The sequence below is a fragment of the Lynx rufus genome, unplaced genomic scaffold (genome assembly GCF_022079265.1).
Source record: "Lynx rufus isolate CCGP_SWC_20201006 ecotype Redwood Valley unplaced genomic scaffold, mLynRuf1.p SCAF_12, whole genome shotgun sequence".
NCBI classification, from domain to species: Eukaryota; Metazoa; Chordata; class Mammalia; order Carnivora; family Felidae; genus Lynx; species Lynx rufus.
The window spans coordinates 12227221-12803936 of record NW_025814826.1 but is presented as its reverse complement, the minus strand read 5'-3'; the positions used below and the strand labels follow the sequence as shown (position 1 = coordinate 12803936).

The 576716-nt window shown below is 40.1% G+C and overlaps 1 protein-coding gene across 1 annotated transcript; it reads left to right on the top strand.

Annotated features, from left to right (window-relative positions):
- The first annotated feature begins 263661 nt into the window (after window positions 1–263661).
- Window positions 263662–569931, top strand: TOX (thymocyte selection associated high mobility group box). The gene is made up of 9 exons (XM_047073968.1): window positions 263662–263857; window positions 421503–421568; window positions 440738–440980; window positions 520199–520480; window positions 534673–534903; window positions 546515–546595; window positions 560264–560641; window positions 567488–567639; window positions 567971–569931. The coding sequence occupies exons 1-9, from the start codon at window positions 263756–263758 to the stop codon at window positions 568005–568007; spliced, it is 1572 nt and encodes a 523-aa protein (XP_046929924.1). The 5' UTR covers window positions 263662–263755; the 3' UTR covers window positions 568008–569931.
- The last annotated feature ends 6785 nt before the right edge of the window (window positions 569932–576716 follow it).

The window sequence follows — 576716 nt, the reverse complement described above, 5'->3', positions numbered from 1 at the left end:
GAAATATATTCATAAATTTCCAATCTAAAGAATTCTGGTGTAATAGTTCACAGTTGGTTACTACTTAATTTTCTCCAGAGTCTGAGATTTCTAAGAGTCAAAATTCTGCTAAATGTAATTAAGACTAATGAAAATGATAAGGGAAGCAGCTCTGTATGTAGGAAGTAGGAGTAAGGAGTAAAGTAAGGAGTAGAGGCAGAGAATGAGAGTACACTTTTGTTGAGAAAAAAGAAAGCAATTTTGTTCTGAAATGAGACTGGTTATTTAGAAAGAGAAGGCTCAGGACAAAATTTGAATGTAAAAAGAAAGTTGTACAAGGTATGTGAAACGGAATCTTTGAAGAAGAGTTTTATGCATGGTCAAGACTGAGATTGGAATAATTCCCTCTGTGAAAGAGACAAAGTTTTCTTGGGTTGTTAGTCTGAAACGTTGCTGGCTCTCTCATGTTTACTCTTGCAGATTTAAGAAAACTTTTTCTGAAGGTATCCATGACTTACAAAAATATGATAAAATATTCCTTTGTGAACAAATCGAAACATTTTCTTTTCTCCCTGCCTGAACCCTCCAGAATTCAGAAACTCTCTGTGAGTATTCTTTCTTTCATGGCAATGACAGTTATTTGCATAAATTCAACGAGAATCTGTTCTCCCTGTAACAGGGTACCACTAGAAACACTGGTTATACTACCAAGGCTTTGGATGGAAAGTCATATTTGATAGAGACATGCATAGACTCAGATATGACCAGACAGGTTTAAGTAATTATACTTGACTTTATGGAGTCAATAGAGCGTCTTGGAAATGTTGGGCTGATATCTTGCTTACAGAGTTCCCAGAAGCCTTAGCAGGTGAATAAAGAATGTCACTTCCTGGCAGGGGCAGGAACCTCAGGATATTTGGGGGACCCAGAGAAGAGGAATTCGCCCAAATCTACAGGAATTGCAGACAAACCTGATGGCAGGTATTTGGCTTGGCTTCTGGCCTTGGGAGGCTGCTAAAGGCTCAATCTGAAATTCCTTGTAATAGTTCCAGCAAAGGCGATTAAAAGAAAACTTACATGGTCAATCACTTTTCTTGCTGAGCTTATGTAAATAATTAGGCCAAGTTTGCTAAAACTAGACTTGTTCTACAAACGAATTCGTCTTGATTTGGCTTTCTTTCATGGAAATGAGGGTGATTTTAGAGAAAGATTATGTTTCAATAATACGTCTTTGTGGACGTTAGATTCTAGTTCTGATTGTCTTAGTGTTTATTGTCTGCCTATAAAACTGAGCTGGGTCCTAAATTCTTCTGGTTTCTTCAAGTATCTGGCTATGACTCCAAAGTAAGGTTTCCAATCTCCCATTCTCTTCACTTGAAATCGTTAAGAACTAAAACTGCCCTTTTTCCTGAACACCTGCAAACCAAAACTAGACAACTTGAGGTCAACTTGAGAGAAATTGCTGCAAAACTCATCCAGACGATCTTAGTGCCTGTTGTTCTAGAGGATCGCCAGGGACATTTGAACTACAAACCAGAAAGACCCATCGGATTGCCACTGCCTGCTCCCAGGTCAACTGAGGGTGCTTTGAGCCAGACGCCTAGAAATCTTCTCACTGACGACACTCAGCACTCAGACACTAGGGTTATGGTTTGCTCCAGACATTAACCAATGTTATTCTTTTGTTTCTGTAGAAATACTTCTCATTAATATCCACGAGGCTTTGCTAACCAAATCAGGGTCTATGTGATGGCTAATACCACCTGCTGCACCTGTATTTACTCTCCCTGGGAAGTGAGAAATCCATACAGATAAAATCAGGTGCAAGCCACTTGGCTACAAGAGGCCCTTGCCTACATTCTTGGGGAAATCGGGGGAATCTGTGCAATGGGCAACACGTCCTGCTGTGTAGGGATCAATTCTGAAGAGGTTGGAGAAAGCTTCCAGACAGGGTAAATCTCCAGATAATGGTTTGCAACAACCCTGAAAGAGACCCCCAAAGAAATGACTTTCAAGAGCCACTAGACCAAGCCACAGCTTCCTTGTACTCCCTACTGTCCATCCAGGTGTCCTAAAACTTAGACAGCTAGGACTTCTGATGTCTTCAGGCAGGGTCAAACATCGCACACCATCATGAAGTAGTTACAGAAGACGGACCACTGTCATTTTGCCTTAAAAAATTGTAAGGGCCCAGAGTCCTTGAGGAGGTAATATTAGAGACAGTCAGGTTCTAACAGAATGCCTGAATGCCAGCAAAGAGGAAGTCATGGCCGGCTCTGGGAAAATCGGAGGCCTGTCCTGTTAGCACCCCAAAACAAAACCACATGAAGTGGGATCAAACCAGATAGGCCCAAGATGGCTGACACAGTAGGCCTGAATCCCCCGACCAAATAAGGAAGAAAGGCACAAAAGCCTGCTTCTAAGAAATCCTTGCCTCATGGAATGAATATTCCATACCTTGGTGAATAACTGTCACTAAAAGAGAGAAGCCCAAACCCCAGCACACAGCTCACTCTCTCTTTCTCTCTCTCTCTCTCTCTAGCTCCTTCATTGTCACATCTTGACAATGTACTTTTGCTTTAATAAACTTTCCTGTTTGTGTTGCTCATCGCTGTTGTGTCTGTCCTTGAATTCTTTCCCATAACAAGACCAAGAGCCTTTGGCAACATCTTTGGGATCGACCGGGTCGGGTCAAGGCCTCAGGGCCCTGGGATCTTCCCTGTTTACCTGGCAAGAATGCATCTTTCCCATGCACACAGGAGGTATACACGTTATTAAACTTTTATTAGTTTTCCCCCCCTTCATCTGTGTAATATGAATTGAATTATTAGATCAGCCAAAGAATCGAAAAGGGAAGAAGGAAAACTTTTCTGCCTCTACCCAAACCAGAAGATGGTAAAATAGTGAACACTTATATAGCATTTTATTCTATGCAGAGGACTGATTTATGTCCTTTGGGCATAACACTTTCAACTTGCAATCGTTAATATCTCACCTTTGGGGATGGGAAAACTGAACCTCAAGAGTATTCAAGTAACTTGTCCAAATTCAGGAAGCTAAAAATATCCCACAGTCAGTGTTTGAGCCCAGGCAGCCCGGCCCCTGAGTCCACACTCTTAACCGACAAAGATGCAATGCTTTAGGTAAACACAACAGCTTCAGGCTCACACATGATGATTATAATTTGAGAGATCAATAGAGCGTCCTGATTTGTGTAATCTGAGAGATACAAACATTGCTGTGGGAATCCAGGGGAAAAAGTGCTTATTTCTTACCGGGAAGTTAGGAAAAGCTGCACGGACGAAGTGGCTTTGGATCGAGATGCGGAAAGCGAGCCAGAATTTCCACAGAAAGAGACCAGCAGGGTTGGGAGCGTCGCGTGTAGGGGAAAAAAAATGGAAAAGATCGTTTTTTGACCCGCTGAACAAACCAGGCTACCTAAGCATTTCTAAGCAGAAAATTCGTGGCAAACAGGGACAAAGGGACAGATTTCAGACGACAGGGTCAAACTTGCGTGTCTAAATTTTGTTTGGTAGCCAGCAGAGAGTTCTAGAAGACTTCACGCCAAAGGAGCCTTATTAGTAAAGTGATAATTTATACGTATGAATACGGCAGAGATAGGAGGAGAGCAGAGGGGAGCAAGCGCTGGCAAAACATTGTATAAACAGGAAAAGCACTTTTTTTTTTCCCAAAAAAACTTGATTTAAAATGTCTTATTCCTTACAGTTTTGGGGAAAGTTAACAACCTAATATCCTCAGACAGATACAGGAAGGGACATCCCAAACGAGACGACACGACACAAGAGAAATGGGTTCCAGATTAGATTTCTAACGTGGGATGAAAGAGTAAAAAGGTAAACCCTGCAGCCTTTTCCCAAATCTTTCGGCAGCCACAAAATTTAGTAGTAAACTTACCATCTTCTGAAACATGCAAAAATTATGTTTTATTAAACCATACAGGCTTCTGCTTTGGGGCTCCTTCTGTCCTGTAAATATTCTTCAGTTGGCAAATATGGTAAATAGAGCAGAGTTGGAACGCCCAGGTAACCGTATCAAATAAGTCGGCGTTGTTTCCAGAATAGATAAGTGATCACATATATGACTTTGTAGATTGCTCTCTAAAATAAAGATGGTAATGAGATTAGATCCACTGCTTCCACTGAATCAATGTAATCCCTTGAAATGGTGTTTTCTTGTTGCTATAATCTTTTTGAAACGTGATAACTTTAACTGCCAGGATAAAATACATTTTTGTTTTACTTATGACTTAAACCCCCCGGTATTTCAAAGCTGTCGCTGTGGGGATGGTAATTGTTTTTCAAGAACATACCAAAGGACCACAAAATCATTAAAACTGGATAAATTTGCGAAATGTCTTTATTCTGTACTGTTTCTATTGTTTGCACTCGGTTCAGCTTGGAAAATGTACAAGGTGGGTTCATTTCATCTCCACATTTAGTCAATTTCATTTTCTACTACATGAGCAAATTTTTATTTCACAAAGAAGCACGATAATAAGTTTCCCCCTAACTCACCCTTATTTCTCTTCATCTTTCCCTCTCTCTCTTTTCAATCAAACCCTCCCACCCAAAAGAAATTTCTCCAATTGAAGTTTCTAAGAAAGTTCTATTACCCAAAAAAAAAAAAAAAAAAAAAAAAAAAATTCCTCTCCTGGAAATTGCTACAAAAGAAGTTCACCCTATTACTCACTCTCTTCTTGGCACTTCATTAACATCAGTATTAAATCAGTCCCCAACTGGAATCCTGTATTGTGCATGAATTATTCTGCATGAGTAGCCTTTTGTGATTCAAAAGTCTTTATTTTTTTTTCAATTTCATTAAAGCTATATAGTTCTATTGTTATTTAATAAGGCAGTTTTGCATTTATTTCCAAGCCTGGATAAGGCACCTAAAGACATTTCATAGATGCCCTAAATGATTAGACTAAAGATATTATTTTTATGGGATAGTACTTTTAAAACTCAGATAACAATTTAGCCACCAGTTCCCCATGCCAAACATCTCCACTTTTTTCGGCATGCATATTTCTTTTATAATTGATGACACAGGTGTGTTCACTTTCATGAAATGCATTACGGTATGCAAAATAAATTGAATAAAACCAAATGTCATTAGAAGTACCCACGTACATTAGCAATTAAAATGTTGACTTCATTATTTAGGTTTATTAATCACTATATATGCTGCTTAATCAGAAAAAAAAAATACGCAGTTCTGAGGATGTAAGTTTTGTCATCTTAGGTACATTTGGGCAAATGCTAAATATGTTCAATATTTGATTAACTATATAAATGGTTGGAAAGCCACTGGACGCTTTGCAGTTATCTGCACTATTTCCTTCTGAGTTGGTATCTGGAAGATACATAAGCCAGTTGCATCAAGCTAGAGCAATTAACTGGTAATTTGGAGCATTTAACTCGAAGATTGGCTTGTGAGGAGGCCTCTTAGCCATAATGCTCACAGGAAATCGATTCTGTATGTAATCTGGCTCGCCAAAATGGTTCATGAAACAGTTTCACAGCAAGACTGTATCAGAAGCCAATGAGCCCTTGTGAAAATGTTTGTTGGGGAAAATTTTTGGTCTAATCCAAGCCAACTTTAACACAATTGCCAAATTAGCTAGATGCCTTTATTCTTGCATCACGAAGCATCGTCTTAACATGAAGAAACAAAGTCCAAAAGCAGATTGAGCGATATTTAAAAGCTTTATGTATTAGCAAGTCAGAACCAAACATCTCTTTAGTGACTCATAACTTCAAATATACTTCCCAAATCCCTGTGCTTGCTTTCATTTTGCTGTATCATGCTGAACTCTGTTACAGTCTCTCTGCATTCTGTCCATATCCTTGTAGCTTCCCAATATCAAAGCAGCACAACTAAATTGTTTCAGTTGGCTTACTTCAATTTCTATCAGAGCCTAAGAGGATGACCACGGAGGAACATTCATGGGAAGAATATGTATTTTTGTAGAAGCTATAGATCCTATTAAGGAAATGAGACCAACAGAAGACCCAAATTTGGAACAGTTAGTTGGACAATGCCATAGAAAAGACACAGTGACGGTTATTGAACCAATCAGGGAAACCCATTCGTGGCGGGGAAAACCCCCGAAGTGAAAAAAATGTGGCGGGGCTAGAACTCCAGCAGCTGAAAGGCAGGAACAGTCTAAGTGGAGCAAATGAACATAAAATTGAAGAGCCTGAAAACAGACAACCCTCATCTTCCAAAGAAAACCTTCCTTTGGCCCCCCTCTGAGAAATTCCAGAATTCCAGATAATTAAGGGCAAATGACCCCACTATTAGAAAGGTTACAGCTGATGGGAGCTGAAAGAAAAAGAGAATCTAATATTAGAATAGTAGCAGACCAATTGAGAAATAAAATACTTCCATGGAAGCGAAAGTTGTTGAGGTGTCTATAATGCAGAAGCATTCAGCTTCCTTGATTCTGCTGAACAATTAAACCATATAAGTATTCCACATATGGTGTAATTTAGGCAGCCATTAGGGACTGGAGCTAAACTATATTACTATAATCACCTTCAGAATTGAAATACTTAGTGTGTGTTTAAGTGTTGTATCTTTCCTATTTATAATGTAGAAATAATCATATAAAATCCATCATCATACTTTCTATAGAGATGTAGGGGACATTGTCTACTGCAAACCAGTATTCCTTGAAGTCAAACATAAGACATTTCTCACATGACTCAGTATCAGGGAAAGCTATGTGTCACTAAAAGAACATACATGCTTTCTCTACTCTGATAATGAAAATTATATAATTGATCATACCTCACCTTCACCTAAAAAATACAAGCCTCTTATTTTTTGCAGGTGCAAAAGGCAAAATTCAAATACCACACTTTCTGCCTGGAATTTAGAAAGGAATGGGATTCAATTTGAACCCACTCTCTACTTATAACAGGCAGGCTATTTAACATCTCACACACTTTCAATCTCCTTGTTTATAAAATGGAAAAATAATAAATATTACAAACAAATACCACCAGAATCTGAAAGGCACAACTAAATAATGTATTTATAATAATAAGAATACTATCAGTGAATGTTTGTTAAATCCCTGGAACATAACAGTTACTGAGTTAAGCTCTTCGCATACCTTATCTTATTTCATATTTATGATGACCCTATAAGATAAACACTATAATCATTCTTATTTGACATCTGAGATTATTGAGGTTTGAAAAGGCTAAGTACCTGCCCTAGGTTAAAGAATTAAAATCACTCTATTTACCTTGGGATGATACCAATGTTTCTGCTTTTAATCACGTAACTGCAATAAACCACCTCTACTTTCACTATGCATAAGATGAGGGAAATATTAAGAATATACTTAGGACATAGAATTGATAAGATCTGGTGATTGGCTATGGAGACATGAAATAAAGATTTACTTTAGGGTTTCTCATTTAGGCAACTAAAGGAATGATGCCATTATTTATCCAAATAAAGAATTCTAGAGCAAGAATACATTTCAGGGAAGGAATGTTGAATTAGAAGAGCCCGAGGGACATCAAGATATAGGTGTCTAATAGGCAGGAGGATATGAGTTTAAAACACAAGGTAGAGGCCTGGACCAAAGTATGTATTCATAAATTATGAAGATGTAGCTAGAAGTTGAATTCATAAGCATCAGTGAAATTACCTGGGGTAATGTACAGAGGAAAAAATAAGAGAAACTGAATTTTTACAGGAACATCAGAGTTTGAAATACTTACAGATGAATCTAAAAAAAAAAAATACCTGAAGGATTGTAGGTGGATATCATAAAACCTCAATGACAGAACATTTAAAAGTTCTGAATACGTGATGAGATATACCATGTTCATTAATACCAAACAGCTCAAGGCAGCAGTCGCTGATAGGTTTGCCTGCCACTTTGCCACAGATTCAGCCAGTAAGACAATGAGCTCAAATGGATTGAAACAGTGTAGGATAAGGGTGGGTGCTCTGTTGCCTGGAAACCAATTCTAGGCTATAGTTGAGCAATATTATAGATTACAGCTGTCCCCAAAGAGATGGAGAAGGCAGAAAAACCACGCCTCACCAGAACCAGGGAGACAGATAAGAAACTGCTTTACAGCTGTCACCTTCAAGGTAGTAAGGCAAGTGAGAAGTAGCCCATGACAAATCCTCACAAGACTGTTGGTCTTGCTGTTTGCATGAAAGGAAGGATCACAAGGGGTTCTACCAAGACTTAATTCATCCTTATGTACATGGCTGATGTGGATATATGTGAGGTTACCTGGGCGCCCTGACAGATGGTTCTACAATCAGAAGACTTACATTACTAAGATAACAGTACTCCCCAAATCATCCATAGATCCAAAACAATCTCAATCAAACTCATAGAAATCTTTTTTGAAGAAACTATCATGTAACACTAAAGATACATAGATAAGCAAAACAATTAAATTAGCTAATGCAATTCTAAAAAATGAAAAAGAAAAACAAAATTAGAGGGTTCACACTACTTGATTAAAGTTGCATTAATTTACAAAGTGTGGTGTTGGGGTAAAGACAGACGCAAAGATTCACTGACCAAAATAGGAAGTTCAAGTTACTTATGTACATATATTGATTTTCAAATAAGTTACCAAGGCAATTCAGTGGAGAGAAAAGAGTCTTTCAACAAATTCAACAAATAACAAACAATTTCTCATTCATATGGGAAAAAAAGGGGGAAAAAACTCTCAACTCTTACCTCAAAAGTCAACTGGAATTGGATCATAGAACACTCGTTAAGCTTTCATAAAAAAGCATGAGAAAACCTTTTTGACTTTGGATTAGGCAAAGATTTCTCAAATAGAACACACAAAAGCACAAGCCATAAAAGACAAAATTGATAAACTGAAATTAAAATTTATAACTTCTGCTCTTCAAAAGACACTGTTAAGTAAATGAAAAGACTAGCCACCGACTCAGAAAATATTGTCAAGAACACATATTTGACAAAACGCTTGTATTCTGAATATGGAAATCACTCACACCCCTCCATAGTAAGAGAACTAAAAGCCCAAGAAAAAAGTCCATGACATATTTGAATAGACGCTTCACCAAAGAATAGATACGTACGGCAAATAGCATATAAAAAATGTTCACCATCATTAAACCTTTGGGAAAATGTGAATTCAAATCGCTATGAAATACTATTAAATGAAGGTTAGAATGGCTAAAACTTTTAAAACTTGGTAATACTGAGTTCTGATGAAAATGTGGAGCGGTGAGAACCCCAAAACATTGTCGATGGGAATGTAAAATGGAAAGCAGCTTAACCATCTCTTGTAAAGGTAGACAGGGTGCCTGGGCGGCTTAATCGGTTGAGCGTCCGACTTCGGCTTGAGCCCCATGTCGTGCCACATGTCGGGCTCTGTGCTGACAGCTCGGAGCCTGGAACCTGTTTCAGATTCTGTGTCTCCCTCTCTCTCCCTGCCCCTCCCCGCTCACACTCTCTCTTTTTCTCTCAAAAATAAATAAAATTTAAAAAATTGTTCCTAAATAAAGGTAAACATATGTCTGTTCTACAAACTCCTTCTCAGTATTTACCCCGTGCCCCAAAAGGGAAAAACATATACTCTCACAAATTACTGTATGCAAATATGTATAGCAGATTTGTTTATAATCATCAAAATTGGTTATAATCCAAACAGCCACCATCTGGTGAGTGAATAAACTAATTGTGGTACATGCATACAGTGGACTTTCCTTTTTCAGCAATAAATAAGAATAAAGTACTGATAGATGCAAAGGCATGAATGATTCTCAAAAGCATTTTCCCAAGTGAAAAAACTTAGACCCAAAAAGGCTGGGGGCAAGGGTGGTGGGAGGCGATTGATCGCCAAGGCGCACGATGGGACCTTTTGGGCTGACAGAAAAATTCTATAACTGGATTTTTGGTAAAGTTTATAGTACTGTATACACTTGTCAAAACCATCCCACTGAACACCTAAAGAGAATGAATTTAGATATGGGAGTTATATCTCGATAAAGCTTACGTTAAAAATAAGGGATGGTCATGAGACAGAAGGAAAGCAAACAAAACATGGGGCTGTGAAAGTCTAGCAAAGGAAATGTTTCAAAAAAGAGGGCTTCAGGGCACCTGGGTGGCTCAGCTGGTTAAGCGTCCGACTTCAGCTCGGGTCATGATCTCACTGGTTGGTGAGTTCGAGCCCCGCGTCGGGCTCTGTGCTGACAGCTCAGAGCCTGGAGCCTGCTTCGGATTCTCTGTCTCCCTCTCTCTGACCCTCCCCTACTCATGCTGTCTCTGTCTCTCTCAAAATAAATGCATAAACTTAAAAAAATAAAAATAAATATGCAAGATACACGAGTGTATACTAATGCCAAATTGAGAAAAAAAATGATACTGCAAAAAAAAAAAAAAAAGAGAGAGAGAGAAAGGAATAGTTACACAGCAAACCCTGATACACGTAGGAAGCATGTGCGATTCCCCGCAGAAGACAGGGACTTGTCTTCAGGAACTCTCTACCTGTGGGGTGCAAAATGGATTCACACTTGAACTTGACTCTGTGAAATTACATAATTGCACCCTGCTTATTTATGAACATATATGTGGGGACGAAACAGAACAGATACCATCTGAAGAAACCAGAAGGAATAGGTGTTTTTCAGGCAACTGAATCGAGCAGCTTGTGACGCTTGGGCAAGGCATGAAGCACCACACGTTTTGTCGAGAGAAGTAGAAAATACAACGTGTCTGGGTGCATACTTCTTTTCCCAAGGTCGGGAGCACGCAGGTTAATCTATGAGGACACACTTTTTCCTCGCGTTAAATTCATGCAGGAACTTACCACACGATGAGCGGCCCCCTGAATAACTTTCTTTAAAAGTGAACTTTTTTTCAAAGCTATGAAATTCTCTCCTCAGCCACGTAGGAGGCAGACAGAGAACATGAATGCATAACCCAGTAAAAAGAGTTTCTGTGAAGAACCGAGAGAAAGGCAGGGTTAGCATGTGGCCAGCAGGGAAATTATAAGAAATACTCTGAGAATGCGGGGCAGGTAAGTGTTGAGAGGATGTCGCAAACGCCACTAGAGTATGGAATTCTTCCCCACATTCTCGACCAGAAAAACCGACCCCATAGCATACTTTTCTTCTCCACCTTTTTCTGTCCACCGTACCCACCGGAGGGAGTAAGTCTTGGTTACCCCACTGACATATATGGCCCTAGAAGAATTGTTTCGAATCACAGGAGGAAAAAAGAGATAAAAGCCTACCTTCTATATTAGGCTGAGTTGATTCAACTTTGTCAAATGGCTCCCGCAGAATATACGTGTCAATCAACAATTCAAGTACTCAGAGTGGATTGGTTAATTGATCGTCCCCAAATGGGAGGCAAGGTAGCTCTGACTGCACACATGGCATAAGGAAAACCAGATGTAACCACCGGAACAAAGAGATAATAATAATTTTTCTTTTCTTTTATCCCTTTGTGACAATTCAAAAAGATACATCCTACACCTGACTTGCTCGTTGGGCTCATGTGTTTTTCAAGTTGAGAAATGGCTCCTTTTACAATGCGGGGCCTGTAATTATTCTGAACATACTTGATGGTCCCAATTTACTTTCTTTACATCTCTCTGATTTTCTGACTTTCAGTGTTATGGTCTGAAGTGAGGGTTCCTCTCCCAGAGATGATTGTTAGCAATTATGAGTTTTAGGCGTCTGTGGTGCCTACCCTTGGGTACACACACAATTACATTTCACCTCCTCTTATCACTGTAGTTCACTTTTTTCCTCCTCTATGACCCTACATCCTTCTTCAATACAGCATCTTTTGTGTCTTTTGTACTCCTAACATTTTTATGATTCAACACAATGCTGGTTTATTCTGTCCTGTCTTTTTGCTCCAAGCTCTGTGTGCCTGAATTTTTGTAATAGATGGTAAATGTGAAGTTCTTTTCATTAAAAGTAATCTTTTTTTTTTTCAAAGCAGTCTTTGAAAGCTGCTGATTTGTTATGAATGTTCAAGGAAGAATTAAACTTCTAAAGGGACAGCATGCTGCTTCGGCAGAGCCCCACACGTTTGGGCAGGGTAAGGTATACAAAACATGAGGGCAAATGTCTCAGTTGTTACAGAAATAATAAAACAGTAGTGGGTGTGACAACCGACATAGGTTGAAAATGGTCTGCAATCTGGCAAACCATATGAAAACAAAGCCGATCTGAAATGATTCGATGTTACCCAATTCAACATCAGTCATGTCACTTCTTCATGAGATGGGCTTTGAGGAGCACAGCCAAATCAGCAAGGACCGGAATATTTCTTCGACACGTAATCTTGCTGTCCCAAAAAAGAACCACCACCCTGGGATCCCCATGCCAAGTAGGAACAGAAATATGGAAAGCGCCAATTCGGGAAACTACACGTGACTCAACCTAAGACCCAGAGATGCTGTCTATGGGTATTCTTCTTTTGAGGGATACAGGTATTTCCACATAAAGATGGCCTTTGAAACAACAAACTTTCTGTTACCCCTTGGTTATAATTTCATCACTGCTGAAAGATGACGGTAAATTCTCTTGAAGAGAGAGTACATCTACCAAACTCTAACCGCTCCCAACTGTCACATTCTTCTTGCATTGGTTTCACCATATTTCACTCCCTGCACCCGTAATGTACTCAACCAAATCAATTGCCATCTCTGACAAACCCCACCAAACCTCCGTTTTTATCACTTACAAGAAATATGCAAAACTTCTTTTGCAGATGCCCTGGAATATTTCACTTATGGAAGTCCAAATTGCAGCCAGAACCTACTTATTAGTTCCGTGCTACTCTACCCTGCTGTCTCTTCAGTTCTTGCAACATGTCTGGTTGAAGAAACCCTTACTGGATGACAGGGTTCCACAGACGGAGCCCTGCCCTTAGATTATTGTTGGAAGTGTTGGCTTCCAGTTCTCATTTGACAGCCTACAGAATTAGTTGGGGGCCTATCAACTTAATCTCTCTGGGTCTCACTTTTCCCCCCAAGAAAAATTAAGAGGATGTGCTAAATTATTTCTAAGTTTCCTTCCAACCCCGGCATTTAATTATTTCATTCCGACAGTGTTGAATGTTCTCTAGAGTTTTCCATTCATCAGAATTTTCAGGATGAATGGCTTGTTGACGAAAGCTTGTTGAGAATTTTGGCCTTCCGGGCGCTCGGCATAACATTAGTCTACTTTTCTCATACTTCTCATAAATCCCTGGAAAAGACTTAACTATTAAAGAGGCCCTGATGACAGTTGGTTAGCTCAATGAAAGATAAAAGGCGATGCTGTGGTTCAGAGGGCCCCTTCACTTCGATAGAAAAAATTGGCAAATTCGAATTCCTAGCAGCGAGCCAAGGTTAGAAGTTTTTGAAGTGCTCTGGAGACCACAGTCTCTAACCCCCACAAAAGACACACGGATTCGGTGGCAAGGATCATCAGGCTGGAATGATGATACGATCCAAGCATCGATTAACCACAAGCATGAGCTTTAACACTTGGGGAAATGTCATCGATGCTAAGGGAAAAAAGAAAGTGAATCATCTATGTGCCTAGGCAAAGTTTCAAGAAAGAGTCTGAAAGCGCGGAACAGATGGTGACATGACAAGCCAAAGATAGCTGACATTTTCCCCACATCTCCGAGCCGGCAGCTTTTGTCATGTGGCGAGTGACGAGACAAACTATTAAGTATTTATGGAGGACCTTTTACGTACTCGGCACATTCCTGGACCCTGGACAACGTACAAATAAATCAGGAAGAGACATATCAATATATCCTCTTGCCCGACAGGAGCTTCCAATCTTACGGGGGTGGGGGAGCCAACGAAATAGGAAGGCCTTTTATTTTCTGTCGAGAACAGAGAAAGAATGGGATCGTAGGGGAAGGACGACATAGGAGAATTACTCGATGGCCCACTTTGCCTCTATGCTCTGTTTCAAGGAGAGACATGGTTGACCTGGATGAGAATGCTCAGGAATGGAATGAAACCAAGATGGTTATAAAGAAGAGGCTGCAAGAAATTAACTCTTTGTTAATACAACCAAAAACTCAGAGGGGGATTACAGAAATCACTGACGATTATTTTAAAACGCACGAGGAATAGAAGAAGAAGGGGGAATAAATGTGGGCAACTACCCCTCACGTTTGAAACCCAAGGGGTGAAATGTTGCATCCAGTTATGTGTCATCAGAATAAAAGACACCTTGAAAATGAGAACAAACCTGTTAATGAGAGTATTTGTGATCACCTAGGATAGAGAGGGGCACTTAATAAAGGCCAGCACACTGGCACGCTCTTTATTTAAGAGACATTAAGACCTCAGTGAGAGTGAAACACGGAGAACTTTAAGCCAGAAATATACCTCAGTAAAAAAAAAAACATTCTGTAAAGGCTGCTACTTATCTGCTGTTTCCCAGTCCTGAGTCACAGAACCTTGGTTGCCATCTCGTAACTAGATAGTGCCGCGAATAAAAAATATGTGTTTTAAAAACCTGCTTCTAATGAGAACTATATGTATTTCGCCCCACATCGTCCCACAAAACAAAGGGTCGACAGAGCTTAGGACCTTAGGTCCACAGAGCCGGTTCACCTGCTATCTCCAATTCCTTCTGAGGGAGCCAGGGGCTGCAGTTGATGTTCTGTTGGGACACATGTGAGTGTCTCACCACAATTTTCCCAAGCTGATCTCCCCGGGATGTCACTGCTGAGTTTTAGAACCATGACCACTTGATTTTAAGACTTTACAAATGTATTCCCCATCCCTCAGAACTGCGCCTTTATCAGTGGATTTCTGTCAAGGCTTTGCTTATCTACAATATGCTCTGCAAAATGCTGGCTGCCGTCCTTACCAGATAATGGGAATCCCTGTCAGGGTGCCGTGACTTGTCTCTCTATCAAGTCGGAGTGTAGGACACCTGTCCAGGCCATCCTCTGTGTGATCTTTGCCTCTATCTGCTGCCGCAGAATGCTGTGGTAATCGAGGAGGTAGTTCTAAAACCTTTTTTGGCAGAAGGCATTGCTTTATGTTGGGAGTTAGAGCTGAAAACTGGTTACCACTTTACAACTCCAATACTGCTCACTCTTTTAAACATTGCCTAGAGAATGTGGCTTATCACGCTTGCAAAAAAAAAAAAAAAAAAAAAAGATAAGGGGTAACCATGATGAAGGATGACAGGATCAAGGTTCACAATCATCTCTAGGTTTGAAACTAGGGGTCAATTGAAGAGATGGATTTTTAAAGTAATAAATGAAAATATTTTACATTCTGATTTGATTTAATTGATTGTACAAGCAACATGGGGATTATCTAGCTTAGCAAAAGGTTCAGTGAGAAAGACGTAGGGGTTTTAATTGATCCCAGGCTCAACATGAGAGAACAAATGACCAGAAAATACTGAATGGGAACAGAGGTCCCACTAATATAAGTACTGCGCCCTTTGAGGAATGTTAGCAGTCCCAAGTCACTTCACACTTTTCAGTCCTCATATACTCCGTTGTATTTCACATGACATGCTATGTTTTAAGGACGACATTGTCGATCTTCACTTCTTGCTTATTACCTCCTTTGTTCCTGGTATCGGTCCAATTATACTTGCTGGTAGGTTAGCAGTAGAGCATAACGTGTATCAGTTAACAATTCTTGCAACTTCTCCCAATTTCTGAAGGCTTACATCAACCAGCGCCCCTTCCTGAAGTGATCACACAGCCCTTTCCTTATGCTGAGAATCTCTTTTAGGGGGTTTTCATTCCGCCATGCCTGTGTTTTAGTGTTACGAGAAGAAACTATGTTTTTGCCAACATCATTGCTGACTTCAGAGGCTTATGGGTTTGTTGTCCCCATGCAATGAAATTCTTCCACCCTCATGGATCAAGTATGACATATTCTCGTCGTTCTTGATTGTGTTGGCCCAGGGCCAGTATTTTCTCTTATCCGTCACAGTTGCAAATAAAACTTGAAATTGACACCTTTGGGATTTATTTGTGATATTTATGATATGAAAGGTTCCATGAGACTGACCAGTCAAGCTATACAAAAAGTCACCAATATCACCAAATGAGGCTCACCCACATTTCTAACTGAGGGCAATCAGGATTATGAAGACTAACAATCAACATCCAAAAACATCAGAAGGAACTATGGATGCGTAGCCTGAATAAGAGTCAGTGATACAGATAGCTACATTAATATTGTGAATGTATTATCAGGAAGAAGGGGAGTGGGCCCAGAGGAAGACCTGGGACAAATGAAGGAAAGCTATCTGCATTTACGGTTTGAAACAGCAAATCTAACAAGATCTATCAAAAAATGGGACAGCCTTCTGAGGTCAGAGTTCCCCAACATAGGAAGTGTTCTAACTTCACAACTCAATGGGTTTAGCCAAGAGGAATTTTTATAACAACACAAAGTTGTTTTGTAAAAGACTTGCTTATCTTTTATCTGTTTTAACAGCTGCTGAACACAATGAAAACATTTTCCAATTTGTCCTGAATTGTTCCAAAATCACAGGAAAATCTGTAAAATAGTTTTGCGATCTTAATTTGAGACACGGAATTAGGATAGAAATCCTAAATGTTTTAAAGGTGCCATACTTAGAAAAGGTTAACATAGAGAAATAAATCCAATAACAAGTTTAGATATATTACCTCTTTCTACTATAGAAACTAGCTTTACAAGACTAAAATAAATGTTTAACCCAGTTTGTCAACCCAGTTAACCACCCAACTGGGAAATTGTATAAAGTGGCAAAGAAAACAGCTGAATTGATTGAAAACTTTTAATTAAAGCATTTTTACTGACTTTAATACTTAGCATCATTCATTGATTGATTGCTTTGTATTGTTTGGTGTTATTAATGTTTCACTTCCTTTTGCATATTTAAAAGCATAGACATTTTAAAAATTATGAGGTCATTGTATTAAATTTAAGTATAGAATATTTAACTTTGGAATATGTAAAATATAATGTCATAGCTTAAATTGAGTAGGGCATGTTTAAGGATTATTTTCGCAAATTCATTCACAAATGAACGATGAAGATATATGCATTATACAAAGTGTGTTACAAAGAAACTATTTATAGCCTTTAGGATCTTATAATCATGAAGCAAAACTAAAAACTTCCCAGGAATTGTTGATAAGGGATTGCTGATATCCCTTAGGTTATAAGCGATTGTTAATACTCTTTTTAAAATAATTAAATAAATATTGCCAAGGATTGAAATGGATTAATAAAAGGTGATAGTCAAGTAGAATTGGCCATGATCTATCCTAAATCAAGTAAGGGGCAATTCTGTGATAACATCTTATTTCCTGGAAAGGATTTTGACTTTTCTCTAATATGCCCAATTCAATGTCAATGGATAAAGACGTTCAATAATAAGCTCTATTCTATGTTCTTTATTAAAACACATTACTGAAGTATGAGATATAAACCACATATTAAAGCATACATGGAGAAAAGGGCACAACTAATTTGTATGCAGTTCAATTAATTATAAAACGAACCCACCCATGTAACTACCACTAAGATCAAGAAATAGAACATCACTCATACTCCTGAAGCTCCTTTGCAAACTCCGTTTCTTCACTACAGGGAACGTGTCCTTCTTTCACACCACATGTTGGTTTTACCTGTGTCCAAACATTTTATAAAGGGAATCTTACAGTTTGAATCCTTTTATGTCTGGTTTCTTTCATTCAGCACGATGTAAGATTCATCATGTTGTTTTAGGTAACAGAAGTGTTCCTTTTCATTGCTGTGTAATATCCCCTTGTGTGAACAAATCACAATTTGTTTTTCCATTCTTCTGTTGTTGGGCATCTGAGATGTTTGCTCTTTAGGACTATTATGAATATTCTTATAAATGTTTTTTGTGCACAGATGTAAGGATTTATGATGGACATATTAATCATAAAACTGCTAGATTATAGAGTATGTGTATCTTCAAACTTAGTAGCTACTGTCTAAGTTTCCCAAAGGGATTATTGAATTTTTGTTGTGCCTGCAGGTGTGTTTTAATTTGCATTGCCCTGATGACTACTAAGGCTAAGCCCTTGTTTTGTATCCTAATTGACTCTTTGGAAGTATTCATTTCATAAGTGTCTCCAGAAGTTTCTGGTCGATTTAAAAATTGTATTGTTTTTTTTTTTCCCCTTTTTTTATTTGTTTTCTTTTTTAGTTGTAGAAACTTTGTGTGTGTGTTGGGAACAAATCTCTTGATGGTTTATGTGTTGCAAATATCTTTGAGCGTTTTCTGGTTTGTCTTTTCATTCTCTTAACCAAATCTTTGATAAATATAATGTCGTGTCTTTATAGTATATGCATATTGTTGTCAATGTTTTCCTTGATAGCCAGTTGATTTTTGTCTCCTATTTAATACATACCTAATTACTCTATGGTTTTGAAATACTTTCCTATATTACTTCCTGGAAATTTTATTGGTATATTTCAATAGTTAGGACAGCAATCCATTTGAAATTGTTTTCTTTTCTTTTTTTCTTCTTTTTGCGGTGGGGGTGGGGAGGGTTTATGATGTGATTTCAGGCCAAGTTTTGTTATTCTATAGGCATACCCAGTTGACTTGATATCATCTAGTCAAAGACTGTCCATTTCTTATTCCTCTCCTGTGCCCCCATCATCGTAAATCAAATGACCTCATATGGGTGTATATATATATTCAGACTCTTTACTCTGTTCCATCGTTCTCTTTGTCTTTCATTGTGCCAACACCACATTGCCTTAAGTAAGGTAACTTCAGAATGGCTTGAAATCTAGGGGTGCCTCGGTGGCCCAGTCGGTTAAGTGTCCAACTTCGCCTCAGGTCATGAGCTTGCAGTCTGTGGGTTCAAGCCCTGTGTGGGGCTCTGTGCTGACACCTCAGAGCCTGGAACCTGCTTTGGATTCTCTCTCTCTCTCTCTCTCTCTCTCTCTGCCCTTCCCCCTGCACTCTGTCTCTCTCAAAAAAAAAAAAAAAAGAAATACAACATTAAAAAGAATGTCTTGAAATCTCGTAGAGTATTTCTATTTAGTTCTCCTTCTTTGAGATTCTCTCAGCCCCTGTTGGCTTTTAAGTTTCCATATGAATTCCAGAAAATGCATGCTAATTTCAATTAAAAAAATCTTCCGTCACTTTTATCGGTGTAGCATGGAAACGATAAATCAATCTCGAGTCTTTGGCAGAATTCCCTGGTGAAGCCATTTGGCCTCATAATTTTTTTATCTCCTTTCTTCAACTCTACTGAGATTTCATTTGCTGTCCCTCTAACGTCTTTAGATAAACACTCAAACATTTGATTTTCAACCAATCTCTCTGATTTATTAAGACTATGTATTTTCCTCTGAGCATGGCTTTAACTGCATCCTTGAAGTTTTGATATGCCACACTACCTGTGATTGTAATCTTTCAAAATTGTTGGAACTTACTTTACTGCCTACATTTTTTTAAATGTTCCACGTGTACTTGAGAAGGATATATGTTCTGTAGTTTACATGCAATTCTCCACATGGATCCTTTACATCAATACTGGTAGTTCTGTTTAAATCATCTGAATTTTTGTCCTTACTGACTTTTTGGCAGCCAATCCTAGCTACTGAAAGATGTGCTATAATCTTCCACTATTGTTTTGGATTTATTTATTTTTTATTTTAGCTTTGCCAGTTTTCACTTTGTATACTTGCTTAAGGTGCACACTTAAGATTATTAAATTTTCTCAGTGAAATGAGCCTTTTCATTATTATACAAAGACCCTTTTTATATGTATTTTAGTATCTTTGGGATGCTATTTACATAGAACACCTTTATTTGTCCTTTTACTTTTAATATTTCTGAAATCCTACATCCAAGATGAGGTTTTTATCAGGAGCAAACGATATGGAGCTTTTATTTGCTTTTGTAGTCTAAAATTTGTTTTCTAATTGAAGTGTTTAGTTGACTTACATTTAATAAAATTACTGATATTCGAGGATTTAAATTTACCGTTTTACTATTGACTTTCACTCTTTGTCCCTATATTTCTTTACTTCTTCTTCCCCGTTTTTATTGCATTACTTTCAATCAAATAGGCAATTTTATTATTTTTTTTTAAATGTTTATTTATTGTTGACAGAACACAAGTGGGAGAGAGGCAGAGAGAGGGTGACAGACGATCTGGAGTGGGCTTTGTGCTGACAGCCTGACAGCAACGAGACCAATGTGGGGCTCGAACTCACAAACCACGAGGTCACGACCTGAGCCGAAATCCGACACTCCATGGACTGAGTCACCCAGGTGCCCCAGCAATTTTATTATTTTATTTGCTCACTACAACTTGTCGGTTGTACATTGATTTACTATTCTTCTAATGGTTACTACAGAAATCACAACATGCGTTTTCTGCTTGTGAATGTCTAATATATAGATTCGTACTTTTATGATTTCCTGGACAATTAAAAGATATTAGAATACTTTCACAATATTTACCTCACTTCTACCGTATGTATTATCGATGTTATATATTTTCATACTCAATAAATTGTTGTTATTCTTTTATATATCGATATTCATTCACATTTGTCTTTATTTTTACCTTTTTTGCTCCTCTGCGTATTTGTTCCTGCATCTCTGAAATGCCATAGGGAATTGTCCCTTCTCCCCAAAGAATATTATTCATTATTTTTTTTAGTTTGTGTTTGCTGCTGGCAAATTCTCTTCATTTTTATGCGTTTGAAAATAAATACTTATGTCCTGGTTTTTTTAATTTAAATTCAAGTTAGTTAACATATAGTGTCGTATTGGTTTCAGGAGTAGAATTTAGTGATTCATCACTTACATATAACACCCAGTGCTCATCCCAACTAGTGATTATGTCCTGATTTTTGAAGGGTGTTTTCATTGAATGTACATGTCCAGATTGTTGCTTGAAGGTTATCATTGCTGTTCCATTGTTTTTCAAGTTCCTTTTTAATGTTTATAGGTGTGCTGTCATAGCTAATGTGTCTATTACATATTAGACCTACAATATTACACTATAGGTTGCTTATAGAAACATATATGGGTAATACTTTTGCCAATCATAATATTGCCCTGCTGGTGTGCTCAACCTTATGGCTTAGTGGCCTGAGTAACATCAATTTCATTCTGGATAACTTCGAATTGTCATTTGATGCCCCGAGTCACGTGTTCAGTTTCTATTTGGTTCATGTAACAAGTTAAAAACCGTTTCTCATGAAGAAACCAGGCTCCTGGAAAATAGACCAAAACTTTCTTCTAAAACCCTTCAGTTCTGTGCTATGTTTATCTAATGAGAAATTGTCAGAAGCTCTAACCAGAATTCTTACTTGCTTCAATACTTGGTTTGGATCGTCTCTATGACCCGGGCCTGCTTTAGAGATTTCTTTAGCAAAATACTTGCTAAGTGGATCAGAGACACACAACAGGATGTGTTGTCTCCAAAATCCAAAGAGGACTCCCGACTGTCCTCTTTTAGAAGCATATAATGTAAGCTTCAGCAGCATATTTTGCACTCTGGAGTTCATATTCCTACACAGTACAGACCATTAGAATTCGTATTTTTATGGCCTTCACCTTCCACCATCTAACTAACTACCTCTCTAAGTTCCTGGCTGACGGACCATCTTTTTTTACTTTCCCCAATTTGTCATGGACTGATACTTTTATAATCTATAAAATCCTAAACCTGTATGTTGTGTGAATGCCAGATTACTACAAGGGGTTCTGAATGCATATTCTAACGTAATGTATTTATCCTGTCATGAACTGAGAACACAAAGTTTATGCACTTGCATCTGAAATGCCTACAATGTGTCACATTCTTATTCTAGACACTATGGAGCAAAAGAACAAACAGACAAGGTCCCTGCTCTCAGAGAGTTTATGTTCTAATGGAGAAGAAGAATAATAAAGATTAGAGATTAATAATTTAACGTCTGGTGATGATGAGTATTAGAAAGAAATGGTAAGACACTATCAGAACATAAAGAATGATGAGTGGGTGCTATTTTAAATGGACTGATCAAGAAGACTTCTCTTTTTTATATTTTATTTATTTTTTTTTTTTTTTGAGAGAGAGAGTAAGTGGGTAGCGGAGGGACAGAGGAAAAGGGGACAGAGGATCTGAAGCAGGTTCTGTGATGACAAGCTGACCGCAGTGAACCTGACACGGGGCTCAAATTCACGAACTGTGAGATCATGACCTAAGCCAAAGTCAGACACTAACTGACTGAGCCACCCAAGCACCTCAAGAAGGCTTCTCTTAATCAAATGGTACTGAAGATGAGACTAAATGAAGTGAGAGGGCAAGCCAAACAACGACTGCAGAAATGAGTATTCCACGCGGTGTAATAGCCTGGTAAAGGCCCTCACTGGGGAGCACCCCCAGCATGTTCCAGAAGTGGGAAGAAAGACCACGTGGCTAGAGTAAAGGGAACAAGGAAACAGTGATAGGAATTGATGGTTGGCCACTTAGGGCCGGAAGCTTTGTTAAGACCTTGGGCTTTTTTGGGTCTTTCAAGTGTAATATGAAAACAGTGGACAATTAATTATTTATGTTTTCAAAAGATAGCAGGCTCCAGTGTGCTGAACAGCTAACTTTGAGGGCCTAACCCTTGTATATAACTTCTAAAAGCCTCATATAAAGCAAATTAATTTCAACACGTTAGTGTCGGGGAGCAGGGACTTCAAATTGGTGGACACATAATGTTGATTTTTTGGAAAAAGCTTTCTCTATAGCTTTACATACAGGGAGCAAAGAAACTTACATTTCTTAAATGGTTCCAGTCATTTCTTCCCTTCAGGATTCAAATTAACCGGTTGCCATATGGAGCCATATTCCAGGGACAGGACAACTTCCTAAGGCAGTTGAGGATAAAGACATCTATCTCATGAACTCCTTGGGGTGTGAGGAGCAGGGCTCATGGGGATCCCTTCTCACTCCTGCTGCTGTACTAGAAGCAGGCTGTCTGCTTTAAGCCTCCTGTGGCTACTCCATTTGTTTAAAACTCTTTTTCATTGATTTTTATTGCTTAGAGTTTTGGGGTTTGTTTTCTTTTTAATCATGACATCCAAACTCTATTGAAAAATGTAAAGGGAGCAAGGAATAGATAGATAGATAGATAGACAGATAGATAGATAATCTATAATATCTATACATTATGTATGCATGGAATTCTAATATTTGAGTAGATTGCATTTGCAGTATTTGCTTTCAGATGCTGTCAGATTAATTTTACTTAACTCATGCTTATTCCCCCAGGGTGCTTCATAACCATTCAGGAAAACAATACTTCTCTCTAACGATCATATCGAGCTTTACTAGGGGATCTTTTACGAACACCAAATGAATTTTCTGAGGAATAATTGAACGGGAAAATTATTTCATAAAAATCAAAAGAATACATTTGGTTGCATTTAGATTTTCTCCTCTTAATGAAAAGGAGTGGGGGAAAGCTGTTTATCTGAAGTTAAAGTCATCTAACAACTTTAAAACATTAGATAACCTTGGGGCACCTGGGTGGTTCTGTTGGTTAAGCATCAGACTTCATCTCAGGTCACGATCTCCCAGTTTGTGAGTTTGAACCCTACATTGGGCTCCACATCTGTGGATCCTGCTTGGGATTCTCTCTCTCTCTCTCTCTCTCTCTCTCTCTCTCTCTCTCAGTAAATAAATAAACTTTACAAGAAAATTAGATAACCTCCTTTTTTTTTTTTAAGAGACTGGATTACAACTTTGAGCATGTTCAGGAAGAGTACAGAGAAACCTGGTGGCAGAATTATAAGATTTTTGTCTTCTAGAGGCATCAAAATCCCACTGGCTTTCACACCCAACTTATCCACATCACCTTCTGGAAGAGTATAAGCCCACCACCTGTCAAAGGACAGCAGGTCTTACAATTCTGAATCCCCGTCCCCAGCTGTTGGGAGCTGGGATGTCCCCCTCTCCTGTATGAGAAAGTGGGAGGGACGAGGGAGGCATTGAGAACCTCAGGTGTGAGAATAACGACATGGAACAGAGAGACGAAATGTTTGTCTTCGTTAGGTGCCCAAAATTGAAGGGATTTTAGAACCAGGGCCTGGGTAGCACCACTTAGGCAAAATACATAGAAAAGATAAGAAAAATCTTCAGAGGAAAGGAAATCTGAAGCAGATGTGCAGATGAGAGCCAAAAGCCCCAGGGAGACAAAGCCTGACTTGGCCACTTGTGAGGTCCAACTCCACTTTCTACCTCCCTCCGTTTTCTTCAATATGTTCATTCTTTCATTTAAGCTGATTTGAGCCAGTTTCTGTTTCTTGAAAACAATAAGGCTTAATCAAGGCACATAGGTGGCAGGCTAAGCGAATATGGGCTAATGTACATCAGTTAATTTTTCTGGACTTTCTAAGACAGAGAATGTAATATTTTCCCTATCTATCTTACGGGGCTGTCACGGAATCAGGTCCTAGACTCCTTGTGCCGGTGCTCGGTAAAAACTAAATACTGGTGAAACCTAAGTCATTGATAACTTTATCATCTTTGTAATTCCAAAGAGGCTGGCCAGATGTAGGCAGCACTGCGATGAGATAGCCCCCGATTTCATTAGCACGACCGTGGTTTACTGGCCGCCCACAATGAGTCAAGCTCGGTGTTACTGCTTTATCTTTATCATCTCATTTCACAGCAAAGGTATGAAAATAACTCAATGTTGATATTATAAAATCACTTGTAAATCAATTGACAGGTATTACAGGTAGATGCACTAAATGAGAGTGGCCGTTGGAGAAGTTTCAGGAAGAAGCTGCTTAACATTATTTCAAATACTGTCTGCATTCTAAGAAAGGAAGAACAGCTCTAAATATGTTTCACCAAGGGGCGCCTGGGTGGCTCAGTCAGTTAAGCGTCCGACTTCGGCTCAGGTCATGATCTCACGGTCTGTGAGTTCGAGCCCCACGTCAGGCTCTGTGCTGACAGCTCAGAGCCTGGAGCTTGCTTTGGATTCTGTGTCTCCCTCTCTCTCGACCCCTCCCCAGCTCATTCTCTGTCTGTCTCTCTTTCAAAAATAAATAAAAACATTAAACAAATAACTGGAGGATTCTTGTTTGGTTATAAATAACTGTGGAAGTGGTAGAAACTCATGGATACCAAAGGACATTTTTCCTTCTTTTTTTTAAATTGAAGTATAGTTGATATACACTATTATTTTAGTTTGGAGTGATCCAACAATCATATATGTGACAAAATGCTCACCAATGTAAGTGTAGTTACCATACGGAGCTATTACAATATTATTGACTATATTCCCTATACTGTACTTTTCATTCCTGTAACTTACTTATTTTATAACTGGAAGTTTGAGGAGATTAAGAGGGATCTGCTTTCTTAATAAAATGCATCAATTACTGGAGCAGGATGAGATTCATTAAATAATCAAATCAAATTCTTATTTTCTAATTTAATAAGTAAAAAAGAGTAAGTGCATATAATTCATTTGTAGTGGTTGTTTCTAACATAACACAATAAAGAAATAGAACGCGACTGACAAAAATCTTTCCACATTGGAAGGGAATGCTTTTCTCTCTAGTAGTAATCAGCACCAACTGTATTAAAGCTAATCTGCCGTCAATAACATAGAATTTTTGGTTCATTATCTCAAGAGATGCCAGAAAATAAAAGATTGTAGAAAAGTGGGAGGACCCTTTAATTATTTGCGAGTTCAATTTCCAAGAGTGTTTAATCTACCACAATCGCCTGATGTGAACTGGAAGGAAAGGAAACTTTAAGAATCAGAACTTGACTCTAATTTATCCCACCATTGTAGAAAAAAAAAATACATGTGCTAACTTGTAGCAATAGACCTTACTGTACTCTATTTGGAGATGCAGAATCATTTAATTTCTCGTTTTCGTAAACAAATGGCCAAACAAGCATCTCTTAGGTTTGTTGAACAAAAGAAAAGAAAATGTTGAGATTCGAGTGTCATTCTAAAAAGTACTATTGCTTATGGGGTCTGCCAAAGCATACGTATTTAAGCAACAAATGAGCAAAGTGGAAAAAAAGGGAGAGGCAAACCAAGAAACAGGCTCTTAGAGAACAAACTGAGGGTTACCAGAGGGAAGGGGGGTGAGCAGATGGGTTAAACAGGTGATGGGGATAGAGGAGTACATTTGTGATGAGCACCGGGGTTGTATGGACGTGTTGAATCGCTACATTATACACCTGACACCAACATTACACTGTATGTTAACTGGAATTTAAATAAAAACTTTAAAAAAATTAAATTTTTTAAGTATATGTAACTTCAATTTCTTAAAAATTTTCAAATAATTTCTTAAATAGTTTTTCTTACATCTTAAAGTGTATGTAACTTCAATTTCTTTAAAAATTTTAATTTCTTAAATTCTTCTTTTTTTTAAATTTTTTTTTAAATTTATTTATTTTGAGAGAGACAGCAGGAGTGGGGCAGGGGCAGAGAGAGAGAGGGAGTGAGAGAATCCCAAGCAAGCTCCGTGCCGCCAGCACAGAGCCAGACATGGGGCTCAAACTGACGAGACTGTGAGATCATGACCTGGGCCAACACCAAGAGTCAGACACGCAACTGCCTGAGCCACCCCGGTGCCCCGTTAGATAATTTTTTGTTTCTACATCTTTGACTCTAAGCCCCATCAGAGGCAGTATCCAAACTTCTAAGCAATTTTACGACACTGATTTTTCCCCCACTGATTTTGCTGAATCTAAATCTGCACCTTTGGTCCTGCCACCGGAGAAAAGGCAGCCAGTTCATGTACGTGGTCGGCTTCTTCAGGGCCTCCTATTGGATCAGAATTGGCAACTAAAAGACTAGACGGAACAGAATCAGGGCCGCTTGAAGGAGGAGAGATCATAGTGTCGAGTGAACATCTGTTTATCTTGATGAATTCCCCATGTGAAACTCAGAAATTGTTCATACGTCCTGATTGCATGATGGCGGTGGTGGCGTTTTTTTTTTTTTAATTTTTTTTTTTTTTCAACGTTTATTTATTTTTGGGACAGAGAGAGACAGAGCATGAACGGGGGAGGGGCAGAGAGAGAGGGAGACACAGAATCGGAAACAGGCTCCAGGCTCCGAGCCGTCAGCCCAGAGCCCGACGCGGGGCTCGAACTCACGGACCGCGAGATCGTGACCTGGCTGAAGTCGGACGCTTAACCGACTGCGCCACCCAGGCGCCCCAGTGGTGGCGTTTTATTAATTGACTTGGAATTCATTAATTTCCATGCAGTTCTCCAAATTTCCACTTCTCTGCCGTTTAAGAACGTTCCTTGTTGATCATATAGCATGAATAATCATGTCTTTTCCATTTTTAAATGATCGTTCTACCAGTTTGGATAAGGAAAGGCAAATTTCAGAACTCCGTATGCAAATACTTAAGCAGATGCACAGCTTTGAGGTGGCAGTCCAAGTCATCGGGGCAAAGGCCTGTGCCAGCAGCCCAGCGAATACAGCGATGGTTTTGTGCCCTCCCTGATTGATAATACATTTGTTAGAGATGATGGTATGAATGTCATATTTTCGTATGGCACATAAATAAAATAAAAATGTTGTAGGATTGCATAAACTGGTGGTCCGCCAGTGGGGTATGAAGGTCATTCCTTCATGAATACAGAAATCTCCCACATCTGAATATCAACTTGCAAATGCATTATGTAACATAATACTGTATGTTTATACTTTATACATTTTAATGCAATATTAAACAGGCTTATTTTGTGTTCATAATATAAATTGCAGTAGAGGTCATGACAGTAAAACGAATGCCATCGTTTCCCTGGAACGGGGTGGGTTTGTTTTGTTTGTTTGTTTTTTTTTTTTTTTTTTAAGCTCTTCACTTCTTCTAAAAGCTAGGAATAGTCAAAATGACACAATTATAAAAATTCCTACCATCATATCTTACCTTCCTGATTCTTCCCCTTCCACTCTCCCCCCTTTAGTATCGAGAAATACAATTCCCTACATATCTGGACGTCCCTTTCACCTGCCTCCTCACCCGTAAGGTCACAAGGTCAAAGGCAAATTGGCTACAAAAGATTCTGCTAACGTGACAAGACGTCCTATGGAAGAAACTCATCTGGATGTCTACGTCTCCCCTACTTTTTCATATTAAAGAGTCTGCCGCACAGTAGGCATAAAATTAATGGGCAGTTTACATAACATTTGCAATAAGTTGCCAGATAAAAAAGCTTTCTCAATTGTGGGATTCTGAGATTGAAGGAACAAAACTATAAACTTTATTCTTCACTTGTACCGCTGCCAGCATGTTGTCTAAAACATCTGCTCGGGTAATATGTCATATGCAATAGCCTGTGCAGGTTAGGCCAGTACATAATAGAAGTAAATGTATTTTTAAATGCCAGGTTTTAAAAGAAGACAGGGCTGCTTGGTATCTCATTATAAGGGAAATGACTTTTTATGTCATCCCATCAGTGGTCATGCAGCTTTGGGGAGAGTTTCAAAGGTCAACATCCATAACTCTTTATTCTTTACTCATTCACTCTTTTCTCCTGGGAGAAATGCGGGAAGACTATTTTCTAAGTGGACTTGCATTTCATCTAACAAATGAAAAAATTGTTGCTCGGAGTTTCTGTGTGTGCCCACAATCCCTTCAATTTGATGTGTACTGTTACCAGAGGAACAAAACATCCCAGGGGAAAAAACAAGTTTGAGCTCTTGCTCTGTCCTTATATCCGAAATGCCTCATCACAGAAAATACACTTAAAATAATCGAAGAGATACCTAGAGACAGTCCCTCCAGGTAAATGAGAAAGGTGTATACTTTCTTTAGAACTGCAAGGTACTGACTTCATGAAAACATATTTCACATTCTTTTAGTCTGTGCATCATCGTCCAATAAATTCCACTAAAAGCAGTCGATAGTATTAACGATGCAAAGGAGTATAGGCAACAGAAAATAAAGCTTCCAGCCTGTCTCCAGGTTGTTCATTCATTCCTTCATTCAACAGTGACAGCGTTTACTGAAACTTTCCTGAGCTCTATAGATAGAAGAATGACCAAGGTCATCCAAAGCCTTGCCTTCATCCAGAAGATAGACATAAATAAGCAAAAGTATTTAAAGTATAGCAGCTTTGGGTGGAAAAAATAAAACATATGAAAAGTATATGAGGATCGTTAGTTGGTTCTAATGAGTATTCTCAAGTCGTGTTTTTGTTGGTAAAATCAGAGAAAGAGAGCTAAAAGGAAAAGGTAGCATAGTTGGTCAGTTGTGTGGGGACGTGGGACAACTCCTGGGGAAGACTGAGCATTACTGTAACACATTCACGGGTTGGAGCTGTGATGCACACGTACAGTTGATAAGAATCCTTCCAGACCCTTAAAAATATTCTTTTCACACCTCACCGCTAACTCCCCACCCCCTATTTAACTTCCCTGTCTACACTAATTGCCCATCCCACCACAAAATAACTGTTAAGAAACCCTGGTACTATCTGCCAACCAGACTATCTAATTTCCACTCTTGTGCACTTCTGTCTTCCATTAAGATACATATGCTCACTGCTGTCTTCCCTCAAGTACCTTGCTGAATCATTGGCTATATAATCCAATAATACGGATCAAGATAAAGTGTAAATGGCAGAGAGTGGTTTTTAATATGTTAGTCGTATCAAAGGTTTCTGATAGCTCAGGATAAACAAAGGGGGAAAACGTCGACATTCCAGAAATTATGGCAGAGACAATGGGAGAGCTGTCTTTGGAAAATGAGGCTTTTAAGGTTTGCTCATAGCAAAGCGACCAGAGCTGTGTCCTTCTTTGCAAGTGATGCTGACTTTATACCATTGCCTGCTGATCAAATTATTTGGAGGACAACCAGACGTTGTGTACCTACTGATATGATGCAACGTGAAAGCGGCAACTTCACCTGTGACTATTCCTTACAAAGATGTTTAACCTGAATTCAATCAGCTAACTCAGATGATGGGAAATACCAACGAAAAAGGAGTAAGTTTAAAAAAAAAAAAAAACAATGAGAAAACTATCAGACAAATCAAAAGGCAAAACATTCTAAGAAACAATTGTCTCTGTCCCTTCAAAGTCAATGATGATTTATGCATGAAGGAAACTTAAGAAGCAATAGATGATTCCAGCAAATTATCCTTGAATGATTATGATTTTTTAAATGACTACCAAAGAGACTTTAATAACAATAGCCTGAAATTTGAATATGGGTTAAGCGTTGCATGATTATTTTCAAACACTGTTAATACTGTTAGCTGTGATAATGGCATTGGTCTTATGTAGGATAAGGTCAGTGTTGTTTGGGAGGTTGTACGCTGAAGCATTTAAGGAGAAGCATTATGATGACGTGGTCCAGCCAGTGTAGAAAAGGTTAACATTTATATAGGTATCTTTTACTTTTCTGTATGTTTAGAGACTTTTGACATTGAAAATGGCTTAAACTTTATTATTTATTTTTCATAAATGAACAGAATTCTTTCTATAGAGCAACAATTTTTAATCTCACGGAATTTTAGTACAATAAGCTTCATTTGTTCAGAACTCTGAACAGAGTCAATCTAGAAATCTGCTCCCTCCAGATAACCAAGTTAACCCTATATGTGTTACAGATGTAAAACGTTCATTTGAAATGACCATGAAAGTTTCTGTGCTCATAAGTAGAATTTATAGAATATAATGGAATTATTTCTCACCGAATTTAAGTCATTCTTGTAAGTGACTGATATTGTGACATTTATGATGAACAATTATGATTGAGCTAAGTTAATGCTGATGTAGATTCTAGAATTTGTTTTCCTGAAAATCTCTCTGGCGTCAACTTGATCTGAGTTATTATTTCCCTTCATTCCTTCAGTAGTATTTGTTGAGCACGTCCTTTTTGTCAGTTATAGGTCTGGGTTCCAGAAGTAAATATTCAAGGGGCTAGATGAAGATATGGGAGCAGGAAGAGGGGAGGGAAATATAAGTGAATTTGGGAGCAGACAGGCTGAGCCTGAATCTCTGAGGGTTGGTGTAGGATCTCCAGGGTGATTATGAAGTATTTGATGTAGACACCAGTGTTGGGGAATCAAGAGCAACAGACCATTAGAAGACCAAAATGTAAGAGAAATACAACCTTCCTGGCAAGGGATTCACAGAAGGAGTAATTCGTCAGCTAAATCTTGAAAGATGGAAAGGAATTTGTAATAGACAAGAGTGTGGAGTGTCAGACATTGTGAATACGCGTTACTACAAAGATAGCGATGTCTTCAACAGAAAGTGAAAAGAGAAAGTTTGTCAACATCAGTTTTAATGAAAAAGATGAGTTTAGTGATGGGTAAATTGATATGATCATATGATAAACTCTTACTACTCTATCATCAAGATAGCAGTTATTGAAGTCAGATAACATTTCTGTCTTCTCTTTTACTAGTCTTGCAAAAAATGGGGAAGGAAGTCTAACATGGGATCCAAGGTTGCCTGGCCTAACTCCCTGTTCCACCACTTACCACACATGGATAACTTTGGGCAAATTAAATTCGATGTGCTTGAATTTCTTAAAAACTAACTCATAGTGTTGTTAAGAGGTTGGTATGATGGGTGCCTGGGTAGCTCAGTCGGTTGAGCGTCCGACTTTGGCTCAGTTCATGATCTCACAGTTTGTGAGTTCGAGCCCCGTGTCAGGCTCTTTGCTGACAGCTTGGAGCCTGGAGACTGCTTCGCATTCTGTGTCTCCCTGTCTCTCTGCTCCTCCCCTGCTCATGTGCTGTCTCTCTCTCAAAAATAAACAAAGATTAAAAAAATTAAAAAAAAGAGGTTGATATGAGTTAACACACATGAAAAACTTACAACAATGTCTGGGACCAAGGTCTGGGGCAGCGTGAGTACTCAATATAATCATTAAATTGTTAAGTGTTCAAAGATAAGATTTCTTCCATTGTTATTGCATTTTTTGATCAAATATATCCTCTTATGGATGGTTTTTGGATAGTCTTAATAACTGCTCTAGAAATACCATTGGCAATAGTATAGAGAATAGTATAATAGAAATACTATTTCTACTTTGTTGAAGACAAATTGAACAGACGGGCCAGTGGAGCACATGACGAATAAAGAAAAGCAAAGTGAGAGTCTTTTTCAACATTTAACTGCTGCTTCCTTCGAGATGTCTATGAGTAATTCACTCAATTCTGAAGCTTTCAGATTAGGAAGGCAAAATGTGCTTGGTTGCTATCCCCAGCATGTAGCTCCAATGCCTTGAGAGATGCCAAAAACATCTGGAAAGGCCACTCCCAGACATGAACAGGTGACCAATTGCCAAGGTATCTATCCATGCTCCTCCTCACCTTTCCGACCAAATTGCTACTCATAATTTTTTTCTCTATAATATTTTAAACTTATTGTATATATTTTTAAAGACTGAAGAAAATTTCGGGGGGGTGGTAAAGTTAACATTGGGGAAAAGGGTTTTGTGGATTCTTCTTTGCATCTCTTTCAAAACTAAGCCTTCTCTGAAGAAAAGCATGTGAAGTGAGGATCACAGAACTCATGTCACTATGAGGACAGCCAGGTAATGTCAGAGACCATAAGACACCCCGTCTGTTCCAGAGGGCTTATTAGCGATTACTACAACCTATTTTCCTTTCCCAGGTTCTTTCTTTTCCCCTTCAATGCTCCATGCAGGGTCTTTATGAAAGTGCTCTTAGGAAAAACAGGGAAAACAGAATGCTCCTTGGAAACCTGTGGGATCTCTCCATCTCTCTCTTATTTTTGCTTTCTTCTGTCTCCTCCCTCACCCACTCTAGCCTATTTGAAAAAGGTGCATCTAACTCAAAATCCAGAAGCAAAAATAAACATGTTATAAATAATCTTTCCTCTTTCTCTAAAAAGAATCTCAGGGTCTTACCCCACAAATGGGACATTATCAGCTCTATGATGTTAATCAACTATAAGAAATAGTGTAATATAATTGGCAGTGCCCTTCTAAACGTTAATACGAGTGGTGTGAAATAATGATTTAATATTGTAAAGCACTTCATTTCGTCAACAAAAGTACCGAGGCAGCCAGCAATGCTAGCAAATGTGCAAGCTCCATTTAAATCTCACCAACCTGACATGTTTTCATTATTATAATGTCAACTTCTCAGGAGCAGAATGGATGAAATGAAAGTTACCTCCGATTCAAAAGTGTTTGAGGGTGGCCATCTTTCTTTTCACTCTGCTTATGTGAAAGGCATTAATGACCCCCAATACCCTCTGCAGCTTTTGCTTTTGTTCTGATTTGTGTCACCAGCAGACGCAAAGAACAGCTGATTCTTTTCCTTGCATTGTCTCTTTCACCTTGGGAAGAACTTCCATTAGCATTCTGATCCAAAGCCTAGGAATACACGCATTCACCTTCAAAATGCGCTAAATGCCTCAAAATATGTGTTCTAACCTAATTTTCTTTTGCATGATTTTTTTTTCTTTTTAATGTTCTGAGGACCTCAAACACCAAAAATACATGCAGTGTTGTGTTTTATACTAATATTCTTTTCCATGTTTACAATACAGACCCTCAATCCAGAAAATTGGGAAAAAGTAATTTTTATCATAAGATGCACTTCTGTGTGACAGTGATGCCCTTTTCAGAGTAGTTGGTGTAACATTATGTTAGATTTCCTGGCACATGATTTATATAAAATAGCCTACTGTGTCCTGAGGTTGCATGTCAACTATATGTCCTAATATGGGGATTATACATACAGTCACTAAGTTCAAACAAAATTCTGCGCCATCATAATTATTTGCATGCCCCAATGGGGTATGTTATTTCCATGTCTTCTGGTGCTGTACATTCATTATTGCCTGAGGAGGGAAAATTAAAGTTGCTGCTAAGGAGGGGGTGCTGAGGAAATACATATACAGGATATGGTAGTTTTATTTTTGGTAGGGGATTCTTTTTTAGCACATCAGCAAAATTATTTATATACATGTATGTGTGCGTGTGTGATATATCATTGTACTATAATATGTAATTCTGTGTGTATGTATATGAAATCATAGTGCCCAAACCGGCCCGGTCTTAGGAATAGAACAGGCGAAGCAACAAGCCAAGGTTGATCCTAATGAGGGTAAAAACCAACAGGGGGAAGAGTTACACCAAACCCAAAAGGGTCAGGTGAATGACAGCATAAGCAGAGTCCGTGCCAACGTACTGGTACGACGGATGTGGCAAAAGAAAACGTGAATGGAAAATTTTAGATTGAAGGGGGGTACAGTCACAAACCGGTGAAGCTTGTCCAAATGATAGAACATCATACAGGAATTGGGTTCGTCTGTGTCTGGTTTATTTCACTTAGCATAACGTCCTCCATGATGTCCAGGGGACATACCACATTTTCTTTGTCCAGTCATCTGCTGCTTACAAATCCTACACGGTACCACTTAAAACGTAAATATAAAATAGTCCAACTCACAGAAGCAGAGAGTGGAATGGTGGCTTTTAGGGCCTGGAGGGAGGAGGAAATGGGGAGATGTCAGTAAGAGCACAAAATTTCAGTTACATAAGATGAATTCATCCTACAGAGGAACATGATGCTTATAGTCAACTGTATTGTATCCTTAAAATTTTGCTGAGAAGGTAGCTCTTATTTAAATGCCTTTATTACAAAAAATAAAATAATAATAATAATTAAAAAGAATGGAGAAAACTTTGGGAGGTCATGGAATACTTTGTGGAATACTTTGTGGAGAGCTTCATGGGTATACACTTATCTCCAAACTCATCAATTGGTATATATTAATTATGTACAGCTTTTTACATGTCAAAAAGTTATAAATATAAATAAGGAAACAAATGAATAAATAAAGTAGGATTCAAATTATTGAGGAATTAGGCTGGAAGATTGGGACTCAAAGCAAGACAGTTGGATTTCAATGCTGCCTTCTGATCCTAGTTGTAAGACAACTTCAGAACCAGGTATCTGGACAGCCCGGCCGACTGAGCACATACAAGTTCTCTGAACACACTGACAATTGTCATAAGGGCAACAGACAGTTTCCAGAAGGCATCCACTGTGGGGTACCATTTACCTGTAGATGGTCAGATCCTGCTCTTCTCCATAAATCTCCAGGAGGAGTCTGGAGGGGTGAACTATAATCCCCTGTGGCCAGGCAGCCAACCTGGGCACTGGGTGCTCTCAGAGGAGAAAAAGCACAGTGGACCCAAAGAAACACCACTAAAACTGTACAATGTCAGAATTATGGTGGATATTTAGAAGAAGCATAGCCAGATAAACTTTTTCCTCTCCAGTGACATCTGACAAAGTGCATGGATTCACTTAGATTCCAGGAGCAGAAGCCAGAAGAACACACCGCCAACTGTAAATGACGTAGCATTACTGGGGTTCAAGGCTTTTACTGCCAAGGGCTCTGAGTGTGTGCTTTTCGTGTCGCATGGAAATGTTAGGTGAAGGAACGGGTGAGGGAGACACTTGATAAACCTCATCCTCAAGGTAATAAAAGGAAAGGCCAGTGAGTTCTTGGTTATCATCTCAACAACGGAGTCAGAAACTGGAGACAATACTGTAAGAACCATGCGTGACGTTTTAGTAACTACGACTTCCACAGCTTCGTATTTTTTTAAGTTTATTTATTTATTTTAAGAGAGAGAGGGAGAGAAAAGAAAGAGAGCATGAGCAGGAGAGCTGCAGAGGGAGGAGAGAGAATCCCAAGCACGCAGGACTCAATCCCAAGAACTGTGAGATCGTGACTTGAACTGACATCAAGAGTCAGACGCTTTACCGACTGAGCCACCCAGGTGCTCCCACAACTTTGTTATTTTTATTTTTCTTGGTCTGTTTCCCTCAGGGATGAACAGTTAAATATCCATACAAATGACTGTTCCAAGGGCAAGCAGGAAATTGTGTCCTTTTCCATAGTTGATAATCTGGGACGCGAAACTGCCAAGGAAAAAGGTGGGTAATGGCAGGTTTAAGTAAACAAATAAACAAAACAAATAACAATTATTAACGTTTTGGAGCACCTGCTACATGCCAGGCCCTATTCCAAGAGTTAGCTATAAGTACAGCAATAGATATAGCTATAGGTGGGTGTAGGTATAAGGATAGGCATAGGTATAGGTAACAGCTACAGGTATAGAAATAAGTAGATATCCAAGTGGACATGATCATGGACGTGGGGACAGGGATGGGGATGGAGATGGAAAGATACAGATACAGATATAGAAACTCAAAGAGAAAGGACAAACAGGCCTAGCAACTGCAGCTTGCCCCAAAGAAGAGCCCTGGAAGAAGAGCAGAGGAGAGTGGCCCTGGAATGAAAAGCAGCCTGAGGCTTAACGATGCAGGTGACTTTACTATCATTTACTCATAGAACCCATGCTTCACTGACGTTCAGGGCAAGAGCCTGGATTTGTGAGTAACTCAGATCACTGTCTACAACCTAGATCCGAAATCCGCATTCCTTCTAGAGACGCAAGAACATTTGGCCTTTTGGATCCCGCCCGGGGGAGCTGAGTAACCCCGAAATGTGCCTGTCTTGTCGCTCTGTGAGGGAGCTGTAGAGAAAGGAACTCCCAGAGACGGACCAAGGAAGTGCATCTGTGTCTTTCATCAGCTGCATCAGAATCACCTTCAGCCTTTCGATTTTTCTTTCTTCTGGACCTCGAGCGCCCAGAAATGACTAATGGCAGAGTCACCCTTGGTCCAAAGAAGGCCATTTTATTTTGCTGCATCGCGTTGCATTTTTCCTTTACCTAATTTTCCACTTTCCATTTGCCTACAAGCTCATCTCTCTTCCACCATAGGCATCCAACTGTAGTACGTTGAACGCATGTCTTTCCAAGCCACATCCCATACATCTATTTAGGTATACGTGTCTCACACATAGCATCCGCAACATTAATAATGGATAACATAGGTATTCATATTATTGAAAATGTTTTTTTTTTAATTTTTGTTTTCATTTCAATAGCCTTGTGCCATAAATCCTATCCTTTTCCAAGTTCGTTTCACTTAACATTGTATCTTTGAGAACTTCCAGGCTGCAACATATAAAATTCGTTCCCCCGTCTGAATTCGGAAGAGCGTTCTATCTCATGCATATGCCACATTTTACCTTTCTATTCATTACTGGCAGACGCTGGGGCTACCACTAGCTTCTTGTTGCTACAGTAATTGGAAATAAAATAATAGCAATTTATCAAGGTGATACAACTTTCTTCCGGTAAACCACGGTGAGGAGGGCTGAAAACAGTGAGGGTATTAAAGAAATCAACTTTTATGAATCGTAGGGGCATTCTTGAAAGTGATCACGAGGCTGCCATAATCTCCTCTGGAAAATTATCTCAGTTGTCATTGGTTGCAATTTACAAAAGGAGTCCGTCAAAAATTTGTTCTGCCAAAAACTGAATTGAAAAAGTTAACTACACGTCTGTACGGTGGGATTTCCTTGGGTGTTTAAATAAGCCTGTGTCTCCCTCCAAACATATTAAGTAAGGATTTTATAAAGAGCTGCCTAAAACAGAATACCTATAAACTTGTAGAATTAGCGTTCCTTGGAACACATTTCAGGAAATACTGTTGTATTGTTATCATTATTTTACTCTGTTTTCAGAGACGTAATGATAATATTAGAATTCGAGCTTTTTCTTTCGCCAAAACAGAGTCTTGACAAGAAAAGATGTCCCTTTTCAGAGGAAACCATTTTTGTTTGGAGATTTACATTATTCAGAGGGTTTTTTTTTTTTGCCCCCAATATTACACACTTTATGGTGCTGTGGTTCCTATTTTTCCAGTAGACTACATCACAAATCTTTGTATGAAAGACTCTGTGGCTGACTGGTTATTAGACAGTTGCTTACGCCTCAGTACTCTTTTGTGCCTGGTCGAATCCACCAACATAGACCAGAGCCTCCTCTACTGCAAATGGTAAACCAAGGAAGTCGACTTGGAGTTTGGTTGTGGGAAGAACAAGAACCCCTACATGCCTGTCAGCTTGCCCAGGGTGTCCCTGTTCCCTGGAACAGCTCTGAAGATGTTGGCCACACAAGTTCTGTTAATCGGCACCTGCAGAGCTAGTGCTGGTCTTTTACTGAGTTCAGGGTCAGCAGCCTGGACTCAGTCCGTTCAGTCTGAAAATACAAGCCATTGTTAAAAGGCAGTGCATTGTTAATAAACAGGAGAACGATTGTCTGGGAAACTTCAGAAACTAGGTTTTCAGGTTTTTGGGCGCCTCTAAACAAAACTTTGGAAATCGAACTTGAAGAAGGAAATTGGGAGCCATTATTTACCATAGGACATTCAAACATGAAATTTGCAATTTAATGAGCAAAGGACGGTTGCATGCATTCTGTGAAGTCAGGAGATGATTCCAAATAAAGGGCTAGACATTAATTTTTTTCATCTTTATCATTTATTTTGTAAACTGCTAAAGCTATGCTTTATTTATTGCAACTCATCCATATATAATTCTCTGTAGTTTAGAAAACTGCATCTAACATTTCCATCCCAACTTTATAAATTGCATTGATTTATTTCCGTCTCTTAAGCCTAAAACCATTTATTACAACAACAAAACATCCTCCTATTCTGGTGATCCAGGAACAAAGTCGACCCACTTACTGTGTAGTGAGCATTGACAGATGGCCAAACGGGGTGATAGCTTTGATTTTAATGTGTCTTAAGAGAGTAAATGAAGCAAAGGCAATCTTCATCTCATGTGAAAAGTTGGATTTTTGTGTGCCTCGTCGGCAACACTGAGGTGCAATTCTCACAGCACTTCATTGATTTTCCACTCAACCATGACCATTCAGATGGCAAAAAGCAGGGTCAAAGAATTTTTAAAGTTCTTTACCCTTGTTTGTCTGGAAAAGTGCAAACAGCATTGACTATACTTATTTCAGAGGTAGTCACTGGTTTGCTGGGACACGGTATGGGTTTCACAGGCGATGAATTTTTAATTTTACGCAAAATGACGTGGTTTCGTAGAGAGAATCATTAACGTCGTAAAGACGGTGAGGAAAACAAAAATTCTTCACACCTCCCCACCTGTGATTTTAGCATATAGCATGGATGAGGAAGCACTTTGCTCTGCTTGCTTTCAGATCTGAGGGGGGACAGACTTCAACAGCAGGCAACGAAGTATGCCTTTAGAGCAATAAAGTCTCACCGCCGTCGGATGGCGTGGTATTCCAGACCGGGTCTCAACTTAACGTTAAACTCAAAGTACCATTTAAATAGAAAGGCGAACTACCTTCTTCATCTACTCTGAGAGTATGAAAGACTGGGAAAGCACCTGGAGAGGGAGGAAGAGTGAAACTCCACGGCGACTTCTAAAGTATTTTGTTTTTAATGTTTATTTATTGTTGAGAGAGAGAGAGAGAGAGACAGAGAGAGACCATGAGTGGGGGAAGGGCAGAGAGAGAGGGAGACACAGAATCTGAAGCAGGCTCCAGGCTCTGAGCTGTCAGCACAGAGCCTGATGTGGGGCTTGGACTCACGAACCAACTGCAAGATCGTGACCGGAGCCGAAGTCGGACGCTCAGCCGACTGAGCCACCCAGGTGCCCCACAACTTCTAGATAACATGTAAACAGGTGGAAGCCTGACATTGCTAGCCCAGCATATTTCATAATTGGGTAGAATTGTACTTCTGTAGTATAGATATTACACACAATCAATACAAGCCGTGAGACCACTGGTTTGTCTTCCTACAGTTCGGTCCTTGAACGTCCACAGATAAAGTTCTTAGGGTCTCGTAATGTAGTTGGTGTATCTGTGTTCACATTTTACCTGTCAGTATGACAAGCTAAAACAAGAACAGGTTTTGGGGGCACCTGGGGAGCTGAGTCGGATGAGCGTCTGACTCTTGATTTCAACTCAGGTCACGATCTCACAGTCTGTGGGATCGAGCCCCCTGTCGGTCTCGGTGCTGACAGCACAGAGCCTACGTGAGATTCTCTCTCCCCCCCTCTCTGCCCTTCCCCCACTCGCGCTCTCTCTGACTCTCTCAAAATAAATAAATAAACTTAAAAAAAAAAAAACAGGCTTTGGTGTTCAGTCAGAAAGACCTGAATGCAAGTCGCATGTCTGCGTTCACCTGCTTTGTAAAGTCAGGAAGCTAACTTAGCCCTTTCAGTCTGTCCCCACATCTGTGATGGGAACAGTAATACTACCCATTATACAGGCTTCTTACATTAATTAGATTAGATCATCCTTGAGAAGTGGGTAGTAGTATCTGGCATTCAATAAGTTTTAGTTCTCTTAACCCATATGGCTAATATGATACAAGAAGCTGGAAAGTAGAAACTCAAAGTCTGTCGGGTAGGAATAGGAAAAGTGCATTCTTCTATTCAACGGACAATCCACACCCATGCAACACAGTGTTCCCATTGCCATATTGCATCAGTGATCCCAGTGGCAAAATGACCATCAAGTTCTCTAGCAGGACATACTGTTAGGGGATAAAGACAATTTTCAAGGGACCCAATACTCTCCAGTGTCACATTTGACTGACAGGGTAATGATGCGGGGACTTCCTCCGAGCCCATGCTTCACCTGCTAGCCTCAGCGTTTCTGAGCATTTCTGAGTTCATTCAGGTGTGCTGCCGTGTGGTGGGAAGCGGAAAATGAAAGCTCCAGCATGCCATCACATGGAAGGTCGCGTACGCTCATTTGAAAGTGAGCACTGAGCACCCGTGAATGGAAATGCGAATGTTGACAAGATAATTGCAAATGTTTAGAAAATGAAAAAAAAAAAAAATTCAGTCAGCCCAGAGGAAAGAAAGCAGTCTTCCATTCCCATACTCCTTCTGGTAATCCCTAAAAAACTTACTTCTTCTTCCCATGGCCTTACCAAACACGTGGCTTTGACTTCTCCCAATAAGCAGTATTCTTTACTCCAGAAGAAAGAAGGGCTCCTGGGTCGATAGTCAACATCCAAGTACGGACTCTGTCTCACTTCCTCCAGCTGCAAGGCTAAACTATAGTAAATAAGTAAAGACAGATAGGACCCTCTCTGTCAAGATGAGCACATAATACGTTGTCGACTACTTTCCACACACAGAATGAAAGGGGAAGCCAATCTGATAGGATCCTGAGACAATAGGCATAAGCTGGCACTGTCCAGGCAAACCAGGTCGTACGGCCGCCTTGCCTCTTGCCTATCCTAAAGACTAAGGGTGGAACATGAAATGCTGACATCACATACGTGGGCTTCACCAAATGTATATAAATAAAAACATTTGACAGGAATAGAAATCTTTAGACAAATCAGAATGTAGGAAGGAGGATATCATGATAAAAACCATTATTCCATAATTAGTCTAAAAGTTTCTCTTTTAGCATTTTGGTCATGAGACCGAAAGGTCCCTCAACTCGAACATCCATGAAAATATCAAACACCATAAGCCTACGACTGAACCCATGGTTGAACTCCCCAAACCAATTTTTCCTCGTGTTGTGCCCTATATTTAGGAATGGTAGGCACCCGAGACAGAAATCCAGTGAGCAGCCAAGAGAGTTTCTCCTTCTCCCACATCACATGGTTAATCACTCACCTTACATGATTATCACTCACCTTTCCCTCCTGTAGAAATTTTTATTCCTTTTCTTCTGTTCTAGGCTTACTTTAGGCCATCAGCTTGCCTGCTTAAATACTTCCTCTTTAATTAGCTTCCTATGGTCGCTGAAACAAGTTACCACATACTTGGTGGCTTAGAACAGCACATACTTATTCTCTTAGAGTGCTGGAGGCCAGCAGTCTCTACCACATTTCAATGGGCCAAAATCAAGGTCCTGGTTCCTTCCAGCTTCTGGAGGCTGTGACGTTCCTTGGTTTGTGACTGTGTGACTCCAGCTTCTGCCTCTGTGGCCACATACTCTAATTTCTGCCTCTGAGGTCACATGGCCTTCTTCTCCTCTGTGGGTCTCAGCCTCTCTCTGCCTTTTTTCTTATAAGGACATTTGTGATTGCATTTAGGGCCCACTTGGATAATCCTGGAAAATAGTCCCATCTCAAGAGCCTTAACTTAATCACACCTGCTAAGTTGTTGCCATATAAGGTGTAATGGGTTGAACTGTGCCCTCCTAAAATGCACATGTTGAAGTGTTAACCCCCAGTACTTTATTTGACCTTATTTGGAGGGAGTCTTTATAGAGGTAATTAAGTAATGGGGTCATTCGGGTGGGCCCTAAACCAATATGCCAGGGGTCCTTACAAAAGGGGGAAATTTGGACATAGAGGCACTCAAAGGGAAGTTGATGGGAACAGATACAGAGACAAGGCTAGCATCTACAAGCCAAGGAAAGATGCCTGGAACAGAGTCTCCCCTCACAGCCCTCAAAAGGAACCATTATGACACCTTGATCTTGGACCTGTAGCCCCCCAAACTGTGAGACAATACATTTCTATTGTTTAAGCTACCCCATGTGTTGAAGCTACCCCTTGCAGACTTAGCAAGCTAATGCATGAGTTAATGTTCATGGGCCCCAGAGATTAGGACCGGTATCTTTGGGAGTCAATACCAGCATACTACACTTACACCGCCTCAACATGTCAGATACCTCCTTGCCGCCAGGCTCACTCACCCCTGGTAACCCACTTTTCACAAGAATCCCGGTGACCCTTCCGAGATGCATACAAATATGTGTTTCCCTTTGCTTAAAACATTTACCCTGGATAGAATTTCACACCTTTCCTGACCTGCTCCTCGTATCATTCATTGATGGGCCCCCTGGACTACCTGTTCTTCCCAGTTTCTGTCTTCCTATTCTCTGTTTCCTCTGCCTTAGAAAAGCCTCTTCTTTAAAGGTCATCTCATGACCTTCTCAAGGAGGCTTTCCTTGACCCATCTACCTTACCTCCCAGCAGGGCTGGCTTCATGGTCATGCAATCTGTGCTCAAAGTGCCTCTCACTTGGTTTAATGCTCTGCTAATGCTATCTCTGATTTTTGAACAAGGGTTCTGCATTTAAACTTTTCACTGGGCTTGGCAAATCATGTACGCATCCCTGCCTCCTATCCTGATGTTTCTTCCACCTCAGTAGGTTAATGGGAGGATCTCCCTCTGAAAGTTCCTTCATACACCGTCATTCAAGAAAGTGGACAAGACGACGCAGGTTCAGCATAAGATCTTCCCACAAAATTGTCGCAGTTAGGGAAACTTCTGCATCCTGAATCCCATAATCAGAGAGGATCCTTATGAGTGATCTGTGAGATAGAACACTGGTGCCTAAAGTGAAGGATGTGATCAGTTAACTACTGGTCCTACAGAAGTTTCAAAGATACAACGTCATCTATCTGAACACTGTTGATCCCTTGCCTGCCAAGATGAGAGATAACAGGAAGTAATTTTGGAAAGGGAAGAATCCTAACAGAGAGATCAGTTCTACATCAAGAATTAAGGCTTCGCTGATGAATCCCTAAAGTTATATATTTTTTCTTGTGATGAGATCTTTTAAGAACTGCTTTCTTTGCAACTTACAAATATACAGCAGCGTATTATTAATGACGGTCACCATGCTGTACGTTACATCCCCAGGACTTTCTTATTTTATAACTGGAAATTTGTTATACCTTTCGAACACCTTCATTTCTCACTTTGGCAACCAGCAATTTGTTCTCTGTATCTCGTTGTTTTTTATATTCCACATATAAGTGAGATCATATGGTATTTGTCTTTCTCTGACTTATTCCACTAAGCATAATGCTTCAAGGCGCATCTATGTTGTCACAAATGGTGAGATTTCTTTCTTTTTTGTGGCTGAATAATATTCCATTTTATATATATCACATCTTCTTTACCCATTCATCTACTGATGGACACTTACATCGCTCCCATATCTTGGCTATTTTATATGCTGCAGTGAACACGGGGGTGCATATAACTTTTTGAGTTAGTGTTTTTGTAGCCATTAGATGAATACTCAGAAGTATTATTGCTGGATCATGTGGTAGTTCTATTTTCAACTTTTTAGGAACCTCCATAATGTTTCCCACAGAAGATTTACCAATGATGCACATGAGTTCCTTTTTTCTCCACGTCCTTACTAACACTTGTTATTTCTTGTGTTTTGGTAATAGTCGTTCTAACAGGTATGAGGTGATAACTCATTGTAGTTTTGATTTGCATTTTCTTGACAATTAGTGATGTCAAGCACTTTTTCATGTGTTTTTGTCCACCTGTATGTCTTCTTTGGAAATGTTTATTCAGATCCTCTGCCCATTTTTTTAATTAAATTTTTTTTGCTGTTGAGTTGCATGAGTTCTTTATATATTTTGGATTTGAACCCCTTATCAGATATATGATTTGTAAATATTTTCTCCCATTTCATAGGTTGTCTTTTCACTTGTAAATGGTTTTGTTGTGCGGAAGGTTTTTTTAATGTTTTATGTTTTTATTTATTTTAGACAGAGAGAAAGCACGAGTTAGGGAGGGGTAGAGAGAGAGGGAGACAAGAACTGAAGTAGGCTCCGTGCTGACAGCAGAGAGCCTGATGCCGGGGTTTGAACTCATGAGCCGTGAGATTGAATGCTTAGCCAACTGAGCCACCCAGGTGCCCCTGTTGTGCAGAAGTTTTTGAGTTTGATGTAGACCCACTTATTTACTTTGCTTTTGTATTTTTTATTTTGCCTATATTTTTGGTGTCAAATCCAAAAAATAATCACCAAGACTGATGTCAAAGAGCTTACTCACTATGTTTTCCTCAAGGAGTTTTATGGTTTCAGGTCTTTCATTCAAGTCTTTAATCCATTTTGAGTTCATTTTTGTGTATGATGTAAGACAGTGGTCTTTTGTTTGTAGCTGTCCTGTTTCCTCACACCATTTACCGAAGAGATCATCCTTTTTCTATTGTATATCCTTAGCTCCTTTGTCATAAATTAATTGATCGTACATGCACAGGTTTATTCCTGATCTCTCTATTTCATCCCGTTGGTCTATATATCTGTTTTTATGTCAATAGCATGTGGTTTTGATTACTAAATCTTTGGAATATTGTTTGAAATCAGAAAGTGTGATGTCTCCAACTTTGTTCTTTCTCAACATTGCTTTGGCTACTTGGCATCTTTGGTGTTTCCATGCAAATTTTAGAATGGTTTGTTCTATTTCTGCTAAAAGTACCGTTGGAATTTTGATCGGGATTCCATTGAAGCTGTACATTGCCTTGGGTAACGTGAACACTTTAACAATATTAACTCTTTCAATCCATGAGCACAGAGTGTCCTTGCATTTATTTGTGTCGTCTTCAATGTCTTTCATCAGTGTGGTGTAGTTTTCAGTGTACAGGTGTTTCACCTTCTTGGTTAAATTCATCCCTAAATATTTTCTTCTTTTCGATGCAATTGTAAAGGGGATTGTTTTCTTAATTTCCGTTTGATAGTTCATAGTTAGTGTACGTAACTACAACAGATTTGTTTACATTGATTTTGTGACCTGCCTCTTTACTGAATTCATTTATTAGTTGTTAACAGGTTTTTTTTTGGTGAAGTGTTTAGGGCTTTCTATATATAGTATCATATCATCTGCAAATAGTGAAAGTTTTACTTCTTCTTTTCCAATTTGGATGACTTCGGTTTACTTAAGATAAATATTAATTCATTCTGGTATCTGTCTTTTCTCACACATGGTGTGGAAACCACTGCTCTGTTTTATACAACATAAAGGGCTTAAGGGTTTACTTTTTGCGTTGGAAAGAACACTGAACTGTGTTTGAAACAAAACTCATTCCTACAGGTGGGAATTTCATGGTCTATCTCTATGTGAACATGAGAGAGGCCATCTGCTCGGGTAAGGTGGTGGGTAGGCAACTTAATTTTCATAGTTTTTTTTTTAAATTTTAACTCAAACCTTTGCTTAGGTGTTTTCAAAGAATGCAAAATCTGCCCTTAATGAACAGCCTATACACTACATCCTTGTCAAACACCAAATCTTTCAACTACCCAACTTCCTACCAAAAGTCAGACTGGCTTTCACAGATAATTGCACAAAGCCCAAAAACTCATTTTTCCGTATTTTGCAAATTTGACTTCTTATTTTACGTGAGATACAATTCACATGATTTAAAATTAGACATCATAGAGGCTCCTGGGTGGCTTAGTCGGTTAAGCGTCTGACTTCGGCTCAGGTCGTGATCTCACCGCTGGTGAGTTTGAGCCCCGTGTCAGGCTCTGTGCTGACAGTTCTGGAACTTGGATTCTGTGTCTCCCGTCTCTCTGCCCCTCCCCCAGTCAAGCTCTGTTGTGATCTCTCTCTCTCTCTCTCTCAAATATAAACAAACATTTAAAAAATAAATAAATAAATAAAATTAACCATTTTGAAGTGCACAATACAGTGACATCTAGTGTCTCATAATATTGTGCAGTTATCACATCTTTCTAGTTCCAAAATATTTCCATTACTCCCTCTACTCAGTAAGTAGCCATTCCCCTTATTCCCCAATCCTTTGCAACCACCAATTGACAACCGCTAATCTGCTTTCCGCCTCTATGGCCTTACCTATTTTTGGATAGTTCACAGAAATGGAATTACACAGTATGTGATCTTTTGTTCCTGGATCCTTTCCCTTGGCATAATGTACTTAAGGTCCATCCGTGTTGTGACATGAGTCAGAACTTCCTTCCTTTTTACGACTGGATAATATTCCATTTCAGGGATATACCACATTTCATTTCTCTGTTCATCTGTTGGTAAACATTTGGGTTGTGTCTCCCTTTTGCCTGTTGTAAATAGGGCATGAGCATTCATATACTAGTTTTTCTATGAATACCTGTTTTCAATGATTTGGGGCTTATCCACATGAGTGGAGTGTGTGTGTGTGTGTGTGTACTCTTGTGAGACTCAAAATTCAATTTACTTTAGAAGACACAAAATAAATAAATCATGAGACCCTTTCCCTTACCTCCTGGTATCCAGAGAACCACTACAGATGAAAAACAATGTTTTAACCTTATGCAACATTTGTCTTCCTGTCACTTTATCTCCTTTTTGTTTCTTACCCACCATCACTGTCTAATCCACACATTCAACACCTTACACTTTCACCTCCCCAGGTCACTCACAGTCCTCACTCTTTATCTTCTACGCCCAACCCCCCTGTACTCTTGGCCATATTGATACCTACCCTCTGCACAAAATACAGCCTTATTTCTTGGACCGCAGGCCTGGGTAAATAATTAATGTGTCCAGTAATGGATTTGAAATACCTGCTTATATTGTCAATGCTGATGTGTCTTATCCCACGTAGAAAACACATACATGTGACAAGTGTTTTCAAAGTCCAGTTGGGAACAGAAGAAAATTGGGGAATATCAGACATCATGGCAGAGGACGTGAAGAAGACCTTTTACAAGAAGAGTAGCTGGGTCTTTCCCAACACGCTTCAGAGAACACCAGTGTGTAGCCTCCTGCTCCTTCTTTCTGAGAAGTGAGACCTCATTGGAAGATCTGCATGCAACGAAGCAAAGAATCTCTTAAACTTCTTGAGCACCTCTGTGAGATCCAAGGGTGGCCCCGCAATCCATTTGGGAACTATAGATTTTAGAAACTGAATTTCAGAACAATACAATTGAAACTACATGCAACTTACAATTATACTTCTCAGACCCATTGTTCGTGCAAAGCTCCGGTGGAAAGGGCTTCAGAACGGCAGCATATCTTAATTAGCACGATCATTGCTAAGAAATTAATACACATTGTGTTTTTATTGTCCACGGGAATAATTAAAGTGGAGAAGGCTACAGCTGACTGCTCATGAAGATAAATATGACTATATGCACCTTTGCAGTTATATCAAAAAGTGAAACTAGAGTTTCTAATCTATAATTCCCCTTCTTCCTTCCACCATCTCTATCGGTGCAGAACATGCTAGCCCACATCCTTCCTTTGTGCAGAGGAGATCACTCCTTCCGTCCCCTTTCTGGTGTGTAGAAATCTCCATGGGCTATTCTGAGTCTCGCATTACTATCTGAGCTTACTGGAGCTAGAGTAGGGAAACTCTTCCTGCTGGTGACTCTCACCCCGTGCAAGAGGGGAAATCACACAGGAATGCCAATAGCACACCACAGCTAGTGTGTCCCCAGCAGCCCCACCCAACCATTGCAGCTGACTGCAATGAATTCTACAGCAGACTCGTGGCTATACCTTAGCTCAGCAGCAAGGCCAGATTTAAGTTCCGCTGGTTTCAAGAATCCTGCCCCTACTAACCTGGCCCAGAATAACCTCTCCTCTAAACTCTCAATGCACCGATTACACTATATCTCAGACCTCGGCACATATGCCTTTGTATTGTTTGTGTTTCATTTCCCCTTACCAGTTTGAGAGTATCGTATCTTCTAGCTTTCATTTACCCCCACTTTGGCCAACGTATCTGGCAGAGTGATATTAAATACAAGCTCAATAATGACTGCGTGATTAATGATTAAACATGGGTGTACATGTGTGAGATAGGAGATATTTGAAACATAAGGGTGTATTAGCATACGTGTTCGTATACGAATGCCGGCAATCTTCCGCAATCTGAACTAGCATCTAATTCTGAATTTAAATTGTTAATTAATCACAAATTGCAGAATGCTGTGTCAAGAGTTTACATTTTATTTTTTGGACCTCCATGTACTCCAAATACACAACACAGAAAAGCCACTGTAATGGAACCGAAAAGCCATGCCTTTGTATAATTTGTGAATAACCAACCATATATTTTTGTATCAAAGCTGTGATGCCTTCCTGTTCCAGTGCAATTTAAAATTGCCTTTCAGGGAAAGGGGTCTAGCCCTTTAAGACTGAGAATTAGGTACGGGTATGACACTTGAATTCTGGGTATGGTCAAGTTCAAGCCTCCATTCCAAACGATTAGGTGCTGACTGGGAGTGAATCCTAGGAAAGACATTTTCTTCTCCGAGTAGAAAAAGGACATCATTCCCCGCAGATATGCACACAGCATAGTCTTCAGAGCCAGGGAATCATCCTATTTTAGCACTGGAGAAGATTTAGAAAGAATCTTTTCTGATATCATTGTACCGATAGCTGAACTTTAGCTAGCCCTGCCCCCCACCTTCTGCCCCTCACCAGCCCAGCAAGAGCACGGCAAACAGTGTGCCAGATGGGGGTCCTGGGCTCAGGGATAGGGAGATTCCCGATGTCCCACTGCTTCCTGTATGCTTTTGCTCCACTTTCTCCCTTTCATCCCCTCCAGAAGGGCACCTCAAGATTCCAGTCGATTTGTTTCCATGCCTGGTTCCAGTTTCTGGGACATACTTGAGGCAGCAGTTAATTTGAAGACATGCGCAGTAGCCCATCTGACCCTCAGTTGTGATTTGACCTTGAAACGCAGTCCCAAGGCTGCCCCTTCTCTAGTTCTCGACTTGCACTGTCCTATATGGTGGCCACCGGCCCCATAGGGCTATTGAGTCCTTGAAATGCGGCCAGTCTAAATTGACAAGTGTTTTAAGGATCAAATCACACAGAGACTTGGTGTGACAAACTTCAAAATATCTTGATAATTTTTATATCGATTCCATCTTTAATATTTTGACTGCATGGGGTAATCAAAAATTTTAAAATTGGCTTTACCTGTTTTGTTTTTACTTTTTAAACGTGGCCACCGCAACATTTTAAATGGCTCTTTTGTGACCTACATTATCTTTCTCTTGGGCAGCATTGTTCTAGGGCCTAACCAATGAATCTCAAATTCTGTTCCGTGTATCACCTACAGCAGAATCAGGGCTACTCGTTACTAATTTAGACAACCAGGCCCCCTACCAGACTGACTGAAACTCATCTTGTGGAATGAGGCCCTGAAATCTGCATTTTAACCGGCACCTGCTGTAATTCTCCTGCTCGACAAAGTCTGGGGTCAACTGCCTAAGAATCAGCCTCAGATACTATTTCATTTCCTCTCTGCTGGTCACAAGGGAAGCAGAATGATGAGTCCAGAAATAGAACATTAAAAAGACAAAACAGCCTTTATCTCTTTAAGCCTACCCATCTAGGGACTGGATACATGAGATGGCCTACAAAGGGGTTTGACGCTGAGACGTATTGAAGTCCCAAAGCAACGGGACTGAATTAGTTTGCCCTGAAACCCTTCCAACTCTAAGCATGGAAGCAATGTATATGTGCAGGTGGCAAGCAGGAGGGACTGGTAGCTGTGTGCGCAGGCTTTGAAGTCAGATGGATTTGGATTCAGGTCTCTACCCCTCCACTCAAGGGCTGTTTATCCTGGGAATGACACCTTCACTTCTGAGGGTCCGTCTTTTCGTTAATAAAGCGGAGAAAAATAATGATGGAAACAGAATGCCAGCCACATGCAGGGTAAACACTCACAAAACTTAACAAGTGTTATTATTACCCATGTAGGCTGCAAGATGAATTTCTTCATTTAGTCTTAAAAATAAAAAATACGACTAAATATGATTAGAACAAGCCACGTCATCTACCTACGGCTATTCACGACGAAGACACAGAGAATACCCAGATATTTAAGTTTTTTAGATTGTGCTCTAAATCGTGCGTCATTTGTTTTAAAGTTCGCAATTAGAAACTGAGAATTTTCTGTGCTTCCTCGTTTCCATAAAATTTCTTAATGGAAAGGCATAGCTAAGTGACTCTTGTATAGAATCCCATTTTATTTACCAATGGTTATGTGAGGCCTCACAATTCAAGCCATGGAGAAGTTTCCAATCTCACTCTTCACCTGGACTCAATTACCAAAATTTTAGGCACGTCTCTGGGAAAAAAATAGCATCTAAAAATGTAATCTTGCTAATTAAGAGCAGCAACAAACATTGTATATTTAAAGGAACACAAATCTACTTGTACATTTTTTTAAAAATGCAATAGCATCCAAAATTCAAATTGAATCTCAATTTCCCTTGATCTCAATTGAACTATAAGACTCACAAATGATACAGTTTTCCTCTTTGGTCTGGGTCAGTCAGCATTGTGATGGAGGTATCAGATTGATCAAAGTGTCAACAGTCATAAGACTGTAAACAATAGACATAAGGCTAGCAGAAAACCAGAAGCTTACTAATGGAAATAAAAGAATGAGGTGCAGAAAAAACTAGAAATCAACTGGGCCATGGGAGGGTAGCCAGACTAGAGGTAATAATATGGGGGCTAGACGGGGAAAGGTGGAACCAGGTTGATGGTTTTGAGTCTGAAATGTTGAATTTCGTAGACCTGTTCCAAATACTATAAATTTTTAGTCAATTGATCAAAAAATTGTTTGATTAATTGCGCATGCCCTATATCCCTCCCTCTCCTACTTTTAAGTTCCATTTTCTGGTAATCAGGTTGCTTGAAGCAAAGCTCCTTCTGATTCATTCATTCACTTATTCATTGAATAAATGTTTATTTTACTTGTCTCTACTATTTTTCAGGCACCCTAGTTAATTCTGGGGACATGATAATTAATAAAACACAGCCCAGGGGGCACCTGGGTGGCTTAGCTGGTTAAGAGACCAACTATTGATTTCAGCTCTGGTCACGATCCCAGGATCATGTGATCGAGCCGGGTGTTGGGCTCTGTGCTAACAGTGAGGAGCCTACTTGGGATTCTCTCTCTCCCTCTCTCTCTTCCCCTCCCTTCCCCTCTCTCAAAATAAATAAATAAAGATTAAAAAAATAAATAAATGAAACATGGCCCTGATAGGAGATAGTCATTTAAATTCATAGAGTAGTGTACAAGTCCTTGCAGAAGCACAGTAGAGGAGGTCTCTAACTCTGTGAAGGAAGGCCAGGCAAGTAAAGTTGATATTTGAACTGAGTCCAAAGGAATTCACAAGAAAGAGCAAATGAGACAAGTTATTCTAGACACACGATGCAGCAAAGTCAACCATGTGGAGATGAGAAAGATCAGGGTATGTTCAGAGAATGATACCTAGTTCCGTATGGCATCCAGGATGTGCAAGGGTGAAGGGGGAGAGGGAAATTAGGGGAGGTAGACACAAGAAAGAGTCTTTCATAAGAGGCCTTGCATGCCATGCTAAGGGGAGGGGCTTTACCCTACAGCACTGAGAGAGTGTAAGCCAGAGAGAAATAAAACGGAATTTGCATTTTAAAAAAATGTTTAATGTTTATTTATTTTTGAGAGAGAGACAGAGCACAAGTGGGGGAGGGGCAGAGAGAGAAGGAGACACAGAATCCGAAGCGGGCTCCAGGTTCTGAGCCATCAGCACAGAGCCCAACACTGGGCTCTCGAAGCCCTGAACCACCGGATCCTGACCTGAGTCAAGGTCCAATGCCTAACCAACTGAGCCAACCAGGCACCCCCAAGAATTTGCATCAAAAAAAAGTCACATTGTTTGCAAGGTGCTAATGAATTAGAAAATAAAGCTAGAGAAAGACAGGTTGGTTACAGGTTGTCAGAATAGTTCAGGGAAGAGTGGATAGTGCCCTAAACTATACTGGCAGGAGGGTAAGGAGGAGGAGAAGCTTTTGAAAGATATTAACATGTAATCTGACACGAAGCAGGTCACCATCATCTACCCCCCCCCCACTAAAAATCCTGGCAATGGAAGGATTATTAAATGAATTCACCGCCCCTGTATGCAGAATACTCTGTAACAGTCAAAACAGTGAGCTTTAAAGAGAAACAGCTAATAAGAGGAAGTCAAACAGCAGGTCTAGTTACATTTTATAAAATGCATTACATAACTGTCATCAGGGCCTGGAGGAGCCCTCACTATCAACCCCTGTGCCTTGTCTTTGCAGGTGATGGGATGACAGCAGAATGGGAGGCGGGAAAGAGGAAAGACTCATCAGGAACTTGCATGGTGATTTAAATGTTTAAAATGTAGCATTGTCATGTGTTGTGTATTTTAAGAGACAATAAAAAAGAAAACGGTTGTAAATTCAAATCATTCCCAAGAACAGTGATGACTTTTTGAATTTCAGGGAAAACCAACTAAGTTATTTCGAAAGGAGATACACACATTTATTAAACGTTGAGGGTGTTAATTTCTTGAAGTTAGAGAAATAGATAAATTCTTAATATATCAATTCTAGAAAGCTAGAAGTCCCAGGAATTAGGTTTCAAAGGATTTTAAAAGATTGATTTCTTTTAAATCCTATTTTAAGCCCACTTTTCATGTACATTCTTTGTTAACAAACTGGGGATTAGACCACTTTGCTTGTGAGATTATTTTGCCGTGAATCGTTGCCATGATAAATTAGCAGCAGCACATGAAATTCTGTATGGATGAAGGGCTCGTATTCACTCTTTCCCAAATGCAGCAAAAAGCCCCGTGTTTCCCATTTAATGGAATGCTGCTCCTTCTGAAATCCTTTGGAGCAAAGAGTCTTTAGCCTATATGTTCTCCTCACTCAAAGAGGACTCGGGTGGACAGTAATGTGTAGATGCTACGTGTGCTTTCCTCCTAACACCTCGGGTACATCTCAGGGGTTCACACACGAACTGGATTATCACCGTAGGACCCCACGTCTGCGTGCAGGTGGAAACCTCTCAGAGAAGACAATATACTTCCATTCTTGTTCTTTCCCATCTCATGTCGGCTGGCCATAGGCAGCCTGGTAGATATGGGTTACCATTTTCAGAATTCGTTATCGTTGAGTCCAAAACCAGAGGCAGACTATTGCTGTTATGAATGATAGAATAGCCCAGACCAGGAGTCGTTTCCAAAAAGATGCAGTGAGTAGTTAGAAAAGGCAGGTGAGAAAAGTTCAAGAGTCTAGGGTAACCCACGGTAACGGCCATGGCAATGGCCAACCCATTGGCTTGGCCAACTGGGTGGATGACGGCACTTGCCGATTGCTCCGGGTTGACCAGGGAAGGAACGTGTGTGGGGAGAAGTCTGAGTTTCAGGTGCTTGTCACACATCACAGAAGCTTCCAAGTCACATGTAGGAGGTTGAGAAAAATCTGGGAAGAATGTATACATTGATAGATTATTAGATAATGGTTGGAGAAAAGTATGTGGATTAAAACCTATCATAATTTAGCTCTCAAAATGGAAAAAGGAAGAAAAACATGGACCAATTTGTTTTCTTCTCCAATCCCCCGAACTGGAGCATTCGTTCCAGCTAGTTGCTGTTGACTGACAGCCAAAAACAAAGTTCTTTTTTTTTTTTTTTTTTTGTGTCTTCTAACTTTCTAACTTGGAGATTTTGAAAGAATTGTTCAAAACAGTCTAGTATGTGTTACAACCTCTGGGTGATATGTTCTAGGGAGAAAATATTTTCTCAAAACTGCATGGCAAGGCACGCTTATTGGAAAAATGTCTATGAACATCTAACAGGCAACTTTCAGTTTTAGATTATCCATTCCCGCGGAAACACATAACAGTGGCACACTACCGGGGGCATAAAGACGTTGACAAGTATCCTTAAGTGCTTATAACTTTGATTAAATTGCTATTACAAGTACTGTCCTGCTACCTTCTTAAAAATATAGAGCACAAGCCATCTGACCACATAAAGATAAGGTACAATTCAAGCGACAGGAGGCCCACAATCCCAATGTAAACAGTTAATCAGAAATCACTGACCTTCTCCCCCTAGAAATTTAAATGTCTTCATGCAAAAGCAACCACAGAAGTGACTCTTCTAATGCAGTCGCTGTTCTGCAGAGGACGTACTCTTTTTTAAAAAATGTTTAATGTTTATTTATTTTCGAAGGAGAGAAAAACACAGTGTGAGTAGGGGAGGGGCAGAGACAGAAAGAGAGAGAGAGAGAGACAGAGGCACAATCTGAAGCAGGCTCCAGGCTTTGAGCTGTCAGCACAGAGCCTGACGCAAGGCTTGAACTCACGAGCCGTGAGATCATGACCTGAGCCGAAGTCAGATGCTGAATACACTGAGCCACCCAGGCACCCCACAAAGAACATATTCTTTTTAAAGTTTTCTTTTTTTAATGTTTATTTATTATTGAGAGACAGAGAGAGACAGAGCATGAGCCTGGGAGGGACAGAGAGAGGAGGAGACAGAATCTGAAACAGGCTCCGGGCTCTGAGCTGGTAGCACAGAGCCCGACGTGGGGCTCAAACCACCGAGGACATATCCTTAAAAAATTTTTTGCAAACAAATAAAAGTTTAAAATCTTTATAATCTTCTAAAAAGCAAGAGATTTGAGGATGAGAAACATGAAAGCTGTTAGGTATTTCTCTGTGAAGTCTTGTAGGATAACTTCGGTGGAAAATGCTGTCGGGTTTTGGAATTATTCTAAAAACAAACAGAAGGAAAGGCTAAGATTATGCTTTTACAGACTTTCCCACCAGCAGGGATCAAGGTTCATTTCTGATCCAGTCTTCAGAGAAAGATTACATTGTGGTGAAGTGCAAATAGAAATAGATTCTAGGGCACCTGGTGGACTTAGTCGGCTAAGCCTCCAACTCTTGGTTTTGGCTCAGGTCATGATCTCGCAGTTTGTGAGTTTGAGCCCCACATCAGTTTCTGTGCTGACGGTACTGAGCCTGCTTGGGATTCTTTCTCTCCCTTTTTCTCTGTCCTTCCTGCGTTTTCTCTCTCTCTCTGTCTCAAAATAAATAAATAAACTTAAAAATTTTTTTAAAGAAAGAAATAGGTTCTGAAGGTTTCCTTTCTCTCTTGCCTGACCAGCCTTGGGCATAGGAGGCAAGATACAGGAGGTGAATCAGTGCTAGCTTTTGGAAAAAATCTGAGGTTGGATTGCTCTAACTGAAGTCCAAAAAGAAGCTAATTTCACGGAGCTTAAAATCACACTAAAAATATCCTTTGAGACTTTTCTTTCTTGGCAGCTTGGAATTACTACAAAATATTTGGTATGGTACAACACATTTTCGCAAATAACAGTAAACACAGACATATTTTATTAACTAATAACAGACTCTAATATGTTGAAGCAGCCAACTACTGTCTTCCGTTTTCTTCACTTCAAAAGGAAGAAACAAAGAGTTTTCCAATGAGGATTTGTGCTTTTTCCTGAACAAAAGTTGAAGACGATTTTTGCACCCCTTGAAAACAAGGTTCTTGGCAAGTCCCAGTTAGAAAGACAAAACGTAAACAAGGCTAGTTCGAAGAGAGTAACGTAATAAGAGGTCGTGTGCGTGCGTGCATGTGTGTTTGTGTGTGTGTCCGTGCACACGCACAGGCAAACATATCTGCACATTCTTGCTCTTGCTCTGGGGATGCGGTGAGAGAGATAAAGTCAAAGGAAGGGAAAAGATGTAGGGGACAACTTGGAATGGCATGTGACCATTGTCTCTGATGCTCCCTTTTGGAGAAGACAGCACGGGTCCTTGGATCTGGAGAGAGAACGCTGTACTTGCATTTATCGGGTACCTTACGTCCTCAAAGCCACACCAGTGAATGGTGGCGAGATCTCTGGACTTGTCATGAAAAGGCCTGTCTTCTGGTCCCACGTTCTCTGAGTTTCAGCAGCCCCACCTGGAAATCAAAGACGTGACCACTATTCATAGGATTGATTTCAGCTATGTAAATATTCGGGGAAGTGCCATGAAGAGTCATTATCGTGTTCTTGTGAACAGAAATTATAACTGAGTCTCGGAGGTCAGGATCACACTCACAAAGGCCTTGTACAATACTGGGCCACACCGAGGTGCACCTGCCAGGGCCTTAAAATGAGTGCAAAGAATGTAGGGTTTTACATGTGTCTATATTTAACTCTTCATGCTTGAGAAAAGAGAGAGAAAAAAAGAAGGAACACAGTGTGTGTCATTTCTGAGAAATCATAATGGCTCAGCCATGAATGCCTGTGGTCGGCAGATGTCCCGATATCCGTCACAAAAATGCCCAGTCACTGACCTTAGGGCACCTCACAGTCTGGTGCGGGTCCTGCTCGGAATACACCAGGCGACAAAGTTTCAGTTAACCCCACACAGTCCCCGAGTAAAATGTTAAAGTGAAGCCACAAGAGACATAAACCTCTGAGTGTAGAAGGCACCTGATGAGTCTGGGGCTGTATAGGAACCAGAGTGAGCCAGAGGACTTCCTGAAACTTGGGGAAGGTACGGTCACAGCTTGCATTACGTATTCTACTTTAAGACGTGTCTTTTCTCCTGGGTTTTGTGCTCAAGAATTTCTACATAAACAACGACGTCACCAACGTGAGGACTGTTCTACCATTTAGGATGCTTACAGTAACAGGAAATCCTCCCCAAATGGATTTTAGGATTAAAAAAAAAAAAAAAAAAGACAGGGAATGCTTCAGGGCAACACGGCCCAAGGCTCAAAGATAGTTACCAGGTTTCAAGTCCCTTCCGTCTATCTTTCATTTGTGATGGCTTCATCTTTAGCAAGGCACAAGTTCACGCACAACCTTCGTACTTTATTTCCTCACATTCCAATTCAATGAAAAAGAGCAAGAGTATTGTTCCCAGAAGTAGCCAAAAGCTCCTGACTTCTCCTTGAGTCTAACTGTGTCATTTGCTCAACCCTGAACTAATCGCTAATTGCCTTTAGGCAACTTGAGGCTGGGGCTCCCGGACACAGGGTCCTCAGAGAAGTTAGGAGAAGTTGCCAGTGAATCTAGTGTAGACAAACACAAGGTTTACGTCAGTCTACTCATGAACTTTAGGGCTCACATCCTCTGACACCAATGAGGCACAGTTACATTTTACATTACGTTATTAGAATTTCTTTTATAGGTAACATATGGTTCCGAGAAGAAGTCATTATAAAAAAGCCTTGCAAAATAGATGTAAACATTTCATTTATTTGCCCAGAAACATACATCTCAAGCTCGTTTTTTTGTTTGTCTTAACATCTGAGCCTCAAAAATCTTCCCATTAAATCAGCGTTACAAGTCAACAAAATTATTAAACCTTCATCTGTTTATTGAAACAAATTTCAAAATTTAATCTCCCATTTCATACTAAGTCTCTGGTGGTCAACTTGCTGTAAACATTGATTAAATGCACAGTCTGGAAAGACGAAATAAATTGGCTAGGGTACACACAATTGAGAGTCAGAATGTAGGACACATTTCCAAGGCAAGTAATTACTTATAATGCTGATTTCTTTAAATATTTACATAATTGGTAATTGATTGTAATATTCTGGAGGCAGACAATCGTTGCTTTTTAAGATTACTACATTTTAGGTCTCTATCTAAGGTAATTGTTTTTTAACTGAATTAATATAATATGACCCAATTTAGAGAATAAATTAGAAAATGGAAAGAGGGGTGTTTGAGATTCTAGAAAATTCTAGCCTAAACCCCCTTTTCACCCTCCAAAATCTTCAGTTACCCTTGTACATAATGAAGACACAAATCTCTATTCTTACTTAACTTCAACTTTGTTCCATTTCCAACTGAATTCCAGACTCTTCCACCTAGATATCTTATTTGAACCTCAAACTCAAAATACAGATACAAAACTTAATTCATCACATTTCATGCAAAGTATGATGCTGTGATCTCTAGTTTCTAGTGTTGGTACTTCATCTTTCCAGACAACTGGGTTCTTATTTACCTTTGATTCTTCTTTCCCTTCCTGGCCATCAAATGGTTGTCAAGTCTAAAGAAAATATTTCTGACATATCTTCCGAATATTTTCTCTAACAACCCTTAGAGAGATGAAATGTGGAACGCAACGTGTTGTTTTTATTATATGAAATCTACAAATATTTGGCCACAGCAAAAAAAGTTGGGGAAGATGCACTTACCTCACTGTGTTGGATATTTTGGTCTAAAATATAGTTTTGTAGAAATAAAACTCTAAACTTAGTAATATGCTTGATGATCTGAATCTTCTAAATAGGCTGGAAAATGAAAGGAATCCAGATCGTTCGTGCCCTTATCAAAACTATTTGTATAACTTTATTTCACAGTCACACTTGTACCTCTGAGCACATCATACAATAGTAATAATATCTGTTGAGTTGATGTTTATATGGGGATCCAATTAACGAGGTCATATCAAATATTATTCTGATTGCCAAAGAGGACAAAAATTTGTTACTGCCTTTCCTGGAATTCACGTTAAAATTAATGAAAAATTATTAAAAAAAAAACACCTTTGAGGTTTGATGATTTGAAAAAATTATACAAAAAATCAAGAATTCTTCTCTTTAAATATTAATAATTTTGCTAAGTTTCTGAGAGCAAGTTTCTTCAACTGCTAATAATGTAATGGAACCATAATTCCCTTGTAATTGAACTTGATTTGATTCTAAGTTACAATGGCATGAAAGCAAAATTAATGTGTTTTTTTTTTTTGATCTGAAGAAATGACTGATGTATATGAAATAGGTGGCAGAAGGGCGCCTGGGTGGCTCGGTAGGTTGAGCATCCGATTTCGGCTCAGGTCATGATCTCGGGGTTAGTGAGTTCGAGCCCCGCGTCGGGCTCTGTGCTGACAGCTCAGAGCCTGGAGCCTGCTTCGGATTCTGTGTCTCCCTCTCTTTCTCTGTTACTTCCCCTGCTCATACTGTAAACGTTTAAAAGAAATTTAAAAAACAAGGAAAAGGTGGGAGACAAGAAGGAGGCTTGGCCAGACTCCACTCCAGGTTGGGTCTTGTTGACTCTCCATTTGCCCCAGTTAATTAGAGCTTTTTGAGCCTCTAACATCCAGCAGGAATTGGGCTGCGTATAGCAAAACCCAGCTAAGCGAGGAGGCTATAGCTACCTTTGCACAGCTCAACCAGGCCCCCTCACTTTTTTTCACTTTCTGTCATCCCATAATGATACAAGAGGTCTTTTTCTATCCTTTCTATCCTAAGGCAGGAGAGGAAGTGGGGCCATGGCCATGAAATTGAAAATTGGAGGAGGAATCACAGGGCTTGGACGTCTTAGAGGTGATGCTATTTGACTGTAGAATGTAACTAGATATCAAGGATCATTTTTTGGTTCTGTTTCCTATAAGTGATTTATTTTATATTTATGTATATATATTCCTTACCCACATTTAGTTATAAATCAAAGTGATATCTCATAAGGCTCTGAACATATATTTGGGAATATTTGCAAAGTGAGTTTCATATTACCCTTTGTGAGATTTGCCAATAGCACGGTGGGAGAAACATGGCCGACCTCGATCAGGTAAACCGTCTACTTTCCTATTGCTGCTTCAAAGAGGTGAGTGACAGTTAACCTCAATTCACTACCATCGCACGTTGTACAATACTCGACGGTGAGCCCTTGAGGGGTTAGGTCTTCATCTGTCCCCCAGTCCCAGCCCCCTCCCCACAACCACTTGGTCCACAGGAGGCACTCGGGACTGAATGAGTGACATAAACAGAATGCCGTCTAGATGATCACGAGTGTTACCACTTGCACACAAATGCATTCATAGACTCATTCTATACGTAGTGTTTTTAACATTATGTTCAAAACTAGCTATTTAATTTGAGTAACTGCCGAAAAAGAATGCAAGATTAAGTAACCTGCATTAAAAAATGGAAACCCATGTTAATATTTGGTGTGGTTATAAACCCAAACAACTTTCCATAACATAAACGTATTCCTGGTGAAAGAAAATTCAAAATGCTTCTTTTATTAGATAATCAGTGAACCATCCTTACTGTAAAATTAATGATGAGATATATAAATAGATACACTTATATGTATTTTATATATATTAGTGCATATTTACAACTTTATATAGTAACTAACCTTTATATTTATTATTAATGATATATGTTGCATTTATTAAACTATATATTAAAATATATTTTTATATTTTAATTACATATACTATGTATGCTCGAAATACACTATTTTATTCTAAGGACCTTAATCATACAGAGAGTAAATATTATGTTTAATAAAAACATAACACTTAAAAATATATCATTTCTATTAAGGATATTTAAACATGGACAGCACCAAATTAATAGCACCAGACTAATAAGCACTAAGAGTTTCTACTCCAACTACACTTTATGGTTCTTTTATTTCCACGGTGACTCTCACGGGCAACTTTTCCCATCCATCCACGTACAGGTCACTTATCCAAAAGCCTCAAAATCTCAAAACACAGTAATCTTGATTTTGCATTGCTTTCCTCAAGCGGAACACCCACCTGAACACGGAAGGGGAGAGTTTGTCCTGCTTAGCGACCTGATTTTTCATCCTGCACAGCATACAACACACAAGTGAGGGAAATGATGTTTTGCTCTGTTCGCGGAATTTGCAGGTGCAGGATGCATGGGGAGTAACTGTTATCTGTCCTCAACGAGGATCGATACATTTATTCTTTTGCCAGACAGCTATGGAGGAAAAGCAGTTCAAACGGCACTGCAAGCAGGAGAGTAAGAATAACTGATAATGCAATTTTTGTTGGTGCGGACATCGAATTTTTGGTCACGAAATCAAGTGCCCTCATTTGGTCACCATTTGCATGTGTCATTCAAAGCATGTTTTTTTTTAAAGTTTATTTATTCACTTTGAGAAAGAGAGACAGAGAGAGCATATGAGCGGGGAAGGGGAAGCGAGAGAGAAAGAGAGAGAGAGAGAGGGAATCCCAAGCAGGCAGCACAGAGCCACTTGTGAGGCTCAATCCCACGAATTGTGAGAACATGACCTGAGCTGAAATCCAGAATCAGAGGCTTAACCGAGGGAACCACCCAGGCCCCTTAAAGCATAGTTTTAAAGATTACATCTATTTTCGTGAATTCGTCGTGTCCTAAAATACGATCACTAGCGATAAATTGAATTTAGTTTTATCTTTTCATGGTTTCAATACTTTTTGATTACCGAGGACACAGTTTTGAAGTTTGATGTTCTTAATCCTCACATTGCGACAAAGGGACGAACAGCTAAAAAGAATGGAAGGGTTTCTGCAACGTCTGCAGATTCTGCAACGTCCACCCGTTGGGAGTAAGACCCTCCTAAAACATAGCAAAACAGGAAGGGAGAAAAGAACAAAGTACCTCCGAGTAAAATCTAGTCGTCAGTGTCTACACGAATCCAAAGATATCAGTAAAATGGATGTGGTCAAGCCAAACAGCCCGCTGTGAATATCTACAAAGTTCAAGGGTGTGAGTTATTTCGGTTTCATGCTTTGGCACCTTCCTCAGAGAACAGAATGATCAAACACCCTATTTGTTGTCATAAGAACAAAACAACACTAGATGATGACTCTTTGCTGTTAGTCTGTTTGTAATCATTCTATGTAACTGGAACCCCACTCTCTTTTAGAACGCAGGGAAAAATTGGGTATCACCCAAGAAGACTTACCTCCTGAAAAAGTCATCCCCGTAATAGCAAAGATCTTTGCTTCTAAAAGTGTGACAAAACCCATCTCCAAACCACTGTTGACGGTTTGCCTGGGGACGAAGAGCAGGATCTGGCACAGGGATGGGTGGCCCAGGCTCTAGGCAAACGACTCGTGCCCTCATATTTCACTTTAGAATTGGATTCCTTACACGAGACTCATGCAGTTCTTCTCTTTGCCAATAAAAATACACTTTTCCCTTCATTTGCGGTAGTTATGTGAATACTAGGCAGGTTCTAGGTAATTTCTGAACACAAAAATCCATTTACTGACTTGAACACAGTGTGAATTTACATGATGTCAAATAACACAGTCGACTGAACTGTTACCTGTTCCACCTGTTCCAAGGCACTTAGAAGCAGTCCAAATGTCTCTATTAAGAATACGCTCATATCAGAATACATCATATTAGAAAGTCTGAAGCAGGTGTTCCTGGCTTGATTAATAATTCAACAGACTTGAACACCCATAATACTTCGTCTGGGAGACACAAGCCAGACTACAGCGGCGGGCCCATACCTTCATGGCGATTACTTTTCGGTACTGGATGCCAACTGGTAGTGGTTTGAAGCAGGAAGCCTCCGTGGCCTAACTTTTATGTAAGGACATGATTCGGGCAGCAATATAAAAAATGGACTGCCTGTTAGAGCAGACCTCTGGGGAATCTTCCCATGGTCCTGGTGAAAAATAAAGAGAAACAAAGTATTATTCCTAAAAGCACGTGAATAACAATGTGTCCGTGTCATTCCTTCATTGGGCATGAGTATGCCCCAGTAATTGTGTCTCAGATGTGGTACTTACTGTTTTTAGACCATGAGGCTACAGCAGCTGAATGGATGGGGAAAACGTCAGCTGAGGCTACCATGCCAGTGGTAAACAACAACTGCAAACACAGTCCGGGGGAAAAAATTAAACGAAAAGACAAATAAGTATGTATTTAGAAATTATTAAGTGTTGCAGGGGACACATGTGTGTCCTAAAAGAATATAATGGGGGTGGGGGGTGTCTCTACTCCAGGCGGGAGGAAAGGAGAGACTTCTCTGCGAAGGTGCCATTTTTCTAGGCACAGAGGCGAAAGAAAGAATGAGACACACTCTAAGGACCCCACGGAGGAGGGCGTCAACAAGTCCTTGACAATGTTGGAAATGCTGCAGAGATGAAGAGTAGATGATACTAAGAAGACACTACCCCATCAGAAAGCGAAAAGTTATTTTCCATACTACCCAGAAATCATGCTCATTAGGTTTAACTCAAAACAGTTGAAAATAGGGGTGCCTGGGTCACTCAGTGGGTTACATGCCCGAGTCTTGGCTGCACCTCCGGTCATGATCTCACGGTTTCATGGGTTTGAGCCCCACGTGGGGCTCTGTGCTGGCAGTGCGGAGGCTGCTTGGAATTCTCTCTCTCTCCCTCTCTCTCTGCCTCTCAACCACTCATGTCGTCTTTGTCTCTCTCAAAATAAATGAATAAACTTAAAAAAAAAAGAGTTAAATACACGTCCGCACAAAAACCTGCACGTGGATGTTTATAGCAATTTTATTCATAATTGTTAAAACTTGGATGCCACCAAGATGTCCTTCAGTGGGTGAATGGAAAAACAAACTGGTACAACCAGGCTGTGGAATATTATTCACTGCTGAAAAGAAATGAGCTAGCAAGCCATGAAAAGCCACGGAAGAACCTTAAATGTGTATTATTAAGTGAAAGGAGCCAGTATGAAAAGGCTACATACGATATGATTCCAACTATTCGACGTTCTGGAAAAGGCAAAACTATGGAGCCAGTAAAAGGACCAGTGATTTCCAGGAGTCGGGGGAGGGCAGGGAAATGAATAAATGGAACACGGACTATTTCAGGGCAGTGAAAATGCTCTGCGTGACACTGTGATGGTGGGTACATGTCATTATACCCTTGTCCAAACCATAGCAGGTGCGACATCAAAAGTGAGCCCTAATATAAAGTATGGACTGTGGGTGATAATGACGTGACCTGTAGGTTCACCGATCGTAACAATATATACCGCTGCAGGGATATTGATGATGGGAGAGGCTGTAAATGTGGGGGTCAGAAAAAATAACGGAAATCGCTATACGTTTCCTCTCAATTTTGCTGGAAACTTAAAATCGCTCTAAATATATAGTCTTTTTCAAAAAGTTCATTTGGAGCACAGAAGAGAAAAAAGACACAGGGAGGAAATTAACGTTTACTGAAGACCTATTTTGCTCCATGAACTAGTAAGAGAAGCTTCAGGCCAGTGAGGTTAACGGAGGTGAAGGGCAGGTGAGAACAGTAACTAAGGCTCGTCTTCAAGAACTTGAATGATTTCACGAAAGAAAAGGGAGAGGTACCAGAGGCTGAGTCAGGACAACACTGTGGTAGGAGACCAGAGCATCCTGGGAGGGCAAGGAAAAGGGCAAATAGAGAAAACAAAGAAACGAGAGCCGGGGGGAGCCTGGGTGGCTCAGTGGGTTAAGCGTCATCTGACTCTTGATTTTGGCTCAGGTCATGATCTCAAGGTGGTGAAACTCAGCCCCATTTTGGGCTCTGAGCTGTCAGTGCAGAGGCTGCTTGGAATTCTCTCTCCCTCTCTCTGCCCCTCCTCTACTCGCTCTGTCTCTCTCTCTCTCTCAAAACAAACCAAACCAAAACAAAACAAAACCCTGCATTGCTTTAGGTCCCAGGAGGGCACAGAGGTGACAAGAGTCTTACCCATCTAGACCTCCGAGAGCATCTCTGAGCCAGGGATACGTCAGCAGAATGCCTAGGGAGCCGCTGATAACTGAATGCCCTGGGTATATGTGCTACAGCGCGCAAGAAAGTAGCCAGGGTGCCCCCAGTTGCCAGAGATCCTGCGTACATTTCCACACGGAAGCACTCGCGGGAAAGTCCCATTGGTTTAGCAAAGGGCCAGCCTGACGCACGCATCCCGCGTCTCTCTGACTAGACGTGCACGCTTTCTCCAGTACGTTCTGTCTTAGAAAGCATTTCGTATTCTTACGTGCTGAATGCACAGTCACAATTGACACATTCACTTATTGAAATTGGAGGTCACAATATATTTCCTGCTCAGCACCCTCTTCATACCGTATGAAAATTAAATAGATTTCTTGGAAACAGAGAAGCACTTAAAATGTAGGGAGTTGTCGCCGAAATACTTCCAACGGTCCTGTGAGTGTGCAGTTAATTGAGGATGTCAGGCAAGAGTGCATTAAGGGAGGAGGGAACTAACATAAGGACATTTGTTGCTCCCTACCATGCTTTCGCCACAGCAGCCAAAACCCCTCTCCCGAGAGAAGGGGAGAGAAAAACTTCCCCACCTTTTCGCTCGTCTCCCACCTAAATCCATACTTCACGGTCACTAGAACAAAGAATAAACCTGCTAAGGTCATTTCTTCCCAGCCATGTGTGCTAAACGCAGTTCTGTGCTCTTCCAAAAAAGAGCCCAGACTGGTGTCCCTAAAAGATGACAAAGGTCATGGGAGAAAAATGCTTAGCAAGATGCATGGCCAGGACCCACCCCCCAGCAAGCCCCAGAAAAATTCTCAAGTGCTGCAAATTGTGGATGAATTAACATGGGCAAGAGGGTGTTTCTCTCTTGCTTACTCTATGGTTTACAAAGCCTCTCCGACTTCTGGGGAATCAGGCTCATGCTTAGGAGCAGGATTTGAAATGAGCAAAAGCCTTTTGTTTTGTAGAGCTGTAAAATTACACCCAGTGGCACCTGCTATTGTAGTTAACTGTGTTCTTCACTCATCATTCAATTAATACCTAATCCTCTAAGTGCAACGTTGTGGGGCAGTAGAGGAAGTAATTCAACAAACACAATGGAAAATAACTTGCGAAACAGCAGGTCAAGTACTCAACATAAAACGCATATCAAATATAAGATTTCGCAAAGGGTAAATTAATTTGCATGCTCTGAAAATTCCGTCTCGCAACGAGGCATTAATTTTTTACCTCGGGAGAAAGGTTTCTCAGCCGATGAAATTTTAAAATACTGCTCATTGTATCTCTCTATTTTCTCTGTTCTTTTCTCCCCTTTTCACTCTCCGCTCCTCAACAAAAACAAGAAAAATAATCAGTATAGGCTTCTGGCAACACAGCGAGAGAAATGTGAGATTGGCCCTTAAGGGAATTTTTATTCTCAAGTGGATGTAAATGTATTCATCAATTCAAAGAAATGCATAGTGTGTTATATACACAATACATTAATAAATAGCCATGCATTAAAAAATAATGAGGTTTTCCACAAAACAACATCCTGTGGTGTGTAAGGTCATAAAAAAGATACTAAAAGAGGGAGAAAAGATTATGTGTAAAATCTGATTAAAATACAGAAACACCATCATATATGTAAGATGTAATAAATATTTTATTAGTTAACTATAAACAAAAGAACAAATGCAGTAAAATGTAATTAAAAATGTAAAAGTGAAGGATGTGATTTATTTCACTACGATAATATTAATATTACAAACGGCATGTAAATGGATATCAAGACTATATTGTAGAAAGAGTGGAAAGCAGCCATTCATTTCTTATAATGAGATTTCATCCTTTTTTTTTTTTGATTTACATGTGTTTAAATATTTCAAATAGTGAATGAATAATGTTGCTCTTAAACCTTACACAGCTTAGCACATTCTCAGATTTCCATCAGTCCTTGGAAGAGATTTGCTTGTTGGCAGGGAGTTTCCAGGCAGAACCACTAATTGTGAAAATAGAAGAAAATTGACTGGCAGAAACCAAGAGTATTTTTAGGGCTGTTGGCTGAATGAGTTTGGCTTTGAGTTGTAACCCCTACTAGCGAAGGTGCTAGAACCAAAAATAGAGTGTTACACAAGGTTCCCCAATTAAAAAAGGTGAAAAGACCAAAATGTAACATTCATCAACTACTATTGGCTTGAAAACTATGAGGGGTCTAACCTGCTAAGATTATGTGAAAGGGACCTTGCTGGCATTGCTTCTGAAAGAGAGCAGAAAGTCAGAGGTTTTTCTTCAACACCATCGAAACCTCGGCACATGAAAAACTCTGAGAAAGGAGATGCACCTTGTATTAGAAATCATCCCTCCTTGTTGAGACTCAGTGAAAGGGAAAATGCATCTTAAAGAACTCTCTTCCACGTTTATGGACAACATGCACAAAATCACCCTGCAGTTGGGCTACAACTCATCTCATACCTCTCTTGAGGTGTCTCTCAGTAATCATCTCATACCTCTCTTGAGGTGTCTACCTCGCAAAAGGAAATACGATTTCTTTTATTATCAGAGAGGGAGGAAACAGATTCCGAAAGAGCATGAATTGGCCACTTTATTCAACTGGTATGTAGGAGAAACGAGGTTTGAGTTGCAACCTCTTTCTTTAAGCTTCCGTATTTATTTTTGAGAGAGAGAGAGAGAGAGAGAGAGAGGCAAAGAAAGAGGGAGAGAGAATCCCCAGCAGGCTCTGTGCTGCTAGTGTGGAGCCCAAGACAGGGCTGGAACTGGCAGACTGAGATCATGACCTGGGCTAAGATCAAGAGTCAGACACTCAACCGACTTAGCCACCCAGGCACCTCTGAATTCCAACTTTCTGAACCCATGTGCACTAAGCTTTCCGCTCTGCCCTAAATGCCCTCAAATTTCATGACGTCTCCAGTGGCTTCTGAAGTGTTTTCCTTTTATCTTTACGGTACCTCTGTTTCTGACCTGCCTACTGCCTTATCTTCACCTAGTTCCCATGTTTCCCAGTCGCATTATGAACTGGGCCTTCATATTTCCAGCTCTCAAAGCCCTACGAGTACGTGTTTGTCACCGTACTCATGTCTGGCCTTCCCGCACCCTGTCCATTGGCATAGCCTAGAAATGAGCTGCCTTGATTTTGCGTCTCTTATCCCCACCTGCAAACAGCATCCAAAGCAGCACTGAATCGTGGGAGTTTCCATTTCTTCTAATGCAGATATCTCCATTCATTTCTCCTGGTGTAAAAATGATCTTGCAATCTCCCTTCTCGAGGAAGCTTTCCTGAATAGATCAAAGAGCAATTTTTGCTTCTCTGGTCTATTGGAGTGTGAGTCAGGAATATTTTAGCCACACAGGTAGGAGGAATCCGGCTACAATGGCTTCCACCAACATGGATTTGTATTCCTACACAGCAAGATGTTCAAAAGTCAATGGTTATTGGTTTTGCTTCTTCAGTCTAAAGACGTAAAGAGCAATGCCACTACCTTTATCTGTCCTTCATGGTCATAAGGTTGCTGCAGGGGTGCCTGGGTGGCTCAGTTGGTTAAGCTCCAGACATTGGCTCAATCACGTTCTCATGGTTGGTGGGTTCGAGCCCCGCATCTGGCTCTGTGCTGACAGTGCAGAGTCTGCTTGGGATTCTCTCTCTCTCTCCCTCTCTCGGCCCCTCCTCCATTCACAATTTCTCTCGCTCTCAAAATAAATAAGTAAACCTAAAAAAAAAAAAAAAAAAAGAGGGCTGCTGCAGCCCAGCCATCATCTCTACACTTAAGGCAAAGAGTTGGAAGAGAGAACAATTTCAGGGGTTATACGAGAAAAACAAAAGCTTTTCCCAGAACTGCACATCAGACTTCCCCTTCCCTTTCATTCACTAGAACGATGTGATGTACTCTACATACTAACTGGAAGTTGGCTAGAAAGAAGTTGGAAATGGTGACTTGGTTAGCCACCCAAGAGTGTCTGCCATATTCATTGAACCAAAATAATTGTGTTTCCTCACTAAGCAAACATTGTACCAGATGTTTATCCTCTCACTCGGGCAATAAACAAAGCCTAATTGAGAGCTTTTTCTGTGCATAGCATTATGTTCATATCATGGAAGATACAGAGATAAACCAAGCACAGATCTTAGCTTCAGAGGACATGGCCTAATAGAAAATATAACATGAATACTATGACATATACAGTATGACAAATATAACATAAACAAGGTAAACTCTCCACTACCTTAAAATCTAAACAAGTAAGCGTGAAGGATGAGAATAAATGAGGGGTGTTTGAAACACTAGCGAACAGATAAGGCAGAATGTTACAAATAGGTGCAGTTCTCTGACAGCATAAAATGTGGATAAGGGAAAAGTTATAATAGGACAGAATCAGCTCCATAGACTGTTTTGTGTAAGAAATAATGGGGAAGTCATGTTTTAATCATAAGGAAAGAACATGAATTAAGCTACAACAGTGGTTTCCAAAATATTTTCGGTCAGGTAGCCTTATCAATAAAAAAGATTTGAGAAAAAAATATTTAAGCATTGGCCCTTAGTATGCCTATGGATACATTATTTATAAGTTATATACATAGAACTAAGTATGGAGATGAAGAAGTTATTTATAAATTACATACATATACCATTGTACTGATATAATATCTACCTAATAAAACACACACAAAATTGAAAGTTTAGAAGGATGACGTTCAAAGTATCTCTCCAGAGGATTCTTACCAATTACGGAGTATAAAATAGTAAGTTTAAGGCGGAGAAACCTGGCAGACACCATCTTAAAAATATGATTAAAACCAGACCACTAGTAATTGGTAGAGACGCATCAGTAATTGGTAGAGACGCATCAGTATCAGATGCCTTCTGATAAGACGCATCGAGAAAGGAACAGTATCCCTTATGTGGCATTCCTGCTAAAAATGCATCCCCTGATTTTAGTTATGAGGAAACATCACACAAACTCAAATTAAAGAACATTTTGCAAAATACCTGGCCGGTACAATTCTTGAAAGAGTCTGAGTATTTCCCAGATTGGAGATGAATAAGGAGAAATGAATGTGGATCCTGGATTGGGTCCTGGACCAGAGAAAGAACATTAATGGGACAGTCTGAAACATTTGAATAAGGGTTTTAGAGGCATTAATAGTATTGTGTCTGTATTAGTATCAGTGATACTAATACAATATTAGTATTAGATCAATATTAACCTGGTTGGGTTCCTTATTTAATATGTTAACTGTTCCTTACTTAACATGTAATATGTTAATATGTTAACTGGTCCTTATTTAATATGTTAAACTTTGGGGAAGCTAGGGAAAGGGTATATAAGATTTCTTAATGCCATTTTTCAATTTCCCAAATAAAAATTACAAAAAAGGATATGACCTTTAAGACGTAGATATAGAAGTTCTTGGCAATGTAAAAAAAGGAAAAAGGACGAAGAAGAAGGAGGAGGAGGAGGAGGAGGAGGAGGAAGAGGAGAAGGAGAAGGAGAAGAAGGAGGAGGAGGAGAAGAAGGAGGAGGAGAAGGAGGAAAAGAAAAAGAAAAGGAAGAAGAAGGAGGAAGAGCAGAGGGGAGGAGGGAGGAGGAGGAGGAGAATAAGGAGGAAAAAGAGAAGAAGGAGGAGTGGGGGAGAGGAGGAAAAGGAGAAGGAGAAGAAGAAAAAGTTGTTCTTGGCAATGTATTATTGCCTGAAACCCATAGACTGACGTTTTTAAATCCTGGTTCCTTAGTATTTGTAGAATTCCTATCTGGAGACCTGATGAAGTTTCAGAAGAAAGCCGGCCAGGATTTGAAGGAGGCAAAGGCGATTGTTTTAGAAACTCTCTTAAATTAATGTTACTTTTCAGAACAGCAGTTTTGTACGTGTTTCTAAAAATGATACTTAACTTCTTGCCTAAGAAGTTACACTTCTAGGTACTCAACTGAAATCCATAATCAGAAATGGGGATGAAGGCAGGCAAAGACATTATTGAGGCATTCTCTGTGAGACTGAATAATTGGAACCAATTTAGATATCCCAGAGTAGTTAAATTTATAGTAAATCCATATGGTGGGATGCTTTGTAGCCACTAGAGTCACACGTTCTAGTATTTGCTAGTACAGCAGAATGTTAATAATCTTCAGTGGAACAAACAATACAAAGTTTGACATGCAGTTTTATTCCAATTATGAGTACAGGTGGTATATGTACCCAATATTGTCGTTGGAGTGGAAAAAATAAGATGAGCAGTTCAGAAGTTTTAAAAATACAGAAACAGGTAATCATCTGTGCTTGGGGTTCTGAGGAAATATTCTGGGCAGGTGTTATCGAGTCTAAGGGTGATTAGGAGTCTAATTTCCTACCCTAGGCTAGGTGAGGGTGGGGCCAATATTAATGTAATCTCTTTGAATCTTCTTAAAATTAAGCCTTCTTTTAAAGAAGGTAAGAAATACAAGATACGAGCTAGTACAAGAGTAGGAGAAGACAAACACAAATATTTTGTGGGGGTTGGTAACGTTGGTATCACTCTCACAATTTTTATTTTTGTTATCCTTCGCCAGTTCTCCATAGTGATTAACAACAAAAACCTAAAAACACAAATGGTCGGTGTGCCTATCTTCAGTATCAGGAAGGAAAGAGTGAGCTGGGGAGACTGTCTCCTTTCCCACAACCCGGCTGGGGGAGTTCACCGAAAATTCAAGCGGGTCAGGCAGCTTCAAAGAGGAGACAAAGGACAGCAGGGCCCCTGGGTCATACCACAAGGAGGAGATTTGGAGCATAGGAAGCCCTAACCGTGAGCAAGAATCCTGGGACTGAGCAACAACTTAAGGATAATAAGAAACGGGAGACAGCAAGAGAGAAAAACAATTCTGCACCGGTAAATGCTCTTCTCCCACCCCACCCCAACTAAACTTCAGCCCTTTCATGTTATCACCGTGAATAGACATGTATTGTATGCCTGCTGTTAGTTCCACCATAAATACAAACGCATTTATTGAGCACCAACTACAGGTGAAAGCCTTAAGGGTATAATTCTCAAATGAATCAAAGTGGGCATTAATACGGGTCTTCCCATAAATTTGTTCACCTGTACCTGTACTCTGCTCCTAGGTCCCCGCATCCTTCATGGAGACACCTGTCATCTTTGGCCACTCCCTGTCTGCTTCCCTGTCGAGTATGACACTTCAGGTACCTCTTTACCCTTGGTCTTCACACCTTGATCCATTTCATGGTGCCTATTGGCTCTCGCTCAACCCGAGACAGACTTCGCAGATCTGACCGCGTAATCCTGTCACTCTCTAGGGATGGAAGGAGAAAGAGAGGAAAGGGGAAATGAAGACAATAGTTACTATATCCCTTTCCACAGTAAACGCTTAAATCCTGGGGAAGGAAGAAGTGAGAGTTATTCGGTGGCCCCACTGTATTTCTGAAGTGATGGTAATTTCATCCTTCTGCCACTTTCCTCTTGTGCCCTGCATCCTTTATCACTTATCCTTCTATGTGTATAGCATCAGCCTCTCCTAACTTCTACACTCTTGGTTCCGCGAACTACTGGATATTTCCACCTGTAAGTCTCAAGAGCACCCCCAAATTGTGCAATTCCCCAACCTGCTCCCTTTCTTTATCTTCACCAGAGCCGGAGCCAGAAGGTTGTCCCAGACTCTTTTCCCTCAGCTGATCAACCCAGATGGCTATCAATTGTCAACAGTCCCATCAGTTCCCAACAGTCCCATCAGTTCTACCCAGATTACCTCACTCATATTGACTCCCTCCTCTGCCACCTGATTACTACTGCTCGGGCCTTCACTATCTCTCGCTCATACTCTTGCAGTCAGATTTGTGCTGATCTCCCTGCTTCTGGTACTCCGTATCTACTCTATCTCTTGTGACCTAATCCTTTCTCTCTCTCTCTCTCTCTCTCACACACACACACACACACACATACACACACACACCCTCTCAAATCTATTCTTGCTGATACAGCAGCTGGGATTATATTCCTAAACTTCAGATAGGACCATTTCACACCCCTGCTTGAATCCCTGCCATGGTTTCTTACCTGCTTAACCAAAGTCCCGACAAGTGAGCCCGGACTCCAGCCTAGTTCCTGCCTGTCTCTCCAGCCTCTTTGTACTGCTCTCAGCACTCAATAACCTACGAGCCATAGATTCAGAACAGGGTGTACCTTCCCTTTCCTTAGAAAAGCCAAGCTAACTTACCCCCCACCACCACCCATCCAATCCAATCCACCTGGCAAACTTTCACTCATCCCCCATGATTTAAAGCAAATGTTCCACAAGAAGCAATACGTGTTGGTGAAGATGTGGGGGGGGAAAAAGAACGCTTGTGGCCTGTTGGTGGGAATGCAAACTGGTGCAGCCACTGTGAAAAACAGTATGGAGGTCCCCCCCCCCGATAAGGAAAATAGAACTACCCTATGATCCAGTCACTCCATTCTGGGTATTTACCCCAAGAATACAAAAACACTAATTCATAAAGATATAGGCACCCTATGTTTACTGCAACACTGCTTACCAAAGAAGTTCCAGTATCCATTGATGGATGAATGGATAAAGAAGATGTGTATATATACATAATGGAATATGATTCCGCCATCAGAAAGAATGCAGTCTTGCTTTTGCAATAACACGGATAGAGCTAGAGAGTGAAATACGTCAGTCAGAGAAAGACAAGTACCATGTGATTTCACTCATGTGGAATTTAAGAAACAAAAATAAACAAAGAAAAAGTGAGACAAACCAAATAATAAAGAAACATAAACAAACATATTAAAAAAAAAGACAGGAGGGAAGCAAGAAGTGGCAAAGGAAGAGGAAATCTAAAGAGGTACACACACTCCAGACAAAGGAGGACAGGAGGTTCTGCACAAAGAGAGAGAGAGAAGAAAGAGAGAGAGGGAGGAAAGGTGGGACGGAAAAAGAAAGGAAAAGAAAAGAAAGGGAAGGAAAGGAGAAGAGAGGAGAGGAAAAGGGAGAGGGAAAAGGAGAGGAAAAACTATTCAGGAACTATTCAACAGGCAGCAGAACTGTAAGAACCTGACAAAACACCCTAAATCTTTGTCCCTACACCTGTTCTTCCGACCAGTTTTTTATTCTTAGCTTCCGTTTTTTTTAGTTTATTTATTTATTTTGAGGGACGGGCAGAGAGAACGGGAAGGAGAGAATCCCAGGTAGGCTCTGTGCTCTCTCGAAGCTGGGGCTCGAACCCACAAACCACAAGATCGTGACCTGAGCCAAAACCAAGTCTGACGCTTAACTGACTGAGCCACTCAACTTCCCCTCGTATTCTTACCTTCTATCTGTTTCTCTTGGAACGATTAGCAGACAGCCTTGACAACAAAGAGTCTATCGGGGGAGCTAGCAAGGAAGGAGAGATCGAAGCTTTCTGACCCGTCCCCCTGGAAGGAGCACACCAGGTGCAGTGCATGGTAGCCGACCTGGAGAGAGGAGAGTGACAGAATCCCTGAACACTGCAGAGGGCGAGAAGAGACCCCGACTAGAAAGATCCTTTATTTCCCACAACTACTCTGTGCAACATACTAGTGCCTGCGGTAGATACACAAGACAGACACTTCTCAGTCTGTTATCGGAAGATGTTGATGAATACTAAAGAATTTGGAGAAAGGAACAGTTAATTGTGTCTGAAGAATCTTATAAAACTTCTTAGAAGAAGGGTCCTTGGAGCTGGAGAATAAGGGAGGGATTTCGACAGGTGCTTATGGAAAAGGGACCCTTCCAGAGTTGCTCGGAGACCGGGAACCTAGACAACGTCCCCTGCTGTGTACATCTCCAGCAATACCGACACCAGGGTCTGCTCATTGGTCATTTTAATATCTCTATTCTTAGACCATGCATTTAAATACATCTTTCTCAGTAGAAGAATGCAGAATCAGTGTCCTCACGGTTACCATTTTGCAGCGAAGTTCCTAGAATGGTTATTTGCTTACTAACTGTGGATGCTAGGGACAATGAGATAAAAATGATCCTTTTGACGACACTATCAACTTAATTTCCCTTGAAGAAGAAAAAGTTTGGGTTGCTTCTCGCTTTGTTGTTCGCGTGTTTTGAGGAATGCCTGAATAAGAGTAAAAAGGTATACTTGCAATGACCCACGTGAGATCAACACCTGTCGTTCTCAACAAAAGCTCTCTTTTCTGTTGTCATGAACTCTTCTAGAAGAGCTGAGGGTGGAAAATTTAACAGTTGACAATTCAGGGTTGGCCTTCAGGGTTTAGATGCCGCAGGCATTCCAGAATCTCCTAGGAGAGCAGGTAAGGAGGTAGCTTAGCATCTTGCCATTAAACCGAACTTTTAAATGAGTCATATATATATATATATATATATATATATATATACATATATATATATACACACACACGTGTGTGTGTGTGTGTGTGTGTGTGTGTATACTGGGTTTATTTTACTGTAAAACGTCAGAATGATCAAAATAGCAACAAATTTAGATGACAAAAACTTGAGTAGAAGACAGAGTTAGTTATCAAAGGTAGACAAAAACAAAGATCATAACTAATTTGTAAAATGAACTGAGAGTAAACCAAGTAAATTAAGAAATGCAATTTAAATGTTCCCATAATTCAATATAAGTCACAAAATGTGTGTGCCTTTCAAATTAAGTCCATACTCACTAAGAAATAGCTCCGTTTTAATCCTTTGTGAAAGCAAACAATTCATTTCACAGAAAATTCTCAACCTTCTGCAGGGAGAAAAAAACTAAGATTTCTAAACTATAATTCAGTGGCCTATTTAAAGGTTCTGGCAGGTGAGTGACACTTCGTAGAAATTTTGAGAGGCTATGCCTGCAGCAATGAAGAAGAGAACTCACAATTCAGAGCATCAGTTATTGGCCAAGTGTTTCACTTTTTAATCTTACCTTACTGAATCCTCATCAGTACCTTTAAAACAGAGACACATTCATTACATCAGTATATATTGTAGCATTATTTTATTATTATTTTTCTGTGATTGTTGTTACTACTAATACAGTGGGGCACATTTGACTTTCCGGTTTTTGGTCAATACATAAGAAAGAAATTAAGCCAAAATTACCCTCATAAAGTCACCTAAACACACTATATATATACAAAGTTATATGTGTGTGTGTGTGTATATGTGTGCGTGAGTGTGTGTATATGGGGAATTTTGGTATATATAGATATATAGATATAGATATAGATAAATATATATATAATTATATATATATATATTATATAATTATATATATAATTTTGAGAGAGAGAGGGAGAACATGAGTGAGGGAGTGGCAGAGGGAGAGGGAGAGAGAATAATAAGGAGGCTCCATACCTAGCATGGAGCCCGACACAAGGCTAGATCTCAAGACTGTGAGAGCATGACCTGAGCGGAAACGAAGAGTCAGACGTTTAACCAACTGAGCCGCCCAGGACCCCCACTTAAACACTTTAATGTGTAAGGATAAACACTTAGGAACTCCAACCATTTATTAACTTCTTATCTCTCTGCTTTTGGTCTCTGCACTCCTTTCCCTGCTGCAGATCACTCCCTTCCCCTCCCCGCTTCCCTTTCCCTCTTCTTTTCCCCCCACTCCCTCTCCCTCCCTCTCCTCCTTCTCTCTTTTAGGTAAGTTAACTGTGCACAATGAAGCAAGTGCTTTATCATTCACCGTGCCTCTAGTACCCGCCAGAAACTGTGCTAAGTTCTTTGGATACATATTATTTCTAATGCATAAAGAAATTTGAAAAATATAGAACTTCATCACTATTTTACATAAGAGGAAATAAAGCTCAGTCACAGAGTTTAAGAAATGTGTCCAAGATCATGAAAGTGGTAAGTCCTGACCCAATTTTTCTGAAGACAAAACAATATTATATCTTATATAATACGCTGTGATACCTCCTAGTCAAATGTGTTGGTTGGTGTGGTGACAGATATTGAGACAAATTCCCTTCATACACTTCAGAACCTTAGCTTCTGGGGCCAAAAGTTGGACCGTGAAAAGTCTCCAATCTTCAAATAAACAAAACCTGCAATTTGGGTAGATGGCCACTAGGTGGCAGGTGTTCAATGGTGACTTTGTGATCCAAAAGGCAATGACTACTGTATGCGCGCCTGAGAGTCTCCATCACTTACTAACAGTGTATCTTACAAGTCTGATAAGCACTCCTCGCCCTGACTGCCCTGCCTGAAAATGAAATAACATTAGTGAAGATTTCATAAATTGGGTCTGAGGATTAAATGAAATAATGGGACCGAACAGGCATTCACTGCACATTAACCTCTTGGAATGCTTGATCTCCTCTCTTAATCCGATAGCTTCTCTGGTATTCTAGACTGTTCTTTTACAACGAGGAGTACACTTCGGCCCTTTCTGTTCCTCTGATACACCACCTCTTGTTTGCCAGCCCGTAAAATCCGCCCCTCCCAGCAGGGTCTCACATTTTGCTGCCCCCATGCCAATTTTGGAGCTTCGGGGGGATATCTAACTAGTACAAAGGCGTGTAGTTAGTAAGAGATGAGCTTAGATGCAAATGAGGCGACTGACTGCACAGCCTGGGCTCTTAACCACATATCAGTGGTTATTAACCTTGACTTTATATCATACTAACTTGGGGAACATTTCTTGAAAGCTCTGGGGCCTTTCCATGCCCACGGAATTAGAATCTAAGCATGTTCAGTTCCACAGGCAATTGGCTTATATCCACGGACTTGCGATCAACCGCGTGACACTTTTCTGACCCCCCCCCCCCACTCATAGCAACGAACTTGGGGCCCGATTCCATACCTTTCTCACTAGTCCTGAAATGTTCTCTCTCCTCAAAATGAATTCTAAATGTTCAGGGAGTTTGTACTCAACCTCTCAAAGCACCTCTTGCCGCTTATCTGACAAAACCCGCCTCACTCCCTCTCTCGCTGTTGTAACAGGAATGACTGCCAGGGAGTAAGGCAAAGAAACGGTTTCTCTTCTGTGGTTTCCTGTTTCTGGTCCCACTGCATCTTTTTTTTTCTGCTACTCTGTCCTTTTGCCACTTGAAAGAAGTAAGAAGAGAAAAAAAAAAAAAAAAAAAAACAACATACGTGATAGAGTCGCATAATCCCATGGAGACCCTAAAGTGGCCAGGGGCTGAGTATTTGGAAGAGGACGCAATTCTATATTTTCATGTTAAAGAAATGTCAAGATGCCTTTTACCATTTAAATCGGTAGCTGGATGTAGCTTACTTAATTTAATGATAACAATGATTAGAATTAGCCAGTTGGCTCAACCAGTTCGCTTTACCAACACTCAGTAGACTGTTCTTTTTCTGCCTTAGTTAGCAAATTATTAAACAATGTTTCTGTTCTCAGCAAATCTAAAGATCGAGGGCGTAGCCCTGCCTCAATGCACACTGTCACATGCTCTTTGCTCAATGCTCTTATTGTCTCTGTACCTTTAAATTTCTCCTCTGAAATATTGAATGATCATACTAGATGACTTCTGCAGTCATATTCAATTCTAAAATGCTATGATTTTATCTCCCTATAAGACTATTAACAGTGTCCTTAATATAATTATTTTTCCCTTCAAATGTTTGCACTAGTACAGAAGGGAGAGGAGCTGATTTGTCAGGAGCTTTTGATGGAAAACACTTGGGTTTTTAGACGATTATGAGCTCAGTTAGCAAATGCTGAAAAGAACGGGGTATTCTAGGCTACATCATAAGAAGTAGGGATTTCAGATTAAAGGAGGTGAAAGACCCCCTCATACTCTTTGTTATTCGGATGCCATTTGGATACACATGTTTAGTTCTGACCAGTGTAACCTTAGGAGAGACATTGGCAAGAGACAGCCCATCCCAAGAGAGCAACCTGGATATCAGGAGCAGCTGAAGAAGCCCAGAATGTGTGATTTCAAAACCCAGCATGCCACATACATGAATAGTCTCCATGTAAAATTCAATTCATTCAATGATGTTCCAGAAAGCAGAACCAAACGTAAGCGTTGAAAATTACAGAGAGACAGTTGTAACTCGCATAGTGAAAATGTCATTCTCCCGGTAACAGTTACTCAAAAAGAAAGTAGATTTCCTTGAAAATAATTCCCTATCACTAACCACAGACAAGCAGGGGCTGTATGGTCAACTATCATGGATTTTGCTACCTAGGTTTCTCCATTTGGTCCAAGCTCAAGTAGAGGATGTCTGTGGTCCCTGGCAAATCCAGACTCCCTAAAACTGCAAGTACGTTACTTCCCAGCCACTGTGCAGCCAAAAGAATATTTGGGTCAATTCTTTTGAGGCATTGAAGAGAGCAGATGACAAGTAGAAAAATAACTTATCTTTCTTTTTTTGTTCTAAAGAGTTTATAATGAATATCCACCCAGTCTGAATAGGTAAAGCAGGCCCATTAATTTCTATCCAGTTCTAAATTTCTCAAAACCGTGTCCATGAACAGAAGATCGTGGTGCATTTCTTCCATCAATCACTTGCTTCTTTTCCATGCTGGCATCTAACGTGGTCTTGACTCTGATCGTTTTTAAATTTTCATCAGGATTATATCTATAGAAAGCCATTTTAGGTTTTTATAATGAAATTAGGATCCTTTAAAAAGCAAGAATTACTGTGCTGCGAAGCTACCCCATAAACCAGATTCTCGGATATTATATTTCAAGGGCAATCCATGAGACTATGGAAAAATAAAGGTCAATTTGAATATTTACATTAAATGAGGCAGGAGGTTAGAACAAATGGGCATCTGCTGGAGAGATAGATGATCTCTCATTATTCACACTGGCATCCAATTCATTCAGTGTGATTTGGCCTCCAGTTAGCCAAAGAATTCCAGATCATATCAAAATCTCTTTCATGTAGCTTAAAAACATTTGCCTGCTCTCAAGATGTTACAGGCACTCCTGCTTTTACATCAAACCAAGGGCCACCCCGGTTACATCCCCCTAGGCAGCTAATGTACTCAACGTTGTTTGTGAATCACGGCTTCCAGAAGACAAAGACAGAAACTGACATGCTTTCAGAACATAAATTAAGAACGTAAACGCTCTTTTCAACAGTTAATAAGGCTAAGAGAGAAAAATGCTTTTCCCTTGTAGAGTAGAAAGAATCAGAATGCTAAACGAAAGCACACATTAGGCTTTCCTGGGTTTGAACACCGCTGGGTTAGTAGTAGAACACCTCTGGGTTGACTAGAGGAGAGGCAGCCTGTTAGGAGAGGAGAGGAGAGGAAGAGTCCCCAAGGCAGGGTTAATCCTGATGAGTGCTTCAGGTCACTGAGGCAGGAAGTTCAGTGCAGGCAGAAACACAAAACAAGGAGGAGACGATTACATTTATTTTTTGAAAAAGCTATTGACACTGGATCCCAGAGAAAGGTGTGCAAAGGAAAGTCATTTGCATGCGTTCCAATAATTGTAACACGGTCTCTTTTTCATGGCGGTGTTCTCCCAACATTGTGAGTGTGCTAAGTCCCCAACCTCACCACTTCTGGTATCTTCCACCACGAGGAAATGTCCTCTCTGCAGAGCCTGTTTGCAGCACAGGAGCTGGAGAACAGCTTATACTGAGCACCTAATGATTCTTAGGTCCTGGGAGTTGACCCTTTCGGGACACTTGCATTAGAACCGGGTCATGACCTTAGTCTTCAGGGTCTCCCGTAAAATGTTGCAGTCATCCCAAGGGAAGTGCTTAGGCATTTGTGGGAAAGGGTCTTCCAAAAGTCTTAAAATCAAAACCATAGGCAGGGGTGCCTGGATGGCTCAGTCGGGTGAACATCCGACTCTTGGTTTTGGCTCAGGTCACGATCTCACAGTTTCGTGAGTTCGAGCCCCGTGATGGGCTCTGCACTGATAGTTGTGGAGCCTGCTTGGGATTCTCCTTCTCTCCCTCCCTCTCTCTGCCTCTCCCTCCCTCACACTGCCTCTGTCTCTCTCAAAATAAATACATAAACTTTAAAAACAGCTAATAAAAACATCAAAACCACACGCAAACTATGGCATGAATGTGTCCTTTCAAAAGAATGGCAGCCTTTGCTATTTCCCCGGTGAAGTTTTGTTACGCTCACTCAAAAACAGGCATCATTAAGAGGTCTCGTTGACTTCTAGCATCCTGGGAGCTCTTACTGAAACGTCATAATGGAACATCCCCACCACGTTTGAGTGTGTGAACTTCCAGTGCCTTCAGAGCTCACTGCTCCCAAGTGCCTCTTTAACATAACCGTGAATTCATCCATTTATATTGATGGAGCGCCTACTAGATATCAGACCCTGCGTTGGGAGTGAGTAGTCAGGGTCCCTTCCCTCAAGAAACTGACAATCTAAACTGCAAGGAGCTTTTTTTTAAAGTCATACGGTGATGGCAAACTTAAATGTATAACACACATAAGAGTTTGAACTGAACCTTACTGTTTATGTGTTTCCAAGTCTGTGTATTCCAGAATTTCCGGGGTTTGCGGTTTTCGCTATATAATATCATGCAATGTAAATACTAATATAGCATGTGGACCATCAGTTTAGAACTAATGTTTATGCTGGAGGCCAAGATTCAGCCTTGATCTCTGAGGATCTTCCCACAAATGGAAAAGAAACCCCAAATTCTCTGGGACAAGTACACTTAGTGGTCTCAAGTTGTGGATGATAAATCTGCCTCTCTCTGTTCAAAAGAATCATAGGATCATTAAAAAAAAAAATCTTAATCCATCAAATTCTTCTCTTCTGAAGTCTTAAAGTCACGGTCCGTTATCGAGTATCCCTTCCCAATACGAATAAGGTTAATAAAAAATCATGAATATGCCACTTGCAACATTGCAACACCATGGATGCACCTTGCGGACCTTATACCAAACGAAATAACTCAAACAAAGAAAGACAAATACCGTATGATGTCACTTATCTGAGGAATCTAGAAAAGCAAACTCATGGATACAGGACAGATTGGTGGTAACCGGGCAGAGGGCTGGGGGTGGGAGCGGGAGGAGAGTGAAATGGGTGAAGGTGGTCCAAGGCCACAGGTAAAATAAGAAAGTTCTGAGGATGTAATATGCAGCACGGTGAGTGTAGCTAATAAGACCGTATTGTTTATTTGAAAGCTGTTAAGAGAGGGGCGCCTGGGTGGCGCAGTCGGTTAAGCGTCCGACTTCAGCCAGGTCACGATCTCGCGGTCCACGAGTTCGAGCCCCGCGTCGGGCTCTGGGCTGATGGCTCAGAGCCTGGAGCCTGTGTCCGATTCTGTGTCTCCCTCTCTCTCTGCCCCTCCCCCGTTCATGCTCTGTCTCTCTCTGTCCCAAAAATAAAATAAACGTTGAAAAAAAAAATTTTGAAAGCTGTTAAGAGAGTGGATCTTAAAAGTTCTCATAACGAGGAAAGAAATTTGTAACTATGAATGGTGACAGATGGCAACTGGCCTTGATTGTGTTGATCATTGTGGAATATCCACATATATCAAACCCTTAGTTGTACACCTGCAACTATATAATGTTACATGCCAGTGATACACAAATACATGCATAAATATCACAAATACAAGTATAAATACATACGAGTCTTTCTTTTCTTTCTTTCTTTCTTTCTTTCTTTCTTTCTTTCTCTCTCTCTCTTTCTTTCTTTCATTTCAGCTCCTCCTCCCCCTTCTTTTTCTACTTCCTCTTCCTCGTAACTTCAGGCAAACTTTACAGTGTTTTAGCAAAAGGTCACTGAGCAGGGGTAGAATCGTAGATTCTCAGGGCCACATCTCTGGCTGCAAACAGTAGGGACACACTAAAAGTTTAAACATATGAAGTATCAAGTTAGACAGCTAGCCAAAAGGTTTGCATTTGATTACAAGGCTGTGTTTCTCAGTAACTACATAGCAGGCTTAAGATATTATTTGCTTTCCTCATCATATTTTTATTTGAGTACTAATATCTTAACGGTCATACATGTTAAAATAAGTCGTTCAAATCAACTTTGAACTTGGGAGGGGCCACCCCGCTCAGTACTACTTCTAACAATTACTTTTTTTTTTTTTTTAACTCCATTCAGTCCAATTCAACAGTATTCCAGAGCCCTGCAAGTCTCTGCTTAGGGTTCTACTCTGGAAACAACCTAGCAAGAAATATTAGGTAATTTGTCATTGGTAGTCACAGAGAAAAAAAATAATATGTAGTGGTTTTTTAATGACCTACTTACCAGTTTACATGTACTTAGAAATAAGTTTTATTATTTACATAATAAAGAAAGGTTCACAGTTTGCTATTTCAAAAGCAATGGAAACATTGAAATAGGATTCCTGTTTAACTCTATGTGGTTAATCTGCAGACCAATTTTATCAGACCTTTACTTCAAACCACCCACATTCTGTAATTGAGACGTGTCTATGCCTTGGGTGGTCACTTAAATGTTGATTCTTCTTACATTATGCCCCACGATTCCTTTTGATTTTTTCCCCCCGTTTCGGAATTCTCAAGTTCAGCTCCCAAGCGGCACTGCATGAAGTTACTTGACTATGATTATAAAAAGAAAGGGTAAAGTGTGCACTATTTTCATCCCCATCACAATCATTGTCCCATGAATAGATTCTTGATCTGACATTTTCTATTCTTATTGCAATCTTTGTCACAAGAATAAGTTTTTTTCTTTAAAAAAAAAATGTTTCATCCATGCTGTGAAAGCCAGCAGCCAACTCTACTGCTTTGACCTTTTTAATGTTCTCCCATTTGATTAGGAAGCCATTTCTCTTCTTTTCTTTACCGCCATTGGTAACTTAGGAGAAAGGGGGAGAATAGCTAGTCAATCAAAAGAAGACCATATAAAAGGTTAAAGCAGAATAGTTTACTGCCTTTCACAGATAACACTAGCCATTGAGATCCTCATGTCTTGTTCTGGTGACAAAAAAAGTGGCAAAGAAACAGAAAATGGCACAACATGAATCCCTTCTCATAACAACAGTCGTAACAAGAATGAGAGCCAGTGCAAACAACCTGTTCTTCTTCTAATCTTCAACTTGGAAACTTGTTGCTCTGTATGACTGTAGTTCTCTGTAGTCAACTCAGACAATGTCTTTTTAAGTGATGAATTAATTTAAATGCGCTCAACGTTGGGAAAATACCAACCACAGATGAATCATAATCATTTTATTTCCATTCATCTACCTGTAATTGCACACATTTCTCTCAATAGAAATTATTTCTATGTAATGTGCTAAATTCACCAAACAATAAAATGCTACGGATTTTTTTTCCCTCAAAAGTAGGTAAAAATAAAACATTTGACAATAAATGACATCACTGAGGTTGAATTATTCTGGAAAGAATTATTGAGAAGTCTGTCTGACTTCCTGGCATCCTTTATAGATTGTCAAAGGTAGGAGGGAGTAGGAATTTTTTTGATTAACTTAATTGGTGTGGACAACCAAGGCTGGTCATCAATCCATGGTCAGTTCAAGCCCTGGGGTGGGCTTTCAGGCCTAGATGGTCTACACTGACTTTCTGACCAATTAGATTTATTGCAACTCTTGGCTTAACTTTTTAAATATATTTGATTGTAAATTTAGCTAGCATATACGATATACAGTGTGCTCTTGGCTAGGGAGTAAATTCCCATGATTCGTCGCTTACATACAACGTCCAGTGCTCATCCCGAAAAGCACCCTCCTCAATGCCCATCACCCATTTTCCCTTCTCTCCCACCACCACCCCCCCCATCAATTCTCAGTTTGTTCTCTATATTTAACAGTCTCTTGTGGTTTGCTTCCCTCTCTGTTTGAAACTATTTTTTCTCCTTCCCTTCCCCCATGGTCTTCTGTTAAGTTTCTCAAATTCCACATATGAGTGAAAACATAGGATATCTGTCTTTCTCTGACTGACTTATTTCACTCAGCATAATGCCCTCCAGTTCCATCCATGTTGTTGCAAATGGCAGAATTTCATTCTTTCTCATTTGCCAAGTAGTAGTCCATTGTATATATAAACCACATCTTCTTTATCCATTTGTCAGTTGATGGACATTTAGACTCTTTCCATAGTTTGGCTATTGTTGAAAGTGCTGCTATAAACATTGGGGTACGTGTGCCTCTATGAATAAGCACTCCTATAGCATTTGAATAAATTCCTAGCACTGCTATTGCTGGGTTGTAGGGTAACTCTGTTTTTATTTTATTTTATTTTTTTGAGGAAACTCCACACCGTTTCCCAGAGCAGCTGCACCAGTTTGCATTCCCTCCGCAACAGTGCAAGAGGGCTGTTTCTCCACATTATCGCCAATATCTGTTGTTTCCTGAGTTTTTAATTTTAGCCACTTTGACTGGTGTGCGGTGGTATCTCAATGTGATTTTGATTTGTATTTCGCTGATGATGAGTGATGTTGAGCATCTTTTCATGTTTCTGTGGGCCACCTAGATGCCCTCTTTGGAAAAGTGTCTATTCATGCCCATTTCTTCACCAGATTGTTTGTTTGGGGAGAGTTGAGTTTGGTAAATTCTTTGTTGATTTTGGATCCTAGCCCTTTATCCGGTATGTCGTTTGCAAGTATCTTCTCCCATTCCATAATTTGTCTTTTAGTTTTGTTGACTGTTTCCCTTGCAGTGCAGAAGATAAGGTCCCAATAGTACATTTTTGCTTTTATTTCGCTTGCCTTCAGAGACGTGTTAAGTAAGAAGTTGCTGCAGCTGAGGTCAAAGAGGTTATTGCCTGTTTTCTCCTCTAGGGTTTTGATGGTTTCCTGTCTCACATTTAAGTCTTTCATCCATTTTGAGCTTATTTTTGCGTATGGCATAAAAAGGTGGTCCGGTTTCATTCTTCGGCATGGTGCTATCCAGTTCTCCCAACACCATTTGCTAAAGAGAATGTCTTTTTTCCATTGGATCCTTTTCCTGCTTTGTCAAAGATTAGTTGGCCATACATTTGTGGGTCCAATTCTGGGCTCTCTATTCTATTCCATTGGTCTATGTGTCTGTTTTGTGCCAATACCATACTGTCTTGATGATTACAGCTTTGTAGTAGAGGCTAAAGTCCAGGATTGTGTTGCCTCCTGCTTTGGTTTTCTTTTTCAACATTACTTTGGCTATTCGGGGTCTTTTGTGGTCCCATACAAATTTAAGGATTGTTTGTTCTAGCTCTGGGAAGAATGCCGGTGCAATTTTGATCGGGATTACATTGAATGTGCAGATTGCTTTGGGTAATATTGACATTTTAACAGTATTTGTTCTCCTGATCCATGGGCATGGAATGTTTTTCCATTTCTTTGTGTCTTGTTCAATTTCTTTCATAAGTTTTCTATAGTTTTCAGCGTACAGATCTTTTCCATCTTTGGTTAGGTTTATTCCTAGGTATTTTATGGTTCTCCGGTGCAATTGTAAATGGGAGTGATTTCTTGATTTCTCTTTCTGTTGCTTCCTTATTGGTGTATAGAAATGCAGTTGATTTCTGTACATTGATTTTGTATCCTGCGACTTTGCTGAATTCATGTATCAGTTCTAGCAGCTTGTTGGTGCAGTCTTTCAGGTTTTCCATGTAGAATATCATGTCATCAGTGAAAATGAAAGTTTGACTTCTTCTTTGCCAATTTGGATGCCTTTTATTTAATTTTGTTTGGTTGCTGAGGCTAGGACTTCCAACACTATATTAAACAACAATGGTGAGAGTGCATCCCTCTCTGATGGACTTCCAACACTATATTAAACAACAATGGTGAGAGTGCATCTCATCTCTGATGAGAGTGCATCAGTCATGTTCCTGATCTCAGGGGGAAAGCTCTCAGTTTTTTCCCCATTGAGGATGATATTAACTGTGGGCTCTTCATATATGGTTTTTATGATGTTAAGGTATGTTCTTTCTATCCCAACTTTCTTGAGGGTTTTTACCAAGTAAGGATGCTGTATTTTGTCCAATGCTTTTTCTGCATTGATTGACAGGATCATATGGTTCTTATCCTTTCTTCCATTAATGTGATGTATCACATTGATTGATTTGTGAATAGTGAACCAGCCCTGCAGCTCTGGGACGAATCCCATTTGATCATGGTGAATAATTCCTTTAATATACTTTTGAATTAGTATTTTGTTGAGAAATTTTGCCTCCAGATTCATCAGAGATATCAGCCTGTAATTCTCCTTGTTAGTGGGGTCTCCGGTTTGGGAATGAAGGTAATGCTGGCTTCATAGAATGAGTCTGGAAGTTTCCCTTCCGTTTTGATTTTTTGGAACAGCTTGAGAAGGATAGGTATTAACTCTGCTTTGAATGTCTGCTAGAATTCCCCTGGGAAGCCATCTGGCCCAGGACTCGTATTTGTTGGGAGATTTTTGATAACCAATTCAGTTTCTTTGCTGGTTATGGGTCTATTCAAACTTTCTATTTCTTTCTTTTTGAGTTTTTGTACTGTGTGGGTGTCTAGGAATTTGTCCATTTTCTCCAGGTTGTCCAGTTTGTTGACATATAATTTTTCATAGTATTCTCTAATGATTGTTCTTATTTCTGTGGTGTTGGTTGTGACCTCTCCTCTTTCATTCGTGATTTTATCTGTTTGGGTCCTCTCTCTTTTCTTTTTGAGAAGTCTGGCTAAGGGTTTGTCAATTTTGTTTACTTTTTCAAAACACCAGTTCTTACATTCATTGATCTCTTCTACTGTTTTTTGGATTCTATATTGTTTATTTCTGGTCTAATCTTTATTAGTTTTCTTCTGCTGCTGGCTTTGGGGTTAGTTTTCTCTTCTGCTTCTAGTTCCTTTTGGTGTGTAGTTAGGTTTTGTGTTTGGGATTTTTCTTGTTTCTTGAGATAAGCCTGGACTGCAATGTATTTTCCTCTTAGCACTGCCTTTGCTGCATCCCAAAGTGTTTGGACTGTCATATTTTCATTTTCATTTGCTTCCATATATTTTTTTTAATTTCTTCTTTAATTGCCTGGTTGACCCATTTATTCTTTAGTAGGATGTTCTTTAACCTCCATGCATTTTCTGGCTTTCCAAATTTTTTCTTGCGGTTGACTTCAAGTTTCATAGTGTTGTGATCTGAAAATATGCATGGTATGATCTCTATTCTTTTGTATTTATTGAAAGCTGTTTTGTGACCCAGTATGTGATCTATCTTGGAGAATGTTCCATGGGCACTCGAGAAGAATGTATATTCTGCTGTTTTGGGATGAAAAGTTCTGGATATATCTGTCAAGTGCATCTGGTCCAGTGTATCATTCAAGGCCATTGTTCCTTTATTGATTTTCTGCTTAGATGATCTGTCCATTGCTCTAAGTGGAGTATTAAAGCCCCCTGCAATTACTGTATGTTTATCAATAAGATTGCTTATGTTATATGTGATTAATTGATTTATATATTTGGGTAAATCCGAGTTAGGGGCATAAGCATCTATAATTGTTAGCTCTTCTTGATGGATAGACCCTATGATTATGATATAATGCCCTTCTTCATCTCTTGTTACAACCTTTAGTTTAAAATCTAGTTTGTCTGATATAAGTATGGCTACTCCAGTTTTCTTTTGACTTCCAGTAGCATGGTAGATGGTTCTCCATCCCCTCACTTTCAATCTGAAAGTATCCTCATTTCTAAAATGAGTCTCTTGTACACAGCGTATAGATGGATCTTGTTTTTTTTTTTTAATCCATTCTTTATACCTTATGTTTTCGATTGGGGCATTTAGTCCATTTACATTCAGAGTTATTTTTGAAAGATATGGACTTAGTGTCATTGTGTTATCTGTAGGTTTTATGCTCGTGGTGATGTCTCTGGTCCTTTGTAGTCTTTGCAACGTTCTTCTCACAGAGTCCTCCTTAGGTTCCTTGCAGGGCTGGGTTAGTCGTCACAAACTCCTTCAGTTTTTGTTTGTCTGGGAAAGTCTTTATCTCTCCTTCTATTCTGGATGACAGCCTTGCTGGATAAAGGATTCTTGGCTGAATATTTTTCCTAGTCAGCAGGGGGGTTGGGGGGGGGGGAGAATGAAGGAGATATATAAGAGGTGTAAAAAGAATAGATTAAAAATGTCTGCTTAAACAAATTGACAACCAAGATAGAGAAGGGAAGAAATGAGAGGAAGAAAAGAAAGAAAAAAAATACATACATATATATATATATATATATATATATATGAAATGACCAAGAATGAAATCAGAAAATGCAAAAATGCTGAACCAATATCTGATGGTGCCTTGGAACTGGTGGCTGTTCTGGTCTGGAGGAGGGGCCATCTGGGTAGGTCAGTGTCAGTCTTGCTCTGTTTGATCCACTGTTACCAGGCATGGAAGGGCTTGGTTTGTGTAGGCTTGGTTTGGCGTACTGTGGGCCTGCTGTCCATTCTGTGTTGGTTATGGGGAGAAAAATGGTGACACCCCAGTCTCCCCTCCCTGGACTGGGCTCTGTTCAGGCCATCCTCACAGTGCCGGGGTACTGCCACACCCCAGTTCTGGAGTAGTGCCACTCTGCCCAGCCAACAAAGGTGGGCAGGCATCTGGTGGGTGCCCGAGGGTCTTTTGTCCTTGGAGCGACTATAAACCTTCTTCCCACAGCACTGGATGGAGAGGGCTGCTCTCTCCAACTGCACCTCTGAACTTGCTACTGAGCCTGGGGCTGGCTCTCCCCTCCCCGCCCCAGGCACATGCACTGCGTGGCCAGCCCAAGTCCAGAGAAACCCTTGAAATCCTAGATCTTCACTCTTGAAGCTACTTGCAAGTTAGAAATTGGCTCTTTCTCCATTTTTTCTCTTCCCGCATCGGGTCCATGGTTTGAGGACGTTTTTCTCTTGTCCAAATACAATCCTACACTTCCACAGCCTCTCTTTCTCTTTCTTCTGTCTCTCCACAGAAGGAGATCCCCCCCCCGTGTCTATGCCACCCGTTTTATCTCTACCAATTCGTAATCACGTACCTCTTGCCCAACAAGTTGTCCCCATGGGCCTCTGGAGATGTTTCTGTCACTCTGTAGTCTGAATTCCTGGAATTTCAGGTCTTCTGGCCTCAATACTGCTGTGTTGGAGAGACAAAGGAAGTTTGGGTCCCACTACTTCCCTGCCATGTTGACTCCCTCGCTAGCTTAATTTTGAACATATACACATCTAAAATCACGTAAATTGTCTAAAAACATTGTGAGACAAATAATGCTTATAACTTATAGACAAATCACCTTAAGAGATATTAGTAGACATTCTTAAGGTGAAACACTCAGACCTTGAACACGTTTAGGTCAAAAGCTATCATTTTATCTATAATTTTTTAAAATCAGAGTTAAACTGAAGTTCTGACCAGATTCATTGAATTTATTTCATATTTAGTATCGAATAGATAGTTGCTTTCGTTTCATACATTTTATATTCATGACTCAGAAAGGATAACTGGTAATGAGAGAAACCCTGACAGATGTTCTAATAAAGCATGGCTTTATTAGTAGGACCTTGAGATGGATTCCACACCCTGAACATTTAATAGAAGCAGTTGTTGGCAGAATGTAGCACACAGAACTCCTAGAACAAGTTGGAAACATTTGCTTTGATAAGTTCAGGGGATGGCCCAAATTGGACCCTTCCATATTCTTTTGGATAGAATGCCAAATTTGTATTTCCCAATGGTGGACACTCAAAGAGAGAGTTGTTAAATTGAACACATGTTAACAAAATAGTGGCTAGAAGTAAATAAATATCCCTTTTCAAAAATCCTTACTTTAAGGGCAACACAAGAGTTTAACCCTGATAGCAACATTTGACTCATGCAGTTGCTTCAAAATTACCCTGAGATAGGAACTTCAGGGTAGAGTTAAGAATATTCTCTGGAAGAGTAACATAAAGAAGGTCAAAACTATAGCCATAACCGGACAGATAAGAAAAATCTTCTGTACTAGAGAGAACTCCAGTCAAATTTTTATAGTTGTACAATCACCTGGCGTGTAGAGTTCTTTCCAAAGGCTATAATAAAATTAGTCACTTATTGTGGTTGACTGGTGTCAGAGTCAATATCCTTTAGACATTATAAAATCTGCGTCCTGAGATTTGCTTTAGTCCATCATTTTTCTTGTTCCTCCAGGAACATATATTCTCTTTTGAAGTATTCTACTCTTCCCTATGTTATATTTTTAAAATCCTACGTGAATATTTTAGTATCTGTATCACTTCTTATAGACTTTCTACATTAAATGAAAAAGTAAATTGGCTCTTGGTACTTTGTTTCTCTGAATTTCGATTTATATTTTAAAAAAGAAGAAACAGGAATATAAAACTCCATTTATAAAAAAAACAGAAATGAATAGTTTCTACAAACACAAACTCATTTTGGAGGTTTCCTTTAAGTTAAAAAGAATCAAATCAAAGCAGAAAGAAAGCAAGGATAAAAATTACATGAGCATAACAAGAGCAAGAGTAGGAGCATTCCAGAACGAGAGTCCCCACTCTGTGTGGGATAAGCCTCATAAGATTAGTAGCATGATTAAGGGCCAGGGTCCCACTCAACAGAGAGCACGCGGGCTGGATGGTGTGGCAAAGGTGTCCCGAGTCTATGCCAGTGGGGACTGCATGTCATCTCAGGCATGGAGACACAGCCCCTAAGTCAAGTTCATGCACAGGACCTGTGTGGCATGGCCCCGTCTCCTCTCCGACACACCTTTTGCCATCACCCCCTCTCGTCTGTATCCACACCAGGTGTATGCTTTCATTTGTGCATCAGTTTCACTTGTATGTGGCTGACTCCCTTCCTCCCCTTCCTCTTTCTCTTTGCCTAGCTAACTTCTTTGGAGTTTTCAGGACTCAGCTTAAGTATTATTTTATTGGTGAAACCTTTCAAGACTCTCCACAGGGTCCGGTTACGCACCCTTCCTGGGACCTCCATATCATTTCCTGCATCTCTAATGCTCACCCCTTCGTAATTGCTCATCTGCTACTCTTATACTCCTGCTGAGTTTGAATCTCCACCAGGACAGGGACTCATCTCTGTTTCTCAGGCATCTGTCTCCGTGCTTGCTACAGAGAAGGCATCCAGTAAATATTTATGGAAGAACAGATGAACTCACGAGAGCAAGAACTTCTAATCTATGCAGCCTAGGGTCGGGTCACCAAAGATTCAAAGCTGTATGACAGAAACTCCTAGCTCTGACGTTAAGCAGGTGGCTACCTACACAGATCTGACCACATAGAACACCCAGAAGACGTTGGTTGGAGGGCGCCTGGGTGGCGCAGTCGGTTAAGCGTTCCGACTTCAGCCAGGTCACGATCTCGCGGTCCGTGAGTTCGAGCCCCGCGTCGGGCTCTGGGCTGATGGCTCAGAGCCTGGAGCCTGTTTCCGATTCTGTGTCTCCCTCTCTCTCTGCCCCTCCCCCGTTCATGCTCTGTCTCTCTCTGTCCCAAAAATAAATAAAGGTTGAAAAAAAAAAAAAAGATGTTGGTTGGAGAAACAAAGAAATTAGGGTCAGCACAAATTCCCTAACTATCTCAGAATCTATCTCTAACCTTCAGAGTCTCTTCCAGTACAATAATTTGATTACTATTCTTGTTACAGTGAGTTCAGAAATTGTTAACAAATCCTTTTGTCATTTCCAAAGAGGTATTATTTTATTTTTTTTTTAATTTTTTTTTCAACGTTTATTTATTTTTGGGACAGAGAGAGACAGAGCATGAACGGGGGAGGAGCAGAGAGAGAGGGAGACACAGAATCAGAAACAGGCTCCAGGCTCTGAGCCATCAGCCTAGAGCCTGATGCGGGGCTCGAACTCACGGACCGCGAGATCGTGACCTGGTTGAAGTCGGACACTTAACCGACTGCGCCACCCAGGCGCCCCTAAAGAGGTATTATTTTAAACACTTCCCAAATATTATGACAAAATGTCTTATATCAAGAAAGACCCTACCCAATGATCACAATTAAGAGTCCTAAAGGTGGAAAAATCATGAAACATTCCCCCTAAAGGAAGTCATAGGAGTATACCTGCTGTGACAGTTACTCAGCATTCAAAACCACCCTCAGGAGTTTCTAAGTGGTAATGGGACAGTTTTGATTTCCAATTAGGTGGTGGTTACACAAATCTGTGCACGTGATAAAATTATATGGAACTATTCATCCAAAATACGAACTATTTTTCACTATTTTGGTAACTATGTTTGCATTCTTTCTGCATAACCATTTTGCATTTAGCACTCGGTCTCAATGAGGTCATTTTGGAGCTATTTTCACCGATTTTTGCACTATTTTTGTAACTTCTTGTTGCAAAATAACAAGTTTTAAAAATGCACCCTTGTGTTAGAAACAATAGTCCTATTGTGTACAGATTGGATAACGGGAGATGTAAGCCAATTTCCCCAAGGTCCCTCTAGCTAGGGCAGAGCAGACCTGAGCAGACCTGGGACTGGGGTCTGGGTCTGACTGCTGTCCCCCAGCCATGCTTTTCCCATTTCAGGACTCAGTCTCCTTCAATCAAGTATGGAGTCCTCCAAGTAAACCATCAAATGCTATTTTAATGCTTCAAAAACACTGCTTAATCTTTTTCATATTTTCTTCTGAACATACCTCTTTACCAACTCCAATACCACACACACATACACATACACACACGTGTGCATGCACACACACACAGACACCCTACTCCCACCTCTACTTTCCCCGCCCTCCCCCCCTGCAACCAGTAGTCATGAGTGGCTTGAAAGAGAGATCTAGAACCGGAATCAAAGTTGGCAATGAGAGGAAATCTACAGTTGTGATTTTGGTTGAACAACCGCACTCTCAGAGACCTTCGTGGTGGGATTTACATACTTGGAACTGGAATCGGCATTTCAGTGGTAGGGGAAAAACGGAGACTAGAGAAGGACTTTTTTTTTTTTTTTTTTTTTTTTTTTTAGCAGTGTGCGTGTGATTCAGAAATGTGTTCTTCCATATGTTCTTTAGATTAGGCCAATTTTTTCACTTTTAAGTTTAAAAATAATTCTATATTTTTTTCCCCACCTCAAAATCTTAAGTAATTATTCTTTATGAAGTTATGTAATTTTTAAATTTTCTGTGACAAAGTCAGTAAGTTTGTTCTGTGTGTAACACATTTATTTAGACAAAGCCTTTGCTGGGCCTCGTATTGCCCGGGAGACCAGGCCTGACTGCATTCAGTGGTGGCCATTAACAGCCTCAAGTCATTGTCCCATCCGAGTGAGGTTTGACACCACTCCGCAGTGACAGGGGGTCTGCTTAGTTGTTTTTCTTTCGATGTTCCCACTTATAGTTAGAGAAAAATGTTCAGATGACATTATAAGCTATTGAAAATGCTTGTATACTTTATACAATCTTCTTCTTTCTCTCTCTTTTTTTTTTTTTCCTTCTCCTTCAAGGTCTCCGTTGTTGTCCTTTGTTACTTAATGTGAGTTGTCTGGAGCTTATGAAGCCCTTGCATTCTAGAGATGAGAAACAGGAAAAATAAAAGGGATCAGTCAATCAGGCCCGACACAGTCAGAGTCAGTACTAATAACAGAGAGAGTCAGGTGTTAAATGTCAAACTAGTATTGATCAATCTGACAATAAAACCATTGCATTATGCTCACTCACTGCTTATGTTCACTCCAGGATATCACAATCCGATTAGATAGGGAGCATCCTAAAAGAGTATCCCCTGATATCTGTTATGACTGAATTATGACCTCCCCGAATTCATATATTGAAGCCTTACCCCCCAATTTCACTGTACCTGGAAACAGGGCTTTAGGCAGGTAATTAAGGTTCTGTGAGGTCGTATGGGTGGAGCCCTAATCCAATAGGACCGATGTCCCACAAGAAGAGAGACACCAGGGCTGTTTGCACACTGAGGGAAGGCCATGTGAGGACACAGAGAAAAAGCAGTCAGCTGCCAGCCAAATGAGGGAGGCCTCAGGAGAAAACAACCCTGCTGATGCCTTCGGCTTGGACTCCAGCCTCCAGAACCATCAGAAGAGAAATTTCTGCTGCGTAAGGCCCCAAGCTCCTGCTGTTCTGTGACTGCAGCCCCAGCAAACTAATGCAGTGTCCCCGATTCCTCAGGAAACTAGCACGATGCATTTGGCTTGACTAATTTCAGTGTGGATTTGTCATGCATTCAAAAATACACCTCTCCTTTCAATCAATAATGTTACAAGCTATCTACGTAACTGAGAAGGAGGATAGATGAAAATGCTGTATAAGATCTCACTCCTGCCTTCATGGAGCTTCGAAGTCTAGCAGAAAGCACAAAAGTTAGAATACAGGCAACAATCCTTAAAACCTCTTGAAATGGTCACACCAGTCACACAGGCAGCTAAATTGTAGGACATGAATTATAAACGGTGTAGAAGTTCAGAAAAAGAGGAGCCCAGTGCATGGTACAACACAAGCGTGGGCAATGTGCTCTGGAAAGGGCCAGAGAGGACGTATTTGAGGCCCTGTGAGCCACACGCTCTCTGTTCAGTGTAGGCATTCTACCCGTTGTAGGCAGCCGGAGACCAGACATAAACGAATGAGGGTGACATATCCCCATGCAATTTTATTCATTGGCACTGAAATTCCATTTCATGTAACTTTCGCACGCCACGGAATGTTACTCTTCTTTTGATGTTTGTAGTCATTTAAAAATCAAAGCCATTCTTTGCCTGGGGGCCGTACACAGACAGGTGGAGGACCAGATGTGGCACCACAAGCCGTGGCTTGCCACCCCTGGTGTAACACACTCGATCTCAAAGTTGTCTTAGCCACAGATCTCTTCGTTCGAATGAAACTTTGCAACGGCGCTCAATGGAGACAATGATTGAATCAGCATGAGGAGGAAGAAGGAAGCACCCAGTTTGTCTCTTACGCAATTCCAAGACATGCCTAGAGTGACAAGGGTACAGTGGTTTACGGGGCAGAAAACCAGATTTTCATTCCAGTTCTCTTACTTAGAACCTACGAAAACATGGCCTACTATTTAAATACAACGTACTTCCATTTCCTCAACTTCAAAAGGAGGGGCTTTGCCCATACATACAGTCTTGCGGAAAACATCTGTTTTTTTGTAATTATCATCAACGGTTAATTCACAAGGTAGATCACATCTGAGTTCTGACTTAAAGGACGACAGGAAGAGGTCACCAAAGCGGAGTGCCTTTCCTTGTCCTCATTCATCTTGCCCAGAGAGGCCTCCACTCTGGGGATGAGTCAGGGGAGGGACAGGCCTCACAGTGGCAGTCCTCGGCTACATGCTTTCTGGAGCCAAGCCAGAGTGGACACGGTTTGCCAAGATACCGGAACAAGAAAATACCACTCCAGGAGAAAACAAGTACACTGCAGCCTGAAGAAGACATTGAATTTGGGGAACTGAGAAAATGAAACAAGCAATATACACACTATATATATTAAACTACAATGATAAACAGAGCTGGGTGTATCAGGTAGGTCTGGGTTACAGAGAGCCAAGAAAACGAGACTCATGAGTTTGTCGTTGATGTCACAGGCAGACCGAAGGATTTTTCGTTGCAGTGTGGCATGACCCATTAGCCAAGTAGCAACAGAAGAGACAATAGAACGGAAGTTTAAGAGTTCAGACTCTGATCTCGACTACCTGGCTTGAGTCTCAGGCTTCTATTTGCTAGATTGGCATTTAGACAAGTCATGGCATTTAGACAAGTCAAGGAAACAGCGCCTCTGTTTCCTTATCTGAATAATATAAATAGCAATAATACGTTCTCATTTGGTCTTGCGAGAATTAAATGAGCTACTACATATAAAATACGTGGGTGAGTTCCTGACATATAATATGTGCTCAATAAATGTTATGCTATTATTACTATATGGAAAAAAATAACAAGACTCACACACACACACACACACACACACACACATATACACCCAGACACCAACAGCTGCACACAGGAAGATGGTGGGGGGGCAGTTTTTATAGTAAGTTAGCACCTAGTATTTACATCTGGCTGATTGTAAGATAAGAAAGAATGGAGGTAAAAGAAATTTCAAACAAATGCCCAATAGACTACATGGTAGATAAAACAAAATGACCCAGGGGGACCTGGGGGGCTCAGTCAGTTAAGCCTCCAGAGCTTGGTTTCGTTCGGCTCAGGTCATGATCTCACTGTTCATAGGACTGAGCCCCACGTCAGGCCCCGGACTGACGACACAGACCCTGCTTGGCATTCTTTCTCTCCCTCTCTCTCTGCCCCTCCCCTACTCTCTCCCTTTCTCTCAAAATAAATAAATAAACATTAAAAATTTTTAAAAAACAAGATGACCCAATAAAAGATGATTCAAAGTTTTGTGTCTAAGAGACTAGGAAAAATGGCATGGTGTCGATAAAAAGAAAAGATGTAAAAGAGAATTATTTGGAAAGGAAGAGCATTATGGCTCCACATATCATGTTTGAAATGTTGAGAAATTGTTTAAGTGTTGGTTCAGAGACATGAGGTTGGAGTTTGGGCCAAAGTTTGGGGCATTGAATAATATAATTCAGCTGCAAGATTATATTTAATCATTAAGTCAAGGAATGCAGCTCGAGATGAATGGAAGCCAAAAACTTTAGAAAATGGTAAGAGGGAGTTGAGGGAAGCAAGAAAGAGAAGCCATCAGAGGAAACTGAAACAGGTGCATCCAGAGAGGTGGTGGACAAACAGGAAAACATTGCAGCCAGAAGCCAAGCAAGAAGTTTGAGGAAGGAGAATTTGATCCTTGCAACAAAGTTAGAGAATGAGGACAGGAAAGATAACACTAGATTTTAGCAGGAAATGACTGGATATCTTTTTTTTTTTTAACATTTATTTATTATTATTGAGAGACAGAGAGAGACAGAGCATGGGCAGGGGAGGAGCAGAGAGAGGAGACACAGAATCTGACGCAGGCTCCAGGCTCCAAGCTGTCAGCACAGAGCCCGACGCGGGGCTCGAACTCACAAACCGCGAGATCATGACCTGAGCCGAAGTCGGACATTTAACCGACTGAGCCACCCAGGCGCCCCTGATATCTTTAAATAAATAGATTAAATTTGTTAGGATGCAAGTAATATTGAAGAATGTTAAGGAAGAATAATGTAAGAAGGAAGAGGAGTAAGTGAAGATAGGATAATTCGATCCACTTTCTACAAATAAGAAACCATCACAAGTCACTACTGTCAACATTTTCTATCTATTTCATGGTCATAGTCAGTAGGAAATGTGTTGAAAGCTTCACAGAATCTGATGCTATATTTCCGGGGTGTCTTCTTACAGGGAAAAGGCAAACCCCAACTCGTTCTTTCCCCCATTCTTCCGCCCCAAGACAGATATATTGCCTAGAAATCCAACAGTCGTCTGGTATCTTCCGAGGCAGGTGGAGTAGCGAAAGTGTAACCAAACCTAAATCCATCTGCCCAGTGGGCAGCAAAGCCAATCACTGAGACACTGAGTGGTGCATCAAGGAAGAGGTTTATTGGAGAGGCAGCCAAATGAGGAGGCAAGAGGTAAGCTTCAAATCTGCCTTCCTGAAAGGGGACAGTCAGAGATATTTAAAGGCAAACGGAAAAAGGGTCTGGGTATAGGGCAGAGGCGCTAGGCGCCTTTCAAATCAAATAAAGAACTTAGCAGGGAAGGGTTGAAGCCATTCTGTTGTCTGCACGATCTTCTGTATATGCCGTCCTGCTCTACGTCAGCCGAAAAATGGTGTCCTTAGCATGCTCCTCGAGTGGAGTTTTAGGCCCTTCAAAAGTTCACCCAGGGAAGATTCGGGCATTCTCAAAGAAAAGGTCAGTGGTCCTGACCGGTTCTGGCCTGCTTCTTGGTAAAGCCTTGAATCTCGGCAAGAAACTAAATCAACATGTTGTTATCATGGCGTCCGGCAAGAACAGCACAGACACCTGGTCGCAGGCTACATTCTGAGAAGAAGACGATTTGGGTAAGAAGTTGCTGTTGCACTTACTAGTCCTATTAACCCTTCGTTATCGGTTTCAAAAGGACAGTCTGACTCCTTGATGCCTTCAGAAGGGCTGCATAAATGCCCTGGGCACCTGCGTTTTGACTTCTTTAATATGTAAGTTTCTATCGTGTTGAAGCAACATTATTTGTTCTTTTTCTATTCTGTCCCAAACATAATCCTAACATGTAATCAATGATGATCAGAATGCTCTAGGGACAAGATGGAGAAAATGGACAAAACAAATATATTGACGAGGCAATCTGAGCCTCATCGAGGACCTACTCTGCTTATAAAAGTTAGAAACAATATGCACTCTTAAAAACCAGAAGGGATAGAGGGAATCTGGACAGGGGGTGAGATCACACATTTAAAAAGGATAATTAGGGGCGCCTGGGTGGCTCAGTCGGTTGAGTGACAGACTTTGGCTCAGGTCATGATCTCGCGGTTTGTGAGTTCGAGCCCCGCGTCGGGCTCTGTGCTGACAGCTCGGAGCCTGGAGCCTGCTTTGGATTCCGTGTCTCCCTCTCTCTGCCCTTCCCCTGCTCATGCCCTGTCTCTCTCACTGTCTCTCAAAAATAAAATGAAAACATTAAAAAAATTTTTTAAATACAAAATAAAAAGGGTAATTGAAAGAATATAATGAAGCTGTACATGCAAAGTACAAGAAAGTACACAGGATGGAAACAGCTTTAGTGATCTAGCACTTACCAGAAGCTCTGGCCTTCAGAAGAGAATTTAGTGGCTGTGGCCTTTTGGCCCTATGATCTCCTGATGGTGCCACCCATTGGCAGAAACAACCAAGAGCCAAGGGCAGATAACCCACTGATGCCAGCTCATAATGTTCAGTCTAGCAGGACACAGTGCAGGGAGAAGACGTAGAACTGGAGGAGGAAGTGGAAACTATCAGAGATTATTCAAATTGTGAAAAATGGTGCGAAGATAGTCCTGGTAGAGAAAACTCTGTGAGATACACAATAAGCAAGTACATTATTTGGATCAGGGTCCATGGGGAATGAGATAAAAACAGGACCCAGGATATTTAGCAGAGTCAAGAAGAAAACATTTTCATCCCTCACGATCTAAGATATAGAGTCTCACAATCAACCAATCAACGATACTACATGTTTTTAGATCATTCCACTTCTACTTCCTGGATCCGTAGTGACAAGCTCAAACACTCAAAGTTCAGAAAATATTCTTTTCACAATAATGCCAGACAGTATCTCTAAATAATTCACCGTAACTCTATTTTCCAAAGCCATCAGGTGTCCATAATATGCGAGCTTAGTGGTAGCTCTTTATTCGACACCAAATTTATTTGACAGTTGTAAACACGTGTTCAACTAAAACAGACTACAAAATAGGTGCAAAAAGAGAAAAAAAAAACTAGTTGACTCAGATAAATCAACGAAATAAAATATCTTTTTGGCAACAGTTAGATCCCCACAACTTTATTCTTTCTCTTTCATTTAATGATATTGACATTATGGAGATTACTGTTTTTAAATTGAGTATCTCTGAATTTAAACCAGCCTTCTTTGCTTTTTCTGTTTTGTATCCAAAGGAAATTAGATATAGATATGGATACAGGGATATACTGAGATATATTTATTTGCTTAAGGAGTACTTTCTCATCACCAATGGGAAAAAGAGGCTAAAATTATCAGATTCCACATTCTTCTATTTGTCTAGATACATATGGCATACCACTTCATCACTTTCCAAATAAATTTATTGACCACCCACCGTGCCTGGCATTATTCCATATTGAATCATTATTCTACTTGGCAGAATAGGGGATAATAAATTAATAAATGTACTTTTTTAAAAAAAAATAATGTTTATTTATCTTTGAAGGAGAGAGAGACAGAGTGTTGTGATGGAAAGGGTCAGAGAGAGAGGGAGACACAGAATGCGAAGCAGGCTCCAGGCTCTGAGCTGTCAGCACAGAGCTCATCACGGGGCTCAAACTCACGAGCCATGAGATCATGATCCGAGCTGAAGTTGGACACTCAACCAACCAAGCCACCCAGGTGCCCCAATGAATGTACTTTTAAAGATTATCCAAGAATAGACTGGATAACCCTGAAGTTGGGGGCAGATTACACTAATGAAAGCCAAATGTGCTAATCACATGTCTCAGTAGCAAATTAAACCACCACCACCACAAGAAAATTGCACCACATGTCATGCTTTACTTCCAACATCTCTAAACCCTAGACATATGTTGCTTGAAGGAGAGCTGCCCCTAGAATATGTGGTATCGGCTCAAAATTTTGTGTCGGGACCCTGTCTATATAGGCAATTTTGATTTTAAAAATTCATTGCAAAATTCATGGACCTATGCGAGGTATGGTGATCTAAGATGAAGAATTTCAAATCTCCCTTTGCGAGAAAAAAATAGCAATGCCCAGGTTTTCAGGAACCAACCTGAAGAGAGACCGTATCGACCGCCTTGCCTTTGCAGTCCCCTCGTACCATTTATTTCTTGTGCTGCATCACCCATTGTGCCAGGGAATGCTGGCCTCCAGTGACGCTCTCAAAGGTGATTACTGTACTTCTTTGATAGTAACCATGAATGCAAGTCTTATCCAAAGCATCCACGATCATGTGGATGCTGGCTCATTCTCTGTGCTATTAAATCTACCTTTCTGGGTTTTATAGCATCGACTTAGAAAAACACATCTCCCAACCACGTCTTCTTTTGAAGGCTCTGGATCACACTCACTGCATCCTAGGATGGGGACCTCTTTCAGTGTTTGCCAGCACAGGGACATGTAGGGGCAATGTGGGCAGAGTGAGAAAAGCAGTCGCTCCCTCCTGCACGGCTTAAGATAGACCTGGGCGCACACACTGGGAGCGCACAACTCGCTACCCTCATTGCAGGGAAGAGAGGACAGTGAATCAAAGAGCTAACTGGAGTTGGGTCATGAAGGTCCTAGGAGGAGGTGAGCGGCCACCCCTTCTTCTTTCAGGGGCTGCAGCAGACCCGCCACCGGCCATGCGCTGCTCAAGAAGAAGGAAGACCCTGAACCCCTCCTGTGTTCCATTTACATGAGCGTCACTTAAAATCTGCTTATCCTGACCCATTCTGATGCCTCAATATCTTAGGATCCAGGAGCTGAGTGCGGTGCCGGGCCACCCACCTAGAACCAGAGCCAAGCCAAGGCATCAAGGATGTCCCAATAGGAGGAAAGTGACGAGTGGAAGACCTGTAGAAAGGGGAGAAGCATAGCAAGTGTGTGCGTGGTGGAGTTGTGTCTTTTCCAGGCTCAGAGCACCTTCGTGAGATGGTGCTATGGGATACGGCTGTCAAAGACATGAGAGTCGAGGTGGGGCAAGGTCACGGGAGTTGAAGTAAGACCTTCCAATTCCCAGCCTGGGGGAGACCCCGTTTGCCAGGGTCTAACTGCAGGCTGGTCCGAAATAGGCAAAGAATAAGTATAGAAGTGAACTCCCAAGAAACTCTTCCAGAAATAGGAGGAAAGACACTTCAAGTCCCTGAGTTCCCCTAAAGTTCTATTCACCCAGGCATCCTGAGAAAATGAGATACATTGGCTTGGGTGACCTGGCAAAATCAAATCTTCAAAAGGAGGCTTCAACCATAACCACGTGGGAAGCGTTATTCAATCTTGACATTTGGAAATTCCTTCTTAGCTTTTCCAACGACCACGTCTAGTGATACTTCTCTTGACTAATCTCGGGCTTGGAAGAAACATAAACGCGGTAACCCAAACAATGCTCTGCATTTGTGAAAACACAAAGAGAGAAAGCGTCCAAGGTGTAAGAGCCTATGTGTTACTTCAGCTGTGGAGCCATCACTGATGAGTGACCCCTCCCCACCCCTGCCACCTCTCCGAATCGTCCCGCTACCAGGATATTGTAATAACATCAAGCTAGACCGTCAGATTTCATCGAATAGGAATCCTTAGTTGAAGCTTTCGGCTAAGCTTAAGTACCTAACCCTTAGTAAACCGAAGTTAGATCTGAGAGTTGTATCTCAACTATAAGGCATGATACACCAAAAAAAAAAACCCATAAACCTGAGGCTATTATCTGTATAAATACAAGAACTATGGGATCAGCAAGTGGAAATGGACTGTTCGCTCGGTTCAGATTCACCACACGGTCTCTCGGTTCTCCAACGAGTTGTGAAAATGCAGGATGGAGTTAGTTATGGGCGGGGACGGAGGAAATAGCTTTACCAACCTAGCCTCTGCAGGTTGCAGAAATTGCACCTCTCTTGCACAGAGTTATCACACGGAAAACTAACTGTTGCCCCCAAACAGGCGATGAGCAGGCAGACGGACGGCGTGTCCCTCTCAGACATGAACCCCTTGTGACCCGGCGGAAAGGCCACTCACGGCAGACTAAATGGAGTCTACACGCCCCGGGACCACAGACAGTTCTGCACTTGAATCAAGACCTCTTTACATCCTCTGCTTCTCATAGAAGGTCTTAGGGGAAAATAGTGGAATACAAGCCCAGAATATTTCATCAGCTGTTTTGTGCCAGACCGAATTTCTTCAGTTTATATTTAGAATACTTAGGTTGGCAAGAAGCACTGAAAAACAACACTGAAGTAGTTCTTGTATAAATTACAGTACATCAGTGTCACACAAATCACCAAAACTCGGAAATTCTAAGAATTTTATTTTAAGTCACACTTTTAAAAATCAGAAAATGGAAACACCGAGAAAGACAGAAGAATTTTTACGGATGACTTCTCCCCCCTTTAAATTGACAAGAGACATAAAAAAAAAAAAAAGACATGTTTCCGTTTTCCCCACTAATTAGGAAAAAAATTAGAATGTGTCCATCTGTTTTTGCTATCTGGATTGGTGGCATCTCTTTCAGGATTTCTTTCTAGACTGTGGGGAAAAGCAGCCCTTTGTTTTCTAAGTAAGAAGGTAGCCTTTTTAAACATATTTTTTCATCCCACCCCACGGAAGGGAATGACAGAGACTCTCTTATTTATTGGCAAATATTCTTGTATTTCATTTATGCTTTCAACTGCTTCATTGGCAATCTGTGACAAACTGGAAAAATTGCCAACTCTCCCCAGAACAGCTTATGAAATCTGTCAGCAATCTGTGTAATTTACAAGAACCTTAATTATGAATCAATGTTACGTTATGAATAGAGGTGTTCATCGTTAATGCCTTCAACGCTCAATAAGCAATACATGCTGTCACTGAAAACATTGTTCCTATCCCCCAACATTCACTTCTGGTTGACCACTGCCGTGGATAGGTGCGCACACAATTTTTACCTGGCCTGATGGCCAAGTAATAGGGAAATGATGCATGATCTTGGGAATTTTTACATTGCAAATAAGCAAGGATACCCTTACTGGAAAAAAAGAAAATCTCCTGAGACTGTTGGTGACTGACACTATATTTTATCTGCCCACTGAAACAACACACTTATCAAATGAAAGAGAAGAAGAAAAATTACAAGAGATTTGATCTCCTTTATAGCTTCTAATAGTAAAATACACTGTATGATTAATGAAGCTGTCAGTTGTAATGGGAAGAATATGTAACAAGTAACTGTGCATTACTCGTTTGTGATTTTATCTTTTATAAATTCAGCCATGTGTAGTGTGATAAGATTAACTCTTTAGAATTTTAAGGTAATGCTATAAAGTAAGTTAAAAATGGAGTCTGTTCTATTTTCGCCTGTCTGCCAATTGTTAATGTGACTTTTAAGAACACGTTTCCTGCAATCAATAATTACTCAATTAGCAGCTTATTAAGTTTATATGTCAATAAATTTCATTACCAGGTGTTTGAGGAGGGAAAAAAAAAAAACAACCCTGCTCTGGCACTCTTAGTGTATGCAATATTTCTATAAGAAAATTTATTTGTAAATGTGTTCTTTGCTGGATTTATTAGCCCATATAGTATTCATAGAATTCAAGCCTCAACATGTAACAACCATTACTCAGAAATATATGTAAGGCTTAAAGTTAGGAAGCATAGGTAGTGAGGACGTCATTTTAGTAGCAGATGTGAGAAAAAAAGAAAGGGGGGGATGGAGAAAGAAAAGGAGAGAAGGAAGGAGGGGAGGAAGAAATCCACAGACAGTGGAGAAAGAGGAAGCAAAGAAGAGAAGGAAGGCATAAGAGGAAGGAGAGAAGAGGGAGAAGACAGGCAGAGGAGGAGAGGAGGGGGAGGGAAGGTAATTAGGACAAGCTCTATAAGCAGCAGATGCTCGGAGAAAAGGAGTGGAGGAAAAGAGCTAGGTAGGGGCAGTGTTATCACTGAAAGACCTTCCTTTATCCATTCATCTATCAGTGGACACTTAAGCTGCTTCCCTATCTTGGCTACTGTAAATAATCCTGCACTGAACACAGGGGTGCATATATCTCTTCGAATTGGTGTTTTTATTTTTGTTTGGGGTTGGTTTGTTTTTCAAATAAATTATCCAGAAGTAGAATTGCTGGGTCAGATACTAGTTGATTTTTGACTTTTTGAGGAGTCTCTATACCGTTTTCCACAGTGGCTGAGCAAATTTACAATCCCCCCAAGAGTGCACAACCGTTCTCTTTTCTCCACATCCTCACCGACATTTGTTGTTTCTTGTTTTTTTGAGACCAGCCCCTGTCGCAGGTATTATCTCATTGTGGTTTTGATTTGCACTTCTGTGGTGATGAGTGATACTAAGCATCTTTTTATGTGCCTGTCAGCCCTCTGTATGTCTTCTTTTGAAATAGGTCTATTTGGGGCGCCTGGGGGGCTCAGTTGGTTGAGCATCTGACTCTCCATTTCAGCTCAGGTCCTGATCCCAGGGTGGCAAAATTGAGTCCTGGGTCAGACTCCATGCTCACCTTGCTTAGGATTCTCTCTCTTCCTCCCTTTACCCCTCTCCCCCCAACCCTCTCTAACAAAAAGGAAGGAAGGAAGGAAGGAAGGAAGAAAAGAAAGAAGAAAAAAATGTCTATTCAAGTCCTCTGCCCATTTTTTAATTGAGTTGTTTGGTTTTTTTATATTAAGTTATGTGAGTTCTTTACTCTAGATATTACCCCCTTGTCCGATGTATGATTTGCAAATAACTTCTTCCATTCGGTAGGTTACCTTTTCGTTTTGTTAATGGCTTCCTTCGCTGTGCAAAAGCTTTTTAGTTTGACATAAACCCACTTGTTTAGTTTAGTTTTTGTTGCGCTTGCCTGAGGAGACTGATCCAGAAAAATATTGGTAAGACCGATGTCAAAGACCTTACTGCCTATGTTTTCTTCTAGGAGTTTTGTGGTTTCAGGTCTTACATTCAAGTCTTTAATCTACTTTGAGTTTATTTTGGTATATGGTATAAGAGAGTGGTCCAGATTCATTCTTTTATGTGTCATTGTCCAGCTTTCTCAACAGCATTTATTGAAGAGACTACCTTTTCCTCATTTCATATTCTTGACTCCTTTGTCATAGATTGATCATATATGCATGGGTTTATTCCTGGGACCTTTATTCTGTCCTATTGATCTATGTGTCTGTTTTCATGCCAGTACCATATTGTTTTTATTACTATAGCTTTATATTATAATTTGTGACTATGTGGATGGATGACTTTCTTGGATAGATGAAAGAATACAGAAGATATGGCATATGTACAATGGGATATTACTCAGCCATAAAAAATGAAATCTTGCCATTAGTGACAACATGGATGGGTCTAGAGAGTATTATGCTAATTGAAATAAGTCAGAGAAAGACAAATACCATACCATTTCACTTATATGTGGAATCTAAGAAACAAACAAAACAAAACAGACACAGATTCCTAAGTATAGGAAACTCTTGGTTACCAGAGGAGGAATGGGCTGGGAAGATGGGCAAAATAGGTGAAGGGGATTAAGAGGTATAAAGTTCCAGTTATAAATAGGTCATGGAGATATAATATACAGCCTAGGAAGTATAGTCAACAGCCCTGTAGTAAATTTTATGGTGACAGGTAGTAACTACACTTATCATGGGAATCCTTTTGTCATGTATAAAAATGTTGAATCACTATGATATATACCTGAAAATAATAAGATATTGTATGTCTATCATATTTCAATTTTAAAAAGTTTTTATACTAAGTTCACTGATGAGCATAACTTCAGGACACCTTCAGAAAGAGTGATTAAAGTAAAAACTTTACTGTAGCATAAAACATTTTGCTACATGGGAAAGGAAAACAAAGAGCTTCCATGTCTACTCTTTCCTCTAAACTTCTTGATAATGAAGCCAAATGGTCTCAATTACATTCTTTCCAGAAAATACGAAATCTATGTGAGGATCACAACACTGAAATCCTAAGTTCATGATGTTAGTAACCATGCCTCTAGTTTGGCAGTTGCCAAAAAACAAAGAAGTCCACATGGCTTATCTATTATTCGTCTACTTGGGCGCTTCCTTGGCCCCCCAAAATTGGCCTTAATTCCCACTGTTTCATTACTTTAATAGACTACAAAGGTTGGTTGCAGAGAAAGAAAAGTCAAATCTAAAATGCGCATATGTTAAAATGAGGGAAGGAGGAGCAGAAAGAGGAGGGGAAATCAGAAGAGAAGAGGAGGGAGGGAAGGAGGAGAAGAAGTAGAAGAATTTATTGAACTTGCCATGTTCCAAGTTTTGCATTAATACCTTTACCTATATGGTCTTATTTAATATTTCCATAACATGTACGTGTCATTTGACTCCCATTTTACTCATGAGAAATGAGGCTTAAAACAGACATGTCACTTGCTCAAGGTCAAAGGAGTAATAAGTAACACTGATAATGCCTAGATTGCTACGCACTATACTAGCCTACAGCTACAGTCAGCAAAATGAGATTCAAGGGAGATATAGCTTCAAGGGGGTGAGAAAGCAAGGTAGTTGCTCTGCATAAGGTAGTTGGAAAGTCCATTCACAGAAACAGCAAAAGGTCACTGGCTATAGGGAGGATGTAGTGAAAGGCTTGGGTGACTCCAAGGTGCTGTGGACAGACCTCACTTACTTTACCTTCCCCAGACCACATGGTCATCCCCTCTACACAAAGTCAAGTTTATGTTCTGCCTTGTCACAAAGGGGAATCTGATGCATATTGCTTTCAGAGTGCAACATACTAAAAAGGAGCTTGGGTGTGATGACCTGAGTTGTATCTTGATGGGGCTTCCATATACAGTTGTACAGATTCTACCCTGCACAAATCTAGGCCGGACCATTCTCCCAAACCATACATGGCAGTACCTAATCCTGACACTGTTCCGTGGGGGTTCTGCCACCTTGGGAAATTTACAAAACTTCTCTGAACCTCAGTTTCTCAGGTACAAAAAGGGGATGGAAAGTTTTGCATCATTGGATTCTTATGAAGATTAATGGATATTACCTCTGGTACAGAGTCGGTTGTTCAATAAATGTTATCAATATGACTCTGTTGAGAGAATCTAGTGTCTTAGATTCAATTAGCTGTTATTTTTTAAGTTCTTAAAAATAGAGAAGTATAATTTTTTTCATGTTTATTTATTTTTTAGAGAGAGAGAGAGAGAGAGACAGAGTGCGAGCAGGGGAGGGGGAGAGAGAGAGGGAGACACAAAATCTGAAGCAGGCTTCAGGCTCTGAGATGTCAGCACAGAATCCCACACAGGGTTCGAACCCATGGACCACGAGATCATGACCTGAGCTGAAGCCAGATGCCCAACTGGCTGAACCACCCAGTTGTCTCAAAATAGAGAAGTATAAATTAAGTTTAAAAATATGACATTCCTATATGCATTGAATGCATTCAAAATATAATTTGATATATATGCAATTGACTAATCAAAAAGTGTTCCCACAATACTGGGAGAATTAGTTCAATGATATTTTTAGCCAAGTGTTGGGGGAAGGGGTCTGTTTATGGAGTCAAGGAGCATTTCTGGGATAAGATGGGATTTAACCATTGGAGGATTGCCAACTTAAGGCCGTACGGGGAGGGGAAGGTTGAGTGACAGCACGAACAAACAAGCTGTAAAGGCCAGAATCAGACAACAGAACAATGATTCATTCAGCAAATACTGAATGGAAGTTAAGGAGAACCCAACAGGAAAAAACACCCACTTTGGGAAGCCTCCTTGTAACCCTGGATGAGACATTTTATGCAAATGCAAACATGTATGGATCGTCGTTTTTGATTCTGTTCAGAATCCGAAGAAAGCATTGGCTCACCAGCACAATATTTCACTTAGCAGAAAATAATAACTTGATTGCGTATGTTTGTAAGTTATGTGTTACTATTTTTATCACTTATCTTGTAAATCTACCTACCATGGTATCTAAAAACTGAAGAATTTTGCCTAAAGAAGAAAGTTCCTTAAGTGTAACCCATAGATGATGATGATGATGATGATGATGATGAATAAAACTCTGTAAAATATTAACTCATAGTGTAGCCTTTAATTTCAATTAATTACTACACTACCTGTGATTTTAGTGCCAGAATTTTCTGCATTTAAGTAATCCATAGATTAAGATTTATCAGAAGGTATTATGTGTGACATATAATGTGACATTAAAAGTGCCAAACTCAAACATGTTACTGATGACCTTACCATCTCCTACAAGTTTATATGGAGGCCACAGAAAACGCTGCCAGGAACAGTTGGTCAGCAAATTAGAATCCCTCTTCCAAACATATATGAACAAGTAAGAACTTTGTATCTGTAGATAATTGGTCTATCGGAGATTTATTATAGCACCCTCTATGGTAGCTGGGAGCACAGATGATTTTTGGGACTGGATGCTTCGAGACCATAACTTATACTCAGTAGAAATCTTGACTCACAAAATAATTGTGTTTGGAATCTTTGTTACAGCCTAACGAGTAACATATGGGATATATGTGGTATCTTTTTACCCTCCAATTATCCAAGCAAAAATGAAACCATAGATACATAAAAACCGTCCTTGTATTAAAACCCCATGTTTTCACGTGGAGGTTGAACCTCCCTTTAGGACAATGATAGAATCAAGCTCCTTTTGATTGTATGTCTTCTTTGCTCACTTCCTCTTTCCCTAGCCCCGTAGCCAAAGATTCTCTTTATGGTCATTACTTACCTCAGTTTTGGTACATGAATGAAAATAAAAGTATGCTTTTTAATATCCATTATGTGAATAATGATAGCACATGCTTTCCCTTATGATCAACTATATCATTGACAAGAAAAAAATCGGATGAAAGTATCAGTAAATATTTAATATCTCATGTTTTCTAGGTAACTATACTTTTTTCCCAATGATTTGCTCCTTTAACTTTTTGACTTAGGCTAATAGCCCTTCAATATCTACCATTGGCTTATTTTCCCTTATGAAGATCTTATGTCTTTCTCTTCTTAAAAACTCTAGTTAGGGGCGCCTGGGTGGCTCAGTTGGTTGAGCGACCGACTTCGGCTCAGGTCATGATCTTGCAGTTCGTGAGTTCGAGCCCCACATTGGGCTCTGTGCTGACAGCTCAGAGCCTGGAGCTTGCTTCAGATTCTGTGTCTCCCTCTCTCTCTGCCCCTTCCCTGCTCATACTCTGTCTCCCTCTGTCTCCCAAAAATGAACAAACATTAAAAAATTAAAAAAAAAAACCTCTAGTTAAAGAAATAATAGTATGCTTTTGCAATAAGTTAAGTCAATTTCTAAGTTTGCTAAGAGATGGGAGTGTTTGCACATCCGTGGAAACATTCAGTTTCTCAATAGTTTTGACTCATCATTTTCTATTAACTAGAAACTTGATTTTATGTCTATTCATAATTAGCATCTGTTTTGAACATTATTCACACTTGGGCCAAGGCACAATTATAAAAAATTTTATAGAATTTTGATTCCACGTACTCCTAAATCCATTTTGCCCCTGCATGAGAGGCATCTTTTCCATCGTGGAAATAACACAAACTATAGGTTGGGTGTTTCTCTGAATGTATTGAGGTTTCTGAAAAAAAAAGAGAAAGAAACGAAAGCCATGAAAATGATGTTGTTCCTCCCACAGAAATCTTCCAGCTTTTTATACCTGGCCACAGTTAATGAACTCCTCACACTTAGGTTGGATGGATGTGCCCAGGTAGAGTAAACGAAGATGCTTGTTTTAGTAACAACCAATCCTGAGTTCCCAAACAGCGTTTCCAACCAGGAGTAACAACATGGAAGGTCTGTCCTTGTATGTATGTATGTCTACTCATTATGTAGTCCGTAAGAGAGAAGACACTCAATGTGGACTTATCCTCCTTCTAGGCCACTATTATCATGAAGCTTCATCAGACTACTTTCACGCAAAATTACTTTTCAATTGGAACCCCAAATCTAATAATTGTGGAATATTTTTTCTTTCTCTGTATTTTCTAAATTGCGTACAATAATGACATATCTCTTTGAAATGTGTTTTGCAAGTCTCCTTTTGTATTTTAAAGAAGTCAGCAAGGGCACTATACCTGCTCAGAGGGATACTTAGGAGGAAAATTGGTCTCTCTGACATCTTTCACCCAATGTACGCTACGAACTCATCCTTCTCCAGGGCATGCAAATAGCTTGATTCAAAGGATTATAGTTTTGAATATAAATTTTCAGACCATTAAGCTTATGGTCAACTTAAAAACTGCTATCATTTGATTAGTACTTTTTACAAGCCCCCTACACTCAAAGCGTATCCATAGAATTTCTTAAAAAGAAAGGCTGCAGGACCATCTTTCTGCCAGGGTTATCTTCATCATGACAGGACGTGAAATTCACCTTGGCATCTGGCACTGTTCAGAGCATGCCAGACATAGACATAGCCTGGTAACTAAAAGCAATCTGATAAAAATAGGAGTGTGGAGGAAAAATAAGGGCCAAGGAGATAGGGAACTACAACAAGTAGTATCTATTTCAAGGAAATCCTTCTGTTGCCAAGAGAGATAAAGCAGACATTCGGTCAAACTCAGACCTCTTTAAGGCAGACATTTCAAACTAAACTTCTCTCCGCTTCTTCGGTGTTGCAGATTCACACCGCCCACCAGCCAGTCGGATCTGACCGCTATCCTAGTATCTCCCTCTCTCCCTTGCTCACAGCAGTGAGAATTAAATTTGCAGTAGGATATTTATTGACCTAAAACGATGTTCATAATGTATCACTAGACTCCAAAACTTTACGTGCATTGTAACCTATATCTGTAAAAAATTATAATAGCAAAGACACCCTTACAATGGAGAAAAGATGTGGAAAAACGTCTATACATACGCAAGTATGTATACGCACATACATAAAAATACATGTGTTTTATATTTACTTTTGTATATACGTATCTCTATTATTTGTGTATTTCTCCTAGGTGGTTAAAACTGTGATGGGGTTATGCTGATTTATATTGTCCTCTTTTTGTTTGGCTATAGCCAACCCAATAACCATATGCTACTTGTAAAATAAGTAGGGGTAGGGGCGCTATTGTTAATCGACTCCATTGTCTAGGGACAACGTTCCAAGCTTTGCAGCTCTCACTCATATTCTTCAGGATCTGTCCTTGACCACCTCACATTCATTTTCTCCTTGTTGTGTACCTTGTAATCTAATCAGCCTTTTCCCCAAAGTGCCACATTCTTTCTGCTTCGATGCCCTTGTGTATCCTTCATTTTGCTTGGAGAGCTCTCTCTCTCCTTGTCCACCTGGCAAACTCATTTTCTCCATTCAGGATCCAGAATTTGCCAGACCAATCTCTCCTTATGTTCCTATACTGACTTACGTAAATCTCCACTGCCACGCTTAACCTTCTATCACATCATGAGTTGCCAGAATTAGGGACTGTGTTTTAGAAACCTTTGATTCATATGTGCCTGGTGCTGGGCACTTAGTAAGTGTTGAATAAATGGATGAGTGAGTGAATGAATAAAGTAGTAAATTTCATAGGGTCATGTTGAAGGTTAGACGTAACAAACCTTACGAAGTGTGTGGCACAGAAGCTGAAACATAGCAAGTGTTCATGAGAGGAGTAGCTGCCACGGTCATCATGATTGTATGATGCCTGCTTTGTTTTGAGGATCTCTGTATTGCTCAACAACCTTGTTCAAGGGCAACATATCCGTATGTTCCATAAAATGAAGAATTCTGCCATAGTCCCTGCAGGTTGGGTCTCCTATTTTATGGGCACAAGATAATCATAGCAAAACAGATGGATAACCAAGAAGATCTAAACAACTGACGATTTAAACAAAATCTTAGGGGCACCTGGATGGCTCAGGTGGTTGTATCTGACTTTGGTTCAGGTGATCTCACAGTTCGTGGGTTCCAGCCCCACATCGGGCTCTACGCTGACAGCTGAGAGCCTGGAGCTGCTGCAGATTCTGTGTCTCCCGCTCTCTCTGCCCCTCCCTCAGTGGAGCTCTCTGTCTCTCTCAAAAATAAAACATTAAAAAAAACACATTAAAATTTATTTTAAAGACCGAGGGTATAGGCTTTCCTAATTAAACCATCAAAAGGCAGAACAAGAGCAATTGTCCTTAAAAAAAAAAAAAAAAAGGAAAAAAAAAAGCCTTCTATTTACCCCTCCTATACCCTTCCTTTGGGAGTCATACTACCTTTCGGATCACTTTTCCCATTCTGTTTTCACTTGAAAGACACCTTCAATGTTCAATTTGCATGGTGTGTGTGTGTGTGTGTGTGTGTGTGTGTGTGTGTTATGAGCACGAGAGTATGATCCACCTGGGTGGCACCTGGGTGGCTCAGTCAGTTAAGCCTCTGACTTCGTCTTGGGCCATGATCTCATGGTTTGTGGGTTCGAGGCCCACAACAGGCTCTGTGCCGACAGCTCAGAGCCTGGAGCCTGCTTCACATTCTGTGTCTCCCTCTCTCTGTCCCTTCCCCACTCTTACCCTGCCTCTCTCTCTCTCTCTCTCTCTCTCTCTCTCAAAAATAAATAACCATTAAAACAAATTTAAAAAAATAGTCCTAACAAATACCAACAATGCCTATCTGCGAGATTGAAAAATATTACAGGAAAGTAAAGAGTAAACATATTAGAAGTAAATCTGTATAACAAGCTCTCAGCTGGGTGAATGGAAAGTTGGCTAATGTGAAACCTCAGAAGTTTCTCTCTTTGACTAAGGAAGTCACAGGTGGGATGGCACTCTTCAGTTCAGAGCTGGAGGTGTGGCACCGTTCACATCAGTTTGAAACAAAGGCTAGCTAATTCATGAATATTTTTACAAAATATTTTTCCAAGATCCTGTCTGTTGCAAGTCCTAAATTTCTTCTTGCTTTAATATTTGCCTTTGGACCTCCTATTTGCCACTGACTTTGGTATCAGTTTTTCTGGGCTCTGTCCTGATATTCAATTCTTTCTGGCCTCTTACTTTAACATTTTTAGGGATAGGGATATTTTTCACATTTTTTCAGGTTTAGGAATATTTTTAAGGAATATTTTCCACCTGAAAAAAAGACAGCCCATATAATTTCCCACATATAATTTCTCCACTTTTATTCACTTAATTTTTAGGCTATTCAGTCCCCTCTCTTTTCTGGCACACTGAGTATTTTGTGGTATCTACTACAAAGGATTCTTTTCCCTGGCATATAATTCCACAACACAGAGTCTGAAAGGCAAACATATATAGATATCTTATATTATTTTTAACAAAGTTGTTTTTATAAAACACGACTTCAATTAATCTGGAAAGATTGTTACTACATTCTTCACATGCTGGATCTCAGACATTGTTAGCATTTGTGGGTGTTGATGATTGTTTTCTGTAATTACTTGTGTTGTTTTGTGAAAGTGCCCCATAACATCACTCTAATTAAGATTCTAACAACATGTCCCCTTGGTTGTTGAAATGCTTGTTAAACAATGTCAAGTGGTTGTTCTCCAGGCTAAATCTAACATGAATAAAAATACCCAAGTCACATATGTGTTTAGAGTGAGATTCTAGTTCCATAAATGACTCTCCAGCTCCCATTTTAGGGCAGGAAAATAAAAGTCATGTACATACATAAAGGTGTCATCACTGAGACTGATACATAAGTAGATGCATAAATAGGCATAACGTGAGACACGTTAGACAGATCTCTCTCCTTAGAAACACCGGTACCTAGAACTTCACTATTAAAAATCACATCATTTCTATTTCAGAATGCTTTGGAGTCTTTTATGATCCATAGTAAATCCTAAAATTATTGGAAAGGACGGTTGGTCCCCGATGACCTCATCAACTACACCATATGGAAATTAACTGACAGATGCCAGACCAACAGCCTTCAGAAATGGATGCTCATAGGTACCTGGTTGAGGGCAGTACTAGGAAGAAGGGAAGAATACTGAAAAATGAGCTAAGAGGACACCAAAGCCGGTAGAGTCTGCTACTGAAAATGATTCAATCTGAACAGGATTTTAATCAACTTGTGGTTCTGTAGGTCTTGGAAATTTGCATTCAGAATGTTTGACCTAATCATTAAACACATAACGGGATTTGACTCTCAGAATTTTTATATATGCCAAAATATAACAACATTGCAAATCTATTTTTGTGCAAATATATTCAAATGTATCCATACCAAACGAAACAACTTTGGCTGGTTTTGGTTTGGTTTGGTTTGGTTTGGTTAGCTTCGCCACACAATTTTCTTAAATGTCTTACATATAATGTCCTCACTTCTATTAACTTAATTTTTTTGTACCATTCATTCCCCTATTTTTTCTGGACCAGCGGGTATTCACTAAAGGAAAGAGAACTGAAGAGAGCACTTACAGATTCCTGAGAATAAAGCTGCAGAAAATAAGTTGGAGACATGCTGGATTAAAAACTAATTAGGTATGTTGAACTGAATGATTAAGTACATGGATGCTGGCTGGTGGGGGCCAGCTTCCTCACTGTTGAAATGGGAGTATTCACATAAGCAAAGGAAGAAGGGCTATAATGGTGCATATAGCAATGGATTAAAGTTTAAGACATCAGGATGAATTCGTGTTTTGCTTAATATAAAGATGGTTACACGCACATATGGGTATGTTTATAGGCATGTGTATATATACAGGTTAGTATACACACATATTTCCTTTCTTTCAACTGCGAGTGCCCAGAAGGAAGGAGCACACCTGCAACCCAGATATTAGTTTCCAAAACCTTTTTCAAATAAAATCACTCCTTGGATTGATGGCTGATTCTAGGACTCGGCGGGAAATATACAAGAAGAGTCTGAAATATCTCACCAGTGGCAGGAAGTAAGAAAGTGCTAAAACACACAGTGGTACAGGTGTGTCAAAGGGACACAGGAGTCAACAGGAAGAGTTGCCTACAGTAATATCTAGAACAGTCTGAGTAACAAAATAAATCAGGTACTATTGGATTATAATGAAACCACATGATACATATCTGTCCATCCACATTAATACACATAGATAAATAAATAATAGGATAGAAAAGACAGAAGATTTCTAAATAATTTGTGTAAATACTCTGCCCTCAAAAAGGCAGAGCGTAATTCTTCACTTTTTAAGTACAGACTGCACATAGAGATTTCCTTCAAAAAAATACATTCTCATAGGGGGACAAGAATAGTGATAAAGTAATTGCATAGCAGAGAAACCAGACAAACACTACGTGCACCAGGTAATCAAGGTCAACATTAACAGGGATCAGTCATTCTGATCAAGATTCCCTTGATATGTTGTGGTAAAAACTGTACTTTCCCTCTATAATCTTCCTACCAAAACCACATCATGCCTGTCTCATCATAGGAAAAATATCAAATAAATCCCAGTTAAGGAATATTCTACAGAATATCTGACAAAGGTTTCAAAACTATTAGAGTCATCAAAAACAAGAAAAATCTGAGAAACTGTCACAGCCAAGAGGGCCTAAGAAGACATGATGACCAAATGTAATATGGTATCTGGATGCATCCTAGAGAGAAAAAGGATTAGGTAAAAACTAAGAAAATGTGAATGAAGTATGGACTTCATAAGTATCAATATGGTGAGCTAATTAACAAATATACCATGCTAATATAAGCTGTTAATAATAGGGGAAACCGAGGCACTTGGGTGCCTCAGGTGGTTGAACATTCAACTCTCGATTTCTGCTTAGGTCAGGATCCCAGAGTCAAGGGATTGAGCCCCGCATTGGGCTGTGCACTGCATTTGGAGCCTGCTTAAGATTCTCTCTCTCTTTCTCTCTCTCTTTCCCTCTGCCCCCTCGCCAACTTGCATGCTCTCTCTCTATATATATTAAATAAATAGATAGATAGATAGATAGATAGATAGATAAATGGGGAAATTGGGTACAGGGTATATGGGAACTCTCTGTATTAATTTCACAGTTTTTACGTAAATATAAAACTGATTGCAAAAAGTTTATTAAAATTTTAATACAGCTACTTTAGGGTTACCACAAGACACTAATTTAATCACAAATACATGAGCGTTAAAGTCACAATGTCATCCTATAATACTTGTATCATAGATGGTACAGGATAGGTTATAACTAATGTTCAGATATTCACTGGTATAGAAGCACAACATATTAAACCTCTCATCTAGGACTCTCAGATCACCATAAAAAACATTCTATCATCTCCTGCGAACCACAGTCTAGTTTCTAAAATTTAGTTCAAGACCACTCGGCCCCTAGACACATACCAATGAAGGGAAAGGCAGTGACTTTAGAGTCTTCCGTTCCACCTCTGTTGAGAGCAGCTGGCTTTTATCTCCCAAATCAAGATACCCAAACTTATGGGATGCAGCAAAAGCAGTAGTAAGAGGGGAGTTCATAGCAATAAACGCCCACATTAAAAAAGAAGAAAGCGATTTTTTGTATCTCTGTGTGGTGATAGGTGTTAACTAAATTTATTCTGGTAACCATTTCACAATATGTACATATATCCAAACATGATGTTGTACACCTAAAACTATTACAGTGTAATGTGTCAATTATTTCAGTAAAAATAAATAAATAAATAATTTTTTTAAAAGAGAAGAAAGACCTCACACAACCTAAGTTTACACTTCAAGGAGCTGGATAAAAAGGAACAAACTAAGCTCTAATTAGCAGATGGAAATAAATAACAAAGATCATAGACAAAATAGAAAATATAAAAACAATAGGAAAAAAAATCAATAAAACTAAGGGTTGGTTTTTTGAAGAGATAAACAATATTGATAAGCCCTTAGCAAGACTAAGAAAAAAAGAGAGAATATTGGCGAGTTCCATCAAACGTTTAAAGAGTTAACACCAATCCTTCTCAAACTCTTTCAAGCAATTAAAGAAGAGATTACACTTCCAAACTCATTTAATGAGGTCAGCATTACCCTCATACTAAAGTCAGAAAGACATCACAAGGAAAGAACAACACAGGCTGATATATCCCTGATGAATGTAGATGCAAAAGTTTTCAACAAAACAGTAGCAAATCAAATCCAACAGCACATTAAAAGGATCATATACCGCGATGAAGTGGAATTTATCCCTGGAATAAAAAGATGGTTCAACACATGCAAATCAATTAGTGTAATGCACCACATTAAGGGATCAAAATTACATCATCATTTCAATAGACGTAGAAAAAGCATTTGACAAATTTCAACTCCTTTTCATTTGTTGTTTCTCTCAACAAAGGAGAAACAGAAGGAGATTGCCTCATAATTTCCACATATGAAAAGCCTATAGCTAATATCACAGTCTATGGTGAAAAACTGCAAACCTTTCCTCTAAGATCAAAAAAGACAAGGATGTTCATTCCTGCCACTTCTATTCAAAGTGGTACTGAAAGTTCTAGTCAGAGCAATTAGGTAGGAAAAAGGAAAAAAAAAGTATCCAAATTGGAAAAAAAAAAAGTAAAATTGTCCCTGTTTGCAGATGTCATGATCCTCTATACAGAAAGGCCTAAAGACTCCATTAAAAACAAAAACAAAAACAAAAAAAACCCAACCAACCAAACAAGCAATAAAACACTTAGGATTTAATAAGCAAATTTAATGCACTTGCAGGATACGAAACCAACCTGTGAAAATCAGTTGGATTTCTATATACTAACAATAAACTATCTGAAAAGGAAATTAGGAAAATAATTCCGTTTACAATAGCACCAAAAAAAACTCTTAAGAATAAACTTAATTAAGAGGGTGAAATTCTTGTATACTGAAAACTATAAAACACTGATGAAAGAAATTAAAGAAGACACAGAGATTTTAATTATACCCCAATAAAGCTGGGAGGAAAAGACACAAAAAATGAAAAGAAATCCTATGTTCATGGATCGGAAGACTTACTATTGTCAAAATGTCCATACTACCCAAAGCAATCTGTAGATTCAATGCAAACCCTATCAAAATCCCAATGGATTGTGATTACGACTGATCTATAGATGTGTTATATATATATGGAGACCTACAACGATAACCTGTTCTACAGATCAGCAATTGTTACTTTTAATAACCAAGACTCAGCTTCTGTGCTACAGCATCTAAGTATGTGACCTTCTCAGATACAGAGAAAAAACATCTAGCCTTTGCAATCAGCAGACCTGGATAAAAATCTTCAAATATCAGACTTGCAATTTAACCATATTAGTTACTTCAGTCTCCAAACCACATTTCACCTTCTGTAAAAAGTATATGATAATATGCAAGCTTATGTGTTTTCTTTTTTTTTTTTTATGGGAATCAGACTACACACACACACACACACACACACACACACACACACTGATAGATAAAAACGTAGCTAGGACTTGGTAAATGCTCAAAAAATAAGTTTTGATGCTATAACTATTCATGACTTCTGTTAATTACCCACTGTCATACTTTAATTCTTCCTAGGTTCTATCCAAAAGACAGGCCTTGTGGTTGTTCAGAAGGCCAGGTTTTGGGTAAGTATTATATACTTCCTCCATGCCTCCTACCAGATAGCAGATCTTAAAATCTGCTGGGCAATTCAATGAACCAGTTGACTTGATCAAAGGCCTTTACAATTACCCACCAGTATGAGAACACCTCCATTCTGAGGCACAAAACCACTAGCCAACATTGAACATGCCCATTCCTTGTAGGAAGATTATACTAACAATAAAACGGTAACTTCCTGGGAGAGATCCCAGTTCTTAATATCAGCAGGCATCAAAATTGGCAAAGATGAAGTCAAGCTTTCACTTTTTGCAGGTAACATGATATTATACCTGGAGAACCTGATAGACTCCACCAAAAGTCTGCTAGAACTGATACAGGAATTCAGCAAAGGCTAACAAACGGTGGGCATCATGATGTAGGGTATTGGAATAAAACAAATTTTAGTGCATCTGTGCCTATAATACCTCTCATTGTTCTAGCGGCCACAATTCCAGAAAGGTAAAATGGAACTGGAAAATGTGCAAAAAAAAAAAAAATAGAAATGTAAGTGATCAAGTAAAAACAGAGCATTGAGGCCAGAATTCATTAGTTACTGAAGTCAGAATAATTTTATATTTTAAGGATTCATCTCTGAGATAGTCCCAGAGAATAGATTCCAGGGACCATTGCTATCATGAGATGCCATTAGAGGTTCAAATAGTAGAGCATAAATGCATTTATTAATGACAGGTATGTGATGCTTTATGTATCAGGTTATCTTCAGATACAGAAAAAAAGCTTTATGGATTTCTTTATTGCTATACTTCCTAATTCCAATTTAACTGTATGGTCATATTGAAGCCACTTAATTACTGTTTCCACTTAACACATCTGTCTCTATTCCCTAGCCTGCAGTGGTATATTAACAGACTCTTATAAACAGAATTTGTACTGACTTCCACTAATGTTAAATATTACTTTTCACCGTAACTAAACACTAGAAAATATTAAAAGGAACACTGCATAAAAAATGCAGGCATTTCTTTCTTTGTAGACATAAGCATATATGATGAGTCGTAAAAAAAACCCAGCTTTATCTCCAGTTACCTTTGCTGCGTCACCTTTACGGTATGTATGGAGTACAAAGCTGTGTCCTCTGGGGAAAGATTTTTTTCAGTATTATTTCTCTCCTCTACACCCTAAAGTAGGCAAAAAAATGCCTGCTTTTAGATTACATGATGACATCAGCCTCACAAATATGGGTATGATATCATTTAGGATTTTTTTCTTTTGAAGGGCTTGGGAAACCATTTTGAAGACCCCATTCTTCAAGGTCATTTCTCTAAGTAGATTTCTCAAAGCTGAACAGTTGAAGGATTTAGCTTTGCTGATGCCTATTCCATGGTGAGAAGGTGAGGGGTGGAGCGTACGGCCTTCCTAAAGAAGCTAAATGCTGAGAAATAGCCTTTTCCTCCCGGCACCTCATTTCCTTAGAATGTATTAGTCCGTCGCCATGGCAGGGTCTCAGTAGGACGTGCAATCCTACCAGAAGTCGCAGACTCTAACGAGTAGAGTGTATGGATAAAGTCCAGTGGGTGGGAGGAAAGTACTTTTCCGTCTTAATGTGTATTCATCCTTCAACAGCTCTGCCAGAAACCTTGCCAGGTCGTAGAAACACACCATAATTTTTATCAGATTAATTCCCCCCACACGAACTATCGTGAGACAATATTGAAATTCTGCTTTGTAATGCTTAATTTTTCATTGTCAGATCTCCCCCCGTGTTGCGATGAAGGCCCGCTCTGGCTACCAAATTCACTAACTGTCTTTAGAACCAGGGCCACACGTGTTCCTGATTCCTTTCTACAAGGCCCTCCCGCGGGAGAATCAAGACAAGAGGGGGTTGGATGGGAGTCTAGAGATTGCTTGGCCCAATTCCCTCATTGTACTGGGTTATACTGGTTAAGCGTATTGACTTTGCAGTGAGACTCATCCTGGTTTGAACCCTATCTCTATGCGACCATGAGCCCGTCAGGTGCCGGATACAGGAAACAGGTAACCACAGAAGTTACTTCTCAGAGTCACTGGGAGAATAAAAAGCAGTGTCAGAAAAGTTACAGAGCACAGCAAATGGTCATAGCGATCGACGTTCTCTGGCAACACTCTCATTATATTCTTGTACCATCACTATTTTTATATCGCAATCAGATTAGTACCATCATCTCATTATTCTAATTGGGTCGCAGAATGAAGCAGAGTTCATGAGAAGAGATTCTGGAGCCGTACTGCCTGGATTATAGCCTCGGCTCTGGCACTAACTGTCAAGTTACTTAGCCTTTCTGTGCCTCCGTTTCCTCACCATTCATGCAGAGGTAAAATTAGGACCAAGGTGGAGGTCTACGAGGATTAATTGGATTACAATTAAAAAAAAAAAGAAGAAGCAACTAAACAAAAACTTGGAAGAGTGCCTAGCGTATGACAAGCACTATTTAGTGTTTGTATCCTTAGTGAATAACTATGATTGGTTATCGATGATCAAACTGAGGCTTATTGGGTGAAGTGACTTGTAAAAGCCTCGCATCAGCACTCAAACTTCACTTACTCTCCAGGCTTCTCAACAGATATGGGACCACTGAAATAAACTAAGCATCTCTGCATATTTACACAGCACCTTTCTTCCTGTTAGTGCTTTCCTATCAAGTTTCTGTTCGTATTCAGAATGTTCAAAAAGATGAAGCTCAAAATCGGGAAAACTTCGAGACAAAACATCAAGGCACTCACAGACCTGGGACTTGTTTAAGACGACCCAAAAAGACAATGGCTCTCTTTCTCTGCTTCTCCTTCCATCAGTCGCCAAGTCAGCTTTCTCATGGAGCCCAGATGGCTCCCTGTGGCCTGCAGAATCAAGTCAGAAATCCTTGGTATGACACTCAAGGCCTTTCATTGTTTGGCAGCAGCCTAACTTTCCAGCATCTGCTACAACATCTCCGGACAGCTCCCGTGTGTTCACATTTCCCCAAGCCTCTCACTGCATTTTCCAACACCCTGCCTTTTCTCCGGGAGCCTCCCCACCCCCTTCCTCCACGGGCAGCCCAGAATCCCAGATTCCCTAAACGGTGGTGGAAACGTTGGCTGGTGGAGAGCTTTTCCTCAAGCTCTCATTCAAATTCAAGCTTGTCTTCTTTAGCATTTCCATATGCTTTGCTTACACAAAAACAGTAACACTTATTTCACTAGCCTCCCCCTGCAGATAATTTGCATTCTGCTTTTCTCCAAGGTCCTAGCAGAAGCATCTGCCCTGTGATTACAAGCTCTCCAAAACTCCTGGAATAACGGTGACATGACATTACATCCAGGGGACATGCCATAATTTGTTCCATCATTTTGTTGATGTTGAACACTTAGTTTTCTATTTTCCCCCCCCACTGTTATAAGCAAGGCAGCAATAACAGGAAAATGAATTGTCTAGTTGTGACTTTGGCAAATCTCTTGGAGACTTTTTCAAAATTAATTTGTGGGAGCTCTTTGTTGTATGTGAAGTGAGTCATTAGCCCTGTTTGTGTCTTACCTTTCCAGGTGGTCATTTGTTTGATGGATTTCTTCTGCCAAAACATAATGCTTCCTATGAAATAACCTCTCTCTCACGGCATCAGTCTATGCCCTTCTCTCTCACACACGCGCAGAAAATTGTTGTTTTGGTTTTTCTCATTTTGTTTACTTCATGCCGGTATTGCAAAATGGAGCAAAATAATGGTGATATGCTTAGAAATGCCGTAATGAATTATACCAAAAAAAAAAAAAAAACCACACACACACACACACACACACACACACACACACACAAAGATAATGTTAATCATTTGAGGTAGCAAAACATTTTAATTTCTTTCCCACTTTTTTTTCAGTTTATTTTATTTTTAGCTGTAGGGAAAAGACCATATGTCTTCCAATGTTTTTTTTTTTCTCATTGGTTTCTTAAAAGAAATTTTTCTTGAAAAATAGGTCAAGGGAATGGGGGGGGGACGGTTGTCTTTGCGCTTGAGAAAACTGTCCCAATCTACGTTTTCAAAAACTTAAATTCCAAGTTATCTTTCTTAATATTTGCTCAGCAATATTTTACTGCTCCCACTTCATTGTAGCTTACAAAGTGTAGAATACCAAATGGAAAATATCTGTTTGTGAGTCACTAATTTATTTAGAGTCTCATTGCTTTTAATGAAACTTTTGAATCTAGGCCACACAATAGTTTTGTGGAGAAATCGCTTTGTATTTCTGGAGAAAAAATGCTTTGTTAAAACCTATTCAAATGTGTTTTCAGAAGCTAACTACTAGAAAAATAAAAATAGGTTTTTTTCTAAAAATGGAATCTGTGTGCCAGAGGCCAAGCTACAAAGCATCCAGAAAATTTTAGGCTGTTAGTGAACATTCCAGCGACATTCAGATTAATCAAGTTACCAGAAAGAGGAAGATAACAATGAAACAATAGTGGGGGGCGGGGGGGGGGGGAGAAGAAATAGAAACTAGCCTCTAAGAAACATTTACTAAGAAAAAGAAGTATCAAAAAGGTCAAGGAGAGAGAGAGACAACAGAAAGTCAAGAAACTTAAAGCCAAAAGGACCTTCCCCTTCATGGTTGTACACAAAACGTGCTCAGGTTCCTTTTGTTCCAGAAGAATCAAGTAAATTACGAATAAAAAATCTTTAATGACGACAAAAAACTCTGAGTGGAGTTCATAATGTAGACATGCAAACGGGAAGATATAAATCTCCATCTAAACCAAGAAAACCGTCTGGCAAACCAAGTTTATTCAATCCTGTGGGAAAACACATCTAAAGAAACCAGTATTTACAAGATTTAACCATTAGTGGAATGGGTATTTTACGGCACCCAAGTTCCTTCGTTTCTTTATAACAAACTTCGGTTGGGGCTTTATCTTTTTAAAAGTACAGTAAATGGATAATTTTACCCAAGATAAAGCTGCTATTTTAACTAAATACTGTCTTATGGACAATAAACCACAACGAAAAAGGCATGCTATAGTTTGGACTCCACTCATGGTGCGCGCCTAAATAAGTCTGCATGTTACAGCTTCATACTCAACGTGGCCACACCATCCACATCCATTAGTTTGCCACATTGCCAGCTTAGGAGGAAACACATACCAAATTGTTGACTAGGCCCATCTGAACCAATGAAGAAATGACAAATATTAAAAATTCCAGGGGCGCCTGGGTGGCTCAGTCGGTTAAGCGTCGGACTTCGGCTCCGGTCACGATCTCATGGTCCGTGAGTTCGAGCCCCGCGTCGGGCTCTGTGCTGACAGCTCGGAGCCTGGAGCCTGCTTCGGATTCTGTGTCTCCCTCTCTCTTGGCTCCCCCCCTGCTCATGCTCTGTCTCTCTCTCCTTCAAAAATAAATAAAAACATTAAAAAAAAAATTTTTTTAATTCCATAAATTACTTGCTCTAATTAACGGGCCTTATTTTCACTACATCTCCATATGAAAAAAAAAAAAGTCAGCTTCTTAAAGAACACGTGTGTGTATACATCTGCGGAAAGATCCAGCCTCTTTAGAGGAGGATCAAACCAGCTCCGGGTTTCCGACCAGGAAATTTAAGAAACCAAGGACGTAACATCCTATGGTAATTTGGTAACCGTGCGAGTAAGGTCTCTAGTGTCCACATTCTCTTAGACATATGTCACATGGCGCTGACTTGGCATTGCGGATACTATCATGCTAATTTATTTACTTATTTGATATGAAATGGGCTGATTTGACTGGACCCCGTCTCTTCATACATGCAGAATTCCCACTGAAGTGAAGAACCCTTCTGTTTACCATTGAAGTTTATCATCATCCTGTTTATCATAATGAAGTCAATGGGAGCTCTGTGCACACAAGGAATGAGGCAGCCAGCAAAATCGAGCCCTAAATACTAGAAATCTGGAGAGAGGCCAACGATGAACTGGCATGAACACGGAATTGCCATCTTGCCTTTCCAGCTGGTCTCTTGAAATGGAACGGGAGAATAGCAGAGGGCGTACTGCAGAAAGGGTACCTCTGCATGGCACTCGGGCTCTGGGCACACAGACCGCTGGAGCTGGGTAGCCGTCAATCTGCTGCTGGATCCGTGGGGCCATTTTCATCAACCCTTTATGAAATTAATTAATCCAAGGGAAAATTAACGTGGAGCAGAGCTATCGTTGAAATAATAAAAAACAAAACAAAACAAAACAACAAAACACGCATCTCGTAAAGGAATGGTAAGTTCAATAATGCAAAAGGAAACGGTGGCTGGAGAGATGATCTTAGCCACATTACATCACAATGTCCCCTCCATCCCACCCACACCACCACAAACCCTCATTTTCTGAAGGGCAAGATTGTCTCAAGGTCTTATCGGCACTAACTGTATTACCAAAGCACAGAGAATACAATCAGATCTCTCCCCTTCATAATGTAGATGTTGTCTTTTTAAAGCAAGCTTGATTATATTCTGAATAGGTCAGTCTGTGTCTCTGACATTTCTCCTCAGTTTCCTGTGACCTTTTAATAAGAATGACTTGGTTTTGCACTGCAGAAAATGGAACTGTCCCTTTTCAATCAGTGAATATGAGAAGCGCAGTTTGAACATATCACATTTTCTGTACGGCATTATTACTCATACGACAACAAAGTAAATGAAACCCTATCTTTCTTTAAAAACATGTGTCCTGTTTGGCTTTAATTTTACCTTCTGCTGCTGCACGTTCACATACATTTGTAAATATTTAAACAAATGTGCAGTCACATTTGCTCAGGGAAAGTAACAAATTAATAAAGTCTCCGTTGAACAAATCTGACTTTTATAATGTATGCTTAAACAGATGTCATCTTTGAATAGCATTGCAAAGAATTATTAATATGGACCTTCCATGGTTATAGAGAGACAATTATCAACAGTAAGCCAATTTCTAAAATTTCAGAAACGTTCCCCTTTATTAGGTTCTCGCAACAAAGGATTCAGCCAGACAGATCATCAGTACCTGCATACACGGGGGAGTGGTCCCCACCCCACGAGGGAAAATCTATGACAGCAGCACCATGGGGCAGCTCCCAGGTTTCCCATAGGAATGCTGATCAGACAGCACAATTCGCGGCAGGTGTCCATTATGTGCAACCCTAGGAACATAGGGTCAGATCTTCCGCTGAATACGCATGTGTTGGAAGGGAATGGATGCAAGGTTGTTCCCACAGCTGGACTGGTTTCCTGGCATAGAAATTGCATGGGGCCACTTAGAAGAAGACACACACAGGGTCAGTGCTAGGGTGATCAGGTAGGGGCCACCAGCCATAACAAGTTACTTACAAAGCTGGACTGGGAAGCCCGGGCAGAAACAGAGCCTCAGCACTCAAAGTGGCAAGACTCACGTGAGGCACTGGGTTCTCCTCTCAGGGATTCTCCCAGATGACCCCTGTCCTCAGGGAGGCTGGAGGAGAAGCAGGCAATCAGCGTGCAAAGATGCCAATAAGAACGTAATTGCTAATTGGGGTCCATGGTCTAAAGAACATAAGGAGAACAGGCCAGTGGAGAAAACTTTCCATTTCTCTGGAAAAGGCAAGACAGAAAATTTGGGGTTTTGCAAACCACTTGCTAAAAAAAAATGTTTATTTGTTTTAAAAGAAAGTGCACGCTGGCACACTTAAGCTTGCGTGGGCAAGAGGCAGAGAGAAAGGGAGAGCATCCCAAGCAGGCTCCACACTGTCAACCCACAGCCTGACACGGGCTCCATGTCACAAACCGTGACCTGAGTCGAAATCGAGAGTCTGACACTTAACCAACTCAGTCACCCAGGCACCCCAGACCATTTTTGATCTCTGCTGCATATTTTTATAGCCCTTGAAGAGAATATTTTCTACTTAGTTCAAGGGTCTTACATTAGCAGGACAAAGCCTAAAACCTGCTTGTTGACTACACTTTGCACCCCTGATGGCAAGAGAGGAAGGTAGGAGCTTGAGACCAATTAAGCATAAAGGCTCAAGGTGGAAAATAAGGTCAGCATGGAAATGACCCCTGGAGAGAGAGGCTGGGGCCGTGCACTGGGCTCAGCATTTGTGGTGAGAATTAACCTGTATGCTATCAGCAGTATGAGGCCACCAAAGAGTTTTGAGCAAGGGAGATGATATGATCCAATTTATGTTTTGAAAAGGCCAATCTGTGTGCCGAGTAGAAAATTTGCATTCGTTTTGGAGCCTGGACGGAAGGAATCAGACGGGAGGGAGTGAACAGGAAGGATGGCACAGTGGGGGTAGAACGGATGACATGGGGAGAGCTCCTGCTTCTTTGTCCCTTCACCTGGCCCTCTAGGGACCAGAGTAGCTGCTTGCACAGAGGTGAAAGCCATCTTCCATCTGGCTGCTTCCAAGGCTCTGCTGGTGGGGCTACTACTTCTGGACATCATTTTTCATCCTTTTACCTTCCAGAAGCCCCGTTTTTAATTAAAAAACATTCACTTGGGGCATCCAGGTGGCTCAGGCAGTGAAGCATCTGACTTCGGCTCAGGTCACGGTCTCACCATTCGTGGGTTCGAGCCCCGCGTCGGGCTCTGTGCTGACAGCTCCGAGCCTGGAGCCTCCTTCGGATTCTGTGTCTCCCCCTCTCTGCCCCTCCCCCACTCGTACTGCCTCTCTCTCAAAAATAAATAAATATTTTTAAAAAAGGGTTTTAAACATTCATTTAGTCAACGTGGCTGTTCAATCAGCAATATTTTTTTGAAATATGAACGTGTCTATCAGGAGTGAACCTGCATGGATATAGATAGCACCAAAGGGAGTTAAAGGGAAAGATTTAGGAGATAATTGGCATCTTCCTTTTCCCCATCCTTTCTTCTCTTTTCCTTTAAAGGAGAGCAAACTTGATTAGACGCGTCTGGACACAGAGGAAGCAGAAATCAATTGTTTACTGTCTCCAGGACGTGACTCACCATTTCCACCATCGTGTTCCCTGCCTTGCCTGCAGGACTGCTTAGCACATTTCTGCCAAAGTCTCCTGTCTTATAAAACTGAGCTCAGGTCTCACCTTTTCCATGAAGCCTTTCCAGAAGACAAGAAGCACTAGCTTGCTGTAATTAATGACTGCAAATCTGCACACCTGGTGTTTCCAACCTTGGTCAGGGACTCGGCCACCCTTTTCGGCTCATTTCCCTCCCTATGTCCCAATCTACACACAATTTATCCCCCACCTTAGCTTTGTAACAATAGAAAAATATCTGAGCATGTCTTCAGAAATACATGGCAACTTCTGATGGCATTTAAAAAGATGAACTTCTCCACCTTTTGGGATGAGCACTGGGTGTTGTATGGAAACCAATTTGTCAATAAATTTCATATATATATATAAAAAAAATTAAAAAAAAAAGATGAACTTCTGGCCCAATGATCCACGGATGCGTATTTGCTTAATTTCAACGTTACTTACGCATTCCTTAAATGTGAAACTTTTTCATTAGACACACGTCCTGTTTTGTTTGTTATTTATATTTGTGTCATCAGTAGGAGATGGATGATACTTTTTTATATAAAGTTAGACTTAAGATAGAAAGTGACTCAATTTGGGCAACGAAGAGATGAAATGCCTAGTGGATAGTCATCAGAATTCTGCAGCTGCCCAAAATACGCTTAAAAATCAGCTGTGCTTACAGTCTCTAATTCTGGCGGCGAAATGTTTTTGGCCCAGATAACATAGTATTTGCTACACAAAAGCAAATCAAAACACATCTCCTGTGTAAACGCCACGAAGGAAGCAAATTATATGGAGGTGTTTGTTCACATGCCTAACTACAGTCGCTTTAGTTGAAAAGAATCTCATTATCTCAGGTCTACCATATGGACATGTACTTATAAGGAGAAGGAAGACAAACTCAAAGTATGGCCCCAGCTAGCAAAATTGTGAGGGCCAATCTAAGCTCTTTAACTGAAGTATTACATATTAGCTTTAATACTTACGACAGGCATCCACTCCAAACACAGCTCTCAAGTCAAGAGAAGATCGGGCCACTTAGATTTTTATGCTCACAATTTATTGGAAATTAAATCATCTCAAAAAGCAGAGTTACCGAGGTGTAGTATAATTTAAATGTTGCATCTAACAAGTCAACATTTTAACATAAAAATGTAATGAAATACAAATGTGCTTTTCACAGGATAGTCAAAAAATGTATTAAAAATATATTCTAACTTACAAAGAGTGTGGTCTAGTAAGGGGACAGAAACGTAAAACCCTACGATTAGCATTTTCTTTCATTTCTGGCAGAATTTCTCTGCAGTAGTGTGTTTTAATATCACTTGGAAATAGCATCAAATATCTAAATTTAAGACCTTGGTGGATTAGAGGGCCAGGCTAATGTCCTCTCATTTCTACCTATCAACGATAGGCTAGGTTTTCACAAAACTCTTCTGCATATTCATAATGGCCTAAAGAAAAGACAGAACTATGTACATCAAATTTCACGGTTGGAATTAATATTAAATATTACTTAATTCAATATTATTTAATGACAGATGGGAAAACTAAGGCTCAAAAAAGCGTAAGTGGCTTGTACATAGACACAGAGCTTATAAAAGCCTGATAAAACCAAAACCTATGTCCTTGGAGCCTATTTCCAAAATATTATCATTATATGTAATTTTAAAACACAAACGGAGAACCCAGATCTATTTCAGCACCAGGACAAAAATGAGAAAAAAATCAATTTGATAGTAAATTACTAAGAAAATGTAATAAATTATTAATACTGAATATAGAATTAGCTCCACATCCAATTTTAATCACAAAGGAGAGCTATTTATGTGATATTCTAATCAAAGAAACTCGGTAAACAAATATAACAAAGTGAGATAAAAAGATACACCAACACTTTCTAGTAAAGGTATACGAGTTATACAAAAAAATAACAATACTTTGGGAAAGGACATGCTCAAACATTGAAACAATGGAAAATAAATTTTACTTCTCGTTTTATCGCTTTTGTTCTCTTTGGTTTTTGTGATCATGTGCTTTTTTGAATTTTATTTTTCATAAGATAGCCAAGCTGTATATCTTTATATAAGAAAGTGAATACTTTAAAAATGAATAATATGCTTTCTCTGCAAATAACTATCGGAAATTCACCTCTGAATTCACCATATGCTAGGTAGGGCAAGAAGAAAATCTCAATCAATATCAAGAACAGAACTCACATGTCCATATGCTTTGATCCTACTGAAATAAATCGAATCAAAGGTTCTAATTAATAACATACAATAACTTGTGTTCCCAACGAAGATGTGGTAACGGAAACTAGATATGTAGTCCCAATTGAACCAACCAAACAACGCGACAAGACACACAAAACACTTTCAAAATGTAGAACATCAGGCAAAAAAGGACAGTGATCCCTGACAGATGGGCAATAAACAACATGAGCCATATGATTGTCCATAGCTTACTTCCTTGCAAGAGTTTCCAGACAATGACATAGAAGTATAACCCAGGTGAAGTCCAGTGGACTTCCCGAGTTGAGATAGAGTTGAAGTCCAAAAAGATCAGGCTAGAGTTATCAGGATAAAGTACAGAAGACGAAAGATATTGCAGACAGAAAAATCCAGAAATTCCTATTAACTAACGATCAGTGGTCTGCCTTGATCACTGACCAGTGCATGTATGTGATAAAACTACCTGAGGCTCGAGAAACAACCATAAGAAAATATTAGAGAAAACAGTACCCAAAAGCGTAGAGAGTAATGTCTGTTCTCACCAACCAGACTACAAAACTCATAATTCCTAGGGCATTGGGTGAAGTACACATGAACTTGCCTCAGCAAAGGAAAATAATTGGTTCTAGTCTAAGCACTACACTAGACCAGCTTAATCTTCAAGGCCTGAAAGGATCAAACTATATCCAAGTAACATTGACCAATAAGCACAAGACTATTTAGAAGAGATTCAAAATTTTCAGTACTCAAAAGAGTGAAATTCACAATGTCTGACATTCAATGAAAAGTTGCCAGGCACGCAGACAAGCAGGCAAATATGACGTATAATGAGGAGAAAAATGAACTAATCAAAAGCAACAAAAGAGTTGCATAAGAAAACAGTGAGATACAAAGATTAAAAAAAATAATAATAATTTAATGAGCTGTGGGACAAGTGGCATAATATACATGCAATGAGAGTTCTTTTTAAAAAATGTTTTAATATTTATTTATTTTTGAGAGAGAGAGAGAGAGACAGAGACAGAGTACGAGTTGGGGAGGGGCAAAGAGAGAGGGAGACACAGAATCCGAAGCAGGCTCCAGGCTCTGAGACGTCAGCACAGAGCCCGACGCGGGGCTCAAACTCACAGACTGTGAGATCATGACCTAAGCCGAAACTAAGAGTCGGAGGCTTAACCAACTGAGCCATCCAGGGGTCCCTAAATAAGTCAGCTTTGAAAACAATTGGCTGCTTAAACAAAAATAATAGCAATGTAGTATAAAGTTTAAACATGTGGGAAAGTATAAAGCCTGACAGTCATAGCACAAAGGCCTGGAGGGCAGAGATGGAAATACCATTGTAACACTCTTGCACTATACGTGATGTGTTAAATAATATTTCAAAATAGAACATGTTATACTAAAGATGTATACTATAAACTCTAACGCAGCTATTAAAATAATGAGTACTTGGGTGGCTCAGTCCATTAAGTGTCTGATTCTCGATTTCAGCTCAGGTCCTGATCTCACGGTATGTGAGTTTGAACTCTGCATCTGGCTCTGCGCTGACAGTGCAGAGCCTGCTTGGGATTCTCTCTCTCTCTCTATCTCTCCCTCTCTCCCTGCTCCTCCCCAGCTCACGCTCTCTCTATCTCTCTCAAAATAAATAAATAAAATAAACTTTAAAGTAATGAGACAATGAGATATGGCTAAAAGGCTGACCAAAGAATGAAATAGAAACCATAAAAATATTCAGTCTATAAGACAGCAAAAATAAGAGAAAAGTGAGCAAAGAATAAATGGGACAATGGACAATATGTAGCAGGATATTAGACTTAAGCCTAATCATATCAGCAGTTACATAAATTAAAGTGATATAAACAAGCTAATTCAAGGGCAGTATCAGATTGGATAGAAAAAGGAAGACTCATTATATGCCACATAAAAGAAGCACACTCTAAATATAGCGATACAAATAGGTTGAAAATTATAGAAATAAAAGCATGGGAAAGGAAATCATGGCAGCACTTAAAGCTGGAGTGGCTATATTAATATCAGACAAAGTAGATTATAGAGGAAAGAGTGTTATCAGGGATAAAGGTCATATCATAATAATAAAGGAGTCTAGGGGCGCCTGGGTGGTTCAGTCCGTTAAGCATCTGACTTCTGCTCAGGTCATGATCTTGCGGTCTGTGGGTTCGGTCCCCGTGTTGGGCTCTGTGCTGACAGCTAAGAGCCTGGAGCCTGCTTCAGATTCTGTGTCTCCCTCTCTCTCTGCCCCTCCCTCACTCATGCTCTGTCTCTCTCTCTGTCTCTCTCTCAAAAATAAATAAACATTAAAAATTATTTTAAAAAGGGGAGTCTATTCATCAAGACTGTGTAACAACTCTACACATTTATGTACCTAATAATAACTTCTAAGTATACAAAGCAATAAATTGATAAGACAGCAAGGAAGAATACAAATATCCACAATTATGTTGGAGATCTCTATACTCCTCATTCCATATCTGATAGAACAAGGAGACAGAATCTGTAAGCCTGTCGACGACTTAACATTATCAGTAATTTGATCTCATTGATATTTCTAGAGTTCTTCACTCAACACCAGCAGAACATCTACTTATTTCAAGTGTATATGTAATATTTGTAAGATAAATGGTATTTTGGACAATAAATATGTTCTAATATATTTAAAATAGTGAAGTCAAACAAGGTATGTTCTCTAACTATAATGGGATTAAATTAGAAACCATTAACAAAAAGATGTCTGAAAAAATCTGCAAATACTTAGAAACTAACTAACACTTCTAGATAATACTTGTTTCAAAAAAAACAAATCAAAAGGGAAAAAAGAAAGTATTTTGAACTGAGTGAAAATGAAAGGACAATATTTCAAAATCCGTGGAATATTGCTAAAACACATTTTTTGAGATGATTAATGAAAGGGACACTTTATCCAGTCGAATCAGATGGTAGAAAAGGAGAAAAAAAAATTGCTACTAGCAGCAATGACAGAAGTAGCATCAGTATAGATTTTATAGATAAAAGCGTAATAAAAGACTCTTATGAATAACTTTATGCTAACTAATTTAACAACTTAGATGAAATGGACAAATTCCTTTAAAGATACAAACCACCAATCCTCACTCAAGAAGATATAGAGAACCTGAATAGATTTCTATTGAACAAACTCAGTTTGTATTTAAAAATCATCCCACAGGGGTACCTGGGTGGCTCAGTCACTTAAGCAACCAAATCTTGATTTCAGCTCAGGTCTTGATCTCACAGACAAGATCAAGCACTGAATCGGGCTCCCCCGTGAGCACAGAGCCTGTTTGGGATTCTCTCTCTGCCCTTCCCTCTCAACAAACAAACAAACAAACAAACACTTAAAAAAATCCCACAAGGAAAACCTTTAGATCAAAATGCTTCCACTGGTGAATTCTACCCAATCTTTAAGAAGAAATAATACTAACTTTACATAAATTTTTTCAGAAAATTAAAGAGGAGAGAATAATTCTTAGTTCATTCTAAGAATAATTGTAACACTCTTAAACTATATGTGATGTGCTAAATAATATTTGAAAATAGAACGTTTCATTAAAGATATTTATTATCAACTCTAACACAGCTATTAAAATAGCGAGACAATAAAAGGCACCTTGGTGGCTCAGTCAGTTAAGCTTCTAATTCTTGATTTCAATATTACCTAAAACCAGCCAAAAAATGTTTCAAGGATAGAAGAAAAGACTGTAGGCCAATATCCCTTATAAAATGAATGTAAATATTCTAAACAAAATGTTAGCAATATGGTTCTGAAAATACATAAAAATATAATATATAATCACCAAGTGTGATTAGTCCTAGTATGTAAGAATTTATCAGTATTTCATATTTTTGATGTGACATTAAAAAGTATTGTTTTTTTACATTTTAATTGCCCAATGTTTATTGATTGGGAATACATTGGATCTAAGAATTTCTCACCAATGTTTTATAGTGTTTAATGTATAGATCTTGCACATCTTGCTAAAAATACATTTTTTTTGTATTCTGATTTTGTATCTTGGAAACTTGCTAATCTCTTATTAGGTTTTGGTAACATTTTTTGTATATTCTATCAGATACAATTTTCTACATAGAGTATCATCAATGAGTAGAGACAGTTTTACTTATCCCTTTCCAATCTGGATGCATTTTATTTCTTTGTTTTGCCTCCCTGCATTGGCCAGAATCTCTCCTAAAATGTTGAACAATCTTGTTCCTGATCTCAGGGAGAAATCACTCAGTCTTCTGCCATTAAGCACTCTCTTGGGGTTTTCATAAACGCCATTCATTAGGTTGAGATTGCCTTTCTATCCCTACATGTTGAGACCTTTTATAAAGAATGGATGCTGGGTTTTCTCAAATGCTTTTTCAGCATCAACTGATAGGCTCATGTAAATAGGTACTCAAAAAACTGCCCATTAATATCATATCAAAAATATGAAATACTTAATGGTGTATCTGACAAAGTTGTGCAAGACTCCTATAGTAAAAATTACACAACATCGGTAGGAAATTGAAGAGGGCCTAAGTAAATGGAGATATACTGTTGTCATGTGTCAGAAAAGCCGGTGTTTTACAGGTATCATTGATCTCTTGTTTCGATGCAATCCCAATCAAAACCCCAGCAGGCTTTTTTTTTTTTTTAATTGTAGGCACTGACAAGCTGATTTTAAAATTCCTAAGGCAATCGAAAGAACTTAAATAAGCCAGAAGAAAATATCTTCTAACTTACATAAAATGGAAAGGATGTCACGAATAAAAAATTCCTCTGAGCAGAAATATAAAAGAAGCGAGAGAGCAAATGAGCTTGGAAGCTGCCTGGGGAAAGGGAGTTCTAGGCAAAGGGCACCACAGGAACAAGTGTCCTGATGAGGAGTGCATCATATATACAAGGAACAAAAGACAGGCCAGTGTGATTGGAGTGTAATGAGCAGAGGAAGAATGAATGGAGATGAGACCAGAGACTTAACCACATGCCAGCTCACGTAAAGCTGAAGACACAGAGTGGGGAACACATTGAAAAGTTATGAACACGGAGTGCTATGAGAAGTTAGGCTGTTGCTGGATTCATTAGAGACTAAAGGAGGCCAGGCAGAAGCTCAAAGACCATTGAGCAAGCTATTGCAATATCTCAGTGATAGTATGGCAGCATGGACCAGGCTGGTAAAGGGGGCAGTCATGAGAAATGGTTGAATGTAGAAGTATATTACGAAACTAAGGCCAACGTGATTTGCCAATTGATTGTATTGAAGTACGAGAGAAGAAAGAGAGGTATCAGTGCTGACTCCAAGATTTTTCGTCTGGACAGTGTGGAAGAATGAACGGTCATTTGCCGAAAACAAGAAACTACGGAAAGAGTATGGTGGAGGGGTAATGAAAAGTTTGGTGTCGTTCAAGTTAATATGCCTATCTAGGTGGCCAACTGGAAACATGATTAGTGTTCAGAGAAGCAGTCCTGCCTATAGATATGAATCTGATATTTAGAGCCGTGAGGCTAGATGAGGTCACACAAGGGAGTGACGGCGAGCCCTGACCCGCCCGGGGATTTAGAGGTGGGAAAGATAAAGAAACAAATACAGACTAAAGAGACTGTGAAGAAGCAGCTAGCAGGATGGGAGGAGACCAGAGTGGGGTCCTAGGGTCCAAATGAAAACAGTTTCAACATGAAAATAATTAACAAATATGTCAAAACCTGCCTGAGGATTGGCCACTGGATTTAAAACCAAGGAGATCATTTGTGACCTGAAAGCCAATAGTTTAGGGTGTACTTGTAAACACGATTGAACTGGGCTCAGGAGAGAAGGGGGAAAGAGGATTCAGGGATATAAAAGACAACTCTTTTGAGGACATTTTCTGTAAAGGGAAACAGAAATAGGTCAGTAGCTGGAAAGTGGATATGAGATAAAGGAAGAATTGAAAATAAATCAAAGCTTGCCTTTGGGTGATACAATTAAAGGAGGATTTTTTTTCTCCTTGTTTTTGTCTATATTTTCTAAATTCCTCCAATGAGTGTATGTCTGCTTTTATAACCAGAAAATAAAGCAATAGGAAAAGAAAAATATGTAAGGAGTTTCTCCTCCCTCTCCCTGCTACATATAGATAGTCTCTGTTAGCAAGACAGAGGATTTTGGAACACAACTTTTTTAAAAAAATATTCTAGGGCACAGCAGCAAAAGACAAGCTATGGAGCCTCTACAGCATGTATCAAAATTCAGGTGCTTCGGCTTAGCTGCACCATGCTCGAGGCTGTCACCAGAAGTGTGGGTGCCCCCCAAGAAACACTTTCAAAGTCTGGGAAGACTTTCTTGTTAGTATCCGTATCTTACGGTGATTCAAATTGCTTACAATTATTTTGGAATAGAAAATAGCTTTAATGCTAATTAATTTGCTACTTTTTTTTCTGTGTTAAGAAGTTGGGAAATAAAACAATCTCATTTATAATTGCATCAAAAAGAATAAAGTACCTGGGAATATCTTTAACCAAGGAAGTGAAAGACATGTGCACTGAAAAGTACAAGAGATTAATGAAAGAAATTTAAGAAGACACAAATAAATGGAAAGATATTCCATGCTCATGGATCAGAAGAATCAATATTCTTTTTTTTTTTATTTTTTTTTAACGTTTATTTATTTTTGAGACAGAGAGAGACAGGGCATGAACGAGGGAGGGGCAGAGAGAGAGGGAGACCCAGAATCGGAAGCAGGCTCCAGGCCCTGAGCCATCAGCTCAGAGCCCGACGCGGGGCTCGAACTCGTGGACCGCGAGATCGTGACCTGAGCTGAAGTCGGACGCTTAACCGACTGAGCCACCCAGGCGCCCCAAGAATCAATATTCTTAAAAATGTCCATGCTACTCAAGGTAATCTACGTATTCAGTGCAATCCCTATCAAAATTCCAATAGCATATATCAAATAAATAGAATAATACTGAAATTTGTATGAACCACAAAAGACCCCAGATAGCCAAAGCAATCTTGAGAAAGAACAAAGCGGTAAGTATCATGCCCCCTGATTTCATATTACAATACAAAACTACAGTAATTCAAACAGTACGGCATTGGCATAAAAATTGGCACATAGATCACCAAAACAGAATAAACAGCCCAGAAATAAACCCACACATATATGGTCAATTAATTTGTAGTAAAAGACCCAAGCATATACAATGTGGAAAGGAGAGTATCTTCAATAAATGGGGTTGGGGAAAATTGGACAGTCACGTGCAAAAAAATAAAATTCAATCATTATTTTATACCATAAACTAAAATTAACTCAGAATGGATTAAAGACTTGAATGTGAAGACCTGAAACCGTAAAACTCCTAGAGGGAAATAGGCAGGAAGCTCCCTGACAGAAGTCTTGGCGACGATATTTTGAATCGGACACCAAGAAAAAAGAGCAACAAAAGTAAAAATAAATAAATGGGGCTAAAAAACTAAAAAGCTTCTCCCCAGCAAAAGGATCCATCAATAAAATGAAAAGGCAATCTATAAAATGGGAGAAAATATTTTCAAATCATGTATCTAATATCCCAAATAAATTTTGAAAACCCATACAACTCAATAGCAAAAAACAGGGAATCTGATTAAAAACAGGCAGAGGATCTGAACAGACCTATTTCCAAAGAAGATACAGATGGCATACAGGTGCATGAAAAAAGGTTCGCCATCACTAATCATCGAGGAAATGCAAAACAAAACTACAATGAGATATCACTTCATGCCTGTCAGAATGGCAGTTATCAAAAAGACAAGAAATAACAAGGGTTGGCGTGGGTGTGGGAAAAAGAGAACCCTTGTGCACTGTTGTGGTGAGTCGGTGTAGCCACTATAAAAATCAGAAAGGACCTCCCTCCAAAAATTAAAAATGGAAGAACTATCTGATCTAGCAATCCCATTTTAAGGTATTTATCTGAAAAAAATGAAAGGAAAACAACAACCCTCTTCTCAAACAGGTATCTGCACTCCCATGTTCATTGCAGCATTATTTATAATGTCCAAGTCATGAAAGCAACTTAAGAGTCCATCAGTTGAGGAAAGGATACAAAAATTATATACAATGGAATGCTATTCAGCCATGAAAAAATAAAACTAATAAGTACAAAACAATTAACTAATTATTATGGGTGCGTATTGTAGGGAATAATTACTTTCATTTTGAAGGATCTAGAAGAACCCCGCAAAAGAGGTGACTTTAAAGTGGGGTCTTGAGGGGCCCCTGGGTGGCTCAGTGGGTTGGGCATCCGACTTCAGCTCAGGTCATGATCTCGCGGTTGGTGAGTTCAAGCCCCACGTCGGGCTCTGTGCTGACAGCTCAGAGTCTGGAGACTGCTTCGGATTCTGTGTCTCCCTCTCGCTCTGCCCCTCCCCTGCTCATGCTCTGTCTCTCTCTGTCTCAAAAATAAATAATAAAAAAAAAGTTAAAAAATTTATAAATAAATAAATAAATAAATAAATAAATAAATAAATAAAGTGGGGTCTTGAATGATAGATAACTAGTATTTCACTGCCACAAAAAAAAAGGGCGGACATTCTTGGCAAAGGAAATTGCATGAGTAAAGGCAGAGAAAAAGTGCAGGTGATTTGGGGGAGGGGTGGCACTCCTGTTTGGTCTGAGCGCAGAAAGAATAGGCAAGAAGGTGAGATGGGTAGAATGGATAGCTAGAGATGAGACTAAAAAGAAATATTGCAATTGGGCTGTGATGGGCCAAGATGGCCATATCGGCAACCTGGATTGTATTTCAGGAGCACAAAGGCAACCCTAGAGCTTTGAAGTGGGGTATATTAATAGAGATCTCAGATCCATATTAGGGAAAAGAACTCTAATGCCAATTAAGAAAGCTGGTTTAAAAAATGGAGGAGTCGGGGGCACCTGGGTGGCTCAGTGGGTTAAACGTCCAATTCTTGATTTTGGCTCAGGTTATGGTTTCACGGTTTGTGAGTTTGAGCACAGACCCTGACTGGGATTTTCTGTGTGTGTGTGTGTGTGTGTGTGTGTGTGTGTGTGTGTGTGTCCCCCACTCATGCTCGCTCTCACTCTCTCCCTCTCTCTCTCAATATAAATAAAAGCTTAAAAAGAAATAAAGGTGGAGGAATCTGAGACGAAGGAACTGAATCAGAACTGTTAAAGACCACGCTGGTCTCCCGATCTACACTTGGAAATCTTCCTTTCTCAAGTCTCCCTTGGCCCAGTCAGTGAAGCGCCCAACTTCAGCTCAGGTCACGTTCTCACGGCCCATGAGTTCAAGCCTCCCGTAGGGCTCTGTGCTGACAGCTCGGACCCCGCAGCCGCTCCGGATTGTGAGGCTCCCTCTCTCTCTGACCCTCCCCTGTTCGCACTCTGTCTCTGTCTGTCTCTCTCTCAAAAATAAACATTAAAAAAATAGTAACAAATAAAAATAAAAAATAAAGTCTCCCTCGCTGTGTAAAAGATCCCGCGGTGGAAAAATAATGACACTTGCGAATATTTCATTACGATTGGTGCCAAAGCTGGTGGGGGAGTGAGGGTGTACCCTGCCCGTATTTTAGGGCTTCTCTGTTCTTTCTGCTGAGGTGTTGCCGGGGGACCACTTTGGAAGTGCCAATACGTGACTGTTTCAAGTCCTTCAACTTGTTTGTTCCAGTGGGAAGACAGCTGAGGTCTGGCATGTCCTGGCTCCGCTCCATGCCATCAAGAGGGCTCAGGTCGGCTCTGTTTGCAAGGTTACCACCAGAGCCTCATGCCCGGCAAAGACTTCCTTTTGTTTTGTCCTTACCTCGGGCCCGCGTCCGCCTTCCAAGGCCCTGCTGGCCTCTACCCCGCCAGTTCCCCTTCCAGTTCACAGTTGTTCCTTTTAACAAGTAGCCTGCTGTACACGGGCTGGCCTCAGTATGACCACGTAAATTTCACTGCACTCCTAAAGAATCCCAGATCAGATTTGTAGCTCCTCTAATCCACTGTCGTATGGGTTGCCTCCGTGGCGGTATTAATTCCTTCTTGTCAACCATCGTTAGTTTCCATCTAGGGAAACATTGTTTCTAAAAGGCTGTTTTAGCCACAGGGTTTAGCGTGTGTGTTAAAGGAATCCCATCAGCCAAGCCCACACCTGTGGCTATAGATACTGGTGCAGGGGGAGACGTGTAACAAGTCAGTTGAATAAAAACATGATTTCAGTGAGAATTCTGAGGAATGCCCAGATTTTTTGCATCCATGGGGAATTCACTCTCCCTGAAAGGGGATTTATTATGATTTTTCAGTAGTTTAGGTTCTAAATTCTGATAAGTGTATCAGTATTCATCGAGGAGGGTATGTGTGTGTTGTCTTTATATCTCTGCTGATTGGGTGCATTAAGGCACAATATATTTGTGGAGGTAACCTAGGTAGTTTGCAATAGTGACAGAAGTTATTGTCACATTTTCCATTATGACAAATCATCCTTCCAAATGAGGATGCGTATCGGTATACGCATGCATGCATGTGAGATAAGTAAGCATGAATTTTACGTCTCTGTTTCCGAACGTGATCATCGGAGGCAGAAAGGGACACATGTTGGTCTCCGTACACATCCCCTAAACCCAAGGCACTTTTGTTCCGCTTGAGGTGGCAAGGTCTAGCTTTTGGACACACTCCAAGGTAAACACAAATGTGGGCAGAGTGAGAATACCAAGGTATAGAGTGAGGTACACAATGGCAGGTCTACAGACTGCCTTCCCCATGAGCAGACAACCCAACTGTACTATGAGCAGACAACCCAATTTTCAGGCAGGGTTACACCTTCCTCCAAAAGGAAACTTTTGGTAATTAGTTACAGTATTCATAGGAAACATCACCAACATAGAATAAGAAAGGAAAAGAAACAAAATCAATACATGCTGCTATGAATTTATACTTCTTATAATAGTTCCATGAAAAAGTCTCATTCTGAAGTGAATTGTTGAGTTACTCCTAATTTTGTTTTTCTTGTTTTTCTTGAAAATTTTTTTTGCTCCCATCCAGCCCTGACTATCGAAAGCTGTAAACCTTCCTATTGTTTGACCCATAATAGGGACACTAACTAAGATGATCTACATTTCTTCTTTTTCCATTTGACCTCGGAAACCCGTCTGTTTTGGTTCAGCCAAAAGGGTTGTGCTTCCAAAAATTGATTGCCACGTTTATTATTGTTATTAGTATCTCAGAATCTGTGAATTTACATTCCCTGTTTTACTTTAGCCAAACTAGCCTATTTCTGAAAATGCTGCTCCTTCCAGAATCGTGCTGAGTCACATTCACCACTTCTTCAAGTCCCAGCTTCCGTGGGAGATGTCGCTGCCTACAACACCATGTGTGAAACGCCAAAAGGATGATGTAACCAATTCACATAAACTGTTATTCATGAAAACATTCCCCCCTAGACTTGCACTTTGCCTAAAATTCCTGTCATGAATGTCATTTCAGAAGGTCTGTCATTTGCTTCACATAGTCTCCACAGGTTTATCTGTTTAATTAACTCATTATTAACTAGCAGAGCCTAAGACACACAGGACTCAGATACAGGACGGATGAAGTTTGGTGCAGATATAAAAAGGAAAGCCAAATGAGCACACCGGCTGCCTGAGTGAAGCTCGTAGCCCATCGACAAAATCCCGCCCCATCGAGGGGCAGTGGGACTAATGTGCTGAAAAATAAAACGCACTAGAGTCTGACTTCATGACACTGATGAACATAGTCGGGAGATCACCAAGGGAAGGTTCAGAGAGCCACGAAGGCACCTGTTTTTCTTCTAAGAAGTTTCATGGAAAACTGATCAAACTCTCCCAGAACCTTGGTGCTCCTTGATCTGTTAGAGACTACAGTAAAAATTTTCCATCTAAGTCAATTGCCTAATAATGATATTGGTCTTCCTAATAAGTACAAACAAGTCCTTAGCATTAAAATACAATTTTCATTAATGCAATACCTGTATTGGTACACTAATATGTACTAATGCATCATGGAGGACAACAGGATCTCGATCATACCTCCCCCGTGGAGGAAAGATGCCATTGCCTGGGAAGAATCAAGTGCTCCGTGTCCTAAATGGTTTTGAGCTTACACGGTAATTTACAGGAAGCTAATGTTGTGTACTCAGGTTGGGGTTGAGAGCTAATTCTGTAACACTGAAGTGTTTTTTTAAGATATCAGTGAGGTTGACTCATTTTAAGATAAACCACAAGTCAAAGCGGCCAGTAGTGCAAATGTTTCTTAAAAGGAAATGTATTCCCAGCATTACATTAAAGCTTTTGCTGATGAGACCAACTTAGGAAATTTTTAAAAGGCAGGTACTACTTTCCATTCCTTCAGCTCACTTTTCTTAGTTTTAAATCCTAAGTACCGAAAGAAAAGAACCCATGGGCCAGAGGTCACGGAGTCAGGAGCTGGAGATAGTTTTGCAGACTGTTCTCAACCTTCTCACTCTTCCCTTTTCATCATTTTCTTTGTTATGGCTAATCAAAAACTGCAGCTGCCTGAGATCACACAGGGGCCACCTGCCCCCGCACCGAGAATCCTGATTTCTAGTCATGTCCCTTCTTTATCTGAAGTCGTCCTAATCATAAACAGAGGGGGGAAAGGAGCAAGTAGAAAGAGAAAAAAGAAAGAACTACAGTAAACACAGGCAACACAAACAGCATAGACCCACCCAAAATAAGCAAAAACAAAGAAAGATAAATATATAGATGCCTTTCTTATTTTTCAATCATGTAACTAAAAGCAGGAGGGGGGGGGGGGAGATGGGATGTGCTATTGGAAACATTTCCAAGTTATGTGTCAAAACCTTCAAGTAAATACATCTGAAATTTACTACCTGCTGATGATTCTAGCCCGGAAAATACAAGATGGTTTGTATCTTGCTTTCCTTCTTGTAACGAATACCAACCAGTTCCTTGTTACCCAAAGGTCTCCTAACCATCTTTTAAGACTCACTATTTACCTTCTGGAACAGCCCTCCCTTACACTTGACTCCTGAACCCTCTGGCACTTTGTTTTGGGAACATGCATTTGGCACTTACAGACTGTTTTGGTAGTTATTTTCTGTGTGTGTTTGTCTCTCCAACTATACTGGCATCTGTTTAAGGACAGAGTATCTAACTTCTGCATCATCCATAATCTGCACCACAGTTCTTTGCACACTCATTAGCATCATTATAGTAATGAAATAAAGCTAAGTGTTTTCATGAATAATATCAGCTCAACCTTGACACAATCCTGCAAACAAATTCTGGAGAAGTTAAGCAACTCACCCGAGGTTAAATATCAGTAAACAGCAATTATCTAGTCATTTATTCAACTATTACCCACAAAGCAGTGATTCTTAATCTTTCTCACGTCACAGCACACATAGGAAGTGGTATGTTTGGATGGCAAACTGGGGAGATTGGATTGCTGGTTCCTGGGAGTGCCTGGCCCAAGCTGATGGAAATACCCTTCTCGGTGCGCCTATGACTCATTCAGGGCACACTGCATAGCACGGCAACTGTACGGCAAGGTCTGTTGTAATGACCTTGGTGCTGTAAGACAGTGACTTACATGTGAAGGTGGATGCTGGACTCAGTGAGCCTTGATCTTCCTCATCGAAGAGTAAGGATTGAGAAATAGTGAGTAAAATAAATACACAAATATTTATATCCCAAGGCTAGGAAGGCAGCAATGGCCAGATGAGAAAAACAGAGAAGGCTTCGTGCAGAAGGTGGGATGACATTTATAGAGCTTCTCAGAAACACTGAATACCTACTTACACTTGCCCCTGTTAGACACTGGGAGTGATGTTCCAGCTCCCAACTTACAGACTAATGGGGAAATCACAGCTATCAGCACATTACAGTCAAACCTTGGAGTGTGAATAAGTCGTTCTGTGAGTGTTCCTCAAGACCAGCAAACATTTCCAATAAATTTTAACTTGATAAATGAGTGATGTCTTGCAATACGAGTAGCATGTGATGCCGAATGTCACTTGATCACAAACTGAGCCAATGGTTCTTGAAATTCACTTTGATATACAAGTGCTTTGGATTATGAGCATGTTTCCGGAATGAATTATGCTCGCAAACCAAGGTTCTACTGTATTATGAGAGAGGGTCGGTTGCCATGATGGAGGAATGCACAAGGTCTAATGGAAGCACTACTGAGTTGAACACTAAAGGAGCAGAATCTTAATAAACAGAAATCTGGGGTATAGGAAAGTAGGTTGGTCTGCATGAAAGCACAGAAATAAATGAAATGATGAAATATCATAGTTAGGTAAAGCCTGGAGAAATACAAAGAGAAATGCTGGTGGGAAACAAGAAGTAAGTGTGGTCTGGAGCAGAGAGGGAAGCTGGGTCCTAAGCACATTTGTGGGCAGCTGGTGTTTTGCTGTTTACTAGAAACTATCAGAGATGACGGAAGGAAGGTGATACAAAACCTTAAGTAAAGCAGGGAATAGGGTTCCCAGCTTAGCCAATAAAACCAGAGGATGCCCAGTGAAATTAAATTTCACATAAACAATAAATGTTTTTTTTTATCTCCTGCAAGATCTGGGACATTCTTGGGCTAAAAAGTTATGTGTCATTTATCTGAAATTCAAATTTCCCCGGGTGCCCTGTCTTTTATTGGAGGTTCTAGTGGAAGTGATGAGATTCAGAGGCCAATAGAAGGTGAGCCTTGACTCTGGTGGTGTTTCTCAGGGTGTCTGGTTGTCCCGCAGTAGAATCCCTTGGGATGCTCATACATTTTGAACTGCACTGCCCTCCTGCTTAATCGTTATCATCATCATGCTTAAAGGAAACATAGGAAGTCTGCCTTTTTAAGTTCTTCAGATGGCTCTGTGATTTGCGAAGTTTAAGAGCCACAATAACGAACTCCTTCTCAAATGTGGGACCTAAAGAAGCAGGTGGGAGTAAGGCTGGGAAGATGGTAAAGTAGCAGTAGCCACACTGAAGGACCCCTGCATCCTGAGTCGTTTAGAAGGTATCCATCCAGGGGCGCCTGGGTGGCGCAGTCGGTTAAGCGTCCGACTTCAGCCAGGTCACGATCTCGCGGTCCGTGAGTTCGAGCCCCGCGTCGGGCTCTGGGCTGATGGCTCAGAGCCTGGAGCCTGTTTCCGATTCTGTGTCTCCCTCTCTCTCTTCCCCTCCCCCGTTCATGCTCTGTCTCTCTCTGTCCCAAAAATAAAAAAAAATAAAACGTTGAAAAAAAAAATTAAAAAAAAAAAAAAGAAGCTTTCCATCCAGAACTGAGGAATTGGGAGTCATGTTTATAACTTCAAAAGAGCACAAAAGATTTGCAGCATTCACTGCAGACACTGAGGATAGGTGTCCCTGAGAAATTATTAGCATAATTTTGGGGGGCACCTAGGTGGTTCAGTCGATTAGACATCTGAATCTTGATTTCGTCTCAGGTCATGATCTCATAATTTGTGGGGTTGAGCCCCGTGTTGGGCTCCATACTGGCAGAGCAGAGGTCACTTGGGATCTGCTCTCTCTCTCTCTCTCTCTCTCTCTCTCTCAAAATAAATAAATAAATAAGCATTTTTTTAAACATACTATTTTTTAATTCTTAGTAGTAGCGAGAACCCCAGCGAGGCTAAATAGTATGGGCGTGTAACAGAGTCACTCGACAGCATAACTCTATCAGCTCTTGACAGTTCAGGGCTACTAAAAGGAGCAACAGAAATTAGCATCTAGGGGTTAATTGAAATTACATTAATTAATCTAATAGAAGTCAAGACTGGCAGGAAGTCAAAGAGATAAAGCACGCATCAAGGGCAGGCTGGAGAGGAAAGCCATCATAACCATGGAAGTGACAATGGACACGGAAGATGCAGAGGAACTGAATCAGGATTAGATAACAGAATGGATATGAGGAATGGTTTCTCTAAGAGAGTGGGAGTTGAAGCAAGTCAAAGAGATGGAAAAAAAAATCAATGGCGTGGCCAGTATTGACTAAAACCAGGGGCATATAGAAGTTCTGGAAACAAAATGTGAAATCAAAGTTTTAAAAGAGTCATCAAGGGGCGCCTGGGTAGCTCGGTTGGTTAAGCATCCAACTTCAGCTCAAGTCACGATTTCACGGTTTGTGGGCTCAAGCCCTGCGTCAGGCTCTGTGCTGACAGCTCAGAGTCTAGAGCCTGCTTTGGATTCTGCCCCCTGTCTCTCTGCTTCTCTCCCGCTCATGCTCTGTCTCTCTGTCTCTCTCTTTCCCTCTCTCTCTCTCAAAAATAAACATTAAAAATTTTTTTTAAAAAAGGGTCATCGAGATAGGAGGACCTGGGTGGCTCAGTCAGTTAAGCATCCATCCGACTCTTGATATCGGCTTAGGTCATGATCTCACAGTTGCGAGATCGAGCCCCATGTCAGGCTTTGCACTGAGCATGGAGCTTGCTTGGGATTCCCTTCCTCCTCCTCCTCCTCCTCCTCCTCCTCCTCCTCCTTGTCCTTCTTCTTCTTCTTCTTCTTCTTCTTCTTCTCCTTCTCCTTCTCCTTCTTCTTCCTCTTTTCTCCCCCTCTGTCTCCCCAAAATAAATACATAAACTTTAAAAAATAAAAAGTAAAATAAAAGGATCGTCAAGATAGATGATGAAGTGGCCCTAGATAGTTGTTGGAAGTGGGATAGAAGAAACTGAGATTTTGATATATTTTTTAAAGTGCTTATTTATGTATGGGAAGTAAATCATAGATTCTATTGAATAAATGATTTGATTCTCACCTTTTATATGAAAATATTCTCCAAATGTCTCTGAGGGTTATGACAGTTAGCTCAGTCTGCATAGCAACAACCAAAATTTACCCTTCTATTTACAGCTTTCCCATTCTGTTCTGATGCAAATATGTTTGTTTTCTATTGAAGAAAAGCAGCATTTTCTCTCCAATGATAAAGAGTCTTAGTTTATGGCAATCTGTGAAATGCATTAGGTGAAATGAGATTTTTTTTTCTTTTTCTCGCCTTTTATGAAAAAATTCAATAGCTTCACATTATATGTGAACATTTTCTCACAACTTTCCTATTTAGAAGCTATTATAAAATAGTCAAATGGGAAGTAAATGTTCTCTTTATTTCACAAACCACTTACAGGAAGGCAGAAATGTACAGATAACAGATTTGAGAAAGTATAAGAAGAAATTCAGGGGATGCCAAGAACAGAAGAAGCATTGGTAATGCATAGTCTCATCAAGGTTTATACTCCAGTATATAATTCCACTTAAAATGTGGTTTCTATGTTCACCAGTCCTTAGAAGATTATTATCGACAGGTATCACCTTGTATCCATTGTCATTAGCACAGGAAAATATTGGCAGCATTAGACTTCCTGATGGAAAGATTGATTAAAGAATGCAAGTTTTGTGGACAGAAAGCTTTGGGATATCACTGGAGAGATAGGTCATGATGAAACTCAGCCTGAAATGGAGTGGACCAGTGATAGGAGAAACAGGGGTTTTGTGGAAGGCATGTACGTATTTTACTGCTTCTGATTCTCGGCTGCTCCGTTCCAAGGCCACCTGGCCTGATGACATTTTATCAAAGGTAAGTTCATTTGTTGCCTAACTGTGTGCAGTTCAAACTATTCATCAATATCCATCCCTTTATTTGCATAAGTATATATAATTGTACTTCTAAATGCCCAACAACATGGAATTGTTGCACTACCCTTGTGCAACACAATACGATGGGCAAATTAAAAAATAACATTCCTGAAGAATATTTGGTAACATGAAAATATTCACATTATATTAAGTAAAAAGAAATTTAGAAACCAGAACAATTGGTTTGATTCCAATTGGTAAGTAAAATATGCATGCATGCCTACAAAAGACAAAGTGGAGAGCAAAAAAACAATTTGTAAAAATATTAGCGGTTCTCATGGGGCACCTCGGTGAGTCCAACTTTGGCTCAAGTCATGATCTCATGATTCATGAGTTCGAGCCCTGCCTCGGGCTCTGTGCTGACAGCTCAGAGCCTGGAGCCTGCCTCGGATTCTGTGTCTCCCTCTCTCTCTACCCCTCCCCCACTCACGCTCTGTCTCTGTCTCTCTTTCTCTCAAACATACATGAATATTAAAAAAAAATTTTTTTAAAAACCATTAGTGGTTCTCTCAGCTTGTGCAATTAGAGATGGGTTTTATCATACTTTTCTTATTATTCATTGTTTTCCAAATGTTCTTGAGTAAATGTTTATTAATAATCCTCAATAATCAACCCGATATGGTAAAATATTTAATCTGAGTTTTAAAAAACACTTGTTAAGCCCCAGTCTGAAGCTCAAATAAGGATTTAGAAGCCGACAGACAGGAGCGTAGCTGTCGAAGCCCCAGCACAGATGAGATTGATTGCCGAGGGAGCACACATTTCTAAAAAATCCACTATTAAATTAAGGCATCCAATTATCCCGGGTAAATCCCCATTAAAAATTGAATAAGGACGGCAAAGAAATGAATAATACAGTAAATGTACAACAATTAGATATATATCAAGCTCTGTACACCCCTAATAGAAATTACATCTCCCTGAAAGACACTAATTTAGTAACAAGGGCATCGGGCTTTTGTGTCCCACACACCTAATTCTGAGTTCTAGCTCGACCACATACTACAGATATGATGGGCAAGTCATTTAGCTTGAAATCCATTTTCCTACTGGACAAAAGTGTAGATGATAATTCTTGCCTCACTGGGAGGTGATGGGGATTAAATGAGATAAATATTGAAATCACTTTTGAATGGTAGGTTCTTAAAAATCATTAACTGTCTCGTCCCCCCCCCCATTCCAGTTGTCAAGGGTACATAAACATCGACACTGTACTATGCCAAGGTGGACAAATAGATTTAAAACACGTAAATGATATGGATTATTGTTTCAATATGCGACACTATGAAAGCAAATACTTAACAGGTCATAAAGTACAAAGCTCATAGAGACACATTTACTGCAATTGCCATTATTCAAAGAAAAAAGATCGCTTTTACAGATTATTTAGAAATTAAGACCGGCGAAAATACTAGCAATCTGATCATGTGAGATATAGGCAGATATATTTTTTTTAAATATCTTTCTACGTAGTATGAGTCCCGTAATTTTTGTAAGAAAGAAAGTCTTCCTATCTATGTTCCCTGTGGGTTTTTATACATCAGTATGTGTGTATGTGGTTGGCCAGGGTGAGAGTCTTTAAAATTTAGAATTTGGGTTAACCACTAAGGATCGTAAAATTTTCCAGCAATCTATAGGGGGTGAGCACCATTGTTTCTAGACATATAGAAGTGTATATGAGGATAAAGTGACTGAGACAATAGAAAAATAACAGTTAAATAACAAACTTAAAAGCTGATTTTGCTGGTAACCCAGTAACATGAAATTTAAAATTCCTGGCAAATCTAAGAATGAAAAAAGACAAACGCAAATTAAATAAGAATGGAGAAGGAAATAAGATTTTAAAAGTATTATACTAGTCATACTTAATTTTCATTGCTCAAGCAAATGGCTAAAATTGTATAAAATATTGTATAATTGTATAAAAAACAGCTGACACAAGTTAAAATATTTATTCAGGGCCATAAATATAGGACACATTTTGAAACACTTATTAAAAACTACTCCCTAAAACACACCAAGTATTGCTAAATTTCCTAATCATTTTAATTTTTTTAGTTTTTATTTTATTTTTTTATTTTCAAGAGAGAGACAGAGTGTGAGTGGGGGAGGGCAAAGAGAGAGGGAGAACAGAATCTGAAGCTGGCTCTAGGCTCTGAGCTGTCAGCACAGAGCCCAACACAGGGCTCGAACCCACAAACTGTGAGATCATGACCTGAGCCAAAGTCAGATGCTTAACCAACTGAGCCACCCAGGCACCCCTACTAATTATTTTAAATATTACAGAATAAATTACTTTCATGTTAGATCCTTTATTTCAGAACACAGAAAAATAATGGGAAGCCACTTAATTTGTCCAATGAGGAAAATATGATACAAATCTTAAGCTAATGGGGCGCCTGGGTAGCTCAATGGGTTAAGCATCTGACTCTTGATTTTAGCTGTTAACTGTTAGTGCAGAGACTGCTTAGGATTCTCTCTCCCATTCGCCCTGCCCCAGCCCCGTGTGCCTTCGTGTGCCCTCAACCTCTCTTTCTCAAAACAAATAAATAAACCTAAAAAAACAACAACAACAACAACAACAAAAAACCCTTAAGCTTGATAAAGATGTCAGACTGAGCTTATCTATGTAATATTTATTACATTTGATAAAGAAAACCTGAGAAATACAGGCACAAATATTTAAAGGTAAAAAAGTCAGAGGCAATTGGCGCAAATATATTTGAACAATTGTTTGGAAATGAGTGTTTCTAGAAGTGAGAATTGGTAACTGGTGCACCGGGGGAATTTTTGCAAATTATTTTGGGTTTATTTTTCTCCTTTTAAACGTTGGAGGTTTTAATTTTGTTTCTCATTTTTTCGATTCAAACGTATTTCATCCTGGTCAACAATTAATTTTCAAAAACCATTTTGCTTCATGCTATTTATAATAATTGAGAGTTAGAAACAATACAAATGTCCAATAATAGAATGAAGAAGTCAATGACAGTACGATGGAATAAAAGATCTATGAGTGGATTGCATCTAATCATTTAAAACAATGCTGGAGAAATGTACCCTTTGCTATGGAAAGATATTCATGAAAACAGATCACATTGTACTTATGGTAGTCATTCCATCTGTGTGGGGAAAAAAATAATGTTATTGTATGTATGTTGGAAGAAAAGCGATCTGGGAAAATATGCAAGAAAATATTGGGGCACCTGGGTGGGTCCATCGGTTGAGCGTCCCACTTCGGCTCAGGTCATGATCTCACGGTTTGTGGGTTTGAGCCCCAGGTCCGGCTCTGTGCTGACAGCTCAGAGCCTGGAGCCTGCTTTGGATTCTGTGTCTCCCTCTAGCTCTGCCCCACCCCCAATCACACTCTGTCTACCTCTTCTTCAAAATTAAATAAACATTTTAAAACTTTAAAGAAAAAGAAAAAGGAAATATGCAAGAAAATATTAATAGTGATCAGCTCTTCTTAGTAGGATGTATGATGGGTATTCTTTTTGTCCTCTTTTTTATTATCTCTTGTTTCTGCAATGAGGAAAAAAGATTAAAATCTATGAAAAGAAAACATTTAAAACACTATATTATTCCAAGCTTTAAGAGTTTTAAAGCATTTTTATTCAGTTAATATTTAATGAATTATGTCTCTTCCCCTATAGAAGTGCTTCCATTAATTTGCCAACAATTTCTTTCTAAAATCATTCTCAACTCAGAACATACTAAATATTTTATTACTTCAGGCCAAACCAGAGTCCTTAAAAAAATAAATACTTTTGTTATTATTCACTGATTCTTGAATCTCAAGTCCGCGTGTTTTGCTTGTTTCTGTCATCAGTCTAATTTGCTCACCTGTTATTGGTCAAGATGTTTATTTTTAAACAAATTAGAACCTGTTATTAAGATAAAGCAACAGGGGCGCCTGGGTGGCGCAGTCGGTTAAGCGTCCGACTTCAGCCAGGTCACGATCTTGCGGTCCGTGAGTTCGAGCCCCGCGTCGGGCTCTGGGCTGATGGCTCAGAGCCTGGAGCCTGTTTCCGATTCTGTGTCTCCCTCTCTCTGCCCCTCCCCCGTTCATGCTCTGTCTCTCTCTGTCCCAAAAATAAATAAACGTTGAAAAAAAAAAAAAAGATAAAGCAACAAAGATATGGCATTGAAACCTTAGTTTTTGTATGTTAAAGAAACAACTTTCTTTTCTAGATTTTTCAAAATAATTTGGTAGCATTTTAAACGATTATTTAGTTCATTTTCATTCATTTTTATTTACTTTTCTAATTGCATTTCATTTGAGTAAAGTGTAAAATAATTTAAATAGTGTATATGTAATTATGTATAGTTATAATGATGTCAAATATTGTGTGTGTGTATGTGTATTAGTGTATATATACACACATGAATGGCTTTATCTAGCCAAGGATTTTTTTATCTGTGTAAAATTTTTTGCATAAAGTTTGCTTTCCATACAAGTAATATATAAATAAAGCTATGTAAAGTTCTGTTAAAAATTATAAATAAACAAAAAAAACTGACTGAAATTGATTCCAAAGTTGACCATGACACTAGGGATAAATCCTGCTTAAAATAAGATGATGGAGAATATACATTTTAGAGCCAATTTTATTATTTGTATTATTTTTTAATTTTTTTAAATGTTTATTTATTTTTGAGACAGACAGAGACAAAGCGTGAGCAGGGGAGGGGCAGAGAAAGAGGGAGACACAGAATTTGAAGCAGGCTCCAGGCTCTGAGCTATCAGCACAGAGCTCAACACGGGGCTCGAACCCATGGACCATGAGATCATGACCTGAGCCCAAGTCGGATGCCTAGCCAACTGAGCCACCCAGGTGCCCCAAGGGCCAAGTTTATTTTTATAAGAATTTCATTATAATCAATCATTTCTTACCAAATTACTTTCAACCAAGCTCTAGGCCACACCAGAAAGATGCTGAAATACTAAGAGAGATATTAGAATAATTATCATAGTCATAAGATACACCAAAGAATTAACATTCCGACATGTTGATGATAACTTCAATATACACTCCAAATTTTACAAATCTTAATGAGAATAGATTTTTTTCTTACTAAAGAAAATCTATTTCAAACCAAAAATTCAGCATTAAAAACCATGAAGGCATATTCACTTCATTCACAATCAACAACGAAAAGGTGCCCACTCTTTACAATGCCATACCTCGGGGAAAAATGAGAATTTGTAATTTTGGAAGAGAAACAGTATTAGATTCATTAGCAGATGATATTACTGTATATCAATAGGAGTTATAAGATGTTGTTTAAAAAACAAAATACTAAGAATAAAATGTGGACTCCTGTTTAGTCCCTGTGCATTGGGTTATAATAGAAGTTATAACAGAGCTGTGTTCCAGACAAGTATACCAAAGTCAATATATTCTTCAATTTCTACATCCTTGGCTAACATACATATTGGTACACAAAAGATTCAACTGATGGCAATAGAAAATATTTTTTAAATATTTTAGGAATAAGTTTTAGAAGTACAAGTGCCATTCATTATAAAGCAATTCACAATACATTTACAATATATAATTTCTGCTGAATGGGGAAATAATTGTATTTGATGAGTGTTCTTAAAGCAAATTATAAAGTTAATTAAGCTTTACACAAAATTCCATAAGGATTCTTATTAAAACAAAGGAGGACATTTCTGAAGTTCATAGGAAATAATATTTAACAAATTCTTTTTTGTTTTAATTTTTTTTTAATGTTTGTTTATTTTTGAGAGAGACAGAGCGTGAGCAGGGAAGGGGGAGACAGAGGGGAAGACACAGAATCCAAAGCAGGCTCCAGGCTCTGAGCTGTCAGCACAGAACCTGACATGGAGTTTGAACGCACAAACTGTGAGACCATGACCTGAGCCGAAGTTGGATGCTTAACTGGCTGAGCCACCCAGGCGTCCCAATATTCAAGAGATTCTTAAAGAAAAAAGTATAAGAGGAAATTGGCCCATATCTGAAATACACTTCAAGACTACAGTAGGTAAAAATATGATTTTTAAAAAATAAGAATGCACAAAAATTTTTATTTGTAGCTAGTTTTGTCTGTCATTAACTCTGTGATTGTACCAATTTTTATTCTGAAGAGTATAGTTTTAAATGGTATCTCTAGTTGTGGTTATCTTCTCTACATTTATTAATAACATTTATCAATTAGTGCCTATTCTACTTATAAAAACTTTACTAAAATGGCAACGGTTTATTGTTTGAAAATTATGAGAAAATTCTGAAGACTCCATCATACTGCTTGGGAATGTTTCCTAATGAACAAGAGTAATTCTGAATGTTTTTCAAATATCCAAGACTAATATCTTTCTAAACTGTGAAGCAATAGATGGTATCACGAAGAAAAAAACATCCTCAAAAATTTAGATATATCGAAGGCATTTGTTTGTAAAACATTTTTAAAAAGTCATTGGAAACAAAGGACAAATGGATGGCTGGTCCAAAACGTAATTTTTAGATATTATTCATCACTGGTCCTCCCATTTATACTTTCATTTTTGGTTGTTTACGCAAAAGAAAGCAAGAGGGGGAGAGAAGGAGGGAGGGGGGAGGAGAGGCAAATGAAAAGCCAACAAAGAGACACCCTGATGCCACAATCCCAGTTAAAGAAAGGGAACTAAATTAAAGTACATTATGAAAGCCAAAAAAACCCGAAGATGTGTAACTTGCTAAATATAGCGTGAAGGCGGGAAATAGGATAGGGTAGGAGAAAGCAAAGGCAGGAATGGAGATATCACTATATCTAGAAAACTTGGCACTCAAGTTCCCTGTGAACTCAATACAAATCTTAACCCCCCTTGAAACTGAAGACGTTGAAATAATCAGGTTGGACCTACAATCACTTTGCACTTTGCCACTAGACTCATTAATTAAGCTTAATTTACATACATTCTCTAAATAGTCAAAGTCTTACTTCAGTTATCAATTCAGTTATTGGTTCAAAAATATACAAAGTCATGGAAATGCAGAGTTAGGCAGGAATAGATAGATCATCTGGTCAAACTTCTAAACATTAGATTAGAATGGTAAAGCTCTATCATAATTAAGACAAAAGATCCTATTTCAATTATATCAAGGTCTCGTGCCTTTTTGTGCACAAGGATATTTGTGAGGGATATTTTGAAACTCCTTTTCAAAAGGATCTGTGGGGTGCCTGGGTGGCTCAGTCAGTTAAGCCTCCAACTCTTGATTTCTGCTCAAGTCATGATCTCACTCAGTACAGAGCCTGCTTAAGATTTCTTTCTCTCGCTCTCTCTTTGCCTCTCCCCTGCTTGCTTGTGCATCTCTAAAACATAAATAAGTAAATAAATAAATATTTAAAAATCTGTGAAAATTGCCTAGAAGTGATATCTATTTTAATGAGCTTCAGATTATTCTTAATACTCTTCCAACAAAGGGCCAAGTAGCCCCGAGGTATGTTGGAAAAGTAAAAAGCATCCAACCCCCCAAACCTCGGTCATCTTTCCCTTTTCCCTCTCTAGTCAATTTAGCTTATCCCAAACCACCTAATATTTCACCAAAATTATAACCGCATGCTGCTTTCTTGATCTATGGCGAAAAACCACTTTTTGGACTCTGACTTCTTCTATGGTTTTTCTATTTTCTATTTCATTGATTCCAGCTCTTATTTCCTTCCTTCTACCTGCTCTGATGTGGTTTTTTTTAGACTATTTAGGTGGAAGCCTATATAACTTACTTGTAGATTTTCTTCTTTCCTAATACCAGCATGTAAAGCTGTAAGATTCACACTAAACATTGCTTTAGCAGCATTCTACAAATTGGTTTCATTTTTACTTAGTCAAAATATTTTCTGAACTCCCCTGTAATTTCTTCTCCGACCCATGGGTTATTTAGTACCATGTTGTTCAATTTGCAAATAGATGGGGATTTGGTAGATATAGGTGTCAGTGATTTCTATTTTAATTCCATTGTGGTCACAAAACATCTTTGTTATTTCAGTATTTTTTAATATATTTAGATTCGTTTCACCGCCTAGAATATGGTCTGTCTGTGAAGGTTTCACGTACACCTTCTCTGTGCTTGTTGGGAGTGTTTTGTAAATATCAACTAGGTCATGTTCCTTAATAGTGTTGCTCCAATCTCCTACATCCTTACTGATACTCTATCTGTTCTATCAATTACTGAGAAATGGGGATAAAAATATCAACTGTAACCGCAGATGCAACAATGTCTCCATAACGACTGTGAGTTTTTACTCAGGCATTTTGGAGCTCTGTTATTAGGTACGTATGCATTTAACATTGTGTTTGATTGATGGATTGACTCCTTTTTTGCTTTGAAATGTACTTCTAGTTCTAGTAATAATCTTTGTTCTGACATATTTTTATCTGATATTACAGCTTCTCCAGATTTCTTATAAAAAGTTTGTCACAATACAGCTTATTTCACCTTTTACCTTTAACCTACTGTTTGTTGATATTCTTCATATAGAGTTGAGTCTTGATTTTCTATCCAGCCGGACGATCGCTTTCTTTTGATTAGAATTTAATTTAATTAATTATCAACATATATGGGTTTAAATCTACCCTCTTGCTATTTGCCTCCTGTTTATAACATTTGTTCTTTGTTCTCTTTGGCTTATCTCTTCTTTGGATTATCCGTTTGTATTCTATGCTATCTCCATTACGAGCTTCTTATCTACATCTAATTTTATTTATTTCTCCACTGGCTCTAGGATTTACAACCTATATATTCAACATATTTTAGTCTACCTTCAAAAATATTATATTTTACATAAAATATAAGAATTCTAATACAGTGTACTTCCATTTCCTCCCCTGTTTTCTTTGTTTCTTTGGTCAGACATTTTACTTCTATGTATTTTACAAATCTCATAACGCATTGCTATTATTTTTGGTTTAAGTGATCATTACATTTTTTTAAAACTAAAAACAGAAAAAAGTTACTTTATATTCACCCACATAATTATAATTTCTGATGCTTTTGATGCTTTTGTGCAGATGTTCTAACTCATCTGATAACGTTAGCCTAATGATCTTCATTTAACATTTCTTGTAGTTCAGGTCTGATGGTGATGAATTTGCTCACTTCTGTTTATCTACTAAAAAGTCTTTAACTTGGGGCACCTGGGTGGCTCAATCGGTTAAGCCACTGACTTCGGTTCAGGTCATGATCTCATGGTTCTTGAGTTCCATCCCCGCGTCGGGTTCTGTGCTGACAGTTCAGAGTCTGGAGCTTGCTTCAGATTCTGTGTCTCCCTCTTTCTCTGTCCCTCCCCTGCTCATGCTCTCTCTCTCTCTCTCTCTCTCTCTCTCTCTCTCAAAAATAAAGATTACAAAAATTAAAAATTAAAATAAAAAATAAAAAGTCTTTATCTCACCTCCATATTTGGAAGCAAATGTTGACTGCCTATAAAATTCTAGATTGGCCAGTTGGTGTTTGTTTGTACAATACTTTAAAGGTGTTGTGTGAATGTCCTTTGGCTTGCATAGTCTCTGACAATAAGTCTGTTGTCATGCATTATGTATAATGTTTTTTCTTTGTGGCTACCTTGAAGTATTTGTCTTTGTCGCTTGCCGCAATAATGAGTTATAATCTGCTTGGTATGAAAATTTGGAAGTCATTTACTATTATTTGTTCACAATTTTTTTTTATTCCTTTCATCTTTTTAGCACTCAAATAGTACTTATATTAGAGCAGTTAATGTTGTCCCATAGTTCACTGAAGATCTAGTAATTTTATTATGTTTTATTTTTCTCCTGTGCTTTTTCACTCTATCAGTATGTCTTCAAGTTCATTTGTTTCTTTTGGAACGTTTACTCTGCTGTCAATTGCATCCAGTATACTTTTAATTTCAGAGAGTATATATTTTTTTCTCTCTAGTTCTATATGTTTCTTTTAAAATTCTTTCATTTCTCGCGTCAATGTCCATGTTTTCCTTTAAATACCTGCTCACGTAGAGAATATACTAGGTCTCTTAAAATCCCTTTCTGCCAGTTCTATCAGCAGTGGTGTCTTGGGGCCTATTTCTCTGATATTTCTCTCAGTCATAGACTGCACTTCCTATTTCTTGTCATGTCTGATCATTTCTGATTGGATGCTGAGTACTCTTATCACATAGTTGAGTTCTGGATTTTTTTGTCCTTCTTTGAAAGGGTATTAGGCTTTGTTCTGGCAGGCTTTGTTATGTGCAATAAGCTCGCTTCTCATGAAGCTACTCATGAAGCACAGTTTAAGCTTTGTTAGGCTGAGACTAGGATAGCCTTTCTCCTAATTCTTGTTTAGCCCTACTTCTAAAGTGAGAGCATTTTGGAATCTCTACTGAATTCCCCAGATGATCAGAAAGAATCCTTCACTGTAGCTGATCAAAGCTTGACCATCTCTCTATGCTCTGTAAGCTTTGAGAATTATTGTTGACAGCTCTGGTATTTCTTCACCTAGCTTCATGGACTTTTATTCCACATGCACACCTCTTAGAATAATGCAAGGACTCCAGGGGACTTTCACATGGTTTTTCAAATGTTATTTTTCTTTACAGTATCCATCCCTTCAGAACTCTGCCCTAAAGTCTCCGGCCTCTTTGGCTTCTCTAAACACATGTCTCTCTCTTCTGCTTGAGATTCTTCTGCCTACACCATGAGCAAAAATGTGCCTTCAAGAAAAGCTAGAGCAATCCTGAAATCTGTTTCACTGTTCTTTCCTCTCAAGGATCACAGTTCTGTGCTGTCTCTTGTCTAATGTACAAAAAATGTTACATACGTTTTATCTGGTTTTGCAGTTACTCACCATAGCAAGCAAAATCTGATCCGTGTGGCTTTATTCTTAGAATCTGAAAATATTATGGTGAGAAACCTTTGGAGAAGTATGTAAAAATAATTGGCCCATCAAATAAGGTGAAATTCTAAATTGTAATTAGGCAATTGACTTAGTATTCCTGATATATCAATATATAAATTTGTCAATATCCATTATAAAATCCATGGGAATATATTTAATAATCAATATTTGAAGTACATTTATGTTCACTTTATAGAAATTGGACTGTAATTTTGCATTTTATATCATTTTCTTTTCTTATTTTTCTTTTTATTTATTTTTAATTTTTTTACTGTTTATTTATTTTGAGAGAATGAGAGAGAGAGAGAGAGAGAGAGAGAGAGACAGTGAAAGTGGGGGAGGGACAGAGAAGGAGACACAGATTCCCAAGCAGGCTCCAGGCTCTGAGCTGTCAGCACTGAGCCTGACACCAGACTTGAACCCACGACTGTGAGGTCATGACCTGAACTCAAGTGGGATGTTTAACCAACTGAGCCACCCAGGCATGCCTATATCATTTTCATTTATGAGAATTTTAGTAATTACATTGTTATTAAGGGGATTTCACATTTAATTTTCTTTGTACACTGGTATTTTGTGACTTAAACTGAAATGTTTGTTGGCTAATATCTAATGTTGGTAACCTATTTCCATTTATTTTTTTTTTAATTTTTTTAACATTTATTTATTTTTGAGACAGAGAGAGACAGACCATGAACGGGGGAGGGGCAGAGAGAGAGGGAGACACAGAATCGGAAGCAGGCTCCAGGCTCTGAGCTATCAGCCCAGAGCCGGACGCGGGGCTCGAACTCACGGACCAGGAGATCGTGACCTGAGCCGAAGTCGGACGCTCAACCGACTGAGCCACCCAGGCGCCCCCCATTTCCATTTAAATACATACATGATATGTATCCATATCCATACTTAGTGTATGCTTTTTTTTTAAATTTTTTTTTTTAATGTTTATTTTGAGAAAGAGAGACAGAGCACGAGCAGGGGAGGGGCAGAGAGAGAGAGGGAGACACAGAATCTGAAGCAGGCCGCAGGCTCTGAGCTGTCAGCACAGAGCCTTACACGGGGCTCGAACTCAGGAACCGTGAGATCATGACCTGGGCCAAAGTCAGACACTTAACCGACTGAGCCACCCAGGCACCCCTATACTTAGTGGATTCTTAATAAAAGTTTTCCCCAGATATTTTTCTTACTCTTTGTTACATGTTAATTTGTGCATGCTAATTGTGCATTTTCTAAAACATTAATGATATAGTATTATTTTGAAAGATTATTATGTAAATATTATAGTAACATTTTATGTTAATAAATTTGCTCTTGGTTCATATGGTAGTATTACATGTTTATTGTAACGTGATTTCCACAGAATTTGTCACACATGCACACAAAATTTGAGTATCACTGATGAATTTGGTATTAATTCTCTCAGGAATAAAGCATCTGATTTAATAGCATTCTAATGAGAAAAATGTATCTTTTCATAATAACTTAGTTTATGATAGGTTTATAGAAATATATAATGCTGAAAAAATAGGAAATGCTATTATATTTCAATGACTTACCTTTCTTTTTTTAACAGGTGAACATTTATTAAATTTAGAAAGAAAACAATTTGACATTTTTAAAGTTCTTCATAATGTAAATTTGACTCTCTGTTGAAATATTTCAATCATGAGAATTAAGTCAAAGCCTTGGGGTAATGAAATATCACGGCTGATAAAAAAAACCTGTATGTTTTCTCTTGGTAAAAGCAAAAGGTGGAGATAAAATATGAATAACAGACAGGAAAGAGAAGTAGTCACACTGTCTTATCCTTTCTACCTAAGACGTTAAGCTTCCAAAAGTAAGGGCATCCATCTGGGTAACCTTGGTTGACGTTATAAAAGGGAAAAAATGAGGGAAGTTTTCTGTTTTCAGAATGGCATGGTAGGGAAAACTAGGAGGTTCTGTAAGAGAATATAGAAAAGCTTAACAGGAAGGGTACAAAATTATGAGTAAGTATTTGGGGCATGCCATCCATTTGGTACATTGTTTTTTGCTCATTTTTCAGGAGTATAAATTTCTCACTCTGCAATATAGGTACACTTGTTGTACCCTGTTCTGTTTTATGCCCAGAGTTGGACATGCCCTAGGACTTCAAATACTTTACGCTTGAATTTTGATCTTCTAGAGACTCTCCCTTCCTCTCATTTATCGCCTGTGCGGCAAAATGATCGAGAGAACTTGAACAGGCCTTATGACTCAGACCGTTGAGAGAAAAAGCTTAGCAAAAAGGCTGGAACTTTGTGCTCTAGCAGAAATATGTTTGTTTCTTTTCACTTTCCGTCGGCTGCATATGGGAGAAGTAATGGCAACAAAGAGATTGCCTATCTGACAACAGTGAATCGGGACTCACCCAATCGTTGTTCAGAGCAGGAGTTGTACCTTCATAATCTAGCCTTTTGAATGACCCTTAAGAGCAAGGACAGAGCTGACTACATTTTCTGAGAAGATTAAAAATGAAATCTATTATCGGTAAGAGCAGTCAATACCACATAGATTCCCCGTTTCATCAAATGGTTAATAGTTGAGACTTATTACAGACAGCATTAAAACCACCTGCTTCTCCACCTTCTACCATTTGACTACTACGAATAATAGCTTTGAATTTGGAAGTGGGAATTTTTAAAAGCTTCCTCTTGTTCAGAATAAACAGTTCCTATATAGTAAAACTTTAAACTTAACTTGAAAAACTATTTCCTTCTCAAATACTGCTTGAATAAATTCAATCTACCCTGAAAAGATTTTTTTCCACTGTGTTTCCTCTATATTCCTTGGGACCTGTTATTATCAACTGACACTTTTTAATACAATGCCTCCAATGTTTTTAAATCTCTTTCCTATAAGCCTACTGAATATACATTCATTTTGTTCATATAAAAATTATTTAGCGAGTCCCTCTTGCATACCAGGCACTCATCAAGGTGCTGGAGACAGAGCATCAATCAATAATGAACAAGATGTTCCTTCTTATAGAGTTTGTAGGAGCAAATGAGTAAGCAAATAAACAAAATAGGTAATTTATATTATAATAAGCAATATGAACATAACAAAAGATGGTAGTTTTATAGAGAGATACAAGGAAGCCACTGTAGACTGAATAGGCAGATAACTAAGACCTTCTAATAAAGATCTGAATGAGATTCAGAAATTAGACATGAGAAGATTTCAGGAGAAAATGTGAGTATAGATGCCCCAAATTGGGAATGGCCAATTTGGCCAAATCCAGGAACAGAATCCCAGCAGGGAGAGTGACAGGGACTAACGAGCTCATGTAAGAATGAAAGGCAGTAATAGAGTTCAGATTTCCTTCCCTAAATTCACTGGAAGCCAGGGGACTGATGGAACCTGATGTACATTTTTAAGATAACCCTGGCTTCTTAATCGACCTCAGATGGTGGAAACCAGGGAAAATGCAAGGAAGTTACTGGATTGAGCTGGTAGGTCTTTGGGAAGCTCTGGATTGAAGTAGTAACCGTAGAGATAGAGAAAGAGGGCCAGATATAGGACACGTGTTAGATGGAGTTCTGGATAATGCATTAGGTTGGAGGTGTGTGAGTGAAAAAGCAGAATAGAAGATGACTCCCCAGGTTTTGGCTGGAGCAGCTCTGTGGACGAGTGCACCGTCTAATTAAGTACAGGAGACGTGGGATGGAAAGGTTTGGGTAGGGAATGTTGAGTCAGTAGTTAGATATATCTACATGGAAATTAAAGACATCCATATATGTTGAATTCTAAAGATGGAAACCATCTTTGTATTAATTATATTAGAAGGAGAAGTACATGGTAAAAGCTAAAAGAAAATCTGATAGTGTCTTCAAAATTTTGTCTTTGAAATCAAATACCTATTTCCCTAGGTTAGAAGGGGGAAAAAATGTCTAGTCACAAGACAATGGCCTCGTCTTTTTATGTTTGGATTCCAAGTATCTCACACAGCTCTTGGGAGATAAATTTTCACAACTTATTCCTTGAATAAATGATCTGATTTAGCATTACACTACCTAGAGATATCCCCACAATCCTCCTTCCTTATCCCAGACGGCCTGCTGTTTTCAGCTCTCCTAAACAGGAAGCAGGGTACTTTCCTGGATCTTGAAGAGAAAGCCATGTGAGCAATCTCACATTGTGTCACCACCCACCCAGCCTGCCCAATGTAAGCTTATGAACCCTGACTCCTTCCACCTTCAGAGAACATTCAGAGGTGGGCAATGTTGCCCACCTGACTTTAGGAATTGGACACCCTGACTTGTACATTCATATTCTATTCCAGGAGGCTACTCAGGCCATCACATAACCACCAATAGACCAACAGGCACCCATTAGAGAAGCCTGGAAGAAAGCTCTTTGGGCCACTTATAAGAAATGTTTTTCACGGGGTACCTCAGTGGCTCAGTCAGTTAAGCGTTTTCACAAATATCTTGCATCCATAAATGTGACCTAAGATTACCTAATATTAATCGTTACCCAAACATCATCCACAGTTCAGAAACTATGAAAAATATCTTTTAAAATTGTGTCTTCCTAATCTCTGCAGAAAGTATCAAATGTATCACGTACTTCTAGTGCTAGGTTTTTTGAAAAGAATTAGTACTTTTAAGTGCAAAGTCTCTTGGTAAAAATCATATGTGAAAAATAAAACAAATGCTAGACCACCATTCACCGATATTATCTCTGCCTTCTGGGAGTGGTTGCGATAGATGAATAAGGACCTTGGAGTGTTAGAATGGACAGCAATGGAGAAAAGAATGTACATATAGCTCTGTTGTGTTAGTTACACATATTTCTGACGTTCTTGGGGATTTGAAGAGGAAGAACAACAAAGCTGCTTATTAGACCTAAAAAAAAATCCATAGTCCTTTAGTCATGAACTTTTTCTATTTCTGATACAGACAAAAAGATGATTAGCAGTAGATATTTTGACAGTTGAGGCAAAAAATAAAATGATCTGAACTGATTTCACCCTGTAAGCATTGGTTCTGAGGCCAGACACTTAACTTTTTCTTTTCTTTTTTCTTTTTAAAAAATGAGCATCAGACTAGCCTGGTTTTATTACTGAAATTACAAGTGTTGTTATAAGGTTAATAAGTGATTGCAGAAATTACTTATTTGTTTGTTTTTGCAATTGTACTCAAAGCACAACCAATAATTTATATGTTTTTAAAAACAGCAAAAGGGTGCCTGGGTGGCTCAGTTGGTTAAGCATCTGGCTCTTGATTTCGGCTTAGTCCATGATCTCATGGTCGTGAGATTGAGCCCTGAGTTGGGCTCTGGGCTGACAGAATGGGAAGATAAAGAGATATAAAGGGACTGAAAACTTAATTAACAAATTTAATTGAAATACATAATTAATTCACCAACGACAAAAATACATATTTTTTTAATCTGCATATGGAATATTTTACAAATTAACCATATGCCGCATCATAGAAGAAGCCTTAAGAACGTTAAAGGACTGATTTCATTCAGAGTATGTAAACTGCCAATAGAGCAATTAAACTAGAAATTAATGAGAGGATATAACTAGAAAGCCACCAACTGTTTGCAATTAAGCAGTTTATTTCTAAACACACAAGTCAAAAAAGAATCACAAGAAAATTAGAAAATATTTTTAACTGAATGATAATGAAAATATTGCTTGTCAACACTTGTGAACTCAGCTAGAATTCTTGGACTGAAATTTATAGAATATATTTAGAAAGAAAAAAGCTGAAAAAACAATTTAAGAATCCATGTTAATAAAAGAAAAGAAAAAAGGCAAAATAAAATAGAAAAAAGAAAATAATAAAAATAATAGGAAAAACCAATGTAATAGTAAAACTAAAACACAATATTAAAAAACGAACAAAGCCAAAAGTGGGTCTCTAAAAAGATTAATAAAGTTAATGAATATTATTGTATCTTCCTTTAAACTCACATATTATCAAGAATCAGGACAACCTGGGTTAACAACTTAACCAAGTAATTGATAAAAATCTAGTATGGTTTGGTATAACACAATTCAAATGATATTTATGTGTGTCATTGTAGAAAATATTTTAGTAGCTAGATTTACACTCAAAATATGTTTGTGGGGGGAAATGCATGCTGTTGTACATTTATGTAAAACAGTATAAGTTTCTCTTTATCCTACTTCTTGTTGCTAAGCAGCTAAACAGTGGTAGGAAAATTATCAATTCTACTGATTAGGTCCATTATTAAACTCATACCACTTAAATTCAACTGGACCCACATTATTGCTCAGAAATCCTGTCATTCACATTGAGTGACTCCCATAAGAGTTAGTTCTAAACTATCCCAAGAATAGCAAGTCCCCCGTCCTACATCGATTCATACTCACTCATAAAATGATCTTCAAGAAAGGCCCGGCAAAAGAGTAAAGTACTAGCAGGCCAAAATAGAAGAACAGAAACACAAACAGAGGGGGGGCAGCGACCAAAATACTGAAGCCCACTTTTGTTCTGAAGACCTTGCTGATCCTTGAAAATTTAGGCTTCAGTTTGGCAACCTCATCATGTAAGACCGATAAAACATAAAGCTCAATGGCCAACCAAAATGGCCACTTTTGGGTGGCCTCTTTCCAGTATTAAAATCACACTGTATGTAGCCGTTCAGGTTGGCTTCTTTCATTAAGCAATACGCGTTTAGGACTCTTTCATTAAGCAATATGCATTTAGGTGTCTTTTGGGGGGTCAGTAGCCCAAGTTTTAAAATTATTCAATAACGTTTCATTGTTTGGATGCACCAAGAACGTGTTTTATCCGTTCACCCATTTGAAGACAACTTGGTTACTTTCAGTTTCTGGACATTCTGAATAATATTGTTACAAACATTCACATGCAGATTTTTTTGTGTGGACCTAAGTTTCAAATCAGTTGTGTAAAGACCTAAAAGCGCAATTGCTGAATCATATGGTCAGACTGTGTTTAGCTTGGTTAACAACTATTCAGCTGTCTTCCAAAGTGGCTATCCTCTTTTGCATTCCCAAAAGCAATGAATGAGAGTTCTGGTGCATTGCATTCTCATTAGCAATTGATACTTTCGGGGTTTTCTTCTCTTTTAATTTTAGTCATTTTAATAAGTGTATAATGACAGCTCATTGTTACTTTAATTTGCAATTTCCTAATGACAATGATGTCGAGCATCTTTTCACATACTTAGCTACAATCTATATATCTTCTTTGGTAAAATGTCTGTTCAGATTTTTTTATCCATTTTTAATTGGGCTGTTTTTTCTTAGTGGGTTTGAAGTTCTTTGTATATGATTGCTACAACAGACTTGTCAGTCCTTTATCAGGTATTTGTTTGGCAAATATTTCATTCTGTGACTTATCTTTGGATTCTTTTAATCATGTCTTTGAGCAGAATTTTTAATTTTAATAAAAACCAACTTAGCAGTCTAATTTATATGGATCGATCACTAAATAAAGGATTACCTCGATTTTCTCCTACTTCCATTTTACCTCCAATTGTCTCAGCACCATTTGTTTTTGTTTTCTTTTTTTTTAACGTTTATTTATTTTTGAGACAGAGAGAGACAGAGCATGAACAGGGGAGGGGCAGAGAGAGAGGGAGACACAGAATTGGAAGCAGGCTCCAGGCTTGTTTTTTTTTAATGTCTTTTTTTTATTTTACATTCTTTTTTATTTTAATTTTTTAAAATTTACATCCAAATTAGTTAGCATATAGTACAACAATGATTTCAGGAGTAGATTCCTTAATGCCCCTCACCCATTTAGCCCATCCCCCCTCCCACAACCCCTCCCATAACTTTCAGTTTGTTCTCCATATTTATGAGTCTCTTATGTTTTGTCCCCCTCCCCGTTTTTATATTATTTTTGTTTCCCTTCCCTTATGTTCATCTGTTTTGTATCTTCAAGTCTTCATATGAGTGAAGTCATATGATATTTGTCTTTCTCTAACTGACTAATTTCACTTAGCATAATACCCTCCAGTTCCATCCACATAGTTGCAAATGGCAAGATTTCATTCTTTTTGATTGCTGAGTAATACTCCATTGTACATATATACCACATCTTCTTTATCCATTCATCCATCATCGACGAACATTTGGGCTCTTTCCATACTTTGGCTATTGTTGATAGTGCTGCTCTAAACATGGGGGTGCACGTGTCTCTTCGAAACAGCACACCTGTACCCCTTGGATAAATACTCAGTAGTGCAATTGCTGGGTCACAGGGTAGTTCTATTTTTAGTTTTTTGAGGAACCTCCATACTGTTTTCCAGAGGGGCTGCACCAGTTTGCATTCCTACCAGCAATGCAAAAGAGACCCTCTTTCTCTGCATCCTCACCAACATCTGTTGTTGCCTGAGTTGTTAATGTTAGCCATTCTGACAGGTGTGAGGTGGTATCTCATTGTGGTTTTGATTTGTATTTCCCTGATGATGAATTATGTTGAGCATTTTTTCACGTGTTGGTTGGCCATCTGGATGTCTTCTTTGGAGAAGTGTCTATTCATGTCTTTTGCCCATTTCTTCACTGGATTGTTTTTTGGGTGTTGAGTTTGATAAGTTCTTTATAGATTTTGGATACTAACCCTTTATCTGATATGTCGTTTGCAAATATCTTCTCCCATTCTGTCGGTTGCCTTTTAGTTTTGTGATTGTTTCCTTTGCTGTGCAGAAGCTTTTTATTTTGATGAAGTCCCCATAGTTCATTTTTGCTTTTGTTTCCCTTGCCTCTGGAGACATGTTGAGTAAGAAGTTGCTGCAGCAGAGGTCAAAGAGGGTTTTGCCTGCTTTCTCCTTAAGGATTTTGATGGCTTCCTGTCTTACATTGAGGTCTTTCATCCATTTTGAGTTAATTTTTGTGTATGGCTTAAGAAAGTGGTCCAGGTTCATTCTTCTGCATGTCGCTGTCCAGGTTTCCCAGCACCACTTGCTGAAGAGACTGTATTCCATTGGATATTCTTTCCTGCTTTGTCAAAGATTAGTTGGCCATATGTTTGTGGGTCCATTTCCGGGTTCTCTATTCCGTTCCATTGATCTGAGTGTCTGTTCTTGTGCCAGTACCATACTGTCTTGATGATTACAGCTTTGCAGTATAGCTTGAAGTCCAGGATTGTGATGCCTCCTGCTTTGGTTTTCTTCTTCAAGATTGCTTTGGCTATTCAGGGTCTTTTGTGGTTCCATAAAAATTTTAGGATTATTTGTTCTAGCTCTGTGAAGAATGCTGGTGTTATTTTGATAAGGATTGCATTGAATATGTAGATTGCTTTGGGTACTATTGACATTTTAACAATATTTGTTCTTCCTATCCAGGAGCATGGAATCTTTTTCCATTTTTTTTTGTGTCTTCTTCAATTTCTTTCTATAGTGTTCTCTTTCTATAAGCTTTCTATAGTGTTCAGTGTATAGATTTTTCACCTTTTTGGTTAGATTTATTCCTAGGTATTTTATGGTTTTTGGTGTAATTGTAAATGGGATCAATTCCTTGATTTCTCTTTCTGTCGCTTCATTGTTGGTGTATAGGAATGCAACCGATTTCTGTGCGTTGATTTTATATCCTGCAACTTTGCTGAGTTCGTGAACTGAGTTCTACCAGTTTTTTGGTGGAATCTTTAGGGTTTTCCATGTAGAGTATCATATCATCTGTGAAGAGTGAAAGTTTGACCTCCTCCTAGATGATTTGGATGCCTTTTATTTCTTTGTGTTGTCTGATTGCAGAGGCTAAGACTTCCAATACTATGTTGAATAACAGTGGTGAGAGAGGACTCACCAGTGGTGAGAGATTGTTCCTGACCTTAGGGGGAAAGGTCTCTGTTTTTCCCCATTGAGGATGATATTAGCATTGGGTCATTCATATATGGCTTTTATGATCTCCAGGTATGCTCCTTCTAGCCCTACTCTCTTGAGGGTTTTTATCAAGAAAGGATGCTGTATTTTGTCAAATGCTTTCTCTGCATCTATTGAGAGGATCATATGGTTCTTGTCCTTTCTTTTATTGATGTGATGAATCACGTTAATTGTTTTGCAGATATTGAACCAGCCCTGCATCCCAGGTATAAATCCCACTTGGTTGTGGTGAATAATTTTTTTTAATGTATTGTTGGATCCAGTTGGCTAATATCTCGTTGAGGATTTTTGCATCCATGTTCATCGGGGAAATTGGTCTATTGTTCTCCTTTTTAGTGGGGTCTCTGTCTGGTTTTGGAATCAAGGTAATGCTGGCTTCATAGAAAGAGTTTGGAAGTTTTCCTTCTGTTTCTAATTTTTGGAACAGCTTCAAGAGAATAGGTGTTAAGTCTTCCTTAAATGTTTGGTAGAATGCCCCTGGAAAGCCATCTGGCCCTGGACTCTTGTTTTTTGGCAGATTTTTGATTACTAATTCGATTTCCTTACTGGTTATGGGTTTGTTCAAATTTTCTATTTCTTCCTGTTTCGGTTTTGGTAGTGTATATGTTTCTAGGAATTTGTCCATTTCTTCCAGATTGCCCACTTTATTGGCATTTACTTGCTCATAATATTCTCTTATTATTGTTTTTATTTCTGTTGTGTTGGTTGTGATCTCTCCTCTTTCATTCTTGATTTTATTTATTTGGTTCCTTTCCTTTTTCTTTTTGATCAAGCTGGCTAGTTAGTGGTTTATCATCTTTGTTAATTCTTTCAAAGAACCAGCTTCTGGTTACATTGATCTGTTCTACTGTTTTTTTGGTTTCAATAGCATTTATTTCTGCTCTAATCTTTATTATTTCCTGTCTTCTGCTGGTTTTGGGTTTTATTTCCTGTTCTTTTTCCAGCTCTTTAAGGCGTAAGGTTAGGTTGTGTATCTGAGATCCTCCTTCCTTCTCTAGGAAGGCCTGGATTGCTATATACTTTCCTCTTATGACCCCCTTTGTGGCATCCCAGAGGTTTTGGGTTGTGGTGTTATCATTTTCATGGGCTTCCATATACTTTTTAATTTCCTCTTTAACTGCTTGGTTAGTCCATTCATTCTTTAGTAGGATGTTCTTTAGTCTCCAAGTATTTGTTACCTTTCCAAATTTTTTCTTGTGGTTGATTTCGAGTTTCACAGCGTTGTGGTCTAAAAATATGCACGGTATGATCTCGATCTTTTTGTATTTGCTGAGGGCTGATTTCTGTCCCAGTCTATGGTCTATTCTGGAGAACGTTCCATGTGCACTGGAGCAGAATGTGTATTCTGCTGCTTTCAGATGAAATGTTCTGAATATATCTGTTAAGTCCATCTGGTCCAGTGTGTCATTCAAAGCCATTGTTTCCTTGTTGATTTTTTGGTTAGATGATCTGTCCATTGCTTTCAGTAGGATCTTGAAGTCTCCTACTATTATGGTATTACTATCTGTGAGTTTCTTTATATTTGTGATTAATAGATTTATATATTTGGGTGCCTCCACATTCAGCGCATCAATGTTTACAATTGTTAGATCTCCGTGGTGGATAGACCCCTTGATTATGATATAATGCCCTTCTGCATCTCTTGATACAGTTTTTATTTTCTGATATAAGTGTGGCTACTCCAGCTTTCTTTTGTTGACCGTTAGCATGATAGATCATTCGCCATCCCCTTACTTTCAATCTGAAGGTGTCTTTAGGTCTAAAGTGGGTCTCTTGTAAACAGCATATAGATGGATCTTGTTTTCTTATCCATTCTGTTACCCTATGTCTTTTGATTGGAGCATCGAGTCCATTGACATTTAGAGTGAGTACTGAAAGATATGAATTTGTTGCCATTATGACACTTGTAGAGTTGGAGTTTCTGGTGGTGTTCTCTGGTCCTTTTTAATCTTTGTTGCTTTTGGTATGCATGTATGTATGTATGTATGTATTTACATTTTCATCTTTTCTCCCCTCAGAGAGTCCCCCTTAAAATTTCTTGCAGGGCTGGTTTAGTGGTCACAAACTCCTTTAATTTTTGTTTGTCTGGGAAACTTTATCTCTCCTCTATTTTGAATGACAGCATTGCTGGGTAAAGAATTCTTGGCTGAATATTTTTCTGATTCAGCACACTGAATATGTCCCTCCACTCCTTTCTGGCCTGCCAAGTTTCTGTGGATAAGTCTGCTGCAAACCTGATCTATCTTCTCTTGTAGGTTAGGGACTTTTTTTTCCCTTGCTGCTTTCATGATTCTCTCCTTGCCTGAGTATTTTGTGAATTTGACTATAATATGCCTCATTGATGGTTGGTTTTTGTTGAATCTAATGGGAGTCCTCTGTGCTTCCTGGATTTTGATGTCTGTGTCTTTCCCCAGGTTAGGAAAGTTTTCTGCTAAGATTTGCTCACATAACCCTTCTACCCCTATTTCTCTCTCTTCCTCTTCTGGGACCCCTATAATTCTGATCTTGTTCCTTTTTAACGAGTCACTGATTTCTCTAATTCTTAAAATGTGCTTTTTTGTCCTTAATTGCCCTCTTTTTTTTCTGCTTCATTATCCTCCATAAGTTTGTCCTCTGTATCGCTGATTCTCTGTTCTGCCTCATCTATCCTTGCTGCCGCAGAATCCATCCATGATTGCAGCTCAGTTATAGCATTTTTTGTTTTATCCTGACTAGTTTTTACTTCTTTTATCTCCGCAGAAAGGGATTCTAATTTATTTTTGACTCCAGCTAGTATTCTTATTACCGTGATTCTAAATTCTGGTTCAGACATCTTACTCGTATCTGTGTTGGTTAAATCCCTGGCTGTCGTTTCTTCGTGCTCTTTCTTTTGGAGTGAATTCCTTTGTTTCATCATTTTGAATGGAGAAAAGGAATTAATGAGGTAGAAAAATTAAAATTAAAAAAATTAAAATTAAAAAAATATTAAAATTGAAAACACACACACATAAAAAATCGAATAAACGATGCTAGATCCTAGGTGTGTTTTGGTTTCAGTGTGGAAAGAGGTTTGAGAGATTAGAGAAAAAACGGGGGAAAAGAGAAAAAAAATGGAAATCATTTGAGAATTTGAAAATATGAATAAACTGAAGTAGACTAAAATGAAATGATGGAAGTAAAATAGAATTTGAAAAAAATTTACACAAAAGTAAAGAATACAGTGGAAAAAATTAAAGAAAAATATTTTAATAAAAATTAAAAATTAAAGTGAATTTTTTCTCTTTCTGTATTCAAGAAAAAGAAAAGAAACAAAAGAGAGAAAAAAGAAACAGGAAAAAAAAAGAAAGAAAAAAAAGGAAATCATTTGAAAATTTGAAAAGGTGAATACACGGAAGTAGACTAAAATAAAGTGATGGAAGTAAAATCGAATTTGAAAAAATTTACACGAAAGTAAAAAATATAGTAATAAAATTTAATGAAAAATATTAATAAAAATTAAAAATAAAAATTAATTTTTTCTCCTTCTGTATTTAAGAAAAAGAAAAGTGAAAAAGAGAAAAAAAAAGAAAGAAAATTGAATAGATGGACCTGCTAACAGACTGAAATACGACTGAAATTATTTCATTTTGCCCTAGAAGTCAGACTATGAAGCGCTTCATAGTCCATAAACTAAGCCGGCGGTGAGACTTGTGTTCTTGAAGAGCGAGGTGGGCCTAGTTGGGCGGGGCTCGGTGTAACGGCTCAGTTCTCCACTAGATGGCGCTGCTAGCCTCCCGGGGTGGATTGTTGCAGCGCTCGTAAGTATGCGCATGCGCGGGAGTGTGAAAATGGCGTCCTCCAGCTACCCTGTCTGTCCTCCCCATCAGCAATCGCACACCGGTCCTCTGTCTTCAGCTTTCGTCCACTCGCCCCTTTTCCACTGTCCGTGACCAGACCCCAGGCAGTACCTCTCTCCTGAGTTTTGTCTCAGATGCAGCTGTTTTCCCCGCCCCTTACTTGTGACGGACCGCGGCCTTGACCCGTTCGGCGCCTCTGCGGGAGGGTCTCACGGAGCAACGGCCGAATGAGCAACAGCCGAATGTCGGCTGCAGCCAGGAACGACCGCTGGACCCTGCTGCTGCCGGAGCCCCGAGACTGCGGCCAGGTGCCAGCCCGCCCCAGAAAAAGGTCGCGAGATGGTGTAGCAGCAGCGTCTCAGGGATTATGGAAAATCACAACACACGCCTGGCAGCGGGCTTCCCCCTCGACGACCTTGTTCCAGCACCAGCGAGTGTGGCCGTTTTCCGGGGTCTGCCGGGACCAGGTGGCTTCAACCGTCTCTACCAAATGTCCTTCCAGCAGTGGAACCGCTTCTCCCCGTCTGGCCCGAGCACCTCCTGGACCCCACTCTGCTCCTGGGGATTCGCCCTTCCCACCAGAGCACCGCCAGGTAGGGAGCTGCGGAGTTGCGGTCTCTGTGCCCCCCTTGTTTACAGTCTTAATGGCACTTAAACCCTCTCCTTTCTCCTTCCTCCCTTTTTAGTTCAGTCCCTGCGGCTGTTTCCAATTTTCCACTTTCTCTCCAGCTGCTTTTGGGGAGGGGTGCTTTTCCCGTATTCTCCCCCCGTTTCAGTCCTCTGCCCCCACCTCCCTGCCCGCCGTGGCTTCTTGCTCCCCAAGTTCACCTCTCAGTGCCGCATACCTGCTGAATTCTGTGGTTCAGGTTGTGGAGATTCTTCTGTTAGTCCTCAGATCAGTTTTCTAGGTGCGCAGGATGGTTTAGTGTTGGTCCGGCTGAATTTCATGGACGCGAGACGCACAAAAAACGTTCATGCTGTTCTGCCATCTTGGCTCCTCCCTTTTTTTGTTTTCTTCAAACTATCCTTTCTCCATTAAAGTTTTTTGCTCTCTTGACAAGATCAATTGACTATGTTTCTGTGGGTCTATATTTCTGGGCTCTTTATTCGGTAGCAGTCACCTATTGTTATCTATTGTCAATAACTGCAAAATAACTTCTTGGGATTTTAATTGAGATTGCATTGAATCTAAGGTCAATTTGGAAAGAACAGACATTTTAACAGTATTAAGTCTTTCTGTCATAAACATGGAACATTTTTCACTTAACATACATTTTTAAAATATTTTTTTAATGTTTATTCACTTTTTGAGAGAGCACGAGCGAAGAGGGGCAGAGAGGGACACACAGAAACCAAAGCTGGCTCCAGGCTCTGAGCTGTCAGCACAGAGCCTGACACAGGGCTCGAACTCACAAGCCGGTGAGATCATGACCTGAGCTGAAGTTGGATGCTTACCCAACTGAGCCACCCAGGCGCCCCACACTTAACATACTTTTAATTATAGTTCCACAAACAGAAGACAGGAAGATACAGAGAGGGGGAGTGAGGAGAAAAGGGAGAGGAGAGGGGAGGGGAGGGGAGAAGAGGGGAGGGGAGGGGAGAAGAGGGGAGGGGAGGGGAGAAGAGGGGAGGGGAGGGTCCTTTTACCAATAGAACTTCGCCTGGTTTAACTTTCCCTTACTGTTCTCATTTTCCTATTTACTCTCATCCTTTGGGGGAATTCTAACAGCACCTTTCATTCTTTTTCCTTTTTCTGATAATCTTCAAAAATAATCCACAGTGTTCACTTGCATTTCCTCACATCTGGCCACCCATTAAGCCTCTGCCATCTGATTTCTGCCTCTACCAATCAACAGAGGGCACAATTTTTCTGGAAGCCATGTTCAATAACTTTGTTCGGTATCCTAGACCCTTGAGTTTTGTGCTGGGTTAGCTTGGCTTTATTGTATTTAAAAAACAAACATGGGGTGCTTGAGTTTAGTTGGTTTAGTTGGTTAAGCATCTGACTTCAGCTCAGGTCATGATCTCATGGTTCCTTGGTTTGAGCCTCGTATGGGGCTCTGTGCTGACAGCTCAGAGCCTGGAGCCTGCTTCAGAATCTGTGACTCCGTTTCTTTGCGCCCCCCTCCGGCCCCCTACTCATACTCTGTCTCTGTTATTCAAACATTAAGTAAATGGTTAAAAAAATGTTTTTAAACAAATAAACAAAAAACCAGGAAATGCAAACACAGGCTGATACTATCAGGAGAAAGGATAAGAGAACTGATAGCAAAGGTTTGGGGGCAGAGGAAAAAAGAACAAAAATGTCTGTACTAAATGTAAGTCTTAAAGTGAGACCAAAATATGAAAGGGAAAGGGCTAACAAAACACAGGTAGTACTAGAGAAGACTTCAGAAAAGCATGGAGGGCAAGGAGAAGAGGGGGATTTGATATCGAGGAATCTGTGTCAAGGGCAGAGTGTTGGACCCTTCCTTTCCCATGTTTTGCCTCATATAATTCTCACAATAACCTGTGGTATAGATAGCATCATTCCCATTTTAGTAAAATAAAACTGAGGCTCAGAATGGTTGAACATCTTTCCCAAAAAAGGCAAACCATAAGAGACTCTTTAAATACAGAGAACAAACTAAGGGTTGCTGGTAGGGTATTGGGTGGGGGATGGGCTAGATGGGGGATGGGCATTAAGGAGAGCACTTGTTAGGATGAGCACGGGGTGTATATGTATATGTAAGTGATGAATCACTAAATTCTACTCCTGAAATTATTATTACACTCTATGTTAACCGACTTGGGTTTAAATAAAACTTAAAAATGTTTTAAAAATGTGGGGCGCCTGGGCAGCTCAGTTGGTTAAGCATCTGAGTTCAGGTCATGGCATGATCTCGCCGTCCATGAGTTGGAGCCCCGCATCAGGCTCTGTGCTGACAGCTCAGAGCCTGGAGCCTGCTTTGGATTCTGTGTCTCCCTCCCTCTTTGCCCCTCCCCCTTCTGGCACACACGCGCTCGCGCTCTCTCTCTCTCTCTCTGCCTCTCTCAAAAATGAACATTTAAAAAATTAAATTTTTATTAATTAAAAAAATTTAAAATAGATAAATAAATAAATAATCTTTCCCAAGATAAAATATGGGAAAGAATGATAATCACCAAGCCCATGGTCTTAGTGTCAAGGATTGTCTAGAGGTACTGAAGGGCAGATCAGAAGAAAATCCAGAGATAGCAGAGGGAGCTACATATGGATCTTTTTTTTTTTTTCATATTTCCTTCATCTAGGACATGCAGCACAATATCTTTCACACAGTAAGCATCCAATGATCTACGAATAACATTTGCCTACGGTCACATGCATCAAAAATATGTAATTCATTATTTATTCAATCAGTTATTACTTAGTAAACATGTATTAAATGCTATTTGGCAGATTTCTAACCTTTACAAGGATTTCATTTCATATGACATGTAACTGTTAGGAAAGCTTTACATTCTGTGAAAGGAGAAAATTGTATTGTTGATCAGACATGGATTTGGGGTAAATATAGAGAGTGCAGAGGTATATTTTGCCACCTACTAGAAGTACTTCTGGCCGTGTGATGAAACAGGTTAAAATACTGTTCATTTTTCTATTTTATTTAATGACTTTAGGCCATCAGGATTTGTATAACTTTAAATTCCTTTTCTGGGTAACTTGAAACAGCAGAGTCTGTGAGGCAGGGAATTTGAATCTACAATAAAGGCAACAGAATTTGATGATCCAGGTGGACAGAGTACTGCTTGTTCTCAATTTTAGAAGAAGCTTGTCACCTAGGAGCTATTCACTCCCAAGGAAGAGAAACCATCTCTTTGCACTCGTGGAACTCTCCAAAAGCTCACCAGTGATAAAGTCCTTCTCAGGATCCTACTCATGCACAGCAAACACTGTGGTCGCAGTAGGAGAAATGAGAAGTGAGAGCAAAAGGAGGTTATTCATGAGAAAAACATCAGAAAAACTCCAATAGAAAGGCATCCCACAAAACCTGACCAGTGCTCCTCCAAACTGTCAAGGTCATCAAAAATGAGGAAAATGAGGGGTACCAGGGTGGCTCAATCAGTTGAGCAGCTGACTGTATTTCAGCTCAGGTCCTGATGTCACAGTCCTGGGGTGGAGCCTCCCATCAGGCTCGGCACCAAGCATGGGGCACGTTTGGGATTCTCTCTCTACCTATCTCTCTGCCCTTCCCCTGCTCACGCATGCTCTTGCTCTCTCTCTCTCAAAAAATAAATTTTAAAAAATGACTAAAATGGGAAACTTTCACAGCCAGGAAGAGCCTAAAGAAATATAATGACCAAAGGGAGTGTAGGATCCTGGATCCTGAAACAGACTAAGGCAATCCAAATAAATGATAGACTTTAGTTAATAATAATGTATCGATGGTTCCTTAATGGTAACAAATGTATCATATTAATACAGAAATATTAATAAAGAAGGAAGCTGGGTGAAGGTATGTGGAAACTCTTTGCTATCTCTTAAATTTTTCTGTAAATCTAAACTAGCTCAAAAGTTAAAATCTTTTTCTTTTAAGGAAGATTATTTGTATGTATTTACATTAGGTGAGATTAAGACCAGGGAGACCCTGCTATAAATCTAGACTATGGCTAAGATTAATTTATTTAAGGAATATTTAAAATCAGATAAGAAACAAACACCAGAGATATCAGAGAAGAGTGATTTGGTTTACCAGTAGTCTTAAGATGAACATTTGTGCATTACTTTTACAAATCATGATCCATTGAAAACTAAAATCTAGATTTGAAGAGCAAGAGAGTTATTTACTATTTAGGATTGTATTTGCACCACAATTCTATTCCATTTACAGGAAAATCAGAAGTATTAAAAACAGAGCCCTTTTCCACCCAGCCAATTGCTTTCTAAATTACATGAGTTATTATGTAAAATGGACTTAATCTTTTATCATCCATTTGAGATATTACCATTCATTTGAGACCGCAGGAGTTATTACATATCTAAAGTGACATTTTTATCTTCAATAAATTCTAATTCAGTTCATATATTAACTGGAGAAACACAATTTTAGTGTGCTTAATCAAAATGCTTTATGGATTCCTCATTCCATACCAGTAAGAGCAGGATGCTTTAACAAAAATAATAATTAAAGTATTCATTTGAATAACCAGAAGGAGGGTTTTCTCTTCAGTTCCTATAAGGGAACCTGTCAAGTAGACCAGGCTTGTTTGGCAATTCATACTCCCCAAAGGCATCATCATAATTCGATGATTCAATTATTTTCTTAATTTCCCATTTACTTAGGATTTCTCCATAGGTATCATTTCCCAATATGACTTCAAATAACTAATAAATAGCTTAGAGTCTTATAACTCACAAACACACCTTCATTGTCGTTCCTATAAAGACATGTTTTAGTAAGCCAACATTAATTTTAACATAACTAACAAATGTGTGGTAATCAGAATTACTGTTTTATTTTATACCACAAATTGTTGAAAAGGGTACATGTTTCCTTAGTTATAAATGGTATTTTCACAAGGGCATATTCTGAACTTCTTGTGAAATCGAATACCATATTTGATTTATTTATATAAGCCTTTATATAGAGTGTTGGTGCCTAAGATTTATTTCTCTCTCAAGGTATATTTTTGGTTTAAAAACAGAGTTTTGTGGGTTTTTAGATTTACATGCCCTTTTTATAATAATGTTCCTTCATTCAAGGTTTATAACCCTCCCAATATCACTGACTGTGATTTTAATGAACTTACGCTATTGTGTATATTTTAAATCTAATTTCTATCTCGTTTTTCAATATCTTCACTTCCATGACCATGCAAACACAAAGAGGTTGCTTTTCTCTAGACTAACATGTCCTTTTGGTCAAATTTTTAAAGATTTCTTTCAAGTCAAGCCTTTATAGCTGTAGGCTTATATTACTCTTAAGACTACAGAGGAACACATATCAACAATAGTCTATATGTATCTCCTCAAAAGTTTTACCATTTCTACATCCTTTTCTTGGAAATAGTTTCTACTCCATGAATGAAAACCACACGACTCCTCTTTTAACTCCAGCAGACATGATGACCGTCTCCTCTTCCTCAACAATCCAAATCCTTTAAGCAAACTGAGCCATCTCTTAACCAGAGAAAAATGATTACAAAATATTGGACTTGTAAAACAAAACAAAACAAAACAAAACAAAACAAAAAAAAACAGTCCTTATTTTTTTCTCTCCTTTTTTTGTTTTGTTTTGTTTTGTTTTTCCCCTATAAACCAAATAAGGCTAATTTTCATGTTAGTACACAAAGCACCGGTTTTTGTTTTTGATTTTATCACATCAATGGCATACATCCATTTTCAACTTTGAATCTCTTTTTGACTATTAATATCATTTAGGGATACAAATTAAACTTGAAAAAGAACAAGCCTTAAATAATTTAGTCGTAGCTTAAGGCAATTCTTTTTAAAGTTTTCACAGAGGATTTCAGGTTATACAGCTGAAATATTTACCGTTAAAACACGCCTTGAATGTCCCTGTCCAGAGCCATAAGCTTGATTTTGACAAATACTAGTTCTTAAGTAAAGTAATTTCAGAGTTCATGTCTAGCCACTTTCCTTCAATTTTTTAATACTCTCAGCATGTCTGAGCGCAATAATCTTTTAAACTTTAAATACAGGTTTTAGCTACTCTCCATTGCATTAATCACTCATTTGAAGTATTTTAACAAGTAAGGAAATAAATCAGCATGAAGTGGGATAAGCTAAAATTGCCACAGATTTAATAGAAACCTGGACACAATTTGGGGAAAATCTGCACAGACCTAAATTTGTTGATTATAGGATAAGTTGGAACATAGGGAAAGCACATTGGTAAGAGAAAGGAAAGAATATAAAAGCAACATTTTTTTTTATTTCTTTTTCTAATATTTCTTAAAACAAATTGGTCTAAAATGTGATATTTTAATGTGGAAAAGGCTATACCCCATCTACTTCATACAGAAAAGTTATTTATAAATGGTATATAGTGTATTTACCTGCCTCTAGTTAGAATATAAGCCACCTATTCATTATGAGTTTGACCAGTCACTGGGATTAGTCTTCCGCCATTGACACTTCACTGTTCCATGACCTTGAGAAGTGACCAAAAAGAAACAAATGCTTGTGGGTGCCTGGATGGCTCAGTTGGTTAAGTGTCTCCAGCTGTTGACGTCAGCTCAGGTCATGATCTCACAGTTTGTAGGTTCAAGCCCCACGTCGGGCTCTGCTCTGGTACAGTGTGGAGCCTGCTTGGGATTCTGTCTCCCTCTCTCTCTGCGCCTCCCTCCCCTGCTCATGTGCTCCGTCTCTTTCTCTCAAATAAATAAAAGAAATATAAAAAAAATTTTATGTTTATTTCTGAGACAGAGACAGAGCATGAGTGGGGGAGGGGCAGAGAGAGAGGGAGACACAGAATCCCAAGGAGGTTCCAGGCTCTGAGCTGTCAGCACAGAGCCCGACGCGGGGCTGAAACTCACAGACCACAAGAATCATGACCTCAGCCGAAGTTAGTCGCTCAACCAACTGAGCCAACCAGGCACCCCAATAAAAGAAATTTTTTAACAAAATAAGCAAATGTTTGTGAAACCAATTTCAATCTCAAAAGTACAGTTTTCAGGATGAGCATTATTCCCTTCCTCACATGAATTCCACACTATCATAAATTTTATTCTCATTATATAAACTAAAGAGGTTGGAGTTGAAACTCATATTTTTATATTAATGAAAAATCATAGTAGAATGTTAACCGAATTATCTCTAAACCTGCATCTGATTTAAAGTGATGGTTTATAAGCTAAATAAATTTTTCTGGGTCAATTACTTCTGTGTGCAGTAAAAATAAAACTCCAGCCAATGATAAAAGTTGAAATTAAAGAATGAGAAAAGGCAAGAAACTCTCTGTATGATTAGTTGCCTACTTGGGGATTTCTGAAAGAACAAATTTATGGAGTTAATGTAATGAGCCAGTCTGAGATCTCTTCCAAGAACATCAGCTTGTCTAATTAGGTTTTTGGACAATTTGCCAACCATAAATAAGTTACAGGAAAAGTTTCTAGTTTCTATGAGTAATATATTTTCCTATCACTCCTTTTCACAAAATTTGGCTTTTTTTCAAATCCCTCATTTGTTCTTGAATATTTGTAACTGATGGTTACTCTTTTTATCGATGATAGCCTCATCCTGCTATTTTCAAATAAATTGCCTGTTGACCGATAACCTTCTGAGGAACTACCTTCTTTAAAATAGTTTTGGGTTTAGCGTATATTTTCCTCTCTGGCTTTCTAGCAGCCAGTAAAATGTAATAACGTGGGTCATTCTCATGACTCAAATTTTCATAAATGCTTAGAACCTGTGCTGGCTTAAATGGCTAACAGTTAATCAAAAATGTGGCAAAATTGATGAGTATTATGTAATGTACCTTATTTAACTCAGCTTATCACATTCTTACAGTTTAATTATGCTCTGTATAGTTGCAATATGCTTCCCAAGTGGCCTAGAAGCAGTAAACATATGGTGAACTACAAACCCAAATTTGTCACTTCATGTTGACATTAAGGATATCAAATATAAGTTATGATGGGAATGTGCTGTTGTGTGTATTAACACTGGCTGTAGCACTGGCAGTAGAGATTTGGTTTTTATGGCCGTCTTTGCTGTAGAGGGTCATTTTAGTGTGCATACATTTGAAATTCAGAAAGCCTTTCAATTTATCTTAGTCGTAATTGATAGGCGGCATTCAGCTAAATACTACTCAGAAGATCTCTTCGCCCTTTATTCTCAGATTATAAACAAAACATCTGTGAGGTCATTTTTTCCCCTTTTGACCAAGGGGACAATGGTGATTAAATATAATTTAGCATCAGTTCTGACCAACCTCTCTATGTCCATTAAATGACCAATGGTCTTTTTTTCCTCCTTTATTTTTTCCCAATTTTATTGAGATATAATTGACATATAATATTGTATCAGTTTAAGGTGAGCAGCGTCATGGTTTGATGTATGTATATAATGCAAAACAATTTTCAAAATAAGTTTAGTTAACATCCATCACTTCACAGTTGCAATTTATCTGGGAAGAGAACATTTAAGATCTACTCTTTCTTAGCAACTTCTAAATATACATTATTGTTAACTGAGAGTCACTGTGCTGTACTTTACAACCCCCGAAGTTATTAGTCTAACCACTGGACGTTTGTCCTTTTAACCATCTTCACCCATTTCTCCCTCCCCTCCCCCCTCTCCCCTCTGGCAAACACCAATCTGTTCTCTGCTTCTATGAGTTCAGTTTTTTTGTTTTTTGTTTTTTTACTTTTTTAAATGTTTATTTATTTATTTATTATGTATTTATTTTGAGGAGAAAGTATGGGAAGGGACAGAGAGAGAGGGAGAGAGAGAATTCCAAGCAGGCTCTGTGCTGATAGAACCATCAGATCATGACCTGAGCCGAAATCAAGAATCGGACACTTAAACCAACTGAGGCACCCAGGTGCCCTTGAGTTCAGTTTTTTTCAGATTCCACATATAAGTAATATCATACAATATCTGTATTTTTCTGTCTGACTTATTTCACTTAGCATCATGCCCTCAAGGTCATCCATACTGTGACAAGCAGTAAGAGTCCCTTCTTTTTCCTGGCTGAATAATATTTCATTGTGTGTGTGTGTATCTATCTATCTATCTATCTATATCTATCTGTATATAGATATTCCACATTTTATCTTTCGATCCATCAATGGACACTTAGGTCGTTTCCATGTCTTGACTGCCATAAACAATGCTACAATGAACATAAAAGTACACATACATCTTCAGTAATTTCCTTTTCTTCCAGTATACAGTCAAAAGCGGAATTTCTGGATGACATGGCAGTTCTATTTTTAATTTTTCAAGGAACCTCTATACTGTTTTACATTCCCACTAACAGTGCACAAGTGTTCCCTTTTCTCCACATCTCTTTGTGAAGTAATTTTAAGTTCATGAGGTAGTAAAAATGTGGTGGCCTAAACCTTTTTTAAGGAGCAGTTAAGGGGTGCCTGGGTGGCTCAGTCCTTTAAGCATCTGACTTTGGCTCAGGTCATGATTATGGTTCGTAGGGTCAAGTCCCATGGTGGGTTCCATGCTGACAGCTCAGAGCCTGGAGCCTTCTTTGGAGTCTGTGTGTGTGTCTCTCTCTCTGCCCCTACCCTGCTCACATTCTGCGTGTCTCTCTCTCTCAAAAATAAAAATAAACAAACATTAAAAAAAAAGGAGCACTTACACCGTATCATAGGCCTTGTCTCCCTGCCACACCACACAGCAGACATGGGCAAAGGAAAGGAGAGAGTAGGCTTCTCAGACTACTCTTGGTACTAACGAAGAAGGCAAGAAAAGCTGGCCCAAAGCAGCCTCCAGGATGTCTAGCTTAGCTCCAGCTGATTCTAGAGAAAACATGACAGTTATAATTAATCTTGCAATTGATTGTATTTAGAAGTAAACTTAATGTGCAAGCCATGAAGATTTGTTGGGTGAGTAGCAATCTAAAGACAGATTTTACAACAGAGTTAGAGCTTGGCCATTTGGTTGTCATATGAGAAAGAGACACTTACCATATAGAAGTACAGACAATAGCAATGTCTTGTTTTGTGTTGCTGGATTTTCAGGAATGTGGAATACAGTGCTAATAGGCAAAAAGTACTTCTCTTCTTTCATCTATTTATCTGCTTTCTTTGAATTAGGCTTCTTATGATAGAACAGGTGGACAATGTAATTATTTATGGGAAGAAAACTAACAAAAGAGGTTGATCTGCCGGAACCTAAAACCATTTTCTGAGCATTCCCCCCCGAAGGCCCTTCAGCTGCACGGCTCCACTGTCCCCTCAGTGTTATTCAATGATACAGACCAAAGCTGTTCATCAGTTTCTGGAGCCACCCATCTCAGTCTCCCCCTCACTCTCTCACTATGGTAATAGTTCCCCTGAAATCCTATCACTTTGCTGGAGGATTGATGTAAGTCTCCAGCAATTAACATAATTACAAGCCTGATTATCTTCTAATTGCATTATGAGTATTTGGTTATTCACTACACAAATTAGAGAAAATTAAAGAGGAGCAAGATCCCGTGGTGTGGGCGTCAAGCTTTCTAAAACAGTTATGAGCATTTAAATGCAAAGCAATAACCCAAAGGTGCAGGCCATTTTACATTTCTCTTGGCTAACAATTGATACAGTTCATTCTGGAGAAAGGTACTTTCTTTTTCTTGTTTTTCTTTTTTGGCTTTCTTTCTTTTCTTTTTTCTTTCTCTTTTTTGATTAATGGCACACAAAACTCTCTCAATGGCTTATCAATCCTCTCCAAAATACCAAAATCATAAAATAAACTGCAACACTTCCATGTGGGTCTGTGTTGACTCCTGTAATAAGATCTGCGATCAGAATAAATAAATAAATGACCGTTAAAAGTATTCTAAGTTGGACATGGAAGCCGTGACTAAAAACATTAATACTTTGTTATAAATCATCATCGTCATCATCACCACCACCACCACCATCATCCCGGGAACATTCTTGGTAATAAAGACATCAAGGCATTAAATTCTGAGCTGTGTGGTCTTTATAGATTGTGCCGCAGTATCAGACTCTGAAAACTGAATTTGTCATTCAATAGAGGGCAGAAGGATCTAAAAGCGGGTAAACGAGGGTACAAGTGGAGTCCCTCTTACTCTTGCTATCCCTCTGTGTCAGCCTCCCTCACCGTAACCCTTGCTGCCCCGCCTCTCTGCTTGACCCTCCAGAGAGTAACACGCCTTTCAGTATTATGACCATACCTGGTAACACATATCAAAACAAATCAACCGAAGAAAACACTTATTCAAGCAATCAAACGCGGAGGCCACTTGACGGGGGTGGCTCTAACGCCTCGGCGGACTGCTTAAGCAAACCGAAACCTAAGCCACGGTCAGTTCCTCTAAATGCTTCGCAGCTGAGAAAGGAAACCTAAGAACAACCAATCACAAACAGCCAAAGAGGCTTTCCCAAATAAGGCAGCTTAAGCTCTAGCCAATCAAATCATTCCCTTGCTCTGCCTCTGCCTTTCCCCAATGCCTATTGGCTGAGGGCATCCAACCACTTTCCGTTTGGTGCTGCCTTCGGATTCTAGTCGATGTTCATTCAAATCAATGCCTCGAGAGTGCTGCTATGAACATTGGGGTACAAGTGCCCCTATGCATCAGTACTCCTGTATCCCTTGGGTAAATTCCTAGCAGTGCTATTGCTGGGTCATAGGGTAGGTCTATTTTTAATTTTCTGAGGAACCTCCACACTGCTTTCCAGAGCGGCTGCACCAATTTGCATTCCCACCAGCAGTGCAAGAGGGTTCCCGTTTCTCCACATCCTCTCCAGCATCTATAGTCTCTGCTCTTAAGTGGGCATAAAGTTTCAGTTATACAAAATGATTAAGTTCTAGAGATCTGCTATGCAACATTGTGCCTATAGTTAATAATACTTTATTGTACACTTACACATTTGTTAACGGGATAGATCTCATGGTAAGTGCTCTTATAATAAAAAGAAAGAAAGAAGTTTGTTTTCAAAAAAAAAAACAAACAAATAAATGCCTCGAAAGTTTTAACGTACCTCGCTCAGTTTATCTTTTAACAACACAAGACATATACTTTTCCTTGGTGTCTCATTGCATATTTGGGACATTTTCAAAGACAAGCTTATTAAGTGCTAAGAAAGAACAAAGTAAAAATAATCAGAGGGAAAAAACAACATAAATACAGCCAAGTTTCCAAAATACAGGGGCCCAAGTCTGTGGGAACTCCCCAAGCACTATTCCGGGTCTCTTTGACAAGTGGCTCCTTGCCAACACCTACAAAGGTATGTGTCACATTATTTCCTATACCACGAACTCATTATTTTAAATATCTGTCTTTTTCAAGTCAGGAATCACACTCAGGTTTCCCAACCCCTCTTGGGCTCTAACACTGAGCAAGATGAACTATTACCATGGCCGTTTGGCAGAACTGGATGAGTGGCAACAGTGGTCTCCGTCAGCACATCCAGGAAAACCCTGTTTGCTAGCCTCGCTGCTTCTGATAGGATATGACGTGGTCCTATCTGGTCAGGGATGGGAACACCAAAAAAATTGTCTCTAAGTAGCTTTTACTCAAGAATCTCCAACTTTTTCTAACACCCCACCTGGGAAGGGTGGCGGTAAGACTGTGCAAGAAAGGATTCAAGTTAATAATAGCGTCCTTGCCAACAGCTGGAATCTTCTTGCCAATTTACAATTCATCTTGTTGCCTGGATGTGAGAAACCATACATCAGTAATTCTACATGTGCTTTGGCTAAAACTGTAGCCCAGATAAAACATTTTCCTGGTTAAATAAGGCATCCCTCATGTGGCACGTAGTAGCAGACCTGTACTCTGAACTCCCCGCGGCACTTTGACCACCGGTCCACTTGACTCTCATCCATTTACTCAATCAAGATCTAATTGGTGAGTATCCAGTGTATGTTTCACCAAACCAGATGCAGGCTTGCCCTCCTGTAGCATCCTGTGAAGTAAGAGACACTGGCAGAGCTGTAAAGGTGAGGGCAGCAGAAGTACCAGGTGCTGTAGGAAGGGACAATGTTGGACAGATCTTAATTTTAGGGAGAAACGGCAGGACAGGCAAAGTGGGGTGAGGAGTGGGGAAAGGTCAGTATAGGAAATGGACGTGTGCCCGGATTGGAAAGAAAGAGCATCGTGTGCAGGGAACACAGAACAAGTGGTTATTTAAGAAACAAAATAACTTGCTATGGTGACTGGAACATTACGTGTGAAGGAAGGAGTGTTTTCACCACTGAAACAACATTTGATTAATCAAAGTTGCCATTGCTCATTCAATGCCTGTCCCAGACTATAATTTCTGTAAGTGTATTTATTCTCAGTATTTATCCTGCTTATCATTCAATCCTCTGCATGTAATATCATCTGGCACATACTAGGTGTTTAGTAAACACTGGTATAATGTGACTGTTATGATGCGACGTGAGGTTGGGGACTGACAAGGAAGCGGGACCTGACATGAATTACAAGCCATGTAAAGAGGTTTGAACATTATCCTGAACACAAGGAAAGGTTAGTTAAAGGATTTCAGCATGAAGGGAACATAATCCAATTTAAATTTTGGATATGTAGTGTATTTGTTTATTTAACAAACAGTGATTGAGTTTTAGGCAATGTGATTGTGTTTGGAAACACAATGGTGAGCAAAACCAAATATAGCGTCAGCTTTCATACGGCTTCAAGTCCATTCATTGAGAGTATGCATGAGATAAACATTGTGAAGAGAAAGACAGTGTCCACTTAGATCACATTGCAGAAACACCTCAACTAGATTGCTAGGTCAGGGGAATTTTTCCTGAGGAAATGACACTTGAGGTGCAGTGTGTAATACAAAAATGAATCCTGGGAAGTGTGTGTGGGAGGAGGTGACTAAATGGAGAAGAACATTCCAGACCAAGGGGATGTGGCTGAAAGAAAGATGGAACCTGTGAAGAATAGACAGGAGGCTGGCAGGAGGGACCTCAGGTGGCAAGGGAGAGCAGGTGAGAATGGAGAAAAAGAGGAATTTAAGGCCAGGTCATTCGTAGCCTTGAAGCCAAGTTAAAGACTCTATTCTTTAGCCTCAAAGCAATGGTGAAATGTATTCAGAATTTTTGAAAATATCGCGTGCCGCGGTGTGGAAAACAAGATTTAGGCAGAAGAGCGGGAATGGCTCTAGAGAAGCTACTTAGAGACCATCAGAGTTTTCAGAAAAGTTGGGGTTATATTCTGGATCAAGATAGCGGCAATGGTGATGGAAAAATGTTAATGGATAAATAGATTTTTAACAAGTGGCATCTGTAAGACTTGGTAGTGGGTTAAACATGGAGAAGATACTGAGGGAATAAGAAACGACAGATGACTCCAGAGTTTCTGGCTTTGAGCTTGAAAAAGAGAAGTTTGTGATTCACAATCTTATATGTTGATCTTGGGAAGCTTTGAGATATTGAGACATTCAAGAAGAAATATTTAGAAAGTGGTTGAACAGATTGATCTGGATCATATTCTAGGGAATACGTCTGATTGGACTGCAGATCCTGAACTAAAAAGAGGGCAGGACCAGGGTTCCCTTGGGAGAGAGAGAACTGCATGAGAATGGCATTAAGGAATTCTGTGGAGGAAGATACACCTGCAGAGGGAAAAAAGGAGAATGTTCAGAAGAAAGGGCAGATGGATTGAAGTAGAGGGGATTTGGAGGATGGGTTAAGGGAAGGTCAAGGTAGACCGCAGTTCAACAAGCCAACTGAGATACAACGGTGACTTGAACAGAGATAATGTTTACAGGAATAGAGGAATATGGAATGACTGCCAGAGATTCTAAGTATGTGGTTTGTGTAACTAGGTAAATTAACAGAGATAGGAAACAGGTACAGGAGTTGGTTTGGTGGCGGGGGGCGGGGGGGAGGCAAAAATCTGAGTTCACTTTAGAATTTAACAACAACAGCAACAACAAACGTCGCTCAAAAACTCATCAAGAATAGTTTCAGTGAGGGGCGCCTGGGTGGCGCAGTCGGTTAAGCGTCCGACTTCAGCCAGGTCACGATCTCGCGGTCCGTGAGTTCGAGCCCCGCGTCGGGCTCTGGGCTGATGGCTCAGAGCCTGGAGCCTGCTTCCGATTCTGTGTCTCCCTCTCTCTCTGCCCCTCCCCCGTTCATGCTCTGTCTCTCTCTGTCCCAAAATAAATAAACGTTGAAAAAAAAAAAAAAAAAAGAATAGTTTCAGTGAGATGGTAGGAATATTAGCCTGAATGAAGAGGGTTAACATTTAAACTTAGGTTACAGTTATTTGAATACATTCCCTAACTGTTCCTGCTAGATTTTAGGTCATATAAAGAAGGAAACAAGGCAAGGTGGTAGAATGGACAGAAGAAGAAAGATAACATGAGCTAGTAATTCACAGCCAAGGGGAAATAATTAACGATCATTAAAATAAAATCTAATAGGGGCGCCTGGGTGGCTCAGTCGGTTAAGCGTCTGACTTTGGCTCAGGTCATGATCTCACGGTTTGTGAGTTCAAGCCCCGCGTCGGGCTCTGTGCTGACAGCTCAGAGCCTGGAGCCTGTTTCGGATTCTGTGTCTCCCTTTCTCTCTGACCCTCCCCCATTCATGCTCTGTCTCTCTCTGTCTCAAAAATAGACATTAAAAAAATTTTTTTAAATCTAATAGCAAAGAGAAGCACGTTAAAACAATGACATAACTATTTCTGGCAGAAAATTAAAACAAAAGCAAGGCTATTGAAGCTTTTTCACTTATAACCTATGTTACAGTTTATATTTCCAACTTTACTCTTAATGCAATCATACAGAATAAAGGTTTTCACAACATAATATAAATTGTAAAATATGGATCAGATGTTTCCTAAATGTCCAGAAATAGCAAAGTGCACACCTTTTACAATATGATACAACGTGTCATATTATAGAAGGTGTGGCATCATCTAAAATAAAAATCATAAAATTATTCACAATCATAATCTAGTTATCGAAGGTGAAACAGCATTAAAACAAAACAGTGACATATTCTGTGTTTATAGAAATGATCGTGTACATAAGTGAGTCTTTATCTTACTTCTGGCATTCTCAGTGGGCTAACTTTCCTGGCTCCTCCTAAGACACAAGAAGACCCAGGTCAAAAACAGCCTCCTACGGTTTCTCCCATTCCCGTCGCCAACATTTGCTGTTCCAAGCTTCCTGCCAGACGGCCATGCTGACAGAACAGGAGAGACAGCGTGCATTTGCCACCCTGTGCTTCACAATTAACCGCGCGTCCCATCAAAACCAGTGGAAGAAGGAACCACTGTTCAGAAACTGTCTCATCACCTCGCCTCCAAACCCATTTTTCATGAGCCCATCTTTGGACCGCAGCACCAACTCCTCTCAACCGCCTCCCCTGACTTTCTCCAAGGCAAAACTAACTAATCACAAGTTGGTATTTTCTTCTTTTTTTGCTTCTTTTGCAATGTAAGGTAGAGGCTTGTAAGTTAGAGGCTTGTAGGGAGTGTTATCTCCAAGGCCATCACGTGAGGCACCTGAAGTTCAACATTTCAAGAGGCTTTAACTCTCCCTGGTCACTTTAACAACTGTTTCTAGCTACATACATATATATGTGTGTATATATGTATACACACAGACATATATAAATACATATACACACACAAATATACAGTGTGTATATGTATGTGTATATATACATATATATATACACACACAGACATATATAAATATATACACACACATATATACAACATATATACTGTCTCTCAGTTCTGCCAGGTCCATTCCTGTGTTCTGTTACTTAACAAGGTCTTACTGGCCACTAAACATTTTCTTGAACTTAGTATTACATTTTACTTCTTCTAGTACTTAACTTTGGTAACTTTTTATACTTCTATAAATAAATAATATCTCAGAATACCACCTTTGACCCAATAGTGATATCTTCTGCTATGAGTAGTCTAAAAGGTAAAGTCTAAAGGTTGAAAATTAAAGTTATTTTATTAGGATGGGTCAAAGGAGATTATTTTCATTTTAAGATTCTATTTTGTTTTATTTTTATGTTTAGGCAAAACTATACTTCTTAAAATTAATAGACATTTTAGAAATTAATATAGGTACTTTAATAAAACGTGCATGGATGGGAGTTTAAAACCTTCCCCAGTGACTTCCTAGGGTTGAAAGGAATGAATGAAACCATATATATGTAAATGCTCCAAAGATGGCAAGCCACCTCACAAACGAAGCAGATTATCATTTTAAAATCTCTACAATTGTTAGAACACCTGGTATGTTAACTTTGCAAAACTAGATTCTAAATTATTGCTTATGGAACAAACTAATATGTAGCTGGATTTATGTAGTCAAAAGGGCTTATAGTTTCATACAACGCTTTATGCATTTATTATAAAATGAAACTTATAATTTCTGGGAAAATAAAAGTAACAAATTTTTCCATTGTAGCTGAAATGATTAAGCCACGATACCAGAGGGGGAAAGCAAAAGAGACCTCATTTATTAATTTTCCAGGGGAAGTGGTTTTATTTTATAATGCTTTGTGGAAGATTTACCATTGAGCCTAACTTTTTCTTTAATAGATTTTATTTTTTAGAGCAGTTTTAAGTTCACAATGAAGTTGAGCCGAAGATACAAAGATTTCCCACATATGTCTAGCCAACCACGCACACTGCCTCACCGGCTAGGGACATCCTGTGCCAGAGTGGCACTTTTGTGACAATTGAGGAACCTGCACGGACACATCATTAGCACCCAAAGTTTACGTTAGGGTTCACTCTTCGTGCTGTACGTGCTATAGGTTTCAACAAATGTGTAATGGCATGTATCCATCATCCTATTATCAAGTAGAGTAGCTTCACCCCCTACAACTTCTCCAGGCTCTGCCTTATTCATCCTTCCCTCCTCCAAATGCGGGCGGCCACTGCCATTTAGCCAAACTTTTATAATAGTAACACAACTTCTACAAGGTGTGTTAAAGTGCCGATTTATGCTGCTGTATCCGTGACAGACTTCTTTGCAGCTCTCTCTCTCCTGCCACCATCATTTCCTACCCCCTTTTTTTTTTACATTATCTGTTGTAAAACACTGTTTCCTGAAATAAACACCTATAAGCATTAGCGCAGCAAGGTTCATTAAAATTTTAAAGCATAAATAACAGTGATGCAATTTCCATTGGTAAAGTATGAATTGTACTCCACTGTGAAGTAAGCTGTAGGGATACAGTACTGAGCAAAATAGGTTCAAGTCTATGTTCTCGTGTTACTTAACTTTCCGTCAACAATATCTGATACCCCAGTGCCCTGGATGTTGAGTGGGCTGGCACCTGTTTCCAGCTCCTGATCCTGCTTCTTGTACCTAGCTATTGAGCAAACAACAAGATAGGGTGATAAATACAAGATTCTTAGTCCACAAACTCTACCCACAGTCATCTACGCGAGGCTTCTTGGAGTATGAACATTTTCATTGTTACTGATGGGGGGGTGGGTAGCCTGGGTGGCTCAGTTGGTTAAGTCTCAGATGTGGCTCAAGTCATGATCTCACGGTCCCTGGGTTCGAGCCCCACATTGGGCTCTGTACTGACAGCTAGGAGCCTGGAGCCTGCTTTGGATTCTGTGTCTCCCTCTCTCTCTGACCCTCCCCTGCTCATGTTCTATCTCTCTTTCTCTCAAAACTAAACCTTAAAAAACTGGAAAAAAAAGAAAAGAAAAGAAAAATGCCATGGGGCTCCAGGGTGGCTTAGTTGGTTGAGCTACCAACTCTTTATTTTGGCTCAGGTCATGATCCCAGGGTCATGGGATCAAGCCCCGGGTGGGGCTATGTGCTGAGCATGGAGACTGCTTGGGACTCTGTCTCTCCCTATGCTCCTCTTCCTCTCTCTCTGTCTCTCTCCCTCTCTCAATCTCTCTTTCTCAAAAAAAAAAAAAAAAAAAAAAGAAAGAAAAAAAGGAAGAAAACAATGTTGCAGTTAGAACTGGTGTTTCAAAGAAGTTAGGGCTAATGTGATTTTGTTTGCCGTATATTATTCATCTGTAGGTTCCAAGTAGAAATTTCTCAGGTAGGTGACTGTAAAAACAGAGATTTTTCTCTTTATTGCAGGCTCTATGGCAGTTGTAATACAAAGAATAGCTCTCACATATGGGGTATAGGCTAAATGCTTCATATGTACCTATATAGTATCTTATCACATCCTTATAAAGTAAGTATTATTGCCCATATTTTACCCCCTCCCAAATACTATGCTGAATCAAAGCATATTTACTTAGCATCAGCATTGGCAAAAATGTGATAAATTATGATCAAAAAGTTATGAGATGCTATTATTTTCAAATCTAACAACAATCAAGGTATCAACAATAGTTACCACACACATAAATTAGAAGTAAATTTACTAGTTTTTCCCTCTCACTTCTTCATTCCATGATTTTATCAAAGAACTATCAATGCCCCAGTCTGTACCAAGCCCAATGCTAATTTTGGGAAATGTCATGGTTAATAAGAACATAATCCCAGCCTTCCAAGAGTGCTGTTTAGTGCTCAAAGGCAACAAGTAAGTAGGCAATTAAAATAATGTTTACTAATCACTAAGGTATGAGTATTTACAGGGTAGCCAGAGAACCGAGATGCATACTAAATAGATATTTTCTGTACACTCCCCTCCAGCCTCCACACAAATTATTAAATTCCCCTATGTCCCTCTGAATATGTGGTTGGAAGCTGTTATGAAAATCTCTGATAGCTATTTCTAATTTTTTTACTATTGCTGGCCAGATCTAAAGTAAACAGAGGTTATCAAAGCTATTGATTACCTTCAACTCAACATGAGAGAAATGTCTAGGAGAACGTGGGGAAAATAAGAATTAGGCTGGAGAATAAAGTAGAACACAAGACTTCTTTTAATTAATGTGCATAGGCCCTTTGTGGCCACATTGATCATTTCCAAGAAAACTCCTGCCAAATACCCAAGGCTGAAAAAATAGTTTGTAAGTCATTATATCAACTACAAACCGGTGTTCCATGCAAAAAGTGGTTAGTTCTGCTGGCAACAAAAACAGTCACAAAGATGTTTTCCTTTGGAGGCAACCATAATACGTCTGGCACCTTTGGCCATTTTGCTTCTGCACCAACCATTACTCTAGTAACATCAGTGCAAATGTTAACAAAGTATAAGAGGCAAATGGCATAAGCTTCTTAGGAATCTATAGGTTTCACTTTGAAAAATGCTACATCAGAGCATTTCACCCCATTTTCCTCCCACTCATTTCTATCCTCTCACATTCTTCACTTTTTGATAACTTTTTTATTCTTTAGTTCTTGGACCCAGAAAACACAGTAAATATTTTTCCTATGTGCTTCTATAACACATTGTACGATGTAAAAGATATTTAAAAAGTATGAGATGTTGGTATTTTCAATCTAACAATGAAATATATCAGCAGTAGAAACCACAGAAATAAATAAGAAGTAAATTTACTAGTTCCTCTCTCACTTAGATCTGCATTACATTTTTATTTTTTAGCAAAGAAACATTCAAAACTATGTGCCAAACCCAATTCTAATTTTAGAGATGTCTTGGTTTGACCTCTTCAAACAAACAAATAGAACTTACTCTATGAAAGACTTGTAAAGAGGATAAAAAGACAAGAGTAAGACTGGGAGAAAATAATTGCAAACCACTTATCTAACAAATGATGAGAATTTAGAATATATAAAGAACCAAAATTCAACACTTTCTTTCAAGGAATATAAATCAAAATCAGCCAAAGGTATGAACAGACATTTCAGTGAAGAGAAAATACAAATAAGCACACACACACAAAAATTCACTTTATTAGCCTTAGGAAAATTAAAACCACAATGGGCTATCACTACGCATTTCTCTGAATGGCCATAATAAAATGTAGTGACAATATAAAATCTAACTGAGCAAGCAAAGAAACTGAATCATTCAAACACTGATGGTGAGAATGTAAAATGGTACAAATCATCCTGGAAAAAGTTTTGACAGTTTCTTATAAATCTAAACGTGCAATTGCCCTATAACCTAGCAAATTCATTCTTGGTAATTTATGCCAGAAAAAAATGAAAAGTTATGTTCACACAAAAACCTATATGCAAATGTTCATAGAAGATTCATTTATAAAAGCCCCAAACTGGAAATAATCCAAATGTCTATAAATGGGTGGATGGTTAAGCAAACTTTACTGCATCCATATCATGAAATATTACTCAGCAAGGAAAAGGAATGAGCTATTGGTATATACAAGAACTTGGATGAATATCCAGAGAACTTTGCTGAGTTAAAAAGCCCATCCCGGGGCGCCTGGGTGGCGCAGTCGGTTAAGCGTCCGACTTCAGCCAGGTCACGATCTCGCGGTCCGTGAGTTCAAGCCCCGCGTCGGGCTCTGGGCGGACGGCTCGGAGCCTGGAGCCTGTTTCCGATTCTGTGTCTCCCTCTCTCTCTGCCGCTCCCCCGTTCATGCTCTGTCTCTCTCTGTCCCAAAAATAAATAAATGTTGAAAAAAAAAATTAAAAAAAAAAAAAAGCCCATCCCAAGAAGTTACACAGCTGTATGAGTCAGTGATACAATATTTTTGAAATAACAAACACACATGGATGGAAATCACCTTAATGGCTTCCAAGAGTTAGGAAGAGAGGAAAGAATGGGCGTGGTTATAGAAGGACAGTAGAGGAATTCTTGTGGCAAAGTGAACTCTTCTGTTTCTTTTCTATAGTGGTGGATCCATGAACATATATATATATATATATATATATATATATATATATGGTAAATCTGCATTGAATCAAACACACACACACACACACGAAACAAGTGAAATATTAATAAGTTAGGTGGATTTTAATGATGTCAATCCTTTGATTGTATCGTATTCTAGTTTTATAAGATGTAGCCATTAGGGAAAACTGGATAAAAGGTACATGATTTGTCTCTCTGTATTATTTCTTTTTTTCCACCCAAGATTTTATTTAAATTAAAGTTAGTTAACATATGGTGTAGTATTGGTTTCAGGAGAAGAATTTAGTGATTCATCACTTACGTACAACACCCGTTACTCATCCCAACATGTGCCTTCTTTAATGCCCATTCACCCACTGAGCCCATCCCCCCACCTATTTCCCCTCCAGCAACCCTCAGTTTGTTCTCTACAATTAAGAGTCTCCTGGGACACCTGGGTGGCTCAATTGGTTAAGTGTCCAACTTCGGCTCAGGTCATGATCTCATGGTTCGTGAGTTTGAGCCCCCTGTCGGGCTCTCTGCTGATAACTCAGAGCCTGGAGCCTGCTTCAGATTCTGCGTCTCCCTCTCTCTCTGCCTGTCCCCTGCTCATGCTCTGTCTCTGTCTCTCAAAAATAAAATAAACATTGGAAAAAAGAAAAAAAAATTAAAAAATAATAAAAAATAAAAAGAGTCTCTTAGGGTTTGCCTCCCTCCCTCTCTTTGCCTCTCTCTCTAAGATAAAATAAGATTTTATCTTATTTTATTTTTCCTCCCTTTCAACTGTGATGTTCATCTTTTTGGTTTTTTTTTTTAATTCTACATATGAATGAAATCATATGGTATTTGTCTTTCTCTGACTGACTTATTTTGCTTAGCATGATACACTCTTCTTCCCTCCACGTCATTGCAAATGACAAGCTTTCATTCTTTTTGATGGCTAAGTAATATTCCATTGTACATATATCCCACATCTTCTTTATCCATTCATCTGTCGATGAACATTTAGACTCTTTCCATAATTCATGTGCCCCTTTGAATCAGCACATTGGTATCCCTTAGACAAATACCTAGTAGTGCAATTGCTGGGTCGTAGGGTAGTTCTGTTTTTAACTTTTTGAGGAACCTCCATACTGTTTTCCAGAGTGACTGCACTAGTTTGCATTCCCACCAACAGTGTAAGATGGTTCCCCTTTCTGCACATCCTTGCTAACACCTGTTGTTTCCTGAGTTGTTAATTTTAACCATTCTGACAAGTGTGAGGTGGTATCACGTTGTCATTTTGATTTATATTTCCCTGATGATGAGTGATGTTGAGCATTTTCTCATGTATCTGTTAGCCATTTGTATGTCTTCCTTACAGAAATGTCTGTTCATGTCTTCTGCCCATTTCTTAACTGGATTATTTATTTTTTGGGTGTTGATTTCAATAAGTTCTTTATAGATTTTGGATACTAGCCCTTTATCTGATGTGTCATTTGAAAATATTTTCTATCACTCTGTTGGTTGCCTTTTATTTTTTAAAAAATTTTTAAATGTTTATTTTTGGGAGGGAGGGAGAGAAAGAGAGAGAGAGGGAGAGAGAGCAAGTGGGGGAGGGGCAGAGAGCGAGAGAGACACAGAATCTGAAGCAGGCTCCAGGTTCTAAGCTGTCAGCACAGAGCCCGATGCAGGGCTGGAACCCACAAACTCCAAGACCATGACCTGAGCCAAAGTCAGATGCCCAAACGACTGAGCCTCCCAGGCACTCCTGTAGGTTGCCTTTTAATTTTGTTGATTGTTTCCTTCGCTGTGCAGAAGCTTTTATCTTGATGGGGTACCAATAGTTCACATGTGCTTTCGTTGCTTTCCCTTGCCTCCAGAGACATATCTAGTAAGAAGCTGCTCCAGCCAAGGTCAAAAACATTGCTGCCTATGTTCTCCTCTAGGATGTTGATGGTTTCATGTCTCACCTTTGGTCTTTGTCCATTTTGAATTTATTTTTGTGTATGGTGTAAGGAAGTGGTCCAGTTTCTTTCTTCTTCATGTCGCTGTCCAGTTTTCCCAAATTTGTTGAAAACACTGTCCTTTTTATTTTTGTTTTTAATATTATTTATTTTGAGAGAGAGAGAGAGCAAGAGTATGTGTGTGCAAGTGGAGAGAGAAGCAGAGAGAGAGGAGAGAGAGAATCCCAAGCAGGCTCTGTGCTATTAGTTAGTGTGGAGCCTGATGTGGAGCTCAGTCTCACAATTGTGAGATCATGACCTGAGCCAAAATCAAGAATCAGACACTTAACCGACTGAGCTACTCAGGTGTCCCGAGAGTTTCTTTTTTCCAATGGGATATTCTTTCCTGCTTTGTTGAAGATTAATTGACCATATAGTTGTAGGTCCATTTCTGGGTTCTCTATTCTGTTCCATTGATCTATGTGTCTGTTCTTGTGCCACTAACATACTGTCTCGATAATGACAGCTTCGTAATACAGCTTGAAGTTTGGAATTGTGATGCCTACCACTTTGCTTTTCTTTTTCAGGATTGCTTTGGCCATTTGGGGTCTTTTGTGGTTCCATACAAATTTTAGGATTGTTAGTTTTCGCTCTGTGGAAAATGCTGGTGGTATTTTGATAGGGATTGCTTTAAATATGTAGACTGCTTTGAAGTTGTATGACATTCTACGAATATTTGTTCTTCCAACCCAGGAGCCTGGAATGTTTTTCCCTTTCTTTGTGACTTCTTCAATTTCTTTTATAAGTTTTCTATAGTTTTCAGAGTACAGGTATTTTACCTCTTTGACTAGGTTTATTCCTAGATATCTTAAAATGGGACAAATTTCTGATTTCTCTTTCTGCTGCTTCATTATTGGTGTATACCAATGCAACAAACTTCTGTACGTTGATTTTATATCCCGTGACTTTGCTGAATTCATGTATCAGTTCTAGCATTATTCTGGTGGAGTCTTTATGGTTTCCACATAGAGTATCATTTTGTCTGTGAAGAGTGAAAATTTACTTCTTCCTTGCTGATTTAGATGGCTTTTATTTGTTTTTATTGTCTAATTGCTGAAACTAGCACTTCCAGTACAATGTTGAATAACAGTGTTAAAAGTATACATCCCTGTAGTGTTACTGATCTTAGGGGAGAAGCTCTCAGTTTCACTCCGTTGAGGATGATATTAGTTGTGGATCTTTCATATATGGTCTTATGATGTTGAGTTATATTCCTTCTATCCCTACTTTTTTGAGGGTTTTTATCAAGAAAGGATGCTATAGTTTGTCAAATGCTTTCTCTGCTTCCATTGAGAGGGTCATATGGTTTTTATCCTCTCTTTTATTAATGTGGCGTATCATGTTGATTGATTTGCAGATATTGAACCAGCCCTGTAGCCCAGGAATAAATCCCACTTGATCAGGGTGAATAATTCTTTTAATGTACTGTTGAATTCGATTTGCTAGTATCTTGTTGAGAATTTGTACATCCATGTTCATCAGGGATATTGGTCTTTAATTCTCCTTTAAGTGGGGTTTTTGTCTGGTTTTGGAATCAAGGTAATGCTGGCCTCGGAGAATGACTTTGGAAGTTTTTCTTCCATTTCTATTTATTGGAACAGTTTCATAATAATAGGTATTGATTCTTCTTTAAATATTTGGTAGAATTCCCCTGGGAAGCCATCTATCCTAGGACTATTTTTGGGGGGGAGATATCTGATTATTTATTCCATTTCTTTGCGAGTTACGGGTCTGTTGAAAATTTCTATTTCTTCCTGTTACTCATAATATTCTCTTATAATTGTTTATAGTTCTGTAGTGCTGGTTGTGATCCCTCATCTTTCATTCATGATTTTACTTATTTGGATCCTTTCTCTTTTCCTGTTGGTAAGTCTGGCTAGGAGGTTATCAATTTTGTTAATTCTTTCAAAGAACCAGCTCCTAGGTTTGTTAGTCTGTTCTACTATTTTTTTAATTTCTATATCATTTATTTTTGCTCTAATCTTTGTTATTTCCCTTCTTCTTCTGGTTTTGGGCTTTATTTACTGTTCTTTTTCCAGTTCCTTTAGGTATATGGTTAGGTTGAGTATTTGAGACTTTTTTTGCCTCTTGAAGAAGACTTGTACTGTTATATACTTCCCTCTTAAGACCATCTTTGCTGCATCCCAAAGGTTTTGAACTGTTGTGTTTTCATTTTCATTTGCTTCCATGTATTTTTTTAAATTTCTTCTTTAATTTCTTGGTTAACTCATTCATTCTTTAGAAGGATGTTCTTTAACCTCCATGTATTTGTGCTTTTTCCAAATTTTTTCTTGTGGTTGACTTCAAGTTTCATAGTGTTGTGGTCTGAAAATATGCATGGTATGATCTCAATCTTTTTGTACTGGTTGAAGCCACATTTGTGACCCAGTATGTGATCTATTCTGGAGAATGTTCCATGTGCACTTGAAAAGAACATGTATTCTGCTGCTTTAGGATGAAATGCTCTGAGAGTATCTGTTAAGTCCATCTGGTCCACTGTGTCATTTAAAGACATTGTTTCCTTGTTGATCTGCTTAGATGATCTGTCCTTTGCTGTAAGTGGGATGTTAAAGCCCCTACTATTATCATATTATTAATGAGTTTCTTTAAGTGTGCTATTATTGATTTATGTATTTGGTGGCTTTCAAGTTGGGGTCAAAAATATTTATAATTGTTAGATTTTCTTGTTCGATAGCCCACAATCATATCATTTATTAGGATATAGTGTCCTTCATCTCTTATTACAGTCTTTGTTTTAAAACCTAGTTTGTCTGATATAAGTATGGCTACTCCAGCTTTCTTTGGATATCCATTACCATAATAAATGGTTCTCTACCCCCTCACTTTCTTTTTTTAAATTTTTTTTTTTCAACATTTATTTATTTTTCTTGGGACAGAGAGAGAAAGAGCATGAACGGGGGAGCGGCAGAGAGAGAGGGAGACACAGAATTGGAAACAGGCTCCAGGCTCTGAGCCATCAGCCCAGAGCCCGACGCGGGGCTCGAACTCACGGACCGCGAGATCGTGACCTGGATGAAGTCGGACGCTTAACCGACTGCGCCACCCAGGCGCCCCTGTACCCCCTCACTTTCAATTTGAAGGTGCCTTTGGGTCTCAAATGATTCTTTTGTAAGGAGCATATTGATGGGTCATTTTAAAATCCATTCTAATACTGTATATCTTTTGATTGGAGCATTTAGTCAATGTACAGTCAGAGTAATTATTGATAGATATGAATTTAGTGACATGGTATTACTTGTAGTGTCATTGTATTACCTGTACTACCTGTTCCGGTAGATCGTCTCCGTTCCTTTCTAGTCTTTTTTCTTTTGGGTCTCTCTTTCCTGCTCAAAGTTCCCCTTTAAAAATTCTTGCATAGCTGGTTTAGTATTCACAAACTTTAGCTTTTGCTTGTCTTGGAAACTCTTTATCTCTCTTTCTATCTCGCCTTCTATTTAGCTTTGCTGAATTAAGTATTGTTGGCTGCATATTTTTCCCACTTAGCATGTTAATGATACCATGTGACTCCCTGCTGGCCTGTCAAGTTTCTGCTTCTAACCTTATGTGTCTACCTTTGTAGGTTAAGGACCCCTTGTCCCTACCTGCTTTCAGAATTGTCTGTCTTTGTTTTTTGCAAGTTTCACTATGATATGTCTTGGTGTTGACCTGTCTTTGTTGATTTTGAGGGAGTTCTCTGTCCTCTTAGACTTGAATGCCTGTTTCATTCTCCAGATTAAAGAAGTCCTCAGCTATAATTTGTTCAGGTAAATCTACCACCCTTTTCCTGCTCTACTTCTTATGGGACTCATATGATATGGATATTATTGAGTTTAATTGAATTGCTGACTTCCCTAAGTGTATATTCATGATCTAATAGTTTTCTTTCCCTCTTCTTTTCAGTTTCATTGTTTTCCATAATTTCATCTTCTATATCACCTCTTCATTCCTCTGCTTCTTCCATTCTTGTGATTTACATCTCAGTTATAGCATTTTTTATTTCAGCCTGACTGGTTTTTAGGCCTTTTATCTCTGTAGCAAGGGTTTCTCTAATGTCTTCTGTGTTTTTCTCAAGTCCAGATACTATTCTTATGAATGTTGTTCCAAATTCTTGTTCAGACATATTGCTTATGTCTGTTTTGAGCAAATCCTGGCTGTGGTTTCTTCTTGATCTTTCTTTTGAGGAGAATTCCTCCTTCTTCTCATTTGGTCTAGATTTCTGTCTTTCGTGTGTTATGCAAGCTTGTCATGTTTCTTGCTCCGGAGCATAATGCTCTATTAAGAAGGGGTCACACACTTTCCAGGGTCTGACATTTCAGGAAGTGTTTCTGGTGTATGCCATTTGCACTCTATTGTGATTTGGCTCCTCTTTCCCCCAGGTCAGTTCTCTGCAGAGTTCCTCCTTGTTTGCAGTGGGGAGTGTTTGGACATTTAACTAGGTTGCGTTAATTCGTTTGTTAAAATAAGTCTGACTAAAACAAGCAAACAAACAAGCCTGATCCAAAAAAAGAAAAGGAAAGGAACAGCAACAACAACAACAACAACAACAACAACAACAAAAACAAACAATAAAAGATAAGCCTGATTCTAAAGATAAAGAAAGAAGAAAAAAAGAAGACTCATCCAAAAAAGGAGAAAAGGAAATGAAAAAAAAACAAACAAATGAACAAAAAGCTATATGCCTGATTCCAAAGGGGGAAAAAAAGAGCAAGAAAAAAAATAGAAGAAGAAAGCCTGTCCTATTTCCACCAGAACTGAAGCTGACTCTTTGGAGCACTCTATGATCAGTAGACTCGGTGTATGTGGGGGACCTGTGCTGGTCCCCTGGGGAAGAGGCCCACCGCACTGGCTCACAGTCAGACCTGCCCTAGTAAAGATGCCCCTGAAGTATGCAGGGTTGGGGTTTTGTAGAAGCAGCCCCAGCCTCCACTGTGGGCACTGTGTTCCTCACTGAAGTGTGACTGTGTTTCAGATATGATGGGGGGGGGGCGGGGGGAGGAGACGGCGGGGGGGGGGGGGGAATGGTGTCACCACACTCTCTTGTCCCTGAGAAGAGGACCTTGTATTCACTGCTATTCAGGTAACTTTCACAGACAAGCAAACAGTCTCCCTTCCTGTGTCCTAGGCCTCCATCAGATACGTGCCTTCAACCCTTCTGTGCCCAGGCCATTGACAGACCTGGTGCCACAGCTCTCCTGTGTTTTATCTCTAGCATGTGGCTAGGATTCAAAACTCCAAATCTTAAAGACCCAGCAAGGCACAGACCTGCTCCCCTCCTCCAGAAGAGAGCCTTGCAGCCCTCTGCCTGAAGCCATTCTGTCCCAGAAAAGCAGTCACACAGCTGTGCAGGTGCCTGGAGTTTACGGTGAAGCACAGTGGAAAGCTGTGACCATGTTATCTGCTTTCTGGCTCCACCTCTGTCCCCTGCTGTGGAATGGCCACTCAAAGGTACAAGTCAGGTCTTTTGTCCTTGGAGAGGCAATATACCCTCTTCCAAATGCACCCCAGGAGGGGGAACATTCTCTCCCCCAGTGCGACCCAAGGCATTCCCACACTACACTGTCTGCTTCTTGACCTGGGCTCTATATATGTCAATATTTTCTCCCATTCTGTAGGTTCTCTCTACACCTTTTGTTGCTGTTGCTTTTAGTGTCACATGCAAAAAAATCAGTGCCAAGCCCAAGGTCAAGATTTTTCCCTATGTTTTCTTCTAGGAATTTTAAGGTTTTAGATCCTACATTTAAGTCTTTCATTCATTTCAAGTTACGTTTTGTGAGTGGTGTGAGACAGGAGTCCAATTTCCTTCTTATATATATGATTTTCTAGTTTTTCCAATACTATTTATTGAGGAGACTATTTTTCCCCATTTGAATATCATTGGCTCTCCTGTCAAATATTAGTTGACTGTATTTGCAAGAATTTATTTCTTGGCTCTTTATCCTGTTCTGTTGTCTGTGTGCCTTTTTTTTTTATGCTAGTACCCTACTGTTTTGATTACTACAGTTTTGTGTTATAGTTTGAAAACAGGAAGTATGATGTCTCTAAGTTTGTTCTTCTAAGAAGAGTTAAAATGGATAAGTACTAATATAAGTGCAGTACAAACGCTAGGAAACAATATTTTTTTTTTGCCCTAGTCCATACATTTTATTGTAATTGATGTTATAAAATCATGGTTTTAAATGGTTAATTTAGCTACTAGTTTCTGCCTTATTTTACAGGGAGTCATTAGGCTTCTTATACTCTGAAGCTAAGTTTCTGCCAGTCTGCCTGGTCTTACCTCCTAATTTGTTTTCATGTTTTGATCTAGAATCTTCCATAGGTACCATCTATCAAAAAGGCTAGGTCTAATGTTTAAGAAAAGTTTTCAATTATTGTTAAAATTATATCAAAGACAATAAAATATAAAACTTTAAAAATTGCTTTGGCTATTCAGGGTCTTTTGTGGTTGTATACAAATTTTAGGATTTTTTTTTTATCTTTGAAAAATGCCATTGGAATTTTAATAGCTATTGCATTGAATATATAGATGACTTTGGGGAGTTTTTAACAACGTTAATTCTCTTTACATTCGAGGTATCTTTCCATTTGTTTGTCTTCTTTCATTTATTTATATTTAATTTTTTTTGAGGAAATGCCATGATGCTTTCCACAGCCCCTGCTTTATTTTATATTCCCACAAGCAATATACAAGTATTCTGATTTCTCCCTATCCTTCCTGACTTTTATTTTTATTTATTGTTTGTTTGTTTGTGTAGTAGGCTTCTAGCCAGTGTGAAGTAATATCTGATTATGGTTTTGGTTTGCAGTTTCCTAATCATGAGTGATGAACATCTTTTCATGTACTTCTTAGCCACCTGTGCATCATCTTTGGCGAGATGTTTATTCAGTTCTTTACCCATTTTTAAATTAGGTTATTTATTTTGCTGTTGTTGTTAACCTGTAGGAATTCATTATCTATCTGATAAGGGGTAAATATCCAAAATACATAAAGAACTCCTATAACTCAATAGTAAAGCAATCCAATTTTTTAAAAAATGGGCTTTAAAGAAGGCATGCAGACGGCCAACAGACACATGAAAAGATGCTTGGTATCACTAGTCATCAGGCAAATGCAAATCCAAACCACACTCAGATGTCACCTCACACTTGTTAGAAAGGTTTATCATCAAAAAGACAAGAGATAACAAGTGTCGGTGAAGATGTGAAGAAAATGAAACTACTGGTGGGAATGTAAAATGGTACAATTGCTGTGGAAAACAGTATGGAGATTCCTCAAAAGATGAAAAAGAGAACTTCCATATGACCCAGCAATCCCACCTTTGGGTATACAACCAAAGGGAAAAAAACAGGGTCTCTAAAATGTATCTGCACACTTATGTTCATTGCAGCATTATTCACAATAACCAAGACATGGAAACAACCTAAGTGTCCATCAAGAGATGAGTGGATAAAAAAGATGTGGCATATATACACACTGGAAGATTATTATTCAGTCTTGAAAATAAAGGAAATTCTTTCATTTACCACAAACTGGATAAACCTTGAGGGTATTATGCTACGTGAAGTAAGTCAGACAGAGAAGACAAATACTATATTATCTCTTATACGTGAAATCTAAAAAACACACTCATAAAAACAGAAAGTAGAGTGACAGTTACCGGGGGCTGAGGGTGTGGGGGAAATGAGATGTTGGTCAGAGGGTCCAAACTTTCAGGTATAAGATGAATAAATCCTGGGGCTCTAATGCACTGCATGGTGACTGTAGTCAGCAATACAATATTACACACTTGAAAGTTGCTAAAAGAATAGCTCTTAAATGCCCTGATGACTGACCAAATAAATAAATAAATAAATAAAATAAGGATGTGATGTGATAGAAGTGTTAGCTAAAGTTATGGTGGTAATAAGGTCACAATATATGAGTGTATCAAATCAACATATGTGTACTTTTAACTCACACAGTGTTATATGTCAATTTTCTTGATCAAGAACAACACTGAAAACAGAAAAGAAATATTTGATCAAAAGCGACCATTAGAGACATAAATGTCTAATTGTGAGCAGAAGTGTACAAGGGAAAAAAATGTAATTTAAAAGCGTGCTGCAGAATGAATTTACGATAAAAAGATGAATTAAATTCAGTTCCTTGATGATAATACCAGAAAGGAAAACAACATGAAGACAGTCCTGCATTATAATAGGGATTGTAAGAAACAACAAATCATCTCCAAGAAAAAAGACATCAGAAAAATTGTAAATGGCTTTATACATCCCTTAGATGCTGAATCTGCAAACTAATAACTATCATGGTAAGAAACATGGTTTTTGTGGGCATCACACTCCTTATCTTCAAAGTAAAAGCTTGGATTAGATTAGGGATATTAAGTACAATACCCTCACGCTGGCCTGCCTCTTTAGCACCCATGGCAAGCACTGATAACAGATCAAGGGATTTCCTTGCTGAGACCAGACTGAGCCCCATGACCCTTCTCTACACAGACAGGCAGTCATTACCCATCAACCCCTTTATTGCTCAAAACGGAACTAATTTGCTCCTCTCAGTTTTGATATTAAGTAGCATGCCTTCCAGTGTTAAGGTTCTATATTTATATAACTAATTGGAGTATTCTGTGGCTATAATTTGGAAATGTTTAATTTGGAAATTTCTTAACTTTTTTTCAAAAAATACATAAATGATAGTACAGTCAAAGGAAATAATTGTTAGTTTCAAGTTACAATACAAAGATAAATTCTCAATTAAGTCTTGTGATCAGCATTATCAATTTAAATTGATAAACATCCTACTTGTGCTATTTGCGAACTAGTCTTATATTATTTGTAACACAGATTGTAGAATGATTTATTTCCACGTTATTTGCTTATGTCCAGGTAAAACTTTTCAAATAGGAGAATGTTACCAATATCTACAAGTAATTGGGATAAATACATGTATTAGATAAGATGTATTATACAAAGCTAATTTATTACTTTAAAGATGTAATCATAAACCATGACAAACCACAAGCCCCTTGAGTAAACTCAAGTGAACTGCTCAATCATTCAAGTAACTAAGAACATACCACGATGTTTATGACCAGATGGTTTCATTGAGTCATTTTCCTGTTTTCCATAAGCCTGAATTACTACATTCCTGAAAGTCTTCTCTGTTTCTAAATCAGGATATTGCCCATTGCTTCATGCTTGATCTTGAACATGTACTGCAAACAATGGTACTAGGCCTTCCTTGACCTTTCAATACAGAGAAAGAGCCAACTGCAAAACATAATCTTGTTGCAAAATTCCTTAGTAAGTCTTTTTTTTTTTTTTTTTTTTTTGTAATCAAAGATGGAATTATATGATTCATGTTAGGGCTAAAACAATTTTAATTTTTTCCCTTTTTCAAGGCATCATCAGAATCAGAAGTTTATAAATTATCTGCATATATCTTACTATGCTCAATGCCATACATGGACGTGAGAAAATCTCTCCTCTTTAGCATTTACTATAAAATATACAGTCTTAATGCAGCTGAACTAACATTTCACAGATATCTACAGCATTTGCCTTTTATCTTTTGTCTTTTGACCCCTTCACCTCTTTCTCCCACCCCATATCTCCACCTCTGGCAACCACCAATATCCTCTCTGTATCCATGAGCTTGGTGGTTTGCTATTGTCGATGACATTCAGATTCCACATATAAGAGATCATGCAGTATTTGTCTTTTTCTGCCTGACTTATTTCATTTAGCATAATGCCCTTGATGGTCCATCCAAATTGCCACAAATGACAAAACTTCACTTTTTTATGGCTGAATAATCGTCAATTGTATATACATACCAACATTTCTTTATCCATTCATTCGTTGCTGGACACTTACATTGCTTCCATATCTTGGCTATTGTGAATAATGTTGCAATGAACAGAAGGGTGCATGCATCTCTTTGGATGGTGGTGATGGTTGTACAACAATGTAAATATATTTAATTCCACTAAATGGTAAATATGTATTTAAGACCACTAAATTGGACACAATTTAAAAAATAAATAAAACATGCTACCTTGCACAGATATACATAATGTCAATGTGCTATGTATGGCTTTAAAATAGCTTATTTTTAGATTCTTAAAACTTCGTCATAAAGCCTTATAATTTGATCCTAATGCATTTTTTAAGACAGAATATTTAACTAGGAGCTAAAGGAATAACTGTAATGTATGAATTAAAACATAGCCAGAGATATCATATATTCTGTAATTCTAGCCTTGAAAGCTGACTTCTCCTGAGATGTGATTCTCCCACACTAAAGGTGAAAAGCAAATAAAGTATTGCTCTGTTGCTTTATCACCTTATTAAGAAAGGTTGACTCTGTGCTTAGCTAGCAGGAAAAATAATTTATTTCACTGTCACTTTATTTATTCACCTACAGCAAGGTAAATATAAGGTGTTACTTGTTATTTATTTAGCTTTTTTAAGATACATACCCCATTACTGGAAACACATCCTATTAGGAAAGCAATTCTCTTCTCTTGTTTAGGTAGTAAGTATATCAGAATTATTTATAATAAAAGTTTTCCATATATAAAATGTTAACACTTCTAAGAAAATGTATGAAAACTTTAAAGACAATTAATTTGTGATATCACATTGTTGCAGTCATGTGATTACACTAAAATCAGAGGCAATAGTCTTCTCCATACCTACAACATTTGATTATGTATCTCAATTTCAGTGGTTTTAAAAGAGGCCTTAATTGTGTTGAGACAATAGAGTTTTACATGGATAAACCCAAATTCAACTTTGTAAACTCTTTGAAAGACTGTTCAACTTAATAGTTAAGGTACAGTTACAACTGAAATAGAATGACATTAGGGCATTTTAAAAAACCGTGTATTTTTACAACTGATATACTCTTTGTTAGCTGAGGAAACCAGGAAGCTATGAGATACATTACCTTAACAACACCATGGATGAGTCTTCTAAATCCCAGTCAAGTTGTTTGTGTCATGGGAAGGGAAAGCTTGAAGAGAGAACATGATAAGTGTGCCTCAATAGGAGGGAAATCAATTAGTCTTACTTATTATAGAATCAGACCAAAGTGAAAGGGCCTTCATAAATTGACTATCAGACCTCTTTTGAACCTCCTTCCAAGAAATCATGATTGTCTGATTGTCCCTAAGATAAATTGAAAATGGTACAATGAAAGACCCTTCCAGGGTGAGGCACCACCCACTAGCTTCTTTCTCATTTTCTTTCAGTCTGTTCATAAAGTTTCATTGTGGTCAGTTACAGAGAATAGAGAACAAAAATTGCAGACCATGTATTTTTTTTCATGAAGGGACTGAATGTTTCTGTATATAAAAACAACATTCTTCTATTGGTCACACTGAACTGCACTGGCTATGACTTTGGAAAGTGGAGGGACCCTTTTCTTTCTGTGATTCTCTGGAAGTAAATGTTCAGAGGTCTTGTGAGTCCTTACTTGATGATTGTTTTTAAAATATTTAAATTTATCTAAAAAATTGGTAAGACCACAAAGCATTCTGGAGTGGAGAGGGAGGGAAAAGTAAACAAAGTAAAGAGGCCAAGTCTAGGGTAAATAACTGAGTCATTCACCTGGCTCCCCAAAAGTAGATCCAGGAACACAAATCACAATGGCTAAAGGAGGATGGTTTTTATCAAGCACATATTTATTTATAAAAAGTCTAATCTATAAGGGATGAAGGTCAGCTTTTTATAATACTACCAGTCTGAAGGATGAGGATATAATTGTGATGGGAGACCCTTCCAAAGGAGAACTTGTGGGACAAAGGGGGGCTTCAGACCTCGAGGAGAAGAAGTAATCAAAAACAAAGCAAGTGATCAGGGCCATACCAACATAGGTTGGGATTCAGTATCAAGGACCAGTCCTAGAGATAAACAGAAATTTACATATATTTTAATAACTGGAGTGGAAGCCATGTCCAAGAGATGGAACACACAGAAGATTTATTGAAGGTAAAGCTAAAGTTCAAGGGGTACACAGTATTTTTAGTGCAGCACAGGATATAAACACAATCAATTCTATATAACTGGTAGGAAAAGAATTCTTAACAAATCACCCAAGCCAAATTATGTATGACTAAGCCAAAGAATAGGAACTAAAACTACCCTTGAAAAAAGGCATACAACTTCTCTTGACTAGAAAATGGATTATTTTCCCATTAGGCTGGTTAGGTCTGATCTTTATCTAACCTATATGTAGATGTAGCATTAATAGCTAATTAAAATATTCTTTTAAGATGGGAAGTACAGCAACTGAAAAAAATCATATGATTGTATGGTTAGTTGTATAAAAAGCATTTGAGTAAATTCAACACTCATGCATTATAAATATACTTAGCAGTCTAGAAGGAGAAGTAACTCTAATCTGGCAAAAATTATCCAAAAACAAAAACACAAACAGAAACAAACAAAAACCAACCCTACAGCAAACAATATATTCAGGGGCATAATTTTCAAAACTTTCTTTAAGTTTGGAAAGGAGACGATGGCCACCACTATGACCACCTCTATTCAACAATTCATCAGGTATCTTAGTCAATGTAATGAGTAAGAAAAACAAATAAAAGGTGTAATGAACTGGTCCTCATTTAAGACAACATGGCTGTGTATGTATAAAATCTACATGAATCTACAGACATGCTATTAAAATTAATTAAGTAAATTTAGCCAAGTTTCTGAATACAAAGTCAGTAGAAAAAGTCAATATAAAATCTTTGCAATCTTGGTATAATCAAAGACAATTTTTAAAAGACACAAAAAGGAAAAAAAGGCCAACAAGCATATGAAAATGTGTTCAATGTCACAAAGCCTCAGAAAAATGTAAATCAAAACTATATTAAGTAGAATGGCTGCTGAAAAAAAGGGACAAAAAAACCCAGAAAATAACAAGTGTTAGAATATGGAAGAATTAGAATCCTTGTTCTCTGTTGGTGAGATGGTAAAATGGCACAACTCCTATGAAAAATGATATGAAGTTTCCTCAAAGAGTTAAAAATAGAACTGTCAAAGGATCCAGCAATCCCATTTCTGGATATGTATCCAAAAGAATTGAAAGCAGGTTCTCAAAGAGATATTCACACACTATTGTTCAGAGCAGCACTATTCACAATAGCCAAGAGATGGAAACAACCAAATGCAGACAGATGAGTGGATAAACAAATGTATTATATACACACAATGGAGTATCATTTAGCTTTTTAAAAAAAGGAAATCCTGTCACATGTTACAACATAGATGATATTGAGGGCATTACATTAAGTGAAATAAACCTGTTACAAAAAAGCAAACACTGTATGATCCCATTTATGTGAGGTATGTAAAACAGTCAAAATTATAGAAAGAGAAGGTAGAGTGGTAGTTCCCAGAGGCTGGGGAGGAGCAGGGAAAGAATACTTGTTGTTTATTGAGTATAGAATTTCAGACTCACAAGATAAGAAAGTTCTGGAATTCTGTTTCACAATATGAATATACTATACAATAATGTAAATACACACTGAAGTGTATACTTAAAAATGTTTAAGATGGTAATGACAAGATATGAAAAGTGAAATTAGATGATATTAAAATTAAGATTTTTTTTTAAATCAGGATTTACCATTAAAAGCCTGAAAAGGCAATTGGCAAAATGAGAGAATATATTCACAATACATGTATTAGCAAAGTAATATTGTTCCAGAATGCATTTTTTTAAATCTTAGAAATCAACACAAAAAGATACCTAAGTTAGTAGAAAAATGGGTGAAAGTTTGAATAGAAATGAAAAAAAGAAGATATTTAAATGGCAAATAAACATGAATGATCTACAATAATGTCTGGGTGAGAGATGGAGAATACCAAGTGTTGATGAGGATACGGGTGAACTGGGAACTCTCCTACACTCTGACTGGAAGAGTAAATTGGTACAACTTCCTTGGAAGACTATTTTTCAGTCTCTACTAATTCTGAATAACTTAGGACACAGCAGTTCATTTCCAAGGCATATGCCCAAAATAAACGTGTGCATTTGTTTCCCTCGAGACAACTGCTAGAAAATTCAGAGCAGACGTACTAGACGATTACTTGCAATAGTATTCAAAATTAATCAAATGGCTAGAAGAGTAGCATGGTATATACGTTGTGGTCCATTTCCACCACCTGGAAGACTATTCAACAGTAAGAATCAATGGTATTCAATAATCAGAATCAATGAATGCAACTGCTCCCCAAAAGAAGTTCCATTTATACAACCGATTCCATTTATACAACTAATCTCTGCTTGAGAGATCAGTTGGTGAGAAGATGTGTGTTTCTGATCTGAATGCTTGTGGCAAGGATATCTTCAGTTTGTGAAAATTCGTCTTGATGAACACTTATCTATGCACTTTCCCATATGTAGATGATAAATTAATAAAAGAATAAATAATTCATAAGCATTTATCTTATGAAATAAGAATTTCATAAGAATTTTTCTCTGTTCTTCCCCTTTCCTGTCCTTCATCCAACTGGTGCTAAAGTCCCAAGAATACTGCCTTCTAAACATTTTCAAAATTTTCTCATTATTTTCTGTTTCCAATGTCACTTTCAGCTTTCTCTGCCTGCCCCGCTCACTGCTCTTTATTGGTTCATTCAGTGATACGTATGGAAACAGACACAGGTCCTGGCATGTCTTTGAACTGAGGCTACATGACGAACAAGAATGTCACAGTGGCCTCTGACCACACTGATGCGGGAATCTCTCATACACCATCTGTCACAGTGATGGTCTCACAAGTCTGGGCTCACCCACGCCAGACCAATCAGAATCCTCCCTGGCATTTTGCTGGGGGAGGGCATGAGTTGTTGCAAACTTCTTAGTAAGTATTTTGGAAATATTTGTTAAATTGTACACATTCTCTTTGATGCCTTAACCTTCTCTTAGCAATCTATCCGGCAGGAAAATATCACAAGTATATGTGCATATGCTTAGTGCAGCATTTTTAAAATCATGGCAAAAGTTTATATATAAGTATATAAAACCTTGGGATGCCTGGGTGGCTCAGTCAGTTGACCATCTGGCTCTTGACTTCAGCTCAGGTCATGATCTCGTGGTTCATTGGTTCCAGACCTGCGTTGGGCTCTGTGTTGATGGTGCAGAGCCTGCTTGAAATGCTGTCTCTCCCTCTCTCTCTCTGGCTCTCCCCCGCCCTCACGCTCTCAAAATAAATGAATAAATGTTAACAAGAAATAGGTATATAAAATCTGGAAATCCTAAAAGTCTATTAATGTAATAACTCTTCTTACCATTTACATTATTTTTCCCTGCTTATGGCTTTTTTGCATTCTTTTCCTGCTTTTGATCACTACTCTTTCCTAGAATTCCCATTGCCACCCCCAACACCTCCCCCATGCTTGATTGGCTTGTACTCATCCCTAAGGTTCAGCTGACACATTTCTACATCTAGAAACTTCCTAGTCCCTCAAGTACTATGGAATATGCTACTTCTTTTGTTTCAATTATATTCCATGATGCTTACTTTATATCTTCCAATAAATACTGTAAAGAATGAATTATGATCTGCCTGATTCAGTTTCAAAGTGACACACGTAGCCAAAAATAATTTCAAGATCAATCAGCACTTTTGTTTTCTCAGCCACTTTGAGAAGACTCTTAGTCCCCCAGCAATAGATATTAAAAGCTCCTTGCTCCCTATCCCTAATGTATTGCCCGCATAAACCAAAGCTATTTTCCCTCAAAATTCTTCCTCCCAAGATAATCCTTCTAACCTTTGCCCCATAAGCATTTTATTGTCCTCCTTTCCCGCTCCTTTCCTCTCAGTGTTTCATGTCACAAACCTGAGAGCTCATTTGTCAAGCAAATTCCTCCTTAGATGGTAGAAGGAGACTGGAGGGGAGCAAACCAGCATCCTCTTTAGTATGCACAGGTAGAGAAATCTGGCACTATTCTTATATTAATAACTGTTAGTCCAGCTGTTAGCCCATCACACATCTGTTCCAACAAGTATGACTTCACTGTATAATTGGTATGTATTTGGTTCCCACTAGAATGGAATCTTCTTGAGGTCAAGGAGCCTATCTATCATTCTTTAGAACACTTGTGTGCTTACATAAATACTATTGAATGACTAATAGAGCAAACTCTTCATACCATGAATCTAAGCTCATACATTTAAATGACTCTGTAAGTGCCATGGTATTTTCAATGAGATTTTTGAGACTGGATTACATATACTTTAATCAAACCATACTATTGTATACAAAGTGTATCTGTGGAAAAAATTTCAGCCAGGCTTTTTTGTTTGTTTGTTTATGGAAAGTGTAATATCTTGGACTATACTTATTTTCTTGAGCAGTCATGAGTGTTATAAAATTCACTCTTTGTAAAGAGAGCATAAATTGTGACTCAACAAACCAGATAGCTTGTATATAAGAAAGGAAATTGCTTTGATCTTAGTACCCAGCACAATGTAGTTTGATCCTAACTCTAGGTTCCAAATTAGGAATTCTACACAAGAAAGATTCTATATGTCAATGAGTTCAGAAGAAGACTTGGAAAATTTCCCTAGGGCTTGACAAAGATGCTGGATAAAGGATGCTCTACTGAGCAATCTTGAAGCTTTATGGTACACAGCAGGTCTCTATTTTAGAGAAATCTCAGGGTAGGGACAGAACTGAAAAATGTAAATGTCAAATCATATATGTATGGCTGAAGTGATTTCTAATGAAATCCTAGTTGTGAAGCAGGAATTTCTGTAAGTACCAAACCCTTATGATCTGTTCTCTTTGTTCCCATCAATCCTAGATAGCCTTTAACCACTGTCTTCCTACTTGAATTGGTTTTTTTGTTCTTTCGGATTTTTGTTTGATTTGATTTGCTTTCTTATAAACATTTAAAGATCACATTCTCATCTGCTTTAGCTGCTTTCCTAGAATGGTGCTTCATTAGCTTTTTTAGTTTACTGTATTATATACTCATGGACTTTAATTCAAAATGGTTGTTTGGTTTGATGGTGTGTGTAGGATGACTAATTATGGGTTTCGTTCTCAATCATAAAAGTTCGTAGAAAACAAAATCACTCACTAGTCTTTTATCACACTATTCTGCCTCTTATTCTACCATTGCCATTTTAAACTCATATAGAGTATGGTATTAAAAAAAGCCAACATTAGGTCAGTTTCTGGGTTCACATAAGTCGGTCAAGACTAAAACCCAGGTCTTATAAACACCAAATGTCTTATAAAATCACAGAACGCTATTGCTGGAAGGAATCTTGAGAACACCTCATCTACTTATTTTGCAGATGATAAAATGAGGTCTCATGAGGTTAATTTCCTTGACCAGTGTTACCTGGCTGTTTGGAGACAGAACCATAGAACCAACCCTAGAACTTCAGCCCCTGACTCTAATAAGAGTACAGATTCTCTCCACCAACTCCAGCCCAAATGTTTTCCATCATTGTCATTTTTATTATGCTGAACCAGTGTAGCAAATTCAGATAGAAATAGTTGGGTTTATATTATGATGGGAAATGATAATTGCTTTGTAAAACAGTTTTTAAATTTACTCATTCAGGATTTTAATGATCTGAAAAGATGTCTCTCCTTCAAAGGCCAACAAGGGAAATTTTTCAGCAAACAACTTAAAAGACATCAATTTCTAGTAGCTTATCTTTCTGCCCTAAGATTTAATCCTAACATTTATATAGAAACATTAATTATTAGGTTGACATTTAAGCTTTACTTATTTTTCCCCCTACCTGAGCAGGTGATTTCTCTAGTTAACAGTGACAATGAACTACTTGAGTCTGACTACATTAACACAGAAAGTGTTTCTGAAAAACAAACAAACAAACAAAACACCAGGAGTTTAATGAACCTAATCACCAACAGACAAGATACACCAATGACCAAAACATAGCTAACAACAAAACCAGTGTGCTAAGCAGAGAAATCCAGAAATTTAGTCCCTTATTTGAGCCCAGCTTAGAGTCATGATGGGTTCTAGAGTGAGAAGCAGGATTGATACTACAGGAAAATGTTAAAACATTTCTATTAACTAAGTATAGGCAATTAAAAAAAATTTCTCATGCATCTGCCAGGGTTAGATACACATATAAGAAGTTGGCCAAACAAGGCACCTGGATGGTTCAGTCAGTTAAGTGTCCAACTCTTGATTTCGGCTCAGGTCATATTTCACGGTTCGTGGGTTCAAGCCCCATGTCAGGCTCTGTGCTGACAGTGCAGAGCCTGCTTGGGATTCTCTCTCTCCCTCTGTCTCTGCCCTTTCTCCACTCATGCTCTCTCTCTCTCTCTCTCTCTCTCTCTCTCTCTCTCTCAAAAATAAATAAATAAATAAAATAACGTTGGTCAAGCAATTGAATCATAAAATGAAAATATGAAAATACTTCCTTTATTCAGAATAAACAAGGAAAATAATGATAACTGCCATTTATTTTTTTAAATGTTTATTTATTTTGAGAGAGAGAGAAGGAGAGAGAATCCCAAGCAGTTTCCATGCCTAGCTCAGAGCCCAACGTGGGCTGTAGGATCATGACTGTAGGATCATGACTGTAGGATCATGACCCAAACTCAAATCAAGAGTTGGACACTTAACAGATTGAGCCACCCAGGTACCCTGATAACTGCCATTTCTTAACTACCATCAATATCAAGGCACAATGCTTAGGATTGTACAAATATATTATCTCATTTTATCATCACAAAAGGAATGATTATCTTTATTTAAAAATAAAGGCTTAGGACAGTTAACTAATTTACTCAGAGTCAGAAAGCCAGTTGAGATTCAGACCATAATGGAGGCCTCTTTACTTACTGGGGTCTGCACTTAAGAAAAGTCAAAATCATATTAACCAACTCTAAAATGTTTTTAAAGCATGGTGGAAATACAGTTTAAACTAATAGCTAGAAAGAATGTGCAGAACTGTTTGTGGATTCCCATTGATCTGTGCTTTCCGTGTTATAAAAATCAGGGGTTGGTAGACCATGACTTAACTATCTATGATAAAGCAGTCTTTTTCTCCAGTTATTGCTGACTTGGTTTTCTTGTACCTTTTCTTAATACTGAGTGTTTTCAAATTTATTTTGTATGTTATTCTTCAAACGGAACATGTGAAGAAAGTTGGCAAAAACAACATCACTTTACAGGTTAGGATACTTAGGTGCAGAAAGTTTAAGTGATCAGTTTCACATCCCACAACATAAAATTGGAAACTATCACAGTCAACTTGCTTGTTATTGAATTGATAGTTCTTAATTTTTATCTCAACCTTAGGGTTCCCACTGAGTAGAAGAAAATCTTGTGGCATAAATAACCCTCTAAAATGCCAAGGAGGGGCGCCTGGGTGGCGCAGTCGGTTAAGCGTCCGACTTCAGCCAGGTCACGATCTCGCGGTCCATGAGTTCGAGCCCCGCGTCGGGCTCTGGGCTGATGGCTCAGAGCCTGGAGCCTGTTTCGATTCTGTGTCTCCCTCTCTCTCTGCCCCTCCCTCGTTCATGCTCTGTCTCTCTCTGTCCCAAAAATAAATAAACGTTGAAAAAAAAATTTTTTTTAAATGCCAAGGAGAACTAGAGAGACGAAGAGCTAGAAAGGAAGATCCGAGAGAAATTGATGTCTTAAAGAAAACCCACCCATGGGTTCTGAGATCAAAAGGAATGGATTAAAACCTGGCTAAAACAAAGTATATTTCTCAGGAAGAATGCTTAACAAAGACAACAGCCATAAAATGGTATTGGAGGAAATCCAATACAGCAATCATGGTAGGGGCGCAGCCTGTTGACAAACCAAGCACTGAAACAGCGTTCCTGCTCTGATTCCTACACCTTTGAGTGTGACTTTGGGCAGGACATTTGATTTCTCTTTCTCAGTGTCTCCATATGCGAAGTGCGGATTCTGATAAATGAATCACAAAGTCGTAGAAGTGTATCTCTTCTTTTAGATGGTATAGGTTTAGAACAGCCTACAGAGGAAAAGATTATAGAATCAAATTTTGGGTCACCTGGGTGGCTCAGTTGGTTAAGCATCGACTTCGGCTCAGGTCAGGAGCTCAGGGTTCATGGATTCAAGCCCCGTGTCGGTCTCTGTGCTGACAGCTCAGAGCCCGAAATCTGCTTCAGATTCTGTGTCTCCCTCTCTCTCTGCCCCTTTCCTGCTCATGCTCTGTCTCTCTCAAAAATAAATTTTTAAAAAAGAATCAAATTTGTGGCTTCCTGAATGAAAATCATAGCACAATCTGAATTATGGAAATTCAAAGGAATATATACTACCCCACAAGTGACTTTGTAAAACATGGATTTGGCAAGATCTGCAATCATAGGGAAAACATACACACACACAGTAGAAAATGATTTGACATTCCAACTCAATAGAGGAAAGAAATGCAAAAGTTAAACAGAAAAGGCAAGTTAATAGTACAACTGAAACACTGCATTTATTATGTAAGATATTATCTGTGTCCCTTGCAATGCTCTAATCATATATATAATACACATACCATCTATATTATATATATATATCTTATATTCATTTTATATTTTTATATACTTATATGTTTTTTATATACTTTATGTACTCACACACTAAAATCTCTTTGGCATCATTTCTAAGAATGTAATCTTTTGAGGAATGCCTCCATTTCCAAGGACTGTGTTTTTGGCAATTCACTGCGTTTTCACATTCTCTAAATAGGATGCATATTGAGGCTAAGTAGCCCAGTACATCAAATAAATCTTTATTACTTTGCCCCTCATAGTGTCCACATCATGTTCCCAACAATAAAGATGTTGTGAATGAATCCAGCAGCCATTTAAAAGGTGCACATCACCAACAGATTTAAGTGATTTACTGAATCTTGTTTTACTAAACAGCAACATTTCAGTCAAAGTGAAAAGACCAGCTTTATTCTTTTCATTTTCAGAATTCATTAACTTTAATGACATTTAGAAATGCAGAACGACCACAGGATTGGGCCATTAATTCTTCTGAAACATGAATTTTCAAAATTAACATTTGAGGAAGAAACAATCAATATCACACAGAAACCCTTATTTTGAGCTCTTTGGTCATTGAAGCAGCATCTGACTTACTTTTACAGCATTCTGAAGAGATGCAGGAAAGTTGTCTCTAGAAGGATTCATGGCTAATTAAAAATTTCAAATTGTATAATCTGAAAATTAGTGTTTGCAACAAAATCAGCCACTCAACCTTAAACATGGCATTCTGTGTGCACGGCTATAATGAGCCGCTTTCGTGCGGTGTGCGGTCCTTGACATTTGTCATAATCCTCAGACCAAATATAGCAATCTGCTATTTGGAAAAGACACCCTATGAGTTTCTCTTTCTCTTCTTAAAGCCATATTTTCAAAGGGTCATCAGTTATCCGTAGATTTCACTCATCATGCTAATGGCTTCTATAAATACTCTGACAGATCATTCTTCTCTAAATTGTCTAGCAAAGAAAGGTTAAGAAATGTATCCTCAGACTATGAAGAAGGCCATGAGCTGGCTTTGCACCTCTGATGAACAAGGTGAGAAAGCCAGTGAAGACCCTACTCCCTAGAATGTTCTGCAGACAGCAATGCACACGCAATTCCAGGCACAAAGTGAGGCCACGATGATTCTTCCGAATGTTGTTAAAACGTTCACATCATAATGTTTAAAATGTAGACTACATTTTAACTTAAGATTGCCAAGAACTTTCTTAAGAACTCTATTTGAACACAAGGTATCTGTTTTATCACCCCCTTGAATAAAGCCAACTCCTAAAATAAGATAATCAATTTGCACTTTTGTTACCAGAAAAATTTCAACACCTATGCCCTTTTTTATTCACCATAAAACCAGGAGCCGCAGTGACCACATATTATCTGGATTTATCAAATAGAAGTAGCACTACATCTAAATACTCCTTGAGGGCAATCTTCTCCACCATAAGTAATACAAAAGTGAAAAATGCAAACTAACATTTGATCATGATTAGAGTGAACATATAATTTATCATCCTAACTTCTGAGATTGAAAAGGAGTGCTATTAGTAATCACTATAATCACTAATACAGTTATAAGTACTAACTTATATCATGATGATGATTATTCCAAGACAACGGGCACAAAACCAGAGCTTCCCTCCTGATGGCCAACGTGGCACTGGGCTGAACCTGTGATGCGATTTGTCTTTTTGAATTATTTCACATTCACAACATAGATGGATAGCAGGTATCATCCTTGTTTGACAGATGAGAAAACTATGTCTCAGAAAAATTAAGTAATTTAGGAAATTGACGGATTGGGATTTGAACACAGCTGCCCATCTGGCTCAAAGCCTAGGCTTTTTCGGCCATGTTGTAGAGGCAATAAATTACACCAATAATGGTACTCGTTCTCTTAAAAATTGATAAAAGACCAGGTTCACTCTTGTATTCTCTCTCTCTCTCTCTCTCTCTCTGTATGTAAATATAAGTATAGCTGCAGATAACAAACACAGTGGTTAGAGGCCAAACAGTTGGAAAACAATTTTGTATCCAGGAAAGAAAATAAATTTGGAATTTCACAATCCTTCTAAAAAACAGGTGGCAGTATTGACTTCAATAGAACTGTTGCATCTCCTGTGGAAGCATTTCTTCTTTTGAAACTAAGACCTCCAGATAAGCAAGGATGGAAAACAAAACTTTTACTGGTGGGCACCGTGAGGTTATAGTGAGGGAAGCCATATCCATTTCCACCCCTTGGTGGAATGTGTGTTTCATGGATGTGTGAATCCCAGCTATGCGTGACACAGTGCCATATGTTGGATATTGATTTAGATCATAAACCACCTTCTAGAGGACATTGCCCCACCCCATAAGGCACTGCCACATACTTAAAGATATAACTGAGTCTCCAAAAGGCTACACCACTATTTCATCAAGCAAGCTGCTTTAGGATGGTGGGGAACATGGTAAGACCAGTGATGTCCATGAGCAGAGGTCCATCACCACACTTCTTTTGGTATGAACAAGTTCTTTGATGGGAATCAATAACGTGTTGAATACTATGGGAGTAAATAAGACATTCTGTAAGTTCACAAATGGTGGTTCTTGTAGAGGTGGTGTAGGCAGAGAAAGCAAATCCATATCCAGGATAAGAATCGATTCCAGCAAGAACAAAATGCTGCCCCTTCCATGATGAAGTGGTCCAATGTAATCATCCCGCCACCAAGTAGCTGGCTGACCATTCTCGGAAATGGTGCCATATTGGACACTCTGTGTTGATTTCTGTTGCTGGCAGATTGGACACTCAGCGGTGGCTATACCCAGGTTAGCCTTGGTGAGTAGACATCCACATTACTGTGCCCATGTATACTCTCCATCCCCACTACCATGGCCACTTTATTCATGAGAGCATCAAGCAGACAGGAGTAGCTGGGGAAAGGTGACTGATATCAACAAAATGAAAATCCACTTTTTCTTAGGTCACTGATGGTGAGCATTTATGCGGGACACAGCTGTCTTCACATTCTGCTACCATTTGGAGAGATCTATCCATATACCTTGCTCAGACATCCTTGTCACCCATTTTCTGATTGCATTCCTTCCAAATCCCCAGGTTTGAGTTACAGCGAGGAGACCAGGCCCTTCTACACCCCCGCTGTTCAGCCATTGGAAGGAGATATGTTCTTTGGCCAGGCAATTGTCTCGATCCAAGGCAATCACAAAGGGGAGCCACAGGAGACAGCCATCTTCCAGTGGCTCTCTCAGATAACAAGAGAATAAATTCTTCACTGAGGAAGGGGTCAGGGCAACTCATCCCAGGCCATCACAACATCCACCACATTACTCCTTAAACTTTGTTTTTCACTTGCTGAGCAATTTGACATCAAAATTTGAATTCGAATAAAAGGTTAACAAAAACTTGAACTGTTAAGTTACTACTGACATAACCAAGGCCGACACCAGCAATCTGAATTACAGTACTGTCTTAAACTTCAAGTATTAGTTAACTATGGAGTTCTTAGTCTTCTCTCATTTTCCATTTCAGAGAGTCCATTTTCCAGGCAGATCATCCTTGGGGTGCTGGCCACAGCCTCTGATTCCTCTGCCTGCCTGTGGTGCATTTCTGCAAAATGCAAAGACCTACCTTTTCCACCTGTAACCCAGGCTTCCTCCAGGTAGTGATGATGGGTTCATTAGGAAAACCGTCGCTCAGTTTCTTAAATAATCTACAAATCCCCAACGCTCTTGATATTTTAAACACATCAGACATAATAAATTGTCCTGCAGCTGCTCTGCAGCGTGTACTAAATCTGTATGGTAGAATGATTTGTAATGCTAGTCTCTTCTTGAAATGATATATACACATCTGAAAGATGCCTTGATTAACTAGATTAAGTCTTAGTATGCAACTGAAGGCTTCTGAGATTCTCTGCCAACTGAGTTGTGCTCTCTCAAGCCCTACGTCCAAGAGCAAAGTGCTTTCTGCTCGCAACTCATCATTGGAAAGGAGGTAGGACTGTTCCCACCCTGCCTGAGACTATTCTTTGAGGTCCACTCCGCACAAAGGACCCGCACATTCCTTTAATGAGTGAACCCAATACAGCTTACTTAGATGCTTTATTAGAAACGATTTTCAAAATAAATCAGGCTTCAGTATTTGTTATTTTACAAAACAAATTTCAAGGGATTGGTCGTTCAAAACAGAATCAGTTACTTACTTTAAAGTCATTACTTTTTATAAAAATTCACCTTCCAAAATCAGCCGAAACGTGTCACTGTGACCATATTCCCCTGTACTCAAATTTAATTATTGACTCTCTACAAATCATTAAACAGCGAATGTCTTGGGCATTTATAGAGTTGCACCTGCAATTTATTTGGTTTACTGCAACAATGGGTGACAAAGAAAACCGGGGTCACTGTCTTAGTTCCCGGCATTTTCTCAGGCAGAGAGGTACATTTTCCACAGGGCCGCCGGGTCTCTACAAACAGTATTCTTTCTGCCAGGCACTCTGTAATGTGCAATGAACGGTGTCATTTATTTTCATTTCCTCATACTTAATTGCATGCTTCTTGCTTCCAACATTAAGCCAGAAGGCAGGTGGCAGAAGCAATGAACTAAGCTGAGACTAGCTGTCGTCATTATAGGCTATGCTCCCTCCCTTAAAAGCAAGCCGACTGTTTACAACCCAGCAGAAGCCACTGGGCTGGAAAAATGCTCCCTCCATGGCAAGTTCTGACTCTGCAGAAGCTACTGTCAAGACGAGCGCTCAGTGACGGAAAGTCACCAACTGACTCTATCTCTCAGCAACACCTACCCGAAAGTGCTGAAGATATTAAACCGCTAGCAGGTATCAAAACTAAGTATTCTGACAAACCATATATGAGAGAACTAATTGGTCAGCGTATAGCTGTTATTCCAATGGTATGCCTCACTCTCAAACTCTCTCTCGCCGTAAATTTAGAGCAAACCTGCTTACAATTGATCATCCTAAAAAAACAGGGTGAGTTAGTTGAACAAATTAAATATCAAATGCATATAATTATTTATGGGCCATTTAACAACATTCAAAGATAAATGATTATTTCCAACTGCTAGGAGATATTTCACGATGGTACAATTTTGTAGCCCCAAAACGAAATTTTTGAATATTGAGCCAAAAAAAAATTAATAAAATTTCATCTTCTTTGACCAATAAACATAGCTAATAACTGATTGAGATTTATTGACATCTTTCTCCAAATAACAAATGGTCTTTTTTCTTATTACCGCCTTTGAGCAATATTTCATGACACATAAATTATGCTTTTTCAATGATGTCACATATGTGTTGCTAATCAGATGTCCTTTAGAATCTGCAACCGAACATACTGTATTTGAATGGCAAAGAGTAACAAATGTCACCAGAATCTTATTTCCTGGGGCTATTTGCTCTTTTGTTGGTGGGGGGGAGAACAACCATATTGTACGAAATGCACATTTTGCTTACTGTTGATCATTTTAATACAAATGTAGGAAGAAATGGGCCGGAGAATACAGCAGGAGCCCTCACTCTTTTTCACTTTCTATACAAGTTCATAAGCCTCTCCGGGTCTTTATTTTGTCCCAAATCTGGATCCTGGCTGCATATCAGGAGTTAAACACATTAATTGTGGGATGTTTTGTTTTGTTTCTTCCCCCCTCAACCCTCTGTCCATCCTTTCCTCAGCTTCTACTCTTTCTCTGCTTACCATTGCCCTTCAGGTTTTGGCTGTTCTGACACCCCCAGGCCTTCCACAGTATCTTTTCATCTAGCTTTTAGATGTCTTCCATTCAGACATTTGCGAACTTTTCTATTCACATGTCTGATATTCTAAAAATATCGATCACATTCATCTTGTGCATAGCGTCATTTCCTGACACCTAATGTGGTCCTTGTTTACCATGTTCCATGACCAGATAACTTTGGGAACTTCTGCCCACCAAATTTGGAAATTCAAATCCACAGTCCTAGTCCCATAGCAAAGAAACCCGTTTAACGTGGTGTCTTCCAAATGTTTTTGAGCTGGGGCCCCACGTTTTCATGAAATGCCTGTCACCCATGCTTGGAACACAGCTTGAGAAACATTAGTTTAGACTCTACAAGTTCAAGCAACTTTCAGATAGTAATTTAAAAACAACCAATAGTTACATTTATGCAACCACAGTGCTAATGAAGCAAATCAAGAATATATTCCAAGAATGATTTAGATATTAATATGAAAAATGTATTTTAATAACCATTCAACATAGTAACAAAGACTTGATTTGTTCATATTCTGAATTGCAAAATCCAATTAGGCCGGAGTGTTGGCTTCTGTTTATGTCTCAGCATCAAAGACCTCCTGTTATTGGTAAAGTTCTTCTGATGCAGATTGGAAAAATAATGCTGGCTATTTATTGTTAGTGTGTAGATCTCGGTGTTTTTGTAAATCTTTCCATGATTTGTTAAATAACTGATTTTTTTTATTTTTTATTTTTTAAGTTTTTTAAAAATGGTTTTATTTTATTTTTGAGGCAGAGAGAGACAGAGCATGAGCAGGGGAGGGGCAGAGAAAGATGGAGACACAGAATCCGAAGCAAGCTCCAGCCTCTGAGCTATAAGCACAGAACCTGCTGTGGGGCTCAAACTCACGGACCGTGAGACCGTGACCTGAGCTGAAGCAGAGGCTTAATCGACTGAGCCACCCAGGGACCCCTAATTGATTTTTTTTAAATAAGCAAGATCAAAGTCACTAGTTTGTAACAATTAGAAATGATCATTACTGGCATCTTTAGTGATGATTTTGACTTTCTCAGATGGAGGGTTTATTTATTCATTCACTTTTTAAATATATATTGAGCATGTGCCATATGCCAGGCATTGTCCTGGGGTCTTGAATTCATCAGTGAACAAAACAAACGAAGATTTCTTCCCTTGTATAACATATGCTAGTCAAGGTGGGAGTGAGTGGAGGTTCTCAATAAATAATAAACATAATAAATAAGTAAATTTTGAGTGTACTAGAAGATTAAAAGTGTGAAGCCAAAAAAAAAAAAATTGAGCAAGGTGAGGGATTGAGAGAGATGACAGGGGAAAGAGTAGCTGCAATTTTGGCCAGCATAGGCATCTTTAGAAAGCTGACATTCGAATTAAAATTTGAAGTTAAAGGAGTTTGATAACTAAGAGAAGAGTGTTCATGTCAGAGGAAATTGACATGCTCGTGTTAGAAGAATATTGAAGGCAAAATGGATAGAACAGAGTGAACACCAGGGAGAAAAGTAGGAAATGAGGCCAAATAGGTTAAAGAAGGACTTAAAAGCATAAACTCCTATAGGCCATTGTAAAGACATTGGCCTCAACTCTAATAAAATGGGCAGCTATAGGCAGAACTTCAGGAGATAAGTAACATGATTAATTCCATTTTATAGGAATTAATTTATCCATTGCTGAGAATAGACTCAGGAGGCACAGAAAGAAACAGGGAGTCCGCTAGGAAGCATAGTAACAGTGGAGGTGGTAAGAAGTATTTGGACTCTGGATATTTTGAAGATAGAGCCAAGGAGATTTCCTGAAGACTTGGTTATGGAATGTGAAAGAAAAGAGATGTGTCAAGAATAATTCCAAGGTCTTTTTCCTGAACAGCTAAAAGTATAGATTTGTCTTCAAATGATATGAGAAAGGTTCTCAGTAGAGAGAATGAAGGGAAGTATTCGAAGCTCAAGTGTGGACATAATGAGTTAGAGATGTCTTATCTATTATTCACCCAAGTGGAGATGTCCATAAAGAGTAAAATATGTAAATCTGGAATTCAAGAAGAAGTCCTAGCTGGAGACATCAATTTGGGCATTATCGTCATTTAGATGGTTTTAAAAACATGATACTAGACAAAATACCAAAATGTGAATATAAATGGAGGAGGAAAAAAGATAACTAAGGAACTGTAGTATTAAGCCATTGTGGAGAAGGGGGGACAACCAACAGGGAGACTGAAAAGGTATAGCCAGTGACCAAAGAGGAAAACCTGAAGAGAGTGATGTCCTCAAAGCCAAGTAAAAGTGTTCCAGTGAGGTCCATGCAGTCAATTGACAATTGAATCTGGCAACACAGAAGTCTTTGGTGATCTTGGCAAGAGTTGCTCAGGGGGGTGGTGGAGTAAAATTAACCAGGGGAAGCTTAACTAAAAATGAGAACACAAAAATTGAAGGAAATCAAATGTAAGTATCTCTGAGAAGTTCTCTTTCAAAAAAGAGCCAAGAAATGGGATATAAATTATACACATGTGGTGTCAAGAGATTTTTTTATGCAACATGAAAAAAAGAACAGCATATTGGTATAGGGATGGAAAGATCCATCAGAGTGCAAAAGTATTGATGATGCAGAAGAGAAGGTAAAGAATTGCTAGAAATATGTCCTTGAGTTGGCAAAAGGAAATGGAGTCTTTTGCACAAGACTTTCCTAAAAGATTCACACTGTCATGTGACATTGATTTCCAGGCATCTTTTGGCATCTTCACAAAAGTGTGGGTAAAATTAATGAACACAAATATATTTCTATGACAGTTTCTCTGTTATTTATAAGGCAAGAGTTCCTCAGGGAATGTATCCCTCCTACTTGGATTTTGGTAATCCCATACAGAATTAAGAATTAATAAGTATTTATGGCTTTATTCATGTAGAGTTTATTAAAAGTATGAAAGAATTGCTAGATGAAAGAATTCATTCATCCTTTTTCATAATTAAAAAAAAATTAATGTTTATCTATTTTTGAGAGACAGAGCACGAGCAGGGGAGGGGCAGAAAGAGGGAGACACAAAATCCGAAGCAAGCTCCAGGCCCTGAGCTGTCAGCACAGAGCTTAATGCAGGGCTCCAACTGACGAACCACGAGATCATGACCTGAGCTGAAGTCGGATGCTTAACTGACTGAGCCACCCAGGCACCCCTTTTTTTTCAAAACCGTAGGTTGTATGCCCAGAGATAGTAATCATGGGAGAATTTAGGTAAATAATAAAACATGTATTAGTCACAGTCTGCTAACAGCTAAGAATTGCAACTATAGTATATTTTGGTATGGTTCCATGAAGGATGGAGAACAGGTGGTCCAATTTGCTCCAGTTTCTCTTATGTTACATCTTTGTCATCTTCACCACGGTTTAAAGGTTGGCCTCTAATTGGTCAACTGGAAGGTGGCAAAGTTGGAGGAAAGGGGGAGAATACAGTATGTGGAGAAAGTATAATTGCTTTCATCTCCCAAAATCTAGAAGTGACATCACTTCTGCTCAATCTCCATTGGTTAGAACTATTCATGTGGCCCTACCTAAATGCTAGGAGGCTAGGAAATGCAATTTAAATGGGTGCTCAGGGGTGAATGGGTGGCTCAACTGGTTAAGCACCTGAGGCTTGGTTTCGACTCAGGTTACAATCATGTGGTTCGTGACTTCCAGCCCTGCATCGAGCTCTGCGCTGATGGTGTGGAGCCTGCTTGGGATTCTTTCTCTATCTCTCTCAAAATAAATAAACTTAAAAACTAAATAAATGTGTGCTCAAAAAGAAGTAACAGATTTGGTTAGCCAGTCTATCAGGAAACATACAATTTTATACCTTCATATGAATTATTAAACCTGAATTTCTTCATTTGGCTCATATACTACAATGCAGATTATGGGATAGTATACCAATGTTTGATAGTCTATTGTAACCATTGCCCAAAGATGCTGACACCATAGCATAACATGCCATTGTTGATTAAATTAAAAAAATTTTTGATCCTAAAAGTCAACCAAGAAAGAAGTTTCACTGAAAACATTTTAAATTGTGATAGTCATGTACTGGTTAGCAAGGAAATTAAACAAAATAAATAAAAGTTAGATCTCTTTTGAAGATTTTGAGATCTTTAGAAGATAGATGTCTTTCAGGGATATTTCAGGGAAATAGATTAGGATGTGAAAAAGATTCAGGCCAAAGAGAAGTGTGGAAAATGCAAATAGTTTCTGGAAGTAGGATGTGTATGGGGGAGTATAGAATCTGAGCGATATGCTCAGGCTGTTTTTACAAGTCTTTGTCTACTATTCTAGGAATGAATGTTTTATCTTCCATTGGGACATCACTTCAAAGTAAAGCATAAGGCCAGTGTAGCACAAAATATCTACTTCGAGAACAGTGCTAATCTGCAAATAACACGAAATAAGATCATGTCTTTATACGCAGAACATCCCTACATCATCCTATTCTGTCAAATACACATTCAAAGAATACGTACCAGCATTATAAGGTTTCTGCGCTCCAAATAAGGAAATCACAGTATGGCGAAATGTCAGATGATGAATTCTCTGACTAGCGCCCTCTTTGGGAATCAATACACTGACTGGCAGAATGAGATCCTAGCAACTGGAATGGGGATTCCTGGGAAAAAGCCTCAATAGTTGGTAAACCCTAACTCTCACTCTAGAGCAAATATCACTGCTTTTCCCTTCCCACTCTCCTGACAAAGCTGTGATTGATGGTACTTCCCTTTGTAAAAGGAATTTACCTGGAATGGAACTGTGAGATGAAAGACTCCCTGATAACTCATCACAACCCCCATTCATGACCATTAAAAGTCCATTAAGCAGAAGGTCAATCAGATTGATCAACCCCTAAAGAATGCTGCTAAGATAGAGACCTTCATGGAAATGACCTATGGGTAGGTAGCCCCAAAGACTAGATGAACCACATTAGATTATTTTTAAAGTACTTACTAAGTAGAATTTTCAGTCTGAATAAGATACCACGGAACCTTTTTTCCCCCGCTCCTGCCTGCTAAACACAAGTAAAACTCCTTGAAATGGCGCAAGAGACAAACAAAGGCAAAGTCTAAAAGGCAATAAGAAAAAGGTAAACTACATAATCACAAAGATTTACTTCATGTTTTCTTCTAAAAGTTTTCTAGTTTTAGCTCTCATATTAGGTCTTTGACCTGTTTTGCATTAAATTTTGGGTAGAGTGTGAAGTAGAATGTCCAAATTCATTTTTTTGGCATATGAATATCCAGTTGTGCCAGCACTAAAAAATAAGTACCAAAAGAAAAAGTGGATAAATTGGATTTCATCAAAATCCAAAACATTGCACTTCAAAGGACACTATCAAGAAACTGAAAAGATAAGCCAGTGGATAGAAAAAATACTTGCAAAATATATATCTGATAAGGACTTGTATCTAGAATATATAAAGAACTCTTATATCTCAATGATAAAGAGACAAATTACCAAATATAAAAACAAGGACGGGGTTGAAGACATTTCTCAAAGATACATAAAAAAAGGGCCAATAAACACATGAAAAGATGCTCAGAGTCATTAGACATTAGGGAAATGCAAATCAAAATCAAAATCAAACTGAGATATTACTTCATACTCAGTAGGATGGCTAGAATCAAAAAGTCAGAGACAACAGCCTCTGTTAGTAAGGAAGTAGAGAAGTAAGAACACTCATATACTGCTGGTGTGGTGCAAAATGTTATAGTCATTTTGGAAAACATTGAAAGTTTCTTAAAAAGTGGAATACAATATTATCCTTTTGAGATAGCAATTCTACTCCTAGGTATATACTCAACAGAAATTAAACATCTGCTCACATAAAAACTTATGCATAAACATTCATAGCTGCACTATTCATAATGGCTAAGTAGTAGAAACAACTCAAGTGTCCATCCACTAGTGAATGGGTAAACAAAATATACTATACTCAAACCATGTAATGTTATTAAGCTATATTTATTAAACATAAACTAGACTAAAGTACTGATAATATGCTTTAACATGGCTGAACCTTGAAAACATTAAGCAAAGTGAAAGAAATTCATCACAAAAGACCTTGTACTCTATTATTCCACTCATATGAAATATGCAGAAGGCAAATCTATATGGAGAGAAAGTAAATTAGTGGTTAGTTATGACTGGAGTAGAGGATGGAGGAAATAAAAGGATTGAGGGGTAATGGTTAAAGGGTATAAGGTTTCTTTTTGAAGCAATGAGAAGGTTCTAGAATTCGTTGTGATGACATTTGCACAACGCTATGAATATAATGAAACACTATTGAGTTGTACACTTTGAGTGAATTTTATGGCATGTGAATTCTATCTTAATAAAACTAATACCAAAAAAGCAGGAGTGGCAATATTAATAGCTGATAAAGTCGACTTCAGAACGAAGAGAATTACTTGACACAGAGGAACATTACACATTGATAGAAAAATCAATCCACCAGGAAAACATAATGATCCTGAATGTGTTCATCCCAAATAACAGAGCCTCAAGATACATGAAGCAAAAACATAGATGAAAGGAGAAATAGACAAATCCATGATTATACTTGGGACTTCCCATGCTACTTTCAGCTACTGATAGAACTCTTAGATAGAAAATCAGCACGGATATAGATTATCTGAACAATGCAATCAGCCAACAGCATCTAAATGAAATATACAGAACACTTCACCAAAACAGCTGAATACGTATCTTTTTTCAAGAGCCCATGGGACATCAACCGTGATAGAACATACGGACCATTAAATGAACCTCAAATTTAAATAAATTGAAATAATACAGAGAATGTTCTCTATCATAGTAGAATAAACATAGAAATGAATAACTAGAAAGACAGGAAAATTTCTAAACACAGGAAAATTAAAGACACACTGCCAAATATTTCACGGTTAAAGAAGAAGTCTCAAAAGAAATTTAAAATACATAGAATGGAATGAAAATGAATGGGTGTCTGGGCGGCTCAATAGGTTAAGCGTCTAACTCTTGATCTTGGCTCAGGTCATGACCTCATGGTTCCTGAGTTCAAGCACCGCGTCGGGCTCTGTGCGGACAGCATGGAGCCTGCCTGGGATTCTCTCTCTCCTCTCTGCCCCTCCTCCCCACCCCTCTCTCACTCTCTCAAAATAAATATATAACCATTAACAAAAAGGAAAGGAAAACAAAATTATCAAAACATATGGGATGCAATTTGAGCCATGACAAGAGGTAAATTTATAGCAGTAAATGTTTACATTAAAAAGGGGGAAAGGTCTCCTTAATAACCTAAGTTCCTACTGACAAACTAGAAAAATGGAGAGCAAAATAAATCCAATGAAAGTAAGAGGAAAGAATACACACAAGAGCAGAAACCAATGACATTGAAAATAAGAATATAATAGAGAAAATCATTGAAACAAAAAGCTGGTTCTTCAAAAAAATTGATAAAACTCCAACTTGCTAGACAGCAAGACTGACAAGACTAAATACAGAGAAGACACAATTCCCCAGTATTGGGCATTAAATAGGGCATATCACTACGGGTCTTGCTGTCTTTAAAAGGTGAATAAGGAGATGCTATGTTCCTATGCTTATGGAGTATGTGTGTCACAAGGCAAACGACAAAACAGGTTTAAGAAACAAGAAATGCATCAGGTAGCAATATGGCCATGATAAAAAATATCTCAGGGTGATGGGAGAGAGTGACCAGGTAGTGATTTGAGACAGGCCAGAAGAAGCCTCTGCAGCGCTGATGTTTAAGCAAAGACCGAAATGGAGGAAAACAGGCCATCCTGAAAAGCTCTGGGTGGAAGAAGAAGCTTCCAGACAGAGGTGACAACGAGTGCAAAGTTCCTGAGGCATGCAAGAATTTGCTCTGTGTTAGGATTAGAAGAAGGTAACTGACTGGCATTGTTGAGCAAGAGAGACACCAGCAGGGTCTAAGAAGGGTCACCAGAGGACAGAACAGGTGACACCTTCTGGACCAGGGGCAGGAATTTGAGTTTGTATCTGTTGTGAAGGGGACATTTTGCAGGAGTTTTAAGCAGGAAAGTGACTTCCTCCAAACTATGTTTTAAAACTCAGTATGGGTGGGGCTCCTGGGTGGTTCAGTCAGTTTCAGCGTCCCACTTCGGCTCAGGTCATGATCTCACAGTCCATAAGTTTGAGCCCCGTGTCGGGCTCTGTGCTGACATCTCAGAGCCTGGAGCCTGCTTGGGATTCTGTGTCTCCTTCTCTCTCTGCCCCTCCCCTGCTCATGCTCTGTCTGTCTCTGTTTCTCAAAAATAAATAAACGTTAAAAAAATTTTAAAACTCACTATGGTTGCTTTTGGAGAATGGATGAGACAAGAGTGGAGGGAGGACCCTTTAAAAGGTTGTTGCGGGGCGCCTGGGTGGCGCAGTCGGTTAAGCGTCCGACTTCAGCCAGGTCACGATCTCGCGGTCCGTGAGTTCGAGCCCCGTGTCAGGCTCTGGGCTGATGGCTCAGAGCCTGGAGCCTGTTTCCAATTCTGTGTCTCCCTCTCTCTCTGCCCCTCCCCTGTTCATGCTCTGTCTCTCTCTGTCCCAAAAATAAATAAACGTTGAAAAAAAAAATTAAAAAAAAAATAAAAAAATAAAAGGTTGTTGCCACAGAGGTGGTGATAGCTTGGGGGGAGGCTTTAGCTATGGAAGTAGAGAGAATTGGACGTACTCAAATACATTTTGACAGGTGATAACTTTTTACCCCAACATTAAAATTTAGAATAAGGAATTACACTACTACCTTTTTTTTTCTCAATGCAGACTTGCTAACAGTAAGTCTTTCCTGTTTTCCTATCTACAATTATTATGTATTTTCTTGACTTCATCAGGATTCATACTGCTACTGTGTCCAAAGAGAAATAATGTAATAGGTACCATATTTATTATTACAAAAGAAAAAGTCTTAAAATGTTGAACATTTCTATACCAATTTCAGCACTCGATTTAAGCTGAAAATTCTTCTTTTTACTGTGTATAAATGTTTCCAAACACCTACTTTGTCACAATAGGATTCTATAGTTTCCATCTGAATTGTCATATAGCACTTTATATAATAAGACTGGCATCATTACCGTTATCAACCAAGATTTATTTCAGGTTCATTTGTATGACATGACCATCTGCATGAATAAAAAGAATAAATAGGAATTACTTGTAAAAGATCAAAAATATATGGTTTTCTGAGTGGACTCATAGTTAATATTAGTTATGCCAGACAAATACTATGAACCTTTTAAAGACCATCATTAACAGATTTTTTTTTTTTTGTTTTTGACAGCATGTGATTTTGTAAGCGATGTGGCTAAAGGAAGAAGTGCTAAAAACCTATAAGCATACTCTTGTTGAACAATAATGTAAGTGTTTCTTAATGGTTTGGGCATGCAACTCTTAGGTCAAGAATGGAGATGATCCTTTTATTTAAGTTTTTTTATTTATTTAGTTTGAAATAGAACATGGGGAAGGGTGGAGAGAGAGAGAGAGAGAGAGAGAGAGAGAGAGAGAGAGAGAGACTCCCAAGCAGGCTCCACACTGTGAGTGTGGAGCCCCATGTGGGGCTCAAACTCACGAACCGTGAGATCATGACCTGAGCCGAAATCAAGAGTCCAACCCTTAACTGACTGAGCCACCCAGGCACCCAAGGGTGGAGATGATCTTTACTTCCTTCTGTGTCACATGCAGGCAGGAGAGGCCAGGGAAGACAACAGAGGGCTGAGTATTTATAGCTACATCATCATCTCCAACCTACTGAAAGTAATAGATACTGTATTGGATAAAGTAACTGGTCTTTCCCAAAGCATGACACATACTTTTTCATGCTCATAAATTCTGTCAGTTTCTGCCTTTTCATCCATGAAGACAGAGAATGACTTCTCTGGGCTGCATATCAGAGCCAAAAGCTTAATAAACTACCAAGCGACATTCTTATTATGTTTTAAGTGCTTTCCTTACATTGCCTAATTCAATCATGCTTAACAGGGGAAACATTACTTGCTCAGATGGAAGTTTTAATTAATAGTCATACCAAAACTAAACTTAGATTTTGATGCATTTTAACAAAGAAAAGTCTTGAAATTGATAAACTCTGGTTTTCAGATTTTCACTATCACTAAGGAAAAATTCTCTTGAAAATTATCTCAGCAATGTGGCTTTGTGTTAACTGACACTGATAAGTTATGCCTGGATAGAAAAAAACATTGTCTATGTTGTACACACACATTGGCAATCGGGAACTATGTAGCTGAATTAAAGAAAACTCTCCATTTCAAAAATGATATTAACTCTTATGTTCCCCGTTCACATTAGTAATAAGAAAAATCCAAGATCCTTGCTACTCTCATTCTTTTATTCATTAGTTGGATGCATATTTATTTGTCAAAATATTAATACGTCAGGCACTGTCCTGGGTACCGGGAATATAAGCTATGAATGAAGCAAAGCCTTCCCCCCGGCCCCCGCCTAAAGTATATATTCTAGAGAGTCCACCACTATAGACAGGAGAAATTATACTCTGTATTAGGCAGTAAAGCTCACAAGGGACTTTGGTTCCCACCTGACCCTTATTAGGCTCTTCTGAGCATCTTCTTGCAACTTCCCTTCTGGTGGATGTGCAGTCAGAACATGAATGCTATTGGCCTGTCACTTCTCTGGGAGAATGTGGTGACAGTCTGCTGCTACCCCCTTGTCTCAACTGTCCTTGGACTTGCCTTCCAGGGCCATTGCAGACACCAGCTTCCCTCCCAGCCGCAGCTGACACTGCAAAGTTCTAAAAGTTCCAGCCCCCACCTGCCTCACCAACCTCATCCCCAAATGTTCTGCCTCCACAGCCGGTTCCAGCGGCCTTCCCCAGCTCTCTCCCCAGTCACGGCCTCTGCTTTTTTTGTCCCCTTCTCTCGGATCCCCACACACAGCTGGCTCCTTTTTGTTACCCAAACCTCAGCTCAAATATCACCTCTTCACAGAGGGTTTCATTGATCGCGTTATTAAAATGTGTGAAATGGGTGAAGGGGAGTGGAACATACAGGCTTCCAGTTATGTCGTGAATAAGTCACAGGGATAAAAAGTAAAGCATAGGGAATATAGTCAGTGGTATTGTAATAGCCTTGTATGGTGACAGATGGCAGCTACACTTGTGGTGAGCAGAGCATAACATATAGAGATGTCCAGTCACTATGTTGTGCACTTGAACCTAATCTAACATTGTGTTATCAGTTATACTTCAATTAGAAAATAAGTTTATTTAAAAAATAAAGAAGAAGAAGAAATTCCAAAAACTAATGATAGATCACATCACATTATCAAGTTCTCTTTTCTTTCTTTTTTTTTTATTTTTTTTTAAAGTTTATTTTTGAGACAGAGACAGAGCATGAACAGAGGAGGGTCAGAAAGAGGGAGACACAGAATCTGAAACAGGCTCCAGGCTCTGAGCGGTCAGCACAGAGCCCGACGCAGGGCTCGAACTCACAGACCGTGAGATCATGACCCGAGCTGAAGTCGGACGCTTAACCGACTGAGCCACCCAGGCGCCCCTCTTTTATTTATTTCTTATCTGGAATTAGTGTATGTTCTTGTTACTTGATTACCGCCTGTCTTCCAGACTAGATGCAAGCTCCATAACAGGAAGGACCTTGTCTGTCTTGTTCACGGTCCATCCCCAGCACCTGGCATGGTGTCTAAGACATAGTAGACACCCAGGAATAGTTATTAAAATGAGTGAAATGAATGTTACTGCTACTGTACCTTTCCTTTTCTCAGGCTGGCCCCTTGGATTGCTCTTCCTCATTCATAAGCGTGATTCTTATATCATTCCAGAAAAACAAAGTTGGAAAGAATCACACACATTAAAGAGAAGCAACTTTCACTGCTTGGATCAGGTCATTATAAGATGAAGATCTTCCTCACCTCTCCTTCCAAACTTGGCCTACGTTGCCAAATATTCGTCCTTCAAAATTTAATTCCAGTGTGATACTACATGAAAGTCTTCATTTTCTTCTGCAGAATTATGCATTTCCTGTTTGATATCCCATAGCGTATTGTCTCTATCAGCAGAGCAAAGCCTATGTGATAGTGACAATGAAGTGAGAAAATAGTCATTTCTAATTTACTGCCAGAAGGAGTCATTAAACTATATAGCGGGATACCTGTCTGTCAGGTTTGTCACTAGAAGTAAGTAACTGTTTCCATCAAAGAGAATAAGAAGTTCCATTACTTTTAATGCAAAGTACAAATCACTTAGCCCAAAGAGGAAATGCTTTTAGAATGTCTAAGTTAAAAAGACAGAGTCAGGGTGCCTGAATGGCTCAGTCAGTTAAGCGTCCAACTCTTGATTTTAACCCAGGTCATGATCTTACAGCTTGTGAGATCTAGCCCCACATTGGGCTCTGCACTGACAGCGTGGCTGGAGCCTCCTTGGGATTCTCTCTTTCCCTCTGTCTTTGCTGCTCCCCCATTTGCGTGCTCTCTCTCTTTCACAAGAATTAATAAATATTTTAAAAATTACTTAAAAAAACAGAGTCATGGCATCATTTCTAGAGTTTAAAAATGAGACAGGCTGGATGTGTCACCAAAGACATGAAAACAAAAAAGAAAGATACATTGGGCCTCATCAAAATTCAAAACTTTGTTAGTCAAAGGACATTACCAAGAAAGCCAAAGTCAGAATGGGAGAGGAAATTTATGAATCATATCTGGTAAGGGTCTAGTGTCCAGAATACATAAAGAACTCTTGCAACTCAACAACAAAAAAGGCAAACAACCTAATTTTAAAATGGGCAAATGACTTGAACAGACCTTTCTCCAAAGAAGATCTACAAATGGCCAACAAGCACACAAAAAGATGTTCAATATCATTAGTCGCTAGGAAAATGAAAATCAAAACCACAATGAGGTATCATTTCATACCCACTAGGGTGTCTTATAAATTTTTCTAATGGAAAATAAATGTTGGCAACAATGTGGAGAAACTGGACCCTTTATGCCATGCTGGTAGGAATGTAAAATAGTGCAGTCACCATGGAAAACAGTTTGGCAGTTTCTCAAAAGTTAAACTTGGAATTAACTTATTACTCCACAATTCTTCTAGATATATACATAGCATACATATCTGATGTGCTGACATGCCCATCATTGTTTCTGTGCTGGGGCACTGTGGTTAAGGTCCCTGCCTCCTGTTTGCCTGACAGTTTTAGGTCTGTTAGCTTTCTCCTGACATTGCTCCATGCCTAAAGACCAAGGAATTGATCTGCTGTATTGGCACAGTAATAGGACAAAGGACACCCTATGGACCTGTCTGTGGTCCATCTCCATGAACACCTCACTTAGTTGGTCCCGCCCTGGAATCTTGCCAAGTTTATAAGATTCTAATCAAGGAGATATGCTCCCCTACTTCTCTTATTTTCCTTTTTTCCTACCTCTTTTTTATTTCCTATCCCAGGAAAATCTTTTTATAGTTCCTGAACAAACCTTCCCATTCCTAATCTTACTTTTACCTCAAAAGTACCTCTTTATTCCGATTTTTTTTTTGCTCCTAACATAATTGTCTTTAATTAGTTTAAATAATTGAAACAAAATAAATGCCAGAGAATTTTGGTCTTTATTTCAGTCCTGGCAAGATATCTATATGATTCAACACACCCAATCAGCTAGAATTGGGGGCCAGAAAAGGTAACATGAAAATAAAAGGAAAAAATAATAGTTCAGTAGTAACCTGCTACATAGGGCTCAATTTTATCATCAATATTGTAGAAAAATACTTCTACTAGCAACATATGTTTGCGAATTTAAGTAAACAATACATGTATGAAATGTATAGCATAATGATTGGTGCATACTGAGCTTATTAAGTAATGGTCTTAACTTTAGAAGAAGAAATGCCAGTAGTAATAGAAGTATGTTATAGCAATAAAGGTAGCAGTGGGTGTGTAAATTCTCAGTTAGCTAGACATTTAAGAACAGAATTCTGTATACCTGTGACAGTGAATTAAGTCAAAAACATTTGAATTCTCTGTTGATAATTCATTACAAGAGGAAAACTAGATTTTTTTTTCTACAGGAATGAGAAAGTGAAAAAAAATGAGCATATTTAAATTACAATGAGGTAAGGGAAAGAAAATACAGTTCTATGAATTTAGGAGGAGAACATGTCTACTCATTTATTAAAGAAGTCAGAAGAATAATCTAGAAAAAGTGTGACTGCTCAGTATGATACAGAAGCAACAGCCTCTTGGAAATAGAAGCAAAAATCTACCTCAGACCAACTGAATGAAAATACAACCAAATGAAATGAAAGGGGTAAGAAAAGGAAGGACTACAAGAAAACTAAAATTGTGAGAACTGAATAAAACTCTCCAATTGGACACTAGACAGTAGAATCCGCACTGCAGAAAATCACTATGGTAGAAGACACACTGTTGAATCTTTTTAAGAATCCAGGGAAGAAAAAGATCAAGATGAAGTAATTATGTAAGGAAAATAAAAATGAGGGCATAAAATACATATAATTGTATTACAAAAATTCAAATAAGAAAATAGCAAACTGTGACGGTAGACATAGAACCTATAATCAGAGATATAATTGAAGAAAAGTCTCCAGACAAAAATAGGCACACTACGGTGCAAATCTTCAAGCAAGTTTTATCTCAAGTGCTCATCACTTGGCCTCATCCAGGTTACTTATTTTTAATTCCAAAGATTAAAAAAAAAAAAGAAGATTGCCTAGTAGTCATGGGGAAATAAAGTAAAAATGTGTGAAGACAATGATCCTTATATTTCTCAGGGCAACACTAAATGCCAGGTCATAAAATGGTTGTAGAATTTTCAGAAAACAGATTGAAAAGTAAGAATTATAAATAGCCAATTAACTTTCTAAAAATTTTATTCAATCTATTTAAGCTAAAAGAAAAAACCCAGCTCACCCATTTTTCCCACACCCTACCCTACACGTCTGCTAACCACCAATTTTTTCTCTTTATCTATGAACTTGATTTGTTGTTGTTGTTTATATTTCACATATAAGAGGGATCATACAGTATTTGTCTTTCTCTGTCTGACTTATAGTGCTTAGCACAATGCCCACCATGTTATTGCAAATGGCAACATTTCATTCTTATTTATGACTGAATAACATTCCCTATATTATATATATATGTATATATGTGTGTATGTATATAGATATACGTATAGATGTATGTATATAGATGTATGTGTATATGTATGTGTGTATATGTGTGTACATACATATATATGTATATATCTGTGTGTGTGTGTGTGTGTGTGTGTGTGTGTATACATATAACATTTATTTAACTCTTCATCCACCGATGGACATTTAGGTTGTTTCCATGTCTTGGTTGTTGTAAATAAGGCTGCTATGAACAGGAGGGTGAATATATGTCTTTTTGAGTTACTGTTTTCATTTTCTTTAGATAAATACTCAAAAGTATTTTGGAATCATATAATAGTTCTATTTTTCATCTTTTGAGGACCCACCATACTGATTTCCATGATGACTGCACCAATTTACATTCCCACTAGTGTACAAGGGTTCCCTTTTCTCCACATCCATGCCAACAGTTATTTGTTGTCTTTTTTCTTTTTTTTAAGTAAGCTCCATCCCCAGCATGGAGCCCAGGGCAGGGCTTGAAGTCTAGACCCCGATAGCAAGACCTGAGCTGAGATCAAGAGTCAGACACTTAACTGACTGAGCCACCCAGGCACTCCTCTGGTCTTTTTGGTAACAGCCATTCTAACAGGAGTGAGGTGATATCTTACGTGGTTTTGATTTGCTTTTCACTGATAATTGGTGATATTATGAATCTTTTCATGTCTCTATTGGCCATCAGTATGTCTTCTTTGGAAAATGGTCTACTCAAAACTTCTGCAAAATTTTTAATTGGATTGGTTTTTTTTTGTTTTGCTATTGAATTATATGAGTTATTTATATATTTTGGATATTAGCCCTTTGTCAGATATATGATTTACAATTATTTTCTCCCATTCAGTATGTTGCCTTCTCATTTTGCTGATGGTTAGTGCAGAAGCTTTTTAGTTTGATGTAATCTTACTTCTTATCTTTATTTCTGTTGGTTTTGCTTTGGGTTTTGAATTTAAAAAATCATTGCCAAGACCTTTGTCAAGGAGCTCATCTTCTGTATTTTCTTCTAGGAGTTTTATGGTTTCAGGTCTTACATTTAACTGTTTAATCCATCTTGAGTTAATTTTTGTGTATGGTGTCAGATAGTGAGCCAGTTTCATTAATTTGCATGTGGCTATCCAGTTTTCCCAACACCATTTATTGAAAACACTGTCCTTTCTCCATTGTATATTCTTGGCTCCTTTGTCATAAATTAGGTGACCATATACATGTGTATTTATTTCTGGGCTCTCCATTCTGTTCTATTGATCTATGGGTCTGCTTTCATACCAATACTATACTGTCTTGATTACCATAGCTTTGTAATATAGTTTGATATCAAGGCAGTGGTGCCTCCAGCTTTGGTCTTCTTTCTCAAGGTTGCTTTGACTATTGAAGTCTTCTGTGGTTCATACAAATTTCAGGATTATTCCATTTCTTTGAAAAAGATCATTGGAACTTTAGGGATTGCATTGAATCTGTATATTGCCTTTAGTAGTATGGACACTTTAACAATAGTAATTATTAATTAATATTAATTTTTAAATATCTTTCCATTAATTTGTGTCTTTACCAATTTCTTTAATTAATGTCTTATAGTTTTCAGTGTACAGGTATTTCACCTCCTTGGTTGAATTTATTCCCAGGATTTTATTTTTTCATGCATTTATAAATGGAACTGTTTTTATAATTTCCCTTTCTGATAATTTGTTATTAGTATATACAAACACAACAGAGTTTTGGGTATTGATTTGTTTTGGATTCTGTGTCTCCCTCTCTCTCTCTCTGTCCCTCCCCCACTTGCTCTCTGTCTCTCTCTGTCTCTCAAAAACAAAAGTAAACATTAATAAAAAAAGATCTCATTGTCTTTGGTGTTTTGTCATGTCATTATGATGTACTTACGTGAGCCTCTCTTCAAGAGGTAGTATCGTATAGTGGCTAAGAGCATGAATTCAGGATCCAAATTGCCCTATAATTTCCCAATTATGAAAATTTAGGCATATTATTTAAGTTTTCTGTGCCTCAATTGCCTAACACGATGTGAGGATAAATACTTGATATATATAAATTGCTTAAAATTCTGTCTGGCTTGTGTTGACCACTTTTTCTTTGTTTGTTTCTTTTTTTTAATCCTTTTTTTCTTGCTTGTGACTCATTGAACTTCCTGATTCTATGATCCACTGTCTTTCATTGTTTATACGTTTAAATATTTCTGCATTTTCATTCTTTCTGTTATATCCTGAAACACTGACTAGACTTCATTGGGGTGTTTTGTTCTATCATACAAGTCTTTTAATCTCTTATTTTTTCAGACAGTTCTTCCCATTTGCTAATTCTTTCTACAACTATTTCTAATTTGCTGTGTGATCAGTTCTTTCAGTTTCTAATTTCATTTCTAGAACCTCTATTATTTTATTTATCAAATCTCATGGATTTTGGTGGTTTCTCTCTCTCTTTTTTTTTTTTTGCCATACTTTTATACTTTTTTTAAGACATGTCAAACATATTGCTTTATTTTTATCAGATAATTCTAACATCTGGTGACTAAATGTCTGATGCTATAGTTTTCACTCAGACAGCTTGGTTTCTCCTACATGTCTAGGGATACTTCCTGGAATGTCAGCTGTGGGAATTCCCTGCAATTTGTTAACTGCATTTCTCCAGAGAGGATTTGCATTACTTCCTCTGCATTTGGTTAAGGCCTGAGATTATGATTCAGTACTATGTGCTGCATTGACATCTGATAACTGGAGGGCCTTAAACGGTCTAAGCATAAGTCTCCTTCCCTCCTCTACTCCTCTAAAATTCCCTACTTATCAAGCAACCCTACTTATCATGGAGACCATGCACAATGCCTGCTTATTCCCAAGTAGCAGGCTTTAGTTTCCTGCCAGGCTACATAATTACGCAAACAAGCCAATCACATCCTTCCACGGGAGATGGAAGTCACCATAGCCTCTTAATACTACAGAGATTGACTCTCATAGCCCTTGTTTTCACTCTGTTTGCGAGTGCAACCATGTGTGACCCCGCATGACACAGGGTCCTCCTCCCCCAGGCTGTGAGTATATATGATTAACAAACTTCTGCCATCTTCTCTGTCCAGTGTTGCATGTCCAGTTTTCAGCCATCCTCATACCCTTAGGACAGGAAACCCTTCCTCACCAATAGGATGAAGAGAAGGCAAATAAAACACAGACCTCTGAGGTCCCTGCCAACGTATGACACTTCAACCAAGTTTCTGTCTTGAGAGTTTAGACACCATCTGGTAATGTTAATCCAGGCCTCAACTTCAAGTAAGTGTAAAGCATAGTTTATACCTTCTAAGAAAGTATTTTTTCTCACTCTTTTTCTTCTTTACCCAGAGTCAAAGACAAGATGCACATGCACCCACCATCTCTCTAAGGAGTGTGTTTGTTTTTTAATGTTTATTTATTTTTGAGAGGGAGAGAGCGAGAGACAGCGACAGAGAGACAGAGATCGAGTTGGGGAGGGGCAGAGAAAGAAGGAGACACAGAATCCGAAGCAGGATCCAGGCTCTGAGCTGCCAGCACAGAGCCGTCCACGGGGCTTGAGCTCACAGACTACAGGATCCTGACCTGAGCCGAAGTCTGCCGCTTAGCGGACTGAGCCACCTAGGAGCCCCTCTAAGGAGTGGAGGAGTGGAGAGCCCCTTAGCAATTCCCCTCTGTAGGTGAATTTCTCCAATTTGACATTTAGCCATGTTCAGTCTTGTAGTTTATTCCTACCCCCGACACACAGGACTTACCACATCCATTCAAAGCTACCCCCAAGTGAAACACTAATGCTTGTGCTTAATTACTCCATATTTTGTCCCTTTCCTGCCCTTTCTGCAAAAATTAATTTTTTCTGTAGTTTTATTATTTTTATTTTTTTATTTTAATTCCAGTGTGGCAAAATTTACTTCTTGCTCTATCATGCATTATATATATTTTTGCTTATATATTACACATATGTGGGTTTTTTGGTTATACCAGAAGTTTTCTAAACATTACTCTTTCTTTCTCTCCCTCCGTCCCTCTTCCTTCCCATGCCTACCTCTCTCTCTTTCTCAATCTCTCTTTCTCAATTTCTCTCTCTGTCTCGCTCTCTGTCACACACACACACACACACACACACACACACACACATACAAAACTTGTACCTGTCTACATGCCATTATGTGTTCCTCAAGCACGTGATTATATTGGCTCCACAGCATTTAATCAGAGACATGTAGATAATTTAGCTACTTTCTATTTTCAGAAATTAAGATTTCACAAGTCTTAATATTTTTACAGTTTTAAATAGTGCCACAACTAATATCGTTGTATACAAAAAAACTTTGAATCTTTGATTATTTTCTTAGAATAGATTCTTGGATGTTATTATCCTGACAAAGGGTATGAACTCTTTCAGGGCTCTTGATGGATTTTGCCAAATTGCTTTCTAGAAAGGTTGTAGCAATTTACAATTCACTGCAGTATGTGATAGGTGAAGAGTGCTGTCTCTTCGGTGATTTAATGTGCATTTCCTGATTACTCGCGAGGTTAGACATTAACTGAATGCACTATATGTTTAACGAATTCCCTTGTAAGAGTTTCAGGTGATTTTAATTATCCTGTTTGAAGCTTCCTTCTTCACTCAAAATATTTGTGAATCTTTCTCTAAGCATAACGCTGTGTTAAAACTAAGGATTAGCTCAACGGCCCAGCATACTTCAATACCCATGGCATAACTGGAGTACAAGGGGACAATTATGTCATGATGCAAGGAAATGTAGCGGCAAATGAAGGCTTCTGCTCGGCAAACCCACTGCTGTACGAAAGCAAAGATCCTTATTTCGCTGTTTTGAATAATCAAAAGGAGGCTTAATACAATTTCATGCTTTCTATTGAAAAGGAAAATACCATATTGAAATCTGCCTTTAAATGATTTTTAATTTGGCTATTTTACAGTTAATATTGTTCCTCCACCCCAGGGGTGTTTGGGAACCATTCAGCATGTCTATTTTCCATACCAATATCTTGCTAAAATCCACTGCTGGTTTCCATTATCTCTGGGAAGGGATCTGCTAATTGTCACCTGAAGGAATTCTGAGATATTATTTAACACACTATTACAGTTTAATACAATGACGGTAAAACCATCAGCTTTCCTCTTAGTTTTATATATCACCTTCTTATGAAATTAACTCTTCCCTTCTAAAAATATTCTTTCCACGTCAAACATTCCTTGGACCAGTCATTTGTCTTTTTGTTGTAGTATCATCCATGACAATTTCTCATCTTGGTGAGGACCACTTATGTGAAACTGTGGCCATCTCAATGAAATTTTATGATATCCCCACCAGGATGCTCCTTGAAGCCTCAGGTAAAAGGCCTTTCATCTCTTCATTCCCTTTGTATCCAGAGACAGAGGGTCAGTTGACCACGGATGCTGCAGGCAAGAACAAAAACATGTGCACACATCTCATTGGCACCAGAGAAGAAAAGGGAAATATATATATTTCCAGTTGAAATAATACAACTAGGTAAAACCCAACGCACGAAAAAGTAGACTGCGTACCAAGCAGCTCTTTTATTGGGAGAATAATTTTTGTTTTGTTAGGAAAATTTTTACACTACTTCCTGGCTGCACTGGCTTCACGAAGGGTCTGTTTGCATTGTAGGTTGCCAGAACTAAGAAGCGTTTTGCCTGATCTCAGTTGCTTCAGGCCTAATCCTGGTAGATGTGATGAGCTACTGCATACACCACTTATGGCAATTTAAAGAAAACCGTATCTTTATTGAAAAAGAAAGAGAGAGGGGCGCCTGGGTGGCGCAGTCGGTTAAGTGTCCGACTTCAGCCAGGTCACGATCTCGTGGTCCGGGAGTTCGAGCCCCGCGTCGGGCTCTGGACTGATGGCTCAGAGCCTGGAGCCTGTTTCCGATTCTGTGTGTCTCCCTCTCTCTCTGCCCCTCCCCCGTTCATGCTCTGTCTCTCTCTGTCCCAAAAATAAATAAACGTTGAAAAAAAAAAATTAAAAAAAAAGAAAAAAAGAAAAAGAAAGAGAGAAAAGAGAGAAGAAAGAGAGGGAGGGAAAGAAAGAGAGAGGGAAGAATCTCCAGGGTAGCCAGGCAATGCTCTCTTCTCAGCGGGGTTTGCTTGTCCATCCCTAGTCAGCTTTGCTGATCTTGGCTGATCTCTTCCAGGATGCTGGCTTCAGCTTGTTCTCATGGTAGGAGCAGAGGGAAGGGAGAAAAAAGAAGAATAGTTGTGTGCAAGGCCTCTTGAGTCCAAAGCTTGAAACCAGCATGTTGTAGTCACCACCATTTTCTAGAGTTCAGAGTAAATTCCAATATTAATCCAAGAAATAGGGAAATGGACTCTATGTCCTGATGGGAAAACCTGCAAAGTTGTGTTTCAAAGACTATGGATAAGAGACAGGTGAAGAATTGGGGCTATTTTGGAAATCTATCAAAATGGTAACAATTAGCTACTATAAAGTTGCATACATTATTCCTCCCAATTTTTCCTTAAGTTTGTCATATCCTACTGTATCATTTTATTTATTTTTTAAGTTTATTTATTTATTTTGAGGGAGAGAGAGAGAGAGTATGGGAGGGGCAGAGAGAGAGAGACAGAGAGAATCCCAAGCAGGTTGTTCACTGTCAGTGCAAAGCCCAACATGGGGCTCGAACTCACAAACCATGAGATCATGACCTGAGCCAAAACCAAAGGTCCCACTTAGCTGACTGAGCCACCCAGGTGCCATATACACACACACACACACACACACACACACACACACACACACACTTAAGAGAGACAGACAGAAAGAGAGCATGCACAGGTGGGGTAAGGGCAGAGGGAGAGAATTTATTTATTTATGTTTATTTTTGAGAGAGGAAGATTGTGAGTGGGTGAGGTACAGAGAGAGAAGGGGTCAGAAGATCCAAAGTGGGCTCTGTACGGACAGCAGTGAGCCCATGTGGGGCTCGAACTCACAGACTGTGAGATCATGACCTGAGCCAAAATCAAGAGTCGAATGCTTAACGGACCGAGCCACACAGGTGCCCCAATGCAATTTTAATAATAACAAATCATGCTACATTTACCTCCATGTTTGTTATGTGAATAACTTTATTGACAGGCATCTTTCCAGGTCAGTATATATAGCTAAATCATTCCTTTAATGTCTACATAAGGTTTAATAAATCCATGTATCATTATTTAAGCATTTCCCTACAGATGAAAATATACTTGACTTTTTTTCCCATTGCAAACATATCTTACAAGCATATTTTTGTATTCTCATGCTTTCAGTTATAAAAGTTTGTTTCCTAGAAGGGTGATTTCTAGTTTAAAGGGTATGTATATTTTTCACTTTATTACAGTAAATTTACTTTGAAGAAAAGGCTAATTTGGGTAATATATTTGTCAAAGTAATTAGTGCCAATTATTGGAACAGATAACCCGAAACACAGTCACTTAACACAAAGAAAAGTAGATATGGGTCAGGCAGCCATCTTGAATAGCTCTCTACATGGTTACTAAGGAACCTCACCTCCCTTCACCAAGTGTCTCCACCGCCTTAAAGAGTGGCCTCAGAATTGCTTTACTAGTTCCTGTGCATTCAACAAGACTCCCAGAAGAAAAAGAGTTAGAATAAGGAGATAGTGGGAGATATTTTAAGACCAACGCTTGGAGCATCTTATTTCTCTTCTGCTGATATTCCTTTTGCCAAAACTCAGTCACATAGCTTCAATCTAAGTACAAGGGAAGCTGGGAAATGTAGTTTTCTTATGTGCTCAGGACTAGGAACACTACTGATGAACATCTGCTCAGCTGGTGTCTCTGATGATACATTTTCTGTATGTGATACTTCTATTATTTTATTGTTATTATTTGAAAATCCTGAAATGCTCAAAAAGGAACAAATCTTGCTTAATGCCAGACCTTTTAAAATTGGAAAAATAGCAAATACTCCTTATCCATCCCGTCCCAACCCTACAGGTAAACACTGTTAACAATTTAGAGTTTGTCCTAGTTTGTTTCTGAAACATGTTTCTATTTACCAAGTATCTATCTGCTTATCTATCTATATCTGTTACATATGTACATGTTAGGGGCTAAATTGTGTCCCCCAAAAGTTGTATTTTGAAATCTGAAGCAGTCTCAAAACGCAACTGTTTTTGGAGATAGAGTCCTTAAAGGGACTCTCTCCTAAAGGGATATAGAGTCCATTAAAGTAAAATGAGGTCATTAGGGTGGGCCTTAATGTGAATATGACTGGTGCCCTTGTAAGAAGGGGAAATTAGGATGAAGATATGCACAGAGGGAAGGCCATGTGAGGACATAGGGACGAGGAGGCATTTATGAGCTAAGGAGAGAAGACTCAGAAGAAGCCAATCCTGCTACCACCTTGATTTCAGGTTCTTAGTCCCCAGAATTGTGAGAAAACAAACTTCTGCTGTTGAAGCCCCCCCCCCCCCATCTGTGGTACTTTGTTATGGCAGTCCTAGGAGACAAATACACTCTACATAATTACACATTAATTATAGGCTTTCAAACTCCTTCACATTCCCCATTGTACATAAACCTCCCCCACCCCACTTTTTTTTTTGGTTGCAAATAAATCATCTTAAGTATTTGCCTGTATACATTTTTTAAAAAGCAGTGACTTTCATTTACATTTTCTGTTTCTAGTGAGAATTAGAATTTTTATCACATGTTACTATTTACTTATTTGCATTTTTCCTCTGTAAATTTACGATTTGTGCCATTTATCTATTTTTAAAATCATTTTGTTCCCTTTATTTTTAACGCAAAGAACTCTGTATGTTATTTATAACAACACTTTGTCGTATATGTTGCAAAGATATTTCTCCCGATCTGCCGTTTATATTTTGACTTGGTTTGTGAGAATAGTTTGATTTATAGATGCTTTACATTTTCCTGTTTCTTCATGAGTTTCCATTTGTGAGACACTATGCTGGTTGATGCAGGATATAGCATAAGCAAGTCCGAATCTCTGTCCTCAGGAAGATTATAGTCTCAGGGTTGGCTGAGACAGGTACATAATTATGTGGAATCCCTAGCACCATATGGAAGACATCATGAGAGAACAAATACTCAAGCTGGGGCAAGAAGGTGAAGAAAGGCTTTACAAAGAGAGCATTCATGAAACATCTTGACACACGATGTGAGCCAAAAAACATGTCTAAGTAGTACACGAGACATGTTTATTAAAGCCTCCCGCCCACAGAGTCTGAAATAGCAGCCGCAAGAGTATTCCTTTGTTTGGCTGATGATGTTTAAGAGTAGCCTGGTGGGGGTGAGATGTGGAAATGGTAGGCAAGAAAAAGAGGGAAAGTGACTCGATCTCCCCTTTAGGCTCCTGTGAAAAGCCCAGAGCGGAGTAAACTCAGCAACGTGGCAGGGGCCGGCCTCCGGCCTCTGGGTTCCACCTCCTCTCAAATGCCCCAACCCAGAGCTGCAGGGGCGGGTGATGAAGTGTGGGTCCTCACCAATTCTGAAGGGATCCCTGGCTGAAGTGCTCCCAGCTAGGAGCACTCAGGGTCTTAAGTGCCCACGGGCCCGTGTGCTCTGAAGGCCCCGGGAGTCGTGTGGGCCACGCCCAAGAGAAAGCAGCTCTGCGTAGTGTTGCACGGAGGGAGGGTCCGTGTGCAGAGGCACCCTGCCTGAGCGGGCATCCTGGCTAGCCCTTTCCTACTCGGGGACTTCCCTACTTGGTGACTTTCCCTCTCTGTGCCCCAAGTTCTTCTCTGATGATTGGGACTGATAATAGGGCCTACCTCATGAGGTAAGAAATTAAGTGGGATAATACATACGAGGAGTTGAAGCCAGTGCCGACTCTTAAGGACTCAAGGCACATCAGAATTACTATTTTACAGTCTTTGTGAATCCCCCCACCAGAAAGGATATATTGTATTCTTATTAGGATCCTCGTTGTATAGATGGGGAAACTGAGCATCAAAAGATAGGATCTACTCCCCAAAGCCTGGCAGATAGCAGAACATGTATGTAGACCCAGGATGGTGCGTCCCAGAACAAGGCTTCTACATCCCCCCACTGTGGTCTCCCCCACCAGAAAGCACACACTAGCCAAGAGTAGACAAGCGGTTTTTTTTCTCCTCCCTTGGCAGAAACTGTTGCTTTCATTGGGGTAGTTTCAAGGTAAGGAGAGCAAACCAAAGAGTGTCATCTGAAAAAGGGGGGGGGGAGAAATTTTCCTGAATATATTCTTCTAGGCTTATTTAATTATCCAGATAAATGAAACCTTAGACCTACTTTGATTCGGTGCCCATAGACCAAATATAAGGGCAAACTTGCTTGCTGAAGTTGCCTTGCTGTGATCTTTCTCGGCCTGGAGCTGGAGGTCAACGTTCCCCCACATGACCACGAAGTAGCACTTCCGCCCATTGGAACTGGACCCCTCAGAAGGCAGCCAACAAAGGCAGTGGCCAGCGTGGTCGGGAGCCTTCCTTTCTGTACAATTCTTTTCCTGTCTGATCACTTGGCCAGGGGGATTATTTCATCTGATTTGTAGAGTCCGTAGCCTGCCAGAACCTCACATTCTCAACATATTTTAGAAAATGCTGTCGAAAGGAAATTTTACACGGCCTGTAAAGGAGACTACCTCCCGAAGTTATGCTTCATAGAGAGCTGCCGCACTGAAAGGGCCCACACTGAAAGGGCGATCTCCGTCAAGAAGACGGTGGAGAACCGCACGTTGCCTTGAAACTCAAACGGTAAAAGCCAACTCCACTGCAAATAAGGAAGAATTCCAGGCAGCTCAGGAGACTTTTGACACAGCAGTGAAAGGACCTTGCAGAAGGAGACTTTCTGCCATTTCTGTTCCCCAGAAAAGGCCCAGCCATGAAAGAAAAAGAATTCAAACGTATCCCCAAATGCAGAAGGACATTCAGTGCCGCTCCATCGCCTCAGCCAGTTCTTTCTCCTACTCTAAAAATGAATACAACAGCGCTTTCAATTAGAACAAGCACTTGCTTTATGCGGGGACAGATTAAGTTAGTGTTATTTTTTTTAGACTCCCTTTTTGAATTTTCAAGTCCCAACACTGAGATGAAAAAGATGTTTTTCAGTTCCCCCACTTCTTCCAACTTCTCGAAGCCCAAAGATCCAGAATAAACCACCGAGCTCTAAGCCAGGCCCATTACAAATCCCACATCCTTGGCTTTAAACACACCTTTGCCACCTTGGAGCCATCGATCAGTGCACAGAAGCCCAGGTCTTGAAATCAGGGATGCTCCGTCCAATGGTATGACGTAAATGTGATTCTATCTATATGTCTCTTCATCTGTGTCTGTACATCCTGAAAAAAAACTCAGCAGATGATGAGGTCATCGTCCATGTATTAAAGGAATGCTCTTTAATAGGCATATGTCCCCACTCTTTGAAACTGATGTCACGGAATGAATAAAATCCTTTTTTTTCTTTCTTTTTCTTTTTTTTTTTTTGTATTTTCACACAGTTAAGGCAAACATGTGGTCTTATCAGGGTAAGTTTTTGGTTTCAGTGGTTACAGCTCAACTATGTAGCTGGAACGACAACCTTGCCATGCATATTCTGTTTATTGGAGAGGCAACAAAATCCCAGGATTTAAAGTGCAATAAACTGCCACGTTCAAAGCCTGGCTCTCCTGCTTCCTATGATTATGAACTTGTTCTAATTATTTTGTCAACACACAGTGAGGAGAAAGCTGGGTGAATTTATTTGAACTCGATTCCATTAAACAAATAATTGCTGAGTACTTGTTACGTTTCAGAAGTTGTGCTTGGCCCTGCAGAGCCTCAGAGATGAACAGGACACGGTAGCTGTGCCCCAACAGCTTGAGAAGAGAGAGGATAACTATATATATATAGACATATACAGTATATATATATACATATACAGTATATATATATATATATATATATATATATATATATATATATATATGTGACTGTAGCACAAGGTGATATGTGAGAAATCCCATGAAAGAATCGCCAATAATTGTTCTGGGAAGGAGAGTGGGGAAAGCCCAGATTGGGTAGGAGGGACTAGGAAGAGTAACAGGAAGAGGGCAGTGATGGTGGCAGGAGGAAGCGGAAGGTAGGGCAGGCGTTGCCTAGGAACGTAGAGTAGAAGCTAGAAAAAAGGACCTGCTGAGAGAATATGAAGTGATCTGCTCTGGTAGATACATAAACACTGAGAGAAATAAGACGAGAAATCAAAGCGGAATCTGGAATGCTGGGTGTGGGAGTCCTTACTTAACTCCAAAAGCAATAAACATGGGCAACATTCACTGATATGTCCCAAGTGCCTCTGGAAGCTTCTAGAAAGAGACGAAATACTGGCTTAAACTCTAGATGCAAAGATACTAAATCGGTAGGCAGCAACATTATGAGTTTTCTTATGTGAAAATAGCAGATTAAACTTTGAATAGAAGTTTATAAATTAATTTACAATTTTTTAAGAATGTGTTGGAACTTTATCACATTTTACCAAGCAGCAGCCTCTCTGAAAGACCTTTTTTGCAGGAATTGAAATAATTAAATTGAAGATTCAGTGTACCTTTTCAATCATTTTATTAAAAAACTCATTCTGGTTTTCTCTGAGGGAGAGATAAACCACTGCTTAAGGAAGTGGCTAAATCTTTTTTTAAACTACTGTATTCACCATAAAATATATGACACTATTCCCAAATAACACCTAATAGAAGCTGGTCACCTCAAAATCAGAAAAAAAAACCCCTGCCGTTTCCAAACCACTTTTTGTATTCGTCTGTAAACCAGATGTTGGAAGTACAAAGGTGATTGAGATGTAATCTAGAACGGAAGAAGAAGAGCGTAAAAAAAAAATCGCTACAGCTCACTAATGAAGGAATCCACGGTGTGCCTGGGGTGGGGAAGGAGGGCTTAGCACAGTTTTACTGAAGTAATATTTGCTTTGGGTCCTGAAGGTAATAGGAGCCATCATGTGAATGTGTGGTCGTGAGCATGTTCTTTCTCGACTGAAGGAATAGTGGATGCGAATGCGTGAAATGAAGGCAACCACAGGTAGCTAATTGCAGGAGAACAAATGGCTCAGTGTGTCTGGGTATCAGAAAAGCCGGTGGAGGTGTTTACGCAGGGCAATGGCGCGCTCGATGGGTCCTCTAGGTTGACAGTCACGGCGGGGGTGTAGATGCTGAATTGTAGGTAAGGAGAACCAGTGAGAGATGCCAGCGATAGTTCAGATGAGAAATGACAAAGGATGAGACCTGTAGTTAACCATGGCATTGAGAATAACTACTAAGTGAGCTATGCAGCCCACGAGAAAACTATTTATATATGGATTGCATTTATCAAGATTTATGTGTGCGTTATAAGTTTGAGTGACTGAAGAAATACAGGTAGATGTAGCTGGTAGATGGTTGGAAATAGACACCTGGGAGTCAGAGAACAGGAAAGAACGTTGATTTGACAGAGATTCGAAAATAAGTTGTAGTTGGAGCTATGGAAGGGGATGGCCAACCAGCAGAGGGTATAGAAAAGCTTTTGCAGACTTGGAGGCCAGCACTGTGTCTGGCATATACAAAGGACTCACTTTATTTGTTGAACGGATGACCGATTGAATGAGAACACAGATGAATGTCTACCATTCCCTCCCGGAACAATCCTTCCTTGGAATCGAGGACTCCCCGTTCCCTTGATTTCTCTTATTTCCCTGTTTCTTGTCATGTTGCTTTTTCTACCTGTTTTTTTTTTTCTCTTCATGTGGATGCTCCCCAGTTATCCACAAAGACAAACATAAGGCAGGATCTCTTCACTTAAAGGCTTCACCATCTAACAAGGAACCAATTTTTAAAGCCCCAAGAAAGTCAAGAAATGTGAGAAATTAAGAGTGCCCGGGGAAATGGACAGGTATATATTCAATGGAGGCCTTAGAACAGTTTCAATAGAAAATATTTCAGGAATGGAAATCCAGATTGCTGTGGGTTGAAGAATAAATTGGAAGGTGAAGAGGGACAGACAAGGAATCATTTTAAGAAGCTTAGTAACAATAGGGTGGACGGAGATAGAGCTGTATCTGGAAGGGGGGCATTTCAAATGTTGTTTTTCTGAGGGAAAAGGGGTCTGGGCATGAAAGAGTTGAGTGTCCTTTAGATCAAGAACCCAACAAAACATAACAAATATTGTCTTTGACCTCAAGGAGCTAATTGTTTATTGTAGAAAGCAGATATGTGAATTGTCTGGGAAGGTAGAGTATGATAGATTTCATGACCCGCCTGTGCCAGCTGGAGGGTCTGAAATGCTGTCCTGAAGAGAATAATGATTCGATGCCTGATCTGAGTCTAAAAGAGAAATGGGAGCTTTTCGTGTAGATACCAAGGGAAGGGGATGCTGGGTAGAGGCAACAGTGGGAACAAAGGCACAGGAATATTAAAACCATAAATGTTACAAGTCATTTGTCATTTTCTCCCAGCCTGTGGAATGTATTTTCATTTCATTGGCAATGACTTCTGAAAAGCAAGGTTTTAATTTTCCTAAAATTCAATTTATCAAAGTGCACTTTGTATCCTAAGGAAGCTTTGTTTAATCCAAGTCATGATTTTATCCTCTATTTTCTTGTATTATTTTTATAGTTTGAGCTCTTTAATTTGGGTCTATGCTCTGTTTAGAGTTAACTTTTGTATAGGGTGTGATGTAAGGGTTTATTTTTACACTAGGGTATCTAATTATTCCAGCAGAATTTGTTGAAAAAAAATATCATGTTTTCATTGCATTACCTTGTCACTTTTGTTTAAAATCAATTAACTATGTGTTTATGGGTCCATTTCCAGACTTTTGTTTTCTTCAATTTATTTATACGTCTCTCATTATGCCAATATCATGTGGACTTCGCTATTGTAGTTTTTCTGTAAGTCTTAAAATCAAGTGGTGTAATTTTTCCAACTTTACTCTTTTTAAAAATTGTTTTGGTCCTTTGCACTTCCATAAAAATGTTAAAATAAGTTTCTTATTTTCAACAAAAAAAAGGCTAAACTTTACTTGTAGGAATGAAATAGGGTACAGTCACTTCTGAAATCAAACTGGCAGCTTCTTATACATTGAAAAATGCATTTGCTACACAACCTAACTTTCACATCCCTGGATACTCACCCACAGAAAATGAAAACATATGTCCATACAGGTATTTGTACTTGGATTTTCACAGCAGCCCTATTCCTTGTAGTTAAAACTGGATAAAGAAAACTGTCACATTCACAATGGAATATTACTCAGCAATAAAAAGGAGCAACATACTAATAGACATAACAATGTGGATGAATTTCAAACACATTACGATAAAGGAAAAAAATCAGACAGAAAAGACCACATAGTAAAAGATTCCACTTATATAACGTTCCAGAAAAAAACGAAACTACAGCAACAAAATCAGGTCAAGAGTTTCTTGGGGTCTGGGTTTGGGGGAAAGAATTGACTACAAAGGGACCCAAGGGGACTTTCTGAGCTGATGGAGATGTTCTGTATATGATTGTGGTGCTGCTTCACAAATTTCTGGAAACTCATCAAATATACATTAAAAATCAGTGGATTTTGGGGCGCCTGGATGGCTCAGTCAGTCAAGCATCCGACTTCGGCTCAGGTCATGATCTCACGATCTGGGAGTTAGAGCCCTGCATCGGGCTCCGTGCTGACGGCTCAGAGCCTGCAGCCTCCTTCGGATTCTGTGTCTCCCTCTCTCTGACCCTCCCCCGTTCATGCTCTGTCTCAAAAATAAATAAACGTTAAAAAATAAAATAAAATCAGTGGATTTTTTATTATACATAAGTTGTTCCTTGACGGATTGCTTCAAAAGAAATCTGGTGAATTTAAGTTATTAAGACTGTAACACTGTATAATCCACTATCCGAGACTCTACAGGCCAAATGTGTTTTTGGTGGTGGTGTTTTTCAAATGTGTTTTGAAGTTCACAATTTGTGAAAAATTTGTGGAAGCTTATATAGTATATTACATAACCGTCCTTGATGCAGGGGTTGTTGTAGCATCTCATAATCAAACATGGTACTATTTCTGCAACAAAACATAATCCCAGAGTGGGATCAATACATTCTATAAAGAGCCTCTTGTCAGTTTAGAGGAGACGTTACCTCTAGATTTTGCTGCTAGAGGTATAATGAAACAACTTAGAGTTTTCAGAGCTTTTGGAGCTTCAGAATTGAGATTGAGGGGCTGTGGTCTTGTCCAAGCAGTTTGGTATTTGCTATTATTTTGATTCAGAGGTTAGGCTAGAGGGGGGAGAGATTCTGAGGCTGAGAAAACATGAGGCTGGAGAGACAGAGCACAGAGGATCACAATAGTATTTTCCTGGATATCGTGATATACTTACAGCTACTAAAATGGCACATTAATAACTCAGAAAAAGGAGGACCTGATCTGTCCTCCAGTAACAAACTCCTGTGGTTATTTATGAAAACCTTACTATAATGGAAATAGTATGTGGAAATCCCATTGTCCATAAAATATTATAACACAAATATTATGATATCATATAATTATAATATGATATTGATCAAATATCAAAGTCAAGTCACATAGTTAAGCCCTTCAAGACTCCTCAACCTTTTCAAGAGAAAGTTCCAGCCCTCAGACAAAGAGTTTTGGTGATCTAAACTCGCTCTCTAAGTTGCCTTGCTCTCCCTCCCTCTGTCCCCTACCCCCCATCTCGGCACCTCAAAAACGACTGCAAATACCCAATTGCTTGTGCTGGTTGTTCCCAAATTTTTCTTTGTCTTTTTTTTTTTTTTTAAATATTTTTTTAACGTTTTTTTTATTTATTTATTTATTTTTGAGAGAGACAGAGACAGAATGCGAGTGGGTTAGGGGCAGAGAGAGAGGGAGACACAGAAACCGAAATAGGCTCCAGGCTCTGAGCTGTCAGCACAGAGCCCGACGCGGGGCTCGAACTTGCAAGCCGCGAGATCTTGACCTGACCGAAGTTGGCCGCTCAACCGACTGAGCCACCCAGGTGCCCCTCAATTTTTCTTTGTCTTTAAAGCCTCTTTGACTTTGTTAACACTTTTCCCTCTGATTAAATACTATTCCCTCCCTTCGTTCTCTGGGAAATTTCTATTCTAGAGGTTATACATGCTTATGGAGACCACACAGAAAACAAATGAGTAAAGCAGCCAAGGAAATGCAGGTGTAGAAGAGTAACAACACACAACATATATGGTTATGTAAGACACCTAGCATAGAGAGGGCCCTTATAATGGTGTCCTTAATTAAGAATGATACTAGACCGTAATAATACAGATGAGGCAACACAGAATGCAATACTACTGGAACTCTTTCCCAACCTGTCACAATGAAGTTGGAAGTGTTTACACGTTATGACTGATATCTTGAGTTTTTGCCAGTAGCTTCCTAAATTAACTCTTTCTGAGACCAAGGGAAAATCTGCCAAGTTGTCTTCTTGGAAAGAGCACTGTTTAAGGAATTGATGATAGTTGAGGCCATCAGTCCTATTCAGAGAGATGCCATTTCTTCCCTCTAGGAGCTTATAATCAGCATCAAAGACAGGAATACAGACAGGCATAGTGGAGCACCATTAGGAACAAAATGGAAACATTAAAGCAGTCCATGGATAGTCAGGTAATTGCATTACGTAAAGGTCAAGCATAAGTGGATTTGTAGTGGAAGGAAGCAGCGAGTACCTAATCAGGGCAGAGATCAGGAACTGCATGCGGAAACTGGGCAGGGCAAGGGTGAAAAATCACTTACCTAATCAACCCTGGAAGATTTCATGGGACGAGTGGGGGAAACAGTGGCAACCATCGGCCAGAGCGGGAGCTGAAGAGTCTCTTGCCGTCTTCAAAATGTGTGATTTTTGAATTAGTGAATTGAAGGCTACACATTAAAATACACTATTATCAAGCAGGAAGGATTCCTTTTCTTTCATCTTCGGCTCTGACATCATCCTATAAGGCCGTCTTTATCGTGTGAGAGTGTCCTTTTACAAAAGTAACATTCTAAAAATGTATTAAATATTTTAACTCCACGTTAATTCTGAGTTTTAATATTTAATATTTAATTTAAATATTGTAATTCCTAGCTTTATAACGTGTCCTAGGTCGTGCCGGCAAAATCAGATGTTTGCTGCTTTTCCTTTGTGACCAAAGTCCTTGAAAATATTCAGGAACACTATCTAATGTGAAAGGAAGCAGTTTTTGACTTTCAAGAACTACGAGAGATGTCTTGGTTCCCCTTGTGGATGAGCGTCACTTTATGCTATCCAAAACGGATGAGCACAGAAACCCTTTAGATCATTAGAGCTACGTTTGAGCCCTCTGCCCACTGGATCACACGGAAGGAAGGTGTATTTCAAGAAGAGGGGTGTCAGTAGTGGGTGCTTGGGTGACTTGAAATCTTTGATCGGGTGCAGAGATTTTAAAATCTCTCCTTTGGCAATACATTCAAGATCACTGGGGAAAATGCTTTTTCATGTGTGACTAAATCCTTCACGCTCTAGGATTACATCCAATTTCTTATGCCGTATCTTCAGCATAGGTGTTCTCTCGTTGTTTGAGAAAGAACTCTTGAGGTACACGATTTGAAGATATTGCATTGCCTCTCTAGTCAGGTCCTTTAATCTTTCTCAAAAGGTCTCATTTTTCCAATCCTTTAATCATCCCTGTGGTAAAAAACTAAGTGCGCATCCCTTTTTTGTCTCCCTCTGGACAGAGGTGCCGACCGGTCTAAGTCCTGCGGGTTGTATTTACACATTTTACGCCCAAGTGGTACCTTCCCTGTGTAAACTGAGTGTTGCTGTTGACTCGTTGTGTCTTTCTGAAAACCAACGATCCCAAAACACGGCTATGAACACAGTTCAAAATCAGACACACAGTGTGCAAGGAAACCAGAATCATCTTCCCTTTGTATTCCTCTGGCTCCCTTTTGGGCCCCACTTTCACGGGAATGTGGGAGCCCTGATTATCCATTTTCACCAAAATAGCATTTACTGAGGCAGGCATATTAACTCAGGTAAAGCAAAATGACTGTTCCTTTCATCTCAGCAACTCCACACCTACTCACCTTCCAATTGACTTTTTATAGAATATTAGTTTGCATTAAAAAAAAATCCATTTAATTGCATCGGAGAAACACTTCGCTGCCGCGCTCCAGGCCCATAGCATGTCACAGCTGCTCCTATTTAAGGCATAATTGTAGCCTCACTCTTCTACGAGGAACTAATTCTGATTTTGAAAGGATTTGTCCTCACAGTTTATCCTGATGAGAGAGGACCGGATTATTGCCGTGTGAAATAGCTGAATAGTCCTATTACAGCTATTATGCCACAAATGTTGTATATTGTCGAAGATCAAAGTACTGTACCGCACTCAATGGCAAGATGCACAAGCCTGGCCCACTTCCCATATTATGTAAAAAACACTGCATTTTATGAGTCATTTAGTACCATGTGAGGTATCTGTGGACCCTCTGTCATCTCCCTCCAACTTTCCTCATCATTCAGAAATCCTTTATTTTCTGGTTGAAAGACTTACAATCTAGTCATTTCTCACTAGTCTCCCCAGGAAATAAACTTCAGTACTCTGTGTTCTCCCGTTGCATTATGTTATGCATTGCGTATCATTCTGCTTTACATTCAAATTACTTGAGACAACTCTTAAAGAACTGTGGACAATGGTACATTCCAACCGGTAAATTGAGAAAATGTAAACGTTTCCTATCAAAGCCATTAATGAGGTTCGCAGAGCCTTTAAGATGCGTGGGATTCAGCGTTGGTTAGGCTGTAAGGGCACAAACATGCCTATTTCACCCCATAATCTTGTTAGGAAGGTAAACCGGTAAACACATCATAACAAGATGCCTTATGAGAGAGGTGGCCCGTACACAGGAGGTGTTCCAACGAATGGTATTTAAAAAGAGTGAGGTTTTCTTCTATGAGCGAGATTGAGGGGTCAGCCGTAACTGGAAATCTCACCCTTACGTTAGAGGAGGCCAGTGAAGGGCTGAATATTAATTTTGTTATAAAACGTGGCATGCTTTGATTTTAGTTTCAACATTTGGCATTTCAAAATAAATTCCTCTAGAAGATGTTTCATCCATATCACTAAGAGAGGGCTATTACCCTTAAAGAAGACTAACTCCAGAACTAACAAAAGATACCCCTCAAGAAATGCGGTTTTGTTGTTGTTGAATGAGAGTCTTATTTTTATAAGACTCTCATAAATCATGGACAGGATTAACTGTCTAGGGGATATTTACCCTAATGCATAACATTCTGTGTGTAGTTTGGGGACATTACTACAAGATTTAGGATTTACGTCCACAGTACAAAGAATCAGTTAACGTAAAATGTGGTCAATGGAAACAAGTGCAAATTTGAAAACACAACAATTATGAAACTGTAATTAAAATGAAGACGGGTAGTGTTGAGGGATCAAAATGAGATGCTAAGTGTGGTTTGTAATTAGTGGTTAGGGTTTCCAGTGGAACTTGTAAAACTAAGTAAGAAAGTGAAATTCAATGTAAAGAAATTAGGACTAGGTCCAGGACATGGTAGGCATTTCAGAAAGTGTAGCTATCGGTATTATTACATCAATACTAGTAAGGAGCTATTGTATTTATAGACACACATTTTTTGGTAATGGGAGTTCCTAGTTCAGATGATCAAATTGCAGTCTGGGTCTCTACAACAATTCATTTCTGTTTAGTTAGAATAATTGAGTCAATTGCCACACTGCAGATGACGGGGACCTGGAGGGGTGATCCTTTATGTTCCCTGGTGAGAGCCAACACAAAATAACAATCCAGCTAGGAAATTTACTCACTAAGATCTTGTGCTTTTCACATTCCCTTTGTGCCCATGTTTTCTTGCCTCCTAGACCAGTGGTTCTCTATCTTTCCTGAAAGTTAAAGCCCCTGGACAGGGGCTCCTGGGTGGCTCAGTGGGTTAAGTGTCCACTTCCGCTCAGATCCTGATTTTATGGTTCCCGAGATAGAGCCTGGATGTTAGATCAAGCCCTGCATCAGGCTCTCTGCTGTCAGTTTCCGAGTTCCAAGCCCTCGGATCCTCTGTCCCCATCTCTCTCTGCCCCTTCCCTGCTCTTGCTCTCTCTCAAAAATAAACATTTTAAAAACTCCTATGCCCTGTGGAACGCCTGGGTGGCTTAGTTGCTTAAGCATCTGACTTCAGCTCAAGTCATGATCTCCCGGTTCCAGGGTTGGAGCCCCACCTGGGGCTCTGTGCTGACAGTTCAGAGCCTGCAGCCTGCTTTGGATTCTGTGTCTCCCTCCATCTCTCTCTCTCTCTGCCCCTCCCCTGCTCATGCTCTGTCTCTCTCTCTCTCAAAAATAAATAAAACATTAAAAAAAATTTTTTTTAAATAAAAAACTCCTATGCCCTAAATAGATTGAACCAGAACCTATGGGGGAGGAGCCCAGGCATGAGTATTTTTCAAAGCTTCTAGGGTGATTCCACTGACAGGGCTAAGTTGGAAATACTACTCTAGAAGACCTAAACACATCTAAAGTAGAATCTCTTTTAAGTAATTTGTTTTTCTATGTCAACTTATACACAATACATAGCATAGTGCTTTGCTCTGCTTACAGGCTTGTTGAATAATGTACAAACAAATGGATGGACAAAATAAATTAGTAAACGTTGCCATGATACAGAGTTTAATGTCCTAGAAATTGAAAAATAATATAACGCCTCTCCACTATTGTATCTCCCAAATCAATAAGATTTACTCACGGGTTTAGCTATGTAACTTCCCCTAATTTTTTCTTGGGAGAACTGCTCCCATTCGATATCTGATAGGCCTTGGGTAGAGCATTAAAAGGAGAGTTTTGTTTTTTTGTTTTTAAGATCACACTGAGATGATCTTCACAGTCTTCTCTCCATGTATGAACGATTGGAGTTAAGAGACTTTTTTCTTTTTTGTAACCAACAGCTCCCATTTCCACCTGAGTTGGGAAAACGCAAGCAGTTCTGTCACACCAGCCGAGCTACCATTTAACTCAATTCTGTCGGCACCTACCTGGACACAGCATCAGATCCCACAGGCTCAGGGCTCAACTGCCTACACTGTCCCGACCACTTGAGATGCCCACTGCAAGCCTATGCTTCTGACGGATCAGCCATCAATCAGAGTTTCCCCATGACCCCCCTCCTCGGGTGTGATTAATTTATTAGAGTGGCTCATACGACTCCAGAAAACAGCTTACTTACTGTTTACCGATTTATCATGAAAGGATATCATGGAGGATGCAGTCGAACATCCAGATGGAAGGGAAGGAGATGTGAGAAAAGGTATGGGGATTCCATGTTGTGTCCTGGCACACCACTCTCCCTCATTTCCATGTGGTCATCAACCCAGAAGCTCTATGAATCCTGAACTTTCGGGATTTTTATGGAGACTTCATCATGTAGGCACGATTGATTACGGCCCCCATTTTCGTTCCCATCCTCCGTGAAGTTGACCTTCATGGTCTACTCTCCATGTCTGAGTAGTTGGAGTTAAGAGCTTTTGTAATCAAGAGTTCACTTTCCCGCCCCTCACACCACACCATGCACGGACATATCACTTTGACTCCACTGACTGCACATGGAAGAAACTGGGCCCAAACTGGATAGAGGGACACAGTTCCCATGCATTTGGGTTTTCCCTCACAAGGCAGAGGAAAGTAGTAGGTCTACAGAAATCACTGTCTTCCCTAGGTGTCAGGATGTTGACAATGATATTGTTCCTGCCCTGAACCATTTCATCTTCCTGATGCTCACAGAGCCATCAAACAGGCATCAATTATGGATTCTAAGGAAGTTTGTAGAATTTTGAAATAATGTAGTAGGTTGGTAATAAATGCTGAACTGATGACAGAAATTTAAGTTTGGAAATATTTAATGTCAACCCAAAAGCTTTTTTTTAACTTGTGGAAATACATACATATAAGCATATTTTAGCATCTACAATTGAATTTGAACATTGACATTACAAAACACAAAACCTCATCGAAATTTTATCATAAAGACCTTTATTAAGAGGAGAAACATTTTCTGTTTCTTACTTTCATTTTGTACCTTGAAGGACCTGTAAATGTGGAGGTTCTTCTGAATCCAGAGGAGAGGAATTCTTTTTTTCTTACTGCTCTCTCCCCTATGCAATTTCCACCATGTCAATCTTGAGATATGGAAAAGGCTGGGTTTTTGCTACTTCTAAAAATGATGGCGAGAAGAAAGAAAACAATGGTTTAAGGGGGGGGGGGTGGAAAGATGCAAAAACTACAAAGCAATGTTTAGCAAAAGGTTCCTGAAAAGCCACGCATAGATGCCCAACGATGTTATCGTTTCTTGTACTTTCTTCATAGATTTTCTTCCAGCTCTCTCTGATTGTACCTGACAGGTGCTCTCAATTGCAGAGGAAGCGCCATAGCTGTGAGAAAGTTGCACGGAGCAGTTGGCAATCAACATGCACTGTGAAGTTGTGTGGAGTGGGAAAATGTTCTTAGCATCCTCCTTGGCGCCAGAAACAAGTGGAACGAAGTACTTCCAGGCTCCCTTTGTGGGGTCTTGGGCCCTAGTGTGCAGGGGTGCTTCCTCCCGGGAAGGTAAATATAACCATCTCCTGCCTGGACTTCCCACCAAGGACAGAGCCTCAGGGATGAATCTGTTGGCCTACAGCCAAGACTTACCTATTTCCCCACCCCCGTCATCTGGAAAAACGAAGTTGCAAGTTCCTGTGTTTTAGAGGTAAGGAGGGAAACCATGATTGGTGATTTCCTCGCCGCACTTACCTACCCGAGGAAGGGGGAGGCTGATTCCAGGCGTTCTGTGCCTCTCCAAGAGCATCACTGGGCTTCCAATTTTAAGAGACAAGAATCTCACCCGGGGCAACTACCAAGCCCACGTGTTTTCCCTCTAGCCTGATCGTGTGTGCTGATGACCGTTTCCCTATTTACACTTTGACTTACCCCTGTGGTCTTCTTAAAGTTTCTCAGGTAGCCCTAGCCTTGCAAACCTTCCAGTGGGGCACAGATCTTTGGGAGGTGAGGGCTGCAGGCAGAAAGGAGCAACAGAAAGGAGGAGACTCCTAAGCCCATTCACACCCTGCAGTCCTTTCCTGTCCCTAGCCCAGTAGCCCATTACAGCGCACGGATGATTCGCGCTCCCTGCGGGTTCCTGGTCCCCAGGACCGGCGCTGCGTGTTATAGTCACCACCACCAGGGGCTGGGAGAAGGGTGGGGGCGCAGAGACAGGAGTGGGGAAGGCCACGCAAGGGGAGGTGGCGGATGCAGAGAAAGAGGTGGGGACCGCCGCGGAGCGGGCGGTGGGAGCGGGGTGGGGCCAGGGCGGGCCCGGGGGCGGGGCTGCGGGGCGGGGTGCGCCACAGCGCCCCCTTGCTGCGCGCTCCCCGCCGTGCCCCGGGGCGGCCGGTGGCTAGGGCTCCGCAGCCCCTTTGTGTGCGACGCGCTGGCCGAGAGGAGCGCGGCTCGGGCACGGCGGAGGCTCGGCGGGGTCCCGCCGCCCCGGCCCGGTCCCGGCCGCGCTCTCCTCCTCCTTCTCCGCTCCTCCCTCCTCCGGCCCCCGGCCCCCGGCCCCCAGCCCCACGCCGCAGCCATTGGGCCGCGAGCAGCCCCGCGTCCTGCCGCGCACCCTACCCCGCCCGGTCCGGGGCGTTCACCCCCCTCCCCCCCACTCCCGCCCTGTCCCCCTCTTCATTCCTCCCCCCCATCCCAGGCCTCCAAGGTGGAGAAAATAAACTAAAAGCAGAGCAACTCAGAGACTCCAATAAAACGCCCAGGACCTAGAGCCCGAGCGCGAGCGCGTGTGCCGGGCGGCGAGGGGCGCGGGAGGCGGGGATGGGGGGGGCGGGCGGGGGGACAATGAGCGCATGAAGTTACCTGCCCGGCGGCGGCGGCGGCGGCGGCGGCGGCGGCGGTGGCGGCGGGGCCGGGAGGCGGCGGCGGAGCAGGCTGCGCGCTCGGCGCCGACGGGTGCGCGCCGCGGCTTGGGGGAGAGTTGAGCGCTTTTCCCCCCTCTTTTTTTTTTCTTTTTTTTTTTTCTCCTCTTCTTCTTAAACAAACCACAAACGGATGTGAGGGAAGGAAGGTGTTTCTTTTACTCCTGAGTCCAGACACCTCTCTCTGTTCCGTCTAAGCTTGTTTTGCTGAACACTTTTTTTAAAAAAAGGAAAAGAAAAGGAGTTGCTTGATGTGAGAGTGAAATGGACGTAAGATTTTATCCACCTCCAGCCCAGCCCGCCGCTGCGCCCGACGCTCCCTGTCTGGGACCTTCTCCCTGCCTGGACCCCTACTATTGCAACAAGGTGAACGCTCTGCTTTTGTTTCCACCGTGTTCTTGCTGCTGGATCCCGGGAGGGGGGCGGCGGCGGCGGCGGCGGCGGGCCGGCTCGGCTGCCGGGGCCGGTCGGCGGAGGCCGGTCCCGGGCGCGCTCGGCTCGCAGCCCGCTACAGCCCTGCGTGCGCTTGGGTAGTAAATACTGTGCAGCACAGCTCCGGGGGTTTGCCAAACACCGCGATTGTGCGGAAAGTGACACGATTTGCTCGGATTCTTTCCTTCCTGCTGTTCGCGACTGAGGCTCCCTGCCTAGGTTTGCCGGGGGGCGTTTAAAAAAAAAATTAAGAGAAAACCACGGAATACTTTGGGGGTGTGTCTGGGGTCCGGGAACGGAGGCAGAGAGTAAGAGAACTCAGTTTATTTTCTAGTTTCCCCTTCTCCCTCCCGCCCTCTCTTGGGCTGCGGGGACTCGTGGCACCGCTTCCCTGCCCGGGATTAGTTGCCAGGGGAGCAGCCGGGAGTCGGGGTGCAGGGACCAGGGAGACGCCTCCGCCCCCCACGGGGAAAATTGCTCCACAAGTCTTTTGTTTTCCTAAACCCTTTCGGGCGGCCGAGCCCGGTGTTCGGACGCCGGTCTGCGGGCCGGGGTGCAGGGTGCAGCGGGATAACAGGGTTTGGGGGACAGCTCCCGCTTTGAGGGGGGGGGTGGCGGTGCGCGCGGTAATTGCAAGTTTGTTAGAAGCCGGGCTAGCGCGTTGAGTTCGCGTCCCAAGCTCCCGCACTCCTCACGGGGCTGGAGCAGGGTCCCGGTCTGGGCTGTACGCGCCAGCCCGGTGACCCCAGGTGCCAAGGCCGCGGGGGACCCGGGCGCGGCTAACCGGGCGGGTGGCCCGGGGCGAGGCGGGGGTTGGGGGGGGGCGCCGGCAGAGCTACGGCGGAGCCCCGTTTGTCCCATAGAATGGTCGGGGGATAGGAAGGGAGGGGGTTATCCTCGAGGCTTCTCCAACTCTCGGCCCCGAGAGGGAGGACGCGCAGGGACCGGTTTCCCGAGAGCGGCCGCAGGGCCACAGCTGTCCTCGCCTCGGGCTCACTGGACGTGTGTTAAGCGGTCCCGCCGGGTGAACGTCGGCGGGGAGGAGTGAGCTCTCGGAGACACGGCGCGAGTGGTTTAGACGCCCAGCTCCCGCTCAACCTGCCTGATACTCTGTCTCCTGCAAGCAATTCCATGCTGGCCCCTCGGTGAATTCCACTGTGTAAATCCTTGGGACTTCTAGTATTTGCCTGGTAGCGAGGCATCATCAAACAGCTTTCTTACGTGATACAGAGGTATTTAGCGCGCTGCATCCTTAGCCCCCGGGGCTCTCCACCACGCAACCGCCTCGCAGCTCCGCGTCTTGGTCAGTCGAGACACACACACACACACACACACACACACACACACACACACACAACTGTGACTTAAGTGAGCCGCAGATACCACTCCGTGCTGAAGCTCCTTGATGTTGTGTAAGGCTCAGTAAAAGGGATGGAAATGTATGCCGATGATGGATAGGGAAGTTTGGAACGAAGGAAATCTAGTCTTGGGCAAGGCAGAAAGGCATTTTATCACACAGAGAGAGCTCTTTAGCTAGGAACAGGTTGGAAAGCTCCGGTAACTTTGACAAGACAAGTTTGTGTGAAGTTTCATTATTTGTCAGTAGCCTAGTTCTCCCATTCTAGAATCTGTTTTGCCTTTTTATAAGCAAGTATTTTGTGTTTGTGAAGTTCTATGTGGCTCATAAACTATCACTAATACTAATAAAAATAATAAAGTAGCAGACCTATCCTGGATCGTAAACACATATTCCACAGTTGTAACCAGAACCAAAAGGTCAGAACCATTTTGGCGATGAAACTGGACAAATCTTATTAAATTTATAGTGATTTTAGGCTCCAAAAAGAAGGCAACGACTTGGATACACATTTCACTCGTCATTCTTGTGATAGTAGGGTCAGATTTAATTTAAAAGTTAAATGCTTTGGAAAATCAAGAATTACTTCAATATATTAAATCATTTTCCAATTAAGTGCTTTAAATAATTTTCGTGGGTTGTGCTGTGAATTGAATAAATTGATTTGCAAAGTCTTCAGAATTTCTTTACTAGCTCATTGAAGTTCCTTTTAAGTCCCCCCGTGTATGAGGAGCAAACTGTTCTTTTTAAATGCAAATTAGCCACCCTTTCTATAGGCCTGTTGCAAGTCTTCTATTTAACTTATCCAGGGAATAATGGATTTTTAAAGATGCAAAGTCATGATATACTTCTAATAGTAGGAAGAGACTTCATGGAAATGCTTCTCCAAGAATGCCTTCCCCTGCCTTTCTCTGTACAGCAGTCTATCAAATATATTTGTCACTGATCCCCGATTATATCAAATATACCGAGTAGGTTTGCTAGGCCCCAGAAAACCCAGACACTAATTTTTTTCTACTCCATCATGATTAACACTGATACACAATTTCTGTCCACCCCCGCTATTTTCGTTGCTTAGAATGTAGTCAACTAGCATTCATTTTCTGCGATGACTCAAGTGAATTTGCAGGGATATGGAAGATGGACAGAAGTTTGGAAGATGTGAAATCAGAAATCTGTATCGACATTTAGTAAAAATAAGTTGGATCAGCCTTCCCTCTGAGAGCCAAGACTGCAAAGTAAACCTTGTGTCTTTCAGAGGTGTAATGAATATGCAGTTTATTACAAGAAGCAGTCACTTTGTGAGGTTATTTGTTTTTAATAGGGTGATAAGATCATAAATTAATAATTATCTTTATTTTAAATCTGCCGACACTTTTGCAGTTAAAGTCGGTGTGCTAATAAATCCCAGCGGAACCAATATCTGTATGCGGTTCAGAACCATGCAGTTGTGGCTATAGTTTTCCCACTGACGTTTTTTCAATGTTAGAAGAGACCCTAATCCACAAAATGAATATCCTCTTCCTGAAGCTTCTCTAAACTAAAAGGGGGTTGTGTTACCCTGCTGACACTCTCCGGCACTGCATTGCCAAAACACTACTTACATTTTTCAGTCCATAAACTCCGTGGGAGGAATTTTTTTGGAAACAGTTTAATCTACCATTGCTCTATTGTAAGAGCACATTACGTTATGCACACATCACTATGCAAACTGGCCTCCATTTTCACATAGCCCATTGCGGGAGAAAAGTGAGAACAATGCGGGCGATGTTGGTTATGGCAACGGTGTGAGGCATCTCTTCTACAAACAGCCAGAATGGATGGCATGTTGCTGTATATAGGTCAGCCTTTGAAACAGCAGCGTAGCTCCTAGACTGGACAGGAACATGCAGGCTGAAAGTGACAGGGTTCACCTCCTGGAACTTAAAGCATGGTTACATTTCAGACATTGAGAGATGGCACCATAGTTGCGTTTCATCTAATTAAGACTATTTTAAGTAACATTGTATCCCTTAATTGAAATTAGATTAAAGGAGCTCACGATTGGAGTGCAGCAGTAAAATATAGTCCTATTTTTTGTCCTAGTTGAAGACGTCAGAGCATGCATTTGAATCTAAACCTACGGAGTAATAACAGGCCCTTTCAGTTTCTTAGTGCAGTGTCATTTGTAAAGATTGTTTTCACTGATTGTATGCTAAATTGGGACAAAGAAGTGGCACTTTTTCATTTTTACAATGATGTGGTGTGTTCGGTTACTGCTCAGTATCTGCCCACATAAGGAGCGGTAATACAATGATGTTATGACATGGCTAATCACAGAGATGCTGACCTCTGCCAGCAGTGGGAGAGGAAATAATGATCTTCGCTCTTCTCAGTGGTTGCTTTTGTGGAATAGGGTCCTGAATCTTTCTTTGGTTGGTTTAGACACAGGGAAGTCCAAGATACAAACCCATGCTTAATGCTGGTTATATACAGAGTGAAGAATAATGGCCGTTGGGGATTGTTGGGCTTTTGTCATTGAAATGAGGAAGGACAGTGTATAATCTTTTCCTATAAACATAGGAAGAAGGACCTATGTGTGATGAACTCAGCGTTGAAATGTCAGCACTAACATTAAACACTTGAGAACTTTTGAGAAAAACCGGATTCATTATTGTCTCTGCAGAATCTCCTTTGAGCTTATTTTCCTATTTAGTTCGAGCGTTATGGGTTGTACTTTAACGTGACAAAGCGCATCACATCTAAAATACCTGATAGGCAAACAATGAAGGCGGAGTCATTATTCCTACTTTAATTAATAAATGTAAGAAAAAAGAGGAGGATGGGAGAAGGAGAAGGAGGAGGAGGAAGAAGGGGAGGGTTATAAGCAATTTAGAGCATCATGCTTGATTAGTTCTCTGTCTACCTCCATAACTTCCAGGACTTTAGGAAATTCATAGCTGATACTTAGGACGTCATTAGTGTGATTAAAACTCCCCTGGGGATTTTATTGGCTGGATCTTTCTTAAGTTTTGAGGTCTTTAAATATGTTTCAAATAAATTTTGTATGGGTAAGAAAGAGCATAAAACAAACCGTCATATGGTTTTGGCCACTAAATCAGATCTACAGAAACCTCAAATGTAGCTGTCTCGACTTTGTGGGATATTTCGCTGTAACAAATTCCAATTTTAAATGTCCACCCAGAAATTATAGTTACGAGTTTTGGAGAGATCAAATGCTATTTTTTAAAGTTTATTTATTCATTTTGAGGCATGGGGGAGATGGCAGTGAGGGGGGGCGGGGCGAATCCCAAGCAGGCTCCAGGCTCAGTGTGGAGCTCAGCACAGTGCTTGATCCCACGACTGTGAGATCATGACCTGAGCCAAAATCAAGAGTCAGACACTTAGCCGACTGAGGTACCCAGGCACCCCTCAAATGCTATTTTTTAACATAGCTTACATGGCTTAGTATTCTCACAGTTTGTCATGTATTTTTAAAGTTACTGAATGATGATATTAACAATCATTTTAATATTTTCCTTAGGAAGACTAAGCTGATATTTAAATATTATCTAATAGGCTGCTTATCGTAGATCTTTTTGAAATGATGTGATTGCAAGGGATGTGAGAACAGGAAAGAAGTGAGGTACTTGAACCTGGAAGAAGTAGGGGAAAGTTCCCAGTTCCACAGTGGCTTCCTTGGACCCCAAACTGGGTCTCACATACTGGTTCTGATGTGTGGAACTATTTTTGTGATCATACTTTTTTGTGGTGGGCTCAGTTCAAGAGAGGGATAACTTAGAGAATTGGAGGGAAATCTTACTGAGCTATGAAGGATGACTTACTCTAGGATTTTCCAACATTTTGCTAGGATACGAGAAAGTGGAAAACACCCTGGGGATAGTTCTCAACGAGTGGCGATCCTTCCTGTACTGTTTAGAAGAAGGCTGCCCTCAGGGCAGGTCAGTCTGTGTGACTTGTGCCTCTTCCCTCCTTCCCCCTCACCTCTTCCCAAACATCTCCAATCCTGGAACAGCCTGTCACGCTTGCTTTACTCTGCCCTAATCTTAAATTGAACCTGGGAGATCTGCACTTTCTAAGGTGAACTCTTCTCCCTCCTCAGGAACATGGCTCCCCATGGCGGTCATCTTGTTGAGCAAAAGCCCCCTTTTCTGTTTGCCATGCCTGTTACCATTATCATGTTAACTTATCCATTCTTCCTCCAGTACCTGACCATGTTTTCTGGTTAAGGAAATGGGAATCTGCCAGTCTTCAGGCTCCTGTCCACTTTTTAAAATCCCAAATTAGGCTAGTCTCCTTTTCTCCATTTCCCCATCTGAGTGAATATGACATAGGGTCATACAATAATAGACCAAGGAAACTTAGATAGGATGCTGTGAGGGAAAATAACTATGGTGGTTATTTCTAAGCTCTCAGAGTTTTCTCCTTTCCCCTTCCCCCCACCCCCACATTTTAAGCACAGTGTATTTAGAGCATGGAAACAGCTCCTGGACACATACCTTTCAGTGGGAAATCTTACTTAGATTGTGAAATATGAAATATGAAAGTGGTACTGTGGTCTCCTGATTTTTAGTTGGCATGCAGTAAGTTAGGTGAGTTATACTTACAGAAAGTAAATGGGTTGACAGACTTATGTGTTCCCATCAGAATACGCATAGAGAATTAAAATGGGAATAGTTGGACAAGCAGAACTTACTTAATCAAATTTAGATAACTTCTCCTACATTTTAGCTATCAGAATGTGAATCTCAAGGTTTCTGGGAAGTCATAACACAGAATATTTACTTTGCATCTCAATAAAAATAACATGTAATGATTATGACTTGATTCAGTGCTGTTTTAACAATTCCATTTAAAAAATATTATCAATTGTTTAAGTTAAAACTAACATTGGATACAACCACATCCCAGAATCTAAAATGCATACCTTGAGGAGAACACAAGATTGTAGTAAACCGTAGTTAATAAATACTGTGGCCCCAACTATACAGTCCTTGCCTGTCAGAAGCTTCCATGTGAAGAATCCAAATGCTTGAGTGTCACTTGGTTTGTTTAAAGTGAACTTAAGCAAAAGTTAAACATGGGAATATTTACTCCTTCCAACGTGAAAGATAACTTTCTTGCCTGTTCTTTACTTCCACTTTGGTGTCATTGATACAGGGTTTTTCAATTGATCGCTTTCTTTGAAGGCTCACTTCCCAGAGTCAGATAGCCTGTGGTCTCCATTCGTTGACGGGACCAGCAGTCGATACTGAGTTGTGTTAAATGGACTGTCCGTTAGGAAGCTGGAGTGCCAAGACGATACAGCTCACATCTGCCCTAATGAATTTGAGAATTTTTTGTTTTAAACCACACATGCCAAGTTTCATCCCGAAGAGCAATTTCTCATTAAAAACTGTTGAGTTACAAACTGCTTAGAAATGTGGTTTATAATGGAAGTGCCAGCAGACTGTTAATTATAGCACTTCTTCTGTAATACTTTGAGACACGGAATTCACATTAACCTGAATGAGCTTTCCTAGTTATAACATATTTCTCCCTATAGCATTCATTTTGAAAATGGGAACATTATATTGCTCTGTGCTTGGATGTTCATGGTGCAGCGGAAAAGACCAGAAGGAGGAAAATGCCAGAAGGAAACCCCCCTGCTCTTTCATGACAGGAAGTACCGATATTTTTCCAGACCTCTAGAGTTTGATCTATGGAAAGTTTGCCCTACTTGATGAACAATTTTAAAGCGAACTTTTAAAAGCTATCTTCAGATTTCCATTTTCCTCAAGAAAAATCATCGTTTATACATATTTATAATACCAAAGGTCATGAAACCAGTTTTCCTGTTAATGCTTTTCTGTTTGTCCATTTTTCACTTTGGGGTTTTAAATGCTTCTGCGTTAGCCAAGTATTTATTGGTTTTCATTCCTGAGTTATGTGCTTTTATGAAATTCTTGAAAGGAGCTCCTAATTAAAGTAAGGCCATGGTTGGTTGATAAGAAGCTTTGCTGGTGGCCAAGAAAATATAAAGTATTTTGAGTTACTACGTAGACCTACAAATGATATGTATCTGATCCACACCAATGACAATGTGAGCCTTCTACATAAAATACCTTTCCATTGAAGGCTTTGAGAACCTATTTGGAGGTTACCTAGCCAGAAAAATCGGTGTGTGTGTGTGTGTGTGTGTGTGTGTGTGTGTGTGGTTGGGTGAGTGTGTGTTTTTATGTGTTTCTAATGTTCTGGATATATTTCTGGCCGTAAATGCATAGGAATTTATCCTAACTGGCAGAATCTGTCAGTGTGTGCAACAATAACAACAAGGGAAATCATACTAGCTACTAGGAATGCCTCATTACCACTCCATTTTAAGAAACTTCGCCATATTTCACGAGAGAAGATATTTTCCAGTGCCAGGGCTTTAATTAGGCATATTACAACCTGATAGGATTGAGGAACTAGATCTTTCTGAGGAAAACCATAGGCCTCTATGAGGAAAAGCCTCCTTTTTGTTCAAGATTTGAGATAAAAACTGAGGGCGCTTAAACCTGTGTTGACTTACTCCCCAGGCAAAATAAATACAAGCATGAAAAGGACATGATCCCTCCCCCTCTGTTTTCTGTTCTCTTTAGAAGCCTGACTTCCTTGTGTCTGGTAAAAGTTCTGACACCACCAAAACCTTTAATCCACCTGTGTCCCAATCTGCCATGTAACCACTAGAGAAAATAATTTATATTTGTATCAAGGAAGCCTTATGAGAATTAAGGAGTCAACAGAGGCAGATTATTTTGAAATCCTGTAGTGAAAGACGTTCAAAACTTCAAACAAAGGTAGACCTTAGAAAAATACTGTGTTCTCGGCCCACTTCTTGTATTTCTGCTACTCTAGTGAAATCAGTGTGTTTTCCGAAGTTGTAGAGAAGTGATTCCTTCAGCAGGGGAGTGAAAAAGGTAACCTTTGTTGAGGTTCACAGGTGAATTGGGGAAAGTGGAACTTGTGTGGATGAGTCTGTACTCCCCCTCTTTTATATATTGATACGTCCCCCCCCCACCCCCAGGGGCCTTCTGCTCCCTCTCCACGATGGGAGTCTATGCTGCACCTAGTGGGAGAAGCTTCAGGTGGGAGCTGTTGCAGGGTAAGAAGGTAAGGCAAAACTTGAATACCACAGCTGCAGAGGGGAATGCCCGCTTTCAGTTCCTGACTTCAGGAAAGCAAGGTGCCCCCCCCTTCTTCTGATATATGGGTCAGAGATGCAAAATGCAATGTACAAGATAAATTAACGCACAGACCAACTGGGTCTAAAGATAGTCCAATTACACTGAAAACGTATCAGTGCATCACCTGATTTTCTCAAGTCTTTCAACTCAATTAAATGGTTAATTAAAAAAAAAAAAAGATGGGTAAAGTGTAAAGTGTGGTATGCATTGGCGTCTTCGTGCATGTAAAAAAACCCAGCTCTTCTTTTCTACGCCAATATGCCTCAGCCCCAAATGCCAGCAACAATTGTATAAAGAGAAATGTTACTAATAAAGAGTCAGGATAACCTTTCAACAAAAAGTATATTTTATCATTTGGCAGATACAGTCATGAACATTAATCATAGAAACCTGCAGATAGTAGAAGCTTAATATCAAAGCTAATGATTTATTTTATGTTAATGACTTTCTGCCAGGGCATAAAAGACTGTTCATAATGGACTCTCCACGCTATGTTCAGTTACTAAGGCTAATGGGATAATCTTTTCTCTCCCAAAATTAAGCTTTTTGAAATAAATTATGCTGTTACTTTTCAAGGTAACTCTCAAAAATTTACTGCAAAACTAATCTTTTAAGAACTGCTTAAAGAAATAAAGAGGAAGAAAAATCCCAAAGCAGCTTTTCTAGTTCATGAGCAGTTTTACTTAATTAGAGACAGAAAGTTTGCATGTATGCTAATATCCCTGAACTTGTAATGCCAAATAGTTTTAAAGGCAGCCTTCAGTGACTGCCACTACCTGCCTTTTGAGATTCAGCCCCTGTGGGTGCCTCCCACAACAGAACACGTTTTCCTTACTGGCCAATAATGAGCTGAATGGTAGTGAGACCTAGAGTTGGTCGCTAGGAAGTTTTAAAAATCATGTTTACAATTAGTTATAACCAACATTATATTTCAATAAGAGATAATTTGCCTACTAAAGTTCACATAATGTGCTAATCATGTCTAGTGGTTAATAAAGGCCTCCTACCTCACTCCCCTGATGGCTATAAAAGGCTATTATATTCATGGCAGCATTTCAGGTACAGCTGCTGTGTGTTAATAATGCATCATTGTCCCACTAATCAACACACCAAAGGTCAGCACCCCTAAGCACCTCAACCACCTAATCTCTTTCCAAAATATTTATTAACACCTTAAAAGCGTATCTGTTCATTTTCCTTAGCCTCGAGCCAGTTAATTCCACTCCAAGCTACTTGTGTGATCAAGGTTTTGTAACCTAAGCGAGGTCACAGAGGAGAGGAATACATACATATTCACGCTAATTTTCTCCCATAAACATGTGCCCCATTTTCAGTCATTGACTGAATTAGGGTAGGGCTGTTGTAGTCATGAGCCCCTTTATAACTAAGTAGGTGTGCTCCAAAGTGAGAATGTTTTCAGATTTTATATGTTCTGTAAGGAGACATTTGGAAGAAAAACAACTTCTCAATAACCAGAATCATTTAAAGTAAACGGAGCAAAGTGGGAAATGGGAAAGGCTATTTATAATCTAAACAAACAGGAATCGGTGCTGGGTTATGAGCCCGATAGAGTAGTGAAATATTATTTGCTTAATTGTTCTTTTGGCATAAGAAAGCAATAATAGTAAAAGCTTCTTAAACCATATTTTCTGCACACAAAGAACACATTCACGTGGGATTTCCATTTTGCTAGAAAATCGTGCAAATCAATAAGCTAGCACTTATCTGCATTAAAATTAGGTAGACAACAATTTATAGGCACAGTGATAGTGTAGTTCTCTTGATACCCTTGGTTAGTGTTTAAGATAATCCTTGCTTTTGTGTCCTCAGAGAGGAGCCAAAATGTTAAGTGAACAAATAGATCTCATTTTCCCATCTTGTATTATTGTCTCTGTTTTCTCTTACTCGTTTTGATAACCTTGTGTGTGTGTGCGCGTGCGTGCGTGTGTGTGTGTGTGTGTGTGTCTCCTTCCTTTATGATTTGAGAGCCTTAAATGTTTTAAGAGAAGAAAAAGAAATGAAACTCAACTATGTTTCCATCATCAGGAGAAATGCAAAAAGCGAACTAGGGGGAGGAGCTCCCATTTGTGCAGCACATAATGTACAATGGTACATTTGTCATGCTTTAAATATATAATGCCTACAATAAAATATGTACAGGCGCAGTTGTGATCTATGAAGTCCCTGTCCAGTGCCATTGTTTGTAGTCTCTACGGTTGTCATACATTGTTCTTTGCACATCATACCCTTACAGCAGAATTTGACACAATTTCTAGCTTTCAGCCTGCACCATTTTCATTGTACAATATACATGAGTTTGACAGGGTGTGTTGAGGAAAACTCTGGCAAGCAATTGATATTTTGAAGTGGCAAGCGTTTCAGCAGCTGCCTGCTTGTGAAAAAGGAATGATAAGATATACTGTATTGTTAGTTTCAGGGAAAGCATTAAGGTTTAAGCTCTGTAAAAATGTACACATGATTCGTCAGTGGCGAAGCAAGTCTTTTATGTTTTTTAGAGCTTAGCTCGCTGGCTGATGTGAACTAGAATGACATTGGTCAGTAAATGAATAGGAGTACTTTGAATTTGAACTACTGCTAATTTTGCACCAACAAAGGAGCTGACAAAAGAAAGATTTTATGTGAAATGCAAAGCACACCCAATGTTTTGGGGGCGGGGAAAGGGAAGGAGAGAGGGAGAGAGAGAGAGCGAGAAACCCAGACCAGAGAGTATTCTTTCACACGTACTTGCCAGGAAACCAAATAGTTAAAACACATCCATTTTTCACGGCTCATCAGCTACAACCTAAGCTGTATTATCTAATGTTCTTTAAAAACCTGTTGTATACACATAGGCTTTCAGAATTTGTTCATATGGAATTTAGAGTGTTGTTCTAAATATCACACTGTGCCCTGGAGGCCTGTTGGCAGAATATCAGAGTTGCCCTCTGCTGGAGTAACCCACTCTCTCTCTGGTAGTGGGAAATTGTAGATTAATCAGCTATGGCACTTTCAGTGTGTAACGTTCATTAGCAAGGCAATTTGTCATGACTGCTAATGGTCAGAATGCATCTGCTCTCTCAGTTACAGAGCACGATAAGGAAGAAGACAAATATTTCAATATCTGATAGTATTAACTTGTTTCAAATTTGTAATCCAAGGTTAGTTGCTCAAAGCAGACACGGCAGCAGATGAACTGGTATCCTCTATTCAATTTTACTGGGCCCTGTTTTTGTGGATTTATGACTTTAAAGCACACTAATGTGCTATTATGAAGGGCACAGTCTTTGATTAGATGTTCCACAGAAAGTAAGTTATGAGCAGAGCACCTTCTGGGTTCATCTGGAAAGAATTTATGTGCATAATGTTTTCTGTAGAGCTCCATAAATTGAAAGGTTTGATGCATGTGATATTTCCTGACATGCTAAATATTCTTCTTATGATTAAAAAAAGTCGCTTTCCCATTAGTTTGTAAACCGGTCAGTCACTTTTCAAGTGAGATTAGCGTCCCGATCTATTTGAAAAGTTGTAAAATTCCAGGGAAAAACTTCAGAATGAATTAGAAACGTCACGTTTCCCCCCAGTCAACTGCTTTATAAGATCATTGTTCATTGTTCTACATGGGAAAAGTTAAAAAAGATTCTGCCAAGTTGAAAAGGCTGGAATTGTGTGTGTGTGTGTGTGTGTGTGTGTGTGTGTGTGTGTGTATCTCTTGTTTTCTAGATATTACATCACATAGCTGGCCATACAAAATCTTTTTGACACATTTTCATTTTTAATGAAAGGCCCTAAAATTCAGAGCATAATGATTTCTTAGAAACTGAACCCAATCTTGGTAAGAAATTCGTTCTTGCTAGTAACAAAAGCTGTTACTGTTTAAGTTCCTGTTGAGCGGTTAGTCGGTACGCTTCGCTGAATGTTGTCAAAAAGGCTTTCCTCATGATTGACAACCCGGCAGGAATGTGAATGGAGATTTTAATTGCGTATCATGTGTGCATATCAGAGTGAGTGAATTCATGACTCTGCTTAGCTCCATATCTCTGCAGGTCAGCCGTGCCAAAAAATGCTCTTTTATGTGCAGTATTTCCAAAAAGAGAAAGGTGTATGTGTACTGAAGTCATTCGTTATTCATTTCTGAAGTGAAACCCTTGTGTTCCCTTAGCCTCGGAGTTTGAAAGTGGAACAAAAATCCATTTTGAGATTTCTTTCTTCTCCTCTTTGCACTTACACTTAGATGATGTAAATTCTTTTGAGTTGCAAGTTAGGAAAAGTCTGCCGGAACATATTTTTCTTATGGCACTTGTTACATGAAGTGTGTTTATCTTTCTTTTTTTCCTTTTTTTTCCCTAAAGAGGGCTTTGAAAAGAAAGAAAAAAATGGAAGCCAGCGGAAAAAGTTACTGAGGTCAATTGCCTTTCTATAACTTGCGATCTTTAGAAAAGGTCTGGGGGTGGCTGGGTGGGGAAGAAAGGATGTATTTCTGAGAGGTGCAAGAGTCACGAAAGTGTATCTGAATTTTGGTTAAAAACAGCCAGAATGCAGTGCTTATGGTAAAGTGACATTAATAAATGTATGAATGTTCATTTCTTAGAAAAATAACTCCTCTGCTGAAAACAGAAAGGTCAAAGATTCATTTCTGCTGTCACTTCTTGGCTCAGTGGCAGTGGTGGTGATGCACCATTTATCTCGTTGAGATGTCTCACCCCAACACGCGTGAGGTGTTCAAAGTGGGGGAGAACTTACTCTGTGAAGAAACTCTGGCTATAGTAACCCCCGACCACTCAAGAGCTTACTAATGTGAAAACAAAACAAAACAAAAACGTGCAACGAATGTGCTTGTATAATTTTTCATTGGCGTGATGTGAAAATTGGGCACTTGGGTTGTAAAGTTACCACATAGCTACTTTTCTGTGTCATTTTGAGGAGGTGAGAAAAAGATTAGTGCCAGGGTCGTTTTAAATAGACCGTAGGAATAAGTAGGGTCATGTTAAAAAGATGGTGACTTTATGGCCTTAGGATATCCCGTGGGACTTAACTTTGTCCTGGGTTCTAATATGTTATCTCAACACATTTTAGAACCTAGCAGATTGCAGGCTGGTGATTGAGCCCTTCTTACGGCTTGCGGTGCAGGGTGATTGCTATAATGAAGGCGCTCCTGTACCTTTAAAATGCTGAAGAAGAAAACTCTTTTACTTTAAAAATCTAGCTCTGTGTATGGGTGACATTTTTCTAATGTTCTGGAAGACAATTTTGTGCTTTATACTGAGAGCTCAGGCAAGGAGAAATCTATTTACAAAATGAAAAAAAGGGCTCAGCTGAATGCATTTCACTTTTAAAGATGATATTCTGGTAATGAACTTTATCAAGCAGAGAACATTTCAGTAAAAGTATTAAAGCGGTTCCTATTTCGGTTGCCTCACTTAAGGCGGCGTCACTGTTTCCATTATAACTTCTTATTTTCAGGTAGCTCTAATGCAGTCCCCGTACAAATATTTGCGCAGGGATGAGATGAGAATATTTTAGTCTAGGAAGCAGACTTTGTATTTGGAATGCGCTTCTAAGGAAGCGCAGCGCTTTGTTAATAAGGTGCGTTGAATTCCTTTCTGGAGATTGAAAAGCATTTACTGGACAAAACCTGTGTACAGAGCTTTCTGCTGAGTGACAGGCACCGAGACAAGCAAGCCGGGGCCCCTGCGTCCCTGCGGCCGGTCAAGGGAGGAATACAGTCTCCAGAACACAGCTGCGGTGTCATTGCTGTGTTGTGAAGCCTGTGCTCAGAGTCCTGGGGGTTACGGCAAGCAACACGATGGATTGAAGTTGGGGGAATCCAAGCTGCTTCCTGGAGGAGATGGCGTTTCCCTTGGTCTTAAAAATTGGGCCTCGGGGAAAAGGAAGGTTACTCCTATTATTGAATTAACTTTTATATTGCTACCTCTTTTCAAAAGGGCTTGGGGGCGCCTGGGCGGCTCAGTCGGTTAAGCGTCCGACTTCAGCTCAGGTCATGATCTCACGGGTTCCTGAGTTCAGACACCGCATCGGGCTCTGTGCTGACAGCTCGGAGCCTGCTTGGGATTCTCTCCTCTCTCTCTCTCTCTCTCTCTCTCTCTCTCTCTCTGCCCCCACCCTGCCTGCATGGTCTCTCTCAAATAAGTAAACTTACAAAAAAAAAAAAAAGACTTAAGGCAACTTCAAATAAGGACCAACACGGACAGTAAGGCTACTAATAGTCATGCAGAACATTATAGCCGGGAAATGGAGACACAGGCATACTTCTTAGCTTAGGTATTATCACTATAATTAAACATTAAATTTGGCCCTTGCTCTCTCACCGGGCAAAGAGGGAAACACACTGAGTGACAGAATTCTGATTACCTGAGAGACCTAGGAACACAGATTCTTCATGAGTGGAAAGTTTTCCTCTAATGAGAGGCTGCAAGTGTGATAAAAAGAGGAAATACACAGAGGTGACATGGATCTGTTTTGGCGCCCGGGTTGAGAGTGAGGTTATCCGGAGCGAGAAATAGGGCGCCAATGGAGGGTGAGGGGCTCACTGGGATAAGAACACAGAGCGAACCGGGAACAACTTGGGAAAGAGAAGGAAAACATCAGGCCTGTGTTTTACCAAGGGAAGTGTCATCGTTAGAAGAGAACGGGTTGGGGGAAGTTGTAGTGGACTTCAAATCGTTATTGTGAGCGGGCTAATTTAATTTTTTAATGTTTATTTTCGAGAGAGAGAGAGAGAGTACGAGCAGGGGAGGGGCAGAGAGAGAGGGAGTCACAGAATCCAAAGCAGGCGCCAGGCTCTGAGCCGTCGGCCCGGAGCCCGACGCGGGGCTCGAACTCATGAACCATGGGATCGTGACCTGAGCCGAAGTCGGAGGCTTAACCGACTGAGCCACCCAGGCCCCCCAACTAATGTTTAGCCCTAATAAGAATATACTAGGAAGGGGAGCCTGGCTGGCTCAGTCGGTTGAGTGGCACTTTGGCTCAGGTCACGAATCAAGCCCCACCTCAGGCTCTCTGCTGTCAGCTGGGAACCTGCTTTGGATCCTCTGTCCCCTTCTCTCTCTCTCTCTCTGCCCCTCCCCCCAACTCATGTGCATGCGTACTCTCTCGCTCTAAAAAATAAATAAACATTAAAAAAAAAAAAAAGAATGTACCAGAGAAGATTGATTACCTGGGGAAATTATCTGATAAAGTGAATGATAATTATCTGATAAAGTGAATGAAATTATCCGATAAAGTGAATGATAAAGTGAATGATCAGTATTGATCTGTTTTTGATGACTTTTGAAATTATCGATGAATGATAAACTTTTAGAAACTTTACCCTTCATCTGAAAGGTTGAATTCCATTAACAGCTGACGTCCTAAAGAGCATGAGAGTGTTGTAGTCTACCTGAAAATTCAGCTTGTAATTAATCAGCCGAATCATTAGCAGTGGATATTAATGCTGTGTATATCGTCTGAGCAAGTATACCTGCCGAGCTTCCTAAATTGTTAGCAGTTGCTGTCCTGAAATGTCTTGTTTGGTGGGAAATATGCATACAGTTAACTGTGAATTTGGGAAATATATTAAAGTGTCCAAACATTCAGAAACGTCTGTCGGCAGTTCGGAAGGTATCTCACGATCTTCAAGTATCCACAGAACAAAAGTCCTTACAGTGTTCTGCGGAAATGCCCTGATGAATTTACAGCCCGAGGGGCTAGAGGACAAATCCAGAAGTGCCTCTGCAGCCTACGTGGGTCTTAGAAGGCTGAGGTTCCATCTTTCAGAAATACGTGAATTTTATATGATTTCCATAACACATCCACGTCTGTTTTAACATAAATATGATACTTTAAATCCCTTACTGTCCAGTCACCTCTGTGTTCCAGGAAGATACTCCATGTTATTCTCATGTTACTCTGCTCATAGGGGTATGAGTTTGAGAAGCGTGAAATAATGTGATGGTCTTTTGTCCTTCGTGTTAAGAAATAGTCTGGAGGCCTCGCAGATGTTTATCTTGTTTGGTCATCTCTCCCACAGAGCCTGGAACATTTTGTCCACACTTATTCTTTTCTTGACTTCCGCTAATTCTCTATTCTTGATTAAAAAAAAAAAAAAAGCCTAACAGCGTACTTGATTGTAGTCTAAAATGGAAGGCTGTTCAACAAGGTCCCAATAATGGCTGGTGCAGAGGACATAGTGACATTGCTAGTAAAGGGAGAGAACAGGGAGGAGGAAGGAAAGCAGATACCCAATGTGTGGATGGAAGAGAGAAATCTTGTGGTCACTGGCAAAACCTGATGATGCTTAGCGATGGGAGAAGGTAGTCGAGAGTGGGATTGTATTGTTAGGGATTAGTGTATAGCCTAACCCGAAAAGAATTTGGAAAATCCAAGAGAAGAAAAGTTGGGCAAAGGAATTGAATGGGTATGAATATAGTGATGTTTGTGGGTGGGAGTTGGAGGCAGGTGTATAGAGGTCAGAGCGAGACCCATAACTAACAAATGACCGAGGCTTGGATCCCTCTCTTCCTTTCTGTGTCCTTCAGTCTCTCCCTCCTTCCTTCCTTGCCTCCCTTCCTTCTCCCACAGGCAGATGTCATTGTAATTTGTAAGATGACTGCCATTATTTTCAAGATTCTTTTCAGGTTATTTCTTGGATGACATTTGACTAGTGCTCCCCTCCTACCTCCTCACCTGCCTGCAATGAGCTTCTGTTTCTGGGCTCCCTTCCCCGTCATTGTTAACATACACTTTGGTGGACTGAAGGGTCTTGAGAAAGACAGTAGTTCTAATTATGCAGGGCGGAATGGATAGATTTTAGGTATGTGGATGCAAAATTTCTTAGACAAATGCCAATCTACCTGATGTTCCCAGCACCTGACAAATCAGGGTTGGCTGGTTTGTTTTCTTCCTTTATTTCGTGTAAGCCTTAACCTGTTTCTGAAATGAGTTCTCTGTAAACAATCAGGCATGTGTAAATAATGGTATTCCCTTTAATGACAAAAATGCGCGTTTTCTTCTAGAAATTCCATTTAGGCACATGAAGCCTTTTAGATTCTTCCTTTACCCAAATCAAGGAGCTTTTCCCATGCTGAACATCTTTTGAAGTTTCATCGGAAATGGGCTGACCAGGGGAATGAACACTGTGTATGTCTGTAGCTTATATACATTTGTTTACAAGGTCCCATAAAAGTGGAACAAAAAATTTAATGAAAAAGACAAGCAGATGCCTTACCTTTGGTTCCATAGCCCATTTATGGATGGATTTTGGAGCCCATGCCCAGGGTTGTCATAGGCCCAGCTTCCAGCAGCATGACATTCACGAATATTGGTTAATTTATTCATTAAGTATTTCCTGAGTGGTTACTGTGCATCAGAAACTGTGCTAAGTGGTAGAGATAGAAAAAGGAAAAGATGCGTGCACTTACAGAGACAATAATCTTAGATGTAACATAAATAATTCTACTTATGGAAGATGGGTGAACTGAGAATCAAACAGACGAATTTAATATTTGACCTTAATACTATTAATATTAGGCTCTGACCATCCCTGTGTTCATTCGTGCATTCACCTCCTCTGCTCCTTCTTTCTAACTTTCTTCCTGTCTTCCTTTGTGTCTCCTTCATCCCTTCTTCCCTTCCTACCTTCCTCCCTTTCTCTCCATCTCTCTCTCTTTCTTTTTTCTTTCTTTCTTGGTCTAGCAGAACCAGCATTCTTTTCCCTTCTCTTGCTATGAGAGCAACTGATAGCCTGTGGGATACCGTCACTTGGTAACTTAAGTCAACAATGATTGTTTATGAAGTAGCCAAAGGAATGAATTTTTCAAAATAGAAATTCCAATCATGCAAATATTTAAATCTTGGGAAATTTGAACTCTAGGTATCATTCAGAAATAAAGAATGGGGTTTAGGCTCAATACTTTTAAAAAATGCTTCCAGGGGCTGAAATCAGTTGCTTAATACCATTCAATACCAAGCTGATATCTGAAGTTATTCATAAGTTCAGGCTATTTTTAAAATGTTAAAATCACCAATGTTTACTCTGTTCAGGTTTATCACGGTGCATTTCTAAAGGTAAACACCACTGCGCGCTTTAAACTTCTTTTTCTGACAAATACTGCGTATTCCGGGAGATGGTCTTTGCAGATATTGCTTACAAAATAATTCCATGAATCTCATATTTTCTTACCATCCCATTCCTCAGCCTAATATGGTATAGAACCAGACTGCAATTACGCTCTCACAATTCCTTTATTATATGGGCTGAAATATAGTCCTGAAGCTCTTATTACCTTTTCCATACACCATTTGCACAGACCTGCTGATGGCTGTCAGCGCCTCCCCAGGACAATCAGCCATTCTTAGTGGGTTGTGTTTAAATTCCGAGCACCACAAACAGAAAGCACCTCTCTCTCCTCACTGATGAATTTTTAATGTTTAAGCATTTATAATAATTCAGAGGACTTTCTTATAACAGCTTGCAGAATTAGGCGTGTGTGTTTTAGGATGTTGGATATTTATTTGTGATCTTTGTCGAAAGGGAAAGAACTGAAAACAACACAATATTAATAGTGTGTGTGTCTGTGGCAACCTGAGCGTTATGTCACCCGGTGTTAGAGCTCCTTTCCCCTGAAAGAGGTTGTTTAAGATTTTCTACTTCAAATAATTCACTCAAAGGCTCTTTTCTCCATAATTGCATTTTATGAGGGAAAAAAGACTCCACTCCACTCCAGGTCTTTAAGTGAAAACTGGGACGCCATATATTCAAATATGGAATATATTTACATTTAATAACAAAATCAAGAACCTTTCTTTTACATTACAAAGAGGAATGTTCTTCTTTTTAAAAAGCCAGTTCTTAGGGTCTTTGAGAGTCTTCTAAATAGAGATATGGTTGACGTTGACAGCCAAAAGGTGAAGTCTGTTATCCTTTTCAATGAATTTTTCTTTACCACTTTATTTTATTCCCAAACTGTACTTACATCGGAACAACTACATATGAGGCCATCTATTATAAAGTTATGACATTTAAAATATATATTATAGGAAATAGTTAAAATGCAATCGCCTTACGTGTTTCCTGCTGTCAAAGACCAACACAGGGTGATTGCTTTTCCCTTTGAAAAATTAGACAGGTTTGAACCAAATGCTAATACCTTATGGGTTCCTGTGCTCCTGTAAGCCTATGTCAAATGTTCAGAAATATTCAGATAATTGATCTCATACCTCGATTTTATTCAGCGCTTAAATTTATCAGTATACTTTTTTGAAACAACATAATTGTCATTTGATGTCTGTCTCCCAGGTAGCCTCTTATATATTTCTGATGATTGGTAACGATCATGAAATCAATTCACCGATCGGTCCTGTTTGTAGCTTAGTAGAAAGAGGATGGAGGTGGAACCCCAGGACCTAGAGTGCTAATTATAGAACCAGCCACGCGGTGCGGGATGAGTTCCTTCTCATTTCTAAGAACAGAGGCTCAGCCACCTCTAGGAATCTTTCCTGCCCAAAGAGTCAGGGGCATCCATTGACTTGTTAAATAGTAAATTCCATAATGCCAAGACGTCTTGAGAATAAAAGTAATGAAAGGGTCATCTCTGTGACATACGAAATTTAAAAACCTAAGGGTGTTGTCATTTATTACATACCACCAGGACCCATCATAACTCCATCAGTTTCATGACTAAGAAGCACATCAAAGTAGGTTTCCAAGAAGCAAAACTTAGAGCAGACGTTGAACGAGGCTCTAACCGGGTCCACCTTACCACCTTCACAGAAAACGTCACTTTTTTTTTTTTTAATTGAGGCATACCTGAGCTATTTTGAGCAAGTGGCACCTCGAGTTTATGAAAGTGGCGAGTGATAAAACGTTCCTCCGATGTTTCATCGTCCTGGTAGGACAATTAATGTACCGTAAGTTAGGAAAGCAGTTTGAGAATTAGAAGCCAAGGAGGGTGCTGTAGGTGGATGGGGCCTGTGGGGTCCCCACGGGGTTGGGCAGAACACAGGGATTTAGCTCAGGCTGAAGCAGCGGGTCAAACATCCATATCCAAGGTGTCCTAATGAACTGAAACAGTTTCCTGCCCCCAATCAGAGGTTTATTATCATCATTATTAGAGTTCATACACTGCTGTAACAAATCTTAGCAGTGATGTTTCAGGCGACTTGAAAGGCCATATTTTAAATGCGGAGTGTTCAGGCTTTCAAAATGGGCCTGCCTACTATCCATCTGCTCTTTCTCTCACAACATAATATCCATAGGGTTCCGGGGAGCTGACTCGAAGAAGTTTTTGGTTTAGATAAAACAACACCAACACCAACACAAAAAACAGTTTATATTTGAAAAATAAAAAAAATTAGAATAGCATGAAAGAGAAAATCTATTCTTCGTGCTCGATTTTCACTCAGTCATCCGTAACCGTCTTGGTTCACATGTGTAAGTGAATATTCTAGAATTTCTGACACTGTACCTGAAGGAACTAAGAGGTCAATGCCTTCAGGACAAAGCTTCGGAAAGTTGAAAAACAGAATGTCCCACAGCTGTCCTACTATCCCCTAGCTCCTCCTGTGTTGATGAACCTGGCTATGGGCGGCCTCTCAGGTACCCCAGAGGTCACGGTTGAGGATGGCCCATTCGCTGCCCGTTTTTGTTTTTGTTTTTTTTTAAGCTTTCGCTGCAGGAAGATTCACTCTTTTGTACTGCCGCTTCCCATGATGCGCGCCCGTCAACGTTCTCTCTGACCGTGTGGAGCCATGGTAATTTATCTCGGCAAAGGCAAAGATAAATTTTACACTTGGATCAAGATGTAGAGGCCCTCCATGAAAGAACTGAAAAACAGCAATGCACGTTGACAAATAACTGCTTTGACAACCACTAGTTGGAGTAAGACGAAAGATAACCTTTGTGTTTATAAGACACGTGGAAGCAAATCGTGAAAATCAGATGTTCATAAAATGTAATGTTGCCATATTCGTTTTAAAAAAATTTTTTTTTAATGCTTATTTATTTTTGAGAGAGAGAGACAGAGTGTGAGTGGGGAAGGGGCAGAGCGAGAAGGAGACACAGAATCCAAAGTAGGCTCCTGGCTCAGAGCTGTCGGCACAGATCCTGATGCAGCCTTGAACCCAAGAACTGTGAGATCATGACGTGAGCTGCAGCTGGATGCCTAACGGACTGGGCCACCCAGGGGCCCCTCGTGTTTGCATATTCTAAAACTTTAATTAGTTTATTTTCAATGCCTCAGGAAAGCGCTGGAGCCTTTGTATACCAGTCCATCCAACTATTCTGTCAAGGCCACAGCAGAAGCTCAGGGCTAATTATCGAGTGATTTGAGTTCTATAGATGGATTTTGCCAGACGGAGTCCTAGCCATGGAGCTTCGTAAAGCCTCAGAGAAGTCTTTGGGCAAGTTTTACCTCTCTGCGCCTCTGTTTCCTCATCCGCAAAAGGGAAGCAATAAAGCTATTTCTTAGGTAGGGTTTGTGGTGCGGATTAAACGGTTGGAACGGTGTAAGGCACCCCCTGGAACAGAAGGCTGTGTAAGGTTCAACAAAGGAACTGTGTGAGGCTGCCTGGAACAGAAGAGTTCCGTAAGCACCAGCTGCTGAAAATTCACCCGGGCTTGCATGAACACAGCCAGAGGGCCTCATGTTGTGCGTAAAGTCCAAAAGTTCTGAAACTCATCACAGAGCCTTCCTTGGAGTCCTCCACACAGGGGCTGAAGCTGGTGGCACTGTCGTAAGATCACACCAGTGCGGTCACAAAACTGTTGAGAGAACCATGTTGGTCCAGTCTCTTCCCAGAAGTCATGTAACTTTAGGGACACCTGAGCAGCAGGCCTCCTGAGCCTCAGGTGATTCGCCCACATATGGCTCCGGGCATGTACGCTCATGGACTTGTCCTAGAACAAACTGTAATGCATCAGCCACAGTTGGCCACAGTAAGATGTGCGTCTCACCTGGGACTGACTTCCAGCCTTGCTCCCTTAACACGCTTGGTTAGGTTGATTTAACACGTTCACAAACTGACACATTAAGTCCCGAGAGATGTCAGACACAGACGTTTGAACCCAAGATGTCTCTAGACATCACTGTGCGCAGGACACACCATTTGGGCACAGGATTGAGAGAACGGGAGGCTATTCAGGAAAGAGATAATGCCAAGGACACCAGCAACACACTTGACCTGGTTCTTAGCTGTGCTAACCTTACGCTCGCCCTGGCTGTGATCACAGATCCACAAGAGTCGACACAAGCTTGCCTTCTGTGAAACCCTGGGCCTCCAGCAATATTTTTATTTTCTCTGAAATTACCAGAAGTGATAGGGGCATCTGGCTCACTCAGTCGGTAGAGCGTGCAACTCTTGATCTTGGGGTCGTGAGTTCAAGCCCCAGGTTGGGAGTAGAGATTACTTGAAAAGAAACGAAAACTTCTGGAAGTTCTAGTATGACCATTGCCTATGAAACAGGAGCCAAATTATCTTTGCTGTGGATCTGGGTAGAGTTTTAATCTTCAAAATCTAGATTCATATTTGTGTGTGTGTGTGCACCACAGAGTTTGAAGACCTCTGAGGTACTGCCTAGCAATCTGGATGTCACTGAACAAAATTTCGGTATGAGACGCTCTATGAGAGGTGAGATGCATCCTCTGTGAAGACTTTCAGCTTTAGTTTGAAGTTAGTAAGAAGAATTGACAAAGTGCAAAGAAGTTAAGACGGTTTAGTATTTGCTCCCTGCGTATTAGGGAGCAAATGAAAGTCCTTCCAGCTGCTAATTTAGGGGTGCTAATGGGTGTTAGAAAATGAAACCAATTAAAGTCATTTTTAAAACCATGTTAGCCCATTTTACCAGGTGATAATAAGAGTGTGAAAGAGACATTACCATTCATTTATACTTTTATAGTAATTTGATAATGAGCAATTATCCTTTAATTGGTATTGCCCCTTATCGGTTTCGAGGCGCTTATGCAGACATCTGAAGCGTATTAACAACGCTTTCCAGTGGGGGGAGTGGGATGTTTGGATCTCCCTTTTACAGTAAAGGAAACTGAGGTTCAGAGCATTTAAGTGAATTATTTGAGATCGTGTGGCTAGTAAATGACAGATGAGGACGTGCTAAAGGAACGACCTAAGTACATCTCCGCATATCTACTCCACAATCTGTCAGTTCTGCTGAATTCTTGAAGCAAGGAGATCCCCAGCATGTGTGCGGCAATATTCAAATCATTGGCTCAGTGAGAAGGATAGCTACCCAGGGATGCCTAATTTCTTTTACCTTATAGAAGTCTTGTTTTTAAAGAATGTGCCGGGGGCGCCTGGGTGGCGCAGTCGGTTAAGCGTCCGACTTCAGCCAGGTCACGATCTCGCGGTCCGTGAGTTCGAGCCCCGCGTTGGGCTCTGGGCTGATGGCTCGGAGCCTGGAGCCTGTGTCCGATTCTGTGTCTCCCTCTCTTTCTGCCCCTCCCCCGTTCATGCTCTGTCTCTCTCTGTCCCAAAAATAAATAAACGTTGAAAAAAAAATTAAAAAAAAAAAGAACGTGCCGGAATCAGCTTCTCTTTTGTTGTTTTTAATATGACTTTTCTTGCAGGGTTCTCTTGTGAGAACGTAATAAATGCACATAAAGTTAACACTGACAATGCAAGAAAGCCCCTTGAAGTGAATATTAGAAATCTTAGGGGTGCCTGGGTGGCTCAGTCAGTTAATCATCCGACTTCTGCTCAGGTCATGGTCTCACGGTTTGTGAGTTCAAGCCCTGCGTCGGGCTCTGTGCTGACAGCTCAGAGCCTGGATCCTGCTTCGGATTCTATGTCTCCCTCTCTCTCTGCCCCATCCCTGCTTGTGTTCTGTCTCTCTCTGTCTCTCAAAAAAGAATAAATGTTAAAAAAAAATTTAAAAAAAAAGAAATCTTAAGTGTAATTTTCTTTAATGTGTTGGAATGTGAGCAGAGCATGTCTCTGAAATTTCTACGGAGAGCCAAAAAAGAGAGACAGAGAGACTTTTAGAGCGAGTATTTTCTTGGATCTAAGGTATGAAAATGTGCCCTAAAATGAGTGACTTCAGTTACTTCATTCAACTAACATGAACAAAACCAGGGACAATACAAAATGATCAGATATAATTCCTCCCCTCGGGTGCTGAGAACATTTTGGGCTATCTCACACATTTGTGTCCTGATGATATAAGGAAGTTAGTGATGGTGTTGTGAAAGAAAATGCAAATATTAGTAAATTTGGAAGGACAGTAGCAAATATTAGGAAGAGAATTATGATTTCATCTTCCTTATACCATTATACGGGGATACAGCATAGCAGTGGACTTTTTTGTGCTAATACCAAATAGGACGCCATTAGTAAGACAGAAAGGCTCTTTGAATGTCCTTTCTTTCGAAACCGGAATGAAAGATGGCTAAAATATGTGTTTCCTTCATAGAGTTGTCCCTGAAAATGTATCCCTCCTTGGGGACTTGGATAACTTTGAGGAATACTGCTCATTCTTCAGACATGTCAAGTCTCTTAAAAGTGATATTTACTTCCAAATTCTGCACTGCGTCAGAAATCCTTCTACACTGTGACTCATGCCAAGTATTGATACGTCTTAAAAAAAAATTTTAATTATAGTATCTTTCAAACCTAATTATTACTTTCACTTATCATAATAATTAAAAATCCCATTATGATAAATCTTTCGAACTCAATAATTGTATAATAATTGTAACAGTTATTATTGTATTTGTTATATTTTAAGTTGTACAAATGTAAACACAATTAAAACCAAAATATGCCCACTTTCCCTCCAATTCCCCTTCGAGAAATAACTTTTACTGCTACTGTTAGTGTGTATCTTTTGTTTTTACTATCTTTTTAATGTTTATTTATTTTTGAGAGAGAGAGAGACAGAGTGCGAGCAGGGGAGGGGCAGAGAGAGAGGGAGACACAGAATCCAAAGCAGGCTGCAGGCTCTGAGGTGTCAGCACAGCGCCCAATGTGGGGCTCCAACTCATGGACCGTGAGATCATGACCTGAGTCGAAGTTGGACACTCAACCGGCTGAGCCACCCAGGTGCCCTTTTACTATTTTTATTTAAGCATAAATATTTATATTATTAGAGACATACTTAATATATGTTGAGTATTATCTATTTGTGAGGCATAGAATTTTTAACCGCATTGGAATCATGCTCTGTTATATTTTATTTGTTTATCACAATTTTCAGTGAATAATAATTTATCGTCACCCTCTTGATACTTGATACGTAAGTGACTATTTGTCTTGTTTAATGTGACAGGCTGATAAGTAAATGCAATGACTTGAGGGTCTCTGCAGAAAACTTTGTTGCTGGCACTTCCCAGCCAACCAATAAAGGTTGATCAAGTATATCCAGTTCATGTTTGAAACCACACAGGGGTAAGGGGCACCTACCTCTGCAGAGTTGAAAATCCACTTATAACTGTTGACTCCGCCAAAACTTAACTACTTACAGGGATGCCTGGGTGGCACAGCTGGTTAAGCATCTGACGCTTGATTTTGGCTCAGGTCGTGATCTCACAGTTTGTGGGTTTGAGCCGCTGATCGGGCTCTGCACTGTTGGCACAGAGCCTGCTTAGGATTCTCTCTCATTTCCTGTCTCTCTGCCCCTCCCCCCCTTCTCAAAATAAGTAAATAAACTGAAACAAAATTAAAAAAAAAAAAACTGCTTACAGCCTGTTGTTGACCAAAACTAATAACACAGTCCACTAACACATACTTGGTGTGCTATATGTATTATACACTGTACTCTCACAATAAAGTCAGAGGAAAGGAAATGTTATTCTGAAAATCATAAGGAAGAGAAAACACATTCCCTAGTACAGTGCTGTATGTTTCGCCAACAATCCTCTTTAAGCGGACCCGCGCAGTTCAAACCGGTGTTGCTCGAGGGTCAACTGTAATTGATTCCTTCTGAGTTACTTTAGACATGTTGAATTATTAGAGAAAAAAAAAAATTAAGACTTGTGGCTAAGACACTCAAGTTACCCAGTAAGTCTGCTCTTTAATTAAGACCATATATACAGAAGCGAGAATGTGTTTTCAAGCAAACAGGTCCCAGCTGCGAGTGAAACTCAGCAGAAAAGTTTCGACCTCACAGCAGAAAGAGAAGACTTAGTGTACATTCTCTAGACAAGTATTCCCCTATTGTGAAGGTGTGCAGAGATAGCTGTAAACATCTAATTATTTTACCAGGCTTAAAGGAAACGTTTATGGAAGTAACAACACTCATAAGAGTTGGTTCAAAAGCATTCCAAGCAACTGAAATATTTCAAATAGAAGTAATCTACTCAGCACTTAGGCTACGTCTAGATATAACAAAGTGCGTAATAGTCATTCAGTGATTGTTAACCTAGCACTTACTATCTTTGCTTGTTTCTATTGGGAATTGAAATAAAAATAAGAAATAGACTGTTCAAGGACTCTACAGTTGTATAAATGCTTTCGCCTGCGTTATTTCTTAGCAACTGTGATGGAGAATGGACACTGGGAGAGATGAAGCCCAAGCAGGATAAATACCTCCCAGCCAGTTAAGTGATAAAACCAGAAATCAGAAAAAGGCTGTCACCTCAGAGCCTACACAGGAAGGACAGGAAGGTTTTAGCTGCAGAAATCCTACCTTTCCTGTGCCCGTGAGGAAAGTACTAAGAGATCTTCTGACTTTTCTTGCTCTGCCGAGAGACAGCCTCAGATTCTATTTCTAGATGCAGTGCTCACTCGTTGGTTTTGGTATCCAACCCATCAGCTGTTTGCCAATCCTCTCCAGTGTTCTTTCCACTACACCTTGTTGCTTTCCAAGAACACACAGCTTCCGCCAAAGCAACAAACATTGCTAAAGCACTTACCCTGTTCTAGGTAAATAGGGTACCATTGCTGTCCCCAAAAGCTCACAGTCTTAAAGGGCTGTGAGACACATAAACAGGTAATCACAATATATTGTGGAAGGGCTAAAGTAGAATAATGCTCAGAGAAGACAAAGGGAGGCCCTAATCCAACTGGACTTCACAAAAGTTCCTTTTGGAGGAAATGATGGGAATTGAAGGATCAATGAGAATTAGCCGGGTGACATTGGAAGAGACCAGCATGAGTCAAAGTGTGGGCCTGAATCATCATGAGCCTTTGGAAGCTCCCTAGGGAATGGTTTTGCTAGAACAAGGGAGAAGAAGTAGGCTTAGACTCTGGCCTCATGGTTTATGTTAAAGAACTTGGCATTTATTTGCTGATATTGACAAGAAGCCATTTAAACGTGTTATTGAGGGTGACCTATCAGATGTAGGTTTCGGAGCGAGCCATGCAGTGCATGGATTTGTCAGGACAGAGTGGAAAGCAGGAGTACCAATTAGGAATCTCTCAAATTGTGAGTTTCCCAACTGTCTTTATAACAGCAACAGCGTTCTTGAGAAAAAAAATCCAACCCTGAAATTGAATAAATATAGGATGTAGAAAAAGAAGAAATCCTAGGGCTTCTTGGAACAAATTTTGAAGACCATCGATCTAGATGGAGATGAAGGGAGAAGGAAGTAGCAGCACTGATCTATCGTGGCTGAGATCAATGGAAAGATTTGTAATTTATACAGGAGGGAAAATCAGATGTGGATGATTGCTTGGATGCCAGTCACGGAGAGAGGAAATCATTTCTAACATGGTAACAACATTTACTGACAGCATTTACCAGGCATGTGCAAAGCCCTGTACTGAGTTCTCTACCTGATTTATGTCATTCTTACAACAAGCCTGTAAGAGAGGTACAATTATCAACCCCATTTTACAGATGAGGAATTGGGCCTAGGGAGTGACGTCCAAAACTGAGTTACGACTGAAACCCAGATCAGTGTGTGACCCAAGAGCAGCTTATTTTCCAGGAAGAGTGATACACCAAGAATGGAACCATAGGGCACCCAAGTTTTAAGTGGTGAACAGAGGGAGAGATTTTCAAAAAGAAAAGAAGGAGCCGTCTGGAACTCTAGGGAGCATGCCATCGGTAGTGAATACTATAATAAGATAAAGACTGAAAAACAGCCGTAGAATGGACCTCATTGACAACTTGATGAAAGTAGTTTTCATGGAGTGCTGAGGCTCGTTGGAGCCAGACAGTGAATTGAAGCAGCAGGGATTTGAAGCTGGAGACCAAGGGTAGGAACGGCTCTTCAATACATTTACCTAAGAAGAGAAAGAAAGAGCTAGAGCAGTATCTGGGGGAGACAGAGCCAGAGTGGCTGTTTTTGGATACAAGTGACTTGGGGATATTTACACGGAAGAGGATGGTGCTGTTGGAGGAGGAGTGAGTGGGGAGATCTGGTGGAGTCACAGCTCTTGGAGACAAAGCTCAGGACCCACTGAGGCTGGAGTCTTCAGTGGAAGAAAGGACATCTGTGCTTTTTAACAGGAGGGAAGCAGGTAAGGACAAATGCAGAAGGTGGCTGATTTGTATTACGGATCTCAGACTCGAAGCAGCTCCCACAAATCTTTTAGCTCAGTGAACTAAAAGATGGACTCAGGGGCGCCTGGGTGACTCAGTCGGTGAAGCATCCGACTTCGGCTCAGGTCATGATCCCACGGTCCGTGAGTTCGAGGCCCGCGTCGGGCTCGGTGCTGACGGCTCGGAGCCTGGAGTCTGCTTCTGATTCTGTGTCTCCCTCTCTCTCTGCCCCTCCCCTGCTCACGCTCTGTCTCTCTCTGTCTCAAAAATAAATAACATTAAAAAAAATTTAAAAATAAAAGGTGGACTCCAATGATCTGAGCGAGGAGATGGGGTTCTTTACTGGCCTTGACGAGATGAGTGAAGGTTCATAACAGAGCCTGGGAGGTGAGGGAGGAGTCAAGAAAGATAAGAACAAGGATTTGTGAGCAACCCTGAGGACCCAGCTGAGAGCAGCGATTTTGGGATACCTGAATTTCTTCTCCAGGGAGCTCATGACCTTGGGAAAGTTATATTTAACTCTCCCCAGCATCCCCAAGCCCTCCTTTTTTGGAGAGGCCTCTGTTTATATCAGGTGCCATTGGCATTCTCTGCTTTGCCTTTTCCTTATTTAAAAAAATTTTTTTTCTAATGTTTATTAATTTTTGAGAGAGACAGAGACAGAATGTGAGTGGGTTGGGGCAGAGACAGAGGGAGGCACAGCTCCAGGCTCCGAGCTGTCAGCACAGAACCCGACGCGGGGCTCGAACTCACCAGCTGGTAGATCATGACCTGAGCGGAAGTCAGACGCTCAACTGACTGAGCCACCCAGGCGCCCCTTTGCCTTTTCCTTCTAAATCTCATGAGAAATACACAAAGGATACACCAGGGCCATCTCTTGACATTCCATGATGGCTGGTCATACCTGCATTGGAAGCAAGTGGTGGTTACTACCAAAGAGCTGTTAGTTCCAGGCAAAGCTTAAAATGCTGTTGGGAAAAGATGATTCTGTATTTGGTCATAGTGCACTGAAAGCATCTGACCACATCGATGGCCAGCAAATTTAGTCCAATGGGGACTTCACTTTGATGGGCCATCACTGGAGAATGCTGGTCATAAAACCTTACATTCCCGGAGCGGATGGTGGTGTTAGCCCACACAATTTATGGCTAATGGTATGAATTAAGTCAAGCTGGTCTTGCTTCCATGAGGTCTTACCTGCCACCAAGGAGTGAAGGGGATTCCATGGGAGTCACTGAAACTGAAAGTCACTTTCAACAGACGGCTCCTAAATAAAATAGGAGCTTCTTGAGGGACTGGCAGGAGCGCTAGATGAATGTGCCTGCAGATCATCGAAGAGCCCAGAGAGGTCGCTGGGATGGTCCCACAACCACCTGACACGAACCTGAAGTGGGAAAACACACAGCAAGACGTGACTGAAAGCTAATGGCTGTCTCGTGCAATCCTGATTGGGCGTGTGCAGTTCTGAGCACACACGTGCTGTGCCCTGAGTGTGCACGCTACGTTCTGAGCACACCTGCCACGTCTACGTCAGCATTAGGCTCTCTGAAAAGGCCTTTTGCAAAGCGAGTTCAAAGAGGCTAAGCCTGATTTCCAACGTGTCGTGAAATGCTATCATAGTTCTCTTTAGGTCTACACTTCATTTATCCTAAATGAACTTGGCTGCTGACACATTTCGTCGTCCGTTGATGTGAAAGTATTACGTTTCACTAACTTAATAAGACTAACAGCAGTGTTATTTTTGGTTGCTAGAAGGCTACCAGTGCGATCCATAACTTGTGGCTAACAAGTACCTGCTAAAACCTGTAATCATGTCGCTGTGCAAGGGGACCCAGATGTCATCGGTTTGTTTTGCTTTGCAAGTGGTGATGCACTGTCTGTGAATGCTCCAGCTTTTCTTACACCACAGCTACCTCATTTGCCAAATATGGGAATGATCCTTTGTTCACGTTAATTGAAAATGACATCCTTATTCATCATATGCAATTTTTTTAGTCATTAAAATTCTGTCCAAAGCCTACCCAACTGAGGAGAACGGCTGAGTAATACCCTGGGCTTGTTAATCTATTGTCATCAGCCTTCTGTTTTATCCTCCTGACATGAACAGAAACAGGAACTCTGATGTCCAAACTCTGCCTTTGATTCTGCACCCAAAATGGAATGCTGGAGCAGTTAGACTCACGATCTGGAAACGTAGTTTTGGCCTAACTTATCCAGAAAATGTCCAGAGTCCCTCATTTCACTGGAAGGTTCAAAGACTTAGGCCTGATTGGATTCCCAGTGGAAATAAAAATTCTTTGGACACATTTTCCTTTACGTTGTTACCTACGCCCGCATAAGTACACAATGGAACAACCATCTAGTGCGATCGATCGATGAAGACAGTGAGCTGAAATGAAATTCGAAAGGAAAAAAAAAAAAACACCTCTAACAATAACTCTGGATCTAAATTATACTGCTAATCATCACCCGAATTAAGAGATAGCCACAGGCTGTATCTGTTTAACGTCTTATTCTTTCTTGGTGACCTTCTGAAAAGTAGTAAAAAACACATTAAAATAATTTATATTCGATGTCAAAAACGTGTTTTATTTTTTTTATAATAAAGGTTTCCATCCCTTTGATTAAATTTATGTTTATATTTGACTCGTTCTTGAGGTACATAAATTCTCATGACAGCAAAAGTCCACATACTCACAGTACCCAGGGCCGGGTTGAGTTGGATTTGGACACATGACATAAATAAAAGTGGTTTTATGTTTCACCTTCATCTGGTAGGTGAGCACTCCACCTTTTCTTGTGAAACATAATCGGTTGTGACATGGCAAAATTAGATCCTGGCTATTTATTATCTTCTGAAATCAAACCCCATAACTGGGAAAGCATGTGGTAGGTCTGCTGGGGCAGCTTGTATTCAGAGAGGAAAGGGGGGGCTTTCCAGTTTTATAAGCTCAAGGTGATTTTCTCCAACATCTCGAGCATTTTAATTAATTACCCTGAAAGATTGAGTAAATTATTATTTGAATACTTTATGGCATTACGTGTTAACGTTTCAAGGACAAAGTGCTGTACTTTGCTTTTCAACAATGCCTCATCTGTCAGAATATATCTTTGAAATTTATGTAGTTTGCTGCAGAGTAAGGGGGGGGGGCAGACCTGGAGTCCTGTGAATTATTAGGAGACACCAGAGTCGAATGTGATCTATCCCACAACAAAAGGAATATTTATCGATACCTGATTTCAAGTCCGAAATTAACAAAACGAATAGTGAAATCGATTAGCTGCATTTTCTCAGAACATGTTAAAATATAATTGGCTTTCTTCGATGAAGTTCTTCTGATATTTTTTGGAATCCTTGGCAGAGCCGTAAGGCTAAGCAAATGCCTTCAAATCAGACCAAAACAAATTTTGCAAAAATGGTTTTGGGCATGTCAGTCTCATGCTGGGCGCCATGCTTCACAAAGTATGCCGTGAGAGCCGTGTTCTGCTGTTTATGCTTATGGATAGAAGGTGTTTCTGTTCAGATATCACAATCTGGAAGATATATATGAAAAGCGTTCTTGAGCCTGCAGAAAGCCTTTGATGCTGAACTTGACAAAGTCTGTTTAAATGTAGAGACTGCATCACATGTCATAGGCTGCTCAGTTGATCTTTGTAACCAATAACAACCTTCCCTTTGCAGATATAATCTTTCTTTCTCCATAAGGGCACTCAACCTTTTACTAACTTCATCCTACCATCAGTAGATTAGATTAAATCCCCATTTACTGCATCATATTAATATTTTCAATGGCACACTAATCCAAGAAATAAATGTGTCAGTTTCTATGGCCACATGGTAATGGGCATAGCCATCACAGAGTGCCTTAAGGCCACATAAAAGACTTAATGTACAGATTGAATAGAGAAGCACATTATTTATTACGAAGCTATCAAGCCGAGAAATTTAGCAATCTCGTTTTTTAGATTTGCTCATTTGACCTGGGCCAATTTGCCCCACTGGTAATACTGAATATTCAGTATCACAATGTTTTTGCAGTTTTAAGGATAAAGTGGTCACACTAATTTGATTCAGAGCAGTTTATTGAATTGAATGATTTTTATGTCCCTGAAATGTTTATTGATACTTCTTTTTTAGTTCACGTGACTTAAAATGTAAGAGGGACCAGGGTGTAGGCCTCCTTATAGTGCTGCTGAGGGGAGTCTGTTTAGCAAAAACAGTAACAGAGAGAGATGGAAACAAACCTATTTGGCCTGATTCTGTCATCTGGGTGGGAACACGTGGGGAGAGAGAACAGGGATGGAGATGGCGAGTGAAAGAATGTGCTCCCCATAACTCCTCTATTCCACAAGGTTTGAGTCTCTATGAGCTTTGGAGGGAAGGTTTGATTCAACCAGAAAATTTGTAAAGGGAAATTCAGAGAATGGAAGGTTTGCAAAGAAAGCCTCTCCTCTCTCATTCTCTTCCTCTCAAACCTCACACCCCCTCTTTTCCTTTTCTACAATAAGAGCAACGCTGGGATCATTTGGTAAAATGGAAGAGACCCTCTCCCAACACAGAGCCCGCTGGCTCCCTTCCACATATTGACATTCGAGCCAAAAACGAAATTGAAAATGACAACTTCACATTGGTTATTTGGCATCATATAGTTTTAAAAAGTCAAACATGTTTAATGGATTCTACTTTTCTTAAAAGTGAATGTTGACAAACTAATTCAGAACTTGAAGGCAGCCTTTGGTTGCTGCTGGGAGCTAAAAAGTATAGAATTGGAATAGACCTAATTATTGTTGATCGATTCATTCATTCATTGAACTGTGCACATAAAAATCGAGGGGATTGCTTTCCTTGAAGTTTGACGGTAGAATATGTTTCAGATCAAAGGCTGTGTTGATCAATGCTATGGTGTAGTATCGGGACGATTCTGAACATTTTCAGGCATATAGAATTGGAGGGCCCACTGCTGACTGTCCACTTTATATATTTCTTTGCTTGGTCTGTTCCTTGATTATTTGACATGATTTATCATTCGAAAAGACGGAATCTGGAGTTACTACTCCAGAATATTCATCTGCATATCCAATGACGTTTGCATTTATATTACATTTGGAAAATTCTGTTTTAGTTTGGGATTCGGGTAGAGAATGTTTACATTTTGTGGATATTTTACTGTGTTTCCAAAAACCTGTTGGAAGAATTATTTTTTCTGATGTTCCTTTACACTTTCTAAGAGAGCTATTATTAACAGGGTACCCCTACTGACAGTATTTTACCACTGACAACAGCTGACATTTCTAGAAGCTCACATGTCAATAAAATAGTAGAAGGAGTCAGTGGGGAGACAGGAGAGACTTAGCAGAGCATATTAGTGGCTTTAACCAAGCCCTCCCAATCTGTTGAAGTTTCCAACTTTATGTTCTGGAAAAGCCCATTTCCAGTAAGTCAGAATAACCCTCCTGACAATATTTCATCAGCCATCAATGCTAAAGAGAAGTAGCTGATAACTAATACAGGCAGCTTGAAGTGGAGAACAGACAGAAAGCTGTTACCAACAGACTAGTTGGAAATAAATGTCTGTGCGAATCGGTGTATTTTAATTTTATTAGAGAATGTTACCTGTCCCTCCATGGAAAAGTGGCCGCAACAGACTTTTTGTGGCTATTTTCTGGCACAGTATTAACACAATCATCCCCTAATTTTTCTAAGAAGTAATTAAAGAGCTCTTTGTTCTTAAAGAAACACGTATTTCTTTTTCTTTGTCTCTGTTAACATTTGGTTTGTGTTTTGACAATAAAAACATGAAGTCTTAAGACTTCTTTCAGAATTCAAGCACAAAATCTGTAAAAGTCTCAATTTAAAATAAATATATACTTTTATAAACCTAGGGAATAGAATAAGTATTTTAGTAAGGACACGCTGCGGGCTAGGCTTGCTGAAAGTTCTTTAAGCCTGTGAGTAAAGGAGATGTTTCCTACCATAAAGTTCTTTATGGCCTGAGCTTTAAAAGGATTAAATGTATTGTATACCTAAAACACTGAGTACATATAGTCCCGCTGTCATAAAATCCTTCACAGAGCAACAAGTGAAGTACTTGTTGTATTAACAGTACTTTTCAATTGAAGTTAAAAATATGAGGGTTTTTTTCCCCCTGTTCCTCCACTGACGCTTGTTGGTGAATTTAGAAAGGGTCAATGCAAATATTCTTACAGCAGAAAACGTGAAAGGAAATTTCTATAGCGTTTTGCCGGCTTGGTTCCTAAAAGAGTGAGTTATCGTTTCTCTCTCCCAGGGTCATTAATAATGACAGATGTACATGGTGCAGAGTTCACCTACATTATTGTCAGTAGCACGGCTGGCAAGAGAATATTTATTACAAGAAGAGGAGGGACAGAGAGACATGATGTTGAAACAGAAGACAAGACCAGAGTTCAATTGTTTTTTCCATTGAAATAAAATATAATCATTCCCTAAGCGTTCTTAATAGCATTTATTTCTAAGCATTCTTATTGCGAATATATTTCATCTCCATAAATGTTCCTTGTAGTGTTGACTTAAAAACAGAAAATAATCAGGCACTCATTTTAATTTTATTTTTCCAGTAAGCCTGTCTAATAATCGAATATATTAGGATGACTCTTAAAATATCTTTTGAATTATTGATAGGAGGACTGTTTGATTGTCAAGGCCTCCTTCCCCCTACCATATTTTAAGAGGACTTAAACTAGGGACAGCTAGCATTGAAATACTGACTTGAAATTTTACTTAAATGAATATGATAATAATAAATACAGGTTCCAAGATGAAGAATTGACAGAGTACGTTTGCGCTCCCCTCTCTCTCCCTTTCCGTTCCCTCTTACCTCCGTCCTACCCCCCCCCTTCTAATTTTAGCCTATTAAGACAACTATACTCGGAATTCCTTTCCTGAGTTAGTCTGTTGATTGTCCATTGAGGTACAAAGGAACGCCTGTGCTTGGATCAGGTTTTCTCTGCCTCCCCCCGCTCCCCCACCCCCATCTACAGCAGAACCAGTCCAGAAATAGCCTCTTCAGTGGAAATCTCTGACTGTGAATTCTTTTTTAAAAAGAGGGGGTGGGGTAGGGAGAAATGAAATTGAATACAGTGACTTTTTTTTTCCTCCCTAATTTCAGAATAAAGAAAGGGAAGGGAGGGGAACGTAGCTTAATCACACAAATTCCCAAGAATAGAGATGTACAAATAAAGACATATGAAAAGAAATCTCACAAGCCATTTTATCACTTAGCTGACAAAAGTCACACAACCTCTCGGCATTATTTTTGAGAAGGATTGTGGTTGTAACATAGGTGCAGCCTTGGGTATGGCAGGTGGTAAGTGTCTCATAAATTTTAGCTTCCTTTACCTTTAAGGGCAAAATGGATTACCTTGTTCATTTTCCTGTCCCCTTAGCAATGGCATTGTGCCCATAATCAGAAGGCTTTCAGTAAATATGTGTTTAATGTATGTATAAAAGGTAGAGGTATACAGGATATTTGGCATTAATAAAATTCATATCCATAAATATATTCTAAGATAGTTATAGCTGTGCAACCATACTGTTTATAAGCAACCCCCCATTGTTGGTCAGAAGTCGTCTTTACAGTGCTGGTTGACATGAGGAAACCTCCCATCTCATGGCCTCAAGGCCTCATGGGTAGGGTTTGGCCAAACTGACCCACTGAAAAGAACTGCTTTCAATTCCCCAGTTCTCTGTGGAAGATGTTCCTTTTTTTCTTTTTCATGTTTGTTTGTTTATTTTGAGAGAGACAGAGTGGGGGAGGGGTGCAGAGGGAGAGGGAGAGAGAGACTCGCAAGCAGGCTCGTCACGGTCAGTGCAGAGCCCAACGTGGGATTTCAACTCACAAACTGTGAAATCATGGCCTGAGCTGAAACCGAGGATCCTTAGGGATGCTTAACCGACCGAGCCACCCAAGTGCCCGAGAAGATGTTCTTTTAAAGCAGACTTCTAAGTCATCATTCATTCTCTTCTAATTTGAAAGAAAAAAACAATTTACGCCTTTTCCAAATTAAAACCAAGCAACACAAATACAACGTTTCATGGAATAAAAGGGAACTAATATCCTAAAATCACTAGTTATGTGCTATCAAATGGTATTGACAAGAGTAGAGTAAAATCAGGACTCAGGTAAAAACTGAAATATTGTTCTGTGTCAAGAAACTATCCTCAGATAGGCAGAATGAATTAAATCCCTGCTTGTTAGTTGGTTGGGAACATTCAGATCAGAGAACCAAATTAAAACAGATCTTTTTGATGATAAGGCTCAAGGTAAAACAATTTCACTGCTTTTCCCCTTTATAAATATTTAAGCATCCAATTTAAATTAAGGAAAACTGGCAAGCCCTATATACACAGTTTTCCAGAAAGGTGTAGTATTGCAATAGCCATGGAGAGCCTGTCAGACAGTATTCACTGTTTTTTTAAATAATTCTTACTGTCAGTTGTCCACAGCTTTTTAAAACAGGCTGGAGGTACCTGTTATTCCTCTGCCTCCGTTTTATCCACTTCTTCACTGCTGCTTCGAACATGATACCAAGGGAAGCTATGCTTCATCCTGCCTGACAAGTTACAGTTATTAGAGTGTTCCCAAGTTACATGGTCAATACCTTCAGAGGTGTTTTATGCTACTTTACTTAGTCGTCGTGGCAAGACATTTTTTCCAGGTGCAACTTTTTCAGGGAAACTGAACGATGCTCCAAACATGCAATCAACATGTGAAATGCATGCCATCCCACACCCATTGAGTGTGTCTTCTGTTGTGCAATAACAGAAATCTTTAAAAAAAAAAAAACAAAAATCCTCAAGGAAATGAGTGTGCAGCGCTTAGGGAGTTGCAGGAATCTTGCGTAGAAGCCAGACCTCCACGTTTTCTCTCTCAATTCATTTGTGCCGCGATCCTGAAATTACGGGAATACCCCCTTTCTATACAAGAATTAGATTCCTCCCATTTTAAAACCTCCCGCGTGCACTGTCCGATACAGCATGGAAAGATCTAGTTTCCACCGACCTGCAGGTGAGCTCTGACCGTTGGGTAGGCACTGCTGTCCCAGGCTCTGTGAGGGACACTTGTGATTGGCAGAGGTTCCCAAAGGACTGCAGACATGGTGGCCGCTCAGGCCACTCGCTTGCCATCTCTGCTCTGTCGCAAGACTCGTAACCTGGCCCACGAAACTCTACGGTCCCTGAGCTGCGGATGTAGCACAGGTAGAATTAGGCTTTATGCTTCTTGGTGACAGTACTAATGCTTTTCATAATGTACTTGCTTGTGTAGATAATACTTTTTGCTCCGTGTCCTTTTGTCTTTATTTTTTTCCTCCTAAGTGGGTTCATTTTCTCCCTGCAATGGCGCACGCATTCCCAAGGGCCACCGAGGCTGGGCTGGAAGCAGTGAGTTGCTACTTATTACATTTAACATTCGTCTTACCATGAGTTAAGGGGCCAAAATGATTGTTCCACATATAGGGCTGCCGGGCTTTCAATTGCCTCTATTCTTCATAGTCCAATAAATAAATTTTCCTTTTTTTAATAGCACATTTTCTACATCATAGCCCTTAGCAAACAAGCAAGAATCGATAAGTATTGAACTTCATTCAGCATCAACTGTGTAAATAAAATGTCAATTGTTCGGGCTCTTAGTCTGGAAGAGTCTTAGTCTTTCATCAAGGCTATCTGGAACCTTCTGACTCCCACCAGGAGGGAATCGGCACAGGAGCAATTATCCGTGCCAGGATGATAGCAAGTCTGTGCTTGTATAGATCCCCTATGCTTCAGAAAGCTCGATGAGAGGGACATTCGGAGACCCAAGGGCCAGAGCAGTGAGATACACATTCTTGGCCAAGCACCACGCCTCTCCTGGTCCTGTCTCATTTAGAAGTGTATAGCCTCACTCGTGTGGAGACTTTATGGTGCACAACCGAAGCAGACACTTTAAACTTACATGCATTCTCAAGAACAGGTAAAACCCTTCTGCCCAAGCTCACAAGGGAAAAAGGGAGCCAGAGTCGCAGCACAGACACGGGCATCTGCGAGCACGTTAGGAAATAGAACACTTCCTCTCATCGTTTGTGAGGATTAACTTATGAGATGATATATGTGAAACTGCTTTATATAAAGTGCAATACAAATGATATTCTTTCTGGTATTGCTGCTGATAGAGTCATAGTTGTTGTTTGTGTTATTAGACTATGTCTTCCCTGAGTTTGAGTATTTGGGGAGACCCTTTATGATGCAACCAGAGAACTTTATAAAGCAGAATCTAATAAAATGTGGGGCTGGCGTTTGGGGTGCTAAAAAGATCTGACCTATGATTCCTAATGGAAAGAGTATCTTTTTGACAAGAGAAATGGTGTCACTTAAAATCTACATGAGAGACAGTTTTTTTTAATTTTATTTTAGAGTGAGAGAGGGGGAGAGTGTGTATGAATTGGGGACAGAGGCAGAGAGAGAGAGAGAGAGAGAGAGAGAGAGAGAGAGAGTCTCAAGCAGGCTTCATGCTTGGTATGGAGCCTGACATGGGGCTTGATTCCACAACCCCGGGATCATGACCTGAGCTGAAATTAAGAGTCGGCCGCTCAACGAACTGGGTCACCCAGGCACTGCGAGATAGTTTCGTTATAATTTATAATTATAGCGAAAAAACTACCGGCATGAAAAATAGCCATCATATTAATCACATTGTATATTTCTATCCCCCCAGGAAATAGAGATTTTCAAGTAGGAGGAGGTCAAGAGCATGTATGTTTAGTTTAACACGATGTCGAACCTATCTATTTGACATTATTCAGATTTTTTTTTTAATTAAGTAGTCAGGGGCGCCTGGGTGGCTCAGTTAGTTGAGCGTCCAACTTTGGCTCAGGTCAGGATCTCGTGGTTCGTGGCTTCCAGCCTCGCGTCGAGCTCTGTGCTGACAGCTCAGAGCCTGGAGCCTGCTTGGATTCCGTGTCTCCCTCCCCCTCTGCCCCTCCCCACTTGCGCTTTCTCTCTCTCTCAAAATGAATAAGTAAACTTAAAATTAAAAAAAAAAATTAAGTAGTTATGTTTGGTTTGTCTCCAATTTCACCAGTGTAAAAATTCATATTCAGCGCTATAGGCAAAGCCAGAGTTAAGCATCATTTAGAGACCCTCCCACAATACCTTCTTTGTCTCTGTCTCTGATATTTCTCTATACAAGTCTTCCTCGACTTACGACGGGTTTGCTTTCCAACGTGTAATATACTTTACCCTGCCAGACAGCGTAGCTCAGCCTGGCCTACCTTAAACGTGCTTGGAACACTTACATTAGCCTACAGTTGGGCAAAATCATCTAACCCAGAGCCTATTTTGTAATAAGATGTCGACTCTCCCACATAATATATTGAATACTGTACTGCAAGTGACGAGCAGAATGGTTGCCAATGTATCAGTGGTTAACCCTGGCGATCACGGGGTTGACTGAGGGCTGCGGCCGCTACCGCTGTTCAGCATCGTGATAGAGTAGTGTACCCATAGCACTAGCCTGGGAGAAGATCAAATTCAAAATTCAAAGTATGGTTTCTGCCGTGTGCATGATGCTTCCAGACCATCGTCAAGTCAAACAATCATAAACCATCTTAAGTTGGGGACCGTCTGCAGTAAGAGGCTCCTTGTATCACTGGATAGTTCGTTGTAGCTCGCTTTGCTGAACGGCTGTGGTTTTCACTTCTTGAATAGCCTTCCCTAACCAACCCCTTGCAATATGACGTCTACGTCAACCCTCTTACTGGTATGCTTTCCCAGAGACAAACATTGAATTCTTTCAGCCAAGTCATTTGTACCGTTGCTGGCTTCTCGTGGATGTGTATTGCCCAGTGGACGTCCCTCTGCTTGAAAGATTCTTCTTACTTGGTTTACAGCACTTTACTCTCTCTGGGCCCTTCTGAGCCCTTTAGCCTTCTCTCTCTCCTTGCATGGACACTTCATGACCCCTTAATGATGGGCAAGCCATTCGACCAGAAAAAAAATTATCCTGACATTTGTCAAAATAGTCAGGAAGACTTAATTCAAGACTCTTGAAAGAGGTGGTGTCACGACTGTTGCAATAGGGAAGAGAAAACAGGACCAATTCTAACCACAGTGAGAATAAGTGGGAATTTATAGGAGCTAGTTTGAGGCATGTAGGGGTTGGTGGAGGGAAAATTACTAAGGGTAATGACAAAGATTAGGGGAAATTCTTGCCAAACTGATTCTTGCTGCGGGCAGGCCAGGGTGATCATATAGTAAGCTCAGGATGATAAAAGGTGCAGAATTGGAGCAGATATTGATGGGGTGGGGGAGAGAGTCTCCTAAACTGGCTTCACAGGACTCTGACTAAAACTGTATGCTGCATGGACAGACTCTGAAGGCCACGGTGGAGGCACAGTGAGACACGGGCTCTGAGGAACCTGACTAACGTTTGGTCAAGGAGAGAGCTTTGTCGCTTTTCAACTGTTGCCTTTCTCTTTGCCTTTCGTTCTCTAGTGGGCATGTCGATTGGCATGGTTTTAGCTATGACTCTGTGATGCTGCCTAAAAGACTATCCTAGCTAGACTTCGAGCCCTGTGAGTCTTCAGTTTCATATTTGCAGATATTTTCAGGCCAGCATATCCAACCGCAAACCTATCAGCTCTCTCCCTCTCACCACTTTTTGCCATGATTGTCTGTGTTCTTCTGGTCCTTCGAGCTAAAAACCTGGAAATCTTCTTTGACTGCATCCTCTTCTTCCTCAATAAGTTTTATCAATAAATTTTGTTCATTTGTCTTCTTGGGTTCTGATTGAATCTCTGCTTTCACCGGTTCTGTCTCACAGCTGTGTCACGGTGAGAACCTTTATTTGCTGTCTCTGCCTTCAGTTCAGCTTACGTGGAACAGACCGCCCGGTGGTCTGACCTTCCTCAGTCACAATGTAATTCTCTGATCCCTCGAGTGGCTGCTTACCTTCTCTTGCATGAAACCTTAAACCTTGTATGGCCTCCTCACGATGCTCGCCCGATGTTTCCAATGCCCTGGAATCTCATGTTCTCGCTGAGCGTTGGACGTTCCCACCTTGAATGCTTGTGCTTGACCCAAATTATTAAAGCACAGAGTTAAGGGCTACATCCTACTTCTCAATTTTTCCCAATATCCGTTCACCTTGATTTTGTTTTCAAATTTCAATTTCTGTCTATAACATTCGGAAGCAGACTGCTATATTTTCGTACTTAATATTACACTATTTTTGTACTATATTTTATCATCATGTCATCATCTGTTGTGAATAATGTCTCAGCAATTAGGTTGAACGTTAGGAGCCACACATTTTTCATGTAGATCCATCTGTTTATCTTATGGGACACATCTTAGATAAATGTGAATTCAATACTTACTGCTTCATCGATGATCAGTGATCTTACCAGGTAAATGTTTTACTCTTTACCTGCTGTTTTTCCTCTGTTCTACAATTACTCAACGTTTTGTTAAGAAATGCAAATGTAAGAAGATTATTTACTGGGTAGTTATCAAATATTTCTCGGGCACACTTATCCTATGAGCACTTGGACAGCGGTAATAGCAGAATACAGTTCTTTGCCTCTCTTCAGTTGAAGTTTGAGAGATATTTGTTCGGAGAACCTAAATACAGCATGTTTGCAAACAGATTTATTATTGGAAAAATTAGGAACTGAGAGGTGAAGTGATTTGTCCAAGAACTGAAGTGAAGAATTAAAATTATTATGCACAATCTTTTTTTAAATTTTTTTAACATTTATTTATTTTTGAGGAAGAGAGAGAGAGACAGAGTGTGAGTGGGGGAGGGAAAGAGAGAGAGGGAGATACAAAATCCGAAGCAGGCTCCAGCCTCTGAGCTGTCTGCACAGAGCCCAAAGTGGGGCTCAAACTCGTGAACTGTGAGATCGCGACCTAAGCCAACATCGGCGCTCAACTGACTGAGCCACCCAGGTGACCCTGCACAATCTTTTTTTTTTTTTTTTTATGCCAATGCAATCTTAAAAAAAAAGAAAGCAAAATATATAAATAACAAGGACAGTGGGAAAATAGGAAAATGTTGAATGAACTTTTTTTTTAAGTTTAATTATTTATTTTGAGAGAGAGAGAGAGGATCCCAAGCAGTCTCCTCACTGTCAGTGTGGACCCCAATATGGGTCTCAAACTCATGAACCGTTAAATCATGACGTGAGCTGAAATCAAGAGTCTGACGCTTAACCGACTGAGCCACCCGGCAACCCGAATGTTGTATGAACTTTGAAATTTAATGCTTTATCTTTGCATAGTAATATCTGCAATCCACACCAGATCCATGTTATTTAGGCGAGGGTCTACGAAGGGATTGCCTGGTCACAACTTAGAGGTATATTTTGGGGTCCTTTGAAGGGCAGAGGGGTGAATGGAGCATACTATGTTACGTCCTTTCTAGATGGAAACACGTAATGTTGTTTAAGTCAGGTCTTCCAAATCTGTCCAAGTGGAGACTCTCAATTTCGATTAAGTAGATTTATGGAGGCCATGAACATTGTTCTGTAGCTCAGGGATTTGTGTTTAATTTTCTGGGATACCGTCCAATGATAATGTCTTGAGGATTTGAATTTCTGTGATAGGAAAACTAAGATTAAAAAATATTCTACCATCCATGCTGACCTCAAAATAAATTGGACTCTGAATAGTACGGCCAAGATCCCTACAACCCCACCAACCCCAATAACTCTTTGGTTTCAAACAACGTGCTTGGTGTGGTTTTGCTTCCTACGGTGTTGGGTATTTGTTGTTGCTGTTGTTGCTTTTCCTCATTTTTTGAGGTTTTCCTGATGGTTTCTAGGGCACAGCAAAGTGATATTTAACAAAATATCCATCACAATGGTTATGGAATCTGACAAAGTCCATACAATGCAGAATGTCTCGAACATATTCTGAGATGATAAGCCAGAAGCATAGATAGAAGTTTGCATGTTTCCAGGTGGTGATTTGTTGTATGGACTTTTTGTTGGTATTTGAAGCCTTAATTTAGAGATTCAACTCATTTTATCATTGCGTAGGTATAGGAGATCCATAAAAAAGTGTGCATGTGTTGTGCTTAACTTTCTAATTAACCTTAAACTTGTTAACCATTCTGAGGAGAGCCAAAATATGGAAGAACCATTTAGTTGTAAAATTATTTGTAAGTAGCTGCCTTGCCATATATTTGGATTAATAAATTAGATTAGTTACTTGTAGCCAGTATGATAAATACAAGTCTTTTGAGTCCCACAGCAATTTTAAATAATGCCAAGCAAACTGAATAACATTTCCCACATTTTAATGAAAATATGAAACGAAAATGAAATTAGCACCACTCCTATATGTTGTAAATAATAGATTTTGCTCTGTTTAGTTATATTATTAAACCTGGGGCACTTATAATAGCTGTAACTAATAATGGAAGAATTAGAAATACTATACCCAGTAAGTGACATGCATGCTTAGTCATGGTTCCCAGTGGAAAACATTCCAACTGGAAAAGATAGTCTCATGGTTTACAAAGATCTCTGTAGTTTCAAATTTTCAGCGATCTGCAGCTATGTGTCTGTTTTCAGAACAAGATATCAAACAACCAATTCTTTCATTCACTGCTATATAACTTGCCAAAAGTAGCATGATTTATTTAAACAAAAAAACCCAGTAATTTTACTTAAAAAGTTTTTTAATGTTCATTTATTTTTGAGAGAGACAGACACAGTGTGAGCGGGTGAGGGCAGAGAGAGAGAGGGAGACACAATCTAAAGCAGGCTCCAGGCTCTGAGCTGTCAGCACAGAGCCCTGCGCGGCACTCGAACTCATGAGCCGTGAGATCATGACCTGAGCTGATGTCAGACGCTTAACCAACCGAGCCACCCAGGCACCCCCAAAAACAGTAATTTTAAAAAATGCCCTCTATATAAAGCTGTCTTCTCAGCTCTTGTTCTTGAGTAACAATCCTTCCTGTATCATTGGGATATGATGATGCTATTGGTCCCTGTAGTCCAGCAGAGGCAAAATGCCAGTGACAAGAAAAGAAAATGGAATTCATACTGTTCCTACCCATAAGGCAATATACGTAGGGATATTATTGCAAAAAAGGTCTCTTTTTTTCTTTTTTTAATGTCTATATCAGAATACCTTGATGATCAAGGAAGGGTACAGTTGAAACTGGTACTCTTACACTGATTAGAAATGCATGTCTTGTTTCCTTTTTCTTCTTATTTTTTTAATGTTTTATTTATTTTTGAGAGAGCACATGAGCGGGGGAGGGACAGAGAAAGAGAGAGACAGAGGATCCAAGGCGGGCTCTGTGCTGACAGCAGTGAGCCCCATGTGGGGGATGTGGGGCTCGAACTCAAGAACTGAACCATGAACTCATGACCTGAGCCGAAGTCAACCGACTGAGCCACCCGGGCGCCCCACTGTTTCCTTTTTGATTAGCAAGTTGATCTATTTGCTTGTGTAGTCACAAATTAAAAAAAAAAAAAAAAGGGACTACAATGTTTGAACTGCAATGAATTTCAGCTCCTTCGGCATTTACTTGAACACCTATTATGTGTAACCAGCTGTTCCTTAGGGAGGTTGAGAGAAAGAGAGAGAATACAGGCCAATTAGAGGAAGGGCAGGCCTTTAAAGAACTTGAAAGGTGATCTCCTTGATAATCATTTTAACTTTATATTTATCCCTTTATATTCATTTTTTGGTCAAGTGATAAAATTATCAGAATATTCTACAATACTCTGTCCAAGGGGAAACCATGAAAACTTAAAAAACAAAAAAAAAATCCAACAGAAAATTTAGAAGAGTGTGGAATTTCTTTTAAATTACTGGTTTATCTAGGTTTAACTTCTTTGACCACAGCTCTAAGTAGCTGGATCACAGTGCTACAGAGCCAATAATTTGAGCTACTCAAGGGTGGGTATAGATTAACATCCAACTAAATATCTATGCCGTAAATGCTCATAAGCACCTGTGGTCAAAACCTAGATTCACCTGGATGAAGTAGGCAGGTAATTATTGTCGAGATTTCCTTTCAGTTTTGCCTTTCTAGACCCAACCAGAATTTAACACTTCAGGGCAATGTAACCAAAACAAAACCCCAAACAAACAAACAAACAAGGTATGTGGAAGCTTGACTGTCTCATAATCCCAAAATTAATGCATTTTAATCTTTCTGCAATTCTTTTCCCAGAAATTCTTTGTATCTTGTACTTTTAAATGCACTACTAATTGAAATTAATACATAGAGAGCTATGGCAAGCTGTCCGTAGAATTCCATCATTGAGCCGTTAATTAAGAAAAGAGCGTTTTCGTTTGTGGAGATTAATATCAGTCTCTGAGTGGAGAGCATTCCCATTCCATATGAAGCTTAGCTTTGTAAACTCGTCCAGTCCCTAAGACCTAAGCAGGTGGCTGGTACTTTGTAGTGTGTGAAAAGAATGGCCAGTGTGCCATCACAAGTGTGAATTGAGTGTTGACATTCTGAGACTTTGCTTTTGTTCCAAAGCCACCCCACCCCTCCAATCCCCATACTTCCTCGTTCCCTCCCGCCTTTTTGGTGGGATCTCGTTGAATCAGACACTAAACTTGCCTTACCCTTGATCCCTCCCCATGCCTATGGACTTTTCATGATTATTGTAAAAGCATCAACTCAAGTGAGAAAATATTTCCACCAAATTGTTATTTATAAAGTGGCTAGTGATCCCTGTCTTCTGTAGATGCAATCCTACCTGAAAAATCAGAAACACCATTTTCTCCCTTTGAAAGGTATTTCTAGCTTTATCTGTGGTTAATATTCTCCATCTTACAGGGATTTTTTAGAAATGCTTTTGTTGGGGCGCCTGGGTGGCGCAGTCGGTTAAGCGTCCGACTTCAGCCAGGTCACGATCTCGCGGTCCGTGAGTTCGAGCCCCGCGTCGGGCTCTGGGCTGATGGCTCGGAGCCTGGAGCCTGTTTCCCATTCTGTGTCTCCCTCTCTCTCTGGCCCTCCCCCGTTCATGCTCTGTCTCTCTCTCTGTCCCAAAAATAAATAAACGTTGAAAAAAAAAAATTTTTAAAAAAAAATAAAAAAAAAAGAAATGCTTTTGTTTAGGATGCAGTCGTGTGATAGCATTGGTCAGTCACCTCTCCCGTCCCCGCCAAAGATAATTGCACACTTTTACCTCTTTTTCAGACTTGATATCTCACTGACCTCCTCATTCTCACAAGATGACCTTGAAACACTCTTCAGGAGAAAATGGAGGTTACCAAGTGCGCAAATATTTCCTCGTAGCCATCACGTCTAAACCTGTCTGCACACACATTTCATTCTTTCTTGATGTGCTTTGTCCATCCGTCTCTCTCTCACATCTGTCTTGAGTCTCTCTGGGTTCCAGATATGCTCATGCCTCTCCCATCTTGAAATACAAATACTTAAACCCAAGTTGCCTGTGGCTTTTGATCCTGTCTTCTTCCATTTACAACCAAGCTTTCTGAAAGGTCAGTCCGCTGATGTTTCAGACTGTCTTCACCTGTTCTGACTCTTCATTGCCCTACACAGTAAACCCTTGGATTGCTGGTAACTTGTCCTGCAGATATTCCACAAGATGAGCAAACATCTCTAATAGATTTTAACTTGATAAACGAGCAAGGTCTTGAAATACGAGTAGTACATGGCAGCAAATGTCAGATGATCACAACGAAGTCAATGCTTCTTGAAATTCGCACTTGATATACAAGCGCTTTGGATTAAAAGCGTGTTTCCAGAAGGCATTATGCTCACAAAGCAAGGTTTTACCACACTTTCTCAGGCCCTTATCATTTTTTTTTTTTTATTAATTTTTTTTTCAACGTTTATTTATTTTTGGGACAGAGAGAGACAGAGCATGAACGGGGGAGGGGCAGAGAGAGAGGGAGACACAGAATCGGAAACAGGCTCCAGGCTCCGAGCCATCAGCCCAGAGCCTGTCGCGGGGCTCGAACTCACGCACCGCGAGATCGTGACCTGGCTGAAGTCGGACGCTTAACCGACTGCGCCACCCAGGCGCCCCGTGGCCCTTATCATTTTTAAAGGTCAACCACGATCTCCATGTTGCCAAATCCACTGACCACTGTCCTTTGTGAAATGTTTCCTCACAGTATCCAAGTCAAGGTAAAATGTATCCTATTTTTTCTTGTACCTTCTTGCCTTTTCTCCCTATGTTCGTCTTCTTCTGTGGACCTCTTAGATCGATGAGCCAGTGCTTTTTAATTCACTGAAAATGGTGTTCTGTTTTGGACATGTCTGGTTGGAGTGTGCTGAGCTTGTGAACATAACTGCTAGCATTCCCCAGGTCTCATCTTTGAACCCCTTTCCAAAAGCGTGGTTTTCCAGGGTGATCAGTCCCAGACAAATGGCTTCAACCACTACCCATAAACCGAGGTCTCTAAAATCATATCTTGAATGGATTTTTCTTCTTATTTCTAAGCCTCTGTATTCAATTGCCATTTCGGCATCTGTACTTAAATATCTTGCATTTCAAAATCAGGAGGTTCAAATGCAACACGCTTCCTCCCAATCCTGCTTCTTTCTTTGCTATAATCTGTAAGGTAGAGAGTTGTACCAATTGTCTGGTCACCGAAGCCAATAACCTGGAGATTCTAGATTATTTCCTCTTCTCATCCTCTACGTCCAATGGCCTGCTCTGTTCTTGAACTCAGTCTCCTTCCTGTTCCCCACCATCTTTTGCCACTTCCTCTCCCTGCGGTTAGCCTTCATCACTTCTCACTGGATCAGTTGGATACCCGTTCTTCTTGCTGTCAACTGCTTGGTGTGGCACACGGACCCTCCTAGTTGGCCTCCCAGGTGTCTGCTCTCAGCATTCCCTCACATGCATGGTGCCCTTCATTCTGCACGTGCCTTGTTGTTTTAAGCCGCCATGAATGCACAGAGCCTACCCTCCCCGGCTCAAATGCCTCTTTCCTGCTTCCATATCGCTCCTTCCAGGAAACCCTCTGAGCCATCAGCAGCTTCACCTGAGGAGAGTAGGTAACATTATAACTGTTGGTGAAATGGTTATGAACACAGGCTCCGCAATCGGTTTGGCTGGGAGTGTGGCTAGACTCCAACACTCACCTCATGATGGTACAGCAAGTTACCTCACCTATTTGTGCCTCGGTGTCCTAATCTCCAAAATGGAGGTCCCCGGGGTGCCTGGGTGGCTCAGTTGGTTAAGTGTCTGACTCTTGATTTCTGCTCAGGTCATGATCTCCTGGTTTGGGAGTTTGAGCCCTGCATTGGGTTCTGCACTGACAGTGAGGAGCCTGCTTGGGATTCTCTCTCTCTCTCCCTTTCTCTGCCCCTCCCCTGCTCGCGCGCGCACACACACACACACACTCTCTCTCTCTCTCTCTCTCAAAATAAATAAACTTTTAAAAAGTTGCTTTTCTTTCTATTCTTTCTCTTTTTTCTTCTTCTTCGTCCCCTTTATTTCCTTTTCCCTTCTTTCCCTCCCTTTTTCTCCTCTTTTTCTCTTCATCATCCTCCTTTTCTTCCTTTTTCCCTTTGCCTCTTTCCTCTCTGTGTTTTAGTCTTCGTTCTCTGCCTCCCTCTCCTCCTTTATTAGAATTTTCCCCACGAGACCTGTGTGGAGGCTCTGTGGGTATTGGGACTAAATTATAAATTCAATTCCACACTCCATAACCCGTCACAGAGAATGTTATTTTATGTTCTTATTGGATATTGGGAAAAATATTGTTTTCTGCCTTCAAAAAATTATTATTTCCATGATTCAGAGTTAGTGAATATGTTTCATTGAATTAATGACAAAATACAGATGCCTTCAGGAAACCTGTGTGAATGCTAAATATGAAAGAATAAGTTCTTATATAAATGTATGCTACGCATAATTATGTCAAACACCTATATCACTTTTTATGGGCCAGGCATGGTTAAAAGAACGTTGTGTTTATAAACTCATATTATTATTTTCCCCATTCATAAGGTCAAATATCACAAGGTTTTTTTCCAGTTCACAAAGTTAGATTACTTATTTTATCCATAACAATTGTACACAGTAATTATTATTATAATTATACCTTTCAAGCTGAAAGTGAAATGACACATATGATTTTATATCTTGGAAAGCCAAGGAAAGAAATGTCATTCTCCATGAAAGAAAAGTGTAGGAAAAATCTTTATTGTGTCAGATATGTAAATTATTTTAAATAGGTAAAATAAAGTCTTCATTTATTAAACTTGTGCCCACAATTCTAATCTGGGATGTAGTTTTGTTTGTTTGTTTGGTTGGTTGGTTGGTTTTGTGTTGTTTAAGATTTTATTTGTAAGTCATCTCTACACCCAACATGGTGCTTGAACTCAGAACCTCCAGATCAAGAGTCCTATGTTCCACCGACTAAATGAGCCTGGCATCCCAGAGGTGGAGGGTTTGGTTTTTTTTTAATGTTTACTTAGAGAGAGAGAGAGAGAGAAAGAGAGAGAGTGCAAGCTGGGGAGGGGCAGAGGGAGAGGGAGACACAGAATCTGAAACAGGCTCTAGGCTCTGAGCTGTCGGCACAGAGCCCGATGCAGGGCTTGAACTCACAAACTGTGAGATCATGACCTAAGGTGAAGTCGGATGCTTAACTGACTGAGCCACCCAGGTGCCCCAAGATTGGAGTTTGTAACAGGAATTAATCTTTTCTGTTTTTTGTAACAGAAGGACCCTGATTCTTGGAGTGAATTTCTATCTCCTCCACTTACAAAGAGTAGCTTTGGGCCAGCCAACCTTGTGGAAAGCGTAAGCTTCAGTTTCCCTCAGTGCATTTGGAAAGAGGGAACTTGTTTAGAAATAACGTGTTATGTTTGTTCTTATTATAGTTTTAAATTGGAACATTTGCTAAGCTATATGTTTGAAATAGCTTTTTTTTTTTTTCTTTACCACAAATGAAGAATCCTTGGAACTTTGATTTTCGGTACTTAAATAGGTTTAAAAAATGATAGCATACCAACTCTCCTTCTTTTGGGTTTGCGGTGACATTAAGAGGTACTAAGAGGGTCTGTAGCAAAGGTACTTATGCAAATTGATTTAACTAAGTGTTTCTTGTGACCATCTCCTCCTCCACCCCAATATCTATTAATATTTCCAGGCACATTAGCGATCTGTGGGGTGCAGTTTGTGTGTTTGCCAATGTGGGCTCAATCCTAGGAAATGTAATACATTGTTTTTGCTAACATTAAGTGTTTCTGCATTTTAGTCATAATGAGCTTTTGGTCATGATGAATTTGACCTCCAAACATGGAAGTTGAGAATAATTGGTAGTGAACAGGAAAATCAATTTGCAAACTAGACTCTTTGGGAGAATTTTTTGGTTTTTTCCTTTAACAGTAGTAGTTAGGGCCTATGAGTTTAGATGGCCTTCATACTATGATTCAATTCAACATTTTGCAGAGCAGGAAAAGTAATAAATGTCACCTAAAGAATTTGGGGGGAAGTTTTGCAGTTCAAAGAACTTGTGGGATCTATTGATTTCAGTTGTGGAGACAAATAATATGAGGGGAGAAGGCAGGCAACCCATAATTAGTAAAGAACAGGAGCTCTTTTTTGTTAGTCACTGTGACAAATATTTAGTATTATGAGCTTTAACTTGTATTTGTTATTAGATTTTTGTACTGCAGTCAGTTAAGATTGTAAGCATTTGACTACATTATTAATCTGTTCTCAAAAGAGAATCTGTTGGGGTGTCTGGGTGGCTCAGTTGGTTGAGCATCTGACTCTTGATGGGATCAAGTCATGATCCCAGGGTCATGGGATCAAGCCCTGCATCGGGTTCCACGCATGGAGCCTGCTTAAAATTCGCTCTCTCCCTCTCCCTTTGCCCCTGTCCTCTGAGTACCTTCTCTCTCTCTCTCTCTCTCTCTCTCTCTCTAAAAAAAGGACAACTGTTGTGTGGCTGTTTCACACATTTGTACTTTGATTTGACCTAATAATTGAAAAGGATGCTAATGAAAGTTCATTCACGTTCCTTTGACACGAATGTAACCAACTTCCTACTTGTCTAGGCTTTCACCATGACATATTTGCTCATAAATTATCCAGCAACACAAGTATGAAACTACTTTAAGTCCTTTCCTGACTGGTAGAGATTTTATTGGGCACTGTAATACCATGTAATGCCTTTTACTCTTCCCAAGACCAGCATTCAGCAACCTCCAAGAAGGAGGAGTTTGGTTCTGTGTTCCCCATGGTTTTGGTGCGCTTTCCCTCTTTTTTTTTTTAAATGTTTCTCCTTTTTTCCTGTGTGGCTTTTGTAACTGATGTTGATCATTTGACCAGTTTGGCTATCTGTCGTCTATTTGGAAGAACACAACCATCAAAATTGTACGTTTGCTTGTTTCAGGGAGAATTTTGCTCTTCTCAAGCTGGCATTGGTAAATCATGGAAACGTATTATTCACTCATTGGTTTTGCCAGTATGTAGGACTTAACCCGATGATATGACAATTTTCGTTCTCTGCGGAACATGAACTTCGGCTCTCTTGTGAACTCTTAGAAGGAGGGAGCCGGGAGCGAAAGAGACAGAACCTTACCTTGGAGTGGAATTTTGTTTCTATTTTAGTCCACAGAGAGGGTGTGCCATTTTCTTTTTCCTTCTGTCGTCTCTGAAGGTATAAATGCTTGGCTCTGTGACAAAGCTGTTCTGTGGAAAGCCTCTGAGTTCCAGACTTAGCCTTTGTAACTAGCTAAATGGTTAAGAATGAGTCCTTTAACTTTTCTGGACTCTGTTTCCTTATGGAAAAGCAAGAGGTCAGATTATACTGTCTTTAGTCTGATCTGAACTAGTGTTCTGGGATTCCAACATGCAAGTCCTAAAAATATAATGAGACATGAAACTTGCACTAAGTCACTTCCTCTAAAAAATCATTAATAACAAAACTTGCTAGCTACTTCGTATTAACTTTGCAGGACAACAGAGGGTAATAATGGCTGCTGAATCACTGAAAACCACCGAACTAATGCACAGTTGCAATCCAAATTAGTCACATTTATTCTCACCATCGCTTCACTCCTTTGCCCATTTGAAGTTACTGTGATTATTTTTTGCTAGCTCTTTGGGAGAACTGGGTTATTTTTTTTTAATTATGAAAATGTTATTTCAGTAAATGTAATTTAATTAAAATGAGTATTTCTGCCAACTGTTTTAAATAAATACAGTATTCTTTTGCTGGTATGAAAGGAGTTACTATTTGCTGTCTCATTTCCTCACTAATATGCTGGTGTGTTTCGCTTGAACCTGAGCTTGTGGAAGTTTATTCTTAACCAAAGCAGTTCCTTTTTCATGTAAGTAGGCTAAATGTGAATTGGGCAGCCTTGGGGTGCTTTTTTGTTCACTTTTAAAAAGCCCCCTCAAGGAGGCCCCTTTTAGAAATGTAGAATCATATGTTTGGAAGATTGATCCAAATTAACATTAGAATGGTCCTTTTATTTTTAAAAATTATACAGACTATCTCAAATATGCTAAATTGACATAGATTGAAATAAAACTGAATAGGGGAAGTAAGATTTCTTGTTTCATTCTACCTTTGAGGTGAAAGCGCTGAAATCAGAGAGAAAATGTCGTGTATGTTAGGGTACAATTTCTGCCCCTAAAATACAGAAGGAAATGTATTTGTCCAAAAGGTCCAAATTAATGTCATTCATTTTCCTCTGACTTTATGTGCCCTAGAATGGTGCACGCAGATCAAGAGTTTATATGTTTTGACTTTTGAGAAGCTTGTTTGTTTATTTTTAAAGAAATATTACATTAATAAATTCCTAGAATTACGTTTTTAAATCATCTCGTTGGTAGAAATGCCGGCACTCGGTGAAGTATATTCACGTGTCCTTCTATTTTGTCAATTGTATAGCAGGTTTTTCCCCCCAGACAATGCAAACATTTTAATTTGTTGGAAAGGGCTGAACCATTAAATATCAGTAAAATTGCTTAAACTGATTTTTTAAAAATATGCTGGAAAAGCAGAGGATTACAAATTATGCTTTGGCTATAATTCAGGGCTATACAATAACCCAGGTCCCTAAAGGTCTGAAAAGAATGACAGAGAAGCCATGATTTTCAGACGTGTGCATTATATATGCTAATAGCTTTGCAGTGAGAAAGGTTTATATCCTCGTAATAGAGGAAACATTCATTTTTAGCATTTCAGACCATGGGGAACATAGTAATTACAACAGGCACTAATATCTGTCTCCTTTCTACCCTTGCTTTCACTCCTCCCCTTCCAAGCACTTGAATAATCCCAGTGGAATTAGTCAAAGGATTTTAAACCTATGTCATTTCTAAAGTCTTTTATTCTCTCTGTAGTACATTTAGTAACACATTGGCCCTCAAGGAATGTATAGCATAGCTCAGGTATATATATCATCACAGCAAAAGAAATTAAGCATGTTTTTCTTTACTTCAACATGTCCATAGACCTTTCTATTTATGTGATTTACAATGATGATTTTCAGAAGCACGGATCTGGAGTACTCTTTTATGGTCGAGATTAAGTCCAAAAGCTGTGCTGCCAGTAAAAATCAGTATCCTTCGTCAAGTAATCCCACATTAGCTAGAACAGTCTGGCTAATGTTCCGTCTTTTGGAACAAAATAAATTTGCAAATGTTTTGCCAGACGAAAAATGTAAACGACAAGCAGTTGTTAGCACTTAACCTGTAGTGTTTCAGCTTTGCTTCCTCATCAGATGCACTGTTGAAAGTCGCAGTGTCTGATGAAGATCCAATTCAAATTCCTAACTCTTAATTTTTAAGTAGTCCTATTGAGGAATGTATAGGGTTTTAGTAGTTAGCACGCTGTAATTTGTACTGAGTACAAATGTGCATGTTAAGGCCTAAAAACACACCTTTTCTGGAGGTATGTTTTACAAGCCGATTTTTACTCAAAACAGGGAAAGATAAAAATATAGAAGAAACTCGTAAACCTTTTTTTTCCCATTTACTATGAAGGAGTCAGGTGATTTTATTTCCTTGTGAAAGATATTAAATAAATCATTTAGAGAACTTAACCTGTATTATCAGGAATAAAGCTAATATCACAACAGACATAAAGCTTGAGGATAGATGTGATTTCCTTTTGTTCTATAATTTTAACTCTCTGTCTGTCTGTCTGTCTGTGTCTCACACTAGGAAATAGCCATCATAGACTGTGTCTAATAAATAACCATCACAGACTATGTTGTTGAGGAAAGAAGAAGGCAATACAGATCAACCTGAGGAGTAACGAGAATTCGAGGAATTGTGCGATTGTTTCAGCCTTGGTCACTGGGCAGCGGGTCGAAAGCAACAATATACCTGCTCTCGGGTTCCTTTTTTTATCTGGAAAAGATGACCCACTGCAATATCCCTTTAAGCTGTCTACTTAGAACAGGTAGTAATCACCATCTAAAAGGGCCATTCTGGTAAAGTACGCTGATATAAAAGCTTGAAGTAGAAACTGTCTCCTCCCTTTACTCCTTACTCCCTCCAAACCCAGTGGCTATTTCATTACCCAGTTGAATTTTCCATATTTATAAAATGATTCTGTGTTCTTGAGTAGTCACTCCCAACTCCCCCTCGTGCTGATATTTGCTCTAAGACCTAATTCTTTAGACACGTTCTCCCCCATCTACCTGGTGGGATTGTATTCGCTCTTTCAGTCTCCTTTAAAAATTTACCACCAGCAAATCTTCCCCAACCCCTGGGGAGTTAGGACCTCCTTCCTTTCCACTGCTACTATCCTGCCCCCCCCGCCCCCCCCCCCCACACTAAGGCACTTATCACCCTGCTTTGTGGCTATTTGTCAATTTGTAAGGCTTATCTACTTGCCTTGAATTCTTAAAGCTGGACAAACTTGTCCTTTTCATCCTTGGTTCCTCAGTTCTGGCAAGGTGCTTGGTGAGTGGTAAGTACTCAACAAACATTTACAGAAGCCAAAAGAAAGGATGTGTGCTGGTGTCAGTTGAGACAGAGAGAGAGAGAGAGAGAGAGAGAGAGAGAGAGAGAGAGAGAAGGCAAATGAACAACTCCAGGAAGCATTGCTATGACAGTAATGGGTATTATTTTGGTATTTTTTATTTTTTTTAATGTTTATCGTATTTTTGAGAGATAGAGACAGAGCATGAGCAGGGGTGGAGCAGAGAGAGAGAGAGAGAGAGAGAGAGAGAGAGAGAGAGAGAGATTCCAAAACAGGCTCCAGGCTCTGAGCTGTCAGCACAGAGCCCCATGCCGGGGCTCGAACCCACAAACCGCGAGATCATGACCTGAGCCGAGGTCGGACACTTAACCGACTGAGCCACCCAGGCGCCCCTATTTCTGTATATTTGTAGCTCCTACTAGTTTTCTACTTTACTTTTAGGTTTGGGTCTTAACAAAAAATCCCTTTGGTTGTGTTAAAAAAAAAAAAGGGGGTCATGTGAATGCTTCAGTGTTTTGTTGTTGTTGTTTGTTTGTTTGTTTCTGGGGTTAGAGACACAGTGGAGATCCCAAAATGCTGTACTGGGGGCTTCTTCTAGTTGTGTTTGGTTTGGGAAAACAAGATTTTGAGTTTGTCAAATCTCAGGGAAAATAAATTTATAAAATTGTTTACATATAAAAAAAAATAAGCTTTGAGTCTGAACAGGAGAAGCGAGGAGAGGGTTGTGGAGAAGTGATGCTAATTTGCTCTGCCATTATCCTTCTGGACCCCCTGGCTTGGGCAGAAGACTAGTGTCTGGTTTTCTCCAGCTCTGCTTTCCTCCTGCACGGTGATGTCCAAGGACGTAATCCCAGACCTGCTGGGCGTCCTGCTCACTAGATCGCTTTATGTAAGAAAGTGTTAAATGGTGCAGTGACCAGAAGTGAAGGAACGGGTTTTATTCAAGGACTTGCTGTCCTCTTACCAGGTCATTTGGCCGCTATGAAATTGGTTAAGAATGTTGAAGGCCAAGTGGAAGTTTTGCTGGTAATGAGGGACTATGGGGTAGGGGAAGAGAGGGGGTTTTTTGCCAGATAAACATTTAAAAAAATATATTTAAAAATTGTGGTAGAGGAAATTACAGAAGACAGAAACCATCAAAGAGAGGAAATGCCAGGTAATTACTAAACCTTCACTCCACGTTATCTTTTAGAGCTATGAGGCGGTATCTCTATTCTCGTGGCGTTGCTTTGCATCAAACTTTTTAAATCATCTGATAATAATATTGTTTGCCTTTTCTCAGTTGGTACCAGTTCCTTTGATGGCGTTTGTTGTGGACCATAATTTATAGGCTGAAGCATTGCCATTCATGCTACCTGGGTCCAGTCATTTAGAACGTATTTTGATCACATACACACACTCAAATGCAGACTTGGTTTGCAATTTTGAAAGAAAATCTGTTTTCATCTTCTATTTTGCATTGTCTTACAGTCTGTCATTTTTATTGTACAATCTCTTAGTAATCTCCTGTAATCCTTTCTGACTCATTTCTCACTAAATCTCAAATGATGGAGCTTTACCGGTAGATTTTGAGTAGAGAGTGATAAAAGAGAAGGACATACAGCGTGAAAAACTCCACTGAGTTTCCGCCCCGCCCCCCCAGCCCCCCTGTGGTAGAGCTGTTCTCCAGCCAGCTTTGGTTGGCGAGGAATGGTTCGATCTCTCATCATAAACGTAAAATGTGAAGGGGACGAGGCAACAAGGTATAGTTTGCCTTCATGAAGGATCAGTCAGCATTGTGCCTCAGAAATAAATGTCCTTAATCCAGCCATCGAGAGCTTTGTGACAGTAGCAAGTCAACTATCTTGGTAGTCCTGGCTTCCTCCTTGATAGCACGGACAACAGTATTAGCTACTTAGGATGTTGCTGAGAGAGTTGAAAAGCGTAGTGTGCGAAAGTTCGCTTCAAAAGAGTTACCGGCCCTCAGCAGATATTTGCTATTATTATTATTGTCTTATGATTGTCATCTAAAATAGTAAAACCCAGAACAGTAGTGAGGCTGGGAGTCAGACGGATAAGGACAAAGGGAAGTGTAGGATTAGAAAATCTGTTGGGGGGTGGGGGGGGGATTTGACTAATCCATAGGCAGAGACCTGGAGATACAGGAAGATACAAAATTTTGCGCAGATAAAATTAAACACTATTATAAATTATGATAAAAGGAGTAGTGTTACCACTTGAAACAAAGCTGAGTGATAAGGTAATAGCATCCCAATAAAGTGGGAAATCGTGACACCATTTTAGAATTTTATCAAAGAATGAATGCTTATTTTTATTTATTTCTAATTATGGAAAAAAAGAACCATGGTCGATCAAGGGGAAAAGATAAACATACATTAAGCCAAAACCTATTTACTACCAAAATCTTTTTGTTTTTTTTTTTACTACCTAACATAAAGGGTGGAAACAAGAATTCAATCACTTCCCAACACTGTAATGTGAACTATTTTTTAGATGTTCCCTACTCATTTCTGGCTACAATAATGAGAGTTCTTTTGAAACAATGCCACAAAGCAGCACTAAATATGTGCTCTCCCACACACTGCATATAAGGGAAATCAAGAAGGGAACAATTTCACTAACTGTTTGCCAAGGTCAACTTTTCTGTTTTCCAAAGAGTAATGTGTTTTCCTTGACAAATAATGTAATCCTTTCTGCACTGAAATATGGGCCTCCTGATACAGAATTCTTTCTCGAATAATAATATAAATCCATGCTTTCTAATTTGACAGTAGGCTACTGTATGGACATTTTAGAAACAGTATGCGTGTTAATGTGTTTGAAGAAAATACGTTTGTTGCTGGCTCTTTTTTATTTCTCCTTTTCCACTCTGTACTAACTAGGTAATATTCCTTCATAAAATAAGATTTAAAACAACAAAAGACTTTCTTGTACTTTCCAATTAAATCGTTCTCACCCCGTGCCTGAAACCAGATCTGGGCTGGGCTTAGCTGATCTTCAGTTGACCCTCAAAGACTGTTCCACCTCCTCAGACTTTTAGAAAGGAAACCTGTATGTGAACATACTGGGTTTTATTTTTAATTTTGGTGGCATAGGGGAAGGAGAGTAAGAAGGCATTAGGCTTCTGTGGGTCTTTTTGTCGTACTCTGGAAAACAATTACTTCTAGCAAACGGTCTCTTACTTCCCTGGTTACCTGTACTTACCTACTTAAAAGACTTCTACCAGGGCTCCGAGTGGCTCAGTAGGTTAAGCACTGGACTTCGGCTCAGGTCATGATCTCACACTTCATGAGTTCGAGCCCCACTTTGGATGAGCCCCCTTCTCTTTCTCTCCCTTTCCCTCTCTCTCTGCCCCTTGCTCACTTATAAACTCTCTCTCTCTCAAAAAAATTAAAATTAAAAATAAATAAATAAATAAATAAATAAATAAATAAATAAATAAAAATGAGATACAAGACTTCTGCCTCTTCTGCTCTACAAACCAACAGGCAAACTGCCAGTGCCCCAGCGTGGAGATACATTCAAACCTTCTTGGGCCCGATTCCTCCTGCTCCTCTTAAGAGTGTTTCGCCTTCTTGCCTCGTATGTTCTAGAAAGGCCCAGCCTTCTCCTTACCTTGTTCAGAAGTTGTCTGTCAGGGTGTGCTTGTTGAACTGGCCTGAAACCCTGAGCTGGGTGTCTCTCTTGATACCCTGAGCTCTCTGTTAAATTTCTCTACCTTTAAACTCTGACCTTTTGAACTGACATTTAAAAAATGGCCTGGGTTTTCTGTTTGTTTGTCTGTTCATTGCAAACCAGCAAAGGGCTCTGGGTAGAGGAGGCTCTTGCTAGATGATGGTGTGGGGGAAAGAGTTACAGGTGGGCAGTGGCACTGGGGAGCTTGTTGGCCTCTCTTCGGAGACTGGGGAATGGACTTTCTGGCTCAGAAAACTTGAGATTTAAGGATTAACAGCAGTGCGCTCACATTCAGGAACCCCTATAGCTGGGGCATCACTAGCTGGGGCTATCACATGTGTTTGAGAGGGAGGCTGGCTTTCTTCCTAAACTCAGTATCCCCAGAAAGACAAAAGGGAGAAAGGAAATTGTCAAGGTGCCTCCTTCCAGGAGCTGGGCGTATGGGTCCGGCCCTTCTAGCTGCATGGCCAGGTCTGACCTCAACCTCCTTCTGCAACTCATGCTCCCCTCCCCCAGGCCTCACTTACTCACCCTGGACCACTTGGGGTGACCCACACACAGCATTTTCATTCCCACCTCTATGTCATTTTCAGAACATACTCCCAAAAACTCTCCTTAGTTCTACCCCTGTAACGCCAAGCTCTTTACCAAACTCCGCTCTCCCAGGTAGCCACCATCATGGGTCTTTCGGAGGTGGGCCCTTTCACCTTCCACACGCAAGTCTGCCCCACTCTCCGTGGCTCCAGAGAATTCTGTCCCTTCTTGGCAGATTTATGTAGATAAACTTCGGCTAAAATGAGAGGCTACGTATGCTTACATGTTTAAGTTGTTTTTTCTTCAAGCCTCCAAATAATATGTAAACCAGTGTCTGAAGAAAAGACTTTTAAACCAGGACAGAGATATTCATCTCACATCTACAGAGTATGATTTGCCCTACCCCTAGAGCAGGGACTGACCTGTCTGTGGTCCACTTCCAGGGCACCCTCTGGGTGTTTCCAAATAATATTAAAAGGAATTTTTCTGCTGTTCAACCTTCAGGAATCAGGAGTGCTTGGAATAGTACAACATTAACTTTTTGTTTTTGTTTTAATTTTTTTAAATGTTCATTTATTTTTAAGAGAGAGAGAGAGAAAGAGAGAGAGAGAGAGAGAGAGAGAGAGAGAGAGAGCTAGCAGGGGAGGAGCAGAGAGAGAGGGAGACACAGAATCTCAAGGAGGCTCCAGGCTCTGAGCTGTCAACACAGAGCCCGACGTGGGGCTTGAACTCACGAACCGCGAGATCATACCTGAGCTAAAGTCAAATGCTCAACCGACTAAGCCACCCAGGCGCTCCCAACATGAACTTTTTATACTCACCAGTGTTCCTGTTAGTGCTTAAATAAATAATTTGCTGTAATAATCACTGTTACTAAAAGAGAATCTTTGTAGGTCTTGACAGTAAATAATAGGAGGTACTCAAAACTTCTTAAAGTTTTCATCATTTTAGCTTTTTGAAGATCTTTATAATGTAGCTGATTATTAAAGGAATACATGTTACTTGTAGAAAATATGGAAAATACAGCTCTAAAAATTCCACCACTCAGCACGCATTTTCTTCTAGCATTTATACATGTGATATATAAATAGGTGTCATTCAAATACAAACTGTTTTGTTTATGTAGCTTGTGTGGTAAAAGGCACACACACACACACACACACACACACACACACACACACAGAAGGAGATAGAAAGGAGAGAATGTAGTACTTATTTATATTCAGGAAGAGTACAGTTACAAGCATAGGCTCATTAGTAAGCGGATGTCGCTTGAGTCCAGCTACATAATAACGCTAGAGCTCAGATGTTTGTTGTGACAATTAAGTGAGATACTATGAAATAATATTTATTGAATGTATCTGATGTCCCAGACATTGTTCCAAGCATTTTTGCATAATAACTCTTTTTAATTTTCACAGCAAACCAATGAAGTGTGTACTGTGACATTCGGCCCTTGATTGTGTATAAATCATACTTGCGAGGGCTTAGTGGAGTGTCAGAGGTATAGTAAATGCTAGTGCTTTGTACATGAATTTTTTTTCTTTTACAAAACGTATTAGCTAGCAATAGGCAGTTTTGCAACATACTTTTCATTTTCGGTGTAAACACTTTCCCTGTATGATATTTGTATTTAACTATAAATTTAGTACTTCGTATCTTCGAATCTAAATCAAAGGACATCATTCATACTCTCTCTTTGAGGGATGACATTCAAATTCTTACATTAGGAAAGAATAGAACTAGTTTTCGTAAATTAGTTGCTGTTCAAAATCATCTTGTAATTTTCTCAGACATAGGTCCTGACCTTATCAACTCTTCCCAGGTGGTTGGTTAAAATGGAAAGAGATTTAACTTGTTGCAAAGACTGATTGTTTCTGCCTTTTCCTGATTGCTCCTCACGCGAGACTAGAACATGCGCAGTTGGTTTCTTTATCAGAAACTCCCTGAACCCTTGGGATGTAGCTTTGCAGTTGATCTAACATGTAGCGGCCGTTGCTGCATTAACGTACCTTTCGTGCCTGTAATGAATGACACGTGACAGCGAACATTTTTTTCTTGGGTTTCCATAAGATAAAATTTCATTCTTTAATCAGAAAAGAATGCCAGCCTTCACACATTGTTGTGTTCGCATCAGAGGTTGGCGTTGAGGGTAATTATAACCGCATCCCTAAGGACATTGTAAACAGCACCTAACAATTTTAGCCTCAAGCATTGTCCTAAGGGACAGTCTTATCAATTTCATTGTAATGATATCAGTACACTTCTTGGGGCTCCTGGTTTGGAAAAACTTCCAGTCAAAACTTTAAAAACTATTAATTTTTACTGATTTTGATGGGATGCTTAGTGAAATATTTTGGTCTCTTTGGCAAAAGCAATATTGAAGAACGGGGTTCTTTTATCATGGTGTCTGTCCCCTGGCAGTTACTTGAAGTAAAATTATTTTAGGACTTCTAAAGGGTAACTTAAACTTTTAAAATTCATGGCCAGTGTCTTTCCAGAATGTGTCCAGAAGATGCTGGACGTGTCTTTCCTGACATGTCTTTCCCTGTAGTCTGGTTGGGAAGTCTGTAGTTGCAGGATGGGACAGACAGACAAAACTTGGAGACTGGACAGTCCTCGTAAAGTAAGCAGGTGCGAGGAATGTCGACCCGGTTGACGGTTTGGGAAATTCAGACTTGTAGAGAGAGTTTTTTTTTTTTGTTACACTTGGGAAGACCTGCTTCACTGTGATGTTAAAGTACTTTCTACTTTTTTTTTTTCAACTTTAAAATATTGGACCCCTCCAGTGAGTTTTTGACTAAGGTGTGAGGAAGGGATCTGACATTTTCCCCTCATGGCACCTTTGCCACGAAGTCCATTTCCCATAGGTGGTGGTTTCCGCTTCTGGCCTTTGTCTTCGGGTCAGTTCGCTTTGGCTCAAATGTACGCTCACCTGCGGTGGCCACACTTGAATCTTCATTTCCTAGCCCTGGCTTGGCACCCTGGCTGCAGCCTTTTCTGTTACCTGGAAGTCCGCCGTAGGTGCATGCAAACAGGCGAAACACAGGGGGGCAGGACCTATTTGGGCCCTTGTCCTTTATTCAGAAGCGCAGGCATGAGAAAATGGCCCAGTTGAGGGAAGAAGGCAGAGAAAGCCCTCCTTGGGGCTGCCTCTAGCACAGTAATAAGTTCATCTGGGCCCCGAGTGCCACTGTTGATCCAAGGGTAAAGCTCCTATTGGTTTACAACAGTACTTGTCCCCTGCGGCAGCCTGTTTGCAGCTGATTTGAGCACAGCTCCCCCTTTGAGTTCACAGCAAGCCTCGTGTTGCAACAGCTCTGGTAGCTTACAAAGTAAGGCAGCAAACTGGTCATCACATCAGCTCAGTGGGCATGTCTGCCTGGAGTGTCCCAGGAAGACTGTGAGCTCTTGCAGTGAAGTCAAATAGATTTGTGTCTCTGTTTGTTGTTTTTTTGTTTTCCTCTCTCTCTCACTGCCTACGGGTTTGCAGCGGTTGCTAGTATATGGTGAGGAACATCTGTAATTTATGAGGCAGTGTCCATTTAGAGGAATGTATTTGGTTTGTGGTGAGGAAACTTCCTTTTTCAAAGTTATAACGGGCTAGTCTTTAATATAATTCTCAGAACTATGTTGGGGTTTTTTTTTTTTTGTTTATTGTTGTTGTTCCTGGAAAAGTTGCTAAACATATTTCTGAAACAATATATTTGTCTCTGTCAGAGGTTTAGTACCAAACCCCAAACTTTTTTCCCTTTTAATTCCTGACTTCCGACCATTTTAAATTATATGACACATAGCACAGAAGCCATTTCCAGTGAACTCACCACTGTAAGGATAGATCGGCAGCTTAAAGGTGAATAGTTTCTGTTTTCTGACGTTTGGGAACATTGGACAAGTCTTTAAAATTGTCATGCAGTTAAAAATGTTTTCCTGTTGGGGCGCCTGGGTGGCTCATTTGGTTAAGTGGCTGACTTTTGATTTCAGCTCAGATCATGATCTCAGGGTTGTGAGATCGAGCCCCGTGTCGGGCTCTGCCCTGGGCGTGAGCCTGTTTGGGATTCTCTCTCTCCTCCTCTTTCTGCCTCTCTCCAACTTGTGCTCTTTCTCTCTCTCTTTCAAAAAAAAAAAAGTTTTCTTGTTTTCTGTTTGCCAGAGGAAAGAGAGAGGACACAAAGATCAAAACGATTCGTATATACCAATGACTTCTATATATTAATGCCTATTCATGAGCTGTTTGTAATAGAGTTAATTATAGCTTAAATTATTTATGGGTGTTATGAGATAAGCATTTGATTAATAATTAAAATAAATTGCCATTACGCTTATGTAGCTCTAAAGCGCTGGAGAGTTTTCTTGGATCATTTTGGTCATTCGTTTTCACACATGGAACCATGAAAGCTGAACAGGAGATTAACTTTCAAGTTAGTTCAAGTGGTTGAACGAACTACTCCTTCACCATTCTCAGCTGTTATTTCTGATATGATCAAAATTAGTCCTAGACTCCAGATACAAAGTTGGAAAATGTTTAATGAAAGTACCCATGGTTTTTTGGAATACACACACACACACACACACGTATATATACACACTTCTTCAGAACTGAGAAAAAAAATTTCACTTTACATAAAATAGGCAGGAGTATTGCATCCTTTTGAATGACTGTCATCCTAAGAAAAGTGACATTAAGGGGCACCTGGGTGGCTCAGTCGGTTAAGCCTCCGACTTTGGCTCAGGTCATGATCTCGCAGTTGACGAGTTCAAGCCCCGCCTCGGGCTCTACGCTGACAACTCAGAGCCTGGAGCCCACTTGGGATTCCATGTCTCCCTCTCTCTCTGCCCTTCCTCTGCTCGCGCTCTGTCTCTCAAAAATAAACATTAAAAAAAAAAATAAAAGTGACATTAAAACATCATTAGAGAAACCTCTTTAATTTTCTTTGGAAATAGATTCAGGATCTGAATACCCCAGACCAATGGTTAGGCCCAAATCCGTGAACAGTCTACATGTGTTCTCAATAGCCTTTCCACCTTGATCCAAATTCCCTGGATTCCATAAGGGGAGCAGTGACTCTTGAGCCATAACTCTTCCCCTAAAGCCATTTGAAATATATGACACTTAAAGAAAAATGGTATAAAAATGTCAGTACGGACCAGAACATGTTATAAAGACTACGTTTCTGGATATAAGACAACTGAATTATTAGTCTTATAAAAGGCATGAAACAACAGTCAAGATTATGTTTTATGTTTTCTTCCAGTTGAGGCAGAGACCAATATATTTCCCAGACAAACCTGCTGAGATACCAGAGGCGGTACGGCAAGAGAGGGATTGATGCAGAATGTGGGCAAACACAAGCCATGTGTTCTGTTGACCTTTTCCCTTGGGATTTGAAGTCCTTTATGTTTTATGGAGGATAACCTTTTTTTTTTTCATTATAACATTATTTATTTATTTATTTATTTTTGAGACAGAGAGAGAGAAGGCACACAAGTGGGTGAGGGGCAGAGAGAGAGATTCTCAAGCAGTCTCTATGCTGTGCTTGATGTGGGGCTCGCACCCAGGAACCATGAGATCATGACCTGAGCCAAGATCAAGAGGCAGACGCTGAACCCACTGAGCCACCCAGGCGCCCTCCAGGGTAACATTTTAAAAGATAGCAATAGCAAGAAAGAAGGGATTTCTGTGATTTGGAAGGTCAGAACAGTGAGCATTCTGGTGGTTTTATTTGAATATTGAATGGCTCGGTCAAGGCGAGCCTATGTTTGTGCATTAAGCCAAACCCTTGAGCAGACTTGTTTTCATGAAACCCAGCAATGGTTGGGTTGGTAGTATAGATGATTATCTCTTCATCCAAGAAATGTCAAAGGCATCCTCTGAAAGTAAGTCGGTGTTAGTTTTATTGTCTTTTGAATTTCAAAGGCTGTTTAGACCTGTGTGAGCCTTGAGCTATGTCTAACTATGTTCCTCATTGCTTATGCTCAGATTTTGATCCTGTGTAATTGATATGAAAGCAGTATCCATTTAAAACATTTTATTTTAGAGCTTCTACGTGTCTGGCGTTTTTCTAAGAACTCGGCAATATTTGGATTAATACTAATCCATTAGTAATATGGATTTACCAATATTCTGAGGAATGTAAAGGCATCCCTATGGAATGCATACTAATATTATCAGAAGGAACTGAGGAACAGAGATGTTAAGTAACTTGCACAGTGTCACTCAGTTGGTGAGTGGCAGAACTGGGTTTCACATTTAGGACTGTGTTACCTCTAGTAGAAGTGTAACAGTGCGCGTGGATATGCGAGCCCAATAAAACCATTGCTGGTGGAACTCCTTACAGCCTTCTGGTAAATGGGAAACTGGGATCTTTGTTTTAAGAACCGTCCACGAAAATCCATGCTTGAGTTCATTCTGAAAATTAAATTTCTGAATTACTGCTACTATACTATGTCAGTGGAGGCTATCACTTTAAAATTCAGGAGAGAAGGTAAAGGCTTATTTATTCTTTAAAATAAATAAGGAGGAATAATGTGATGTGTCTCTACATGACATGCGACATTTGATTTTATTAAAAGCATCTATTCCATAGTCTAGAATCTCACTGTATGCTTTGCAAATGCACTAAATATTCATCAGAAAATGACTCCAGTAAATTGCGAGTCAATATGTGAGGGTGCGCTGTTGGCATGGGTATAAGTTTAACCGTAAGAAGACATTTGTACATATAAATAATATTATAATGATACTTTCATGTATTTCCACTACATATTTAAAATACAGCATTCTCAAGGGGCACCTGGGTGGCTCAGTCAGTTAAGCGTCCAACTTTGGCTCAGGTCATGATCTCATCTGTGGGTTCGAGCCCCGCGTCGGGCTCTGTGCTGACAGCTCAGAGCCTGGAGCCTGCTTCGGATTCTGTCTCTCCCTTTCCCTCTGCCCCTCCTCGGTCTCTGTGCTCTGTCTCTCTCTGTCTCTCAAATAATGAATAAACGTTAAAAGAAATTTAAAATACAGCATGCTCTCATCTGTATCAAAGTTTGTAATATAAAAGTGTTATGAGATGATTCATGTTACATTCAGATTCATACTCCAAATAGTTTTTTTGTAGGTTTAATATTATGTCCGATTAATATCCCTTGGTTTTATTTTTTCTTCACATATAAATTTTTATCAAGGTCAATATTCTAAAGGAAAGACAAAACAGCAAAACAAGTTTTGGCAAACATACCGGCTCGTAATAAAATGGATTTGGAATTGTTCAGAGCTGCTCATGATATTAACTCACTAAATAGAGCCAACCGACTTCTGTAATTAATTTTGCAAAGAGACAACCCTGAAGTCAGTGTACATAACGTTGGGGTTTAAATATCAGTTCAACTTCTTCCATCACCTGTATCATTTTATGACTTCAGCGAACAACCCAAACATTCAATGTCATCCATCAAATGGATATTTTTTTAAAGTATCCACTGGAGGCCCATATTAATTGCATAAGTTTTTCTAAAGTTTATTAATTTATTTTGGGAGAGAGAGAGCGAGCTGGAGGGGCAGAGAAGAGAGGGTGAGGGAGAGAATCCCAAGCAGGCTCTGCACTGACCATGCAGAGCCCAATGTGGGGCTCGAACTCCTGAGCCATGAGATCATGACCGGAGCCGAAACCAAGAGTCTGACGCTTAACCCACTGAGCCACCCAGGCTCCCCCAGAAGTTTTTAAAATTCTAAATAGATAGTCTTTATTTGTTTGATAGGGCTGAGGTGGAATAGAGACACTTATAATTGGTACAATTAGTGGTAACTAAAAAGCAAATTGTGTTTGTTTCAAAGATACGTGTTCCATTTGTATCCTCAGTATGCTGCAATCTCTATCACTCTTTGAGACACCTGACATAATGCCCCATGTTTTTTTGAATTGTTTTAGAGTTACTCATCATACTCACCGTTTTCTTAAACCTGTCTACTCTTTTCTTTCATATCAACTCAAGGAAACACCATTCTCCTCAAACAGTGGGAAATCTGTTTCTTTGCAAAAGGAATAAAACCTGTCTCATTCTCTTTAGTGTAATTTCCCCTACATGAAGAGTTACTTTGTAGATTGTAAATGCCATGTTGATGTTGAACGTTAAGGGAGTACAATGTCGTCAACAACCCTTTGTTCGTCCGAGTCACCTAAAATCATCCTGACTTTGCTGACAGTTTTATGCCATAAACCAATAACCAATATATGTGTATATATTTATATGTAATATTTATATTTATGTTATATATTTTTATATATTACATATATAAGATGAATACGTATATACATACACATATATGTATATACGTATTCATCTTAATCTTTGTATAACCAGTTTCTAGTATGGTGCCTCTCGTATAACAGACTTCCATAAATATTTGATGATGAGTGATTGAACTTTAAAGCAAAGAATGATTTAGTACCTTTATCAGGAATAATGTGAAGATTTCCATATTGGTGAAATATTGCAAAATACAACACGAAGGATTCTATTGGGATTTTTCGGTTTTGTTCTTACGGCTATTTCACAGCAAAAGCAAAAACGATTTGAACTGTCAAAATACAAGTATCAAAAATAAAAAAAATCCTCACCATGCTCCAGATGTAGGCGATGCAAACATAAAATCTAGAAGGTCAACAGGAGGTTCTTGCTAGATACACAGAGGTTTAGGACGTACTCAGGATTTTATTTTTTTAGACTTTTTTAACGTTTTATTTTGAGAGACACAGAGAGCACCCGAGCAGAGGAGGAGCAGAGAGAGAGGACAAGGAGAATCCCAAGCCGATTCCCAGTGGTCAGTGTGCAGAGCCCAGCGCAGGGCTCGAAGCCATGAAACTGTGAGATCATGACCTGAGCTGACATCAAGAGTTGGATGCTCAATCCACTGAGCCACCCAGGTGTCCCCACACTCAGGGGACAGCACTATTCAGCACTATTTTGCTGAAAAGTTTCAGGATGAAGTGGGAGCACAGGCTTTTCCTCTTTATATCCGTGCTTTAAAATCTACAGGAGAGTTAAATTAAACTAGTATTAACATCATGGTAAAGAGAAATCTCAGCTACAGATGATGTAATTCTAATTTTACCTCTTTCATTAATCTGATGACTCCTTAAGTACTGGATCAAGGAAGTAAAGTACCGAGTATTGAGTGGATGGCATACGTAAGATGTTTCACTCTCTGATGTATGATTTCTAATATTTGGGTAATCTTCCGTCATTCGTGAGACACTTTTACAAACACTGTGGTCATGCCTGGAAGGGAGACTAACACCCAGCCTGACCTTCTAAGTCCAAGTCCAAAGCCTCCGTCAACTCTGAACTGTTATTACATCTGCTTCTCTCATGCATTAACTCTGAACTGTAGATCCACTTTCAAATTGAATATAAGTTATGATAAACTGTCACAAAACACAAAATTCCAAGCTCTCCTGTACTTAGCATAGGGCTTGATGGAGTGCAGTGGTGGGAAATGCACCAGGGGATGGGATTCTGCAAAGCAACCTCACTTGAAAAGAATCTGGGGGTCAATACCAGGCTTATGAAACTGTTCGTGTCAAGCATCCCCTGGATGTGTTTTATTGCTTTTATTAGCGTGACTATATAATACAAGAACATATACTTCTTGGCTTTTAATTTTCAAAGCCTGCTTAGTATAGAAAGCCCCTCCACTCCTCTCTGCTCTCTTCTTTGACTACATTCCACGAGAGAGGCGAACTTTCTAAATACTCATATTTCAAACAGATTCACTTTCTTTTGGGAAACTATAAAGCACTCTGTGATCCAGAGAAGTGGTTTAACTCAGGAGTTCATAAAGGTATCAGTAGCCAGCAGAAATGTTCTTCTACCTGAGTGTTTGAAAACCATTGTTTGAAATCCTATTGAAATCTTTTTACAAGGGATTTAAAATAATTTATAGATTAGTTTCACCACACTGCTGTTTTCAGTCGGCTGAATAATTGCTTAGCTATTGGTCTGCTTTGGTTATCTTACTCAGTGAAGGATTTTTCCCCCTAAATCTAGCTTCTAATACTTAATACTTTGCTATATTGTAGATATGATCATGAGCATACTGGATTTAATCTCTATTAAAAAGTTGAAAAAGATATTGAAGTTTCAAGGCTTTTTAGCCTAATAGGCTGATAAAAATGTATGTTTTCTCTAGTATTTTTTTTTAGAAGAACAAGAGATAAAACTTGGGAGTCTTTGTTACCCATTGAAGAGGAGAGCTCATTGATCAGCTACTTAATTGCCTTTGATTCTCTAAGTGACCACATAATTGCCAAGTGAAGCCTGAGTAACATTTGTTAGCAGTTGAGTGATTAATTAACTGTTCTGTGGTTCCTAAGTTGAAAGAGCAAACGGACTCATAATATGGATTTAAATACAGTTAAGACAGTTAAAGCTTGTACGTTCTCACATCACCAGTTGTCGTTTTTTTTTTTCATTTTAGTACCTGATCAAGTAATACTTAATAGATACATTAATTTGCTTATAACATCATTGAAAGTGAGTGGGATAGATTCCAAATTAGCTGAAAAGAGCTTATGACTAATTTTATGTCCTTGAACATATTAAAACATTTTTTTTGAGAGAGAGAGAGAGAAAGAGACAGAGAGAGAGTGGGAGGGGCAGGGAGAGACCCAGGTACAGAGAATCTGAAGCTGGCTCCATGCTGATAGCAGGGAGCTGATGTGGAGCTCAGACCCATAAACTCCAAGATCACATCCTGAGCTGTCGTAGGGCACTTAACTGACCGAGCCACCCAGGTGTCCCCAAATATTTTTTAAATGTTTTTATGTTTTTGAAATAACTATATTCCATATATTAATGTCTCTATTAAGCTTATGCATACTTATGTAAATATAAATAGTAGCATGTCACAGGCTATAAATATAAATTATTTTTAATAGAAGATGTTACTTAAATGTTTAAATGTCTCTGGGGGAAAGTCTGCAATAGGTTCCTCTTTTTTTTTTTTTTTGGTTCAATTCATTTATGACAGCATAAAAAATGAGGACAGTTCCAAGAAAGCTCCTTTCTTTGCCTTCTGTTTGAGCAAAGATACAGTAACTTGACGCCAGAAGACCAGAAATTCTAGTCTCCTATTTGTAAATTCTATTTCTGGCGGGTGAATTCCCCCACTTCCTGGTGTCTTAGTACTTTCATCAGTAAAACGGGAATGTGTGTGTACCATGCTCAAATGATGATCTTGCCTGGAACTGAGTGCTGTGTAGGCCCAGGAAGGTACCTGCAGATACAGATAGGAGGTGATAGCTAAAGACAGGCCATCAGATTGGTTAGTTCAGCTGCTTCTGGGTTGTTGCTACTGATAATGGCCAAGAACGGAGTTAGCGAGTCACCATTAGAACTGTAATCTGCCAGCTTCTAAAGCTCCTTTCACTGGGCTGAAGGAGAGGACTGTCGAATGCGGGCTGGTTTTGAGAACTCTTCATTAATTGTGGTGAGTATCTGATCGCAGCCTCTGGGACCATGTCCACCCGACCTTTGTAGACAGGAGGGAATAGAATCCGTTTACCCTTAGGAAAACAGTGATTATGTTCTGTAAAGATTTACTTCAGATTTTACCCTGAAGTTACATTACTACAATAACAATTAATGGCAGTTCAGACTTACGCACTATTGAATCCATTTGTCTTCTGAGTATCATTCCACATTGGGCTGGGTTTGTAAAATCCATTAGACACCGTACTGCAGAAACTCTATGAGACATAACACTCTGTTTATTCCTAACACAAAGATGGGAATTCTGAATATGGCTTTGTCGTTACATTACTATACTTTTCTGGTCATTGAATTCACACGTGGTGTTTTAAAATTAGTTTGCGTGGTACTTTTTAGCCCCCTTCTTTCTCTAAAACTCTGAACCGTCCCGAGGGGTTTTGCTTGCGACACAATTCTCAGTTCCATCCTAGGTTAGTCGTGGAGTCATCCAATGTCGACCGACCTGTTGTTAACAGACTGCCCTGGATGGAGTGCATGGCTGTTTTGTTGCTGGCAGTGAGGAGAGATAGGCAGAAGCCGGGACCTCTTTCCTTCCTGTTTTCCTCCTTGTTTACATTTCCCCAGCCTGGCCTCTGTCACGGGGCAGGGAATTCTTATCAGGGAGGAGCCGCAAAATACGTCCTATGCCATGTACAGTTTTAAAAACACGGCACTGAGGTGTGAACGATGACCCAGTTTGACTCAGGCTCACGGTATTCTTTTCCAGCAGGAAGATGGCACCTGTTCTTTCAGAGCCTCAATCGCTCCCTGTTTGTAAATTACGAAGTGTTGCCAACCCTGAGTTTCATTAACACCTGGGTGACTGTTTAGTTCTCTGAAATCGTGGCTGGCCCAGTAAGACCCTCAGGACTGGAAGTGTGGAGGCAGCGTGGGCAGAATCTGGTTGTCTGGAAGTAAATCATGAACTGCAGGGTTTTTACAACTCCTCATCTAGTGTTTAATTGATAAAAGGCTGCCACAAGGCCATTACCAATTCTTTGTTGAACAGTTAAAACTTTTTCCATTGTGTGCACGTTAAATGTAAAGTGGCCTGGGGCATGGGAGGCTCTCCGTAAGCGTGGGATTTGTGGGATTTGTGTCATTATCGTCGGTGCTGCTATCGTTAAGTGGATGATTGCATGAAACCGTGCACCATGGAGGATAAAAATCATCAGAGAGTAGCAAGTTTTTGTAACTGTTAGGCCTTCTCAAAACTCAATATTCACAGACCGTGTACAGAAGCCTGTAAGCCCAGGTAGTGACAATCGCTGTGGGGTACGAACGTGGACATCGGCTGGCATTTTCAAGCCAGGGCAAGATGCACCAGCTTCAGCCAGAATACATCGAGTGGCTCTGTTGGTAGTACAGCGATAGCCCTGTTTTACTTCTACCTGTTTGGTAAAATCGCTCTGGAGTCGAGGGCAAAAGAAGCCCTTTAAGTATTTTGGCCTCACTCCACGATAGCCACAGGTACTCTGCCAGCACGTATTTTTTTGAGTCCTATAAAAGTCAGCTTCTACTCAATCATGACTTAATCCTTTCCTAAGTTAGAAGAGCTCAGTAGTGTGTGTGTGTGTGTGTGTGTGTGTGTGTGTGTGTGTGTGTGTTTTCCCAGGCAGGAGAGAAGTAGAACAGAGCACCATCTCGCAGAGTTTTGCTTATCTGATTTGTATATTTTTTGAGCACTCATTGTGTCTTGCCTCACATGGGAAAACCGATCAGGACTCATTTTAATTTGAGTGGCTGTTGGAAAGACCAAAAGCTCTCTGTAGTTCGTAGTGACCTTGCTGTGTACTACAGACTTAACTACGATGCATCTAGACTGTGTCGTTATTCAAATAGCAACCATGAGTAGGAAATAGAATCCTGGCTATTAAACATCAAACACGATTCCTTTGCATCTGAGCAGCAGAATTATTTTTGCACCAGTTATAAGCCTTGCCTATGAATTATTTAAAAAATAAAATCTTGAGCTCTGAGGCATTTTTGAGAAATCTTTTATTACCACCATCACATAAACGTAGAAAAGAACAGATGTGTACTATCAAAGGTGAAACTCTCTTTCATATTTTAAGAGAAACACAGTGCATTTGCTTCTAAATATAGCTCATTTAAATAACAGAAAAAAAAATGATAGGTCTGCAGGTGATTAAGGAAGTAAAAATTAAGAAGGAGAATCTTGTGAAAGTAACCAAGAAAAATGTAAATCATTGAGAAGAGAATGAAACTGCCTATGAAAAATATTAGCCTGATTTTCACACACAAAAAAGACTCGGAAATATTAAAAATCCTGTGATTTTTATCATTCGAAGAAAATCCGGTACAAAGGGGAATGTGTACCATTTTTGCTTAGAGGAATATTACATGTGTAGGGTTAAAGGGCCCGATGACCCAAGTTTCTAAGCCATTCTACAACTATTATTTAAATTTAAAATGAATTTTTGAAAGCAACCCTATGTGTGGCTAGCCAGTTATTCATATAGACTATTAATGTGTTAGTTTTACATTTTATGCTTTTTTTACGCTTGATAAGGAGCCAGTGTATATAATATGTATTTTTTACCCTGCAGAGGACATTTAAGTGAGTGACACCATTCCTTCTTAAAATCCACACTCCAGCCTTCATCCAGGAGGAAGGAGGAGGCATGTTGTGTTTTGAAAGAGTCCCCATGTAGAATTTTAATACACTCCATTATAATACAATAAAAAATAGAAATCTGGATATTTTTCATCACCTGTATTAGGTGAAAGGATATGTACCTGGAGAAAGAAGCTAATTTATTTTCAATCATAAAAGACTCCTTTATTTTTTTTTTTTTTTTAATTTTTTTTTTTTCAACGTTTATTTATTTTTGGGACAGAGAGAGACAGAGCATGAACGGGGGAGGGGCATAAAAGACTCCTTTAAAGAAAACTATCTGGAGTGCCCTGAACATGGCATGTTATAAATATCCTGTTATCTCCCCCAGGGTTTTAGATGCGCCATTGCAGCCCGTGGAAATGTGGACGGGGCCGGGAGCGGAGTCTGTAGTCAGCAAGGGCCAGGTGGGAAATCGTGCTTTTGAAGGAATACACTTGTAGTGGCAAGTTCACCTCTGCCAAATGTGTGATTGGCTTAAGCTACTTATATTTTCACATCTGTTAATTATTCACAGTTTTGGCCGAGCTGTTGCTTCACACAGTGCTGGTGGCTGTTGTCCACCTTTTTTTTTTTTTTGATGAGTTCCATGAAAGGGAAATTGGAGTGATTTCTTTTCCTTCTGAAGCTTTCAATGATCCCCCTTTAGTTTTTCTGAATTTCAAATGATTTTACAGTTTTGTTACAGAATGGGTGCTAACCTCCCGGGGTAATTCTGTGGTTTTAAAATGTTACACCAAAACTGGCCCAGGGAAATCGCTACGTATGGAGGAATCGATGGGTTCCAAAAGAGAAAAGGGAACAGAAAAAAGGAAGGGTAGATTTTGCGGTTGCAGGACTTAGGGTTTAGGGGACCCCATGGGGTTCAGCGCTGCTGAAAGGGAGGAAGTATCCATTCATAAGTCTTGGTCCCTTTCTACTGTATTTGGTATCATAATTTAAATGAATTCAGGGCTGAATGCCAACATCAATCAGTTCCACATGTTTGATCAAATTTCCATTCTTGCCTACACAGCCCTTTCAAAAAGCATGCTTTAGTAGAGGGATGATAGAACCACTTCAGGGATATACATCAATCTACCATCAATCTCCACTGGTTAGTGGAGGGAACCCGTAAACTTGACTCCATGCTCTATGATGAATAAAATTGCAAGAATACATACATCCCCTTTAACACTATGCAATTAATCCAAAAGTACTCTCACTGTTTGAAACATGTTGGGAATGCCTCTTCTATAATTTTGTAGGAAATATATGGAAAAAATATATATATGGAAATTAGCTTCAGTTTACATTATTTTACTGGGTTATTCTATTTATCCAACGGACTATTCACTATTCATTTTATTCACTAACTTTAGCTCTGATTTGTTTTTTGTTTCCTCTACAGTACATTATGAAATTCCAAATACACAGCCAACTTGAAAGATTTTAAAACAATGCTACATTCTACCCTAATGGTTTGCTATACTTCCTCTGAGGCATAGCTGATTGACGTTTTGGTAGTTTTTCCAAATTTAATTCACCCTAAACTAAAGTTTCCCCACCAACACACCCACAGACACACACACACACACACACACACACACACACACACACACACAGATGAAAGTAGATAATTCCAAAGCAGGAGTTTTGAGACAAAGATGGACCCAGGAGAATATCATCAAACTAAGTTCAGTACTTTAAAAAGGGGTCATTAATATCTAAGGTTAAGTCCTGGTGTATTTGCTTAAAATTTAGTCATAGTACTTTATAGAGGCACACGTCATTTATGGCTTCAGCCATATGATAACTTCACTGTAAGATTAGATCTGGACGTCTATAAGCACATGAAAGTACATTTAAAGCTACATAATAAAAACTAGGTGTATGGACTTGACAATCAATAAAGATGAATTTATTTGTAACTGTTATGTGATTCTTTTGATCCCCCATACTTTCTATAATAATGAAACATGCAGAGAGTTCCTGAAGGGAAGCATGTTGTTCCTAATTGTTCTCTCCATGTTATATATTATGGGTTAATGGTCAAAGGTGGTATCTGACATAAATAGAGAATATTTACCTAAAAAATGCTCAAGTCTGGCTTTAAAATTCTCTGATTCAACAAGCTCTGAAATGTCTTTATGACTCTACTATCAAATATTCATATCTGAAGTATGTTAAGGTAGGTGTGAATGATGAGAAAATGATGTTTGGTTAACCAACTTCTGATCCCTGGCAGGTAATATTTTGGGCTCTTGGCATGTAAAAAAACACCCATGAATATCAAATTCCTATAAGCTTGGATTTGTTGGGCTCCTAACCCTTTGCCATTCACGATCAGAATCCTTTAATACTTGGACAGGATTTGGATATTATTGGAAGTCCCTTTGACATGTGTCCCCATCGGAAGGAAGCACGCTATGCAGAAGTGAAAAACCAGGGAGAAGTTTTCTTTCGGTAGCATTTGATCTGACAATGTGTTAAAGAATTCTATGGGCACATTAATGCAAGAAGCATTTACATAAATAGCTCTGAAGGGTTATAAATAAACAGATTAAGAGAAACTTTTAGAATTGTAAACATGGAAGAGACCTCCGAGAGACTATTCAGTTGAATCCCTCATTTTACATGTAAGGTGATGATAGATTCTCAGTAAGGTCGACAGTTAGGGTTGATTTCTTCGACTTGCCTAAATTCACTCATATAATGAAAAGCAGAACCAAGACGAGAACCTTCCACTCTTGTTTTCTGATAACATGTCACATATTCCTTAAATAGGATTTTACACTGTTTCATAGCTAAAGATACTGGGCCACCAAAATTAAGTAACTTGTTCAAGTTTGCTTAGTGAGTAAGTAGCTGAGCTGGTATTTGATTCAGGCTGGCTGGTTCTAGCATCCACACTTCTTTTTTAAATATTTATTTATTTTTGAGAGAGAGAGAGAGAGAGAGAGAGAGAGAAAGAGTGTGAATGGGGTAGGGGCAGAGAGAGAGGAAGAGAGAGAACACCAACTAGGCTCCACACTGTCAGAACAGAGACTGACAAAGGGCTCAAACTCACCAACAGTGAAAGCATGACCTGATCCAAAATCAAAAGTCATCCCCATAACCGACTGAGCCACCCAGGTGCCCCAGGGCTCCATGCTTCTAATCACAAAGTAGAATTGCATCTAGTGCAAGGTGCACTAGTGAGTGCACTAGTGAGTGCTAGGTGAGTATGTGAATGAATGAATGAATGAATCACTCAATCAATGAATCAATCTGGTATGGAGGCAGAAGGGAATTGTCACACACCAGAGTTTGGGAAAGACATAAGAGGTTGATATTACATAATGGGTATACATTTTCACGGGGGGAAAGGGCAAAGGGCCTCATAGGTGCAAAACACACACTCCTAGAAGTGTCTGGTGAGTTCGGGAACACTGATGTCTCTCAAACAGGGATGTGGGTTGGGAAATGGAAAGAAGGTTTGGAAGCATCACAGTTTGGTTCAGATGGTGAAGGCTGAGTATGCCATATGATAAACTTTGAAATCAACCAGAATCAAATAGAGAAAGGGAGAAAAAATAAAGTACACTTCATACCTACTGGGTGCCAATGTTTTAATGCTTTACATGCTTTATATGCGCGCTCACCCACACACACTCTGTGTCCGTCTTGCGAGGCACTCCCTGCCGATGGCCAGAGGTCTCATTGGCAGCAAGTGGCTACAGCTCAGGATTGGGACATGTGTCATCTGATGCTATAGTTTGTTTTGACCCCACCTTGGTTGCAAGGGGCCAGTGGAAGTCTTGAAGCAAGGGTGTGGCCTGATCACATTCCTTGGTTTTTGGTAATAGGAGAAGAGCTTGGCGGGGGTGGGGGGGGCAGTGGGGGGGCGGATAGGGATCAGGGGGACCTGCAATGGCTATCCCAGACCCAGAGGCACCCAAAGCTTTTCCTGAGGCAGTGGCCGTGGGGCTCCAGAGACCGTTCTTACTTGAGACTTTTACCAAACTACCTTTATACTTTATAGTCAGGGAAGTCTTTGTCCGTCCTGTGCTAATGTGGCCCTTGTGACCTCCTAGCAGTGGATAACTGGGTCTAGAACACTTCAGTAGTTGGCGAGACATGATGTTGATCCCTACATGAACAGAGTTTGGCCATGTCGACAGTTGTACACTCGAATGGTTTGTTTGTTTAACTAATGATTAGTGCCTTTCGCACAGAATATTAGCACTCCAATTAGTGTTTGTTGAGCTTGATGAAATGCCCATCACTGGCATTGAGTGCAGTATGTAATAAGCCTGACCTCAAACTTCAGTTGCTGCCGGTGGTTCACAATAGCAGAGGACCTCCGAAGTCTTTGAAATAGAAGGAAACTGATGTTTCTCAGAAGCCAGTTGTGACTAAATTATTTTTCCCATGTCAATTTCAGTTACGTTAAAGAACATTAGATTATTGTAATTTTGAGTTTTCTGTTGTTCATTTCTTCTCAATGGGTATGAATCTGTGTGAGTAAATCAGAATAAAGTGTTAATTAGTAAATAATGTGTTGTTTCTTCCTTGAGAATATTTTTTGTATTTGAATTGCCTTTAAATCAGTTTTGTATCAAAATGTGTTTAAATTAGTTCTCCTCTGACCAAGACCAGAAGGTCAGTATGTGAAGGCTTTATGAGTTATTGCTGAATATTTTTCTGAAGGGGGAAAAAAAACCACTTTTCAGCAATTTACAGAAATGTTTTAGATTCTTTAATTTTTAGCCTAAAGGGAAAATTAGTGGGATGCCAGAATGAGGTAGTTAGGGTAATGATAAGAGAGAAATGAGGAAAAATGGACAATGGAAGGACATTATCCTGTTAGAAGGATAATGAGAGGGAACAAGCAATAAAGAAAGGAGGGGGGCATTAATGAAAATGAGCAAGGAAATACCCTGTGTACAGGGAAATAATGAGGATATAAACAAAAATCCTAAAACATTTTCTCATTCAGCTGTACGTTTTTCTTCGCCATGTGGGGAAGTATAGTGCACGACTGAATAGTTAGCAACCCAAAGCAAATGTGGTAAGAAAGAAGGAAAGAAAAAAAAAGTGTAACAATAGTTCTTTCGACGATATAAGCAGTCTTTTAGATTCATTAGAAGACAATTTGGAAAATATTTGATAATTGTTGCTTTCAGTCATAACAGGGACGTGAACAATACACTTTCTATTCCTATCAAATCCGTTTGATTTAAGGTTGGTTGAGTTTGACAGTCTTTGCTTAATCAAGCTTGCTCACACTTTTTTAGATATGTCCCACTAATGAATGATTGATGTGAATTGATATAATGGAGGATTACCATTGCACAGGCCTTGAGTGATCTCAGTGTATTTGGGGGAATATTGTTTTAATTCTAAAGCAGGGAAGGGAGGTCAGAGGTCACGTAGCCCAACTGTCATTTCATAAATGAAGAAAATAAAATCCTAGAGAAGCTCACTGCCTTCGCCTAAGGCCCGAAGCTGGTTAGGGACAGCCAAAGAATTATTCACATACCCTCAGTGCAGTGAGATTTCATCACACCACACTGCTCCAGATCTCAGGGCCGTAGTAGAGAAATACGTGACGATTCACACAAAAAACCTCTGCTTTTGGCTGCCATTTTACCGGTCAACTTGCCATTGGCTTCAAAATGGAGCACACCCAAGAGAAAACAAGTAAACATTTTTAAAAAGAGCAAATCCAATATGCCCATGAAGGGAGAGGTGTGCAGTGTGGAAGAATTAGCACGAGTGTAATTAGGGTCCCTGCTAATTAGTGAGTTTGGCCAGCGAGCAAATAGCTTCACTTTTCGGGGAGTGGGCTCTACACGTTCTGAGAGGCAGAGGCTGAATCTGAGGAAGTCAGAGGTTACTTCCGCCTTTAAAATTCTAATGTAACATTATGGGTGCCAATGATAATCTTAACTTTTAAGGACACTACTGGTGATGCCTTATCAGAATGAGGAAAAAATAAGTGGTGTTATCTCTGAAATAGCTACTGTTGTTGTTGAGACATGATACTATTGGCTGAAAATCCCAGATAGAATTGGAAAAAAATGTTGACAGCTCAGCCCTACTAGAGGGAGGAGATAGCACATGCAAAGAACACACTTTTGACGGTAAAACAAAACAAAACAAAAACAAACTCAGACCCTGACCTTGTTGTCATTCTTTACCTATCAGATACCTTCTCGGTCTTTATCTGGTTCACAGGAAGGTTGAAAAACTCCCAGGACCCCAACACACTGCCATAGATTTGTGAAGGGGACTTAAAATGGTTGCCTTTCTTTCGAGCAAATGATGCCAGAATGAGACTTAACATTTGAAAGGCTTTTGTTAAAATAAATTGCCTGAATTCACCACTATATCTAAGGTGTACACTTAAAGAAGGTACACATCAAAAATGCCAGGCAGTTTATATCGGACACTTAATTCAGGATTTAATTGGTGTCATGTTGGTGTAACCGAATTCTTCTACAGAGGAGTCTTACATTGCAAAAGTTGTAGGCCCCTAAGTGCTCTCTCAAACTGACCTGGAGCCCTCATATTGTTTTAAGTTTATTTATTTACTTTGAGAGAGAGAGACTGATGGCTTGGGTGTGGGAGGGGCAGAGAGAGAGAGAGGAGGAGAGAGAGAATCCCAAGCAGGCTCTGCACTGTCAGTGCAGAGCCCAAGGTGGGGCTTGACCTCATGGACCATGAGATCATGACCCCAGCCAAAATAGAGAGTAGGATTGCTTATCTGACTGAGCCACCCGGCACGCCAAGAGCCCTCATATTTTACGATCGTCCTCTGTAATGTCACTGTGTCAGGGTCCTTTTTCGACATTAAGGCAGAAGAGATGAATATACAAATTTGATGTGTCTTTAGAATCTTAAGAAAGGAAAAGTAGCATATCAGGATAATAAGAAAGAAAATAATTTAATGGGAACTTTAAAAAAAATTTTTTTTAGTGTTTTATTTATTTCTGAGACAGAGAGAGACAGAGCATGAGCAGGGGAGGGGCAGAGAGAGAGTAAGACACAGAATCTGAAGCAGGCTCCAGGCTCTGAGCTGTCAGCACAGAGCCCGACGCGGGTCTCGAACTCGAACCGTGAGCCGAAGTGGGATGCTCAACCGACTGAGCCACCCAGGCGCCCCATAATGGGAACTTTTTAACGGAGCATGAAGCAGTGTTTAGAAGCAAAGAAGAGCGAGGGGCCACTTTATTTTCATTGTTTTAAGCACAGAATTACAAGTACGATAACACACGCTGGACCAATTTGTAGGAAGGAAGTACAAGCCAGTGGACAGACAGTCTGAGTCTACGTGGAACTTTGCTGAGACCTTTAAAAAGGACAGAAGCTGGAAAAAGAGTTTTGCTGAAACAAAATTGAAAATTAAGTGAGAAATGCTACACATTCGTGAAAACTAGAAACAGGAGTACACAAACATTCAATAATGTATGAAAGCACGTGTACGGATATAATCAAATAGAGCCAAGGTGCAAAAGCAAATAGGATGAAAATGTTGGAACTTCTGGTAGTAATGCCTTAACTGTTAGCACAAAGGTTATCTATGTTCACAGAACCACACTGGAGCATGGTTCTGATTGGTGGGAAATGACTCAGAAAGTCTGCTTAGCCTATCACGGGCACCTCTTGATAAAGACCCTTGGCCATGTAAGTGATTGCCAGATATTATTTTGGTAGGGTCATTGTTTTTGAGGCCTCTTCATAAAGAGGAAAAACACCTGAAAATTCAGGAAAGACACACAAAGGGTCTCTGTTTTTTTAAAGGATAGAAAGATGGTCCAGGCAAAAGATTAAGCGGTCATTTTAACTTGGACCTTATCAAGACAAATAACGTGAAACGTCTTCAAGGTCGCACACACAAATACACGTACACACACAGCAAATTTATGAAGAATCATTCACACCAATTTTTTTTTTTTAATTTTTTTTTTTCAACGTTTATTTATTTTTGGGACAGAGAGAGACAGAGCATGAACGGGGGAGGGGCAGAGAGAGAGGGAGACACAGAATCGGAAACAGGCTCCAGGCTCCGAGCCATCAGCCCAGAGCCTGTCGCGGGGCTCGAACTCACGGACCGCGAGATCGTGACCTGGCTGAAGTCGGACGCTTAACCGACTGCGCCACCCAGGCGCCCCCCAATTTTAATACCAGGAATGAATAAAGCAATTTCATCCTATAAGTAGGGTACATATTATACATACTGATAGCCAGCATAGAAAAGAAGGGTGAATTACCTAGTACATCTGAATGTAACTTCATTTCATTGATCACGTGACAGTAGTTTCATTCATAATTTAGGAAAGAACCTCACTACTACACATCAATGAGCTGGTGGGTGGACGGTCTGGGCATGAAGTGTTAGATTTCAAAGTTCATACTCTGCAGGGGCCCCAGCGTGCTCCTGAAATTATTAAAAATTCGAGTGACAGTTTTCCATAGGGTGCAAGATGAGGCCAAGTAGAGCTAGCAAAGTATCCCAGTGCCGGCTAAGAGCCTGTGCGTAGAGAGAGACCTAACTCTGGGCTTCTCTCTCTTCTCCTCGAGATGCAGTCTCATTCCACGTTTGGCACGTGACGCAGTTTCCAAGAGAGATCAGCTATTTCTGGACTTGATCCCTTTAGACATCGCATCCCCTTCCCACACCACATCCCTTTCATCTGATGGCCTTATCCACACTTAAAAATTCTACTCAAAGAACACCTCCTTCTGGAAACTTTCCTAATACCCTTCTCCCACCACCCAAGTCTGACTTGCGTTCCTTTCCCTGAGTTTCTAGAATACTCTGGGCAGGACTTCCATGGGCACAATATCATGTGATGGCTTGGGGCAAAGACCAGTGCCAGTGCCTGGGCTAGAAGACCAGTCGGACGTCTTGCTAGCTGTATGACCAAGGAGAGCTGTTGGACTGAGTGTCCAGCTCTCTGGGCCGTGTCATCTTCTGTAAAATGTGGATAAAGGTAATTAGCTCCTGGGGTTGTTAACGACGCCACGGTGAGCTCACGTTTGTTGTTTTTTTAAAAATATTTACTTATTTATTTTGAGAGTGAGAGACTGGGGGAGAGGCAGAGAGAGAGGGAGACAGAGAATCCCAAGCAGGCTCCATGCTGTCAGCGCAGAGCCTGATGTAGGGCTGGAACTCACGAACCGTGGGATCATGACCTGAGCCAAAATCAAGAGTCAGATGCTTAACTGACTGAGCCACCCAGGCGCCCCGAGAGTTCACATTTGTAAAGCAATGAGAACCATAGTGCCTGCTGGTGCACAAGAAAGCCTGTTAAGTGTGGGCTTTCATCATAATCCTTACTCGCATCAGTATTTTTTCATCGTGTTGATTATGATGATGCCTTGTCACTCACATTGTATTGCATCGTATATGGCTGATTTCAGACAAGAGGTCTCCTTTTATGCCATTTTAGGCTTTGTATCCTCAGGATTGAGCACTTTTAGCACACGATATTTTTCATTCAGTGTTTTGTAGAGTAAGTGAATAAATGACGGAAGACAGTGACCATATATCGGCTCTGAGAGATTATGGGTCAGCCATGGGATGAATGGTTTTGGTAAGTTTTTCTTAAGCAAATGTGATGAAGAAATGGAAGAGAGGCATAATCTGGGAATTACTGTTTTCCTGGAGTCATCGTAACTTTACGCAGTTATTGGTTCTAATTTTCAACTATGCACACATTTATGTTGCTTAACGATAAGTTCCCTTGTTTTATTAAATTAAGTATACGGGCTCATGTTTTTGCGGAAACAACCAACCTGTTGGTACTAGAGAGGACAGAACAAGACGCAGGTTTAGGGGGCAACAAGTCGAGAATGTGTACTCAGTGTTCAGACATGTGAACCAGAGGACACACAAAAAAATGTCCTTGGTGGTCGTCTTGTCTAGGGGGGCCAGGGTAAGAGGAACGTGGTTTTCACTGTGTATCTTGTACTATTATTTGACAGATTTAACATACTCATCTGTTAAAATCCAGGTAGGCAAGTAATTATTCAGTCCTAGAGTCGGCTACTAAAGAATACTGTAGGGTCCATGAAAATGACATTGACGACAAGCTTGTGTGATGGAAGGGTACGTTTAGTAGCCGTATGCCACCATTTCCCTCTGTCTGCTGAAATGCTTCCCCATTGTCCCTCCTCCTCCCAGGGCCCGCTCACCTTCCTCCCTACTCTTTTGTGTCTTACTAATGGTGAGACTCTGAGCTGGTTCTTAACCTCTGGGTGTCTAAATGTGCCCATCTTTAAGATGGAGATAATAATTGTTCCTGCCTCCAACAGTTGAGCAGAGAAAGTGAGTTCACATTTGGAAGCCTTTTTGGGCAGTGTTTGCCACACAACCAGTGTGTGTGGATTTGCTGTTCTCTTACCAGGTTTTCTTGCTCTGACTTGCCATTTTCTTCTCCTGCTCTAAAAATCCAAATGCAGAATGCAGTGATGGTGAATTGGTGGCGTGGAGGTGGCCCACTGGTTAGAAATCCATCTTTAGATTTGCTCAGGTTGAGGGTGCAAGGGTCTCAGCTGGGCTTTGCCACATTCCACACTCAACAGTGGGTCCATCTTCTTAGGTGATCGTGTCACCCTAACAGAACCAATCTATTATATTTTCTTTTTTTTTTTTAATTTTAACGCTTATTTATTTATTTTGAGAGAGAGAGAGAGAGCATGAGCAGGGGAGGGACAGAGAGAAAGGGAAAAAGAGAGAATCCCAAGCAGGCTCTAGACTATTGGCACAGGTCCCCACATGGGGGCTCGAACCCACGAACCCCAAGATCATGACCCAAGCTGAAATCAAGAGTCAGATGCTTCACCAACAGAGCCACCCAGGCACTTATAAGGGGATAGGAGGCTGCGTAAAGCATCGGTTTCATGTTTAGTACATCTTAAGCATTATTTGTTGCTCGTGGTGGGGGGTTGAGTGTTGGGACTGGGAAAAGGCACGTCGGTGAGGTTGTGCACACCTGTTGAGCTGTGTGTGGACGCACAACCGCATGGCCTCGCCCCCACATCAGAGTCTGCGTCTTGGCAGCGCTTTGTGTAGTAATTATAGTAGAGATTACTTTAAAATAGGACTGGCATAGATTTCAATCTTATCTGGTAACAGTTAACTTATTAATGATCGTTTTGGCCTGTTGGCAGCCGTTCTGTCTTTAAACTGCAAGACAGATACAATCTCTCAAGCTGCGAGGGATAAGTAATTGGATGGGAAACCATGAAGAACTCCCCGGCATTACGGGAAGTGTTTTCAAGAATTTGGCCTCTCTCCGTCAGCCTGGAACCGCAGTGCCTTTGTAGATGGTGCACGTGCAAATCAAAATCTTGGGTTCTCGAGATTTTTATGTGGGTGCACTTCCTTTCAGTGTGCTTCCCTAAGGACTCCGGGGACTTCCAGTCTGAAAAGGCGGAGCCACTAAGAAATTACTAGGGAAATAATTTGAGTTGGCCTCATCAATTGCCATCATAGGAGGCATTCCACTCTGTACATGCTTTGAGTGCAGTCTTCACGTTCATCCCAGCGCTGGCTCTGCCTGCAATAGTTTGCTTCCAGGGACAACGGTGGAGCAGTTGGACATGTGATTATGACGTGCCCCAATTCTGTATAATACCATCTTTCTCTACAGTGAATTCTCCTTCTAACTCATAGCTCAGCCAACTTGTTTGTGCGTGTCTGGCATAAATTCCAGTAGCTCCCCCCCACCCCCTTTCTTACAGTAGTGGGGGCGGGGCATAGTTTATTTGTTAAGTTGTGGTAAAATACACATAACACAAAATACACCATTTGGACCGTTTTTAAGCAGACGGTACCATGGCATTGAGGACATTTGCATTGCTGTGCAAGCATTACCACCGTCCATCTCCGGAACATTTACATCATCTCAAACTGAAGCGCTCTCCCCATTACATGGTGACTACCCATTCTCCCCTCTACCAGCCCCTTGGGACCACTGGGGAGAGTTTGTTTTTAGCAAGTGTTTTTCACTGAGGGCCTACTGTGTGATGGGACACCGGGCTGGTGACAGAAAGATGAGTCAGACATGATCTCTGCACTCAAGGGCCTCGCAGGAGGAGAGTCCAATTTGGGGGCCGCGTTTCTAATGCTCTACAGACTCACAATGGGACATGCCCAGCAGACGGAGAGCGAGGGCCTCGCCGTCCTTTGTGACCAGGAGAGGCTTTTGGGAACAGACATCCACAGTGAATCTTAACTTCTCTTAGCCCTGTTTTCTTAGATAACATTGGAATACTATTTACCTCGTAGGGTTTGGGGGGAATTTGAAATGAAGTTATGTCATTTAAGCACCTAGCAGAGTGTCTGACACTAAGCAATCATAAATGTTAGCTTTTGGTATTATTGAGGAAGGTGTAGAAATTAGCTAAAGGGAGAGACGTAAAGACAGTGATGTTTACAGAGCTGATGGCATGTGCAAAGGTTCAAAGGCATCACACGGCAAATCCTGGAAAGAATATTCGTACCGTTACTGACAGTAGTAAGCGAGTTACATATGATTTTGATGACGTGATTTTACTGTGTTAAAGCTCCACTTAGAAAATTAAAACGTCCGTAAGAGAACTCGAGACTTTCCCTTAAACTGTGCCTTCCTTACTATCTCGGACGGAGACACTCCATTGCTTAAGCAACATCCTCGGAGTCATGTCTGATCCCATACTTACTCTCCTTCACCCATATTTATGTCCCTTTCTCGCCACTTCTGATAACCCCCATCTGGCAATACCATGAGATCAGTCCACCTGGATTGCTGTAGAAGCTTCCCAACTGGTCCCTTAGTTTTCCAGGGGCTCCTCTGCCATCCCTTGTCCACATAGAAGATGAGAGAGAAAACATTAACCAGAGCGTGTCACTGTTTTGCATACAACCTTCCAGTTTCCTCCCATTACACTCGGGGGAAAATCCAATTTCATATCCTGGAACGCAAGCCATGCATTTTCCTGCCCTCGTTCAGCTCTCCAACCTCGTTTTGTATTTTTCTCTAGTTTATTTATTTTTAATGTTGCTCGCCCTAGCCAAGCTTATTCCAACCTCACGGTCGTCACCCATGTGCTCTCTCAAGCTGGCACAGTCTTCCTTGAAGCTGGTTTGCTGTCACTCAGTTCTTAACCTAAATGTCACCTCCTTAACCTAAGCGTCCCCACCCTTGAGTCTCTATCCTAGCTTTGCATTCTTCATGGATTTGTATGGAAGTTACTCCATTTGTTGGTTTATCTTTTGAAATGTCTCTCTCTCTCCCCACTAGAACTGAAACTCCTTGAGAACAGGGGCATCCTTATCGTTTTGTTCACTGATTTATACCCAATGGCTAAACAGTGCATGGGACACTGGATGTGCTCAGGAAGTATTTGCCAAATAAGCACAAGAATCTTCGTCAAATCAATAAACAGTTGACTTGTTCCCAGTGCACGTATAGCATGGCACTACAATGGGTACCAGGATGAGAAATTTCTAGATCTTGTCCTAGAAGTTTTTAAACTCGACAGAGTAACAAAAAAATAAGCTGTGTCCATGGGTGGTTAAGTTAAACTAATGTAATATCAGAACTTTAGCTATGGGCTTTATTTTCCATAATGCCTCAAGCTAATGACCTTTCTCCTATTTAGTTAATCTCTCCCCCCACCCCCCCCCGCCCCTCTCTTTTTACACAGCCATGGCCTCTCTTCCTCTTCCTCACATGTCTAATTGGTATGTATTTCGCACCCTTGGTTGGTCCGTAAGGCATACAGGAATTGCACCCACTACTTTACAGCCTGATAATTTCTTCTTTGCATATGGTTAACACATCGTAGGTACTCACTTGATACTTTTACTGATTGATTGATACTTCATACGAATGTGATATTTCCCATCAAATGTTCGGTTTTGTCTACACACGTGAAATTCTGACCCATATTGCTTCTGACATAATGACCCAGCATGTGGGGTTGCTTTATAAAGAAAATGAGGGGAGATTCTGATTCCTATTTAAAACCCACTCGGGTCATGACTACTTTTTCAAAAGTTAACAGAGGAAATCCTTGTGGCCATAGTGTAAACATTGTAAATAAGCAATCTGTTATCAATCATGTTTTATTACCAGTGGAACATGTTGAGTGCTTTGATAATGACCTTGGGAGCCAACAGCCTCCATAACCTAGATGTAACCAAGGAACTCTAGAACAGCTCAAAGCCTAAAACATTGACCTTCAACCTGCCTGGAAGCAGACGGAACGCTGTGCGCACCTGGCCGTGTGTAAACGTTACCCTGTTTACTCTGTGACGTTAGAAGTAGCAGACCAACAGCGTCTGCTTATGTTTTTCCATTTCGTAGAGCCTCGGTGGCTTTTGTTAAGAAAAGTTCTTCAAATATTAAACAAAAGGCGGTGAAATATTAGATTCATTAGGAACGTAAAACTTACTACCATTGCTCCAACGGCAACTGCGCAGCGTGCTTAGAAAAAGTAACATTGACAAACATGACTTATTTCTGTGGTTGTCAACATTTAATTAAACGGGGCCCCTACATCTTCAGATGTCACTGTATTGTATATGTGCAATAAAAGGTTCAAATTAAAATACTGTACAATTAGTTTGCATAGAAAAATGACTTTTGCAGACCTCTACAATAGACAGTTTAGAGAAATAAGCATTTTGTGTTTAAATTGTGCTCCTTAGTATTTTAAACAGATGGCAATGGCTTTCCTCTTGATTATAACTTTGAGGCATGCTTTACTAAATGGAATCAGCGGGGTTCATTAAGGTCCCATTTGATGTATCAGTATTATAAAAATACCATGTTAATTATCCTCAAACGTTGCAAGTTACCTCCATTTTCCTGCAATCAGAAGATGAGAGAAACCCTGTGAAGCAAATTAGTCCTAATTGAAAGAGGACTGATTAATATTTAAATAAGGCATTGTGTGAGGGATTCTGCCATGAGAAAAATAGGCTGAACATCTGAATTAATTGCATAGCAGGTTAAATTAAATTTCATATAATGGGTTGGAAGATGAGTTGGCACAGTGCTTTAGCAGTGAGTACAATGGCTGAAATACCAGTCTTTTCTTTCACTCTTGGCTCAATTCCATCGAGGTCCTTGTAGCCATTACCTCTTTGTTGTCTCTCTTTCAATGCAAACAAAGGTACTAACAGAAAATTGCTACCACATTTTAAAAAATGTTAATCCTTTTTGGGAGACAGCACCTGTCTACATTTTCTCCATTTCTCTCCCACCTTGGCTGTAAAATTGGGAAACATTAGTATCTTTTTCCTTGCCAGGTTTAATGAGGATTGATGTCATAAAATGCTAATGGCTGGAATATAGTTAGAATTGTGCTATTAGTGGGTTATCACTGTCTGACATTTTCCCTGCACTGGAGCATGCATGTGGAGCCTGTTTAAAGTGATTGGGTTACTTAAGGGTCCCTGTTAGGGATATTTAATCCAACATAAATTACTTATGCACTTTGTTAGTGTTCAAAGGAAGAGTGTCACGTTGTACATGCTGGCAGTTTTCCAGTCAAGAGCTGTTAATTACTGTACAGCGAGTGAATACATTTTGCAGCGGTGGGAGGGTGGGGACTATCTGTATATTCCATCGAACTAAAAATGAATAGATGAGTGTGTATAGGAAAAGAAATAGACTGGAGTCATTTTTGCCCCCAGGAATTATCGTGCCATTTGTTTTCATTTTGAAAATAAAAACAAATGACAATATGATTCCCTTTGGGGGAAAAGTACTGGAGTTCTAAAGCATTCCTGCCCCCAAACAAGCCGTTATCTCTCTGTCTGCTGATAGTGACCAAATACATTTTCCAAAGCCTCGATTCAGAATTTTACAACTTTGTGAACCTCAAAGTTTGGGAAGATACTATTTGCTAATCGAGCCAAAAAACTAGAGCAATGGTAAAAAAAACAGTGTAAAAGCATGTTATGGTCAGCCTCATGTTTCTATAAGTTGTCTTTTTACAAGCTTTGGTAGATCAGGAACTATCTTTTTATTGCCACTTTGAAGGGTCAAGCAGACTCTGTTTCTATTAATAGCGGTTTTGAAATCTGCTATTGTTTAAAAACCTAACTGTGAAAAGAAAAGTTCTTTCAAAAGATCTAACTTTTTGCATTGACTGCCATTACAGCCAAATAAAGGAGCCGACCTAATCCACTTTCCTGGGCTTGTACCTCTGATATTATTTAGACAGCAAGTATTCATAGGATTTATATATATACATATATATGTGTGTGCGTGTGTGTATACGTGTGTGTGTGTGTGTGTGTGTGTGTGTGTAGGATATATATTAGATGTCCCCAATACTATCCATTTGCTGAAATAGCCAGAGGCATATATCATGATTTTTTTTTTTGCAAACAATCCATTTTCCATGTCTAAGAAGATAGAAAAATATATAGTTTCTAAGCCTTTGTAAAATAACCCTTCTTTCTGAATTATGGCTCTGAACAAAGAACATTTCATTTTTGTAGTTCTTATTATAGCCATCAGTTTTAAATTAAGAGCTGGAAATACGTGCCTAGCATATTTATAAACTTCCCTTTAATAAGGGGAAAAACCCTCATTTTCTTACTGAAGAATGATAAGTTAGGCACAAATGGGCCGAACACGTGCTGTTGTTTTAATTATAGAAATTAAAATATTTTGATTAGCAATATTAAAAGGACTTTCTTATGAATAGCCCATTGCTATTTCATACAAATTCATGGAAATAGATACAAATCCATACGGTTAATTCTAATGCTTAGTATATCATCTATTAATGAAGTCATGCTTCAAAAGATTTCAAAGCTGTTTCTGCTTTGAACAGAGTTGTAAGACCTGATGATGGGGAGTGAAGCCTAATAATTCACGGGGGATAGCAGTGAAATATGAAGCCCTCCTCAATGTAACTGGCTAATAAGCACGTGACAAAGAGCAGTAGGTCAAAGTTACGCAAGAAGGGATCTATTACCATGTTCAAATCTATAGAAGCCTATATCCATTTCTTGATGAGGATCATATGTATATGGGTAACTCCTCATAAGGCTAATGGGAGTTCACCAGAAATATCCTTTGTGCTCTTCTGGGCAATGGACCAATCTCCTGAGTGTATGGTGAGTGATGAGACTATTTCAATGAAGTCCATAAAAAATCAGATTGAGCAAAGGTAATAACTCCTTCATAATTGGCCTAATGATGAGAGGGAACATGAAAAGATATAAATCTGTGCAGCAAATCAAGAATGTTTTAGAAAGGTACTTAGACTCAAGCCAGTTGATCCTGTCAAACAGAGTGGTTTTAAGAAGAAACGATTTCCCCATTTTGAATTATCTTTAAGGCATTGAAAAATTAAAATGAGCTTGTTCATATTTGAAGACCCATTTCATATGGCTAACACCAAAACAAGGAGAATAAACTGCAAAAGCATCTGCACATCTTGAAGATCCCATTTTTTTTTTATTTGAGGTACAATTGAAAGGAGATTTCATGGCGTGTAATTCTAACATCTCTTAGATACAGAGATGTATCTGTGTACTGGAGATATTTTATATATATTAAATACATAACATAGATAGAGAAATTATTTTGTTACTGATATAGAGAAATATATAATAAATTTATATATATACATATATATATATAAAACATAGATAATTTTATATATTATATATGAAATTTTGACCTTCTCAGTTACCTAGTGTTTTCCTAACCAGTTGTATCCCAGGGCCTAGGACTAGATAATCTAGACACAACTTTAATGGTGAACCAAAACCCTAAAGCATTTCCTTTGTAGATGGCACCCAGTCTGTTTCTTGAACAGGTTGTGTAGCTTTCTTGGTGAGAGCGCAAATCAAGAGGTGCAAAGGTGCGAACAGGGAACTAGCCAGTGGAATCATGGTAATCATGGAAGCCTTCAGCAGTCACCCCCGACCTTCCAACCCCCTCTCCATGCTTCCCCCATGCCTTCTGGTCTAATCACAGGGACATCGTTTGTGTGCTCTGTTGTGTTTTTATAGCAATTCTACAGCTGTCTTGAATTGCTTCGTGTCCTTATGTAAATTTTGCATCCAAATATTTGGTGCTCTTGGAGCAAGAGGGGCAGAAGACTAACATTTGTTGCATACTGGAACTTAAAGTGAAACACATTTCTTTCTGGCAACTTGAAACTTGGAGTGCAATGATAGAATCCCTCTCTCCAGTACACGGTACCTGAATGTCACTCACATAGCAAGGCTGTTAATCACGTTTCTCAGGGTCCAAGGGTTACAGGCTTATAGGACTGACAATAATAGTGGATTCTAGATCTTGGAAGTTTTCTTATCCAAAGCCAGATTGCTCTAGGAAAGGAGCTCATTTATCAGATTGAAGGGAGACCTTGAAGAATCTTTAGCATGATGCTGTGCAGTGTATTCACCTCTGTAGGCGAGAAAAGTGACATGTTGAACCTCCACCCCTCTCCTTGTTTGGCCGCTGTTGGAAAAAACTGGCGTAGCCTCCTTCACGGCTTTCGGTCTTCTGTCGCGTTCCTTACGCATGCCTCGGTCTTTCCTGCTGGTTCGTGCCTTTGCCGGTCACTAAAGCCATGCCTTTCAGATCCCAACAGCACTCTGACATGGAATGACAATGACATGGAACTGTGGACTATCCTTGCAGAAAACAGCTTGATAACAGTATAGGCAGGTCGTGTGCAATTCCAACGTTGGCTTACGGCTGTTTAGCTTGTTGAATGCACGAGTGAAGAAATAAACTTAAGTGAAACAAATCCAACACTGATAGATGGCCTTGAACGAGTGAAGCTGTTGTGCATGCTCTCTTGTCTCATTGCGTCTGGTCTTGAAGCTTACACCCTGATGGGGCTGTAGTCCTGAGTGTCTACACCACGCAAGTGGCGGATTCGTCACTATCCGTGCAGTTTCATTCAGTCAGCATTTTTGAGCACTTACTCGTTCCTGGAGCTCCACTAGTCCTAGAGGTAAAATTGGAGCAAGGGAAAGACCCTGTCCTTGAAGAGTCCTCTTCCCGGGGGAGGCAGTCACATGAACACAGACGCCACTGCAGGCAAGTGCAGTAGTGGTCACAGGTATGAAGTGGCAGGAGGGGAACGCATGAAGTCCTGGCTGGGGAAAGAGCTGGTGTCCTGCGGAGAAGGTGATGTCTGTGTGGGCCCTGGAGGAAAGACATCACCAGGCAGATTGAGACACAGGCAGGGAGGAAGGCAGAGGACGGCATGAGCAAATCACGGGGAAGCTTCAGGAGTGATGGAGTTGGTCTATTTGGAATGCAACCTTTATAGGGTTAGAATGGCTATCCAGGAGGCTCTTAGAAAAGTAGGCTAGGATTGCATTATGAAGGCTTTGTGTGCCTCAGTAACATAAACTTTGCTGCCTTATTTGTGTATGAGTGTTACCTCCTGATTGGATAATGGGGAGCCTCTCGAGAGAAGGGATTGGGCTTCAATCTCGTATCGGTATACAGTTGGTGCTTAATGACTATCTAATGAATTAAATGAAGTAAACAAATGGTGAATTTATTTAAAAAAATTTTTTTTAACGTTTATTTATTTTTGAGATAGAGAGACAGAGCATGAATGGGGGAGGGTCAGAGAGAGGGAGACACAGAATCCGAAACAGGCTCCAGGCTCCGAGCTGTCAGCACAGAGCCTGACGTGGGGCTTGAACTCACAGACCGCGAGATCATGACCTGAGCCGAAGTCAGCCGCCCAACCGACTGAGCCACCCAGGCGCCCCACAAATGGTGAATTTATGACAGGATAAGATTCTCATTTCTTCTTTTTTTTTTTTATTACCCCCCCCCCCCCCCGCCATATATTGTAATGAAGAATCAGGAGAATCAGGAAGGTTCATCCTGGCAGGGAACTTTAAGGTCAACTTACCAAAATGCACATCTTACAGAGAGTTGCTGAGGGACATACTAAGGGCCATCAGGGTTGGGTCCTGGGTCTTCTGAGTCCAAGTCAAGTATAATTTCTATTCCATCGTGTGTTTGTTAATTTTTTTTCTGAAATATCACTAAAAATCATGTTGCTTAAACTTTCTGCCACGAAGGGTGTATTTTTATATCGAAGGATATGAAGATAAACCGCAGTCGGGTTTCTGAGCAATTTCAGAGTGAGGCCAGGCTGCTGATAGGACAGTAAAGGAATTTCAGTGGCTACTATCGTTGTCTTAATAGTTGATATTAAAAAAAAAACACTTTAATATTATCTTTAATAGTTTCATTACTTGCAAGTTTCGTCAAATTTGACTTGTTTGGGAATTTTGTGCACTTTAATGTATTTACTTTTAGGAAAAAAAATCTTTGGACGTGTTGTCACTCTAAATTACATGGGGATAATACTACCCTCACTTTCCTAGAGCTTAGACATTTTTTTTTTCTTTTGGCGGGAGACATAAAGCCAAACACGCAGAGATTAAAAAGGAGAGCCAGAGAGATATAATCCGCATTATCTGAAACTCATGTTCTATACACAGTGTAGCTGGGTTCGTGATAAGGTTTCCTAGAGCACTGTGTTTAGAAGCAACTAATTATAAAGAGGGTTGGTTGTTGGTTACTAGCGTCAGACCTAGAACTGACCACAAAAACGTGACAACCTGATAGGTACATAAGATCCTAAAAAACCGTTTTAAACACAATCGCTTCTAAGAACTTTCAAAGCCTAAAGGCATGTAGCCATTATCCAACACCAAGAACATACTTAGTAGCCCCTGGAGAATATCATCCTTTTATGGCAGATTATAGTAATTTATGCTCCAGGAAAACATTCTGATATTTTAAGAAGAAAAAAAAAAACTATGCTAAGGAGGCTTTTTAATGAAGTGGTGATTGCATAGTATCATTTTAGAAATATTTATTTCCAAAATGGTTAAAATGCTTTAAAAGATAGGTTGTTTCTGAGCCATAGGTAAAAGACCACTCTCCAGACAACTTCTCTCTTGGTATCAAGGAGCACATACTAAATGTTTCTTACATGGCAGACACTGTTAAATATTGGGAATTTACAAAGATTAAGAGATATGAGGCTTGCCTTCGCTGAGTTTGCAGTCCATCGGAAGAGACCTGATATGTAAGATAAGCATAGGGACATGGAAAAAGAGAACTACCTAGTTATTCAGAGGGCTCTCCCCAGAAAGTTTCAGCCAGTTCTGTTCTTCTGGCTGTTAGTTTTAATCTTTCCTGTCCTCCCCTCCCCTTCCCTTCCCTTCCCTCCCCTCTCCTGTCCTCTCCTGTCCTCTCCTCTCCTTTCCTCTCCTCTCTTCTCTCCTTTCTTGTCCTGTCCTGTCCTTTTCCATTTTCACTATTATAGCTTATTCTTTCCATTGCCTGTAATGATTAAATATAGTTTTGGTTAGAGCAAACACTATAAACTCTTTTCTTTCACATGCACAATTTGAAGTTCTCTCTGGTTTTCCCTCTAACTTAGCAGAAAATAAGAAGCCTGCTGAGTTCAGACATGCTTCATTCATTTTTTTTCCCTCAAGGTCAAGCTCTTGCGACCAACAGAATGGTTATGGTCACTTTGGGATGTGACACTTCGTCAAAAGGAGAGCAATGCATTTATTTGGCACAACAACAAGGACAAATCCACCTTGAATTCAATATCATTCCCATTTAATAGATGAGGAAAGCAAGGTTCAGAGAAGCTAATAAGTCGGGTTGGTATTTAGCAATATTCAGAAAATAAATCTTAGTGACTTAACATGGCATTATGACAGTCAAAACTTCTCGACTATGGGAAAATAATAGGGTCTTTTATTTGGAATATAGTGGAAAAAGCCGTGCACTGGCTGAGTTCTTTACTAAGTGGTAGTGGGACTTTGAACGAATCCCTTAACCTCCCTGGGGTGGGTTTCTCCAATTGTAAAATTAAAGGACTGACTAGATGAAACGCACAACTGTTTTTTTTATCTGTTACATGATTCTCAAATATTGAAAACCAGAGTCATAGATCACCTTTACAATGGTTTTTAATAAAAGCAGACCATGCAGGTAGTTTCTCACGTTGTGAGAGTCTGAAGGATCTGTGCAACACCGTTATTAAGATTGTGGGTTATTACAGTAATAGGCATAGGTAGGGCATTTACTGTGTACTATACCAGATTTATAAATTATTCTTAAGATGGTATAAATGCATTGAATACACGTAAGCTAAGCTGTGAGCTCAAAGGTTTTCTCAAAGGCCTGCCATTTCTCAGCAAGATGGGATCTCAAAGCAGGTTTGCTGAACATCATTAGTGTGAACTTCAAAAATTGCATCGTGGAAGTCATACACCACTGAGATTTTCATAATTTAAACATAACTGTCAGTGAAAGGAGTCTGAGTTCATAATAGTGGCTGGTTTTCAGCCACTTGGGAATGGTGGGTATGCTTTTCATAGATGCTTTTCACCTTTCCCTCTGACTAGAGCCGTCAAGGTCTCAGTTCCAACCCCTGCAACAGGCTGAGTTTTGCTCTCCTGCCTCAAGGTAGTAGGTAGTGTCCCTCTAGGCACAGTGAACCCAAAGCCAAGGCCAGTTCATGCCGTATTCAGGTCTGCTGGCCTTTCACACGTAAACACGATTGGGCACCTGTTTAGTTTTACTTTGCGAATCATCTGTCATCGTTTTTTAAAAATGTTTCCAATGTTTACTTATTTATTTTTTTTTTAAGAGAGAGAGAGAGAGAGAGAGACAGAGCGCGAGTCGGGGGAGGGGCAGAGAGAGAGGGAGACACAGAATCCGAAGCAGGCTCCAGGCTCCGAGCTGTCAGCACAGAGCCCGACGCGGGGCTTGAACTCGTGAACCTGAGCCGAAGTCGGCCTCTTAACCGACTGAGCCACCCAGGCGCCCCTCATCTGTCATCATTTTTAAATCCCATACTGGTGAACTGCTCCCACCTGGATATCTTAGGATACACCTTTACTTACCACGAGTTTACCGGTTTTTGTGTTTCAAGAAGTAGAAATGTTTGGGGCGCCTGGGTGTCTCAGTCGGCTAAGCGTCCGACTTCAGCTCAGGTCATGATCTCACGGTCCATGGGTTCCAGCCCCGCGTCGGGCTCTGTGCTGACCGCTCAGAGCCTGGAGCCTGCTTCCGATTCTGCGTCTGCCTCTCTCTCTGCCCCTCCCCTGTTCATGCTCTGTCTCTCTGTGTCTCAAAAATAAATAAACGTTAAAAAAAATTAAAAAAAAAAGAAGTAGAAATGTTTAAGGAAAAGCATCACAATCACCGTGCATCCCCTAAAAGATAAAATACGATTTGGAAACAGGCATGATGCTATAATCCACAGCACGTGTCCAGGCAAAGGCTTGTAGAAGGATGCTCAGAGATTGTAGAGATGGATACCTACGGATTTGAATCCTGACTTTGGTGTTACTGGCTGTGTGAAATCAGGGAGGATACATAACCTCTTTCATGTTTTTATTTGTGAATGGGTTCTAGCAAGCCCACCTCGTATAGTTGTGATGTGGACTAAATGAGCATAAGTAAAGCCTCAGTGTGGGAGTCCTTGGTTGGAGCTTCTACACTGGCATGGAATCCTTGGTTGGATTTCTACACTGAAATGAACATGGATAAGTTTAAGGACTGAGAACATACCACAGAAATTAGAACATCTAAACTGATATGATGGCTCATAAACCCCTTCTCTATTTAATCTGGGGTACAACTTAAATTCCCTAATTAAAAGTGGTAAAAAAAAATTCAGAGGGTTGGTAAGTGATAAATGGCTTCTGTAATAATCCTTTCTTAGAAGGTGTAGATTACTTTGTGACAGAAAATAACGCGTTACATACGAGACTTTTAAAACCCCTCCCATACAGATTGACTAGATGATGATTTGGATGATTTTTTTTTCTTTCTCTTCTCTTATGGCTCCACAGGGAATATTGTAGGATTTATCACCTAATAAAATTTAATGGAAAGTTTTAGGAAAAGTTAAGAAAAAGATAGCCTTAACCCAGGTGTGATGGTTGGAATTTCAATCATAACTTTGGCTCTCTCTATATTTGAAAGAAAGTAAAATAATACAGATCGGTATAGGGTAATTAGTAAGAGCTGTCTGTGGAGAGTCACTTTGTTTTAGAGAACCGTTTCACTATTTGAGAAAACCGGTCTATTTCTGTACTTTGGACATCTTCCAAATTTCAGTTTCCAGAGACTTCTCTCTCCTGCAGGGTGACCTGCTCAGTGAAGAAAGAGTCTCAGATTTTTTTTATTTTTCTATGATTGTAGAAAACCTACTGCCTGGCAAAATTTCAGAAGTGACCTTTCTTTTCTGACAACAGATGGCAGTGTTTTCAGGGACAATAGCCCTGTATTTATTAGCTACTAAGGAATCTTACACTATGTTTCTCTCTCAAACCACCAGCTCCTCCATCAGGAGCTGGTATATATACAAGGGCACTTTGATTTCATAGGATGTTTTTTTTTAAACGGGGGAAAAAAGGTTGGAATGAATCGCCCCTTTGTTGGAAGGTTTTAGATACATTTCCTGCTATTATATTTGCTTAGAGAAATTAAATTTTATAACTCTACCCTGTTAATAAAAGAGAAAACTTCCTTTGTATATAGGTATAGTTAATATTACCTAAACTATAACCTACAGATACATCTTTAAGTGTCATACTCTTAAGTTGATGATTATCGAAAGTTTATAGTTTACTGTAAACGACTATGTTTATTTTATGAAGGGATGGTAACACGTTCAGCTGAAACTTAAAAAGAAATCCTAAAATGTCTGATCACATAACTAGTTGATGCTTTTTCATAGAAATGCTTGGCGTTTTAGGGCTTTGACAGGAACCATATCTTAAATACTCTGTTGTATTCATTTAACATGATGCAGCATCGCTAGGAACGTGGTGCGGACACACAAGAAATATGAACTTGAAGCTGACCCTAAAGACCATATGTAAGTTTTAGGCAGGTGGAGAGGACAAAGAAAAGTGTTCTTTGCAAGAAAGAATGGCAACAGTCCCATCAGGGACTGACAAATAGTTCAGTGTGTCCCAAATGAAAGATAAGGAAAATAGATTGGAAAATGAGGTGGTACCAAATTGTGGAGACCTTTGAATGACTTCTTGGGCCAGTGGTTTTCCCATTAGTGTGGCTTAGCCCATAAAGGAAATTTTGAGTGGAAGCCCAGTGCAGTTTGTAAAGCAAAGTGGTTGCTGTGGAGACTAGTCCTTGAAGCACATCCACAAACTCTTAGCACTATCTTTCCAACTAAGAAAGAAAACGTTCATTGTAGAAATGACTCATAGGCAAGATAGGATTCATTCACTTCCTCATTAAGGCATTTTACAAACTGAGCACCTATTATGGGTTATGCAGTTATTTCAAAAGTGTGTTTTGTTTAATACTTGCATAAAGCCTGATTCATGGTAAAGATAGAGCCAAAGTTGATGGGGAGAAGAATATTTTGCACGGCAAATCAATTTATGCATATTATCTAGCCAAATTATAGGACATTAAATACACTGACCATTGAATACAATAATCGGTAATGATTCCAAAGCAGAGAAGCACACATGATGCATACTCACGTGCCTTGTTACATAGTCAAATGTGTCATACACGCGCACACACGCGCGCACACACACACACGTATATACATGAGTATGTGTCTGTTGATCTAAACAATTATGTATCTGTATGAAAAGAAAAGAGTAACCCAAATAAATTGCAATTTCTTTTTCTTTTACTTAAATGCATTTTCTTAATATTTTGTCAATTGAGACAGCAATTACAATTTATTTTTGGTTCGGCAGTCATTTTTGTATTCTCTTCAACTTTCCACAGTAGTTTGTGTCTGCTGTGTAAAAAGTAGAAAGAGTGTCCTACTTCTGTCTGTTTCCATTATGCTCCTCTTTCTTGGCTGCATTTGTTTTTCTCTCTGTGCCTGGTGGGACATTAAAGGTTCTATAATTATTTCGATAAGATCAGGGTTGCAGATATCTTTGGTTTCACTTAGCTCTTTGCTAATAATTTGGCTTTAGTGCTGAAGGCTAACAAACATCTTATTTAACAATGCATGTTTAAAACCGGATGCCCTGAAGAATACTGTAGTTATTAATCTGTAGATCTTTTTTCTCGAATATATAATTATCTGTCAATTTTAGGAAGCATACTCTAATGTTTAAAATCTTAAATATTTAAGAAAGCAAATGAATTTTGAATATGAAAGAAAGCATATGATATGATCCTGGTGAGAAAATTAATCAGGATTTACCTTAAAAAAAACACATTCTATCAAGTCAGGATTATTGATCAACAGAAAAGCCCCATCTTAAGAAGTTAAAACAAGATAGAAGTAACGATTACCTGGACCACCAGGTTTAACAATATAAGCAGAGGCTTCAGAAGCCTATAGAACTGGCTTGGCAAGTTAAATCATTATAAACAACATGAGACAGACCAACCAGAATAATCTGTGTTGGCTTTTTTTTTCTTATAATTATCTGTTCTCAGTCCTGAGTAATCATAGTGGGATTGTTAGTTACACCCCAACAATTGGTTTGTTTTGTCTCAGTTTGTTTTGTTTTGTTTTAGCAAGAAGGGCATTAACTATAAACATGTTATTAAAATCGAGGGGCAAAAGCCCAGAACATTCCAGTCTACAGTTGCTGCACTCACCCTGGGGAGTCCAGTGAACCTCCATTCCCTGTAGCTTCTGGAGTCTCTCAGCACGAGTGAAGCAATTTAGGGACACCTTAGAGAGTAAAGAGGCAAGAAAAGCGTGTGGAATATCCGGACTTAGAATCCTCTTGAATGATCCAGAACCCTTGGGTGATCTCGGCATAAAGAAGCTCGTTGACCTTTCCTTAACCTGGCATGTCCCAACTTAGCCCATTTAAATATAACCTACTCTCATGTTGTGGAACCCACTTTGGGAAATACTACACTAGAATCTTCCTGATCCTAACATTACACAGGAGGGCTCTTCTGAGTCATTAAATTCAATGGCCGGGCCGAGGGCGGAGGGACAGATGGAGGAGCAATGCTCCAGAACCTTCCTAATTCCCTGTTCCCACTGCCATACTCACTTCTTCCACAAGGTATTTTCTTTCTCACCGGGGCCCTTCTCCGCAGAAACATCATCTCTGCTTCTCGAAGTTGCTGTGAAGCTACCATAATATGACATCAGGTATAAAATAACATAGTTCGGGGCGCCCGGGTGGCTCAGTCGGTTGAGCAGCCGACTTGGCTTAGGTCATGATCTCGCAGTCCCTGAGTTCGAGCCCCGTGTCGGGCTCTGTGCTGACAGCTCAGAGCCTGGAGCCTGTTTCAGATTCTGTGTCTCCCTCTCTCTCTGACCCTCCCCTGTTCATGCTCTGTCTCTCCCTGTCTCAAAAATAAATAAAATGTTAAAAAAGTTTTTTTTTTTAAATAACACAGCTGATTTCCTTAAAACTTTACCATTTTAATGGCTGCAAAACAATGTGACATGATAGGTCCACTTAGTCCTTGCTGGAAACCTATGGGCCTCAATGAAAATAAAATTAAATTTCTCATAAGATTTTAAAAATAGAGATTTTATACCAGCAGGGAGTACAAAACAGTGCTTTGTACTTATCGTTTGCCATTGTGGTGGTTGGTATAATGGAGAACGTACACTCTCTCTTTCTCTTTTTGACTTGAACACATCAAGGTAAGCAGCTGAGGGAGACAGAAACCAACTGTTTTTCCATTCACCTTATTATTGAGCTGTGGTTATAGAACTTCCGTTTTGTTATCAAAAGATCTTAACTAAAGTTTCAGTTAAGCAGAAAGAAAGAGTTAACATTTAAAAGTGTAGGAAAATAGCTCTCAACACCTGTTCCGAGTTTGCATTATAATATTTACAATAATATTACGCGGTCAATTGCAGTTTAAGACTGGTCTGAGAAGCACTGTCTTTTTATACTGTCTCTGATGTAGTTAATGTCATTGTTCTTGTCAGTTCATTTTACTTAGTTTTTTTTTTTTTTTTAATTTTTTTTTCAACGTTTATTTATTTTTGGGACAGAGAGAGACAGAGCATGAACGGGGGAGGGGCAGAGAGAGAGGGAGACACAGAATCGGAAGCAGGCTCCAGGCTCTGAGCCATCAGCCCAGAGCCCGACGCGGGGCTCGAACCCACGGACCGCGAGATCGTGAGCTGGCTGAAGTCGGACACTCGACCGACTGCGCCACCCAGGCGCCCCAGTTTTACTTAGTTTTAAGGAGCGTGTTTTTTCCTTCTGAGAGATCCAACACCCAACAGGTGTCTAATAATGGAATGCCTATGAAAATTATCTCCAAGGTATCCTCAGCTCAGGACAAACAAGTCATTAACGGCTAGTTTAAAGCAGACCTCCAAGCTGTGCAATTAACCAACAAGGCACACTTGTTAATGCTGTCACCTTTCAGGGGAGGATACGGTGCCTCAGGTAGCATTTTGGAAGCTAGAAGAGAAAGCTTAAGGAGTCAGTGAAAATCTCTCTGGTGCACGATACTGTTTAAAGACAGAATAAAGAGGGAGAGAAAAAAAGCGGGGGGGGGGAGGGGGGAAAAAGGCAACATTGACATGGGCATGACCTCTCCAGATTTCGTTTAAACATGGAACCCCTGGGCAGTGTGACAACACAAAGCAGCGCACCGTGTTTTACAGCCGACTAAGGTTTTGCTTGCAGGATGGAATTATACCAGCCGGGCAATTGCTTGGTGAACCCCAGGCGCTCTGTCGGTAGCAGCCTGGTGGAGGCATCATGCCTCCCAGAGGTGAAATGTGGACTCTTCAAGGAGGAAGAAGGCCTTCACGCCCGTGGAAGTGTCCATGGCTCTGAACTGTAAAGAAGCAATAATACAGACATCTTCAGCCAAGAGTGATTAACCGTCACGCTAGAGGAGGTGATAGATAATATTTGGATTGGGAGAACGAACCCAAAGCTCGGCCCCACTCACTCTCTACAAAGCTATAAAAGCCATAGGTAGAAATATTTGACTGAACACTCAGAGTCTCAGACAGGTAAAGCCAATGGAAGGGAATCATACAGTAAAAAATAATTTATTCACATATACATAGCTTATTTTGTCACGTACGCTTAAATAGCCTTTTCCTCTGCAGCTAGTTTAGATCCAATTGAATATAAGAAATGCCTTGTGACAGTGCTTGCGTTTTGCTTTATGATTGTGAACAAATGCAGAAAGCTAGTCGACGCATTCCTGGTATAGAAATATGATCTCTGTTGATTGGGTTGACATGCTAAACAGCAGTCTTATGTGTTCATATTTATTTAAAGATACTGTTGCCTCTATTATGAGCATAAGTGCTTATAATCATCTATTGACACTCATTTCTTAGTTGAGCCATAGGTATCAGTGGTCTCTCTGTAAAGAGACGTTTGACGCTCGAGCGTATTTAATACAGTGTGTCCTAATTGTGTTTGTATTTACAGAGCCTCAATTTTAAACAGCAAAAATACAGTTGGTAACTTTCAAAAATGGAACACTCTGGTTTGGGGGGCAGAGTGAGTTCTGTAAATAAAGTTACTGCATCAAATAAATGGTTTATTTTGCCCTGGTTATGACAAGAAAAACTGACTTTATTATTTTTAACTAGCCATCGTTGAACTCAGCAATGCTTGTCTTCGAATCCTTGTGTATACCCTGGCAACCAATACAGTTCTTTGCACACAGTAGGCAGTTAAATATTGATTCTGAGGAGCAGTATATTTCAAGAACAGGAGACCAATGTAGTGACTGCATTCCTTGAAAAATTGAAGTCTTATAAATACGGGTTTCTTTAAACTAATTTGTTATTTAGGGCATCAATATTAAGCAGTCTGAGAATGGCCTGCTAGTGATTATCTTTTAAGAGCATAAAACTGAAAGCTGGGGAAAAAAAAAAAAAAAAAAGATTAGTAGTACCAAGTACTTTCTGTATTCTCTTTAATGCTAACATTTAAAGAATGGCAGTGATCGAAAAATCTCAAATGACTAAACCATAAGCCCAGCCTCGCCAACAAATTTGCACGACCTGATACTTCTGTGAGCCATAGAATCAGCGTATGTGTTACGTTAAAAGAGTTGATTTTTTTATTGTCTTCCTCGCTTTCCTTTCACATTTTTGCCATCATTTATATACTGTTTGTTTTTATTTCAGGGTTAGTCAGCTATTTATTTCATTAGTATCGAGCAAAGCAAACCAATAGATAAAGAACTGTCTTTTTTTATCTGTGTCTTTTATAATCATTTCTCTTTTAAGTAATAAATTTACATTTTATAATCATAATCATGAAATTGCAAATGAAATCAGTTCTAGAAAGATTAATTCAGTCGTGCTCACAGCTGTGAAGATTGTGGAAATAAATATCATTTTGCAATAATGTATTCTTGACAAAGGGCATAACAAAAGAATGATTTCCATTCAGAGATAGTGGGTATATTTATTTTGCATGTTGGGGGAGGGGCATTCAGCTCTAGCTTTTCGACCCTGACCTAGTTTTGTAGCTGCTTATTATTCAGCTATATGTTTGAGAAATCTCTGTAATTTAATTTGGCATCCTCTTCTGCATGTCTGCACCCAGCAGTAGGGGCTCATGATATTAGCGGTGTCCCATGCTGAATCGTATTTATTTTAAAATATCCTAACGCACTCGTAACTCAGAAAGAAAGTGTTAATTGTTACCAGGGAACTGCCTGATTACAGACTTGCTGTCCCGTCCAGGGCCTTGCCATAATTAGTAACCACTGTTGACATTTAGATTTAAATTGAATTTTCTTCTAATTAAACCCAGAGGGGGTTGATCCTCTCAGATGTACAGGTTAATAAAATTAGTCAGAAACTGTTAAACAGTAAGCTGAATTCTCCAAGAGAGCTGTCCCAATGTATTGTTAAGAATTCTGTAATTAATATTAAAGGCATTCATTAAATTTGAATTGTCTTTTTCTGGTTTGAGTTGCATATGGTTTTGTAGCAGTTATTTCTTTAATTAGGCCTGTTTCCTTTGATAACTGCAGTATTACTAATTTCTCTCGTGTTTGTAAATTTAGAATTATACATACCATTCCCCCATTCCATTCTGCAATGCATAATTCACAGCACCATTATTCCAGGAGTACCCAATGAATAATAATAAATGCTAAAAATAAATACAGTAGTGGCATGAAATTTTGGTACTCCAGATGACTCTTAACTGCTCTCTATTTGTCACTGTCCTTACAACAAAGATATTTAAGCTTGGAGCAGGTCACCAGCAGTTTCTCCCCATCAGTGTATTTTTCTTATCTACTCCTCACAAGTTTTGACGTAACAGTGGCTTGATTTCGGGTTGCTTTGTCTGGTGATGGGAAGGCCACGGTGTGTATTCTACATATCAACACAGGCTTTGATTCCGCCTCCCTTCCAAAGACTTGGGAAAAATGAAAAAGCTCAACACTCAGTATGAAAATAGATGACAGGAAAATTTCCAACGATCAGTGATGAGAGATGAAGTGAATTTGGTCATTTTAGGGGGAGTGGCCCACTGTGACCCTTTGGATAGCATCTGAATTTACAGGAACTTTTACAAAGCAAAGCTTTAGCCACTCCTATCATTGTTTGATTTCTGAGCTCATGTATTAATTCCTTATGTACTCCACAGAATAATAGCATATTGTCAACTTCGCCATTGTACAAAAGGTCTTGTTTTTAATATACCGATAAGAGTTTTATACATCAATACTTAATACATAGCACTCTGTAAATACGCTGATCACAGTTTCTTTTTAACATTACTCATTTCTAAAACAATCACTGTTTCCTTCCTCTCCCTACTACCCCCCATTACAAAATCATGTAGTCCATGCTTCTAGTCACTTTGGGATAATAGATTTCAGAAAAAGATTCCTATGGGATCTGGCAACATGCTTTCATGTTCTATTTACTCCTCAAGAGAGAGACATGGTTATTTTATAAAATGCTTCTTAATTTTCTAATCAAAATAAACAGAGGGAAACAACATGACTTCATTTTTCCTGCTCAGTCTACTTAACTAAACTGCCTTAAATAAAAATATTTCCAGGCACAGTTAAGCTCAGATGGGGAGGTTGAGGGGGGCACAGTACATTCAGCACCCGAATAGCCATACCTCCTACAATACCGGGAGTCAGAACTTAAAACTTACGGAGTTTTAAATTACGGAATGGTGTCTTTAACATAATCTGAAACCTCATACGTAGGACGTTGTGGCTAGATTACATGATATATTTGATGGTAGCCTTGTGTGACCAAATCCAAAATAGGATGTTGTTTAACAGTCTATTAGACTCCAACTTCCAGGCGGGGAGTAAGGTCCTGGAGCGAATGGTGTAATATCCAGATAAACAATAGTAAGTGCATAGTGGGGCATAATCTCACCCATTGGCCTGCTGGAAATCCTAGAACTGATAACATACCGCTCTGCCCGCGGTCGTATGAAGGGCTATGTAAACGTGAGCTGATAGTTGTGAGCCACAAGCACCAGCAGGAATAGAATTGCCAGCATATCACAAAGGACTGTGTATCCCAGTATTTTTTTTTAAATTTTTTTTAACGTTTATTTATTTTTGAGACAGAGAGAGACAGAGCATGAACGGGGTAGGGGCAGAGAGAGAGGGAGACACAGCATCGGAAGCAGGCTGCAGGCTCTGAGCTGTCAGCACAGAGCCCGACGCGGGGCTCGAACTCATGGACCGTGAGATCGTGACCTGAGCCGAAGTCAGACGCTTAACCGACCGAGCCACCCAGGCGCCCCTGTATCCCAGTATTAACCACAAGTTTAATGTATTCGTTTCTAGTATTTCCTGAATCAGTTTATTTTAGGGTATTTTTTAACCTATGGGAACGGATGTGAGTGCCACGAGGGTGCACTGCCTGGGAATGAGAGGTTTCTGCCAGTTTCTGCCAGCTGGCTGAGGACACTGGGACCAGTCATTTCATGATCTGTGACTCGGTTTCCTTCTGGGTGAAGTTGAGACAGTAAGTTCCCTCACCTCCCTATGAGTCTGTCATTTTTGAAGTCAAAGGAAAAGTGAGGTGTTTGCACACAGGTGATTCTTTTAAAAAGGAGCTATGATCATGATCACTATTTTTTAATGGAAGATAAAAGGATATGAATTAATTTCCTAGGTTTTATTCCATTAGTTATTTACTCCAGCAGCCTTTTTTAGAGTGAAAATGATATCCTGATTCTGACTTACTTTTTAAAATCTTTTCTAAATGTTTATTCATTTTCGAGAGAGCGAGCAGGAGGAGTGGGGGAGGAGCAGAGAGACGGGAGGACAGAGGGTCTGAGGCGGGCTCCATGCGGGGCTCAGACTTGCGAACCACGGGACCACGACCTGAGCCAAAGTCGGGCACTCAACCTACTGAGCCACCCAGGGTCCCCATATCCTGATTCTGATTTTTAGATGGAATACTGATTTTTTTTCCCTATAAATAGTATGATTCCACGTGAGGTGTGTCGGTTAAGACTTCAAGCCTCTGGCCAGTGCAGATCAAGTTCTCTGTGGGTGCATCATTCTCATGGCGGGGGGGGGGTCGGTTGATGGGCAATATGGAGGGGTGGGGGTCATATTCCCCAAATATCCCACTACCTTGGGCCTCCCTTGCCCAGTTGCTCCTTCCTAACACCCTCTCCCAATATTCCTGGTATGAGCCGTGGTAATATCGGGGAAATGTTCATGCCTGAGTTCTTCCGTCCCTTCTCCAAACATGGGATTGGACTCTTGTGTTCTAAACTAATAATCAGAGGTCCTTCAATAGCCGTTAATCCAACTGTCGGGTTGGTTATTGGTTTACTTCACCGTTAAATGCCTGATTTTTAGAATAACGCGTTTTTCCTGTAGTCACATAAAGAAACAAAAGGTTGATTGCATTTTGCTGAGAGGAGATGAGGGTGACCAGAAGGAGGAGAAGTGAGCCATAGTGTCTGGGTGGTCTCCACCAACCCAGGAATTATTTAAATATAAAAAGTCAGATCAGGCCACTTTGGAGTTCAGTTCCTTCCCCTTTAAATTAGTGTGTCAAGCCTCACCTTGACCTTTAATGAATTCCTCCCTTGTAGCCTTTCTGTCCTCACCACATGCAGAGGATGGGCTCCTTTACAAAGCGGTATCGGGGTCACATGTCCAATCACTGTTTGTAGTAATGCACGCAGGTAACGTGGGTCCCGGAACAGTGGTGGCAGGAGAGCAGATAAGGTGCTTGGGCTATTATTCTTTTCCAAGAAGCAGAATCGGAGTTTTATCTATAATCTCACTTAATATTCCCGCAAACCCAAGACAGAGGTGGTATTATTATTATTACTGTTATTCTCCTCTTACCAATTCAGAAACTGATAGGAAGAGGGGAGAGGTTAAATACCTTGATCAAAGTTTTAGACAGTTAGTGACTGGGCTACTCACCTTGCAGCCCACGTTGACCTAGTTTGAAAGAAGGACATGAGAAACAAATACAGATGTTAGTAAGGAGATCTCAGGACACGAAAAGGGATTTGCGGAGTTGTGCCAACCCACGCTGCCATGTCCAGAAAGCTAGGCTCTCTTAGAAATGAACACACGAGCAAAAATCCTTCCTCTTCTCAGAGGGTCGCTACACTTGGCGAGCACAGCAGAAGGGAGAGGCTTGTTGAATCACTGTGTCGTACACCTGAAGCTAATGTGACGCCGTCACACTGTCCTTCACTTGAAACAAAAAAGACCCTTCTCTTCTCCCTTCCTAGAGCTTTTCAGTTAGAGAGCGAGCCCAGGGCGGTAGGTAGTTTGTGCTGGTGAGTCAAGGGTGTTTGCAGCAGACCTTATTGGGTTGGGCTGCTTTTTGGGGGGCAAGGATTCTTCCACACGGTAAAGCTGCCCATTGTGCTTTGAAGATAGAATAGAAATAAATAGGATTTTCCTCCAAGAGAAAGAGTTTTTCATGGATTGAAATCACATTGGTGGCAGGCTAATCCTTAGTCTCTTTGTTACCTTGGCTTTTGTTAAATAATGTCCAGTCACTACCTGTATCTTTATGTTCTTTAGATAAATTATGTGTAATTGTCAATCCTGACATGTTCCGTGAGTCAAGTGAAAAGGGATCTAAAATACAATATATCTGAAATTAGCTTCATGGTTTTTCCATGAGTTCTTTCTTTGTCCAGGCAAACTTCTTTCCCCAGAGGCACTGGCTTTCTTTCATTTCAGAAAGCAACAGTGAAAGAAACACCCTTTATTTACTATCATGACGGTTATGATTGCGATTCAGCTATGCAAATGGACACATCTCCCGGCCACCTGGCCTTTATCAGAAGGCCAATGGAGGGGACATGCACAATGGTCTTTTGTCAAAAACCCCGCCACTCTTTTCAGTTAACTCCGATTTGTTTTTAGCAGGAGTTGTGACTGTAGGAGCAATAGACTTGTGCTCCCTTAGTGCAGTGCATGGGGATAATAGCCCTTGGCTCGTTACAAAGCCGTCAAATACATTATTATAGTTGATCCTCACAATAATGCAACGTGGTAGCTGTTATTATCCCAGTTTTGTTGAAGAGGGTTGTAAGGACCGAGATTCGGAAAGGTTAAATGGCTTTCATAATTTCATACAGCTATCAGGTGATACAGCTAGGATCACAATCCCGTCAAAGCCCCCTGCGCTGTGGCGGAATCCAGCACGATTATGGCAGGCAAAGAGGTAGCTGTAAATAAACCCGCTGCAGATTTTACATTTGGATTTGGGTTGGCATCCTCATTCTTAAAATTATATGCAGCGTTTTAATATTATCTTCTCAGCAGCTCCTACCTAAAATACTTCAGTATCTTTGGCAATTTTTAAGTTCTTCTATGGTAATCTTTCTGAAACATAGTAATCATGATGGTCATAGTAATTGCTAACATATTTGTGGCCTGTTTTCTTTTTTCTTTAACGTTTGTTTTCATTTTGAGACAGAGACAGAGAGAGTGCAAGCAGGGGAGGGGCAGAGAGAGAGAGGGAGAGAGAGAATCCCAAGCAGGCTCTGCATGAACCATGAGAGCATGACCTGAGCCAAAATCAAGAGTCAGATGCTCAACTGACTGAGCCACCCAGGTGCCCCTGCTTTCTGAGTGTAAAGCAACTTACTAAGCATTTTATTTGCACTGTTTCGTTTAATATTTGCAGCAATCTTTTCATCAAGCACTCCTTTGTAGCCTCATTTTGTTCATGAGAAAACTCAGGCTTCCAGATTTTAAGTAACCGGTCCAAGATTTCATAACTACCTAAGTGAAAGAACTAGAAAGTGAACCCAGATTTTTGTGTCGTGAGCATGAACTTGGAAGATCACTTTTCAAGTCAAGAGTATAATTCCTCAATCTTCCAATTCAAACAAACCCTCCAGATTGAAAGAAGACACTATTCTCCTTCCATGTTTATTCCAAATCTGTATTACAGATTACTTACAGCTGATCAGATTTTTAAGTACATTTTTCATTTGCATATTTCTTGCTTATTTTACATCTCCCTTTGCTGGTGCCGCGCCCCAGGTGAGATTAAGTGGCAGCGGAAGGTGCTCTTAGATTCTCTAAGAGAGAATCCTCCACCTCAAGGAGAAGTAAAGAGAAGGAAAACAGTAGAATGTGGAAGAAACAAAGGGGGGAAGGAAAAGAGAGACAAAGAGCCCACAGAGTACAAGATGGGAGATGGGAATAGCTTGTGCTCATTAAAAAAGAAAAAGGAGGAAAAGAATTAAAGGAAAGAATGCATAAAGTAAGGAAGGAGGGAGGGAAAGGAAGGGAAGGGAAGGAAAGAAAGGGAAGAAAAAAGGGAGGGAGGGAGGGAAGGAGAGAGGAAGGAAGGAAGGAAGAGAAGAAGAGAGGAAGGGAGCAAGGAAGAAGGAAGGGAGGAAGGAAGGAAGGAAAGAAGGAAGGGAAGAAGGGAGGGAGGAAGGAAGGAAGGAAAGAAAGAAGGAAGGGAGGAAGAGAGGAAGGGAGCAAGGAAGAAGGAAGGGAGTAAGGAAAGAAGGAAGGGAAGAAGGGAGGGAGGAAGGAAGGAAAGAAGGAAGGAAAGGAAGAAGGGAGGGAGGGAGGAAGGAAGGAAGGAAGGAAGGAAGGAAGGAAGGAAGGAAGGAAGGAAGGAAGAGAGAGGAAGGGAGAAAGGGAGGGAGGAAGAGAGGGAGGGAGGTTATAAGAGCTGGAGGGAGAGAGGGAAGAAAAACTAAACATGATTTAAGCCAAAAGAAAGACCTGGAGCTTAAGATCTACTGAAGTCTTCCTGGCCCCATTCCTCCCTTCATGCCCCCTAAGTAGAAGCAATATTTATAGCTTTAGACCAAGCGAACCGGCTATTTGTAATGTGCCAAATTCTGTCAAGAAATTAACTTTCTGATGACCATATGTGAGGCCATCTTTATAGCCTGACAGCGTGATTTGCCAATGAATTTTTCAAAGGAAAATGTCATCAGACATCCACCATGAGAAATTTTGCTGCCACTGAGGGAGCCACCACATCGAGAGACTTCTTGGAATGTTGTCATTCCCACTGAACTCTGTAGGACTTATGACTGGCCATTAAATTTCATGTAATGCTAGAGCAATAACAGTTAGGAGGAAATGAGTTTCTGTACCGAAGGATCCGCCTCCAGGCCAAGAAGGAGTAGTCGAGAGGTGGCCTGCCCCATGGACCACCGTCCTTTCAAGGCTTAGGACAGGCCTGGCAGATAAGAACAGACAAGCAATTCTGCAGCCTCTGATAGACGTGATTTCAGCGAGCACAGATTTTTTTCCCCTTTATTAAAAGATAGATACATTCAGTGGGCCTCCCACTGTTTCTTATTTATCCATTTATCCATTAATAATCTTGTCACACAGGCAGCAACTTAAACGTGTACAATTTCCTTAAGATATTTCATTCTACCACTACATGAGCCTCGAAATGTGGGTAATTAAGATACCTTGTAAATCTGGATATAACATAGTTCTCTCATTCAAACAAATGCACAGGTAATTTAACCAGTCTTTTACCAATTGACCTGAGGAAAATGGAAATCACTCCAATTAAATCTGTTTCATTTGACAAAAGAAATGGATAAGAGTAGGAAGAAATAATTCTAATCTATAAAAAAAAAAAACTATGTAGAATACCTTCTCTATTTTGAAAGTTCAAACAACCATGAGTTCAAATTTAAATGTATTGGAAATGAAGCAGGTAATAGATAAGGGAATGGAAGTGCATGCTAAATTCAAAAGCAACTAGGGTCTTCTTAAGAAAGAAATCTTTTCTGGGACGCCTGGGTGGCTGTCGGTTAAGCGTCCGACTTCAGCTCGGGTCACGATCTTATGGCTTGTGACCCCAAAGCCCCACTTTGGGGTCTGTGCCGACAGCTGGCAGGCACCCTGGAGCCTGCTTTGGATTCTGTGATTCCTTCTCGCTCTGCTCCTCCCCCCCTTGTGCTTTCTCTCTGTCTCTCTAAATGAATGAATGAATGAATGAATGAATGAATGAATGTAAAAAAAAAAAGAAATCTTTTCCTTAGTAGGTTATTAGTGCCATAGCTGAGAACCTCCCAGCGTCTTAGGTAAACATCCCCATATTGATTACCCCATACATCATCATCCATGTAGTTTAATATCTGTAGAAACTATTTAAATAATGTCAGTGTGTGGTAAATTTCATGGACAGAATGATTAATCAAGTTTGCCAAAAAATAGCGACACAACTTTTATTTATTTACTTGTTTGTTTGTTGTTGTTGTCACCCCGCCATCTTTCAAAAGGAGTTGAAGGAGGCTCCGTTGTTTACTCAACAATAGATTTCCTTTCTTCTGGTTTGGTAGTAAACACATTACATTAACCAGATATCTTCACTCAGATTTCCTTCATTGATCTCTATCCCCAGCTGAACATTTCAGACCCTTTCATATTTTCTCTGAACCTAGGTCCTTGGTTTACATTTTGGATGCACTGTTCTTAACCTCTAGTAACTAGGTGACAGTTCCTGTGCACTTCATAAATTTACCCATATTGCCTTCGACTGAAAAGTTCATACACTACCGTTTTTAAGTGCCATTTCTCTTTCTTCCCCCTAATTTTAGACATGTTTCCAGTAGGTTAAAGTAATTTTCCAAGAAAGAAGAATTTCGTAGAACTGTGTCAAATGACAGAGTATAATAATAAAAAAAAAAAAAGACAAAAAAGGTTACATAATTGAAAACAAATTACAACTCCAGGTGCGCTGGGTGGCTTAGTCAGTTAAGCGTCAGACTCTTGGTTTCCGCTCAGGTCAAGATCTCACGTTCGTGAGTTCGAGCCCCACGTCGGGCTCCGTGCTGACATGTCAGAGCCTGGAGCCTGGAGCCTGCTCTGGATTCTGCGTCTCCCTCTTTCTCTGCCCCTCCCCAGCTTGTGCTCTGTCTCTGTCTCTGTCTCTCTCTCTCCAAAATAAATAAAAATAAACATTATAAAAATACACATCGAAAACAAGTTACAACTCCATCCTTTCCAGCAGAGCAGTGCTGATGACTGACAGGTCTGAGGATATCTGAGAAGTAGTGGTCTGTTTCGTGGGCACTGGGAGAATGTGAGAGACCAGCAAATGCACTATCATCGGGCCCAGGGTGGGATGTTAGGGGACTTATTTCTAGCTTTTCTTAATCTCTGTGGGCCAGGATTTTGCTACCCAACTTCAACATGATTCGATCCATCATGAAGGGTGTACTAGGCTCATGCCTGTACTCAGCATTATCCCTAAGGGAACTTAAAAAAAGAATCTATGCATTCTAGAGTTAAAAAGGAAGCTTCTTGGAGGAAGTAGAACTTAAGCATTAGAAAACACAGTCGAGGGGCGCCTGGGTGGCGCAGTCGGTTAAGCGTCCGACTTCAGCCAGGTCACGATCTTGCGGTCCGTGAGTTCGAGCCCCGCGTCAGGCTCTGGGCTGATGGCTCAGAGCCTGGAGCCTGTTTCCGATTCTGTGTCTCCCTCTCTCTCTGACCCTCCCCCGTTCATGCTCTGTCTCTCTCTGTCCTAAAATAAATAAAAACGTTGAAAAAAAAATTAAAAAAAAAAAAAGAAAACACAGTCGAAATACCTGCGTTTAAATGAGTTTTATTTAAGAGTTACTGTTGGGTTATTTCATGCACAAAAAATCCCACTTATCATAAATTTTGGTTAACTTACTACAGTCAGCTATTTAAAGTTAGTACAGGTGACCCTTGAACAGCACGAGGTTGAACTGTGCAGGTCAACTCAGACACAGATTTTTTTCAATAAATATAGTTCAGTACTGTAAGTGTGCTTTCTGTTGCTTATGATTTTCTTAATAACATTTTCTTCTCTCTAGCTTACTTTATTGTAAGAATACAATATATAATACAGATAACATACAAAACAGGTGTTAATCTACTGCTTGTTTTCAGTAAGGCTTCCAGCAGTAGGCTATTAGTAATTAAATTTTGGAGAAGTCAAAATTTATTCGTGGCTTTTTGACTATACAGTGGATTGGAGCCCCAACCCCCTCCTGTTCAAGCGCCAGCTGTATCTCAAGAATTCAAGGCCAGGAGTGTACCTAAGGCCAAAGTTAAATATTATGTTTAAAGGAAGATGCTGGCATTAAGCCTATATGGTATTAAGTCAGTATTTAATGGATGTTACCAGAGGGTGAGATTTACATTAGGCCCTTTGGAAGAAATACAGAGAAGAGGAATTGACACCTGTCCTTGATAAGCTTGTAATCTAACAATCCCTGACAATGAGGAATTATAGGACTTCGATGAGAGAGATGGAAGCATATATCTAATTACAACTTGTTTTCTTCCCTACACCCCCTTATGTCTTCCCATAAAACCATCCATCACAATAGAACAACACTCCCTTTTCTAAAGAGGGAAGTAAAGGCATCAGGGCCTAGGATTCCTTTAAAAGCCAGTGATAGGACCTAGTGAACTACTGAAACAGCATCCCAGTTTTTCTAAAACAATTTCTCTTGTCCTTATTCAAGAATCTCACATCTGTGGGCAAAGACCAGAGGCTTAGGAGTTCTACTGTAAAATGTTTTCTTTCACTAAATAAAGGCAGCACGCATTCAGTGACTCTAACCCATGAATGCTCAGAGGACGTTGGTTTTCTGGCAAAACGTGAATTTTTTGCAGTGCTCGTTTGAACACTAGAGGATCTGGAATTCATGCAAAATGTCTCCGTAAGCAAGAGCATATGACAGCGAGCACTTTAGACAATAACTGTACACAAATTTGGCAAACTGAGGCATGGAGAGCAGCCAAAGGCTGTGCCTATAATGGTCTGACAAGCAAAGACCCTGGGGTGTGCTGCTTCACTAATAAAAAGGTTTCAGAGAGAAAATGCATCAGAACTGCTAATCTAATAGCTTTAAATCCACCAAGGACAGCCGTTCTCTTTCAACATCAGCCAAGGGGCTGGTGGATACCAGGAGACTGGGCTTTGAGCGTCACTGCAGTACCGTGGAGAAAAATAAAAGACACTGTGTTTCAATTCCAAGAAGATTGTCAATGCACAAGTCTGTCATTCCAGAAACCAACTTGATTAGCAGGTTCTGCCTCATTGTTTTACTCTCATTACAAAAAAAAAAAAAAAAAAGATGATAGAAATCCGGTGATTAATGTTGTTGATGTAGCAAATTCTACTGAAACATTAGTTATATTTTATTGTGATGATTCTTACTTTTCCAAGTTAATACGATTTAACAAATGCAAAAATGTGATAAGATCATTATTAATATGTATAGGATCCCATTTGCCAACAATTGTTCCTAGTTTATAGAAAGTATTGCCTTCCTTTTAACTCTACTCAGAATGTTGAGATAAATGATACCTACGTTGTGATTCTTAATCATTTTTATTGTAGAATTTTTAAAAACTACTTATGATAATGATATTTTAAGATTACACGAAATAAATATTTAAATATCAACATGCTTTGCAAAATGAAATAAAAATCTAATCACACATGTTCCAGGTATAAGCTACTCTTTTGGATTTCTTTAAGTGCTGGGATAAGTGAACAAGCATTGTTATCTACTGCGGTCACAAAAAATACTCTATTTTATTATACCACAGGCTAATAAAAAATAACCCAACATTAACAGCAACAGTAGTCACTATTTACTATGTTATCTAGAGTATATGTCAAACATTGTTTTGCGTACTTAATTTATCTCACTTCAGCTTTAAAATTTCTGCTGAAAGACAGGAATTTTTAACCTGTTTTTGAGTTCCCATAGAGGTGAAATAATTTGCTTGAATTTTCACGGTTAAAAAGTGGTGGGACCAGGGATCTTACACAAAGACCATACTCTGGTCGTATTTTAAGTCTAAGGAAAGCTTCTTTTTCCAGCGGAACACGGGTGTTTAATTATTACAGTGCATACGAGTGTTCATGTCTCTATTTAAATTGTAAGTTTCATGTATGGGTTAGGGCCATATGTTAGCCCTTGGAATGATGGCTACAAGCTTGGCATACTTAAGCAACCACAAAAATTGAGATAGTGTGTGTGGATATAATTTCAAGTCACCTCCATGGGGGAAAAGATAAAGCTATAGAAAATTGCAGTTGACTGGAATCAAACTACACTAGTTGCTTACAATTGATTGTGTGTTATTCAACCACAAAGATAAATTAGAACATGGACGTTCTGCAATAGAAAAGTGGTTTAGATGTCACAGAGACAGTATGACTATTTTTATCTCTCAGTTGTAAAACCATAGCTTATGGTGGCTGAGATGACATTGAACTGTTTTTCTCTTTGATGATTTACGGCCTGGAAAGTGCATTTGTAAGAGCAGATGTCACATTTTATGTATTTGAAAGTGTCAACTCTGCTGACTTATGTCTGAAGATTCTGTTCTTGAATCAATAGAATGTAGTGATTTCCATTTCTTAAAAGTGATTTCCTCAACATCATAAAAAACATATAGTGACTATTGGTCATTATAATGCTGCAGTTAACCTCTTAGTTTTGGTCCTGTATTTTACATACATCATACTGTTGATCATTATTTGGTGAATTCTGACTTGAATGAACAAGGAAGCTTCTAGTGAGCTGGCCATGTTTGTGCTTAAACAAATTAAAAAATGTTTGCATTTCATCCCAGACATAGCTGTCCAAAGTCGAAGATGGATTGAGCAAAGGAAAATGCATCAGGGTTTTCATAATAAAAAATTATTCCCAGAAAGTCCACATATACTTTATTCATCCCATATTTCAAATTGATTTTCATTTTACCATTTAGGGTGCAGTTACTGGTAGTCCCATCTTTTAAAAAGTCAAATTTGCATTTAAATAGAAACTGTTTCAATCATTTAACATCTGAAACCCGAACATTTTATTCATTCTTTTTTTTTCTATCTCTTTTCTGCCTTTCGCTGTTGAAAAAAATCTTGTGTTGTACTTTTCCATAATCATCATGAATTCTGAACTTCACTAGAGACGGTAAACTTCCTCTTCCTTATGTAACTCATTAAAATCCCGTTGCTAATAGATCTTGGGGAATAGGCCAGGCGCAGGTGAGGACACAATAGGGTAGAAGGGACTTTATAGCTAACAAGCCTTGCGGCGCAGTATTTTCTTCAATTAGATCTGAAAAAGAAAACATTACAGTGAATCTAACTTATGAATAAATAGAGTAACCAAACAGGGAAAAAAGGCATTGAAAATAATAACCATGCAAGTTGTTACTTTGAAAAGTGATGAGATAATATAATAATCTTTGCTACCTAGGAATTAACTGTAACTACGTTCATGAAAAAGTATAAATGCATAAAAATATTTTTGAAGGTTGGTTTGATTTCTGTTTATTTAAAGTGATTCAAAGCCATTTGTTCTTGAAAGAAGATAAAACCAAAAGTCAGTTTTATAAAAATGGAATTAGCTCAGAGCTTTCAGGTTAAAAATTTGAAAACACAATGAAACACTGGCTTAAACGTGAGGAACTTTCCTGGTCAGCGTGTATAGACATTTATTCATCCCTTTCCATTCATTTGGGACATCGTTTTCAACAACTCAAGAACATCAAGAAATGGCTTTAGTTGTCTTGAATTTGTAGCATGTTCATCCTGCCACGAAACTGCTTAATGTTGATCACTGATTTACTCCTGGGAAGACAGACTGTTTATGATGTTTATCTTTTTGCCCATTGACTGTCAATGTACTTAGAAAACAAACAAAAAAGTGGGGGGGGGCACTATAATTCTCATTCACCTGACAATATCATGTAGATATTAAATGATTAGAAGAGATTTTAAAATATTTTAGTTTCATTTTATGATGTGCCTGTGGTTTTAAATAATACGTTTCAGTTTTGAAAATTGTGCCGTTGTCAAGGTGTTCCTTGACAATGGGCAGGTGTTTCATTGATAAAGGGAAAGTTGCCATAGCCCAATTATTCATAAGACCTGATAATTCTACTATGAGTTTTAGAATACTTGTTTTTCCTGCTCTCTTTTGATTAGGTAGGTGTGTGTGTGTGTGTGTGTGTGTGTGTGTGTGTGTGTGTGTGTTTGCAAATAACAGTCCTGCATATATCATTTTGTTATCTGGTTTACCTTATAGCTATTTCTTACTTTTAGGGTAACGATAAAAATTTCAAACTAAGCAGGCTCAGTTGGTTAGGCATCCGACCTCAGCTCAGGTCATGTTCTCACGGTTCGTGGTTTGAGCCCCGCATCGGGCTCTGTGCTGACAGCTTAGAGCCTGGAGCTTGCTTCCGATTCTGTGTCTCCGTCTCTGTGGCCCTCCGCTGTTCACACTCTGTCTCACTCTCTCTCTCAAAAAATAAATAAACATTAAAAAAATTTTAAAAAAAATCAAACTAAGCAGACCAAAGCTACTCAAAAGAAAAGTACTTTTTAATCTTTGTGTTTTTGTTCTATTAACAGATCCCTATCCCTAGCGATTCTTATTTTTATCTTCAAACTCAGGTCTATCATTAAAACTCACAACTGCAACTTACTTGCATCCTTGTATGCGCATGTAACTGAGTAAGGCACAAAATGCCATGTTGTCGGTTTTGCTCAGTCCTGTCAATTCAGGTGTCATCAAAACTGATGCTTGACTGCAGGGAGGTGACTGGAGTCACTTTTCCATCATGATTGCAGTTTTTTAGGGTGAGGGTGGAGGTATGTGTTAGGGAGAAGTGAGGGTGAGCCACAAATATTTAGCATTGCTTAAGTCGAGAAAACTATTAGTATAGAATTAGAAAGGGAAAGACAGAAACAACTATCAGGTGGCTCTTGCTGTTTCTTTGATGTATGAGCATCATAATCTACATTGGAAAGGCTGTAACCTTGAATGTCAGTCTAAACACAAGGAACCCAGGAAAATCCTTTATTTCACACTGGAGGTGAATAAATTGAGGCAGATCATGAGTGTTCTTAGTCTATGCAGGTGTTTAGTGGACTCACTTCTGCTGGGAGACTGTTCTAGAGATTGCTATCCTGGCAGAGACCACAATAAGTAGCAACCGTGCTAAGCTTGCTATATAATTCTATACCAGTCCATATTCTCTTTCTAGTGTAGAGTATCTAGATTGATCAGTGGGAAGGTAGATAGAAAAACACACCCCAAGGAAGAAAGCACTTTTAAATTTCATAATTGAACTGCGTCGTTTGAATTTAATTTCTTGAATTATTTCAGTATTTTTCTCGGTGTCCTGAATTTTTTACAATGAGAGTCGTGATATGTGACAAAAAGAAAATTTCCTGTCAGTGGAGTTTTGATCTCTTTAAAGAGAGAGATAGAGAGTTTCTGATTATTGATGTAATACTGCTACACAAATGTCAAACATTACAGACTTTTTTAACCATCACATTTTATAGACAGCTATACAAAGTCAAGGCAATACTGATCTAGAGCAAGTTACTTATGAAGTAATGACGTTAAATAATTTGAATCAATTCTACAGATCAGTAGTGGGGTTAGGAGATTTCCAGCCAACTGAGTATATCTGAACAACAACAGAATTCTGTTGCTATTGGGTGGATCTAAAAGATATCTATAATGAAAAACTTTGGCTTGGTTAAAAATCCAGAGGATAGCACAATATCTAATTGCATTTTTCTATAGCATCCAGCTCATTTTTTCCAATGAACTTTAAATAATATTCATGTAGCCCCTAGCACCTCCTTTGTACCATACTGGGTATTCCCATAGTGTCTTCCTATAATTACTTTATTATTTCTAGAGTGTATCACCATAGACACGATTTTCCTTTCTTATCACTTTCTCTTTAATATCACTTCTCCCTTGCTGCCAATCAATTTGATTTAGCTTTATTTTATAACCCCCTCAGCTATTATCTGTAAGAACTGAATATACACATCCATTCTTTTCATTTCCTCCAAAGAATTTCCTGCTCTTTTACCCTGTATACAGTAGATCTTTTTGGATCAAATTCTTCCTCCTGTAAAGATATATTTTAAAAGGGTACCCAAGTGTGTATGTGTGTGTGTGTGTGTGTGTGTGTGTGTGAGAAACCTATACGTATAAGTCACACGCGCATACACACACACACACACACACACACACACACATACACACTTGGTATATATAGAAATATGCAGATTCCTAATTTCCCTTGGTCTTCCAATCTTGATTTCTGAGATTGCAGAATTCCAAAGAAAAAAATACTTTTACATTATTTTAAGTTTTAAATTGAATGTCAAAGCTAAATCCAGTCCCTCTTGTGGCTACGTTGTAAGTTCCTGTGTTGATCACACAAAATGGCTTGGCTATCTCTTCCAGTCATGACGTGATAGGAACTCATTCAAGTTAATAAATCTAATTTTCTTTAGAAATCCCCCAGAGTCACACTGTGAATCTCCCTCGCTAGCTCCCCACACCTCTTGCTGAAAAAAATATATCACCAGGCCATGACGTCTGTCATGACTTCCCCTAGTCATTTGCACTGCCTGTCCTTGTCACATGTAAACAGGAATAGTCCTGCTGTAGATCTCATGAATCCATCTCTCTCAGACGTGTCCTCTTTATGAGCTTTCTTACCTCAAAGTGATCAAACCTCAATGCGTGTATTTAATATTTTCTATCATAATATGTCTTGGGTGGTCGCTGAGCCCATGTTGCACGCCTTTTTTTTTTCTTTCCCCACCAGTGTCTACAGAATTTCCACAATAGTCTTGAAAACGCTTTCTGCTCCTGTTTTTAGGTTCCCAGAAATTTTGTTGCTTTACCTCTTAGTTTCTTTTCTTTTTTCCCTTTGACCTGCTATCCCGTGCAGGAACTCAACTTCCTTTTGCAGGTTTCGTCTCTTCCTGAAACTCTTTCCTGATGTTCCAAAGATCAAAGAATTCATCTTTCATTTGTGTTTGGACTTCTTCATCAAGTTTGCTTTTAATAAACTGGTCACTTGCCTTGCCTTTAAGTTAGTAACATTCAAATCATCAGAAGCAAAAATAGTCTGCTCTCCCTTTATGCTGGTCTGGTCACCAATGAGAGCTGCAGAAATGCTCTGTAACAGTTTGCACTTGGTTTTGTCTCAGTTGTTGAGAAGGTTCAGCTGCTCTTGGAAATGCATATCATCAAAACAAATGTTTTAATTTTAAAGCAAACATTTTGATTATAAACACGATGCCAAAGAAAACATTTGGTAGCTCTAGGAAGCAACAGATTGAACTGAATTAATAAAATGAATTAGTCACTGGCAATTTTGGAGTGTGCTCTGTTAGAAGGATTTAGAGGATTTAGGACACTCACTTAATTTTTTGCACTCAGACTACCCTACTGTTTAAGATCCAGTTCAGCTTTTGGACTTTCATATTCAAAATGGGAAACCTCTGTGAATTGATTATTCAGTTAACAGAATCTTTGTAAGCAGAGAATTTTGATTATATGTTCCTAACTGTTGTTCGGGGACCAGATACATCTTTTAGGCTGCTGATTAATAACTAAAACATTTTTCAAATCTTAACATCTATTTCTATTGAGTCAAAGCCAATCCTTTTCCTCATAGTAAATTATTTTGTACCTACTCCCCACTGATTATCTGATAGTAATATGACCAGAGTATTCTATCTGATAGTGTAGTCTGAGCATTTTTATAATATACTAAGCATTTTCCAAATTTCTAATACTATTAAAAATGTTATGTGTATTTAAAATGTGTACTTTATGCAGGATCAAAAGTAAAAATTTCTAGTAAAATATTCCTCTGATCATCTGTCACCTGTGACTTCGAGCCTTTATTTTGAAGACACTACATGTTCAGGAAGATTTTGCCAAATACTGATCTGCAAACACAGTACTTAAGTGGAACAAAAGAATGACTAAGTCACTGACCCTGACATCCTTTAGCACTCGGCAGGCTGATGAGTATAGCTGTTTCACTCGGTTGGGACAGGAATCTGACTCTGAGGCCTTGGGGCCTAGCAAAAATCTTCGGAAGGAAAAGACTCATCAAAGTGCTAGTCCCCAGGCACAAATGCACTTAAATGGAGTCCAGAGGTTGTTCAATAGAACGGTTGGTTCATGTCTTGATGGCTGGTCGCCAGCCTGGTTGCTGGCTTGCTTGTTTCTACCTCCTCTGAGTTATCTCAGCAGTGACTTCCAAATCCTCTCTCCTTGAGGTTTTCATCACACCTGCTTGTGAATGCCTACCTTTTTTCATGGACTCCGCAACTTTCCAGTTTCTGCCTGTGAATGTTTTGGGGAAAGGCCCTGTCGCCTTTCGGCTGGTTTTGCATTGGAGATGGTCATACCTTTGTGTTTTTAAAAGGCCTCTTTCAGAGTGTGCTGACAGAGAGGGGGCAGTCAGTCTGGTTCTGGTTACCCGTATGACGATGTGTGTTTCATAGAGCGGTGCATTTCTAAAAATACCTGGCTAGAAGATCAACCACCCCAGCTGTGTGAATCTAAAAGAGAGTTCCAGAGGTAGGTCTCCATGCCCAAGGCTGAAATGGGGGGACTGACCATAGCTGTAGTGATTGCATGACTGACTAAACCTTCAGCTAATTCCAGCAAACCCAAACACTTCATCAGCTGAAACTCAACCATCTTGGCCCTTTCAAAAGAAATTGGTGGGACTGTTTCACTGCTGTTGTTTTTATTGAGCAAAGACTAGGGTTCAAGTGAGGATAAATGTAGCTGTGATTTGCCTATAGCAGTACATATTTTTCATATCATGTTTTTCCCAAGTTCAGCTCATGCATATCATTCAGTCCAAAAAGAATCAGAGTCTCTAGATAGCCTCCTCTTCCTGTATCTTGATATAACACACAAAGGCGTCAATTAAAGTTATAGGAAGGGGCCACTGACCTAATTTATTTTTCCCTTCATTATTAAATTACTTGGTTTCGTATTTTCTTCCTTGTTATAACCCACCCTTTTCCAGAAAGAACTTAAAAGAGAGGCATGATGGTTGTAATTTCATCTGTGTGAAGGACCAGAGCCTTGATGATTCTGAGCTGGGGGACTGAGGCTCCTCAGTAATGAGACCCCGTGGCCTGGGAAGGAGACCCTTTGACATTGGAATTGGCTCTGGCCAGACCCGTCCCAGTCATTCCACACTCTCCATCCCTGCTTAGCTTCCTAACACGGGAGAACATTACGAGGACCTTGTTGTAAAGACTAATTAAACCGTGCAGGTAGAAAATCTGAGCCCTGAAATATCTTTTACCCATGCAAAGCATTTTCAGGGAAGAGTGCGTTTCTTCACATTCTCCAGGACTGAAAGGAGAGTGGAAATATGCTTGTCAGAAAGAGTAAAACTGCTATAAAAATTACAATGTTCAAACTGGACGAGGAATAGATTTCCATATTTATTGAGTAAGGGGAGAACAGGCCTAGTAACGGAGGGAATACCAACTAGATGAAATGTGGCATCTGGGACAAGTAAATTAAAATGATTCCCAGCCCCAGGAAAAACCCACTAAAAACAACTGCTTTTTACTCTGTCTCATTACTGAGTGAGTCACCTCAGTTTTGAAATGGCACAAAGTAATCGAAATGATATTTTACCTGTTGGTAAGGATTCATTCAAGCAAGTACGTCACTGAGGTACAAAATGCTGAAGTGTATGTTTCATGATGGAAAAGATGACCAGCGTATGAGGAGATGGGTCTAATCTCTTTCCTCCAAGTCACCGTATTTTTTTCAACATAAAAGAACACATTTATTTTTCTATTTTGGAGGTAGTCACTTTTGAGTGTATTTCTGGCTTTATTGTTCAAATCATGCATTTTTCCAGTCAAACGTGTCATCCGGAGGAGTGGAGAGATCTTGATACGTAGTACCTATGGACACCAGGTATTGGTTCAATTTGATATAAATAATAAGTGGTATTCATTGTGACATTAAAAGAAAACAAGATGATTTTTTTTGCAATCTTTGCTTTTTAGGGCTCTGTAGTCCGACCGTTGGTAGTTCACTCTCTTTCGAGGAGGCTGAGAAGAAATTGGGGACTCGTAAGCAGAAATTCAGAAAACTCATTTTGTCTTTGGGAAATCGAAATCGAAATTATGTCTTTGGGGAAGAAATCCCTAGCTTCTACATTATGAAGGAGCTACTTGTTGGTATTCAGCTTGTGAAATGCAAAAAGAGTCCCACTGGGGGATACATTGGGGTTTGTAATAAATGCCATACCCTTAGAGACAGATCTCCAGTATCATAGCAATTACTTCCCAAGCGAAGTTGACATAGAGTTAGAGGTAGATGGTGTGGATGGTGATGACACTGGTGACGAAAGACTTACAATTTTAAATAAGCTTTGTGTCTTAAGTTGACTGTATGTAAATAAAGATGTGTTCCCTGCCACCGAGGAGCTCACTTATGATCTAGTAGGACAGACGGTTGTATAAATAATTTGTGGATGTGATGTAAACAAAGATGCAAGGAGGTACAGCCCATGGAAGGGATAGCGATATAGAAGAAAAGAGGAACGATGAGAAGACTTGGCTCAAGTGGCCAGAAAGTAATAAGGAGCTGTCAGTCTTTACAGGCTTCAGGGCAGCGGGCTGCACCCCACCCCCGGACAGGTTGGCCGCCCCGCCAGTGGTTTTGTTACCTGTGTGGAGATGAAAGTCAGGTCAACAGGGGAGAGAATCCGACAACTGGGCTTCAGTTCGTCTCTGAAAGATTAGGAAGCGTTTAACACTGTTGGTTGATTGAGTATATATTGTAACTTGCATGGCCTTGCTGTTCCATGCACCCTCTTACCTCTGTAACACAGTCCTGCCACAGAACTACTGCCGTGGGGTACTCTTAGAGGGTAGCAGTAGGGAATTAGCAGTCAGGCCACAAAAAAAAAAAAAAAGTCAGCATTCCAGACAACCGGACTTTTCCAGGAGAGGGACTTAGAGTTCCTAAGAGCCCTGGGGATTTAGGGTTTTTTTGAAAACAACAACCACCACAATGTTTTTTTTTTTGAAAACTGTGGTCCAAATATACGTATAGGACTTTACTGATTTTGTTTTCTTTAGTGGAAGCACGTGGGGTGTGTGTGTGCGCGCGCGCGCGCGTGCGTGCTAGTCATTCCCTCGTTATGCAAATTTGAATGGATTCATCTGAACACACACGCATCACAACGCTAAGTGATTATGCCTCTGAGTCCGTCTCTGGAGCTGCCAGACCCCTTGACTAAGCTTCCACCAGAAACACAGACTTTTCTATGCTGAAGTCTCCACATTACTGACAAATTCTAAGTAGACATGGATCTTCATGGGCAGGACTGAAAAAGAAGGAAGGTCATTTCCTGTTGTCCACTGTCTTGCTTTCCGGCTGTCCTAGATTTGGATCCGATCTCCAGAAACCTCTGATAAATAATGGCAGGAAACAGTGTGGAGCTAGGCTATAATAGGCGGTGTTCTATTTTTGAAAACTTTTTCCATAGGTAGAACACTTCATGGAGTCTATACGTTGACCATATATTATTATTACACGACCGTGGCACCTGGTCACACAGCCTTATTCTAAAATGTGGTAAGATGCTTTTCCCCTTAGTTCATCAGAGATGATTCTAGAATTTCCCAAAGGGACGATTGCAAGTACACTGAGGATGCAAATTATATGAAAGGGCAAAATTAATGACCCAAGAGTAAAGGTCTGTCGTTTTAGATTTAAGGGAATATGTTCAGGCTAGCCTTCCCTCCCTGCCCTTAACTCTCTCCAGAGGCTTGAGCATTGAATGGCATGGCTGAAATGAAGTGCTCAGTCAGTCCCAGAACCCCATCTTGGTCTTACCCTTGGCTGTTATCACTGTAGTGTTTTCATTTCCTTCCTGGAGGAACTCTGACCTCAACTTGTTTTCTCTGCGTTCATGATCTTTCCATGAAAAGTTTTTCTGTTCTGGCATCTGTGGATGAGAGAGAGATTTTCTCATGTGGCCCGGTGATTCCTAGCCTGGGCTTTGGAACATCCTGTGATTACTTGACAGGTTCCTCCTTCTGCCATTCCTGGTAGAACTTCATTACTGTTCATCAAAGTCAACAGGCTCCTTGAAGATGCTATAAGCCATAAATATCCCTTGGCCATGCATCCCTCTTTCCCCTAAATGAAATCTATCACAATTAAAACAGTACATGTGCTATGAAGTTTTAAGGCAATGACCCCTAGAGCTCTAACATATAGAAATTCTGGAGTCTTCCTTGTAAGAAGACCTTTGCTGTTCTCTGAACCCCTAGAGCAAGAGAGGTGACTCTCCCTGGTCCGGGTTCCAGATTGTTGGCTGAGTTCCTGCTGTCTGTCATGGTCGCACCCCCAGTTCTCCGCCACCTACAGAACAGAGAGGCCAGGTTGAGCCCACTGACCGACGGAGCCTTTCCTGACGAGGGTCACACATACTCTCACTCGCCCTGTTCCTTAACATCTTTTTTTTTTTCAAATGTTTATTTATCTTGAGAGAGAGAGAGCGCGAGCGAGTGAGCATGCATGCAAGGGAGGAGCAAAGAGGGAGAGAGAGAATCCCAAGCAGGCTACCCGCTGTCAGCCCAGAACCCGATGTGGGGCTCGATCTCACAAACCATGAGATCCTGACCTGAGCTGAAATCAAGAGCTGGATGCTTAACTGACTGAGCCAACCAGGCACTCTTCCCTCATTTCTTTTCTCCTGGGGTGTCTGAGGAGGGCCCGTTCTGACTTCCATTTTTGGAATCTTCCCAAATGAAAATATCTTACACATGCAATAATAGAGTTAGCAGATAAACACAGTCCCAGATACAGAAAGAGAATTTCTTTACATTTCTATCGCCTTCATCTTCAAACTTGCGTTTGTAAGTAAAGTAGAGAAATGAGGCGAAAAGCATTGAGCCAGTTTCACAGTGATGAGGATTATATTTACTGAGCTTCAAAAAAAAGTGGAGTAATGCCCAATTCTGAAAAGACAGCTTTTGCTTAGCAGAGAGTCCTTTGTAACATCAGTAAGTATGATCCATTGGGGTGTGGATGTTTTCCTTCGTGAGAGGAAGTGACCGCTATTCTTTCTAGAAGGCTAATGCTAAAGATTCTTCCAGTGAGTTCAGAAGATGACTGAGTATCAATACGGCCATGAATGCACTGCAGAAGAAAGGATTTTACTACCCAAAGCAAATGATGATGATGATGATGGTGATGATGATGATGATGATGATGTCGGGCGCCTAAAATTTGCACGTGATTTTAAAAGCAAAAACTCATTGTGAAAGATCTGGGTATGAATAGTTTGTACCTGCTGAAACAGACAGGCATCCTGTGCTACTATAAGGAAGAGAAAAAATCTGTACCATATTGCGGTATTTCCATCTCTGAAAACACTGATCTCTTCTACCTGTAGCGAACATTCTGGTACACTGACTGACCAAGGCATAAAGGAGAAAATGATGTGGCTGCCTCCTGGCTGTCAGTCAGCCCCTAAGCCACTCACCCATCGGAAGGCTTTGAGGCTGCCTGGGCTCCTGATTTAACTTCCTTCTCAGTTGCCGACTCTGCCTGCCCCCCCTTCGCCTTGCTTTCATTCCATTTCGGAAAACAACTATTTTTACATAAACTACAAAGTTACAGCCAGGAGCATGTGCGGCAGAGACAGATAGCCTCCGGTTGCCCAGGGACTTCTCATTTTATCTTTGCGCAGACCCAGCACGGCCTGCCAGGTACAACTAATGTAAGGAGGACTCCAGCGTCTCCATCGTGCCCGCAGCCTTGCCAGCGCCCGGATCCCCGCGTTCGTACTCCGGAGCTGCTAGACGGTGCGGGGAGGTTCTGGAAATCCGGTTGCTCCCTTTGATTCCAGGGTGAAAGAGCATTAAAGCCTCCTCACGGCCCCAAGATCCACTTTCTCCGCAAGTGCGTGTTTGTAACATCAACGCGCGGCGGGGAGCTTTAGTTCGTTCACGGCTAGAGGTGAAACTCACAGGACAAGGAGATTCGGAACAAGTCTGGCCGTTGTCCAGCAGGTTACTCTGGGGCACTGTTGGAAGTCACCAGTCTCATTTGTGTTTCATATCACTGGGACGGGGAGGAAAGCCCGTTGGAGAAGATTCGCTTTGTGAAGAGAAGAGATAGACCTTTGTATTGATTTTGGACAGCAACAGCCTAGGGGTGACTCTCCTGATGGGGGCTGAAAGGAGGCACGTGGTAGCACTTGGCCTTCCTGACATCTGACTATTCTGATGAACAGGAGGCCAGCACGGGAAGCACGGCTTCTGACCCAAAGATGTACTTTACAGCTAGACGCTGATGATCCAGAAAGAGTGCTGAGGGCAGAAATGACCAGGTCCCGAGAAACCATCAGGATGATACCCAGAGTGACAATCCCACCACCCCTTCCCCCCACCCCCACCCCCCCCACCCCCCGCCCAGAACTCATTTCACTTTTCCATTTTAACTAATCTCCTATAGATTTTGGGTTCGTATCGGCATTGGTGGGGTTTCCTGAACAGTGCTGTCACTTTGGAAAATTGGACTTCCTGTAACGCTTGAGGAAGAGTGTGATGCCTTCTCTTTTCTAGCTCGAAGGCCAGTGCTTAATTTTCCTGTTAACCGTGCCCTGAATGGGCAATTCCCTTCAGCTTCAGTAAATACGGTAATTCGGATTGCACAGTTATAGACCGTTTTTATCAGAATCAGAATTTATGTTTGTCACTCATGTTTTCCCAGTTGTCCTTACCCACTGTGGAATGGGCCAGCAGGGTAATGTCGTCTTAGCCGGCCAGCTCTGGGACTCAATGCCTGAACCTGAGCCCAGCTGCACCCTCCCTTTCGGCCTCAGCTTCCCTCATGCACAATGTCATATGGTTATTTTGAAGCTTATAAACATTCATACCGGTGGAGGACTTGGGCAAACGCTCAATGTTACAAGTGCTCAGTAAGTGGTAGATGAAAATAAAAGGAACAGCCTCAGGCACAGGAAGTGTCTGTAAGGAGGCGGGGGGATACCTTTTCTAATGGATTTTGCTAAGGGACACATCCAGCTCCACTTTGGTCCACACTTGGGAGGGGATGGGCAGAAGACGGGAGGATTGCCGGAGCACCCAGACAGGTGAGCACCAGCCTTGCTCTGCTCGGTCACAGGCACACCTGCTGAACAGTACAGACATGCTTTCAGCAAGGGAGCTGTGAAAAGGCGTAGCTTTGATGGTCAGGAGCTAGCTCGGGCAAGCTTGCCTTCTGCTTCTGCGGAGCCCGGGGACATTACTTCTGCCTTGCAGAATTGTGACCTCGACCCTAGAAGCGGACACGGACTTCAGTATTCTTCAAATGGGGTTTGTAGAGGAAATCTCAAGAAAAAAAAAAAAAGAAGGGTGCTTCCTCCTCTCTTAAGTTTATCTCAGTTGCAAGTAACAGAAACGAACTCTGACGAGCTTAAGCAAAAATGAACATTTTAGGAGGATACCGGACTGTTTCGTGGAATCCAGAAACTGAAAAACCGAGTCTTGAAAGACCACAGAACCTCAAGCCCACCACACGGTGTGGTCAAAAGCGTGGACTGCGGACCCGAAACCCGTCTTGTGTTTATATCCCAGCTCTTCAGCTTGCTAGCTGTGTGATCATAGGCCCGTTCTTTTTCTTGCTCTGTGCCTCTGTTTCCTCATCTGAAAAATGGAAATAATAATTACGAGACCAGTGCTCTAAGCCCTGAGCTACGGCGCCGAAATAGTAATTAAAAGAGGTGGTAGCTGAAAGGGGCTTGGACAGTGGGGCATAGTAAGAATGACATGGGGGCAGTGACGCCTAGGCGGCTCTGTCTTTTAACCGTCTGACTCTTGATTTCAGCTCAGGTCACGATCTCATGATTCATAGGTCCTGGTCCTGCCAGGCTCTGTACTGACAGGGCAGAGCCTGCTTGGGATTCTCTCTCTCCATCTCTCTCTCTTCACCTGCCCCACTCGCATGTTGTTCTCTCTCTCTCTCTCTCTCTCTCTCTCTCTCTCTCTCAGAATAAATAAATAAGCTTAAAAGAAAAAGAATGCCCTGAGGGCTGGTTAAGTTAGAACCATGGACACTTGTGGACCCCGCGCCCTCCCCCAGTGGAGCTCTGCCATTGCTGGGACTCAGCTCTGAGCACTGGGTGAGTCTGCTGCAAATCTGACTGGTCCGGCCCGTATCTGAGCGCAAGTTTGGATCAAGCCCTGGCGGTTGCCATGAGATGTGGATCGAGATCCTGTGGGTCAACCTGTCTCGTTGGGCTAGGGTCAAAGGGGATGGCGTCCTGAGTCCGGGCTTTGCTTAGGAGCCCACCAACCATGATATGCTTTGCACCATCCATCCTGAGTTCAAAAGAATGAGTGGTCAGGGAACATTCCATTTGAGATAGTTAACATCATGGTAGTCGAGTCCTATCTACAGTGTCATTTTCCGCAGTTTCAGTTACTCTTTCTGTCCAGTCGTCAGAAGGTGAATGGTAGCCTAGCACAACGCCACAATGCCTACGTCACTCACGTCACTTCCTCTCCGCGGCTAGGCGTTCTGTCCTCTCCCATCATCACAGGAAGAAGGGGGAGTGCAGGACAATAAGATGCTTTGAGAGAGAGGAGACCGCCTTCACGGGGTTTTCATTACAGCGCATTGTTATAGTTGTTCTATTTTATTATTACTTATTGTTGTTCAATTTTATAAATTTATAAATTAAACTTTATCATAGTGTCTGTATAGGAAAATCATACTGTCTATAGGGTTCGGCACCCTCTGTGGTTTCCGGCATCCACTGGGCGGGGGGGGGGTGTCTTGGAATGGATCCCCCGGGGATAAGGGGGTGGAGGTTGTAATGACGAACACATCAAAAAATACAGCTCATGGGAATATGCATAATTTTTTTCTGTAGAAATACCAAGTCTCCTACAACTCTAATATTTGAAGGGCTTAATGAGATGCAAGTGAAATAGCATATGTTCTTTTGTTAACACCAAAGGAGAAACAATTACTCAAGCAGACATTTAGCTCATAGTTAATGGCAACAAAACACTGGAGGCAAAATGTGTGAAGCTGTGCATACACACACACACACACACACACACACACACACACACACACACACATAATATAGCTACTGAGCACATCATTGCACAGAGGGCCACTGTCTTCCCTCATGGATACCCAGCATCTCAATATCCACTTCCACTTGGCCTCTCAGGAGGTATCGCTTTATGCTGAGAAGGGCACCGTTTAACACCACCCATTAAACTTAGCTCAAAAGAGTTTATATTTTCTAAGGCTCCATAATATGGAGTTGATCTCTCCTAGGCTCTCAGAGGGGAACTGTTCAATTCTTTCTCTCTGAAGTGTAAAGAATCTGGTGAGCCAATGAGGAGATAATGGACTTCCTCCCAGTCTTGGCAGCGTGTGACGATTGGCCTTCCCCCATTCCGTGGCCCTGAGACGCACGCGCGGGCCACTTGCTCTGGTCCTCAGATGACACGGGCATTGGGAACACTGGCGAAGGGGCCGAGTTGCCTTCCTGTTTGAGCACTGTGTGTCACAAACTTGAGGGCAGCGTGAGGAGTCTTCTAAGGTCATTTAACTATACCCTATTTCTGCGTGAGGCGCTCCCCTGGGACCCTAAGCCCCACAAGAGGCAAAACTCTCCGGACTCCCCGCCTGTCCACAGTTTCTCCGAAACATGCGCAAACCTATTGATGCCAACCTCTGGGCCGCTTACAGAGGCAATGGAATTCAGAGCGGAGGCTTCTTATTTAGGCTTCATTCACCTTTACATGTTAACACCCAGGCCTTCCTTCACAGCAGGAAGATGTAGGAATGAAGCCAGAAGGCGGTGGGGAGGTGAGGCCGTGCTTGACTGCTTCTATCTTATTTATTCAGCCCTTTTTCTGCCTTAAGACGTCTTTTCCTTCTGTACTCAAGGCAGCGAGTGAGTGTATCATTTATCGGCTAATAAGTCGTCTGACAAGATAGTCACTTTGTACCTAATTGTTCAGTTTATTTATGTATTATTGATGAGCCCAGACTTGAACTCTGCCTCCCTTAGAGGCTGCTTGATAAATCTCTTGGCTCATCCTAAAACACTGAATTACCTGCTGGAGCATAATACATGGCATTTCTTTCACTTTGGATCCCTACAAAGCTCTGGATATACATTTCTGTATCTGTGTTTAACAGTAAGCAGTAACATAGAATACATAATTCAGATTGTTCTTCTTGAGTTTTTTTTTTTCCTAATAGTGTAAAACCTATTCATTCAATCACGTTCTGACTCTTGAGGCTTATACGATTTCCATTGCTTAAAGCTATTTTGAGCTGCATGAACTAAATGCCAGGCTATAATCTCACTTGCGTTTCTGTGGTTTTAGTTGCCACCAGTGGCGTTGCATACGGGTACCTGGGACTGAGCGCTGGGAATCTGTATTCTAGGTCTCCATCCTGTCAGGTTTCACTAGACACCAGTTGAGCGCCCAGCTCTGAGCCCCACGAAGAATTTCCTGATCCTTCTACGATGCGTCGTCTGATTAGCAGAACTCTGAGTACTTCTCTTAAGTGTACTCTTCCGTCCTGTGTTTCTCCATCAGTAGATTTAAGTGACCACACGTAAGTACTGTGTTTAAGAAGACTAGCGAGGATTTGTAAATGAGCTTATTGAAGTACATTGAAACCAGACCAGGCCATTTATTATAATAAAGATTAGTATTGGAACCATTATCAGAGTACTTAAATTGCAGATCAACAGTAAGGATCTTTTTTGTTGTTATTGTTGCTTGTAAGATTTATAACTATTGATGAGTCATTAGATGACCTTTATGCTCTCAGATTCCTTCTGCACTCACAGGCAGAAGAAATGGAAGTCTTAAAAATGGGAGAGCTCCCTGCAAACTTCACACAGGCCTATTCCTGATAAAGCACAAAGCGTGGTGAATCACTTCACAAGGCACTAGCTAGCACCTTACTCACCAATTCCTGGAAAACAGCAAGAAAAGATTGTATGATCTGTTTATCTCCTAACAACAGAACCGGAAGTTCTCAAAAATGTATACTAGTCCTGCCTCTATTAAACATTTTAATACTTTGCTCTTGGCAAAGTTAAGTTTTGTAATTGTGGTAATATCCATATAACATGAGATCTACCTTCTTAATTACTTTTAAATGCGCAGATTAGTAATGTTAAGTGCATTTACACTGTTACTCAAGTAATCTCCAGAACTTTTTCTTCTTCTTAAAGTGAAACTCTGTGATTATTAAACATGTCCCCCTGCTTCCCATGTCCCCCTCCCCCAACCCCTGGCAACTGCCATTCTACTTTCCGTTTCTGGGACCTTGATTACTTTAGGTACCACATATAAGTGGAATCATGCAGTATTTGTCTTTTTGTAATGGGCACGTTTCACTTAGTGTAATGTCCTCAAGCTTCATCCACGTTGTAGCATGTGTTGGAGTTTCTATCATCGTTATGGTTGATTAATATTCCACTGTGTGTATATACCACATTTTGTTTATCCATCCATCTGTTGATGAGACTTGGGTTTCTTTGACCTTTTGGCTATTGTGAATATTGCTGCTATTAACATTGGTCTACAAATACCTATCCAAGTCCTGCTTTCAACTCTTTGGGTATGTACCAAGGGGAGAAATTCCTAGATCATATGGTAATTCTATTTTTTTCATTTTTTGTGGAGCCTCTATACTATTTTCTGTGGCAGCTGTACCATTTTACTTTCCCACCAACAGTGCACAAGAGCTCTATCTCCACATCCTTGTCAACACACTTGTTCCTTCCCTTTCCTTTTTTAGTATAATAGCCATCCGAATGGGTGTGAATGGTATCTCCTTGTGGTTTTGATTTGCATTTCTCTAGCGATGAGTGATGTTGAGCCTCTTTTCTGTGCTTACTGGTCATTTGTATATCTTCTTTGAAGGAATGTCTCCTCAAGTCCTTTGCCCTTTTCTTCTTCTTCTTCTTCTTCTTCTTCTTCTTCTTCTTCTTCTTCTTCAGATTTGTTGGAGTTCTTTATATATTCTAGATATTAAGCTCTTATCAGATATATGATTTACAGATATTTTCTTTCATTCTGCGGGTTGACTTTCACTCTGTTGATTATGTCCCCTAATGCATGGAAGTTCCTAATTTTGGTGTCGTCCGATTTATGTTTTTGTTGCTGTTGCCTGTGCTTGTGATGTTATACCCAAGAAATCACTGCTAAATCCACTTTCATGAAGCCATTCCCCACCATCATGGGGTTTTTGCATTTCTGTTTATTTAAAAAAATATATTGTGTTAAAATACCATTTATCTTGACTACTCAGTCCTTTAGCTTTCCCTTAAGTTTTTGTCCTGAGGCAAAGCGCCTCACCAAGCCTGAATTTCAGAGACACCTAGGGAACGAGCCAACTCCTTCATTTTCAGGGAAGGGAATTTTTCAACTGATGGGCCAAATTGCTTCCATGTGTACCTTGCACACACAGACAGAGAATTTCTGAAATATTATTTACTGCATCTGGTTTTGAATGTGGCATTGGGGTTTCAGCACTTTTTACAAACGAATCTCTACAGAAGAGAGAGGCACCGAGAAAAACAGTAACAAAATGGGATATGGCTTTCCAAGGTGCCTTGCTTAACTATTTTTATTCATTTGACATTTATTTCTATGGTGTTCTACATATTTTGGTGACTGATTTTTTTTTTTAAGTGAAGTGAGAATTTATCTCTGTCTCACGATAATGTTTGAACAGGGGGAGTTGGCTTCATCCGACTTCCAAGGGCCCAGGCCCCTTCTGTCTACCTGCTCTGCTCCCTTTTGCTCCATATTGCTTTGGCCTGCCCATGATGCCTTCCCAAACCCCAGGCCCCTCAAGTGAATTTTATGCGTACCACTCTATATGTGCTCTACACTTACTTTTTCTTTTAAAAGCAAGATTTATTGATTTTTTTTTCTGACTATAAAAGTTACCCATGTTCAATGCAGAGAGAAAACGGTTTTTAAAAAATTGCACACACACACACAAACCACGCCCTGCAAAGATAATCCCTATTAACGTCTTGTTACATGTTATTTGATCTGTGTCTGTAATAAGCATGTTTAAAGATATATCACAGGCTCTGTTTGAGTCAGGTCGTCCCAAACACAGCTACTGACTCCGGTGGAAATTCGCCAGGCCATCTTCCCCGTTCGGCAACTTCCAACAAACTCACTGAAACTTCATGGGGTCACTTTGTACACGTGCTGTGTGTGGTCACAACTTTAACAACGCCATCTTTGCATCTTGGCACAAACAGGCGTGCCCCATCCTTTTCTTTTTTTTCTGTCTTTTTTTGAGGTAGGCTTCGTGCCCAGCACGAAGCCCACTGTGGGGCTTGAACCCACGACCCCGAGACCAAGACCTGAGCCAAGATTGAGAGTTGGACATGTAGCCAACTGAGCCATCGAGGCGCCCCCTGCCTCACTGGTGATTGGTTTTAACCACCATCCGTCATGTATGAAGAACCAGTAGCACGATTTCACTTTTACACGTGAAGAAGTTGGGGCTCAGAACGTTTGTCCGCTTATTCAAAGTTTCGTGGCGTTTGAGAGGTAGAAAATAGATCTGAGCGTAGAAGCTTTCACTCTGTCTGTGCAAATGGCTGTCAAGTTGTGGCTTCTGGACCAGCATCACCTGAGAATCTGTTAGAAATGCAAATTCTCCTTTTCCTGACTTAATGACTCAAAAAACTCGGGGGGGGGGGGGCGCGGGGATAGGGAGGGAGGGAGCAGTAGTCTGTGTTTTATCAAGTTCTGTAGGGAGTTTTCCGCATGAATGGTTTGGGAGCCCCTACTCTCTGTGACGGTGTGGTGTGTGGACAGTCACCGAACTAGACTCAGATCCACGTGCTCCCCGTGGGCCTGCAAGCTGGTGGATGAAGTGGGGCACACGCACAAATGTTTCAGTGAGACTGATATCGATGTAAAAGAAACACTAATGGAGAGTTTTCGGATTCAGAGGAGGGATAAATATCACTCTGGTTTTTGAGGATCAGGGAGGGCTGTACAAGAAGGATGGTCAAATCTGGCTATTTGATGATGAAGGTTGACATTCCAAACAGAGGAACCGCATGAATAAATGCAGCTAGGAGGGGAACGGTGAGCTCAGAGGGCCCGTGGAGCAGCTCAGTTTGGCAGTGTTTCCAGCTTCACTGAGCTGAGAGCAGATGGTAGAACGCTTTGGATATCAGAATAAGAAGACTTCGTTTTATTCAATTGGCAGTGAGAAGCCAGGGCATATTTTGAGCAGGGGAGAACCATGTTTAAAGCTGCAATTTAAGAAATTATTCTCAGAATTCCATTGGATGGGTTGCCTTAAGAGAAACCCGGGTGATAGAAAACCAGTTAGAAGACTTTGTCAACGGGCTGGACAAGAGGAGACAGGGCAGAGATTAGGATCGAAGTGGTGGGATTGGGTATTCAGGTCTGTAATCTGCAGGACTTCTTGGTATGCAAGAGAGAGAGAAGTATCCACAAGATATTTAAATTATAAGATTCAGTGACTAAGGAGCATGAGCTGTGATATTAATAAAAATAGAGGAACAACTTTAGAAGGAAAAGGAGTTGAGCCTTGAAGGCAGTTTGGGATTCTGACAGGTTTCTTGGATGGGGATGGCCAACAGGGAATAAAAATGACAAGATGGCTATGGGCAGAGGCATCCATTCCTGAAACCTGACATGAGAATCAATGGATTCTCTGGGAAAGAGAGCTCATTCCTGAGAAGACGATTCAGGAAGCCATTCCCTTGGTGGCACTTGGGGGTAAGCAAAGTGGAGTGGGGCCGGAGAAGAGGCTTTGGGGGAGATCAGCGTGCAAATCAAAGACTGAGCTATCCAAGAGGGATGGATCGGTTGTCACTTCTGAATGAGGGAAAGACTGTGAGAAACAGAGTATAACGAGCGAAGACGCAGCCCGAGAATTCCAGGGGTCAAGAGGCAAGTGAGTCAGTGGTTAGAAAAGGCATGTGGCAAGCATACCAGGTTATTTTGAGAAGTTTTGTGGTAATGGGAAGGAAAGAGATAAATTAATAACTTGAGGGAGCAGCTGAGTGTAGGGAAGAATCGTTGCTTGGTCGTTTGGGTTTTGTTTCGTTTTGCTTTGTTTTTTTGTGAGCATGAAGAAGGATCTGAGCCTTGCAGAGGGATGACAAAACATCAGAATCACCGATTGGACAATTGACAAAAGAACATACAGTGGAGAGTACAAGGGGAGGGCTATCCCTGAGATGGAAGAAGAATATACTTCTGAAACCCAAAAGGGAAAAAAAGGAAGGATTCGGTTTCAAACAGAGGCATGGAGATGGAGAGGAGGAGAATTAGGCAGCTTCTTCAGATAGATTTTTCTGTCTGAAGTACAGTAAGAGGCAAGGTCATTGTCGGGAAGAGGTCATCAGGGATTGAGTATTGGGGGATCATGAAAAAGCTTGGAACAGGCAAGGTGGGGAATGGGATGGGTAGTCAGTGAGGGTTTTGGCCTGCCTTCACCTGTTCATTTTTACTCCCTGCTGGCCATCTTCGTTAAAGAAACCTCATGCTCCTTAGTCACTGAATCTTATAATTTAAATATCTTGTGGATACTTTGCTCTCCCTTGCCTACCAAGTCCTGCAGATTACAGATCTGAATACCCAATCCCACCACTTTGATCCTAATCTCTGTCCTGTCTCCTCTTGTCTAGACTGTTGCTATAGTCTTCTGACTGGTCTTTCATCACTTGGGCTTCTCTCTCTCTCTCTCTCTCTCTCTTTTAAGTTAATTTATTTATTTGGAGAGAGACAGAGATAGCAAGCAGGGGAGGGGCAGAGAGAGAGGGAGAGAGAGAATCCCAAGCAGGCTTCTCACTGATAGCGCAGGACTCAAACTCACGAACCTTGTGATCATGACCTGAGCTGAAACCAAGAGTGGGATGTTTAACCAACCGAGCACCACATCACCCGGCCTTCTCTTAATGCAACCCATCCAATATAATTCTAAGAGTAATTCCTTAAATTGCAGCTTTGAAAATGGTTCTCCTCTGCCCAAAAAAGGCTGAGCTAATTAGCATCTAGGTAGGATTGGGAAACACAACTGCTCAGTGGACTTAATCAGTTCAACTTCTTGATAAACTCTAGTAACATCATGTAGGCTTCGAAGCAGGGATTAAGAAAGCAAGACAGTGGGATTTCCCCAAGATTGGAGTAGTGTAAGACGGATATGGGAGGGGGGTCGAGGTGGACAACCCAAACATGTCAAAAGAAATAGGAGCTAGAAAGAGCTTCTTTGAAATGACCAGCCCTAAAATCAGTCTACATCTTCTTGGAGTCACTGGAACAAAGACCAGGGAGAAGTGGATTTTTTAAAGGTACTTAGAAGAACAGACAAAAGACTCAGAGCTTAAAAAATGGAAGAAGTGGAAAGGGAGGAAGTTCTCGTCAGAGCAAGGAATTCTTATAACTTAATATCCACAGAGGTCCATTCTGTATGATGACAAGGACACATCACTACCAGTGCCTAACAGGAGGTTGAAGTGTGGTCATTAATGAAAACTGCTGTAACAACCACAGAAAAGTGAAGGTGATTTTGAAAAGATGAGCAACAGGGATATTGAAACCAGGAAAGGTGATGAGCAACAACTGAAGGAAGGAGGGACGGTGTCCTGGAAGATAGACGACAATGATTAGGACAGAGGAAATGTGGGACGAGTAGCTGATGTGGACTCCAGAAGAGGAGAAGTTGAAAATGGTGGTGGGTCGATGCTCTGGAAAGAACCACTTCCAATGTTTACCTCTTGACCTGGGAGATAAAGGAGCAGGAAGCATTCTCTATACCGGGAAGGTGGAAGGAGCTTCAAAGAAGAGTCAAGGTGTATTTATTTGTTTGTTTATTTTTGAGAGAGTGAGAGGCAGAAAGAGAGAGGGAGAGAGAGAACCCCAAGCAGGCTCCGCATTGTCGGTACAGAACCCAATGAGGGGCTTGATCCCGTGACCATGAGATCATGACCTGAGCCAAAATCAAGAGTTGAATACAACTGACTGAGCCACCCAGGTGCCTCTCAAGTTTGTTTGCTTGTTTGTTTGTTTTAGGGAACAGTGAGTAGACTTAAAAAGGGAGGTGTCCTGGTTGATTGAGCCACATTAGAAGCTGTGAGACCCTTGAAGGCAAGAAACATGCCTCGCCCCGCCCCACCCCCACCCCCTGCTTTCCAGAAATGTGCCTGGAGCATAGAGTGATAGCATAGTAGATGCCAAATTAATGAATGAATCAATGAAAAAATTCAAATCATCAGTGAGGTAAGGAGAGTGAAAAAGGTATTAACAACCCTTTAATACCTAGAGGGTTGTTAAACTGCACTCAATTTTAAGAATTAGGGTTGCAGGAAACAGAAGGTTTAGGTGTAGGCTCAAGACACATTGCAAATAGAAGAGTGATTTTTAGGCTTTTTCAAAATTCCCCTCCCAGTGCTGGGCAGATAATTAACAGCGACTTGTGGGCGCTGGGAGGACAGGCTAAGAAGCGGGTCGAAGGACACAGCAAATGAGATGCTGTACTCCTGTATTAAGAAGAGAAGGGAGGCGAAGGGGTCTAGCTCCATGGGGTTTTCTATTTCTTCCCTCCTGTTTCTCGTTTCTTGCTCTCAGACTTTATAGTTCAGGAGCCTTATGCTATAGAGTCACCAAGACTGGATGCTCTTTCCTTTTTTTTTTTAAACAGCTTTATTGTGGCATCATCCTTTACCATGAAACTCCCCTGAGCTAAGTGGACAATTAAGTGATTTTTGTTAAATTTACGGAGTTGGGCAGCCATCCACAAAATCCAGTTTTCAGATATTGTTATCATCCCTACAAGATCCTTCATGGGTTTGACCAACCTTAATGATGAATTTAGTATAAGGATAATGGCTGCCTTATTCAGTGCTTACTATGATCTGAGCTGTATTTTAAGCAGTTCGTATGTACCGGCTCATTTAATCCTCATAATGACATGAGATAGGTACTACCCTTTTCCCATTTTACAGATAGAAAAACTGAGGCAGTGGCCACGTATATAGTAAGAGGCAGAGCCAGCATTGAACTCAAGCATGTTGGCTCCAGAGTTGTTGATCTTAGCCCCCGTGCCATATTGCTTTTTAATACGTACTGACCATTTGAGAAGCCAGACAAAAATAGCCATAACTATCTGTGTTCTTTCTTTGTTTCACTTCACACCGTCAGTGTGGAGTGAGAAATGCAGCTTTGATGCAAAAATATCCATACATTTACATACATTTCCCTTAAGTAGCTGATACTGGAAATATGAAAAATTATGAATAATTTTATATGGAACAGAATGAAGTTGGAGTCTTGGCAGTTATCTGGTTAACAAATTAGATCATTGAGACAAAAAAAAAAAATTCTGTTTGGTGGTTTAAAATATCCGGTGTAGCTGTCCACATTCATCAAATTAATAGGATAATTGCCAATTCTCTGCTCTACTTTGTTCTGTATCAACATAGCCTGAAACACAAAGGGAAGTTTTTGCCCAAATGATACAAATTTAGTCACTTGCAAACATTCCTGGTCACTAACCTAGAAAGACTGTTGGGGATACTTGGAAATATTCCCAGAAATTCAGTTTGAGGATGGAACAGCACACGAAGTATAATTGTGGTATTGCCTCTTTATGAAATCAACTACTGACATTTTAATCCATGTAAAAGCCTGTATCTACTTACAGATATTTCTGGAAAGATATCATGTCAAATGAGCAAAGCATTAAATAGGCATGTCATTTTCCATTAACCCTTCCCAAATGTTAATTTAAGAAAAATCCAATTAATACTCAGTGTGGTAAGGACTGCAAGTAGGAGCTTAGACTAGAGGCTTTATTTTTAGCAACAGCACTTTTTGGAGGTAGATAGAGGCAGTACCGGCTGAAAAGAACCCTCTTAACTCTGATTGTGTAGACAAAAAAAAAAAAATGTTTTAGTGCCACCAATATAGTTCTTTTTCTTTCTGACACTGTGGTGGTTACATGTCATTACGCCTTTGTCGAAATCCACCGAATAGACACCACCGTGAGTGAGCCCTAATGTAAAGTATGGACTTTGGCTGATAATGATGTGTCAATGTAGGTTCATTGATTGTAACAAATGTACCACTGTGGTATGAGATGTCAATAGTGGGGAGGGGGGGGCTTGTACACCAGTGAGGATGGGGAATTTATGAGATTTCTGTAGTTTGCACTTAGTTTTTCTATGAACTCAAAATTGCCCTAAAAAATAGAGTTTATATTGGGGCGCCTGGGTGACTCAGTCCGTTAAGCATCCGACTTCGGCTCAGGTCATGATCTCACGGTTTGTGAGTTCAAGCCCCGCGTCGGGCTCTGTGCTGACAGCTCGGAGCCTGGAGCCTGCTTCGGATTCTGTGTCTCCCTCTCTCTGACCCTCCCCCGTTCATGCTCTGTCTTTCTCTGTCTCAAAAATAAGTAAACATTAAAAAAATTTTTTTAAATAGAGTTTATAATTGTAAAAAATAGGCTATTTAAAAAAACACATCTATTAATGTATACTTTTCTATTTAGGAATGAATAGTGTTTAAATACTCAAAAGCAAAAACCAACCCTCACCCCCCCACACACACAAAAATAAAAGCATTAGGTAGTTTATTTCCTCTAAGATTATCGGAGTATTTTGCATCCACATGCCTTGCTTTATTCATGAAAATTACTTAAACAGTTTGAGAGGTGGCCCCAGCAGCACAGAGAGCGTTCACCATTTTCAAGGTGTGGAGGGGAACCCAGGCTAACCTTCCTCGGAGTCCTGCCTTTTGTAGATTTTTTTTCCCCTCCGAACACTTCTAATTTGCGGTGTCTTCTGCTTCCACTAACACTGAAGTGGCCCTGGGTTCCCCTTCCCACTTTCATTTATCCACTGGGAAGATCGTCCACTTTGTGAATTGCTTGAGGCCGTCTAAAATCCCACAGACTTCCCTTAGCTGACCTACACATTCCTGAGACACTTCCCAGGGTGTCCGACCACCACATTCTACGCGAGTGAAATTCATAGCATTATTAAACCAATTAAGGCACTATTAGAGAGATGAAAATGCTGTCCCCAGAATAGGAAATACATTCCAAATTCAGAGGACTTACTAATTAATTTTAGATGAGTTGCTCTTGTTCTTTTAGAAGATAATTTGATCACAGACTCCCCTTCCTTAGAAAAATTGAAGACATAACTTGATAGTGTTTTAACAATATTTGGGGAAGATAGGGTTTGGTGAATAGTACCTACCCCAATTTTGTATATACATATTACATATTTATCTTTCGAAGACTAATATATGTGCCTCTTGGGTGGGGTGCCTGGGTGGCTCATTCGGTTGAGCATCCGACTTCGGCTCAAATCATGATCTCACAGTTCGTGGGTTCGAGCCCCGCGTCGGGCTCTGTGCTCACAGCTTGGCGGAGCCTGGAGCCTGCTTCGGATTCTGTGCCTCCCTTTCTCTCTGCCTCAACCCACCTGCATTCTGTCTCTGTCTCTCTCAAAAATAAATAAACATTAAAAAAAAATTATATGCCTCTTGGGTATCCAGGAAGACTTCTTAACAAATAGTAGACACCGTGAATGAGATCTATCCACTTGTCACTGCTATAAAGAATTGTCCTTTTTAGATGGATTAACATCGTGTGGAAATACTCATTGTCTTAACTGCACAAAACACAGCGTTGGAATCCCAGTTTCATTTATAAAGTTAATACTGCCATCTACTCAGAATACTAATGGTTTTAATGAAGATGTAACATCTTGCAAACAAATAATTAGTTTTGTGCATGAAAGGATAAATAGAATCTCAATGAACGAAATCACTGATTTTTCTCAGAGCTCTCAGGCTGCAACCGTGTAGCAGTTTTTTATGTGTAGTTTGAAGAGTTTATTTTGTTATTCGGTAGTTACCCAGAGCAACTGTAACTCCAAAGTATATATAATACAAAGTGTGTTTATGCTAAATTCATGGAGTTGTAAGCATGGGATGATGTTCTTTATTCTTGTTTTGAGCACCATACCCAAAACACCAGGAACAGTGCCATCAGACCTGTTTGAGTTGGGTAAGTTCACTGCATTGAACAAATTATTTAGGCTATGTGTAAATGGTTTTTAAAATAGATGTATTAGGGGCGCCTGGGTGGCGCAGTCGGTTAAGCGTCCGACTTCAGCCAGGTCACGATCTCACGGTCCGTGAGTTCGAGCCCCGCGTCAGGCTCTGGGCTGATGGCTCGGAGCCTGGAGCCTGTTTCCGATTCTGTGTCTCCCTCTCTCTCTGCCCCTCCCCCGTTCATGCTCTGTCTCTCTCTGTCCCAAAAATAAATAAACGTTAAAATAGATGTATTAATTGATTTAGGATTTGAGTTACCTTTATTAGTTAAGTGAGTCATTTCATAGTTGATCTCATCTCATAGTTTCTCATGAAAATGGCCAAAACTTCAGGACACCTGGGTGGCTCAGTTGGTTAAGCGTCCGACTTCGGCTCAGGTCATGATCTCTCAGTTTTTGAGTTCGAGCCCCGCCTCAGGCTCTGTGCTGACACCTCAGAGCCTGGAGCCCACTTCGGATTCTGTGTCTCCCTCTCTCTCTGTCTCTCCCCTGCTCACGCTCTGCCTCTTTCTCTCAGAAATAAACATTAAAAAAAGAAAGAGAGAAAATGACCAAAACTTCAAACTCAACCCATTCTGCACTAGAGTTTCTCTGAAACACGCTGTTCATATTGGACCCAGATAATTCTCTTCTAAGGGGGCTGTCCTGTGCATTATAGGACATACAGAGGCACCCTCGCCCCTAGCTGCCAGTCGGGACAGCAAAGCGGGGGAAGGGAAGGAAAGAATCCCCCCCCCACCCCGAGTTGAGAACCACTTCAATAGAAGATGTGGGTTGCATTGTATACCTATCATGGTATTATTAAATACGATGAGCACAGCTGGGGACAAGCAATTGAAAAAACAAAATCAAAACAAAGCTTGAATCCAAAAAAGATCCAAGGAAACGCTAACAGCCATCTAAATAATGGAATTGCTTAAACTATATGGTTGATGTGGTTGGCATTACAGAAACCCTTTATTAAATGAACCTCACACCTTAAAGAATGTTGGACTGAAAATAATCTTCAGTGACTGCTAATGGATGAAATATAAAGATGAGGTATTGAGAAAATAGCAGATGCATGAAGCCTCATAAGCTCTCCTAAAAATGCGTTCCCACAAGCCCTTTCCATTTCAACAATCAGACAGTGTAAAAACGCACTGTTTTTTTAAAGAGTACAGCTTACAATCTGCATACAGGTAGGAATGTGCATGTTTTGAGAAACTACACTAGCTTTTGGAACCACTAATACAAACGTGTTAATACAAAGGCAAGTTTAGTTGCCCGAAAATGGGATGCAGTGGGGGTATGGTAAATGATGGATTTTACATATTAGATTCAGGATTAGATTAGATTCCTGTCCTGTGTCCAAAGAACTTCGTTGCCTAAAATTATGTGCAGCGGGCAATAGACACTATAATATAACTTGCTGAGGAAGGTCATGTTAGCTCTGAAGAAAAGGCAACATTGTTCTGCTTTTAAAATAAAACCCATCTTGGATAGGTTGATCTAGCTCCAATGTGTAGTTTCCATCCTACTCTGACTTCCATACATATTTAAATTATTTGTTTCAAGTTGAATATCTTAAGAAACCTTGAAGGGTCTCTTGGTGACAAGACCCATATTTAAAATATGTACATTTTGCTCAGAACTGTTCAGAAGGCATTTCAAACAAAAAAAAAAAATTGAAAGGACTTCATAGAACGTTAATATTAATTTGCTTAATGGTTATAAAAATGTATTATTCCAGAGTTTTTCGTAGCAAATATGAAATGTGCAAAAGGAATTAATAATGTAAAGATTCTTACAGAAAGTGAAATAATAGGTTACAGAGCAGTAGAGATTACATAATTTCTTTGATGTGAGCATTATAAGGAACATTAACTGATTACTGACACAGCCTAAGTATCTAGCTGAGTTATGCAACTGTTGAACCAGAACAGAGATTGTTATATAGTTCCATAAAATACAATGAGTGATTGTTATCTTGTGGCTAATTTAATGCTTAAAGCTAATAAGCTATGAAAAAGAAAATGTTATGGGAAGCCTGTATCATTCTATATCTTACTACTGTAAATTTAGGTATAACATTGCGTTTGTTAATGCCCAAACCATCTGAAATCTCCATTTTAAGACCGTAAATTCACCTGAAGCAAGTTTAGCGAATGTGGTATAATGTAGTTTCCCACGACTGGGTAATATTTTCTCTGTAAATTAAGAGAGGCCTTCATTGTGCTTTATACTTTCAGACAACTTCTCCTGCAATATTATGTGGCAGTTTTTAACATCGCTCCTCTACGTAATCGAAAATAACATAAATGAGAGCCAAATAAAGAACATTTCCGGAGAAGAATATGTTGTACACACACAGAGTAAATAAATACGTACATATGTACAGAACATGTGTGTAGACACATACTTATGTACATATAGATATACACAGGATGCTCTACAAAGTTTTCATTTATTTGGTGATCACGCTATTTTCTTTTGTCTGCTCCATTGCTTTTCTCTTATCTAATATTTAAGGCGGGACTGTGCACTTACAAGTATAATGATTAACAAGTAACATCTACATGTCACTTTCTATGTTAAAGACCTCTTCCCAGACTAATTTAGGGCACATTCAGCCTGATTTTGCACTGTTTTCTGCCTATCGATCTTTTCCGACGAATGACAGAAACGGTCCGTGAGGTGGAAATACCATAGTTTCCAGAATGTAGCACAGGGTTTATATATTTAGTACTTTGTAATTTATAATTCTTTTGGTATATCTCATTTGAATCTGAAAGAACCACATGGAGAACGTCAAATTCTTGCTCTCATTCCCAAGACCAGTCTGCTAGGAAGTGTCTGAACCAGGACTCCTATCAGGATCTTATTTCAAACCCACTCCATGATGGAATCTCTCCTAAATTCTGTCCTATTTTGTCATACCTGCAAGGGAACAAGAGACCCTGAATTACTCACAAGCCACCTGGGGGGAAAGGAGAAATGGATTGCATTCTGTCTGCCAATCCGGTAGGCTTTTCATTAGCATGCTGGTGTAGATTTGGAGACGATTCAGAGAGCAAAATATTCACCAGCAACTTGACGTCAGCGTGAAAAAAACAAACCAGCTCAATCTGGAGCCACTTGGGCACAGTCTGCTTACTGGAACTGGGCTTGCCTACGTGGTACCACGAAGATTTGAACTATTATGTAAGATGTCATAAAACAAACTTCTTTTCAAATTCGTCCAACGAGAGTGAGTGAAGAAACTTTGGTCCCTGTAGGACAGGAAGAAAGGGAAAAACTCGGGTGTGATCTGGTTTACAGCAGCTTTTGTCCAGTGACGCTGGGCGGAGCAGTTGTTTTCATGGATAGAAATTGATTTGGGAATGAAAGCACGTGGAATAAACACGACTGCAGAACAACGGAATGGTGACATCCAAAATGATTTCAGTTCTCGCGATATTACATTGAATTTATTTAATCACTCATCATAGTTGTTTTGTAGATGCTAGGTGCTTGGCAGGTGCTAGGTGCTGGCGGGATAGAAATAGGAAGCTCTCTGCTCTCAAAGCACTCTTTCTAGTCCGGTGTAGAAGACAGGTCAGTGCCGTGACATAGCGGCTGCAGGAAAGCACCAGATGCCAGAGGGGGGTTAGGGAGGCACAGGGAAGGGACCCTAAGTCATCAGCGATTTTAGAGAAGGCTTACCTTCTGGTGGGAAGATGCTCTGTCCCTGGCACTGTCCACGCGTGTGCCTTTTATTCGGTCATAGTTGTTCAGACCCTCCTTTCACTCCCAGAAGGGTTCCAGGTTGGTTGTGCAATTCCCTGACCATCGTATTACTGCTAGGAAAGCAGGGAGGGAAATAACAGGAAGTGGAACGTGGAAAGGTATTCCAAACAGAGGGGATGACGGAGAGAAGTAGAGGCAGGGATTTCTCGGCCATATGGAAATCACGAAGCGACCATGGAACGTAGAGTGACCTAAGATACAGAACGGAATGAGGTTACAGACGCTGAACTCTTGGCCTGGCCCAGGCACGGGCCCTTTAGACTGGACACAAGCCATAAACACCTACGGCTGTTCTCATCATGAAGGGCCTTGTGTTTGAAGCTAAGGAAGCTGAAATGCACTTGAAAACTTCAGAGGGAGTGAAGAATTTTAAGCAGTGGAGGAGGAGAAGGAAGACCCGTTTAGTGTCCCTACACTGGCACGGTCTAGGGTATCACGCAGCAAAGAGAGACGTAAGGGACCCACTTTGAGGATCTGCTGGACGCGTGTGTTGTGCTCAGCACTTCGCCGTACGGGTATGGCCTTCGTGGCAGCCCCATGACAGGGCCACTGAGGCTCACGGAGGCCACGTCTTCCCAGGTTCACAGCCACGGGGTGGCAGAGATGGGTCCCAAACACCGCTCTGGGTCATTTGAGTCTGTGGTTTTCATCACACACCTTCTGCCTCTGCCGGCTGCCCTGGGTCCGTTAGCACTGACCTTGGAATAGAGTATGTACTTCTAGGCGGTACCCGCTGTCAGTAAGCGGGTATTGCCGCTGAAATCATAGAATAAAGCCTGCGGTCCTCATAGCCATGAATTAATTCTGCATTGACACCGGGATGCCTAGAACTTGCACGTTGGTCGAGTCTTTCCTTTTGCAAGGGTCTTCTTTTCCTTGAGCACACTTCTCCTGTTAGGGACTCTCCTGCCGTCAGGCAGAATGGAATTGAGGCTCTGCTCTCCTTCTTCCAAGGTACTTAATTGTTTAGGGCTCCCTGCACTGATAAAGGACACGAATACTGCCTGCCTCACAGGGTCGCTGTCAGGATCAAGTGAGTGAATACATGCGTGCACCTGTCACACAGGAAGCATACAGCTAATGTTAGCTGCCGTTACCGAGACTGGGGCCTGGCACCTAGTAGGTGCAACATGAGCCTTTGTTGAATGAATGAATGCATGAGTGAATGACTACCCACCACATTTTATCGGGGAATGTGTCGCTACCGTTGAATTTTAATGGAGCAAGAAGCTCCCGGTGGAGGGTTTACCCACGTGGTCATATTTTCTTCTCGCAACTTTTCGACAAAAGAGCATCCGGTGGTGCCGTTCCAGAAGGGGAAACAAAGGAGACCAATCACTTCTCACCAGGCAGGATAAATAAGGTTTTGAGTAGAAGCAGGCATGCTTTTTCCAGCAACAGGACTTGTACATTCGGCCCTGACGTGTTTCTGGCAACATGTCATGCTATAAAAGGACATGGTCAAAAAGGAGGATGAAGTGCTTGGGAGAATGCTACCAAAAAAAAAAAAAAAAAGTGAAATGAGAGTGCAGGACGATCTAAGGAGCGTAGTTTGAACTACTGTAAATTTTTTTTTAACATTCATTTATTTTTGAGAGAGATAGAGACAGAGCATGAGCAGGGGAGGAGCAGAGAGGAGACACAGAATCCGAAGCAGGCTCCAGGCTCCGAGCTGTCAGCACAGAGCCCGACGCGGGGCTCGAACTCATGAACCGTGAGATCATGACCTGAGCCGAAGTCGGACGCTTCACCGACTGAGCCACCCAGGCTACTATAAACATGAAGACAATAAAAGAAGCTTTGGCATGGAGACCCTCTATGCCTTGGGAAGGGGACATCTTATGCAGGAAGCCTTGAGCTAAAGCAGGGAAAATTACGCCCTAAGCTTTAGAAAAGTGTGGATAAGTCAGCCGGGAAAGTCACATGAGATCACAGATTAAATATCAAAGGAGGTTATGCAAAAATAGATGTAACTACATAGTATTTGAAGATGTTAAAGAGAATTTAAAAATTATACTCCTTTTGATGCAACGAATGGAGTGACTTCCCAAGTTCCTTAAAATGAAAGATACACGCCAAATACAGCTTTGCTTCCTTTCACCATGGGCGAACCCGTTCTCAGTAACTTGGAGGATTTGATCGAGCTTTTAGAAATGCCATCGTGTTTCTGTTTGGAAAACAGAAACTCTCAGGAACGTCAAGAAAATCAATGTCAAACCTGATGTCAAAAAGAAAATGGAGTGGATATGAACTGAACTTCTCATATTTCTAATTGGTCAGGTTTGCCCTGAATATACCAAAATACATTTCAACACCTGTCCTACCCTTAGGAGATTTTCATTACCAAAAGTCTATTCCTGTAACATCATTGTTCTATTTTGCCACAATGTTATTTCCTGAGTAATAATAATAGGGAAGTGAGATTCTCCATCTTAATAATTCTGTACCTTCCTATTTATATTTTTATTTGGTACTGTCACTTTTAATTTCAAAATTATTCAATAATTGTTTGTCCTCAAATCTTTTTTGAGAAGTTTTCATCCCACTCAGTTGTCACTTACTTCTCCGTTAAATTTTTTTTTTATAAATCTGTCATTCAAGTGTCATAACTTTATCAGTGCTCTGAATTTATACTAGTCTCTTCCACTCTCCTTGCTTTGAGCTTCCCAGAACAGGTGCAGGATTAGGTACTGTGGGAAATGAGGTGAGAGCTGAAATGATGTGGAAATCAGTGAGCTTAGAGAAGAATTGCCAGCAAGTTTGAATGTACTTCTCAAATTGTTCTCTTACTGCATGGATTCAGAAAAATTTGTCTAAAGCCTGACAAGTCAAAGGAACGTTCTGATCCAATCATTTGAAACTACACCAGTTTCAACTCTAGTTTTACGGCTTTATGCTTTATAGAAATTCAGAAATTGCTTGGGAATTCATTTCAAAAACAGTGTTCCTACCTGGAATCAGAAATCATTGTTCCTAATTTTCTCCTATCAGCCACCTTGTGGAGGGAGGCCTTTTAGTAAAAACCAGAGATGTGTATCAGGCATGTTTTCAGTTGGTTGAACTTCTTTCCATTAAACTCATCAGAATGGACCTGGATTGATAGTTAAGCTTTTATCCACACATTCTTTGCTTTCTTAAATAATGCATTAAGGAAAGTGTATTGCACCCTGTTGAAAGTTTGGGGTTAAGGAAGGTTTCTAGAAACTCGCATTTTTTTTCTTTCAAACGGAGTGACACTTTCATGATACAGGTCAACCTTTGTTCTTCTTTTTATGACTGTTTCATAAGATTGTTTCTGTCTTTGCACAGGAATTGAAAATAGAATTAATGATTCTTAAATAAGCTGTAATGAAAGCAGAACAAAGATGGGATCAGGCTAGTGGAGCACTGCACCTGAGCGCACTGTCCTACTGAGTACGACGGGCCACCGTCTTCGTCCCAGCTGCCCAGAAAGCAGAGCCTGTGCTGGGGGAGGGGGCTCGCACACTAGCACTGGGAGTACAAGCCCAGGGAGACACGAGTGAAGGGGAAAGGAAGCAAGACAGAAGTCAAGGAGGCAGGGATCGCAAAACATGACATTCCCAAGATGTTGTAGCTTCGCAACTAATCACTGCTGGTTGCTGGGCATGAGGGACTTCTCTAAAGGGGCCACAGGGAATGCCATGGGGCGGTCGTCTCCACTGGGGCCAATTTCCCACGCACACTGGGGATACGTTATCCGGCCAGCTGCACAGACTCTGTGGAAAGCAGAACTACTTTGGCTCCAGCCCAGGTGCAGAGCCACTTATGTAAGTTGGTGCCAGGCTTGGGGCACCTCAGCCTCTAGCCCTGGTGGCAGCGGAGGTGATATGGCTGAGGGCCTCATGACTCTGGTGTCAGCCATTCCCGAAAGCAGAGTCCAGGGGCCAAGGCCTGAGGGTCAGGCAGGTCCTGTCTGTCAGGATTGGATCCATCACGGACAAGTTACTTAACTCCTTTGTGTCTCACTTTTGTCATCTGTAAACTGGGAGTCCTAATAGTCACCATAATACGAGATAATTACAAAAACTAAACACTTGATGCCTCTGATGTGATTAGAAAGTGCCTGCAAAGGTTAAAAATAGCTTGAGCCATGATGGCATCATTATGTGAAGTGTGGAGCCCATACTTGCATGGACATACAGTGTTCGGGCGAGTTACAAGTTTATGCATAACATCAGTATTGAAAATTTCAGCTACCAAAAGTAACAAAAGAGACGTGGTGTATAAAACTTCCTCCGCGTAAATCCATCACTGGGACAAAAACGAGATCTGAATTCAGTTCCAACAGCCAAGCTCCAGAGTCTAAGTTCTGGGCACAGTGTTTAACTTGTGGGTATAGGAGCGTCTCTCCCGGCCTCCAGTGGCCCAGTCTTCCCAGTGGCCTCGCTATGCCCAGATCCTGTGTCCTCTCCATGCCTTTCAGATCTGCAGCAGAGTGTTGACCACTCAAGTTCAAGGGACGGGAGGCTGACGGAAAGGGGTTTCTCTTTCCTGTCTCAGCTCTGTGCGCTCTCGGGCTCTCAGGCTCGTCCATTCGGAGCACCAACGAACAGAGCAACTCTGCTTTCTTTCCGTGGGGTGTTGCCAGCCCGTGCTCTGCTGGTCTCCCTTCCTTTCGGTATCAGCCACTTTTCCGGCCCTTGTGCTCAGTCGGTTTCATTCAGCCTGGCTCTGCATGGAGGCATGTTGCTTTAGACTGTCTCGCATCAACACAGCCAGCCTTGAAGCTAGAAGCTAGATAAACACAGATTCCCTCTCCAGTGTCTCCTGACCTTCTTCCTTGAGGATGAGAGGATGTGTAGTAAGTGTAGGAGTTTGCCTGGCTCTGTTTTCCTTGGATGCATTCTTACCGTGCGTGGGAACAGCAGAGGTAACTATACGCTCATGTGTCCGTTATCGCCCTTCCCATTAGCTTTCAAAATGCTTTGCTTCCATGAAACAACAAAAGTCGTTGACTTCACTGCCCAAACCGTTATTTCTTTCATTATAAAGCAAGCGGGGAAAAGAGGACTTCTAATCTTCTGTTGAGTCAAGCAACACAGAAATAGATATTTTATTTTGAGGATATTACCCCGTCTTATGATTTATTATAATGCATCTTCTAAGAAATGTCAAATTAACTCTCTGCTATAAGCATTTCTACTTTTAGCTCTTTAAAAAAAAAAAAAAAAAACAGAGTATCAAATATTCCCTCAGAAAACACCCAGAGATGTAAGGTTTTCCTTTTTATAGGCGATACAATGTGGTACTGTTTCATGAATTCCATGAGGTTCTCCACCCCCCCTCCCCCACCCAGCAGCAGTTTTCTCGGTTTCCTCTAATGGTTTCCCTAAAAAGATCCCGTTTCCTTTACCAGTGCCAACGACTGATTTATAGTTCACATGCTGCCTTTGATTTTTCTGGTTTTAGTGGTTTGGGTCATCTAATATTGCCCAGTTTTGCTCATCATTTACTATGTTCAGGCAATGTTGGATGTCTGCTTTCAGCTTTTAAATAGAAGAAATAATAACTACCTAGTTTGAAAAGCTCTTTGGGATTATGGGTTTGGTTAATATCCTCTAAAAACAATTTCAAAAAACTGTAGTAGAAGATTATAAATGACTTTTTATGTGATTGCATCCCCTGGTGCTTTGAAATAAAAACACAATAAAGAGTATAAAAGCACTTGGTCAGAAAGGCTAATCCTGAGTTGATGTCATTTACATTTAGATTTAAATAAGTCAGCCTATTTATTCTTTCCAACTTTGCTTCAGGTTTTAAATTGAGAATCCGTGGAAATTAAAAGTCCTACCTACCTAGTTTGCTCAGATATATTTTGAAAAGTTCTAATGCCTGAATTCAGTTGACTTCTAAGCATAATAACTGTGATAAACATAAGGAGTGAGGAAATGTAACTAGTTATTTTTAATGAAACAATGTTATTGTAACAATTATTAATAATGTTCATCTACTGTGTGGTCCAGGTAAAGCAAAGCAAGGTCACTGATGTAATAACACACACTGTGCCTTCGAGATCATGGAGTATGCAAATAAGCCATAGTCTACAACTATGTATGTAGACTACAACTACAATAGTCATAGAGTCTGATCCCCCATTTTTATGCGTGATGAAGTATATAAAGCAGCATGTCATAGTGGAAGACTCTTCCATTAGGAATCCAGACCTTGATTCTGGTTCCAGATGAACCATGTGACCAATAGAAAGGCAGTTTCTCCAATCAGGATGCCTTCAGGGATCTTTCCAAGGCCAGAATTCTAGGGCTCTATGCACTCTAATTCCACTTCAGATGGCGAGAGAACGGACATGGGCCCACTACACGAGAGGACGCCCTCTAAGAATGGTGCATCTGCAGAAGGCCTATTGAGATTCCTGGAACCAGCTCCTGAATAGGATGTGGGTGGGTGGGGGCTGTGAACAGTACACGGATGACCTTAACCTGATGGGGTGTGCGTGGACAGGGGGCGGAGTGGGAGGGAGGATGGGATCATGGCTTACTGTTCTTCCTGTGCCCAAGAGTGGGTCCAACCGCAAGGAGAATGGCTAAGCATGTTCCGACACACATACGTATTTCTGTTTGGCAACTCAAAATTCTTCAGAAAGAGGGCATCGACTCATTTATAGCCAGGTCTCTTGATTCTCGGGCAATCTCTATGTTTTTGAATTCCACAAAACTCTTGAGGAAGAACTACAGCTAGCGTTTGAGTAATGGGCTTCTAGCTACTTCTGTACGTTTTTTTAAGGGCTTCTGCTCCTAAAGTAACCAGTTTTAAGCCACTGCAGAACTATGAGCTGACCCCATTCCAAAGCCTTGAAACCATTCTCTAAAAGCTAAATCTTATTTCTCTTGTCAAGTGATCACCTCCTCTAGGGAAATGAGGGGTGTAAGAAAGTACCATGGGTGTAAGAAATATTTCAGCAGTGAAAAGGGAAGAAAGGTGTTCTGGACAAAGAGGTGTGAACGTGTGTGGGACACAGTGAGGCACAGGGAAGGGATGCAGTGAGTCCAGAGACTCTGAGGGCAAAATCAACATGGCTTCTGTTCGCCTGGAAAGCAAGCATACCATGAAATAGATGTCATCCCTTCATGCATTTTTACCTTGCGAGTCCTCTAAAAATAAGCCTTCAGAGCCTTTCAGTTAGGGTTCACCGGCAAAACAGAACCAACAGAATGTGTGATTTATTATAAGAAATTGTCGCAATCCAAAACTATAGCGGGGAGGCTGGAAAGGAGAGCCAATGGCACATTGTCAGTCCCAAAGCTGGTAGGCTTAAGACCGAAGGAGAGCGGATGTTTCCATTCAAGTCTGACAGCAGGAAAAGATGGTTGTTCCAGTTCTGTCAGCCAGGTAGGAGGAATTTCCTCTTACTCTGCAGAGGGTCAGCCTTTCTGCGCCTTTCAGGCCTTCAACTGATTGGATGAGGCCCGCCTGCGAGAGGGAGGGTGCTCTTGCTCACACATTCTACCAACCCACATGTTAATTTTACCCAAAAGTACCCTCCTGGACGTACCTGGAATAATATTTGACCGAGTATCTGGGCACCCTGTGGCCCAGTCACGCTGGCACAAAATAAACCACCGTCATACCACCTCTCGGCATTGTAAGGGTTACTTATAAACATCTGAAGATATTCCACCAGCCTGATCCCTATACTGGCAGCTCACTGTGCCTCTTGTGTTTTTGAAAGTCCCACAATGCCACAGGAATTCCGGACCGTGTCTCAACGTGGAGATGTTGCCAACACTCTGCTTTGATATGGACACTATTTTCAGGATCGATAGTAACTCATTAGAATTCACAACAATTTCTATGTTCTGGTGGTTAAGTGCATGTGCTAGAAAGCCTGGCTTTGAGTTCCAGCCCTTGCCTCTTAAGAGCTCTGTGACCTTGGGCATCTAGCTTAAATCCTCTGTGCCTTTGTGTCTCCTTTTGTAAGGTGTATGTAATAATAATAACGAACTCGTGGTTTGTTGTGGTGATGGAATCGGTTAATGCGTGTGAAGCTACAGGCAGGTTATGGGGGCATGGAATGTACTCCAAAAAATAGTCATCTCCACAGTCACATACCTTTTGTTGTAAAATGCTGTTTCAGCCTTGGCTCGGTGTTGCTTAAGCATTGGTACTTTTTGAGGAAAGAGTCCTTATCAAGAGCAGTAACGTTGAATACACTCAATTAGCATACGCTTTGGATAGACTAAAACCAAAACTTCAAAGCCTTCGTTGGCTTGAGAACGACACCAGATTTAGAAAATGAGTTAGAGAAGATGAAATAGAAAGTAACACATTTATAGAATATGCATAGGCTGTGGAGTATTTGATGCACTTCGCTACTTCTGTGCAGTTTAGTTTGTTATAGTCAGAGAAACTGTCCATATTTTAAATGGTTCTTTGGCATCTTCACATAAAAAACATTTGCAAACAAACCCACAGTGGGTGGGGGTGAAATGCCGAATGAGGCTTTTTGTCGGGGCCTGAGTTGTTAGCAGAAACAGGTGGCTTGATTCGGGCTAGACTATCTTTGGGTTGAAGGCATTCACCTGGCTGATGGAAATGCAACCCTGGGTAAGTCACTTGGACTCAGGGCTCCTGAGCCAGATGACAGAGTCACCAAATGTCTCGCTAGTCTTTTCTCAGTGTGCTATTTCTGACCTGTCCTAACAACCACATCATTCAGTAAGTGATTTCGTATCTGTTTAGATAAGTTTGTTCACGTAACATGAAATATATTTTCAGGGTGATGTGCGAGGAGAGCCTTTGGTTCCTTGAACTCAACCTCGTGAGTGTTTCGCTGTCCGTAGGGAGGTCTTTCCTTGCCGATGTGAATCTTCAGGGCACCTAGTGCCCTAGAGTACGGTTCGGGGTCTTTGGCGTGTTCCAGTGTTTGTACGACCCTCTGGATGCTACTGGCAGCTCATTGATGGTGGAATGCGATGTCTGTAACACAGTTTTCTCTTTCTTGATGATCTATAAAATGTGCCCATATTACCATGTACTTGCACCTCCATCAACACCATTATTCTGTCTTCACAAGTAATTTTTCAGATTGAGACTTGAAAAGTTCCCATGTCTGAAATTAGTCTGGCAAGGAGAGCGTATTCAGAGTCAGCTCTTTGAAGCTGGCTGTATTAGCCCACTTGATTATTTCCTAGGGGAAATTCTTCTTCTAACTAAAAAAAGGAATGCTTTGCCCATTTATCAAATGACTGAAGATAGCTGGGGATTAAGTCTGAATGGAATGATTACTGCTTTCGAAAACCCAAATAATGAAAAGTATGTTGTTGTTATGTCACCGTTGCCTGAACTGTTCGACAGTCCTGCAGTTTGTACTACCCCATGAATTTCCCCCTCCCTTCTTGTTCCTACCTCGTAAATTTGTGTGTGAATTTCTATGCCTTCGTAATACTTACATGAAGCCTCTATCTCCGCAAGACTTTAGAGAGGAATGTTTGAACCATGGAGCTTGTATATGTTCACGGTGACTCACGGTCGTTATCATTCTCAGCCATGGCCGTGGTGCCACGTGCTCTTTGTAAATATCATAAAGGTGAAAATGTTCATCATCAGGCGATTGGGATGAAGCGAGGTTGGGTCTATTCTGAAAACTCTGCCCTTTTTCGCTTTTGAGAGCTGGACTCCGAACGCCCTGAGCTGCGTGCCTCGGTGTACTTCCCATTATGCTTCTCTCCCAGAAATCAGGCCGTTCGTTTAATACTTCATCACGACCGAACTGCAGTACGTAGACATGGTGTGCAAAATGAGCCATTTTTGTTTTAAAACAGATTGCAGATGAAAGGAAACCATTCATTTCTTGCTTGCTTGCTGTAATTACTAGAGCGCTAATTACTCCAAATCACTGACATCCAGGGTCAGGAAGGATGACAACAGAAACATCAAAGAAAAGACGTGTCTCACTGGCGATGACAGATTTTCCGTATTCCCAACCACACTGTTGTTTTTTTTTTTGTTTTTTTTTTTTATGGCTACTGTTTTCCAGTTTGATGGTGAAAACAGCAACAACAACAACAACAAACATGCACACAGTCAAGATTGCTGAATGTTTACTATTGTTTCATTCGCAGTTTGACGGTGAGAACATGTATATGAGCATGACAGAGCCGAGCCAGGACTATGTGCCAGCCAGCCAGGTGGGTTAATTAATCTTCTCTGCCTTGTTTCAAATTGTAATTAAACAAATTCAAAGAGTTGCCTTGCAAATGAGTAGCGCTATCAGTAACTGCCGCAATCAGGAATAATCATAATTTATAAACAAAGCATTTAAGCCTTGTTTCCAGTTAATGAGATAGAGCTGATAAAACACGGGAGTTGGCATTTGTTGAAAGATACTACCTTGTTTCCTCTCCAGAATGGCAAGCAGCTGTTTTGCCAGCATGATCTTTCCTAAACAGTTGTTTTACCTTTAGGAAATAAAGTCTTTACAGGTGCAGGTTATTTGTGCTTCTGACGATAGACGAGTTAATCATTATAAGCTGCACATGTCACGAATCGCTTTCATTATCAACTGTTGGGGCAGTTGTCAATACAGGGCTAAATCACATGGCCCGTGAGCACTGTATGGTGGCCTTCAGAACCTACCAGGTCGGGTAGCTTTTTTTTTGCCCAAATGCACGATGTGATTGAAATCTTTCAAGAGCGCATTTGTAGCCATTTTGCTAGGAATGGTTGACAAGGTATTTAACCGTGAAAAGTGACGACAGAAGTCCAATGAAAACGTAAATGGTTACGTTTATAAAAGTAAATTCTGGGCTCTTTATTTTTAGACACTTAAAGACCAGGCCCTTTAATCCAGTGAGGACATTTAAAGCCAAATTATAACTGCCCCAAAGTGCGAGCATAACATAATGTGTAATAACAGTGTAAACGAAAATAAATGAATCAATGAAAACAAGGGAGAATTCATAGGAGCATTTTGTAGACTTGAACTTTTTTTTTTTTTCCTGGAAGAGCAGCAAAAACCATGGCAGTTTGAAGTTTCATGTATCAGTAACTGTGGTGTAAACCCTAGCACGGGAGTTTTCAATGCCTGCAAAGCTGTCCAAAGGGATTTGATAACGGGGATGGGTGGGGGAAACAGAGAACAAAAATAAAACTTGGATTTTTCTTCATGCTGCTTGTCAGTGAATTAATCTAATGTATATGTGAGGGGTGCACTTCGTGAAGCTTTGAAATTTCTTCGAGCACAAAATGTCTCGTGCTTAACTCAAAACAGAGGCAAGCCTGCCTCTCCATGAACTTTGCATTTAGAAGTCATTATGATCACTGCCTTCGCTGGCAGACATTCTGGAAACTACACTGTACTGTTCAGACGAGAAGGTCATCCCTGAGTTCAAAGATCCGGACTCCATTTCCTTCCATTCAACTGAGTTGATCACTTTCAGGATACCTTTGGTAGGCTGAGCGTTGCATTTAGAATTCTCACTTCACAGAATTCATTCAGCTAAGTAGCCTCCGAGATCCATAGGTAGTTCTGAATAGGACTGTTTGATTAAAAAATGAAAAATGTTACTATTAATTTTCTTCTAACCATCAATCCCCAAACTGTACTGACAAGTTTAGTATTACGATTAGATTAAAGTAACCCAGTATCATCTCTTTGGTGCCTTTAGGGTTTTGAAGTGTAAGGGCTAATTGAATTTGTTTGAAACAGTAGAAACACAAACCCAATAAATGATTGCTGCTATAAAGCAACTGCTCCATTTCAGAGAATCATTATGTCTGTCTTAAAGACTTTTGGATAAAGGATTGGAAATCCAAAGCATATACATCATAACAACTTGGCTCCTTAGATTTTTAAATTCAAGTACGATGGATACTATTAAGCCCTGACTAAAATCAAACAACCAACATTAATTATTTCTTTTAATATTCCAATCAGGAGTTACTAAGAATGTTTTAAATACCAGTGAGAACATACATATATACATATATGCATACATACATACATACCAGTGATAATTTATGAAAGAGTAAAGAGCCCCAAATACTTTCTGTGCTTTGTAAAAATATGGCAGGTTTGTGTGCCCGAAGCAAACTATTTTTTAATAATGTAGCACATATAAAAATGTTTCCAGAGTGTGCTCTTTTAAAAATTAGACGAATGCAAGATAATACATACTCTAGGGGGGAATAAACTTTGCAAATTACATAAGTTGAATGGCCTTAGCTAAATTTTATGCTTAACGTTCCTTTTGTTTACTGTAATATAGTGTGTCCAAAAATTCATTACCTGGTATTCTTTTAGGGAAGTTTCATCAATGTATCCCTTTTGGCAACCATAAATAGGATTTTAGTCATCTTACAGGGAAAAAAAAATAGTTTTATTCCTTTTCCTACATAACATCAAACATCTGCATAGTTTAGTAATCCAAGATAACTTGCCTCGTAGCATTACTCAACAATTATAATTCCTGTTCAATTTTCAAATCAGTACATGCTTTGGGACTTACCGACTAAGTTGCTAAGTAGCAACATATGGTATACTACTGCTCCTGTGATGTTGCTGGGAGCAAATAGCATAATTCTAAACTTGAAATGATTTTTATAGAAAGCCAATGCTGGAATGGCTCCAGAAATGGAAGTACACTGTAAAAATTAATGATATTCTTTTAGACAGTCCCAAAGGGCTCTTTGGTACTATCTACTACATGCCTTCTATACCTCTGAAGCTAGTGTATACAGATCCTTAAAATGTTTTGCATATCATTCTGTAATTGATAGGCAGCTTTTAAATTGTGTACTACCTTATAATAAGCCTGACAACTATGCAATAAAAACCCATGACATTTCCACTTCTCCCTAGCTCCATTCTTGGAATATGGACTATTTTCCCCTCTAATAGCTAGCTGTGACTGTGCTGGCCACTCAGTACTTTAATTTAAATACCACTTAACCTTTTTTTTTTTTTTTTTTTTTTACCTTTGAGTGCATAGAATTTGAAGCATGTGATGCAAGACTTCTTTGTGTGTTTCTAGGCCCCGGCTAAGGGCGGACCATGTTGCTTGTTATCGCATGAGCTTGCAGATCTCCTCCCAAGTAGTTTGTGAGAAAATGGGAGCATGTTAAAGAAAGGAAAGCCAGATGTGAAGTGTGGACAACAGTCCTTCATAAAGTCACTTCTTTCTCATTTTTAACTTGTCATGTCTGATTGACCAATATGGCGGAGTAGAGAACAGCAAGGCAGGGGGGATCTGGCTTCCCACCTTAGCTCTCACTCTTCCCTGGAATCTTCCAAACCCACTCAACTCTGACTCACATGCCCTGAGGCCCCTTTCCTTGAAAAACTCAAGCCCCTGTCTCCAGCCCCTAGAATTATGGTACCTTCAGTAGCTCCTTATATGTGATTCTACTCAAGATATAAGTGTTCAAGTAAATACATCAAAGGAAACAGAAGAGGAATCTGGTTCTCTTGATTTAAACTATGTCACCAAGGTTATTTGTTTGTGTTTATTTTTTTTTCTTTGAATCCAATCTTTTTTTATTTATTTGTGTTTCATTTTGAATATGTGCCATTACTTTGTCTCCTTCTTTCTTTCTCTATGGCAGTTTCCAGAATATCATTTTCTGTTTTCTGTTCATTCTAAGCTTCCCACTCACACTGGTGACATTTTCTCCAGTTCTCTTGATGCAGAAACATTCTCATGCATGCCTCTGTTGGGGTACTATGTGAAAAAGTTTGAGAAGGACTGATCTATTTTATGCAAGAAATAATCACTTGATGGGGGAATCACAAGGTTTTTATGGTGTCAGGTCATAGAGAAGCTTAATGCTCAAGACAGTTACTTGACTGAACCATATTTTCAATAAATCACTTCCTCCTTGACCTTGGCTTTTACTCTGCTAAACCATTTCCTTCTGTTTGGTTTCTGTCCTTACTTCCTTGCTTGCTTTATTCCTTCTCTCCTCCTTTTCCTCCTTTCTTCTTTTTTTTTTTTTTAATTTTTTTAGTGTTTATTTTTGAGAGAGAGAGAGAGAGAACGAACAGGGGAGGAGCAGAGAGAGAGGGAGACACAGAATCCGAAGCAGGCTCCAGGCTGTGAGCTGTCAGCCCAGAGCCCGACGCAGGGCTCAAACCCACAAACACATGACCCAAGCCAAAGTCGGACGCTTAACTGACTGAGCCACCCAGACACCCCACTTGTTTCTTCTTCTTACTCTCTCTTCTTCCTTCCTCCTTATTTCCATGAACACCTATCCTTTAAACTTGAACCAATTTTTTTTTTTAAGTTTTTTTTCAACGTTTATTCATTTTTGGGACAGAGAGAGACAGAGCATGAACGGGGGAGGGACAGAGAGAGGGAGACACAGAATCGGAAACAGGCCCCAGGCTCTGAGCCATCAGCCCAGAGCCTGATGCGGGGCTCGAACTCACGGACCGTGAGATCGTGACCTGGCTGAAGTCGGACGCTTAACCGAGATCGTGACCTGGCTGAAGTCGGACGCTCAACCGACTGCGCCACCCAGGCGCCCCTAAACTTGAACCAATTTTTATGGTTAATTCTGAGCATCACAGTAAGCCTGAAGTATTAAATGTCCTGACCTGAGATCTGATTTTGGATTATTTTCAGTTTGTGCAGGTTTCCCTTTGCTTCTTTTCTTTTCCCCCACAGAAATCCTGTCTCTTACCTGGTTCCTCAAATCTCAAGATGAAAAAACACAATAATCGGGACACATGGGTGGCTCAGTTGGTTAAGCATCTGACTCTTGATTTCAGCTCAGGTCATGGTTCGTGAGTTTGAGTCCTGCATCAGGCTCTGTGCTGACAGTGCAGAGCCTGTTTGGGATTCTCTCTCTCCCTCTTTCTCTGTTCTCCCCCGCTCATCCTCTCTCTCTCTCAGAAATAAACAAACATTTAAAAATGTAATGATAAAATAGATGCAATATTATTTTTTCCTAGAACCTTAAAACTGAGCATTTAACACATTCCATATCACGTATTTTGAATATAAAAGTTGAAGGGCGTCTAGATATTAAGGGCAGCCCTCTCGTGTGAGTTTCAGGTTTGATTTCTAACTCCACTTGGCTCCTGTTCCTGACTGCAGCTCAGACTCAACATAGTAATTCATCAAATCAACATTCATCACCTCCAACCTACTCCCTCACCCCTCAAGCTTTCTTATTTCCTATATTGTCTATAGTCATGAGAGGTAGCACCACTCTACACAGTCACCAAGACACCAAGAGCGTCTCCCTTATGACTCAACCCTGAGTGAATCTCAGATAGCGTTGATTCCACTTTTGAACCTGTCTCTTCTTTCCTTCTATGTAATTACTGCCTGAGAGCCGGGCTTCAGAGTTTCTCATTAACTTCTCCCACGTCACCTCACTTCCACCTTTCCATTTCTCCTCTTCCTGTTGCCGAATGCTCCGTGTCTCTTCCCTCTTCCACGCCTCTCTAGTGTGTAGTCGGAGTTGTCGATGTACATGTTTGTCTGTCTGTGGCCTGTAGCGAACTTGTAGAATTGGTACCCACTTCCTCGTCTTGCCCACATGATTGCAAGCTCTTGAAAACAAGGCTCACCCTCGTTTCTCCTTGTATCTCCTGTGCCTAGAGCGTCTGACATCAGAAGTATTGTTTGTTAAAAGATGAGTCGGTGATTAAAATATTTTGCATACATTTAAAAAATATCATATGAGCTCTTTGAGTCTTCTACTTGCGGTGACTTTTCAGTGCTGCACTGAAGCCGCTTAGCAATTCTGGCCCTGCTCATTTCGTTCCAGTAGCTTCTCTGCATCCGGGCGCCATTGCCTCGACACATGAACAAAAGGCACCAGCACTCCCGACTCTGTAGCGAATCACTTCAAGTACAGGACTCAAAGAATTAATGTGATAACAAACTAGATCATAATAGGCAGTTTTTCCTACAATAATATTGTGTTCCTGTTTTTCATAAGCAATCCAATGGCCATGGAACCAATAGGATTCTCCAAGTTCTTTTTGTACATTAGTTTCTTAAACCTGTTAGAATTACAATGTTTTGAGACCTGCAAACATATTAGAAACAATATATTTTTAATTACATGTTTTCCAATGAGAAAATTCTCTAGGTTAGAGTATAAACGAGGTATGAAAAAAAGAGTCTAGAAAGCATAATATTTTAAGGAGCATTTTTGGAAAACACACACACACACACACACACATACACACACACACACACACACACATACCTCCCTTGACTACGGGCCATAAAATTTCCGTGATTGCGACATAAATTTCAACTATAAATTAGACCAATTACTTCTAGATTGGTTCCTTTTGGCAGAAATTTCAGGAATAAAGTCAACTTGACTTTTTGACCGTTGACCCAATAAAATGGCAAAGCTGCCATGCTTTGAGTAATCTGGTTAGTCCAACAAAGTCTGGCATCTTAACAAGCCCAAACTAGTTACTCAAACCAGTCTTCAGTGTAACATTCAAATGATTACTCTGTGCAGTCCCGGAGGTATTCATTACAGACAAAATTGCTCTTGTTGCCTTGCATACAAGCTGAGTTTTCAATGGGAAATGAAAGGAAGCCTGGAAAAATAGGCCACCTAATTAAGTTAAACTACTCTAGCATTTGGCTTGACATCTTCATTACTCAAAATTAAAAAGATGCTTCACTTGAGCACACAAGTTACTATTGTTTATGTTGTTTTCTTCCTAAATTGGCTTCTTACATGGAAGTCTGTTTTTCAGAATTATATCTTGAAATAGCTTGCATATTTCTTACAGTTTATAAAAATGTCTTAATAGCTGTATGGATTCTGAACACGGGCGCCATACAAATATATATCTTGGGGCTCTTGATGGCCAAACACACATCAGTCTTTCTGCATATTTTCTTGATCATTTACATATTGGTATGACTGAAATTTAGATGATTTTTTTAGCCACCCAGTCTTTATCATTATTATTATTATTATTATTATTATTAGTGGGGTATTGACTCTGTTAGCTGTAAATGATCAGTTACATGAGAAATATGATTCCTCAAAAAAAAAAAAAAACTTCAAGGAGACCATAAGATTTAAACTGAGATTCATTTGTCCAGTAGAAGTGTTTTATATCAACCTCTCTAGCAGAGCTATTTTGGGAAAATTTCAAACATAAACACATGTAGAGCGCATCTACTGATTGCCAGTTCCCACTCATTGACACTAATGAGGCAGCTGACAGGTTAAATGTTGTGTGTCATATACATTTCCAAGCTGTGGGATTTGTGAATATAAGACTCATTTTTTATTTCACAGAATGAATGTTTGTTGCTGAGTATGCTTGTGAATTTTATGATAATTGTTTAATAGTATGTTTTTTTAAGGCATTAGGGAAATGCATTTCAGTGACAAAAACTCTGAATGTATCTGAGTGGAATAGCATTGGTGGTAAGAACAAATTCTCAAAAAAACATGGAGCTTTGTTTGGAGGATGGTGTGTTCAATGGTCCGCTGTTAAGTGACACCAAGGCATTTTGGCGCAGGGAAGGGTGCTGTGTCTCCAGGACACTGCCTGACCAGTTCTACAGGTGCACTTGGTACGTTTTGAACGTAGCCCATCAGCTTGTTCAAAATTGTATTTTGTGGATTTGCTGTCTAGCATGTGAACAATTATGAAAAGCTAGATGATCCTTCCTGTGAAGTTTTGCAGTGTAGAACTTGCTAGATTTTTCGTCTGGCACGTATTACAGTAAACCTGTCACTAAAGAATGTCTACAAAATAGGTATGGTATTTCAAGTTAAGAATAGTAACATGTTGAATGATGTCATCTGTCTATGCCAACTCCATTTTCCAAGGCACTTAAAGATTGTTCGAAACAAACACTAACATTTAATCGCACCAGTACATCAGATAGAAACGATTTTGCCCATTTTTAGCGTCAGAACACTGAGGCTTGGAAAAGCTGAGGTTTTTGCCACCCACCCGTATCTCTCCTGAGACCTCCTTCTTCATATCCTCATCTGCCACCTAAACACCTTTAAAAAGTGTCAAGTTTCCCTTTGTAGTTTCAGTTCCTCGGTTTTGGAACAGACTTAGCTAGACTTCCCAGAAACACAGGTTTCAGTTTAATCTTTATGTCTATCCGTATTTTTTTTCTCTCTCTCTCCTGTGGTTTTTTTTTTTTTCTGATCTATGTTATTTCACAGTTTGGATATAAAAACGTATAACTATAGCCCTAGTGGTTTGAAATTAATTGGTGCCTGTCTTGGAAAATATTCTCCATACATTCCTTGCTGCTTATATGTTATAATTGTTCCTGTCGCAAGCAGAGTCAAGCAAATGACATCTTAGTCCCACCATTGTATTATTCAAATGGAAGAGCCTGCTCTGAAACTCACAAGGACTCTCACGGTCATTGTTTAGGCCAAACATTATCGACTTCTTGTATGTAGGCTTCCCGGTATGCAACTGGGGGGTCTCCTTGCATTTCAGAAGGCCCTCCTTCAAGAAGGGCTAAACCTACTGTGAGTTGCAATTTTCTGAAGGCACGAAGCAGAGTGGCCTTGGACGAATGGGGTTCAGGGCAGGTAATAGGATTGCAGGGGTGGGGCAGGGCTGGCCGCCCCAGACACAAGTTGGCCTCAGGGAAGCCTGAACTCCTGGATACTGTGACTACTGAGCTGTTTATTTCTTTTGCTCTGACTTCAGTGAAACGTCTTGCTTGTCAAGATGATGGTAAGTTGTAGTGGGAAGCTTCTGCTTGACGAGAAGTTTAGGTTAGCGCTCCCCGACCCCCACGGTAATGAATGAATTAGATCCATAATAATAATAAAAGCTGTCAGTTGGCAGTCCCCTGTGTCTGGCAAGGAACTCAGCAAAAGCTTTGCATACATTATCTCATTTAATCCTTATAACAGTTCACTGAGGATGACAGAGGTACAGTGCTTGGCCAAACAGCAAAAAGCTAGTAAGTATCAGAGCTAAGATTCTGGGCTAGGAAAGCCTCATGCCCCAGCCAAATTCCATCCTCGCTCAGCTAGCCTTTGTTTTATTGTAGAACGTCAAGGTCGGATGTTGACGGACTAACCTCAGCCACCTCGTTAGTACTGAGAGAACTGCTCAGTTCTGTTACACGTGTGAGAATATTCTGAAAAATATTAGGGTGGACCAAATGAAATTGCCAATTTCCATCGTTTACCTACAAAAGCAGCAATTTCATAATCTAATTTCAGTTTCATGTCTCCTACTCGTTCAAACACATATAAAAGCTGTACAAAGGTGAGGTGCTTTTGCGGCCCCTGTTTCTTTTATTCATTTATCCAGGGCGACGATTCCTTCCTTCCCTTCTTTTCTAGTCTTACCCACCCCTTTCTCACCACTTCTGTCCTGTTTCCTCTGTCTTCTCACAGCTCTTCTTGTCCAGGGCTGGTACACTTTTCCCGCCCTTCACACTTTTCCTTTCTTCCTCTGGGCAGTAAATAAAGTACGAGGCTTCCCACAGAAGACCCTTCCGGCTACTCTTCCCCAGGGATCCCACTTCTGGGTCACTAAACTGAGGAAATTGTCTCCAGTTGTTCAACTTTTTTGTTTCTTCAGCTCCACTTGTGTAAGCTTGTTTTCTAGCAGAGACTGGAGGACGTAAGATGATCCTCAAATATCTAAGGATCCACTTAGAGTTGATTCCTGGTAAGAGATCCAAAGAATAGGAATTGCCTCTGAGAGGCTGGTGGGTAGAAACAGGAACCCGCCTTTCCTGGCTCCCCTTGATTGAGGGAGGAGACAAACCAAGAGCACAGACCATCTGTGTAGTTTTCCTCCTCTGCTGATCTGGCTTCTTTGTGAAGAATGTGATTTTACATCCCCAACACTTACTGATTTCCACGCAACAGGCAAAAATGAGAAGACTGGCCGTAAACACATACACCATGTATTGTTAAGTGTACGTATGAAATATGTACATATAAAAATAGGCCAGCACTCAGTGCTCAATTCCACGCTGGCTGCCGGCATGTGACTGAGCAAATAGAACTTGACCAAAAATCAATTTAACACAGGTTGTTTTTTTTTTTTTAAAGAAAATTTATCAAATGCATTTTATTCAGTTATTACATGTAAAAAAAAATAAATCTGTAATGATGCTATCACTGTCCTCTCTACCCACCTCGTTCTCTAAGTCCAAGCAAATCATTTCACCTCTTTGCACATCATTTTCCTTAACTGCAGAGGGGAGGCATAATCTCCAGGGTTTTCTCTGGGATTCCATTTGAGCATGAATATAGAACTCTAGAACAATACCCGAAGGGGGGAAAAAATGCATAAGGTTATTCATCACAATGTGGCTCATAACAGAAAAATCAGAAACCCTAAATATTTGGTAATAGGGAACCAATAGGATAAATTATGGAAGATGCACACGATGATATAATGTGCAGCCATTTAAACAATAATGTAAGTGATATTTATTGGCACGGAAACTCATTCATGATTCATTTTCAGTGATCAGATTAAATTATGTGATGGAATAATAAAATAATATAAATAATAATGTAGCAAACAATTTATTGATTGCTCATAGGAGCCAGTATATTACTCAAATTATTTATATTATCTCATTCATCTCATTTAATGATGATTACCCTTAATGAATTGAATACAAATGTCATCCCTATTTTACAGATTTGGAAACTGAGGCTTAGAAAAATTCAGTCCCTACACCTACTAAGAGATCAGCTGAGATTTTCATATCGTGTTTCTACCTTCAAAATCAGAGCTCTATGATCTGACTTAAAAACCTAAAACGAAATAGCAAATATGGAGTATATACAAAATCTTGAAAGACATGCATTTTTTTTAAATGTTCATTTATTTTTGAGAGAGAGAGAGACACACAGAGTGCGAGTAGGGGAGGGGCAGAGAGAGAGGGAGACACAGAATCTGAAGCAGGATCCAGGCTCTGAGCTGTCGGCACAGAGCCTGATGCGGGGCCCGAACTCATGAGCCACGAGATCATGACCTGAGCCGAAGTCAGACCCTTAACTGATTGAATCACCCAGGCGCCCCAAAAGACGCACATGTTTTAATAGTGGGGTTTTTTTTTTTTCTGAGTGGATGGACTAACAGTGATTTCTTTCCATAGGTATATATTTTTCTGGTTAACATGGATTATTTATAAAATAAAGCAAAAAAAAAAATGTTGAACTGAATCTCAGAATGTATGAACTCAATGTGAGAATTCAAAACATCTGAAAAACTAAAAACAGTATAGCTGCGTTTGTACATAAAATTGTGTGCTCAACAGTGAAATTTCAATGTTTTAATTACCGTCTTAAACGCTCAGTACAGAATGACAACTTGTTACCAGAAGAACATCCTTGGGCCCCTATTAGGGTTTCAGAAGTGACTCCTGCTCTTAATCTGTTCTTCCTAATCATTCCTGTGTGCATTGTGGCTTATGGGGGGCGGGTGGGGGGGAGAGTACATTATTTATTTCCCAGAAGCTTGTTTTTTGTGTGTTTTGGGGAGAATTGCTTTGTTTTGTTTTGTTTTTTTAACCAAAGGGGAGGCCCATATGACAACAGCCCACAACACTGGTTTTAAAGTATCCCCTAGAAATGTGACTCGGAGACCCACGTAGGCCCCCAAACGGTACTGAGAGGAAATAAATGTGCCCCATTTCAGTATCATTAATAAAGTGTGGCAGGAGAAATGCCTATATGTAAATGCTAAGAACTTTTCTGGAAGTCTGTGGAGAAGTGGCCTCAGCACCAGCCCTGATTCACAGAAGAGTGTTGGACTACTTTGCCCTCCCCATCCCTGATCTGAATGTGCTTGGCTCACTGCCCCAGGACCGCTGAATCCTCAAAGCTTCAGCCTATTCATGGAATCAAAGCTCACCCAGTCCTGGCCCTAAGAGCCAATGAGAGCCATTCGCTGGGGCAGCCTCAGGTCAACCTCAAGTTTTCTGGTCCCATTCAGGCTTTACACACTGGGTTTTCAGTTATGAAAAAACGTAATCCAATAAAAACCAGTCCCAGTAGAGGACTGACTTGGGCTCAGGACCCCCAAGTTTGCTTTGGTCAGGAGGGCCGATCTTGCCCTTGAAGTTCTCTAAGAGTTGAAGACGTGACCTTGCTGTCGAATCTCCGTGCCGCATTGTCCAGACTCACTCATTTGTTGGTTTTATGATCCTCCCGCGATCACGTAGTGCATTTCTGCGCAAGTGTCTGATATCCAGGCCTTGGTTTTTTTTGGGTTTTTTTTCCTGATATCCAGGGTAAATCTGCTTGTTACGATCCCTTCATCATCCCAGCTTCAAGTAGTTCTACTTCCGTTTACACTTGATTCCAACACGCTCTTTATTGGGAGCCTAAGTTTTTAAATATTTTCTGACTCACCTCCCTCATAACAAACTGCATCTCAGAGTTCTCTGTATCTCAAATCCCACCCTGGAGGATGCCTTACGCATAGTAGGTACACAACAAATGCTCTGAGGCGCTTGTGGCCTTTTGCTTATTAGCACAGGTCACAAAGATTAATGAGCGTAAATAAAATAAATTTTGTACTTTTTACCAAAAAAAAAAAAAATTACACTTTGATAACTGTTGCTTGAAAAATTAGCACATTGTGTGTTTTTAAATGAAGATGATTTATTGCTATTGTCTAACATGTGAGGAAAGACAAAAAAATTGTTTGCAGGATCATTGGCTTGAGCACATCAATGGCACTGTTGGACAATTCTTGCTGAGTGTTAAGATGATTTATGTAACAGACCGAAGCTTTCCACAGTAATACATTATAGTCTCAAGCTATCAGCCCTTGTTCCTGCAGAGACAAAAGAATCTGAAAAATACCTACTTTTGAAGGTCTTCTCAAAAGAAATTGGAGCTAATGTTGATGCTGTTTAAACTCTTTCGAGAGAAATCACCATTACATGCAATGTCTTAACTTCTGAAAACACACACAGGAAGTTTATCATTTTTCTTTTTGAAAAAACTAATTTTTCGAATAAACTCTTCAGTTTACTCTCCTTTGCATTTAGTTCTTTGAATCATGCAACAAGAATTTTCAATAAAGGATGAAACATATTTAAACATTGGTATTTTTCTATCCTGAAATTTCGGGAATTATGTTACAGATTAAAAATTAAGGCGTTCTATAGATGTGTGATGGCAGTGCTATCTATTTATCTTTCAAATAAAGATCTATATGAGAAACATATTTTACAATGTTATAACCATAGCCATATTTTTAGTATATGCATGATTGCATGAAGCCATCACATAATTTAAAGGTATGTACAAGATGATATCTTTTGAATTCTTCTGAGTTATGGGACTTCTTGTCACCAAAGATTGAGTGCTCTGTATAATGATTGCAATGTGTGGACAGAGACTCACAAAGACAAGACCCCTCTGGTAGGGAAACCAGATTTTAAAAAGAGAAGAAAAGGCAAAGTCCAGAAGAGAGTTCCCATTATTTGTTCCTGGTCAGCATACATGAACACTCTACCTAGATGGTATGAAAACATGAATTCTCTGTAGTCAAAAGAAAAATCCTAATTAACATCCCACTTCCAGATGCAGTCATGTAGGATAAGAATAAAAAACAAGAACAGGCTGTAGCAAAAGGCAATGTGGATTGCAGAAGGAGAAAATGTAAACAGGATACCCGGGTCATGGAATATGTTAAGCAATATGATTAAAAAGGAATGCGAGTATGTAATTAAACAGACAGGGGGAATGAGATCTTCCAGAAACCAGGTGAGAAATTTCCTTTCCCTTGTCACTAAAATAGGGGTCCTGGGAGGGTTCAACAGGGGCAGGGGTAATGGCTTTAGCCAAGTGGCTAAAAAAGCGCCCAAACAGGTCAAATCAAAAGAGATTGGAAGGATCCTCTGTTACTTTCCTGTGACCCAGTCTCTTGGTTCAAGTCTCAAAAACAAGCCGTCTGATTAGCAGTTTTACCTCCTTGCCAAGAATCTCCCGGTGAAGACAGCCTTTCCATAACACAAGGCAGTATGTTAGCAAGGATGGCTTTTGTTGCAAATTTAGACACTGAAATTGTGGTCCCCGAGTTCATTGGCCTTTTCCCCGGGTCAATAGGAGTGGAACTGTCAGGAAGCCATCAGTCCGGGCTGCGGGTCTGCCTGCGCAGTTCCCGGAAAGAGCAGAGTTGTGGCCCTCTGCAGGGATAAGTAGGTGTCCTGCGAGCTTTTCAGCAGCCCTCACCTGCTCGCTGGTTCCCCCTATCATTTTATTCTTTAATTTCAAAAATGCAATTTCATTCCATTAAGATAAAGGCAAGACTTTATCTCAGCTACTTAGGAGGAGCACTGGAATGAACGCATTACGTATGAATGGGGCTATAGTTTGTTTCAGTGTGAGTTCTGTTCAATGGCAAATACACTGAAATTCCTTTATAATGATGTCTAAACCCTCTCCTCTACTGTCTGTCGTTGTTTGTTTTCTTGGACATGACCCATTCCACGACATGTATAGACCCACTTAATAATAGCTGTAGCTATGCTAAAGCTGCTGTTTATCAAGAACATTCTGTGTGGCAGACATAGATTAGTAGGCTTTTTACCTACCTTATGTTTTCACTTTCAGTGCTCAATAGAACCCCATGAAGCAGGTTTTGAAACAGGCTCACAAAGAGGAAGAAATCAGCCCGAGAACCCACACTAATAAATGCTTCAGAGCACCTAGATGCAGTTCCTATCTTCTGGACTCCAGAGCCTCAGGTCCTTCCAGCACGCTCTTGGCTGTTCTCATCAGTCACTGAAGGAATCATTATGAGTACTCTCAACTGACCCCCAAATCTATAATTTTTAATAATTTTATAATTTTTAATTATATATTTTTATAATTTTATAAATATAATATATTTATAATATAATTTTATAATTTTTAATACTACTTTAATGTTTCCAACGGTCCCTTTGTGGCCTTGAAAAGTTCCTACGTATTTTGGAATTAGCCAAGCCTTGTGTCAGTACAGCCCGCTTCAAGCCACATTCCATGACTCTTGGCTTCTGTTCCCTGGTCACACAGTAGAGCCGTCCTATGGCACATCCCAGCACCAGCGACATGATGAGACTCTCCTGTGTCTAGGACCAGTGAGTAGCTTCAGATCAGAGAGAATCTGGTTAAGTAGCAATAATATAACTTTGAGTTCTTTGAATCATTTACATCGTACAGATTGGCTGTTATTTAGAGCAAATCACTTTGCATACTTCTTTGTTTCCAATTTACCTTTTGTGAACTGGTGAAGAGGCAAGATAAAATTAAAAATATTGGCTTGAATTTTGTGCCACTATCCCTGAATAATTTCTCCATGTGTATGGATGGTCACCATTGACTTTTATCATTCCCCGGGGAGAAGGCAAGCTGTATGGCTCAGTCTGCTGGTAAGATTCTGATCTCTAGACTAGAAGGGGTAACAGGCACTGTGAACAGTGATAAGGAATACGATGCCACCTTGAAAGTCCATACCTGTTCTCCAGAATTCTACTCTCGAATCAAGCCCTGTGGATCCTCAGAGGACCTGAGGTTGACTCCTTGGTGGTCTCTAATTCAGGCTTAGAAAACACAAAACAAAACATAGTCCTGTTTCTCATGAAATATGTAAGGGCCTTAGAAAGGATTCTTGGTCCCAAGACAACTGGAGAATGAAAAATACTTGAAACTCATGGCCTTTCTGAGACTTGAAGGAAGGAAATAAGCCCAAGTCAGAAGGGCCCTAAGTCAGTAGACAAGTGTAGTAGGTCCACTGTATCACCCAAGGATGACCTTAACAGAAGACTTTTGGGACTACCCATCCGCTGCTTTCATCACAGTGTCCCTGTTCCTTTGCTCAGAATACCTTCTCGTCGGCTCTATACTTACCTGTATAATTAAGCCCTTGCTGCTGGCCAGGCGTGGGGCATCAGACCTGCTGTTCCCAAGGGATCCTGATGTGGAGCTGAGGCTTCCATGGGGTCCTTAGCTGATGTTCTACCTGTAGGAGGGACTAGGTTTCAGCCACTTCTGAGAATCCAGGAGCCCCAAACCCACCCTCAAAAGTCCTCTGGGACCTCTGTGTCACTACAGAAGGGCGAGTGCAAGCCATTTCAGGACAGATCAGCAGGCCACACTACCTTGTGCCAGCCTTTCTCGAGCTACTTAAGCCTTCATGTCTGTAGCAGGATAGTTTTGTCTTCCTGACATGCTGAGAGATTAACCTTACATACTGTGTTGTCAGCTGACCAGTGCAAAGTCTGGGGAATGCAGGGTATTTATTCAAACCCTTGGAATAAAAGTGATATATTCCCAAATTTCTTGCCTTTAAAAGGTCACCTTAGCTTTCATTCAGTCATTTATGCATTCATTCAGTGATTCATTTGTTAATTCATTCAATACACACTGAATACTGACTCTAACCAGGCAGCCTCAGGGGGAATAAGGAAAATACTGAACCATACCCTCTTGTAATACATTCCTCCAAAAACTGTGATTTTTCTCTAATATATAACTTACTATTGTTAAGTCAGACTTACTCCTATTAAGTTTTTAGAAATTAAAATAAAGATGTCATGTCGTAGAAATCAATGTTGAGGAATTAGCTAATTCATTTCCACATTAAAAAAAATAATTAGTAATTAGCCTGGCATTGAGGTTTTTGTAAGTTCTGTGACATTCTGACGTTTATACAATTATTATGATACTTCTCTATGGCATCAGTTACACTGTAATAGGCCCCTGGCAAATAACCATATCGTGACTTCTAATGTAAAGAACAGAAACTACCAGGTAACCTTATGTTGTTAAAATCCCTGATCCACGGAACTACCCGTTACCATTTAGGTTGTGGAATCCGTGGTTTTGGTACATAAGTGCATGGATTAAATAACATTAATGTGTAATTACATGAAAATAAACAAGGTAGCTTTGTTAAATTGCAGTACAACTGTTATCGCTGAATGTAAAGTGATACCAATTAAACCTTCCTTTAAAACACCACAAATTAAGATTTAACTACTGGAGAAATGCATGTAAAGCTATGGTATGCCATGGATAGAATATCCCTGAGTACTTTCTGAGGTTTAATAGCATTTATAAAATTAAAAACATCTTTTCCCTTTATCCCTGGCATTAACTGTATGTTACTTAGTGAAGTTTCAAACAGACACCATTTAATTCTTAAAAGATAAGCATCAACAAGTTCAGCCTTTGAAGTGTTGACGCAAAGACAAATTATGATTTCTTGTGTTCATATAGAGTAAATATTTTAGTGGGATAGGCATTAGCATGGAATTTCGGATGAGGAAAGACCTGATACCGAAGCTAATGTTAATTCTTAAATTATGAAATTTCGTTGATCAAAAACCATTGGGTGTTGGCAACTTGGTATCATTCAGCCTCATAAAATAGTAGCAGTTAAACTGCTTCTATGTCACAGCGTATATCCATCCCTCATATATTCTGAGCTGTTTACCAGCTGAGTCAAAGTTACTTAAATTCTGAGCCTCAGTTTTCTCTTCAGGAACACAGGATAACGTAGCTACACACAGGACTGTCATTGAGGATTAAGTGAGGACGACATAGTCAAAGGACCCAGTACAGCGCTTTTTACAAAACCAACATTAATAAAAGTGCTTCCTCTCCCACTTCCCCACTTCAAATCTTTTCTGCTTCTTCTTAAATCAATACTTGTCCCGGGAACTGTTGGTTTAGCTCCATAGACTCAAGGTCTAAAATATATCAAGCAAATGAGAATTTAATCAAACTTACAATTTTGACGCTGAGCCCTAATGGGCTTTTCAGACAAGAGATCTAAACTATAAACAGGAAGAGCTGGTAACTGATGTTTGAACTTTCAGAGCTGGTGATTTCTTAGCAGAACTTTCGATGTCCAAGAAAACTTATCTGCAAAGATGAATCAAAGCTCGCCTTCACCTACCCCTAGTTTCTAACCCGCGCGTGCCTCTACGTGACCAGGTCTGAATTCCAGATGTTCCCAGTAGCGCTTCATTTCATCGTGCCTTCTGACAGCACCTAAACAAATATATTAAAACTTGTACAACATTTAGCAAGTGCAACTCGAAGATTTTCTTTCTGTTAGACAAATAGACGCCATCTGGAAAAAATAACCCCAGGCGCTTGGACGCAGGAGCATGAAGCTTATTGGCTGAACACCCAATGAATACCTTACATTACTTTCTTTGGCTCCTACCCTCTGCCTGCTCATTGCAAATCTTGCACACTTCAGCAGGGTCTGTGCTGTTAGACGAGAAAGTCCTGTTACTCGTGTACTCAAACACTATGAAGACATGCCTAATTTGAAAGATAAGCTTGCAAGAATGAACCGGACCCAGATCGTTTCCTTTTTATCGTAACACCTGCTGCATAAAGGACTACTAGATATCACTCTGCCTTGATATTAATTGGAAACAATATTTTATTGTTCAGTCCCCCCTCATATTTTCAATGTTTACCGCATTCCGTTTCAAACGGGAGTGTCCTCGTATAATCTTTCCTTCCTTTCTCTTTCCTTTCCCTCCCTTTCTCTTTTCTCTAAAGCTGCTTTCCAAAGGGAAAAGCCCCACATATGTTGTTATTTGTCTTACTGATTGACTTTTATTCCTAAATTCATATTATAACAATGTTAGTGTGATTTTGCCTTTCAAATTAGCTGAAAGGAAACTGAATGACTGTAATATTAGTTATCAGCTTTTAGAGGAAAGCCAAATAGATGGGAATTGTCAGAAATCAAGAGAACAATCTTCACTTTATTTTGATGGTATAATCTTCGTGGGAAAAAAAATAGCTTTTAAAGGCTTTTTTTCCCCATATCAAACTTTCTATGCAACCACACTTAGGCGACATGCTTAACTTACTTGTTTGCTAATTATTTTTCTTTTGCCCGTTGTAAACATGCCGCTTTTCAGAACTCTAAAGTGATTTCCCCAGAACTTCTGGAATTCATTTTATGACGTCTCATGACCTGAGCAGTGGGGGGTCCTATGAAACATGTTTGATTACACATTAATTTTATAAATTGCCTTCCTTCCCCCCAATTCCCATGAAAAAGGTATTCAGTTAGATTAAAACTCTGGAAAATTTCAATGGGACCTTTGAAATCAATGTTTGAGTTCAGTTTCTCGGAAAAATAAAACTGCCTGATGGAAGTACTCTTTCTACAAGAAGTGCATATGCCTTTGAGGCATTTTTTTTCCACGAATAATAGTGAAATGACAGCAGGGTAATCTGCATGTTTGAAATGTCTTGGCCAAATCCAGGATGTTGCTTGTAATAAGATCTGAGGGCTCATGTGTATTTGTTCATGGTGATGAAGAAGATAGATGGGAGTGATAATTTGCAATGATGTCGTTTGTCTTTTCAGTCTTACCCTGGTCCAAGTCTGGAAAGTGAAGACTTCAACATTCCACCAATCACTCCTCCCTCCCTCCCCGACCACTCACTGGTGCACGTGAATGAGGTCGAACCCGGTTACCACTCTCTGTGTCACCCAATGAACCATAATGGCCTGCTACCATTTCATCCACAAAACATGGACCTACCTGAAATCACCGTCTCCAATTTGCTGGGACAGGATGGAGCACTGCTTACTAACTCCATTTCTGTGGTAAGAATCTGCTTACCAATTTGTGGCGGGGGGTGCGGTGGCGGGGGTGGTGAGTGAGGGACGTCTTGAGGGTAAGCTCGACTCTAACGCAAGAAGCTTTAAATTGGAGTAACACAGGATTCTGAAACTAAGCATGAGTTTTTAGCTACGGAGAATGTTCTCCACAGATTCCTAAAGCCATTTTCCATTTTATATTTAATTCAGGGAAAAAAAATCAGTGAATTACATGTTTGATCACTTATATTTATAAGCCAAACTTCTACATACTATTTGACACTGAATGCCCTGTCATAAAGTTGACAGACTTCTCATCACAAGGCAGATCCTCACATCTTCTGACCAGGGACTTCTTTTAAACTGGATTTCATTTTATGGAAAGCAAGAAAACAATTTTCCTTTTTTATTTTGGAGGTGCAATTCTAGTGATTAAAATTTATCTCCCTCAAAGTGTTTCAATCTATTGGCCCGATTGGCCCTATGAATCTTCAAATGTTCTGTAGTTCTCAAAGTTAGTACGAATGTGTCTCCCCCAGAAAACGAGCAAAGAGTACATTTCCAGCCTCTACCCAGAAGTCCAGGGATCTGGATTTTTAACAGGCAGCCCATGTTTGAGAAACACTAGCTTATCATGAAATCGTTCCTTCTGATTTTTACGTGATCTTAAACCTTAATAATTTCTCTGTCTATATCTCGAGTAGTGAAAAATATTTTCAGTGGTATATGGCCAAGGACAAAGCTCTTTACCATGTCCTCAAACTCTCCCTGAGGTTAACATTGACTTTTAATTAGCACTCTTTGGTTTCCGTTGTTCAATCACTTAACAGTACAAGCAACTCAATTGTCATTTGGGTAAGTCACTGAACAGTGCTGTCATGTTCACAATGAATAAATTGATGAATTTGCTCATATTATATTGTTTCTGATAGGCAGCATTCTTATTATCACTTATCTAAATCATTTGGGGACGTAGCTTTAACTTGAGTGGCTTCGCAAGGTTTTTCTGTTAATCACGAATGTGAAGGGCGGGGGTTGGCAGGCCGTGAGGGTGGGGGAAGAGTCAAAAGAAACCGTGCAGTAGTTTTTGGAGAATGAATCCCAGAGCCTAATGCCATGATAGTGTCTAGATTCTTCTAAGAACTGGCAGCTAGCCCAGTAGCCAAGAGAGGGGAACTCATTCACAGCCCTAATAGTGGCAGAAAACTGCTATCCTCCATTTTTTAGATTATCTGTTACCTATATAGATTTGTCCTACGAGTACGAGTATTAACTCTGGCTTGATGAAATATAAAATGGATTTTTAAACAAATATGCTAAATTTGTAAATCTGAATAATGTACTTCAAAGTGGTCACCTTGAAAAGTCTCATGTCTGGTCCTCTTTGGGGTGAGGCCTTCAGACCCAGTTCATGAGTCAGTCAAGTTGTCCCAGGGGTTGCTTTTCTAGGCATCAGCTATTCATTAAGAAGGAGAAGAAGAATGCATACAGTATATACAGTACCCGTTCAGTCCTCGGAGCTTTCTCAGGGTGGATGGAGTGGGGCCATAGAAGGGGTGATAAGACGTAATTTAAGTCTCAAAACCCTTTTTCCTTTATATCATTTGCCTTCTTAGCGTTCCTAGGGCTGCCTCAATATACCATTCACTCATTAAGAGACGCTTCTTCGGTATATATGTGCATACATAGGTTGTACATAACATACGTACATACGTGCGTATATTCTCAGTATATATGTGTCGAGGATTTCTCCAGAGTGGCCATAATGGCAATCACACTATATCCTTAAATGGCATGCTCAGAACTGGACCTGATCACAGCATGAAATACACCACTTTCCAGGCCCTTCCTCCACTGTGCTTTTGTCTTACTCTATCAGGAACCTCACCTCATCCAAATGTCTTTATGCTTTCTTCACCCAACACAATGTCAAAAACAGGACTTTAGGTATTTTCCCTTCAAAGTGGTATTTCCTTTGGAACTTTTAGCACTGTAGAAAGCAGAGGGGCCCTGTTGGCCCAACCTAAGGGGATAAAGCTCTAACGTGCCATTCTGGTTCTTGGCAGGGTGCATCTAGCAGGATCTTTCGTAGAATGGTGAGCCTTCCTGATACCTCCCGGACCACATTCTGAGGTGGACATCCACTTTGCCTACTCTCAGTGCTGGCCCTACCATTTTATGCTGTTACGTAAAATGCTGCTCCAACAAATAATCCAAAACTTGGTGAGGCTCTGGATGGGCTTTAGCACTGTCCGATAGAACTTTCTGTGATGATGGCTTTTCTGTTATTCATACTGTCCAATAGCAGTGTTCATTGGCTAGTAGGCACTTTAAATGTGGCTGAGTGACTGAAGAACTGATTTCTATTTTATTACATTTGAATTATTTTACATTTAAGGTAGCCACACGTTCCTATTGGCTACTCTGTTGGATAGCTTAGGTCTAGTTAATGTTGATTCTAACATCAAATCTATATTAAACCCATTTTTAAGCCAATGTGGTCTTGGAGAAAGTAGCTTTGGAAATTAAATTTGCTGTATGAATCATCTTTCAAGAGTTGGATCTTTGGCTGGAGTCCAGGAGCCAGAGTCTGATGTAGTCTATAGTTGCAGTAGAAATCTAATAAAGTTGGAAGGGCTGACTTTATAGGAGTCTACTAATTCCTCTGAGAAAGAAGAAGCCTCTTCAATACTTATTTTGAGCTAACATGTGTCTAGAATGCCATTCATCAGCGTGTACATTTTAAATGCTTACCATGATCTAAATGTTTCAAAGTGCTCAAATGATCGATGTGTTTTAATCTGGAAGATTTGGCCAAAGACTTCAAAACCCAAGCAAAGGGCCATGGGCTTGATATGGTGGATTCATAAAAAACATTGGCTGCTTTCACTCAGGGTGAAAGCAACATGAAAGCAGTATCATGGGAAAATCCTTCTGGCATCTTCCTGGATGGATAGCGGTGGTAAGAAGCGAGTTGTGCAAAGTCCACGGAGCCTGTTGTCATAACTCAGGCAAGAGGTGTTGAGGAGATATAGAGGGCGGTGACAGTGAGAACAGAGAGATGGGCTACTAAACTGTTCTCACATCATTCCCAAGTACAAACAGATCTGAAAATGAACAAGCCTTCATATAGCCACATTTTATGTTTAAAAAGCTCTCAGGGGTTATTTTCTTTGAAAGGAACTTTAGGACTTACAGAATATTTTCTTCATATTTCTTTGTAAAAACAAACAAACAAACAAACAAACAAACAAAACTCTTTGTAAAACAAACAAACAAATTAAAAAATCTTCCCTAAAAATTTTGCTCATGCCTAATGTGATCTCAAAATTGAACAACCGAACTATTGGTCAGTTTGCCAATCGTTGAAATATACTTATGAATAGTGTACAATTCAGGTCATCAATACTCATATCGACAAGGCAGTAATGACTACAGAAATCAAGATGGAAAAGCTGCCCACCTAGAAATTGCAGTGTTCTTTCCCAGCCCTTCTGTCAAGGTCACCTTCAATAATAAAAGCTAACACCTGTAGATTCTAAATAATAAACTTGTTGTGATTCTTAAAATCCTGTGAGTAAGGGCCACCCTAGGCAGACTTATGTATGGGTTCAACTGTCTCCAACTGCATTTTCCAAAAGCTTTACAGAGTTATTAAAGCTGAGCTTTCGTTTTTAGCGTGGTGCTCACATCTTGGTGTTAGTATCTTCACATGACAGAAGTTTAGAATTTGAATGACTCACAGGGGTAGAAATATTTTAGTTCTCACTGAAGCATTATATAGATTATAGAGATTGTAATGTTTAATCTATATGCATTATTATGTCATATGTTATCTTTCATATCAATTGTTATATGTAATACGTCTTTCCTGAGATTTCATTTTAAAGATAAATTTTCTAGTATCTGCCTGTTCTTATCCCCAGTGGCAACATAAGTGATACAATTTGACTGAATTTAAGCATTCCCTACAAATGTCTAATGTATTAGACATGAAAAAATTTAGTCTATAATTAGAAATCAATGTCTGAATGAGTATTATTATCCCAATTTCACAATTGGAAAATGGAAGTTTGGAGTGGTTAAGTGACTTGCTCAGTGGCTCAAGCCACTAAATATGCCAGCTTTCTTATCTAAAAAACAAGGAGAAGGGCACCTGAGTGGCTCAGTCAGTTAAGAGTCCAACTCTTGACCTAGGTTCAGGTCATGATCTTGCAGTTTGTGAGTTCAAGCCCCGTGTCGGGCTCTGCACTGTGGCACAGAGCCTGCTTGGGATTCTGTCTCTCCTTCTCTCTGCCCCTCCCGCACTTGTGTTCTCTCTTTATCTCTCTCTCAAAATAAATTTAAAAACTTAAAAAAAAAATAAGGATAAAAATAGCCCTTACCTCATGGGGTTAAATGAACATTCAAGAATCGCTTAGACCAGTTGTTGGCACATAGGAAGCATTATATAAGTTTGTTAAATAAAATGGGAAAAGCAAGCCTGTATGACTCTTTTGGAAGAGTTAAAATGCATAAAACAGAAGATTTTCCCAGAGTTATTTATATTTCAATCCTTAATCTTCTTCACAATTGTTGGCCGGCGGGGGGCTGGGGTGGGAGGGGGGGAACAATAGTAAGCCTGCTATTAACCAAAGAAGGCTTTATCTTTTACTGAGTGTCCTTATATACCAATATCATTTAAACCAACATCTTTGGGCTAGACTTCCTCAGTTCAAATCCAAGCACCGCCACTTACCAGCTAAGTGACCTTGAGCAACTTACATAATCTTTCTGTGCCTCAGTTTTCTTATCTATAACATGGGCGTGATGAGATGTTTAAAGAAAGAAGTTATCTGTAAAATATGTGCCTGTCACACAGTAGGTGCTAGATATATTCAGTGGGAATCCCTTTCTGATCAAAAGGTCACCAGGGTAGAATATTGAGATTGCTTCCTGAAATTTATCATAAATAAATCTATATGGAGGCTGAAACATACATGGGGTGAAATTTCTTCCTTGCCACGTTTCCCAGCACTTCCTTTTTGTATATTCTTGCTGGTGCCACTTTATATGTTAGCAGTCAGTTGGGACTCTCGCAAGAATTTAGATTTCTGGCTCTTCAAAACAGATTCCATTTTCTTCAAGTCCCTGCTTTCTAAGCCCAACCCATAAAACAGGGCAGAATTTCTATTAGTATATGCTGTCAAACAAGGGCCGGTTAGTTCGGATTCTCTAGGTCCAAGTGACACAGCTATTCATGACCCAATATGCAAGAGTCCCATTTTTTCTCACTGTTCCCTTGAGTTATTTTGCTAGTGGATGATTGATCAGCCTGCGCTTCTCAGAGGGGGGAATCTCGTCAGAAGAGCACTGGAACGAGAGTCTGGAAGGCCAGGGCCTGCCTTGGATAATAAGCGTGGGCAATGTACTGTACCCCTTCTGAAACCAGCAGGATTGGGCTGGATCAGAGGGTCCAGATTACGCTCGTTGGAAACAGGGGAAGGCAGGACTCAGCCAGACTGGTGTCACACTTGTTCATAGTTCCTACAAAAGTTCCCTTGAACGAAGGATTCTTACGCCCAAGAAGATGGAAAACCACAGAACTGGTTGATCGCTGAAACCCTTTCCAGGGCTAACACTCTCCTATGATTCATACTCTACTGACCACACAACTGGGATCCAGAGTCACGACTCGCTCAGCTTTTTACTTCAGTCACTTAGTAATTTCTCCTACCATCACTTTGGCTTTCTCATTCCTCAGTGTTTTACCTGTCCCTCCCAGAGCCTAAATGGTTATTAAGATATTTGAATCTATTGAACAGAACATTTCTTTGAGTGGAAAATGTTGTTCTGCCATTAAGGAGAAAGTGATGTTGCTTTGTGGGACCGGACGGTGTTTTCATGTTGTTAAAGAGAAACTACAGGACTATTTTGGGAGAAAGGTTAAATAAGAAAATGTCTGTATTAAGCATTCATGGTTCAAGAAAAATCCTTTGATTCCTACAAACTGAAATCAAGAGCCTCTTCTTTTTCTCTCCACTCTGGCACATTCGCTGCTGGGTTTAATCATGGATTGGTGGAAGGAAAATACAACCTTGTATAAAGTCATCCAACCCTCGCTGCCTGGCCTATATGTGGCGATTGCTTGTTCTTTGTGCAGTCAACAGAAGCTCTTTCATACAAAGAAAAACCGTGCAAAGTTTCAGAATGGCCTCACAGAAAGGATTCATTTAGACCTGCGCTTTTTGTGCGTGTGGTTCCTAATGACACATTATAGAAAATTTACAATGAAAAAAGCAACAAAGGAGATTTCAATTTCTTTGAATGCTTCAAATTTCCAGTTCTGGAGTTTAAAATGGAAAAAGATGTTAAAAGGCAATGAAGTCGGGGGCGGGGAGGAGGGTGGTTATTTCCCAAATGCCTTATTTTTCCAGGCAACAAAAGCAAGCGTAATGTATATACTCAGATTTATTGTCACTTTCAGCATTCAGTCACGCCACACTTTGCATTTGGAGGCCACCGTCCAACTGTTTTGACAACCATCACCTCAGAAGGTGCTGTGGAGGACACACGAAACTGAAGCAGAGGGTATTCCTCTGGGTCTGTAGGAAGGGCTGTACATCAAGGAAGTCAGAGGTATTACAGCGGCATGAATTTCTAATATGTCGCCATTATGGAAAGGACCACTGGCACATTGAATAATGTAGCTTTCAAAGCCAAGCCGAAAATGTGATTACAGACAATTTGATTGCTGTTTTTAAAATAAATATTTCCAAAATCTTGAGATATTTTATTTCACGTAATGCATCAAGTATGTAACAGTGGACCAGAGCTAAATGTCTTTCAGGACACAAAGGAGCTGATGATGTCAGCCCCATTTAGATATGAAATAATAGAAGCATGCGCTTAAAATGGAATGGATGTCACAGTGGTTTGTTTCTTTCTTAAAAATAAAAAAAAAAAAAAACAGGAAAAAAAAGCAATAACAAGAAATGATTTTGCCCGCTTTGACAGAAGGGAAAAAAAAAGATGAAGAATAATTATTTAGCATTATGCCACAATTCATGAAATGTTTGGCAATTACAGCCTGGTTTGGGTTTTTGTTTCTTTTTTTCACAAATTATCCTTTTTTTGAATGTTGCAGCACATGAGAGCAATGTATTAAACCACTTTAATGCCGTGAGGACATGGGCTGGTTTTGTTCTTATTTTTGACCATGTATAATAAAAGTGTGTGGTTTGGGTTTTTTTTTTTTTAATGTCAAATTCCTAATAAGGACAAAAGTAAGTGTTTGTGGTGCAGCCCTTTCTTTGCTCAGAACAGACTACTTTGAATGTGATATCGATAAGTAGTCCAATGGACTCAGTATGTTAATGATTTGGGACCATCTTTTAGGGCTATAATAAAATATTATTCCAAACTGGAGTTCTCCTTAATAGCATCCAGGAAAGGAGCCAATTTAAAAATAACACTTTTCCTTTCTTATGCCAAGTAAGAAAACTCAAGATTGACTTTGTATATAGGGCTTGTTGTACGTTCTCTTCAACCCTTGAGTTCATATGGATGTGTGCCTCACCCATGCACGGAAGAAGTTAAAAAGCTATAAACCCAGTTATATAATATACAAACTCTGGGAGTTATTCAATCCAGCCTCTTTAATTCCAGCCAGGAGTAAACCTAAACCGTTTAAGATATGTGGTTTTCTATCAAAGAGCCAAGATTCCACAATTTTCCTTGGTAGCCTGTTTGTGTTTAATTAACCTTGTAACATTAAGTTAAATTGCAGTAAGAGACTTAGATTCCTTCCAGGAAGTTCCTTATTAAAGTTAAACGAAAATCTCTTACTACAATTTTAGTCTACTTTGTCCGCTTCAGACTTCTGGATGCTGGGAGAACAGTTGATTTCAAGTGGTTGACATTTATCAAGTCGTGTTGTACCTGGCCCAAACTACCCCAATTCCTGTAACCCGTCCTCAAAGATCATATTTTTCAGCTTTAAAATCAAATTAACATCCTTTTTTTTTTTTTTTTTTTTTAATTCGTGATCTTAAAGAATACTGACCACAACGAGAGGCAGTGCTCGAGACAGGGCCTGAGATTACAGATTAATTTCTGATTTTTTCAAATAATTCTCTGCCCCCATGTGGACATTTTATGATAGGCTCTTTAATAGCATCACTGATTGCTGACATATTTAATTCTGGGCCCATCGATCACTCCCACGCATGTTCCTTGCTATGTTGGTGTCCAGCCAACAGTTCCCCATCTTGTTTCTGTGTAACTCATTTCACGTCCTAAAGGCAAACATCTGGAAAGGCCATGATGGTGATGCTCATCAAGTCATTTTTCTTTTTTTTTTTCTAGCTGGGTATCCATTATTTAAATAGTCCTCAGCAAACAAAGAGTGGGAAGAAAACTATAGTTAAGCCCTCATAATTGTCCCTGGACAAACACGTTCTAAGTAGGACCAGGAGAAAGACTCTCTGGACCCCGGTGTGAGGCTTCAGCCACTAGCTCTCACCTCTTAAATTGTTAATAAAATGGTCCTTAACGTGTGGAGGGGGAGTTTGGGCAAAGCAGCACAGAACCTAGAGGAAACAGCGGTGGGAGCAGGGAGGAGAAACAGCAAGCAAGGCTGTTTGTAGGAATCCTGTCGCTGAGGGCTCCGTCCTAGCTTGTGTCTCCTGTTTATGGTCCCCCTCCTACCCTTTCTCTGAGGCCATGCTCATTGCTGGATTCTTCTCCCCATTTCGGGTCCCCGAGGATGTTCCATCCTCAGCCCCGTACCCTAACTAGTAAATGATGACGCTTCATATATCAAGTCCTCACTGGGAATCAGGCCCTAAACTGAGCGCTTCACACGTCCTTGTTGTCTCTTTCCTTCCCTTGCCATTCGCCATTAACGCTCAGGACATGCCCTCCCCCCATGGAAGAGAAGATTTCACGTTCCCTCTCGCTCCCCCTGGCGAGCTCTTTACAGATAAGAGGACCTAGGTGCCTTGAGAGTTTCTTTGCTTTCATTCCTTCATGTGGAAGTTGTTGCTAACAATATAAATGGTGCACCACACTTAGTAAGAGACCCTGGTAACTATTTCTGATCAAATGAATGAACTCATTTGTCCCCGCTGGAACCCTAAATATTTTCCTCAGACAAGTGCGGGATCATTATTGCTTTTATTATTTTTTTAAATTTCTATTATTTTTTTAATGTTTATTCATCTTTAAGAGAGAGAGAGAGAGAACGAACAGGGGAGGGGCAGACAGAGAGGGAGACCGAGAATCCGAAGCAGGCTCCGGGCTCTGAGCTGTCAGCACAGAGCCCGACACGAGGCTCAAATTCATAGACCGTGAGATCATGACCTGAGCTGAAGTCAGTTGCCTAACCAACTGAGCCACCTAGGCACCCCCCATTATTGCTTTTTTATACTGACCCTTCTAAGCTGTTGTTTATCTTCTAAAATGAGACAAATACTCCAGTTTTTTAAAAAAGTATAATGTCACGTCATGGGGTCTAAATATGTCTAGCCTACTATGATACTTCCAATATAGCTAAATGCATTTCAGCTCGAAATTTACCTCTAATCTTATAGTCTTAATACTTGCGTCAGCTTACTGCTAATTACTCCTAACCTGCACCACTATTAAATTGAAATATTTGACAATTAATTACAGTGTATTAGTTGATCTTCCTGTTTCGATGAATGCTTTTATTTTCTGAGTAGAGCTATTTTTATGGAGAAAAATTATCAGTAAAATGACAAGACTTCTAAGGAAACATATTTCTGCCTAGTCCCCCAAAATCTGGGAGGCAGAAGGGGCAACGTGGAGGATTAGTGTCTATTAAAGATTGCCTCATATGACCAGTGAAGGGTTTTTATTATTATTACAAATTGATTTAGTCTTTGACTTGCCATTTGCTTGATTCGTGCAAGTAGATTATTAACATTAAAATGTTGCATTATAAACCCATTTAGTCATGGAGTCATAGGAGAATTAGGCTAAAATGCTTTTCAGGAGAACAATGAGCCAGTCTCATTTCAAGACAGCAGTTCCTTCATTATTCATTAACTATTCTTATCTAGAGCATACGGGAACATTTTAAGAGCAGGTTTTGGGTTTTTTCCATTTCAGTTTTTTTCCAGTTTGAAAGTTCCAAGTTCTCTAATGTGGACAGTCATTACCTATAGGAACACAATATTTGTCTTTTTCATATTAGCCATTTATATACTTTGCCGGAAGGAACATGTGCACCATTGGTGGAAAGGTACGAGGTGTTACGGGATCTTTGACCATTTGGTACAGTTGTTAAAATACTAGATTCAACTTTCCTTTTTTGGACCATTTAAAATATCACGAATGCCATAATCACCCAGAGAACAGATCTTTTTTCCTTCACCTAATAAATATATTTAGCATTCTGATGAATATATAATAACAAAATTAATAGTTGAACATCTTTGAATTTAATGGAATGTACAAATTCCCCCAGAGAAATCTAAGTACCATTTAACAGAGGGAGGATTAAACTCCTCTTTGTAATTCAAGATAGCAGTTCTATTTTTGATAGGCATGATACTTTCTCAAAATTTATTGCATTTGAAAAGTGTTTTTCTTTAGCATTTAAGGAGTTTTGTTTTTTTAAATCAAAAGCTTGATTGTCTTCCATAAAAAATTAGCCCTGAAATCAGCCCCAGAAACATATTACACTATTAAAATTTTTCATATTTTCATATGCAGTGCATATTTAATCACACTCTCTACTAGTCAGCAGACATAAATAATGGCTTACCAAATGGAGACAGGACCATACTTCTTACATTATGAAACTTGAAAATGAGCTGGATGAAAAATACGTCCCTCTTTGGTTCTTTAGACAGTACATTCATAAAGATTATTGCTGAAAACATTATATTATTAAGACTGTCAAAAGACAAACAGAACCCTTAACATGTTGGAGCATTTTCTTCCCATCGTGAGATTACACATATCTCATGGTGCTTGAACAATTAATGGAAAAGGAGAAGACTCCGGCCCAACCACGTGACAATTATTCAGATACAGAGTAAAAGTAGGCTATTTGCTATTTGCGTCTGTATTTATGTATCTCTCTGTCTCCCTACCTAAATATATGCAGTTACACATTCATCTGTTGATTGTGCTGGGACATCTGGGACTGGTACCCACTGTTAAGAGATCAGTGGCCTGCGAAGGCCACTTCCCCACTGGGCAGATGCATATCGGGACCTTCCGTTAACAATACTTTGGGGCGCCTGGGTGGCTCAGTTGGTTAGGCAACCGACTTCAGCCCAGGTCACGATCTCCCTGCTCGTGGGTTCGAACCCGCGACGGGCTCTGTGCTGACAGCTCAGAGCCTGGAGCCTGCTTCGGATTCTGGGTCTCCCTCTCTGCCCCTCCCCCATTCCCCTCTCTCTCTCTCTCTCTCTCTCTCCCTCAAGAATAAATAAACATTAAAAAAATTAAAAAAAAAAAAAAAAAACAACCCAGTACTGTTACCTGGGATATTTTCTTGTTTATGGGTTGTTACTGAGCAGCCTCATTACTAATTATAGCATTGCACGAGGCCAGCCTGTGTTTCCCAGCAAAGGGCAGACCCTGCATTTTCCGAAGCTGTGCTTTGCTGTGGCATTTCACCCCACCCATCCCACTTGTTTGGGGTGCCTTCAGTTGTGCCTCAGATCCGTAGATGTCATGTGCAGTGACTGTTGGAATCCCTGAGCTGACAGTTCTCTTGGGGAGAGGAGAGTTACACGCAGGACACGCATGGAAAATCTGAGACCGTGTTAAGATCGGATCCTCCACTGCGGTGCCCTCCTTAAGTGCTTCGGACCGTGGTGAGTGGTGGTCACCTGCAGAAGCGGACTAAGGGTACCGGCGTCTTGGGAAGCGGCGTGAGGGCTGGGACACTGGCTGGTTCGGGGCGGGGCGGGGAGCGGCCTGGACTTGACCCTGCCTGGCCCCTCACAGGCTGCCTGTGACTTTGGGCCAGTGACTTCTCCACTCTGTGCAACGCTGTCTTCTGGTGGTGGCGACCGAATGGGTCTCGGAAGCGCTCGACCCATCAGGTCAGCCGAGTTTCATCATCCGCCTTCTCCGAAGTCCCTTGGCCGGTTGTCTGGGTTCTCCGCACATTACGTGTGTTTCCGCTTCGATTGCTGCTGGCTGTGTTCCGCGTGACATTCTGCCCTGAGCCCCACAAGGCCCTGAGCCCCTACTATTGCCAGGTCCCAGGCAAGGTGTTTGACAGCTTGCCCCGACTGCCCACCATCACACCAGGAAAGGGTGGTGTAATCCTTCCTTTATGTGTGTGTGTGGGGGGGGGGGGGGAGGGGGGCTGACGACACAGAGGCAGGCCACACAGGGGGGCAGGGGGGAAGTAGAGAGGCAGGCAGGCGGGGGGGATCGTAACCCTTGCATTTCTGGGGAGTCGGGGGCTGTGCCTTGCCTGTGGGGGCCCAGTAACTTTGCACTGAAAGTTTTCATTGAACCTTTCGTCCTCCAGGGCCTCCTACATATAGTATGTTCTGATAAACCCTGATGAGCCATTACTGTTCACCCTGGCCTCACCAGCCCAGATAACATGTGCCACTCAGCTCTCTCTCGCTCTCTCTCTCTCTTTTTTTTTTTAACCAAATACACTCACTTTAGGGCAGCTGGGTGGCTCAGTCCATTAAGCCTCCGACTCTTGATTTCGGCTCAGGTCAGGATCTCACGGCTCACGGGATCGAGCCCCATGTGGGACTCGGTGTTGGGCACCGAGCCTGCTTGGGATTCTCTCTCTCTCCCTCTCCCCCTCCCCCTCCCCCTCCCCCGCTCACACGTGCGCACGCCCGCTCTCTCTCAAAATAAATCAGTACTTTCAAAAAACTAAAAATAAGTAAAACTAAACTCTCTTTTTACATTGCTGAAATAATAATGGAGAGAGTGAGTAGAGGAAAAGAGAGATCATATAGTCCAGTGAAAAAAAGGAAAGCCTTGGTATTCTAGCTGCGTGACTTTGACAAACCACTTGACCTCTCAGACTCTCAGTTTTCTTCACCGTGAAAGAAAAAAACTGAGGTGGCCCAATAACATTTATATTACCATGTGGTCGTGGGGATTAAGTAAGATACAAGATGAACATTTCTAGTACCTAACAATCTAAGTACATTCTCTGGTCGTCCGGTTGAATAAGTTAGAATTCCAGCTAATGAAGCATGTTGGGTATTTGACAAAAGTGCAGTAATTTAAAGTTTAAATTCTTCTGCAAGGCAGATGGTGTTGCCTCCTCAGGTAGCGATGGATGGCTATGCTAATGGTTCAGGATTCAGGCAGTCCTTCCTCATGACCACCAGTTGGGTTTTCTGCCATTTGATACAAATTTGTTATCAGCCAACCTCAAGATATTCTTTCCTCTCCACCATTAGTATACAAAATTTACTTTTAAAAGCACAAAGATATTTAAATTATTTTATAAATAAAAGGAGGAAAAATCCTGGGCAGCCTGCCAAAGACAGCAGATCTGAAATTAGCTGGAGATGTTTCCTCCTCGTTATTAAATTCCTACTATTTTTTTTCTGATGTGTTCATATCAACTTGTCTCTTTGTAAAAATTTGAATATTCTGTGTGACAGAGAATTGATAAAAGCCAGAGAAAGGGCGAATTGTGAATCAACTTCAAGTTTTCTTCATTCCTGTCCGATAAGGATAAATTAATGTAGCCGGAGTTACAAAAGCATCTTGACAGGCTGAGTTCCAAATCAGCAGTGTGCTCAGATCCCCCCGTGAGCTGAGGGCCCTCCCTGATGTGCCCAGGGTGCAGGTGACAGAAGGAAGACAGAGCCATAGTGTGAATTTCAGAGCTCTCCCCGTCAATGACCTCCTTCTCCTCACCCAGCCTATGGCATGTCCCAGGGCCTGAGAGCAGTGCTTTGGAGATCCTCTCATGGGGCCAGAAACTGGCTGAGAAGTTACTCTGCACACATATTACTCCCCATGCTTAGTTACCTCAGAAGAGGAGCCGTAGGCTTTGAACATGTCAGTACTCAATGAGATTTTCATTGTGACTCATAATCTTACTTAATTCAGCTACCTGCTTTGGGTCCCCCATACAGGGTTGCATCTAGGATGCATCTACAGGTAGGACTGATCCAACTACTAGGGTAGTTACATGGACCAAGATGCTTTTATGCATATTACAACCCGCCTTCACTGCCATGGGGAAGGAACACATCATCTTTGCCTATTTGGAATAGTCAAATGGAAAATGGCACCTCCACCCCAGGTGGTTAGGGTGTATACCGTGTTTATACTCTTAAACATAGTACAACAAAATGCTGCTTTTCAGAGCACAAGATAATTCAATAATAATGTAGTTAAAATGCTGGTGTATTTCTTTAGCACAGTGGAAAGAATATTGAAAACAGGGCTGCTTGAGGGCAAACGTGACCTCCTTGGGTCCAAAGTTGCCATTATCATGCCGCGATTTCAAAGATGGGCCCTTCTTAGCTTAGGACCTCGCACAGGGTACTTCGGCTCTTTCCCCCTTTGTGAAGTAAAGGACTGGTGAGTGTGTTCTGTTTCTTCCTGTAGGACTAACGGAGACAGTAGAGTGGGCAATTATTGTGGGTTCTCAAGTACAGTAAATTGTAAACAGGTGATAAGTGCCTCTTTCTCTGGGATGCACCTTAACGTTGAAATCGCCTTATACTCGTGTGAGGTTTTCTAAAACAATGAAACGTTTAGACCGCATGTAACTGGTAAAACTTGCAAAGGAATGCTTTCTTATCAGTCGTCATTGAAAACGTTGGCCTTTTTCAGTTAAAAAGAAAACAAATTCTAATTCTCTGAGGCTTAAAAGCGCTACTGCTAAATGTAGAGTTTGGGTGGATCTTACGTTCTCGTCTCAGCGGCCATTGAAAGATTTGGTGTGAACGGGTGGCATGGTGGGATGAAGGACATGGCAGTGACCGTGAGTGAGGCACCACCTCACGTGAACTCTGGGGGATGTTTCCTGCCAGTAATGAGCTCTACAGCGAGGAAGGGAGCAGCACTCCTGTGCCTCACGCGTTCTCTCGTTATTCTGTAACGATCCTGCGACACAAAATGGAAAAATGTGAAACTGTTCCAAAATGCACAAGCGTAGTGCACAGAAAAGAAATGACAACAACACACAACTTCCTGCAGAGGTGAGACAAAGAAGAAATTAGGAATGAAATCTCCCTGGGCGATCTCTCAAAGTGTTGAGAACAATATATCACTCACGAGAAAATATCAAACATCAATTGGAAGACAAGTGCACGTTACTCTGAATCGTGGATCACAAACGGGTTTCCTCAGGCACCTCCAGGACAACTTTATGATGCATAAAAGAGTGGATTCTCCCTATTACAGTTTGTTGGATAAGCACCTCCATGAATATGGGGCTACATTCTGCCTGGGAAGGAAGAATCTTGCCCAACGGGCTCTCGGTCCAAGTTGTGAAGCAGATGCCACTCAAGCGTAAAACACGTGAGATGCGAAAGTGATTACGGGTATGTCCTCGAGAGAGCAAACAAATGCTGGTTTGGAATCAACCTGGTTATGGGTCCTTCGCCTTGAGAATGTTGAAGACAGTCATCCTGGTGACAGTTACTGGGGAGTTTCATCTCAAACCCTCCCTACTAATGCGTAGTATAAAAATGCAGAGGTGAGAACAGCTTTAGCACATACTGTATGATTTGGAAATCCCTCCTTCTTACATCTTTTGTAGCTTCATATGTCAGTGGAAAAGTCACAGAATAACAATGCCCAAAATGCATAGTTTCCTAAAATAGGAAGACGGTTGAGGCACAAAGGTCTTCAAATATGTGCAACCTGCCGTCCTGCATTCCATTTCCTATTTGTAGACAAAACTCAAATGTCTGCAGTACAAAGTCTTTGCCTTTTGGTTGTATTCTTTATCGGATGATTCTACCTTGGAGCTTCAGAGAATCAGAACTGAACTCCAATTTTTCCTCTTTGCGTTGCATTCCTGTAAATAGGCCTTGAGTCTTAGAATGATTAGAGGTATCGGGCATTTTCTATGTGTAGGATTACTGTATAATTTATCATCCAAACCAACATAGTTTTGAAAGGACGGTCGTCAATAACTAATAATCATCGGGCCTAAACCTAGGACTGATCTGAGGAAACTGGAACTTAGATTCCCAGAACTATCCGTAAGACACCGTGCATGTTAACGGTAAGGGTGCAACAGTTACGTGGAAATAGTTCCTGCCCTCAAGCATCTAGTAAAGCAGACAAAGTATGTTCTCAAAAAGTCACACAACGTTTCAAAGCATGGTACTTATTATAACAGAGATATAAAATGACACAAGGAACCAGGGACAACTACCCAATAGAGGTAGCGTTTGAACAAGGTCTCAAGAAATGATTCATTGTTGACGGGGGAGCCGGGGGGAGGTTGTTTCTGGAGTGGGGGAGTTCCACTGAGTGTGTGTATTAACGTGAAATTGAATCACCATCGCCTCCAGATGCTTAACCCCGAAACCTGGGAATTCCTACTTGGTTCATCTTTTCCACTCACTCCAAACATCCATTATGAGCAAGTCTTGACTGAATTGCTCCCAAAATATATTCCGAGTCCACCCACATAGTTTCTCTCTTCACTACTCGCACCATGGTCCATGCTGCTATCTTCTATTTGGACTATAGTAATGGTATCCGGGTTGACCTCCTCTCCTGACTCTCATCCCTCCGTAAGACATTCGGCACACAACGTAGAGTCAGTGTTGTCTTTTTAGCATGCGTTAGATTGGCCGCCTTTCAGTGACTCCCCGATGCACCCAGGATAAAAAAGAAAATGAATTCTGTATTTCTTAACATGATATTCAAGGCCCTTGCGACTGGCTGACTGTTTCATACTTTTCTGACCCTAACTGGGCTAAGTCGCATTGGTTTTCTGTTACCCACCTCCCACCCAGTGGCCTTCGCGTCCCTGGGGACAGCCTTCCTTCAGGTCTTCACATTGAGTTCTCAGCTTAAATGTCACCTCCCTGAAACGCGGGTGTAAAGTGTCACTGCCCCCCCCCCCACTCGCTCCTTATCACGTTGCCAGGTTTTATCAACTGAGTTAATGCTGTAAAGCGCACATGGTAAGAAATGAATAAATAGTAGGATTTTACTGTCTGAATTATCTAGTTTATTTAACTCGTTGATTATTTGCCCCCACTGCCTCTTACTCTGTGAGAGGTAGAGATCTTGCCTAATAGTTTTCGTGTCCTGAGCATCTAGAAAAGATGTCACAGGAGGTGTTCGCTTAGTAGTTGTTGAGTGAATGCATGTATTTTCAGTTAAAGAAATCCTATAGAAATTGAAGACCCTTATCTTACTATAACAGGGTTTCCATAGAAGCAGGTAGAAGTGTTTGGTATGTGTACACATATGTATACACAGACAGACACACACATACTTACTAACACGCCATATACACTCTGTGTCAATACGCTAACATCAGGATTCAGATATATTTTGTATTTTATCTTTGCCTTCCTCATTTGCCCCTTCCTCCTAACACTCAATCCTGGGAACCTCGAATTAGTAAAGCACCGAGTCAGGACAACCCCAAGAATGCTTGCACACATGATTGAGACACCAGGAAGACGGATGTATAACCAATATTAATTATCCCATTGTTCACTTTTCTGTAGCTCCTTCATTTAGGAGGAGCCTAAACTCAGAACATGTATTGTTCCCAGCTTAAATGCCTTAGGTGATATCAGGCCACAGCATGCTCTAACCCAGGGGATAGGAGATATTAGGGACCAAGAGAGTGACACAGAATGATTCTTCCCACCCCATGGTATCTGATCATAGTTACCCAAAATGGTAAAATCTGGGGGTGTGTAGATAATATAACATCATAATAAGGAAAGCTATGTGGTTGATTGGACTTACAACATACTTTCGAAGTTATAAACATTAAAATAAAAACATATCTAGTAAAATGGCTTCGAAAACTGAAAATGTAACTTTTTTCAGAGATTTAGAGCCCAAGAGGGGTTTAGGAAATACTTTAAATGACCTAATTTTGAAAGATGATAAAAACTTCAGGGTAAGAAGTTTTAATGCAGTCGGCTAGATCGGCAAGTAATTTGCATAAAGTAGTTACAAATGAGTAGAGAAGGTCGGAAAAGAGTTTGGAACCCTTTTTCTTTTTCTTTCCTATTTTGGCCTCCAGGAATCCAGTTAGGAAAGAATGCTTGTTGAGACGTGAAATTAGCCCTCATTTTGGAGTAATTAGGGATCCTAAAACTGTAATGAAAGAGTCTGAGAAATCACTTAACTTCTCTGGGCTTAACACCAAATATATTCTTACATTCTTTTTGGTTAGGACACTCTGGAGCCATAGGTAACAATTTGGAAAATTGTCGTATGGATTTATGTCTTAAAGAATTGTGTGTACAATGTGGATCCTATCTATTCCTCTCTAGGTTGGGATATCAAGTGGATAGCCCATTGGAAGTTGTTTATAGACTTTCTGGTGACGTGTTTCTTGTTTTATTCTTAGTATCGATGGATTAGTAAATAAATATCAAAACCCACTATTTTTTATCACTTAATGCAATCGTAATTTTTTTTAGAAATTGAATGTAGCTTGCATATCTTTAAGAGATGGTGGGAAATCAGCTTCCAGGCTGAATATCTTTTAACATTCTGCATGGCGTGACCCTAATGTGTAGGGTCTCGTTTCCTTTCTGGACTCTGTCTCCACACAAAGCTGGCTATATCCTGATAAATGACTGGCCACTTAATGTCATAAATCAGCCCATGTGTCACCCGCCCATCACGAGTTATGGATGCATTTTGAGAGGGATCTTTACAATCTTATCTCAAAAGGATGATTAAGGAGCTGGGAATATCAAATAGTTTTAAAATATATAATTTTTTTAATATTTTTATATATATCTACAAGCATATATTGAGGTCTTACTCTGTGCCCGGAACTATTATAAATGCCAAAGAAATAACTTCTCATAGACAAGTTATTATCTAGCTTACTATCTAGATCAAGGGTTCTTAACTTTGATGCTGTTGACGTTTTAGGTGAAGGATTCTTTGTTGGAGAGGGAGAGACTGTCCTTCGCCTTACGGTTAGCAGCAGCCCCAACCTCTACTCACTAGATGCCAGCAGAACCACAAACCTAGTTGTAGCAACCAAAAAATCTCCAAGATGTTGCCAAGTGTCTTCTGGGTGGGAAAATGCTCCTGAATGAGAACCACACTCTAACTAGATAACTTCTATAAGCATGGAACGGTCAGGGTTTAAAGATTCGCACAGGTTTTCTCTTACTGGGACACCACAAGGACAAATGGGGATTCTACCTATGTGAATCGCAAGGCCAAATCCTTCATTTTACAACTCAAGAGTCAATTCTCAGAGATTTTTCAGGATTGCCTATAATTCTCTCCACCCCACTGAGCACACTTTCAACTCGCTCTCTCCATTCCTTATCATTCCAATAAACCAGGACACGATTTATATTTTTCTCAAAAAATGGCTAAGTGAAGTCCAACTTTGAGCAGAATTCAGTGATACTTAAATTCTAACTTAAATAAATTTAAATTGTCCCTTTTTGGCAAGCCTCTAAAATTCCAGCAGTAAAATATGTTCACACTTTCGAATAGATCTTTGTAAAACATCCTCATACTTTTAAGTGTGGGTAATAATAACAGTTACAGCCAACATTTTTATTAACCGTCTACTAGCTTCAAGTCAGAATGCTACCCTTGTTCAAAAAAAATACAGAAATCAATGAGACACGTACTAAGGAAACAATGCATACATACATAAATCAAACTAAAGCAATGGTGAGAAGGTAGAGCACTAAGAGTGTGAAAGAAGAGAAAATGAGAAGCGAGCAGTAATCCAGAGAACATTCTGTGTGAGGCACCATATTAGGCACTGTGCAGACACTCTCATATAGTCCTATAATTTGAATTGGGCGTTATTTCCTTACCATTTATAAGAAAGTATAAGAAATTGTAGTGGGAACAATGCAAGCAAAGGAACATATGAAGGAAAGCAAAACCCCAAAAAACCAACATATTCCATTTTATTACATCATAAAATCGGTGAACGTGTGAAATGGCACCTAAGGGGGGAATACCTTGGACAATTCCTGGCAAAGAATCAAACCTCGAGAAACATCAGTAGAGTGGATATAGAGGAAAGAGTGAACGTTAGGCTGGGGCCAGTTCATAGAGACCCTTGAATGCAAAGGAAGGCATGTGAGCTTGATTTGTCAGTCTGTGAGAACAGATGTCCTGTGCCCCACTGGGTCTAGAGAGGGAAATTCATTCTTGAGCCATGTTCTGTCTCAAAGTGCAGCCCACGGATGGACTGCATCAGCATCACCTGGGAACTTATTAAAAAGGTAAATTCTGGGGCCCACTCCATACCTTCTGAAACTCTGGCTGCTGGGCCCAAGTATCTGTCTTTTAATAAGACCTCCAGACGATTCTGTAGCATGACAACCATGGTTCTAGAGTGACTTAATTTGAAAGAGAGAAAGACTGTTCTTCTCCCCAGATGGAGAAAAAGAAAATTGAGGCATCCTGCCCTTAGAAAAAGGGGGGTGGGGGGAATCATTGCCTTAAAAAACATATACAAAGAATTATCAGCAAGGTTTGAACTAGTCTTAGTTTAGGGCACAAACTAATGATAACTAGTAAAATGAGTTAATTCCACGCTTCCCTAGGCCCGTAAGAGGGCAACACAGTCTATTTGGAAACTGTATTTAAATCCATGAAAGGAATAAATTAAAGTAGATCACGCTTCTTTGGTTTGAAATATGAATTCATGAAACTTGAGAAAAGTTACGATAGGATCTGTGGAGACAAACAGGATAAAGTTTTATAAGCAGAAGGAATTACAACAAAACCAAAGTCCATTTCAAAGAGACTGTCTGGAACAACACGATCCCATTATCGTTGTAGCTCAAACCTGTGGCTTCAGCTGGAGTGGTAGCCGGGGAGTTAAAGTGAAAAGTAATTGAACTTGGGCATTACATATTCTCCTTTTCTTTCTGCTCAGAGATGATTTGATCACCTTCCACCGCAGTCCAGGATGAGCCGCCTCGGTTCAGCCCTGCCAGCATTTCATCAGTGCTGAACAGTACATAACTTCCAAAGAAGTCTTGTCTATGGCATAGTACTTTACGTAACGGTGCATTTTATGAATCTGATCCTTAAGTTATGAAACTAGAGTAAATTTAGTAAGAAAAAAAGATACATGTCCTCAATATATATATATATGCATATACATATATATCTACAGTAAGTAAGAAAGACAGTATAAAATGAAAATAAAATTTAGAGTAGAACTAGATATTTCTGATTCTATTTATATACTCCCATTCTGCTTCAAGTGGTGCCATTGAAGTGTCTGGACATTTCTAATGATCCCTCCAGCTACATGACCAAGATATTAAATGAAATAACTACCCTTGTCCCAAACTGAGAGTGACCCATTTAAAACACTCTCTGTTCAACACTTTCAAAGGAAACTGCTTAAATGGGCCATCCTGTATTAAACCATGAAATAAACTTCCAAGGGAATTTGGAAGACATCCAAGAGGTTGTGTAATTTAACAGTGAAAAGGAAAAAGACTACAAAATACATTATAGGGAATAATGCTTCTCTGAAGAAACAAAATGAGAACTGGGAAATATTTTACGAAGCAATTAAATATAGAAATCTGTTTAGGAAAAGAAGCGTCTTTAGTTGTCCAAGAAGCGTGCTCTGCTGGTCCTCAGACCTCTAGAGTCATGTGACCAATGATTGTGTTTATTTGCAGCTCTTCTTTGGATCTCCTTGATAAACACCAAAAAGAGCTTCAGAGTGGAGCTAGGACCCAGGGTAGGGGACACATACTGCTAAACCAGAGGAATACAGATAAGTCTCCACAAGGCCTATGTCTTTGTGCCTTGGAAGTAATTCACAGGACTGCGAAGGAAACAGGCCCTTTCAAAGGTGTTTGTAAACTCAGTTTTGATAAATCAAGTCATGCTTTTCAATCGGCTTACTTTGTAATATCAAAATTGTATTCCAAGATTAAGAAGTAAGTTCCCAAGTAATCCAGTTCGTATTGTCACATCTCCTAGCAAAATGTGGGCCACCGACTAGACATGGGGAAAGTGTCCACTGCATAAAGAGCCAGCTGGACATTGAAATCTCGTATCATTTCTGTTCACACAGGGTCCAGGACATCTACCCCCTCTTTGGCAGGTTGCCCTTAAAATGTTAACCCTCGTAGTTCCCAAACTTTTTACATTTTAATTGCGAAAACTTGTCAAGTTCTTCCCACCTTACAACAGGTGGCCTTTCAAGATTCATTCGTGAGAAAAACATACAACATCCAAAGGATTTGGTAACGCTGCCGAATTAATGGGTATTTTACGAATCCGAATAGCACCTGCATCGACCTGGAAAACGTTTGTCCAATACCTCTATACATTGATATGGTTTGCATATGGGTTCCTAGACCGTTGCAGAAATCTCAGAAAGTCCTAATTCAGATTTGGGTATTACTGCCTCAATTAAGGTGATTTAACGGGATGCTGAAATGATCTCCAAGGCTACGATCACTCTCCCCCACCTCCTCTACCGTATTACCTGCCAGAAACATGATCTGCTCCCTGATGGACGCTGTTGAAACTGGAGATCCAGAAGAGATTACGAGACATATTCAGTGTTTCTCAAACTTTAACGTGTATGCAAATCATTGAGAGCTTGTTAAAATGTACATTCTGATTCAGCCCATCTGGGATGGAGTTTGAGAGGTGAGGTCTATGCCATTCGTTTAGAGTAGACAATTTTAGTAGCCAGAAGAATTGTGTTGTCAAGCTGAAGTACTCACCAAGAAGCAAAATGCATTGGGTTCCCCCACCAAAGCCATTTGTTCTCCGGTGGGGTCCAAAGATTAGCATGTTTTCAAAACTCTGTAGGTGATTTTAACATGAGGCCACGGTTGGAAACAACAAAGCTACGGTTTTTGTGAGTTCCCTGAAAGTCTATAATCTCCAAACCTGCAAGTTCTTAAAAAAGGAAGATACCCGGTCATCCTGTTAATGAGAAACTCTAGAGGGCAAACGGATGAAAAAGGAGAAGACGCTGTAGGCAATTTTCAACTTTGTACAAAAAAGTACTTTGTTTAAAGTAGAACTGCCTCGGGATGCCTGGCTGGGCCAGGAGGTTAAGCATCCGACTTTGGCTCAGGTTGTGTTCTCACAGTTCGTGGGTTTGAGCCCCATGTTGGGCTCTGTGCTGACAGCTCAGAGCCTGGAGCCTGCTTTGGATTCTCTGTCTCCTTGTCTCTCTGCCCATCCCCTGCTCATGCTCTGTCTCTCTCTCTTTCTCTCTTTCTGTCAAAAATAAATAAACATAGGGGTGCCTGGGTGGCTCAGTCAGTTAAGCATCCGACTTCGGCTCAGGTCATGATCTCGCTGTCCGTGAGTTCGAGCCCCGTGTCGGGCTCTGTGCTGACAGCTCGGAGCCTGGAGCCTGTTTCGGATTCTGTGCCTCCCTCTCTCTCTGCCCCTCCCCTGCTCATGCTCTGTCTCTCTCTGTCTCAAAAATAAATCAACATTAAAAAAATGAAATAAAATAAAAAAGTAGAACTGTCTATGCCTTGAGTAGGCTGGTTTAGGTTAAAGTAATTTTTTGTCCCCAAGAGAGTCTGAGGCAAGAGGACTGTCCATCAGAAAAGGATAAACGAGATGCTTGGATTAAGTCATTCAGCAAATAGATACTGGGTGCCTCGCAACGTTACCATGGCCCTTGCCTCTAACATCAGATAAAGAGACATACAGCCATGTAGCATGTTATGATCATTGCTTTGGAGAAAATGTAAACAAATCGCGTAGAGAACATGGGAGAAGTGGGGACCCCTGAGTGGCTCAGTTGGTTAAGCGTCCGTCTTCAACTCAGGTCATGATCTCATGGTTCGTCAGTTCAAGCCCTACGTCAGGCTCTGTGCTGACAGCTCAGAGCCTGGAGCCTGCTTCGGGCTCTGTGTCTCCCTCTCTCTCTCCCCCTCCCCGACTCGTGCTCTGTTTCTGTCTCTCTCTCAAAAATAAATTAACATTTAAAAAAGGAAAAAAGAACATGGGAGAAGTTGCTCATGAGTCTTCTGCAGTATTCAGGAATGATTTTCAAGACACTTTCAGAGCTGAGGTTTGCAGCATTTGGAGGAGTGAAGCCCAGATGAATAAGCAGGACAGGATTTTGAGGCACGAGGAACAGTGTGGTCAAAGAAAGGCAGAGGCTGGAGTGGCACGTTTGGGAAACAGGAAAGAGGTATGAAAGTATAAGGCACACGGGGGAGGCAAAGCCAGCCAGCTGGGCAGCAATCCCATCACAAAGGCCTGTGTGCCACGTTTAGATCGTATGTGTGCGTTATGTGTAGAATATTGGAAGTGATACCCTTCAGATTCCCCATCGATGCGATGACAGTTCCGACATGGGGGTTTTTTTTGGGTCGTGTAATCATCTCATATTGAAAATTACACCGCCTCTTCCCAATTCATAAGTTCTGATCTTTCTGTGTATTTGAAGACACTGGGCATATTTGAGAGCCAGTGGATTGAATGCATAGTGCTTACCTCATACAAGCTTTCCATATGAAAACTGACTGTCTAGTTTGTGCCCTCCTGAAGTTGCCTCCATTTTGTTCTACATTGTTATTGATTATACTAACCTGAAATAGTCCAGTGGTCTGGAGTAGGTGGTGGAACATGAGGGGGTCCGATTCAGCCTCTTGTCCTAAACCATCCCATGGGCTGCCTTTGTGCCTACAAAAACACATTCCTGACACTCCTTTAATGAGTTCACAGCCTCTTTTAGGAGATTTTAGCTCAAGCCCGTAATTATGATTTTCGGAATGGGTAGGATATTAAGCATTATCACCCACAACCATCTCAGCATAAATACGTAGACCAAATTAGCAAGCTCTTCACCGGAGGGGGCCCTAAGAGGACAGGAGGTAAAACATGTATGATTTGGGGCATGTTCAGGGTTTGGGACGTTTCCATGGAATGCATGGCAAAGCAGACGACCCCAGGAAGAATGAAACCATTGAGTGCCTGGGAAGCAGGTGCGCATGGGAAATGAAATACAAGGGGAGGGGTCTGAGGACAGACCTGAAGAAAGACATCCAGTTGACCGCTTTCTTGCCTCGTGAGTTCTAGCAGCTTGTTCCTACTTATGTCTGTCCAGCACCCATAGGCCTTGAACATCAGAATATGATTATGAAGAGAGACTTTGATTTTCATTGCTGCAGACTGGAGGAATTTCATATTCTCTAAGACAATCACAGTGTTGCCAGAACAGCCAAAAACTGTGGGTTGGTTGTGTTTTTTTTTTTTTTTCATAATCTCATGCCAGGAGAGAAAGGGACATAAGCAAATATTTTTGTATTTTGAAAGGGATGTTTTATTTTATAACATCTTGAAGGAAAGAAAGCAAACAAGCCTGGCTAATGCCTTTTAAAAAGAGAGAATATGTTTTTCCTAGTTAACGACAAAGATTTCACTGAGATGGAGGAAAAAAAAAATGTAGCGTTTATAAAAATGTTGATGTAGATATAATTAGATCCATTTTAGGACCAAAAGTTTTATGCAGAAACTGACAGAAGGATACACAATAATTATAGTTTCCTGACAAGCTGAATAGAGTTTTCTTTTTTTATCTTATGGTTTTAGAAAACCAAACTGTAAATAAATATGCAGTTTGACAGATTGTAATTGCGATCAGCAAGGCGTCTTTTCATTTAATCAGATGGTGTTATTAAAATGGGGTTACAATTAAACATTTTATAATGTGACGTAGAACTCCATTAAAATTCCTCGGCAAACAGCAATTTACATCTGATGTTTAAGCATCCTTTTCTATTTGCAGAAATGTTATTGGCTGTGACCTTCCACTGGATGGGTCTCTATTTCTATTTTTTATTTTTTCTTCTTACTTTGATACATGATATCGAGCAGCCATTTTTTTTCAAACCTCCTTGCACAGTTAAGGTATTAGCTTTGCATGTTCTTCTTGAATTATTGTGACCCTTACTGTACCCACACTGGACCAAACAGAAGGTTTGAAAACGCATGTTTACTTGACAGGAAATTCATTTTCTCTGTTTATATAATAGTCATCCCCATCAACTTCAAATTAATATTGAACTTACAGTTAAATTTGTTTCAGGGAAAGATTAATAGGAAGCTTTTGCAAAGTGTAAATATCATTTAATATTTTACATTCCCTAGAAAAGTACATCCTTAAACAAAGAATGAAAAGGTGTGAAATTGAATCTGACAGTAATTAAAAGGAAAATGGCCTCAAAATGCTGGCAGGGCAAAGTTACGAGATGCTTTACTGTTCCTGCTCAAGAGTCTTTGGCGTGATTGTGACAAAACATCGCCTGACCTTCACAAAGAACATTCAGGAATGTGACTAAACACCGCCATAGGATCAAAATCAGATGATTGGATAATGGAACTTAATGGAATAGGGAATCCAAATTGTAAAGCCTCAGGGAGACCTTCTCAGCCTCATGTTGACTCAAAAACCCCACCTGTACATCTTAATCCAGCCAAGAAGACAAGAGTTTACTGGTAATGGCCATGGTCATTCTCTGACACTGGAAGTATTAGACATATTTTCCATTTTCAAAAAAAAAAATCTCTATTAAACTGTAACTAAAGATTTTTTCCAAAGGGCATCTTTCTTTTTTTTTTTTTTTTTAATTTTTTTTTTCAACATTTATTTATTTTTGGGACAGAGAGAGACAGAGCATGAACGGAGGAGGGGCAGAGAGAGAGGGAGACACAGAATCAGAAACAGGCTCCAGGCTCTGAGCCATCAGCCCAGAGCCTGACGCGGGGCTCGAACTCACAGAGCGCGAGATCATGACCTGTCTGAAGTCGGACGCCCAACCGACTGCGCCACCCAGGCGCCCCCCAAAGGGCATCTTTCAAATTAGAAAAGTTCCAAATGGGAAGCATTGCCTGTCTATGTAAGTGAGATCTTTCAAGGAGAAAACCTCAGAAAAGTAGTCGTTTGACTAATAAATATAATTGTTCCTCCGGGGTAGTTACATAAAATAATTTCAAATCGTTCAATGACCAGTTATCTACTTTTGTGTATTACAGACATTTTATTTCTCCTGTGCTGCATTATTTCTGGCCACTTGATTGTCTTATGGGTTATCACTAGGCGCCACTGAACAGGGGGAGAAGGATTTGAAAGTCAAACCTGTCAATTCTTTTAGAGCTGTGAAGTGACTGTCTAGTCAACTCCCGTTTCGTTTTACAGATCGGGAAGCCCCGGTTCTGGGGGGCGTTAAATGGTTATAGAGTTAATGCATGGAGAACCAAGAATAGGCACCAAATGCTACTTCAGAGCCTTGTTCTGTTCCCTTATAACATGCTCTCTCTGTTCATTCAGATTTGGTTATTTTATTTTCATTCACTCATCAATACGTATTTACTGAGTTCCTATAAGTGGCAGGCATGTTGAATTCATAATGAACCTATGGAAACTTTGAGTGTTAAGTCATTATCTGCCAGTGCAATGTGGGAAAAGAAAAGGTAACAGAGTCATTACCTTGGTTAGGTTTCTGATGCCACTGCCTAAGAGGGTTTTTTTTGTTTTGTTTTGTTTTTGTTTTTGTTTTTGTTTTTGTTTTTGTTTTTGTTTTTATTTTAAAGTAAGTGGCTGTTGGAGTATAGCTGTATCTGTGAGCCTGCCAGGAATCTGGTGGTTGAGTTGGTCCTTTGTTTCAAGAGAACACCAGCTAATTTTTTCCAGGGATTGCCACAGCTCAACAACAGGTGGAAATGGTTTTCCAATCCCTGGTAGACTATTGAAATACAACAAAATAATAAAAGTGCTTCTTTGTAACCTGGAAAACCCCTAAATAATTTAGCATCAAATATTTATTGTGGCCCCTATTTGGAAGGAGCTAGGCTCTGTACTTTAGCATCACATACTGCGGTCAATAAAATAGGTGTGTATATACATACACACATATTTGTTACTAACAGGAAAGACAGATATGAAATACACCTAAAAAGCATTCACACATTGGACAAGGTAAGAGCAATTTTGTGAGTTGTTCTTGTGTAGAATTTTGTGGATCCAGAATTTTAGTATCTTTCTTAGCAAAACCCATTGAGATCAGTGTATTTGAATTTATTTTTCATTGGGACACACCATACGTCTCTTTATAAAACATGATCTGAGCCCTGTCTCCAAAATATATAATCTGCCCTAATTGCTAAAATACAGTTTTGGTATTTCTAGTATGGTTCATTTTTGTATTGCTTGCTCATCTAACCTCTCCGAGCAGGAATAAGAAAATCCATCTTTATTAGGAAGATATATTAAAACACAGCAACATAGCGAACAAAAGCCCTAGGTAATCGGGCCACAGTCTGGGGGTAAGAGTTATGGATCTGATATCATATATTTGTGTGACTTTGGGCCATCCATTAATTAAATATCTCGAGTCCGCACATTAGGCCCTGGATATATGTTAACTCATTAGCAATTCAATTTTCTCCCGTGAAGGAAGGAGGCAAGACTAGATGATCCCTGAGGTCGCTTCCTGTTAAAAAATTCCGTATTTACCATGTACCCCAATTTAGTGAGACTTTTAGTAATGTAAATATTAGCCAATATTCAAAAAGATCCTTTATTAAACTTGGAAAGCAAAGATGAATATTCCTGGAATTGATGGAAAACCCATCTGAGTCCAATTCTAAATACCATTGGGGGTAAAAATGCACCAGCTGTTTAGCAGTGCAGAGAAAAGCTATATCTGAATTTTGGATTAGAAGTGAAAAATACCTTATCCAGTTGAAACTACACAGGGAATTTGGATAGGATGTAATTACGCAGTTGGAATTTGTCCAGAATCTTCTGACTAACCCGCCTCCTTTTACCAGAAGTACATTTACCATGGGATCTTTAATGATGGCATATGATCAAGACCCTCAATTTTAACACCCCTTCTAAAACAAGAGTTCACTACACATTTGTAATACAGTGAATTCCCCTAACGCCCGTCTTGGGACATTTGTTTAATACTATGTTGCAACAGCACCAATTCTTACAAAATCGTGTCTTCCCTCCAGGGTCTCTAGTCTCACCCTGACTTAATTCTGTAATTCTTAATTTCTGTGATCAGCGCCTGGATGGACCCTATGAATCCTATTTGCTCTGCCTGTGATTTCCAGGAAAGGCTAAGTTTCATTCAAAGACATATTTTTTCTTAAAGGTAAACAGTATTCTTCTTTCTCTTTTTCTTTTTTCTTTTTCTTTTCTTCTTTTTTATTGAGGACAGCTACTTCCATTTCTGTGCTTCAGGCTAGGCCTTCAGCCAGCAGTTAGAGCAGAGGGTAGTGCAAAGTCATTTTAAAGCTTTGTCACAAGGGTGACCCTCCCCAAGAACCAGTAGAGCTGGAATTTTTCTAAGCAAGAGGACACTGAGTAGAGTTCATGAAGGATGGCTGGGATTTCAAACACTGACACAGGACATTCGGCATTATTTTTAGGCATCAGAATGGAATGCAGAAGAAACAAACAGCCGCGTTTTACCGTGGAAGGGTAGATGTGATTCACACAGCGATATCCCCTTTTGGACAGAATAATATGATCAACTAGTTTATCTTTCCAGACGAGTTAGCTGATGCAAAAAGAAACCTCAAGCGATAGCCGGTTTCTAGATTTGGGGAAGCGTCCAGATTTGACATTGTCTTCTCGGCCCGGGTTTGAGTCACAAATGAGGTGCTTCTCCCACCAAACACCCCCATTTGCTAGAGATTCTGATTTCGTAGGTCTGGGTGAGCCAACTGATTCTCTTCTAGAAAACCCCTACAACTGCCACCAAGTTAGAACCACTGGTTTAGATCAACCATGTAGATGATGGATTAAGTTGTTCATTTTTCATTCATGCATGACGATAAAGGAATGGTCGTTCTTTTTCAGTACAGGTATTGATGGTGACCAGAAAGTAAATGCGATAAGGAAGAGTTAGAAGTGGTATCTATCAGAAAAGGGCCGTTACTTTTATACTGAAAGGAATATATGCCCCATGTTAAGGAGAAAAGGGGGGCCGGGGAAAGCACTAGCAATGATTGCCCTGGGTTTAAACCCTGGACTTATTTTTTAATGCAATAAGATGAATCCATTATAAAAATGTGGAGATAAGTAACTAGCACCAAAAATTAAAATAAAATAATGAAAAGAAAATATTGTGCTCTACGGTAAATATAATTACATTCACATATAATACCTTTTCCATTGGACGACGATGTGAAAAGTATCCATGGTGCATTCCCAATCCTATCGAATCAACCTTGGACACGTGAACAATGCTACTATATGCGTACCTGTTTGTGAAGTTGGCCTGGATTGTTTTAAAGCTTGCAGTGTGTTCTATCTATTGTATTTTTACATTTCAACTCGTTTGTGCCACATATTTATAAACCATCCTGATCAAGCTTGAACCGGCTTGATTACTTTTGATTTGTGCTGTAGGATTTCTTCATTCTTCCTGGAAATTTCAAGACATTTTACTCTAAACCTATTCTTTCTTGCCTTAGATTTATTTACTACCTTTAGAAGTAGAAAAGTCCAATTTCAATCGTGTTTGAAATAACTCATTTTGGACGAGTACGTGCTGCTCTGCTTACAAAACATATATGAGCGGAATATGCAATTACTACAACTCAGTTTCCTGCCACAGAAACATTTCGGCATTATAGCATTACAGAAATAGAATGACATGCATAATGAAAGATTTCAAGATTCACCCAAGGCATTTATTCTCTTCACCTTAATGTTCTCAGCAGTAGCAGAGTATCCATTAAAAGGTACTATGAATTATGGTTGCCTAGCAACTGGAAGGAGCTTGTAACAGCACCAAAGAATGAAATGGCTGGTTGATAAAATGAATTTTCTCTGAGCATTAGCCTGTTGAAACTGCCTTTTCTTGTGGAACATAAAGTGCATTTATTTGTCTCATGCATTTTTTATTAGAAAATTATTTGAGTTCCAGGGACTTGAATCGTTTTGCTACAGGAGATATTTGATTTTAATGTGTTGTACTAAAATAAGTAATAAAAGACACTTTCTTCAAAGCAAAGTCACCAAACAATCCTATGTGGATTTTTGAAGGAAGAAATAAAATATTTGATAAGCTATTCCATTACTGGTTTCTAATTAAGAATGGCCTTAGACAGAACTCGGAATTCCACTGATGCTGTAAGAGGTATAAGGTTAAGATAGTGGATTCTTCTTGGTTGTATGAACTATAGAAATATTCTGTTGACAGTGAAATGCAAGAGAAGAATGGATTTTTTTTTAAGTCTTACTCTTTGTTATTGTTCTAGGAAACTTTATTTCAACAAGGCCTAAATATTTACCCAAAACTCTACCAATTATACATTATCTTTGATTTCATTGATCTCATTTTGCTGTTTTGAACATCTTAATCTCAATGTGCTGTGTTTATGGAGAGATACAATATTTCACTGTCACTGCTGGCTTTCCTTATTCGTAATGATTAAATTATGGCGTATGTAGTATTGCCTTGCAGATCTCTTGCCCCAAGAAATATACTCAGGTGACATGAATAGATGGTGTCAGCAGCTACTAAAAGCATATATGTATAATATATATATATATATAATATATATTATAATATATAATATAATATATATAGAGAGAATATATATATAATTATTATATTGTATGAGCATTTTTTCAATTTAAAGTAAGTCAAATCATCTTCTTAGGTTCATAGAAACTGTAAACAACCCCAAATTGAAAAAAAAAAAAGTTACAAAATGAGCTTAAAGCAAAAGTCATTAAAATGAGAGTTCAAACACTCAGTTTTGATTTTCTTTTGAATACTCATTTTCTACATTTCTAGATTATCATTATGTATAAATCTAGAATATTTCACATACCATATTTATCTTACTGGGCAAAATATAGTACCGTGTATTCATCTACTCATGTGTGTATGGAAATTGTATCACTAAATGCCAAGCATTACATTTTTAATAGCTGCTTTGTATAATATATTGCTTCTGACTGTTCAGTACATGATTCATTTTTATGATAACATAATCTCTGGTTGAAAAAAAGAGTTACGTGGGGCCACTGTTTATTCAACTGGGTGAATAGTGGATACTTCTTTGTCCTTAAGTATCTATTCAATTCAAGCCTGGCCCAGAGCAAGACAGTTATAAGAGGGAGGGTCAAATGGAAATGTTATTGATCACTGTAAATGGAAAGAATTTTATACAGGATAATTACCCATATAGATAGCAACAAGAGGACCGTCACTTACAATGACCACCTTGGTGCAATCTTTACAGTCCAACTGAAAAAGAGCATGGAAAATACATCTGTATTTTCAACCGAACAGCGTGAGCAAAGGAGTTTATGATTTCAGCCATTAATACTCACTGACTGTTTCCTCCGGAGCCTGAATTTTCACCTGAGAGCCTGAGAGCTTCACGTCAGCATGAGTGTTGAGCTTATCGTACACTACTCCTTTAACTAAAATTAGGATAGTGGTATCTCCTCCTTGTGAATTCCGTAATTAGCCCACCTGTCTCATTGTCAAGATGGAGAAGTTTGCACTGGGCACTCTTATCACAACTGTGTGTGAGACTCAGGTATTATCCTGCTTGAGCAAGTCTCAAAGCACTTAGCAAAAGAAATAGAATTGATATCTTTTTAAAAGACTGGTGTCGAAAGCCCAAATGAAACATGAGAGTGTCTACCTACATTGATTATTAGTGGTTCTCCTAAAATGATTGTCTGGGAGGGCTGGTTTTCCCTGGTTGAGAACGAGAAGCTTATACTCTTGGTAACCAGTTAGTGGGAGGTAGGAGACCAGAAATAAAAATTAGCTTGCACCTTACAACTCTTTACCAATTACAAAGAGCCCTCCTTTAGCTGATCTCGTTAGATTCTCACACAGCCCCTGTGATGTAAGCAGGACAGGAGCTAAATTAGAAAAGGCAAAGTTTGCTGCAAACCAGACGTGGAGTAACAAAACCAGCGTTCAGGTGAGGGCTGCCCCCTCATGTGTCTCCTGAGCCAACTCACTGGACCTTTCAGAACCTTGATTTACTTTAAAGGGAGTGATACTGCCTTCCTCAGAGAGTTACCTCAAAATTAGACGTGTGAAAGCACCTAGCATGTAATAAATACTAAATAAATGAGAACAGAATCTGAATCTCAATAATCGATTTGCAACTGACCTCCCAAGGTCAAACAGCTACCGAGACAGAGATGGGGTGGAACACCTGCGAACCTTGCTGAGTATGCTGGAGGGTTCCACCCCTACAGTTTCCACTGTAAAAGACTCGTGTGAAGAAGCCAGATTGGGAGAGTAAAGGACAACTTGGGCTCAAGCAAAGGTGTGAACATACATTGTTCCGTTATTCACTGGTGTGAGCCCAAAGGAGGCCTTTATTCCCCTGTACCAGAAACCTGTCTCTTCGGCCGCTGTTTGCACCTCCTGAAAATTTTTGGCACGATGCTCTGCTGTGAGATCACAAATCATTCCCACGTAGCAGTAATATGAGTTGCTCTTCAAAGTCGGAAGTTTTATAGGATAAATTTTGCTTTGATTTTTAACGAATTAACAGTTGAGTCTCCAGGGTTGATTATAACCTAATTCAGACGAAAATGTATGTTTTTCAGCATAACTAAACGTAAAAGAATATGGCGTTGAGAAGTGAGAGCCCTTTTTCAAAGGTGTGTCTGAATAGTCAAACATATGAATAAGTCAGATATTAATCACTGCTAATATTTTGCAAAGGTGTAAATTGAAATTCCAGAGAGAGAGCTTGACTGATTTGATTAACAATGAGTTTAATACAGCAGAATCCCACTTGAACATAAAATTGTTACACTCATAATAATCCTATGTAGTTACTGAGTGAGCCAAATTGAAACTCTTTCTGATATTTACATAGAATTATGAGATACATTCTGTATGTGTTTACAGTGTGCTTACCAGCTAAAGGATTTTTAATGGAGAAGGTGCCTAAAAATACTTTTATGTTTGCATCAAATTTATTCTCAAAATGCTATGGTATTGCTATAGTTTAGAACCCTCTTATTAGTTTATCTTGTGAGTCTGGGAAATCATTGTTAAATTCAAAATAAATATTATAACACAAAAATCTTTAAGTTAAAAATGTTTTCTCCTTAAAAACAATCGGGAGCTAGACCATCTTTTGACAGATTGCCAAGCTACTGGTCGAATTAAAAAAAAAATCGTAGAAATATCCAGGGTAAGAGGGCAAACAGGACTTATCATTCATGAAAATTACATTCACGGTTCAACCACAATTGTTACTGACTCATGTATGTAGGATGTGTTAAAAAAAAAAAAAGACTTCTATTTAAATGAAATCCCACTTCTACAGCCATCTATGAAAAAGTGGCAGAATCTAACATTTTAGTCTTGGAATGACTATAGTCTCATGAATATTCCATCACTGACAGTTGCCAGAATCTTCAAATAAGCAACAACAGAAGGTCAAAAAGAAGCAGAGAACACATTACTGAGTTTTAGTTGATGTTACAGTTTGATTTCGAGTGATAAATTTTTCCATACAATGGGCTCCTCTCATGCCTGTGGTTGACCTGCATTTATGATATATAGCTTATGCCCTCTTGAATCTTTCCTAAAGCCGCTGTCCACACAGGGCATTGTTTTTCTGACATGTTAATTAATTCTATAGTATCCAAGAATTCTATTTCCTATTTCTTGAATTCTCCCATCCAGATAGAAAACTCACAGCAGCAGTAAGTTGAATATTAGTCTAAAATAAAATAAGCATGTCTACAGAGCGTGACATAAGTGATAATTAGTGAAAATGATGATTCTAATCTAGGAAGAGCGGGACAACTTCATGTAGTTGAATTTTGCTTCTAGAACTTCCTGTCTCCAGAATGATACTTTATAACCTTGGATATAAATGCCCTGATATTTTAATCTCTCGGTGATACTAGAAGGCTGTTAACAATTATTAGGAATAATAATTGTTTTATAAATACCTCCAGGGTATAAGAATTAGAAATTTTCAATTATAGTCTGGAAAGGGAAATGTAACAATCTGATAAATAAAAGACCAAATATCTTCTTTCCTTTTCTGCTACTTGAGACAATACAAGTCTCATATGTAATTCAGGAATGTGAATTGCAGTAATAAATCTTAGCCTTTCTTTGTGTGTGATGCAGAAGAATGAGTAAGCAAATAATGGGTTTCCTTCCTATTCTTATTCAAGTCGTCATGTGGTCCATGCTGGGTAATAATACTAAGCCCCGCCGATTATACACACCAAAGTACTGAAATGGCAGAGGTAAAAGTTAAAACGGATTTTTAAAATATTGAGATAAGATGATATTCTGAAGGCCAGTTCCAGGAATGTGATGCCCGTTACCGGAGGCTCAGCAACAGAGCCACCTACCCTGTGGATGGGTGTGACACATCTTGCCATGTTGTTTGTGAACTGCTGTGCCCCGGGGTCTATCCCTTGAGCCTTCTTGTGAGCCGGCCATGGCCTGACTAGTCCTTCTGTATCATGCCCCACCCAACATCAGACATAGACAAATACAGAAAACAATGAAATTTAGTAAATGAAAGTTACGTAAATTTCAGAATTATTAGAATCTCACTAATATCGTCTGCTCTCCAAAACAAAAAAAAAAAAAGGAATAAAAAAAGGAATGAAAAGTCTAACTAACATTGATTGAGTGCTCCTTCAAATCCCTCTTGAGGATAATCTGGATGTATAACCAATCACCATCTACAAGTTCTGTGCTACGGGTCAGGTTCTAGACTGGAAGCTTTCATAGATGCGTGATGATACTTAATCTTTACAGGGTCCATCATGAGGTAGGTACCATAACCCTTACTTCCATAGACAGAGAAAGGAAGGCCCAGAGGACTTAAATAAAGCAAACGTCTAAACTCCATCTGCCTCACCAGTGGTCTTTCCAGAGCAGTCCCAACCAAACAAGTTAGTATGTTATGAAGAGAATAAGTGAAATTCTTAATAAGTTCCCACATAGGCTGATTGCTAGATGGAACCTGTGATTGTGGCCCACAGGGTGAAGCGGGTCCCCAGCGTTGTCAAGTCGGGCAAAATTCAGTCAAATCAGGTTTGGGTTTAAAGGAGACACACAAAGAACCCAACACTTTAAATGCTGGGCTGTATACTCAGCATGGATAGGAGCTCAGCACTAAGAAATGACCCCCAGGATTCCTGCTGTACCAAAGGACTTGTACCCCTCCCAGGTCCTTCCCTCGTCTTCTGCACAGCATTTTGTGTTTGATTTTTATATTCTGTTCAATATGTTTATACTAAAATAGCATAATAAATATTTTACATTCTTATTCTGTATTTAGGCATAAATAACCTTATGCATGAAGAACCATATAATCTTTTTGTTTACAGAGATAGACTCTCTTTCAGTCTTTTTTTTTTTAAGTTTCCACAGACCAGTCGTATTTAAAAAATAGAAATAGTTTTATTAGATTAATAAGACTGCAAGTAATCAGAACCCGATAATAACCAGAATTAATAGAAAGATTAATAATTAGAAAATAAGCCAATATTCATTAATCTTTCTTAAGAGTGCATCATTATATAAACACTGATGTTACTTGAAGTCATTCTTTTTCTCTTTGAATTAATATCAGTAAAAAGGATGTGCCCAGCTGTGAAGAGAACACCTATGTTTATTTTTTTTTACTTTTTTAAATGTTTATTTATTTTTGAGAGAGAGAGAGAGAGTCAGAACGTGAGGGGGGGAGGGGCAGAGAGAGAGGGAAACAGAATCCAAAAGCAGGCTCCAGGCTCTGAGCCATGAGCACAGAGCCCGACGCGGGGCTCAAACTCAAGAACTGTGAGATCATGACCTGAGCCGAAGTCGGACGCTTCACCGACTGAGCCACCCAGACGCCCCAAGCAGAACACGGTATTTAAAACTCGGCTCAACTTCTTACCTTAGATGTCACTTAACTTCACAGAGCCTTTACTTATTCATCTGCAGCGTGGGGATAATAGAACTTCCCTCACTGAGCTGTTAGGGAACCGCATGCCACAGTGTTTCTGAAGTACCTGCACAGATCACTGTGGTACCGTGTAGCAAGTTTGGCCATCAACAAAGATACACTGAATCCAAACCTGACTGATGGGCTTGGGGCATAGTAAGGTTTCTGCTTTCAGAGAAATTTTGAATTATGGCCATCGTACTATTATTTCAAAGCACACGAGTGCAATTTCGTAAGGTTTCCAACACAATTAAAAACAAAGGAGGCATTCTGGCAAACTGAGTTTTCAAGAAAGCTAAAAGAGCAATCCATTTTACTCTAGCAAAGCTGATTTATATTCATCTAAAAAGTGATCTTTATTCTTATCTTACATAAAAATAGTGCATCTAGTTTGTAAAGGGAAAGTGAGTGTTTTCCCATCTGCTCACTCGGGTAGCTCTCGTTTTCACCTGTTGACTAAGAAGCAGGACATATTTCGTATTCGCTCCTTCGTGCATTTATACTGAACGCTTCTCTTAAGTATAAATTCCAATAGCTTTTACTTTTTCGCACCTTAAACAACTTTAAGATGGAGGTCAACGTTCAGTTATCCCTTGAAGTAAAGTGTTCAGAAGCCTTGTTACTTTCTGCCAAGCGAAACAGACTTAGTATTACAATGATAATAATTGCACTGGACGTATGACAAATTAAAGAAGGAGTTTATATAAATGTTCACTAAAAATAGATATGTGCTGGATTTTTAAATTATGGTTTCTGTTCTGAAAAGACTTTGGAAAGGCTACGGCTAGGAAGGATGATGCCTGTTACTTAGGTACGGCTACAATGGCAAGTGAGTAATACTGGGAAATGGACACTAATTCCAGAAAATTGATCAAGATAGACGATGTCTTTTGGGGAGAAAAAGAAACATTTGCTTCTGGCCAGCCAAGAATGAGAATGAAATCGTTGAGAACTCTGTTTTTCCCAATATTTACAGCTGTGTGTGTGGTGTGTGTGTGTGTAATTTGGGGCGATTAGAAGGATAAGTCCTGATTCCCAAGTAACACGAAAACTTTACAAAATTACTGTAGACACAAAGTAGTTAGATTTCTGGGTTAAGTAGCAATGGGAGCAAAGTAAATAAAGCAATACAGCAGAGTAATATGAAGACAATTTATTTGCGCTTATACTTGTATTTGACCTGAAGCGTATGGTGTTGGACCAACAAATTCACCTGCTTCTAATTGTCTGTAAGACTAGGTAATTACATAGTTGTGTAACATTTTATATCACTGCGGCTTACATTTTTGCTATTGTAATCTTTAGTCCCCACAGCTGCTCCAACTGTCCTGAGCAGCAGGGAGCCCCATTTTATGGTTAAGTAAATTGGGGGGGCTGGGAGACGAGGTGATTTGCCCGAGGTCACACAGAATTAATCCAGAAATGAGGCTAAAAACAATGAGAAGCTGATTCCCAATACAGTACTTCTCCTGAGCCCACCTTGTGGGAGGAATACGATCCATCCACGTAGCCAAGAACTGACATGCGCAGGCCAAATCAGAATCCGATTTAATTGGCATAGTTTGCATATCTCTCCTTTAACTCAGTACTTTAAATCTTGCGAAGCACGGTTCTTGTGGCCATGTGACGCCTTTAAGGGAGCACAAAGCCATATGCATTTCTTTTTCATCTGTTTTAGATATAGTGTAGGTAACATCCTTCATGCGACCACAATGCAAATGGATTTCAATCTAATATCAGGGCAGTTCAAGTTTACGTTTGTTCACTTTAACCATTCAGTGCCTGCTAGAAAAAATGAAACAAGCTAAAAGCCACTAGGAAAAGCAGTTCTGTTGTAAGAGCACAGAAAAAGAATATCTCTTGTTAATCTCCCTCCTCTCTCTCTCTCTCTCCCTCTCTCTCTCTCTCTCTCTCTCTCTCCGCCCTCTTTCATCTCCTTACATCCAAATAATTCAGAACTTGATACATCCTGGAACTGAATCCATCACTGTGTAGATGCCTTAGTGGCATAAAATGAAGAAACACCGAGCACCAAAATGTTACACTACATAGTAGCTTTCAGCACAGCACGTCTCTGATATGTAGAAAGTGGAGCAAAGCAATTATAACAACAGTAAATCGTGGACATTTCTGAAAAGCTTGATGAGTAAGCTCTTTCGAAACGGTGCCCACTCAGGAATGGTGCTTCTTTTTCCCTCCTTGCACAATGTCGATCTCATTGTCTGATTCTACGTATGGTACACTGTGACTATGAATGGTTTAGAGTAGATCCTGGGTGGCAAAAGCTGGATGATATCACAAGAGGGCCACATGTGTGGATAAAAATAATGGTTAGCCATGGCTTTCTGTGGAAACTTAGTTGCCAGAATCACAGAGCCTGGACCCTTCCCATGGCCAAGTCTGTGAGAGCTTAAGAGCACAATGCAAATCTCACATGCAAAAAGTAGAGCTACTCCTGTATTGAAGATCATGTTCAAATTCAGGCCCTCCAGTCTGTCTAAGGCTCCAGCTTCTCAGTTCTACAATGGAGCTTACCTTCCACTTCTCCAAGGAACCATAGTTATCTAACAAAAACTCTTTGAACTTCCCTCTTTCCTGTGTTCCCCATCCTATGGTGGACTGTGTTTTTACGTCTTCCTTTCCCACGTGGGCAGCAAGGTGGAGTGATCAGAAGTGAGGGTAGCAGAGCTCTTGGGTGGGAACCCCCTTACCTTCCACCACGGGCAAGGCGGGCAAGTTTCCACCCGGCTCCCCTTGCCTCGCCTTTCTCAAAATCACTACTACTTAGGACTGAATATAAAAAGCACACGGCCTGACATCGTATTCCTCTTGTTATCCTTCTGTTTGGCTTCTGAGCAACAAGTCTCTCTCTATTTACTTTTCTTAAGATTGATTTCTAAATGGCTATGTGTCAGTTATATCTCATGAAAGCCAGGGGTAAAACAACACGTCTAAATGTATGCTTGACCCTCCAATAAGCCTCTTTGTTTTTAAATATTGAGTCTCTCACTTAGGGCTGACCTCCTTCTATCTCCAAATGTACTTTGGTCTCTCATTTTCTGCAAAGGCAATTAACCACTGTTCCTGAGGGTTGCTATTGACTCAAGCGTCGGCCGCATCTCTCCCCTCGTTCTTCACCACCCTGTGTCTCAAAGGTGGCCTCTACTTCTTCTGTGAGCTACTAGAAACCGTGGATCTCATTTGTCTCCCGTCGTGACCTCAGTCTGCTCACCCGTCAAATGCAAGGAAGGGAAAAGAGGAAGGGTTCGTTCAAGGGAAGGAACACATTGATCTCTTAGATCTTGTCCTGTTTGGATGTGATGCTACGACTCCCTGAATTGCCAGTCCCATCACCCTTGTCAGTCAGTCTTCAGTGTGAATGTCCCTGTCCCCGTCCCCGCCAAGGTTCTGCTTGTCTGTCTGCATTCCTGTGACCTCAAGCAGCCCCACAGTTTCCACACAACCTTATTTAGGGGGCTGACACATCTGTGTCTCCCACGCTACTCTCATTTTCAGCCTCTAATTCCATGACTTCAGATGCCTTGTGAACACCCTCCTGGGTTTTCTGCTAGCACCTCAAATTTACCAATTTCCTCACTACACCATAGTTCCTCCTCCGAACTACACTGATGTTACCACTGTTCTCCTGGTTACCAAGATGTGAAACCTTGCTGTCATCATTTTCCGCTCACAGGTCTCCAAAGCCTATTTCCATCTCTGCAGTGTCTCTCACATTATTACTTCCCGTGCATTCCGAGGACCAGTACCCCAAATGCAGGAGACATAGAACTATTCCAAGCAAGAGAAAGTGAGGAACAGTTTGGAGTAATGTTCTCAAGGTCCTAATGTATTTCTTCTCCTTCCATTCCTTATGCTCAAATTACCAGAGTTATTATTTTTTATATAAAAATTTTTTTAAACATTTCATTTAGTTTTTTTTTTTTTTTTTGAGAGATAGAGACAGAGTATGAGCAGGGGCAGGGTAGAGAGAGAGAGGGAGACACAGAATCCGAAGCAGACTCCAGGCTCTGAGCCATCAGTACAGAGCCCGACGCAGGGCTTGAGCTCATGAACTGCGAGATCATGACCTGAGCCAAAGTCGGACACTCAACCAACTGAACCACCCAGGGGCCCCCAGAATTATTATTTTTAAGACATAGTTTTATTGTACCATTCCAATGCTCAGAAATCTTTGATGGGTTCCCCATTACCCATTAAATAAAAGACACACTTCTTGGGCAAAGCTGACATCATATGGTATGGTGGCCTTATACTCCCTAGAGTTATGTGACATAGTGGCCCTGTCTTCCCTATGGTCTTATATCAACTATTACCCACCTCCTATTATAGTCTTGTATCTCTTTAGGTCTCAGCTGGTTCCCTATATACCCAAAAAAACCGAACACTGCCATTTGATGAATGCATCCCATACTTTTCTACCCACCCAAAGTTAGTTTTACTTGGAATGTTCAACTTTCTTGACCTCTGCTTTCTAAAATTCCACTCATCCTTCAAATCTCAGTTCAAAATGTTCTCAGGTGAATGTAGTCTGTTTCCTACTTCCATATTCTCAGAACAATGTGGACCCCTCTGATGGCTTTCTACTGCAATCTGCCTTTAATTGTTAATGTGTGTCTTAGAACCTCTACTATTATATGTCAATTCTGTGAATATGACTAAATTCCTCTTTGAAGGAATTTGAGTGTTAACCCTATTTTGTATATGATAAGTCTCTTAGTTATCAAACAAATTGATGTATTATCACATATATCCCACTTTTAATAACCCCACCCCAAAATGATTATCAAATTTATGGGCATAAAATGTTTTCTAAAATGTTATAAGATGACTATACCTCACTTCTCTGATCTTCTACCAACATAATTTTTTAAAAATATTTTTCTATTTTCACACCCAACCTTTGGTGAATAATACATATCCATCTGGGAAAGTGTGAGTCATATGTCATAACATATATAGCCTCCAAGCTTTTTAAATTGGAAGCCTTGTTTTTTTTTTTTTCTTTTAATGTTGTTAAGAGATCATTTTAGTCATAGTTTGAATTTTGAACTTTTGGCAACTAATAAGTACCTTTAGTTTATTTTGAAAAACAATGTTTAACAATATTAATTAAAGTGAATGCAAGACATCTGAGCATCGAAAATCTGCTGGGACAATTCTTTTGAACACAGCAGTTCACTTCTTATCCAGGTCTACCATTAGATAAGCTCCCTCTTAAGAAGCAAAATCTTGGGGTGCCTGGGTGGCTTGGTTGGTGACGCAAACAACTTCCACTCAGGTCATGATCTCACAGCTTGTGAGTTCCGGCCCCACATTGGGCTCTGTGCTGACAGCTCGGAGCCTGGAGCCTGTTTCCGATTCTGTGTTGTGTCTCCATCCCTCTCTTACCTCTGCCGCTCACACTCTGTCTCTCTCTCCTTCAAAAATAAATAAATATTTTTAAAAAATTAAAAATAAGAAATAAAATCTTATTTCAAAATATCCACAAGAGATCATTGCTGAAGGATTTCTTTCATAGTATAAATGGTCTTTTTTAAATTTCTGTTAACTGTCTTTTTTTAAATGTAATTGTTTGAATTAGTAACACAGCCATAGGATTTAACTCCAGGATGTATCCCCTTCTCAATCTCTCATCTTTCCATTTCTGCCCCACCACCAAAATAGGTAACTACTGACTTTGTTTCTTCTGTTCTCCTTCTTCAGAGTTTATAGATTCTTATTCCCTCTCCCACTTTTTCTTCTTACAAAAGATGACTTTTTTCTGCCCTTTTATCACTTGGAAATCTTCCATATGTGTGCTTCTTTCTTATGTATCTCGCACAGTGTCCCATTATGTAGATGCTTTGTAATTCCATTAACAAATCTCCTGAAGGGTATTTTGTTTTCACTGTTTTGCTATTGCAAACAATACTGCAAAAAAAAAAGAAAAAAAAGAGCCTCCCACAAACATTTTGTATGAATGCAAGTTGCAGTGTGGAATTTCTGCATAAAAACTGGGTATGCATGAGTAATTTTAGTAAATTTAGTAAATGCCAAATTGTGCTCTCTGTGTGTTGTACCAATTTACGTTGTCATTCTCTAGATATGGGAGTGTCTAATTCCCCCTGCTTTATCAAACTTTTATATTTTGGTCAATTTGATAAATGAAAATAATCTAAGTATACTTTTCATATAATTAAACGCCATTCATATTTCCTTTTTTCTGTTAGAGTCTGTTAGAATATATCCTGATGTGAGCTAGAAGGTATGGATGCAATTTAGTTTTTTTCGTCAGGTGGCTTACCGGTTATCTCAACATCACGTATTGAGTGAACAATCCATCTTTAATTCCGTGGCTTGAGATGCCCCTGCTATTACACAGTAAATTCATGTATGTAGTTGAGTCAATTTCCAGTTTACATTTACAGTCTTTCTCTTCCTGGACTGATATCCTATCATGATTTTTCTGGTATTTTAATATATTTTAGTTTCTATTACTGTTTATCCTTCCTCATTGCCCTTCCTGGCTATTTCTGTTAATTTTTCTATTTGTACTTTAGGGTAACTTCTCCAACCCCATAAAACAAGAAGTTCCTAATAGTCTTTTATTAGTATCACACTATATTCATAAACTAATTATGGAGTCCTTTTCATCAAGAGCATTGTGTGTATTTCTACTTCTTCAAGTCTTTTGTTACCCTCACTAGTGTTTTGAGGTTTTATTCTTACATATCTTGCACATTTCTTATTAAACTTATCACTGTTACTAGGAGTATTTCATGCTGCTACCGTAGGTGGGATTTTTCTTCTGTTATATTTTCTATCTGATAGGACACTTTCTAAAACAAATTAAGATATTAGAACCTATGAAATATAGGTAATGCTGTGTTCATAGGAAAATTCTTAGTCTTAAATACTTATGTCAGTAAGCATATGAAATTTATGAAAATGAAATAAACAAATTAGATTTAAGATTTAGGTAAGTTAGAAAAAGAAAAAAAATAAATTTATGAAAAGCAAAAGAAAAGTATTAAAAAAGAGAAGAAAACAAGTTAGGAAACAGAAAAATAGTAGAACTGAGAAATGAAATAAAAATCCAGGTTTTGAAAACATAATAAAATAGGTTCAAGGAAAGATTAAAGCACAAAATATATAAAATAAACAGAATCCTATAGAGAACTGAGAGAGTTGGAAAAGACTAGTTTGCTCATTTCTTTGTAAACAAGTTTGGGTAAATCTGGAAAAATATAATTTAGAAAAAAAAAACTGATCATAGAAAAAGAAAACCAAAAGAATAGACTCGTATCAAAAGAAGAAAATGAGAAAGTTGCCCCTGCTTCCCAATAAAAATAGCAACATGTCTAAATGGCTTTAGAGGAGAATTCTAACAAATCTTTAAAACTGTTCAAATCTGTTCCAAAGCCTCAGGGACAAAGGAAAACTGCAACTTTTTTTGTATGAAATAATTACAATATTGATACCAAAACTTGACAGAAATTGTGCACACGCGCACACACACACACACACACACAAAACAAGAGACCAACCTCACTAATGAATATCAACACAAAAGACTAACTAAAATATTTTAAAAAACAGAAATCAGGAGTAAGAATGTATCTGACCAAATGAGGTTTTTTTCAGGAATGTAAGAGTGGCTCAATGTTAGCAAATGCGTTAATTTCACGTAAATTATATGATAAGTCCATAGCAGGATTTTACAAAATTCAACACTCATTCTTGATTTTTACAACTTCATAAAATAGGACTCAATGAATACTGTCTTAATGGGATGGAATGCATTTATCTCAGCATAAAAATCACGCTCACGTCTAGAGCCCATATCGTAGGGAGACACTGAAATGGGTTCCACCCCAGTAAAATATCAGATAAAGTTGCCCCCATAACACCTACCTTTAGCACATTGAAAGTACTAACCAATATGACTAAACAAAAGACATATTAAAGACATAAACATTGGGGGAAAACAAGGTAAAACTATCTTCACTTGCAGATGATTTTGTATTACACTTAGAAACCCCAAGAAAACCTATTAGAAGCCTACTACAAACAATAGGGGGGTTCAGATACAAATGCAATAGAAACAAATTAATGCTTTTCATATGTAATTGTCACTCTTAACATTTATCTGAAACATGTGTTTTCACTGTCCTGTCAGTTGAGTGTCAAAAGTAATTACTTTTAACTGCCAAATTTGTGGGTCTTGATTTGGCCACGGGTGGAATCTGGGGTCTCTTTGTCCTTGATCTTAACTTCCTGCTTTTCGCGTAGAAAGAAAGCCACTTTGGACATGCGTAGTCCACATGTAGCCGTGATTTTATCTCCCCAAATAAGGCAACCAATTTGCCCTGATGAGGCTCTGATGTCAGCACTTTCAAGTCCTACCATTTACAGCAGAATATAATAGATTTAGGAAACAGTTTGATAAAATAACTAGAATTAGTTGTGTCGTTAAATTAAACTAATGTCGCTCATGGCTGCTATAGCTTGCCTTCCTTGATACCTGATACTTTTGTGAGTGAGAGCGCTAAGAATGTAAGCTGTGTGAGGGTCACAGACTAGCAATTCCAGCATCACGTTCAGTGAAGGCTGTTGGAGTCCATTTGAGAGTATCTAGAATGCCGGCATACCCTGGCAAGAAACGTTGCTCTCTCTTGAACCTTAGCCTTGGCAGTAGGAAATAATTGGTAGAATAAACCTTGGGACCATCTCAGGAATGAACTGTGACACACATACCAACCGGTGTGTGAAAACACTGAAACCTCACAGTGCGATTATATTTAAGGTCTCCATCTCAAGAGTACATTGTAGATGGAGTCGTGATTTAATATCCCTAAAAAAAAATCTGGACTTTTACAAATGTCCTACTCTAGATAATCACTTTGATTGAAGTTTAGGATATATGTGCATTAATGGAGTGGCCACCAAATTATACAGGGTCTATTTTAGAAGCCCTCCTTGAACCAGAGACTTTGGGGATTGAATATAGCAATTAACTTCTGAAAATCCACATAACAAATACACCAGCCTGTCCCGCAGGACCCATGGGCTTAAGCAGTCTTTGTCATAAAGTTACAACAATAAGTCATGGAAATAGCCAAAGGCAGGTAGTAAAGTGGGTCTGAATTGAAAATCATTTGGGGGTACTATTTGGCATTTGTAGGGCACACTGGCTTTTTTTTTTGCACTAACATAATAACACTCTTTGGATAGCCAAATAAGTTATTATTCCCGTCTGAACAACCTCATTTTGTGAGAACAAGTTCGACAGCTGCTAGGACTAGAGAAAGGTGACACAACAAAAGGTGGGATTTCACAGAGCTTAAAGCTACCACCAAAAGAGATTGTTTGGGAATAAACACACTTGTATCAGTTTCTCAGCCAGAAGTAGCAACAGGTAGGTTCCAGTCTGACTGCTATAATCAAAGAAAACGTGTTCACGGAGTTCTGTAAAATGCATGGGAATAGCCAGGTGATTATTTTATTATTTTTTTTTTTTTGCTGTTTTCCAATAAGCACAGGAAGGACGGAGGGCATAATAACTTCTTGCATTAAGCTTACACCCAAGCTAAACAAACAGACGTCATCCAGAACACGTTTCTCATGTTGAAGTACCCTTACTATCAGAAAGCCCTTTCTATTTTCTGAAAAAAGATTGATAGTGTTTTAACTTGAGCTTTATTCCTCCTGTTTCTCTGGAGGACAAACAGTATGTGCAATTGCAGCTAACTCTTTTGAAATCATTATAGGCATATTAAAGACACATTGTTACACATGGTTGGAAACAAACATTTCAGCCTGGATTCAGCAATCACTTCTTGCCATGTTAGTTTATAATGTTAAATGTTGGAGAATGTATTTACTGTGCCTATTAGTATGCGCGCAAATAGTCTTAAGGGAATATTTGCAACTAGAAATGCTCTAAGCATTATTTGGCGAAGCTAGAAGAAACTTAATTAGCAAGTGTCACAATGAACCTTTGTAGAATAAAGGAAGAAAAAAAAATGTTTTAAGCCTTTGTAAGACAGTGATAATTTCAGGCAGGACCAACGCTGTACTGAATTGAAAGTTTTCAAACAAACAGGAAACAACCATTGTTAGAGTGGGTTTTAATGGTGTTGGTGTTGGTGGCTATCACTCTAAGCCATCTTGATTTTGGTGGAAACACCGGAGAGCCTTCTTCTGCCCACCAAGCTTTTTGGCAGTCTATTGTAATGCATTTCAACCGACTTATAAATCATTTTGCAGAGACTAATGATTTATTACTGCTGTAATGAACTTCACAGGCATCAATACATTAGTATCCACTTTGAAAAGAAACTTGTCAGGTCCCATTGGAATGATGATCAGTTTACTATTGTTATTAATGACCCTGATCAGCTCTTTGGGTCTATGAATAACCTTTTTAGATGACAGAGGCCTTCCATTTGGGGAGAAAATCGATGCATATGTAAAATAAAAGTATATGCTGTTCTTTTTCCAAACCCTCTATCAATGCCAGGGATTGTTAGATTAAAGCTTCAAAATTATTTTAAAATCTAGCTAATCCAACCCCATTAAAATGCTGGTGAACACATCCTTAAAGGATATTGTCATTCGAATTGCTTGTCTCTATGTTACTAAATTATGGTGTTTTCATTCTTTCTACTTGAAGCCTCAGCTGGACCCCAGTGGTTTGACTAAAATAGAAATTACCATGTTAGAACTTTTTTCTTTTTCTTTTTTTTTTTTTAATGTTCAGTGATGTCAGACATTTGACCTGTGAGGCTTTTAAAACTGACCTTGTTGCTTCTTTCCATTCATTAAACTACAACCTTTGCTCTCTTGTCATAAAAGATAAATGAAGATTCACACAATCTTTGTTTAAGAGAAGATTTATTGTTTACATTAATGTAGATTAAGTGGAAAGATACCAATTATTTTTCAAGTCAATCAGATGTCTTCTTTGAGGTTTCAATTTATTATTATTTCCGTATACTCACTGGCAGTTTTTCAAAAAAGTAACCTAGAAATGAACAATTTTCATGGAAATCCCAAATTCCATAGTTTGTCTTAACCAGCTAAGCAAGTTTTCAAATATGTGTTTTGATAAGTGATTAAAATTGGGTTTTAAAATGGTAATTTTCATTCTATGAGATTGTCACAATGATTAACTTCCATATAAGATTAAAGCTTTGGAGAAAAGTTTAAAAGCAGGGTGATTATTTGTAAATTTAGCGAATGGTTTTAAGAAGGGAAGCAGTCTGAAGTTTCAATGCAGTAAAACTCTCTAAGTATTTTAACCATCGGCCACACAAAAAAATACAATAATGAAATTAGTTATTGTTAATGTAGACATTTTTAAGGTTGACTAGACCACACAGAGAGAATAGAGTGAATTAAAATGGGATTTTTACAGTTGTTTGATCTGAAAGGAAACAAACAGATCCTAGAATCAAAGTCCTTTGTTTTATTGATGAGAGAACCGAGGCCAGAGAAAACTGAGGAAGGCATATGCCTTCTGCTAGAAGATTCCAGCCCACTGGAGTGAGTGACACTGACCCTGGGTGTACGAGTCAACCAGCCTATGAGGACTTCGGATGGGAACCTTGAACTGTGTGCTGGTTGTAACCCTGGAGCCCTGTGGTTAGAACTTTGTGTTATGGTTACCCAAGGGCTGGGCCTGGCTCAGCACAGGTGCCTAATGACTACTGAGAAAGACACTAGGACAAGGATTGCTGAGAAGGCAGAATAAAGAGAAAAGAAAAACAGAGCACATGGCTTCCCACATTTGACCTTAGGGCCTCTTTTGCTTCCTTGTCTCTCGTTTAAACATCCTGCCTTTATCCTGGGGTTTACCTTTATAATGACTTCATTCGGAAATGGATTTTTCTATTCGTTAAAGAGTAGAATCTTCAGTTTGGATATTTCTCTTGTGACTTCTAGATCCTGTCAGTGAGTAAAGCTTGCATTGGACACTGGTGAATCTTAGAGCCGATACGGACATCATCCAACTAACCCTCTCCCTGTTGCAACCACACATCCCACCTCTCTCTCTGTGCCCATCTCCCCTGATCATGCACATGCTCGTGCCCCCCCTTCTCTAAAAAAAAAAAAAAAGGGGTAAGTCTTTGTCATTTCCATCACTTTCAAAACACTTTTTTGGTGTAAAACCCTAAAGTTTGGGTATCTCTGTTCGTCTTTACAGGCGCACTCCTGCTGCCCCCAGCCTGTAGCGCGATGACTTCTGTATCAGAGGCCACAACAGTTTTTTGTTGAATAAATTTATTGACTGGTGATGCCTTTCTTTTAGAGGGTAGCTGGTGTAGTAGTCACATGGTAGGGCAGATGTGCAGGGGTGCCTTCAATATGTACAACTGAACTGGTAAAAAGTGACTCTCGATATGCCCCTAAATCCAGTTACTTCTCAAGCAATGTTGCATCGAAGCATAAATAACTCAGATGAATAGCATGGGAATTTTATTTGCAACAAGATTCAAGGCCGATCATCGGTACATACGCATACACTTTCAGTTCCTGGTTTGCTATGACCTTCCTCACCATCCCGGGTACATTCCCACCCTTATTTCTCTCATTTTGCTTTGGCATGTCTAGCTTTTAGAGTCTAATTTGAGCAGAGAGAGAGAGAGAGAGAGAGAGAGAATGCCCGCCTTACCTATTATTTAATAACCCATCCACAAAACAGAATCATAATAACCTGCCAAAAATCCACTAGGAGGATGTTCATTTGTCACCCTTTTGGCCCGTTCTGGTACCGAATATAAAACTAGAGTCTTAAGTGTATTAAAACTCTCTCCAGCTAATGGCTATAATAATACGAGTCACGCTTTGTAGACATACCATTGAATCCTCATAGCTCTGTGAGTTTGGGTTTTCTTATCCCCAGTTTTACATTTGAGGCACTTGAGATTGGAGATGTTAAGTAAGCCACTTTGTACCTTATCTTGGTCCTTTCCTCCTTCTGCATTGTCATCATTGACCTGGCTCCCCCAGGACTCTGACTTCTGGGCAGAGGGAAGTGACTGGCACACTTCTGCCTTCCCCTCTATCTTCAGGGAGCCTGCATCTGCCTTTACACACCTCCAGGTCCCAAGAATAATATCTCATTCTAGACCAGTCGCTAGGTAAGCTGCTCTCGTTCTCTCAAGAAGCGAATTTCCTGAAGGAACCGTCTTTCCTTTTGAATGTTCCGAGATAGATCTGAACAGTTTTAAAGGACACTGAAGATAATAAAACATAAATTTATTCAGTGCTGTATCTTACAGGAAAAAGAGTAAATGAGATAGAGAGAGGGAGAGAGAGGTGTCAGAAATACATTGCCCCAGTGCCTAGATGACAATACTGTGTGTGGGTGATACTATAGAAAATATTTTTTTTAATTCTTCGCAAGCAAATCACTAAAATATGTATCCTGAGATTTGTCATAGAAAGTTGATCCAATAAAACCTAATTTGTTTTGCAATTTGGTCAACTACAAACCTAAGCTTTCATGTGGTGTGGTTTTGTTTTATTTTGTTTTTAAGAAATGCTTTGCTTGGTACAGGCCAGTCCCTTGATTTTTTGCAGGGAACATAATGTCGCATTTCCTGAAGGACTAATCAACCACAATGAAGAATTTATCAGACAGCTAGATTACATGGTTGATCACTCTTGGTGCATATATATTTTTTCATTTATAGTGAAGTGTATTTGATGTAATAACTATGACTAAAAATATGTTGTTTCACATAGTCTCCAGTTCACAAAATTAAGTAATTCCTTTTGGTCTTTCCATGAAAATTAGAATGGTTTTCTTGAAATGTGGTAATGCTCGCTTGGAGAAAATTAATTTTTATTCTGTTGGGAGAACATCTGACTTTTGCTTAAAATTCTGGAAGACTGGAGTGCAATTTCTAAATTATATGCACTAATTGACATTTCATTTTAGCCATGATGGCGAAACGATCTAAAATAAATTACCATAGAAACACAGAAATTCTTAGTTATCATGCCAATAGTCTAGTATGATTTCTGTACCAAATATCAAAACATCATAGATTCTATAGAATTCTAATTGGAGGCCTTTGCACACGAATGTAGCTTTTAATGGAAATGAGATTTTATTCGTTTTCCTTCTGTTGCATTTACCCCAACACAATTCTTATGTGAGGATCTGTCTACTGGCAAAAAATATAATACTCTCAACAAATGCCTTTACAAAGGCTTATTTCCTTTTCAGCCTTGAGAGCTGGAGACTGTAGAAGGGCACTGAGAATGTTACAAGACTCAAAAAAGGGACAGAAAAATAGAATTTTCTTCAAAGACAAACCAAGCTGACAGAGTTAGGCCAAAAACACATTGTTCTGGTGTTGCTGCTGTGAAATGGAATTTGATTGATGATTTCTCTACTTTCAAGTGACACGGTTTATCCCAACATTCATCTGAGGATTAAGTGATTGTTTCAGATTTTGAATGTGAATTCGAATTTCTTTTCAAATTTGAAAAGAAACATGGGTGAACCCACTGATCTCAAGGATGATTGTGAAGATAGATGATAGACCTAAAATGTACAATCTCTTTGACTTGCTAAACATTTGATTTGGGATTTTAAGAAAGGATATTACAGAAGTATGTTCTCCAAAGAACGTTGGTTAGCCTTGGCCATCTGTGGTTCTGCCTACTCTTCTGACGGTAGGATGAACCTAGTGGGGGCCAAAGAAATTCTAAATTTTCTCCTTCCCTCTAAGAACCACCTGATTTTAAGTCATTGCCTGTTTATACCTCCTATGAGGAGGGGGAAAACATTGCCGGTCAAGATAGTATACGCACTGAAAGTGGATTGCACTGGTGCGGAATTTCAGATCTGAATTGTGAAACCTCAGAGTGAGGCTGTCTGCCACCCGTGGTTGCCGGGAACCTTTGGATACCTGACACATCGGGGTTTGATTCTTTCGTTCTGCTCCCCAGTTGGAAATAGAGTCATGATGAACTGAGGCAGGACCTTTCTTACCCTCCTTACCCCGAGCAATCAGAACAGAATATTTAGAGAAGGCAAAATCAATTGGAGAGTTTTCCTGCAGCTGTTTTTTTTTTTTTAAGCATGCAGGCTTTCCCCAAATATTCATCTACTGCTGCAGTGAAACAGAGGCTGTTAATGGGGATTAAATAGTGTTTGATAGGCCTGCACATTTTCGTACGTTGCACGACTTCATGTTTGCTTTGGATGACAGACATGTGTTTTCTTTCTGCCTGAAGAGACTGTTTGTTTTGTGAAGTACAAGTTAAGAGAGACTGAATCGAACCTAGAGGATGTTCTTTCAGATCCTTGATTACATACATCTTTGGCGGTGTGAGCTTTATTGGATTATGTGCTGTGCTGTGATTCCACTAACCGTGTGTGCAAACAGCAGGCAAAGTTGGAGTTATTAAACAGACTCCTTCTTGAGTCTCTGTTTCCCAAGATTGCGGAAGTGAATATATTTACTGTAATCAGGGGGGGACGACTGCAGAATTAATAAAGTTTTGAGACAATTGTGGGGCACACACCCCCTCGAGCACTGCCGTCACTTGCTACACTGATGCTTTGCTTTTCTTGTTTGATGCATTTATTCTGTTAAACTGCATGTCACTGTGCCATTGCTGTTTTTAATGTATAAAGACCACGTGAAGATTTTCTACAGGTTTACAGCGGAATTATTTGAAAACAATATAAAATGCTGCTGTAGGCAACCTATACACATCATTGTAATGATCAATTAAAAAAAAGGAAGACATGTGAAAAATCTTTCCATGATGAAAAACTCCATCGTGCAATTTGACTTCAGCTTTGACTTCTTTTGTAAACTGAGATCTCAGAAACCAGAACGTAAATCATTCTGTAAATGCAATCCTTTAGTCAAAATACGGTCTCCATAAATATTTTAGCAGCATTTGTGATGCTTTTAATTCTACATCATTTCACATTAGTTCCCTTCAAAGCTAAATTATTAATGTGCCTCTTCCTAAAAGTTCAAAGTATAATAAACTGAAGAGCTTTTACTAATTGGAAATCAGAACATTCTCTGCAGGTCTGAAAGTATATTGTTCGTATTTATTTGCACTGCCAGGAGAAAAATAGAGCTGGCTAGGCAAAGTTGTAACTCTCTCCTTCCACCCCGCAGCGTCGGGTACGGATAGTTGCGGAAAGAAAAATTCTCAAACGTGAGTTTTATTCCAGCCATCGAGGTGTCCTTTTCTGCTCCTTAAACACCTAGACCTTTCATGCTACCCCCTGGCTGCACATGGCCAGACATCTGTATCTATTTTGCCCCCCAGAGAAGGACCCCTGTCTTCTTCTTCTCTCCTGAGCAAAATCACATTTGCTCAGGGAAACTGATCACATAAACTCTAAGAAGAAGGTAATCAGATTAAAGTAATTCAAACAGAAATATGAATGATTGTGGCTGGCTTCATACATTTACAGATGCCACATCCCTCCCCCCCCATTTGAAAAAAGGAAAATGCTAATGAAAATTAGTGATTTTTTACAGATGCATTTTACCCAAGGTACTTTGAGTTCAGGAAATTTAGGCCACTTCAAATCATAACACATTTTTTTCTGTTTAAATGTGTCTGCCTGTTTTATAGTCTTATTCTCATGATGAGATTCAGGCTGATAGATATGTGTGTATATATGCACACGAACATAATTTCCATCATAGACTGTTAAATAAATATCCGTATTTTCATTTGGAGGTACTCAGCTTCCTCTTAACACATCAGCCGCAGAATATTTTCTTTTTTAAAAAAAACACATAAAAAACAAACTGTACATTACCATGTGTATTTTGTGGAAATGTTTCAGTTTATGAACTGTCTCTAACTAGTATACCAATTACATATTATCACCTGACAGAAAAATGAGGCATTCTTGGAAACTTTGTTAAATGTAAATATTTGGGGTTAAGCATATGGAGAAAAACATAATCTAGAAGATGATGAGAGCTAGATCTGTCTCAAGCATCAGTTACAACCTTGATGATGCTAACTTAAAGCTATCCATTCATTCATTTGTAATTCATACAATATACCTATGTTGAACTGCAGTCCCCGAAGAGGAAAATCTCAGATATCATCCAGTCACACCCCCATATTTTAGAGAACAAAACCTGAAGGTTAGAGACGACTCATGATTGCCCACTCTGGCTAACCCAGAGCAGCATCCAGAACTTCTGACCCTTCCAGAACTTTCACCAGGGCATGAGTCACACCCCCTGCACTCTCCTTTTTCTCTCCTTGAATGCAAAATCAGTTGCCAAAGAACGTCACCAAAAAGATTAAAGCGATTCCACCAGCAGAACGTGGGTTTAACTTATTCTTTTTTTTTATTTCAAATGCTTTTATTGATCGCCTCTTTTTTTTTTATATATATGAAATTTATTGACAAATTGGTTTCCATACAACACCCAGTGCTCATCCCAAAAGGTGCCCTCCTCAACTTATTCTAATACACAGCCAGGAGATTAAAAATTGTGGACGTTTAAATTTATGAATGCTCTATTTTCTGTTTGTCTTACTTTTCTAAAAGAAAATCACTTTTCTGAAACTACATTATTATGGAGACTGCCCTGGAAAAAAAAAAAATCACTGAACTCAAAACATCATCTTTGAGAAACTTAATGGCAAAGAGAATATACAAAATATTGAGTTACTGTGAGCTACTGCATTCCTGTTTGGGTAGGCAATCCACATAATACCTTCATCCCTAAGGTCTTTAAATGACTTAAGAAGAGTTTCTAAGGAAGGTACATTTTTGATTCAGCAGAATCTATAAAATGCATGCTTACTCACCATGTTAAGAGACACGATTTCTGTTGATAGATAGATAGATAGATAGATAGATAGATAGATAGATAGATAGATAAAACGATGTCTCCTTAACAGGCTTTCCAGGTGTGATGCAGAGGCAGTGACAGAAGTCACCGCCAGAAAGGTCTTGTACTTATTCCCAAACACTAAAAAGTACTGTTGTAAGGCACTGCGAACCGTGATTTGTGCTCAAAAGGCCTTCTGTGTGCTCACTGACTCCTAGGACAAATGAAGTTCAGACATGCATTTCTCCTCTTGAACCTTCAGAGAGAGCTTCAGAGTGGAAAAGATAAAGATATATTCTACAAAGTTCCTAGTGATAACAGACTCCAGCCTTGCAGTGTTGGACACCCTACATATTTTTTGTATCCTTTGCAAATTTCGTTTCTGCTTCTAAACACTTTGAATGGCATCATGTCTGTGTTGTAGATGAAAGTCAGTAAAAATTAATTTTTCCCTCAACATTGGTAATATTTTTTGCAACTTTTAGACATCTTTCTTTGGGAATTGAGTCTAATACAAATAGACTTTCTTCGCTCAATAAATAGCACACAATTCTCATTCCTGGCTTTGGTTTTCTACTCTTGACTCAGAAATGCCTCAAGTAGGTGATTCCAGAAGCCAGCATTACTTTAGTGCTCCCAAAGTCTTAGGAAGCCAAAATGTTCTTGGGAACACATATATTCCTACCACTGTCTACCCACACACACTCGAAACATGCTTCACACTTTTCCTTCCCCAAAACAAAATAAAATTCCCATCATTCTGAAAAGACAGTCCTGTATTTCTGTGGGAACTAAAAAGATTTCCTTTAAGAAAATTTTAATAGCAAAGTTTTAAAAGTCAACCAGGGAAAACAAAAACATGGATGGACTCATTAATACACTGCCAGCACTGAGACAACCCGTAGAATGTATGCCAGGCATAGACGGATGAAGTCCCTTACAGTAGACTCACTAGTCAGGTAAAAAGAACACTCTCGAAGTTTGTTTGCCTTCAGTGTGATTAACGATTGGGCCCACAGCCTGTAACACTTGGCCAACAATAGGTCTTCATCTATCATGGTGAGAAAAGCTTCCTGGCATTCATGTTGTGTATTCTTTTCAGAAGTGATAAGTCATTCAGGAAATTTCTGGTTTCTGCCCTTAAACGGATTATGGAGGAGAAATATCCAATATTCATGGAACCTCTGGCAGCTAGTCAGCTAAAGAGACTCTCCCTCAAGAGCAAAGAACAAATGTAGTCAGGTATCCTAATATCCACACAGTCCCCAACCTGTGATGGTACGACTTAAGAGTTTTCGACTATATGATGATACGAAAGCCATATACGTTCAGTCAAAATTGTACTTTGAATTTTAAATTTGAATCATTTCCCAGGCTAGCAATATGCGGAAAATCTTCCCTTGTGATGCCAGGCAGGGGCGGTGGCCACAGCCACAGCTCTCAGGTGGCCACGTGATCGTGAGGATCAGCCACCAATACACTTGCGACCATTCTGTGCCTGTACAACCATTCTGTTTTTCACTTGCAGTATAGTGTTCAATAAACTATATAAGGTTTCAACACCTTATTACAAAATAGGCTTTGTGTTAGGTGATTTGCCCAACTGTTGGCTAATGGAAGTGTTCAGAGCACTTTGAAGGTAGGGTAGGCTAAGCTATGATCTTTGGTAGGTTGGGGGATTAAATGCATTCTTGATTTGTGGTTTATTGGGATGTAACCCCATCCAAGTCAAAGAATATCTGTGCTAGTATGCAGTATATTACTAGTATCTTCCACAGACGTTTAGAAGTTTAGCACCTTATTTTTGAATGCTTCCATCAAATGTCAGCACAGCGAACACTTAGTGGGTGGGGAGGCTGACAAAAATCCAGTGCTAACATTCTCAGCCTCGCCATGATTCATGCATGGGAGATCATAATCTACAGAGAACTTCTTCGTACATACAATTAAGATTTTTAGAATGTAGTAGAATGTAGTAGAAGATTTTTAGACTGTAGCGGGACACAGTAGTTACTTGGTCGAAACAGCAGGTGAGCATCTAAATATCCAGTCATCTGGGGAGAGGACCAGCGCGCTCTCGGTGTTTGGGCCTATGATTGCAGCCTTGTGTGCTATTTGTAGTGTGAACAACAGCCATAAAACTGTGTCTATGAATATTTTCTCTTTACATTTCTTTAAAGTGATGCAAGGAGTTAGAGATTCTTCTGAGACAATCGGAAGGAAGATTCCTTATAGATTTTTACAATATTTTTAATGATCTTTAACAGTATCATTATGTCATAATTAGGCAGCAAGTTTTTAAATAGCATATCTTTATTCAGTCTTTCCAGAGCATTAAATTTGATTTATACAGAAACAATTCTCTTTGCGCGCATGCAGATTTAATCAGTTTGTATGTTATTTGAATAAATGTTGCAATCGCATTGATACGTATGATGGCATAAACAGGTTTGGGAACTAATATGCCTGATTCTTGGTTGGCTTATAGCTCAGCTACTAGGCGTAAAACTGGGCCAGTTTTTAAACATTTTTTTTAATTTTAGAAAAGTTTTAAATTTACTAAATTACTGTGAAGATAGTACAGAGTTCCTACATGCCCCAGGCCTAGTTTCCTCTATTATTTACATCTTACCTGAGTATGGTATATTTGTCACATATAATGAACTGATATTGGTACATTATCCTTATCTAAAATGCATACTTCATGTGGATATCCTCAGCTTTTCCCTAATGTCTCCTTTCTGTTCCAGGACACCACCGAGGATAGCACATTACATTTAGTTGTCATATCTCCTTCGAGTCCTCTTGGGCTGTGGCAATTGCTCAGATTTTCCTTGTTTTTGATAACTTTGACAATTCTGAGAGGCACTGTCAGGTATTTTTTAGAATGTCCCTTGCTCAGGATTCATCTGATGTTTTTTTCCCACGATTAGATTGGAGTCGTGTGGTTTCAGAAGGAAAACCAAAAAGTACCATTCCCATCAGATCATACTAAGGGTTTATATTATCAATGTGACTTACCATGGTTGATGTTAACCTTGATCACCTGTCCGAGGTAGTGGGTGTCAGATCTCTCCACTGTAGAGTTACTCTTTTTTTAAATTTTCCCTTGGCGAGAAAGTCATGTGCAGCCCACATTTAACGAGCGGGGAGTTACGATCCCCAGGTTTGAAGGTGCTTATCTACATAAATTATTTTTAATGTTTATTTATTTCTTTTGAGAGACAGAGAGAAAGAGAGAAAGGGAGGGTCCGAGAGAGAGAATCCCAAGCAGGCTCCGCACTGTCAGCCCAGAGCCCGATGTGGGACTCTATCTCACGAACCATGAGATCGTGACCTGAGGCGAAACCAAGAGTCAGGCCAGACATCCCTACATATATTATTTTTTATGTATTAATTCTTCTTCATTGGAGACTTGTCTATTCTCTCTCATTTGTTTGTTTATTCATTCATTTTTTTTCTTCATTATGGATTCATGAGTATTTTTAGACTTTGGGTTAAAGTCTAATACTAGTTTCTCCATCTATCTATCTATCTATCTATCTATCTATCGTCTATCTATCTCAAATTGTTTCAGTTTGGCCATTGGGAACTCTTTCAGTTGGCTTTTTTATCCATCTAGCAAACTCCTATCACCGTATATGTGTGTTTTGTTGTTTGGACCGGTTCTTATTTTCTGTCACTGCAAGTTGCTAATCCAGCTTCATCTTACATATCTTCTGTTCTGGTCCTAGAACCAACCATTTCTCCATGGAACCCTGGTGCCTTTTCTTGGACAATAGTATCAGAAACTAAAATCTGGGCACTGCATAGGCTCACTGCTACTGGAGTTTCATTGCTTCCGGGACTTCCCAGCTGACAGAGCAGGGGGATATATGCATGGATATTAATCTGTATTTATACACACATCTATAAAGGTTTTTATATGTAGCCACCTGTGTGTATATTAAGCCAAACAGTACCCCATACTGGTGTCTTCAACTTGAGTCCGTTGCCATAGAGACTTCTGCCCTTGCTTGTCTGTAACCTCCCACAGCAAAAGCGAGAGACCTGGCCCCCACTATCCACTCCATTTACTTCATTGTCCTATCACAGGAGCCATGTATATAGCAGTATCAGAATTGTGCAAAACAACTTTATCAACTAGGATACAGTGCTTATGCACAGTCCCTTTGCCTTCTGATAGACTACTTTGCTAGTCTGATAGACCACTCAAGTCCAAAGTTACTTAGGTCAGCAACTTATTACCCATCTCCTTTAATGAGATTGTTTCATATATTTGCAATACATTCGGATTCTTTTTTCATATTCTTCATTCCATCCTGGGATTCCCCAACCCCCTAAATTAATTTGCCTACATTAAGATTTACCTTGTGTGTGGTGTAGTTCTATAGGTTTTGACAAATGCTTAATATCTTTTATTCATCATTTACAGTATCACATAGAAAAGTTTCACTACCCTAAAAAATTCCCTTCGTTTTACTTATTTAGCTACCTGGTCCTCCAAAACCTGACAATCAGTGTTTATGTCTATCTAGTTTTGCCTTTTCCAGAATGTTATATAATTGGAATTATACAGTATATAGCTTTATCCGACTGGCTTCTTTTACTTAGCAATATACATTTAAGATTCATTCATGTTTTTTCATGGCTTGATAGCTCATTTCTTTTTATCGCTGAATAATACTCCATTGCATGGATATACTAGGGTTTATTCATGCATTCACCTACTGAAGGATTTTTTGGTAATTATGAATAAATCTGCTACAAACATTTGTGCGCATCTTCTTGGGGGGGACATAACTTTTCCTATCAATAGGGTAATTATCTAGGAGTATGATCACTAATGGTAAGACTGTGTTAACTTTGTAAGAAACTGTCAAAATGTCTTCCAACCTCGCTGTACCATTTTGCATTCCTTCTAGTACTGAATGAAAGATCTTGTACATGTTCTCTTTTGCATGTGTATGTCTAATAGCTCCAGGATCACTTGTTGAAAAGACTGTTTCTCCATTGAGTTGCCTGTACCCTTGCCAAGAATCAGTGACTATATTTGTATGGATCTTTTTCCGGGCTATCTATTCTGTCCCATTGATCCACGTGTCTGTTCTTTTGCCAATAGCATTCTGTCTTCATTACTGTACTCCATAGTAAGTTTAAAATCAGGCAACATGAGTTCTCCAACTTTGTTCTTCTTCTTCGTTATTCTGTTGGCTATACTAGGTCCTTTGTTTTCCTTGTAAACTTCAGAACCCATTTTCCTATATCTATGTAATAGCTTGCTGAGATTTGATTGGGATCATGTTGGATCTATAGGTCAAGTTGAGAAGAACTGACATCTTAACAATATTGAGTCTTTCAATACTTGAACACAGAATGTCTCTCCAGTTATTTAGATCTCATTGATTTTTTTCTTCAGCGTTCATGGTTTTCTGTATTAGAGTCTGTATATGTTTTGTTATGTTTATGCCTACATATCTCATTTTTGGAATTCTATTTTTAAAGAACCTGTTTTAAATTTCAAATTCCAATTTCTTAACTGCTGATGTTTGACAAAGCATTATATCCTTTATACTTACTTTACTTGCTTATTATTTCTAAGAGGTTTGTGTCGTTGTTGTTGTTGTTGAATCTTTGGGATTTTCTCCATAGACAAGATGTTACCTGCAAATCAAGACAGTTTTCTTTCTTTCTTTCTTTCTTTCTTTCTTTCTTTCTTTCTTTCTTTCTTTCTTTCTTTCTTTCTCTTTTTCCTTCTTTCTTTCCAAGCCATATAATCCCTTATTTCCTTTTATTGTCTTATTGCATTAGTTAGGACTTTTAGTATAACATTAGATGAGAGTGGTGAGAAGAGACATTCTTTCCTTGTTTCTAGTTTTAAGGGGAAGACATCCAGTTTTTCATCACTGAGTATGATGTCAGCTGAAAGGTCTCCATAGATTTTTAAAATGAAGTTAAGTTCCTTCTTATTTTTAGTTTAGTGAAGGGTTTTATCACACAGATGGGTTTAGATTTTGTCACATGATTTTTCTATTGATATGATCATATGATTTTTCTTCTTTAGCTTGTTTGTTTTTCATTGAATATATTTGACATATGACATTGCGTAAATAAGGTATACAGTGTGTTACTTTAATACATTATATATTACAATATGATTGTCACTGTAGTGATATTTATCACATTATGTAATTATAGTACAATGTTACCTATATTCATTATACTATGGCTTATTTACTAAGTGTTACAAGTTTGTACCCTTAACATCAATTTTTATCTCCCCCCCCACCTCCCCTTCTTTAGCCTGGTGATGTGTTCGATTATCCTGATAGATTGTCTCATGTTGAGCTAGCTTTGCACAGTTAGAATAAATTCTGCTTGTCTGTGGTGTGTAATTCTTTTTATACATTGTTAGATTCAACTTGTTAATATCTTATTGAAGATTTTTGCATTTATCTTCACGAGAGTTACTGGTCTGTAGTTTTCTGTAGTTTAATCTGTAGTGATATTAAGAAATTTGGGGTCTTATAACATAGGTTAGGAAGTGTTTCCTCTTTTTCTGGAGATATTATGGAGAATTGGTACAATTTCTTCCTTAAATGTTTGATAGAAACTATCCGGACCTGGTGATTGTTTTTGGAAGGCTGTTAATTTATTTTGTTTATTTATATTTTATTGGTTAATTTATTTAATAGATGTAATATTATTTAGGTTATCTATTTTTCTTTGTATGAGTTTTGTAGTTTTTGAATCTCAAAGAGTTGCTCCATTTCATCTAAATTGTTACATTTGTGGGGCACCTGGGTGGCTCAGTAGGTTAAGTGTCTGACTCCAGTTCAGGTCATGTGGGTTCCAGTCCCGTGTCAGGCTCTGTGCTGACAGCTCAGAGCCTGGAGCCTGCTTCGGATTCTGTGTGTGTGTGTCTCTCTCTCTGCCCCTCACCCTCCCATGCGCTCGCTCTCTCTCTCTCTCTCTCTCTCAAAAATAAACATTAAAAATTTTTTAAATAAAAATAAAAAATAAATTGTTAAATTTGTGAACATAGAATTTTTCATATCATTCCTTTATTACCCTTTTAATGTGTTTGGGATCAGTAGTGATGACTCCTTTTCCATATCTGATATTAGTAATTAGTGTCCCCTCTTTTTTTGTTATTAGTTAGCTTGTCTAGTGCTTTATCAATTTTACTGATTTCTCAAAGAAGTAGCTTTTTGCTTTGTTGATTTTTTATATTGTTTTTCTGTTGGCAATTTCATTGATTTCACCTTTAATTTTTATTATTTCTTTTCTTCTCCTACATTTAGGCTTAAATTGCTTTTCCTTCTCCAGTTTCCTAGGATAAAAAGCTTAGGTTATTAATGTTAGACCTTTCTTCTTTTCTAATATATGCATTTCATGGTATTAGTTTCCCTCTTTGCACTGCTTTGGCTGCATTTCACAATTTTATTGTTGTACTTTTATTTTCATTTTGTTCTTTCTTAAGTTTTTAATATGTTACGAAATTCTAGATACTAATTTTTAAGTATCTTAGAAGGATTTTCCCCTAGAATTTGAAAACTTTTGAAGGCCAAGAGGCATGGTTTTATTCTCACTTTACTCAACAAGTTCTGTCACGTTTGATGGATGGAGACTTCTCCATTCTTGATCCCCTATTAATTCATAATCACCTCGGACCTACAAGAAATAACTTTCTTATCGGTCTACCCACAGAAAAGCCAGGTCAAAGCCGCCCACTGTCAGTTGGTGATTCTGGGCCGTAATCTCCTAGCGTGAAAACTAGCACAGAAATCCACAAACAATGGCCAAAACTCTCCGGGAGAGCTTGGAGCTTTACCAAAGTGTTTGGTATTCAGTTGTTACTGCAAAATTCTCCTCTGAGCCCGGTTCTTCAGGGTACCTGAGTTTGGCACTGGGAACAGAGCAGTAAAAAACGCAGGAAAAGGACCCTGCCCTCAGAATTTGGATTCTGGTTAGGGGAGTCAATCCAGAAACACACTGAGTAGGGCACACTGGTACCACCTGGGAACTGTTAGAAATGCTGAATCCCTGTCCCCTCCCAGACTCCCTGAATCCGAGTCACATTTTAAGATGATATCTGGGGACTCATGTGGATGTTAAGGTTTGCAGAGCTTCACCCTAGATAATTAGACACGGTTATTATGCTGTGAAAAAAATGCCTGGGTGAAGGATGGGTCTACTTTTGTAGGTTTGTGAGGGCAGACCTCTCTGAGGAGAGTGACCTTGAGGCTGACGGGTAGAGTCTTGTCCATCTGGACCCCTCCCCCTTTAGTTCCTCCAGTCCCCCCACTCCCACTCTTTAGTTCCCCCAGCCCTCTACTCTATCAAATCCATCCCAGCACCTCCATTTGTGTCATAAATAGTGAGCATCCAACAAAAGTTTTGGTGGAGGAAGGCAAGAAACATAAGCCTCCCCAGAGCTATCTCCCTAACCTTCATTTAAAAAGGGAGACATGGGGGCGCCTGGGTGGCTCAGTCGGTTAAACGTACGACTTCAGCTCAGGTCACGGTCTCACGGTCCAAGAGTTCGAGCCCCGCGTGGGACTCTGGGCTGATGGCTCAGAGCCTGGAGCCTGCTTCCGATTCTGTGTCTCCCTCTCTCTCTGCCCCTCCCCCGTTCATGCTCTGCCTCTTTCTGTCTCAAAAATAAATAAACGTTAAAAAAAATTTAAAAAAAAGAAAAAAATAAATAAATAAAAAGGGAGACATGGGGGGCACCTGGGTGGCTCATTCAGTTGAGTGTTTGACTTCAGCTCGGGTCATGATCTTGGTTTGCGAGTTTGATCCCCACATCAGGCTTGGTGCTGTCAGCACAGAGCCTGCCTTGGATTCTCTCTCTCTCTCTCTCTCTCTCTCTCTCTCTCTCTCTCTCAAAAATAAATAAAAACATTTTAAAAAAGGAAAACATTAACATATAAATATTTTTAGTCTTGAACTAAAATACCCCTGGCCTGTGAAAGGGGAAATAAAATGCAATGCACACTTTTAAAGGTTCTGACTTCTGTCTTTTCCAAGAGCACTTTTTTTCTTTAGAAAATAAATTGTAACTGAAAAATTCTATTAGCTTCTATAAAGGTAGGTGCAGAAAAATGATCAGATGGTTTTGAATTTAAAAACTGCAGGGTAGATATTCTTTCTTGCTTCCTTGTAATAGGCTCTAAACTTTAATGATGCGAGTTTTTCTCTTTTCCTTCAGTTGATCAATGTAATTGAGATTTTTCCCATTTATTGGAGCTGTCATCTTGTGGCCGTACAATTATGCTAGAGATAATAAATATGTTTTAGACACAAAATTGTAAATACAATATAGAAGAAGCATGAACTTATTTCCATATCATTAAACTACATTTTACCCATGAGCAAAGTACATTTTTCATAACTTACAAGAAATATCCTGCCTTTCAGTGGCACATACATTTAACGTTCTTAACAGCTATTTGATTTGGCACTGTTATTTGGGTTATTTTTTTTATCCGGGAATGAAGGACAGCAGAGTTGCAAGAATCAATACATAAAACTGACAAATCAGTAAGATTCTAATTATATTCCAAACTGCCATTCTGCCAATTAACACTTTTTGAGGATGCAGGGTATCATTTGGGGAAAAAAATGTACCTAAGCTTCTCCCATGGCATTGTATAAGAAAAGAATCGAAAGAATAGAAGTCGATGTGTTCCAAAGTAAATTCTATACAACAGCTGTTTTTATCAGTTACTTTGTTGCCACAAGTTTTCATAGCAAGTAATTTTTATGCTGGTGGCCTTGAAATGTTTGCGGTTCATCGGCATAGTAGTCTCATACAGCAATCTCTATAGAACTATATGCAAGTAAATGTTTACAATACAGGATTTTATTGTTTATATAGCTCTCTTAGTATATGGATCTAGCCTCAAAATAGACGTTAGGCTTTATCCGAGGTGATGGTAGTTGTTTGTTCTTGTTAAAATATGTCAATGCTATCACTAAAATTTGGGAAATGAGATAATAAAATAACAAATTGAATATTACTTCTAATTTTTAAAAATGTCCCCCTGGAAGATTAAAACCTACATTAACTATTAACAAGAGTCCATCCAAGCAAGCTTCTCGGCTAACTGCCACTTTATTTTATCTTACTTTTATTGCACAAAGCACCTGAAAGGCCAGAAATGCATTCGTTAGAAAAGGTATGTCCACCAATCAGCAAATGTTAAGTCAACATTCCACAACCGCAAAATAGCAAAGTAATTCTTAAGAGAAAAACTCATGCTCTTGAAATCTTTCAAGATTCATGATAAAAAGAATATTTATTACAGTTCATTTAGAATCGATGTTTACCCCGGGGCAGAAAAGTGGGCAAAGGCATTCTAGAACAGTTTTCAGCAAGAATTAAAACAAAACAAAATACCAAGACACTAAATTAAATTTCAGTGAAAAAGGACCCCTGCTTTCCTAGGAATTTTTAGACATTTTACTGAAGTTATGTTACCCAGATTATGGGCATGAATATTAAGAGCTACTGCTAACTTAATTGAGTTCTTATTCTAAGATAGCCTCCTTTTCAGGGCACACATCAGAATGATTATAATCTAACACAGATTCATCACCCTCATGTGGATGAATTCTTTACAGACTATGGCTGAGAATGCGCCCCCTACCGTGCCTTAAGGTCAATGGCTCCCTAGAGTCCCAGCCATCCATTTTCTCACGGAGAACAAGTGGGAGAGACACCACTTAATGATTAATAAGCAGGTGGAAAAAGTTGTCTTTATCAAAAATTGAATGCAATGTGCAGAAAGATCTTTTCTGTTCCAAATTCCTGATACCAGCCCTCATAAACCCATCAAGCATCCATTTAGTCTCTTACTATTAAAGGGAAAGGAAACCTCTCTCTAAGCAGACAAGGTCCACTCAGTGCTCATTCCCCACTGTGAATCTGTTTTCTGTTCCTTGTACTCTTTCCTTTGTGTCTCAGAGAGTTGTGAAGCGTTCACATAATTAATCCATGAGCCCAGCCTGGACCACAGGAAGCCTCGTGCATTCTTACCTCCCTTGCAAAGTGTTTTGTTTTTCTTTTTCCTTCTGGATCACTTATGTCACTAAGAAGTGAATGGCACCGATTGGCGAGTGGGGCAATATAAAGAAAAGTTTTGATCAAAATGTTTGAGTCAGTTGTTCTGAGAAAGCATAATTTGTGGGGCAGCATTTGTAGCTAGAGATCTGGATCACAGTGACTACTGTTGGTGTGCCCATAACGTGATTTAGGAGCAGGTGTAATAACCCACATCATTTTTGAAACTGTGGGCCCATATTTAGGGGCTGACAAAATGGTCTCTGCTAATAGAGCATCAAATGTTAGTGTGTTTTATTGGCTTCTTTCAGTTAGAACAACTGGATACCTCAGAATATATATTGACAGAGAGTCTGGAAACTACAGACAAAGTCTCTAGCAATCCTGAAATTTAGAAGATAAAGCATTTGACAATTCAAGCGGGCATCAAACCATCAGATTACCCTCAGTCACGTTTTTTAAAAATGTGATTTGATTGTGTGTTCAATTGTTAAGGTTGAATTCAGTGGAAAAGCCACACAATTATTTTTGTTTGTTCAATTTTATTTCACACTATCTTACATAAATCATTACTTTTATGAAAATAGAGCAAGTATAGTAGACCATCTAACAATCAAACGATGTATCTTAGTGTCCATAATAACTGCCTCCAGAATTCAATTCCCACTTATTTCTACTTTTCCAAAGTCTTCTTATTTAAAAACTTCCTATTTAAAAAAAAAAAAAAAACATTTTTAATTGGGGCGGCTGGGTTGGTTAAGCATCCGACTTCAGCTCAGGTCACGATCTTGCAGTTCACGAGTTCGAGCCCCACGTCAGGCTCTGTGCCCACAGCTCAGAGCCTGGACCCTGCTTCAGGTTCTGTGCCTCCCTCTGTCGCTCTCTGCCCCTCCCCCACTCGGGCACTGTCTCTCCCTCCCTAAAATAAACAAACATTAAATTTTTCTTAAAAACACGCTGAAAACATTTTTCGTTGAAGTACAGCTGACACACAATGTCATTTGGCTTCAGGCATTCGACGTGATGACTGGACAAGTCTAGACAGCGTGCTATGCTCACAAGTGTGGCCCCCATCTGCCGTCACGCAACGCCAATTCAGCACCGTTAACTGTGATCCCTGTGCGGTGCTTTTTACCCTCGTGGCTTGTTCGTTCCGTAGCTCGAAGCCTGTAGCTCCCACTCCCTTCCCCCATTTTGCCCAGCCCCGCCTCCACCTCTGGCAACCATCAGCTTGTTCTCTGTTTTTATCGGTCTGCTTCTGCTTTTGCTCGTGTGTTTTGTTTTAAAAGCATTCTTCGTTCCCAGTGGTGCTCACAGCAGTTTCAATGCATTACAGACAGACTCCTTGTTGCAACATCATTTGTCCATTTCAGTGCCGTCGGAAACCACCCTTTCTCCTCTGCAATCCTATAGGGGTGTGTTTTTGCTTATGGCAACTAACCCCCTCGGACTTGTGTTATAGTATGTCTCCCTACCCTGTGAGCTCTCCCATCATAGGGACAGTCTTATCTGCCTTAATTTCCCCTATGACTTACCATAGTACCGGGCGCAGAGTAAGTGTTCAGTAAGACACTTCGGACTGAATTTCCTACCCAAAGCATCAGCACATTGGATTCAGTCATTCTAGGTTCTAGCTGCATCTTCCCCAGCAAGCACTTTCAGCTAAACTTTCTTCAAAGAACATCTAACGCATCAGCTCAGATGTCATGCACAGGTGTCATGGAGTGTCATTGGAGATCAGGCAGCTTGTGACCGATATAAGCTGGTTCACTTACTGGGTAGCTGAGTGATCCTCTCACTGAGCCTTTGGTCCTCCATGGGTCTGATGCTCTCACCTGGTTATTGTGAGGGTTAAATAAGGCAGTGTGCTTAGTATATCAGGTAGGACCCGTAAGCGTTAGATATTATTAACAAAAGAACTTAAGACCACAATTATCAAAGGCTGTCACTGAGCACTTGAGACTGATCTGCGGACAGTTATCTGTTTGTCAGGTATCGACCGGTTTAAATCAGTTGTACTAAGCGTCATTTCCTGGAGAAATAGATTTAAAATGTGAAAGATATATTAGCAATTTTTTATAATTGATACCTACATTTTTTAAAGTTTATTTAGACAGAGACAGAGCTAGCACAAGTGGGGGAGGGGCAGAGAGAGAGAGAGAATCCCAAGCAGGCCATGCACGGCCAGCACAGGGCTCAGTGCAGGGCTTGAACCCACAAGGCCGTGAGATCATGATCTGGAGACAAAAATCACGAATCGGACACTTAACCGACTGAGCCACTCAACCGATACCTAAACTTATGTCATCATCACACAGGGTTATAATCATGCAGAATTGTGATCCGTTTTAACTCTTTATGCCATAATTACCTAATTTCAACGTAGATTTTGTAGATGTTAAACCTGTAAATGGTAGATAATTCAAATTGTTAACATTAGTGTTTTTAAAATTAGTCACTATTAAAACCTATTAACACTATTAATTATTGGTTGTGCGGCTCTATGTTAGTGGACATTGAAAGATGCACAAAATTGAAGACATTTGTCCAAATTAAAATTAGAACATGTAGCTCATATGTTCTAAATGAACATGTTTGCCTCTCCAATAATAATTTCATTATCACCAAGTTACAGGATAGAGTTTTAATTATGACCTTTATATCAGTAGAAGCCATGTATTTGGGATTAAAAACCTACTGCTTTAACTAGTCTAGTTAAAGACTGTGGCTTGATACATTCTGGGCTCCAACTTTTATAAAAACCAGAGAACACTCCTAATAACACTTTTCTAATTTCATGGTTCAGTGCACAGTCAGTAAAGATTTAAATAATTCAGAAAGAAAGCCTATTCTCTTTCTTTATTAGAAGTTTGAGTCAGGCAAATTCTTTGACATTTAATAGGTTTTTAACCCTTTTAATAACTTTTTATAATGAAATTTATTGGCAGTTGTTTTAGAGAAAGGGTTATTATATTAGCATGAATAGCAGTCACTAGTTTTTATGATTAGTTTTGAGACCTTGACCTTATAGAACTCAAAGTGTATAAAAGCATAAATGAGTAATGTTAATATTAACGAAATTAGGTATACCCACAATTATGAAGACTGTCTATAACGATATTCATCCCATTATGTAACATGCTATAAAATTTTGGCAGCCAAATATTTGAATTTTTTAATTGTTTTAAAGGAGCTTAAGGTCACTTACAGAGTCAGACACTTTAAAGGAACTGAAAGACATGGTAATTTTCCTGGACTGATTTTACCAAATTATTAATATTATACTCAATAGGAGAGGATTTCTAGCCTTTTCCTATCTTGGTTTCATGCTATTTTAAATGTTTTATAATACATTATTAAAAGGATTATTGGAAGATTTCCATAATAAAATACTAATTTAAAATTGTACTTTTCTTCAAGTCCCCAATAACCTAGGAACATACAAATATTCTGCATAAGAAAGCTATCGGGCTCAAGCAGAATATAAGGTTTTAATTTTGCTTCTTGAGATGTACTTTTAAGTGAATGTCATGTGTATCTAATGATTTAAGAGCCTCTAAAAGAACTCAAATGTCACTTTCTGAACTGATGTTAAGAAGTCAATATTCCACTTGACATCTCCATTTTTACTAGCATCCCATTAACATTGCAGTGGAAAGTATGAAATTCAGTTAAATTTTCAGGTTTAAATATAGTATAAAGAACCATTTCAGCTGACTTGTGATGCTATAAATACACAGAGCTATTTCTCGTAGATAAACCACAAATCCCATAGGGCGTGTCTCGTAGCATTTACCAAATTTCTTGTCACCTATCTTTCCAATCCATTCTTTTTGTTCCCATCCACGCAATCCTTTGAAAGTATTCTGAAAATAAGGCGCATTATTCAGTCCCGTCTTTTGGCACATCAAAGCAGAGATGTGAACAGACATTAGCATGTTTGAGTACACTTTAATACAAGATTATAGTTCCATGAACAAAGCGCTGCATCCACTTTGTGGTGCAGACGCAAAAGGAAAGGCGCGATCTATATGAATAAGGGGCTTCATCGACTCACATCACAGGTAGACCCAGTGCCGACTCATAGACTCCTTTTACCAGAGGTGTACTACCAATTCAGGTATTTGGGGAACCAGAGAGTCGACCAGATGGTCTCCTAAACCCTTTCGGATGAGACAAAGCTTTTAGTCGGTCTTCATCGTATGCCATTAATTGGAATTATGAGAGATGCTCTTCGTCAATTAAGAGTCAAGCTTGCCTGTTGTACATTTGCATGTTTCTTTTATTTGAGCCAGACAGAAGAGTCCTGTCAAGGGCACACTGGAGCACAATGTCAGCTTGTTAATACTGACGTTGATAGTTTAACAGTAACAGTAGGAGGCGAATAGTGTTGGTATGAAGCAATCAGAAATGGATGCCTCAATTTGAGTGGAAAATATCTTGCCGACTGTGTGTCACTATACCCCATAACCTTCTGGCCAAGGTTGTGATCCAAAGAGGGGATTATATGTCCAGAGTTTAATGGGAGAGAAGAGTATACTGTGACCTCGAATACCTTTTTACGCATTTAAATTTTTTTAAACTTTGTAGCTACCAGTTAGCCTGTTAGCTGTGATTGGGAAGCTATTAAAATCCGGGTTATAAGTTCAACCTTTATCTGGGCCACTGACTTTCTCACAGTGAAACCCTGTGCTCTCTGACATAAGCTGCCCAGCTTATCCTGGAGACGATCTCCACGGATGCAAGCTTTTGGCTACCAGAATGCCTGGTCACAACTATGTCAGTGGCTCACCAAGAACTAGGACTAGTTGAGGAAAGTTGACTCCAGAGGATACCAAAAGATAAACATCTCCATCTTCCACTAAAGGTGACCCGGGTGGTCAAAAATAGGTTTACAGTTGACAAAACATCTTCATAGTCTTTATTTTAACCCATCCTCGAGCAAGCATTTAAGGTCAGTACACTTCCCCCTCTTGAAAGTGAGCTGCGTAAGGACAGATTTCAGCATGCTCACTCGCCATTGTTAACGTGGCCCCAACTACAGTGGCTGGTACAGAGTCGGCACCAATAAATAGTTGTTGTTGAAAAATCGTTATCCCTAGTTTAGAGGTGGAAAACGAGAGGCAATTCAGTTAAAAGTAAGATAGATCGTTCGATTCATAGTCAGCCCGATGATGTCATGAGCAAGGTCCCCTCTACGATGGCACACTGCCTCACATCTAGAAAAAGGAAGAAAAAAGGAATTTTTAAAAATGGCGTAAAGTTGCTTGTCCGGTTGGTTATACGGATCAATCCAGATGCACACACAAGGGCAATAAGATGCTTTCTAGATCTAGCGGATGTGACAGAAATAGAAGGCAAGTTTGGTTACACAGGGGCAGGACCTGGCAAAGACGATGAGGACATTGAGAAGTTGGGGATCCCCCCACACACCCCCACACACACCCTCACACACCCCCACTGTGGCTATCTGCCCTTCAGCATCTGATCTTTGGTTCATGCCTGGGAGAGCATACACAAATTTAATTGATTAAATTGAAAATTGGTGAAATGATCTTTAGCCAGTATAATTATTGGCCCTGACTTTTAAAACTTTCAATGGTGTTTTCCTCTAACACATCAAATCCCTTGAGTGATAAGGGTCCCATTCATGGAAGAGGCCATAATGAGGGAGAGACCCCAGTGTGAGGGAGGAGGAAGGTTAGGCATTATGGAAGTTCCCATGGGCTTGACCATTTGTTTTATTGAGGTAGTTTTCATCTTTCCCTATGATGGTGGTTCTAGAAAGTGCTATGTCTTTCCATTTGGCAAATATCTAATGAATTGTACTCCAGAGCTCTTGCTTTCCTGTGATAATTAGTTTTATAATTACTATTTACCCTAACTAAACTACAAATATCCCATTTTAGTGTTTTGCGAAGAAATCTGAGCCCTGTTTATTCACATTGTCTTTTGGAAGAAAATTCAATTCCATCAAGTTATTCTGACTCAATATTGAAGATAAAAATACATGTTCATGAAAATATCCAATCTTTCCTTTGAACTTCACTTTTCCTAATCTTTAAAACTACAGCATGTGCTTTGCATATGTATTTTCCAGATTTCCCCTTTTGACATTATCAATGTTCAATGTCAGAAGTCTAATAGCAAAACTGTCGAAGTTTATTTAAATTACACGTTTCTAAATAATAAATAGAACACACATGGAGATCACCTAGAAACGATTTATTTAATTTGTTTGGACAACAAATAATTTAGCTCTCTCTTGGAATATGCACTTAGGAAAATAATACATGAAATTTGATTATTAAATTTAGCCACGCATTCATTCTGGTGTATACATTTACATATTAATTGAATCCCTGGCAAAAATATGTAATCAAATTGGGAACTTAAATAATATCAACATTTACATTCTTCTCGTAGACTCGTAGAGTGCATTATTCCTGAGAAAAATGGGAACTACTTGGTCTTCCTGGCCTGATTGATCACGTAAGGCTCGATGTGCTACCAACAGCAGGCTCAGAAGTTTTTCTTTAGATGCTAAGGACGGTATGTGTTTGATAGAACCGAGAGTAAGCCCTTGTCACAGCCTAAGCCAGCAGGGTCCCCTCATAGCCCCGGGGAAAGCGCTCAACGGTGAAGGGTGTGAAATGCTGACAGACAGGGGTAAATGGACGAGCTTCATAGATTCCTCGCGTTCTGCTGTTCCTGCTGCAATTGGCACACGTCCAGGCCTTGCCAGCAAAGACCACAGAAAGCAGCAGCTGGTAAACCACATTAGCAAATAAGGCCTCGGGGCTCCCCATGTTCCAGGCTCTGTTCACCAACTGCTATTCACTCAAACAGCTGGATCAGGGCAGAGAGAGCCAAGACGTCATTAGGGTTTTATGTGTACAACTGTTTTGATATGGATTGTCGGCTAGAGGCAGAGATAATGATAGCTTTCAAGGCCTGCATGTTGGGCTGGGAAGGGATGCTGACATTTGAAAGAAGAAAACAGACTCTGGAAGGATGGTGAATTCACACGGTCTCTAACACTGAAATGCAGGCCTTCCTTTCTTCCGGTGCCGTCCGGGTGTACAGTCTGCACACCGTCCAGTCACTGATGCGTTGCTCCAAGTGTTTGGTTTTTGGCTTTGGGTATGGCTGCTACACCAGAACATTGCTCATTTTTTAAAAATAATCTGAAATGAGCTACCTGGGATTCCCCCCCCCCTCCGCCCCACCCCTTTAAAGAAAATCCAAGGAGAAGACAGTGCGAACGCAGTCTGGAACATGTATCAAATAGTATACCTGAGGTCCCCCACTAGAGCACCGTCCTCAACCTGGAGTTTTTAACGCTGTCGGTAATGGGGGGGAGCGTGGTGTTAGGACCAAGCCCCGGATCACAAGGCAGGTCATGAGGGAGAATACACGGTATCTGCTTTGGTTTCCTAAGTGATTTTACCTGAGCTTTTGCTCTCCATTCATGGAAAAAAGGTTTTGAAAGAACTCCGTTGACATCTTCTCTTCATCGTTGTAATCCTCCTCCATTATTTTCATTGACATTTGTTAGCTCCCGTAATTGTAGGACCACATCAGTCCTCAGTAGCAAACTGTAAAATTTAAGGAAACAGTTGTGATTCTCAGGAAAAGTGAAATTTAGCACCCATTTTCAGTGGATTGAGTTTCCCCAAAGGGAAGATAGATATTAAGAGCCATTCCAAAGCAAAATGCTAACAATACCAAGGACTTTTAGCCATGGAAAAATGAAGTTCACTGGGTTTGAAATAAACAAAATGAGAAATAAACACATCAGAAAGTAGCTTGGAGATGCTCGAGTGCTGAGAAGTTAGCAAATGAAGTTCCCAAAAGATCAAAGATGTCTAATACTGCTCATGGGAAGCCCGCATCATTAATCTTAATTGTACCTGGCCTCAACATCTAGTCAGTGTCACTCAAGAAATATATGTCATATTATATATACCTATGGTCTGCCATGATCTGTCCTAGATACTAGGGTTACACTAGTAAACAAAAGAGATTCTATCCCTGCCTTTTTGCGCTTATAATCCATGAGGGTCTATCAGTTAAGATTAGGTTGAACCTCACGTAAAAGTAAACTCAAAATGACAATAACTCTAAAAAAGACAGACATTTACTTTCCTTTCACTTTAAAGACTCCCACAGTAAGTAGATTGTCCAGGGTCTTGTAGTTTCAGAATAATCAAACACTCAAACATCTTTTTGTTGTGCCGCCAACGTCCTCAAGGCGATGCCTCTTGGTTCAAGACATTTCCCCAAGCTCTAGCGATCACACCCACAGTTTTGCCAGCAGGAAAGAACAAAGGACGGTGAGCCTTTCCCTTTAAGGACATTTCTTGGAAGTACCCACACAATACTTTCACTTATATTTCATTAGCCAGAACGCGGTCACATGGCCCGACAGAGTTGCAGATGAAGCTAGGCAGCGCCCTTTGTTGGGTTTCTGCCACAAAGGGAAACAGACATTATTCAAGTCGGGACTGATGTTAGATGCAGCTCACTGGAAAAAGAGAAAATTCATCAAACTGGTTAGTCGGTTTCTACAGATAGTACTCATTTCTTCACTTATATACTGACTCAGCAAACATTTTTTGAATACTCGGAATGCCTAATTTAATTAAAAGAGATCTCATGAGGGATTGAAAAACACATTAGTCACATTAATGTGAAAAGCACATTAATGAAGAATACTGTCTAGGAGATACATACATAGTAGACTAAGAAATCTACAAGTGGTGTCCCATAAAGAAAGTATAGACAAAATGCTTTAGCAGTTCAGAAGAAGAAGGTTCTGGAAGATTTGTAGATGAAGTGACTTTTGAACTTGCCTTTAAACTGTATTTAAGGTTTAAATAGTATCAATGTGGTAATAGCATTATGGAATTGAGAAAAGCACAAATATGTAGAGCAGATTTCATTTCTACTTTGATCTTTGTTGGTAGAGAGACCTGAGATCATTTAAACTCTATTATCCTCAATAGACTTGTACAGAGCAGCCATTTCTATAGGGCTGCCTCAAAGGGGAATAATAACGCTTGACAGATAAAAGTACTGAACAAACCACAGATCACTGAGCAAAGTTTGGGGTTTTTTTTTAACCATTTTTTAAATTTTTCTGACAGCAAAGTCTCAAAAAATGGCTACTGAATGCTGGAAGAGCAACGCAGCCAAAGACATACGTTCAAGGGAGAGACATAGGCAAAGAGGAGCAATTAATTGGGTTTGGCTGAGCAGTAAAGGTGTGAAGGATAGTCATAGGGAATATGGTTTATTCGGAACCTCTCATGACACGCTGAAGAGTCTGGATGTAATCTGATAGGCAGATATCACGGGGAAGGTTTTGAGCCTGTGGCTCATGAAGAGTGGTTCTGCGGTACTCTTCAGGGTGGATGCGAAGAGATTCTTCTTAGCTTAGTAAGCATTGCAAGTGAAGAGGTGATGAAGGCATTCATGAAGTACATGAATGGGTGTGGACATGAATAGAAGGCAGATGGAAGCGTTCTTTTTGAGCAGACTCAGTGGAACTCACAAGACGGATAGGAAAGGAAAGAATCAAAAGTGACTAAAACACTTTGAGTAGGGATGACAGGGAGGATGAAGGTTTCATCAACAGAAACTGGACGCACAGTACCAGTTTGAGAAAGGAAACTTTGGGGTGGACGAAATGTGACTCAAGCAGAATGCTGGGAAATAGTTTAGGTGTGGAGAGTTGTAGGAAGACAAGAAGTCAATGAAGGAGTCAAGAAGAATCAAAGAGAAGAGCAGTTGTTATTAAACATAACTTAAGTGAACTATTCACAATACGTTCAAAATGTTGGAAATTAACGGAAATAATATTTTGCGAGGCGAAGTTTTATATTTGGCATTAAGACCGTAGTCAATCAATATCTTTCTAGAAGGAAACCAGTAATCAAAACATTTGCTTACCTTCATGAGCTAACTAATTAATCTTATTTGTCAATAATCAGACTCCACCCAGTTTAATTTTCCCCATATTATACATTAGGCAATGATTAATACTGAACTGACTTGCGTGAGCGCAAGGTAAAATGGAAACGCTAATATGGAAATGGGTGTTAATATCTGACATTCCTAAATGCATCTGAGCGCTGAAGAGATGGCTATGCTCTCCAATTTGTGCTTTTCACCCTCCACACAGGAAAATTATTCTTTGATTCAGTGTTAAAGCTGCTGCCTGCCTGGCCTAATATCATGGTGACATGATATTCGGACTAATGATGAGTTTGCTGAGAAAGAGGTACCCTGTTGAGTACTTCATTGTCCTTACCTAAAGTCATTCTTTACCCCACTTTAGTGATGCCCACCTTCCTCCACTCATAAAACAAAGGTGAGAATACAAATTGTAGTATTCAGAGGCCTGTCTACAACATTAATTAACACGAGAAAACAAGTAGACCGATTACAAGATGGTGGGGGAGATAGGTGCCATAAAATGAGATTGTAGGCCATTGAAGACCCTTGGTTGTAGTCATAAATCTGAAACTCTGTATGTAGGTCAATTTAAAAATCATCCTCTGCAATATCATGTTAAAACCACAATATTTCTGAAAGAGTAAGAAGCAATGGGCTCCAAACAGGCAGGTTACAAACCGTCATGCTTTGCAACAGGATTTATATGAAGGAGAAATAAAGTTATCAATTAGTCAAAAACTTTTGGAAAGATGATTTAGTTAAGGTAGGATTTCGCTAATAAACATTTTAAATTTACAAGGCTAGAAAAATGTGTCTTCCTACAAATGTGTATGTGTGAACATGTGCTGGGTTGGGGAGAGGAAGCTGCCCTGGATAGGACAGTCCCATTACGGACATCCACAACTCTGTACCCGTAATAAGAGAGTGTTCTACATGCTACGGAAAAAAAAAACAAAACAAAACAAAACAAAAAAAAAAAAAAAACACAGTAGGACTCCAGAACATTAGAAAGTAGGCTTGAAAGGCCACCTAGTTGGAGAGTGTTATGCTAAGTGAAATAAGTCATACAGAGAAGGACAGATTCCGTATGTTTTCACTCCTATGTGGATCCTGAGAAACTTAACAGAAGACCATGGGGGAGGGGAAGGAAAAAAAATGGTTAGAGAGGGAGGGAGCCAAAACATAAGAGACTCTTAAAAACTGAGAACAAACTGAGGGCTGATGGGGAGTGGGAGGGAGGGGAGGGTGGGTGATGGGTATTGAGGAGGGCACCTGTTGGGATGAGCACTGGGTGTTGTATGGAAACCAATTTGACAATAAATTTCATATTAAAAAAAAACAAAAAAACAGTAAAAAAAAAAAAAAGAAAGAAAGAAAGAAAGAAAGAAAGAAAGAAAGAAAGAAAAAGAAAAGCCACCTAGTATAGACTGCTTCTTCTGTGTACTTTCAAAAGTGGCCTCGATTTTTATGATACCCTCTGTTAGTGGCACAATTTCAAGGGTATCTGTTAAAGCTAGTATGATTTCATAAGGAAGATCAAATTATGTAAGTGACGCGAACAACTATGAAGGGAGAAGAAAACATTTTAGTAAATGTGAGTGGAGACAACGTGAATGGACTACATAAAAAGTAGTAGGGTTGGAGAAATACAGTTTAAATTCTGGAAAAAATGTTGATTTTTGCTGCTGGAGAGCAGCAAATACAAAACCGTGGGGCTGACCTAAGCCTTTGCCACGAGTGTAGGATGCCAGAGCCAGAGTGTAGGATGATACATAGAACCAAGTCGGAGCATTAAAAAAAACTTAAAAAAGAAAAAAAGCGGGGAGGCACCTGGCTGGCTCAGTCGGTTGAGTGTCTGACTTTGGCTCAGGTCGTGATCTCATGGTTCGTGAGTTTGAGCCCTGCGTCGGACTGTATGCGGCAGCTCAGAGCCTGGAGCCTGCTTCGGATTCTGTGCCTCCCTCTCACTCTGCCCCTCCAATGCAAGCAGACACCTCTGCAGTCTCACCTTCAGTTTCAGATAGATCTAACTAGGTTGGTAAAATGACTAGGCGACATTGGTAGACAATGATTTTATTACCGAAAGAAACAAAAAGAAGCCTATGGCTAAGGAATTTAATTGACCTTTACAGTATTTCTATGTCATGGGAACATATGCTGACAGGCAATTATGGGGCATTCTGACACCATGTGGGATTTTTTTTTCAATGAAACAGAAAAAGATATCATTATTAATTTTATTTTTTCAGTTCTGAAATGTAACTAACCAGACGCCTCTTCATTGCCCTTCTTTTTTCCATTTTTTTCTTTTTTCCCCTCTCTTGTTTTATAATCCTCTACCTGCATGAACTCCCCAACTCCCCTCAGAGTGAAAAAAATGAGCCACTTCTATAAGCAGGGCAAAATACTCATTAGTTTAAGTTTGAAAATGTCAGAGAAACGTTAAGTGAAATCCACCATACTCCTCTTATACAACACATTTGACCTCTAGATACGTTAAGAGCTTCATCCTCCAATGCTTTTAATTCTAATCCTTGCAGAGACAAAATTCATTGCTTGAATTACAAGAGTGAGTCTCATTAAGGCTAAAAAGCAGTGACCCAGATAGCATAATGGATTAATATGGTGACCTTGCAACTTTAGAGCTTTACTTTCAAATCTGACTGTGCAGTCAAACCATTGCAATAGTCAATTAATCAATTGGTTAATACCGGCCTGTAGTGTTCTGAGTCTGGAAGTTAGTAGATCATTTTAGCCAAAACTAGCCTATATAGAATTAAACTAAGAATCGTAGTACACTTAACTCGCAAAACCTTTCTTAAGGGATCAGAATAAAAGAAATAGTGTTTCACGAATGGCTGCAATGCTGTAAATCACTAATAACTGTATAATTTTGAGACTCTAAGAAGCATCATTTTTGAAGCTTACGTCATAAATATCTACTAATGATATACGTTTGCATGTCTTTAAGAAAGTAAATATAATTAATCAGGTCTTGAGTAATGAAATGGGATGTTGACTGAATTCTCAAGTTCTATTCTTTGGTAACAGTGGCTTTAAGGTGATGTATATGTTAGGGTTATTCTACGCTACAGAGGGATTGGGGGTTGAGGTGGAAATATGCATAGTTCAGCAAGACATTCTACAGAGTTTTCGAAGTCTAAAGAATTAAAAAAAATTTTTTTTTCTGGAAATATGTTTGTGAAAAATGATTCCCATCTTTGTTTTTGGTAGATGCAAGATATACGGAATCCAGAAGGAACTCAATATAGCTCCCACCCTCAGATGGCAGCCGTGAGACCAAGGGGTCAGCCTGCAGACATCAGGCAGCAGCCAGGAATGATGCAGCATGGCCAGCTGACCACCATCAACCAGTCACAGCTAAGTGCTCAGCTTGGCCTGAATATGGGAGGAAGCAGTGTCCCCCACAACTCCCCATCTCCACCCGGAAGCAAGTCTGCAACTCCTTCCCCGTCTAGTTCAGTGCATGAAGATGAAGGTGATGATACCTCTAAGGTATGACCAGGCCATTTTTAGGACCTATAGGAAATGCTTGTTGCCTAAAAGGAGTATTCTTTAACACCTTCCTTGACCAGTGGTGCATGCAAGTTTGTGTCATCCAAATGAGAAACGTTGGTGGGGGACATACTTTTTTAAGAAGCATGGAGTTACAAAGTGAATAGATTAAATCACTTGCTTTTCCAATTACATTTTTCAGTCCCCAGTAAATCCTTTAAATACAGATATATGAAGCATTAAAGTAGATTTCACCCACAAAATATGAGGTCTGCATCGTGAGTAGGGAGAATAAGTCTTGTAGAACTCAACATCCAGGGGCGCCTGGGTGGCTCAGTCGGTTAAGCGGCCGACTTCAGCTCAGGTCATGATCTCATGGTCCGTGAGTTCGAGCCCCGCGTCGGGCTCTGTGGTGACAGCTCAGAGCCTGGAGCCTGTTTCAGATTCTGTGTCTCCCTCTCTCTGACCCTCCCCCGTTCATGCTCTGTCTCTCTCTGTCTCAAAAATAAACGTTAAAAAAAAGTTTAAAAAAATAAAAAAAAAAGAACTCAACATCCAAAATGAAGCTTAATTCACCATTCAAAAGCATCTATTTTACTTTAACAATCTTATTTTAAAAAGGCAACATCTCAGGGATACAGTGATGGCTGTGTGTGTGTGCGCACATGTGCACGCGCACATGCATGATGGTTAGATCAAACCTTTGAGATTATTCGTTCCAACCATTTCATACTGAGAATGAGAAGGTAAGGACCAGGGATATTCTATGACTCCCTTCCATTAGCGGAAGCCTGGGTGTTTCCTGGCTTACTTTCTGTTAACCCCATGCCAGTATGGTTGTCTGTCTCTCCCTCTGTGTCACATTAAGTTATCTGTACAGGAAGCTAAGCCTTAAGTGTCCTTAGATTGGAAAATTACCTGCAGAAGCTTTTAGATCTTTAAAATATCCCGGACAGCTTTTTTATTTTTTTTTTATTTTTTTTTCAACGTTTATTTATTTTTGGGACAGAGAGAGACAGAGCATGAACAGGGGAGGGGCAGAGAGAGAGGGAGACACAGAATCGGAAACAGGCTCCAGGCTCTGAGCCATCAGCCCAGAGCCCGACGCGGGGCTCGAACCCACGGACCACGAGATCGTGACCTGGCTGAAGTCGGACGCTTAACCGACTGCGCCACCCAGGCGCCCCCCGGACAGCTTTTTTAAATGTCTGCACCAAACCCAAGTGCATTCTCACTCAAAAACACCAAAATAATCTTTTCATTACCTTGGTTATCAGTCAAGCATCTTCCAGATTTGTCCCATTTCTGGGAAGGACCCTTGTGCCCATTCACCATGCAAAATACTCACAGCTACAGGACTATTTCATATTCCTCCTTTTTCCTTTAATCTTACTAATGACTCGTCACTTGTGTCAGCCCTTTGTTTTCTTTTGACTTTTACAAGAGTTTTATTTTAGGGGAAATTAATCTGTCAACATGCTACCAAAAACAACCTGGTGGGGATCTGACCTATATGGATAACTTTCCAATAGCTATACAATTTTTTTAAGTCGATTTAATTATTTTGAGAGAGACAGAGACAGTGCAAGTAGGAGAGGGGCAGAGAGAGAAAGAGAGAGAGAGAGAGAGAGGATCCCAAGCAGCCTCCACACTGCCAGTGCAGAGCCCGAGGTGGAGCTCAAATTCCCAAAACCATGAGAGCATGACCTGAGCCCAAACTGAGATGGGCACTTAAACGACTAAGCCACCCCGATGCCCCTGCTATATTAGTTTTTTAAAGATACAGATAAATAGTGACTTACGTTTCTTTAGCCTAATGACCAAGACAAGGCTGCTGCATCGACTATAATTTATTATTCTCAGTATTCTTTTTTCTATTAATTTGTTTAACATTTATTTATTTTTGAGAGACAGAGAGAGACAGAGCACGAGCAGGGGAGGGGCAGAGAGAGAGGGAGACGCAGAATCCGAAGCAGGTTCCAGGCTCCGAGCTGTCAGCACAGAGCCCGATGTGGGGCTCGAACTCGCAAACCACGAGATGGTGACCGGAGCCGAAGTCGGACGCCCCACCGACTGAGCCACCCGGGCACCCCTTATTCTCAGTATTCTTGATGCTCTGGCTTGTGGGCCTTGATCCTGGAAACACTACATCTCCTGGGGCTCGCTAATTCCAAGAAATAGGACATGGCTCCCCTGTGAGCACGCTTTTGATAAACAAACCAACCAATCCGAACACATACCCCTGGTCGTTCACTTTGTCAAACTCACAGCAAGTCGATATATCTCCACCGGACCAAGGATCAGACAGCTAGGAACCACCTCTGTAGCCCATAGCTCACTGATGTTGTTCAAACTGTCCAATCCCTATTCAGCGCACCTACCCCGCCTCACCCATCCCTTCCCACAAAAACCCCAAACGAGGCTCTGGGCCACGGTCTGCCCTCTCTCCGTGTCTGCCTCGTAAGCCCCCTTAACCGTGTGCTGTGCCTTCTGTTTCTAGGTATCTGTGAACACAGGCTTCTTCCTTCATGACAGTCCTTTCCAGGTCTGCTGTCTTACTACCCCTGATGAGAACAAATCCTGGGGACGCTTTAGGACAGCTGTGTAGCCAAACATCATTGCTCATGCTGGTCCTGTCCACCTGCACAGCTTATTCCTATTGTCCGTGAGCCCGTAAGGTACAAAGGCCGGAGATTAATTGATATGACATAAATAATTTATGGGGCTAGTGACAGCCCGCCCTTTAGCTGGTCCTTGAGAGGACAAAATAATATTCTTAAGAAAACCTGTGTTATTCTAGCAGTATCTAACACTTGATAGGTACCTGGCCTAAAGGTGAGCACCAAGAATTTGTTTGTGGCCAGTGATTTTGATATTGGATGACGCATGAATAATTCGAGTGAATTCCCTACACATAAATGCTATGTACTATATTACGAGGGGGGAAAAAAAAATCAATGTTCTTCCTATAGTAAAGATCAATTTGTGCATCTAGATTATATCTTTATCAGTATCCATTGCTGACATTTCAGGAAATTAGTGCAAAATTAGCATCTTCTGACAGTAAGTGGTATGCAGGATTATTCTGACTTACCATATCGTTTTCCACACTCTTCAGCATATATGAGTAGAAGACTGAGTAGAAGCCAGAAATTCATAGAGTTAACATTCACGGATTCCGCCATTCCTATTGGCCCATAAGGTCCGTGTCTTGTAATGTTGCTGAGGCGTGAGTTTGTATGTTTCATACCCGGCTGGTGTGAAAATTTACCAGTGCACATCCTATCCTGTCATTCAACGTCCACATCTCAAAATAACTTACAGCTCATCATGAAGTATAAGTATTGCACAGTAGAATTGGTACTCGGTTAGTGGTATATTTTTGAATTATCCATGGGTGAAAGCTTGGGGATGATTTCTTTTCTTAAGAAGCCATTTCTTAAAACGGCTCTCTGTCTATACACATATTGTCAAGTTCATATTTACTTTATTTTTTAAAGTGTATTTGTTTCTTCTGAGAAAGAAAGAACATGTGTACAAGGGGAGGATGGGCAGAGAGAGGGAGAGAGAGAACCCCAGGCAGTCTCCTCACTGTCAGTGCAGAGCCCGACGTGAGGCTCCAGCTCACGAACCGTGAGCTCACGACCTGAGCCGAAGTCGGACGCTTAACCAACTGAGCCACCCAGGCGCCCCAAGTTCATATTTGGTTTAAGTGTATTTTCCATCTTAAGAAAACCTACCTTCCAATTCCAGCTCCGCACACTGTTCTTCACCTTCTCTCCAGTTCAAAACCTTCCTCCCCATTCATTCAACTTATATTTATTAAATGCCTGAAACCCCTCTGATGAAAATGTGCAAGCACTCTTCATCAAAAGATTAAACTGGCATTTTTTTCCTTTATCCACGAGCAGAATTTATATGGAAGGTACTGCAACAGCTCCCGTTAAATGTGAAAGAGCATTAAGTCAAAAAGATCACTTAAATCATTTCTAACAAGAGAACTAAAAAAGAATACTTAGTCTCATGCCAGGAAAAAACAAAAAGCTTTTAAAGCTTCCCTCTTCACACTTTGAGCTCTCGTAAGCAATTAGGTATTAAATCCAGCTTATCTAATTGAACAATGAAATGAAATGAGTTTGTTGTGACAGAGAGAAATATTGCAAATACATCAGTAAAATAAATTATCACCTTATAAACACTATCCATGGTCCCGACTGCTCTGGGGCTGTGTTGACAGCCTGAGGTCATAAACTACACGTACAGTAAAACATCAAAGAAACATAAACTTGGGGAGCTTGTGGTTCTAAGCCTGTAATCCAGCACTTGTAATACAACAGACACTGCGAGACACTTAAAGTATCTGCATTAGAAGTATATTTTTAGCACACTTTTCCCTTTCGGGAAATTACGGGCTAAGAGCCACAGTTTATCTTTCTCCATCCTTGTACTTTCGACTTTTCTACTTCAAGTATCGTCAAGTTTTACATGGGTCCCTTGTAAATGGCATATAGTTAGATATTCTTTACCTTTTTTAAGTTTATTTATTTTCAGAGAGAGAGCTCGAGCAGGGGACGGGCAGAGAGCGAGGGAGAGAGAGTCCCAGGGAGTCTCTGTACTGTCACTGCGGAGCCCAAGGCACCCGGGGCACGATCCTACAAACCGTGAGATCATGACCTGAGCTGAGATCAAAAGTCAGAGGCTCGACTGACCGAGCCACCCAGGTGCCCCTACTTTTAAATAAAACTGGCTTTATTTATATCGATATAAACTGATATAAACCCTAAAATATTTGGGTTTATTTCTCCATTTAAGTATGTTGCTTCCTATTTCTCCCACATATTCCATGTTCCTTTTTCTCTTTTTTACCTTCTTTAAGATTGTTCTTATTTTACTCATTCCATAATTTTACATTGTAATATGGGAAATTTTGTACTTTCTCTCCATTTAGTAGCTGCCTCTGACACACCAATGCATAAAATTCTAACATCGATTAATATATTTACTCTTATATTAACTCCAAACACCCCTCCTTCAGATTTATAGCAGAGCAGTTATTGCTGTTGTTTCAATCATAATTTAATTGAATTATGTCATTCAGTAAACTCCATGAAGCATTATTTTTAGCACTTTCACAGTCTTTTTTCCTTTAGCTATTTCTACATATTTAGTGTTTTCTTGCACCTGATACCGTTTTCCCTATGCCTTTAAAATTTGCTTTCTCGAGGGGCGCCTCGGTGGCTCAGTCAGTTAGGCACCTGACTTAGGCTCAGGTCATGATCTCACCGTTTGGGAGTTCGAGCTCCACGTCGGGCTCTGTGCTGACAACTCAGAGCCCGGAGCCTGCTTCGGATTCTGTGTCCCCCTCTCTCTCTGTCCCTCCCCTACTTGCTCACGTCCTCTCTCTCTCTCTCTCTCTCTCAAAAATAAACATTAAAAAAATTTTTTAATTTGCTTTCACGAGGAATATGGGAACCCTGATTGCCTTAAAAACTACTTTCCCTGTGTCTGGAATTTTAGGTTGCTAGTGACTCTCTTCAATCATATTGAAGATATTCTATTTCTCCATTGCATCCTGAGTTTTATGATTGCTTTCGAGAATTCTACTGCTCCACTGTCTTTTCTTTGAAAGCAATCTGCCTTGATTCTCTGACTGGTTTTAAGATCTTCTCTTGCCTTTGGCATCTGGCAGCTTCACTGTGATGTGTGTGGGTCTTTAAACTTACCGTGAATTTAATATTTCTGTTTAAACCAGTCCCGGGGAATTTTCAGCCATTATTGTTTTTCAGATATTTGCCTCTGTCCCATCTGGCTCCTTTCTCATTCTTGAATGCTAATACATTATGCCCTAGACTTTCTTTCATCTTTTCCACTTTCTTGCCCCTTTGTCTTATATTCTGACTAATTTATTCATGTCATTTTCCCACTTCATAATTCTCTTTTCAGCTAGATGTGATCTGAAATTAAAGACGACCTATTAAGGGTTTCATTTCAGTTATTTTGTATTTCTAGTTTTATGTGGTTCTTTCTCAAATCTGGTTGGGCTGTTTTTTTAGCTGCTTGCTCTTTATCCGTATATGTCACCCTTTTGTTCCTTTGACAGTTCGCTAATTCCAGCACCTTAGGTCTTTGGAGGTCAGTTTCTATCATCCATAGCTTCTGCTGGCTCTTGCTTTTGATGCCATGTTTTGCTTTTGCTTTTTGGCTTCTAGAATAAAAGCTGATGTTCATTAGAACTTGATGAGGATTCCATCGACCTTATGCACAGGAGGGTTCTTCTGGGAATGACTAGAACCACTCCTGGCTTGAAGTCTTTCCAGGTCACCCAAGTAGAACGCATTCAGGGTATCAGTCCTTAACAAATGCTGGTTTCTCTCCATGAATTATCACAAAAGATATTTTCCACTCTTCATTCAGTATCGTCCTTGCAGGTTCTGAGAGGGCGCATGTAGGGGAAGTTGTTTTATCACACCCTGGCACTGAGAGTCTAGTTATTTTCTGTCCTGACTTTGATAGGAACCCTCTTGTTAAGCACCTCACTTTCAGTCAGCCATGGGCTTTGTCTGCTATCTGTTGAACCTTTGACTCAATTTTACCAGGCTCAGCAACGATCTTGAAGACAAAAGCTGGCTTCAGTACTCGGCTCACTCCTTTGGGTCCCTGCTTTCACTTACTTTTTGCTTTTTTAAGAGTTTCTTACTAATCTGCTAGTTCATCAGTGCGTGTGCTTTGCCATGCTGGGCAGAGAGAGGTTTTTTCCTCAGAGCAAATAGGCTAAGTCACTACAGCAACAATTAAATAAGCCTTTAGAAAAGTGCTTTTTATTTACCACTGTTCTGACGGCAAGAAGATTCCTGTACAAAGTAAAAATGATAAGCAGACAGGTTTCTATAAACACTGAGTGAAATCAAGCAATGTTAGAACCAAATGTCAAGTCACATTATCAAGCAATAGGACAGCAAATTGGGACTCCGAAGTCTCGTATTTTCCTCACTGAACTGTCTTTAGTATGCCGCTGTTCAATACTTCAGATGGTATAATATAATATGTATGATACTTTTAAAGAATTCCTTAGATCCCAGCCATTGAAAAAAATATTCACTCCTTATTTACCAAAAATAAAGTATCCCGTTGGTGAAGGCTGAGCCTAACAAAGTAGTTCTGGGGAAAAATAACAAAATCCAGTCAAATAGCCAGTTAGCACTCAATTCTAAATAGTTGTTCCTAAAATCCATTTGAGTAATTAAATCATACTAGGACGGAGTATTCTCAAGGTGTGTATGTTCCTAGACGATTCATGCCCTAGATCGTTGAGCACACTTTATTAATTCGTGGAGCAAAAATAAAGTGAGATTGAACACGGGCACCTTGCGCATTCTACACACAGCAGGAGAAACCCTCTTTCCAAAAGAATAAGAAGTGAAAAGTATTGCCCCAGAGAGGCACATTTGGAACAGACCATGTGAATTCCACAGAATTGACAAACCTAAATATATTATGGTATATATAATTGCAATCAACTCTCTTCCTCACTTTCACGTAGTTTTTCTGGACAGTGGCCCAAATTGCGTATCCTTACATAAGGCCACTGAGTACCCTTGCTGAACTCATCATCCTCAAGCAATACTCAGCTATGTTTGGCAGGATCAGGGATCCTTAAAAATGAATTTGCTTTATAAACGATGATACACATTCACACTGGTGAATCATTTCAGGAGTATAGCATTTCACAAACCTCTTTTTTATAATTGATGTTTTGAGTCATTGAATGTACTGTTATTATTAATGATAATAATAAACCTGATTGCAAAATGAAAGAAGTATTATTGCAGCCTTGCTGATTTCAGAGTAACCAGATGACTTACTTTCCATGCTTATTTGAATTTATTCTCATAAGGGGATTTTGGACGGCGTAGTTTAGAGAGAAAAGAGAGAATGAATTTAAGTAGCAAAATTTTTCACTTACAGCAACGGCACCATCACAAAAAGTGCTGTGATATGTCCTGTTTCTATGGCGAAGATTTTATAATATTTACTTTATATGATAAGAGTTATAAGTAGAGTTCCATGTTGTTTGTTCAGCCTATTATGCAGATGGTGCTTGATTAAAATCTATTTTAAACTCCAGCGATTACTGCAAGATAGTGTGCATTAAACAGCTCTCCCAGCTCCATTAAAGGCTTTGGGACCGCGGCAGTTTATTTTAAATATGCTTATAGACGTTTCTAGCTTCTCCAGGGACATTTCAATATCAGTGATTCTCTTTCCTTGAGAGTCTTAACTCGTGTACTCTGTATTCTTAAGAAGTATTATCTAAGCAACACCGTTAACACACGCTTTTTTAAAGTGAAAAATTATTGTTTTCTTGTGATAAATAAGTTAAATACATCACTATAATTAAGCAATAAGACATGACAGGAGTGGGTTACCAGGAGCCTAAGGACACCTCCAGGGATTGTAGAAATAAATCTATGTCTACGAGTAAGTTACAGGAAGCCCATGCGTCTGCGTGAAGCTTATGTGAGAGTAATATTTATTTATGCATTTGTGTATGTATTTATTTATTCATTAGTGCCTTAATCGGATGTGAAGTAAATCTGTCGGTGATCAGGATTACAGTTAGGGCCATTACAACCCAGCCATGTTTTGGTTTTCATACAGCTTTTACATTTGTTTCGAATGCCCTTTGTCTTGGAACTCTGAGCCTCTGCCCGGTGCTGTAAGATACAGCAGTGGACGTGTGTGGTGATCCACAGCATGTAGGACCCCATACCAAGGCTGGGAGAAATTAACAAGGCTGGGCACAGGAATGGCACCTGGTCCTTGCTTCGAATGTGCTTGTTGTCATCACGGGGAGTTTATACTTTTGCATTATACGGTTTCTTCTCTATTCGAGAGCTTATGATGTTGGGATTAAATTTAACGCTCTCATTTTAGAGCCCTAGTAACTTTAGAAATGTTGCGCTCTAAAACAGTGCCCGGTACACAATGCTGTACTGTCCATTGCAGTCGCCACTAGTCATGCATGACAGCACCTTCAAATGTAACTAATTAAAATCAAATAAATAGAAAATACACTTCATCAGTTGTATGGCTCTAGAGCCATATGTGGCTAGCGGCCACCCTTTCCGACAGCCCAGAGAATATTTCCATCTTTCCAGAACATTCTATGAGACAGTGCTGCTCTCGACTTTAGAAGTCAGGGTCTCTTAGAAAATTAGGATGTAAAATTATAAGCTTTCATCCATCTAAGTAGGAATTCAGGATCTAGACAATACTCAAAATTAAGGTTCAGGGACCTATTACAAATCCATTTAGCTGATTTTTCCACCGTAATGATATTCATCATCGTGTTCATCCCAAGTAGTTGGTGGTCAAAAAAGCCAGGTGTCTTTCAAAATGCAATCTGTTACTGGCACGTAAGTGGACCCAAATTATAACAACGATTTTTTCCTCAAGGAGGCTTTGCATATGAGCAATGATCATGTGCTTTTCAAATACATGATGGAGCTACCTCCAGAAAGTAGGCCTTACAAATCCCCGGTTCCTTACACAGAATCTAAAACAATAGCTCATTTCTGTATCCTCAGGAACACAAGAAAAATGAAAAATAAATAATCAGGAGGTTCATGTGGCAGACACCCTTAAACTCACACAGCACTGCCCAAGTTGGATGCATTAGATATCAAACCACAATGAGGACTTTTCATTCCATTATGCTGCACCCTAAAAACAAAGATGTTGTGCTTACCCAATAAGTCTTTATACAAGGAACACTGATTCCCTTCAAAGCACATTTTATTTTTTAAAAATAGAGAGCTTTTGGGGAGCCTGGGTGGCTCAGTCCGTTAGGTGTTCGACTTCAGCTCAGGTCACAATCTCATGGTTCGTGAGTTCGGGCCCCGCATTGGGCTCTGTGCTCACAGCCCAGAGCCTGGAGCCTGCTTCAGATTCTGTGTCTCCCTCTCTCTCTGCCCCTCACCGTCTTGCACTCTGTTCCTCTCTCTCTCTCTCCCTCTCTCTCTCTCTCTCTCTCAAAAATAAGTATTTTAAAAAATTAAAAAAAAATAGAGACCTTTCATAAATAGTGTTTGTTTTTGCTTTGTCCTCTTCTATCAGCCTGTGATGGAAGTCAGGGCATAGCTGAAATCCCAGTTCAGTTCCATACGGGCGATTCTGTAAGTGGTCAGAATATTATGATCCAAGAATATAGTTTTAGTGATCTACTTTAATTACTGAGGGAAAGACAAGTGAATCCTGAGACGTAAATATTTTGTGTGTAGCCTTTAGCTTGGCCGTCTCGGGTGCCAGTTTTCCTTAATGGCAGAGGTGGCTGGCCTAGGTGGCTCAGTTGGTTAAGCAGCCAACTCTTAATTCTAGCTCAGGTCATGATCTCGCAGTTGGTGAGATCGAGCCCCGCGTCAGGCTCCATCCTGTCAGCACGGGATTCTCTCTCTCCCTCTCTCTTGGCCCCTTCCCCACTATTCTCTGTGTCTCTCTCAAAATAAATAAATAAACTTAAATAAATATCAATCGGTAATCAGTCAATCAATCAGGCTTGCACCCGACTGTCCAAATAACAATTTAAAAAGGAAAGGTTGCATACAGTTCAGCGGTTCGAAGACAATTTTGGACAGTGGAGGAGGGAAATTATGTAAATAATTTGGGAAAATCTTTTAATAAGTGTGTTTACATTGCGTCATAGGATATTGACTTCTGTGATTGACATTTGAGTATTTTCCAAAAAGATTGATAACCTCTGCAATCATAGAAATTTTAATACATCACTAATTTTTTAACTGAAATTTCAAATGAGCCCAGGTAATATTCCATATAGATAAGCATTTATTTTCCTTCACTTTGTTCCCTGTTTCTAAATATTTTCAATCCTTGAAGCAACATGACCTCCAATATCATGATCCCTCCATTTTTTTAATATTCTTCATTGTGGACTTTGGTTAACTCCTTTCTATTTTTCTTTTTAATAAATATTTTATAATTACACATACAAGAATGGTCATGTTTATAAAATATTATGAAAAATACAAAGAAGAAAATCATGAAGATTCAGTCTATAACCCAGAGGAATGACTATTAATGTATCAAATATTTTCTAAAAGTCTATTTGTTTTCTGTCTTACTACATATGTGCTTATTGTCCTAAAGCTCCCAAGTAAATTAGCATGGTTTAATTTCCTATAACAGAAACCACTTCTGCTTTGATTTATTCCTCCTCTAAGTTATGTTATTATTTTATGTTATAATTTTTATTACTATTCTAACAATGTTAAGCACTTACTATGTGTTAGGAACCATGATAAGTGCTAGTGAACAAAATCACATGTGGACCTGCCCTAATGGTGCTTACAGTCTGGGGCGGGAGAAGATCTAACATTTAAATTATTATATAATTTCGTATGATGTGTGTTCTCAAGGAAATGCACGGAACTATACAAGTGAATAACACGAACTTGACTGAGTTTGAGATACTTTAAGACTTGCACGTAGAGAAGCTCCTGGGTGGCTCAGTCAGTTGAGCGTTCGACTTCAGCTCAGGTCACGATCTCAAGGTTTGTGGGTTCAAGCCCCGCGTCGGACTCTGTGCTGACAGCTCGGAGCCCGGAGCCTGCTTCGGATTCTGTGTCTCCGTCTCTCTCTGCCCCTCTCCCATTCATGCTGTCTTTCTCCTCAAAAATAAATATAAACACTAAAATAACAAAAATAGAATTAAAAAATAAAAATATATAAAAAAGTAAAAAAGGCTTGCAAATAGAAATGTCAACTAGCAGTCATGTCAGTGTGTTCAACATTCAGGGGAAACATGAGTTTGACAGTTGTCCACCAACAAAAGGTAATGGAAACTGTGTGCTTAGGAGATTACCTAAGTACAAACTCATGAGAGAAGACAGTTTACAGCAAAAGACATCAGGAAGGCATAGTGGCCCTCGGTGACCTGAACTGAGAGCAAAGTGATGGGGAAGGCACACTGAAATGAGTTGCAGAGGCTGTGTATACCCAGCCCGGACAACCACGTGGAGGAGTTTAGTTGTGAAGAGAGGAAAGAAAGATACTGCCATGTGTATCCCATAGGAGCAAAGAGAAAGGTGACTTTTTGTTTGCTTTGTCTCTCAAGCAATTAAATACCAGTGAGAACGCTACAGTTGAGGGTGTGTCTGAGGCCAGTGTCTCCGACTCATAAGCATTCTGCTTCATTAGTGTAGAGTAAAGCCTGGGCATCGAATATTATTTAGAAGTTTCTGGACAATTCTAATGGACAGCCGTATTGGAGAGCCACTGTTCTAGGTCATGTTTGCCCACCTTTTTAGTCTATAACTAACACCAGTTTGCCCAGGATCAACTCAGCCTTAACATGCTAGACCTCTCGCAGATTTACGTGGGGACCAACAATTTCACACGATCACCTCTCAGATCCATCCTGGGGAAGATAATCTTCTAGCGTTAATCTACCTTCGTTCGCCGGGTTCAAAGCATCCTGTCCCCTCAGGGGTGTTTGATCTCCTTCAGTAGGCAATTTCAAAATGACAAGCTTTTAGTTATCTTTCTCACTAAAAACAAGGCAAAGAATTCATGTAGCTTTTTTTCCTGTCTCCCTCTAGTTCTCGGAGCAGATCTTTTAAACGATGACAGTGTGGCATCACAAATTTCTTTCCATTCATTCAGTGAATTTTTTTAAGTGCCTGCCATAATTAACATCTTAAAAGTTTTAAGCAAATATAAATATATACCATCTCAGTAACCACAAAATGGCACCGCAGCTGGTTTGCAGTAGAGAAAATGGAGGCCCAGAGAAATATATAATTTGCTCAAGATTACACAGGCAAAAATAGCAAAGGAGGGACTAAGTCTAGATCCTCTGGTGTCATATCCACTGGACGCCATGCTTGCTCTCCACTGCTGGCAGTCATTTTACACGAACTCCCCTGCCTAGCGATTTGTCTGGATAAGATACGTATTGCTTGTACATATGTTTGCAGAGAGGAAAGAAGCATCAACAGCAGAAGGGGAAGGTGCAGCGTACCTCATGTGATGATGGCAGCATTATCCGGAGACAGCGCGCATGTGCCTTTATGTTGGGGGGGGGGTGCCTGAGCAGAGGATCCCAACGGAGGCAGCACTATTTGATATTCGTGGAGATTCGTAGAATTTTAGGGCCAGAGAGAAATCCTAGCCACAATCTCCCATTCTATAGAGGTGAAGTCACACCACATATAATTAGCTAATGTCAAAGATAATATTCAAATGCAGGTGCCTTAAAACGACTCAGGATGTCTTTTCCCACCTGCATCAGAATAACAATTGAAATCACCCAGATATCCATACTGGAGGACAAGGAAGAAAATAGAACCAATTTTTAAACTGAGTGTAGAGCTGTTCTAGAAAGATCTGGAATCTAGAAGGTCTCCAGAGATGCACTGTCCAATATGATAGCCGCTGTCCACATGTAACTATTTAAGTTTCAAGCATTCAAAATGAAATAAAACTTTAAATTTTGCTCCTTATTTATTCCAGCCACATTTCAAGTGCTCATTAGTTACATATGGCAAGTGGCTACCCTTTCGAATAATGCAGACTATAGAACTTTATCCTTATTACAGAAAGTTCCACTGGACAGCACTGATCTGTCTAGATGATGCCAGTCTCTAAACCACGAGCATTGCTAGCCTTCTATAGACCTAAGTGCAACATCAAACGTCCTTCAACTTTATTATTGGACACGTCACCCACCATGGTTTTAAAATCATAATTAGGAAGAAAAGGCTAAACTGCCCCAAAGAACACAAGTTAGATGGATCATACAGTAGGGTCACTACAAGAGGAATCCACTGCCGTCACAGTTACAATGCTGCTTCTCATTCAGCTTCCTGAATGGGAAAAATGAGAAGTTGACGGGTAAGGGATGATATTTAATGGTATAACAATAGTAGAAAAAGAATCAATAATGCTATTCGAAAGGTATGTAAATTAGGTTGAAAGAAGGATAAATATGGCAACTGCAGGAAATATGAAGGTAGTTTTATCCAAAAAACAACAACAGCGACAAACCCAGGTGCCCCTGAGGAATGTCTGTGTTTGCGTGACGAGTATATCCGTGTAAGCCACCAAGGAGATCAATATGATATGTTGCCAAATTTTCTTAGTTCCTCTGTAATTCTGATTTGATTTTTTTATTTCAGATCAATGGTGGAGAGAAGCGACCTGCGTCTGACATGGGGAAAAAGCCAAAAACCCCAAAAAAGAAGAAGAAGAAGGACCCCAATGAGCCTCAGAAGCCTGTGTCTGCATATGCATTGTTCTTTCGTGATACTCAGGCTGCCATCAAGGGCCAAAATCCAAATGCTACCTTTGGTGAAGTCTCTAAAATTGTGGCTTCAATGTGGGATGGTTTAGGAGAAGAGCAAAAACAGGTAAGAAAGAATGCAAAGTGGGCTGGTGGGAATCAACGTGGTTTAAGAAAGAGTATGCACTCTAAAAAAAAAAAAAAAAAAGAAAAAAAAAAAACAGCTTCGGAGGACTGTGGGTGAAGTTTTCCTATACCAGAATTAAGGCTGAGAATGCGCCCTGTCCGAACCGGACTTCAAGAGACTTTCACATAAGTTTATACTCCTTTACTACTCTTTCGTAAATAGCATGTTAGTTTCCTTTGTTTCGAAGTTTATATACTGTAGTTACTATTGGAAGGACTTTTACATGTCCCAGCCAGGATTACATCATTCCTTAACGTTGCCAATGTGATCATAAAGACTGAAAAAAAAAAAAAAACCACTGAAAGTATTTTGAAAACTGTATACACCTCTCTCGAGCACTTATTATGTACCCTTTGGTCATCAAAACCCTCTTTGCTCTTTGCCAAACGAACCTTAGCCATTCCCTAAAGACCACCAGAGCCTGTTATTCAATCTCACGTATACTCGTATTTTTAGGCTGTGTTAAATGGGACCAGATGCCTGGTTATATTCTTCTGGTGTGGATTGCCACGATGTGAGGACCATGCTTAGGGAGGGCCATGTGGATTATCTCAGCCACAGCATAAGTAGCCCAGAAGGTCTTAAGGATGATGGGAATCACAGAGAGAGCTAAGAGCTCAGTACGCAGATGTAGCCCACCTCAACGAAGAAGCAATACTGATCCCATATTTCTAAACCATGGAGTAGATTGCCATGGTCACCATCTAGAATTTCATTGTCAAAAAGAAAAAAAAATAGGCAAGCATTATCATTAAATTACAGTCATTGAAACAATTACATGGATGCACCTTCAGCTGTTGCAGAATACGGAAAGGTACTAATAATGGTGTATTAATCTCACATTTGACTCTTGGTAGAGACCTTCACCTTTCCTCATCAGGTCCAGGGAAGTGTGTAAGCAACAGAAAGTCTCAAAGCTATATACATCTAGAAGCACCTGCATCTTGTGAGTATGGATCAACATCTAAATGTATATAGTTTCTTACTCTTCTCAGAACACTTTCACATGATTTGTCTCATTGGTTCTGCTGAGTGCTCATAGACACTTTTATCTCAATTTTGTAGATCATGAAATAGAGCCAGATAGTTAAATTCATTCATGTATTCATTTAACAAGTGTTCGCTGAGCATTTACTATGCGCCCTGAGGCACTGTTCTGGACACCGGAGGTCTGGCAGAGAACAAAACAGAGTCCCTCGTTCCGCTGAATGGTTCATCTAAGATTACTTGGCTGGTGCATATAGTTACTGTGACTAGAACTTATCATTCTCTGCAGTCAGTTATGGTGGTGATGGTAGAACCAGTTGCTAAGGAACGTAGAAACTGCCCTTCCTCCCAGTTCTCCCGAAGCCTTCTTTTCTGTCAGTCAAAGCTACCTTTTATAGTCTGAAATATCCATATATTTTCTTATGTCCTTTCCAAGATTGCCAGCCCAGAGGTGACTTCACAGGAAGGCACAGGCTTACAGTGTGGGCCACCATCTTGCAAGACTCATCTTCCGGGACAGAAAACACCCCACTGAAACATTGCGCACTCATTTAAAACATCCATCTCACTATTAAGAGGGTGGTCGATGTATTCTGTGATTCTGCTGAACCCCTAATACAGTTGTTTGGGGGTTTTAGAGCTGATTTCTAGCCTATCACAGATAAATTCGCTCCCACCCTCCCAAAGCTGAGGTATGGTTCCCAGCTGATGTTGCACATTCACTGGTGGGATTCTGCAGTGACTTCATTCTTCCACTCAGTAGAGCGCTGCTGAACGAGGAACTAAGTGCACATGAGACCAGGAATCCCAACCCCATTCCTGCCTGGGTTTTGTAACCATAATGCCTCCCAGAGCCATCCCTGATGCCACACAACGGGATGTACCCCTGTCTCCACTCTGATCACCCCTGTGTGTATTCTTAGCTAGGTACCAGGCTCCAATACTATAAACTCCTTTGCTTGGTGAGATGAAATTTCCCAGAGGAGACATTCAGAAAGTGATTGCAGGAAGTCTCATTCATCAGAGGACACACGTGATTCCCTCCTGAAGACCCAGCCCTCCCTCTACCCAAGACTCAGCTGGTGGGGGGGGGGGGGGTGTTGTTCCAAGGAACGTATGTGCTTCTCTAGCTTCGGCTTTGCCCGCAGTTTTACTCCACGAAACATCTGTGCATCACTCGTCTGACTCCTCTTATCTCTCTCCCTGACCCCAGATACCTTTTCCTAATTGTTTCCCACATTCACTAAAGGAACTCAAGAGCTCGTGTGATATGAAGACCAGTGGTTTCAAAGGGGGAAGTGTACAAAGACCCTCCCTAGCCCACGATTGGGCCTTCACATTATCACCGTGAAAAGTCAGTGCCTATACCCGTGTTTCCGGTGGAAAAGAATAATGCTCATATGATGAAAATCGGGTCGTTCCTCAAGGCAGCAAATATAATGCTGCAGGTTGTTCCCACTAATTCTATTATAATAAGGCCGTTTATTTTTATTATAGCAAGAGGGGAACATTAAGATAATATTCCACATTCTTTTTGTGTGACCATATAAAGCATTCACAGGCCCAAAGAATATGAGCTTCTCTATTCTCAACTGTCATGTTAAAAAGGAAAATTACTCCCATTCTCCCATACTGCCTTTCAAATCGGGGCTGAGCCTTTCTAATGTGGATAGACTCACAGCTATGATGTAACATTTGAGGATTTATAATTGTATACGTGTGATGACACGTATACTTTTTCCGCTTTCTCTTTTGCGTTTTCTTTGCCATGTAATAAGTGACTTGTAATGAGTCCACCTTTAGGTTCTCTCTTAGCAGAAATATTCGGGGTTTGGGGGAAGAATTTGTTTTACAAATAAAGGCTGGGGGCGCCTGGGTGGCTTGGTCGGTTAAGCCTCCGACTTCAGCCAGGTCACGATCTCGCGGTCCGTGAGTTCGAGCCCCGCGTCGGGCTCTGTGCTGACAGCTCAGAGCCTGGAGCCTGCTTCCGATTCTGTGTCTCCCTCTCTCTCTGCCCCTCCCCTGTTCATGCTCTGTCTCTCTCTGTCTCAAAAATAAGTAAACGTTAAAAAAAATTTTTTTTAAATAAATAAAAAATAAAGGCTGAAATTACATAGTAGTTGGCCTGTATAACTCATTGGATATTTGAAAGCAATTTCATAATCAGAATCCAGGTGTTAAAAAGCTATGCCAAGATTGTTTTGGAAAATACCTTGTTAAAAATACCCATCTTTTTATCTTATTAAAAAAAAAGTTAAGGGGTGCCTGGGTGGCTCAGTCGGTAAAGCGTCCGACTTCAGCTCAGGTCATGATCTCACGGTTCGTGGGTTCGAGCCCCACATCGGGCTCTGTGCTGACAGCTCGGAGCCTGGAGCCTGCTTTGGATTCTGTGTCTCCCTCTCTCTCTCCCCCTCCCCTGGTCTCTCTCTCTCTCTCTCTCTCTCTCCCTCACTCTCACTCTCTCTCTCTCTCTCTCTTGCTCTCAAAAATAAGCATTAAAAAAAATTTTAAGTTGATATTTAAGAAGTTGAGCACCATTACCAAATCAAGGTACTGGGAGCAGCGTGGGTCACTCACATGGCTTGTCCCCAGGCTCCGTGCTCCTTTGACTTAACAGGGGTTCAGCATAGCTTTTCCTCTCCTCGTAAAAGCTGATCTTGCTTACTAAAGATAGGGAGGCTGAAGAGTTTGCTACAAAGTATGGTTTGGTAAGGCCCAGTGGATGCAAGCCCATCCCAGGCACAAGCAGAGAGAGGGTCAAATGAATGAAATCAGACACTGTGCTTACAAAAGGGAGCGTATCGCAGCAGACGGGCCACTGCCCTGCTGCTATGTGGCAGCTTTTCTCCCCCACTTTGCAAGAGTTGCCAGCAAAGCGAACATGCCTGCCTCGAATGCACATTTGGGCATTGAGAGAATTTCAGCGGCATCTCCCAAAGTGTTATTATGTGTGTTACCACCTGTTCTTTCCCTTTATGTTGACTCACTGTGCCAACATCACATAGTATCTCCGTTCCGAACTTAAATTGATTGTATTTTTACTCATCTAATATTCAAATTTGGGAGCACACACACTGCTATGTATTTTTAAAAGAATGTTGCTGGAGCCGATTAGAGGCAGACCATTAAACTTCAAAATTTAGGCGCGTTGCAAGAGCCCCACGTGATGCTATTGGCATTGTGTAGGCAGCTGGTTCGGGTAGGAAGCTAGGATTTCACGTGCCACAATTGTTCACAAATCCTGTTGTCATAATAGCCCACAATTATGAACAGCTACAGATATAAACACAAACTGTGGAAAAATGGACAAAATTATTGATGATTTATTAGGGGCTCAGAAAATTACAATATTTAAGGAAAAACAGCTATTAGTGAGATTACGATTGAATGTTTTCTTGACAGCCAGAGAGAACATGACTAATAGAGCCGCTGTATGTTTATGTCACATGCTTCCTCATTGTGGAGGGTGGGCGGGAATGAGAAAGCACAGCAGAAGGGCAGATCTTTATTTTCAGAATCCATGGTGAGCGAGCAACTGTACGCACTTTGGTTTCTGTGAGGAATCTCTCAAAGAAGAAGAACCAAAAGGAAGCTGAAAGAAGTGACAAAAGTCCTCCGGGAACACAGAACCTCCCTTATGAATCATCCCCACCAACACCCCTGAACAAACGTCACGTATCCGAGATCTCTCCATGTTCATCCTTTGGAAGATGGTGCTGGACCCGGAATGGAAGAAGAATTGCGTTTGTGATTCCTACCAGAGGTTTTAAATGCTAATGAATCGTAAGACAATGGAGAGCCCATTTCGGAAGCATGCTAAGTTGTTCAGAAGGCACCAGATGGAGAAAGGGAAATAAAGCAGAAGTATTGCTGTGATGCTGGTCTTTTCTCCTTATCTTCCACCGACTGGAACCTACGGAGAATGAAAAATAATAACTTAACAATATCACGCCCTGTATATGAGGCTCCTTGGAGTTTCAGCAGCCCTCAGCATCTTTTTTAGGAGGTCTCAGCTAAATTTCTTATCTGTCCCCGTGATTTCTGAATTCTCTGATTCCGGTCACCACACTGTAAGATCTGGGTCCACAGTGACAATAGAGAACGAACCAAGCCCTACTAAATTAAGGAGTCTGTCCAGCGTTGAAGCAAGAGGGATTGGTCCGAGGAACGATAAAGGGTTCTCGGGTCCTTTTTAGCCACAGAAAGTCAGCTCTTAAGTGGAAGAGGAAAGTCACCTTAAATCAGAACCAGATGTAAATTACTAAATGAACCTCAAGTTCCTAATTGGAGACACAGGCGGGCTGTAATACATTTAGCAAATTACAAACAAAATGTTCTTGTTTACATTACATTAAATGGCTTTAAAGCTTCAGCCAGAGAGCTAAATAAACATGCTGTTATGCTAAAAATGGAGTGGAAGGCCTGTTCAGAGTTTGGTGTGTTCGGAGAAACCACAGCCCACGGTGCCCAGGGAGTATATTTTTGTAAACGTTGGTCCCGTCGTGCATGGAAGAGGAGAGTCGATTTACCTCCAGATCCAGAACCTAATGAGCAGATATCACTTGCAGGGAAACTGTTGGAATACTGTAACATATGCCTTCTTTCAGGATGCATAATTCATATCCAAGGATATTAGCCATAGCAGTTCAGCTCAATAGCAACACCTCATTATTTTATCCCTCAGTATTTATTCCTATGTTTGACGCCTCATGAAATTACTGTTAATGTGTTTATATAAGGGCAGATCTGACACAAGTGGCAAGAATGTAATTTCCTACTCATTCTTTCCTGCTGCCGTGTCCTCTTCCCCTGGTAGAAGCGGCAAGTGTAAATAGTTAATTTGCTTCAATTATGAGCCTGTCCTGCTAAATTAGAAGCAGCAGGGATATGAAGAGCCAGAATTATACTTATGAGGCAGCTGACAAATCCTCTGAGCCCATGGAATCAAATCATTTACTCCTCGTTGGTGCTCCAACACCCACTACATAAATGCTGCCGGGGTTTTCTCCCCCTTATCTTGCAGTAAAATTTGGATTTTGCGTCAACACCACTTAAGGTTAACTAAAATCCTGTGGCGCTGTAACATGCACACGTGTGTTTATCTCAGCCACTTCCTTATAAACGCTAATGCACTTGGCCTTTTTTTTTTCAACTAGGAGTACAAGATACGTGAAACAATTGTTCATTTATAAACTGTAGAATATGAGAACATTTTAATTCATGAGAATGTGACACTGAGCAATTAAAAATGTGAGATGAAACGATGAGCATGTTTTGCTTCTAAAATGCAGGTATATATATATGCAGGTATATGTGTGTGTGTGTGTGTGTGTGTGTGTGTGTGTGTGTGTGTGTGTATGTATATACACACATATAACTGTCGGTACATAACGGGATTATTGCACGCAGGCATGAACGTACGTAGTACAGATGTAGAAATATCCTTTGCTCATACGCAGTGGAAACACATCGCACTTCAAAGTTTCCATGGCACTGATGCAGAGAGAACTTGAGCAAAATACTCATTCGAGCTGGTTGTGCTTTATGTGTTATTGGTGAAAATACTTGAAGTGGTCGGGTGACATATCTGTATATCAAATCCTCTGTTTCCACCGATGTGCATTTCAGTGTAGAAGATGTAATTCGGTACTTTATCACGAGCACTCATGCTTACACTCACAAAAGGAGAGATCAGGAACCAGAGGGTCTACACTCGGTCGCAAATGTTTCCTGGGCACATAGTAGATGTCCCAAGCAAGGCCCTGTGTCCTGGGGCTTCAGCTGTAGACAGTACAGTGGGGTGTCTGACTCATCGAGGGGAGTTCCCCGGCAGCTAGGAGGAGCCACTGAGGAAACAAAGGTGGATCTTTGATACTGGGTCAGTTTGGTTCACCTCATGGTTTTGCTAGATTTGTTGAAGGATATTGGGTAAAAGAACTATCCATTGCAGTCTGTGTTTTCTTATCTGTAAAATGAGAGTAATAATACCACTGCAACCTTCTTGTCAAAAAAATTAAAGAGTCTAAATTTACAGACAGCCTGACCCACACACGAAATGCAGATAGTAGAGGCATGTTTTTAATGCCTTTTTTGATTCCGTAGCTTCTGTGCCTCGCGTCACAGCCGGCACGTAGTAGGCACTCAACGAATCGTTAAGTGTAACTGAATGACATCCTGCTTGCCCCAACCGTCCTCATTTAGTAAATCAACACGTATATTGTATAGTCATTGTTTTCAGAAAAGAGCTTGCCTACCATTCTGTACACGTTGTTGTACAGACCATTTAGATGGATCAGATGGTCAGCCAAAGAATTGATAGTAAGACTTTTGTCACATTGTATGATGTTTTCGTTCCTTTGAATACTACTTTATAAATTTCTTTGAGTTCCGGAATGCTTAAGAAAACGCTGAGCAAGTGACACATGATGGAAATTTAACCACATGTAAGTACTAAGTTCTATATAAAATACAGATGCACTTGCTCTGTCTTAAGTAATAACAGTATTGAAAGAAGCTGAAAACGTTAATTTCTAAAGGATACAACAGGGAATTGTGATTAAATTATTATTTCTTATACACAACTGTACTTCTAAGCATTTTCTATAAATATGGACTGGTAGTGGGGACAAAAAAGAAAAATAACCCTACATTTGAAGTCAACCAAAAAGAAAAATGCCTTTAGGGTTTTTTTTTCTTTTTGTAGTGTTTGAATAGAATACAGAATTGGAAGAATTATACATTTTTCTCTTATTATTACTGTAAAGGCTTGGTTGAAATAAACTATGACTATGGAGATTAACTAAGGGCCAGAGCAGAAAAGAAGGAAGGAAGAAGGAATTAAACGGTATTTAGATTTTCCTTTTTTTCTATGAGTTAGATGGATTGTTTGGGAAAGGAACAGAAAGTAAAAAAGGAAAATGACAGATTATACTAGACTTTTTTCCTATTTGAGTTTATCATTTTCACTGATACTGAACTGCTGATTTTAATTAGGGATTAACAGCCTATAAAAACATGTGTTGATGTTGGTATTTAGTGCATTTCAAAAATGAATCCGTGAATCACTAGATTATATGAACAGAGTTTGGGTTCTCCAGAAATGCTATTTGACGTCTATCTACGTATGCTTTAGATTAGCCATCATTTATGTTTTAGTTTAACCACTAAGATGCAGTCCTTAGATAGGATATGGTAGCTCTCTTAGAATAACAAACCACAGCCTATAACTAAGTTAGGACAGGATGGATTCAAAAGTGTTTGGATGAGCTGGGGAAAATGATAAATGATGTATTATGATTTTTAAATCCTCATCTGGCCAACTTTGCACTTTATTTCAAACAGCTGTCGACCATTTGGAAGCCATTTTGTAGCTCACCCGAGTACTAATATTTACTGTGTGAACCACATATCTTTAAAATATTTGTCTTTCCCTGAGAGAAAGAGAGAGAGAAACTGTTTCTTTCCCAGACTTGACTTTGACATAAATCAGACCCATCTTCCTAGGTTAGATGGTTTGATCCCTGCAAGGCTTGTTCATTGCCAAGTGCAGTCAGCATCATCTTCGGTTTCTACAAGTAGGAGACTTTCTGCATCCGTGAATAGAGGCTTTGAAACATTTTTGAGGAACTTTTTACTGGGGAGTTTTAAATAACTGTTCTAAAGTAAGAGTTTCCCACTTCACCTGTATGAGGAATTCTCACACAGTTTCATCATTCTCTCACACATCCAAGGCCTTTCTTCGGACGTATCCGTCAACTCTAGAATTCAGAAAGCATCCACGTGCAAGTTTAGAAGGTAGCATCAGTAAGACATACAGGTTATATAATAATGGAGCCATTAGGTAGTTCTCAAAGGTGAAGGTTCTAAATTACTGTCAGGGAAACCACGTCAGATTTTAATTTCACTCTGGGCTACTCCCCTTTAACCGCAACTACGGAAAGAGACCTCTTGAAATGACCACCCTTTGAATCCTCCTTCTGAACATCTGCAGCTATGCAGGAAAGAGCAGACCGATCAATCCACGTAATATGACGTGATGAGTTTACTCTTTTCTGAAGTGCTATCTGGCCACTGTTGCGATGATCCCACATAGCCAATCGTCAATAGGCAATAGGGAGCCATTTCTAGAAAACAGGGCGCTCTGCGTGCTAGTCAGGTATCCTGTAACAACATCGATCCCAGAGTGAAACCAGGGGGCACATATCCAGCCCAAAACATACTGAGTTAGCCACCTTTCTCCACTGGTTGTTAATCAACAAATTTCAGGAAAGTTAACACTTTGTGTGAGGTTGACTCCCGGGAGCCCAGCAAAGGGTCGGCACTGGAGTAACACTGTTGCTGTTTCAGTAGAAACCAAATGCAAGAAAGATGATAGATGCTATAATCAGGCCTTCTGACAACACCATTGTATCTACTGCTACTTAGAAAATGATGCTTCGGTCAACGCTATGGACCAAAGGATGTTGTGTTCGCCTTTAGGAGTTCAGCGAATCCTCGTTAGCTGACTGGGGGTCACTTGGAGTAGCGTGTTAATGAAAACATGATGGAAATGTTTTGGGTATACAAGTGGATATTACCATCGAAGACATATTTACTAAATATTTGCTTCAGAGTCCTGAATAGCATCTCTGTCTATGTGGGGACAAAACCCTCTCAAAACAGCTTTAAGGTATTAACAGCAAATGTAAACAGTGTCAGTTGAAGATCACGAATTATAAATCATGTCTTGGAGCAGAGGTTGAAGGGAAAACTATAAACAGAAATCTGTCTCTCAAGAAAAAAATAAATCAATAAAAAGCAGGAGAGCTCTGTGTCTCTGACTGACGGTGGCTGAACCAAGATGTATAATATACACAGACCGTACTACTCAATGGCATTTGTTGCATGCCAGCATTTATTTGCTTTCACGTGCGAATTTTCGAAAGAGAATCTGAATTTGACTTCCAATAATTAGCTTAGTGAATTCCCAATACTCTTGTACTTGAACCACGGAATGTATTGGCTTTTTACTAACAAACTTCTTTTGTGTTTCTTTGGTTTTGTATTTAGTAAAGATGGCACAAGGGTTATATGATGATATTGTACGGATTCATAATTGCCTTATCATGATTGCCTTTTATTATACCAAAATACAGAAGTCGAGGCTGAAGACCTCCCAACTGAAAAACAATTAGCACCTTCATTTCATAGGGTCTTTTATAATTTGGTTGACAAGGTTAGTCATTTGTTTACCTTAAATGTTCTGCTTTAATTAATATATTCATGAACAAATAATATTTCTCAGATCTTGAATTTCACAGTCAGGGACTGGGCTCAGCAAACCACCTTTGGCATTAGAAACCATAAATTGACCTCCGCTGCCAACATGGGCAGGTATTTCGTCTTTAGACATCATTTATATTTAACTACGCTGACTAATTCTAAAGCCACTTTTCAATCCTGATCTGTGTCTGTTTTTGAGCTCGGCATTAAAAATATTAGCCAAGCCTCATTCCCCGCTGTGAAATTCAAGATGTGGGAAATTTAAAATAGTTGTATTGATGAAAATACATTTCCATTTACACAGTAAATGGTGAAAAATATTTTATTCTTTAAGGCTGGTTTCAAAAGGTTGCCAAAAACAGATTCTAAAGCCTTGAAAGGATCAACTTAATGGTAGCCGACAACCACGCATGTTCACTTTGCTAATCTTTCATTTTCGACTCTAATGACTCCTTTCTGTTTAACTTAGCGATGTGACCTTTAGCATACCAGCAAGTCATTTTTCAGTACTTTGGCTCAATTTGGGACGATTTTGCTTTTATTTTCAAGATGATTCCCTCTGAAAACTGAAAAGCTTCTGTAAAATGAAATGCATTTCAGAACATTTTTACCTTCTCACCGTGAGGGGTGCACAGATCCTTGTCATCCAGTGTCTTCGTTGGAAAGGGCAGGACCAGAGCAGGCTGCGCGGCATGGCATGGCGTGCCGTCCTCGGCCACTCGGGGTCCCCAGTCTACTCCCAAACGTGTCTTTGACTGCCGCAGCCGACTCCTGAGTCTTTGAAAATGGAACTTCAAGGCTCTAACTGTTAAAATAGTGATGAACCTGCAAACTTTGTAACTGTTCCTTTGATTTACTTTTTGAACAGAATCGGTCATCTTTGAAGTCCGTCCTTGTTTTTATATTTAGCATGGAACGTCTATACCAAGATTTTAATGCACTGTAGAATTATCTGCCCATTATACAAATATGAATGGCTTCTTTACTCGCTTGTGGCTTCCCTGGGAACCTTCATCAATAGCATCTTTCTGAGCCAACTACCTCCACTCTCAAAGTAACCCAGATAAATCCTTTCATACGCTTAATGTAAATGGAAAATTTTACTCTTAATCTTCTTCTTATCTAGCCTATTGCCATACTTCTTAGAAATCTGCTCCAGTAAGAAAACATAATCTTTGGGGAAACATATACGATTATATAATTGTGTGTATGTGTGTGCGTGCAATTATCATTCTGCACTGTAGTTCTCTGCAAACAAAAGCAGATGCACTTTCTAATTTAAGACTCTTTGTTGTTGTTACAGGTCTATAAAAAGAAAACCGAGGCTGCTAAGAAGGAGTACCTGAAGCAACTAGCAGCCTACAGGGCCAGCCTCGTATCCAAGGTAACACGCAATTGTGTGGTACTGTGATGGAGTGTGGCCATCTAACTGCAGCCTATGATGGTCATTTGGAAGCATAAAAGATCACTTTAGCATTTCGGCGCTATCGTCTTTGTGGAAAAAGAAAAAGTAAATCCTCAACAAAGCTATCTGTGGGGGAAATATTTGTTCATACCTGGAGGAAGACCAGAGTGGCATCCTCTGGGACTTTTGTGAAATATTGTCCACTTGCTGATCATTGGCTCTGTGCGTTAGTCACAGCACAGTCTCTTTTTTTTTTTTTAAGTTTATTTATTTCCTTTGAGAGAGGGAGGGAGTGCAAGCTGGGGACGGGCAGAGAGAGGGAGAGGGAGAATCCCAAGCAGCCTCCGCGCTGTCAGCACAGAGCCCGATGTGGGGCCGGAACCCATGAATCGTGAGATCATGACCTGAGTGGAAATCAAGAGTCAGACGCTTAACCGACTGAGCCACCCAGGTGCCCCACAGCACACTCTTAATCCTGAGCCAACTTTCTATTTCTCCACATCCCCCCCTGAAATTGCCCTCTCCCCCACACCCCATCCCATTGGCTTTAGCTGAGGAGATGCCAACTGACTTAAATTCTAGCCTCATTACAGTATCATTAGGATGTTAGCTTGCTAAATAAATACATAAATAAACCACAGCATTTCATTTGAAAATGAAAATGCCACTTAAAAAAATGTATACTTCAGAATATCTTAAATACTGGTCCTTTCTGTTACAAATACTCAAGGATTGAGTCTCTTTGGTCTCCGATTATCAAAGTTGTGTTTTGCCTCATAGACTTCTCAGGCAGGTCACCTCAGAGAGACGGGACTGAATCTGTAAGCACTGGACGGGATGTCATAGCAAGTCCAAATTTGACTATTACTTGGCTCAGTGTGGCTTGGGGCTCCGGCCTTCCTTTCATTCTCCTACAAAAACCCTCTTTCATCCACAAATATCCACCCCCTTCCCACAGCTCTAAAGCAATTGTATAAATTAGTTTTTCATCAGGGAAAATATCTACTGAATACACTGATGCAGAAAACAAAAGAGAATGCAAAAAACAAATGCGTAAGAAATTTCATTCCACTCTTGTTCTAAGGCAACTCTGTTTTTCACATTCTAAAGGTATGACATTGTGGGAAAGCTCAACTATTGGGGGGGGTGCTTGTTTTTTGCTTTTTGGGTTTTTTTTAAATATAATTTATTGTCAAATTGGCTTCCATACAACACCCAGTGCTCATCCCAACAAGTGCCCTCCTCAATGACCATCACCCATTTTCCCCTCTCCCCCACCCCCATCAACCCTCAATACAACCCTCAGTGTATTTAAGAGTCTCTTATGGTTTGCCTCCCTCCCTCTCTGTAACTTTTTTTCCCCCTTCTCCTCCCCCCTGGTCTTCTGTTAAGTTTCTCAGGATCCACATAGGAGGGAAAACATATGGTATCTGTCTTTCTGTGACTGACTTATTTCACTTAGCATAATACCCTCCAGTTCCATCCACATTGCTGTCAATGGCCAGATTTTATTCTTTCTCGTTGCCAAGTAGTATTCCGTTGTGTATATAAACCACATCTTTATCCATTCATCAGCTGATGAATGTGGCTCTTCCATAATGTGGCTCTTGTTGAAAGTGCTGCTATAAACACTGGGGTACAAGTGCCCCTATGCATCAGCACTCCCGGATCCCTTGGGTAAATTCCTACCAGTGCTATTGCTGAGTCATAAGGTAGATCTATTTTTAATTTTTTGAGGAACGTCCACACTGTTTTCCAGAGCGGCTGCACCAGTTTGCATTCCCACCAACAGTGCAAGAGGGTTCCCGTTTCTCCACATCCTCGCCAGCATCTATAGTCTCCTGATTTGTTCATTTTAGCCACTCTGACTGGCGTGAGGTGATATCTCAGTGTGGTTTTGATTTGTACTTCCCTGACGAGGAGTGACGTTGAGCGTCATTTCGTGTGTCTGTTGGCCATCTGGATGTCTTCTTTGGAAAAGTGAACTATTTGTTATTTAACCTTAAAATTTCCAGCTCTCCTGTACTCTCTCACTATGGATCTCATACTTCCTAGTTTATCTCACTCCTTTTGAAGATATTTATATTTTCTGCTGATTCCATCTCCCACTTCTGTATATTTATAGATTCACAGAATGTGCGTGAAATCATAGCCAAAAAATGAGGTACAAAATATTAGATCCAATAGCAAAAAAAGAGAAGTTACAAATTAGTGGATCCATCCAGCCATTGGATGAAATAGTCATGTTGATATTATTTAGATTAATATGCCCCACACGTAAGAGGGACTTTGAAAAAAAATGAATTCTCCTTATTTCACCTAAGTTAAGTTTCTTTGTGAGGATGTTAAATAGAATTCTAGTCAGAGCATCTTACATAGGAGAAAATCAATACATAAAGTCTCAATCCCAATACAAAGCGCTCTGGTTAATGTTATGCAGATTGCCAGAATGCCATAATACTGACTAAGCCTTTACTTTCAAAACAAGTGTCCTCAGATTTGCTCATCACTGCAACTTTTCCTACTGTTCCTTCTCAGAGCTGCAACCCTCCGTATACGGCAATTTATATAAACGCTGCGAATTGCCATTTCTACGTTTAAAAAACCAAGCACTTTTTTTACAGCTTACTGTGACGTTTTTGTGTCTGTGTGTGTGTGTGTATGTGTGTGTTTTCTCTTTGGCGGTAGGAATTTTGCTGGAACGGTTGAATGTCTGTTTATGTACAACTATCTATTGTGTGGATACAAATTGCAGGAAAATTACAAATACCCTCTCCAGGTTAGAAGGAATGGCTCTCTGATGTTACACGTGAGTGGATATTTGCAATGTAACCTTGCAGGCACGTACGGGAAATTTACCAACCTACCTTCCCATTGTACACAGACACGTAAAAAACCATTTCTTTTCCATTTTAAGTGGTGACAAGGAAAAATAATAGCCATTCGTATGCACATGTACACTTTTTCAGTGTTACAATTTTTTTACATATTATAAATTATTTCCCTATTCTGAAAGATCTAAAGGTACAATCATAAAATGCTACGTGATAATAATAGTCACAGTTCCAAGTAACCACAGTGCACCAGCCGAGCTCTGTTTGTCCCCATTCCCTCATTCATGTATTCATTTGGCAAATTTCCCTGGGCATGTGGTCTGGGCCGAGCACCGTGCCAGGCTCCGAGGGCGCAGTGGAGAGTAGGCAGATATATCCCCTGAACTTAAGAAGCTTTTACCTCTTGTCCGGGAGACCAATAGCGAAAATGTAAACTAATAAATGACCAAGATCTTGGAGAATCTAAGCATTCGGAAGGAAATAAAGGAAGGGACTTGATAGGGTGGTCTACAAAGCCCTCTTTGAAGAGGGAACCTTGCAGAGCTAAAGGAAGACCAGGGACTTGCAAGACAGAGAGAGCGTGAGGGAAAGCCCACCAGGCCGCAGGACAGCAAGCCCAAAGCCTCCCGGGACAGAAATGTCTCTTTGAATTGAAGTCAGAGGTCAGTGTGGCTGGAGCTGAATGAAGAGAGGAAGCACGGTTTGAGGTGAAGCCAGGAAGACAGACAGGGGATGAATCACGGAGACCTTGCAGAACACTGAAAGGAGCTAGATTTTATTCTCAGTCCAGAAGGAAGCCACCGAAGGGGCGTTCGTAGAGGACGGACAATCAGATTTAGAGTTTTAAAACATCACTTTATGCGGACGCGTTCTCTCAACCCCCATACCTTATCCCTCAAAGGATGCTCGACCGTAAACATTTCACTAAAGAGGAAAAGTATCACGTAGGCAACAAGTTGCCCAAGCCCAGAGTTGACCTTTACCGTCCTCAATCCCTGCTCTGGGCCTAGCAGTATATGCTTGACCTGCTCCCTTAAACCACCTCCTTCCCCACAAGTCATGGCACAGCGTTGACCTCCTCACTTCTAACGTCATTGTTGTCAAGGACGAACTACATCAACCACAGCATCGTGTTTATTGTCTATGTTCTCGTGGGCAAGTTTTATTAACCCCTCCCTAGCTACGCATTTTGGTACGTGTTCTCACTGCAATACACTCACTTCACCAGATAGGGTTTCGCTCCCCTCGACCAATAGCTCTTGCCCTTGCTACTTTGCAGCCAAAGTCAAAGGCCCACCCAGGGCTGCACAAGACCTGCTCCACGTCAGGCACAAGCCTTGGTGCTGAGAGCACAAAGATGAACACAGATCAAAGTGAAATGTGTCCCCGTACTTGAAAAGCTTGAAGACTGTATTCTAAAGTTAGCTGCTTCTTATGGAACATAATCAAAAATAGAAACAGCCAGTTAACACTGGCTCCACCTATGAAAACGGAGTCCTAGGATGAGCAACGTTCCTCCCAATTACTATGTTCCAGCTTAAATATACTATATACCTTCTAATCCGGCATATTAATTATCATGACTCTGGGCCGGAATAAAATTGACATCTACCAAAAATAAAAACACTCAGTCATGGTAAATAAATATTCTAGCCTTCATACTTCAGAACGATAACACGGACACATCGTCAGCAAGATACGGAATCTTTTCCAATCATAACACAAATACAAAAGGCGTCTTGCTGTCGAGTAGCTTCTGTGTATCACATCTGAGGCCAGGCATTTTCCAGGTGTTCCTACTCATCCTTCTCCTAACAACCTACAAGATAATATTTAGCCCATTTTCTAGATGGTCTCTAGGCAGAGAGATTAAATGATCCGCCCACAGAGACGAGAGGCTGGCAGGGGCAGACCGTCCTCAATCGCTTCGCCGTCTCGTTCGAAGGCTTCTAGGCTTTTTCTATCCTGAGTGATTGTCAAATATTTGTGCCTCTAGAACTACAACCTCTTGTCATCCCCCAAGAAAACTGTATGCCAGCTCTTACGTAGTAGACAGCTGAGAGTAAAGCTGCAATGACTTAACTGAGGTGGGGTGGTGGTACGAGGTTTAAAAGGCTGCCGACTCCCACCCCCCCCCACTAACCCGCACCCCAGGGACTGGCCAGAGACCCTCAGGGGAATCTAGGGCCCACAGAGTGTTTGGGAAGCTTCGCTCCATATCAGGCTTTTCCAGCTGTCCCTGCACTTGCTTCACCTGGTCCCATGGACCGGTGAGGGACCCAGCCGGGGGCGACTCTGCCGTGCAAGAACCCTGGGATCGAAGGCGTGAACGGGAGCACAGAGTGTTGCAAAAATGACACCGGTCAGACCCTGGAATAACTTATGCCACTTGGGGCTCTATAATTTAAAGGAGGGGAAACTGAAGACATTTCAGACGAAAAAGTCATAAACGTGACTGAAAGGTAAAGGGGCAGAAGGCAGTAGCTGAGAAGAGAGCATTGGAAATTCCTAAGCCTGAAAAACAAAGACGCAGGCCTGTCCAAGCCCATGACGGGCATTAGACCCAGGACTCTGATTACCTGTGCCCCCATTTTCTGTGACTCTAGAACGGGAAACAGCGTTTCAGACTGGAGGAATTCGATCTGAGCAAGGCCTTACTAAACTCTTGAACGGGCTGGGCACATAATTTCTTTTAAAGGCAGGAAGCAAAGGTTTATAAATGAGGATGGGAGAAGAGCTCTAAGGCATGGGGCATCACGGAAAATCTATCCGGGGTTCTTTAAAGTGCCTCCAGCCTCACACTGAGAGAGAGGGCGGTCCTCAGAGGGCAGCAAAGTCCACAAGGCCCGGGCGCAAGTAGGTGTGGGTTCAGATTCCAGGCTTCCCACTTCTGACTTCAGATCTTCATGCACGTTGCTCGTCTACTTCTCAATTTACTCACCTGCTAAGCGGAGAAGACAGACAGCAGGACCTACATCACAGGGCTTCCCTGTTTATATAGAAACACTGTATAAATGCCATGATTCAGGAGCCTGAACACAAGAAGCACTGAATAAATACCAGCCATTCATTATTATTATTATTATTGTCAATTTTATTTTCCATGTATTGGTAGGTGTGCAGAGTTTGTGTGTGATAGAAAATTCAGCTGCGTCAGATTTTCAATTTGTCTGCAAGGCTGCTTTGACATAAAGGAATTTTAATTTTTTTTTTTTTTTTTTTTGAGAGAGAGAAAAAGAGTGCGCATGGGGGAGGGCAGAGAGAAAGGGAGACACAGAATCTGAAATAAGCTCGAGGCTCTGAGCTGTCAGCACAGAGCCTGACGCGGGCCTTGAACTCATAAACTGTGAGATTATGACCCGAGCTGAAGTCGGACGCTTAGCTGACTGAGTCGCCCAGGCGCCCGTACATAAGGGAATTTTAAAAGTGACCTTAACATAAGAAAAATTTGCTTCATGGAGACATCCTTTTATAAATACAAGAAATGATGGAGATATTTTAAAAGCCCATCTACCCAGCTTTCCTAATTGAAATGGTCTTTATGAGCTGTTAGTCAGGGGAGACTAATAGTTTGACGACCAATAATATATACGATTATGAAGGCTAGAGCTCCCTGGTTTGAACATGCCATTTAAGGTCATTTTGGGTTGGGCCATTAAGTAAAGCTTAAGGGTATATAGATTTTCCATAGACTTGGGAATTCCTAGACCTGGGTCTGAATTATTATATTGAAAATAATGTCTAACTTTAAAGCAATGGAACTAGTTTCATTTTACCACCTAGACCAGAATTTATATTCCCAAAATGAGTGTTGCATTCAAAGTAGTCACTTCGGGAGGCTACAAACTTCTTTTATTATTGCTCCCAGAATTCAAAAGATTTTTCAAACTGGTCTTTGAGAACTGCAGTCAAGAAAAGTGTATGAGCCACGTTAGAAAATCAATCTTGTTACATTGTTTTCACACCTCATTCTTTTCCCCAAACATCACCCAGATCTAACCCACAGACTTGGCTTCGAGTGACGATTAGCTGTTTCCAAAAATCAAATTCCCCATCAAAAGACAAAGAGTTGTCTGAGGATATGTAAAACAGGGTCCCACTGGCTCTGAAGAGAATTCCAGTAGGGAAATTCCCAAATATTCCAAGTGAGAGCAGCATTGTTTGGGATATGCATACAGCTTCTTAGAAATGCCAGCCTGGGAGGAGACAACATTTGAATGAATGGGTTCTCTGGTATGTTAAATAACAGTAATCTGAGTCATGACTTTAAGGCCACACATCAGATAGGAGATTTCGTTTCTACCTTGTACAGCGGACAATGGAAGCTTTTTATAAAAATATAGAGTGGAGGACAACATTGAATCAAATTAGGACAGTTCTCTGTTGCCATGACCAATAATAGTAAAGAGCCACAACACTCAGTTCAACAGAAGGATAATAAATTCACAAGGAATGATTTCTTTTGTTTGAAATAACTTCTAGAATTCATGCCATGGAGAGCTATTGAGACAAACGCTGGGTCTGAATTTGACAATGGGATGGATTATTTTATGACTGTTAACATAAAATTTGCAGCTCTGTAAGCCCAGATCGTGATTTAAAGATAATAAAATCTCACGCTTCAGGGTGTAAGTTAATCACCTGCAAGGACCAGGAAGAATTTTCCTTTCAAAAGTAACAATGCACAATTGAGTAGGTGCATAAATCCTGTTTAATTTCCAGTGCATCGAGTATTGGTCAGTGCTGAAAACAAGAATCAAATTAGATGGGCTATTAATCTGATTTGGTTCAACAACTCCTATATTGTTGCTTCCACTGAGTTTTATGTCTTGTGTTTATACTTTGCTATTTTAAATAACAATTGCTTTGTCAGTTTCTCGTTTCTATAACACTTATCATCCCAGAATGGGGGCATTTATACACTGTGCAGTATTATCTGCTTTCTACAAAATAAATGAAATTGAAACTATCTCAGGAATCAACAACGTGGTTAATAAGAAGTATCTTAAGGTTTATAGAGTTGTATCCCTTGTGGAAAATTCTACTGAGAAGACCCAAAAGGTCTCTGTTCACACACACACACACACACACACACACACACACACACACACACTCATTTTGCTGATGGAAAACATCTTTCAGAATCAGTGGTCTAAAATCAAAGAAGGAATAGAACTTACTCAGAAATTAAGAGCAAAAACACGTTCCTCTCATGAAAATGTCAGATTTAAGGGTTGATTTTCAGTTGTGTATACAGTGGTAAAATCACATTTGCCAGGTGACCTACCCAAACCACATACCGCTAAAGAAAAGTGGTTAGTGTGTTTGAAAATGGAAGCAAATTTAAGTTATTTAGTTTGTATGGGAAAACAGTTGGGATTTAGGAATGGTAGGTATAGAGCCCTTTATAAACAATCTAACTGATCTGCAAAATTGTAGCCTTGCTCTCTCAGTTTAATTAGAAGAACATGACAGAGTAGATTAAATTTATGATTTCTTCGTCTTCCCATTTAATCAGATTATGAATTCATGGCACTTGGCTGTGGGAAACGAACTTATTCTACTACCTATCTTCCAAAGCAGTAAAAGAGCTCTGTAATTAATAGACACTTTGTTGTATTCGTCTGAATAACAGTTAATCAGAAGTAAAGGGGCCCCTGGGGGGCTCAGTCGGTTAAGCGTCCAGTTCTTGATTTCAGCTCAGGTCATGATCTCCTAGCTCGTGGGATTGAGCTCTGCATCGGGCTCCATGCTGACAGTGTGGAACCTGCTTTGGATTCTCTCCCTCACTCCATGCCCCTCCCCCACTCCCTCTTTCTGTCGTTCTCTCTCTCAAAATAAATGAATATTTTAAAAAAAAAGAAGAATCAGAAGTGAAGCTAGAAACAGGTTTTTTTCCCCATCTAAATGAGTGGACCTTTACATAAAGATACAAATTCTCTAAATGTAAGTGGAACACAGTTAGCTTCCTTCTGGCCCGCCACCCACTACAGTGGGGAACAAAGGGCAGGGTACGGGTGCGGGGGGGGGGCGCCTGGGTGGCTCAGTCGGTTGAGCGTCCAACTTCAGCTCAAGTCACGATCTTGTGGTTCGTGAGTTCGAGCCCCACGTCGGGGCTCTGTGCTGACAGCTCGGAGCCTGGAGCCTCCTTCACATTCTGTGTCTCCATTTCTCTCTGCCCCACCCTGCGCGCGCTCTCTCTCCCTCTCTCTCTCTCAAAATGAATAAACTTAAAAAAAATTAAGGGCAGGGTACATAACCAAAGGACAGAGGTTATAATTTCTCATCACTTCAAGAAGGGTATGGTTCATGCTGATAGAGAAGAGAGCGGAAAAGACCGATCTGATCTTCTGGGGGTCAGAGATGCTTTTCTTGATGATGCAGGACATGTCCTAAAGAGGGAATACAGACAGAGAGCCTCTACTGGAGCGCCTATCATGCGTAGGCACGTGGCTACACATCAGACACTAGACGCATTATCCATCTTCTCACATTCGACAATTCAGAAAGCAGAGGCAAAACATAGAACTGCTCAAAATTCTTCCTCCCTCCATATTAAAAATTACGTTTCAAGTGTTGCCTGGCTCATCCTTTTGGGGAACCTGTCTCATTTGTTTGCCCAGAGAGAGAGTCCTTCTAGGGATGAAAAGCACTATTTCAAAATAGGTTTAGCATTGCTGATCTTTACATGCCTTAGTGTGGAGAAGATAAATGACAGATAAATGGCTGGGGAGACAAAATGTTGTGTTTAATTACCATGAGAAGCCAGACTTCACGAGGTTGGCAAAAAGTGTCTCCGATTAGGTTGGACTCTATTTTTATGTACCGAGGGCTGTAGATCGTCCCCTCTGAATCTGTCTTTCTGTCATCTCTCTATATGGTGGACCACATGCTGTTATTCGAAAGGCTGAGGGGCGGCGCCTGTGTGGCTCAGTCCGATAAGTCTCCGACTCTTGATTTCAGTTCAGGTCATGATCTCACGGTTTGCGGGATCGACGCGCGTTGGGCTTGCGCCGACAGCACAGAGCCTGCTTGGGATTCTCTCTCTCCCTCTGTCTCTGCCCCTAGCCACCCCCCCCCCAAAATAAATAAATAAACTTTTTAAGAGAAGGTGCAATTCAGGAGAATTTGGTTCATTGTTTATTTTGCTTCTCCTATTGAAGAAAACCAGTACATTCCGTAGCTCTTCTGGGCTGTAATTAGAAAGCTACCAGATTTCTAATTTATTCTAGAAATTGTGTCACTATCCTTAACCTAGAATGTGAAACTCACCATGCACATCGTGTTCCAGGAAACATGAAACTATGGATTAGTGTAATATAATATACCTGGATTATGTAATTCAAGTAAGCGTTTTGAGGCAACAAAAATTAGTTTAAATTTCAGGCAAGAAGTGACTATTTAAATTGAAATGTAGTTCTATTTGCATTTTAAATACGTATGTGTAATTTATTCGTTCCTCTGAACCAGTGTTTTCCATTGAAGACTATTCTCATGAAATGACCCACTGAGAAAAGAAGGTTTCTGTGGCTCTCAGTTGGAGATTCACAACACACATTAGCATTCTGAAGGCTCTGAGAAGGCACGCACTCGTTCCCTTATTGATCATGGAACCTTGTTTGTTTGGTGTTTTTTTTTTTAAGTTTTTTTTTTTAAGTTTATTTCATTTTGAGAGAGAGACAGTGCAAGTGGGGGAGGGGTAGAGAGACAGGGAGAGAGAGAATCCCAAGCAGCTCGGCACCTTCTGTGCAGAGCTGGACTCGGGGCTCGAACCCACGAACCGTGAAATGAGGACCCGAGCCGAAACCGAGAGTCGGACGCTTAACGACTGAGCCACCCAGGCGCCCCGGAACCTTGCTTTTTACAAGACACTTACTTTTCCCCAAATCCCCCCTAAGACTTGGCAACTGCATGTGTCAAGGGGCGAAGTGGGTATAGTACCCAGAACTGCTTAGCAGGACCAGCTACCGGCCCACGAAGCTGGCCTCGCTGCTGCCTCAGCATCCGTGCTTACCAGGGTGAGGCATTCCTGTTCTATGTGTAGCAAAGTTTATTTCTTGAAGTTTGTTCAATTTCACAAATGTACGGACTTACTTCCACTAGTGAGTGTCTGATGATGTCTGAGCAACATGTCCTACGCTCCGGTGTGCATTTGGTCTCGTGCACACGCGGGCGCGTACGAGTTCAGGCTACGTATCTATGCGTGTGCCCTATCACTTGATAACGAGGTGATTATTGGCCACAGAAATAAAAATGAAAACATTTTACAATACGTAGATTTCATAGTTTTGATACCAGGGGAAACGTGAGTTTCTTTTTCTTCTATTTAGATTAAAAACATCCATAAAGCAAGAAATAAAGACGCACTCACGTGTGTTAAATTTTATAGACGCCTATCATGTGTAAGAGTTCTCTTCCTGGAGGAAGTCGATGGAGTATGTGACTACGTATGAAATTAGCCCTTCTACGGTAGACTGAGGAAGAGGCAATGAAACACAATGAAACCACTGCCCGGATGACTTAACCACACAAGCACACCGTAAACACATAATTTTCTTGGCATATGTGGAATGAGTTTTGAGGCCTATCGCTGCAGTACATGTTATTCTGATGTAGAACTAGTCACTGTTTACACAGCCTGAATTAACCCGTTCGACCTTTTCTTTGAATTATTCACTATTCTGCACATCAACAATACAAATTCTTAAACAGAAGTGAAAAACAAAAAAACCCCTACTTACGTGTTTTTTGTCGTGTTTTTTTTTTAACCGAAAACGCCTTTTAGGGACCGCATTTAACAAAGCTTTCGTCTAAAGGCGCCCCTTGAAAATTTTTGGTGAACAATTCTTGACATTTTAAATATTAACACCGAAGACAGGGAGTCTGAATGTCTGTTCATATTTCATAAGCAGCATCAATATGGACACAGTGATCAATATTATGAGAGGACTCTTGGAGGGGCTCGAATTCTTGGGGGGCACCTTACTGTGCACTCTACGTGGAGAATTCCGAGCCTCCCGGGACCCCAGGTTTCTGTGGTTTGTATTTTTCACAGGTGTCAGTTGTGTCCTTTCTCTGGAGAGAATATGTGGCTCTGGCCATTCATTCCCCCCACGTACTGTCCTCAAGTCTGCACACATACGCAGCATGGTTCTTGTTGTGGTGTTCATTTAATTTTCCTACATCCATGGGGGAAAATGAGTTGCGCTGCGAGCAGTGGTATAGGCTGTCTTGTGAAATGAAATTCCCAAGTGGCGTTTCGCGCCACCCTGCATGACGACCAGTGTCCCTAACGTGCTGGTCCATTGGTGGTGCTGCGTGTTGTGGGATTCGGAAGGACCCTGCCTCACTGACACTAACAAGAACTCATTTGACCCGTAAATGGAGTAAGCGTGATCTCAAGGTTGCAGAATAAGTATATTTGCAACATCAAGACATTGTTTTGACAAAACAACTTTTTTCTCCAGGACACAATAGTATTTTTCTTCCCCAGCTGGTTTTACTTTCCCCCATTTGTTTTACCAGCCTCTTCCTCTCCGCAAAAGTAGGAGGTAGGTTTGCCCAAGAGGAAACGCTTCAGGGTTAATTCTTGATTCTTTTCAGCTCCCACCGATAGGTCTAGTTTTTAAGTCAATGAAAAGATTATTAGGGAATGGCTTTATGAAGGTATAAAAAAATTAGGGCAAAATTACATTAATTTATAATGGAGTCAAAAATTTCTAAGAGAGATTATTTTTATCCAGTTCATTAAGGGGGACAATTCATCACAAACTTCTTTTAAAAATCAAGATGAGTTCTGTGGTTACTTAGAAGCTATATTAATGTGGCTTTGTATGACTTCAGAAAGGTATTTTAGAACTCCTTTTCCCGTTTTCATTTCCATCAACCAGCTTTGTTTTCTTTGTGCAAATATCTAGGCCAAGGCTTCTTAAGAATATAAAAGAGAAAAATAAAAAAATGAAACATACAATCAATGGAAGAAGTCCAGAACTGAATTACTTTCCAAGTGAGCTCTGCTCGTATTTTCTGTTAGGGCACTGATGACATCCATCCTGCCCCTCATCTTTCTCTTTGTTTGCGTGATGAGAAAAGTCACCAACTTAGAGCTTGCATTTAGGCAAAGGAAAAAAAAAATGTCACCGGAGATTGTTTTAGATTCCACAAAGAGGAAGATTAAGCTCAGCCTTGCATAAATCACATTACAAATTAGATTAAGAGTCAAGAATAGTAACAGGTGTTGGGGCACCTGGGTAGTTCAGTCGGCTGTGCATCCAACTTTGGCTCAGGGCATGATCTCGCGGTGCACAAGTTCGAGCCCCACCCAGGGCTCACTGCTGTCAGCACAGAGCCCACTTTGGGTCCTCTGGCCCCCTCTCTCTGCCCCTGCCCTGCTTGCGCTCCGTCTCAAAAATAAATACACATTAAAAAGAAAATTTTTTTTCAGGGGCGCCTGGGTGGCGCAGTCGGTTAAGCGTCCGACTTCAGCCAGGTCACGATCTCGCGGTCCGGGAGTTCGAGCCCCGCGTCAGGCTCTGGGCTGATGGCTCAGAGCCTGGAGCCTGTTTCCGATTCTGTGTCTCCCTCTCTCTCTGCCCCTCCCCCGTTCATGCTCTGTCTCTCTCTGTCCCAAAAATAAATAAACGTTGAAAAAAAAAAAATTAAAAAAAAAAAAAAAAGAATTTTTTTTCAAGCATAGTAACAGGTGTTGATTCACGTGGAAGTTCCCGAATGCACGCACAGAGCGTCTTGCTAATGGAAATCAACACCCCGCGTACCCGTCTCTGAACTCCGCTCTTGTCTGTTTCCTCCGCAGAGCTACAGTGAACCTGTTGACGTCAAGACCTCTCAACCTCCTCAGCTGATCAACTCAAAGCCGTCAGTGTTCCATGGGCCCAGCCAGGCCCACTCAGCTCTGTACCTAAGTTCCCACTACCACCAACAACCAGGAATGAATCCTCACCTAACTGCCATGCATCCCAGTCTCCCAAGGAGCATAGCCCCCAAGCCGAATAACCAAATGCCAGTGACTGTCTCTATAGCAAACATGGCCGTGTCCCCCCCTCCTCCCCTCCAGATCAGTCCACCTCTTCACCAGCATCTCAACATGCAGCCGCCCCAGCCACTCACCATGCAGCAGCCCCTTGGGAACCAGCTCCCCATGCAGGCCTTACACTCACCGACCATGCAGCAGGTAGGTGCCCACACCCTGGGCTCCCCTTGTTCCGAAGTGCTGGGGGGTGGGGGTCTGTCCATCCAGCGAAAGGGGTAGGGGGGCATGTGTGTTCCGTTCTGTTGAATGGAGAGAAAATGGAAGGTATTCGACCAATGTCGGAAAAATATAACTTACAGGCGGTGAGTTTGGGCAGCATTACATGATCACAATGGATCGTGGCTTCTTTCCATGATCACCCCCCGGCTTCCGACCACGTCTCTAGAAATCGCACTTCTAATCACCCTCCTTGTTTTCTGCTCCTTGAGTAAAGTACATTTATAATTTTGAGATGCCAAACACTGTTAAAGATTTCTTGGGGACTGAGGAATCTGCCTTTAAAAAAAATTGTTTGGAAAGTCTCGATGGGTATGCCTGTTGAGGCCAACGAATGCTGCAAAACGAGATCAGACCCACCGTTTTTCGATATTCGGAAATATCAAATTGGCACAACCTTAAAAGTACGAAGAAATGAAAGTTTCAACCAGTGTTTTATTTAAAAATGGGTATGTGGCTGCTGCATAAATCAGAAAACACAGGAAGTTTGAAAGCCTCTCTGCCTACTCCCCCAATTATTGAACCCGTTTGTGTGCAATCTTAGCTTGACTTTTCTTTGAAATCAAGTGTGCCTCTAGGATTTGGTGTTATTGGAAAATTTTAAAATGAGGATCAAATGGTACAAATGAAACTAAATATAAAGCATTCAAGAATCCTGAAAACTTGCTTTGAAAATGCAGACCAAGGTAAAAACTACAAATCACATCAAATTCAGCTAGCGCTTTTATAAGCCAATGACTCTATTATAGTTTCCAAAGCAATAATTAATTATGTGAACTCAGGCTTCTTATGGAATTGATATCTGGAATTGATATCTATAGAATTCATTCCTCTGTGGAATTTGAGTCTACAGTCAGACCAGGGTAGGGTGGAGAGGAGACAGAAGAATCAAATATATGTAGCCCCAAATTTATTTTTATTATTATGATTATATATTCGGATTCCTGAGAGCTGACAATAGCAAACCTTAATATATTACCTTAACTTATCCTTAATTTTCCTTAATTTCAGAAAATTTATAGTGCAGGAACTAGCATTATCTTCATTTTATAAGCAAGGAAACTCAAGCTTGGCAGAGTTAAGTAATATGCCCATAATGTTGGTGCCAGAATTCAAACCCCGTTCTGTTCAGAAATCACAGTCCAGATTCTTTTTTTTCTTTTTAATTTTTTTTTTTAACGTTCATTTATTTTTGAGACAGAGAGAGAGAGAGCATGAACAGGGGAGGGTCAGAGAAAGAGGGAGACGCAGAATCTGAAACAGGCTCCAGGCTCCGAGCTGTCAGCACAGAGCCCGACGCGGGGCTCGAACCCACGGACCGCGAGATCATGACCTGAGCCGAAGTCGGCCGCTTAACCGACTGAGCCACCCAGGCGCCCCACAGCCCGGATTCTTAAATGCTAGGCCTGCTGCCTCTCACTCTTAATCATTCTTTTTTTTTTTTAAATGTTTTCATTTTAATTTATTTTTGAGAGTTGAGCCAAAGCCCGAAGCTCAACTGACTGAGCCACCGAGGCACGCCTCACTCTTCATCATTCTTATAGACTATTACCGGTTTTGTATTAGAAAGCCTGTGTCTCCCAAGAATTTGGGGAGTCTTTAAATTCTAGTTCGTTCTCAGATTAAAATGGTAATAGCAAATGGACTCACCTCTTTACTGAAGTCTTCCCTGATCCCTAAGCCAAAGATATTGAGAAAGCTCTGACGGTTTATTACCCGTGTTCAAGAATCTAGTCGTTGATTCACTAGGGAAGAAGACTGGCAACTCTTACCATCATACTTGTCCACAGCGGTGTCTGTGACTGGCAAGTGACATTCATAAGGTCAAATTTCCACTCTTTCTATCAGTCATCACTCACAATAGAAGGGCTACCCTTGGGTGCCCTTGCATTTTAACGAGCCAGTGGCGTTTGCGTAAAGAATGAATGGTTTGAGGAACACGACCTTGCGTCCTTGGGTTGACTCCTGCCAAAGGTGCTGCCCGGCTGAGGGCTCACGTGCTGCTCATGATGCCCTACGGCAGGTCAGTTTCTTCTCGGAGAAAGAGAGAGAGAGAAAGCACAGTCCCCTCCACCAAGGTGAGGGCTACAGCTCTGTTTAGAGAGGACACCCTTTTTTCTGATTTACCCACTCAGATGGTTCCTTTTTGCATGTATACAAACACCTCGGATGAGCTAGCTGTGATCCTGAGTAGTTTTTAAACATCTCAGAATTCCATAAGGGCCCCATGTGAGAACTCAGGAGATTTGTCTTTCTACATGGAATCAGAACCGAATAGGAAAAAATAGAACAGATGACATTGGACACGTTATTCATCAATCTTTAAGTCAGTTCTATTAGTGTGTCTCAAAAAGTGTTCTTACTGAGATGGTAGGACCTGATTTCAATTTACATTCATAATAGAAGACACAATGGCATGCACCCAAAACGGAGAGTAAATAGCCAAAAGACTAGAGTGACTAAAATGCCTTTTATCAATGACTCGATCATGGTGGGTGAAAGGAAACAATTGTTGAATGGGCAGGTGAACAAATGAGCAATTGAAAAAAAAAAAGAGTAACGGAAGGGTTTAAATATTACGAGAAATTATAGGTTAGTTTGTAGAATCTCGGTTCTTTGGAAGTTTGGGGTTTTTTTATTTCATTGATTCAAAAAAGATTAATGGAACCCCTAACCCGTGCCAGGCACTGTCTAGCCCTTGGAAATTGAATGATAAATGAGGACAGGTAATGAGGCCTCGGTCCCCCACGCAGCTGACATCAGAGTTGGGGGGCGGTTGTGGTGTGTTGGTGGTAATAAGATCCTGCGGGGGGAGAAAAACTGAACTGGAATTCAAGCTGCGGGCTGTGTAGAGAAATAGCAGAGCCTTCGGCTGCAGTGGGTAAGGGAGGCCCCTATGGAGGGCTCACACAGCCATGAAGGGAGAAGAGAAAGCAGCCTTTCTGAATCAGAAGGTGGAAAGTGGAGGTGGGACAACCAGCAGAGGGCAGAAGCAGGGAACAGAGGCTCTGAGGCTCGAGCTGGAAGGACCCGCCTGGGGAGGAGCGCGGCTGGTCCAGGACACTGGAAGGAGGCCAGTGGGGAGCACGGTGAATGAGGGAGAGGCATGGGGGCTGAGGTCAGAGTCACAGGCAGGTAAACGGAATAGGATCTTCAGGGTAGGGAGACCAGCAGCTCCAACAACTCGATACTCCTAAAATCAGTATCAAAAAGTCTGTCACCCTTGATGTCACTCAATTTATTACCATCACAACAGTCTGTCAAGGCCAGTGTTCAAGTTCTCAAAGTTGGTCTTTAGTCTGTAGTTGTAGAACCAGGTTGCGGATGAAATTCAACCTGTCCGATTCACCATCCAAACCACCTGTATCCTGAAGAGACTTGCTTCCTGGGTGTGGGGGCCATGTTCACATACTCAAATGTGAAAAGAAAAAAAAAAGGAAAAGAGAGAAAGAGAAAGCAAGTTAATGGCTACCGTATTTTTAATATAATCTTGTATTTCAGTATTACTTTACCTATTTCACTCTCCTTCTGAAAATGAATATATCCTACAAAACCAATCACATAGTCCACCAGGAAAAATAGTTTCATTTTTTTCCCCTAGAACAATGTTTTATACACCAAGCCCATGGACCTGCTTTTTTTTCTTTTTTTCTTTTTTTTGGTCCAGTTTTCTTCCTTTATTTTTTTTTCCTGTTCACTGTATTGTCGAATGAGGTCACGAGAAAAAAAAATCATTAATATCTGTCAACTTCCTTTATAACCTTAAGAAAAAATCTTTGTATGATATCACACAGACAGATTTTCAATTTCCTCGTGTAATAAACAGCTGCTTTAGGATTTGGGTGTAATTTAAAGGTTTAAAAAAAAAATCACATTGAGATTGATGAATAAATCAGTTGTGAAGACAAAAACATTGATGCCTGTTGAAAATACCTCTCCAGACAGGCAGGAAATGAAATTAGTTCCCAGTAAAGTGTGGATATGAGGATCACTGTTCGGTTGTGCTACAGGCTTTTTAGGACTTGCTTTGGTAGAACAACAAAACCACTAGGGCTACAGAAATCTAATTAAAGAGCAAATGTCCCTTCTGACATCAAATCAATCTTTATCACGTTTTCTATTTTTATTTCAATCTGGCACCAGAAAATGAAATTTACAATTCCAGGCATGCTACAAAACAGTTGGTGATTTTTCTCTTGAGCATTAAAATGCAAAATATTCAGCCTTGTTTAATTAGGCCGCTAAGCAAACATTTTCCAAAAATGTGTATCATCATTGTTGTCTCATATTTACATCAATAGTAAAAACATACTTAGCTCTAGGTTCAACTTCAGCATCTCTCTATATAGTGTTCAGAAGAATGTTTCATTTTCCAAATCGAAAGCAAGTAAAAGAATGTTACTCCAGGCTCTGCCTGTATTGTTCTTGATCCTTGCTCGTTTTGATATTACTGATCTTCTTAAATTGAGGCATGGAGGTTGGCTGACTTTGAAATCTTTGAACTTCGTAGATAACACCTAATTTGGGTTTTATAACCTGAAGTTACCCATTTAATCTTAAACTAATAGCCCGAGGAGTAGCGTTCTCCTCATATTCTCTCACCCAACCTTGAAGAACCATTCTCATTGGATGGGAATAAAGCAGTGGTGATTTCTGTATTTGATTGTGTTGGCTTAGGTGGAAGGCAGTTGGCTTGTTTCTGTGTTTTGCTCTCTCGTTATGTTTCCATACCTTCAACTAACTCGAGATATTTTCAACTGCTCTTTTTTTGACACGTGTTTACTTTTAGGTTACGTTTTATCGGTTGTGTCAAAATCCAGTATGGAGAACTTTACATTAAAATGGTAGGAAAGCCCCTGGCATTTACACATTTATACACCCCCGTGCCTTCCCGATGGTGGCCTGTGTTAAATTTTATTTACTGGAAAAGATGATTTACTGAGCCACTACTACAGAGTAGGCCCTGAGAATATCCAGTAAGCAGGGAAAACACCCTCTGATCCCAAGTCCCCATGGGCAGAGCCCTTAGGACAGGGGCTAAAATGGAAGTCAACACAAGGCTCCTCTCTCTAGGAGCTTTGTCCTGCTGTTTGCCCCGTATCATACTAGACACTAAGGAAAGAAGTCAAGAAAGCTGGACGGTCACCCCCATAAAGACAAGATTCTATGACCATAATGCAGTGAATACATTTAATCAAAGCCAGTGGGACTCCTCATGTGAGAGATACAGCACTGTCTGGACAAAGAAAGGAAATCAGCCTGGGAAGGACTGGAGACACAAACATCCAGTTATACCTCTTAACTTTTCACCTTCCTATTTTAGAAAATGTTGATAGCTTTGAGCTGCAGGTGGTGTCTACACAAACATACTTATTGTCCACAAACCAGTTGTTAAATGAGAAAATACTCTGTTCCTTTTAGTCCGTGTGAGGTCGAGTAGTCAGGCTGGCTGAATTCTCTGCTTTTTTAATGGTGTGCCTCTAATCATCCAAAGGTTTGTCTTTCATCTACGACTGTGGTGGGAGTTGGTGTGGACATTGGCTTGAAGTCTTTATCATTGGAATGGAAAATAAATTAATATCTTAAAACCAAAATGGAGAATTGAAGACATTTGATAATAGGTACTTGGAGTGTTTACCCGAGACACTGAAACATGAATCAAGGTCTAAGGAAATATCCTTAGTTAAAAATCAATCCTCTGATCATTCTGCTGAGTTTAAAAAAAAAAACAAAACAGTAAAAACTCAATATTATGCCTTGCAAATCTCCCTGCAAGTAAATAGGGAGTGATTCATTTTTAAATCTCTTGATTTTTCAGTGGTTAAAAACCATGCATGATATCTGCAGCAGAAAGAGACAACCACGAGATTAATTAAGTTGCTTTTTTGGTCATTTCCAGCAAAGCTTGCTTATGCTGCTCTTGAATTCACCAGATAAGCTAAAAATAAATCTTCGTGTATAATGCTTTTTGTTTACCAGATATAGCTATATACTTCAGAGAGTCTGTCCTTGAATTTTTAGTAGCTTCGCAAGGATTAAAAGTCAACACTTCACCATACCAGTGTATTAAGAAGAATCTTCCTGAAGTCGATTATTATTTGGCAGCTAATAGACTTTTCAATTAAAAAATATTTGCTCTGTCTTACACTTTTCCTTCTCTGTGTTTTCCATGGCAAGTTGCTTTGAATCTCTTTCCTCATATTAGTCCAACAACTGTTAAAAAGCTTTGGTTGAAATTTTTTAGCTGAGAAAGAAGCACAAATAAAAGAAGCAGCAGATGGTCCCTTTGTGACTGAATGAAGAAAACGGGTTTTGAGAACAATATGTGAATAGGTGTAGTCTAATAAAACACTCAGCCACCTGCTGCCTGAATCCTTCAAAAGAGATTCTGTTGCATATTCTGGGGATTAACTATTAATGTATCCTTAGGTTTGATAGAAAACATAAACCGAGGGACCCTTTTGCTTTGTGTTGATTGAGTTGGCTTCCCCATATTTTAAATTGTTCCTCAATTCAATTTATCTGCTCAAGAGTGTGATTAAAGGTTTTCTAACACGTGGTTAAATGAAGGAAAGGTAAGAAGAATAGGGTTGTGGGCACTTCTTTTCTACCTTTGTTTTAATTTTTCTGGGCCCTCTGGATACGTTTGCCCTTGCAAAGACACCAGCAAGAAGGCCCTAGTGTGTTTGCAAACAATGGATAAATATTTACGGCCTCCTCTTCTTAACAAGGCACTTTGATCCTTATTTGTGGACTTGCTTTCCCTTTCAGGGATTTACTCTTCAACCCGACTATCAGACTATAATCAATCCTACATCCACAGCTGCACAAGTGGTCACCCAAGCAATGGAGTACGTGCGTTCTGGGTGCAGAAACCCTCCCGCCCAGCCGGTGGACTGGAATAACGACTACTGCAGTAGTGGGTAAGTGGCGGGTCATCGCCACCTGCTGGTGGACAGCTCTCATAGCATGCTTGGTGTCCCCTGCTCCCGAGTAGAGGGCAAGAGCCGTCTTTCTTCTTCCCGCTTTCTAAAAGATGATCTGGCTCTCTCCCACTCTAACCAGATCATCTTTTAGAAAGCGGGAAGAAGAAAGATGGCTTAAAAACTGAGATCCCTGTTCCGTTTAACTGTATGCTTTCCCAGGGCCCAGCCCCATCCCTCAAGCTAGAACAGACAGACGAACCTCCCCCACGGTCGCCCGTAGCACTAGCCTTCCAACAAGACACGGCGTGTCTGTTCTCTCTTCACACAGGGGCATGCAGAGGGACAAAGCGCTGTACCTCACCTGAAAGTCTGAACACCTCTTCTTTCCGCTGAGGAATTCAGGGAAGTCTCTTCACCGTGGATTGCTTTGTACAGTCAAGGCAGTTCTCCATTTTATTAGAAAATCCAAGTTGCTAAGCACTTAGGACCATTTGAGCTTGTGGGTCACCCACTCTGGAAGAAATAGTCATGCTTCTTTCTTATTTTTTTAATCCCTTCTGGACATTGTTTTTCTTCTTCCCTGAAGGAAATTTGGACCATTCAGATTTTATGTTGGTTTTTTGCTGTGAAGTGCTACGCTATAGTAACTGCCTTAGCAACTGTAGATGTCTCGGGTAAAAAGTCCTGGATTTTCCATTGGTTTTCATAATGGGTGTTTATATGAAACTACTAAAGACTTTTTAAATGGCTTGATGTAGCAATCATAGCAAGTTTGTAAATAGCATCTATGTCACACTCTCCTAGAGTATAAAATGTGAATGTTTTTGTAGCTAAATTGTACTTTGAAACTGGCTCCTTCCAGTTGATTAATTTCACAATAGGGGTTAAATTGGCAAACATTCATATTTTTACTTCATTTTTAAAACAACTAATAGTTCTATATTTTCAAAATATTTGAAAAAAAAAAACGTATTCCCAAATGATTTTAATTTAAAAACAAATTGGCTTTGTCTCATTGACCAGACAAAAAGAAACTAGTGTTAAGGGAAACGCGAACACATTTATTTTGTACTGCAGAAAAATTGCTTTTTTGTATCACTTTTTGTGTAATGGTTAGTAAATGTCATTTAAGTCCTTTTATGTATAAAACTGCCAAATGCTTACCTGGTATTTTATTAGATGCAGAAACAGATTGGAAACAGCTAAATTATAACCTTTACATATGGCTCTGTATTATTGTTTCTTCATACTGTGTCTGTATTTAATCTTTTTTTATGGAACCTGTTGCGCCTATTTATGAAATAATAAATATAGGTGTTTGTAAGTAAATTTGTTAGTATTCGAAAGAGGTTTCTTTGATGTTTTAACTTTTGCTGGCAAAAAAAAAAAATTCACGCTTGGTGTGAATACTTTATTATTTAGTTTTTACAGTGACATGAATAAAAGCAAACCTACTTTTCATTTTAGCAGCAAATTAAAGTCACCCATCCTTATTTCTACATTTCTTTGGTTGATGCAAACAGAAAAACTGATATTTAAGAACTTCCTTTCTTCGTACGCTATAACAGAGAATTGCCCCAAACGTCACACAAACTCCAAGACTAAACAGATGGGTTCTCTCTCCGAAAAGGGTTGCTTCTTGGTTCTCAGCTGGTTTTAGTCAATTCTGTAAATGCCCCTCCTCCAAAAAAAAAAAAAAAAAAAAACAAACACCTGCAGTCCAATCAACTAAAATTCCTCAACCTGCATGCTTCTCACAAGATCCAGAAAACACTTAGGAATTAACGCAAGGATGGGAGGAAGGACGGGGGAAGCATACTGTCAGGAATATGTCTACAAATGAAAGGTGAGTAACCAGAAAGCAAAAAAGAAAAGGGAAGCATTCCAAATTTGAAAGCTATTGCTCGAAATGGAGATACTTGTTGTCTGTCCTGCCTCCCCACGCTAACTTCTGTTTCCTGAATTCCTGAGTCTTCCCAGAGTATTCTGAGGGTACTAGAGATTTGCTAGGGAACCAAAAGAGCTAGCCAGTCACCCCCCGACAGGGGATTGCTTTAAGAAAGCTAGTCTGGTTGGAAATCAAGAGGATGGCTGGGGCGTCTTTCATGGAATGTGTGAAATTAACTTAGCACCTTAACGAAATACAAATAGATGCATTGTGTAACCCAGTCAGAATGAAAACGCCAAAAGGTATGCTTGCTTTGGAATGATTTTAGGCATTGTACAACCTTGAATCACTTGAGCATGTAATAACTAATAAATAATGCAGATCCAATGTGATTATTAAAATGACTGTAGCCGAGAGCTCTAATTTTCCTGTCTTGAAACTGTATAAGGACTCATGTGATTAAGTTCACAGTTTATTGTTTGTCTGTTTAGTATTTTAGAAATATACCAGCACTACTAATTACCTAATGTCTTTTATTTATTATATTATGATAAAGTAAAATTTTCACTTGCATTGTCTAAACCAAGAAGGTGATTATCAGGATAAGAACCACCACCTTTTGACTTTGTCAGGCAGTCTGTACAGAGAAGTACAATGTTGTTTACAACTTTTCTAGAGCAGGTGTGCAACCAGGGTAGAGAGAGTGTTAAAACTCAATACCAAAAAAAAAAAAGGAAAAAAAAATGTAAATAAAAGAAAATACATCATAAATAAAAATTATTACCATGAGTGACCGTATTCTATCTGGATATCCATCAGTCTCTAAAGGACACCCAGTCAGATGACAAATCCCAAGAAAAATTTCATGGCAGGAGTGATGAGGCGCAGTAGGGATTAACGCCTGCCGGGCCACAGATGTTCTTTCTGGAAGCACTGAGAATGCCCTCTCATCCACCTGAGCGCTCGTACTGTCAGGTGTTGCTTGAGAAACCTCCACCTCTCTGGGTGGCTCAGTCGATTAAGCGGTTGAGCATCCGACTTCGGCTCAGTTCACGATGATCTCCTGGTTTGTGAGTTCGAGCCCTGCATCCGGCTGTCTGCTGTCAGTGCAAAGCTGGCTTCAGATTCTCTGTTCCCCTCTCTCTCTGTCCCTTCCCCGCTCGTGTGCTCTCTCTCTCAAAAATAAATAAGCTTAAAAAAAAAAAAAAAGAAAAGAAACCTCCACGTCTAAGGAAGCCGGCATTCAGCCTGGGCACAACATCTTGTAGCTTGTGACTCAAAGGGACAGTGATGGTATACACCGAGTCCCCGCCATGGCGCTTCGCAGGGTTCCTGGACCTCAAAAAAAGTCATTCTGGGAAATGCAGCACTGCTACTGAACCCGTAGTATCTTTACCAAAATACCAAAGTCAAAATTATAACGAATTAGAAAAGAAAAAACAAAGTGCCCCGGTGGTTAAGAGAGGGTTAACCTGTGTCTGTAGCATACACAGGAAAGAATCCTTCAAAATCCCAATTCCCGGGGCGCCTGGGTGGCTCAGTCGGTTAAGCCTCCGACTTCGGCTCAGGTCACGATCTCGCGGTCCGTGAGTTCGAGCCCCGCGTGGGGCTCTGTGCTGACAGCTCGGAGCCTGGAGCCTGTTTCGGATTCTGTGTCTCCCTCTGTCTCTCTGCCCCTCCCCCATTCATGCTCTGTCTCTCTCTGTCTCAAAAATAAATAAACGTTTAAAAAAATTTTAAAAAAAACAAAATCCCAATTCCCATGTCCAGTGGAGAATGGAAAACTGGTCAACTAACGACTTCAAATTAGGGAACATGGCTACGAATGAAAGTTGGTCTCTGTGATTGTTTTCACCTGTTGCTTAAAGGGACCAAACCCATTGGAAAAAGGGCACGAGCGTCCACGGGGAGCCTTGGCTGCAGGGAACAGTGTGTCCTGGCTGGATTCATTACTAGGATTTGTTTTTTTAATTTATAAATTCAAAATTAAAAATCAGCACATCAGCAGCCAGTCTCCTTCTTCCCATGGAGCTTTCACCTTTTGCCAAAGAGTTGCCCTACTCACTCGAAAAGACAAATTGATTGAGTCGTGTGAAATTGTCAATATTTGACCCTTTACCTCTAAAAAATAGCAATTGCGAATGGTTCCACCCAATGTGTTTCAGACCTGAAGATGATGGGGTTGGGGCTACAAAATTAGATACAATGTCACACGAAATCAGCAGTTCTTTACAAAGTCCCAGGGGCAGGTACTCAGAGAAGTAATCACTTACGAGTGTTTACAAAGTGCCCCACTTCAGAGCAGTCACAGCTACATTAAATTAAGAATATTTTAAATTACCAGATCCCAGTAAATCCCAATAAACATCCTCCAAGTTTTTGTTACACACAGATGTTCTTTTAATGTTTATTTGTGGAAAGGGAATCAGGTCTTCACTTTGTCACTCCGTTCACATTTCTCATTTTAAGGTAACAACAGAAACACAGAAATTCATCTCTTTTGCTGGTGACTGAACATTGAAGTAAGGGCAAGGCAAGATACAGAATTTACATCCTAAGTTTAACCCCCAAATGCTTATTGTACTGAGTCACCTGATGGGTGAATTCATGAGTCAGTCACCCCACAGTACAAGCTTCTCCTTGTTTTCCTACAATAGAGTAACCTCCTAACTTCCAAAGCAACTTGGAATGCCATAGCACATAGTAGGTGCACAATAAATGCAATGGCATGTGGAGAGATGAGTGAAACATCGCAGATTGTCCTCAACAGGGCTTGTGTGATGTTTACTTGATGATTTAAGAGCTCTTTAAATATAGAAGGGCATGAGATATTGCAGACAAGCATTAGGAGTGATGGAGAATGGAAAATTTTCATGAAGAAATCTAAGCTTACAAAGAGAAAGAGTTGTGCCATTTTTTTGCGGGGGAGGGGGAAGGGGTCTACATTATCAAGCAAGAGTTTCTAGTTGCAAAAGTAAAAAAAGACACACTAGTCACATCGAAAAAAACAGAAGCAAAGGAGAGAAAAGGTGCTGGACAAGGAGGAGTGTGGAATGCAGGGGAGAAGTTTCAGGAGACAGGGGTATGGAATGCTAAATTAAAACATCGATGCACAGTATGCTGAACTTTCTTTTTCTGATTGCCAAGTGCTAGTATGACTTGATGAAATAAGTAAAGGACCGTATTTCCTGGACTCTGCCTAAATTGTGCCAGGCTCAGAAGAAATGGTCCTAGCTTTTTTAAGACTCAAGAGAAGACATGGAACCAGGCACCATCACGGATCAGCCTTCCCCAACCAAAAAGTTTCCGAATCCTTACCCAAGACTGTTGCTTCGAGAAGGGGCATGGGGTGCGGGTGGGGGTAGGGGGGCTTCCTGGCATCATCACTCTCAAGAGAGGAAGGAGGGAGGGAGAGTCTCCCCGAACCAACATGCACACACTTCGCGATACACGTGCATACAGAGACACTAGACTTTGCCTTCCCATCTCTGACTTAGTCAACATGTTCCCACGTGGACCCAGGAACAGATCACACTGTTACCTGTCAACTGCAGAGCTAAGAAGCGAAGATGGAGTTCTTGTTCTGGGGCCAGGAGACAACAGACGACCCGGTCGTGTTACGGTTCCTCGCTGGCCACGGTGGTGCCTCCTTAAAGGAGCCCACCAGCCTGAATCCTATGACTGTCAATGATTTCACATTTTATTAAAAGCTTGCTAGCGAAGACATCCGAAAAGGAAATTTCATTCACACTGACCTGAGGCCAGGAAAAAAAAAAAAAATACAAAAAACACAGTGACTGAAAAATAAAGTGGAAGGACTTATTCTACAGAAGAAGAAGAAGAAGAAGAAGAAGAAGAAGAAGAAGAAGAAATCCTTCTACAGAAAGACTACAACCCAAACTACAGTATTTTCAAGGCCGCAGAGTCCCTGTTTGACAATCGTGTGTTTACAACGAGCCTAAGCATAATTGCTCTGATGGGCTGTCAGGGAAAAGATTAATTTGGCAAAGATTAGTATTGACTCGCTGTTTATTAAGGCTTTTAAACAGCTGTATCTGGCAGCATTCCTGTAAGTGCCTGTCATATCTGAAAATCAGCCTCACACCCTGGTGCTCGCCAGCTGTTACTAAACAATCTTCCACCACTTTGAATGTCTTTCTCTAGGCCAAACAGCAAGAGCAAACTATTGCCAAATTAGCCCTTTTCTCCTCCTGTCACTTTTTTTTTTTTTTCCTCTCTGAGGTGGGGGTGGGGAGCTTCTGAACGCTGAAATGTCAGCTCGTGGCCGATGGCTTAGCTGATAAGAGTTGCCGGAAGTCAGTAGGTGGTTTGGGTGCAAGATGAATCCACTCCCCACATGGAGAGTGGTAGCGCTGTGAGTCACCTCACGCAGACAACAAAACCACAGCCTGCAACTGTTACAAGGCAAAAGGTTTTAAAGACAGTTAGAAAGGGGGCGGCCAGAGGTTCGGGGCCCTCAGATTTCCAAAACGAATGTTTGGTCTCCTCAGGCCGGCGCTTGCCCAAATCCGGAGCAGAGCCCGCCGGGGGGGGGGGGGGGGGGGGGGGACCCTCGGGGAAAGTTCGGGAGCTGCCTTTGGTCTTTATCATGGGGACTGAGGTTGCTCCCTAGCACTCCGAAAGTGCTAGGAGGTGCTAAGAGGACCAGTCACTTGGTAAAACATGCACCTCGCGTTTTGATTCAGTGGAAACCTGTAGAGTAAGACGGGTTCGGATGTTTTGAAGTATGGAAAAAAAAAGGGGGGGGGTGCAGATGGAGTTTTGCACTGGAATAAGACCTAGCAGTTTCAAATCCAAGTACAGTCATAAAGGCAGTGGAAAGAATGACATTCCAATGTAGTTAAACACCAGGCTATAAAGGCCCCAGTGTTATGGGGAAAGTCACATTAGTCTTTCCAAAAGGACTGCTTTTCCGAGGATTAATCTCAACCTGTTTGAGTTGCATCAGACTGAAATAAGCTGTCAGAGCAGCTGCAAAAGAATATTGTCATCTCTTCACCCACGCTGGCACTTTCTGTTACTCCGCGCGCGGTGGGGGGAGGGGAGGGAGTTGGCCTACGGGGCCAGGTTTTCTGGATGGGCATTGAAAGCAGGTGTCTGTCAACGTCCAACCTCCGAGTAACATTGTTTTGAAGTCCCGGCCGTGGATGCCGTCTGATGCTTGACGTGGGAACTGGGATCACACCCCGTGGAACTGGAAGGCGTAGACAAATGAACCGTACTGCTCAGCCCTGAGAGTAGGCCCTTCCTCCTCAGGCAGCCACGGTTCCTACTTCTTTCCCTGCACCATGATGGTGGGTGAAAGGCTGAGGAGACATACTACTAATTCAGCACTTCCGATGGGAGAAATGAAGTGACTCACTATGGAGAGCAAAAGGCTAGAGATGCGTTTCACTGAGCCCCACCGAACCCGGCTGAGCTGGGCTCACTGCTGAGAGCTTTCATTCCTGGTCCCGCCCAGGCGAGGGACAAAGGAAAATCCAGAGCGCGGAAGCTACTGAAAAATTAATCTATGACCGTAAGTCACCGAGCATTGCAAACCCTAAAATAGGCCTAGACTCGTGTGGCCATCTTCCAGGGCAAGAGCTCCCGCTGTAGGAGGCCTGCCCGCTCTGAGAAATTAGGCCACATGTCAGATTGTGCAGAAATGCACGCTCTCGACTTGATTGGGTGGTGCCTTAAACCTTACATAAAAGGAGCATCCCCATTGCTGGAGTCGAAGCCCACCCGTTGCTAGTTAAGTTAAACTGAGCGAGTACAGCGTCAGCCATTTATTCCAAAAAATGAATATTAGTAGAATTCAAGAAACTCCAGGGTGGGGTGGGGAGGGGATCACTTCGGTGTATTCTTAATCATGCTTTGCGGGACAGCATTTGGCAAACGTGTTCTTCGTAGCTTCTTTTTGGTTCGGTTGCCACTCACTGGCCTGTAATTCTTTGATTATTCACACGAGTAAACGGAGCATGGGAGGTGAAGGAATAAACTCCTTGGAGGGCTCACTGTGCTTACACAAGAACCAAAGAGAACAATGAATGAAGGGAAGCCATGCCCATGGCGCGTGGTTCACGGATAAAAGTCCTTCCAGGAACTTAACATTATGGGTATGAGGGTCAAACCCGTAGAAATTGTACCATAGGAAAGCAGCTGGCCCCGAGAATCATTAAGTCTGTCTTTGATCTGGTTCCATCCAGTCTCCCAAGCCTGAGGAAACTGGTTGGAATACATCTCTCCATAAACTGTAACCAACTCTGTGGAGTATTTTGTATCTTGCTGTGTGTGTGTGTGTGTGTGTGTGTGTGTGTGTGTGTGTGTTTATCAAGGTAGACCCACAGAAACCTAAATCTGGTCTTGGTTAGAGTTTCGTACAAGAAGAAAAACGAATGGCAGATCTAAATGAAACTGCAATTTCCGGGTAGTATTACAAAATACACATATCTACAAAACCATTCTAGCTGTTGAGTTGGGTCACTTTTAACACCTGGTTTCAAGATGTGGTTTCAGCAGACCAACATAACAGAAGTGACAGTCCTTTACAACGCCGAGGTCCCTTGGAGTAGCTCTAGATGAGGTTTTCTTCTCTCTTTCTCTCTCTCTCTCTCCCTCTCTCTCTCTCTCTCTTCCCCTCTCTCTCTTCTCTCTCTTCTCCCAGGGAAAGAAGTTGCTACTTTATATTACCCATCAGTTTCTCTAAATGATTCTGGCCTTGCGTTCCCAGCACAATCACCTTCAGCACATGGACAGCTGGGGGAGCCAGATTGCCCGCAGCCAGCACGAGTTGGTGTCATTGTCACTTTGCTGATCACTTTGTTAATTCTCAGATAAATGGAGAGAAACTCCATTTTCTTCCCTCCCCCTCTTCTTTCTAACATAGTGTAGAGCAATCAGGAGTCTCTGAGGACTTTTCTATATGACTTCCCATTTCACACCACAGATGGTTTAGATAAAAACTATTAGTTTCATTTATTCCAACAGCTTCATTTCACCAAAATGAGCGTATTTTTAGCATTTTGCCTAAAGGTTTGCTCCCCCCATTTTTTGTAGATGTAAAGGAGTTTGGCTGATGCCTCGGGCTTCTATCAGCACCTTTCCTGCTGCCCCCCCTCCCCCACAGCTCTTGGACTGGAGCAAAGTTGAGGAGTCCTCTAAGACACAATTTACTTTTTTA

Coding starts and splice junctions, on each gene's coding strand:
- TOX (XM_047073968.1), top strand. CDS start 263,756: ATGGACGTAAGATTTTATCCACCTCCAGCCCAGCCCGCCGCTGCGCCC. Junction 534,904..546,514: donor TAGGAGAAGAGCAAAAACAG/GTAAGAAAGAAT, acceptor TTGTTGTTACAG/GTCTATAAAAAGAAAACCGA. Junction 567,640..567,970: donor AACGACTACTGCAGTAGTGG/GTAAGTGGCGGG, acceptor CTCTTCACACAG/GGGCATGCAGAGGGACAAAG.